The sequence below is a fragment of the Typopeltis vanoorti genome, chromosome 19, assembly GCF_054136105.1.
Source record: "Typopeltis vanoorti isolate ZY-2024b chromosome 19, IOZ_Tvanoo_1.0, whole genome shotgun sequence".
Classification (NCBI taxonomy): Eukaryota; Metazoa; Arthropoda; class Arachnida; order Uropygi; family Thelyphonidae; genus Typopeltis; species Typopeltis vanoorti.
The window spans coordinates 60,210,286-60,707,480 of NC_143567.1; the positions used below are offsets into that span (position 1 = coordinate 60,210,286).

Consider the following 497,195-nt stretch of genomic DNA (forward strand, 5'->3'; position numbering starts at 1 on the left):
GATAAGGTTGATTACTTGTGTTATCCATGTTTTTTCTTTCTTTCTTCTTGTTTATTGATGTGGTTTTTAGCAGATGTTATGATAGCTGCTTGTAGTCTATTCCACTGAGAAGGTTCATTTTTGTTTTGCAACTGTGCAAACAGTAGTTCTGAAACATTTTCATTAAATTTTGATTTTACTATCGGATTTTACTAATGGTACAAAATGGTACTAGTATACAATAGGATGGAAAATGGGATAATTGTGATAGTTAACCCTTAGTAATTAATGAGAGAATTTTATAGATTAATATGGAGGAAATTATTCATATAATGGAAGAGACAGGAAGGAACAGAAGAAATCTTATTCATCTCACTTGGAACTAACCCGAGGTATATAAGAAAGGAGGAAGAGAAAGGGAATGAGGAGTGTTTTTTGAGTAGTGGAATGAGAAGAATGCATGTCCTGAAAGGAAAGGAAAAGCATAATTATTATGTACATAATAATAATTAATATGAACCTCTTTTAGTGTCTGATGATAATACTGTAACTGCAAAATATAATTATTCTAAAATTAAGTCATATGGATCTGTAATACTTAACAGAATTGTGTTAAAGGATATAAACAGCATTGAATAAAAATGTAATTTATTCTACAATCTGTCAGCAAACTTTAATTACATACTGTAGCTAACAGTGCTTTGGAAAATCACAGTTAAAAACATTTGTAGCAATTTCTCGTCAATAACATTGCTATGAAATAATGAATGGGTCAAAATCAATAATATTGCTGCAACAACAATTTTATTAAAAAAATTACATTATTTTATCACCAAACCTGTTTAGAATTCTTTATTTTTTTGAATTCCACTTAAGTACACATATTTGCTGCAGACATTGTGGAACACTATATGGATTATTTAGTTCGAATTCAAAATAATTAGTTCCATAAGTCAACATAAATAGTGAAATGAACACAAAATGATTTCATGTACTATACAATATATATTATCCGATAAAATTACACATCACATGATATGCTATTAGAAGTCGCCACATAAATGTTAAAATAACATAAAACGAATGCACGGTAAGGACTCTTTTCATAAAAATAATGAAATACACTGCTGCAATTACCAGTGTAACAAAATGCATATACAAAGTATATTAATGACTATGAAAATACAGAATAATCTACAACAGTTTTAAATTTACAGAGCTCAATTAGGCACATTTTATTGGAAGATATCGCACATAAATACAGGTATGTGAAATATACACTCATTACAATAGAAACAGAGCTCAGCTCATCATCTCATAGCTTATGACAAAGATGTTCATTTGGTAAACTACCATTGGAATATATAGATTGCAAATTTGGATAATCAGGATCATATAAGTTTTCTCTTAAAAACTTCATTTTATCTTGTGGCTCAGGTGTATAAGTGGCTAATCCTTCACTATAAAAATATTCTGCTATTTTTGCTGCAATACTAAGGGACACTTCCTGAATTTGTTTCAGTGGTGGATATACCCGACCTTCTGCAGAATCATTATCTGTTAGCTGATCAGCAAGGGCCTGTGAAAACAATTTATATCAGAATTAATAAGATTAAAGAAATTTTGGGAAGATTCAAAATTCATCATATGAAAGGGGAAACCATTACAGCTTTTATGATGCCCTACCATTTTTTATATGCCATTGTATGTGTGACTTGGGATGAAGCTATACCAGGAAAATTAGCGTTAACAGTAGGTGTTTTTTTTTTTTTCCTTTTCAATTGGGTGAAAATAAATTAATGTACTGATAAAATATATTTCAAGATTATAAATAAATTAGTATTAGAGTAATATTTTTCAGGTCTCTGTGGAATCAGAAAACCCATCACAAGAGGCCAAACACTCATAGACCACCATCATGTCTTGCCTTAAAAGCATTCAAGTGTTGGACCATTCACTACCCATTCTCAAAATGCATTCCATTCATTTGCCATGCAAAAGATTGCCTTTTCACATCCAAGGGGAAAAAGAAATAAGCTGATGTACGAATTGGTCACCAACACATACCCCCACATTTATATGTAAAATTTTCTAACTGTTACACAAGCAAAATAGTTACCACTTTAAAAACTACGATGTTCATAAAAGAAAAGTTAATTTTCCTACGTGTAATAATAAACAACTCATCCCACAAGATGGATTGATTACCCTATTATTGAATGGATTTTCCTTCTTCTGACATGTGCAAAAGTGTCAAAGGGTCTTGTATCTGTGGGGGTATAGTACTCCTCTTCAACATTCCAGAGTTTTGAGGCAGTCTTAGTTACTAGTCTCTATACAATTTCTCTCCATTTCTTATCATCCAAACATCAGGTGATAGATCTGGCCAGTTGGATATCTGGGAATGTCAACAATTGGATTCCTGTACATATAAAATTTAACCAAGTTAGATTTTATGTGCCACTGTGAGCTTGTGATGTACAACATACAGCCTCTCCTGGTCAAGTCAACCTTTCATTCTCGAAGTGTGCCCATTTTTCACTAACTAAGGGGTGCTGGCTATACTAGCAAGCATTCCACTGAAAAAGATCTCTTTGAAGTTGAAGAAAATGCCATATAGACCTACTGTATAGTAGATGACCTTCATTGCCTAGTAAAACACCCACATTGCTTATTGAGGTGCGTTGAAGCAGCTACCACCATAATTGGTCCCCTAGAGTTGAAGGTTCAATTTCTGTTCCACCAAATCTTCTAACATACAGTGTGAGTGATGCACTTGAAAGGCATGCCAAAATAGTGTGTGGTATTGAACCTAATGGTAGTGCATTTAGGAGACTTCTGATCAGCTGGTGCATAATCTCATTACCATCTACTCTGCCTGGAGGGAAGGAGAGAGGCCATGTAGTGATATGCGAGAATTGGTAGTTCAGGCCACATTACGGCCTCAGTAAAGACACTCAGAAATCTTCCAGTGAAGAAACCAGGTGAACTCTGAATGGGATATGTCTAAGAATCTATCTCCTTCCATGGTATGTTACCTACTATTTTCTCTTCGTCTCTGGAAACAAGACAGTAAACCCAAATAAATATAGTGTTACTAAAATTCAGTGGCAGCCAGTGAAGCTTTAAGTGGGGATGCTGCCTATACAAAATAATTAAAAAAAATTATTTTGTTCCTAATTAGTAACCAATTTATTAATAAATAAATCTATAGATTTATTTATTAATAAATTGGTTACTGATTAGGAAAAAAATAATTTTTTTAAAGTATTTTGTATAGGCAGCACACCCCCACTTAAAGCTTCACGGGCCACCACTGCTGAAATTAATAATTTAAAATACAAATCTATCTCAAAAAATCCCAAAAATAATTTTAAAAGTCAAAAACTTAAAAGAAAAAAATTATTTCACATTCACAGGTTGATGACTAAATTGGATCAGTGGGATTGGATGACATTAGTGAGTTGGATAGGTAACTGACTATGAGATAGATATCAGCAAGCTGTGTATGGGGTGCAGTATCCCAGAAGAGGAAAGTTTCTGGTGGTGTGCTGCAGGGATCTGTTTTGGGGCAATTGTTATTTAACTTGTGCATTATTCATATTGGGATGGGTTTAACTGGAGATATACAACATTTGCAGATAATGCAAAACTGGGAAAGGTGATGAGGAATCAAGCAGATGTTGTGGCCTTGTTGGGGGGGGGGGCATGCCAAATGTATGGAACGGTCAGTTCAGTGTTCCAAAATGTAAGGTTCTGATTGGTAAGCAACCATAAGATACAAAGTATGCAAAGAATTCTTGATTTCATTAAATGGTCTGTGAACAACACATTGGACTGATTTTGTCAATGCACTGTCCCTAAAATGTTCAAACCTGCATAAGATTAAGTAATGAAAAGTTGAGTATCAATCTTAGATTAAGATCCATGACTGAAATATAATAAATTTAGTTTAATCCTTTAAAAAAAAAAAAGCCATGACTGAATTAAAGTAAAGATTAAGTTTAGCAGGAAATGATAACAATATCAGCTTTGTCTTCAGTTTAGAATCTTATAGCCTCACAATCAATACATAGTCCAGTTGTGTTTTCAGAGAGCTCCCGAAAGCTAAGTATAATTTCGAGTGAAAATTAGAATATAATTTAAAATCATAACGTAATATTGTCTAATTTTGGTAACTTGTTGTGTCTGTGTGATTTTGGTGTGAATTCCGTTATTTAATTTAGTATTTAACGATACGTTTCATAGATTTGAATATGGCGCCAATGCGATGTAAGATAATAGTGTCCAAAAATACGACATCATTGTTCAAAAACTATAATGTGAGAGAGTTTGTCCAATGTGATGTGTGTGTGTGTGTGTGTGTGTGTGGGATGTATGCATTCCTGAATGAGGCTGGAGTTTGGATTGAAAGTGATAGTGGTGGGAGAATGTGCAGAAAGTGTAAGCAAAGTGAGGAGTTGAAGTATGTGTTAGGTTGTGAGACAGTTATGGTTGAAGAAAGCCAGAATGTGAGTGAAAATAGTGGCTTGATAGGAAATTGCGATGTACAAGATGGCAATGAGAGCGGTGATCAAAGAAAAAGTGAAAGCAACTATACAGAGAGAGAAAATGGTTTGAATGATAAAAAAAAATGAGGAATTATTTGTAGGAAGTGAGATCGCTAGGTTGCACGCGGTGATACAAAATGTGCAGCGGCAATTAGAGCACCTGCAAAACTCTTTCCAGAGTGATTCGGCTAACATAAATAAACAGCGTAAGACTGGGAGAGTTTCTGAAATGAAGGAAAGAGTGTTGTATGGTGACTCGTTATTAAGAGGAGTGATAGATGGGAGTGTAACTAAATCATACTTACCGGGTGCGAAATTTAAGGATGTAAGTGAGAGTATTAGAGTGCAAAAACAGAGGGTGAAAGAATTAATAATTGTGGCGGGTACGAATGAATTGAAAGGTGATAAATTTTTTATGAGAGAGGACTTGAAAGTATTGTTAAAGGTAGCGAAAGAAAAGAGTGACAGAGTTAGAATGGTGAGTCTGTTGCCGTGGTATGACAGAGAGGAGTTTAGAAGGAGGGACATAATCGCAAATGACATTATGCGCAGGTTATGCAGACAGTGTGGTGTGGTGTGGAATTCGTGGACGTGTGGAATGAGTTTGATGGGCGAAAGGACTTATACAAGATGGATGGCCTGCATTTGAATGGACTTGGTGTGCAGAGACTGGAAAAAGTGTTGCTGAATGAAGTGAAAATGGATGTGCAGAACCAGGGAAACTACAACTACCAAGGAGAGGGGGGGGGATATGCAGATATCAGTGAGACAGTTGAGTGTAAGAATGTATATAATGTACCGAGCCAGCACTAAGGACAAAAAATGGGAATGGAACAGTTAGAATAACACATCAAGATAGGCGTGGGACAAAGGGATCACTGCATTTCATGTATACTAATGCCAGAAGTATTAGGAACAAGAAGGAAGAATTTTTGGCCTTGATTGGCTCTTCCTGGCCACAGATTATTGGTATTAGTGAAACATGGCTGACGGAATATGATATAGTTAGTGGGATAGAATGTGTAGGTTTAGGAGGGACAGACAGAATAAAATGGGGGGGAGTAGTGTTATTGATGATAGCTGATGAACTGCAGCCAAGGAGAATTGAAGTTGTATCGCGGGATAGTGAAAGGAGCTCATTTGAGGCTATTTGGTGTGAGATTGAGACTGGCAGAATAAAATATACAGTTGGGTGCTGCTAGACCATGTGATGGAATAGATAGTGGAGATAGTATGCATAAACAAATTGATGAAATGAGTAGAAGGAGGGTAATTATTATGGGGGATTTCAACTATGGTAACATTGATTGGAAGGAGGAGAGGACACATGTGAGGAAGGAAATGGATTTTATTCAATTATTAAGGGATAACTATCTGATACAGCATGTAATTGAAAATACTAGGGGTGTGAGAGTGCTTGACCTGGTAATAGCATCTCAGAATTTGACTGTAATGAATATGACCATGTTGCCACCGATTGGTGAGAGTGATCATAAGGTGGCTTGACCTGGGAGGTGGCTAAAGGTGTGGAATTTTCGATTAAGATAGGGTATATGTGGAATTACTGTGCTGGCAAGTATCACAAGCTTAGGAGATTGCTTGGATCAGTGCCATGGCATGTAAAACTACAAGGGCTGGACATCGATAGAGCATGGGAAGTGGTCAAGTAGCGTTTACAGGAGGTTATGGCTGATTGTATACCTAGGGTCCGAATAGTAAAACAAGTAGAGGGTTAAATGGATGAATAACACCATTAAGTTTGAGCTGCAAAAAAAGAAACAACTGTGGAGGAAATTTAAAGAAAGGGGTGACCTGCAGGCACACGAACGGTATAAAGTGCAGGCCAGAAGGGTAACGAGTGTGGTAAAAAAAAGCAAAAGCGGATTTTGAAAGGAAACTAGTGCAAGCAAAAGGGAATCCCAAACAGTTCTTTCAATATGCTGCAAGCAAGGAAAAAACTGTACACAGCAAAATGATTTTAAGGAATGACGATGGTAAGGAGGTCACTGAATCAGTCGATATAGTGGAGTTACTGAGCGTGCACTTTGCAAAAGTATATCATCCAGGTGCATTGAAGAAATGAAGGAACCATTAGTTTATACGGGAATTGTGATGAATGAAGTGGAGGTGAATAGTCTATTACAGAACCTTAATGTGAATACATCTGCAGGATAGGATGGTATACCGGCAAGGGGTCTTGCGTGAAGCGGCTAAGGAATTATCTGTGCCCTTGACCATGTTGTTTAATCTGAGTCTCGGGTCTGGTTTAGTCCCGAAAGTGTGGAAAGAGGGGAAAATAGTTTCACTGCATAAAGGAGAATCTAAGACTACGGTTGCAAATTACCAACCGATCAGCATATCAGGAGTCGTTGTCAAGGTCTTGGAGAAAGTAATCAAGGAAAAAATCCAGGAATGGATTGACGAAAATGAGTTACTGTACAGAGGACAGCATGGCTTTGTGAAGGGTAGATCATGCCTCAGTAAATTGCTCAAGTTTTATAATAAGGTGACGACTGAACTGGATAAGGGTAATGGGTTTATAGTGATACTGCTCGACCTGGCAAAGGCATTTGACAGGATACCACATGGAATTCTAATCCGTAAACTACAACATATGGGAATGGATATAGGGTTGGTGAGATGGATAGGTGGGTGGTTGATGGAGAGATATCAAAGAGTAGTTTATTCAGGAGTAGAGCCAAACGACGGCCTGTGACTAGTGGTGTGTGCCGCAGGGTTCTGTTCTTGGACCACTGCTGTTTAATCTGTTCATTAACGATATAGGGAAGGATCTAAGTGGAACAGTTCATTTGTTCGCTGATGATGCAAAGTTGGGTAGGGAAATAGTGAATGCAGAAGATGTCAAAATCTTGCAGGATGACTTGGATAGATTGGGGTTCTGGGCTAAGGAGAATGGATGTCAATTTAATGTGACAGGATGTAAGGTTATGCATTTTGGGGTGAAAAGATTAGCAGCAGTATACCACATTGGTGGAACTGTACTCCAGGAGATTGATAAGGCCAGGGACTTGGGAATGTTGGTGGATAGGGAGATGAAGTTTAGGGGGCACATTGCAAAAGTAGCTAAATCAGCTCATCAACTCACTTGGTTGTTGAAAAATACCTTGATTAGAGCAGAGACAAGCAAGTTATTTTACCTCTGTTCCGAGCCTTGATAAGACCTCATCTCAACTACTGTGTCCAGATTTGGTCAACTCGGTTCCTTCTTGATGGGGAGAAGGTGGAGAGGCGAGTGACTAAGATGATAGCAGGTCTATGGAATGAACCATATGAGAACAGGTTGAAGATTTGTGGGTTGCAGAAACTAGTTGATAGGCGGAAAAGGGGAGATATGATTGAGACATTCAAATTGCTAAAGGGATTCTATAGGATTAATTCAGAGGATATTTTTGAGATCAGGACTGGTGGTGGGAGAACTAGGGGACAACTACTATGGAAGCTGGGCAAGAGTGTGGTTAGCAGGGGTGTTAGAGCTGGGTTCTTTACTTTTAGAGTGGTAAATGAGTGGAATAAGCTTCCAGAGTCTGTTGTGGGTGCTATGACGGTGAGCAAGTTCAAGGCAAGTATGATAGATACTGTGAGAATGTCGTATAATTGTGTGGACATGATGTTTAGGGCCTCCCTCGATGGGTCTAAGGACTCCCTGGAGTCGCCCAAGATAATAATAATAATAATAGTCCAACTAGCACAGACAAAAAACAAATAAATTTCTTAGACTATAGAGTGTGAGCAAAAATAAGATGTAGTAGAATATAGCAAAATGGTGCAGTCGACATTTCACATTTTAAAACCTATAAGGAATAAGATTAAGACAAAACAGGAAGTTTACAGTCTCATCAGAGGGAACCAGACCCAGAAGTGATACCAGGGTTGAATTAATGCAAAGTCATATTTCCATATGCAAGTAGACAAAAGTTGTCACACTTTATTTTTAAAATGCTCTGGATTAGAGATAGAGGTTGAAAGTTTTTTCACTTGGTTATACTATAAATTAAAGATACCAAGAAATTATATTCTTGGTTTAATACTTTATCCAAGTGTAAGCAAACAAAGTTTGCACATGAAGTAACTTTACGACTGGGATACTTGTATATAGAGGCTGATGACTTCACATCACTTGCCTTAGTATCCCACAGTGCAAAGCATATATCCTTATGGATTAAACCAAGAATATAATTTCATGGCATTTTTAATTTATAGTATAACCAAGTGAAAAAACTTTGAACATCCATCGCTAAACCAGACTATTTTAATAAGGTGTGATACCTTTTGACTACTTGTATATGGAAATATGACTTCTGTATTACTTCAACTTTGGTATCATTTCTGGGTCTGGCTCCCAATGATGAGACCTCAACATAGGTCAAAACCAGTCTAAATAGTGGCCCTTGCCATAATGCATAGCATTATATATGTCCATAAGGATATGTGCTTTGCATTATGGGATACTAAGTGATATGAAGTCATTAGCCTCTATATACAAATAGCTAATCATGAAGTTACTTCACATGCAAACTTTGTTTGCTTACACCTGGATAAAGCATTAAACCAAGTATATAATTTTTGGTATCTTTACTTTATAGTATAATCAAGTGAAAAAACTTTCAACAGCAATATGTTCCCTGAATTTCAGGTTTTTATCAATCATCACCTCAGATCTCTTGCCTTCCCTACTTCCTCCAACAGAGTATGCAGCCTCCCATCAATGTATCCCAAATTTCAAGACTACATTTTGCTGCATTAAACTGGCAACCCCATTTATCTACCCATATGTCTCGTTGATTCAAATTCATTTGCAGGGCTACCAGATCTCTACACGATTACTAATAACCATTTCCAGCTTCACATCATCTGCAAACAACTGAATATCCCCCTGCAATTCACTGACAATGTCAGTGATATAAAGGTTAAAAAATACAGGTCCCATTACTGAGACCTGTGGGACATCACTTATAAATTTCTGCCTCCTTGATATTTCCCCCCCCCCCATACACAACTCTCTGATAACTATCAGACAGCTGATCCTGAATCCAGTTCACTTACCTGACATGTGCTGCAACTTAAATATCAGTGTTGTGTCCTGAATAAACTAAGAAATGTTTTAACACAAATTATTCAGGCCACAACTTTATTTAAACATGGGCAAAGAATGTGGCTGTTGGCAATAGATTAGAAAGACAACTTTATGTATATAAATCAAAATTAAGAGTGAGAAATTGTACAAAAATGTATAAAAATGTTTGTAAGACCTAACCTGTAATGCATGTGGGTCAGATATAGAAATTAATTAAAGCTGTTAATTCTATTTAAGAACCCCATTTCATGTATTATAAAGCAAAGCCTGTGAGCCAGAGTTCAAGGATCACCTTTAACTGTCCTATGTTACGCATACCAAAAAGGGGGGAAGGTAGTTATAGGAAAGAGAAACTAAAGCGCCTTCCAAGTAGAACACAACATGTGCACGTGCGATGTTATAGAGGGAGCTGAATGCCATGACGTAAACCCACGTGATCGCGTTGGTGGGTATCGCGATAGCCGAGAAATACCGAGAAGAGAACGAAAACAAAAAGGGCAAGCAAACACCCACTCGAGGCTTTTTTTTGGTTCCTGTTTCCTGACCTCTCTCGGACGCAGGGTCCAGTCCGCTCCGACGGAGAAGTTACTGGTTGGCCTTGGTTCATCTGTCGCAGCATTTGAGAATGGCCTAGTTACCTCCTAAGACTAGGATAGCTGTGCGACGGAGGAACCAAGCAGATGCCGTCCATTCTGGCTATGCTCCTGAGCCATATCCCCTTTCCCGCCAAGGTTCTGACCGTATAGTTGATCAAAGGTGATCGGACGGAAGGCAAAGTGAAGAAGCCTTGATGACCAGACAAGGCAAGAAGAAAGACATAGCATCAATACAGAGATGGTAAAGTAGACTTTAGTATTGTGATTTCCAGTTAAGAAAGTGTGCGTTTCCCTAAGAAATTTTGCAAAGTGGACTAATTTTATGGAACTTTAAGAACTATCTACAACTTGGCCCAGGCCCATTTGTTTGAGAATTATCTGCCTAACAAGGCCATGTTTATTCTGCAGGAATTAATAGCAAATGTGTAGAATGATATAACCAATGACCACGTGAATGTAAAAGGTGTATTAGATATTAATGAGATAATGTTAAGATACTTATAATGGTGGTCTATACAAGTTTATTTATATGTTTTGTATATTAGTATTGAACCAAGGATCTTACTTGAGAATAATGCAGAATAAGTAGTAATAATGCTTACTTGTATGATTTCTCTATTTTATTAAACATGTTTCTTAGTACCTGCCTGACCTGTTGTTAATATATGAATTCAAACAGCCGCTCATAAAAATATTGACGAAGAACCCATGTGTATGATTAAACAAAGTGAGCCATGACTGCATGCAAGAATTTAGAGTACTGAACATAAGTTTTATTGTAGTTTAATCATTGTGTACCATTCTGAGAGAGCCATCCTGGGTAAGAGTCCCATCTATCCTCGGCATTGGCTGGCACAGTTATAATATAAATTTTGTCAATGCTCATCGGGTGGACTCTTTCAGAATGATGTGTAAATGGTCATGTCCCACACAAAGACAAAGTCCTAAACACTAAGTAACCTGCACGTGGTTAAACTATAGAGGGGCCAATAGGACTGCTTACTAAAAAAGGGGAGATTTAAAGAAAGAACGGAATACGTGTAGTATATCTTAAAATTGAAGATTATATACAGGAATAAGAGATAAGTTTAACAAGGAAGTAGTAGGAATAAACAGCATTATAAAACGAATAAACGATAAAGGACGTAACATCAGCTTATCATGCGATACCCAGTCAAATGCCTTTGTAAAATCCAAAAAATGGCAGTATATGCCTTTCCCTCATCAACCGATCTTGTCACTTTATTATAAAAGGCAATCATATTACTAAAGCAAAAGTGTCCCTTAACAAATCCATGTTGCCTCTCACAGATAACATTACCCTCATCTATCCAATACTGTATATGGTCTCTCACTAATTCCTCCAAGAGTTTAACAACTACTGATGAAATATAAACTGGTCTATAATTTGACACTATCAGTCTGCTACCATTGTTGTGCAATGGCACTATCTTACCCTCCTTCCATTCCTTGGGTACCTTTCCCCTTGGCCAGATTCATTGAAAAGCCAGGTCAATGGAAAGTCTTATATTCTTCATACTTCTGCTCTCCACCCCTCTCTTTATATCTCTTCTATAACCTCTTTTTAATCTGCAGTTCCTGTTTGATATTGTTTGTCATCTTTACAAACTTATTTGCCACTTTAGACCAAATTGTGTCCTCTTCTTCACTCGTGGTATACAGCTTACTATTGCTGCTAATAAATATTCCTTCACAATTTCCAAAGCACTAATGATATCTCTTTCTTTCAATTCCTCCTTCCATGGGACTTCCCAAATTGATATCTAAGACTATTATAATCACTTGCCTTATAATTCTACATACATTCCCTTCTCTTTGATACTCCTGCATATCTATTCATCTTCCAAGTCAAAACTACATGGTCACTCTCTCTCTAAATGGGGGTCAGAGATGCCATCTCAGTTATAATCAGCTCTTCTGATGCTATGACCAAATTCAAAACTCTTAAACCTCATGTTCCTTCTTCCACATGTTGCCTGAGAGAGTAGTTTTTTCTAGAATTTCTAGAATTCTAGAAATTCCATTCTCTTATTACTACATGCATGCAGTTTCCTCTTCCCAATTTATACTGCTGTAGTTAAAATCTCCCATAACAATCATTCTTCTTGCATTTGCCAAGCTCAAATGAGTGCTTTTGTTGTCAACGAATGAGTTCAAGGAGAGGTGTGATAGGTTTTGTGTGAACAGAGTTAGTCATAGGCCTCCCACATTAAGTCTTCAGAATCCATGGAGATGTGACCTCCACGGAGTTATAAACTCATCATGACCAGTCATGCTAGTCAACACAAAATCTACCATACCATTCCTTAAACTCATCCACTGTTTGCACTTTCACTACTCTCTCAGGCAATGCATTACATGCTGCTACCACTCTCTATGCAGAAAACTTACTTCTTACTCCTTTACTCACTGCTTCCTTTTGCAACCTACAGGAATAGCCCCTTGTTTGTTTCTTCCCATTTTTCTACCATATAAGAAATCTCCCCAATGTTAAAGTGATAATAACCCTTCAATAGCTTGAATGTCTGAATCATATTCCCCCCCCCCCCATCTTCTATTTACCAAGGCACTGCAGTCGGCATGCCTTCGGTCTGATGTCATAACCGTTATTGTATAGTATACTGATATTATTTATCTGTCACTGCATCCTCTCCAAGGTTATTTCATTCACTTCAAATCCCAATGACCAGATCTGAGCACAGAAATCAGATGTGGTCAGTTCAAAGCTTTAAATAATGGAACCACCATACTTTTATCTCTCATAGTTAATATCATTCTTAATATTGAAGCAGTTCTCAGAGATGCATCTTTGCAAAGTTTGTAGTATGTCCTCTGAACTTTAAATTTCTACCTACAATCACCCCCAAGATTCCGAGCTTTCTCCACTTTTTCCAGTATGACTCCACAAGTGAGTTATACTTAAGCATCCCATCTGTAGATCCGAAATTTCAAAATCTTACATTTAGTTGCATAATTTCTATAATTCAGTAATTCTCTAATTATAATTTCTGTGAGAATCTGAAAGTCTAACCATTTCTTTAATCTTAGCAAACTGAAATAACATTAGCAACATCATTTTTTTTTAAATTGCATTCTGCAGGTAAAAATTTATGTGACTGACTTGTTCTCTTGAAAGATTTCTCTTTGCAATATACCAATATATGACAAAAAAAAAAAAAAAAAAACCTGACATTTTCAGGGAGTTTTAGGTTGCTAATACTTGAGAATTGCTGCCTTATGCTATTAATAATAGTACACACTCATGTTGGAAGTTTTTTCCCACACACACACACACACACATTTTGGGTTAAAATGAATATAGCACTGATCTATTTCCAAAAAGGCTGTATTCCTGGGGGAAAATAAACTCCCCTAGAGATTTTTTTTACAGGAATACGAAATTTATTGATGTCAAAAGCTACAAGAAAACTGGTAATACCTTTGATCTGACTGTTCAATTTGAGTCACAACACGAGAATAGAAAACACAAAGAATAGAAAGAAGACATGATAATCCTGTTGCACAGAGCAGCATCAAAATGGATGCATCTTTGGAGTGTTTTGGAAGAATTAAAAGCAAGTCCGAATTCAACAATGGGCAGACAGCAAGCCCATAGAAAACAGCAAGGCCAAGTCTCAGTAATTATTTTCATTTTATCATAAATTATGACTGAGTTGGATAAGGGAAATGGGTATGCTGTGGATATTATTATTATTATTAATATCTGACCGTATGGAGTCAAAGGACTCATCATGGGAGGTCTATACTCTCTCATGCCAAAAACATCATCTGGCCATGCCCTGAACCAAATTATAGTTTCCACATTTATCACACTTTCAGGTCAGGTGATGCATTCCATTTACCAATTACTCTCCATACAAAGAACCTTCTTCTCACTCTACTGCTCACATCCTCCTTATACAGCTTCCACGGATGGTTTCTAGTTCTACCATTGCCGCCCTCTATCCTATGAAATATCTTCTCAACATTAATCTGGTAACAACCCCTGACCAACTTATATGTTTCAATCATATTCCCTCTTCCTTTTCTATTCACAAGGCTGTGTAAGTTGCATTCCTTCAATCTCTCTCTTTGTAACTGACATTCCATAGACCTGACTAACTCAGTAAACCTTCTCTGGATCTTCTCCAGTACATCCTCATCTCCCTGAAAAACAGGTGATCAATCTGTGCGGATTAGTCCATATATAGCCTGATCAAAGCCTTACATGTTTGTTTCTGCATGTCAGTGTACTCCTCATTATTGCCATATAGAAAGGAATTCAACAGGAAACCGCAAGGAAGGTATTGTATAAACTGGAGCATTCAAAATTAGAAAATAACCAATTGTATGGATAAAAAGCTGGCTAAGTGACAAATATCAGAATGAGGCATACAGAGGGCAAGTTTAAGAGATTCAGGGTAGTGGGGACTCTGTCCTTGAATTTGCTGTTCAATTTATACTAGCACCAGACCTCCATAGGGTTAAAAGACTCATTGCAAGAAGTCCCCACTGCTACACAAAGTTCAAACCATACTTTAAACACGTTCAACATTTCTTCACTCACCACACTCTCAGGCAATGCATATGACACATCAGCCTCTCTTCCTGAAAAAAAAAATCTGCTCCTCATGTCCTTGCTCCCACACTCCTTATACAGTTTTCAAGGATGATTTCTTGTTCTACCCTCTTCCCCTTTTCATTTCAAGAAATATTTCTTCCACATGGTAACAACCTCTTACCAACTTATATTCCCCTCTCCCATTCAAATGGCACCTCCCAATCTGTCTTCATATTTCACAGACGAGAAACCAATTAGTCAATCTATACGTCCTTTCCAGTATGTGATCTCCATGAAAACCAGGTGATCATATCTGCACTCAGAAAGATTCAGAGAGAGAATACCCAGCCATTTGTGATGATGCTAAGTTCAGTAGGATGAATATTGGAATTCTCACAAGATAATGAATGCCAGTTAATGTGGCAAAATGCAAACCTATGCATTTTGTTTTGAAGAGATTCTGGAAGATATACTAAATAGTTTTCCTCCAAAAACTGATGACACTAAAGATTTTAGTGATGGTGAACAGGGAATTGACGTTAGGAGATTACACCAAAAGTAGTGAAAACAATGCATCAGTAACAGTGTCACCACAAAGGATATTGACATACAAGAATGATGACGTTATACTGTATATTGCATTCTAATCTGGTCTCCAGGATTCTGGAGTGAGAAGGAAACTGTGAAGTAGTTAGAGAAGTAAGTAACCAAGATGATGCTGGGACTAAGTGTGGTGAATGTGAAGCAGAATAAGAGAATTGGAAGCTAGAAATCCTGGTGAATAGGTAGAGTAGATGTGATATGATGCATATAACCTTGAAGGATTTTTAGGATAGAGATAGATGAAATCTCATTATATAGAAGAAAAAGAAAGGATAAAGGAAGTCATTCTTGGAAACTGATGTGTGATAGTTAATTTTTCTTTGGGTGAATGGTAATTGAGCAAAATGAATTACAGTGGAACTGGTGCATGCATCATTTGACTAGGATTAAGGAGCAGTATGAAGAAACGTGGATTGAAGACTCTCCTCAGCAAGTTTCTTTTGATTCCCAAGAAATACCCATATAATAATAAAATATATAATATAGCCTAAATCTAATATTAGATATTTAAGATTTTATTCAGTAGTCAGTATGTATAAATGATAACCAAAATACCTCAGCTGCTATCAGGAATACATCATCTCCTATGGACTGAACAGCACAATTTATGACAGCAAATGCAATAGCAGGAAAGATATAAGCATTATTTCCTTGACCTGGATAAAATGTTTTATTGTTCATTGTGACTGGAGCAAATGGACTGCCGCTAGCAAATATACACCGGCCCTGCAAACATAAGAGAAAAAAAAAGGATATTTCATATTTTTTAATAAAATATTCAATGATTAACCATAAAATATTCATGGATTACTTCTCAATTTAAAGAATGAATATTTATGAATTAATACATCTGTAAAGAACAATTTAAAGGATTCTATTTAATATTGCAGCAAGTTCAGAGAAAAAAATGTTGAAGAAAAAAAATTACACACACACTCACACACAGTAGACCTCTGATTTTACAACCTAATTGAGTCCTGGGAAACCATTAGTCCAATCCTAATTTCCCATAGCTTCAGTATTAGACTTCAGAATTAGACTGTTTCTGGAAAAACAGGTTGAACTCTATTATACAACTCCTACTATAGCACACTTGTAGTGACCACAGAAATAGTAATAGTAGATAGTTTGCTATAGCGAATTTCCTTCAGAATACCATAAAACGTTCAGGACTTTTCATTAGTTTGTGAATTTGTTATGGTGTGGATGAGACAACTGAAACTCGGAGAGCAAGTTCCATCAGTTTTATCACAGACTAATTGGTGTCTTGGGAGTGGTGGTTAAGGTACTGGAGTTGGTAGGGATAGAGTTCAGGAGTGGGTTGATGAACATATGATACTCTATGGTGGGTAGCATAGCTTTGTGGAGGGTGGATCCTTTTATAGGGTTCACTGAATCTTGATTGTTCCACATCCCAGATTTCACAATGTGATAGTTACTCTGCTGTACATAATTCACTGTTTTGTTTAGTGATATAATATGGGTACTGGAGAAAGGTTGATTAATTAATATCTGTTTATTCTGTATGATGTTTGATATCTGTATGAGGTACTGTACTAGGTTTGCTTTTCAGGATGAATTGAAGTGCTGTATATGAGAGAGAGAGAGTTTGAGAGCTAGTAGCAGCAGCAGCTGTAACAAATAATTTGGTTGTGTAGAAAGAATGCGAGAATGAATATCAAGAGGTTATTGAGAAGAGTGAAAGATAAGAGTGTGACAGGAAAGGTGTGTGTGTGGGGGGGTGCAAATAAGGGCTGAGAAAGAAGTAACCTGTTGACATTCTTCTTAAAGAGCTGTAGGTTGAAATTGTTGGGAAACACATCATGGGGAAGGCTATTCCAGAAGACAGAGGTGGATAGAATAAATGAGGAAGAGGAAAAGCAGGTTTGATGAGTTTGCAGTTGTATTGTAAAGGGATGTGGGACAGCTACTGCACCTGTTTTAACAGGTCTAACAGCAAGTGGAGAAATGATGTTTGCCAATTCACTGGAGTAGTGATCATGGAAGTACCTGTAGAAGAGACACAAAGTTGAAACATTGCATCTGTGAGATAGAGATTGAAATGAGAATGAGCATGTTAGGGAAGGTTCATCTCAGCCAAATTGCTCTACTCTGGACAACATCAAAGAATTTTTAAGGAAGTTTTAAGTGTACCACCCCAAACCTATGAACAATATTTTAAGAATGAGTGGATTTGGGATTTATATATGGTTAGCAGCTGGGTGGATGGGTGGGTGTAAAATAGCTTCTTGAGCAGAAAAGAATACCTAGGTTTTGAGAAGATGAGGAAGCTATTGATGTAATGTGTTTGTGCAGGGAAGGTTCTTGCCATTGTCTTTTAGGATATGGATGGTGTAATCCTTACCAAGTACCTCAAAAAGGTAAAACTCTTAGCAGCAGTTTATTCAAGAGCTCTGAAGGAAGTGAATGATAAATGCCACAGGAAACTGAGCAGAGGCATGTTGCTTTTGCAAGACAATACCTGCTCACACTGCTCATGAACCCAACAGACAATACACAACTTGCTTTCAATGTCTGCCTCACCCAACCTTTATTTGCCAAGCCTGGCCCCATCTGACTATTTCCTATTCCCAATTGAAAGAAACACTTGAAAGGGACAAAATTTACTACAGATGATGAAGTCATATCTGTAGCTGAGGACTGGTTTGTGCAACAATTATTATTATTATTATGTAACATCTCCAGGGAGTCCAAAGACTCATTGAGGGAGGACACCTACTCTACAACTCCACCTCATCATCTACACCAGTGCCATCTACTGTATAAAAGGGAAAGACACAAGGACAAGGGAAAGACTTTTTTCTCAGAGGATTGCAAATGATGCAGGAGTGTTGTAACAAGTGTATAACACTTTGTTACAATGTGTTATACACTTGTATGTAGAATAATGTGTAAGTTATATGGTTCTATCTCAGTTTCTTCATGGTGATGAAGATGATGTGGAAGAATTATGTCTTTGTCTATAAACCATCCATGAGATATTATGGGTTGGACTGATTATAGAGTAAGGAATGAATTAATGTTCATTTACAAATTTCAAGAGAATCAGAAATAATGGGGAAAATTTTTTTTCATTCATTTATCAAAAAATTGTTGATAAGTGAGACGCTGTTGTTTGAGGATGAGATCTTGACAGGAAAAGAAATGGAAAAATAGAACGTTATTTGTGAGGATAGGAAAAGGAGTGCTGTTGATGTGGACTGTCTCCTAAGCTTTTCATATTCCTGATGTTTACGCTTATACATTGATTATACAGTATCGTGTTGTTTAAGGAAACTAACAACACGATAGGGTCTAGTAGTAGGTAGGGTCTAGTTTAGTAGGCAGTAGTGGATTGGTCTTTAAGACGGGTTGTTAATTTTTTTTTATTATAATGTATTATTTAAAATGACAGTAGCATTGCTCTTGTCTGTTTTCAGGATTATTTTTTTTTTTTGTTATTTCTGAGATGCAGAACGGCTTTATATTCTCTGTTGAGCAGGTTGCTTGCAGGAGGTTTTGCCTGTGATAGCATGTTGGCTAAGTCAAGCCTAATATTGTTGGCCTCACTGGCAGGATGGTTGTAGATTTCACACTCGATCTGGATCATGAAATCTTTGGTTGGCACATGTTTGGACACAATGGTGAAGTTTTAGCCATGACTGAGTGTGTTGATGGGGGTCTGCTTTGAGAATAGTGGTGGATAGATTAACCATGTTGTTTTTGGATGGTCTTGGAAGTACTGGTAAATTTTTTGTTAGATTTCTGAACTTTTTGATGTTTTGACTTTTTTACTTTTGAGAATTCCTTGGCAGCCGATGTGTTGAGATGCCTAACAGGATCGTCCAATGGTTACATTCAGCGTAGTGAAGAGCTCCTCTTGTAGCATATAGATAGCTTCATTGGTGTCAGCAAGCACAGAGTGCATCATGCCAATTTGCTCCTGTAGCGGGGCAAAGCTAATATGCTTGTAAATGCACCGCTGTTTGAATGGAACCTGTGTTTTAATTTTGCACAATTGAGAATGACTTTGTTAACCATTTAAGCAAGGCTGACCTATTGAGTTCTCTTGCTAGCTTCAGTTTTAACTTACTGAACTTGTGGGCCTTGCTTGCAAATACATCTCCATGGATAATAGTAATCCTGTGTTTAGACTTATACGTTGATTCTCCAGCATCTGTTGTTTAAAGGAAATCAACAACATGGACTAGATAATTTAGACTAGACTAGACATTAAGTTTTTCATAATCACCAACCTTGTCGTTCCTTTCTTCACAAAGTAACAGATAAGCTTAGATGTTGAAGGTTATTCATTACTTATTTTTAACGTATTAACAACACCAAACAATTTATCAAAAGATGTTTTATTAACTGCTTATATTTCAAACCAGCATCATTAGAGCACAACACAGCTAGTATACGTGACAGTGAGTGAAACAATACAACTGTAATGGACAGAAGATCTAAAGTCCTATTTTGGTGTCCTCTAATGTTGTAAAAAAAAAAAAAAACATTACAGCTATGTGGAAGATGCTCTTACAATAACAGTCTCCCAAATTTTTGGCAAATTAATGCAGCCATATTTGTTTAGGTCAGGAGAATTCTTCAAAGCCATGGCCTACTCAAAAAATAATCTTTTAGATCTATAGTGCTTCTAAATAGCACATTTGTTTTCTTCCATCTACTCCTGTGTGAAGGGGTATCCGACGCATGGTATGCTATTCCTGACTTGCCATAATAATAGTAGCGAATATATTTTTTATGTTCTTCCAGGTGGATGTTAACTGATCTTCCTGTTTGCCCATAGGGTCAAGTCACAGGGAACTTCATACACTCCAGGTTGTGCTAAAGGATGAAGTTTATCCTTCATCAGAACTTTGGCTATCTTTTCTGATGTACCTCTGACATAGGGGATAGAAATGGTACTGTGTTCCTGTGTATTAGGGGAGGGGGGGGATAATGGGGCTATGCAGTATTTTATCTGTTTTGTAGGGATTGTAGCCAATGGCCAAGAACATATGGCACAGATATTTGAGTTCTGCGGACAGAGCTGTATCATTAGAACAAATGGCTTTGGCTCTGTGTGTAAGTGTTTTTAAAATGCCATGCTGTTGAACTGGATGATGATGTGATTGTTTATGTAGGTATCTTCCTCTGTGTGTGTTGGCTTTCTGTAAATGGAAAAAGATAGTGATCGATCTGAAAGGCGGGTGATACATTAGTCACCTGCCTTTTTTTTTTTAGAACATTAGAGGGTGCCAAAATAGGACTTTAGATCTTTTGTTCATTACAATTGAATTATTTCACTTACTCACTGTCATATATTCTAGCTGTGTTGTGCTCTGATGATGCCGATTTGAAATTCAGTGAAATATATGCAGTTTAGTAAGACATCTTTTGATAAAACTGTTTGGTATTGTTAATACCATTAAAAATAAGCAATGAATTTCTTCACAAAGGTTCTCATATGACTGGCTATAATCCAGTTGATTACCTTGCAACTGGAGGAGGATTAGATATCCCATTCTCAATCACATCCTCTGAGTTCCCTCCATTTTATAATGTCTAATATTTTCCTTCAAAAACTAAAGAAATTGGTTTTCTTTATTCCCAGATGCTCTCTCTTCATTCCAATCAATATTACCATATTACTATGATTAAAATCATCCATAATGATATTGGTCTTCTCTTGCTAGGTTTCAGTCCTCTCAAACTGACCCACTATTGTACTGGTGGGTGAGCTGTGTGACTGTTGCATTTTGTTGCTAAGATACCATTCATGACACCCAATGCTCACTTCTAGGATCAACCATGCATGGCTGATCAACATGAGCTCTTCTGCTGGATGTCTCTTCATGATTAACTCAGTCATTGATACGGGAGCAACCAACAAGTGTGGCTCTTTCCGAAATACCGGCACCTGCCCTCCTAGCTCCAGCTATCTGCCCATGGTCAAATTGGCTTATATTGCCATGTTTACCTATTACATAGAGAAGATAAATGTGTCCATTTATAGCAGCCACACGTGACATTGATATCACATGGTATTTGTTATTGTGCCAAATATGTAAATCGGGGGATGGGGTCCTAATGCAAAGCTAACTCAGTGTACTATGCATACTTCATCTGCAGTGCTAGAAGGACCATAGGTAAAATATAAACCTACCACTGAATGCACAGAGTTTGCATCTCTCTTCTAAGAGTGTTATTACTTTACGGTATTATGATACAACATCACTAAACCAAGGCTATTGACTCCAGATATTAAAATATATAAAAATATTCATATATAAAATCCACAATAGTTAATATATATAGAAATAGTGACAATTGATGAAATTATCAACTCTTGAACAATGCATGTAATATTTTGAAAGCTGAGCTGTACTCAGAAATGATCATATCCTAACAAATAATATAGCGTGTAGACAAATGTTAAAAACTAATAATAAATTCTTAATTTTGTTGGGCTTATCATATAACCTTGAGGATGCAGTCTAGGAGCTTAAAATAGACTAATGTAATATTAAAAATCTTAGGTACATAAATCATTATCAGCAGAAATTAAATTAGTTATAAATAAAAGTAAATAGTAAATAATAAAAAAAAAAACCAGCAGTAAATAGTATAAAAAAGTTTCAAAAACAGTACTGTTAATGTCATGAATATCTTTTAATTAAATTTTAACATCACTAAATAGAAAACATTTTTTTCCTCTTAGTCCACAGTTATTATTATTATTATTATTATTATTATGGGTATCTCCATGAAGTCAGTAGACTCATCGTGGGAGACCCAAACTAACAAAACAATATCTGTTATATCTCTTCTTGAATTCATTTACAGATGAAGAGCTCACAACTAAGTCAGGCAATGAATTCCACTCATTCACCACCCTCCAGGCAAAAAACCTTGTTCTTCACACCCTTGTTAACCACACTGTTCTTTAATTTCCAGGGATGACCTCTTGTTCTTCCATCGCTATCACACAGCTGAAACATTTCCCCTGCACCAATCCTGGAAGAACTAGAGGCCATCCCTGGGAATTGTGTGTGCAAGTGGAAAGGGGGAGATCAGTAGATTTTTTTACATGAGAATTGTCAGTGAATGGATTGCATTACTGGAATATATTGTTAATTTGGAGAGTGTTAAGGATTTTAAGATTTGGTATGATAAATTATGTTGTTATATGAATGAAACTCCCATGATGAGTCTGCTGACTCCATGGAAGGTGTAATAATAATAATAATAATAATAATAAACTAATACTTACATCTGTATATTTATAAGCTTCCTCTGCTGTACATTCTGCTTTATTAGTTGGATTACTAAGAGCAAATACAACTGGTGTTTCATGGAGTTCTGCCATTGCTCTTAGTACATTTTCTGTGAAAGTTCCAGGTTGTGCTGATACACCTAAAGCCAGATTAAAAAAAGAACCCATTACAGAGCACTATTCTGAATTTGTTCACATATATTACAATCAAGTTGTTGAAGGACTTGTAAGGACCATAGTAACAGTTTGTTATAGTTGATAGTTTGAATTACTTAATTTATTTATTTTTATATATTTTTATTTTTTAGAACAATACTGCACATATTAGACCTCAGGACTTTTCAGCAGTTTGTAATAGTGATTATGGCCTGTATCATAGCTCTCCCCACCCCATCTCCACAAGTTCATTCAATAAAGAACTAGCCATTCCTGAAATGACTTCATTCATAATTATTCACAATATACCATGAGAAAAATAGACACCTCACATACAACCCTTTAGGATGCATTCTAGGAGCTCAATATAGATTAATGTACTTAATATTAAAAATATTAGGTACATAAATCATTATCAGCAGAAATTAAATCGGTTACAAAAAAAGTAAATAGTAAAAAAAAAGTTTCAAAAACCCTTGAGGTCCACACTCTTATTACTCAGCTTCCAGAGATGATACTCTTGTTCTCTCCATATTTGCTATGCACTGAGAAATTTCTTTTGCATCTATAACAAAATCCCCTTACTAACTTATGTTTCTACTATATCACCTCTCGTTCATATGGTTACTACAATTTAATATATAATGTAAATATATTTTTGATAGACGGTCAGTTTTGGATGGAGATAGCAAGTCTGTTGGTTGAATGTTCACATGTAGCTAACAGACATGGTAGACTATGGGGGAAGAAGAGATGATTAACAGTATTAATGTGAAGTTTCTCTGGACTCACAGGGCTCATCTGTGAGAAAACTGTCAATAATTATCACCTCTCACAGCATACTGTAAATTCTTTCACTGTCTTTGCACTCACTGAAATGCACTGAGAGCACATTATACTAATCACCAACCATTTTCTTACTCTTTTATAATACTTTCCTGGGATGGCCTTTTCTCATGTTTCAAAAACTTTCTTGCTTTTGAGAGGTGTACAGTTTTTAACGAAATGGTAAATCTCTCAAAATACAAATAAAAAGCAAAAATCCTCGTACCCAACATGGAATGCAATTTGATTATAGTATAATACTAGAGATAATCTCATAGTGAAGTCAACCCTTTATTATGCAAGCAATAACATGAACTGTAAATTGTGTAAATAAACAACAAATTACACCATAACCACAGTAATTAACTTTAATGAAAGTACATATATTTCATACTGAAAATAAGAGTATATCATCAGTGTATGGAAACAAGCAAATCAAAAACCAGGAATACAAGGTACATACAATAATTCAATTGAAACTGGATGATGATAGCTAGAAATTAATATTAATTTCCTTCTAGCTTGCAGCAACTGTTTTTAACCCTTTCTGCCCTAGTGATTCCAATTGGAATCACTAGAGCAGAAAGGGTTAAAAAAAAGCCAAGAAAGTTAGTGATTCCAATTGGAATCACTAACTTTCTTGGCTTTCATAGCCTATATTACGTGCTGAATGATTCCAATTCGGAAATGTATTTTTCAGAAAAATACTTGATACTCTTGCTTTTTTAGACCTAAAGACAAAATAAGGACAAAATAAAGACAAAATTGCAAGAGGATTTGAATAAGCTAGATAGATGGGCAAATGAATGGGAATATCAGTTTAATATAGCAAAATGTAAGGTCTTTTGGTTTGGGACACATCGATGAGATGCTGCATACTCTATAGGAGGAGTTAAACTGGCGGAAGTAGGAGAGACAAGAGATCTGGGTTTGATGATTGATAGAAACCTGAAATTTAGGGATCATATTGCAAAGGTAGTGAAGGTAACACAGAGGATTGCTGCAATAATGAGAAGGACACTGACCTGCAGAGATAAAATGGTTATCATTGCGTTGTATAAGACTCTAATCAGACCACACTTAGACTGTTCTCAGATCTGGTCCCCAGGATTTGAAGGGGATAAATTAACTGTGGAAAGGGTACAAAGGCGGTTAACAAAGATGGTGTCGGGACTGTATAATGTTAGTTATAAGGATCGGCTGAGGGAATGTGGACTGCAGTTTGGTGAATAGAAGAAGAGGGGTGATATGATTGAGACTTTTAAACTGTTGAGAGGTGGTTACAGGGCTGACACTGGGGAATTCTTTCGCTTGGTTGAACAGCGGGAAGGAGTCATGACAAGGGGGCCATCCCTGGAAGTTACGAAAGGAAACTGTGAGCAAGAGGGTGAGGAGTGGTTTCTTTGCATGGAGGGTGGTTGAACCATTGAATGCATTGCCTGATGGAGTGGTGAGAGCGAGAACAGTCAATGCATTTAAGGAGTGCTATGATAGCCTTTGTGTTTCCTAGGAAGGACCTCCCTCAATGAGTCTTGTGTTTCTTAGAAAGGACCTCCCATGATGAGTCTTTTGACTCCATGGAGGCCTGAATAATAATAATAATAATAATAATAAAAAGAAAGAAAATTTTTTTTCACTTGGAAAAAAAAAAATTCAGGTCAGAAAGGGTTAATTGGTAAACCAATTGTTGTATGTACTTTATATTCTGTTCTTTGATTTACTTGTTTCTGCACACTGATGATGTACTGTTATTTTCAGTATGAAATATCTGTACTTTCATTAAAGTTAATTACTATGATTATTGTGTATTTTGTTGTTTATAGATATGCCACAGGTACCTTTAAAGATGAAATTGTGTAAATTTTATTCTCTGCAAAGCATTTCTTACCTCAACTTGGGTAAAAATGTGGATGTACAGTAATTTCTCAACTATCTAATCATACTGAGATTACACAGGAGTCAGATATGTTAAACCACTCAGGTAAGAGTTAAGTGCAGATTTGGTTAGTTGAATATTTGGTAATTGAGAGATCATATATATAATTTTCAAATGATATATGGTGAGTTTAAACAACTTGCTAAAAAATTAATTATTACTATGCTGAAATAAAAAATTATTAAGAATGCCTCAGGGGCTCACTTTAGTGAGTACGGTTGTCGCAAACCCGAGGTACCTGATGCCTTACTTCATGTAATATACATCTGTTATATTATCTGTAGACTGGTCCCTCCTCTTCCTCCCTTACTTCTTTCTTTCTTCTCTTCTTGCTCCTTCCCCCCGAATGCTATTAGAGTATTCGAGGGGAATCTTTCCTATTTTGCTGTGTCATTTCGTCTTGTGCTAACAGGACATTATCAAACACTGTAACATGATTAGGCCATCAAAAAATATTCATACCGCATCGTCCGTTGCATGGGTTATCAAGGAATGCGTTCGGGTTTTAGGCAGAGTGACCTGTTTGAAAAATATGTTACAGTCTCCCTTAGACACCGCTCCTCAGCACTCTGCTAGAGGAAACTCCATCAATGGGCCCACTACCCATTTGGGGAGATGTTTAGGGGCAGCGCAAAGAAATGGTTCTGCAAAAAGACGGAAATGGCAACGACAACGGCACCAGCCTATGGCTTTAGGCAACTGGAACATCTTCTCTCTGACAGGGAAGGAGTTGGAACTGGTTGAGGAAGCCAAGCGCTACCGGCTAGACTTAGTTGGGCTTTCTTTGACCAAGAGGAGAGGCTCTGGAACTAGAGATAATGGGTGGAAGCTCTACTACTCTGGTGTGAGCCCGACAATGTCTGCTCAGGCGGATGTGGGGATACTCACAAGCCCCCGGCTGTCAGATTGTGTTGCTGAGTGGATCCCATTGGGGGGACAGGTATGTGTGTAAAGGCTTCAGATGAAAAACCATGATTTGGCTGTGGTGCAAGTCTATGCACCTAATCTGGAGTCAGAATACTCTGCCTTCTTAGAGGAAGTGGATGCTGCTTTTGACAGGGTGGCAGACATGGGATCAGTCCTGCTAATGGGTGACTTCAATGCAGATGTTGGAACAGATGACCAGACCTGGTCAGAATGCCACAAGAGAGGCTCCCTCAGCAGGCCCTCTTTGCCAAGCCAGAGGGTGGGAGGCCACGTGGAAGGCCACGTGGAAGACCAAGGACTCGCTGGATAGATTATATCCAAAACCTTGGGTGGACACGTTTGGGAATCCCACCAGAACACCTGAGCTTGGTGGCAGAGGATCGTGACCGTTGGAAGTTCCTCTTGCAGCTGTTGCCCCCACAACCCAATTAGGAAAGGTGGGCCTTGAAGATGTATGCATGTATGTATTAAGAATACTAATTCCACACTTACCAACTAATACATTAGGCTTTACAGCTCTGACTACATCTGATAAATCTGTAAGCTGTTCGTGTTCTTTAGCATAACGCAACTTATGGTCGGTCAAGCCACCTGTTGATCGATTCTATCAAAGATATAATATTCTGAAAATTAGTAAAAAACCCTTAATATATTTCAATCAATAATATATGTAATACTGGAAAAGTTAAGATTAAACTTAAGAAATTAAGAATATTCAAAGCATGGTTTGCTAGTTCCAACTTGCCATATAGATGATCATAGCTGTAAGAATGCAAAAATTACATCTACAATCATCTATAAAGGGGGGAATCTGGAATTTTCTAATAAATACCTAGAACAAAAATGATGTTAAAGCAACTGATATAACTACAAGAAAGAACACGAAGATGAAGGTAACTTATGTTCTTATATCCTCATATCATTTTTGTTCTAGGTGTTTATCAGACTTTCCAGACCCCATATATGTACCTATATGAATATATTATCTCTATATTCACTTATGTTGAAATTAAATTATTTTCAACATAATGAATTCTTTATATTAACTGCTTATAATTACATCTCCTACTTTTACATCGGCAATCTCTAATAATCTGCATCGCTAGAAAATAAACAAGTGAGCATTTACTATCAAACCACCTAACAAATGTTGAGGTAAGGTCCAAGAAGAGAAATCTGTTGTACACCACTTTACTTTTCTGGAACACAGTTCCTATTCATGACTTGTGGTATCTGTATGTGTCAAACAACCAATTGCCTATCCATTTCACTAATCTATTATTAATCACAGTCTTCCTTGACTATGCCATAACTAGTTTTAATGGAACATGTATATTAGACATATTTATAAAAACTTTTACAGATTACACATGTAAAAAAATATAGAATTTTATTCAAAAATATTTCATCCAACATTACATGGACATCATCAGGAGGGTAGACTGGTAACTACATTCAAAACATGAATCATAAGAATGAGTCATAAAGCACGTGCCTACTAGCTTGAGTGGATGATTCTACACAGAGTGGATGGCAGCTGCCATCCATTCCATGCAGAACCTAAATCTCACCTCATTCAGCACTCCATACCTGAGCAATCCAAGATAAAGTAGAAGTCAATGCCTTCATTCTCATATTTGATAGATTACCACATGATAAATTGATGTACAAGATGCAGAGGATGGGAATAGATACTACTGTATTCACTCAAATATAACTCACACTTTTTTTCCTGAAAGTAAAGTTAAAAAATTCGTTAAAAACTGGTTGCTTCAATCTCTAGGCATATGATTGGTGCAGTGTGAACAAAAGATTAACAAAGTGTTGCAAAGACTCTACATGTTGTAGTGCTGCACTGATAAGAAGTGCTCTATCATGTAGGGTTAAGAAGGTGGTTGCACCACTGTATAAAGTGCTGGTTAGATGACACTTGGACTATTGCGCTCAAATTTGGTTGCCTGGTTTCAGTGTGATGTGGAAACATTAGAGAAGGTCCAGAGATGAGTGACTAAGACAATATCAGGACTTTGGAATGCTGGCTATGGAGAGAGGTTGAAGAAATGTGAATTGCAGAGTTTAGTGGATAGGAGGAAAAGAAGTGATATGATAGAGACATTTAAGTTAGTGAGAGGATTTTATCGGATTAATCCAGATGAGATTATAAAAAGAGTACAAGGCAAGAGGGGAAAACCAGAAGCCATTCTTGGAAGTTATGTAAGAGTGTGGTGAAGAATGGTGTGAGGAGTAGATTTTTTTTTACATGGAGAATTGTCAGTGAATGGAATGCATTACCAGAATGTGTTGTTAATGCAAGGAGTGTTAATGATTCTAAGAGTTGGTATGATAAATATATTTGTCAGTTGAATGAATCTCCCACAATGAGGCTGCTGACTCCATGGAGGGTGCAATAATAATAATAATAATGATATAATCTACTTCTAATTCAATTTCTAACCAATATTGCTAGTTTTATTATTATTATTATTTAATGACACCTCCAGGGAATCCAAAGACTTATCGAGAGAGTGTGCCAACAGCATCGAACGATTTCCCCTTCCAACTACTAACTACGCTCAAACGTGCTTAACTTTTTGCGAGCCATTAGTAGCAAAGGCTCTACCAATTGACCAAACTTTTTTTTTTTTTTTTTTAAATAACCTTAATTTTTGGGAGCATTCTAATCACAGGAGCTGCTGCTAGATGCCACTTGCTAACTTTTCATAATCATTACCCTCTACAATCTCAGATCTGTAACAATGTTCAATGATCTGTTACATAACTTACTTTATCTCAACCTCACATCAAATAGTACTATTATCTCCCCCCCCCCTGAGTAAATATAATCACTCTGTTGTCATTAATACTCTTCTTTTGTTCTACTCATCCTCCTGGATGATTCTACATCCTTCAATTTCTATTCCTATCTGTATATCATTCTCAGTTAACTAAGTTTCACATATGTCAATAATCCTTAAGCTAACTGACTCAATAATTATTACAACTTTATTTGCTCTTATTTCTGATGTTCCTCGCATCAGTATACAAATATAACCCATGCAAAAACCAATAAGTCATGTGCATATTATTACTCTTGTGCTTCCACACACCAGTTTACTACCTCACCCACATTTTTTTTCCATTACCATACTTCCCCAGATTTGACTGATCCTGCTCTGTTTGAGCATATCCCATCTACAGTATATCTTAGCACTAAGTGCCTTCATTGAAACTTCATTTCCCTACTTCTTTTGCTCATCAACTCCTCGCGCTCACATCTTTTACTCTGTTTGTCATAATTATTTGTTTTAACATTGTTTTTGCTTGCCTCCTGTATGCACATAACCTGCCTCTTTGCATTCTCTCTCTCTCTCACACCCATCATCAGTCACTACATATGTCTAGTACCGAACCATTCAAAACAAAGCTCATCTCTTAAAGTACTCCAGCTGTCCTTTAATTCACTCAATATATTCAGATTGAGTATTCATTTTGCCATGCATACCTCAGTCATGTCATTCATTATCATAATTGAAAATGATAATTGTTCAAGAAGAGTGTAAGTAGGGCGGTGAAGAAAAAGTTCTTTGCATGTATAGTGGTTAGTGAATGGAAAGCATTGCCTGTGCTCTTATGCTCGCATTGCCTTATCCTCTGCTCTGAAGGAGAAATAGGCCAGTTTGCCTCAAGAAATCCTGACTCACTTGGTACTAAGCATGGTATAATATTGTGAGAGCTACAGTGCAGTTTGGAGTGGACATATTCCATACTGAAATGTTTCTCTGCATAGTTTTCTTGTAAGCACTGTACATTAATTCCTTAACTACATCTTTAGGAAATTTGTAACTTTTGTCAAAAACTTATTGCAATTTAATTTATATGAAATTTATAATACATTTTTTGTGTAATATAATTTATTAGTATGCTGGCAATAAATTTATGTTTATATTTGGCTGTATTGATGAAAATTTTATCATGTACAGGTAAAAATGTAGTTTGTTCTTAGCTTTTGGACACCAGTGTATTAATATCCCCTACCAAACAGCATGTCATAGTCATCTTGATTTTCCACTGTATATACTCAAGGATAGTCAGTATTATTATTATTATTATTACCCCAAGACCTCATGGAGTCAAAGACTCATCTGGGAGGTCCTTTTATCACACACACACACACACATCTCATCATACCATGTCTTAAACACACTTAAACTCCTTGCAGACCACCACACTCTCAGGCAAAGCATTCCAATCATTCACAACTCTGCATGAAAAAAACCTGCCTCTCACTCCCCTACTCACACCCTCTTTATACAGTTTTCAGGGATGACCTCTTGTTCTCCCCTGATCTCCCACTATTCTCTGTAGAACTTATCCACCATTGATCTTATAAGAACCCCTTACCAACTTGTACGTCTCTATCATGTCTCCCCTCTTCCTCCTCTCCATCAGACTCTGCAATTTACATCTTCTCAATTTTTCCCTCATACTCAACATTCCAGAGGTCAGAAACTAGCTTAGTCACTATCACCCCAAGATCTCTTATTTCCTCTACCTCCAACAATATATTCTCACCAAGCATAAATTCTGCATCCCATTTTTGTTTTCCAAATTTTAAAACCGATCTTTTAACCAAATTAGACGAAAAAATTCGCGAGAAAAGACCCGGTTTGCAGAAGAAAAAAAAATCATCTTTCATCAGGAAAGTGCACCTCCCCACAAAGGTGTTTTGGCAGTGGGAAATTAAGGGATCTGCACTATGAATTGTTGGACCATCCACCCTATTCCCCAGATTTGGCTCCCTCCGATTTTATTTACTTCAGTTCCTGTATAAGCCTTTGGCTCTTTTGTTCCTGCAGTATCATCACCTAGATGATATACTCTTGCCAAGTGTTCACTTAGTAGTTCTACTATTTCGACTGATTCAGTTACCTCCCTGCCATCAGCGAATCTCAACTTGGATCAGGATGCACTTTCTCTACTATCATTAAGAGTATTCTGTCAGCTCAGTCACATCTCACTTGTGCCTGAAATTTTGGGTTCAACCAGCTATCACTGCCACAAACTCTTTATTTGACATTCATACAAATATTTTTGGAAAATCAGTTACCAACCTCAACTTTCAAGTTTAATAAAAAAATTAATGTCTACAAAACATTTAACAAGAAATCAAAGGGAAAAAAATAATAAGTGTGTGTTTTCCCATTGATCTAAATTTTCTTTGTTACATTTGCAATACATTCTGCTTATACATTAATGTGATCATTAGTATTTACTATTCTTACAGAATCAAAATAAAATTACAGAATGGAGTCAAGAGAACTATTGTAGAAGACCCAAAAAAGATTTCCTACAATAAGTCTTCTAACTTTATTTTAGTTCTTAATTTATTTACCATTTGCACTTTCACCTTCCTCAGGCATTGCATTTCGTGCCCACCACTCTCCATGCATAAACCCTAACTTTTAACTCCATTGTGCAACTTTTGGAGATGGCTCCTTGCTAGTTTCCTGATCTGTTCCTTGAAAAATCTCTCCATGGTCTTTCTGTTAAGTGTCTGTCAACTTATACAACTTATACAATTCAAACAGGTTATTGCTCTGCTTTCTATCTACTAAAAATTGGCAGAGTACAAGCTCTCAATCAATCATTCTTCATTGCCATTGTCTCACAATCCTGATATAATTTTTGTTACCCCCCCCCCATTGTACCTCATCTCTCGAAATCCTTGCAACCAGATCCATTTCCAGAAGCGATCTGATCAGGATCTCATACACTTATCCTTATCAGCATTACTTAGCAGTACTAGACACCACTGTGAGCAAACTTCTGTGTTGTTTTTTAATATTTTAATAAATATTCATAAATCTTTAAAATATTTTTTTATTATCATTAGATCTCCATGGAGTCAGACTCATCAAAAAAAGGTTTCCATTACCACATGCAAATATCAAACTGTACCTTTAAATTCATTCACCATTTTAGCACTCACTGCACTCTCAGGCAATGCATTCCACTCAATCACTCTTCATGCAAACTGATATATCAGAAATTTTAACTGTCAAAGAAAAATTTACACTGGTCTCAGATGGCATGTTACTCAGTTATTAGAAGATAATTTTCATCACCTATGAAAGAAAATGCTACTGAAAATATAATCAATATTTTCAGTTTTCTTACCTTAACTATAAGACCTTTGGAATCTACCATCCATATACGACTGATAGCTGCTTCTGAAGTTAAACCTTCTTTTGTTAGTGCCAAATGTAGAAGATCAGCAGTGCCCAAAGCAGCCTAAAGAAAATTGTTTATTAGAGAAAAAGAAAAACCTAAAACATAATAATAATTAAAATTAAAATATTATAATATTGTTGTGTTAACAACTCACAATATATTTGGCCTTTCCAGGAACTTGAGAAAAGCGAACTCTCAGATCTTGAAATAAAACATTGTGCATGATATTTGCTGACTATCTTGAGAGAATCTCTCTTCTCCCTCCCCTTACTCCAATCATTAATTTGATTCCAGATGACTGCAAACCTATCCAAAATTTATGGCAATGTTGAAATTTTAATTTTCATCATGTTTTGTCACAAATTCACTACTGTGTGTGTGTGTGTGTGTGTGTGTGTGTGTGTGTGTGTGTGTGTGTGTGTGTGTGTTCAGCTGTGAGAACTTTTTTTTCTTTACTCAGTACTGTACATAAAATCATATCTATAAGAAAACTGGTCAATATGAGAGAAATTGTAGAAAAAATTCTATAGGAGAGATAAATAATAAAGTTAAAGTCTGATTTATCAAGAAGAGAGCTGGTATTCATAGACACTTGTGAAATACTGGCAATAGAATGTTTCTGGTTAGGCTGTTAGTTTCAGCACAGATATCCACTGGAAAGAGCTCCTTTACATAAAGGAAGCCCTAAGACAGAGGAAGCAAACTCTAAAGTGAGTATCTCAACAGTGAGTAACTTAAATAGTGAGTATCTCAGAGATACTCACTGTTGATAAAGACCAGAATTCAAAAATAGATGGACAGATATGAATATGATACTCTTATGGCAGAGGGGAGCATAGCTTTGTGAAGGATAGGTCTTGCCTTAGTAATTTATTTACTCTCTATAATAAAATAATAGTTCAGTTAGGTAAAGTAAATGGCTACACAATGCTACACATGAGAGTTAGATAAACTAATTGGCTATGCTGAATTTTGCAAAGGCATCTGACATGATACCAAATGGAAATCTGTTAGGTATATTGGAGTTGTTGAGAATGGATATAAAGAAAGTGACAAGGATGAGAAGGTGGCTCCTAGGCAATCAAGGAGTAATATACTTGTACCGTGAAACAGAATGAAGAAGGCAGGTAACTAGTGATGTGGCACAAGACTTTACTTGGATGGTTGGGTGGTTGTTAATTTTTACATTAACAATATTGGAATGATTTGAGAAGAAATATGGCATTACTTGCTAGTGATGCTAAACTGGAAAGAACAATAATTAATGAAGATGACATAGAGATCCAGATCCTGCTGGATGATTTTTAATAGACTGACAGGGTGAACAAAGGATAATGGTTGTCAATTCAATGTGATAATGTGATTTATGCTGTCCTTCAGGCCGAAAAATTAAGAAGTTTATGTTTGGAGTGATAGCAAACAGGGAACTGAAGTTCAGAAGGGTTGTAGAAGTGGGCAAAATTATTATTATTATTTCGGGCAACTCCAAGGAGTCAACAGACTCATCAAGGGAGGCCCTAACATCATATCAAGAACAACTATTCGACATTCACACAGTATCTATCATACCTCGCCTTGAACTCATTCACAGTCATAGCACCCACAACAGACTCTGGCAGCTTATTCCACTCATTCACCACTCTCCAAGTAAAAAACCTAGCTCTAACACCCCTGCTAACCACATCCTTGCCCAGCTTCCATGTATGGCCTCTAGTCCTCCCGCCACCAGTCCAATTCTCAAAATATCTTCTGGATTAATCTTATAAAAACCCTTCAGTAATTTGAATGTCTCAATCATATCACCCCTTTTCTGCCTATCAACCAATTTTTGCAACCCACAAATCTTCAACCTGTTCTCATAAGGTTCATTCCACAGACCTGCTATCATCTTGGTCACTCATCTCTGAATCCTCTCCACCTCCTCCCCATCAAGAAGAAACACTGGCGCCCATATCTGGGCACAGTAGCCTAAATGGGGTCTTATCAAGGCTCGATACAGAGAAACAATAACTTGTTTGTCTCTGTTTGTTAAAGTATTTTTCAGCAACCAAGTAAGTTGATGAGCTGATTTAGCCACTTTTGCAATGTGCCCCCTAAACTTGAACTCCCTATCCACCAATGCTCCCAAATCCCTGGCCTTATCAATCTCCTGGAGTACAGTTCCACCAATGTGATATACTGCTGCTAATCTTTTCACTCCAAGATGCATAACTTTACACTTTGCCACATTAAATTGGCATCCATTTTCCTTAGCCCAGTCCTCCAAGCTATCCAAATCATCCTGCAAAATTTTGACATCCTGTGCACTCACAATTGCTCTACCCAACTTTGCATCATCAGCAAACAAGTGAACACTTCCTCTCAGATCCTTTCCTATATCGTTAATGAACAAATTGAAAAGTAGTGGTCCAAGAACAGAACCCTGCGGGCACACCACTAGTCACAAGCCTTCTTTTGGACTCCACTCCTGAATAAACCACTCTCTGGTATCTCTCCATTAACCACCCTTCTATCCATCTCACCAGCACTATATCCATTCCCATCTGCTCCAGTTTACAGATTAGAGTTCCATGTGGTATCCTGTCAAATGCCTTGGAAAGGTCCAGTAGAATCACTGTAAACCCATTACCCTTATCCAGTTCAGCCATCACTGTGTTATAAAACATGAGCAAGTTACTGAGGCATGATCTACCCTTCACAAAACCTACAGTATCCCATTTTCATCTATATAATCCTGTATTCTTCTCTTGACTAATTTCTCCAAGACCTTGACAACGATTCCTGATATGCTAATCGGTCGGTAATTTACAACAGCAGTCCTGGAACTTCCTTTATGCAGTGGAACTATTTTCCCCTCTTGCCACCCCCTTGGGACTAACCCAGACCCAAGACTCAAATTAAACAAAATGGTCAAGAGTACTGACAATTTTTTAGCCACTTCACGTACAACACGAGCTGGTATACCATCCAATCCTACAGATGTATTGACATTGAGGTTTTACAACAGACTACTCACCTCCACTTCATTCACCACAATTCCCATATAATCTATTGGTTCATTCATTTCTGCAATGACACCACCTGGAAGATATATTCTTGCAAAGTGCTCGCTCAGTAATTCAACTATATCAACTGATTCGGTTACCTCCCTACCATTGGCATTCTTTAAAATCATTCTGCCATATACATTTTTCCTTTTACTTGCAACATATCGAAAAAACTGTTTAGAATTCTCTTTAGCTTGCATGGCCAATGTTCTTTCATAATCCTTTTTTGCTTTTCTTACCACACTCGTTACCCTGCTGGCCTGCGCGTTATACCTTTCATGTGCCTGCTGGTCACCTTTCTCCTTAAATTCACTCCATAGTTGTTTCTTTTTTTGCAGCTCAAACTTAATGGTGTTATTCATCCATTTAACCCCTACTTGATTTATTATTCGGACTCTAGGTATACAGTCAGCCATTGCTTCATGCAAACACTTCTTAACCCCCTCCCATGCACTATCAACTTCTAGCCCTTACAGTTGTACATGCCATGGCACTGAACCAATCAATCTCCTAAGCATACTTACCAGCCCGATAATTCCACATGTACCCTGTCTTAATTGTAAATTCCACACCTTTAGCTACCTCGCAAGTCAAGACCCTATGATCACTCTCACCAATTGGTGGCAACGCAGTCATATTCGTTACAGGCCAAATTCTCAGATGCAATTACCAGGTCAAGCACTCTCTGACCCCTAGTATTTTCCATTACATGCTGTCGAAGATATTATCCCTTAATAACCGCATAAAAATCCAATTCCTTCCTCCCATGTGTCCTCTCCTCCTTCCAATCAATGTTACCATAGTTGAAATCTCCCATAATAATTACCCTCCTTCCACTCATTTCTTCTATTTGCTTATGCATACTATCTCCACCATATATTCCATCACCTGGTCTATAGCAGCACCCAACTGTATATTTTGTTCTGCTAGTTTCAATCTCACACCAAATAACCTCAAATGTGTTCTTTTCTCTATCCTGCAGTTCCACTTTTATTCTTCTTGGCTGTAGCTCATCAGCTATCATCAATAACACTCCTTCCCCCATTTTATTCTCCCTGTCACTCCTGAACACACCATACCCCTCACATTCAATCCCACTAGCTGTGTCATCTTCTGTCAGCCATCACTAATGCCAATAACCTGTGGTCTGGAAGTGCCAACCAAGGCCAAAAATTCTTCCTTCTTGTTCCTAATACTTCTGGCATTTGTATACATGAATTGCAGAAGCCGATTTGTCCCATCCCTATTTTGATGCCTTATACTAACTATCCCATTCTGATTCATGGTCTTTCCTACTCGCTCGGGCATATTACACACATTCACATACTCAACTGTCTCCCTAAAATCTGCATATCTACCCCCCCCCCCCAGTAACTCTAGTTTCCCTGATTCTGCACATTCATTTCCACTACATTCGACAACACCTTTTCAAGTCTCTGTACACCAAATCCATTCAAATATAAACCATCCATTTTATATAAATCCTTTCGCCCATCGAACTCATTCCACACATCCACAAATTCCACGCCACTCATCAAACATAATTCACGCATAAAGTCATTAGCAATCATGGCCCTCTTTCTATACTCTTCACTGTCATACCGCAGCAACAGATTCACCATCCTAACTCTCTCACTCTTCTCTTTTGCTACCTCAAGCAATTCCTTCACATCCTCACTCATAGACAAAATTAAAAATAGCACAATGAATCACTCGATATTGAACAAGTAGGAATAAGAAAGTTATTATTATTGATAAGGTTTTGTTATGACCAAATCTGAACTACTGTGTATAGATTTGGGGTTTCTTGAGGATACGAGAGAGGATCCACAGGTAGGTGACAAAGGTGGTGATAGGTCTGTAAGGATAAACTGAATGTTTTTGACAAAATTTGGTTTGATACGTAGAAAAGAAGGGATATGACAGAAACATGGAGATTAGAGATTTTATAGGATAGATACATATGAAAATTTTCAGTACATGAGAAAGAGAGAGAGAGAACAATAAGTCATATCTCAAAGTCAACTAATAGTGTTATTAGGCATAAGTGTGAGGGACCTAGATTTTTTGCTTGAAGAATGATGAATGAATGGAATGGGTTATCAGTGAAAGTTTTAGAAAAGGTTTCAGATTTTTATCAGAAAATGAGTTTTAGGAGAGATGTGACAAGCACTGTGTGAATAATGGGTAGTGCAGACATCCCAAAATGGGCCTTTGGACTCCATGGAGATGCTGGGATAATAATGATAAACTTTGGTTTATTAATGACTAACTCAAATATTTCAAAAATCTGGAAGAATGCAATCTGTCGAAACAATCCTTATATGATGGAATTCTTTGTTGTTGTTGTCTTGTCCTTTGAAGAGTCTTAGATGTTTCCGTGCGCTCTTTGTACTGCTTTGGCTATGTCTGTGATTTTGTTTGTATAGAGCTGTTGTTCAGGATTAGGATCTATTTCTTGCAAGGCTGCTGTAATTGCTGGACAGGTAAAGATGTGAGTGGGTGTCAGTTCAGTATTGGGGCAGTTGTTGCAGTTTCTATATGTTCTCGTATCATCTGTATTGATCTTCATTCCTCTATAATGTCCTGTTCGTAGTCTTGCTATCGTGGTGGAGGTCCTTCTGTCAGCATTGATCTCGGGAATTTGATGTTGTATCACTGATTTCAATGGAATTAGTTTAGCTTTTGCTAGTGCATTGGCATCAGCAAAAGTTATCATATGAGTTTCTTGGTTGAGTTCTCTGGCCTCTTTTGCTAATTTATCAGCTGCTTCGTTGTGATCAATGCCTACATGAGCAGGAATCCATTGTAAAATGCAACTTTTACCTAAACACTTTAGATGATTTAAGAGTTTATGGATGTCTTGTGTGAGCTTGGTATTGCCATTTTTGATTGCCTCCATAGCTGATCTTGAGTCACTGTAAATTATAATTCCTTCAGATTGTTGAGATGATGATAGATTTAAGTAGGCTTCTAGTGCTTTAATTATTGCGTAGAGTTCGCTGGTAAAATTGGAAGCGATTCTCCCAGATCCAACTTTTATTGAAAGTTTTTCACTTTTCGGGAGTAGAAGGAGAACACCAGCGCCTCCATTAATCATATTGGTGTCTGATGATCCATCGGTATAACAAATAACCTGTTTGGAGGATGAAAGAAGGTTGATGGTATTTAGGCCTTTTTCTTTAAGCATTTCTTTTGGTTCTTTTTTTGTACAGAGTTTGGTAAGGTTTAGATTTATGGAGGTATTTGAAGGTAAAGGACTGGAAAATAGAGGATGTTAGTGGATGAGACTGCACCAATGATAATCTTGGATGCTTTTGCTTGTATTTTATCTAGTTTTTTCTTTACCGATGAGGCCGAAGGTGACCAGATAGGTGCTGCATATTCCATTATTGGCCTTATTAGTGTAGTGTAAGTAGTTTTGAGGATTTTTGGCTTTGCGCCCCAATTTGTTCCACAAAGCCTTTTCAGTATATTTAATTTTTTTAGAGCTCTGTTGGAAGTGTTAGAGATGTGTTGTGCAAAACGTAATTCCTGATCAAGCGTAATACCAAGGTATTTTGGATTTGTGACTTTTTCAATTAGCTTGTTATTGATCATGACTTTGGGATTGTAGGAATGTCTATTTTTCCTGTCTGTACTAAATGTACTTAGTTTTGTTTTGTCTGGGTTGATTTTGAGTTTGAGTTCGTCTGACCATTTTTCTAATCCTCTCATGGATTTGTTTAGAATTTCCTCTGATTCTTTGATGGAATTCTTTGAATTGCAGATTTGAATTAAATATCCCTAAAATACTTTAGAATCACCTATATTAATTTTAGTTATGAAAAAAAGTGTTTATTCATTTGACCAGTATTATTAGTAATGTAGTTCAATGGAGTCAGACTCATAGCCAGTTAAGTTTCCTGAACCAGTGACATACATTGAATCGAACTCATTCACAGCCTATGCATTCACACCATATAATGGCAATGAACCACTCTTTATGAAAAATCTATACTTCCATGATGCTATGCATGCATTTACTCTTACTATATTATTCTAAATTGTTCTTTTAAATATTCCTTAACTAGCCTTTATGAGTATGGCTAACCTCTAGTTCTTTGAAGAAGTGATCTCCAAATCTGTTAATAATTCCTTGCTCTATAATTCCATATTCTATAGTTCTATTGCTGCTCTGGTTGGCTGAGTGGTTAGTATACCCATTCTCCAACCAACAGGTTGTGGTTTCAAATCCTGTCATGGGCATGGATGTCTGTGATTGTCTTTAGGTGGAAGATGAATTTCATTGCCTGATATGAGACCACTGTTTCACTAATATGAGGCCTGAAGTGGCTTAAAAAAGTTTTATGTTTGGTCTCTAAAGCACGGTTTCTGGACTGCAAAAAAAAACCATTACTTAAATATAAAATTCATAAAAATAGAACAAAAAAAAAATCTTAACCCACCCATGGTATTAAATATGTTATAGGTTTGCAAATAACATTTCGTGGGTGGGAGCAACATGAAAAAAAAAATGTAACTGAAATTTTAAATCAAGAAACATTCAACTTAAGAACACAACATTCACCAATGTATTACAAGCAAATAATATAAATGCAGTCATTATTACTTCAGTCACTAAAATAGCCTGCTCACTGAACATGTCACAGAAATTAAGTAGTATTCTTATCACTAAAATCATGCATTTTATGTTCTTTTTGATTTCCATTATGCTGCTTATTTTCTATTGATGATATACATAAAAGTGATAGCACATTTCATCTGACTATTCTGTTATGAAATATAGATTAAAAGCAATTGTTTCAAAGAATGAAAAGTTACTTTTCTTGCATATTTAACTCATAGAAATGAACTATGACTAGTTGCCACATCCATTTTAACAATCCAAGTTTGGAAGAAAGTAGGGGAATCACAAATTTGAATATACAAATTTGAATATACAATCCTGCTTGAGGAGTTTATTTTGAATTTACTTTACTCTTTGCTTGAACTGAAATGACAATTTTTAAAGAGGTTTTAGATATACCTGACAGAAATGAAAAGGGTACATTTAGGTGTTGGTATATTGGAGTATAGCTTTCAATTATGGAGGCCAACCATTGTCCCTATGTTAACTGGTATATAATCTTTAAATGGTGACAGGCTGAGCAACATTTTGTATAGTATCACACATGATTTCATTAGCATGCCATGCTTGCAGCATATACACTTCCTGTCATTTAAAAATGTGGCAGGTAAAAGACAGGGGAGTGCATTAAATGTAAACAGTGGGAAGAGTTGAGTGATTTTGATAGTGGTATCTTTGGTTTCAATGGCATCGATAATGATGCAACAGAAATGAGTGAATGCCAGAAGAGAGATATGAATAGTGTGATCAGGAGTTTGGGCTAAGAACATATGTTCTTTTGTTTGCATTCCTCGTGCTGTTCTTCACTGATGATGATGATGTCTTATGATTCACAAGACAAAATATTTGTACAATCAATAATTTTTACTGTGGTAAACGTGATTTTATAATTATGGAAACTCCACTAGTCTCATTATGCAATAAAGCAGGAGAAGACAGGCATGAGATGATGACAGACTTAACATTAGGCAGTGCAACAAGAGATTTGAAGGCTCTGAAGGATGGTACTGAGTCTATTGGCTAACCTTGAGTGAGGATGGTATGCTTGGAGAGAAAGAGAGAGAGAGAGAGAGAGATAAGTCCTGAAAGAGGAAGTGAAAGGACTGAAAAATGAGTAGATTTGTGTGAGGAGACAGATTAGGAGACTTGAGAGGCTAAATAAAGCAAGATAACAAGCACAGGAGAAAAAAGTTATGGAAATGAGAGAAGGAGATGGACAATGGAAAAACCAAGTGAAAAAGAGAATGAGAGTTGAGTGAGAATACAGGAACAAGAGATAAAAAGATAAGATGAAGGTAAGTTACAGAACTGTGTGTGTGTGTGTGTGTGTGTGTGTGTGTGTGAGAGAGAGAGAGAGAGAGAGAGAGATGAGATGAAGATAAGTTGGAGAACAAGGTGTGAGAGAGAGAGAGAGAGAATTGAGATGAGATGAAGATAAGTTGGAGGACAAGGTATGGGAGAAAGAGTGGTGAATGCAGGTGAGCAAGGAATGATTGGACGTGACGCATGGAAATTCAATGATTTATGGTGTGCAAAAGGAATGTTAGAGGAGTGCTTGCCTAGAGGAATAACAGAGTAATTATGGCAATAAAGTGAGGTGAAATGTGGGTAAGATGATCATGATAGTTGGTACAAATGACTTGAGACTGAGATTAAGTTCAGGAATTGTGCAGCAGAAAAGTATGAGGGAGGGTAGTAGCATCCAAGACATGATAACACAGAATGGAGGAAGAGCATCAGTAATGAACAGCATGATAATAATGAGAATGTGTTAAAAGAGGAGTCTGAAATGTGGATTGCTTGGAGTGCATTTGATGACAGAAGAGAGATATATGCAAGAAATGGACTGTATTTAAGCAAGGAAGGACATAGGCATCTGAAGAAACTGTTGTTCTTCCATGTTTAAGTACAGTCCATTCAGATCATGGAAGAACAAGGCAGTAAAACTAGACTTGCCACAGTGGGTGGTAACAGGAGTTGCCACTTGTGGAGACAGTCACCTGGGAGATTGGAGAGAGTGTATGGTATATTGCAAAATCAAATGGATTCTGGGAATAATAATAATAAGTATAAAAATACTGGCAATACATTGATGTTTCTTCATACAAATGCCAGGAGTATCAGGAATAAATGGAATGAATTGGTGGTGCAGATAGCTATAGCTACAGCTTATTTAAATATTGGAATCAGTGAAAGAACAATGAAAAACAATCTGACAGGAAAAGAAAGATTATATCATTTTTGGCATGATAGGAAGAGTAAGCAGGGTGGTGGAGTGTTACCTATAAAAAATGATTGGTTGTGTTCTCTAAGAGTAGAGCATTTGGAAGGAAATGGTGCAGATGGTTTCGAGAGTATGGTGTGAGACAGATAGGACAGGATGTTTAGTGGGATGTTGCTTATATACTAGAGAACACAAGAGTGATGAGCAGGAAATGTTTAGGCAAATAAGTTTCACAAGTGCAAAGTGAGTGATCATTATTATTATTATTCAGGCCTCCATGGAGTCAAAAGACTCATCGTGGGAGGTCCCCCCCCAAGAAACACAAAGTCTATCATACCACTCCTTAAACTCATTGACCGTTCTCGCTCTCACCACTCCATCAGACAATTCATTCCATGGTTCAACCACCCTCCATGCAAAGAAACCACTCCTCACGTTCTTGCTCACAGTTTTCTTTCGTAACTTCCAGGGATGGCCTCTTGTCATCACTCCTTCCCACTGTTCAACCAAGCGAAAGAACTCCCCAGTGTCAACCCTGAAACCACCTCTCAACAGTTTAAAAGTCTCCATCATATCACCGCTCTTTCTTCTATCCATCAAACTCTGCAGTCCACATTCCCTCAGCCGATCCTCATAACCAAAATTGTACAGTCCTGAAACCATCTTTGTCATCCGTCTTTGTACCCTTTCCACAATTAATTTATCCCCTTCAAATTATGGGAGATGTTAACTACAATAGTAAGTTGGGCAGAGGAAATAACATACAATACCAAGAGAATGGAACTTCTGAAATTCTTGAGGAATAATATCTTAGGCAACATGTAGTAGAGGGAACATGAAAATTAAGAGTTTTGGATTTGATCCTAGCATCAGACGTTGTGATTTATTGGAGTGAGGAGAGGACACACAGGAGGAAGGAACAATTTTATGCGGTTATTAAGGGATAACTATCTGCGACAGCATGTAATGAAAAATACTAGGGATCAGAGAGTGCTTGACCTAGTTATTACATCTGAGGATTTGGCTGTAACAAATATGACCACATTGCCACCAATTGGTGAGAGTGATCATAGGGTCTTGACTTGGGAGGTGACTAAAGGTGTGGAATTTACAATTAAGACAGGGCACATGTGGAATTATCGGGCTGGAAAGTATGACAAGCTTAGGAGTTTAATTGGTTCAGTGCCATGGCATGTACAACTGCAAGGACTAGAAGTTGATAGTGCATGGGAGGCAGTTAAGAAGTGTTTGCATGAAGCAATGGCTGACTGTATACCTAGAGTCTGAATAATAAATCAAGTAGGGATTAAATGGATGAATAACACCATTAAGCTTGAGCTGCAAAAAAAAGAAACAACTATGGAGGGAATTTAAGGAGAAAGGTGACCAGCAGGCACATGAATGGTATAAAGCGCAAGCCAGAAGGGTAACAAGTGTGGTAAGAAAAGCAAAAAAGGATTACGAAAGAACATTGGCCATGCAGGCTAAAGAGAATCCTAAACAGTTTTTTTGATATGTTGCAAGTAAAAGGAAAAATGTATATGGCAGAATGATTTTAAAGAATGCCGATGGTAGGGAGGTAACTGAATCAATTGATATAGTTGAGCACTTTACATGAATATATCATCCAGGTGGTGACATTGCAGAAACGAATGAACCAGAAGATTATATGGGAATTGTGGTGAATGAAGTGGAGGTGAGTAGTCAATTGCATAACCTCAATGTCAATACATCTATGAGATTGGATCATATACCAGCTCGTGTCATACGTGAAGTGGCTAAAAAATTGTCAGTACCCTTGACCATTTTGTTTAATTTAAGTCTTGGGTTTGGGTTAGTCCTGGGGGGGGGGTGGAAAGAGGGGATAATAGTTCCACTGCATAAAGGAGATTCCAGGACTGCTGTTGTAAATTACCGACCGATTAGCATATCAGGAATTGTTGTCAAGGTCTTGGAGAAATTAGTCAAGAGAAGAATACAGGATTATATAGATGAAAATGGGATAATGTATGGGGGACAACATGGTTTTGTGAAGGATCATGCCTCAGTAACTTGCTCACGTTTTATAACATAGTGACGGCTGAACTGGATAAGGGTAATGGGTTTACAGTGATTCTACTGGAACTTGCCAAGGCCTTTGACAGGATACCACATGGAACTCTAATCAGTAAACTGGAGCAGATGGGAATGGATATAGGGTTGGTGAGATGGATAGGAAGGTGGTTGATGGAGAGATACCAGAGTGGTTTATTCAGGAGTGGAGTCCAAAAGACGGCTTGTGACTAGTGGTGTGCCTCAGGGTTCTGTTCTTGGACCACTGCTTTTCAATTTGTTCATCAATGATATAGGAAAGGATCTGAGAGGAAGTGTTCACTTGTTTGCTGATGATGCAAAGTTGGGTAGAGCAATTGTGAGTGCACAGGATGATTTTACAGGATGATTTGGATAGTTTGGAGGACTGGGCTAGGAAAAATGGATGTCAATTTAATGTGGCAAAGTGTAAGGTTATGCACTTTGGGGTGAAAAGAAAAGCAGCAGTATATCACATTGGTGGAACCGTACTCCAGGAGATTGATGACGCCAGGGATTTGGGAGTGTTGGTGGATAGGGAATTGAAGTTTAGGGGGCATATTGCAAAAGTGGCTAAATCAGCTCATCAAATCACTTGGCTTCTGAAAAATACTTTAACATGCAGAGACAAACAAGTTGTTGTTCCTCTGTATCGAGCCTTGGTAAGACCCCATCTGGACTACTGTGTCCAGTTATGGGCACCATAACTGGGCACACTAGTCCCGTGGGGTCCAGGGTTTCTTCGTGATGGGGAGGAAGTGGAGAGGATCCAGAGATGAGTGACCAAGATGTGGAATGAACCTTATGAGAATAGGTTGAAGATTTGTGGGTTGCAGAAATTGGTCGATAGGCGGAAAAGGGGTGATATGATTGAGACATTCAAATTACTGAAGGGTTTCCATAAGATTGATCCAGAAGATATTTTTGAAAATAGGACTGGTGGTGGGAGGACTAGGGGCCATGCATGGAAGCTGGGCAAGAGTGTGGTTGACAAGGGTGTTAGAGGTAGGTTTTTTACTTGGAGAGTGGTGAATGCGTGGAACAAGCTTCCAGTCTGTTGTGGGTGCTAGGACCGTGAATGAGTTCAAAGCAAGGTATGATAGATACTGTGTGAATGTCGAATAGTTGTTCTTGACATGATGTTAGGGCCTCCCTCGATTAGTCTGTCGACTTCTTGGAGTTGCCTGGAATAATAATAATAATAATAATTATTATAATTATAATAAAGCTGTCATCCTTGCCTCTAGCTGATGAGAGTGACCATGCAGTTTTGTTTGGAGGATGAATAGACGTGCAGAGGTACCAAGGAGAAAGGAGTTTATGTGGAATTATAATGCAGGCAACTATAATAATCTTAAAAATCATCTTGGGGTAATTTAATGGGTGAGAGAATTAGAAGAGAGGTAATCAGCAGTGCATGGGAGCTACTTAAGAAATATTTAATTAACAACAATATGACACTACCTTCCTCCAATTAAAAACATAACACAATTTATTCAAAACTGAATGGCAAATGAAATCAAATATGAATTATAAATGTTATAAAAAAGTTATAAAAAAAGTATGAAGAGAAAGTGGAAAGTAGCTGCATAAGACTCAAACCAGGAAAGTAACTATTACTATTTGGAAGACATAAATGAAATATAAGAAGAGACCACAATATCATATGCATCGATCAGGAGACTACTACAAATATGAAGTTGTTTAACAACCACTTTATTTGGTATTTCATCCTGTAAAAGAAGGTTTTATTCCTGGATGGTGGCTAAGGAGAGTTGAGTATTTAGAAGTGGATGAGGAGAATATATTTTGAATACCTAGTACTCTGGAAGTCAATAAGGCAGCAGAACTAAATAAGATTTTACCATGCATTTTAAAAAAATGTAGCAAAGGAACTGATAGCTCCACTGACTTGGCTGTTCAATGAAAGTCTCACAAATGGAAAAAAGAGCCTGAGGAGTAGAAGGAGGGTAAAATAGCTATAGCATAAGGATGATAGTAGAATGAAGGCATTAAACTATTTAGAAGTTTATATTTATCATGTAGTTGTTAAGATTTTGGAGAAATTAGTGAGAGAAATCAGAAATCATATAAAAAATTTAGCAGATGAAGATAATGTTATCTGTGAGAGTAAGCAAAGATTTGTTAAGGGGTGCTCTTATTTTAGTAATAAGAGCATTGATAGAAAGGCACATACTGCCATTTCTTTGGATTTTGCAAAGGTCTTTGGACAAGGCAAACCATGATAAGTTAATATTTAAGTGACAACACATGGAATTAAATAGCAATTAATGAAATGGATTGGAAATTGGCTGTCTGATAGATATCAAGAGTTGTTTATTATTATTATTATTATTATTTGACACCTCCAGAGAGTCCAGGACTCATCGACGGAGGGTACCTACTCTCCAACTCCACCACTCAATCGCCTCATCTACACCAACACCATCTACTGTCCACCACTACTGCTACTATTTTCACAGACAATCACAAACATCCATGCCTACAGCAGGATTCGAACCCACAGCCTTTTGGCTGGAGAGCAGATATACTAACCACTCGGCTAACCAGGTGGGCAAAAAAAACTTCTAGCCCACAATTAGAATCGTACTTGTAACAATTTTTCTACTCAACCAAAACCAAAAGCCACTGTGCTACACAGTCATATTAGGGTGGATTATTAGTAATAGTGATGAAATTGTTATTATTATTATTATCCAGGAATCCATGGAGTCAAAAACGACCTCCTACTCATTGTAGGAGGTCGTTTTTAGGAAATACAAAGTCTATCATTTCCTAATGATAGACTTTGTTACCACTCCTTGAACCCATTAACTGTCCCCACTCCAACCACTCTCTCTCTCAGGCAATGCATTCCAAGGTTCAACCACCCTCCATGCAAAGAAACCACTCCTCACCCTCTTGCGCACAGCCTCCTTTCGTAACTTCCAGGGATGGCCCCTTGTCATCGCTCCTTCCCACCATTCCACCAAGTGAAAGAACTCTCCAATGTCTACCTTGTAAATGCCTCTCAACAGTTTAAAAGTCTTGATGATATCACCTCTCCTTCTTCTATCCACCAAACTCTGCAGTCCACATTCCCTCAGTCGATCCTCATAACTCATATCATACAGTCCTGAAACCATCTTTGTTATCCGCCTCTGTACCCTTTCCACAGTCAATTTATCCCCTTCAAATCCAGGGACCAAATCTGAGAACAATAGTCTAAGTGTGGTCTGATCAGAGCCTTATCCAACAGAATGATAACTCTTTTATCTCTGCAGGTCAGCATTCTTTTCAGTATTGCAGCAATCCTCTGAGTTACCTCACCACCTTTGGAATATGCTCCCTGAATTTCAGTTTTCTATCAATCATCATCCCCAGATCTCGTCTCCCCCTACCTCCTCCAGTACAGCTCCTCCAATCCAGTATGCATCCTCCCATCGATAGATCCAAAACCTCAAGACTTTACATTTTGCTACATGGAACCGACAACCTAATTTATTTGCCCATCTGTCGAGTTTATTCAAATCCTCTTGCAGAAATGCCACATCTGCACTATTACTGATAACCCTTCCCATCTTCACATCATCCGCAAACAACTGAATGTCCCCTTGCAATCCATTGAAAATATCATTGATATAAAGATTGAAAAATACCGGTCCCAGTACTGAGCCCTGTGGAACCCCACTTGTAACCTTCTGCTTCCTTGATATTTCACTATCATACACAACTCTCTGATACCTATCAGTCAGCCAATCCTGAATCCATTTGACTAACCCGACATTTAAACCCATGTGTCACATCTTAAATATCAGCTTATCATGTGGCACCCTGTCAAACGTCTTTGCAAAATCCAAAAAAAATGGCAGTACATGCCTTTCCCTCATCAACTGCTCTTGTCACTTTATTATAAAAGACAATCATATTACTAAAGCAAGAGAGCTCCTTAACAACTCCATGTTGATTCTCCCAGATAAATTTCCCTCATCTACCCAACGCTGTATATAGTCCCTCACTAATTTATCCAAGACCTTAACAACTATTGATGACACACAAACAGGCCTATAATTAGACACTTCCAGTCTGCTACCACCCTTATGCAATGGCACTATCTTACCTTCCTTCCATTCCCTGGGTACCTTTCCTTCAGCCAGACTTTTATTTAAAAGCCAGGTCAACGGAGCTGTCAGTTCTTTAGCATGTTCTCTCAAAACCAGTGGTGAAATACCATCAAGTCTAACAGCTTCATTGATATGCAGAGTACTCAGTATTTGGAACACACTCTCCTCTTGCACCTCTAAACCGTGATCCTGCCCTATCCCTCTAGTATTAAAACCTCCTCCAGGATTAAATACTCCAATAAATTGTTCATTGAACAACTCCACTATGTCCTCTGCATCAGTCGCTCTCTTCCCATTTTTATCCCGCAATGTCATTCTTCCACAATCGTTTCTCCGCCTACTGGCCACATAGCTAAAAATTCCCTAGGATTTTCTTTGGATCTTAGTGCCAATCTCTTCTCATATTCCAGTTTTGCCTTCCTCACCATTCTGGTCACTCTCCTGGCCTGCATCTTATATTCCTCCACCCCTCTCCTTGTATATCTTCCATAATCTCTTTTTCAACTACAGTTCCTGTTTGATATCGTTTGTCATCCACTTTACTCCAAATTGTCATCAACTTTACTCCAAATACCCTGTTCATGCAGTATCAATTACATCGGACAGACATCTAGAAGTTTTGAAACAAGAAAGAAAGAACACATGGGTAAGGAATAACAGACAAGATATATCAGGCCTTTCTTCCTACTTTGCCTCTACCAACCATAATATTGAATGGGATATGAGTCCTATGCCCTACATAGAAGAGAACTACCATTCCAGAACATTCAAAGAAGCTGCTACAGTGTCGCCCGTTCAACAGGTAACTTAAATAAGAATCAAGGCCTAATCCTACCAGATATATGGAAAACTCTAATCAGATCATTTAACCAAAAAGAAATGAATTTTCATCAAAATTACAATAAATATCTCAACAAATAAAACGTTGAACTTGCGACACGTGTATTGTATCACGTGTCATATTGTTATCACACAGTGATAACTTTATATAATTTTTAGAATTGTCGGTTAGTTTCCTAGTTTTTGTTACTTTCTATTGCTTACCAGTGTATCCTTTGAAAATGCTGACAGATATTAGTCAGTGAAACGTCGGATATTAAACTATTATTTACTTGACTAACATACAGAATTAAGTCTTTAATTTATTAATACTAGTGGTCAAGAAAAAAAGTCATAATAAAAATGGGGAATCAGTTTAATGTAACTAAATGTAAGGTCTTGAAGTTTGGGGTCTTCTAATGGGATGGCATATACAGTGGTGTTCTACTTTTCTATAAAAAGTTATTCGGCGATCTACTCCCATATATAGAGATCATGTTTTCCCCCCCCCAACCTGATATCTGATTATGCACAAATAAAGAACTAAAAAAAAATACACAACTAAAAACTTTATTTGTGTATTTAAAAATTTATTTATCACTTTTAATTATTTTAATACAACAAATATTTTAATACAACAAAAAAAAATATATATATATATTGGAATAATATATTTATTTCTCTATTTTGGAAAACCAAAGTTAGAAAAAACAACAGATTGATTACAAACTCACAAGTTACAGGAAATGCTGGTTGATTAAAAAAAAAAAAGTTAATGTGAACTTTGGTATTGTTTGGACCTTGCAATATTTTCATAGTCAAGTTGATATGAAGAAGTGGCCAATTGCAGACAATCATCCAAATGATCATTTGTAATTTGGTTTCTTAATTGATTTTTTATGACGGTCATATTTGAAAAAGCGGATTCTGACGAGTATGTCGATCTGAAACACGACAGAATTTTTTGCGCAATATCAGTTAATATTGGAAATGTTTCATGTGCATACTTCCAAATGACTTCATTGTTTATTGATTTTAAATGTAAACTATTCTGAATGTTTATTATCTCAAGTACTACTTCAGCTTGGTTTATATCAAACAGTCCACTAATTTTATTTGAAATTTCTGTGATGTTCAAGTTTTCTTGAAATGGATTATTGATAAAAGAGATACAATCATTTCAGTTTTATTAAAATCTTTAAATCTTGAATTTATTTCTTCCTCAACTAATTCTATTTCACGAATAAATTCTTTTAAATCATAGTGAACCATTTCTTGATTTTGTTCAAAAAATTTTAATAAATATGGGAGATGTCTAAATTCGCAGTCATTTATATTTTTCTTTAATAAAAGTAAGTATTGTTGGAAAGTTTTTATTGAACTTAACATGTCGATTACATTTTTATCTCTACCTTGTAACCCTAAATTTAAATTGCTTAATTTCGTACAGAAATCTACTAAAAATGATAAGTGTAACAACCATCTTTTATCACTCAATTGTGGATAAATATCTCCTTTTTCATCAAGAAAAATTTTTATATCGTTAATTAATACAAGAAATCTTTCTAAAAATTGATTTCTGCTGAGCCAGCGAACATTATTGTATAACAGAAGAGTCCTATCATCATCTGCCTGTAATTTAAATAACCGCCGTTGCAGGGCTTTTCCTCGAACAGAATTTACAATTTTAAATGTAATATCCAAAACATCTTTTGTGTTTAATCTTTTACTACACAGTACTTGTTGGTGAATAATACAGTGGTACATTAAAAAATCTGGATATTTGTCATCGTTTTTACATAATGAAACGAAGCCTGATTTATTACCTATCATTGCAGGAGCACCATCAGTAGTAATAGACACAAGTTTAAAAAGCGGAAGTTTGTCTTGTTTCACAAATTCATCAAATGCCGAAAAAATGTCTTCTCCCCTAGTCCTTCCCAATAATGGTATAATTTTCGAAAGTTCTTTACTTGAATAATCTTGAAATACCATGCGAATAATTACCATTAACTGAGCAATATCAGTGAAGTCGTTTGATTCATAAAATTGTAATGAAAACGCAACACACTGGTTAATGTCTGACATTAACCTGGCCTGGAAACTTTTCTCCGGCAATTGGAACTCTTCCTTTCGGCAATTTGAAACCTTGTCTGCGGCCTAGATGCGACATCTCGAACCGAGAAGCTCCTTTCTGGAAGCGGGAAACTCCTCTCTCAAGCAATGTGGATTCGGGCAGTCTCTCTGACGGTGACTCTGGACCAGGCAGCCTCCTCTCTGACAGCAATTCTGGAACTGGGAGCCCTTCTGCTTGCTTCTGTCCCTTTTTATTAGGCCTCCTCTGAGACCTTGCATGAAGTTTGGCAACCCCCAAGGAATTGGTATGAGTCTTTCATCTTAAGTTTCAAGTTCGGCATGCCTTTTGTTCTCCTCCGCTTTCTTTTGATAAGTTGCCAGCCATCGGAAAGCTGTTTGAACTCTTTCTGACTGACTTCGGAGATGTTTACACTTAGAGCCTGCAAGCCTTTCTCATACATACAAGTTTGAACAACAATCTTTCTAATGCCGCCATGTACAGCTTCGGTGACAAAAACATTGCCTTTGTTTTTAACACTCTAACATATTCTTATTAAAGCAGTATATACAGTTAGCTTCAAAAGAGTTATTTACAAAAACATCTAATACAAACTATACCGAGACAAAAAAAGTTTATATTTTTACAATATTCACATGGGACTGTATTCACATAAGTAAAAAATTGATGTAATGTGCTTTGGAATATTTAATATTTAAGCTACAATCGAGTTTTTACACTTTACTTATAATCGTATTCATTCGGCACGCTGTTTGACTTCCACTGATCCAAATTAATTCATTTACTCGGACTTATAAGAAAATTACTGATTTGACAATTTTAATGAAAAAATAAATAAATAATAGCAATACACTTAAAGCGAATTAAAAATAATACAAAATAATGATAAATAAAATATTATGTTTTCAGTTTTAATTAAATTTGTAAGTAAGGAGGAATACACAAGAGATTGGCCAAAAATCGCTCCATGATCGACTGGTTGAACATCCCTGTCATATATTCCATTGGCAGAACGATACTAGAATATGTGGAGGCAAAGGGAGTTGCGGGTGATAGTAGACAAAAATTTGAAGTTTAGGGAACATATTGCAAAGGTTGAAAAGGTACCCAAAGAGGATTGCTACAATACTAAGATAGGTGTTGACCAGCAGAGATGAGAGTCGTGATCCTATTGTATAAAGATCTGATATCAAGCCACATCTGGAATAAAAGGGGATGAAATAACCTTGAAAATGGTACACAGGCAGATACGAGAATAATATTAGAACTTTACAATGTTAGTTATGATAGACTGAGTGCATGCAAACAACATTATTTGCTGAATAGAAGCTGAAGGGGTGATATCACCGAGCCATTTCAACTATTGAGAGATTTACATAATTTATACTAGAAAGGTTTTCACAAGAGAAAGAACAAGGGGTGGGAGCATCCTCGGAAGTTGCAAAAAGAAGTCGGGAGTAAGAGGATGAGAAGTTGCTATTTTGCAAGGAGGGTAGTTGAATCATAAAATGATAGTCTAGTGAATGTGCAGACAGTGAGACTGTTGTCTAAGATGGGCCTCAAGCAATCAGCTTTGTGACTTCACGGATGTCCTGAATAATAATTGTTATAGTTACAATAATAAATGTACTATCAGTACATGTTCAATTATATAAATTTTAAAATGATATTTGCAATAAATAAATTTAACACATACCTCTCCGGCACCAAAAAACAAGAATGTATTTTCTGACAGCTTGAGATTAGTTATCATCAGGCTGCCAAAAATCCCTGCCACAGCTACAGCAGCAGTGCCTGTGTTGGACAAACAATATTTTAATTACAGAAATATATCAGTTATGCTAACTAAACTAACAAAATTTCCTCTCAACACTTTGATCAAAAAAAACTAAAATTATTAAGTCTATCTCACAAGAAACTTTTTCTCCTACTCTTACTTTTGATAGTACCCAAATCTCAAAACAAGATGAAATTTCTTTCTTTGAGATAACTTTGACCTCTAAACTTTCTGACCATAAACATATTTTCAAAATTATGTCCTCCTCAGCATCCAAGAACTAGGTCCTTTCTTCACACTAGGCATTATTCTCTGAACAAATACAGTGGTATCTCGCTAATCTGAACCTCTTTAGTCCAAACCCTCCAGTAATCCGAACTGCGGTTTGAAAGAAAAAAAAAAGCGTTATTTATTACATATTATTATTTTGTGTACTATTATTTTTATTTAATAATTGTTATTTTAACTATTATTATTTATTTTATTATTATTACAGTACAGTATTTTTTTCGTACTGTCGATTGTAAGGTTATACTGGAGGCCTATTTTGATGTATTGTGTGTTCACGTTTGCTTTTTTATACTGTACAGTATAAAAAAGTCGGCATGAATCACAAATATACACAAAAAGAGGAAATTCAAAACGAGCATAATTTGGTTAAAAATATAAATCCAGATGATGAAATTTCACAAACAGATGTTACGGAATGGATTACAGGTAGAACCGAAAGTGAAATTGAAATCAAATCAGATGCTGAAATTATAAATATGACACTACATATTTATGATGTATTATGTAGAATCACCATCATCTTCTAATGAATTAGAAGACAACGATAACAATGAAGAACTTGATGAAAAAAAAAGTAAAACATGAAGAGGCAGCTGACAGTTTTAATATGTGTATAGAATGTGCTAAGCAAATGATATGCCAGTCCACAAAATTTTGTTGCTTATGCAGCTCCGAGAAGAAGTATTCGAAAAGGTTTAGTTTCCAAGAAACAAAAGAAAATCAGTGACAAAGAAATAAAAACCTTTTTTGTGTTATTTTGTGAAACTTAAAATTATGCAATTTTATTAAATCAGAATCCTCAACAATGCAGGTACAAGAAATTAAATTTTTTACTAAAACAAACTTGTGTACTGTATTATTTTTTGTTTTACATTACAGTACAGTAGCTTTTTTTTTTCTATCAGTTTCTATCATTGATGTACCATTAGAATTTGATTATTTTTGTCTTAAACGCTAGTTATTGTTGTATCTTGGGGAGGAAATTTGCTAATCCGAATGAGCATGGTTTTTATTAGTTTGGATTAGCGAGATACCTCTGTATTAATTTTATACCAATCATAAATCCATGTAACCATTATATAATGTTCATATACCTAGTCTATCCATAAATGCTGTTACAACTTGAGTAGTACATAACCCTTTAATCTATCAGTAAATTGTTTACAGCTTTCAGCAAATACAAATCACATGTATAATGTTCACGGCGAAAAATTTATGGAAACAAAAACACACGTGTTGGAGTAATTACTTTACTTATAATTAAGAAAATAACACTCGATGTTTTGACCTCTGTATTGAGGTCGTCATCATCATCAGGAACACATACATATCCACAGAACCCAAGCTACATGACACTACACAAAAGTAAGATAAATTTTTATTTTTATTATTATTATTTCGGGCGACTCCAGGAGTCCTTAGACTCATCGAGGGAGGCCCTAAACATCATGTCCACACAACTATGCGATTACATTCTCACAGTATCTATCATACCTTGCCTTGAACTCGTTCACCGTCATAGCACCCACAACAGACTCTGGCAGCTTATTCCACTCATTTACACTCTAAAAGTAAAGAACCCAGCTCTAACACCCCTGCTAACCACACTCTTGCCCAGCTTCCATAGGTGTCCCCTAGTTCTCCTACCACCAGTCCTGATCTCAAAAATATCCTCTGAATTAATCCTATAGAATCCCTTTAGCAATTTGAATGTCTCAATCATATCTCCCCTTTTCCGCCTATCAACTAGTTTCTGCAACCCACAAATCTTCAACCTATTCTCATATGGTTCATTCCATAGACCTGTTATCATCTTAGTCACAAGCCTCTGGATCCTCTCCACCTCCTCCCCATCAAGAAGGAACCGAGGTGACCAAATCTGGGCACAGTAGTCGAGATGAGGTCTTATCAAGGCTTGGTACAGAGGTACAATAACTTGCTTGTCTCTGCTCGTCAAGGTATTTTTCAACAACCAAGTGAGTTGATGAGCTGATTTAGCTACTTTTGCAATGTGCCCCCTAAACTTCATCTCCCTATCCACCAACACTGCCAAGTCCCTGGCCTCATCAATCTCTTGAAGTACAGTTCCACCAATGTGGTATACTGCTGCTAATCTTTTCACCCCAAAATGCATAACCTTACATTTTGTCACATTAAATTGACATCCATTCTCCTTAGCCCAGAACTCCAATCTATATAAGTCATCCTGCAAGACTTTGACATCGTCTGCATTCACTATTGCCCTACCCAACTTTGCATCATCAGCGAACAAATGAATTGTTCCACTTAGATCCTTCCCTATATCGTTAATGAACAGATTAAACAGCAGTGGTCCAAGAACAGAACCCTGCGGCACACCACTAGTCACAGGCCGTCTTTTGGACTCTACTCCTGAATAAACTACTCTTTGATATCTCTCCATCAACCAACCACCTATCCATCTCACCAACCCTAAATCCAAATGCTTTGTTAATCATTTGATGTATGCCTACACTTCATAGAACCAAGTTTGGCAATGTGCCAAGAATAGTCGATTCATGCTGAAGAGGAGAAAGAAATAAAGGATGTATGAATTGGCTACTAACACGCAAAATCATGTGCTTTATACGTACATTTTCCAACTGTTGTACAAGCAAAATAGTTACCATTTTAAGAACTAGAATTTTCACAAAAGAAAAGATAATTTTCTGACGTATTATAAACACTCATCTCACAAAATGCATTGATTATTACCCTAATATCAGAACGGATTCTCCTTCTTTTGACATGCACAGAAGTGTTGAAGGGTCTTGCATCTGTGGGCAAACAGTACCCTAGCCTGATCTGGGGTGTAAAAAAATTACTAAATAAAATAATATTTTTATATATATCAGTATAATAATATGGAGATGATAAAAAAAAAAAAAATTAGTAGAAAACTGGTAATTAAATAATTTCTATAGTCCTCTCATATTAAGGTTTTCTTGTATTTGGGTGTTGTTCTGGATTTTTATGAGTTGAAGATGGGTGCTCCAGATTCTTGGAATTATTAATCCATCATTCTTATTTAGATTCAAATGATGTTTCAGAATCTCATAGGCTTCTTTGAACTTTCTCTCAAACAGGTTTTGGTGTGGTGTACGGACTTGGTGCCTTTCCAGTTGATTCTGTAACATGGTTGAAGTGCATGGTCTGACAGGCCTATTTTACCATAGTGGAGGAATTTAATGTGGTAATTATGTTCATCTTTTCTTATTGGGATGATGCACCATGTTTTCCCTATGTAAGGTAGGTTGCAGGTGCACTGAATTTTTGTAAACCCTGGATGGGCAAGGTATGGAAAAGGATCTTTGGATGAGCTGAGTAAATTTTTTAATTTTGCAGGAGGTTCAAAGGTTTTCTCAATATTGTATTTACATAGTGTTCTATCTATTTCAATGTTGTGAATGTGACTTCATGGAGAGATTGAGAGCAGTTGATTATGGGGAAAAGAGACTGACTGTAAATAAGCAAGAGGTGTATGCAGAGCTGAGCAAACTAGATGTAAATAAGGCTGTGGGATTTGATAATATATTACCACATATTCTGAAAGAAAGTGATAGGGAGTTGACGCCAGCCTTGACATAATTTTTTAATACAAGTCTTGCACTGAGTCAAGTTCCTAAGGAGTATAAGGAGGGCAAGAATGTGCCACTTCATAAAGGAGGTGATAGAACTCAGGCATCAAACTATAGACTTATCTGTGTACCAGGTGTTGTAGTTAAGTTGTTGGAGAAGCTTGTGAGAACTAGGATCCAGAATTGGATTGACAACAATGGTATTAACTTTGATGGACAGCATGGATTTGCTAAAGGGAGGTCATGTTTTAGTAATCTACTTACTTATTACAATAAGTTGACTACTTCCGTGGACAGAGGAGATGGATACACAGTAATATTCTTAGATTTTGCAAAGGCTTTTGATAGATTACCACATGATAAGTTGATAGTCAAACTGGAGTGGATGGGGTTGGATATTAGATTGGGGCATGGGATTGGAGACTGGCTATCTGATAGGTATCAAGGGGGGGGGGGAGCGATATCTAGGAAAAGGAAAGTTGCTAGTGCTGTGCCTCAGGGGTCTGTTTTAGGACCGTTGCTGTTTAACTTGTATATTAATGATATTGGTGAAGATTTGAATGGAGATATTCAGTTGTTTGCAGATGATGCAAAGTTGGGACGAACCATGAAGAGTAGAGAAGATGTTGTGGCCTTACAAGAAGACATGAATAAATTGAGTGGTTGGGGCAAGAGAATGGAGATGTGAGTTCAATGTTGCAAAATGTAAATGTTTTAAAATTTGGAAAACAAAAATGGGATGCAGAATTTGCTTGGTGAGGATATATTGCTGGACGTGGAGGAAATAAGAGATCTGGGGGTGATAGTGGATAAGGATATGAAATTTAGGGGACACAGCCAAAATTGTGAAGACAACACAAAGGCTTCTGGGAATGATGAGGAGGACACTGACTTGTAGAAGTAGGGAGATTCTTGTTTCATTGTATAAAGCTTTGATTAGGCAACACATGGACTAATGTGCCCAGATTTGGTCACCTTGTTTTTAGAAGGATGAAGAGATGTTGGAGAAGGTCCAGAAGCGACTGACTAAGGTAGTTTCTGTCGAGTAGGAGGAAAGATTGATAAGATTCAAATTGCAGAGTCTGGTGGACAGGTGGAGGAGGAGGAAGAGGAGGGAGAGATATGATAGACACTTACAAGTTATTAAGGGGTTGTTATAGGATCAATGCTGGAGAGGTTCAATAGAAAATAGTGGGAGATCAGGGGAGAACCAGAGGTCATCTCCGGAAGCTGTATAAGGAAGATGTGAGTAGGGGAGTGAGAAGCAGGTTTTTTCATGCAGAGTTGTGAATGATTGGAATACCTAGCCTGAGAGTGTGGTGTCTGCAGAGAATTTAAGTGTGTTTAAAGCATGGTATGATGAGCTGTGTGTTTGATAAAGGGACCTCCTAGATGAGTCTTTGACTCCATGGGGTCTTGGGTAATAATAAATAAATAAATAAAATTTATTGTTATCAGCATTGTAATAGAAATTGGTACTATTATGAGATAAAATCCATTTAACCATTTTTTCCTGAAGGATAGTTAAAAAAGTAGGACTTTTGGAATTAACTTGGGACATTTTTATAAAAAACGGGACTGTCCCGGGACAAATGGGAACTCTAATTCAGAACAATACCAAACAAAAGAAACCTTAATATGAGAGGACTATAGAAATTATTTAATGTTGTTATATAAATTATCCACATGTAAACACAAGGAAAAGTATTATAAATATACTGCCAAATATTTCAGTTTGAAATTAATAAACTGTCGTCAGTGGCCCGTACAATATTTTTTACAAGGTGGTGATGTTCAGGCGACTGATGATAGTGTGTTAATTTCAAACTGAAATATTTGGCAGTATATTTAATAAATAGTACTTTTCCTTGTGTTTATGTGCAGATAATTTATAATACTATGGCACAAGTTTCTCTCAAAACTAATGTTTAATGTTGTTGTCAGCCTGTAGAATCCCTCCTGGGCAAAGGCCTCCCCATGTTATTCCATTTAGCTCTATTTTGGGCTGTTCTTGACCAGGATGGTCCTGCTGTTAGAATAAGTTCATCTCTCCATCTAGTTTTCTGTCTACCTCGTCTACCTCTACTTCTCTTTCTCTCTCTCTAGGTGTCCAGTAAGTGGTGAGTTTATCCCATGTATCATTTCTCATCAAGTGTTCTGCCCATTTCTATTTTAGGGATTTTGCTATTCTTATGATGCCAGTGACTTTTGTTTTCTGACTTATTTCTAGGGCTCTTATTTTTGTCTATCCTTTTGATGTTTAACATACTTCTTACCATTGCTCTTTGACATGTTCTTAGCTTGGTCACTTGTTTAGTTGTTAGTGAACATGTTTGTGATCCATAAGTTAGAATGGGTAGTATGATCATATTATGAAGTTTGCATTTTAAGCTGATTGGTAGGTCTCCCTTCATCCACTCTTTTACACACCAATAGCTCTTCTAAGCATTGGTGATTCTGGCATCTGTTTTTTTTTTTCATCCTGTTTTTAAATGATATTATCTGGCCCAAATATTTAAAATCTTTTTCATAACTTATTATTATTATTATTATTATTACGTGACACCTCCAAGGAGTCCAAAGACTCATCAAGGCAGGGCACCCACTCCACAGCTCTCTATTTCCACCACTCAATCCACCAACTACAGCGAACCACAACTACCATCATCATCTACTGCCCACCACCACTAGTATTTTCACAGACTGTCACAAACATCCATGCCCACAGCGGGATTCGAACCTGCAGCCTTTTGGCTGGAGAGCGGATACGCTAACCACTCGGCCAACCAGGCTGTCAGTTATAGAAAGTTAAATGTCAAGTTCATTGTGTAGATATTATGGAGACAAAACACACTATATAAGGGAAACAGGATGCAATCCCAATAAAAAAAACCAAGCCTTTCAGATCATGCACATCAAATGTACCACAGAATTGACTGGAAAGGCATCCAGTCCCTATATTGCACCAAAATTTGGTACAAAGAAAAATTCAAAGAAGCATATAAGACGCTGATTCATCATCCCAATCTCAAAAGAATAACAGATTAGCAATTCCAAGAGTCTAGAAGACCCTGCAATCCATATGGTATTCAGGTATAGAACAACAGAAATAAGATGGCGTAACTCCAAAAACCACCAAACACAAGAAAATCTGTCAATAGACAAAAAATAGAATCTTAAGATTAAATTCTTTAGAGAATTTAACTAGTAGCAAATAATAATTCCACTTTTAATTTATGTTATAATTTTTATTCATTTATTATTTCATTTTATTATTAATTTTTTATATATTTTTTGAATTAAAAATTTTCCTTTCTTTCTTTCTTTCTTTCTTTCACTCACCAGAGGTCAGGCTAATGTAAATGGTTAACAAAGCTGTTATGCTAGAACTCACTAATGTGTATTGTGATGTAGCCTGTGTTTTAGCTCATATGCATTTCTGATAATAACCTTGATATAAAGGTCAAAACGTTGATAGTCATTTTAACTTTGTTATAATCAAATGAGCCTCCTTAGCTCAGTCAGAAGCTCTTTGGTCGAAAAGACCTGGGCTTGATTCCCATCAGTGATGTGAGAAACCTTTATCTAGGTCTCTTTCGACTAAAGATGAGTTAGCCGGTCTCATATGGAAGTAAGGGGTTTTCCACCCAGAAACTTGGGTTTTTCATCCCCCAGAATTGAACAGGCAAACCGGCCCGTGAACACATGCATCTACAAACATAGGACACACCTCTAGGCATAAGACTAAAGACCTTATCCTCAAGATATGGTTGAGGTTAACTGAATAGAAAATCCTCAACACTGCAAAGTAAAAGAGGAGGGAAGGAATAAGAAAATATAATCAAAGTAATTGCTGTAACATGGTGTTTGTCTCCATAATTTCTATAAACAATAAATGCTGACCACTGTGTAACCACTGTGAAAAAAAAGTCAAGTTATTTTCTTGACATTTTGCCTTCTATCTGCACTGCAGGTAGAAGTCAAAATGTCCTGAGACTCCAGAAGAAAGGCATTCCAGAAATACTCTTTGTAGTGGCAGCACAAACAAAGAGTTTGTGTATCTTGGAAATGCAAAGTTTCTAGGCCTTGGAACCTTTTCACTAGTTGAGATTTAGAATGTGTGTTGACACATAGTAACATACAAACTGAAGGAACTCTTTAATATTTATGCTTCATTCATCAAATTGAACACTCCTGGCACAAAATGAAGAACATAACAATGCTCTTTGAAAAAACATCATTATACATTAATGATTTTATTATGCATGAGGAGACTGAAAAAAATCACTCAAGTTATCAATGACATAAGAAAGTAGTTAGCGCTACAATTAGAAGAGAATAATATTACTGAATTCTCGTGTCAAGGATCTATTTAACAAGTAATTAAATGAGTTGGAGAATGAAAAGGAGAGGTAAGTAGACATGCTTCAAAGGAAATACCTGAGACTACAGGTATTTCCTCTGAAACATGTCAGAAAAAAGAAGCATTCCAGAAAAATGATGCACTTCTCTTTAAAATGCATGATCATAATGCTGCAAGATATGCATCAGCCTCCACTGGTATATCAGATATTCTGGCATGGTACAAGGAGATGAATGAGAAAACAAAGTCAACTACTCAAAAGTCTGATGTCCTATTTCATCAAACTTCAAAAAAAGAGCAATCAATGAAATCCACCTTGGCTGCTGAAAATGTTCATGTTTCAGAGATGATCCCTGACAATGCTATGAAGGGAAGTCCTATTAGAGAACATCTGTCTCTATTTCTCATTAAAAATTAAAATCATTAATACATCCAAGTCACTTTCATAACGCTAGGAAACATGAAATATACTTTGGATAGGTTAAATAAGCTCACAAAGAAAGCCCGGGTTTTCAAACTGTTGTTAATTACACTATTTGTTGTAGCAACTGTGTTAATGTTCTACCAACTATGTAGAACATTAACACATTAACACGTTACTTATATCTGTTAATTGTTTGTGTATGAATGTTCTGTAACTAGTTTGTGTATCTGTATCTGCAGCTTCCACATAACACCAGCTAACTCACTTTCACTTAAAAATCCCTCATGAAAGGTTCACATTCTGGATGGAATTTGAACCTGAGGGCTTTCAAACTAAAGGGCACTATTGATATATAGTGACTGAGCTATGGAGACAGCACTGGAAAAAGCAAAGCAATATTATAATTACTGCATGTTTCCCTTCATGCTGCATAATTCCATTCCCAAGGAATATGGCTTGTTTGAAACCTAATTAATGCTCTGATGGTGCAGTTAATCCTACTGGTATAGCCAGCATGTCTGTCAATTGACTGTGCTCTTCTGGCCCACGTGCTTTTTTTAGGATGAAAAACTGAGTTTCAGGGAGGAAAAATCCTCACCTCCACATGAGATGGATAACTCATCTTTAGCTGAAAAGTCCTGATAAAGGTTCTTTGCATCGTAGCTAGGATTCATATAAAGACTCCCATTCATATAAGACCCATATAAAGACTCCTCTCATCACAACAATAATTAAATTCAGGTCTTTTCCAACTGAAGGGCTCAATGTCCCGTGCATATGTTCTTCTGGCCCATGTACCTCTTTTGTGGAATGAAAAACCCCAGCTTCAGGGAGGAAAAACACTCCAGCTACATGAGATGGATAACTCATCTTCAATTGAAAAGTCCTGATAAAGGTTCTTTGCATCCTAGCTAGGATTCCCACAGAGGTCCTCCAACCAAAGGGTATCAAAACCAACTGAAGTAGGGAGGTTCAACATGCACATAGGAATATGCATGCAAATTATAAATATATTATATAATTAAGGAAATCATACTAGTCTCAAAGACACTCTGATCAGAGAAAATTATGCAAATATATGCTAAAGGAAGACTCCATATTTGAATATGTCATTTTCTTACAAAACTTCACCAATGAAATTCTGCACCAAAGGAGTGTAAATTTTCATTGGTATTCTGTTTTCAACAGTTATTGGGATTTCTGTGTGGTTAGTCGTTAGGTTAGATTTGCTGTAGTTTATGTTTAATCGTTATGCTTTACTTTTATTACTTAGATCTCTAATCATTGTTTCCAGTTCTGAGCTGTTTTCAGAGAAGAGTGCTATGTCATTGGCAAATCTAAGATTGCTTAAATTTTTGCCTAAGATGTTTAAACCATAATTATCCCAGTTCAGTTCCCTCAATAACATTTCCAACAATGAAGTGAATATTAAAGATACCAAGTAATTTTAAACCTGGTTTTACTCCATTTTTTCCAAGTAGCAAACAGACAAAATGTCAAGTTTGCGCCTGCAATATATGCAAGACTAGCTGATCCCACAGGTAGTGCAAGACCAAGGCAACTCGTGGTAGAGGTGGAGCAAGCTCTGATCACTAATCTTAATATTTACCCTTAATGCCAAAACACATCTCCAAGAAGGGGATGTATTTCTAGCCTGGCTCCCACTGATGAGACCTCAATAAAGGTCAAAACCGGTCTGGGTAGTGGCCCCTTGCCTTTAATACAAAACATCATACATCCCCTTCTTGGAGATGTGTTTTGGCATTAAGGGTAAATATTAAGATTAGTGATCAGAGCTTGCTCCACCTCTACCACGAGTTGCCTTGGTCTTGCACTACCTGTGGGATCAGCTAGTCTTGCATATATTGCAGGCACAAACTTGACATTTTGTCTGTTTGCTTACTTGGAAAAATTGAGTAAAACCAGGTTTAAAATTACTTGGTATCTTTAACATAACTATACCCAAGTTAAAAATACTTTCTACAAATGAAGTGAATAGCTTGGGTGCTATTGGGTCTCTGTTTAATTCCTCTTCCTAGGTTGAAAGATGGTCCTGTTGTCTCAAGTTTGATTTCTTCTTCAGTGCTACTATTATAAATATTTTTTAATATTCTGATAAATTTATTTTCTATACTTTGATTTTGGAGTCCCAGGAACAGTGGCTTGTGTTCTATTGAGTCAAATGCTTTCTAGAAGTCTATGAATGCTATGTATAGAGGCTTATTATATTCTTGATATTTTTCAATAATTTGGCTGATAGTATGTAGATGATCAATAGTTGAAAAACCTTTTCTGAATCCTGCTTGTTCATATGGTTGGTTCTGATCTAGTTGGCTTGTAATTCTATTTTGGATAATCCTAATAAATATTTTATAATTATGTGGGATGAGACTTATGGGTCTGTAGTTATTATATTTGATCGATCACCCTTCTCATGAAATAGTATTATTTCTGAATTTAATACAGAAACGGTACTGCCTTAGTACTGTTTCTGTATATAGGATGCCATTGCATAGTTTGAGGAAGTTCTGGTAATAGTTTCACAAGTCCTATTTTGAAGAATTCTGCTGGAATTTGATCACTGCCCTGTGCTTTGCCATTTTTCATTTGTTTGACTGCCTGTTCTATTTCTTCTTCGGTGATTTCAAGTGAGGATCATCACACACATTCTATTTGTTTGGTTGTCTGTTAGATTATTTGCTTGATTACTAGAATTATTATTTATTTTATGACCAAATTCATTAACTAAGGAAGGGATCCAGGATTTGCCATTTTTTAGGCATTTTTTGCTGTTTTTAAAGATGTGCCTTGTTCTAGGGTTTGTTTGATTTTATTTATGTTGAAATTCCTTAGATCTTTTCTAATTTCTCTTTTGATAAAAGTGCAGCATGTGGCAGTGAATTTGAGCTGTGCAGAAGAAAGTGATTTTTAATCGGTTAAAATCGGTAAAAATTGTGAAAGAATATTTGTTAGCAGCCATGGTAAGTTGTATACCACGAGTGAAAAAAGAGGACAGAATTTGGAGTAAAGTGAATGACAAACAATATTAAACAAGAATTGCATGCGAAAAAGAGGCTATGGAAGAGATATAAGGAGACAGGTGAAGAGAAGATGTGAAGAATATAAGACACAGGCCAGAAGAGTGACTAGTGTGGTAAGGGAAAGCGAAACCGGAATATGAGAGGAGATTGGCCCTAAGATCCAAAGAAAATCATAGGGTATTTTTTAGCTATGTGGCCAGTAGGAGAAGAAATGACTGTAGAAGAATGATATTGTGGGATAAAAATGGGAATAGAGTGACTGATGCAGAGAACATAGTGGAATCGTTCAATGAACACTTTATTGGAGTATTTAATCCTAGAGGAGTCAGTTTTAATGCTATAGGGATAGGGCTGGTTCGAGGTTTAGAGGTACAGGAGGAGAGTGTGTTTCAGATACTGAGTACTCTGGATGTCAGTAAAGCTTTGGGACTTGGATGGCATTTCACCACGAGTTTTGAGAGAATGTACTAGGGAACTGACAGTGCCTTTAACCTGACTTTTCAATGAAAGTCTGGCTTCAGCAAAGGTGCCCAGGGAATGGAAGGAAGGTAAGATAGTGCCATTGCATAAGGGTGGTAACAGACTGGAAGTGTCTAATTATAGGCCAGTCTGTGTGTCATCAGTAGTTGTTAAGATCTTGGAGAAAGTAGTGAGGGACCGTATACAGCATTGGGTAGATGAGGGTAATGTTATCTGTGAGAATCAACATGGATTTGTGAAAGGGCGCTCTTGTTTTAGCAATATGCTAGCCTTTTATAATATAGTTACATGAACATTAGATGAGGGAAAGGCATATACTGCAATTTTCTTACTTTGCAAGGATTGCAAGGCATTTGACAGGGTGCCACATGATAATCTGATATTTAAGTTGTAGCACATGAGTCTGAATGTCAGATTGGTCAACTGGATTCAGGATTGGCTGTCTGATAGGTATCGGAGAGTTGTGTATGGTGGAGCAGTTTCAAGGAGGCAGAGGGTTACAAGTGAGGTCCCACAGGGCTCAGTACTAGGACCTATATTGTTTAACCTTTATATCAATGACATTGCCAGTGGATTGCAAGGAGATATTCAGTTGTTTGCGGATGATGCGAAGCTGGGAAGGATTATTAGTAACAGTGCAGATGTGGTATCCCTGCAAGAGGATTTAAATAACCTAGATAGATGGGCAAATGAATGGGGGAGTGTCAGTTTAATGCAGCAAAATGTAAGGTCTTGAGGTTTGGGAAATATCGATGGGATGCTGCATACTCTATGGGAGGAGTTATACTGGAGGAAGTAGGGGAGACAAGAGATCTGGGGTTGATGATTGATAGAAACCTGAAGTTTAGGGGACATATTGCAAAGGTGGTGAAGGTAACACAGAGGATTGCTGCAATTATGAGAAGGACACTGACCTGCAGAGATAAGAGGGTTATCATTCTGTTGTATAAGTCTCTGATCAGATCACACTTGGACTATTGTTCTCATATTTGGTTCCCAGGATTTGAAGGAGATAAATTAACTGTGGAAAGGATACAAAGATGGATGACAAAGATGGTTTCAGGACTGTACAAAGATAGTTATGAGGATCAGCTGAGGGAATGTGGACTGCAGAGTTTGGTGGATAGAAGAAGGAGAGGTAATATGATTGAGACTTTTAAACTGTTGAGAGGTGGTTACAGGGTTGACACTGGGGAGTTCTTTCGCTTGGTTGAACAGTGGGAAGGAGTGATGACAAGAGGCCATCCCTGGAAGTTACGAAAGGAAACTGTGAGCAAGAGGGTAAGAAGGTAAGAAATGGTTTCTTTGCATGGAGAGTGGTTGAACCGTGGAATGCATTGCCTGATGGAGTGGTGGGAGCGAGAACGGTCAGTGAGTTTAAAGGGTGGTATGATAGACTTTGTGTTTCTTGGGGGGGACCTCCCCTCGATGAGTCTTGACAGACTTTATGTTTGTAAGGACTTTTGTAATGAACGCTTGTGAATTCTCTTCAAATTGTGCAGAGGAGGCGTGGCTGATGTCATTTGTTTTTGTGGAGGGGAGCGTCAGTGAGAAGGAAAGATATAAACTGTTAGTGAGTTTCTGCAAGAAGAATGTGGAGTGTGCGGGCTCTGTAGTATGGCGACTTTTAGTTGTGAATGTATGTTTTTTTTTGTTTGTTCTGTGCTGCTATGTGTTTCATGTCAATAAAGGGTTAGCAGCTAATCTCAGCGAGCATTCATTCTGCATAATGATTAGCACTTTCACCAGCTTTACCATTCACCACGAGTCCGAGTTTTACTGGCGCAGTTGGCAGGATCTACAAGGTGAGAGCAATTTGTTATGCTCCCATATTTTAAAGTTCTATTTTGATTGTTTGGGCGAAAATCTGCTTTAATACAAAAAAAATGGTGTTCGGAGGTTGTTCCATCCTGGAACAGTAGTAGTTTTGATTTCTCACCAGAGAAAGAATACATCGGTATTCAAGTTTTGTTCCATCCTGGAACAGTAGCGCAATAGTTTGGATAAAAGAAAAACACGGCAGTGTTCAAACCATATTTTCGTCCCAGATAATTCAGAATAGTTGTTTTTTTTTTTCTCATTTTAAATTTATTTTGTTTTGTTTTGCATTTCCCATTTTGTCCTATTTTGCATGTTTGTTCCATCTTGGAACAGTCAGTACTTTTGATTTCTCGCCAGAGAAAGAACACGATAGTGTTATCATAGTTCATTTTTGCATACTGTTTTGATAGTTCTGTTTTGAGATTTAAGTTATTATATAGTAGTGGTGTAAAATCGAAACTGTTTTTTTTTATTTTGTTTTTGTTTTTATATATCCACATATATATATATATATATATATTTGTGTATTTGAAATTGTAGTAAATTGTGTAGTTGAAGTTTTATCTGATAATATTGTCAGATTTATCTATGTTAAGAAGTGATATGCTGAATTTAATTATGAGTCCCATAATCGCCAAATATATACATCTCTATTTGGGCATTTAAAAAAAATAAAAAAATTTTTTTTCTTTGAAATTGATTTTTTTTAAGGGTGATTTTTTTTTTTTATCAGTAAAGAGGGTTGTTGTTAAGCACCATGGCTTATTTAACCAAAGGTAGAAAGGAAAATTTACATAAATTGGCTGAAGAATTGGGAGAGAAGCCAACTGTTGAAATGAAAGTGATAGATCTTAAAATGATTATTACAGAAAGTAAATTTTATGAAGAAGAAGAATTTGTTAAAGGGATGTTAGAGACGATTATTAGTACCAGACTCGAGGAAGAATTGATGAAGAAAGAAGAATTAGAAGCTCAACGGTGGAAAGAAGAACTAGAAGCCCAATGCCGGAAAGATGAATTGGGAGCCCAACAGAAAAGAGAACAAATGGAGTTCGAGTTGAAGAAACTGGAAATTGAAGCGCGTGTTCAACTAACCTCAACTCCAGTATCCAGTGACAATAAACCATATTGTCTTGAACTAATTAAGCTAATGCCTAGGTTTAGATTACAAGAAGACGACATTGTGATATACCTATCTCTGTTTGAAAGACAAGCCAAGAGAACCAAAATAGATGTTAAAGACTGGATATCATGTCTCTTGACTTTGTTACCATTTGAGATTGTCCAGTTAATTGGTAGAGTCAGAAGAAAATTGCGAAGATTATGAATATATTAAAACAGTTCTACTAAAGAGATTTAAACTGAATCCTGAAAGTTTCAGAAAAAAGTTTGTGATGCACTAAAAGGTTGCTGAAAAATCGTGGAGGGATTTCTGCTATGAAATAACTAATTATTTCGAAGAGTGGATTGGTGGCCTTGACATCAAGGATTTTGAAGGGTTAAAAGATCTAATTATTACGGATCAACTGAAGAAGAAAGCACCACATGAAGTGAGAGAACATTTCTTAGATGACTGGGCAAAATTCGTTTCTCCAACCAAGTTAGCTGACAGACTGGACGAACATGACAGTGTCCGTAGTACATCGAAGAAGCCTATCGGAGCTATTCCGAAAGACAAAGTTACTGAAAAGTTTAGACCTTATGCTCCACCTCCTGAACGAACATTCAAGAATAAGTCATTATCTCCCTCTCAAAGTCCACCGAAATGGTACCAGCTGCGGCAAAATGATGATTCATACAAGCCTTACTACAAACCATGTTTTACTTGTAGAAAGGAAGGTCATATCGCCAAGTTTTGTATGAAAAATAGTCAATCAAAAGGTACTCCTGCTACAGCAAACAGTAACCTAGTCCAGACATCTACCACTGGGGATGACGTTAAACCAGGTGTGTTGACTGCCAAAATTTCCGTTCCAGTATCCAAATCAGTGGACATTGATCGAAATGTAGATGATTTGAAGGTCGCCAAAATCAAATGTGGAAGTAGGGTGTTAAATGGAATAATAGATACGGGAGCGCAAATATCGGTAGTGCGTGAAGATTTAGTGGCAGATACACCTCATGATGGAGAAAGTAAGATAGAACTGTCTTCTGCTTTTGGAGAAAATGAAACAACACCCCCAAGGATTTTTGAAATGAAAATTGATGATAATTTACATGATAATGTTCCAGTCACCTGTGCTATCTCAAGAAGACTGGTTACCGATCTGCTACTGAGCTCCTCTGCCTATGAAATGCTGGTCAAGAATGTCGAGCTACATGAGAGTGGTCACCATTGGGAGACACCGGTTTTGAAATCAAAAGATTTAAGTGATAAACGGTCAGAAGATGATGAAGACGAAGACATGCCTTCAAAAATAACCAGTACAGTACTGGCAGTAAATACGATAGAGTCTCAACCAGGTGCAGAAAATGAGTGTATACCAGATAAAACAAAATTCAAATTTGGCAAACTTCAAAAGGATGATGAGATGCTTCGCTTTGAATGGGCAGAAAGGCAGGAAAATTCTTATGCGTTTGACAATGGGGTTCTGCTTCATAACGAACATATTTGTGGTGAGAATATTAGACAAGTAGTGCTACCGCATGTGAAACGAGAAAATGTCTTAAAGATGGCACATGAAATCCCGCTTGCTGGCCATCTCGGCGAAAAGAAAACCCGTCAACGAATCAAGTACTCATTCTTTTGGCCTACAATTAAACAAGATGTGAAAAAATACTGCGAAAGTTGCAAAGAATGTCAAATGAGAAGGACTGCTACATATAGAGATAGAATCCCCCATATGACCTATCATCAGACCAGAAACTCCGTTTGAGGTATGGAGCGTGGATTGTATCGGACCGTTAGAACCTCCATCAGGAAGAGGGCATCGATTCATAATATGTGCTGTTGATTTATGCACCAGATGGCCGAAGCCATACCTGTCAAGGAAATAAGTGCTAAAACTACATGTAACGTTCTGATGAGGGTTTTTACTCAGACTGGATTTCCTAAAATGGTCTGTACCATTTTACGAAAGACCAAGGTACGAATTTTACATCTAAACTCACTCAAGCTTTTGAAGATCTGCTAGGCATAGCTCCACGTTTTTCCTCCAGGACATCCTGAGAGTATGGGCGCTGTTGAACGTTGGAACAGAACTTTAAAAGAGATGATGAATAAGAATATACAGGAACATGGAAGAAACTGGGATTTACATCTTCCCTATCTTCTATTCGCATACCGAGAAGTACCACATAGCACTACTGGGTTGTCACCTTTCCAGTTGGTATATGGAAGATTACCTCCAGGCCCCTTATCTTTGTTAAAGAAAATTTGGAATAATCTTCGTTCCAAAGAAAAATCCTTCATTGTTGGGGAAAAGGTTTTAGTATTGTTACCTTCATCCTCTCATAAGCTTCTAAATACTTGGACTGGACCTGCTACAGTCGTCCAACTTACTAGACCACATTCTGCGAAGGTTGAGATGGAGGATGGAAGTATTAGGGAGCTCCACATAAATAAGCTTCGACCATATATTCAAAGAATTAATCATGTCAGTCTAGTTTTCGAACTAGATGAAGATTTCGGAACACTCCACTATGCACCCGCTGACAAAATGAATAAATAAGTTGAAGATATTAGGAAACACCTTAAGGATATGAAAGCTCTCTTGATGGGAGAACAAAAACAAGAACTTTTTGACATCCTCCAGAAATGTGTAGATGTTTTTAGTTCCAAACCTGGTCACGCCAAAGTTGACGGACATTCCATCAAAGTTACAGAGAACTGTTCCCCTAAAAGACTCAAACTCTATAGGGTGCCAATCACTCTACAAAAGGAAGTAGATCAACAAATCAAAGAACTGTTAGACATGGGTCTCATTGAGCCAAGTGTCAGTGAATGGGCTCATCCCGTGGTTGTGTAGCTAAGAAAAATGGAAGTGTCAGATGCATTGACTTTAGATTGCTAAATAGTTTTACTATTCCAGATGCTTATCCAATGAAAATAGTTAGAGATTTATTATTTGAGGCAGGACAAGCAAGATTTATCACTGTAGTGGACCTCACCAAGGGATATTGGCAAATCCCTATGGAAAAGGAAGCAAAGCCCTTCACTGCATTTGTGACGCATTCTGGTCACTATCAATGGAACATATTACTGTTTAGAATGAAGAATGCTGGAAGCACATTCCAGAAATCATTAGATAAAGCACTAGCTCCTCATAAGGCATACTGCCGATTGTATATATCAACGATTTGACTATATTTTCTAAAACATGGTCTGAACATCTCATCCGATGAAGTCTTCAAAACATTAAGAGAGGTGGGTTTAGCAGTAAACCTAGAAAAATGCAAATTCGGGAAAAGGCAAGTGAAATTCTTAGGTTATTTGATTGGATCCGGTCAACATTCCCTGGACCCAGAGAATGTTGAGGTTATAAAAGGTTTAGTGAAACCAGCTACAAAGAAGGAAGTAAGAAGTCTACTTGGGCTGGCTAGCTACTACCGTGACTACATACCATGATTCTCCCAAATTGTATCACCACTGACAAATCTGACCAAGAAAAGTGTCCCAAACATTATTCCTTGGACTACTGATGCTGATGAAGCATTTACGAAACTCAAGGAAGAGCTTATAAAAATGCCTTCTTTGCATACTTCAGATCTCGACAAACCATTCCAGTTGTATACAGATGCATCAGCAACAGCAATTGGCGCATGCTTAGCTCAAAACAATGAACAAGTGAAAGAATTGCCCATTGCTTTCTTCAGTAAGAAACTAAATTCTGGTCAAATGAAATGGTCAACCATTGAAAGGGAAGCTTTTTGCGTCTTGGAAGCATTGAAAAAGTTTGACACATGGGTATTTGGTGCTGAAATACAGATAATTTCAGATCATAATCCTCTGACCTATCTAACTAAAAGTGCCCCTCATGGTGCCAAGTTGTCCTGATGGGCTTTATCCCTACAACGTTATAACATGACCGTTACATATAGAAAAGGTAGTCGTCATGGTAATGCCAATGCCCTTTCCAGATTAAAAACTGATATAATCAATTAATGTTACTGACTTGTTTCTTAATAATGATTGTATATTTTCTTGATGTTTAGTTAAGGATGATTGTATAGTTTTTTTTGTGGGAGCTGCATCGCACCATGAAGCTCTCACCTCATTTCTTGTATTTTAGAGTCAATTACTCGCCCTGAATTTTCTTTTAGATGCAACATCGACACTCCTGTGACGGATGTGCTTCCCCCAAAGGGAGTTGTAAGGACTTTTGTAACAAACGCTTGTGAATTCTCTTCAAATTGTGCACAGGCGGGGAGGAGGCATGGCTGACGTCATTTGTTTTTGCGGAGAGGAGCGTCGGTGAGAAGGAAAGATATAAACAGTTAGTGAGTTTCTGTAAGAAGAGTGCAGAGTGTGTGGGCTCTGTAGTATGGTGACTTTTAGTTGTGAATGTATGTCTTTTTTTTTTGTTTGTTCTGTGCTGCTATGTGTTTCATGTCCATAAAGGGTTAGCAGCTAATCTCAGCGAGCATTCATTCTGCGTAATGATTAGCACTTTCACCAGCTTTACCATTCACCATGAGTCCGAGTTTTATTATGTTCTTCGGAAGGACCTCCCACGATGAGTCTTTTGACTCCATGGAGGCCTGAATAATAATAATAATAATAATAATAATAATAATGAGTTAGCTGACCTCATATGAAGGTAGCCAGGGGTTTTTTCTCCCGGAAACTCGGGTTTTTCATTCCACATACAGACAAATCAGCCCTTCAGAACACATGCAATTTACAGACAAAAAAATACTAGCTGTGGTGGTGGTGGTGGTGATGGGCAGTAGATGGTGCTGATGTAGATGATTGGTAGTAGAGGTTCGGTGTAGTGTTGGAGACGGAGAGTTGTACAATAGGTGTCCTCCTGTGATGAGTCTTCGGACACCTTGGAGGTGTCACGAAAATAATAATAAAAAAATAATAATAATAATAATTCGTTTAATTCAACAAACTCTAGTTTATTTTGTATTGATTGGGACCTTTCTTTCTTTAGTAGTACTCTTTGTTTTATTAAGTCTTTGGTATTGTCGGTTATTTTTGACTCTTAATTTCTCTCGTTGCTACTTAGTAGTTGGTATGCTTGCTTCATTACTTCCTATATATTATTGCAAAACTCTTGAGTATTATTTAGTCTGGTTGATTTTTGAATTGTTAAAATTTGCCTTAAATTGTCTCTAAATTTCTTCTGGTTTCTTTGTAGATCTTGAACTCCTGATTTTCTGTTCCTGAACCAATTATTCCTGATACTGGATTTAAAGAACCAGAAAGTTTTTATTAATCTATGATGTGAATTAAAGTTGAAATTTTTTGAGAACTTCAAAGTTATATAGATGAAGTGAATCTTTTAGTAATATATAGTCTATTTCATTTCTTGTTTTTCCATCCAGTGAAATCCATGTCCATCTTCTTTTTTCTTTTTCTAAAGAAGGAATTTCCAATTTTCAGTTGGTGGTTAAAGGCAAATTGTAGGAGTCACCTTCCTCTGTCATTCCTTTTCTGGCTGCCATGGTTTCCAAGAACTAAATCTTCTGCCTTTTGTTGCTTAGTGCCTACCTGGGCATTAAAGTCTCCCATTATGATGACTTGGGAGTTGTGAGATGTTACTGCTAGTGCAAGTTCATCACAGAACTCCTCAATTTTTTTTCACTAATCATAGCTTGTGATGGGAGCATAAACCTGTATTATGTCAGTGATTTGTTTTTTCCTAATTCTAACTTTAAGGAGGCAATTCTACTTGTATAACTTTTAAATTCTGCAATATGCTTTTTCCATTTGCTCTTAATTAAGAAACTGACTCCATTAAGTCTGTGTTCGCCTTCATTATGGTAAAATAGAAAGCCATCGACTCTTTTTGATAATTTTTTCGGTGTCACGTCTCACCTCTGAAAGTCCAATGATGTCCCAGTTGATTTTTTTCAGGGCTTCTGCTAGTTCTACTAATCTATCCTCTGATTGTAATGTAAGAACATTCAATGAGGCGATTTGTATTGTATACATTTTAGTAGAAGTTTTTGTGATGGTTTTCCCAGTTCTTTTATCAGAGGCAGACTCCCTTCAAGGTTTGAGTTTGCATCTTCATTCTCCTGGGAGAGATTCGTCAAAATCAGTAACTGTCCTTTTTGGGCCTTGGACTTGTGACCTTTCTTTTTTCTCTTTGCCATGAAACATGTCTTGGGGGGGGGGGGGAATTCTTTTGGTCTAATCTACCACACTGACTGGGTGGCTTGGAAGCATAATATTATGCACTCCTCTGGAGTGCATACGCATTTTTAGCCACTCCACTGGAGAACAGAAGCTAAAGAAGATTCACCTGTAACCCTGGTGGGTTACACCATATTTACTGCATAAAGCAAAATGAAATAGTAAAATAGAAAAGATTCACCCTTAGCCCTTGAGTACTCTAATAGCAGTGAGTGGAAGGAGCAAGAAAAAAGAAAGAAGGAAAGAAAAAGTGGAAGGACCAGTCTACAGATAATATAGCAGCAGATGCTATATTACATGAAGTAAGGTATGGTCCAGCATCAGGTACCTCAGGTTTGCCATGCCTGTACTCACTAAATAATTCCAAGAATCTGGAGGAGCCATTGTCAATCCATATGGCATCCAGAACAATCCCAAACACAAGAAACCTTGATATGACAGGACTATAGAAATTATTATTATTATTACTCCAAGACCTCATGGAGTCAAAGACTCATCTGGGAGGTCCTTTTATCACACACACACACACAGCTCATCATACTGTGCCTTGAACACATTCAAACTCCTTGCAGACACCACACTCTCAGGCAAGGCATTCCAATCATTTACAACTCTGCACGAAAAAAACCTGCCTCTCACTCCCCTACTCACACCCTCTTTATACAGTTTCCAGGGATGACCTCTGGTTCTGATCTCCCACTATTTTTTGTAGAACTTCTCCAGCTTACCAACCCCTTACCAACTTATAGGTATCTATCATATCTCCCCTTTTCCTCCTGTCCACCAGACTCTGCAAATTACATCTTCTCAATCTTTCCTCATACTCGACATTCCAGAGGTCAGAAACTACCTCAGTCAATCGCCTTTTAATTTAAAAATTGTTTAATGTAGTTCAGCTAATTTTTTTTATCATCTGTATATTATTATACTGATATGTATATGTATAAAAAGTTTATTTTATTTTGGAATTAATTTATATTTTGTATATACTTTATTTAGAAATTTTTATTTTTATCTTTTTTTTTTCATTAGAAGTAAACGATTAACAAAGCATTTAGATTTATCTTACTTTTGTGTAGTGTCATGTAGCTTCTGTTTTGTGCATATGTATATTTTCCTGATGATGACCTTAATGACAGAGGTCGAAATGTCAAGTGTTATTTTCTTAATTACAAGTAAAGTAATAGGAATTTGAGTAACAGGATAGGGGTTTGAGGTTATACTGAGAGTGGGCAATGTAATTTAGTGCTCCAGTAAAATTGGCAATTTTTGTCTGTTTTATTGTGTTTTTTCCTTGAAAATTAGTCTTATAGTTAACTATAGTATATTAGAGTAGATTTTCATGTTTTAGGGTATTTAGTGTCTTTATAACATATTTTTATTGTAATATTTTAATATTAAATACAAGTGTAAAATGACACCAAAATCACAGAAGAAATGAAATGCTAACAAGAAGTAGTGAATAACAAGGTTTCTCCACTAAAAATGATACTAAAGAGGATATTGGAAATAATTTAACCTCTGAGATTGCTAGGTTAAAGCAGGTTATTATACAGATGACAAGGGAACTACAGAAAGTCGAGTGGCATTTAAAGGAACAAAGGGAGAATAAAAAAGTTCAGCAACAAAATGGAAAACAAAGCACAGAATCAGGTAAGTTAGTGCATAATAACAAAAATCTGGTAAGTAAAGTTGATTATAAAAAGAAGAATGTTATTTGGTATGGTGACTCTGTCATAAAACATGCCATTGATGAGCAGGTTATAACGTCAAGTTTTCCTGGTGCAAAAACTAAAAATATAACACAAGCAATTCAAAAACACAAAAGAAAAGTAAATGAGATCGTTAATTGTAGTAAAGACTTAACTAGCAATAAGTTGAGAATGACAGAGGATATGAAAGGGTTGTTGGAAGAGGAAAGAGTGAAGAGGGAGAAAGTGAAAATAGTAAGTCTATTACCTCAAACGGGATATCATTAGTGCTTGGGAAATTGTGAACGAATATTTGTTAGCAGCAATGGTAAGTTGTATACCACGACTGAACAAGAGGACACAATTTGTAGTAAAGTGGATCACAAACAATATTAAACAGGAACTGCATGCGAAAAAGAGGCTATGGAAGAGATATAAGGAGACAGGTGAAGAGAAGATGCATGAAGAATATAAAACACAGGCCAGGAGAGTGACTAGTATGGTAAGGAAGGCAAAACTGGAATATGAGAAAAGACTGGCCCTTAGATCCAAGGAAAATCCTAGGGAATTTTTTAGCTATGTGGCCAGTAGGAGGAGAAATGACTGTGAAAGAATGACATTATTATTATTATTATTATTATTTAAATATAAAGATAAAGAGCCAACAGGCTTCATTTCGGCGATATAAACGTTATTTAAATTAAGGGGATATTAGATCCCACGTTGTTTTAAAACCGAATAAGAAACTCAAAGATTGGAATCAGAGAGTTTCATGCCGAATATAGTATAAAAACTATAAAAGTATCGGCGAATACTAGCGTGAGCTAATGCAAGTAGTCCTAGAACGTAGCACAAACACGGGCAACTCGTTGCCCAGCATGAAACTCTCTGATTCCAATCTTTGAGTTTCTTATTCGGTTTTAAACAATGTGGGATCTTATATCCCCTTAATTTAAATAATTATTATTATTATTCGTGATACCTCCAAGGAGTCCGAAGATTCATCGTGAGAGGACACCTACTATACAACACTCTGCCTCGACCACCACACCGAACCTCTACTACCAATCACCTACAACACCGCCATCTACTGCCCATAACCACCACCACCACAGCTGGTATTTTTGTCTGTAAATTGCAGGTGTTCTAAAGGGATATTGTGGGATAAAAATGGGAATAGAGTGACTGATGCAGAGAACATAGTGGAATTGTTCAATGAACACTTTATTGGAGTATTTCATCCTGGAGGAGTCAATTTGAATACTAGAGGGATAGAGCAGGTTTGAGGTTTAGAGGTGCAGGAGGAGAGTGTGTTCCAAATATTGAGTACTCTGGATGTCAGTAAAGCTGTGGGACTGGATGGTATTTCACCACGGGTTTTGAGAGAATGTGCTAGAGAACTGACAGTGCCTTTGACCTGGCTTTTCAGTGAAATTCTGGCCGCAGGAAAGGTGCCCATGGAATGGAAGGAAGGTAAGATAGTGCCATTGCATAAGGGAAGTAGCAGACTGGAAGTCTCTAATTATAGGCCAGTTTGTGTGTCATCAGTAGTTAGTAAGATCTTGGGGAAAGTAGTGCAGGACCGTATACAGCATTGGACAGATGAGGGTAATGTTATCTGCGAGAGTCAACATGGATTTATGAAGGGGGTGCTCTTGTTTTAGCAATATGCTAACCTTTTATAATAAAGTTATTACAAGGGCATTAGATGAGGTAAAGGCATATACTGCCATTTTCCTAGACTTAGCAAAGGCATTTGACAGGGTGCCACATGATAAGCTGATATTCAAGTTGCAGCAGGTCTGGATGTCAGATTCGTCACAGGATACAGGATTGGCTGTTCGATAGGTATCAGAGAGTTGTGTATGGTGGGGCAGTTTCAAGGAAGCAGAGGGTTACAAGTGGGGTCCCACAGGGCTCAGTACTGGGACCTATATTGTTTAACCTTTATATGAATGACATTGTCAGTGGATTGCAAGGGGATATTTAGTTGTTTGTGGATGATGCAAAGCTGGGAAGGGTTATTAGTAATAGTGCAGATGTGGTAGCCCTGCAAGAGGATTTGAATAAGCTAGATAGATGGGCAAATGAAATGGGGTGGCAGTTTAATGCAGCAAAATGTAAGGTCTTGAGGTTTGGAACACATCGATATGACACTGCACACTCTATTTGAGGAGTTAAATTGAAGGAAGTAGGGGAGACAAGAGATCTGGGTTGATGATTGATAGAAACCTGAAATTTAGGGGACATATTGCAAAGGTGGTGAAGGTAACACAGAGGATTGCTACAATAATGAGAAGGACAGTGACCTGCAGAGATAAAAGGGTTATCATTCCATTGATCAGATGTGGTAGCCCTGCAAGAGGATTTGAATAAGCTAGATAGATAGATGGGCAAATGAATGGGGTGTCGGTTTAAGCAGCAAAATGTAAGGTCTTGAGGTTTGGGACACATCGATGGGACGCTGCATATTCTATGGGAGGAGTTAAACTGGAGGAAGTAGGGGAGACAAGAGATCCGGGGTTGATGATTGATAGAAACTTGAAATTTAGGGGACATATTGCAAAGGTATTGAAGGTAACACAGAGGATTGCTGCAATAATGAGAAGGACACTGACCTGCAGAGATAAAAGGGTTATCATTCCATTGTATAAGTCTCTGATCAGACCACACTCAGACTATTGTTCTCAGATCTGGTCCTCAGGATTTGAATGGGATAAATTAACTGTACAAAGGTGGATAACAAAGACAATTTCAGGACTGTACAATGTTAGTTATGAGGATTGGTTGAGGGAGTGTGGACTGCAGAGTTTGGTGGATAGAAGAAGGAGAGGTGATATGATTGAGACTTTTAAACTGTTGCGAGGTGGTCACAGGGTTGACACTGGGGAGTTCTTTCGTTTGGTTGAACAGCGGGAAGGAGTCATGACAAGAGGCCATCCCTGGAAGTTACGAAAGGAAACTGTGAGAAAGAGGGTGAGGACCGGTGTCTTTGCATGGAGGGTGGTTAAACCATGGAATGCATTACCTGATAGAGTGGTGAGAGCGAGAATGGTCAATGCGTTTAAGGAGTGGTATGATAGACTTTGTGTTTCCTAGGAGGGACCTCCCTCGATGAGTCTTGATAGTCTTGTGTTTCTTAGAAAGGGCCTCCCATGATGAGTCTTTTGACTCCATGGAGGCCTGAATAATAATAATAATATGTTAAAAATTAATTAAGAAGAAAGGGACTATGATGGCAAATGATTCGATGAATAGGCTGTGTAGATGGAATGAATGTGAGTTTTTGGATGTGTGAAGTGAGTCTGAACGATGGTTGGATTTGTATAAGAGGGACAGCCTACATTTGAATGCATTTGGCATCAGGGGTCTTGAAAAATTATTAATTAAGAAAAAATCTAACAGAGAGAGTCAGGCAAACTGAATTCTAATGGGAGGAATCATGAGAATCTGTGTGTTAGAGCGACAATATTAGGTAACTGTGTTAATTTTTGTGTTATTTTGCCTACACTTGCAGACATGACATGTCTGCAAGTGTATGCGAAAGAGCATGAAGGTAATTTATTATGTCTGTACATGAATGCTACGAGTATCAGAAACAGAGAAGTAGAGTTTGTTGCATTGGCTAATATATATTGGGATTTCATGTTGTAGGCATTAGTGAGACTTGGCTATCAGAAGCAAGTGTTCTAACTGTTATCGAGTGCAAAGAGGACAGTATTTTTAGGAAGGATAGGGGACATTTTTTTAGGGGGACATATTGCAAAGGTGGTGAAGGTAACACAGATGATTGCTTGATGATATAATGGGAACAAAAAGATATCATGAAATGAAGGAGGAAGCAAGAGACAGAGGAAATTGAGAGAATCTGCTGAGTTATACCATTGGGCCTGTCAAGAGACAGAACACTAATGATGATGATGAGACAGGATAGGAGAGGAGGGGTCATGCTGATAATGATTATCAAATGTCTTGAATCCAGTTAGAGTTGAGACCTATGACTGCAATAGTAGTAACAATTTTTCATGTGGCAGTGAGCTTGAACCCATCTGGTGTGAGGTAGAATCTAACAAGATTAAATACACAGTGGTGTGTTGTTAGAGATCTGGTGGATAAGTTGCTAGTGACAAAGAAATAACTCAACAAATAAATACAATGGGTGTGTGAAAAGAGTAATCATAATGGGGGAACTTTAATTATCCAAACATTGATTGGGTAGCTATGAAATTGCATGAGAAAAATGAAATTGAATTTATTGAGTTGTTGCGAGACAACTTCCTGAAGTAGCATGTGACAGAAGGAATTCAAGGTGTTAAATATGATTAGTGTGTCAGAAGAGGTTTCAGTTAAAGATGTAACTATTCTGCCTCCAGTTGGTGACAGTGATCATGCAGTACTCACTTGGGAAGTGGCTAAGTTTATGAATGTTCCATTCAGAAAAAGTTACATGGTGAACTACAAAGCAGGAAATTATGACCACCTGAGGGGATTTGCGAGGTTCTGTGCCATGGTATCAGTTACTGGATGGGAAAGACATGGACAGTATGTGGGAAGTGTTTAAAAAATACTTAAACGATGCGTTATCAGAATGTGTCCTTAAAGTTCAAAGAATAAATACAGCAGGAGTGATATGGATGTGTAATCTAATTAAGTAAGAAATTTATAAGAAAAAGATGATGTGGAAGGAATAAAATGTGCTTAAGGATGATGTCAGTTATGATATAAGCAATAAGCAAAACGTTGTAAGCAGTAGGCCAGAAGAGTAACAAGTGTTGTACAGAAAGCTAAGTCTGAGTATGAAAAGAAACTGGCTCTGCAAGTCAAGGCAACCCAAAAGAATTCTTTGTTATGCTGTAAGTAAAAGCAAGAATGAATTTAAAAGAATAACTCGACTGAATGCAGATGGTATGCAGGTGACTGATGCAGAAGTGATTGTTCAACTAATGAGCAGCCATTTTGCTAAAAGCTATCAACCTATATATGCAACATTCAACTCAAAACTACCTCTTTACTGTATAAGAAATCTCGTGTGGATGAGGAGGAATTGCACAAACTGAATAAGATCTGTATTTAGAACTGATGGGATATCGCCACAGATGCTAAAAGAGTGTTCAGCTGAATTGGCTATTCCCTTAACCAGGCTATATAATTTGAGTCTCAAAACAGGGAATATTCCACAGGAGTGGAAAGAATGTATGGTAATATCATTGCACAAGGGTGGCACAAATACTGTTGTATCCAACTATTGACCAACCAGTATCTCAGGAGTGGTGGTGAAGATTTTGGAAAAGTTGGTTAGGTCTTGCATTCAGAAATAGGTTGACAGAGAATCTCTACTTCATAATGAACAGCATGGGTTTACTAAGGGAAGATGATGTTTTACCAACTTGCTAACATTCTATAATAATATTACCATTGAAATAAACAAGGGGAATCGATATACAATGATACTTTTGGTTTTTGTTAAGGCTTTTGAGAATATAGCATGGAATACTATTGCATAAATTGAAAATATGAGATTAAATTATAAACTATTGGCATGGTAAGAGGATGGCTGTGTTGTGTCCTGAATAAGCTAAGAAATGTTTTAACACAAAATATTCAGGTCACAACTTTAATTCAACATAGGCAGAGAATGTGGAATGTTGGCAATAGAAAAAGGATAACTTTGTGAATGCATTTCAATTTAAGAACAAGGAGTTGTGTAGAACTGTATAAAATGCTTGTAAAATATAATATGTAATATGTGTGGGCCAGATGTAGAAATCTATGTGAACTGTTAAATCTACTTAAGAACCCCGTTTCTAGTACCAAAGTAGCTAAGTCTGTGAGCCAGAGTTCAAGGGTCACTTTTAACCGTCCTGTGTTATGCATGCAAAAGGAGGGAAGGAAGTTACTGGAAAGAGAAACCAAAGCGCTTTCCAGGAAGAGAAAAACAAGTGCACATGCGACAAAATAGAGGGAGCTGAATAGAATAACGTAAATACACATGACCGCATTGGCGGGCATCGCGACGGCTGAGAAATAATGCAAACCCCCATTCGAGGCTTTTTTTGGGTTCCTGGTTCCTGACCTCTCTCAGACATAGGTCGAGTTCGTCATCGTAGAAGTCCCTGGCTGGCCGTGGAAGGCATTGGTTCATCTGTCGCAGCGTCTGGAATGGGCCAAGCTATATTCTTGGACTAGGATAGCTGTGTTTTGTCGTGCAACGGAGGAACCAAGCAGATGCCATCCGTTTCAGGCGATGTTCCCGTGCTTTATCCTATCTTTTCCACTGAGATTCCATTTGTGTAGTCCGACCGAAAACAATCAAATAGGAAGCTAAGCTAGAAAGCCTTGATGACCAGGCAAGGCCGGAAAAGAGACAAAGCATCAAATCAGAGATGGTAAGGTAGACTTTTGTATTGTGATTTCCAGTCATAGAAGAGTGTGATCCCCTAAGAGAATATATAAGATGGACTAATTTTATGGGACTATAAGAATTGTCTATGACTTGGCTGCTCAGGCCCGTTTCCTTAAGATTTGTTTGCCCTACAAGGCCGAGTGTATCTCTGTATGAACTAATAGTAGTGTATAAAGTAAGTTAACTAATGGCCACATGTGTGAAGAAGAAATAATGTGCCTAAAAATTAATGTTGAAATGCTTATATTAGTGGTCTATGCAAGTTTGTGTGTTTAGTGTAATTAGTTTGTGCCTATGTCTTTACTTGAGAATACTTCTGATTATGTTTATATTGTATACTTGTATAATTCATTGAGCTTATTAAATTATTTCTTTCAAGTACCTGCCTGATCTGTTTTGTCGTATGAATTCAAACAGCTGCTCATAAAATAATAACGAACTTAGTGGGATAAACCCTAGTGCATGAATGACTAAAGCGAGCCATGACTGTAAGAAAAAGATAAGCGAATGGAGGTATAAAATTTATGTCAGTTTAATCATCATGAAATTGAGAGAGCCATCCTGGGTAAGAGTCCCATCTATCCTAGGTATTAGCTGGCGCAGTAAAAATATAAATTTTGTTAATGCTTATCGGGTGAACTCTATCAGAATGTTGTGTGATTAAACTGTACAGAGGCTAATAAGACTGCTTAGAATAAAAGGGAAGAAAATTTTGTAAAGGATAGACGTTTATTTGCGTATATAAGAAAATTAAGATTACAGTATAAGGATAATATAAAGTACAACAAATTACAAGGACATAGATAGATACATAACAGCTGACTGACAGATATCAAAAAGTGGTATATGGGGTGTGAATCTGCAAGATTAAAGGTAACCAATGGTGTGTCTCAAGGATCAGTCCTTGGTCCATTGTTATTCAATCTGTACATTAACGACATTGAGAAGGACTTGACATGTAACATACAGCTATTTGCTGAATGCAAAGATAGGTAGAGTAATTAGGAGTGCCTGTTATGCATTACTTGAAGGATGATTTGAATAGGTTGGAATTGTGGGTATGTGCAAATGGCTGTCATTTCAATGTTAATAAATGTAGAGTCGTGCACCTTGGTATGATTAGATATCCAATGTCATATTATATTGGTGGGATTATGCTTGAAGAAACTGATCAGTCTAGGGATCTTGGAATTTTAGTAGACAGGAAGTTGAAGTTCAAGGGTCATATAGCAAAAATTGTAAATATTATTATTATTACTATTTAGGCTTTCAAGGAGTCAAAAGACTCATTGCAGGAGGTCCTTCCTAGGAAACACAAAGTCTATCATACCACTCCTTAAACTCATTGACCATTCTCACTCTCACCACTCTATCAGGCAATGCATTCCACAGTTCAACCACCCTCCATACAAAGAAACCACTCCTCACCCTCTTACTCACAGTTTCCTTTCGTAACTTCCAGGGATGGCCCCTTGTCATCACTCCTTCCTGCTGTTCAACCAAGTGAAAGACCTCCCCAGTGTCAACCCTGTGACCACCTCTCAACAGTTTAAAAGTCTCAATCATATTACCTCTCCTTCTTCTATCCACCAAACTCTGCAGTCCACATTCCCTCAGCCAATCCTCATAACTAACATTGTACAGTCCTGAAATTGTCTTTGTTATCCACCTTTGTACCCTTTCCAGTTAATTTATCCCCTTCAAATCCTGGGACCAAATCTGAGAACAATAGTCTAAGTGTGGTCTGATCAGGGTCTTATATAACAGAATGATAGCTCTTTTATTTCTGCAGGTCAGCATCCTTCTCATTATTATGCAATCTACTGTGTTACCTCCACTGCCTTTGTAATATGTCCCCCGAATTTCAGGTTTCTATCAATCATCAACCCCAGATCTCTTGTCTCTCCTAATTTCTTCAATATAGCTCCTCCAACAGAATATGCAGTGTCCTATCAATGTGTCCTAAACCTCAAGCCCTTACATTTTGCTGCATTAAACTGAAACCCCTATTCATTTGCCCATCTATCTAGCTTATTCAAATCCTCCCAGGACTACCACATCTGCACTATTACTTATAACCCTTCCCGGCTTCACCTGCAAACAACCGAATATCTCCCTGCAATCCACTTACGTGTCTTGATATATGTATGTGGTGGTTTTGACCCCTTTCTCACAGAAATGCAACTTGGATATCCCTTGATATGTCACTCCCCCATCAATCCATCACTAATGCAGGATGATGACCTCTCTGAATTCTGGGTGCTATGGCACATGCTGTGTAACCATCCAGGGTATATACCCAATTTGGCAGTTAAATGACTCCTCGGTGAAAATCTCATCTGTGAAGAGGATATCTCTGTCTGTTGTTCACATATTGCTGGAGAAGCACCTTTGATTTTATCACCCTCTTCCACATAAGTTGTAGTGTTAGGAAGTGTCCAGTAGAACAACGACAGGTTCTCATACCTGGATCATCCGTTAGTACATGTGACATCATTCTCTACAAAATATTCATCTCATGCAACATCACTTTCTGTGTTCTCACAGGATTACAGCAGAGGCCTTCACAGTCCTCACAAGCTATTGTGTCCTATCACAGCATGGTCAACCTGTTCTTTGGTGATCAGATGTCTTTTGTTTCATTATAACATTTAATAGTCTGATACACAAGCAACCTACTAATCTCGAGTGATTTTAGTGTGTTGAAAATAACAAGTGGCTGTATTCCAAGCTTGCGAAGTGCTATTACAGCTACACAGTTCATAATCTCCCCACTGCATGTTAATCCGTACAGATAGCAAATCTCTCTCTCTCTGCTGATAAATACATGAATTTTGGCTGCAAACAGCATCGCATCGCATCACATCACATCACTAATGGAACCAGGCTTATGCAATTCTATGGGCAGCATGAGTGTGCAAAAGTTGTAACAGTATTTATGACAAGACTGTGTACAAAAACTTAAGTGTTCTCTGAAAATTCTTCTCTCAGTATGGAGCAAACTGACTAATGGTGCCTCTTTCTCTCACTAATTCTCTCTGCTCTTTCACACAGCCTTTGATTTCTGTGAGATGGATTTTCTAGAGTTTTTTATGGTTACTGCTGATCAGAATTGGCATTGGTAGTTCTCCTCTCCCAACTCTCATTTTTCTGTAAATCTCTTAAATATGTTCATTCATTCAGTCTGCTGCCATTTGTAACCTCCTATCTTTTGTCTTTTCTAACAAGTGAAAGTTTTTAAATGTAATGTTAATACTTGTATGCTGTAGGTTGAATAGTCTAGTATTTGAGATCACCATAAAAATTATCCAGTTTTTCAGAGGAATGGGGGGGGGGGAATGATAGTATGGGATTCAGTCCCACCTCACTTCAAGCATTATGCATTCAAGAAATGCAACTATTTTTATATTACAGTTAAGTCTAATATAATGAGCATGGTATATAATGAAATCCAATTTTATAATTGTTGTTTCGTGCACAGCCAGTGTAATATAAAAAAGTTTTTTTTTTTTCAGTGATAATGCTATTTTATTATTTCTACTATAACAAGTTATTTTGGTTATTTTCTGCAATTGCATGAGAAAATAATCAAATATGAAAAAGTTCATATTTGATTATTTTCTCATGATTGTAATAATTTTCTGTAACCTCATAAAATCATGTCTGGCATCAATGGCTCAGCCATACTTCAGTTCTCAGTGAACCATGTTCCATAATATAATTACATTTCATGATAAGTATGTTGATTTTATTGACCAGAAAATGAATGCAACAAAAAATAACTATGCTGAGTTTAATAGGTGGTAATAGATGTTTAATTAAACTTATTAGTTTCGCCACATATGTTAGTGGATTCATCTGGGTTAGGAAGAACAAACAAATATACAATAAGTAGTAGATATGAACCATTACATAACTAAAAGCCAAATATATAGGAACCATTACACAAAAATAAACAATAAAAAACAGAAACACGTGAAGCATGGAAGCTGGCATGAGTGAGTCATTGTTCAGCAGGTGTGCATGATAGTTGGCAGAAAAGTTAAAGTCTGATGTGTTGAAAGATCTAATAAGTGATTTCCAAATGTCACATAAAATCGTTCCTTGGTTTCTGTTAAGAGTGCCTTGTGAGTGGATTCATTACCATCATAGCCTCTTTGATGTTCAGGACTGAAGTTGTCTCTATGTAAGGCATGGAGCTCTTGTCCCATTCAATACCGTGGTGAGTGCGGGAGAAATGGAATGTCAGACCTAAGCTGTCTTCTCTGTTGTTATTGATGTCTCCAATATGCTCCTTTTGCCTAATTTCTAAACTTCTAGATGTTTAAGTTTTAAAAGAGGTATACCATGAGTAGACATATCGATACAAAATTAATAATGGAAAAAACTCACGTACAAAGATTATTTAATAGTATAATTTTCGCCTGTGTGTCACAGGCATTTTCAGTACATTAAACTTAATGTACTGAAAATGTACTATTAAATGTACTATTAAATAATCTTTGTACATGAGTTTTTTCCGTTATTAATTTTGTATTCTAGATGTTTGTCCTATGTAAGCAAGGCCACAAGAACATGGAATATGGTAAACTCCAGGATGCTTGTTAAAAATGTTGTGGTACTTAGACGAGCATAACAGAACTCATACAATTACAATGGGTTTGAAGGCCACTCTTATGTCATGAGATTTCAGAAAATTAGTGATTTTGAGAGAAAGTGTGCCAATATAAGGGATCAAAAGCGAGGCTCTGTAGTGAATGTTATGGATGTGTTGTGGAGAAGAAATAGAGAATATTGTATGTTTGTTCTTCCTAACCCAGAAGAAGCCACTAGCAGATGTGGTGAAACTAGTAGGTTTAATTAAATATCTATTACAACCTATTAAACCCCAGTGTTAGTTATTTTTTGTAACAGTTTACATTTCATTTGTTTCTTATACAACTAAACAACACAAAGGAAGGGAATCTAAATGACTTGCATCTGCCTTTATATTTTCACTCCTACAGGAGTGAAGAAATATATACATATATATATAAAACAATTTGTCCACCAGTTGAGAGTATGGGATAAACTGCAATGCAGATATGTTCATTGAGATTTTTAAGCCAGGAACCGCTATTTAATTACACTTCGGATAGAAGAAGTTGAGGTGCTATGATTGAGACTTTTAAACTTTTGAGAGGTGGTCACAGGGTTGACACTGGGAAGTTCTTTCACTTGGTTGAACTGCAGGAAGGAGTCACGACAAGGGGCCATCCCTGGAAGTTACGAAAGGAAACTGTGAGAAAGAGGGTGAGGAGTTGTTTCTTTGCATGGAGGGTAGTTGAACCATGGAATGCATTGCCTGATAGAGTGGTGAGAGTGAGAACGGTCAATGCATTTAAGGAGTGGTATGATAGACTTTGTGTTTCCTAGGAGGGACCTCCCTTGATGAGTCTTGATAGAATTGTGTTTCTTAGAAAGGACCTCCCACGATAAGTTTTTTGACTCCATGGAAGTCTGAATAATAATATTAATAATAATAATTCAGTGCACACTAACTGCCAAAAGCGTGGGCAGTTAAATGTGCACTGGTTATTCTTATTGTCAGACCTAATGTAGTTAAGGCTAATTGTGGGAGGTATACAGCTCATAAAACATGCCTTAAACTCACAGTTTTCTCAAGCAATGCATTTCCCTCACCAACCACTCTCCATGAAAAAATCCTGTTCCTCACCTCCCCTTATAGTTTTCAGGGATGGCCTCTTCATCTACCCTTTTCTCCCCAACATTCTATGAAAAAATCTCCTCTATAATAATTGGGTAATGTTTCCTTACCAACTTATGTCTCAATTATATCTCCTCCTCTACAAGGCTCTACAAATTGCATTTCTTCGATCTTTATTCAATGTTCTACAGAGCAGAACTGCCTTAGTCCATTGTCTTTGCACCCTTCCTAATATATTCTCATCCCTTTGAAAACAGATGAAAACTGTGCACATCAATCCATACAACCTGATCAGTACCTTACATAATGGAATCTCATGTACATGTCAATGTTCATCCATGCATTTGCCATAATTGTGATGTCCTCACACTTTTATCAGTGTTCTTGAAATTTTAGGTCCTTGTTATTGATGCCATCACCTCCAGAAGCCTTAATGCTGTGACCTCCTTAAGATATTCCTCCAAATGTATACTTCGCATTCAATCTTTGCTTTTCAAATTTTAAAACCTTATAATTAGCAACAGTAAGATGGCAATTCCACTCGCTTGCTTACTCAGTCTATTCAAATCCTCTATTCTGCTGTTCTACTCTCCTCATAGTTCTCCCTAACTTTCTGTCCAATTCAAACAACTTTCTCCTGATTAAACTTCTCTCAGTATCATTAGCATACAAGTTAAACCACAACAAACCCAAAAGAGACTGTGGAGCACATAAATAGTGACCTCCCTCTTCTAGGGCACTGCTCATCCCCTACCCTACATTCTTAGCCAGTGCACTAATTATTATCTATCCCTATCCTTTTAAATTTCATTATCAAATTATCATATAATCTGCCACTGTATGACATATTTACGAATATGTCATACAGTGGCATATTTGTATTCGTAGCATATGCCACTATGGCATATGCTACGAATATGCCACTATGGCATTTTCGCTGGAAAGTTTGTGTAAAGAAGGATCCCATTTCAAATGTTTTTTTGACTAATTAATTGTAAATAAGTGAGTTTATTATTATTATTATTATTATTATTATTACCCAAAACCCCATGGAGTCAAAGACTCATCTGGGAGGTCCTTTTATCATACATATATATTTTGCCTGTGACACACAGGCATATTTGTCCAGCTCATCATACCGTGCTTTAAACACACTCAAATTCTCTGCAGACACCACACTCTCATGCAAGGCATTCCAATTATTCACAACTCTGCATGAAAAAACCTGCTTCTCACTCCCCTACTCAATGCACTTGCAATGTTTCTAGTGTGTGTGGGGGGGGGCTTGTTTGTTTAAGTTTGTTTACAAAATTGATATACTTAAGTGGAGTACAGTAACCAGCAAAGGAAAGATGGCAGCAGCTTTGTCTTTACAAGAGTTTAATTTTGATTTGAGTTGTTTTGTGAATTGTGAGGTGTGATATATGTATTCGTTCAATTATGTAGATAAATTATGGATATTTAAGGCAGATGGAAGGAGGGTGTGTGTGAAGTGAGGACTTACTGAGTGGTAACATATTGGTAACTGAAGGTGTTAGTAGCGAGAATGCCACGAGAAGGATGATTGCTCATCTGATAGCAAAGAGAGACGTGTAAAAGGGAAGCAAAAAATTAGTAAAAAAGTTTTGAAAAAGTGAAAAAGTGATCTGATGAACTTAACAAATGATGGTAGTAAGAATAATGAAAGTGATACAAATGTAGGCAGAAGTTTGAAAAACAGAGTGCAGTTAATGGTAAGGTGGCTAGCAGTGTTGATGGCAAACAAGTGTATATGAATGGGGATCAAATTGAGAGAGTGAATGACAGCAAAAAAATGATGCAAGATTTGAAAGCTGAGTTAGTTTAATGAGTAAGAGATGAAATGGATGCAGAGTGAAATGAAGAGAATTGTAGCTATGTATGGAAGAGTGAAGAAGACAAAAATAAATGATGTCGGTGAAAGAGATAACAAAAGACCCATGAGTGTATGAGGATTCAATTATTAGAGTTGTGGGTAAATAAACAAGAAGATGCATAACATTTGTTTTCCCTAGAGGTAAAATGAATAGAGTGATTGAGATGCTGGATATGAAGAGTAAGCAAGCAAAAGAGTTGGTGTTAATAGGGACAAATGACTTGACTGGGAACAATGAAATTGTAATATTGAATATCAGGAGGTTCTTGAGAAAGATAAAAGATGATAATGTGATAAGAAAGGTAGTTAATGTGTTGTCCAGGTATGACAGTGATGAAATGAGGCAGAGAGCAAAGATTATGAATGATATGTTAGCGGAAATGTGTGGGGAGAAAGGAGTGCAGTTTGTTAATGTGTGGAATGAGTCTGAAGGACGAATTGAACTTATGAGTGACTGACTGCATTTGAATGGTTTTGGCATGAGTAATTTGGAGAAACTGCTGCTGGAAGGTAGAGAAATGAGTGGAGAAAATGAATCTGTTCAAGTAAGAAGTGATGAAAAAGAGTGGGAGAGTAAGGAGACTGAAGTGGTACTTATGAATGAAGAAGTAGGTAGCTTGAGTGTAGAGAATGAGAGAACAAGTGTGCAAGACAAACAGCAAACAGGAAGACTCAGGGTGGACAGGGGAACACAGGCATAAGAAAGGTTGATATTCCAAGAGATTGTGAATGTATGTAGACAAAAAAGGAAGAAGATGACCTGGTATCGAGGGAAGGCAGTTCAATTTGAAGAGGGTTCTAAGACAAATAAGGAGAAAAAGAAATAGCTTCAGTTAAGTACTATCAGTGAAACTTATTATAGATACAGGAATGAGCTGTTATGTTTCTATACAAATGATAGAAGTATAAGAAACAAGGAAATTAAATGGTTGCATTGATTGAGTTTGTTCACACTTACACTTATTGGAATAAGTGAGACATAGTTGGATGCGGATGACATCCTGACAGGAATAGAGATTAAAGAGTATGATGCATTTCTTGAAGATAGAAAGGACAAAAAGCAGGGGGGGGAGTACTATTGATGATAGAAAAAGAGTTATGTCCATACAGTGGTTTGAGGCAGTATGGCATGAGATAGAGTTGAATAGAATGAAATACTTAGTCAGATGCTGTTATAGACCTGGTAATGTGGCTGGTAGTGACCATGAAATGTATAATAAAAGTAACGAGCAAATAAGAAAAGGAATATTTATGGGCAATTTTAATTATGGCGATATAGATTGAGATGATGAGATAGCAATTGGAACTGAAGAAAATTAGTTTCTTGAGTTTCTGAGGGACAACCTCAGGCAACATATAACAGAGAGCACACGAGGATTGAGGGTCTTGGATTTGATCATCTCATCAGAAGATATTATAAATAAGTTGTCAAATCATTTTGTTCCTCCAGTGGGTGAAAGTGACCATGAAGTGGTTACCTGGGTGGTTGCCAACAGTGTGAGGACATCTGTAAGGAAATGGTATATGTGGAACTGCAAGGTAAGTGATTATGAGAAGCTGAGGAGACAGCTTGCAGGTGCAGAATGGAATGAAGAGTTGGCTGGAAAGGAGATCAATGCTGCTTGGATGATATTCAAGAACTATCTAGTAGAAGCAATGCCTAAATGTATTCCAAGGTTCAGAAGGTTAAATAAGGTAGGTGTGAAATGAATGAATGAATAGATTAAGCATTCAATAAAGAAAAAAGCATTATGGAGGCAACATAAGAGAAGCGATAATAATGAATTCCATGAGGAATACAAAGAACAGGCAATGAAAGTTTATCCTTGGTTATACTATGAAAATGCCAAGAAATTATATTCTTGGTATAATCCATTATCCAAGTGTAAGCAAACAAAGTTTGCACATGAAGTAACATGACTGTGCAATTTGTATATAGAGACTAATGACTTCACATCACTTGCCTTAGTATCTCATAATGCAAAGCACATATCCTTATGAACGTGTATAATGCTATGCATTATGGGAAGGGTCACTACTCAGACCGGTTTCGACCTTTATTGAGGTCTCATCGGTGGGAACCAGACCATTAGATAATGGTACAGACTCTCTAAACTTGTATAAAGGATTAAACTAAGCATATAATTTCTTGGCATCTTTAATTTATAGTTTAAGTGAGTGGAAAGACTTTCAACATCTATCTCTAATCCAGAGTATTTTAGTAATAGGGTGTGACACCTTTTGGTTACTTGTATATGAAAATATGACTTCTTCATTATGTCAACATTGGTATCACTTTTGGAACTGGCTCCCATTGATGATACCTCAAATAAAAGTTGAAACTGGTCTGGGTAGTAATCCTTCCCATAATGCACAGCATTATACATGTCCATAAGAATATGTGCTTTGCATTATGGAATACTAAGGCAAGTGATGTGAAGTCATTAATCTTTATATATGAGTTGCCACATGCAACTCATATATATATATAAAATATATATAACTTGGATAAAGGATTAAATCGAGAATATAATTTCTTGGCATATTTAATTTAATTTATTTAAAGAACAGGCAAGGAAGGTGACTCGGTTGGTAAGGGTAGCAAACATTCAGTATAAGAGCAGGAGTTAGCTAATGAAACAAAAAAAAAAAAAATCACAGGGAGTTCTATGTAGCAATAAGGGAATGGGATTTCTAGAAATTTTCAGGGACAAATGTCTTAGGCAACATGTAATAGAGGGAACAAGAGGTTCAAGAGTTTTGGATTTGGTTATAGCATCAGAAGAGTTGATAACAACTGAGATGACATCTCCAACACCAGTTGGAGAGAGTGACCATATGGTTTTGACTTGGAAAATGATTAGACATGCAGGAGTATCAAAGAGACAGGAACGTATGTGGAATTATTAAGGCAGGTGATTATAATAGTCTAAGAGGTCAACTTGGTAAAATTTCATGGAGGGAGGAATTGGAAGGCCAGGATATCATTAGTGCATGGGAAATTATGAAAGAATATTGCCATGGTATACAACTTGCCAGCAATGGCAAGTTGTATACCATGACTGAACAAGAGGACACAATTTGGAGTAAAATGGATGACAAACAATATTAAACAGGAATTGCATGCGAAAAAGAGGCTATGGAAGAGATATAAGCAGACAGGTGAAGAGAAGATGCATGAAGCATATAAGACGCAGGCTAGAAGAGTGACTAGTATGGTAAGGAAGAAGAAACTGAAATATGAGAGGAGATTGGCCCTAAGATCCAAAGAAAATCCTAGGGAATTTTTTAGATATGTGGCCAGTAGGAGGAGAAATGACTGTGGAAGAATGATATTTTGGGATAAAAATGGGAATAGAATGACTGATGCAGAGGACATAGTGGAATTGTTCAATGAAAACTTTATTGGAGTATTTCATCCTGGAGGAGTCAATTTGAATACTAGAGGGATAGGGCAGGTACGAGGTTTAGAGGGGCAGGAGGAGATTGTGTTCCAAATACTGAGTACTCTGGATGTCAGTAAAGCTGTGGGACTGGATGGTATTTCACCACAAGTTTTGAGAGAATGTGCTAGGGAACTGACAGTGTCTTTGACCTGGGTTTTCAATGAAAGTCTGGCTGCGGGAAAGGTGCCCATGGAATGGAAGGAAGGTAAGATAGTGCCATTGCATAAGGGCGGTAGCAGACTGGAAGTGTCTAATTACAGGCCAGTTTGTGTGTCATCAGTAGTTAGAAAGATCTTGGAGAAAGTAGTAAAGGACTGTATACAGCATTGGGCAGATGAGGGTAATGTTATCTGTGAGAGTCCACATGGATTTGTGAATGGACACTCTTGTTTTAGCAATATGCTAGCCTTTTATAATAAAGTTACAAGAACATTAGATGAGGGAAAGGCATATACTGCAATTTTCTTAGCGAAGGCATTTGACAGGGTGCCACATGATATGCTGATATTTAAGTTGCAGCTCATGGGTCTGAGTGTCAGATTGGTCAACTGGATTCAGGATTGGCTGTCCGATAGGTATCAGAGAGTTGTGTATGGTGGGGCAGTTTCAAGGAAGCAGAGGGGTACAAGTGGGGTCCCACAGGGCTATATTGTTTATCCTTCATATCAATGACATTGTCAGTGGATTGCAAGGGGATATTCAGTTGTTTGCAGATGATGAGCAAATGTGAATGGGGGAGTGTCAGTTTAATGCAACAAAATGTGTTCTTGACATGATGTTAGGGCCGCCCTCGATGAGTCTGTCGACTCCTTGGAGTTTCCCGGAACAATAATAATAATAATAATAAAAATGTAAGGTCTTGAGAGGTTTGGAACACATCGATGGGATGCTGGAGGAGTTAAATTGAAGGAAGTAGGGGGAGACAAGAGATCTGGGGTTGATGATTGATAGAAAACTGAAATTCAGGGGACATATTGCAAAGGTAGTGAAGGTAACACAGAGGATTACTGCAATAATGAGAAGGACGCTCACCTGCAGAGATAAAACAGTTATCATTCTGTTGTATAAGACTCTGATCAGACAACGCTTGGACTATTGTTCTCAGATTTGGTCCCCAGGATTTGAAGGGAATAAATTAACTGTGGAAAGGTTACAAAGGCAGATAACAAAGATGGTTTCAGGACTGTACAATGATAGTTATGAGGATCGGCTGAGGGAATGTGGACTGCAGAGTTTGGTGGATAGAAGAAGGAGAGGTGATATCATTGAGACTTTTAAAGTGTTGAGAGGTGGTTACAGGGTTGACGCTGGGGAGTTCTTTCGCTTGGTTGAACAGCAGGAAGGAGTGATGACAAGACCCCATCCCTGGAAGTTATGAAAGGAAACTGTGAGCAAGAGGTTGAGGGTTGGTTTCTTTGCATGAAGGGTGGTTGAACCATGGAATGCATTGCCTGATGGAGTGGTGAGAGCGAGAATGGTCAATGAGTTTAAGGAGTGGTATGATAGACTTTGTGTTTCTTAGGCAGACCTCCCCCTCAATGAGTCTTGATAGACTTTGTGTTTCTCAGGAAGGACCTCCCACGATGAGTCTTTTGACTCCATGGAGGTCTGAATAATAATAATAATAGTAATAATAATATGTAGTCAGCAAAAATAAGAACAATTATCGTAGGATAGCATTGATTGGAGAAAATGGTATATGGACAACTGCTATGAATGAAGGATATAGTTGAGATATTTAATGAACAGTTCATAAAAGTCTTTCATCCTTGTGAATGTGACATCCTCCTCTTCTTCCACTGCTCTCAAACTCTCCACATAGAGAGAGAGTTTGAGAGGAGTGGATGATGAGGACGAGAGACTGACTGTTAGTGAGGAAGAGGTACATGAGGAACTGAGTAAATTTGATGTTAATAAGGTTCTGACTTGATAATATATCACCACATATTTTGAAGGAATGTGCCAGTGAGTTGGCATCTGCTTTGAAATATTTGTTTAATATGAGTCTTGCACTGGGTCAAGTTCCAAAGGGGTAAAACGAAGGCAAGATTATGCCACTTCATAAGGGAGGTGACAGAATTCAAGCATCAAATTATAGGCCTATCTGTATGTCAATTGTTGAGGTTAAAGTGTTGGAGAGGCTGGTGAGAACCAGGATCCAGAATTGGGTTGACAACAGTAGTATTATCTTTGATGGACAGCATAGATTTGAAAAAGGGGAGTCATGTTTAGTAATCTACTTTCTTATTACAATAAGATGATGGCTTCATTGAACAAACTTGTTCCATTCACTCTTTATGAATTTGCACAAATGGATACACAGTAGTATACTTTGATTTTGCAATTTTGATACATTACCACAGATTAGAAGAAGATGATAAGTTGATAATCAAACTAGAGTGGATGGGATTGGATATTAGACTGGTGTATTAGATTGGAGATTGGCTATCTGATAGGTATCAGCAAGCTGTGTATGGGGGTGCAATATCCTGGAAGATAAAAGTCACTAGTGGTGACTTTTATCTTCTTCAGGGGTCTATTTTAGGTCCATTGCTGTTTGACCTATATGTTAATGATATTGGGGTAGATTTGGATGGGGATATTCACTAGTTTGCAGATGTTGTTGCCTTACAAGAAGACCTGAATAGATTGAGTGAATGGATACAGGAGTGGGGATGCCAGTTCAATGTTGCAAAATGTGAGGTTTTAAAATTTGGGAAACAGATATGGGAATGTAGAATTTACACTTAGTGGAGATATATTGTTGGAGATGGAAAAAATAAGAGAAAAAAAATCTTGGGGTGATGGTGGATAAGGATCTAAAATTTAGAGGACACACTGTCAAAATTGTAAGGACAACACAACAAATTCTGGGAATGAAGCAGAGGACACTGACTTACAGAAATGGGAAGATTCTTGTTCCATTGTATAAGGCCTTGATTAGGCCACATATGCACTACTGTTTTCAAAAGGACAAAGAGATGTTTGAAAGGGTTCAGAGGTGATTGACTATGGTAGTTTCTGATCTCTGGATTGGTGGATAGGAGGAAGAGGGGTGATATGATAGAGATGTACAAGTTGGTAAGGGGTCGTTATATGATCAATGTTGAAGAGATTTTTCATAAAATGGTGGGAGATTGGAGCGTCATCCCTGAAAGCTGTATAAGGAGGTTGTGACCAAAGGAGTGAAAAGCAGGTATTTTGCATGGAGAGTTGTGAATGATTGGAATGCCTTGTTTGAGAGTGTGGTGTCTGCAGAGAATTTGAATGTGTTTAAGGTAAGGTATGATGAGCTGTGTATGACAAAGGGACCTCCTAGATGAGTCTTTGTCATAATAATAATAATAATATTATTATTATGGATGATATTATTATGGATAATATTATATTATAGGATCTCCTAGATGAGTCTTTGTCATAATAATAATAATAATAATTTCCCTTGTCCAATGCACTTGTTACATTGCTGTTATCAGTACAGTTTGGGATTCTAGCTGTCACAAATCCTCTCCAACACCTTTACCAGAACTTCAGGTGCACAGTCTAGCATGTAATTCGAAACCTTGTTATTCCTTATGATCCTCAACTTGCATTCTCTTACAACTACAGTAACAAAATAATTCTGAATGCACTTCTATAAGAACATTTGCCAAAGATTACTAAATCTTGAATTCACTCTTTATGAATTTGCTCTGTTGTGATTATTTGGAATTACGGCTGGAACAGATAAGACTATGAGGTGAGAGTATATACGAGGGAGGTCTGGAAAGTTTTGATAAATATGCAGAAGAAAAAATGATATTAAAGCAACTGATATAACCATAAGAAAGAGCATATGAGAATATAAGAGCATAAGTTACCTTCATAACTCTGCTACTAGTATGTAGTTATATCAGTTGCTTTAATATCATTTTGGTCTAGGTGTTTATCAATGCTTTCCAAACTTCCCTCATAAGATGTGTGTGTGGGGGGGAAGGATGATAGAAGCAGATGATTTGCAGCCGAAAAAGAGGAGAAATCAATTGAGGTAAATTGGTCAACATATACAGTTGCCTGCTATTGGCTGGGGAGGGGTGCACAAGGAAATATGTGAATAACAATATGCATTAGTAAATTAGCATGATGAGTACAAGCTGAGAAATTATGAAGACTTTAAATACATGGACAGGAGAAAAGCTCACATGGATGGAAAGAAATGTTATTTACTTACTAAGAGATAATTACTTGAAACAGCTGATGGAGAGGAGTTTGGCTTTGAAAATGCTAAATCTGGTGGCATCAAAGAATTTATTAAGAATCAAGATGGCCAAGCTACATTGCCTCCCACTAGGGGAAAGTGATCGTGTGGTCTTGACTTTCCAAACATGTGGAATTTTTAGTTAAGAAAGCACATAATTGAAACTATACAACAGGTGATTATAACAAGCTTATGAGACACTCGAAGCATGGCATAAGAATCTGTAATAGAAAGATGTTAGCCATACATGGGAGACAGTTAAGGGATGTCTATACATCCAAGATCAGGAAGATAAATCTAGAATTGAAGAGCTAGAATTGGATGAGTAGTACCATTAAGCAGGACCCACAAAACAAGAAAATATTGGGGAGGATATATAATAAGGAAAAAGTGAGCAGCAAGTTCACAAGCAGTAGAAGGCACAGACAAGAAAGATGAACTTGGTAAAGAAGGTAAAATCAGATTATGAGAAGAAATTAGCTGGGCTGAAATCCTAAGAGTTCTTTTGCTATGAAAGAATAACCATAATGAGTAATAAAGATAGGAAGGTGACAAGACAATGATTTAGTTATCAAGTGATGATTTTGAAGGGTCTATCATCCAAATGAAAATAAAGCAATGACAGAAACTGGTGTGGGAACAGAGGGTGATGAAAGTACTTAAGATACTGCAGAATCTTAATGCAAATATGACCGTGGTATTAGATAGGATATCAGCCATGCATTATGAGATTAAGGATTTAGCTAGTCTGTTTAACTTAACCCTTAGCTTTCATAATGTCCCAAGAGAGTGGAAGAAGAACAAAACAGTTCTGTTACAAAAAGTCAGACGAGGGGACAGAGGTAGTAAATGATAGACCAATCAGTATCTCAGGAGTGGTTATAAAGCTATTGAAGAAGTTGGTCAAAGAAAATATTCAAGAATGAGTAGATAAGAATATGATCTATTGGGGAGACAGCATAACTTTGTAAGGGACAGGTCATGTGCAGTAGTAACTGACTCACTTTACAATAGAGTGGCACTGAGCTGAATAAATGGGATTGGCTATATAATGATACTGCTGGATTTTGCAAAGGCATATGACATGATACCACATGGCACTGTTACACAAATTGGATGATTAGTTTTTCATCCTGAATGCAGGATGAAAAATATGAATTTTTAGTAAAACCCTGCTACCTCTGGATGAGACCAACTAACTTATTTACAATTGCAAAAGCACATATAAGGATTCTTCCATCATGATGAGAATTAAACTTAGGCCTTTCTCCCCCCCCAATTGATGTTTTTTTTAATTTGCTATATGTATAAAATAATTAAATAGTCACTACTATTACTAGAAAACTTATTGTAAAATATTCAAAAACCTTGAATATCATCATTGAAGGTGCAGTAATGTGCTTTGTATTTTTCCAACAGTCGGAAAGCATTACTATTACCAAAGTCTTCAAATTGTATTAGGCAGGATCTTCCAAATCTAAAAGAAACAAATTATACTTTCAAAATAATACTTTTGAAGCATGTCATTGATTAGATTTTTGTTTATTCAAAAATGAAAGCTCACAAAATTATAGTCAATTCATCTTAGGCTTAGCAGTATTCACACTAAAAACAAAATACATAAGATATTTATTTATTATTATTATTGCACCCTCCATGGAGTTGGCAGACTCATCGTGAGAGGCTCATTCAACTGACAACATATTCATCATACCAACTCTTAAAATCTTTAACACTCCTTGCATTAACAACACATTCTAGTAATATGTTCCATTCACTGACAATTCTTCATGTAAATAACCTACTCCTTACACTCCTATTCGTCACATTCTTACATAGCTTCCAGGAATGACCTCTGGTTTTTCCCCTTTCGGCTTCTACTCTTTTTATAATCTCATCTGGATTAATCCGATAAAATCCTCTCACTAACTTAATTGTCTCTATTATATCACCTCTTTTCCTCCTATGCACTAAACTCTACAATTCACATCTCTTCAACCTCTCTCTCTCTCTCTCCATAGCCAGCATTTCAAAGTCCTGATATTGTCTTAGTCACTCATCTCTGGACCTTCTCCAATGTTTCTGCATCACAGTGAAAACCAGGCAATCAAATTTGAGCGCAACAGTCCAAGTGTCATCTGACCAGCACTTTATACAGTGGTGCAACCCAGGGAGGGGGCCAAGGGGCCCTGGCCCCCAAAAAAGAAAAAGGAAAAAACACTAGAGAAATTTCCAAAAATATCTTCCTAATTAAAATTCATCTTTTTTATTTATGTTGTGCCGTGTCTTCTATTTCTATACTGCTTATGAATTAGCGGCCACATAAGGTGGGAATACCCTATAGCTCTTGGGAATCCTGGCCGCTGTGAAAGCAAGGCGAACGAAGTAGTACTCTTGCGGACTGAGCGCTATTTCGTTTGCCCGAGCTGGGCCAGAGGAGATCATGGGTATCATGTATTGGCAATCACTGCAGATGCTCAGTCATAGGTCGTATGCATTCTCAAATCGTCTACTGAACTCACCCCCCCCCCAAAGATTAAATCTTGAGTGCTCGGCCCCCTCCAAGATTAAATCCTGAGTGCACTACTGGTTCAACCACCTTCTTAACCTTACATGATAGAGTGCTTCTTATCAGTGTTGCAAAGACTACAATGTGTAGAGTCTTTGCAGCACTTTGTTAATCTTTTGTTAACATCGCACAAATCATATGCATAGAGATTGAAGCAACCAGTTTTAATAATTTTTTTTAACTTTAATTTTGGATATAAAAGTGCAATTTATATTTGAGTAAATATGGTACTATCTATTCCCATTCTCTGCAGCCTGTACATCAACTTATCATGTGGTAATCTATCAAATATGGAAGTGAGAGCATTGACTTCTACTTGATCTTGGATTGCTCAGGTGTGAAGTGGTGAATGAGGTGAGATTTAGGTTCTACATGCTGTGGATAGCAGCTGGCAGATAAGATCTGATTCCAGCAGGGAAAATTAAGAGACCATCATTAGAACTGTTGTGCAACTGGATTTTGATTACTTGGGATATGTTTTTGCCAGAAATAATTACCAAGAGTTTTTTTAAAAAACTGGTATGTCTAATTCCCTGGAGGAGAGCAAAGATGATGCTATTTGACTAAATGACTATTTGTTTTTTTTTTATTACAGCAGCATTGTCGCTAAAGATTCAAATAAATCGTGTGATTAAGGTGAGCGGTCGATTGCATAAATAATGTTGATAATAAAAAATTTAAATGCATTAATTTTATAAATAATATGAACAATTATAAATTATAATGAATTACTGAGGATTTAATTATAAATCAATTTAGTTTTTTCCTGAAAAACTTTAACTTCTGAAAATCCCCACATATATCTCCCACCACGATTTTTTAATTTTGGGGAAAAAAGTGCCAGTTATATTCAAGTATATATAGTACTATCTATTCACTCCTTTGCAACTTGTACCCCAACTTATTATGTGGTAATCTATCAATCATTTTTGCAAAGTCCAAGAATATCAATGTATATGATGCTTCCTTATATAACACACTCATGACCCTATCATAAAATGCAAGTAAATTGATAAAACAGGACCTATCCTTTACAAATCCATGCTAACCATAATAAAGAATGTAATGTCCATGAATTCAATCCTGTATTCTATTCCTAACCAATCTTTCCAACACTTTGACCACAACCACAGTTATATACCAGTCAATTATTGGAAACTTCTGTACTAAAACCATGCTTGTGGAGTGGTACAATTTTGCCTTCCTTCCGCACCTTAGAAACCCTACCCACTGCAAGACTCATTAAATAACCAGGTCAAGGGCATAGCCAACTGTGGTGCACATTCCTTAAGAATATATTCTGATATGTCATCTATTTCCACAGCCTTATTTACATCTAATGCAATCAACACCTGATACACCTCTGATCACGTTCACGTCCAATTCTCCTAATACTTGCTTTCCTTCAATATACATCTATCTATCCCAATGGCTTTAACAGGCCTTTAAGGCCCACAACCTTCCAAGCATGCTTGGATTTCGTAACCAAAATACGAGGATAGAATGGTCACTCCTATGCCTCAAGGTATTCTTGGCTATATCCCTGTGTGTTCACGGGGCCGGTTTGCCTGCTTGCGGGATGAAAAACACCAGATAAACTGGCGGAAAAAACCCTACTGCCCGCACCCAAGACCGGCTAACTTGGCTATGGCTGAGGAAGATCCTTCAGCTCCTCACGTCTCTGACGGGAATCGAACCTAGGATACTCCTTCCCCAGGCATATGGTTGCGAAGCGCAAAGCCACTAGGCTAACCGCGCAGATCTTCAATATACAGCACCACATTATTTACACTAGTATGATATATGCTAATAAAGTGCTCATTCAATAACTCTACTATATCCATTGCAACTGTTATTCTTCTCCTTTGACTATCCATCAATTTTCCTTTCTTTCTTTACCATGCTCATCACCTTTCTAGCCTGCACGTTATACTCTTCATGGAGTCAATCACCACCAACTCTCTTATACTTCTTCTTCCATAGCCTATTCTTTTCCAGCACAGTCTGCTTGATTTCAGTGTTTATCCATTTCACTACTACTCTGTTTATTATTATTATCCAGGCTTTCATGGAGTCAAAAGACTCATCGTGGGAGGTCTTTTTAGGAAATACAAAGTCTATCATACCACTCCTCGAACCCATTAACCGTCCCCTCCAACCACTATCTCAGGCAATGCATTCCAAGGTTCAACCACCCTCCATGCAAAGAAACCACTCCTCACCCTCTTGCACACAGCCACCTTTCATAACTTCCAGGGATGGCCTCTTGTCATCGCTCCTTCCCACCTTCCACCAAGTGAAAGAACTGTCCAATGCCTACCCTGTAACTGCCTCTCAACAGTTTAAAAGTCTTGATCATATCACCTCTCCTTCTATCCACCAAACTCTGCAGTCCACATTCCCTCAGTCGATCCTCATAACTCTTATTTGTACAGTCCTGAAACTATCTTTGTTATCCACCTCTGTACCCTTTCCACAGTTAATTTATCCCCTTCAAATCCTGGGGACCAAATCTGAGAACAATATGATCTGATCAGGGTCTTATACAATGGAATGATAACTCTTTTATCTCTGCAGGTCAGCATCCTTCTCAGTATTGCAATAATCCTCTGAGTTACCCTCACCATCTTTGCAATATGCTCCCTGAATTTCAGTTTTCTATCAATAATCACCCCCAGATCTCTTGTCTCCCTACCTCCTCCAGTACAGCTCCTCCAATGAAGTACACATCCTCCCATCGATGGATCCCAAATCTCAAGACTTTACATTTTGCTGCATTGAACTGACTTAACCGATTTACTCGTTTAACCCTTGGTATGCAATTATATATTACTTGAGTCAGATACTGCCTTGTGAATTTCCATGCATTGTCAATATCCTTTACGCTCGGCTCATCCACCCAACGTACTAATGCTAACTGACTACAGAGCTTCCTATAATGCAAACATGAAGAAAACATAATTTTTTTGGGACTAACATTTTTTTCTTTTTCAACATAGTCTCCTTTGAGGTTTATACACTTAGTCCAATGATGCTTGAGTTTTTTGATCACATCCATATAGTATGATTTGTCCAACTCTGCAAAATAGACAGTTGTTTCGGCAATCACCTCATCTTTTGATGAAAATCTCTTTCCTGCTAGCCATTTTTACATGTTTGGGAACAGATAGTAGTCCAAGGGAGCCAAATCTGGAGAGTAGGGAGGGGTACATGAAAGGACTTTGTAGCGTAAATCAAACAATTTTGGGGTCACAATTGTAGAAAAGTGAGCAGGTGAGTTGTTGTGGTGAAAAACAATCTTCTTTTTCACCAAGTGTAATCGTTTTTCCTTTATTTCATTATTTAAACAATCCAGCAAAGATGCATAATACACTCCGGTAATTGATTTGCCCTTTTCCAAGAAGTCTATGAAGATTATGCCACAAGCATCCCAGAAGACGGTGACAGAACCTTTCCTACTGAAGGAACGGTTTACACTTTCTCTGGTGCAGATTCCTCGCTTGCAACCCATTGTTTTGACTGTTCCTTTGTCTCAGGCTGGTAGTGATGAATCCATGTTTTGTCCACTGTTACGAAACGATGCAAGATTTCCTCTGGATTCCGTTGAAACAGCTTCAGCTGTCCTTGCAACATTTCACATTTGATGCTTTTGATCAAGTATAAGCAAACTCAGCACCCATCGTGCAGATGGTTTTCTCACATATAAATGTTAATGTAAAATATTGCAGTCATTTGAGATGCCCACAGCCTTAGCAATTTCACGCACCTTCACTCTTCTTTCATCCATCACCATATCATGGATTTTTTCAATAATTTCTGGAGTAGTGACCTCAACTGGGCGTCCAGAACGTTCAGCATCACTTGTGCTCATATGGCCACTTCAAAAGTTACTAAATCACTTATAAACCATTCTAATCAAAGGTGCAGACTCACCATAATGTTTATCAAGCCAAGTCTCACTTATTCCAATTATCTTTGGGCATGCTAACTCAATCAATGCAACAAACTCAGATCTCTTATTTCAAATACTCCTTACATTTGGGCACAAATCTAACAATCCCTGTGTCTTTGAGGCCATTCTACCAGTACCAACATTCTTTATTCTAGCTGCTATACCACACCTCTCTCTTCAATGTGACCACTCCCATTTTCTTGATTGTGACTATGATTTCCATTTCTACCTGTCTCATCCTCACCTTTATGCATTCCATCACCTTGTGCTGCTGCTGCAACCATATCTTCAATATTGTATCCATCTTCCTCCTGTTGTACAATCTGTTTAGTTGTGCTACTTCACAAATAAACTCTGATCATTTACTGCATTAACCTCTTGACTCTTTGCCTTCTCAGAAAACAATAGCCTTTTTAAATGCTCAGCGTCAAATCCATTCAAATACAATCCATCAACTTTAAACCATTTCAACTTTCCTTCAAAATGACTCCATAAATTTACCCCCTTTGCCTCACACATCTCACTATTTATTATCTCTGCTCTCCTTCTCAATTCGCTATTGTCGTATCTGGACAACATGCCTACGACTCTTCCAATAACTATTATTCTTTATTTGCTGCAATAACTTCTTCAAGTCTCTGTCAACATTCTTTTTTTCCCCAACTAAGTCATTTGTGCCCATGACTACCACTAATTTTGATGTTCAGTCTTTCCATTTCTGCAGCACATCAGTTATTTGCTTCATTGTTCTACCAGAAAAGCATGTTTTGTGCATTTTATTAGTCATCACACTTCTAATGATCGAGTTCCCATACAATGATATAAGGAGACTCGATCATGTTTGATTCTTTCTTCATACTACTAACTTCCTCCTTCTCATTCTCATCAGCAAATCTCTTCTTTAGAATTTTATTATCCTCTTCCACATGTTTCATTTTGCTTTTCATTTTCACTAACTCTTGTTTAAGCTCTTCTACTATGGTACACCAAATCTTGTTCCCATTTCTAATCATTCTAATCTATCAAGACACTTTTCATGTACGTGAATGCTTTCCTTTTTCTCATTTACACAAACAGCCAACAAACCTTTCACATTTTTCGGTGCTTACATATAGCAATTTTCACAATGCATCCAATGTGAAAAATCTAAGGTAGCTAGATCCTCATACCAAAGCCTTCCATGCCGCTCACATGCCTTTCTTTATGGATGCCATTTTCAGAAGCAAACCAGTACAAACAAACAAGTAGCAAAACACAATATAAACAACAAAAAATTTCAACAACAACACTACTGAAGGACACTTGTATCCAAACTAAAATAATGCAGCACAATTTGCAATAAAAATCTATATTTTGTAAGTGTTGGATATCAGTAGCATCCCTGATTGCCCTGCCCATCTTCACATATTCATCAAACAATTGCACATCTCCTGTTAGGCCCTTCCTAATTGGCTCAAGTACTGAACTCTGAGGTATACCACTGGTCACCTTAAATCTTGCAGATTCACACCCACTGTATACCACTCTTTGATATCTGTATGTCATCCACTTATTAAAGTCAAGAGTTTATATTCCAATCCCATATTCTCCAGTTTATACAACAGCCTTCTGTGTAGCATTCTATCAAATGCTTTAGTAAAATCCAACATCATAGTATATCCATTCCCTTTATCCAACTCAGACATAACATTGTTATAAAATATAAGCAAATTACTAAAACATGACCTTCCTTTAGTAATATTTAATATTTATTATATAAACTGCACCATTGTTATTTATAATGTGTATTATAAATAATATTTCATTTACTAACAATTATTTTTATTTTTGACTCCGAGTGTCCCTATATGTTATTATATTTGCACAAAGAGTTCACTCCAATTGGTGCAATGACTTTAACTCACTCTTTCAGAATCCAACTAATCATTGACTCAATACCAAGTACAAAATAAACACATTTAATAAAACTTAAAACAACATATATACACTTCTAGTAAAAATACATAACTACAATTACAGATTATATGGATCCAAGGCCTTATTTAAAAATTATAAACTTACTCTTAAGACAAAACACTTTTCTTTCACAATCAAAAAAAATGTTCATAGTCTTTTTCTCTTCCTGTTAAGGCTCTTTCCAGAAGTTACAAGGTTCTGTACTTCATTTTTTAGGATCCCTTTAAAATTCCTTTTTACTGCCTCACACAAAACAAAATCAAGTTCCTTCCTACTTGAATATATCTTGGCCAGTTTATAAAAACTTAGTTTCAAGATTTCCCTTTTCTTTACTTATTCCTTCTTGAAACATATTATTTCCACTATTCCTTTTTCGGAATACAATATAAAATTTCCTTTTGACTGCCGCACACAAAAAATCAAGTTCCTTCCAACTTGAATATTCCTCGGCCAGTTTATAAAAACTTAGTTTCAAGATTTCCTTTTTCTTCTGTACTTATTCCTTCTTGAAACATATTATTTCCACTATTCCTTTTTCGGAATACAATATGAAATTTCCTTTTAACTGCCGCACACAAAAAATCAAGTTCCTCCCAACTTGAATATTCCTCGGCCAGTTTATAAAAACTTAGTTTCAAGATTTCCTTTTTCTTCTATACTTATTCCTTCTTGAAACATATTATTTCCACTATTCCTTTTTCGGAATACAACATGAAATTTCCTTTTGACTGCCGCACACAAAAAACTCAAGTTCCTTCCTACTTGAATATATCTTCGGCCAGTTTATAAAAACTTAGTTTCAAGATTTCCTTCTTCTTTACTTATTCCTTCTTGAAACATATTATTTCCACTATTCCCTTTTCGGAATACAATATAAAATTTCCTTTAACTGCCGCACACAAAAAATCAAGTTCCTCCCAACTTGAATATTCCTCGGCCAGTGTTCTAAAAAAACTTTCCGAACGCTCTCTTGTTTACCACTGTAACTTGGATACGCAACGCTTTCTTGTCAGCTGTCAATCAAACATCAAGTTCACTCCGGGAGCATGCGCACTTCAACAACGTCAGAAACTACGCATTGTAAAAATATGGCTGACTCGCTGTATCCACCAGCGCTGAAGAAAGTCTTTCATAAACACAAAATTCAACATTTAAAATACAACAAACTTTCTTATAAATAATACAAATAATCAATTAGTAAGTACTTCAATATTTTTACTTCTTTACATGTTATTTCTAATATAATATTTTCATAACGAGCACATCACAAGTGCAGACACTGCGTGTATGAAAACAAAAACTAACAAGCAAAATTAATACGTAAAAATATTCAGAATTTTTAATATGATTATTTTTACATCAGTTTCATTTTTCTGTGAAAAAAAATTTTTTTTAAAAAAAATTTTTTTTTATATTTAACCTACATCTAAACAAAATTTTAATATTTATTTCAAGATCGTTATATTTTAAGTTCTAATCTAATTATCTAATCATTATGTATATCTTCTGAATCACTAGTTTCAGAATCATCTGACACTAGAGATAATTCTGAACTTTCTTCTTCCAAATTAGTATACTTAAATATTTCATTTTTATACCTTTCAAACACTTCATTTAAACTACTTGAATGATGTCCTAAATCTATAGAATCATCACTATCAGAATCAGTTTCTACAGGTTTTTGTGATTCTAAAAGTTTCTGGGATTTCTTATCCTTACTAACTAAATTTGAGGTATCTTTAACTTCCCTTTTCTTATTTAATCCTATGTTTATCAACCTATGAAATTCCGCTATACTTTCATCAATATTAGAATCAATTTGATTATCATTTTTCCTACATTGTACATCATCTGAAATGTGTGTCTTGGGAATTCTAAAATTTCTTGTATTTTGGTTCACTTTACCAAAGTTTAATTTTTTCTTTCGCTGCATATTTGAATTATGAATATTAGATCTATTCCCTTTCCTATCATTTAACTTTGAATAAGATTCACAATTAGTATTAGGAAAACTACATTCATCCTTCAATATTTTATTCATATTATCACCTAAAGTAACTAAATTTTTATTTCCCAAAAAGTACCTTTTTAATCTATCAGAATGTACATTTAAAATTTTACTAGGATTATTGACATCTTGAATTCTGAAATTCACAGGAGAAAAATTGTCTAAAATTCTAAATGGACCTAAGGCTTTCTTTCCTAATTTCCCAACTCTTTTAATACTAGATTTATCATCTAACAATACTAAATCACCTGGTACAAAAGATTTATATTTTCTAAAGCGATTTATATATTGTCTAGTTTTCTGAGCACTTAATTTACTTATCTCACCTACTAGTCTATGAGTAGTGGAAAACTTATCTATTACTAATTCTAAATATTCATTTATATCACTGTATCCTGTATTTGGAATAACTGAAACAAGTTCATTAGGAAAAACTGGATCAAAACCATATAATGCAAAAGATGGTTTTTCCTTGATAGCAGAATGAAAAGCAGACCTACATGCAAATAATGTTTGAGAGATATGTGTATCCCAATCATTCATTTTGGTGTTTGCCAACTTTGAAAGTATTTGCTTTATGTTTCTATTTAGTCTTTCACACATACCATTACATTGCGGATGATAAGGTGTTGTAAAAATCTTCTTAACATTAAGCAATTTACATAACTGTAATAATAGTTCAGATGTGAAATTTGCTCCTTGATCTGAAAGTAAGGTCTGAGGAGTTCCATATCTACAAACTATCATATTCAAAAACTTTCTTGCAATAGTTTTTGCAGATTGGTCTTTCATTGATACTGCTTCAGGAAATCTAGTTAGCATGTCTATGACTACTAGAATATACTTATTTCCTTTTTTAGTAATTGGTAGAGGACCTACTACATCAATAGCAACAGCTTGAAATGGTCTAGTTGGAATTGGAAATGGTTGTAAAGGAGCTTTTCCTCTAAAAGGGGATCTTATTTGGCACTTATGGCATGACTTGACATACGTGAGTATATCACTCTTCATACCTTTCCAGATGTAACGATCCTTTATTCTTTCCAAAGTTCTAGAAAACCCTTGGTGTCCTGCTAAGTCAGAATCATGGAAAGTATACATAATCCAAGGAATCATTTCAGTTGGTGCCAATATTTTCACCTTCAATTTTCCATCTTCCATTTTTCTAGACAAGAGTAACCCATCTTTATCTAAATACAAGTTATCCAGATTGAAAAATGTATCTAGTTGAGTTTCCTCTTTCAATACTGCCTCATAAATAGTTTTTAGTATGGGATCATCCTTTTGAGCTTGGATAATCTTATCCTTTTTCCAAATTTGTATACTAGGATCCTTATTCTTTAGAGTTTCAATATTAAATACTTGATCACTATCACTAGTATCTAGAAAAACTTCAGGAGACTGCTCTAATTTTCCACTGTCACCTGAATTCCTATCCAAACAGCATTCTATTCCACATAATGATACTGTATTATCAATAAAATTACACACAAACCCATGACGTTTCAGAAAATCAATTCCAAATATTATTTGTACATTTGGATTTGAAGATTCTGGAAGAACAATTAATGAATGAGAAACTTTCAATGGAAAGCAAGGAATTGAAATAAAGACATTGATTTGCCTATAAGCTGAAATTTCAGATTCAAATATTCCTTTTAACTTAATTGGATTGCTTAAAACTGAAATATCATTTGGAATTAGAGATTTAATTTTGTTAAATAAGCTATAAGAAATGAGTGAAATGTGTGCACCTGTATCAAGTAAGATATCACAAGGTACATCTTCAATAAATCCTTGTAATACTGTTAAAGGATTACTTTCATTAGCATAAGGAGCTAATGCTACATCAAACTTTCTTTTATGGTTATAGCTGTCTTTGGCTTTACCCATGTTTAGTGAATAGTTTGACATTTCTGTCCTTGCCAGTATAATATTGGAATAATAACTAATTCCAGATTTACTTTTATTCTCTGATTTCTTATTTTGAAAACAAGATCTATCTCTAACATAACAATCTTTAGCAAAATGACCCTGTTTATTGCATCTAAAACATTTTGGAATGTATCTCCTATGAGATGCTTTATTCCTGTTAATGCTATCAGATTTACAAGAAAAAGATTGATTATCTGTAAGATTTTTGGATATTGATAAATCCGACATCATCTTAAACAGAAGTTCCTGTCCTTGTACTATGGGTCTCTGTTGTCTTTCTATTTCTTCACTCAGAAATGTTTTCAGTTCCTCATATTTTTCCAAATCATGTAATTTTACCCTGGAATCAGATTCTGGAATATCTTTAATAAAATTCACAGAAGTTTCCTTAGACTTTTTCTTTTTATTTGCAGCTTTACCCTTTTGAAGCTTTTCTTCTCTCATTTTATCAGTACCCACAATGCTAGAAGAATGAGTTTGATTATGCTGAAAAGAATTTACTTGCTTATTGCTTGAGGAATGAAAAATATCTCTTAATCTTTCTTCCTTTTCTTTAACAAGCTCAAAACATTGTTCAAGATTTCTAACTTTTTTCTTATACGCTGTTTCTTTTAAATTATCCTTGAGGCCAAGCCTAAATTGATTGAAGAGCAACCATTCTAAAGAGGATTTCTCTTCAGATGAAATATTAAATCCATGAGCAATGGTCCACAATCTATGATAATATTCAGAAACAGATTCCTTATTACCTTGGATACACTGTTGAATCTTCCAAATGTTAGGCCCTAATTCTTTTACATTTGAAAATTCTGATATTAGCAAACTTTTAAAGGTTGCATAATTGTCAGTATCTCTTAGTAAAGGAGATGTATTTAAGAATGTTTTGGCTTTTCCCAACAATTTATTACGAAGTATAATTAACAAGTGAAAATCTGACCAATTTCCTAAATCTTTAATTTTTTCTGCATACCTAAAAAATGTTTCTATGCTTTCACTACTATCACCTGAGAAAGACGGTATTACTAAGGTTGGATTTATTAACCTAAAAAATTCTTCATCATTAACTGAAGGAACTTTACTACTAATATTACTATTTTCTGTAGCCATTTTTTTTTTTTTTGAGTCAAGATTTGCCTTTTGGATTCTAAAATAGTTTAGTCATAACCAATTATCCTGTCGTCGACTGCGCCATTGTTAATATTTATTGATTTATTATATAAACTGCACCATTGTTATTTATAATGTGTATTATAAATAATATTTCATTTACTAACAATTATTTTTATTTTTGACTCCGAGTGTCCCTATATGTTATTATATTTGCACAAAGAGTTCACTCCAATTGGTGCAATGACTTTAACTCACTCTTTCAGAATCCAACTAATCATTGACTCAATACCAAGTACAAAATAAACACATTTAATAAAACTTAAAACAACATATATACACTTCTAGTAAAAATACATAACTACAATTACAGATTATATGGATCCAAGGCCTTATTTAAAAATTATAAACTTACTCTTAAGACAAAACACTTTTCTTTCACAATCAAAAAAAATGTTCATAGTCTTTTTCTCTTCCTGTTAAGGCTCTTTCCAGAAGTTACAAGGTTCTGTACTTCATTTTTTAGGATCCCTTTAAAATTCCTTTTTACTGCCTCACACAAAACAAAATCAAGTTCCTTCCTACTTGAATATATCTTGGCCAGTTTATAAAAACTTAGTTTCAAGATTTCCCTTTTCTTTACTTATTCCTTCTTGAAACATATTATTTCCACTATTCCTTTTTCGGAATACAATATAAAATTTCCTTTTGACTGCCGCACACAAAAAATCAAGTTCCTTCCAACATGAATATTCCTCGGCCAGTTTATAAAAACTTAGTTTCAAGATTTCCTTTTTCTTCTGTACTTATTCCTTCTTGAAACATATTATTTCCACTATTCCTTTTTCGGAATACAATATGAAATTTCCTTTTAACTGCCGCACACAAAAAATCAAGTTCCTCCCAACTTGAATATTCCTCGGCCAGTTTATAAAAACTTAGTTTCAAGATTTCCTTTTTCTTCTATACTTATTCCTTCTTGAAACATATTATTTCCACTATTCCTTTTTCGGAATACAACATGAAATTTCCTTTTGACTGCCGCACACAAAAAACTCAAGTTCCTTCCTACTTGAATATATCTTCGGCCAGTTTATAAAAACTTAGTTTCAAGATTTCCTTCTTCTTTACTTATTCCTTCTTGAAACATATTATTTCCACTATTCCCTTTTCGGAATACAATATAAAATTTCCTTTAACTGCCGCACACAAAAAATCAAGTTCCTCCCAACTTGAATATTCCTCGGCCAGTGTTCTAAAAAAACTTTCCGAACGCTCTCTTGTTTACCACTGTAACTTGGATACGCAACGCTTTCTTGTCAGCTGTCAATCAAACATCAAGTTCACTCCGGGAGCATGCGCACTTCAACAACGTCAGAAACTACGCATTGTAAAAATATGGCTGACTCGCTGTATCCACCAGCGCTGAAGAAAGTCTTTCATAAACACAAAATTCAACATTTAAAATACAACAAACTTTCTTATAAATAATACAAATAATCAATTAGTAAGTACTTCAATATTTTTACTTCTTTACATGTTATTTCTAATATAATATTTTCATAACGAGCACATCACAAGTGCAGACACTGCGTGTATGAAAACAAAAACTAACAAGCAAAATTAATACGTAAAAATATTCAGAATTTTTAATATGATTATTTTTACAATATCCATTCCCTTTATCCAACTCAGACATAACATTGTTATAAAATATAAGCAAATTACTAAAACATGACCTTCCTTTAGTAAACTCATGCTGCTTCTTGCAGATTATAGCTTGTTTGTCTGCCCATTTCTGTATGTGAGTTCTTACCAACTTCTTTAAAATCTTCACTGTCACACCAGAGATACTGATAGGTTGGTAGTTAGACACTAGTGCTGTGAGTGAACATATCTGTACATTTGAGCTGTACTAAAAAAAGTGTTTTCTAATTATTGTATAGCTTTTTATTGCAATTCATGCTGCATTTTTTTTCTCAGTGTGGATATTTTTTTCAGTGTGGATAGTTGTTGGAATTTTTGTTGTTATATTGTGTTTTGCTACTTGTTTGTTCTTAATGCTTCTGAAAATGGTGTCATTAATCTTTCACAAATTTGGTAGAAAATTCTACAGAGAATAGTGGGAGATCAGGGGAGAACCAGAGGTCGTCCCTGGAAACTGTATAAAGAGGGTGTGAGTAGGGGAGTGAGAGGCAGGTTTTTTTTCATGCAGAGTTGTGAGTGATTGGAATGCCTTGCCTGAGAGTGTGGTGTCTGCAAGGAGTTTGAATGTGTTTAAGACACGGTATGATGAGATGTGTGTGAGATAAAAGGACCTCCTAGATGAGTCTTTGACTCCATGAGGTCTTGTTTAATAATAATAATAATAAAGAAATGCATGTCAGCCACATGGAAAGTCAGTATGACATAGATTGAGTTCTGCCTTGGATTTTTCACAGCAGATGTGTTGCGAAAATTGCTATATGTATGTGCTGAAAAATGTGAAGGATTTGTGGACTGTTTTGATAAGCAAAAAGAATAAAAGCATTAACGTATGTCAAATGTGTCTTGATAAATTAGAACGACTAGAAATGGGAGCAAGAGTTGGGACCATGGTAGAAGAGTTTAGGCAAGAGCTAGTGAAAATGAAACATCTGGAATTGGATATTAAACATCTAAAGAGGAAAATGGCTGATGAGAATGAGAAGGAGGAAGTTAGTATTATGAAGAAGGAGTCAAAGGATAGTCATATATCATTGTATGGGGACTCGATCATTAGAGGTGTGATGTCTAATAAGCTACACAAAACATGCTTTCCTGGTGGGACAAAAAAAACAAATAACTGATGTGTTGCACAAAAGGAAAGAGCAGGCATCAAAATTAGTGATAGTTGTAGGCACAAATGACTTAATTGGGAATGCTTCATAAAATTGATTGATACTCTTCTGTCTATCAACCAATTTTATAAAGCATTTCCAGACCTCTAAAACCATATTCATTACCCTCCTCTGACTGCTATCGATCCATCTACATTCCCAAGAAAACTAGATGACCAAATCTGAGCAGGGAAATCAAATGCAGATGTATCAAAGTCTTATAAACAGATTAATGGTTTATTTGTCTCTACCCAGTCAGAATGTTTGTAAGCATCCAAGTGAGTTGCTGTGCCGTTTTATCAATTTTTGTAATATGGCCTCTAAACTTCAGTTCCTTGTCAACTATAGCACCCCCCCCCCCCCAAAAAAAATCCCTGTACTCATCAATTTCCAGAAGTGAAACCCATCGAAATCTTTTCAATCCAAAGTGCATAACTGTACATTTTTCCTGCATTTGTCTAAATTTATTTATATAATTGCATCAATCTAATTTTTAAATTTGAATGTATTTATATTCATCTTTTTTATTTATTACAATAACAAAAAAATTTAGACAAATGCAGGAAAAATGTACAGTTATGCACTTTGGATTATACTCTGCATCCTTTGATGATTAGAATATTAACATAAAAACACATTCAAAGGATGCAGAGTATACAATTAACCTCCCTACCGGCCGAGGTGGATGAAAGAGTGAGACCAAATTGCACTTCTTATCCATGTTATTCAACAGGGAGGTACAGAATCGTATCCAGATTTAGCTTGACGTCTATAGACATCATGGCCGGTTGGGAGGTTAATAGAGAAATTTTGAAGGAGGTGGAGGAGATGAGAGATATGGGAGTGATGGATGGTGGACAAAGACTTGAAGTTTAGGAGTCACATTGCTAAAACTGTAAGAACATCCCAATGGATTAGGGCAATAATGAGGAGGACATTGACATGCACAGGCAAAGAGGTTATGGTTCCCCTGTATAAGGCTTTGATCAGGCCACATATGGACTACCCTGCACAGATCTGGTTGCTTGGATTTTAGGGGGAATGAGGATGTGTTGGAGAATGTACAAAGAAGGTTTACTAAGCTAGTGTCAGATCTGTGGAATATCAGATAGGTGAAATTGAGGGAATGCAATTTACAGAGTCTGTAAATAAAAGAAGAGGGGATATGACTGAGACATATACTTTGGTGAGTTATTACCAGATCAATGTGGAGAAGTTATTTCATAGGGTAGAGGCGGCAATCGTAGAACTAGAGGTCATCTGTGGAAGTTGTATAAGTAGGATGTGAGCAGGAGAGTGAGAAGCAGGTTCCTTGCATGGAGAGTGTGATTGGTGAGTGGAATGCATCACCTAAAAGTGTGATAAATGCAGAAACTGAATGGGTTCAAGGCATGGATTCAATGATCTTTTGGCATGAGAGAGAGAGCACAGACTTCCCACAATGAGTCCTTTGAATCCATGGAGGTCAAATAATAATAATAATAATAATAATTGTGAATAAGGAGCTCCTCCTTATTCACAAATGTCTCCCTCAAAGAAACCTTAGAGCTAATCCAAACTAAATTTCCTCCTGATATCTTAGCCCCATTTCAGTTCACAATGAACTCAGGCTATTTCGTTTGGTAGGAAAAATTCTACAAACAGATGGAGGGAACAGCCATGGGTTCACCACTTTCCCCACCATTGGCCAACTTCTTTATGGAGACTTTTGAAGAGAAAGCCTTAAACTCTGCCCCATAAAAACCTACCATATGGCTTCGCTACGTCGATGATGTGCTTGCTATTTGGCCACATGGCTCGGATACACTCCGCACCTTCTTAACACACTTAAACAACCAACACCCCAGAATCAAGTTCACCCTGGAAAAAAAGGAAAACAATAGCCTCCCCTTCCTAGACACACTAGTCACACAATCCCCCCCCCCTTCACAACAATATGGAGTTATTAAGACACTATTCAACAGGGCTAAACTAATCTGTTCAAATGACAAAGCCCTAACCACTGAACTAAATCACATCCTTAACATTTTCTCAGCCAATGGCTACCTCCACAAAAAAAATCGAAAAAACACTAAAACCAGTAATCCACAACCCCCTCCCCCCTTTCACAAAAAAGATTACTCTAAATCCATCACCATTCCCTTCATCCGAGGCACCTCGGAAAAAATCAACAAAATCCTAAAAAAACATGACTTGACTTCTTGTTACAGACCATATAGAAAATTGGCATCTCTTATCTGCTCCACTAAAGACCAACCACTTCCCCTAGACCTACCTGGTGTATACCAGGTCCCTGCAGCTGTAAATTGTCCTATTTTGGTGCCAAACAGGCAGGACAGCAAATATCAGAATCTCAGAACACAAGGACTACATCTGATTTCACCAGTACAGCCAAGCTGGGCTTGCAGACCATGCTATGGATATCACCACAGAATAAGGTGGAAGAAAGTCACAGTAATACACCATAGCAAGTTTAAATATGAAAGACTATTCATGGAATCGGCCTCAGCCCTAAGAAACATGCCAAATCTCAACAAATTTGGTTGCATGAGACTGCCCCAAATTTGGGAGGCTTACATCAGGAGACCTTCAGCCCAATAGCCAAGAATACCTAATATAGCCAGTTAGGGGGGCACCATCAGGACTTTAGGAAAACGGTAGCTTCCTCGCTTCATTTCTCATCTGCTGTTGTGTAGTACTTGCATGCATGTGTCTTTATCTTAAGTTCCCATGAAGATGGCAACGTGACATTGCCGAAATATTGGAAAGTATATAAGGCAATCCTTGTATAACACGGTACTTATACAACGCAGTTTCGATATAAGACGGTCTACAAACTGGACTAACCATTTATCTTTTCATATATTTTTCAACGTGTGACTTAAAAATCAAATTTTACTTCGTTAAATTTGTGTCTGCCTGTATCCGCATGTATAAGTAGCGAATTTATATTAAGAGAAATACCCATTGGCATACATGTACGTCAATTGTTTACTGTATAAAGTGCTTATTGTTTAAAATTGTCTTTGTTTTCTGCCAGGAAAGTGCATTAAAAATCATAAGTGTGTTAATCTCAAGTTGAGTACTTTATTTTTTGGTGAGTTACATACAATATGTAATGCTTTTTTATGTGAAAAATTTATTTTTATAGTAATGGCCACTTAGAGGTTTTTGCGATATGGTTGAAAACTAAATTAGTGAATTAATTGATGGGGAAATAGATTTAAATGAGGAGGAACTGGCACAATTAATAGATGACGTCAAAATGAGGAAAGTTCTGCCAAAGATTCTGATTGCATTAAACCCATTAAAGAATTCAGTTTAAAGAAATTAGCAGAAGAATTGAACTTGGCAAGAAAGTTATTTTATGGAAAATGATCTCTCAATGGAATGCTCCATAAAATTCACGAGACAATTGGATATTTGTTTGCTCCGTATTATGAACTTAATAAAAAATTGCAGCATATTGGTAAGCAAGGTCTTATTACTGACTTCTTGATAACTAAACCAACGGAAGTATGCAATGAGAATTATGCAAATGATGTTCAAGAGATTTTAAGTGATGACGACGTCCGGCCACTCGTAAATAAAGAACATCTATGAAATGTTAGTTTTGAAGACAGTGATAAGATTAAAATATACACTTCATTTTATTTTGCCTAAAGCATTTTATGCATTATAAGCAATGTAGTTTAGGCACAATTTATATTTTTCTAAGTGTACACTATGTATTTTGTTTCATAGATGTTTTCTTAACTTACATGAATTACCTGAATTACATAAAAAATATTTTTGTTGGATATGTCATTGATTATATAATCTTTAAAAAAAAAAAATTTCAGAACCTAACCCTACTTTTTCTATGTGATCTGAGTCTTGCATAATGCGATTTACATAACGCGCCATTTCTATGGAACCTAACATCCGCATTATACGAGAGTTACCTGTATTAAAGTTTGATTCAATTTATATTCTAGTATAAGCTGTCAATTCGTTAAGTATTTAATAATCATGTTTAACTAGCATATAAGCCTTTCTACAAGAATAACATCGATAAACTCTCTATAAACTCATTTATACAGTTCAGAGGATAGACTCTGAATTGTATAAATTTCTCCGAAAAAAATTTCATCAGAGATTATTAAAATTGTGAAATATGGAATGTGTTGCCTAACACTGTGGCGAATGCAAATAATTTGAATGAGTTTTAAACAGAGCTTGATGGAGGCAAACATTGTGTGTACCAATGTTTGCCTCCTGCGATGAATCTTTTGAATCCATGGAGGTCTGGTTATTATTATTAATAATAATATATACATGGACAAATACCAATAGAATGGAATATAATTATATTCCATTCTATCCATTCTATACCTTTATTTAAAAAAAGGATCAAATAAAACCTGCTAATTTGATATTATTATTATTATGTGACACCTCTAAGGAGTCCCAAGACTCATCAAGAGAGGACACCTACTCTACAACTCTCCTTCTCCACCACTTAATTGACCAACTATAGCAAACTGCCACTACCATCATCACTTACACCAATGCTATCTACTGCCTACCACCACCACCACCACCACCAGTACTTTTTGTCTGTAAATTGCATGTGTTCTCAAGGCCAACATGTCTGTATGTGGGAAGAAAAACCCGGGTTTCTGGGAGAAAAATCCCTGCTACCTCTGTGAGATTGGCTTACTCACCTTCAATTGAAAAAAGAAACACATAAAGATTCCTCTTCACGACGGACATATTAGTTTATTGAATGCATACTACAAAATATATAGTAGAATACTTAACAAGAAATTGAAAATGTATAGTGAGAACATATTATTATTACTTGACACCACCAGGGAATCCCAAACTCATCAAGGGAGGGCATCTACTCTACAACTCTCCGTCTCCGCCACTCAATCCACCAACTACAGTGAACTGCATCACCTACACCAATGCCATCTACTATCCACCATCACGACTAGTATTTTTCACAAACAATCATAAACATCCATGCCCACGGTGGTGAAATATCTACTTCTGCTGTCTGCTGGTTGTAAACGTATATTTTTTTTTATGCCTATATATGTAATATCTCTTCACTCTCTTCTATCTTTATACTATTCCTAATTCTTTATAATTTTACTCTAATGCACTTTTTCTCTCATATCCTTTCTCACTTACTCTACTGCATATTATGTTTTTCCACCTTCCGTATTTACTAGCCTTATGCTTAAGGACACTGAAAATTTCTTTATTGAGACTGCGCCATCAGAATTTCTGTATCAGCATAAGACTAAATAAAATAGATTTCCCTCTCTGTCACGAGCAAAATTTCTTTTATCAATGTGTTTACTTTAACAGTCATGGTTTGTAAGTAATTGAACTGCGTTTTTATTGCCTTAAATTATTTCCTGTTCACAAGTACGATTTATTTAAGAACAGTGCAGTTTTAAAATAAAAGATCAAGCAGCACTCTTTTAACAAATAATTAAAATACATTTATTTACAAATTATACATGAATTAAACAAACAATAGGGAGATTGCTTTCTCTATCCATTTATAAAATCTTTAGCATAAATTAGAACCTTTTTACTTTAACCCTAATTGACTTCTTTAACTCACAATCTTATTTACTCACCGCTTACAAATTTAACTTATTAAACTTCTAGTTTACTTGCAAAGAGGTTAGCTAACTCTCTGTTAAGTTATCTTTACAATTTTTATATCAACTTCCAATATGCCAATCGATTCTCTTAGTGACATTTCTTACTGATATTAACCAAATTCTTAAAAGTCTTTCTATAACATACTATTATTATTATTATTATTATTATTATTATTATTTAGGCCTCCATGGAGTCAAAAGACTCATCATGGGAGGTTGTTCCTAAGAAACACAAAGTCTATCATACCACTCCTTGAACTCATTGACCGTTCTCGCTCTCACCACTCCATCACGCAATGCATTCCATGGTTCAACCACCCTCCATGCAAAGAAACCACTCCTCACCCTCTTGCTCACAGTTTCCTTTCGTAACTTCCAGGGATAGCTTCTTGTCATCACTCCTTCCCGCTGTTCAACCAAGCGAAAGAACCCCCCCCCTCCCCAGTGTCAACCCTGTAACCATCTCTCAACAGTTTAAAAGTCTCAATGATATCACCTCTCCTTCTTCTATCCACCAAACTCTGCAGTCCACATTCCCTCAGCCGATCCTCATAACTATCATTGTACAGTTCTGAAACCATCTTTGTTATCTGCCTTTGTACCCTTTCCACAGTTAATTTATCCCCTTCAAATCCTGGGGACCAAATCTGAGAACAATAGTCCAAGTGTGGTCTGATCAGAGACTTATACAACGGAATGATCACCCTCTTATCTCTGCAGGTCAGTGGCCTTATCATTATTGCAGCAATCCTCTGTGTTACCTTCACCACGTTTGCAATATGATCCCTAAATTTCAGGTTTCTATCAATCATCAACCCCAGATCTCTTGTCTCCCCTACTTCCTCCAGTATAACTCCTCCCACAGAGTATGCAGCATCCCATCGATGTTTCCCAAACCTCAAGACCTTACATTTTGCTGCATTAAACTGACACTCCCCCATTCATTTGTCCATCTATCTAGCTTATTCAAATCCTCTTGCAGGTCTGCCGCATCTGCACTATTACTAATAATCCTTCCCAGCTTCGCATCATCTGCAAACAACTGAATATCCCCTTGCAATCCACTGACAATGTCATTGATATAAAGGTTAAACAATATAGGTCCCAGTACTGAGCCCTGTGGGACCCCACTTGTAACCCTCTGCTTCCTTGAAACTGCCCCACCATACACAACTCTCTGATGCCTATCGGACAGCCAATCCTGAATCCAGTTGACCAATCTGACATCCAGACCCATGTGCTGCAACTTAAATATCAGCATATCATGTGGCACCCTGTCAAATGCCTTCACTAAGTCTAAGAAAATGGCAGTATATGCCTTTCCCATCATCTAATGCTCTTGTAACTTTACCATAAAAGGCTAGCATATTGCTAAAACAAGAACGTCCCTTCACAAATCCATGTTGACTCTTACGGATATCATTACCCTCAACTGCCCAATGCTGTATACGGTCCTTCATTACTTTCTCCAAGATCTTGCTAACTATTGATGACACACACAAACTAGTCTATAATTAGACACTTCCAGTCTGCTACCACCCTTATGCAATGGCACTATCTTACCTTCCTTCCATTCCATCGGCACCTTTTGCAGCAGCCAGACTATTGTACAAAAGTATGGAACTTACAAAGGCTCTGTATTGAACATTCAGTCAAAAGTCTTGCACAAAAAGTTCTTAGGAAATTCTTTCATCTCAGATCTTGAGCTTCCTCTGGAATGTCTGGCCTCAGTAATATCTCATCGGGAAAATAGGGGGCTGTGGACTGCAGTATTCATTCAGCTCTGGCAAAAGGTTGTTCTCCCATGGCGAAAATAAAACTTCCGAGCGAAGCTGCTTCGGGTAATTTACATTGTCTTTTCTCCTCTGCTTTGGCTCGCTGAAAATGCCTGGACGACTGCAGTCTACAATAGCTCGAACTGCTGCATCCAAGAAACCAAAACTGCCGCCAACTCTCAACCGGGATCCCTCTCTCTCTGGTGTTTGGAAGCCTTTTCTTCTTTGGCAATGTCTGGAAGCCCTCTCTCTCTGGCCTGAAAGCCCCTCTTTCTGGTGGCGACTGGAACCGGGAAGCCCCTTATGCTCTGCTCAGTCTCCTTTTATTTTGCGATCTTTTGACCTTGCACTAGGGGTAGTAAACCCCAAAGAATTCAGCATGACTCTTTTATCTTCTTTTAAGTTTAACTCGCTCTTTGTTCTCCTCCGTGCAATCTTTTGATCGTATTTTGCCGGGTGCGGAAACTTGTCTCTAAAACTAGCAGACCTCTTTGATACTTTGCTTCTCCTTTAGGGCTGCGGAAACTTCTCTAAACCTAGCGGCACTCTTAGATACTATCTTTAAAGGGGTTAGCACAGTAAGCAACTCTTATATACAAAACTAGTAAACAACTTTTCCTGCGCTCTTACACATAACCATATACATATACAAAGTTCCCCTGGGAAAGCATTGTCTTTGTTTTTGACGTTAAAACAGTAATTACATTCACTTCCCACAGGGTTAACTACATTAATATTTTGCAAAATACACATAGAAACAAACAAGGTTATTTACAGTTCTCATGGGACTTGACCTATGTAAAAAATTGATGTAAAGCACTTTGATAATTTTAAGCTACATCGAGTTTTTATAGTGGGATTCAAACCCGTAGCCTTTTGGCTGGAGAGCGAATATGCTAACCACTTCGCCAACCAGGATTTAGAAAAGGAGACTCTACAATAGGAGCAGCTTTTTGTTTAAAATTACTTATAGAAAAAGATTAGAATTTAATTTAGAAATTCACTTTCTGTTTATAAATTATGATAAAGCATTTGATAAAGTAAAAAAAAAATATATTGTTTGATATATTACAAAAAATAAATATATTCAGGTATAACAGTGATGAAATTGCGTTGAAGAAGATAGATTATGAATGATATGTTAGTTAGCAGAAATGTATGAAGAGAAAGGAGTGCAGTTTGTTAATGTGTGGAATGAATTTGTAGGACGAAGTGAACTGTATAAGAGTGATCGACCGAATTTGAATATTTTGATGAGAGTCATTTGGAGAGACTGCTACAGGAAGAGAGAGTAATGAGTGTGGAGAATGAATCCGAGCCAGTAAAAAGCAATGTGGAAGAAAGGGAGAGATTGAAGTGGTGCTTATGAATGGAGAAGTGGGTAGCAGGAGTATAGAGAATGAGAGAACAAGTAAGACAAACAGGGAAATGGGGGAGACTCAGTGGAAGAAGAACATAATGTGAGCAAGGATAATACTCAAAAAGGAAGTGAAAGTGTGTGTGTGCATGTGTAGACAAGAAAGGAATGCGATGGCCTGAAATGTAGGGAGAACATCTGAATTTGAAGAAAGTTCTGGGATGGGTAAGGAGAAAAAAGAAATCGCTCAAGGAAAGTATGGAGAAGCCACATCCAAAAAGTGGTATAAGTGAAACTTGTTATAGATTCAGGAATGAGTTATGTTTATATATGAATGCTAGAGGTATCAGAAAGAAGGGAAATGAAGAGAAATTAAAGATGCCCTGTTTGTCTTACTTGTTCTCTCATTCTCTATACTCCTGCTACCCACTTCTCCATTCATAAGCACCACTTCAATCTCTCCCTTTCTTCCACATTGCTTTTTACTGGCTCGGATTCATTCTCCACACTCATTACTCTCTCTTCCTGTAGCAGTCTCTCCAAATGACTCTCATCAAAATATTCAAATTCGGTCGATCACTCTTATACAGTTCACTTCGTCCTACAAATTCATTCCACACATTAACAAACTGCACTCCTTTCTCTTCATACATTTCTGCTAACTAACATATCATTCATAATCTATCTTCTTCAACGCAATTTCATCACTGTTATACCTGAATATATTTATTTTTTGTAATGATTGCATTGATTGAGATGGTTCATTCCAAAATTGTTGGAATAAGTGAGACATGTTGAAAGTTTTTTCACTGGGTTATACTAGAAATTAAAGATGCCAAGAAATTATATTCTTGGTTTCATCCTTTATCCAAGTGTAAGCAAACAAAGTTTGCACATGAAGTATCTTCAAGACTGGACTACTTGTATATAGCAACTAATGACTTCATACCAATTGCCTTAGTATCCCATAATACAAGGTGCATATCCTTACAGACATGTACAAGTGGGGGGGGGTCTAGAAAGTTCTAATAAACACCTAGAACAAAAGCGATATTAAAGCAACTGATATAACCACAAGAAAGAACATACAAGGATATAAGAATATAAGCTACCTTCATAACTCTACTACTAGTATGAGGATGTCATGAAATTATATTTTTGGTTTCACAAAGATTGAGGATTTGGATATGATCATCTCATCAGAGAATGTCATTATAAATGAGGTGTCAAATCTTCTTCCAGCTAGTGAGAGTGACTATGAAGTGATTATTTGGGTGGTTCCAGCCATGTGAGGACTTCTAGGTAACAGTAGCAAAAGTGCAGCAGGTGCAGCAGTTAGCTAATGAAGCCCCTCCAAAAAAAAAAAATACCTAGGAGACAGCTTGTGAGTGTAGCATGGAATAAGGAATTGGATGGAAAGGAGATTAACACAGCTTGGTTGCTATTTACAAATTATCTAGTAGAAACAATGTCTATCAAAGGTCAGTAGGTTAAATAAGGTAAGTGTGAAATGGATGAACAAAGAGATTAAAAATGCAATACAGAGAAAGAAGGCATTATGGAGGCAAGATAAGCTGAGTGGTTACTATTGCAGAAGATGTTGAAATTTTATTTTTCACTTGGTTAGAGTATAATAAATTTAGTTTTCCTTTATCCAAGTGTGAGCAAACAAAGTTTGTGCCTGAAAGTATCTGGCACTGGGGTAAGGTGGTACAACACCAGGCCAACTCATTGCAAAGGTGGAGCAAGCTACCAACAACTCCTGTCACAGTATCTCCTATAATGCAAAACACATCTCCTTGCAGATATGTTTAATGTTATGCATTAAGGGAAGGGCCACTACCCAGATTAGTTTCGACCTTTATTGAGGTCTCTTCAGTGGGAGCCAGGCCCAAGTTGAGATACCAGGCAGAAGCATTAGCAGGTCATCTCTACCCATAGGAATTGCCTAATGGTGTGCCACCCTTTTTTTAATAAATTACTCTGGATTTAGAGAAAGATGTTGAAATTTTTTTTTCACTTGGTTAGAGTATAATAAATTTAGTTTAATCCTTTATCCAAGTGTGAGCAAACAAAGTTTGTGCCTGAAAGTATCTTCAGGACTGGGGTAAGGTGGTACAACACCAGGGCAACTTGTTGCAAAGGTGGAGCAAGCTACCAACAACTCCTGTCACAATATCTCCTATAATGCAAAACACATCTCCTTGCGGATATGTCTAATGTTATGCATTAAGGGAAGGGCCACTACCCAGACAAGTTTCGACCTTTATTGAGGTCTCTTCAGTGGGAGCCGCTTGCTTCACCTTTGCAACGAGTTGCCCTGGTGTTGTACCACCTTACCCCAGTCCTGAAGATACTTTCAGGCGCAAACTTTGTTTGCTCACACTTGGATAAAGGATTAAACTAAATTTATTATACTCTAACCAAGTGAAAAATAAAATTTCAACATCTTTCTCTAAATCCAGAGTAATTTATTAAAAAAAGGGTGGCACACCATTAGGCAATTCCTATAGGTAGAGATGACCTGCTAATGCTTCTGCCTGGTATCTCAACTTGGGCCTGGCTCCCACTGAAGAGACCTTCATATTCGCCAAGACGTGAAAGTGAGCTCCAGTTCGAAGAAGAAAGTACCTGTGCCTACCAGTCCAAAAGAGGATCCAGTTCTCGTGGCCCGAAGAGAGAGCTCCATGCTCACTTTCTACAGAAGTACCTCGGCATTGGTAAGACCTTTTTTTCTTATTATTGGCTCTTTTACCCATTCCTTCTGGTATCTCTTCACTTGTTGTGAGGGACACCGGGTGTTCCCCGACTTCGCCCTCCTTTACCTCCCCCCCTTCTACAGCCAGCAGTTAGGTCTTCCCCCAACAATGCCGTTATTTTTACCCAGAACTAGAACGCTTGGCATCGAAGTCAAGCGGCTCCCAGATGAGCGGACATTAGTGAAAGCTCTGATTGATACAGTAGGGGCAGAAAACATATACGGTTTCACACCGTACTCAAAAGAAAGATTCCAAATTGTAGTCAAAAATGACCAAACAAGAAGCAAATTATTAGAGGGTTTCCCCTGTGCGGGACAAACGATCAAACCTTATTTAATAGGGAGTTTACGGAAAACGTTAAGAATAACTAGATTTCCCTTTGAATACCTGGAGAATGAAGACAACTTAAAGAAATTTTTTAGCCAATGGGGCGATATTATTAGTATCAAAGCATTTGAACATCCAGATTACAAAGGCTGGAAAACAGGCGACGTTGAAATACAAATGGATGTGAAAAAGGAAGTTCCCAACTTCATTTTAGTGGGCCAAACAAGGGTCATGGTTAACTACCCGGGTATTAAAAGATTGTGTTTCTGATGTAACTCTGAGGGTCACCTAGGGGCAGAATGCCCAAAACTACAGTGCAGAAATTGCAAATCAACAGAGCACAAAATAGTAAACTGCACAGAAGCATGTCTTAAATGTGGGGACTTGACCCATAAAGTGGACACGTGCTCGCACAGAACACTCTCAGAAGCAGCTGGAGGGACCATAATACCGATCAGGGCTATACCCCTCGGTAAACCTGAGGTATCATCAGGGAGCGATTTTCCAGAGCTCCGGTAACAGACCAAAAAAGAAACACTAGCAGAAAACACAACCTCCATGAAACCCATAACGGGTAAGACACCCAGGGCAACCCGCCACATCAAGGAAATAACAGCCAATTTCAAAACCCGCAGCAAAGAGGAAGAAGTTATAACAACCAGTGCCCCAATAAAGCGCACAAGAGAGGCAGAAACAGAAGAGGCAAAAAAGGCTAAACAAAGCAGCCTATTCTTGTCAGAAGATGAAATGGACAACATCCAAGCTACAAGCCAACGCGAAGGCACCCAGCCCCTTGAGGAGGCGGTAACAAAGACAGGAAACCTATCCCCAGTAGCGGACCAACCTGCAGAACCCCATTCACATATCTGCAGCACGGACATTTATAGCATCACAGAAATGGAATTTCAAAACGACCTCGTTATGGATATTCCAAACAGCTCCGATAGTGAATCACAGGTGGAACATGTAGAGCAACAAACAGACAACACCCCCCCCCTTCCTCCAAATACCAACATGGATTTTAAAATTGCCACTTTAAACACCAATGGTTTACGCAACCCCTTCGCACAAAGCACTGTCTGGAAGCTAATGTTAAGGTACAAAATTAATATCCTCCTGATTCAAGAAACCCATTTTTATAAGCATTGGGATGTGGAGAACTTCTCGAGAAGCTACCCAGTCACCAGCTACTGGTGCTTTGGGGATGCTCACTCGCGAGGGGTGGGGATACTAATTCGCCCCCAATCGCGGGGGGGGGGTTCTTCAACGTCCAGAAGGACGCCATGGGACGTCTAATAACGGTGCACTGGAAGTACGGTGGCCGTACCATCCGGCTTGTTGCAGTATACGCCCCGAACAACCCATACCACAGAAGCGGTTTCTTCTCTGCCCTTGAAAACTACCTCTTGGGAGCAGAATACCTAATAGTAGCCGGGGACTGGAATTGTGTGGAAGACACACGTTTGGACAAAGTAGGCGTGAACGCAAACTCCGGAAATGGCGGAACTGCTGCTCTAAAAAGATGCCGTGTAAATTTTGATCTCGTCGATGTCTGGAGGAGGACTAACCCATCGAAGGTAGAAACAACGTGGTGCCACAGCCAGATATCGACGAGACTAGATAGGGTGTACGTGTCCCAAAACTTGGAACAGTATGTTCAAAGGACACGTCACACCACAGCACACAACATGTCAACAGACCACAAATTGGTCATTTTAAAAATTACACTCCCAGAGGTTATGGAAATAGCCAGAGGTCCTTGGAGGCTTCCTCCTACCTTTCCCAGTCTTTTTAGCGACCAGCTACAGAAACTCTGTGATGAATGGACAAACATCAACTGGGACTGGGAAAACTGGCTGCACTTTAAGTGGCAGGCTAAGGAACTGTTTCAAAAATGTGGGCGCGAAAGGGTCTACCAACAACGTAAACGGCTGAAGGATCTCTACAGGGAACTCGGCTGGTAAAGGGTCAAGCGAACGGAGCGGAGTTCCCTGCGGACATCTTATCAGACAGGTAGAAATAGAGCTGCAGCAAGAGCAGCAGAGTAGAGTCGATGACCTCGACTTTCGCACGAGACTCTATCTCAGAAATTTGGAAACACCCTCCGCCATATTCTACAATCAACAATGAGTGGCAGCAAACGATGAAAGAACGATTTACCAGATCAAGGAGAAAGGCCAGATTCTAAATTCAACCCATGAAATACTCCGTCACTTTCACCAGCAGTATCTCGGCATCTTCGCTGACCAGCAGGGCACGGATGACTTCAGTGAGTGGGACGCCAAACGTTTTCCCGAGCATCTTAGTGCCCTGCATGACAGGCCGATAACTGCAGCTGAAATAAAAGCCACGTGCAAAATGATGAAGCCAAAAAAGACCCCAGGGCCAGACGGACTGGGGATAGAATTCTATAGATCTATCTGGGACCTTGTACTGCCAGCACTAATAAAGATCTTTAACGAATTCCTCACTTCGGGAAACATCCCCGAGGAATTCGCTAAGAGCTATACAATCTTTATCCCCAAAAAAGACCGAGATCGGACCTTGTCAAATAACTGGCGTCCCATCTCCTTAACTAACCTAGACTATAAACTTTTCGCAAAAATTATCTGTACACGCATTAAGGGCAGAATAGAAAATATAATAACAAGTTCACAGGTCTATGGAATCCCAGGTAGATCTATGGAATTTAATCTCTTCCTGCTAAGAGACCTAATCAGACTGGCCAAGGAAAAAAAATACCCCCTGGCACTTCTCTCCACCGACCTGGAAAAAGCGTTCGACAGCGTCAGCCACACGTACTTACAGGACACCCTAAAAAAAGTAGGCATAGGCCCGAGACTTCGGCATACAATTAAACATATGTATGCAGAGGCCTCGACACAACCGTCTATTAATGGGTTTCTGACAGAACCAATCCATATAAAGAGAGGGGTTAGGCAAGGCTGCCCACTAAGCCCCCTTCTCTTTTCCCTAGCATTAGAACCCCTCATCAAAAGAATAGAGAACACCCCTGCAATTAATGGTATTCCACTGCCCCAAGTCTCCAAACAGTGCAAAATAGTAGCATATGCAGATGATGTAGTGGCCACACTCAGAGACTCTGAGTCTATCTGCATCTATCTTGACATACTGCAAAACGTCAGCATAGTCAGTGGTCTCCGAGTTAATGCACAAAAAACCAAAATCAAAAATTTTGGAAATTTCCATAACACCAGACTTCCCTACGGTTTAGCGCTGTATACGCAGCCGCTAACAATACTAGGAGTTCCCTTTTCTGAGTCGCTAGCTTTACCAGTTAAAAAATTACAGGAAATAAGTACGGAAAAGATAAGTCTATTCAAACCGACCTTTTTCTCCTTTTATGGCAGAGCCACAGTGATAAAAACAATCATTACCCCAATGCTGATGCACACAGTCAATATCACAGGCATCACACTGCTACAAGAAAACCAATTATCCAAAAAACTCATAGATTTCTTCTGGAATGAAAAAAAAACATGAGGTTAAAAAACAATACCTGCAACTAAAACATGAAGAAGGGGGGTACGCTCTGCCTGATCTCAAAAGCTTGCTTTATGCAAATACATTCAAAACCGTACGGAAGGCCTTAAACTCAAACCATATTTCAGGCCTCCTAATTAGATATTTTATAGGACTTTTCCTCCCCCTCTTTGGAACCACGGACTATGCTGGACCCCGTGCAAGGGTTGTGCCCAAGTGGTACCGCACACTAGTAAAATCACTCACAGTACTTAGAGACAAAGGAACAGAAATCCTCACACACAAACCGAAAGCAGTATACTGGGATTTCTTCCAACTCTCCAGGCGTGATACACCAAACCTCAGGACAAACAATGAAATTCTCTTTAAAAACATCAAGAATAGCTGGGGACAGCTTTTTCATCGGGATCTGGCCTGGCGAATAGCTTATGGGCGGCTCCCGGTGAAACAGGTTAAATCTAGGTACGTACCCAGTCCGTGCGATCCCTTTTGTGATGTCTGCCGGGGCGTGGAAACGGTGGAGCATTTCTTTTATTTTTGCCCACCAGCCCAATGCGTCTGGCAAAGACTGCGCGCAGCACTGGGAATCCCGATGCTATCACTAGAAGAGGTCATACACCTGCAATTCCCGCCACAAAGCAGCCTATATGGCGAATTTTTGGGTCAACAAGACCCAAAAATTCGCCATTTTTTTAATTAATGTCTTAAAGTGTCACATCTGGAAGGTACAGAAAAAATCCCAGGTACGGGACGCAAATTTTATGTACGCAGGAATAAGGAAAGGTTTCTTTTTTTATCTTCCTAAATTTCTCGCGCAAGAGAGAAATTTAGGAAGATAAAAGTCGCCAAATTTAAAGTCGGCAAAATTTAAAGTCGACTTTAAATTTGTGAACAAATACTGCAAACCACCGAAAATATGCTTTCTTATACAGGGACGCATCAAGCCCTGTATATTTCTTTAGTATCTCCAAAACTCCACCTAACTCTCCCTAGGAAAAGTAACAACCACTCTGTTCTTCCTCGCCACAAAGCTTTTGCTGGCACGGTTTCCTTTACTCCTAATAAGGGGGGTAGATCTGAGAACCCGGGCTGCGAAGGCTTACTGCGAGGCGGTGCTGCTCCTTGTGAGCGGCATCTCCCGGGCCAGTCTTATACCCCATTTTAAGTCCCAGTGGTACCAGGTCTGTAAGTTCCTTATTTTGTTCCCTTTCAATTCAACTGACTGGACCTTAAGTCCTTTAATTTTTATGTAATTTAAAACAAAAAAAAAAAAAAAAGTTCTAACTGAAAATACTGTTTCAAAACAGGTCAATGGATCTCCTTCATAGATAACTCACGAAATTATTAAGGATAAATTTATAAGTGAACTTTAGTCAAAATTTTTATGGTTAAATTTTCTTTTTTTTTTTAACAGATAAATTGAGAATATGTGTCACAGACCAATTAGCCATATAAGGCTAAACAGGTTGACTGAGGCCTCTTTTACCTCCTACTATCCTACTCTATCTTTCATTATTCTCCTCTCTTACTGTTTGCTGACCCTCAGCATGCTTTATTCTCCAAAGGCCTATCCCATTCAACCTCAATAAAGGTCGAAACTAGTCTGGGTAGTGGCCCTTCTCTTAATGCATGATATTAGACATATCTGCAAGGAGATGTGTTTTGCATTATAGGAGATACTGAGACAGGAGTTGTTGGTAGCTTGCTCCACCTTTGCAATGAGTTTCCCTGGTGTTGTACCACCTTACCCCAGTCCTGAAGATACTTTCAGGAGCAAACTTTGTTTGCTCACACTTGGATAAAGGATTAAACTAAATTTATTATATTGCAGAAGATATACTTCAGATATTTAATGAACAGTTCATAAAGGTCTTTGATCCTTCCAAATGTGACATCATGAAGAGTTTTAGAGCAGTTGATGATGAGGAGGAGAGACTGGCTGTGAGTGAGAAAGAAGTATATTAGGAAATTGAACAAATTTGATGAAAATAAAGCTGTGGGACTTGATATATCACCACCTACTTTGAAGGAATATGCCAGGGAGTTGACATCAGTCTTGGATATTTTTTTTAACATGAGTCTTACATTGGGTCAAGTTCCAAAGGAGTGGAAATAAAGGAAGATTGTAACACTTCATAAGTGAGGAGACAGAACTCAAACATCAAGTCATAGACTGTGTGTCAGGTGTTGTGATTAAATTGTTGGAGAGGCTAGTGAGAACCAGGATCTAGAATTTGGTTGATAACACTGGTATTATCTTTGGTACACAGTGCATATTTGCTAAATCATGTTTTGCAACCTAGTTGCCTAAGGGATAGTGTATCTGCTCTCCAGCCATGAATGTTTGTAACTGTCCTTCTAACTCTGTGTGGAAACAGGATCTGTGACCCTACCACTTCTTCTTTTAGAAGACTTAACACCCAAAACCTGATGAGGTATGCTAGACCGGTAACCATATGGCATCCATTTAGGTCACATGTGACTACCTAACTAATGTCATGTTTTAGTAATCTACTACTAACAGCTGCATTGAACAAAGAAGATGAATATACAGTGGTATATGCAGATTTTGCAAAGAGTTTTGATAGATTACCACATGATAAGTTGATAGTCAAACTAGAACAGATGGGGTTGGATATTAGAATAGTACATTGGATTGGAGACTAGCTATCCAATAAGTATCAGTAAGTTGTGTATGATGAAAATATCTTTGAAGAGGACAGTCACTAGTAGTGTGCCTTGGGGATCTGTTTAAGGGCCATTACTGTTATCCTGTATGTTAATAATATTGGGGAAAATTTGAATGGGAATATTCAGTTGTTTGCAGATGATGCAAAGTTGGGGAGAACTATGAGGAGCAGAGCAGATGTTGTGGCCTTACAAGAAGACTTGAATAGATTGGGTGAATGAGCACAGGAATGGGGAATGCCAGTTCAATGTTGCAAAATGTAAGATTTTAAAATTTGGGAAACAAAGAAACAAACATGTAGAATTTACTCTTGGTGGATATATTGTTAGAAGTGGATGAAATAAGAGATCTTGGAGTGATGATGGATAAGAAGCTAAAATTTAGAGGGCACATTGCCAAAATTGTGAGGACAACACAATGAATTCTGGCAATGATGTGTAGGACACATTCTTATAGAAGCAAGAAGATTTAGTTTCATTGTATAAGGCCTTGATTAGGCCACATATTGACTACTGTACACAGATTTCGTCACCTGGTTTTCAAAAGGATCAAGAGATATTGGAAAGGGTCTACAGACAATTGACTAAAGTGGCTTCTGGTCTCTGGAATGTTTCATATGCAGAGTTGACTATGGAGTCTACTGGATAGTAGGCTGTACTACACTATATCCACTAGACTATAGTCAACTCCCTGACTATAGGCTAGTGGAAAGTAGGAAGAGAGGTAACATGATAGAGGCATACAAGTTTGTAAGTGATTGTTATAGGATTAACATTAAAGAGGTTTTTCATAAAATGGTGGAGATGGAGAAAACAAGAGGTCATCCCTGGAAACTGTATAAGGAGAGTGTGAGCAAGGCAGTGAGAAGCAGTTTTTTGCATGGTGAGTTGTAAATGATTTGAATGCACTGTCTGAGAGTATATTGTCTGCAGAGAATTTGAATATATTTAAGGCATAGTATGATAAGCTGTGTGTATGACAAAGAGACCTCCTGTAATTAGTCTTTGATTCCATGGAAGTCTTGGGATAATAATAATAATAATAATAATATACCTATTATTTTAATAGAGGCAATTTGAATATACATACATACATACATAGTTTATTCACAATATGATACAATGTGAAAAGGGAAAAGAGATTTATATTAAAAATTAATAAATTTATTTTAATGATTTATCCAAGTGTGAGCAAACAAAGTTTGTGCCTGAAAATATCTTCAAGGACTGGGGTAAGGTAGTACAACACCAGGAAATTCGTAGCAAAGGTGGACCAAGTTAACATCACTCCTATCTCAGTATCTCCCATAATGCAAAACACATCTCCTTGCAAATAGGTATAATGTTATGCATTAAGGGAAGGGCCACTATCCAGACTAGTTTAGACCTTTATTGAGGTCTCTTCAGTGGGAGACAGGCCCAATAGTGGAGATACCAGGCAGAAGCAATGGCGAGATCATCTTTACCTCTAGGAGTTGCCAAAAGGTGTGCCATCTTTTTATTAAATTACTCTGGATTTAGAGAAAGATTTTGAAAATTTATTTTTCACTTGGTTAGACTATAATAAATTTAGTTTAATCTTTTATCCTTGGTTAAACTATAATAAATTTAGTTTAATCCTTTATCCAAGTGTGAGCAAACAAAGTTTGCACCTGAAAATATCTTCAGGACTGGGGTAAGGTAGTTTTGGCAACTCCTATAGGCAAAGATGACCTCGCCATTGCTTCTGCCTATTATCTCCACTTCTGGACCTGGCTCCCACTGAAGAGACCTTAATAAAGGTCGAAACTAGTCTGGGTAGTGGCCCTTCCCTTAATGCATAACATTATACATATCTGCAAGGAGATGCGTTTTGCATTATGGGAAATACTGAGATAGGAGTGATGTTAGCTTGGTCTACCTTTGCTACGAGTTACCCAGTGTTGTATTACCTTACACGAGTCCTGAAGATATTTTCAGGTGCAAACTTTGTTTGCTCACACTTGGATAAAGGATTAAACTAAATTTATTATAGTCTAACCAAGTGAAAAATAAACTTTCAACATCTTTCTCTAATCCAGAATAATTTAATAAAAACGTGGCACACCTTTTGGCAACTCCTATAGGTAAAGATGACTCGGCATTGCTTCTTCCTGGTATCTCCACTATTGCACCTGGCTCCCACTGAAGAGACCTCAATAAAGGTTGAAACTAATGTGGGTAGTGGCTCTTTCCTTTATGCATAATATTATACATATCCTAGTAGCAAGGCTTATACGTTGGTTAGACATAACTGGTAATTTTACGGAATTAACAACGCATATAAAGTATATTAATTAAAGGTAACTTTAATGAATAACTTCTATATTTCGGCAATGTCACATTGCCATCTTCAGGAACATAAAGATATGCTATGTGCACTCAAGGCACTAACACAAGCAAATGAGGAAGAAAGCAAGAAACTAATATTGTTCCTAAAGTCCTAATGGTATCCTCTTGCGGGCTAATTTGGCAGTATTGGCAGTTGGGCTGAAGTTCTCATAATGTAAGTCTCCCAAATTTGGGGTAGTTTCATGCACCCAAATTTGTTGAGGTTAGGAACGTTTTTTAGAGCTGCTGAAGATTCTTTGAATAATCTTTTGTATTTAAACTTGCTGCGATGAATTATTTTTGTTTTCTTCCAACGAATTTTATGGTGGGTATCTAAGGCATGGTCTGCCAGCCCAGAGTGGCTGTACTGGTGAAACCAGATGTAGTCTTTGTGTTCTGAAATCCTGATATTTGTTGTTCTGCCTGTTTGGCCAAAGTAGGACAATTTGCAGCTGCAAGGTATAGACCAACCACTTCCCCTAGACCTACCTGGTATACACCAGGTAGGTCTAGGGGAAGTGGTTGGTCTTTGGTAGAGCGGATAAGGGATGCTAACTTTTTATATGGTCTGTAACAGGAAGTAAGGTCATATTTTTTGAGGATATTGGTTATTTTCTCAGAGGTGCCCTGGATGTAGGGGATGGTGATAGACTTGGTTTAATCTTTATTGTGGAGGGGAGGAGGGGGATTGTGGTTTACTGGTTTTAGTATTTTTTGGATTTTTTTGGGGTTATAGCCATTGGTTAAGAAAGTGTTGAGGATGTGGTTTAGTTCAGTAGTCAGGGCCTTGTCATCTGAGCAGATTAATTTTGCACTGTTATATAGTGTTTTTATAACCCCATATTGTTGTGAGGGGGGGGGTGGGATTGCTGGTGAATGTATCTGCCAGTATGGGTGGGTTTTCTGTAAACAGAGAAAACCAAAGATCCATCAAGCTGGCGGGTGATTAAAGTGTCTAGGAAGGGGAGGGTGTTGTTTTCCTCTTTTTCTAAGGTGAACTGGACTCTGGGGTGTTGGTTGTTTAAGTGTGTCTGAGCCATGTGGCCAAATAGCAAACACATCATCCACATAACGAAGCCAAATAGTGAGTTTTTGTGGGGCAGAGTTTAAGGCTTTCTCTTCAAATGTCTCCATAAAGAAATTGGCCAAGGGTGGGGAAAGTGGTGAACCCATGTCTGTCCCCCTCTATCTGTTTGTAGAACTTTCCTTGCCAAACGAAATAGCCTGAGTTCATTGTGAACTGAAATAGGGCTGAGACATCGGGAGGAAACTTGGCTTGGATGAGCTCAAGGGTTTCTTTGAGTGGGACATTAGTGAATAGGGAGGAGACGTCAAAACTGACCATTATTGTCAGTGTGTTGTAGTGTGAGGTTTTCTATACTGGCTTTAAAGTGGGCTGAGTTTTTTATGTGTGATGGTGTGTTGGCAGTGTAGTGTGTGAGCGTTTTGGCTAAATGTTTGGCTAATTTATATGTGGGGGAATCAATGCCAGTATAGAAAACACAAAGCCAGTATAGAAAACCTCACACTCCAGCACACTGACATAATGGTCAGTTTTGACATCTCCTCCCTATTCACTAATGTCCCACTCAAAGAAACCCTTGAGCTCATCCAAGCCAAGTTTCCTCCCGATATCTCAGCCCTATTTCAGTTCACAATGAACTCAGGCTATTTCGTTTGGCAAGGAAAGTTCTACAAACAGATAGAGGGGGACAGACATGGGTTCACCACTTTCCCCACCCTTGGCCAATTTCTTTATGGAGACATTTGAAGAGAAAGCCTTAAACTCTGCCACACAAAAACCCACTATTTGGCTTCGTTATGTGGATGATGTGTTTGCTATTTGGCCACATGGCTCAGACACACTCCACTCCTTCCTAACACACTTAAACAACCAACACCCCAGAGTCCAGTTCACCTTAGAAAAAGAGGAAAACAACACCCTCCCCTTCCTAGACACTTTAATCACCCGCCAGCTTGATGGATCTTTGGTTTTCTCTGTTTACAGAAAACCCACCCATACTGGCAAATACATTCACCAGCAATCCCTCCCCCCTCACAACAATATGGGGTTATAAAAACACTATATAACAGGGCAAAATTAATCTGCTCAGATGACAAGGCCCTGACTACTGAACTAAACCACATCCTCAACACTTTCTTAGCCAATGGCTATAACCCCAAAAAATCCAAAAAATACTAAAACCAGTAAACCACAACCCCCCTCCACAATAAAGATTACACCAAGTCTATCACCATCCCCTACATCCAGGGCACCTCTGAGAAAATAACCAATATCCTCAAAAAATATGACCTTACTTCCTGTTACAGACCATATAAAAAGTTGGCATCCCTTATCCGCTCTACCAAAGACCAACCACTTTCCCTAGACCTACCTGGTGTATACCAGGTCCCTTGCAGCTGCAAATTGTCCTACTTTGGCCAAACAAGCAGAACAACAAATATCAGGATTTCAGAACACAAAGACTACATCCGGTTTCACCAGTACAGCCACTCTGGGCTGGCAGACCATGCCTTAGATACCCACCATAAAATTCGTTGGAAGAAAACAAAAATAATTCATCGCAGCAAGTTTAAATACAAAAGATTATTCAAAGAATCTTCAGCAGCTCTAAAAAACGTTCCTAACCTCAACAAATTTGGGTGCATGAAACTACCCCAAATTTGGGAGACTTACATTATGAGAACTTCAGCCCAACTGCCAAGACTACCAAATTAGCCCGCAAGAGGGCACCATTAGAACTTTAGGAACAATATTAGTTTCTTGCTTTCTTCCTCATTTGCTTGTGTTAGTGCCTTGAGTGCACATAGCATATCTTTATGTTCCTGAAGATGGCAATGTGACATTACCGAAATATAGAAGTTATTCATTAAAGTTACCTTTAATTAATATACTTTATATGCATTGTTAATTCCGTAAACTAATTACCAGTTATTATACATATCCGCAAGGAGATGTGTTTTGCATTATGGGAGATACTGAGATAGGAGTGATGTTAGCTTTGTCCACCTTTGCTACGAGTTTCCCGGTGTTGTACTACCTTACCCTAGTCCTGAAGATATTTTCAGGCGCAAACTTTGTTTGCTCACACTTGGATGAAGGATTAAACTAAATTTATTATAGTCTAACCAAGTGAAAAATAAACTTTCAACATCTTAAAAATTAAATATTGCAAATTATGGTCTTCCAAGTCTCTCTATCTTGAGCTAACCTAGTAGATGTCAGATGGAGTTTTGCAGTTCAGCCTATTGATGGTTTCACATATGTATTGCCAAAATTGTTTGCATGGTCTTCCTCTACTGCATTTGCCATCTTCTGGTTTGTACAGGATGAGGGATTCCAAAAAGGGCGAGACTTCAGGATGGCGAGTTGATGCCCAAGCCATCTGAGATGTAGTTTTTTTACTATATTGACAAGTGGTTCTTGCATAGCCAGATTTAGCACAGCAGAGTTAGTGGTGCGGTCCATCGAGGTATATCCAAGGATCAGTCTGAGACATGTAGTTCCAAAGGAGCTAATTAGATCTGTAGTTTTTTTGGTGCTTATTGTTCAGGTTTGAGAACCATACAAGAAGATGGATCTACTGGTTGCATGGTATAGTCTAATTTTGTCTTTAACGATACTAATGATGATTTCCAGATTGGACGGAATTTGTTATCAAGACTAGAGCCAGCTGTTTACGTTTTCTGATATAATTTTCTGTATTGCTGATGTACGATCCAAGGTATTGAAAGTCCCTGACTCTTTCTGAGGGTTTATTGTTGATATGAAGTATAAAGTTTTCAAAACCTATTAAGAATACTTTGGACTTTTGGATGTTGATCTGTAGACCAATAAGTTTAGCCTGTGCCTCTAGTAGACTAAGATGTTTTTGTGCATTTGTTGGTTCTGTATCAATGAATACAACATCATCAGCAAAGCTAAGATCAGTTATTTGCATGGTGTGGGTAGATGTTTTAATGTTAAAACCAAGATCTTCTGTGTTGATGGTCTGTAAGATGTAGTCCAAGCATATTAAAAACAAATAAAGTGCTAGTACATTACCTTGCAGGACTCCTGTTGTCACTGGAAATGATTCAGATGTTTCTGTTTTAAAGATTACTGTAGCATTGTAATCTTTATAAGGCACTGAGATTGCTTGTATGAGTTTTGAGGGTAGACCATAGAATCTGAGTATTTTAAACATTGCTTCTCTATTAATGGAATCCAAAGCTAGCTTTTTTTTTGAAGTCTATAAAGGTTAAAATGAGTGGTAAGTTTTTATCACGTGAACCTTCTATGATTCTTTTGATGCAATGTATCTGTTCTATTGTTACATTGTTTTTTTTTAGAAATCCAGCTTGGTTTTTTCTTAAAAGTGGTGTTAAATAAGGTTCTATTCTATTGGGTATCATCCTATTGTAGATTTTAACTGTGGTTGATAGCAAAGTAATACCTCGGTAGGTCATCCATTCTATAGACTGTCCTTTTTTTGGGGGTATAGGGACAATAAGGCCTTTTTTCCATTGTTGAGGTATTATTCCAATGTTTAAAGCTTGATTCATTATGGCAAGGAGATTGGAATATGTATTATATCCAGCATTTTTGAAAGCTTCTGCTCTAATTCTGTCAATCCCTGGGGACTTTCCTGCTTTGGTTTGATCTAGTGCTATTTTTCGTTCCTTTTCAGTGAAGTCTTCACAATTTATTGGTAGAGTGGTAACTAGATGCAGGTCCGCTAGCTGACTTGAATATTGGGGATTATCAACATTCGGTAATTCTTGAAGGTAGTTTCTTCATTCTTTCATCATGTTTGAATTTAAATATATACAAAGATAATGAAATAAAAATAAAAAATAAATGAAAAGAATGTCTGAAAAACAATCTATAAGCCAAGGACTAAAATAGGGATGTCCTCTGTCTCCAATACTTTTTAATATTTGTATTAATGAAATACTAATACAATGGAACACTTTAAATAACCCAGGTTTAGAAATTTCTCAGAATAATAAAATAAATATGTTATTATTTACAGATGATCAAGTAAATAATTTCAGATAAGGAAAACAATATACAAAGACCAATATATAATTTAAACATTATAGGAGAATAGTGTGGAATGAAGATATTCATAGATATAACTAAAATATAGCATTTTGTGGGCATTTTGTGGACAAACTCCAGTTGGAAGTAAAATAGTTATTATTATTATTTCTTGACACCTCCAAGGAGTCCAAAGACTCATCAAGAGGGTACCTACTCTACAAATCTCTGCCTCTACCACTTAATTCACCAACCACTACTACCATCATCATCTACTGCCCACCATCATCAGTATTTTTTTTGTCTGTAAATTGTGTGTGTTCTGAAGGTTGATTTGACTGTATGCAGGATGAAAAACCAGAGTTTCCAGGAGGGAAAAAAACCCTGTTACTGCTATATAAGATCAACTAACTCACCTTCAATTGAAAAAAAAATATATAAAAAGATTCCTTCCATTATAAAGAATTGAACTTGGTCCTTTTCCAATTGAATAGCACAACATACCATTGTTCTTCCAATTGCACTACAGAGGCACTTAATAATAAATTTATTATAAGTACATATAAGACTTTTTTAATTATCTTCGATGTGAAATATCATATGAAGGAGAAAAAGACATAAAAATAAAAATTTTAACATTTTTACAGATTATAGGCTTGATAAATAGAATACTTGATCTGAATATTGTACAAAAAGAAACATGCTTGAAAATATATAATAATTTAGCAGTACCTATATTATGATATGCTAATGAAATTTGAGCAATAAATAAACAAGATAAACAAAGAATAAAAACAAGTGAAATGAGATTCATGAGAACTGCAAAATACACATTATTAGACAAAAAAAAAGGAATCATGATATTTTAAAAGAACTAAAAAGAAAATTGGATAGAACGTGTAAGCCAAATGGTCAACACCCAATATTTTAAGCAATTAATAAGATATAAATCATTTGAGAAGAGGTCTAGTAGACCTCAAAAGAGGATTAGACTGTAAATGAGACCAGAACAGATCAGAAAGTCTGTTTTCAAATTTAGCATTATCATGATCTTTTCTTTCTTTATCATTTTAAATGAAATGGTTTAAATAAGTAGTTTTACAATAAATCATTATGAATAACTAGTGAGTTGTCTATTTTACTCTTAAATAAATAGGTTTACAAATAATAAGCCATCACAAGTGTAAAATGTATCAAAATGTCCTGCAGTGAGGTGATCTAGTAACAAAAACACAAGACACCACCTAAGACACATGTTGATCATACCACTCCTTAAAGCCATTCACTGTCAACTCTTATGCGCCACTTCCTTTTAGAACTTCCAGGAGTTGGTCACTTTTCTTGTTCTGCTCTATGAATAATTCTTTTTAATCCATCCAATAAATACCTCTCAGCTTGAATGTCTCAACCATATCACCACTTGTCTTCTATTCCAATTTTGCAGATTACATGACCTCAGTTTATTCTTATAACTAGCATTCTGCAATCCTGATGTCAGTTTTCTTATCAGCCTTTCTATCCTTTTCAAAGTTATTTCATCCCCTACAAATCCCAGGGACCAGGTCTATGCAAGTAATTCAGATATGGTTTGATCACAGCATTATACAAAGCAACCACTATCCTTTTATCTCTGATGGTTCAACATCCTAAAGTATTGCCATAATACTCTTAGTTATCATCACCTTTGTAATATGTTCCCTGAAATTCAAATTTCTAATCACACTCCAAAATTCTTTGACTCTACTTTGTGGTGCAGGGTCCTCAGAGGATAGTTTTTTTTATCAGCAGACCAAAATTCCAAAACCTTATACTTTGCTGAATTAAAATGATATCCCCTCCATTTATTTGTCAACCTTATTTCAAGTACTGTTACTAACAACCCCCTATCACTTTATATCATCTGCAAATAATTGCGTATCTCCTTCCAATCCAGTGACAATCACTGATAAAGGCTGAGCTGTAGATGTCTCATTACACTGAGCCTTGTAGAATACTTGAAGTCTTCCTTCTTCCTGATACACCCTTATACAGCTCTTGGATATCTCTTAGGCAGATAATTTCCAGTCCATTCCATTAACCTCATATCTAAATCCATAAGTTGAAACTTAACTATCCACTTATCATGTGACAACTTGCCAAATGCCTTTGCAAAAAAAAAAAAAAAATGGCAGTATATGCCTTCCCCCCTCATCAACCACTCATATTAGTTTATATTATAAAGGCAACCGTTATAATAGGATATAAGCCAACCATTGACCTTTATCATAGCATTCAGTCCATTTTGTCAGAAGTATGTGATAAACATTACACAATATTTCTGAAAAGGTTCATGAAAAATTTAGCTCCCATTCTTTTCTACCAATGATTAGCTTCCAGGGACAATCTCCTTCAAGTCATTCCACAAGTGTTAAATCAGGGATGAGCTCACCAGTCTAAGAACCAGTCCCTAAGAAGACTTATCTTCTTAGGGAGAGTAGCTTAACTGATCATTGCTGTGTTCGCCACCATTAATCACTGCTGTATGTAAATAGTGTTCTAATGATTACACATGTGTGTAATCGCTAGAACACCATTTACATCATTTGCATAGTGTCTATGTTGCTACTCTTCTACTGGTGTTTCTAATACTTTTAGCAATAGTGTACTGCTTTATATTACAACACATTTCAGAGATCTGCTAATATGTTTTTTTTTTTAATCTTTACTGAATCTCATAAGTAGAAGTTGTTACAGAGCAACTTCTACTTATGAGAAGTTGTTCTTTAACAAGCTTTTCAAGTAAACAATTATAAAAGAATTGTATCTTATTAGCTCTTTTAATAATAATAATAATAATTATATTATTATTATTATTATTATTATTAATGCCAGACCTCCATGGGGTCAAAAGACTCATTGTAGGAGGCAAACACTGTTACACACAAAGCCCATCAAACTGTGCTTTAAACTCATTCCATGTATCTGCATTCACCACAATGTCAGGCAATGCATTCCACTGTTATGAGATTGCAAAGAATCTGTTCCTTATGCCCTGCTCACATCTTCCTTATACAACTTCCAGGCATGTTCCCTTGTTCTATTCCCCTTCTCCCACTCTAAGAAAAATTTCTTCCACATTAACCTGGTAACTTAACAACTTAAATGTCCCAATCATATCCTCTCTCATCTGGCTATTCACAAGGCTTTTCAAACTGCATTTCTTCAATATGTCCTCATATCCAACATCCCAAAGACCAGTTACGACCTTAGTCAGTCTTCTGGACCTTTTCCAACATATCTTCATCACCACCATGAAAACCAGGGGACCAAATCTGTGCACAATAATCCATTTGAGGCTTGATCAAGGCTTTTACAAGGGAACCAGAACCTCTATTTCTACAAGTTAATGTCCTCCACATCATTGCTATAATCTGGTTGTGATGTCTTCACAACTTGTGCAGTGTAACCGCTAAACTTCAAATCCTTGTCCACCACCACACCAAAGTCTCTTATCTCCTCAACTTCCTCAAAAATTTTTATTTTATATATTTTCATATATTATATTTTATATAATTTTACATATTTTATAGATTAATATACATTTAGTTTTGGTGTAGTTTTAGAATAAATTATAACATTTCATTGGGTTAACAACAATGGTATTATCTTTGATAGACAACATGGATTTGCTAAAGAGAGGTCATGTTTTAGTAATCTACTTACTTATTACAATAAGGTGACTGCTTCCTTGGACAGAGGAGAGGGATACACAGTAATATACTTAGATTTTGGAAAGGCTTTTGATAGATTACCACATGATAAGTTGATAGTGAAACTGGAGTAGATGGGGTTGGATATTAGATTAGTGCATTGGATTGGAGACTGGCTATCTGATAGGTATCAGCAAGTTGTGTATGGGGGGGGGGAGCAATATCCAGGGAAAGGAAAGTCACTAGCGATGTGCCTCAGAGTGTCTGTTTTAGGGCCATTACTGTTTATCTTGTATATTAATGATATTGGTGAATATTTGGATGAAGATATTCAATTGTTTGCAAATGATGCAAAGTTGGGACGAACCATGAAGAGTAAAGAAGATGTTGTGGCGTTACAAGACGTGAATAAATTGAGTGATTGGGCAGGGAATGGGGATGCGAGTTCAATGTTGCAAAATGCAAGGTTTTAAAATTTGGGAAACAAAGATGGGATGTAGAATTTATGCTTGGTGAGGATATATTGTCAGAGGTGGAGGAAATAAGAGATCTTGGGGTGATAGTGGATAAGGATCTGAAATTTAGGTGACACATTCCCAAAATTGTGAAGACAACACAAAGACTTCTGGGGATGATGCAGAGGACACTGACTTGTAGAAGTAGGGAGATTCTTGTTCATTGTATACGGCTTTGATTAGGCCACGCATGGGCTACTGTGCCCAGATTTGGTCACCTGGCTTTCAGAAGGACGAAGAGATGTTGGAAAGGGTCCAGAGGCAACTGATTAAGGTAGTTGGAAGTTTTTTCCCACTTGGTTAGAATATAATAAATTTAGTTTAATCCTTTATCCAAGTGTAAGCAAACAAAGTTTGCACCTGAAGTATCTTCAGGACTGAGGCAACTTGTGGTAAAGGTGGACCAAGCTCTCATCACTGCTTGTCTTAGTATCTCCCATAATGTAAAGCACATCTCCTTGTGGGCATGTATAATGCTATGCATTAAGGGAAGGGCCACTATCCAGACTGGTTTCGACCTTTATTGAGGTCTTGTCAGTAGGAGCCAGACCCATTATGACTTCTCCATTACTTCCATCTTAGTATCACCACCTCTTGGTCTGGCTGCCACTGACAAGACCTTAATAAAGGTCAAAATCGGTCTGGGTAGTGGCCCTTCCCTTAATGCATAGCATTATACATGTCCACAAGGAGATATGCTTTACATTATGGATGGGAAATACCAAGACAAGTAGTGATGAGAGTATGGTCCATCTTTACCACGAGTTGCCTCAGTCCTGAAGATACTTCAGGTGCAAACTTTGTTTGCTTACACTTGGATAAAGGATTAAACTAAATTTATTATTGACTAAGGTAGTTTCTAACCTCTGGAATGTCGAATATGAGGAAAGATTGAGAAGATGCAATTTACAGTCTAGTGGATAGGAGGAAGAGGGGAGATATGATAGAGACTTACAAGTTAGTAAGTAGTTATTATGGGATCAATGCTGGAGAGGTTCTACAGAAATCAGTGGGAGATCAGGAGAGAACCAGAGGTCATCCCTAGAAACTGTATAAAGAGGGTATGAGCAGGGGAGTGAGAAGCACGTTTTTTGCATGCAGAGTTTTTAATGATTGGAATGCCTTGCCTGAGAGTGTGGTGTCTTCAGAGAATTTGAGTGTGTGTATGTTAACCCTGCGAAGGTCATGGCTGATCTGACAGATACAAACAAATTATTTAATATAAATATTCTAACACATATCCAGTGTATAGCATGGAGGTCATGAGTAGCTGTACATGCATATATTACAAGTGATATTCCACACTGTTTATGCGGTCAGTTTTGGTTTAATATGTGTTATGTAAAGGTTGTGTATCCGAGAGATACCACAAAATGGCTGGAAAAATATATCGATTGGATAATCCATCAGATTTTAAGAGATTCAGCAATTTTGTTGCTCGAGTCCGATGATGAGAATGATAGAGTCGAATGCGAAAGAGAAAGTGATATTTGATAGTATATTGTATCTGAGAGATACCACGAACTCCAATGCAAGTATAGTATTGGTTTAGTTGTTTTTTTTTTGTTTCTTTGTTCAATAATTTCTAGACTGTAACTGAAAATAAATAAACCATCATGTATTATTATGACCTTTTTTTCTTGACCACTAGTATTAATAAATTAAAGACTTAATTCGTTATGTTAGTGAAGTAAATAATTGTTTAATATCCGACATGTTTCACTGACTAATATCTGTCAGCATTTTCAAGGATACACTGGTAAGCAATGGAAAGTAACAAAAACTAGGAAACTAACTGACAATTCTAAAAATTATATAAAGTTATCACTGTGCATGATACAATACGTGTGTCGCAAGTACAACATTTTATTTGTTGAGATATTTATTGTAATTTTCATGAAAGTTCATTTCTTTTTGGTTAAATGATCTAATGAGAGTTTTCCATATATCTGGTAGGATTAGGCCTTGATTCTTATTTAAGTTACCTGTTGAACGGGCAACTGTAGCAGCTTCTTTGAATGTTCTGGAATGGTAGTTCTCTTCTATGTAGGGCATATGACTCATATATCATTCAATATTATGGTTGGTAGAGGTGAAGTGGGAAGAACGTCCTGATATATCTTGTCTGTTATTCCTTACATAGCCTATGTGTTCTTTCTTTCTTGTTTCAAAACTTCTAGATGTTTGTCTGATGTAATTGATGCCGCATGAACAGGGTATGCTGTAAACTCCAGAGTATTTGTAGAAAGGATGGCTATCTTTCAGTGATTTTATAAACTTTTGAATGGTCTCCATAGGTTTGAAGGTTACTCTGATATTATATGGTTTTAGAAGAAGAGCTAATTTTTTGGATATGGTACTAACAAATGGAATTGTTATAGCGCTGATGTATTGGGTTTCATCTCGTTGTCTTTGTGGTATATCACTGAAAAGAATCTTGTTGATGAGTGTTGTAGGGTAGCCATTGAGGGATACATCTCTGGATATTTTCATTAATTCTTCCTGTAAGTCGCCAGGGTCTGTGGTACACTGTATAGCTCTTTTTTTAAGCATATGGATAATGCTGATTTTCTGGGATATATGGTGAGACGAGTTGAAATGGAGGTAGTGTCCAGTGTTGGTAGGTTTTCTATATACCGACAGGTTGATGCTATTGTCAGTTTGTTTCTTAATAAGGATGTCTAGGAATGGAAGTTTATTATCTTTTTCTAGTTCCAGTGTGAACTTGATAGTGTTGCAGAAACAATTAATTTTGTTTAGATAATCCATTAATTCTTCTTTTATGTGATTCCAAATGATGAAGATGTCATCACCTAAACCATGTGGTTGATTTAGGGGTAATTTGGGATAAAATTTGAGTTTCCAAACTTTCTAAGAATAGGTCGGCACAAGAAGGAGAGAGAGAGGGCTACCCATGGCTAATCCAGTGAGTTGTTTGTAAGTTTATATTTTATTATATTTGTATTATATTTGCAGTTTTTTTTTGTTTTTTTTTAAGTTTTATCACATTTTAGCACATACTAGTAATGAATGTATCTCTCAGATACACACGACCTACGCTGCAATTTTTTCTACCACGACCTCTGCAGGGTTAATAGGACCTCCTAGATGAGTCTTTGACTCCATGGGGGTCTTTGGTGATAATAATAATAAAAATAAATTCTAGAGTTATGTAATAGTCAGCATTATAAAAAATTGAGGAGGGCACAGACACTAATTTCTGCCACCCTATCATAAAAATATTTGATAATGTAACTTTATTTTTTAAAAGCATGTTTGTATTCCACTACCCTATTAATTTGCTGCCAGAGGTAAGTACCCTAGTCCTTTTCCCCCCACACACTCCATCACTTCATTCCTAAATCTGACCTTGAGGATAGGAACTATTTATTGTTACATCATATTTGTTGTATCATACTATACTATATTATGACTAAAAGTTATGATTTCTAACCTTTTTACAACAGCTTCCATAAATTCATCTAGAAAGGCATCATATTCTGGTCCTGTGATTCTCTTTTGCTTTAAGCCAATGTAATAAGGATCTGAAAGGAGTTCCTAAGTAAAGAGAAGAAGTAAAATTTTCTGAAGAATTTACACACATTAAAAAGTTCTTTGGCTTTTTAATGTGTGTAAATGTTAAGCAGTCTGAAATTTTTATTTTGAGAAAAAAAATCATTTAATCCTTTTAAGGAAGACAGTTAAATTTCCAAGTGTTGTTATCTACCCATGCATTTGGTACTTATAAATTCTGTAACTTTTTTTCTGTTTTGCTAACAAACTTCCACAGACTCAAGCTCATCACGAGAAATGTCACCCACCTAGCAACATACTCATCATACTGAACCTCATTTACACTCTTAATGCTCTCCATTTTTAGTGCTCACTCACTTATTCATTACCCTTATGCAGCTTTCCATCTTCAATGTACACCAAATAAAAAAATATCTACTCCTCACTCACCTATTCATTACATCCTTAAGCATCTTTTAGGAATGGCCTCTTATTCTTACTCTCTTGACTTTAAAATGTATCATCATCATCATCATCATCTTCAGACTTTCATAAGGTCAAAGAATCATTATGGGAAGTCTCTGTCACTCAGCTCATCACACTATACCTTAAATACATTCATATTCTCTTCACACTCTCTCTCTCTCTCTCAGGCAATGCATTCCAATTATTCAACTCTCCATACAAAAAACCAGCTTCTTACTCCTTTGCTCATGTCCTCCTTATACAGCTTCCAGGGATGACCTCCTGTTTTCCCCACAACATGTATTTAAAGTGTAGGTGCAAAATGAATTTCATTGTCCAGTGTGAGACCACTTCCCTGCTTATTGGAGGCCTGAAGTGACTTGAAAAAGTTTCATGTTTGATCTCTATAGCACAGTTTCCTGATCATGTAAAAAATAAATCAAAAATACAAAAAGATATATAAAACTGATAAAAATAGAAAAAAAAAATTCTTAGCCCACCCACGGTACAAAGTGTACTATAGTTTGCAAATAACTTTTTGTGAGGGAGAGCAACATAAAAAAAAAAAAAATTTGACAAGAACCTCTATCATCTTGTATATCTATTATATCTCCATCCCCTGCTCCACCACCTATCCACTAGATCAGTGCTTCCCAAACTTCTGGATGTCAGGGGGCCCCCTTTGGAAAAATTAAAACATTTCGTTGCCCTCCCCTTGAAAACAAATCGTAATATAGGCATATATTATTATAATATTTATTGTATTTATATTCAATACAAAACATACACAGCGAAAATTGCAAAAATCAAATGCAAATATTACATTTTTAGCATTTCATTATCTCATATAGATAGATAGATATATTGTTATTGTACATTTGCAGTACAAGCACATGAAACGTAAAACAATTAGTAATAAAGAAAGAATTAAAAACAAAAAAGAAGTTTAATAACAATTTAATATGATGGATGTGTTTCAATCCTGCTACACCAATATCAGATGAAATATTTGAAACTGCAATTCTTAGATTTCTGGTTTGAAATGAAACTTATATGAATAAGCATATATTTACTAATATTCATTAAATGCCGAAATACGCAGGAAGCAAAATTTGTGAACCAACACCAATGTGTGATTTTTTTCCATTAAAATATAAAAAATAACAAAAAAAAACAATAAATAATAAAAATTAAATACGTTTCTTTTAAGATAAAAAAAATCTACTTAGTTTTAAAAGATTTTAAATTTCTTTTCATTATTTCATGCCCCCCCCTCAACAAAACCCATGGCTCCCAGGGGGGGGGGGCATGGCCCACAGTTTGGGAAGCACTGCACTAGGTGATAGAATCATCTTTTCAGCCTTTCTTTGCACTCAAAATTTCAGACTAGAAACCATCTTAGGTAATTGTTCTTTAAGAGATACTAGTACCATAAGGTTTCTTCAATTCACACTTCAATATTAATCCATTGCTCACATTCTATTTTGTAATAAACTAATGTTGCCACTGATGATAACCAGTAATTTTCAAGCTAATATATGGCCTTTGAATAAATATTATTCACTTCTTTTCTTATGTTATCATTTAAATTGAAAAAAAACCTTAGGCAATCACCTCTGAGCCCTTTCCAATACCTTTTCATCCTTTTGAAAACCAGGTGACCAAATCTGCCCACAGTAGTCTATTCATTTGTAATCAAGGTCTTACACAATGGAACCAGAAAGTCCTTACAAGTCATTGTCCTCCACATCATTGCCAAAATTTGTTGTGCTATCTTCACAATTTTAGAAATGTATCCTCTAAATTTTAGAAAGAACATATTGGGCACCACCTGATGATCTTTCAGTCCATCAGGTGGCATGTTTGATGGTAGGACTGCGTTTGAAGAGCACTGAAAGATAAGTTATTTAGTTTTAAAAAAATAGTGTTAGCAGTTTAAAAATTGTACTACAATTAGAGTATATTGCGAAGTTATTAGTTTAGCTTAAAAATTTTGTTTTGCACAGTGTTCATTTAGTCTTTTGATAAGATACAGTAAGATACATAGCGTAGAATATGGCATCCAAGTCGTCATCATTGTTTAAAGAATTTAATCAAAGGGAGTTCATCCAGTGTAACATCTGAGGAATGCATGCTTTGCCAAGAGTAGCTGGAGTTTGGTTTGAGAGTGATAGGAAAGTGTGCCGAAAGTGTCATGAAAGTGAGGATCAAAAGTGTGCTGCTGGTTGTGAGATTGACATAGTGGATGAAAGTCGGAATGTGATTGAAAACTGTGATGTAGCGCTAGATAGCATTGAGAGCGAGATTAAATGTGATGCAGTTGAAAGTGAGAGTAAAAGTGTAGAACGAGAGAATGGTTTCAATGATATAAAAAATGAAGAGTTAGCTGCAATGAGGGAGATAGCTTGGCTGCACGGAGTGATACATGGGGTGAAGCAGCAGCTGGAGCAATTGTAAAAATGTCTACTGAGTGGATCAGCTAACAAAAAGAAGCAAGTGCGAGATAAGAAAAATGAGCGCATGATCGGGAGTGAGAGAAAAATTAAGAAATGAGTGTTATATGATGATTCAATCGTAAAAGGTGTGATCGATTAGAGTTTGATAAAATTATGCTGTCCTGGTGTGAAAATTGTAAGTGAGGCTATTAGAGCACAAAAGTATAGAGCGAAAGAAATGATTGTATGGGCCGGAACGAATGATTTAAAAGGAGAAAAGTGTGGTATGAGAGAGGACTTGAAAGAATTATTGGAAGTAGCAAAAAAAAAGATTGAGTGAGTTAATATAGTCAGTCTGTTGCCACGGTATGACAGAGCAGAGTTAAGAAGGAGGGCCGTAATAGCGAATGACTTTGCATAGGTTATGCAGGAGGAGTGGTATAGAGTTTGTGGATGCATGGGGTGACTTTGATGGGTGAAAGGATTTATACAAGAAGGATGGTTTGCAGCTGAATGGATTTGGTGTTTGGAGACTGGAAAAATTATTGTGGAATGAAGGGAAAGTGGATATGAAGAATCAGGGAAACTAGAGCTTTTAGAGAGGGGGGGGGTGACTGTTGAGTGGATATGCAGACATCAGTGAGCCAGCTGAGTCTAAGAATGTGTATAATATGCCTGAGTTAGTACCAATGGTAACAAGCCAGAATGGGATCGTTAGTATAAGGTGCAGGGGTGGGACTAGGAGGCTTTTGCACTTTATGTACACTAATGTCAGGTGTATTAGGAACAAGCAGGAGAAATTTTTGGCCTTGGTTGGCTCATCCTGGCCAAAGGTTATTGGCATTAGTAAGACATGGCTAACAGAAGATGATATAGTTAGTGGGTAGAATGTGAAGGGGTACAGTGTGTTCAGGAAAGATAGAGAGAAAAGAATGGGGAAGGAGTGTTATTGATGATAGCCAATGAACTGCAGCCAAAGAGAATAGAAGCTTGACTGCAGGATAGTGAAAATAGCACATTTGAGGCTATCTGGTGTGAGATCGAGGCAAGCAGAACAAAATATACAGTTGGATGCTGCTATAGACCAGGAGATGGAATAGATGATGGAGATAGTATGCATTGGCAAATAGACTGAATGAGTGGAGGACAGGTAATTATTATGGGGGATTTCAATTATGGTAACATTGACTGGAAGGAGGAGAGGACACGTGGGAGGAAGAAAATAGATTTTTTGCAGTTACTAAGGGATAATTACCTGAGACAGCATGTAATGGAATATACTAGGGGTATGAGAGTGCTTGATCTAGTAATTGCAACTGAGAATTTGACTATGACGAATATGTCCAGGTTGCCATCAATTGGTGAGAGTGATCATATGCTCTTGACCTGGGACGTGGCTAAATGCGTGGAATTTTCAGTTAAGACAGGGTATATGTGGAATTACCGAGCTGGTAAGTGTGAGAAGCTTAGGAGATTGCTTGGATCAGTGCCATGGCATGTAAACTGGATGTTGATTGTAGACTGGATCTAGCAAGGGCTGGATGATGGGAGGAAGAAAAAACTTACCACTTCCCATGCACTATCCATGGCTGGATAGTGCATGGGAAGTGGTAAGGAGTGTTTGAGGGAGGTAATAGCTGACTGCATACCTAAAGTTAGGAGAGTAAATCAAGTGGGAGTTAAATGGATGAATAATACCATTCAGCTTGAGCCGCAAAAAAAGAAACAATTGTGGAGGTAATTTAAGGAGAAAGGTAATGTGCAGGCACATGAACAGTACAAGGCACAGGCCAGAAGGGTAACTAGTGCGGTAAGAAAAGCAAAAGCAGATTATAAAAGGAAGTTAGCAACACTGGCTAAAGAGAATCCCAAACAGTTCTTTTGATATGCTACAAGTAAAAAAAAATGTATACGGCAGAATGATTTTAAGGAATGCTGATGGTAGGAAGGTAATTGAATCAGTCGAAATAGTAAAATTACTAAGTGAACCCTTTCAAAAGTATATCATCCAGGCAGTGATATTGCAGGAATGAGGGAATCGATGGCTTATACAGGAACTGAGGTGAATGAAATGGAGGTGAATAGCATATTACAGACCCTTAATGAGAATACATCTGTGGAATTAAATGGCATACCAGCTCGAGTCTTACATGAAGCAGCAAAGGAACTGTCAGTGCCCTTGATCATATTGTTTAATCTAAGTCTCAGCTCTGGATTTGTCCCAAGGGGATGGAAAGAGGGGAAAATAGTTCAATTGCATAAAGGAGGCTCCAATACTGCTGTTGCGAATTACTGATCGATCAGCACATCAGGAGTCATTGTCAAAGTATTGGAGAAGTTGGTCAAGAGCAAAATACAGGAATGGATAAATGGAAATGGGATACTATATGGAGGCAGCATGGTTTTATGAAGGTAGATCATGCCTCAGTAACTTGCTCATGTTTTATAATACAGTGACGGCTGAATTGAATAAGGGTAATGGATTTACAGTGATACTGCTGGACTTTGCAAAGGCCTTTGACAGGATGCCACATGGAATTCTAATCAGTAAACTGCAGCACATGGGGATGGATATAGGGTTGGTGAGATGGATAGGAGGGTGGTTGATGGAAAGATATCAGAGAGTAGTTTATTCAGGAGTAGAATCTAAAAGAATAAACTCCTGATTCTACGCCTGTGACTTGTGGTGTGCTGCAGGATTTTGTTCTTGGACCACTATTTAATTTGTTCAATAATGATATTTGTTTTAATTTATTAAGTATTAATTTGTTCATAATGCTGGCCTGGTTGGCCTATCCGCTCTCCAGCCAAGGGGGCTGCGGGTTCAAGTCCCACTGTGGGCATGGATGTTTGTGATTGTCTGTGGAAATGCTAATGGTGGTGGCCGGTGGTAGATGGCGTTGGTGTAGATGGTGAAAGTAGAGCGGTACGGTGTAGTTGGACTGAGTGGTGGAGACGAACAGTTGTGGAGTGGGTGCCCTCCCTCGATGAGTCTTTGGACTCACTGGAGGTGTCATGTAATAATAATAATAATAATGATATAGGAAAGGATATGAGAGGAACTGTTCAGTTATTTGCCAATGATGCCAAGTTGGGTAGAGCAATACTGAATACACATGATGTCAAAATTTTGCAGGATGATTTGGATAGATTGGCAGACTGAGCTAAGTAGAATGGATGTCAGTTTAATGTGACAAAGTGTAAGGTTATACATTTTGGGGTGAAAAGATGTGGAGGAGGTAGAGAGGATCTAGAGATGAGTGGCCAAGATGGTAGCTGGTCTATGGAATGAACTTTACGAGAACAGGTTGAAGATTTGTGGGTTACAGAAACTGGTCGATAGGCAGAAAAGGGGGTGATGTGATTGAGACATTCAAATTACTGAGGGATTTTTACAAGATTAATTCAGAGGAAATTTTTCAGAACAGGCGTGATAGACGGAGAACTAGGGGCCATCCATGGAAACTGAGCAAGAGTGTAGTTAGCAAGAGTGTTAAAACTAGGTTTTTTACTTGGAGAGTGGTGAATGAGTGGAATAAGCTGCCAGAGTCTGTTGTGGGTGCCGTGACTGTGAATGAGTTCAGAGAGAAGTATGATAGATACTTGTGAATTCTAAAGACTCCTTGGAGTTGCCCATAATAATACTAATAATAATAATCACTTACCTGTTCACATCACTCACTCACTCACTCACTCACTCACTCACTCACTCACTCACACACACACACACACACACACACACACACACACACACACACACACACACACACACACACACACAATATTGAATGGAATAAGAGCTCTGTGATTTACACAGAGAACAACTTCACATAAAAGAATCTACTATGGTTATCTGTTCACAAGGCATGCTCAACAGGAATAAAGGATTGATCCTGTGATATTTGGAAATTGCTTGTTAGATATTTCTGCATGATGGAATTTAACTTTTCAGCAATTATCCACATAATGCTGAAGAATAGTTAACTCATGCAGGCTACCATGTTCCACGTGGTTTTGTTTTCAATGTATATTGTACTGGTTGCTACATGTTTTATATATTTTAGTAATGTTATAGTTCATGTTAGTCTTTTATTATCTTTCTTATGTTATTCTAATTTAGAAGAAGGTATTTTTTATTATTATTACATAATATCTCCAGGGAGTCCGAAGACTCATTGAGGGAAGGCACTTACTCTACGGCTCTCTATCTCCAACAACTACAATGAACCACAACTACCATTATCACCTACACCACCACTAGTATTTTCACAGACAATCATAAACATCCATGCCCATGGCGGGATTTGAACCCGCAGTCTTATGACTGGAGAGCGGATATAGCTAACCACTTGGCCAACCAGGCCAGCAAAGCATTGGGTCCAGTTTTGTTGGCCTGGCTGCCACACAATGCTTGCTCACAGATGCAATCCCACTGTGGTATGATGCAGAAACCTTTGCCTGCTGCATTTCTTCTCTTTTTCTCTTTTTTTTTCCTCGAGTTTTTTCTCTTTTCTTTTTTCCCCACTAACATTTTTTTTGGATGCAATAATATCAATCAAGAATAGAGTCATTACCTTCAGAGCATTCTTATATGATCCATAACACTTCCTATTCTACATATCCACACCAGGAAAACAAATCTAAGTTTAGTGCATTGAAAAACAGGAATTGAAAAAGTCTGAAAGCCACTTTGTGAAAAAGTCACAAAGCTCTCATCTCAACTCGTCTGCACAGATCTCCATTGACACATTCCATGATAATTTCTATAAATTATGCTGTTAATTTAAGGTATTTAATTTATTACTCTCTTATCTTACTAGCTCATAAGGTCTACTCATCAGATATGACCTTATGATCTGCCAATTATCCTCATGTGAAATTTTCACATGAGGATAGATGGCAGATAAACTATTACTGTTCACAACTTTCATATTGGACAGCTTCCTCTATTCAGGTTAGTGTTACTAATGAATGTGTTCCCATAATTTTCCTTCTATACCTTACCAATTTTTTCACTGACCTCAAATTCTATTTATAGTTATAAAAAACAGTCCTGAAAGAATTTAAGGAATCCAATGCTTGACACATTTTATCAAGATCTATATAGCTGGTTCACTCACTTAATATTTCTCAGAACATTCATATTTGTAGTGTAGCATTTAATCGGCTATTTCTAATCCAATTGTCAGAACCATGAGTTAAAATTGGTTTGAACACTTTTTTAATCAGTTACTTTAGTATTTTGCAGCATTTTTCTTATTCCATATAAATTTATTAAACTGGCTTCTCACTATAGCAGATATATTAATTACATTATATATATATATATATATATATATATATATATATATATGTATATATGTATGTATGTATGTATATATATATATGTATGTATATATTCATATCAATTAGCTGGTTGAGCAAGCCACACTTGATGTATGAAGGCATGTACATCAATGCACACAAGTGTAGCTTTCTGGCAACTAGATTCCTTCCATTTATTCAGAAATATTTGTGCATTGGGCTTAAAAACATAACTACATAGTATATAAACATATCAAAATACAAAACATGTAAGATTTAAAAAAAACGATTCTGATGACAGAATAAAGTAAGGAATGCATGATCAACTCAAACTAAGAAGCCAAGAAGCTACTGTTCTGCAATTCTTTCATGTGAAAGAAATATACTGTTAAGATAAAGAAGTAAACATGCCAGACCAACACAGTAATGCAGAGTTGAGCTGTCTTGGTTGTTAAAATGAGTCGAGATCTTCCTTGGTTTCTTTAAGATGACACTTCACAACAATGATCTGCATGATGATCTTTAATCGCCAATGCTTACCCTAGTTATTTTTTAATCAATTCATCTTCTTCACATGAGGTGGTGGAGGTGGCAGCAGTGGCTGTGGTATTCTAAATCCACCATTTATACTTCTGAAGTGTGCATTGGCAAAAAGCCCACGACGATTCACAAACCTTTCTCCATCCATATTCCTTTTTGGGAAGAAATGACACTTACCAGTCCGTAACAGGCTCATCACCAGTAGGATCTGTGAGTCATGGATCCAGGTGGAGGCAGAGATGGTGATCAAAGAGAATACAAGTAATCATTTCTGTCTCCCATGGGTCTTCTCTCATAAAAATCTTCTCGAGCACCCATTGATGGTGGAGGTGGTGGCTATATATAATGGTCACCAGCATTTGGAGGTGATGGTGGAGGAAGATGTTTGCGACCAATAGCAGATCATCTTAATAAGGCTATGGGAGTTAACATCAGCCTTGGCATATTTTTTTAAATATGAGTCTTACATTAGATCAAGTTCTAAAGGAGTGGAAAGAAGGGAAGATTGTAGCAACTTCAAAAAAGTGACAGACAGACATCAAGCATCAAATTTTAGGCCAATCTGTATGGCAAGCATTGTAGTTTAAGTGTTGAAGAGGCCACTCAGAACCAGTATCAAGAATTGAGTTGACAACAGTGATATTAGGGATTTGCTAAAAGGAAGTCATGTCTTAGTAATCTACTTACTTATTACAATAAGTAATTTGTTTCATAAGTAACTGTTTCAGTAATTTACTTGCATTTTATGATAAGGTGACGAGTGTGTTAGATAAGGGAGAATCATATACAGTGATATTCTTAAACTTTGTAAAAGCATTTGATAGATTATCACATGATAAGTTGGTGTACAAGCTGCAGAAGATGGGAATAGACAGTATATTGGTTAGATGGATCAGAGGTTGGCTCTCTGAGTGATACCAGCAGGTTGTGTATGATGGAGCAGTCTCAAAAAAGAAGGATAACCAGTGGTTATCCGTGCCCAAAGGTTCTGTTCTTGGACCTCTGCTGTTTAACTTCTTTGTAAATGATATATCATGTGGACTGACTGGGGGTCTTCAGTTATTTGCTGATGATGCAAAGTTGGGAAGAATTATAAGTGCCTTCAGGAAGATTTGAATAGACTTTTTACTTGGACAAAAGAGTAGGGGGGGGGGGTTGTAGTTTTAATATCAATAAGTTCAAGGTGTTGCACTTTGGAGTGCAGAAATATAAGGCTGTGTACTATATCAATGGTGCTGTACTGCAGGAAGTGGATGAGATTAGAGATTTGGGAGTGATGGTTGAGAGTAGACTGACATTTAGAGGGCATATTGCTAGGGTTGCAAAGGTTGCACATTGTAGTGCTGCTATGATAAGAAGTACTTTAACATGCAAGGATAAGGAAGTGGTTGTGCCACTGTATAAGGCAGTGGTCAGACCACACTTGGACTATTGTGCTCAGATCTGGTCACATGGTTTTCAATGTGATGTGGAGAGAGGGTCCAGAGGTGAGTGACTAAGACAACATTGGGAATTTGGAATGCTGGCTATGAAGAGAGGTTGAAGAGATGTGGATTGCAGAGTTTGGTGGATAGGAGGAAGAGAGGTGATATGGTAGAGATGTTTCAGTTAGTCAGAGGATTTCATCAGATTAATCCAGAGGGGATTATAAAAAGAGTAGAAGGTGAGAAGGGGAAGAACCAGGGGTCATTCCTGGAAGTTATGTAAAAATGTGGCGAAGAAGGGTATGAGGAGAAGATTTTTTACATGGAGAATTGTCGGTGAATGGAATGCATTACCAGAATGTGTTGTTAATGCAAGGAGTGTTAAGGACTTTAAGATCTATATGATAAATATGTTGTCAGTCGAATGAACCTCCCACAATGAGTCTGTCGATTCCATGGAGGATGTAATAATAATAAGGTGACAGCTGCATTGGATGAGGCAGATAGATACAGTGGTATATTTAGATTTTGCTAAGGCTTTTGATAGATTACCACATGATAATCATGTTTGAATATCAACTCTAGTTGATATTCAAACTAGAGTGGATGGGGTTGGATGTTAGACTACCACTGAATTGGAGACTAGCTGCCTGATAGGTATATAGAGGTATAAAATAGGTATGGTATTTGTATACAGAGGCTAATGACTTCACATCAATTGCTTTTAGTATCCCATAATGCAAAGGGCTACTACCCAGACCAGTTTGACCTTTACTGAGGTATGTTAAAGTGTGGGGATACCTCTACAAAAACTGTGGGTGATCTACAAGATCACTCTAAATCTCACTGAGTGATCCTAAAGGATTACTATTAAACTCATTACTCTTGACCTGAATTGACTCACTCTAGAACAGGGAAAACTCAGCAGTGGCTCCACCCAGTGACAGGGTGCAGCAGAACCTCCCTACTCCCCTGGAAGCAAGGTACTATCAGTGGGAGCTAGACCCAGAAGAGATACCAAGATTTTTGTTTTTGGCTAGATGGGTGAAGCAAGAATGCTTTTCATATTCCCATTATCTGTAGAAGAAGACGTATTGATGGGGTAATATAGGGCTATAAGCTCTGATCATAGCAGGAGGGTAACAGCAATAGCTGAGCCTCGATTAAAACTTCATTGGCTACAGCATTGTCATCCGTTACCCTCCTTGGGTACCCATTTTAGTCGCCTCATATGACATGCATGGGCCACAGTGGGGCTATTCTTATCCTGGTCACAACACAAGGTGGATACCAAGATTGAAGTAATGCAGAAATCATATATTTCACATATATAAGTAGTCAAAAGACATCCCACCTTATTATTAAAATACTCTTGATTAGATATAGATGTTGAAAGATTTTTCATTTGGTTATACTATAAATTAAAGATGCCAAGAAATTATCACACCACTCCAATATTATATAGAAGCCCTTCCCATAATGGGTAACATTATGCGTGTCTGTAAAGATGTGTGTTTTGCATTACAGAATACAAAGGCAACTGATGTGAAGTCATTAGCCTCTATATACAAGAAGCCCAGTCATGAAGATATTTCACATGTAAACATTGTTTGCTTACACTTGGATAAAGGATTAACCACCCAACCAGCCAGATGGATCAAATATATCAAAAATATACATTTTGTATCCATATCAATTTTTCCATAATATTCAACAGTTATATTGATTATAATGGACACTTCATATCCATGTAATTATGGATATGAAGTGTCCTCATAACAACCGTCCAAGCAGTACGGTAGTTACGAGGGTTGTTTGAAAAGTTTCGTAAATTTCCAATAGACGACACAATTCATTCATTCATACCAGTGTCGGCATGTATCATCTTTTTCATGATCCAATTTTGGCCATGTGCAATGCATAGTTCTCGTTTGGCAAACATTTAAAATGACCGTGTTCGCATTTTTCATAAAAATGTAGAAAAACGAGTTTCGTGCAGTGACAAAACACTTTTATTTGAAGAAGTGGATGGCCGTGCAGATCAAAGTCGAGTTAGATGCAGTTCATGGGGACTCTGCACCAGCATTAAAGACTACTTATTTTTGGATAAATGAGTTTAAATGTGGTCGTAAGTCCATCGAAGATGAAGCGCGCTTTGGATACCTGACTGAGGTCACTATCAAGGAAATGATTGACAAAATCCATGGTATCATTATAGAAGACCGCCGAGTGAATGTGCGTGAGATTGCTGAGATTGTAGGCATCTCAACTGAACAAGTGTATAATATCCTGCATGAAAAATTGCACATTAAAAAGCTGTGTGAGTGATAAGTGCTGCGATTGTTGACTGTTGATGAAAAACGCATGTGAAAAGACATTTCAATGCAGTCTTTGACGATGTTTAATCACAATTCGCAGGATTTTTTGCATTGATTTGTGACTGTAGACGAAACTTTGATCCACCACTACACCTGAGTCCAAGCAGCAGTCAAAACAGTGGACAATGAAAGAGCACTGAAAAAGCGAAGACCATTTTTTCAGGGAAGGTGATGGCTGTTTTTTGGAATTCCCAAGGAATTATCATGATAGACTATTTGGAAAAGGGTAAGACAATAGCAGGAGTCTATTATGCGACATTATTGGACTATTTAAAAGAAGAAGAACTGTAGAAAAAACGGCCATGATTGGCACACAGAAAAAAATGCTCTTTCATCAAGACAATGCACTGTCCCACACATTGTCCATTGAAATGGAAAATTGTACGAAATGAGGTTCTAATTGGTTCCATATCCACTGCATTCTCTGGATTTCAGCATGTCTGACTTCTTCTTGTTCCCAAACTTAAAAATTTGGCTCAGTGGGAAAAACGTTTCTTCGAACAAGGATGTCATCAAGGCTGTCAATGACTATTTTGCACAATTTGACAAATCCTACTTTTTAGATGGGGTGAAAAAATTGGAAACTCGCTGGACCAAATGTGTACACCTGAATGGATACTATGTTGAAAAATAAAGGTGATTTTTTCCAAAAAATCCTTGTAAACCAAGAATATGATCTCTTTAAAGAAATGGTTCATGTTTTATTTGTTATTATTATTATTATTATTTTCCTGACCTCCATGGAGTTACAAGATTCATCATGGGAGGTCAACACTAGTCAACACAAAGTCTATCACACACCACTCCTTAAAATCGTCTACAATCTGCATATTCACCATACTCTCAGGCAATGCATTCCATTCCTATCACTCTCCATGCAAAAAACTTACTTCTTATCCTTTTACTCACTACCTTCTTTTGCAACTTCTAGAGGTGGCCCCTTGTCCTTGCTCCTTTCCCTCATTCTACCATATGAAAAATCGCCTTAGTGTTAATACGATAATAATCCTTCAACAGCTTAAATGTCTTGATCATATCCCCACACTTTGCCTTCTATCCACCAAACTCTGCAGTCCGCATGCTCTTAGTCTATCCTCATAATCAACATTGTACAGTTCTAATACGAGGGTGGTCTGAAAAGTTCTCGGCCTCAACCATGGATTGCAACACTATAAGCAAGAGATTTTTTTTTTTTCTAAGTTGGTACCTCTCTCATAACCATCCATGTGAAATTGCAAGTCATTCTATCAAGTAGTTTGTTTTATACAGTTGTCTGAAGCAAAAGTGTTATCAATATCCCTTTAAATGGAATAAAATTGAGTATCGTGCAGTTATAAAATTCTTTATAAAAGGTTTAACACAAAAAGAAATTCATTCGAAGTTCACAAAAGTTTATGGGCACTCTTCTCCTTCATTTTCAACAATTAAGAAATGGTCTGCCAAGTTTAAATGTGGTGTACCAGCCTTGAAGTTCATCCACATGAAGGACGTTCAAAAGGAACAACACCAGAAATCATTGATCAAGTGAACAATATGGTATTGGATGACTGGCGAGTTAAAGTGCATATACTTGCTGAGAGTATAGGCATTTCAAAAGAACGTGTAGGATATATTTTGCATGAAGAATCATATGAAAAGCTTTGCGCAACATGGGTGCTGCGCTTGCTCACAGCAGATCAAAAATGCACTCGCATGAAAATCTCTGAACAGTGCTTGAAGCATTTTAACAAGAATAAAACTGATTTTGTGCATCGATTTATTACTATGGATGAGACTTGGATTCACCAGTACACACGAGAATCCAAACAGCATTCAAAACAGTGGACAGAAGCCGGTTGTTTCAGCCCCAAAGAAGACAAATTTGGTTCAATCAGTAGGAAAGGTCATGGCATCTGTGTTTTGGGATGCTAAAGACATTTTGTTTATTAATTATCTTGTAAATGGTAAAACAATAACCGATGAATATTATTCCGATCTTTTATCAGACTAGACTAAAAAATTCGTGAGAAAAGGCCCGGTTTTCAGAAGAAAAAAATCATCATTTTGGCAAAAAATCAAGTGTTTTGGCAATGGGAAAATTAAGGGATCTGCACTATGAATTATTGCTACATCCACCCTATTCTCCAGATTTGGCTCCCTCTGACTTCTATCTCTTCCCAAAACTAAAACTACTCCTCGCTGGTCAGCGTTTTTCTTCGAATCAAGAGGTGATTGCAGCAGTAGAGGGGTATTTTGCAGATCTTACTGAGAACCACTACAGGGATATGATAATGGCACTGGAACATCACTGGAATAAATGTATAGTCTTAAGGGAGATTATGTTCAAAAATAAAAATAATTTTGAAATTATAAATTCGCTTTTTCACTGTTAGGCCGAGAACTTTTCATACCGCCCTCATATCATTTTTGTTATCTGTCTCTTTTATTATCTGTCAGACTAGATCTGACCACAGAAATCCAGATGTGGTCTGATCAAAGCTTTATACAATGAGACAGCACAGTTTTATCTCTTGTGGTCAATGTTCTCAATATTGCTGCAATTCTCTGAGATGTCCTGCAATATGTCCTTGGAACTTCAAATCTTTATCCACAATGCCGGCCTGGTTGGCTAAGTGGTTAGCATATCTGCTCTCCAGCCAAAAGGCTACGGTTCGAATCCTGCTGTAGGCATGGATGTTTGTGATTGTCTGTAAAAATACTAGTGGTGGTGGTCGGCAATAGGTGGCGTTGGTGTAGATAATGAAGGTAGTTACGGTTGGTGGAGTGGTGAAAACGAAGAGTTGTAGAGTAGATGTCCTCCCTCAATGAGCCTTTAGACTCCCTGGAGGTGTTACATAATAATAATAATAGTAATAATCATCCCAAGATCTCTTGCTTCCTCTACTTTATCTAGCATAACTCCACGAAGTCAGTATAAAGCATCCCATTTGTGGATTCCAAATTTTAAAATCTTACATTTCATTGCATTAAACTGACATTCCCATTAATTTCAAAAATTGACATTCATCCACAAAAAAGTCAAAATCTATGCCTGGTTTCAAAGCTCTTAAAGACTGTATTATGATTCTGTTAGGGTGTAATGTGGCTGGATATAAACTGGAAGCATTTGTGATATGGCACAATGAAAATCCACAAGCCTTCAAAAATTTTAGGAAGCACACTCTTCCAGTTCATTATCAGAGCAATAAGAAGTCGTGATGGCTAAAAAATTGTTTGAGAATGCCTTAATCAACTGTTATGCGAGTGAAATGGAAAGCTACTGTGTGAAAGAAAATGTAGAATTTAAAATTTTATTAATTCTAGATAATGCTCTAGGTCATCCACCTTACATCGGTGATCTTCATCCTAAGATCAAGGTTATGTTTCTCCCTCCAAACACTACTTCAATGATCCAACTGATGGATCAGGGAGTTCTTGCAGTGTTTAAGGCTTATTATGCCAGCCTGCTGGCCAAGTGGTTAGCGTATCCACTCTCTAGCCAAAAGGCTGCAGGTTTGAATCCCGCCAGGGGCATGGATGTTTGCGATTGTCTTTGGAAATATTAGTGGTGGTGGTCGGCAGTAGATGGCATTGGTGTAGTTGCAGTCAGTTGGTTGGATTGAGCGGCAGAGGCAGAGTTATGGAGCAGGTGTCCTCCCTCGATGAGTCTTTGGACTCCCTGGAGGTGTCTAATAATAAGAATAATAATTTGCCTAGCTTTCCAGCTTATTCTAATCCTCTTGAAGGGCCAAAACATCAGCACTATTACTAATAACCCTCCCAAGCTTCACATCATCTGCAGTCCCTGCCCTATGACAATATCACTGACATGAAGATTGAACAGTAACAGTCCCAGGATTGAACCCTGTGTGAACTCCATGTGTAGCCTTCCTATTCCCTGATACTGCTTGCTCATATACAACTCTCATATCAATACAGCATCAGCAATCCAATTCAATAATCTGATATCAAACCCATATGATGCAACCTAAAAATCAACTTGTCATGTGGCACCCTATCAAATGCCTTAAAAAAATCCAAAATAATTACAATATATACCTTACCTTCATCCATCACTCTTGTTACTCTATTGTAAAAGGTAATGAGATTACAAAAACAAGTGCACCTTTAAGAAATCCATGCTGGCCTGCATAAATAATATTACCCTCATCTTCCCAATTCTGTATATGAGTTCTTATCAATTTCTCTAAAATCTTAACAACTACAGAAGAAATACAAACAGGCCTATAGTTTGACACCTCCATTCTACTACCACCCTTACGCAATAGTACTATCTTACCCTCCTTCCACTCTCCAGGAACCTGCCCTGTTGCAAGACTTTCATTAACAGTTAAGTTAATGGACAGTCCCTTAAAATGTGGTGAAATTCTGCGTAGTCCCCTGCCTTATTGACATTTAGTGTACTGAGTATTCCCATATCTGCCAAACAAAATAATCCATCCACTATCATTTTTCTCCTACTTGCCACATTGTAAAAAAAAAAAAAAACTCCTTGGATTGCAGTGCCAGCCTTCTGTCATATTCTAATTTTCTTCTACTTACAATACTAATCACTTTCCCCTGAGCCTTATATTCCTCATGCAACTGTTCTTCACCTCTCTCTTTATATGCTTTCTATAATCGCTGTTTCTTCTGCAATTCCCCTTTTATTCCTTTTGTCATCCATTTGACTCCAAATGTGTATTCACTCAAGTTATACAATCTGTCATTGCTGTCAATAATTTTTACTTAAATATCTTCCATGCACTAGTGACCCCCCCCCTTCCTTCAAATTCTTTCATCAACTGTAGCCAGCTGGTTTCAAAGTCCGTGATAGTCGCCTCCCTTTTAATTTCACATAACTTCTTCTGTTTCGATACCTCCACCTGCCTATTCATCCTCCAAGTGTCAGCACTACATGGTCACTCTCACCAATGAGAGTAAGTATGTCATCTCAATCACAATCAGATCCTCTGATGCTATGACCAAATCCAAAACTCTTGATCCTCATGTTCCCCCCCCACCACCACCACATGCTGCCTAAAATAACTGTCCCTTAAGAAATTGAAAAGTTCAGTTTCCTTATTACTGCATGCTGTCTCCTCTTCCAGTTTATATCACTATAGTTGAAGTCTTCCATAATGATTACTCACTTTGCACTTGCCAAACTAATTTGCCTAAGCATTTCCTACTCATCACAATCTATATTCCCTGGTCTGTAGCAACATCTCACTAAATATCTTGTCTTATAAACATCTATTTCACACCATTTACTCTCAAAGCCATTAGTGTTATTTTCATTGAGATTCCCTTCCCTGAGAGCACACAATTCATCTCTTATCATGAGTAACACCCCACCACCATGTTTACCTTCTCCATCCTGCCAAAATATGCTATACCTTTGATTTCTATCCCTGTTAGAACATCTTCCTCAGTTAACAAAGTTTCACTGATACCAACAACCGTTTCAGAGAGTCACAAACTCGTTCTTATTCCTAATGCTTCTAGAATTTGTATACAGAAAAACCAACGTATTGTCAGTATTCTTACAGCTATTATTACTCCCCACATACTCCACCTAGCTCTGCAATATAGTGTACACCCTTCATTTCTCAAGCCACTATCCCCACATGAGGCCATCCTTGCAATTCCACCTGTGCAATTCTAGTTTACCTGTCCTGACACAGTCACTTGCTCAAAAAGCAACAGTCTCTCCAAATGTCTGCACCTTTCTGCATTCAAATGTAATTCTTCTGTAGCATACAGCTCTCTTCTATCCTCAAACGTTCTTCAAGCATCCACATATTCCAGACTTCTTTTCCTACACATTCTCATATCATCTGTCATCACTGCTCTTCTCCTCAACTCTGCATTATCATAGTGGGGCAACAACCTCACAATCTTTCCCTGGACACATTTCTGCTGCACTATGTCTAATATTAACCTCAAATCTTGTGCTACATGATTCATGCTACCCCTCTTAGGTCATTTGTCCCAAACATTACTATCATTTCCTCCATGCTTTCACCTCTCTTCACTGCCACTGCCACACTATTATTCCATCAGGCAAGCACTCTTCTGGCACTCTACTCTGCAAATAATCAAATCTCCATACACGACACCAAACAGATTCATTCATCCTTCTCTCACTGGCATCCCTGACTCTTACAGCTTCCAATCTCTCTCTTCTTTCTCTCCTTCCTCCTTCTCACCTCTCTATTTCTTACTTCCACACTCAAGAGAGTGTGGAAGTAAGAAGTAAGTACTTTGTCTTTCTGCAATTTCCTTTCTTCCACTATCTCTCTCATTCTCTTGCCGTCCTCTCTCCCTTTGCCCATCATGTTGGTGGGCAAGGGAGAGAGGAAGGAGAGCTATCAAATGAGCACTCATCCTTCTTGTGGCATTCTTGCTACTATCACTTTCATTTACCAATACATTACCACCCATGAAGTCTGCATTCAAATCATGCTTTGCACACACCCTCCTTCCATTTGCTTTAAATATCCATAATTCATCAACATAATCTAATGAGTACATACAGGATATCTCACATTTCACAAAACAACTAAAATCAAAATGTAACTCTTGTAAAAACAAAGATAAAGCTGCCACATTTTTCCTTCACCGGTTTCTATAATTTGTTCTAAGTTTAATGATTTTGTAAACAAACTCAAACAAACAAGCCCACACACTACAAACACTGCAAGCGCACAACTTCTACTTCAACTCTTACACATAAACATACACTTATTTACATGGATCTGAACTTAAGCCTCATAGATGTGGAAAAGGCATATGACAAGGTGCCCAGAGAAAAGATTTTCAAAACACTACAATTATATGGGATAAATGAAAAAATATACAAAACAATACGTAGTCTATGTTTAAGTTGTCAATCAGCAGTTAGAATTGAAAGAAATACTGGAAGATGGTTTGATGTCAAATCAGGAGTAAGACAAGGATGTCTCCACCTCTTATTCATCATCACTGGTTTCATAATGGTTCACATTATGAAAGAAAGTGGCATTAGGCCTGATATTAGAATTAGAGATGTCAAACTTAGCTCTTTACTATATGTAGATGATGTCGTATTTCTAAACACATCTAGAGTAAATTCTCTAACTAAACTGAATAACAGCTGTGACAAATTTGGCATGAAAATCAGAAATAAAGAAAATCAAATAGCTGAAATATTTTCAATGTTTCTGCTATTTAGGCATAGTTTTTAATGAAGATGGCAAGTTAAATCTGGAAACAGACAACTGGAATTAAATCTGGAATAAGCAAAGTTGGAATGGTGGGTAGCCAGCCGAATTAACTTATATGGAATAAGAGAGAAAATAGCCAATACACAAATGAGCAGTATACAAGACAGTATTCAAACCAGTATGGATCTGAGAGTTGGGTTAAAAATAAAGCACTTGATCAAAGACTAGAGACTACAGATATAAGGGTTCTGAGAAAAATTAGGGAAGTGAACAGATGACACCAAAGGCTGAATCATATTAAAAATGAAGATATTAGAAAGGAACTTAACACTGTTAGCATTCAAGAATATGCAAGCAGAGCTAACCTAAGGTGATATTGGCCACTTAAATAGAATGAGTGAGGAAAGGTTAGCAAAACAGGTGTTTGATGCCAAGATGACAGGAAAGAAAACACCAGAGGAAGACCAAGGTCTAGATGAATTGATTCAATCAGAAGTGCCTTCAGAGCAGGAAATGTTAGATATGACAATATGGGAGTGCTGACAAGTAACAGACTAAGATGAAGGAAAATTGTGGATAAGAGATTATTAATAATGTAAATTTAATCATGTACTGCTGTCATAGTAGCCTAAACACTCTCTTGAGGGTACATATTAGGAAACAGATGATGATGATGAATAGAGTACACCTTTGTATCTGGAATTTTATACACTCAAGAGGCAGTTATTTTCTATTTGAACAATGGCTATGAACAAACTAGGTGTAGACTTAAGGAAATGCTTCTACTACTACAGTGTTTCATAATGTTTAACATTCGACAGTAAGAACTGAATGCTGACCATAATAGACTTTTAATTGAAACTGCTAAGTATTATACCTTGTTATTTGTTCCTAGATCAAGAGTAATAGGAATGGTGAGTTCAGGAGGAACTCCTCCTATGGTTGTGTATAAAGCTAGCTTGCCAACTGGAATTCCCATTCCATTTGCGCCAAGATCACCTAAACCAAGAATCCGTTCTCCATCTGTTACTACAATAGCCTGAAATAATACATAACAAAAGTATTATTATTAAATAATTTTAATACAACCTTAATAACGTTTGAATATTTTAAATTAAAACGCTTTCTGGTATAAATCACATGAATCTATTAATTTACAAACTCTTTAAAATAATTTATGAGTTCAATTAATTAAGCAAAATGTGGAAAGCATGAAATAAGACAAATCTATGGAGCATTCAAATTAATATTCAATTTTAAGGACATGAAGCACAAACTATATATCATTTGAAAACTGCAATAAACTAAAATTTGTAACTGACCATCATTCACATGGAATCTTTCCATAATTGGAAGGAATCCTTGTGCATAAATCCTTTTGTAAATTGGGAAATAAATCATTTGATGTTGTAAAAACAGAATAAAGTAAGTATGCTATCAAGCTTAGCACTGGTTCTTTTGCACAGTTGTGAAATAATTTTATTTGCTTGGTTGGAAAGACATCGGTTCAAATACCATCTGGCATGCAGAGAACCTTTGTAGGACTTTTCAATTTAAAGTCTCATAGTGAGGTGACAGTTTTACCTGCTGGAAACTTTTCCATCACATAAATGGATGACAAATGAGTATAGTGGTGATCTATGGAGACCATTATTAACCACTGTACTAGCCTTGACATTCTTACATGCCAATAAATACATGAATATGAGATGTTTGTTGAAATTGAAATAGCATTTGGATACACCTAAACAGCCAAATGGATGAAATACATCAAGCATAAATTATTTGATGTATTTCATCCATTTGGCTGTTTAGGTGATTAAAGATGCAGTTAATGAGAGGGTTCACAAGGTCTCTTTTCTAGGCAGGAGGGAGACCAGATGATTGATGCTTTGGATAAGAAATGAATAAGCAAGAGAGAGAGAGAGGTGGTGGTTGTTGTGGGAACAATCATTTAGTTGGAGAAAATATTAGAAGGTTAGAGGAGCATGAAAGATAACAGCATGGTAGGAAATGGTGTCTGTGTGTGTGTGTGTGTGTGTGTGTGTTGCCACGGTATGACAATTAGGAGATGGTGGGTAAGAATCATGAATAGTAAGCTGGCATATCTGTGTGAAGAAAAAAAGAATGTAATTTGTTAGTGTATGGGATGCATTATATGGGAACAATGGAATTAAGCAAAAGTGATGGATACATGTGGAGTTGGTGTGAGTCAACTGGAGAAACTGTTGCTAGAAGGAAATGTAATAGTGATGTGAACAAGAGATCAGAGGAAGTAAGAGGTATGTGAAAGATGACTGAAATAAGTGATGAGACTGAAGTGTTTGTGTATGGGATATGTATGGGATGCATTATATGGGAACAATGGAATTAAGTAAAAGTGATGGATACATGCATGTGGATTTGCTGTGAGTCAACTGGAGAAACTGTTGCTAGAAGGAAATGTAATAGTGATGTGAACAAGAGATCAGAGGAAGTAAGAGGTATGTGAAAGATGACTTTGAAATAAGTGATGAGACTGAAGTGTTTGTGAATGAATAGTATAATAATGCTAGAAATAAAAGCAAAAGAAGAGAATGCAAGATGAACAAAATAATGGGGAGAGTTCGAGATTGACAAGTAGACATAACATGAAGATAGAGGATGTTGGAAGCAGTAGTGAATGTGTACAAGGATGGACAGCATATGAATGGGATGACCTACAATGTGAGGGGGGAGTAGATAAGGCTCAGGAAAAATGTGAATAAGTGATAAAATTGACTGGGCATAAGCAGATGTCTAGAAATCACAGTTGAGATTAGTGTGTTTATTTACAAATGCCAAGGGCATCAGAAATAAAGAAGACAATTGTTTTACTGATTGATTTTATTCACCGAGAAATTGTAGGAATAAAACATGGTTGGATGAGAATGACAAACTGACAACAACAGGGTCCAATGTTTTTTGTGAGGATGGGAAGAATAAGGTGGAAATACAAGGGGAGAAATAGTGGCAGTGGTTTTGAGGCAGTATGGTGTGAGTGGATATTTAGGAGAGATATTTAATTAGAGGTTGCTATAGCCAGGGAATATGAAAGGTGGTGATGAAAATGTATAGGCAACTTGGGTTAATGAACAAGGGAACAGTGATCATTACAAGTGATTTTGCTTATGGTAAATACAGATTGGAATAAAGAGATAGCATCTGGGAATAAGGAAAGTGAATTTGAGTTCTTGAGGGACAACTATCATAGGCAGTATGTAATGGAGGATACACAAGGGTTGAGTGTCTTAGATATAATCATATCAGAGAATGTCATATCAAAGAAACACATCATTTTCAAATTTTAAATTTTGCTGCCATGGGGGCCGATTCCATAACATTTTTATAATAAATTTAGTTTAATCCTTTATCCAAGTGTGTGCAAACAAAGTTTGCGCCTGAAAGTATCTTCAGGACTGGGGCAAAGTGGTACAACACCGGGCAACTCCTTGCAAAGGTGGAGCAAGCTAACAACACTCCTATCTCAGTATCTCCCATAATGCAAACCACATCTCCTTGAGGATATGTATAATGTTATGCATTAAGGGAAGGGCCACTACCCAGACTAGTTTCAACCTTTATTGAGGTCTCTTCAGTGGGAGCTAGGCGCAAGTGGGATGACCTTGCTAATGCTTCTGCCTTGGTATCTCCACTTGGGCCTGGCTCCCACTGAAGAGACCTCAATAAAGGTCGAAACTAGTCTGGGTAGTGGCCCTTCCCTTGATGCATAACATTATACATATCCACAAGGAGATGTGTTTTGCATTATGGGAGATACTGAGATAGGAGTGATGTTAGCTTGCTCCACCTTTGCAAGGAGTCGCCCAGTGTTGTACTACTTTGTCCCAGTCCTGAAGATACTTTCAGGTGCAAACTTTGTTTGCACACACTTGGATAAAGGATTAAACTAAATTTATTATAGTCCGACCAAGTGAAAAATAAACTTTCAACATCCATAACATTTTTGGTAAGTTAAAAATTAACTGATCTATTTCCGTCCTATTTGTTTTTTTTTTTATTATTTTTTTCAAAAAAAGGGGGGCCAAAAATAAAATCTTACACAGCATCCATGAAAAGATAGTTATGACACTTCTTGTGCTACTATTAGAATGAATACTCTGAATCTTTGAAATGACTGCCATTATCCAAAATTTCAGACCATGCAGTGATCTGCAAATTAAGACTTATGCAAATTTATCCAAGTCTGCAGTTTGTCTTGTTGAGCAACCCATTAACAGGGCTTAATTCCATTTTTTCTACAAGTTCTGCCCCTTTTCAAATTCACGGTACATTATTTGCTAGATTTACTGTTTAATGGCCTATATGAAGTTTATCTAAACACCCACATAAAACAACAATCAAATTATTTTATTAAATACTTTTTTGATGTATAGAAGGAGATCTGGAAAGTTCTGATAAACACCTAGAACAAAAATGTTATTAAAGCAACTGATATAACCACAGGAAAGAACATAAGTTACCTTCATAGCTCTGCTACTAGTATGTTCTTTCTTGTGGTTATTATTATTATTACTATTATGATTACGTAACACCTCCAAGGAGTCCAAAGACTCATCGAGAGAGGGCACCCACTCCACAACTCTCCACCTCCACCAACTACGATGAAACGCAACTGCCATCATAATCTATACCAACACCATCTACCGCCCACCACCATCACCACTAGTATTTTCACAGACAATCAAAAACATCCAGGCACATGGTGGGATTCGAACTCGCAACCTTTTGGCTGGAGAGCGTATATGCTAACCACTCGGAAAGCCTGGCTGGCTTATATCAGTTGCTTTAATATCATTTTTATTCTAGGTGTGATTAGAACTTTCCACATCCCCCTCCCCATACATATTATTATTATTATTATTATTATTATTATTATTATTATTATCTAAGACCCAATGGAGTCAAAGCCTCATCTAGGAGGTCCTTTTATCAAACACACAGCTCATCATACCGTGCTTTAAACACACTCAAATTCTCTGCAGACAACACACTCTCAGGTAAAGCATTCCAATCATTCACAACTCTGCATGAAAAAAACCTGCTTCTCACTACCCCTACTCACACCCTCCTTATACAGCTTCCAGGGATGACCTCTGGTTCTCCCCTGATCTCCCACTATTTTCTGTAGAACCTCTCCAGCATTGATCCTATAACAATCCCTTAATAACTTGTAGGTCTCTATCATATCTCTCCTCCTCCTCCTGTCCACCAGACTCCGCAAGTTGAATCTCCTCAATCTTTCCTCATACTCAAATTACAGAGGTTAGAAACTACCTTAGTCAGTCGCCTCTGGACCCTCTCCACGTCTCTTCATCCTTTTGAAAACCAGGTGACCAAATTTGGGCACAATAGTCTATGTGTGGCCTAATCAAAGCCTTATACAATGGAATCTCCCTACTTCTACAAGTCAGTGTCCTCCGCATCATTCCCAGAAGCCTTTGTGTTGTCTTCACAATTTTGTCTATGTGTCCCCTAAATTTCAGATCCTTATCCACTATCACCCTCCCCCCTAGATCTCTTATTTCCTCCACCTCCGACAATATATCCTCACCAATCATAAATTCTGCATCCCGTTTTTGTTTTCCAAATTTTAAAACCTTACATTTTGCAACATTGAACTTGCATCCCCATTCCCATGACCAATCACTCAATTTATTCAAGTCTTCTTGTAAAGCCACAACATCTTCTCTACTCTTCATGGTTTGTCCCAACATTGCATCATCTGCAAACAACTGAATATCTCCATCCAAATCTTCACCAATATCATTAATACACAAATTAAACAGCAATGGCCCTGAAACAGACCCCAGAGGCACAGCACTAGCAACTTTCCTTTTCCTGGATATTCCCCCCCCCCCCATACACAACTTGTTGATACCTATCAGATAGCCAGTCTCCAATCCAATGCCCCAATCTAATATCCAACCCCATCTACTCCAGTTTCACTATCAACTTATCATGTGGTAATCTATCAAAAGCCTTTCCAAAATCTAAGTATATTACTGTGTATCCTTTTCCTCTGTCCATGGAAGCAGTCACTTTATTGTAATAAGTAAGTAGATTACTAAAACATGACCTCCCTTTAGCAAATCCATGCTGTCCATCAAAGATAATACCATTGTTGTCAATCCAATTCTGGATCCTAGTTCTCACAAGCTTCTCCAACAACTTAACTACAACACCTGGTACACAGATAAGTCTATAGTTTGATGCTTAAGTTCTATCACCTCCTTTATGAAGTGGTTCGATCTTGCCCTCCTTCCACTCCTTAGGAACTTGACCGAGTGCAAGACTCATATTAAAATAACATGTCAAAGCCAGTGTCAACTCCCTGGTACATTCATTCAGAATGTGTAGTGATATATTATCAAGTCTCACAGCCTTATTTACATCTAGTTTGCTCAACTCCACATACACTTCTTGCTCACTTGGTCCGTCTCTCTTCCCCATCATCAACTGCTCTCAATCTCTCCATGAAGTCACATTCACAAGATTGAAAGACCTTTATGAACTGCTCATTATGTATCTCCACCACACCTGCAACAGCTGTCTTTATACCATTTTCTCCAATCAATGTCATCCTTACATAATCATTCTTTCTTTTGGTGGCTACATATCGAAAGAACTTCTTAGGATTCTTTTTGGCTTCATTAGCTAACTACTGTTCATACCTCTCTCTGGCTACCCTCACCAACCAAATCACCTGCCTTGCCTGGTCTTTGTAGTCCTCATGGAATTAGTTATTTCCACTTCTCTTATGCTGCCTCCATAATGCCCTTTTTCTCTGTATCGCATGCTTAATCTCTTTATTCATCCATTTCATACCTACCTTATTTAATCTTCTCACCCTTGGAATACGTTTAGACATTGCATCTACTAGATAATTTTTGAAAATCCCCCCAGCTGCATTGATCTCTTTTCCAGCAAACTCCACATTCCATGCTACACAGTGGCGGCCGGTGAAAATTTAAGTGGGAGTGCTGCATATACAAAATAAAATTTTAAAAAATTATTTTTTTCCTAATCAGTAACCAATTTATTAATAAATAAATTTACATGTTAAAAAATTGCTTTAGTAAAAATATTTCACCCTCACCACTTACAAACACCAATAATAAAAGTTTGATATATCACAGAAATAATGCTCATTGATACACGAACGGAAGCATCGATACACTGCCCAAACGAGCAGTGTCAAGCGTAAACGAATATCGGCCTAGTCTAGCTGCAATTGGCGCGATCATTCTCGCACTGCGTTAGATCGCAGTGCATTTGTTTTGTGTAACGATAATTGAAAAAATATAATTCTTTTCACATTTTCAACAGTGACACTTGTCATAATTCAGCCTTGTATCTATAATAAATAAATAATTATATGTCATTTTAAAAGAATAAAATAAGATTTGAAAAAAATAGTTCACCCTCACCATCAATAAAGAATAAAGCACACAAGCATACACTGCCCAAAGAGCAGTGTCAGATTCACTAGTTACATGCAATGAGAAGCAAACGAATATCGGCGAGTCTGGCTGCGATTGGTTGAACATGATATAACGTGATTTCTGACACTGCGTTAGATCGCAGTGTATCTGTTTCGTAATCTAAAGTGTTAATCGAACAATTCTAATTATTAACTATTCAATCACTATCGAAACATAAGCTGTAACCTTTAACAGGTTGTATTGCATTTATATAATGCTGTAAGCATTGTCATTATTTATAAACACAAACAAAATTTAATTTTTTCATTTTTTCCTTGGGGGTGATGCAGTGTCGCAGTGCTTATGTACGGCCTGCCACTGATCCTACACCTGCAAGCTGTCTCCTGAGATCCTCATAATCACCTCCCTTGTAGTTCCACATATAGCCTTTTCTTACAGAGGTCCTCACACTGCTGGCAACCACCCAGGTAATCAACTCATGGTCACTCTCACCAATTGGTGGGTGATCTGACACTTCATTTAGAATTACATCCTCTGATGAGATGATCAAATCCAAGACCCTCAATCCTTGCGTGCCTTCTGTTACATACTGTGTGAGGTAGTTATCCTTCAAAAACTCAAGAAACACATATTCTTTATTTCCAGTTGCTATCCCATCATTCCAGTCTATATTGCCATAATTAAAATCGCCCATAATGATCACTCTTTTCTTATTTGCTTGGCTAATTTGATTATACATTTCATAGTCACTACCATCCACATTTCCTAGTCTATAACAGCATCCAACCAAGTATTTCATTCCATTCACCTCTATCTCATACCATACTGCCTCAAAACCACTGACACTATTTCCCTCTTGCAGCTCTACTTTGTATGGTCATAACTCATTCTCCATCATCAATAGCATTCTCCCTCCATTTTTAACCCTTCTATCCTCACGAAACACATCATATCCTTCCATCTCTATTCCTGTCAGGATGTCTTCCTCATCTTACCATGTCTCACTTATTCCAAGAATTTTTGGGTGAACAGACTCGATTAGTGCCATCATTTCATCTGCCTTGTTTCTTCCACTTCTAGTATTTGTATATAAACACAACAGCTCATTCCTGGATCTACAGCTAGTTCTACTGACATGGCAAGATCACACTCATTCGATGTGATCTTGCCATGCTCGACTGGGGCCATTTCCCTTTCTGCTTATTCATTTTAGAATCCTCTTCAATTCCAACTGTTTCCTCATATAATGATTTTTATATCTTAAAAATTGTCTACATTATAAATAACTTGCCTATACATTTCTTTTCATCAATGTATCTCTTTGTTGATGTTATTACATTCCATACGATGAAACAATGTTCAATATTTTTTATATCCTTTATAGAGGGGTGATATGATTGAGACTTTTAAACTGTTGAGAGGTGGTTACAGGGTTGACACTGGGGAGTTCTTTCACTTGGTTGAACAGCGGGAAGGAGTCATGACAAGAGGCCATCCCTGGAAGTTACGAAAGGAAACTGTGAGAAAGAGGGTGATGAGTGGTTTCTTTACATGGAGGGTGGTTGAACCATGGAATGCATTGCCTGATGGAGTGGTGAGAGCGAAAACGGTCAATGCATTTAAGGAGTGGTATGATAGACTTTGTGTTTCCTAGGAGGGACCTCCCTCGATGAGTCTTGATAGACTTGTGTTTCTTAGAAAGGACCTCCCATGATGAGTCTTTTGACTCCATGGAGGCCTGAAAAAAAAAATAATAATAAAACAGTTTTATAGTTTCATCCTAGTAGGCACCAAAATATGACCAAGAAAAAGATATCTAAATCTTGATTTTGAATTGAGTTGCTTTTATTATTATTATTATTATTATTATTATTATTATTATTATTATTATTATTCTGGCCTCTATGGAATCAAAAGACTCATCATGGGAGGTCCTTCAGGAGTTTTTTTTTTTTTTTTTTTTTTAAACCCAATTCCATTAAATAATAATGGTGAGTGGTTTCCCCAAAATTTTTGCTTGGGGAAAGTTGGGCAGTAATCTCATTTTGCACCTGCACTATTTGCATAAGAATTTACAAAACACTGGAGGGAACATTTTTGGTGATTACAGTAAATAATTTCCCATTAGCATAGAATTGTTCCTTGTTGAAATTAAAATTATTTCAATTAGCAATTTATTAGTGGAGATTACCTTTATATCTTTTTCTGACCAATTTCCAAGTACATCATATACACTACCAGCATCATTAATAGTAATGAAGAGTCCCCTATTAGGAAGATAAATAGCATTAAATAGTATTAGTGAGTGCTCATAATACTGCAAAATACATTGTTTTATTCAGGCTATTTCAAACAAAGAAACAAAGAATCAAAAGATACAGCACCCATCATCCTAGAGGAACAAGTAATCCTTTTACTTAATCAAATGAAATCATCAGTAGCATCTGGAATTAAAGAAATACCCTTAGAGCTCTATAACAATGGTGGACTTGATCTAATTAAACAACTAACCAAACGACATAGCATCCACTTTCCCAATGTGTTCAGATGATGACCAAAAATAGTCGAAACGGACCACACCCCGTCAACCCCCTTTTCCCCTTCCCCCTCCCTATATAAAAAATCAACCCTGTCACCTTTTCCCCACCCTAAATAACATAATAATATAATATATATGTTTATATATATATATTACTGAAAAAAAAACCCGGGTTTTTCTAATTTAATTCTCCCAAATTGCCTACACCCCCCCTCCACACACTCAGTAGTTTTTGGACATCGCAGAAAGAAGAAAAGCCGCAACACCCAGAAAAAGGTATGTGTAAATTTCTCTTCCTTATGCTACATATACTTTTTGGTATATTCACATCTACAATGCCCTAAGAATCCATGAGTAAATAGCCAATGACATTTAAACAGGGGCACTCCTAAACTGAAGCAGGCGAAATAGCCGTAATTATAATAGTTTACTAAGAGGAGTAACATGGGAGTTTTCCCAGAAATAATATACATAACTAACCAAACTTTTCAATAATATTCTTTTCACTGGGACTATCCCAAATGACTGCAAAATAGGCAAAATCTTCAATATACATAAAAAAGGTGATGTTCAAAAATGTATCGATTATAGACCAATTGCTCTTCTTTGCCACTCTTACAAAATCTTTGTAAAAATACAGAATCATCTAAATAATATTTAAAGAACTAAATAACACTGTGCTCAAATTTGGTCACCTGGTTTTCAGTGATGTAGAAACAATGGAGAGAGCCCAGAGATAAGTGACTAAAACAATGTCAGGATGTTGGAATGCTGGCTATGAAGAGAGGTTGAAAAAATGTGGATTGCAGAGTTTGGTGGATAGGAGGAAAAGAGGTGATGTGATAGAGACATTTAAGTTGAGAGAATTTTATCAGATTAATTCAAATGGGATTATAAAAAGAGTAGAAGGCAAAAGGGGAAAAAACCAGAGGCCATCCCTGTAAGTTATTTAAGAATGTGGTGATGAGGGGTATGAGGAGTAGATTTTTTACATGGAGAATTGTCAATGAATGGAACACATTACCAGAATATGTTGTTAATGCAAGGAGTGTTAAGGATTTTAAGATTCAGTATGATAAATATGTTGTCAATTGATGAATCTCTCACAATGAGTCTGCCAACTCCATGGAGGGTGTAATAATAATAATAATAATAATAGAAGAAGAAGAAGAAGAAGAACAAGTTTGCTTTAAAAAAAACAGGTCATCAAATGACCATATCTTTATTCTTCATAGTCTGGCCAAAATTGCATGGGACAAGGGGGAAGAGAGACCTTTATTTTGCTGGATTTTAAACACACATTTGATTCTATCAATAAAGGAAAACTCAAATATTAACAAAGAAAAACATAGACTTTGAAATACTGAGATTTGTTTCAAACTACTATTAGAATACAAGTGCAGTAGTTCAATATAAAAATATCACAACAGAAAACTTGAAATTAAATGACGAGTTATGCAAGATGCCCACTCTCTCCATGCCTTTTAACATTTTTATCCAAAAATTCATTAAAAAAGCACTGTCTTCAACAAAAGGAGTAAAATTCAATGGAAAACCAATCACACATATTGTATATGCAGATGATGTGATCTGCACATAAATCTGATATGATCTGCATAAAAAGTAAGATTAGTAATCTGACTTTTTTATAATGAAGTGAGTTGAGTCTAAGCAGTATGGAGCTAAGTCTAGCAGTATCACCGAGTAGCTATTTCCCAGTGATAGACGTTCCAAAGGCATACGACTGGATTTCACACAGAACTCTGTTGCATAAATTGAAGTAAATGGGGTTGGATATGAATCTGGTGATTTGGTTAGAGGGTGGCTGCTGGATATATTGAAGACTGGTTTATGGATGAGTTGAACCAAGGAGAAGGTAGGTGACCTATAGTGTACCACAGGGCTCAGGGATATAGGAAATGATTTGACATAAAATATTCAGTTGTTTGCTGATGACGCAAAACTGGGAAGAGTGATGGTAAATGAAGGTGCTCTAGATATCCTGCAGAAAGTCTTACATAGACAAGCAGAATGGGTAAAGGTAAATGGCTGCCAGTTTAATGTGGCCAAGTGTAAGGTGATGATTCACTTTGGAAAAAAAAAGAGATTATAAACTGTGTACTATATTGATGCTGAACTACAGGAAACTGATGAGGCTAAGGACTTGGGGGAATGATTGTGGACAGGGAATTGAAGTTTAGAGTGTATATAAGGCTTTAACAATGCCGCAACTGGACTACTGCACACAGATCTGGACACCCAGATTCTGTGGAGATTAAGAAGTGGTGGAGAGGATCCAGAAGCAAGTAACAAAGATTGTGAAAGGTTTATGGAATGCTCCCTATTAGAATAAATTGATGGTGCGTGGACTTTGAAAACTAGCTGATAGGCAAACAAATCAGAAGTATATAAGTTATTTATATTATCGAGACCAAAGACTTCTTTCAGTACATGACATTAAGGGAGAGAACAAAGGATCACCCATGGAATTGTGTAGGCATGTGGTTAGCAAGAGTGCTAGGACTAGATTTTTTTGCTTGGAGGGTGGTGAATGGGTGGAATGAATTTCCAGAATTATTTCTAGTATCTGACATTTGTCAGATACACTAGAAATAGGTGAAATATTAAGAATCACTTCATGGAGAAGAACATCAGTTCTTTGGATCCCAAGTTGGAATTAGATGAAATGACAGAGATGGATAAGTCAGAAATATTAAAGTTACTCCAAGAGTTTGATGCAAATGCAGCAGTGAGATTAGATGGGATATCACCATAGGTGCTAAAGAATGTGCAAGAGAATCAGTAAAATTATTATCCTAGTTATTTTAAGTCGACACAAATACAATTTCTAATTGGTGATAGGAAGACAAGATCATCTCATTACATAATAAACTCAGTGGGAGCAAGATCTCACATAACCCTCATGGAGTCAGGCTAGTGGTAGAAGGTTAATATATGTTACTCACTGAGTAACATATATTAAAACTTAAATTCATTCCTACTCCTAGCATTTCAACACATTCTAGCAATGCATTCCACTTACTCAACACTTTAAAATATTTACCTTTTCACGATACTTTTACACAATTTCCAGAGATGACTGCTCATTTTCATCTCTTGCACTTCACTCTATGTAAAATCCCTTCAGTATTAATCCTTTAAAATCTACTCACCAATTTAAACATTATCGTATCACTTTTTTCTGTATATCCAGTGAACTCTACAATTTTCACTGCCTTAACCTTTCCCTATAAACAATATTCCACATTCTGATATATCACTCATCTCTAGATCCAGTAAGATGTGACAAGAGTTTTCCCACAATGGAAACTAGGTGACCAAATTTGAACACAACAGTCCATGTGTTGTGGCCTGATCAAGACTTTGTATAGTAGTATAACTACCTCCTTTTCTCTACTTATCAGTGTACTCCTTATCACAGCAGTAGCAATGTGCTGTATAATTTTGTAGCATGTCGTTTGAACTTCTGAATACTGTTTAACCATTTACTCTAATCCTGAATCTCAACCACCTGGAGCAGAGTCCCATTGATAACAGTACACAACGTTCTGCTTTCCAAACTAAAATCATTGTCTGATTCTCAGGCTCAGCTTCCTTATTTCGGATACTTATTACATTAACATACAAGCATACAGTGCTATTCTCTTGGAGACCATCACACCAACTATCTCTCCTTGCTCTAGATGCTATATCTCACTCCACACACTCTGACCACTCATTTACACATTCCCTATTTACTGATTCATTCATTTTGTTAGTCAGTGCTTCCCATGTTTCTCATCCACCCCTTCCTCTCTCTCATACTGAACAGCAGTTGCTCCAAATATTCTATACCAAACCCATATAAATGCAGTCCATCTAGCTTAAATCATTTCTTTCTGTTAGTTACACTGCATATCTTCCTGTTTCACTGCATACATTCGCAAATTCCACACTTTGGACATTCACTATCTTACAGTAGTCAGCTATCATACAATTCATAATCTCTGCTCTCTTTCTCAACTTATTGTCATAGCTATATGAAACATTCACGACTTTTATATTATTATTATTATTATTACATGACACCTCCAGAGAGTCCAAGGGACTCATCGAGGGAGGGCATCTACTCTACAACTCTGTCTCCACCACTCAATCCACCACCAACTACAAAGAATCACAACTACCATCATCATCATCTACACCAGGGGTCTTCAACCTTTCAGACAGTGTGGGCCGCATTAAAAATTTCAATGAAGCATGCAGGCCACTAAGCTATACTGTAGTATTTCAAATTGTAAGATGCTTTCCAGTTCACAAGGAATGCTGTGCCTTTGATACTTTACATAAAATCCTATAAAAATAAACAAACTCAACTTTAAGAGCCTAGGTAGGAGTTGAGTTCATGATAAGTAAATACAATCAATACTTGAAAAAAGATAATTTAATGAAGAAAACATTCATTTTTTACAATGTCAATGGGAAACTTAACAATACTTTTCCTTGGCCAGCTTGTCGATGTTGGCATCAATGTTGGAAGTCACTATGTGTAGAGTATTCTAGAGATGTTGGTCCGTAATATGAGTTCTTGTCTTGGACTTCACATGCTTCATTCTGGAGAAGAACTGCTCACATAAGTATGTGCTTCCTAATAAAGCACACATCTTCAAAGCATGCTGGCGAAGATTAGGAAATGCATCCTCAGAAATGTAGTCTTTATAAAATGTAAGCAAGTGCACATGAATAATTTTTCTCTCAAAGAGGAGTTGTTTTGGAGCTCAAGCAGCACCATTTGTACTAGCATTTCGGCAGCATTGACACTGAATGGCATTGAAAATAAATCTAAAGAAGACTGTTGGTTATGGAAATCACTAAATCTCTCTTCGAACTCACTTCGCAACACAGCTAATTTTGTAATGTATTCATCAAGAGACAAATAGTTGGATTCAGCGAGAAGCTGAAAATCAGTTAAGTATTTTTTTTTGTGAGTTGTGCCTCCCAAAATTTGAGCTTGGCCACAAAAGCTTTGATGTGATCAAACAGAGTGTGCACCAGTTGATCTTTGGATTGCAGCCGCGTATTTAGGTCATTCATATGCAACGAGATGTCGGTCATAAAGGCAAAGTCTGTCATCCACTTCGGCTCATTGAATTCTGCAATTGGCTTCCCCTTGGTTTGCATAAACTGCACTATTTTGCTTCTTAAGTCAAAGACTCTTTTAAGAACCTTCCCTCTGCTCAACCAATGCACACCACTATAACAAACCACATTGCCGTGATCTGCTTCGCACTCTTGGGTCAAAAACTCTTGGCATTGACGATGATTCAATCCTCTTGCCCTAATAATGTTGACAGCAGTCACAATAACTTTCATGACATTCTCAAATCCAATAGTTTTTCATGCACAAATTCTCCTGGTGGATTAAACAACGGTAATGGACAAAATCTTTTCCTTCTAATTCCGGTTATTTCCATAGCAACGCAGCAAACCCTTTGTTCTTTCCCACCATTGCAGGGGCACCATCAGTTACCACACTCTCGAGGTTCGTTAAGCTGAGGTTGAAACACTGGAACATTTTCTTGGTGGCTTCAATAATATAGTGCCTTTAATCTTTCCCTTCATAGGTACAAGTGCTAGCAGTTCTTCTGTCACAGTGAATTGTTGATCAATGTGACGGACAAAGATAGCCAGTTGTGCTGTATCCTTCACATCTGTGCTCTCATCTAAAGCAAGAGAATATGATGTAAATTAGGATGACCATTTTTTTTAAAATTCCTTCAATGTTATTGGCAAATTCTTCAACATGTCATGCTACAGTACATTATTTGGGCAAGTGTTTAAAAACCAAGAAGGCTTTTGATTTTTTAGCAATTTTTTCAGCTATTACATAACTTACTTTGAAGCACATATTGCTCTCTTCCCTCTGCCTTTTAAACTTATCCTGCTGGCATTTTAAATCAATTTGGAGATGGTTCACTTTGTCCACACGAAGCTGCCCTTGAAGGTGATCGAAATTGGACACGTGGTTTGTCTCATAGTGTTGTTTTATATTGTATTCTTTTGATACTGACACTGACTCACAACAAATCAAACACACTGGCTTATCGTCGATCGGTACAAAAAAGTACAAATTGGTCCACTTTTCATTAAAAACCCAACAAGAATCACTTGATTTACACTTTTTACTCGTAGACGACATAGTGATGGATGGTGAACCCAAAAAATGGTCCAAAATAGCCGTGTACCAGTTATTATCCACTGAATATGTCTCACACTAATGAAATAAGTCTGGCAATATAAAACCACAATAGGCTATGGCTGACACGATGAACCTGCATGTAGGTGAAAGTAAAGAAAACCCATCATCGGTATTGAAAAATAAAAGGAATCAGACTGCCCCTGCAGAGAAGAAAAAGAGAGGTGAGGGAGTGACAGTGCGATTGAGGTGGGGTGAGGGTAAGGAATGACATGGGAAGGGCAGATGGGGAGGTGGGGAAGAGGGGAGAAGAAGAAAAATATGCCTCAGCTCATAATACACATCTTTCTAGCTCAATGCTATCAGATGATAAACTCTTTTCACCAGCACCTCAGGTCTGTCTCTGATGGAAACGACTACAAAGGTAACTAGTGCCCAGGAGATCCGCTCCTTCAGGGCAGACCACCTCGAGTAGGCCTGCGCTGCCTGGGTTCTTTGTCTGAGTTACCTCTGTGGGAGACCATGGAACTGAATAGATCATATAAGTGGAACTCATAGGGGATGCAAAGACCAGAAACATTGCTAGAAGTCGAGATACTGCTGCAGATGGAGATGTTAGAGCAGCAGCAAACAGAACTTGATGGTGTGATTTCTGTTAGTACACAGGATGGGAGGTGTACACCACTTGTTAAATCCAGTGTCACCCAAAGCCTCTCTCTCTCTAGATGTAGAAATCTCCTCAAAGAGCTGTAGAACTTATAGAGGATGACTCGAGAGACTTCAAACAGACTTGGAGGATTAGTAGAGATGGAGAATTTCTTCCTTACCTTCCAGATGTGGTATTTCAATTCACTGATGAAGAATATCAGTAACTTATGCTTGCTGCTTGGAGGAGAGTGAGAGCTGTCCGTTTGACCAGTCCTTGAGACTCTCGACTGTTGTGTTTATTAGATGTTAAATGTCGAGGATGGGCTGTGCAGCAAATGGGACCAAGATGGTGAGGGATGTTGTTTAGGTCCCAGACTCCATACATCTTGATCTTAGTTTTGTCGGGGTTGTATGTGAACTCTGACACTTTGAACTCCTCTAAAATGTTAAAGAAGTTCCGTATGGAGTCCTTGTCCCTGAGGGTGCCCACCATGTCATCCACATAAGCTATTCCTTTGGAGTCATCCGTGGTGAGCGGTAGTGGAATCCCTCTGACGACACGTGAGCTGTTAACTGCCTATAGGAATAGCTCAAGGGCTAGTGCAAAAAGCAGCAGACTGGGGGGGGGAACCTTGTTTGACCCCTTTCTGAATGTTAATGGGGGTCTGATAAGTGTCTGTTGATGAGGAGGTGGGGAGAGCTGTTGTTGTAGCCTCCTCTAATGATGGAAAGCAGTCCACTGCTGACTCCCACTTTCTCCAGGATGTCGAAAAGAAAGGAGTGCCATCTGCTGTCAAATGCTCAGTTGAAATTGGTCAACAATGCCATTGAGTAGTTCTTGAGGTCAACCAGATGTAGCAGTTCTCAGATGAGGATGAGATTGAACTCCATCAATCAGCCAGGAACACCATACACTTGTGTGCTGTTGATGATGTACCTCATCCCCAGCTTGAGTCTGCCATTGCGAACGTGGGCAAGGATCTTGTAGTCTGTGTTCGACAGACTGATGGCCTCCAGTTCTTGATGTTAGTTGGATCCCTGTTAGCCTTAGAGATGAATACTGTGTGGCATTCCACGAATTCGTGCGGCACGTTTCCGGTGTTGCGGAAGTTGTTAAATAACACCACGAGAATGGGAAGGATGAAATCCCAGGCTTTACGATAGAGTTCTATGCCTAGTCTGTCTGGCTCAGGCACTTTCTTCATTCAGCATTGTTTGAAGGCTAATGTTACTTCGGCTGCAGTTATTGGTTGATCCAACCCTGCCTGGATGTGCACAGGGAAGGGTACCCCCCAGGATTACTCCTGTTCCAACAGGAGTAATCCTGGTGGTACTGTTGTCCTGATAGATGGGTGTAATACCCCCCCCAGAAGTCCTTCAGGATGTTGGGTGTTGTGGTGTATGTACACCTGCCTTCATTGATGGTGGTGATGATTCGCTCCTGTCGAAAATTGATGTAGCACCTGTTGTAAAACGTGGCTGACCGCCTATCTTCCGAGCACAGGTGGTGTCTGATCTGCATATTCTATTCTTCCACCTGTTTCTGTCTCTCCATTTCGATGTCGAGATTAATGTCACGGATGGCATTGAGACATGGAAAGCCTTAGCATTGGCTGGCCACCAACCAGCTTCTTTCTTTGTATAGATCAAGGAGCCAAGATTTTCTGAGGAAGGCACATTCTTGGCCCCAATTAATCATGTTCTGTTTGATGGTAGTTTTCAGTTGTGCCCACATGTCCCAGTCCCAGCCAGAAGTGCTCCAGGTGGAGCACAGTTGGTGAAGCTTGGCCGAGAACAGGGACAGGAAGTCTAGTGATAACTTCCAGGAGCCTGGACCAACTTCTACTGATTCTGAAGGATGGTACATGAGAACAAGAACAATAAGTTTGTAGTCTGAGATGGTAGAATTGATTTGAACGTGACTTATTGCCTCGGCTCTCAAAACAAGGGATGGTGACAGGTAGAAGTGGTCGAGCCGATTCTCTGACTTGTCCACGTTGATGGAGATGATTTGTAGTAGAGGTTCGGTGTAGTGGTTGAGACAGTTGTAGGTGTCCTCCCGCAATGAGTCATCGGACTCCTTGGAGGTGTCAGGAATAATAATAATAATAATCCCAACAGTGGGGGTTGTAAGCCCTTCAGATGTCTGTTAGTTGGAGATTCCTGAGGTGAATTTCCAGATGTCTGTAGCCAGCAGTGCCTGAGTTGGGATTATCCCCTACTTTATCCCAGGCTGGATACACCAAGTAATTGAAGTCCCCCCCATCAGGATGACATGATGAGCACTGTTCATGTGGGTGTCGAGTAACTGGAAGAATCTAAGTCTTGATGTTGAGTCTGCCAAGGCGTAGATGTTGATGTACCTGGTGGTACAGCCCCGGTACTTCCAGTTGATGACGAGAACTCTCCCTTCTGCATCCCTCTGGATGTTATGGAAGGCTCTGAGGAGGGGGGCTGGCATAAGTACCCCTACCCTGGGGCTGTGTCTTGTGCTGAAGCTCCAGAAAGATGTTAAGGGGCACTTATGGCTCAGTTCCTGCATGTCCCTGTAGTGGAAAAAGTGTCTCTTGCAGGAACAAGAGAAGGATGTTGAATGCTAGCATTAGCTTTGACATCTCGTCCTGTTTAGATGGTGACAAGAGCCCTCGGACGTTGAGTGAGGTAATACAGAAGGGGGTGGTGGCATTATGATGTTACGAGATGTTACACTTGGCCTAGGTCTTTGATCTTCAGTTGTTTGACATAGTTGATCAAAGAGTCTATGCATAGGAGGGAGGCAGAATATCCAGCCCCCTGCAGACTGGCTTCTAGCTTTGCACACGAGCTTGAGAGAACCTCGAACTCATGATGACTATTTTCGATCTTAAAACTGGTGATTTTGTTATTTGCTACTTTATAGCCGTAGCAATTGAACTTGGAGCCAGTGTATTTTTAATTTTGTTTTTGATACTTTCTTCTCTTCGAGGAGGGGTTTCCACCTCCATTTCGGACTCAGATATTGTTGTGTCCGTACTTCATTTGGAGTGGCTTCAATGTTTCTTCGGAGGGAAGCCTCTTCTTTGGTGGTTCCTTGGGGGGATAGAAGTTGTTGTTCCCCTCCTCCATTTTCGTTTCTTGTGCAGGGGGATGCTGGCTACTGTGGGGGGGTGGTCTTGTGAACATCTTCAACAGATGAAATCACCTCTGATGTTGTAGAGGGGGTTGGGAGCTGGTGTTGTGCAGACCTTATCTTCATCTGTTGCCTCAGCTGTCGGCTGTTCTTCCATAGATGGTGGTAGTAGTGCAGAAGTAGCTGAGGGGGGGGGGAACTTCCTTCAGCTGATGTTGTTGCTGAGGGGGGAAACAGTTTCTTCCCCGATGTTGTTGCTGAGGGGGGAAAACAGTTTCTTCCCCGATGTTGTGGCTGAGGGAAAACAGTTTCTTCAGCTGATTTTGTGGCTGAGGGACGTTTTTTAATTTTCTCCAAGGCTACTTGCACAAAAGATTTCTCCCCACTGGTGGTAGGTAGTTCCAAAAATTCACCTGCATCTCTTACAGGTTGTGGGTAAATGGTTCAATCAGTGCCCCCGCCCTCTCTACGAATGTGTGCAGAGGACAAGATGTTATTTTGTGCTTGATGTTGCTGCACTTTTGGCAGGGGGGTGTGGGCAATTGAAGCACTTGGCTCAGAGGCAATCACTCAATCACTGCCTAGATGTTTGGTCGAGCCATACCGCAGACACTGTCTCTGTACCCCGGGGTAGTTAACCATGACATGCGACATGCCAATGGTGAGAAGGTTAGGCACTGGTTGTCGCATGTCCATGGTAAATGTTACCTCACCAGAGTACTAAGAAGGGTCCTTCTTAGAGATGCTCTTCTTTATATTACTCACCTTATCCCATTTACTGAATGTTTGGATTAGCACATTGTCCCAGCTTCGAGACATTCCATAGGAAAGTGGTCAATTCTCAACCGTCGTCGCACTTGTGACCCTAGACAGGGAAACCCTCTAGAAGTTTGTCTCTCGATGCCACATTTTTAACAACAATTAGAAATCATCCTCCACCATAGGGGACGATTTCTAATAAGAAGTAGATGTTCTGAACTCCTATTAGCTCTTTAAGGGTCTTGAGATGAGTACTCAGGGGGTCCTCCAACCCTAGAATCTCCACTCCTAAGGTCCTGGTCCTGGGAGGACAGGGATCATTTTACTCATATCTGGTCTTTGCGGAAAAAAAAAAAAAAACAGAAAGAAATTAAGAGTCGTAAGACTCTAATCCCGTAGCACTATAAAGCGCTACCAGCAGGTTAGTAGTTAGTAATACCAAACAAACAAACAAAAAAAAACGCAATATAACAACATTAGTAAATCTTATATTAAGCAAAAAATATATATATATACATATATAACAAGTGAGCAAGCAGATCAAAAATGCAGCATGCATGCGCTTCTGCGCTAATATCCTACTGTTCACGACTTGACTGACTGACTGTGGATGAGATCCTCTTGTATTTATATGAAAATAACGAAGTATCGAGAACCTTCGAGATGTATCTGGAAGGCACTAGACTTAAACGAACTATTGCTTCAGCCATCTACCTGCAACATTAGTACTAGTACTTAGGTACTGTTTGGTGCTGGTAGATGGCTGAAGAAGCATGTCTATTTAATATTTATTTTTATCAGATTTTATGTAAAGTATCAAATGCACAGCATTCCTTGTGAATCTGGAAAGCATCTTACAATTCTAAATACCACAGTATAGCTTAGTCGCCCCGCAGGCTTCATTGAAATTATTTTTTATTTAATCGCGTTTTAATGTTAAGTAGTTATTTTTTCAAAATGGCTGACAGGCTACAGCAAAGAGCTCTGCAGGCCACAGGTGGCCTGCAGGACATGTATTGAAGACCCCTGATCTACACCAATGGCATCTACTGCCCACCACCACTACAACCACTGGTATTTTCACAGACAATCACAAATATCCATGCCCATGGCAAGATTCAAACCTGCAGCCTTTTGGCTAGAGAGCGGATGTGCTAACCACGCAGCCAACCAGGCCAGCAACCTTTCCCAACTACGGCATTATTCTTCATCTCCACCAATAACTTTAACAATCTTCTTTTTCATCTTTTAAGTAGTTTGTAACTCCAATTACCACTAACTCGGATATTCATTCATTTCTTCCATGCAAAGCTTCAGTTACTTTAATGATCAAATCGCATAAAATGCCATGTGATTATCTTATAATGATGTATCTCCTTCATCACATCAGTCAATCACTTCATAAAATTTAAATTTCATTCTCCAATACATTCATTTTCATCAACTCCCATTTAAGTTCCTTCACTCTGCTTTCATTACTATAATTGATAATGCTTTCATCAATTGCTTAGTTACTCTTTTGGTTATTATATATATATATATTTTTTTTTGCGAACACTTTAGTTCAGTGGTCGGCAACCTTTTTAATTTGAAGGGTGCAATACTGCAGGCACTATGATGCTTGTGGGCGCTGCATTGCCAACTCCTCCTGATTTAAATACTTAAACTTAAAATTACAATTGGCATGAATGGTTTTGAAATGTCTTTCTATATTACTTTTTTAGAAATAGCCACACTATTATTGCATAATAAACAAATACATTTGCCATTATGATTGATAAAGCAAGGCGCTCGCATCTTATCTGACAGATACATGCTAATTGTTAATATGAATATTCTTTTTGTATTCATTTTTTATTTTTATTTTTTATGGTATTTTATATTCATTCATATGCGACAAAAATATGTTGTAAAAGTGGGGTAAATAAAAGAATGTTAAAATTTGAAATCTCATTTTTCTTAAAAACAACTAATCATAGAATTTCTAAGCCTGAAATGAGAAAAAAAATACCTGTGTCATGAGCCCTCCGTAATTTTCAAATTTTATATTGCGCTCTTCATATTAAAAAGGTTGCTGACCTCTGCAAGATGTGCTTTACATTTATGGAAAATACTAAGGAAAGAGCTTGCTCCACCTTTACGACGAGTTGCCCATAAGGCACAACTTATGTTTGCATCCACCGAAACTTTTAGTTTCTATATATTCGGCATGAAACTCTTGTAGTTTCTATATTTGGCTATGAAATAATGTTGAATTCAATATTCACTTAATTTGTACCATCATGTATTATATTTGCAGTGTTTTTTCTCCATGTTTTCTTGCATTTTAGCACATACTAGTAATGAATGTATCTCACAGATATACTGTGATCTAAGCTGCAAAATTACCGCTGCAAGCACCAAAGCAGTTGACAATAATTTCTCTGAGGGCGCAATAAAAATTCACTGCGGGCACCATGCCGTCCGCGAGCACTGCATTACTGACCCCTGCTTTAGTTTATCACTGCATTACTCGCATACACTAATACTCTCATTCTTTTTATTCATCACAACCATAGTTGTGATGAATAAAAAGTGTGTGCATCAAATTTTGGTATGAGCATCAAACAATTTCAAAGTGCATCCAATGAAAAAAAGTCCAACTCAAAATTAGATCTTTGGACTGAATCTTGAATTGAAACTTTTTAAACAAAAAAACAACAACAACAAAATAACCACAATTATATTCAATCTAAAAAACTTAAGTACTAGTACAGAAAGTGTTTGAACAATAAAAGATTTAAACACTTGAGTTTAGTTAACTTTCTACTACTATCTCATTTTTCTTAATAATAATTATATAACACACATAATTTTTAGGAAAAAAGCAAAAATGGAGCATTAAGACTATGCACACTACATGGTATATGTAAATAACGAATGAAATTAAAATATATATATATGTATTTATTTTACCTTGGTGGAAGAAATAGACTACTGTATTGCAGACATGCTTGTCCAACTACTGGTGTATACACAATAGGTAATAACTCTTCCATGTATTCACACAGAACACGATAGAACAAGTGTTCATTGTTATCCTTTAAAGAAAAATACAGTTTCAATTTAATAACATACTTTGTTTCAATATAAAAAAAAAAAAAGATATTCAGGAAGAATGACAGTCTCAAAACTATAGCTATTTATATTATTATGGCTTTCCAGTTAACCATGTCTCACTAAATGCTTTTCAGGCATTTCAAATCTATCAGCAGCAAACTGTTTTCAAAGCAATCACTGATTAATGACTTACCTTACCAATTCACTCTCTTTAAGAAAGTTTAAGAAAGACATTCAGTTTCTGCTGCTTTCATCTTCTTGAAATATTAATATGGTAACTTCATCTTCATCATGTTAACCTCATCTATCAGTTGGCATTGATCATTTCCTCACTCTCTCCTTAAAGTGTTAATGCAGTAGCTATTCAACATTCTTTCATATTTCAACTCCAAACTCAGAGAAAATTTTCTTGTGCTTTATTTATTCCTTCCATTGCTGTGTTCTGGAAAAATATACCTCCTCCTTACTTATTCGGTAAAGATTAGCACAGTCTGCAGCTTTTCAGTAGCCACAATTGCTAGAATTGTGAGGACAATACAACAGATTGTGGCAATATGAGGAGGACTGGCATATAAAAGCAAAGAGGTCATATAGATTATAATGTACAAATGTTGTCACCTTGTTTTCATCGGAATGAGGATATTCCAGAAAAGTTTTTTTTTTTTTTAAAAAAGTAACTAAGTTGTCACTGATAACTTAGTCATCTTAGTTCTTCTTCCTGGAGACAAGACTACATGTCACCTTTAGGATGAAGATGAGAAGATACCAAGGGACATGCTTGACGGATGTGAAAAGAGACGATATGATTGAGACAAAAGCTGGTGAAAGGAGTCTATCAGACAGACAGAATGAAATTATTGCAAAGGGTAATATACAGTAGGAAAATAAGATGTCACCTGCCTCCCTGGAAGCTGCATAAGGGATATGAATAAGAAAATGAGTAGATTTTTAGCATGGAGAATGGCGGAATGCATTTCCAGAGTGGTGAGTGTTCAATCCTAAAATGTATTCAGGAGAAGGTATGATAAGCATGGTACATATAAATTAGCTGAGTGTGGACAACACCCCCCAATCCTCAGGAGAAAGCCCCTTTTTATTTTGAAATTTTTAAATCATAACTTTTATTCTTATTCTTATTTGTAGTTTATGAACACTTTTCTAACATGTACAATATTACATTCATTATATTGTAAGACTGAAATGAGGATAGCATTATATGAGGGTGATCTGAAAAGTTCTTGGCTTTACAATGAAAAAAAGAATGTATAATTTAAAAAATTATTTTTATTTTTCAACATAATCTCCCTTAAGACTAATACATTTATTCTAGTAATTAATCTTATTAATTACTAGAATAAATCTCAGTAAGATTAATAAAAATTAATCTTACTGAGAACCCTGTAGTGGTTCTCAGTAAGATCTGCAAAATACCCCTCTACAGCTGCAGTCACCTCTTAATTCGAAGAAAAACGCTGACCAGCGAGGAAGAGTTTTAGTTTTGGGAAGAGAGAGGAGTCAGAGGAAGCCAAATCTGGGGAATAGAGTGGATGTTCCAACAATTCATAGTGCAGATCCCTTAATTTTCCCATTGCCAAAACACCTTTGTGGGCAGGTGCATTGTCCTGATGAAATATGATTTTTTTCCCCCTGCAAACTGGGTCTTTTCTCACAATTTTTTTTGTCTAGTCTGGTTAAAAGATCAGAATAATATTCCCCGGTTATTGTTTTACTCTTTTCAGGATAATTAATAAACAAAATGCCTTTAAGCATCCCAAAGCACTGATGCCATGACCTTTCCTGCTGATAGAACCGACGTTGTCTTCTTTGGTGCTGAACAACCAGCTTCTGTCCACTGTTGCATAATGGTGAATCCAAGTCTCATCCATAGTAATAAATTGACACACAAAATCAGTTTTATTTTTGTTAAAACGCTTCAAGTACTGTTCAGAGATTTTCATGCGAATGCGTTTTTGATCTGCTGTGAGCAAGCATGGCACCCATCTTGCGCAAAGTTTTTTCATTTGTAATTCTTCATGCAAAATATATCCTACACGTTCTTTTGAAATGCCTATAGTCTCAGCAATTTCATGCACTTTGACTTGCCGGTCATCCAATACCACTTGATCAATGATTTCTGGTGTTGTTACACTTTTTGGATGTCCTTCATGTGGATCATCTTCAAGGCTGGTATAGCCACGTTTAACTCGGCATCCTATTTCTTAATTTTCGAAAACGAAGGAGAAGAGTGCCCATAAACTTTTATGAACTTTGAATGAATTTCTTTTGGCGTTAAACCTTTTATAAAGATTTTTATAACTGCATGATACTCAATTTTATCCATTTCAAGGGATACAGACAACATTTTTGCTTCACACAGCTGTATAAAACAAACTACTTGATAGAATGACTTGCAATTTTACATGGAGGCTTATTTTTTCTATAGGCAAGATTTTTTTTTTAGAAAGAAAAAAATCTTGCCCATAGTGCTGCCATCTATGGTTGAGGCCAAGAACTTTTCAAACCACCCTTATAAGTATTATCTGTACGGCATGACTGTATGAAGATAGCCCTATTCTCCAATGTTCACTATTAAGAGAAATCATGTGAATTAGTGTTTGGGAGCTTCTTCAGAGTAGCAATCAGAAGTGTGACTGATGAGTCAATGCATCAGACTAGGAATGAATGCACAATCATCACCACCACCACCAAGCAAAATGCTAGAAATTCTTCCATGGCAAATTTAAAAACACATTAAATTTCAAAAAGGAAACAAGTGAAGTGAAATCCAAATATTTCTCCCACATAAGAAAAGCACAAGAGCCTATAGAAAGCAAATATGTGGAGATGGTCAGGAGTAGAGAAATGGGAGACATAATGGATGCTAGTTCTGCAGAACAATGTCCGTGAAAATATCTGTAGAAGAGACACAATGCAGAATCTGGTCTTCTATAGTTAACTGGATGATGAGATTATTTAAGAGGAGTGTCAGTAATCATCCAAACTACTTTTTCTGAAGAGCATAAAGAATTTTTAGGGCGGTCTTATGTGCACCACTTGGGCAGTATTCTAATGTATGTTGGTAGGATTTGGAATTTATAGAGTAACTGTTCAGCAGCATACCATCTTGATCAAAAAAGGATGTCATGGTTTTTGGTAGCTGATGATGCTATAGGACTGATATGATTGTGCCAAGAAAAGTTTGGAATAAGAGTCAGTCTGAGAAGAAAGATTGTTGAGCTGAACATTATCAAAGGTAAGTGGAGAAGACCTGAGATATTATTTTATAAGAAAACAAGCAGAATTGTGTTTTGGAAGCATTGAAGTTGACCAAGTGGTTTTCACCCCAATCAGAAATATGGTGGAGATCAGTGTTCAGGGCTCTTATTATAGATAATCTTGAAGCTTGAGATGTTTGAACACTTCAAAGATTGTCATGTGTATAGGATGAGTGGAGAGTGCTAACACCAACAAAACTATGAATGGGACTCACAGTTAATGAGAGTTGGTCATTTATATAAATCAGGAAGAGGGTGGGAGAAATGACAGAGCTTTGTGGTACACCTAAATTAACAGGAAAATCTGAAGAGAGAACACCAAACACCATCCACCATCACACATAGGGATCGATCTGAGAGAACACTAGCAATCCAGTTACGCAAAGGCAGTGCATATAATGGTAATTTGTTGAGAAGGCCTTAAAGCCAGACCCTATAAAAAGCCTTGGAGACATCAAGTGCAATGCCACAGGTTTCTCCAAACCTTTTCATGAAATGACCCCAGAGGTATGTGATGTAAGCCAGGAGATCTCCTGTAGGTCTAGATTGGCAAAATCCATACTGACAGTCACTAATTAGACAGCATTTCTCAAGATGTTGAAGAAGTTGCCTGTTGATAGCCTTCTCTATTACTTGAGATAAAACCGATGTAAGAGCAATAAGTCAATAGCTGGAAGGTAAACTTTTATCTCCTTTTTTTGTGGGGAGGGGAACTGGTAGTATATGGGCATTCTTCCATGCAGAAGGGTGGATGCCAGTTGAGTATATTTTAGTGAATAGATGGTAAAGAACAGTTGTTGGTTCAGGAGCACATCTCTTGAACCCAATGTGTAGGATTCCATTAGGACTGGCTGCCTCTGTGGCATTCAAGTTATTCAAGATTCTTCTGATGTTTTTCTGGAAGGTCACAGGATACACAAGATGCAATGTTCCAGGTAAAGAAGGAGGTAATTTTTTAATCATCTATGAATGAGTTGAAAGAAAAGAATGAAGCCAAGAAATCAGCTTCGTCTTTAGGTGATGTTACAATGCTCCTGTTAAGAGGAAATAGAGGTAGTACAGATGGACAAGGGTTGCTTCCAACAGTCTTTGACAAGCAACCAGAAGATGTGACTGCCAATGGCACAAGCAGTGAGTTTTCTACATTTACTTGTTGAATTTACACTTTACATTTTTAATGGTTTTACAAGTGTTGCAGGCAATAAGCTGGTGTTTTGGTCTCGAACCACTTGTGAAAAGCTGCTTTTAATGGACAGCACTTGCAAACTTCCTGGAGAACCATGGTTTAGATATGTATTGGGACATTTCAACAGAGTGAGGAATGAAAGTCTCCATTCCAATATGAATATAGATTATTTCTGTAACAAGATTAACAGGTTTCCAGATCTGAAGAATGAAACAGTAGTCTGACCATAGAAAGGAGGAGTAAAATTCACGTAAGTCTTCCCACTTGGCATTGTTGTAATACCAAATGTAAATGGCTGAAGGAAAGACATGCTATCAGAGATAAAACTTAGATGACATTGTGGTCTGCATTACTAAGAGGAGCATTCACCTGAGCAGAGTACCTGGAAAGAGTATTACTTAAAAATGAGATCCAGAGTGTTAGGTAAGCGAAGAGGATCGTCGGGAGATGAATGATCTGGTTTAAGTCATCGCTTACAGTAAAAATCTCTGCCTCTCCTCCAGCTTGGTCAGTGAAATTCATAAAAGGGAGCCAATTAGAATAGTGGATATTGAAATCATCAAGAAAGATGATTTCATTGTTTAAAAATTTTGACTGAATGAAATCAAGTTTTGAATCAAAGGGGTCAACTTAAATGATTTTGAGAATTGGGAGAATGATACAGGCAGCAGATAAAACAAAATGTAGCAAAGAAATTTTAAGCCACAGGAAGTGAAAAAAATAAAAAACGAGTTATAGGTTAGCATTCTTTGGCAAGGAATATCAGAACACAGAAAAGCACAAGCACACCTTCCTCGTGGCAGAAGGAGTCATACAAGGTGTAATTTTTAAATTAAAAGTTTTCTAAGTTTCCCATCTATGCTTTGCATTGTTCCTATTATGCAAATTCCAGTAATAAAAACATTAAAATAAAGTTGAAAAACTTATTATTATCTTTGTTGATGTATAGTGAAAACTAAAAATGTATATTGCATTCTTCATATTATTATTATTATTATTATTATTATTAACATACGTGGCACTTGCATCCTCTAGGCTAAGACACCTGAAGGTAGACTTAAGTTCAAGTCTAGTCAGCAACTGGAGGAACTTTTTCTAAGCCTATCTTTGATTGGTTCCCAAGTCAGTTGATTTCTTGTATGGGCAAGTGGGTTTTTCCTCCTGGTAACTGGTTGTATATACAGTGATCATCCCATAAACTCAAGAAAATCAACCGTAGAACCCACATTATTTCAGACAGTCACATATCTTATTAGGGTTAGTAGGTAAGGTCACAACCCCAGCACTTGTTTGAACGTCTCTTTATTGGTTGCCCTATAATTAGTGACAGACATGGGCCAGCTATCTCTGATTGGATGCCAGTGGAGATTGAACTGCACTCAGTCTCCAAAAGCTAGATAGGGGTTAAAGGCCTCGCCTACTCCCTATAAGGGAATAAAAGGTGTTAGCTGATTTATATTCTTTATTTGACCTCAAGGGAGTTAGAGATTTCATGGGAAGTAGATACACACACACACAAAACTCATCCAACTGTGCCTTAAACTGATTCAATGTGTCAACATACACAATACACTCAGGCAATGCATTCCACTCACCAACCACTCTCCATGTAAAGAATCTGCTCCTCACTCCCCCTGCTCACACTCTCCTTATACAGTTTCCAGGGATAGCGCCCCATTCTACCCCCCCCACTTCCTTTCTATGAAAAATCTCTTCCATGTCAACCTGAAAACAACAACCCCTAATTAACTTAGATGACTCAAACATATTCCCTTTTCCTCATATTATATTCAGGAGGCTTTTTTTCCATGTACATTACCTGAATCTGTCATTATACTCCACCTTCCAAAGACCACTGGCCATGCTTGTGAGTCTTCTCTGGACCCTTTCTAACCATATCTTCACCATGAAAATCCAGTGACCAAATCTGCGCACAATAATCTATATGAGTCCTGATCAAGGTCTTATACAATGGTATCATAATCTCTTTATTTCTGTACATCAAGTCCTCTGCATCATTGCCATTATCTGATGAGACATCTTCACAAATTGTTTAATGTGGCCCCTGAAATTCACAGCATTAAATCCAATTAATGAAAAATTAATTTCTTAAGTTGAAGATGGTATAAAACCTCCAAGAAGCATTGTTTTCATTTCTTCCTGCTCCTCCACTTCTGAAAGTCATATCATTCAATGAATTTCTACTAAATTTGAAGAAAGTTCATTCCAGTCCCTTGCAAGTAACTGTGCACTGTATATGCAGACCATCTTGCCATTCCTTAGTACTTTCCCCTAAACAAGTGGTAGTCTAAAGAATCAAATTCAGAACTGTGGAAGGATGTGGGAACAATTCCAAGCTATTTTTTTTTTTTTTTCAATTGTCTCCAGTGTTACATCATAGTGATAAGTTGTGCTGGAGGATGAAGTTTCTCTTCATTTGGCACTTTCTCTAAAATGTTGCAGTTTCTTGAGTAGCTAAACACAGAGAACTTCATTTATGGTCTCTCAGTCTCTCTGGGATTCACTAGTTGCATCACTCAACTAGTGAATCCCAGAAGACTGTACTCATGACCTTGCTTTCTTTTGGTTTGGAAAAGTTGAGTGATGCATTCCATCCTCTATTATGTGTTTCTGAGAGCAAAATTTGAAACTGCTTTCAACATGACAATGTTTAGCAGGATATCATCAGTTATGGACAGCATGTAATCAAATTGCTGAGACACAGTCATTGTGTCTATTTGCATTCATCCCTTGATGTGGAAATGAGCACTTAATGGAAGCACACTTTCCAGTAATTCAAGATCACTACTATCTCTTGTATGGCATGGTATGGTATACTATATAAGACGGGTTGCAATTTCCCTTAATGTTATCCTATGGTCTTCTTCAATGAACGTGACAGAATGCAACATGCAAAAACTTGACAAGACAAGCACAAGACGCTATCAATACCTGGATTTATGTCCATCCTTAAAACATTTCTTCCTCATCTTTTGACACTGTTGCAGGTATCTTCCATACACATATGAAGTCACTTTTAGATGGCTGAAGATGGTGTACCAGGAATCATGGTACAATTTAAGGAGGCTGTTCATGACAGACATCCCTACATCGAAATCATGACAATCATGATATCTATTTGCTTTCATCATATCTTTAGCATTTAGTCAGGTATAGAGTTGAATGGTGCTCATTATATTTGGTACTAGCTTGGTCCCATTCAAGTGCCATCTCCTATCTAGGAGGTTGACTACCATGATGTGACTCATGGTTAACTACAGGCATTATGACATGTGGTGAGGACCCTATCTTTTCCACATATTGTTGTAAGTATTCATGACTGTAAATTCGTGTGTGTGTGTATGTGTGTGTGTGTATTCCAGAAAAGGTAAACAGTTGGTTTGCTTGTTCTGGGGGACAAAAAAAACCGAGTTTCTGGGTGCCCCCCCCCTTCATCCCTATGAGACCAGCAAACTCACCTTTTAGCTGAAAGAGACCAAATAAACATTCCTCATGTCACGGACAGGAATCAACCCCAGGTCTTTCTGAGCAAAAGGGATTCATCTGACTGAGCTGGAGGCTCTTAAGTATTATATACATTGGTATATTGTAAGAACTAGCTAACTAGCTAAACAACTAGCTTGGTAGCTGTTTCTTAAATGGCTTGATGCCCCGCGAGCATTTTCACCAAATCAAACAATTGTTGGGAAGGGAGTTCCCTCTACAGACATCTCTACTAATGGGTTCTTCAGTTCATTTCAAACAAATTTGGAATATAGTTGTTTCATATTAGGCCACATTTGGATTTCTGTGCACAAATCTGTTTTGCTACTTGGCTATACTTGTGATAAGGAAACATTGGAGAGAGCATGCAAAGTGAATAAGTCCATCTTCAGAGCTTGGAATGTTGAGTATGAGGACAGATTAAGGGAATTTGGTCTGCAGAGCTATCCCAATCATATCACTCCTCCTCCATGGGAGGAGGAGGGAGGTGATATGATTGGGACATATGAGTTCGTGAGAAGAACCTGTAAAATAGATTTCCTTACTTACTTAATGTAAGTAAGAAAATGAAAAGAAGATTTTTTTTGCATAGTGAGTGGTGAATGAGTGAAATGTATTGCCAGAATAAGTGAAAGGTATGCTGATTAGTATCACTTCCAAGTCTCAATGGAGTTTTCAGATTCCATGTAAATGAAATGAATTTATTTTACTGTGGACTGACAATCCTTTGAGAATTTTAGTGCAACTGAAAAAAAAAGGAGGGAGTCAATAAAGGAGTGAAAGAAAGTAAAAATGCTACAAAAAACTCTAGAGATAGTATCATTCAACTTACTTCAGTCAGTAGCTACTTCATCTCAAAAAGAAAATAATGATCTTATATGTAAAACAGGGAGTCAAGTACCTGAAAAGAAGAAGGTTGGCTGCTGTTTAGATTCAGTTCAGATGCATCTACTTGCTTGCCATTGTTTTAAATGCTGAGAATGTAAATTTCCCTCTGAAATTCAAGCAATACCATAACACTGGAATTAATAAAACTACTATTAAAAGAACGATGCTATCCGAGTGACTGCTTCTTCTTTTTCTTAACATGGATCTTAGGCCGAGCGGCCTGTTCCAGTCTCATGCCATCTATTTCTTGGTCTTCCATTTCTTCTTATTCCACTTATTTTGTATCTGTATAATATTTTTGGTAGTCTGCTGTTGTCCATTCGATTTAAATGATCTAGCCATTTTTGTGTATACTGTCTTATGTAGTAATTAATTAATTTTATTTTCAGGGATTGTAAGATTTCTTCATTTGTTTTATGGTCCCACTTGGTATATCCAGCTATTTATCTGAGAAACTTCATTTCTGCTGTTTGAATTCGTTTTTCATCTTTACTTTTTATGGTCCATCTTTTGCTTTCGTATAGTAGAGTTAGCTTTGACAAGACATTATATAGTCTGATTCTAGTATGTTTTTGTAACAGGGATGGTTTAAATATATTATTTATGTGACTGCTTCTAAATATTGCAATTAACCTCCAACTTTCTCACATTACCTGAATTACTCATGACATCAGTTATGCACTGCAGCAAAGAAATCTAATTAAATTGAAAGTTTATTTTTCACTTGGTTAGACTATAATAAATTTAGTTTAATCCTTTATCTAAGTGTGAGCAAACAAAGTTTGCACCTGAAAAATCTTCAGGACTGGGGTAAGGTAGTAAAACACAGGCAATGCGTAGCAAAGGTGGACCAAGCTAACATCACTCCTATCTCAGTATCTCCCATAATGCAAAACATATCATCTCCTTGTGGATATGTATAATGTTATGCATTAAGGGAAGGGCCACTACCCAGACTAGTTTTGACCTTTATTGAGGCCTCTTCAGTGGGAGCCCAGAAGTGGAGATACCAGGCAGAAGCAATGGCGAGGTCATCTTTACCTATAGGAGTTGCCAAAACTACCTTACCCCAGTCCTGAAGATATTTTCAGGCACAAACTTTGTTTACTCACACTTGGATAAAGGATTAAACTAAATTTATTATAGTCTAACCAAGTGAAAAATAAACTTTCAACATCTTTCTCTAAATCCAGAGTAATTTAATAAAAAGGTGGCACACCTTTTGGCAACTCCTATAGGTAAAGATGACCTTGCCATTGCTTCTGCCTGGTATCTCGACTATTGGGCCTGGCTCCCACTGAAGAGACCTCAATAAAGGTCGAAACTAGTCTGGGTAGTGGCCCTTCCCTTAATGTATAACATTATACATATCCGCAAGGAGATGTGTTTTGCATTATGGGAGATACTGAGATAGGAGTGATGTTAGCTTGGTCCACCTTTACTACGAGTTGCCCAATGTTGTACTACCTTACCCCAGTCCTGAAGATATTTTCAGGTGCAAACTTTGTTTGCTCACACTTGGATAAAGGATTAAACTAAATTTATTAAAATCTAATTAAACTATTGTACTACATAATGCCAGCCTGGTTGGCCGAGTGGTTACAGTATCCACTCTCCAGCCAAAAGGCTGTGGGTGTGAATCCTGCCGTGGGCATGGATGATTGTGATTGTCTGTGAAAAACTAGTGATGGTGGTGTGCAGTAGATGGCATCGGTGTAGATGGTGCAGTTCACTGTAGTTGGTGGATTGAAAATGGAGAGTTGTAGAGTAGGTGTCTTCCTTCGATGAGTTGTTGAACTCCTTGGGAGTGTAATAATAATAATAATAATTGTAATGTGGTATATGCAAAGTCAAACTAGTCAACATTTAACCCCAGCAAGAGGAAATAAACCTACAGATGCTGAATACAGATAAACTTACGAATTCAATAATATACTATATTACCATAAAACAAAAGTTAATCAAGAATTTTTTTATCTTTAAAAGCATCCAAGAATCTGAGATTAAGCTAAAACCATGCCAAATGCTCTTCTCAATGGAGACTGAATTAATCTGTCTGATTCCATGGATGAACACCACGAGAAAGATTCTGAATCCATATTTCTAACTTCTGCTTGGAATAACTGCTTTTTTGAAAAGCATAATCAAACACTCTTATGCAGCTTCATCCATGAACAATGAAAGCTAAATGGAGCAGTTTCTGTTTGCTGCAAATAACACACTCTTGTATAGATCTTTCAAGGCCATTAAATAGTGTGAGCTGTGGACCCAAATGCTGTTGCCATCACTTGTGAGTCTTCTACTTAAGTATCTTCTCCAATTTGGAGGTTAACAATCATGGTATGCCAAAGTGTCCGTATCTCTCCGTTATAATCAAACATTGGGGCTAGTGCTGTAACTGAGCCCAGGAGATTCTGAAAAGTAATGTAACAGATTTTGTTTCTTGAGGATGTTTAATAATAAATGGCCTGATTGGCTGAGTGGTTAGCATACTTGCTCTCCAAAGGCTGCGGGTTCGAATCCCGCCATGGGCATGGATGTTTGTGCTTGCCTGTGAAAATACTGGTGGTGGTGGTGGTGGTGGTCGGCAGTAGATGACGTTGGTGTAGATGATGAATGTAGTTGGGTTGGTGGAGTGGTGGAGATGGAGAGTTGTAGAGTGGATGCCCTCCTTCGATGAGTCTTCGACTCCCTGGAGGTGTTGCATAATAATAAGAAGAAGAAGATGAAATTATACACCAGGAAATAAGTGAACATGCACTATTTTTCCAGAAAGTCTGGACTGTAGGGTCGATGTGGTAGAGTTTCTCAATGATTACAGTGCAACTACTGACAAATTGTATACACAGTGTGTGTGTGAAGTAGCATTGTTGTGCACCAAAATCATGCTGCTTGTCAGGAAGTTGTTGTTTGTGGCGAATGTTGGATTTCAGTTTGTCCAATGTTGCACACTAAAATTCTGCACTGATTGTTTCTCTTGAAGTCCACCAACATCACACCTTTGCAATCCCAGAACATTATGGCCATGACTTTTTGGACAGTAGGAACTGTTCTGAATTTTTTGTACACAGGCGATTGTGGATTTTCCAGATCATGGAGTCTTGTTTGCTCTCTGGGATAAAGTGATGAACCCGCATTTTGTCTCTTTGAGTGAGAAAATCCTCACCTTTATTGTTGTATTAACAGATTCTCCAGACACATGACCCATGAATGTTACCTTGTGCTCCTCTGACATTGTTGAAATCATCCAACAGGAGCACAGTTTTCAAAAGCCAAGGGCACACACCGTGAACAATTTTGTAAACAGTGGACTTACTCAAGTTCACCACTCGTGCAATTTCACTCAACAATATTCAAGAACAATGCCCTTAATGCGCAAAATATTGTCTTCTGCCTTGCTCGATGAAGGCCTGCCTGAAGTGATATTAAAGAAGCACAGTTACTTCTTTAACATCACTTTTTCACAATACAAAGCAACTAGTTCACAGTTATTTTATTTATTTATTTCGTGTGCAAACTTTAGAAAATGTAAGAGCATACAGAGCAGTTATGATTCATAGCTCATTATTATATTATACTAAAGGGAGGTGTTATGGCAAAAAGTTTGGGAACTCTTGGTTCGCAAAGGTGCATTCGCCTTTTGCACTTCCGTAGTGCAATTGGAAGAATGATGGTACTTAGGTCTTTTCTAATCTTCGATTAGAAAAGGCCTAAGTACGCAAGAATCGAATTTAGGCCTTTTCTAATCAAAGATTAGAATAGGCCTAAATTCGATTCTCATCATGACGGGAGGAATCTTTATATGGACTTTTTTCAATTGAAGGTGAGTTAGCTGATCTCATATGGAGGTAGCAGGGTTTTTTCTCTCAGAAACTCAGGTTTTTCATCCCCCATACAGATAAATCGGCCCTTCAGAACACATGCAATTTACAGACAAAAAAATACTAGCTGTGGTGGTGGTTGTGGGCAGTAGATGGCGTTGATATAGGTGAGTGGTAGTAGAGGTTCTGTGTAGTAGTGGAGATGGAGAGTTGTACAGCAGGTGTCCTCCCACGATGAGTCTTCGGACCCCTTGAAGGTGTGATGAATAATAACAATAATAATAATATGTATAAATGATTAAACACATATATTTAAAGAAATAGACATTAAAAGGATTAGGATTAAAAGCATACATTAAAAGACAAAAATGCCATTTGCATGAAATATTAAGTAAAAACATAAAATGTCAAATTTCACTCATCCAGTGAATAATATATTTTAAAGTTGTTTCATTACACTGCATTAAATCTTCTTGGGTATATATATTATTAATGTCTATTAATGTCATTTGGTGAAGCCCCTTTTGCTTGCAATAAATGAATAACTTCACAGACACCTGTTTTGGACCACACTCACATGGCTGCCACCATTTTGCAACTGGAATTAGCTGTGAGGCGACAGTAGTGCCATGCTGCAATTGCAGTCTTTTTGATGTTATTAACAAGTCTATCTGCCCACCATGTTTTATCTCATTCTTTTCATCGTTATTAAGAAAAAAAACGTGTTACCTTACATTTCAGAAATGCCTAGTATTATTACAAGCTATTAAGTACCATTTGATGCCTTTGCAGGTTCATAATTATATATGATTATGACTAACTACTTAGAAAGAAGTCAACAGACACCATACTGTGAGGAACAAACAGCCACAGTGGCTACCTAAATAAGATGTAGGATCACTTGACTGCAAGCAGCAGTCCTATGGAGCATACTTTCCACAAGCATATGATAGTGATCAATGGGAATTTTGGACCATTCTTCCTGTAGGCATGTAATTAGATCCTAGTCCAGTTCATCCCACAGATATTCAATAAGGTTAAGATCAGGGCTCTGTGCAGGCCAGTCAAGTGTGGTGAGGTTCATGTTCACAAACCATGCAGTTACAGCAGCAGTAGCCCTTTGACACAGTGCATTGTCTTGCTGAAAGAGACAATGGTCAGTTCCGTAGAAATGACACAAAGCAGGAAGCATTGCATTGTGCAGAATGTTTAGCAGAGTTGAATGCTTGTAGTGCCACAAAAAGAAGTCCAAGGAGAAACCAGAAAAAACAGGAACATACCATCACACCACCTTCTCTGAATTTCATAGTTGGGGTTATGCTCTCTAGTAATAAACATTCACTGAGGATTTTCCACACCCACACCCATCCGTCTGCTGAGTAGAAAGTATAGCATGATTCATCGCTCCATAATACAGCTTTCCAAGCTTCCACTTCCCACTCTACATGCTTTTTGCACCACTGAAGATGCTGCATGTTGGTTTGGGTAATGTGGAACTTGCATTATTGTGGTCCTATCATGGAAACCCATGTTGTGAATTATGGTTCTGAATGCTTTTGAGCAGATTCACATTCAAATCGGCTTCCAGAATTCCACATGCAATGCATTGGTCAATGAATGGCAGCTTTTTACATATTATCCTTCATGGCACCCTACAGTCATGTTAAGTGAATGTGGTGGGTTGTCCACTGTGGGTAGCACTTGTAGTTGACTCCCTGTGTTTCCATCTCAGTATGGTATTACTGATGATTGTTTCTCTGGAGTAACCCAATTTGCAGAACAGATAAGCCTGTATCATGGCATCCAATCATAAAGCCGCTTTCAAACTCCATCAGTTCCCCTTCTCGCATCCATTTCACTCAGACACAGTTGCATTGTATTCCTCCAATTTATACCAGCTACAAACACATGGCTTGTTACATGCTATGTGTTGACTTCTTTCCAAGCCATGTATACTTAAGCAGCAAAGAGATACAAAAATCACACTAACAACTGGTTCTCTACATAAAGTTCTGATTTAAGGGATCTAGGTTGCTACATGTCCAGCTTTAAGCTGGACCTCATTTCGCAACATTAAGATGATATCTTTGATGTTTATTATTATTATTATTATTATTATGTGACACCTCCAGGGAATCCAAAGACTCATCGAGGGAGCGTGTGCCAACAGTAGCATTAAACGATTGATTCCCTTCCAACTCCTAATCATGCTCAAACTTGCTTAACTTTTTGCGTGAGCCATTAGTAGCAGAGGCTCTACCAATCAACCAAGATGGATAATTATCGAGCTTTTGAAGTTGGTAAAGAATAAGTTATTTTCATCCTAGTCTGCTCTATGCTACATGTGGATGCATGTACATATACAGTTTTTTTTTTTTTCCCAGTTGTAATTCGCCTAATAGTTAGTTACTTATTCACACGACATCACTGGTCACCATATGGTGTCCACTTCACTTGTACCTCAAGTGAAGCCTTCTGCTAGGAGAAGCGGCAGGGTCACAGATGCCCTTTTTAAACAAAGTTAGTAGGACAATCACAAACATCCATGGCTGGATTCGAACCTACAGCCACTCGACTAGAGAACAGATACTAATCACTCAGTCCACTAGGCTGGCCATTCACCTACTCACATAGACATATAATAGATTTTTTTTTTTTTCATACATGTAATAGAGTTTGTTTTCTTTTTCATACTCCATTCTGGATGCAATTCTTTTTCTTTTTAAAAAATTCAGTGAAAAGCGTTTATAGAAATATTAACTATAATTTTTATAATTATAATTTTATACTTTCAGAATTCATGTTTCATGCTGGTATCATGATGTTTTGATTTTTGAAATGTGGCAACCCAATAGGATATATATATTCCGATTTTTTCTCAATTTCATTTGAGATTTAATAGTACCCTTTTATCATTCTGAAGAAACATGTAAAGATTTTATGCCAAGGTTTATTCAAATGTGATATGTACACAGTGGGAACAGCATGTTGTTTGTCTTCAATTATCAGGCCATTATTATTATGTGATACCCCAGGGAGTCTGAAGGCGCATCGCAGGAGGGCACCTACTCTACAACTCTTTGTCTCCACCACTCAATCCACAAACTACAACTTACCACACCAAATCCATCTACCAGTGGTGAATTCTCCATGCTTGCTATGCTTGCTGCACAAGCTCATTAATTGAGAAAGAAGTAATATTTATTTGTTAATAAATGCATGCATTTATAAGCATTCCATTTAGGCTTTTATTTTTGTAGACAGAAGACGCTTTAAGCTTGCACGGCAATAACTGAGCTTTGCGTTGTGTATCGAAGGCCAATGCTAGTCAAGATACCTCAATTTGCTTGGTTGTGGGAGCATCCAGGTCCTCGCTTCAGCACTGTGATTTCATGCGCATGCATAGCCATTTCCGCTCCCTCCACGTCATCTCACCCTGTTGCTTAAACACAGGCCATACGCAGTCAAAGTAGCTCTAGCCAGTGAGCTTCAGCCAGCATTCTCAAGCAACACACACACACACACACACACTTTGCAAGTGTGTGTGTGTGTTGCTTGAGAAAATTAAGTTACAACCAACTTTTTATGACGATATTATTGACCAGTTCATAAAGAAGAACTGTAGGGTAGAATTTGTATTCAAGTAGCTAAATTGAAAAAGATAGAATATCATTTGTAAAATAAATATTGTATTTGTATGATTAAATGTACATAAATTTCAAAATACAGTACATAGTTTTAAATGGTCAGTAATTCATTATTCTGCTAATCAGACTTCAATCACACCTCTCATTCCATGAATGATAACAAGAGCAAGCATGAATTTCAAGATCAGCATTCGCCCCTGCCATCTAACACCCATCACAACCACCTGGTGGTGTAGCTAAAGCTTTTGCAGTCCCTAAGTTTGCCACCCCTCTCATTACACCAAAAATACTGCAAAAAGTCAAAACGACGTATAGGGGAATAAATTAAAACACTATGTTTATTTTTGAAGTAAAACTTTATTTCAACATTCTAAAATGTTATTTTTCTTGCTTTTCTGTTAGTAAAATCGTCAGTGACATTGTCGAAGTCTATTTCATAGTAATATAGGTAATTCTTAATCAATTTTATTCAGAAAAACTCCTCTGACAACTAGCAACACTTACAGCAATTGTGAGGAAAATTCGCTGTAGTATTACAATAGTTGGAACTGAGTACTCGAGACTGTTTTAGAATTAACTGCAAAAGTTCGAAAATGTTTAAAGCGCAGCCCGGGGTGGAAGAAATATACCTGCCGGCCTGGTTGGCCGAGTGGCCAACCAGGCCAGCAGGTATATTTCTTAAAAAATTATATATTTCTTAAAAACATGCTTAGAAGTCCAACTATTATTATTATTATTGACTACTTCTATTCTATTCTATTCTATTGACTACTCCTTAGACTCATCCAGGGAAGACCTAAACATCATGCCAAGTACTATCCAAATTCGAATTTTTGGACCCGGGAGCCAAATAAATAAATAAAATATGTTAACATAGTCCAACTATCCAGTACTAAATTTTTAAATAATTTAAATTCTCTTCCATTTCCATCTGACACATCCGTTGTAGAAACTGATTTTTAACTGTAGAATCAAACAGCAAAGCTAGTTTTTAGCGTTCTTGGCAAATTCGTAATTAAACACCTTAAAGTGTGATAATTTCGATAACTGGTAAAAAATAGCATTCCACTAGCCCCCTTCTACATTTGCTCTTGGAACTGCTCCAGTGCCAAAGCGTTCCTGTGCCACTGGTTAAAATTTCGCATTCCTTTGTATATTATGTATATTATGAACACTATGTTAATATTATTATTATTATTATTCCTAACACCTCCAAGGAGTCCGAAGACTCATCACGGGAGGACACCTACAACTGTCTCGACCATTACACGAACCTCTACTACGAATCATCTCCATCAACGCCATTTCCGGGAGATAAAACCCTGCTACCTCCATATGAGATCGGCTAACTCACCTTCGATTGAACATCGTCCAGATAAAGATTGATCCCGTCGCGACGAGAATCGAACTTAAGCCTATTCCAATCGAAGGGCGCAATGTACCGTTGTTCTTCCAATTGCGCTACGGACGCAATATATTTTATTTTATTTGACCAACGCCCCCGAAATCCCCCCTCCCAAAAGGTTACTTTATTGTAAATTTTAAATAATAGTTACTAAATAATAGTAATAAATAGTAATAGTAAAACTGCTTCCAAAAATTAACAACGGGTTCGTGTAAACGGGCTACAGCGCATCATTATCTATATGTATACGTATATGTGTTTTGTTTCGCTGTTCAATCGTTTTTCTATTTATCAGTTTTAAATTTCAAAATATTTAGTTTTTCTTTTCAAAATCGAGGGAGGGGCTTTGCGTCTCTACGTCCCCCTCGTAGCGTCCAAGTTAAATAATTAAAGAAAAACTAAAACATGAACTATTTAAGTTAAGGGATATTACATCCTATATTGTTTCATAGCCGAATAAGAAACTAAAAGAGTTTCAAGCCGAATATAGAAACTATATAAAGTTCCGCGAGTCCAAGCGTAAGCAAATACGTGGATAGTGCGCCTTTGGCTCTTCACATAATTAGTAAAACATGAACTATTCTATCCCATACGCCATTCTAATATTTCGTTTTATGTTTTATTTTCATTTTAGTAAACAATTTAAAACATTTCTTTAAAAACGTATTTTTAATTCTGATAGCTGTCCGTCACTTCTCATAATCTATAGCCTTCGTTAGTTTGATGAACTTTGTAACGGATCAGAATACATCTAAAGATAACGCAAACACACAGGTTGCATGACAGGACTGAAGTCTAAAATTCCAGTCTGTTTACTAACATTACGAAGCACTTTTTAAAGATTGGCATATCTGATAGCAATTCCTGAACATAATGATTTCTTTTCATTGTCAGTTTTCGAGGATTTTTTAATATATAAAATTTTTAAAAAAGGAATATAATTTGAAGCTTAGTAGTTAGCATATAATTTTCTGTATATATTTGAGCTCTGCAGATTTTAAGAATTCCAGATAAATTCTGGGAATTCATCTAGAAAAATGTTTATTAAGTTGTCTATTTTAACAGTTTTTGTTTTATTGATAAAAATTTCCTTCAGGTTATGTATTTTGAATTTATATTACAGTACATTCTGGAGAAAGCATACGATAGAGTGCTAAGGCAAGAAGTCTGGAAGTGTCTGAGGGAAAAGAAGGTTCCGAAGAAATATGCCAGGTTGGTGCAGGAGATGTACAGAAATGTGAAGACAAGTGTTCGGACCTGTCTGGGACAGACAGAAAGTTTTCAAGTAACAGTTGGCTTGCATCAAGGGTCAGCATTAAGTCCATTTCTGTTTAACATTGTGACGGAGGAGGTGAGAGAAGATGTGCCTTGGACAATGCTGTATGCAGATGACATCTTGCTGTGTGCAGATTCAAGAGAAGAAGCGGGAACTAAACTGGAAAGATGGAGAAAAGTACTGGAAGAGAGAGGTATGAGACTGAGCAGAAGTAAGACAGAGTATATATGTTGCACAGTGGGCGGTGGCCAGGAGACAGACCTGGAGCTGGAAGGAAATGTCATCAGGAAGGTGAGGGACTTTAGATACTTAGGTTCAACAGTGGAAGAAGATGGAAGAGCTGAGAAGGAAGTGGGATGCAGGATACAAGCGGGTTGGAGGAACTGGAGGGAGATGGCTGGAGTGTTATGCGATAAGAGGGTGCTGATCAATCTGAAAAGCAAAATCTATAGGACAATAGTGAGGCCAGCTATGACGTATGCTATAGAAACTGTGGCCCTGAGTAAAAATAATATCAGCAGGATGGAAGTAGCAAAGATGAGAATGCTTAGGTGGATGTGTGGTATGACCTGAAAGGATCGTCTGAGAAATGACTATGTGAGGGGGAACAGTGAAAGTTAAGAACTTAGAAGCGAAGATACAGGAGGCAGGGTTGAGATGGTTTGGTCATGTGATGAGGAGGGAGGACGAATATGTGGGAAGAAGGGTCATGCAGGTGGATGTGCAAGGAAGGACGAAGCGTGGGCGGCCAAAGAAGAGATGGAGGGAGCTGGTAGAAGAGGACTTGAGGATGAAGAACTTGGATGTGGTGACAGCCCAAGACAGGAGGATGTGGAAGAGACTCATTAACAGTGACCCCACTTAAGTGGGAGAAGCTGCAGAAGAAGAATTACAGTACATGCACACAGAACAAACACACAGACACACACTGCAAATTATATATATATATATATATATATATATATATATATATATATATAAAAAATATATATATATATATATATATATATATATATATATATATATATATATTCAAACCTCCCAATTTGTCCTGAAACCTGCGTATTAGGGATAACTGATGAGATATAATGACATGAACTGTACACTAAGTTATGTTATGCGTACTGGAAAATGGGATCTGGTTTTGAGTTAATCGGCTACCAGCAAGGTACTTTCATAGACGGTCATATTATTCAATCACATCGTGGGAATGCTGTTGCTGTTCTTGTTATTTCAGATTACGACCGAACTAACGAGGTTTTAAGGTTTTTAATTGCGTGCGTTCTTCTGACCGGAACAGATTAGGGGAATTTGAAAAGGTCACGTGTTCCTCTCGTCTTGCATCGACGGATCCTCTTAACGTTCAGGACACTGACGACTGTAGAAGTTTGTGCAAAAAATTACAGAAATCCAACTATAAAATGGTTACTGTGCACGAGCAGAACATCCCTGATTGGACAAACGTTGCTGAAAATCTGTATGAAGTTAGGAATCCTAATATACACTTTTCAAATTAGATGAACATATGCATAGAAAGTACAGAAAGAATGCCGTCTTTCAGAGAGTACGCTGAAAAGTGAACACCAAATATTATTTTAATTTGACAATAAATTACGTTATAAGATAACGTAATTTATAATATAAGTTTATTCTGGTTGGTATCGTGTTTCATTCCTTTAAAACGTCCGTATATTCCGCTAATGAATAATCTTTGTCCTATCCTAATTCTGCTTTCCAGTTCCTCCACAGATGTTACATCAGGCTTAGGTCAGGATGTTGTGCTGGCTAAAGCACAGCATCCTGACCTAAGCAATATTTCGATGGCATTGGAGCGTCAGTTGTTAAGAGGTTGTGAGAATTGTAAACCTACAATGCAAAAGAGTATAATTGTCCGGGACATCAATTCAGGATCTACAGTCCTCATTCCACGTACTACGAATATAGATTTAATCCATACTAGAAGAAACAGACTTCGTATCATTACACCAGGAGTATCAAACTCAACTGGACCGCGGGCCATTTGCTATAAAAGTGTATCTCAAGAAGTGGGCCGCAAAAAGTTTCGACTAAAAAAACCTTCACTAATTAGAATCGAAGGGAAGTGAAAGAATGAGTATAAATATATTGGAAAATTAATAACAAAAATTTTATTTATTCTAAGTTATTACAAGACATAAAATAACAGTATAATGATTATGACAAATTAAAAAAAAAAATAAAGAATATATTTATTATATTTATATTACGGGAATAAAAGGCGTTAGCTGAATTTTTTTTTTTATTAATATTTACAATAGATGGCATTTAAACCAACTTAAACCGAAATTAATTTTATTGTTGCTTTTGAGTTAGTGGGCGCACTCACACACAGCTAACTAAAAACAATAGTTTTTAGTTAGATACTGTGTTTGCCGGTGCATCATATGGTTTTTCATCTTTTCTTTTCATCTTTCATATTTTCGTCTTTCCTTGAGTCTAAACAGCATGGTTAATATGGAAAGAGACATGTGATTCATTAGTTAGTGCCGTGTTTATCCCAGTTGTCTCTAATTGCACTAAAGAAATATATTACGCATGATGAGAAATATATTACACAGACAGCAAATGTCTCTGCACTTTATTTAGTGGTACAATAAAACTACTTGTTTTCCATGCATCTGCAATATAGTGGCATTTGGGGAGGGCAAGTTGTTTACCGCAGGAAGCGAGTTATCGCCCCGACTTGAAAGTGGTTAAACTTTATTTTCGTGTGCGACGTATACTTTATGCAAAACTTTATACTTTTTTTTTTTTTTTCGTAAAGTAAAATCAGAGGTGTGAGTGATACGCGAGGGAGTTATATTCGAGTAAATACGGCATTTCTGTTTTATTATATAAAGCAACCATCGCTTTTTTTTTTTTTTCCATCTTTCCTTGAGATGTCGTGGGCCGTAAGAAATTGCTTTGGGGACCGCCAGTTTGACACCCCTGCATTACACCGTCACCTCCCAAATACGTTCATGACACTGAAAGATCATAATTCGTCGTTCAGCAGAACGATTATTTCCATTACTTCACGTTTCACGTCCTGTATGTTTTAGCCGATACCAGTTAATAACATATCTTCACTGCTGTCTACAAAGGCTTGTAGGTTGTAGTTTTTCCATTAACGTCGTGGCATGCATTTCTCGACTTGCCAACGTTCCTTCAAGTAATGGCTGGTTGGAATTATGAAGCAACTAAGGCTGTGCGGTTGGTGCACTGCACTGCATCTCTTAACTCCGTATCCTTCGAAGTTTACCTGTTTTGCAGGATGATAAATGCTGCTACCGCCGTGTGAGTCCAGCTAACTCACCTTCTTCGAACCTACGTCTTTCCAGCTAAAAAATAAATAAATGTTAAATACGTGTTCTCGTTAATGCGCCAAGGAGACGCACCCTTCTCAAGGAATGTCGGATCCTGTATGTCAGCATTTTCGGTATACTTTAAGCGCAGTGCCACCTGTGCTCTTCCACTTCAATAATGTCACAAGCGAGATTTGAAAATGCTTAAAAGCTAGTATAAGTATAACCAAATGACAAGACTACTTGAACGTTTCAAACCCGCTGAAACTTTGTGAATGAGTGAGTACACGTTCTTCATATAATCGCTCGTCATCTAAGATGGAAATGATTTCCAGGAGAACCACTCATATTCATACGCAATTCTTATGAGTAATTCATAGAGTGTACATTACCAACCTGTGAATTTGATTCATGATAGACGTGACAGTCATCCTAATTCATTTCAAGTGTTTAACTGATTCCTTTGTTCAGTCTCAGAAGTTCAGTGTCTTTAATGAACGATCTCATTTCCTTTTACTGACTGGATGTTACTGCTGGTTTGCTTTTATATTATGTTCAGACCAGTTATGTTTATGTTTTTTGTTTCTCTATTAACTTTTTCATCGTTGTATTATATTTTTATAACGCTGAAGACTTTTTCTAAGCCTTTCTTCGACTGGTTCCGGAGTTAGTCGATCTCTGGCAGAAGCAAGTGGACACATTTCTACCTTGCAACAGATTTTTCGTCCCGTGGCGAAAAGGCGGCAGCACTTGTCAGAACTTGTCACAAGTAATCGAATGCCGTTTATAATCAGTGATAGTCTTTGACCGGTTATCTCTCATTGAACTGCTCCCTCAGTCTTCAAAAGTCAGATAGGGCTAAAATGGCCTCACCATTTTAAAAAATCCGGAAACGTCTTTTATTCCCCTATAGGTAGGGAGAATAAAAGACGTTTCCGGATTTTTTTTTTTTTTTAATGATTAAATGAATATATTTTTCTGTTTTTCTCACAAATTATCGTATTTGCCGGCGTATAAGACGCACTTTTTTCTTTGAAAATAGGCCTGAAAAACAGAGTGCGTCTTATATGCCGATATTCAATTTTTTATTACTTTCATTTCTGGAAATTTTCTCTGTTCCGAGTTACGCGATTTCTTTCTTGCTTCCTTGCGGTGTGTGAAAGCATTCCAGTTACTTAAGAGTTCAGTGGATGCCCATGCGCTGTCATAGACGATCACAGCTGTGTTCCTGTTCATTTAAACTTTCCAATTAACGTTGTCGCAGTTGTGAACGGTGATAATTTTCTGCCGTTAAATTTTATCTAAATTTCTTGGCAAATTATGGCTGAAAAATCGGCATTGCCAATATTGCATTAAAGCTACGTGCGATTGCGTATGCTAAAGAACATGGAAATAGGACTGCAGAGAGGGATTTCGGGCTACCCCCAACTGAGAAAATGATAAGAACGTGGCGGGATCAGGAAGAGGATCTAAAAAAAGCAACTCATAATAAACATAACCTACGAAGTGGAACTGCAAAATGGCTAGAACTTGAGGCAGAACTGAATACTTGGATTTTAGATCACAGAAAAGCGGGACTTTCAGTACCTACAAATTGAATTTCATCGATTCGTCATTAACGCAAGGAAACGAGAAAATTTTGAACTTGCGCAAATAGGAAACATGGACGAGGTTCCGCTGACTTTTGATGTGCCCTCAAACAAAACTGTACATTCCAAGGGCACAAAACGTGTTACTGTTAAAACTTCTGGGCACGAAAAAACTTACTATACGGTTGTTTTATCCTGCTGTGCTAATGGGACAAAATTGCCGCCACTATTGATTTTTAAAAGGAAGACGCTACCCCAAAGAACCGCTTAAAGGAGTGTTTGTACATGTTCACGCTAAAGGCTGGATGGATGGAGGAGGAATGAAGTTATGGATAGATAAAATTTGGTCTAGGTGTCCTGTAGGACTGCTGAAGAAGCCTGCCCTGTTAGTATGGGATCAGTTTCGTTCTCACAGACCACATGTTAAAAACTCAGTTTGCTGTAATTCCAGGAGGTCTAACTAGTCAGCTTCAACCTTTAGATGTCTGTATTAATAAACCATTTAAGGGATTTATGAAGAGGAAGTGGAACAGCTGATGTAGTGTTCACATTTTGAGGTCACGCCATCAGGAAGAAGGAAGAGGCTTAGTTTCGCAAGTTTGTGAGTGGGTCAAAGCTTCATGGGATGCTGTGAAAACTGAGACAGTGCTTAAATAATTTAAGAAGTGTGGCATTAGTGATGCACTGGATGGTACAGGGGACAATTTGTTGTATGAGGACTCAGATTCTGATTTAGAAGAGGTTTCAAGTGTCTCTTCATTTAACTCTGGAGATGAATTTCTGGGTTTTGACGAAAATGGGACTCTTTCCTAGTTAGATTAGGTATCTGTTGAAAGTAGACCTACTTATTACTTTATATTTGAAATACTGTAAATTCATTACAATATTCAGTGATAAAGTTTTTTCCCTAAAAAATGTCTATAAAAAAAGGGGGGGGATCTTATAGGCCGGTGCGTCTTATACGCCGGCAAATACGGTAGATTCTGGATGCTATTATTTATTTATTTATTTTAATTCTCTTCTCAGGCTTTTACTTCCATAAGGTAGTGCTGGTATAGTTATTATTTTACGAACATTAAATTTAATTTGCTTATGCAGCAAATTAGGTTTAAGCATATAATTCTTTACTTCGGTTATTTTTAGATATTCTGCTATTTTATTATGACTTTTCACTTTATTCTATTTATCACTTCGTCACCCACATCCTAAATAATAATTGTTTCATTGGAATTTAATTTACAAATCAGGAAGCTCTTCCAACCCTCCCACAGTCCAACTTTCTTACTGTATTTCATCTGTATCAACAGCAGTGTTCATACAGTATAAACAATGGTTTTATTGTAACTCATGATGGGTTTCTTCTCTGTAGATTAATAACTAAGAGTCTGTATGCTATAACTTATTACAATTTTCATTTACGCTTGTTTTATGTTTTAACATAATCTTAGTTAAGTCTTCATTGAGCACTCTGTGTGTGTGTGTGTGTGTGTGTGTGTGTGTGTGTGTGTGTGTGTGTGTGTGTGTGTGTGTGTGTGTGTGTGTGTGTGTGTGTGTGTGTGTGTGTGTGTGTGTGTGTGTGTGTGTGTGTGTGTGTGTGTGTGTGTGGAGGCATGAACCATTTGAAGGTATAAATTGTATTTGAATTTGATCCTTAAGCAGAGATCGTTTAAGGATCAAAGCCAAACAACTAGAAGGTGATATCTAACCTACAGTATAAGGAAAGTAGAGAACTAACAGAGGCTTCTACTCCAACGTTCAATCTTTATTCTCAAGCGGTACACCCTTTATTAGATATCTGTTTAGATGCCAAGAGAACAAGGACGAAATCTCAATTCTGGATGTAGCAGACCAAACTCTACTCTACATTGGCTGAAACTGCATATGCATATTATGAGAAAAATACGATTAGGTATTACGCCAGTTGGAATATCGCCAAAGTATACAAGCTCCGCTGTAATCGTCAAGTAAGGCAGGCCACCAGTACGTCAGTTACTTGAACGTCCTCGACAGAACTGAACATAGGCACTGTTAATTGAGAGGCGTGTGAAACTGGCTAACACCTTTTTTCCCCTTTGGCTGAAAAGAAGTTCTTCGCGACGATATTCGAACCCAGTTCAACCACACATAATCGAAAACTGAACAAGCTATGAAGGCCCATAATTTAATAAAATTATTCTAGATAAAGTCAGAAATTACTCCAAGTGTATCCAAATAAATAACTAAATCAGTAAAATATTACTTACAGTAATTATATATAATTCATTTGGTAAACATATACGGTATATCATCATCATCACAAACCATGGGCTCACTGCCCGTTGATGTCTGATGCCTGTTTCACTATCTTCTTCCCCCTTTCTTTGTCCAGTGCACAGTGTCACAGTTTTTGTACACCCATTCCACATCAGTCTTTTATATCGTCTATTCATTCTCTGTATGGTCTACCTCTTCTGTTTAAACATCCAAAATACCAAACATAAATGTCTTTATCTTCCTGTCCTTACTCATTCTACAGATGTGTCCAAATAAGTGTGGCTTCCGTTTTATAATCTTCTGCATTAGATTCTGTTTTGGTTGTATCTTCTGATAGAGCTATTCACTGGTGATTTTCTGTACACATCCTATTCTTAGAATCTTTATGTAACAAGTTCTTTCAAATGCCAGAATTCTTTTTCTTGATTCCTTATTTATTACCCACGTTTCAGATCCGTACAGTACACCGCTGAAGATGCATGTTTCCAATACTCTTAGTTTTGTTTGCAGACTGATCACTTTACTTTTCCAGATGTTATCCATGGCCTTCAGATTTGTTCTTCCCTTTGCAATCCTGATCTTTATTTCTTTTTTACAGTCCAAGTCATATGTCAGTTTACTTCCCAAATATGTGAATTGTTCTACATTTTCTATATCAGTTCCATCCACTTGTATCTTTTGTTTCATGTTCTTCTCACCAAATACCATTGTCTTTTTTTTTTCCAAGTTCATAAGTCCAAATCTCTTCCAATTCTCATTTAACAGATTCAATGTCTTTTTGTAGTTCTCTTTCGTCTTCTTCAATATTAACAATGTCATCTGCAAATCTCAGATTGTTAATTCTCATTCCGTGTACAGATATTCCTTTGGCATCTTCTATCATTTTATCCATTGTTCTTTCTAAATGTGCGATGAAAATGCTTGGTGATATTGGGTCTCCCTGTCTAGTACATCTGCTTGTTTTAAACCATTTCCCCAAATCATCACCTATTCTAACTGCTGCAACTGCATTCTGATAAACATCTTTTAATATAGCTATTCGTTTTTTATCAATTCCATAGGATTCCAGAATTGTTAATTCACTTATACGGTATATACAAGCTATTAAACTGTAAATGAATGATAATTAATGCATTCTCACACATACTCTCTTTCACTTTAAATTATGCAATAAATAAAAACTCAACTAAATTTTGCCAATTCATAATGAGAAACATCAGGCCAAGAAATATCACAGGAATCCATTAAACTGCATTCCAAGACTTCGAGTAAATTTTCAACACTGCTAGTTCTTTGGGTGGATTAAGCAGAACAGTGAAATTACATTAATCCTTGTATTGATATATTATTTTTTCTTAGTCATGCTTTACTTTTTAACCAGGGAATTTAAAAGAAGAAACAACACACTCCTACCTTCCAACAGTAGAGAGAATATTCATCAAACAGGAGCACTTCTTCCATCAATATGAAGAAATTACAATTTACAAAGCATAATGGCGGCACGTATTCAAATAAATTCTCTTCCATTAAATGAGAAGATTTACCAACACTTTCTTTCTTCAATTAAAAAAATTCACATAAGAAGTCATCATCATTCTGACTTTTCTCTTTAGTAGCTTAAAACCTCCTTTGATCATTCTAAACATCCTCTAAAAATGCATATTTCGGCCATCCTCTTCCTTCTTCTGGTATTCCTTTCTAATACCTTTATAATTCATTCATTATTATTATTATTATTATTATTATTATTATTATTATTATTATTATTATTATTATTATTATTATTTGACAACTCCAGGGCCTGTGTAGCTCAGTGGATGTGGCGTTTGCATACCACGGCGCTTGACCGCACGAAGCAAGACTTTGTTCCGAATCTAGTCGTCGACTAAAGGGAAATTTTCTAAACCTTTTTTCGACCGGTTCCCGAGTTAGTCGATCTCTAGTACGGGAAAGCGGGTTTTTTCTCCAGGAAATTCGGATTTTTCGTCTCATAAATTCAAGAACATCGACCGTAGAACCAACATTATTTCAGACATTAAATATATTGTGTTAGGGTTAGGAACCACGAGATGGCGGCACTTCTTGAGCCGTCTCTCTTCGCTGCATGCAGCTTAATTAATGATAGCTTTTTTCGGCCAGCTATCTCTGATTGGCTGCCAGTGGAGATTGAACTGCCCACTCAGTCTCCAAAAGTCAGATAGGGCTAAACGGCCTCGCCTACTCCCTATACAGGAATAAAAAGGCGTTAGCTGATTTATTTTTATGACACCTCCAGGGAGTCCAGATTCATCGAGGGAGGACACCTGCTCTACAGCTGTCTCCACCACTCAATCCACTACCGCCAGCCACCACCACCACCACTAGTTTTTCCACAGACAATCACAAACATCCATGCCCACGACAGGATTCGAACCCGCAGCCTTTTGGTTGGAGAGCGGATACGCTAACCACTCGGCGAGCTATTGTCTCCATATGTGTCCGAGGAATTGAAACTTTCCATAAAATGAAGTTAAGGAATTCGTTTTAATCCTTAATTTTATTTTGCGGAAAGCTTCAATCCATATTAAAACAAAACTTCGAATTTTCTATCACTTCCTTCTATCTCTAAGTTATCTGCTCCCAGCTGTTATTTACTAGCGTTCCCCTGTTGGATGTTAAGCAGAAGTTGCATGACACCATACAGGTTCTTCACTTTTATACTTGCCAATATCGCTGCCAACACGTACTTTTGTTTAGAGCAGTGTTTCCCCCGATGGTCTTTTGAGAGTACGAGGCACTTTTTTAAAAATTGATTGCTTTTTTCTTTACTTTTATGTAAAACAATTACTTTGCCTTTGTATTGTCGTAGATAAAGGCAGGTCTATTCTCTAATTAATTCCTCAGCAACTAAAAGATCTAAAGGAATTTTTAAATAAATGTGTCTCTTGGCATGTATCGACTGAACTCCAATTCTAGTCGGGTCCGACTGACGGCACGATCGCGTTCCATCCACGTGATTTGAATTCTTTGCATTAAGTTTAAATTCAAATAGTTCGAACTACACGGTTGGAACTTTCTGCTAAATTTGAATCATATCTATTTCAAATTGCAAAGGTTCCTGATCGACTGCTTCACCACCTGTGCATGCATCTATACATGTTGAATCGAGTTTGTGCCCCAAGTTGTAATGGATATACAGGTTATACGTGTGCAGGTAATAATCTTAAGTTTTAAACAGTTCTGTTCCTGATTATTAACAAAATGTTGAGGTACAGCTTACTAATAATATTAAAAATATTTATTTAATATATTCTGTATTTCTTATATCCATAAAAATATTTAATTAATATTTCTCTTTTATATTCCTTATATCCTTTAATATGGATCGCAGGTTAAAACTGGGATGTTTAATACGTACAGTAGAAAATAATGAAGAAATGAAAAGGATTGCGACAACTGCGAGAAAGAACATGCTCATGCATTAGAATCAAATACTCGTATGTACAATGAAAGTAATGAGTGCGAGCCATTAACTTATTATAACAAATGTAATAAATGGCTGGAATTAATTATTCGTCTTGGAATAAACTGTTATTATAACTTCTCGCAAATTGCCTTTGCTTGAGTGGGGAAACGTCAATGTTACTGAAATTTTAAAGGGGGTTCGCGGGTACTAAAAGTATGGGAAACACTGGTCTAGAGGTAAATAAAATCACTGAAATATATTATTTGCACTTTTCTTCAGTATTTTCTTGCTCTATGCTTCTAAAATCCTCCACGCATTAAAGAAATTAGTTTCGTACTCGTTCAACAATGGCGAGCACTCCCGCATCAATCACATAATCTAAATCAGTGGCGGCCGGTGAAAATTTTAAGTGGGGATGCTGCATATACAAAATAAGAAAAATAATTCATTTTTTTCCCTAATCAATAACCAATTTATTAATAAGTAAATTTACATATTAAAAAACTGCTTTATTAAAATATTAATTAAAAATAAAATCCATTCTTCTATTTTTGCCTTGACAATATTTTTCAATAAAAATATTTCGCCCTCACCACGAACACACACACACACACACTAATAATAAAAGTTTCGTTTCTCTCAGAAATAACGCGCGCAAGTTACGTGCAGTGGCAAGTGCAAACAAATATCGGCGAGTCTAGCCGTAACTGACCGAACGTGATAATTCCGACACTGCGTTAGATTGCAGTGCATTTGTTTTCTAATCTAAAGCGTTAATCAAACAATTCCAATTATTAATTATTCAATGAACATCGAAACATAAGCTGTAAGCATTGTTATTATTTATAAACACAAACAAAATTTAATTTTTTCCTTTGGGGTGCTGCAGTGTGTCAGTGCTTATGTACAAGCCGCCACTGATCTAAATTACATAAATTCTCGATCATTTTCATATTATTTCAGAATACAATGTACATTATAATTATATATTATAAATAATTGATGCAGTGTGTATTTTATTTGAATAAATACTCAAGAAATACACAAATGAGTATGGTGATAACAGGAAGCAACATTCCCATCACCTGATCACAACAATACAAGTTGGTGGTATTTTGTACCACATGTCCCCACTGTTTCATAGAACATCTTAGGTCCTTTGATACTACAAGAGAATTGAGATCAACAAGCTCTATTTTATGATCAAAGAATGGTCAGAGAAAACTAGTAACTTTACCTTAAACTGTCTTCCTCAGTTTACAGATCTAAATCCCGTTGAGATCCTTTGGAGTTGATATTCCCGGCTGTTCTAAAATCTCACATTAGTTACCTTCTAATAAACTAGCTCAGTACAAAGCTTACTCATTTCTGGGTTCGCATATTTTAACTGAAGAAAGTAGGGGATCAGAGGTAATATGGAAAGATGCAAATCAAGGTATCAACTAAGGTATACTCTTTTCTCACTGTGGGATGGTACTAGTGGAAATAACACTTGTGTTAATTTGACATTATAATAATTGGGACTTCCTCGTCTAGAGGGGTTGACTTCTCACGATACTCAAAGTCAAAGGAGTATTTTCACATGTATAAGTTGGTATTGCAATTCCATTCTAACAGAAGTTCACTGTAATAGATTATTAAGAATACTAAACTTTATTGAAAATGAAAGTAATAATACTTTAAGCTAGATTTTGCGGTTTCAAAGTGACTGTGAGGTGGAGTTTTCCTTCTCACAAAAATCATAGAAACAAATTACCTGGAGGTCCCTCAAAAATGTGTATTTGCTGAGATCATCGTTCTGGAGTCGTTCCAAATTCTTCATGACTATTTGAACTTGAACCTGTTGACTTCTGCAGCTAGGTGCTAACAAACCGTGTATGCCCAAAGCTTGGCGTTCTTCAGCAGAAAAAGCAAGGTCCTGAAAATAGCACCAATTTATTATTAGCGATGGTTAATTTCAAAGACTGTCTGTAGTGAAACAGTTTGTACTAAAATAAATAGTATTCTCGTATATATTTAGCACATTTATTTCATGAATGTGCACTGGAAAAACCAAAGATAACATTAATAGTTATTATGAAGAACTTCTTTTCGGCAAAATACAGGGTGTTTCAAAAAGAATGTCCCGATTTGAAAATTGTATATCTCTGCAACCACGAACCATAAATGAATGGGACTTGTACCATGTGAAAGGGCTTGGCCCAGCGTTTGATATGACGACCGCTAGATGCCACTACTAACGCCCAAATAGCCGCTACGCTTAGTTAATGAGAAGATGCTGTTTAGGCAACAGAAGGCGTTTTGTGTTCTCGAATTTAGCAAGACTGGGTCCGTGATTACGGTGCAGCGGGCGTTTAGACGACGTTACGGAATTGATCCACCACTGGATAAAAACATTCGTCGTTGGTATCGACAATTTCAAGAAACAGGATGTTTATGTAAGGGAAAGAGTCCTGGACGACCGCGCACCTCAGAGGGGAATGTGCAACGAATTCAAGAGGCTTTTCAGCAAAGTCCGCGCAAGTCGTGCTAGCCGAGAACTTACCATTCCTTATGTGACTGTTTGGCGTGTGTTACGACGACGTTTGCTTATGAAGCCATACAGATTGCAACTGGTGCAAGCTCTTCATGTAGGTGACAAAAAAAAAGACAGATTTTTGTGCTAATCTCTTAAACGACATGGAGGACGACACCTTCCTACAAAGGTTGATTTTTAGTGAGGAAGAAACCTTTCATCTAAGCGGTAAAGTTTTGCGACACAATCGCATATGAGGACTTGAGAATCCACATGAAATCGTACAACATGAACGTGATTCACCAAAACTTTATGTTTTTTGTGAGGTTTCTGTTAGAAAGGTTTATGGCCCTTTCTTTTTTGAGGAAAACACTGTTACGGGAAACTCCTATCTTGAAATGCTGCAGGACTGGCTACTTCCACAGCTGAATGAAGAATCTGAAGATTACATTTTTCAGCAAGACGAGCACCGTCACATTGGAACCTCTAAGTTCGTCGGTTTCTAAACGAAACATTGCCTCAGCGTTGGATTGGACGCACGGGACCCCACTACTTGGCACTACACTCTTGGCCTCCAAGATCTCCAGACATCACACCTTGTGACTTCTTTTATGGGGATACGTAAAAGACTGTGTTTATGTTCCTCCATTACCCGCTGACTTGGTTGAGCGCAGAACCAGAATCATGGCTGCAGTAAATTCTGTGACAGAAGACACTCTCAGACGCGTTTGGGATGAATTCAGCTATAGGCTTGGTGTTGTCCGTGAAGCAGGTGGAGGGCATATTGAGCATTTGAGATTGTGGTGCGTGAAACTTTAGGCCTTACTTCATACTTGGTAATTTATTTTGTAACTGTATTACATTTTCATTATTAAATATAATTATTTGAAATCGCGTCATTCTTTTTGAAACACCCTGTATTATCGGTAAATAATAATGACAAAAACTGAAATTGCATGTATATTCATTATACTTTACATTAATCTTATTAATAGGCCTCGGTATCAATGACGATATACATATATCGATAAATGTATATCGATTATATATATATAAAACATCGTGTATACTATAATACGTTATAAAATACACCTCATTATAAAAAAAAATACAAATTAAAAGTGGCTACTTCATCGACATTATTTTTAGTAGTGAAGGATACTATGTTGTTGATATGTTACGTATGGTATTAGTGGTAAGAAATTTGTATTCAATAATTCAATGTCGCAAAGTAGCCGCTTTTAAATCGCATCTATTTTCTACTTCTTCCGAACTCACTTTTTTTTTTACATATGATATATCATCTGTCTTTTTCGATGACGTGGTAAAACAGTCGAGGAATAAAATCGGTCGAAATGATGCGACCTGTAGCGGTCTCTGAAGAATGAATTTTACTTTCTTCTCCCTCCTTTACAACACCGTTTTCTGTTCTGTATCGTTATCGTTCTGTTCAATATCGCTATTGGATCCTGAAAACTGTAAGAAACTATGTTCCGAATCTGGCTGAAATGTGATCAGGGGACCATAAGCAGAATCAGGAACAGCTTTCTTTCAAATTTCATCAAAATCAGTTGAAAGATGTCTTCCCTTACAACTCCCTTAATCTTTGTCCAATCGGGGCGAAAAACTTCATTACCAGTTTATTAAGATAAATTAATAAACCGGAAATAAACTAATATAAGGGAAGTTTTCAGTTCACCCTAAATATAATACCTGCATAGATATCAGTCCTTTAAATTTTAGGCATCAGTATTTTAAAAGCAAACCAACCAGGTGTCGAAATTAAATTCTACACAGATTCTCGTATAATAACAATGATTGGCCACAGCAGGAAAGAAGCCCACGGCAAACAATGCCTGCATAATGGAGAATTGTAAAATCTATAAATTAAGATTGGATTTTCTTATTTTGAGTTCTGGCACCGTGACCAATACACACACACACACACACATTGCAGACCAACTCAGTACAATTCTAAATCCCGTTTCTATGTAGTATAAATGAGTTTATGTGTGTGCGGGTGATTTTCCATCAAAAACATATCTAGATGTTATCAACCACACTGCTCCCTAAACTCAGATTTTCTTGCTTACCAATAATCCTTCCATATACTGTATATGTAAACGTTATACTTTATGTAGATTAGTGTTTCCCAATTTTTTTTTCCGTACAAAGTAATCCTTAGCTTCTAGAAATATAAATAAATAACAGTTTGCTTTTTAATTATTATGTGTAATTATATTTTACATCTACATAATACAAACCAGTATAAATCGAAAAAAACAGCGAAAAGCGATATATTTTTAAACAATTACTAGTAAAAAAAAAGTTCTTTCTCTGTGTAGTGATAAAAAAATCTTGATCATTCCTGCTTTTAATGATATCCAAATCTATATACAAGACGACGTCTCTTCCTGGAATATCGAAATCTCCACCTCCAATCTTTTTGTTTCAACATCTGAGATCGCATCCTGAAAATCTACTTAAAAATTCTTGACTCTGCAGAACAATTAGGCTAATTGATGAGAATCTCTCACCGATTCGCTCCTCTCCTTTTTCACAATGATGTTCAGTTTCCACAATGTATGTTTTCTGCAGATATTTCCGTAGTCACATTTTAATCATTTCTTCCCTTTCTTATAAATCTGTTATAAATCTCCAAACTCAGAACAGATGATTTCTTCCTATATTCATTTTCATTCAATTTATTCTCTTCAAGCATCGTTTCCTGGTATGTTTTACTAAATCGCAAAAGTGTTGTTTGGGATATCGCAGAAATAAAAAAAAATAAAAATAAATAAATCGCAAAAATGTTGTTTGGGATATCGCAGAAATAAAAATAAATAAAGATATAAACATTGCATACTAATCAATTGGGAAGCTGAAAACCCTCTTGCGCGTATATTGTCTTTCCTGTTAACCAGCACATGATCTTTGTACTTTACGGATACCCAGCGCTAGTGTAAATACAGTTCAAGGATGTTTATCTACAGTATTACTCATCGACACGCTTACTTTCTATGTCACGAGTCACTTTTACCATTCTTTTTATAGTAACATGCTGGCAGATAGAACTGATTATTAAATACACGTGGACAGATACTCCAGAATTGATTTCAAAAGAAAGATCACAAATAGTCTTCGTCTGTTTATAGACGAATTTCAAGGGAAGGACAAAGTCCATGTTCTTACTAGCTACAGACTATTAGTAAAGAAAGAAATACATTTTAGGAAGCTTTGGTCTTTCACAGATAGTTACTATGCTTTTACTGAAATTATTATGAACCTTCTGGGAACGAACCATTGTGGGAATAAACGAAACTGGCAGTAATATAAGAAATGAAATGAATAAAATTATGAATTTAAAAAAAAGCATGAACCAAATTGCTCCAAGCATTTTTTAGGTACCGCCTCCTCCCTCTTTAATTTTTGTATTTAGTGACGCATCCTCACTCTGAATTGGGACTGAATTAAATATTTCAAGGGAAATGACTCGAGAACATTGATATACATTTTGAAAATGAATTTTTTTTATCTTTTGTTTTAGTTTCGCGCATTGGCGCGAGGCATGTATATTGTCTGCTAATTGTATATGATCTCGGTTAGTTTGTTTTGAAAGACTGAAAATCGTGTCCAGGTATTATTCTGATTGAAATCTGATCAGTTCATGGGCAGCCAACATTTTCTTCTGTTGTGCAGCAAATAAACCAAAACTGTTTGATAATGCAATTTTCTTATCTTTTCAGGAAAATTCTTCCATAAAATGACAACAGTAGAAATAACGAATTTGATTTAAACAGGTTTGATTTTGAAGGTTTTTTATTTTCTGTTGTTGAAGAAATTAGCAGTTGTGTTTGTTTTTGAAAGTCCTTAAAGTTAGCATTCGTAAAAGATGTAGCTCGTACATCCATTTCTAGAATGGTTCCTATAGGTTTCTCTCTCCTATCTTGGATGTATCAAATGCAACTTTTTTTGGTTTAACTCGTGATTTTGTACATAAACTTTCAAAGTTTTTTTTTTAGCACTTGAGTGACGAAAGTCTATTCTTGCCACACGCTCTGATAAGTAATAATGTGATTCGGTTGTCATGTGCTAATCACATGCATTGGTATATTAAGAAGCGTGTATCAATTGCTTCCTCTTAAATAATCATGGTATATTTCATAAGAACGTATCACACTACACTATGGAAAATTTTTGACTGTAGCATCATGGAACATAGACTTGCTATAATATCCTGGTGCCGAGTAGCCCATTAATAGTTACTCAATCGCATATCACCTGACAGCACCACAAAATTTTAGGCTTGTTCTTCGTACCAAGACACGTGATCATCACGTCTTTTTGAAGGTTAAATAAATTTGATAACATCTAGCAGAACGATAGCTTGGAGGCCAGATGCAATGTTGGTTGTGGCAATCCCTAGAGCAGTGTCTTCCAAATCAAATAATCTTATTTGAACTTCGGTTCTTATATATCTATAACTGTAGAAAAAAATTATGTTTCATATTTCGTTAATTTAATTAAATTTTAGTTATTAGAACATAATCTATATTAATTTCCAGTTGTAATATGCCATCTAGAGAAATTTTTAACTAAAAGTGAGTTTTCGTAGGAAGATGGTAGGATGTTTGGGTGATCATTCCCCCCAGATTGGCCTAAAAAGAAATGAATAATATCCCACTTATTAAAAATTTATTACAAAATATTAACCTGAACAGTTGATAAGTTAGTTACTGGTTAAATAATCTGAGATTATGGCTCTAGAAACGAAGACTGGTCTTTTTTTTTTTTTTTTAATGCCACTTCAAGTATCACATAAGAGGAGGGGAGGTTTCACGCTGGCTTCATTGTTGAGGTGGTTTAGATTTCGTCCAAACCCACATACGAAAGGTCGCAAAACCTACATCACAACAGTGCTGTGGGGGAGAGGTTAAAGGGAAAGAAGCTAAAGCTCGTGTTTTTACATGCTTAGAGGAATACGGCAAAATGGTGGCCATGTTCGATGGAGCAGCATAAGGTCAGTGTATTGTAAACTGCGTGTGTTCTTCTGACGTGTTTGCCTGTTTTGTAGGAATGAAAAACCCGAGTCAGCGTTAGATGAAAAAAAAAATCATTATAAAGGTTCTTCACTTATTTCGAACCCAGGTTTTTCCAACTAATAGATATGGTCGATACCGACCGCGCTACGGAGGCCCAAAAGGAGAGGATCCCATCTATTTAACGGACTACTCAACTCTCTACTGGATAGCGAACATTTTTGGAAGTTTTTTTTTTTTTTTTTTTGATGCACTATCATAAATGCGGGAATAGTGTTCTTAGATTAGAATTCAAGATTTAGAGTGTTAGGAGCTGTACATGCGAAAAGTAGCTGTTAAAAAGGAAGAGGATGTCAAGTTTTTTGGAGACTGACAAAGCCAATGGTTAATATGTTTATACCAGAAAGCGCTAGAGATGCAAGTCAATACAAGAGAAATAGGATCGTGATCGGAGATACAAGAAATAAGACAACTATTTTGGTGGCACTGAATATCACAAGGTTCTTCTCACCCCATAGGAGGACAGCAAAAATCTCATTTTGGATAGATCTTGGCAAGATCCATGTTTAAGATACTAGTTATGAAAGATATTAAAGCTTGGCTCATTAGAGTACCAGCTTGTCAAATGATAAATAATCGGGGAACACTATAGAGAATAAACATGGAACTTTTTATCAGGTATTAGATCACAGCCCTGTTTACTACCTGCCTCTAATAATCAAAACTGTGGTCTAACACCTACAATGAAATTTTTCTCTCACCTAAAAAAACTATGAGATTCGAACCGGAAAGCGGGTACTCTGTCCTCTAGGCCAACCAAGTTAGCATATAAGTTGAAAGAGAATAAAGCCTGAAGGTCAGCCTTATCTTCGGTTATATTACACAATACTGCTGAATTAGAGAGATGTGGATGAGCAACCGTATTGCCCAGTTTATTTATTCTTATTGCGAAAAGAATACAATGCAGCTATAGGTCAATGTCTCGTCCAGAAAGCCAATCCAGGGCCTCATCCTCACCTCGTGGATATCTTTGAGATTACCACGAAATTGGCGCTTTGGGCAGTCGTTCACAATATCAGTGATCGTCTAGGCTATGGGAGAACAGTCAAATTAAGAGTGGTCTGACAGTTTCCAATTGGGTAGTAGGTAGCCACATCTACCCTGATTAGTTCTGTTCCTGTTGACAGATGACCCAAATCTTCCTAGGAAGAGCAAAACCAGGCTGCGTAGCATAGGGATCTTCAATTAGGAAGCCATTTTTTGGAAGATTGTTGGATCAGTGTTCTCTTCTTCTCCGTATATTTGGTGGAGCAATGTTGAATGGGAGTAGAAATCAGAAGTCACCCCCTTCATCTGGTAGTGTAGTGTCAAAGAAGAAAGAGAATGACAGTGGCCGAGTGAAAACGTTCCGTAAAAAAAAAAAAGAAAAACGTGGACAAGGTCTTTCAGTTACCAAAACGGGAGCTGACGTTTACGGTATATATGTAAGGAAAGTAGTTCAAGAAAAGGTAACTGGGGATATTGACTATGAAGAGAGGACTATCCGGTATCCTGGTGTTATTGTTGCTTGGAATTACGGCCTTGATAGATAGATAGTCATTTACGTTCGATCATTACTAACAACAAATATTTCAACATCTTTTCCAGCTTGACCAGGAGTTAGCGGAGGTAGATCACTTTGAGTTGTGAACACTTTAAGTCACCAAAAAAGATAATTCCACTCCTTGCGTGATTAGTGCAGAAGAATCAAGCTTCAAATATTGTTATCAGGATTTGGAGAGTGATAAAACCGGCAAGTGAATGCAACAAGGTGGAATGTTAGATCTGATGAGTGAAATGTAATAGAAGAAATGTAATTTGGATAGTTAAGGCTCATTGCATAAAGTTAAAGTAGCCCACCCAAGTGACATGACTTTCATCACACAGTAAACACCACTGCAGAAGTTGCTAGTCGAGGTTATCTGAGAAATAACAAGTCTGGTCTAGATGCAAGTAAATGGTGCACATCATTTAAGTCCACGAATGTTGGTGAAGTGGATTTGGAAGTATTTTTAATGTGTTTTTTTTCCACATAACTTATCTGTATTGGGGGGGGGGGGGGAGCAAGCAGACTGGATATCCTCCTCTGCAAATCGTACGTGACAACAGCTCTTCACATCTCCACTAAGCATGGTGGTGGATCACCGGGTGATGAAAGTCCTTTACAGTCAGGAATGGGATGGAATCTAGTTTACATTTCGCAGTTTACATAATACATCATCAAAGCAATTTTCCTGGAATGCTAACTTTAATAGAAGTTTGCACTGCAAATATGACTAATGGGTTATATGAAATAAAAATTCTAAAATTTTAGCATTTCCTTCTACTAAGCTTCTCGGAAGAAGTTTAGGAAAAATATTAAACTAATCTGATTAGATGCATTATCAATCAGCTTAACGTTGTCAGATTGAATTCTGCTTGTAAACTGATATGTTTGTGTTTAGCGCGACATTTCCAAAGCTTCCTTCCCCCTTAATTTGGGATCAAACTAGTTATTACTTTGATAGCCAATTAACTGACATCCGAGCTGCTTTTTCATTATCTAAGTAAGGAATATTAATTATATATGCGAATCAGAATTTAGAAGTAAATTACTTCAGTATGATTTTATCATATTTCTCATTTATAAAAGCAAGAACTTTCATAATGCAATGACCTTTTCTTTGCTGAGACATTGAGTCGATGATATGCGAGAGAGCAAGACAGAACATATCGATCACGGAATCAGGACAAGACGTCACCGATTATTTCGAAGGTAATGTTGCTGACCTTTTGCAAAGGATGAGAAAATATCTAAATCTGGAGAAATTAACCTAGTTTGTATCAGAATATCATATTAGCCATTATTACCAAATTATAATGGACTTTCATCATCCAAAGTGAATTTGATATTAAAGTATCGAATTCACGTTAGGACAATGACAATTTATCAATGATCTAATTGACGCTGAATGATATTAGAGACACATAATCACAGAGCTCATTGTGGTAATTAAGCCGCTTATGCCAATCAAATTAGGCTATGCGACGTACATCAATCTGCGTCTAATACCTTAATAGAAAAGGGACTACAGTAATCATCTTATAAGGTTTATTTTATTGTATCAAAATATGACTGCACATTAAACATAAATTACTTATATTTGTAGATGTAAGGCAGGCTGTAAACTTCCTAGCTTGTAACAGCACATCAACGGACAAATATCTCACTATTGTAGTTTTGCAATTATTTTTCAAGAGAAGAAAAATTAATTTTCGATTTTCACAAGTTCATCATTTTAAGCGCTTAAGGTAGAGAATGGAAGGTAGTTTATTTAAAGCTAGAATTCTTTATGTTTATAGGGACCATAGGGGCCTGGCCCCACCTATATTTGTATAAGTAGTCCAATAATTGTAGTTTTAAAAAATACGTTTCTTGTAATTATTATTTTTTGATCTATTTCCAACACGTTTTATCGATTAATAAAAAAAAAATACTATAGTATTTTGTGGCAATATTGTATAATGAAACTTAGTACGGTCTCTGGGGCCAGCCACAGTTGGCCCTATTTTATACGTGTAGAACACAGAGCATATATGAGCACGTACACTAGCGATCGTATTTGTTTACCGAGCGCAACGCTTATCTTGGGTCCAGTTTAGTCTGGCCCAATCACTGCGCTTGTACATAAATAGCGCGCAATTCTTTCCTTGTCTTATTATTTATTGTCGTTGTTGATCTATTTTATTGTTTAATAAAAAAAAAAATTACTGTAGAGTTTTATGGCAATATTGTATAATGCGACTTAGTACGGTCTCTGGGGCCAGCCACGGCTGGCCCTATTTTATACTTGTAGAACACAGGGCATGTATGAGGTACGTGCAGTGGCGATCATGTTTGTTTACCAGGCGCAACGCTTATCTTGGGGCCCGTTTAGTCTGGCCCAATCACTGCGTTTGTACGTAAATAGCGCGCGATTCTTTCATTGTCTTATTATTTATTCTCGTTGTTGTTCTGTTGTATTGTTTTTAGTGTGTTTAATTATTGTTGTCGTTTTTTGTTATAATTTATTTTAAAGTTTAAATTTTTATTACGTCCATAAACAATATATTTTAACTATGAACAAAATCGATAGTTTATTGGAAAAACGTTTCTCGTTTTTCCAATTAAAAAAAAAAAAAATAATAGCTCAATGCATCAGTGGAGTCTGACTAAACATTATTGTAATAGAAATAATAACTATAAATCAATAATAGAACCACTATATAAATATAAAAAAAATTAAGTTGTTTTTGGCCGCTGGCTCCACCTGTTTCTATTGTCACCAGCCGCCACTGCGAGTCCCACCCATAACAGATTGTAAACTTATAATATATTAGTACCGTGGATGGGCTAAGATTATTTTATTTTATTTATTTATTTTTTTTTTTTTTTTACATTGTCCGGAAACATTGCTCTAGAGATCAAACATGGAGAACCTCTAAGTCACTTCAGTCCAATAAACAGGAAAGCAGTCTAACACCTACGATGAAACTTCATCCCTACCTAAAGACATTCACAAACATCCATACCCATAGCTGGATTCGAATTCGCATTGGTTGGAGAGCAGGTATGCTAAACACCAGCTTTGGTCTCACAATTGCCTAACATATCCGTCATATACATGTTATTTCACAGCTCTGCTGAACACATTTTATTGAAATATTCTAGTATAGTATTTAGAATTCTTAAATGTAGAGGTATTATTGGTTTCAATCGGATCGATTTTAACGACAAGATCGATTTTAAAGACAAAACTGTATCGAAAGGATCCAAATCAATGACTTTGTACATATCGTTATTAACAAAATTTTGCATCCATTCAAGACTGGTTGAATTCCCTAATTAAGGATTTTAGGCAACTTAATGCAGGGAGTTAGTATGTGTTCCCTCATACACATACCTACAGAGAAATACTTATACTTCGAGGGATGCAGAAAAGGAATAGTATGTGCGTTCACGAAGCCGGTTTGTCTTATGAAAAACTCGAGTTTCCGGGAAGGGGAGAATCTTTCCTCCTGTGAATGAAATCGGCTAACTCATCATCTGCTAATGAGACCTGATAAAGGCTCTTAGCGTCTTTGACGGAATTCGAACCCAGGTCTTTCCACCTCAAGAGCTTCGTTAATACCGACTGAGCTACAGAGGCTCCTTGACAAAATGTAGCAAATAAAAATTATTGTAACACCTCCACTCTGGCTGGATAGAATTTGATAAAATTTGGTATTTAAACAGGTGCGTTTCGTAATATCATTCATTATCGTACCAGCTGAACTTGAGGGCCATTTTTGGTTATAATTTGTAATTGAAAATCCAATCAAAAAAAAAAAAGAACAAAAATAAATAAAATAAGAAGAAGATCGAAACACTTAATTTCGGTAAAACCGTTCAGCTAGGACTGAAGAACATGGAAACGAACATAATAGAACTGTGCATTTTGAGAAATGCGACTTAGGTTCCATTTTTCCATATTTGTTTACACGTTTCACAAAATCCACTCAGTCTGGATAGGTTTTAATACAAGTTAGGTTGTTTACAAAAATTTGTTGCCTAGTCTCAACCTGATAATTTTTAGTAGCAGAAATAGGCAGATACGATGTCAAGTGTTTTTCGCAATTTTATCATGGACAAACAATGTTTGGTTTACTAATTTTATGTATTCGGTTTTCACTTTCTTGGTAATTTAATTATTCTTTCTGAGTCCATTCTATTATACACTCGTTCCGTTCTGCTCTCTTTAGTAATTGACATTCATTTTTTTTAAAGTTTTGCAATGAATGGCAATATATGTCATTCACAAATGTCAGGAATGACAGTTAACCCAAAATGCACAATTGAATGATATCTATTCAAGAATGCAATTATTGTAAAACACACTTGTCATGATGTTTTATGTGACTCCCAGCTACGAAAGATAATCTATTAGTATCTTGAGCAGGCTATAGAGTTCATCATTTGTATTCTTTTTTTTTTTTTTTTTAATTTTGCATACTGCGAAATTTGAAGGTGGCAGTGTGATGGTCCTGTTTTTCCAGTGGGATAATACCTTCGCGTCAGCTGTAAGCTAGACTAAGTAAAAATGTCATATACCGGTTTCCTGTTTCTCGTGTTCTTGTTCCACAACAGAATACTTCAAAATGGAGAAAGAATTTGATTAAAGTCCGATATCACGCAGTGATCAGGATCCATACATCAAAATTGAAGAGTGGATCTGAAAAATTCCAATGCAAATACACAATGCTTTACGTGAAGTTTGTAGAAATGGTGCAGCGAATCGGAGCACAGTGCTACCGTGGAAACTTCACGGAAGCGAGATCGTACAGACATTAAAGATGATCCAAGAAGTGGAAGGCCAGAAACAACTGCGGATAACACATCGATGGTTATCGAGAACCACCTGCGGTAGAAGAGGAGCGGAGTAAGACATGTCGTGAAATCGCATAAGCAAATCACCTAAATCATATTTGTTCAGAAGTTTGACTAAATTCTGAAAAGTTACTACCAAATGGGTTCCATACAAGCAGCTCTCAAAAGAATTACAGAATTGCAGCATCGTTCTAAGACGGAAGGCAACAAGTTTAAAACACAACTTGTTGCCCTAGATGAAACATGGATACGAGATTCTGAACTAGAGAAAACATCCAATCACTACTCATAAAAAAAATAAAAAGAAAAAAACCTGTCATCAAAGGTTAGTTAATGGTAGTGGCTTACGAGAATGAAACAACAACCTACACGCTGAAGTGTGATTGTAGAATATTACAGAAAATTTCTTCAACACATTTTGCTCCCGAAAAGTTGTAGCAAAAAACCTGACATGTTCACAACCGGAGCTCTCATTCTACATGACAATGCGAGGCCACATGTTGCGCAAAGAATCTGATCTCCTAGAAACGTGCTTCTTTATCTGTTCACCCCCCCCCCCTTACAGTCCTGGCATTAACATTCCAAACTGATTTGTTCGTAAGTTGAAAGAACCGCTCCGTTGGAAACGTATCACTAGCACTAACAAGATTTCTGATGGTGAGCTAACTCAACAACAACAACAACAACAAAAAAAAAGTTTACTGCCAGAAACACAAGCCTTACCCAAAGTTAACAGCAATGTTAACAGAATAAAAATTATGTCGAAGATCTATAATGTATTTTGTTATATAAATGTTCAGTTTAACACGATTACAGTGTGCAAAACTTTTGAAATTATTCTCCTAAAGATTGTTCTAGGATAGCATCTAATAATGACTACCTAATTTAGGTATCAGTCGCTTTCTGTCAGATTGCAGCCAATCAATCTTAGATTATGATACACATGTGGGCCAAAGAATTCATATTTCGAAAATAACTTCAGTAACGTGTGTTTTTGTAACCAGTTGTACGTAAGAATGGTAAACACATCGACATTGCAAACCATTTTGCATTAAAAAGAATTGCAATCAACTAAACTTCCTTTAAATTCTGAAAATGGCGTACTTTTATGATCAATGTAGATATGTTGTGTTTTGTTTTTACACAATGTTTTATTTCTGAACATAAATATTTGCTAAGAGTGCTTTTATCAATCTTTATTTATTTTGATAACAAATGTTTAACAACAGTTGTAAAGTAAATAGAAGAAACTTATCAAAATCCGCAAGTTGGCTATTTTATTCACGTTACACATATACTTTGTGTGAGTGAAGCTTTCTGATTAAGAATTATATTAACAAAACTAAGTTATAACAAGTATGAAACAATACCTTCCGTGTAGAATTAGGAAGAAATTAATATAGGCACCATGCGCGAGAAACAATATTCTCTAGGGCCAATGTTATATTTCCCCTTTCCTTGAACACCGACTTCGCCTGTTTGGGGTTTAGAGAGATTTTGAATTTCACCAAAACAGACAACCTGGCCGGCGAAGAAGCATGAGGTGAAGACTGTCGTGTTCGTTTATATCATTTATAGTGAAGTTCAAAAATAAAAAGTAGATAAGTGCTGTTCTGAAACCTACGTTTTTAGTATATATCAACGAGTTAATTGGTTTAGCTTATTTTTGGGTTGTCATTACCTATAGCTCGCCTTTTCTAATGACAGGCATGAGTAAATAATTTTACGCGGCATTAATAAGCCTTCAGAGAGTTAATCAAAAACCATAACCAAATGGCTAAGAATTTTATTAGCATTAGGCCGCTGAACACTAGCTTATCAATCACAAGGACGAAAATTGGTCACTATGTAAACTGACTGCTCCTTTAGTCGCAAAAGCAAAGTTGATGTTCGTGCCACCTTTAGTAAATATTGAAATGCCATTTGAAAACATCAGACCTGATAAAGACGAAGACAAGCAGGTAGACACCTCTCCCCCTTCGCTTAGATAAATAAAGAACGTGAAGTTTGACTATAAAGTAAGAGAATAACTTCAATGAGCTTAGGAGACAAAGAATGATCCCAAGAAAGTAAAACCGATGATCAAACTGTTTGATAAATTGCTGAAATAAATTGATTTGTGTGATCCTCCTTCATATGGAGGATCACACAAATCTTCCACCATCTTGGTCACTCGCCTCTGGATCCGTTCCACCTCCTACACATCTCCAAGAAGTCCAGGCGACCATATCTGTGAGCAGTAATCCAGATGCGGCCTTATCAGAGCCTTATAAAGAGGAATAATAATAATAACCTGATTATCTCTGCATGTAAGGGTATTCTTTAATAACTAAGTAAACTGAGCCTTACTCTTTCTTCACTTATATTTGAAATAAACAAATTTCTTACCCATTCCCCACTTCCCTGGTCCCAAAGGTTACTGGATAACTAATTTGTATTATCTTTGATGACAGATTCGGGAAAAACTGGCTTCGAAAAGATGATTTCCATGCATAAATCATCACTTTGGAATACTCACTATTTTTCACAATGGTCTGCATCTCCGTCTGACTGAATTAATATCGCATATAAGTTGAGCTATTAAAATATTAAATACAAATTTTATTTACTTTTGGCAATTAAATTAGTAAATAAAATATTAATACTCTGCTATTAAAATGCCAACCCACTGACCTCACCTGAGAGGTCTGTAAAGATGCAGAGGGTCATCAACAGTCGATTCTTCAACTACCTGTACACTCAACAGTTGATCACTGTCATTCAATATGGATTCCACCACTATAGCTGATCTACCAGCCTACATTACTCACCTTCAGACAAATGCCATAGTAAAGTGTGGAGATACCTGTGCTGTTGCTGGATGCTTCTAGAACATTTCATCGGATAGAGTTATCGAGGCCTGCTCAGCAAATTGCCATTCTTTAGTTTTACCTCGCGCTCTTTAATCAGGTTGCCACTTTTCTCTCTGGTCAATCAGTGCATCATGGTAAATGGCTTTCACTCTTTGGACTTTTCCATCAATACAGGAGATCCTTAGGGCTATTGAATCGCCTACCATCTTTCTCTTATACATAATCTTTCACTGATCAATAGCCATATCGTTTGGCCTACGACAGCACACTGTTCCTCCTACTCATTTGACAAAAAACACCTTCGCAATCAACATTCCAAAGTTCGATATCGTCTACACCTCATAATGAAAAAATTAGAATAATCAAAGAAAATGTGTTGAATGATTTGCAATTCTAATTTATTACATAAAAAATAATTATTATCAAACATGAATTAGCATCATCTAAATCTACGTACTATGTAGATTATATAACCATTTAAAACATAAAAATGTAATATAAATTATAATAAAACTGTTATTTGAAAACATTCACAAAATTAGAATAAATTTTAACGTGGTTCAAAATATTAGAATAATGCGAAAATAAATGCACAAAAAGGTACAGTCAAAGGGAAACAACATGATAATTAGTACTTTGTTGCATCTCCTTAGCTTTTATGACCGTTCCTAAACGGTTGCGCATATTACTGTATTTACAAGCGGGTCATAGTCTTTTTTTATTTTTATTTTTATTTTTTTTTATCAAGCAGACTAGAAACAAATTAATTTTTGTCTCTTGGGGCAACTTCTTGAAGACGTTTCTTCATAATTCCCCACAAATTCTCAATAGAGTTTAAATCTGGTGAGTTTGCCAGCCAAGGAATTAGATTGATTTGTCTTTCTTTGAGCCATCTAGTAGTGGTCTTGGAAGTGCGACAAGAAGCTGAATCTTGCTAAAAAAAGGAAATCACCATCACATAAATCATCCGATGCCTGTAACATAAAGTGCTCAATAATTTCTTGGTACACTTTGGAATTGACTCTTTCGTACACAATACACAGCCTACCTTGAGAAAATAAACAGCCTACCTTTCGGTCAAGAGGACCGAAAAAAAAGTACCCTTTTTCGGTCCTCTTGACCCACCACAAGTCTTTGCTTACACCATTGCACTCTAGCTGCCTTTTGCTTGGAAGTTATAAGCGGTTTCGTCTTAGGCACGCGTGATTTAAAACCCAATTTGTGAAGTCGTCTCAACGTCGTAGATTCACACCTAGTTCTTTCCATCTCCTGTAAAAACACCTTACACTTCGGAAGCGGTTTTTCTTCACGATATTCTTCAATCTCCTCTCATCTCTTGATGTAGTTATTACCTTTCGACCGCTATTGCAGCGATTATTTTGAAAACTCTGGTTATTAGAATACTGTCTCAATACTCTAGTCACGCTTGCTTGAGAACATTTCAATTCCTTAGCTATAAACTGTTGTGTTTGGCCTTCTTTGTGTAGAGACACCACACGAAACTTCTTATCTTCAGATATGTCACTTGTTCGACCCAATTAAGAATGAACATTAACTTAATAGGAGATTAAGTTCATGTTTAGCAAATAATTAACTGGAATCCACGTGCAAACAATTCCTCACACGCGAGTCAATCCCACAGTTACTGAAATATATGCTCTCCTGAAAACCAATCGGAAAAATTTGGAATATTTTAATATTTTGAACCACGTTCAAAATTATTCTAATTCGTGAATGTGTTTGTAATCTAAAGTACGTAGATTTAAATGACGCTAATTTATATTTGGTAATAATTATTTTCTATGCAATAGAAAATAATTATTACCAAAATAAAAGAAAATAAATGACTAACTTCGATAAGTTAGTCATATTAAATCTTACCGAAACATACTCTTCTTTTCATCTAAGTAAGATATTTCAATTCACCTTTTCATACACAAATTATCACATGAGATCGATTATTCTTCTCGGGTTCACATTAATTATCAGCCTTCCGCTAGGAAGGCTGATAATGTGAATTAATCATCTAGGGTTGCAAAGGTATGAACTCCTTGAATTACCGAATTTTATACCTAAATATGTACACCCAACTACAACCAGATATAATAGTGAGAGAGGGATTATTGATCAAGAGGGATTAATGATCCCTCTCTCATTTTAATCACATTCTCAGAGCCCGTGCGTCGTTTATGTATTGAGGGAAAGGATGGATGAAGTAATAGAGCTCTACGGAATCTGCATTAATGGGAAAATTATTACTATTACATACGGGCACCTCCATGGAGTCCACAGACTCATCGCAGGAGGTCCATTACATCACCTGTACAATACTTGTAACATTTTGTTTTAATTCATTTCACCAACAAAGCACGCACACACACAGCTGAATCTGGCATTCTACTCATTCATCACTCCTCAAACAAAAATGCCAGTTTTCATGACCTTTCTAGCCACACTCTTATTTAATTTCCATGGATGACCCCCTAGTTATCCTCACATTATTCACCAGATCAATCCTACAATCCCCCCCCCGCACAAGCAATTTATATGTCTCTATCATTACTATCACCATAATCCGCCAACCAGCCTCTGTAACCCACAAATCTTCAATATATCTTCATATGGATGATCACACAAATCTTCCACCATCTTGGTCACTCGCCTCTGGATCCGTTCCACCTCCTACACATCTCCAAGTCCATGCGACCATATCTGTGAGCAGTAATCCAGATGCGGCCTTATCAGAGCCTTATAAAGAGGAATAATAATAACCTGCTTATCTCTGCATGTCAGGGTATCCTTTAATAACCAAGTAATCATATGTGCTGTTTTAGCCACTTTTGCAATGTGCCCTCTGAACTTCAACTCCCTATCCGCCAACACTCCCTGTGTACCATGCTATTTCCATCAGAATGGTAGCAACTGGTAATCTTTTCACTCATAAATGCATAATCTCACCCTTTTCCCATTAAATTGATATCCTTTCTCCTTTGCCCAATATGAGCAAAGATGAAAATTAGGTAGCGCAATAGTCTACCTAGTTGTGCAGCCATTACCTTTATCCACCTCAATTGTCTATTATAAAAAATAAGTTACTGAATTAAGCGCGACCTGCCCTTAATTCAGAAGACAAAATTCAGGCAATTTGTCTTTAACCAATTTCTCCACTATCTTCACCATCACTCCTGAAATGCTAACTGGTGATAATTTGCTACTTCTGTCTTAGAATCTCCGTTATGCAACGGAATTATTTTCTCCTCCTTCCAAAGTTCCCTTGGGACTCTACCAGAGCTGAGACCCAAATCAAGCAATCTAGTCTAAGGTAATACCAATTTCCTAGCACATTCTCACAATACACGAACGGATATCCCATGCAAACCTATAGCTACATTCACAGCAAGATTCCGTAATATCCTATGTACGTCAACTTCCTCTACTCTACATCCACATTAACCCTTGTCATTATTACTATATCTTCACCTAGATGATACAACCTTGCAAAGTGATCACTCAATAATTCAACTATTTCATCTGCTTCATTACCTCCCTACCATCTGCATTTATGAAAATTATTCTATTATGGCCATTCTTTCTTTTACTTGCCACATACTGAAAAAAAAATATTTCGGATTACTCTCGGCTCGCTTCGCAAATCTCTTCTCATACTCTGATTTTTCCTTCCTTACTATATCAGTCAATCTGGTAAGATAAGGAAGGCTTGGTAAGGTTATAATAATCCTTCAAAGCTGAACGATGCACCCAGTGAAAATAATCCAGAATATTAGTCGCAGACAAGCAGTTTTGGCATGGGTGTGTTAGGTACAATAAATCAAGTACTTTTTTGCTCATTCAGGGCTTTTTTTTTTTTTTGCAAGTTTGATGCTCGATTTGTTTTCAATTATTTAATTTCTGTAGAGATTCCAACTGCCAAACTGCATTGCATTCCATCCAAAGTGAAGTCATTCTGTTTGGCCTTACAAAACACCATGATTATGAATTTTTGAAATATGAGTGTGCATAATATAGCTAGCCAAATTAGTATAGAGACAAAAAGACATGAAACATCAGTATGCTGTCTGTCAACTGCATGTGTGCTAAGTGGAAATTAAGTTCCACTGAGGGAAAAATAAAATCTCAACCTACAGTATCTTGAAATGCATAGAAAATTCATCTTGTTCTCAATGAAATTGAAACCAGATCTTTCCAATATATAGACAATATTCCAGGAATACAGAGCTATCAAAAGGTCTTCGTTACTGCGGTATGGTGCAAAACAATAAAAAAAAACAGCACTGAACTTCGACCCCCCCACTTCAGTACACGCGCTATGAGATATGCCATTCGACTGCATGCATATTAATAGAAGAACATGTGTAGAAACTACACCATTATATTTAGCTGCAGCAATGATGTTGATGTTGGAAGAAAATATTCATCGTTGAGCATACGGGATTGGTAGAGCAAATGTTTCCAAACTTACGACATCTTTGTGAGTAGTTTGTTCATCGTTTCCGTAAGCGTGTCTCAAGCAATAGTGTTGTCATTGCCTTAATAGAAATTCTAACAGAACCAATGTGTTGGTTCCATTCACCCAGGATTTGAATAGGTGTCGTGCAAAAAACATTCCATTTCGTGCACAGGTATTCCAACAGGACGGATCAACCTGTCACACATCACGTGGTTCTAGAGCCAATTTATCAGAACCTATATTTTATAAATCGGTGTAGTTATTCAGTACTCTTTTGTGCCATCTGTCAAGGTCTTGGAGAAAGTAGTCAAGGGAAAAATACAGGAATTGATTGATGAAAATGAGATACTGTACAGAGGACAGCATGGCTTTGTGAAGGGTAGATCATGCCTCAGTAACTTGCTCAAGTTTTATAACAAGGTGACGGCTGAACTGGATAAGGGAAATGGGTTTACAGTGATACTGCTGGACCTGGCAAAGGCGTTTGACAGGATACCACATGGAATTCTAATCCGTAAACTACAACATATGGGAATGGATATAGGGTTGGTGAGATGGATAGCTGGGTGGTTGATGGAGAGATATCAAAGAGTAGTTTATTCAGGAGTAGAGTCCAAAAAACGGCCTGTGACTAGTGGTGTGCCACAGGGTTCTGTTCTTGGACCACTGCTGTTTAATCTGTTCATTAACGATATAGGGAATGGTCTAAGTGGGACAGTTCATTTGTTCGCTGATGATGCAAAGTTGGGTAGGGCGATAGTGAATGCAGAAGATGTCAAAGTCTTGCAAGATGACTTAGATAGATTGGAGTTCTGGACTAAGGAGAATGGATGTCAATTTAATGTGACAAAATGTAAGGTTATGCATTTCGGAGTGAAAAGATTAGCAGCAGTATACCACATTGGTGGAACTGTACTCCAAGAGATTGATGAGGCCAGGGACTTGGGAGTGTTGGTGGATAGGGAGATGAAGTTTAGGGGGCACATTGCGAAAGTAGCTAAATCAGCTCATCAACTCACTTGGTTGTTGAAAAATACCTTGACGAGCAGAGAAAAACAAGTTATTGTACCTCTGTACCGAGCCCTGATAAGACCTCATCTCGACTACTGTGCCCAGATTCGGTCACCTCGGTTCCTTCTTGATGGGGAGGAGGTTGAGAGGATCCAGAGGCGAGTGACTAAGATGATAGCAGGTCTATGGAATGCACCATATGAGAACAGGTTGAAGAATTGTGGGTTGCAGAAACTAGTTGATAGGCGAAAAAGGGGAGATATGATTGAGACATTCAAATTGCTAAAAGGATTCTATAGGATTAATTCAGATGATATTTTTGAGATCAGGACTGGTGGTGGGAGAACTAGGGGACACCCATGGAAGCTGGGCAAGAGTGTGGTTAGCAGGGGTGTTAGAGCTGGGTTCTTTACTTTTAGAGTGGTAAATGAGTGGAATAAGCTGCCAGAGTCTGTTGTGGGTGCTATGACAGTGAGCGAGTTCAAGGCAAGGTATGATAGATACTGTGAGAATGTTGAACAGCTGTGTGAACATGATGTTTAGGGCCTCCCTCGATGAGTCTAAGGACTCCTGGAGTAGCCCGTGGTAATAATAATAATAATAATAATAATAATAATCTTGTATAAATCAATTAAAGCAACGTAAAAAATTACGAGCGCAATAGATATCGCTAAACAACTTTCAAGGAACTTTCGAGTTTTACTTTTGTGAATCCCGCCACGAAAGACTTATTTGCTAGCTTACGTTAATTGATATTAGTACCATGCATAATCTAAATGGTTAATTATCCGGAAATTCTGCTCCACCGACCAAACGTGGAACTTTTTCAAGCTGTTCAGGCCTCCAGTAAGCCAGGTGATGGTCATATACCAGGAGATGAAATTTGCGTGATTCGACCTCACAAACGTTAGTTTGTAGAGCTGGTACACTAAACACTCGGCCAACCAAGTATTTATTCTCATTACAAACATTCAGAACTTGCACACAGCTCATCTCTCAAGCAATCATCGGTTTTTCATTATCTTGTGGTTGAACTCATTCGTTTTTAGACATATTCCGAGAACAAAAATGCTGTCATTGTTTTTAAATTAAAATAAAGGCTAGTAACTCTCTGCTGAATACAAAGAACACCTGCATAATGAAATAAAATCTTCTTCTCTTCAAGGATTAGGCATTTGACTATTCCAGCTTCACTGGTCTTTCCATCTTGCACTTGGTCTTCTCATAATTCAGGTATAATATACCTTGTTCTTATCTTGGTGATTAATTCTGTCTGTTTTAGGAGCCGGATCTAAATATATGGGAGAAATGTTAAAACAAGATGGTGGAACATCGTTTAGTGTTCTGAGACTACCACTAAGGGACAGTCCAGGTATATTAAAAATATGAGACGCAATTTGATATGTCAAAAATGGTTTCAGTGATTATTTTCTAGAATAAATTTAGTGAATTCTGTCTAGATTTTGCTTCGGCAATGGACTAGTCTTTTGGGATATGTCTATATGTTATGGCAAAATTTAAACTCGCCAGCTTTGCTATTAAGTGTCTCTAAAAGCAGTCAGAAGGCAACACAAGAACGGAAAGGCCCGGGAATCATCTAAGAGCGAGGAACTTTCGTGAAGACTTTAACTGAAAGCGAGTTATCTGGTTTTATAAAGAGGTAGGTTTGCATACTAAAACTCAATTTTTTCAGCAAAATACAAACCAGCAAGACAACATTCACAATTAACAGAGATAAACGTAATCCTTTATAAATTCCAGTTTTTATTTCTCCTCATTAGGTTCGTAAGTTCGTTCTTTACTAGCTGCTTCGCTATATTTTCAACTTAATGTAAACCAAATATGCATACTATCAATAAATCTGGGTAAGTATCCTCAATATCACATTTCAGCAAAATCCATCAACCAGTTCAAAAGATGAACCATGCGAAGCGCTAGATGGATTCCCGCACATGCTTATTTATTTGGTATTTCTTTTCTGAACTAAACAGCACTACGAAATCTAAACATAGCTAGTGCAATCCTACCACCGATAGCACTGATAAAGAACTGCATTCGGTGGGGGAGCGGATTAAAATTAAGTAACGAATTTTCATTTCATTCTTTCACTGAAATTTCAGTGGTTTTCTTCATCATCTTTTGTCACATCTGTTTCGTTATGCTTCGACTAGCAACAAAATACCAGCAAAGAATCTACCTCTGCAGAGTACATATTATCATTACTGACGACTGCAGACACCTAGGTAATCCTAGTGAGTGACGTCTAGACAGCCTCTCCGACTATTTTCAGATAAAGATCTCCATTAGCACAAAATGCCCACGCCCTTGTCACAATGTACGGGTTGGACATTATTTATTCAGTGCATTTTCTGACCAGTCAGGAAGCATGTGTTTTTTCTTTCTTTAAGAATCTGTTACGCAAGCTTGAAACAAGAAACAAGCAGGACGTCAACAATAAATATAAATGCCGTTTATTTTTATAAACATTTGGTTTACAATTCGAATTTAAGCGGTCAGCAACTGCTTGGAATCTATTTTAACCATTTCAGAATAGAAAACATGTTGCAATCGTTCCTTAAAATGTTATTTTATGCGCTATACTTAAAAAAACAACAACAAATTAATTGAATTTACCGTACATTTGTACGCAGCAAATTCAATAGCATTCTCGAATGCTTGTTGTAGTTTTTCAACGTATTTAAGTATAACTATTGGAATAAACAAGTAAACAAATCTTATGTTACAATGTACACAATGTCACAGTGTATTTAAACTAATTTAATAAATCTCTTCAAGCATTTGCTTACAGTAATTCAGATGAATGGCAGAATTACAGCAATTATGCCATTCATCGTTTTTCAAATCCGCATACTTAATAGTTAGTGAATTTTTATTTATTTATTATATTTATCCCCCACACGATAAGTATGATAACCTATAGCATATCAGTGTTGTGTGTCGAGTACATGTAAGGAGTTGAAAAAGAAGAAATCTACTGGTATTTTTTCGTGAAGAGCTGGAGGTTGTAGCTGTTGGTTACACATTATGAGGAAGGCTGTTCCAGCAGAACAAATAGATGGAAAAATTGAGTACGAGGAGAAGCAGGATCGACAGTTGTAGTGAAAAAGGATAGTGGATCGCTGCTGTTCTTAATTATATGAAAGGCCAAAGGTTTATGTCGCCGAATTGAAGTCTTTGGCTCTTCATATAATTAATAATTTATTAGGCCACCTTCTTGGCAATTCTCATAGTAGGGTATATGTAAGTTCTGTTTGCTACAAACTTGGTATTTCTAGGTCTACCTACTCACTGATGAGACCTCAATAAAGGTTGAAACCAGTCTGGGTAGACTTTCTCTCACTCATAATGTAGAACAGTAATACAGCTCCTAGGAGCTGGGTTTCACATTATGGGGAAATATCAAGAATAGTGATCGGAGCTTGCTCCACCCTTACCATGAGTTGCCTCAGTGTTGCACTCCCTAAAGGGTCAGTTGTAATACTATCCAGGTATATGCTTACGCTTGGACTCGCCGAACATTATATATTTACTATATTCGGCATGAAACTCTTTGAGTTTCTTATTCGGCTATGAAACAGTATGGGATGTAATATCCCTTAACTTAAATAAGCTGCTGTTCTTGTTTTAACAGGTCCAATAAAAAGTAGAAGAATGATGTTTGCCAGTTCGCTAGAGCAGGGACTATGAAAATACCTGCATAAGAAACACAGAGCTAAAACAGTACGTCTGTGAGACAGAGGTCAAAGTGAGTCTGTGAGGGAGGAGTCATCTATGAGCTGAACTGGTCTCCTTTGAACAGCATCAAGAATTAGGGAGGTTTTAGGTACACCACTCCAGATGTTTGAATATGACTACATCTGCACATCTTTTATATTTTCATTCATCGAAATATAAATAAATCTGTTAACGCCTTTTATTCCCTTATAGGGAAGTAGGCGAGACCATTTTAGCCCCACCTAACTTTTGGAGACTGAGTAGGCAGTTCATTCTCCACCGGTAGCCAATCAGAGATAGCTGGCCCACGTATCACTAATTTTAAGCAGCATCCAGCAAAGAGACCGCCAGCAAGTGTCGTCATCTCTCGATTTTCTTGAGTTTCTGGGAGAAAAAACCACGCTTACTGGTGCTAGAGATCGACTAACTCGAGAAGAGGTCGAAGAAAGGCTTAGAAAAAGTTCCACTAGTCGCGACCAGAACTGAACTTAAGTCTTTTTTTCTGCGGCGTAGCGATGCGAATGCTTTAAACAACACTTCCACTGAGGTACATAGATCGTTCTAAAAAGCACTTTGAAACGCATCTTAGAAAGATTAATTACCTATTAAAAAGGAATAACAAGAACAGGATAAAAATGCTTTCAAGCTGGTTGATGGAGCACTGTTTGTAACGCATTTTTTAAGCGTCGTACCAGTATTCACTGTGCACAGGAGTAGTGCTCGAACGTTACCGTTTTCAAAGCTAAGAGTAATGCTCCAACCCTTCAATTAACTTTGAAACCTGCCAAGGATCATATTAAAAATGCCTAATTTAACACGGTAAATTAATAACAGAGGAAACGCGAAACTTATAACATTCATTAAGGCAATTAGAAAACACCAGTACTCATATTATCGTTAACACAAAGCTAAGGAGTACCTGTATATACCGTTAATGAGAGCTGGAAAAAAAATAAAACATTATAAAATTTATATTACAAATTCGTTATAAAATATTAAATTGTAGGATAAGATTTTGTAATGCGAAAACTAAAACTGTCAAGTTTGCGAAACTGATCATTCACTTAAAAATGCAATTTTAAAACCTGGCAACAATTGTTTTTGTTCAATTTCAGCTATACATATTATATAATTGCACTTGCTTAATTTTTAGGCATTTAATTAAGCTTATACATAAAAAGTTACTAAAATATGTATAATATTAAACTACTGTAACACTAATTTTTCAATTGATAATGTTAGCTTCTATTTCTTTAATGTTATCACTCATTTCATTGTTTTCAATTCTCTTCCCCCTCCCCCAACTCCATTAAAAAAACTGATAGCCATTTTAAGTGTTTACTCAACTATGACCTTGACTAAGTTAGATAGCACAAAAACATACTTTCATATCTAAGACCTATTTTGTTACTTTATGGCAAATGTCACTTTCGAATTCATTCCACGCTTTTTTTTTTTTTTTTTTTTTTCATCTGCACATTTAGAAGCCACGGTTTAGAAATGATACGATAAACTATGTGGCAAAAATACAAATAACTGCACCTGCTTAATTAAAATCAATTTCCTGTTCACCTAATTAAAAATAGCTTAGTAGTTTAATTTAATTCTTAAAATTGGTAGCAGAAAGCATTTCGATTCCACTAAGAACTTATCAGTCGAGAATTCAAAGGTCCTGAAATATAACACAGATGAAACTTTACTCTGACGACAGGCATGGGATATGTGGACGCTTCAATTACTACAGTTATGACTTAAGTATTCAGTGTCTAATATCTTCGAAATATGGAAAACGAAAGTTTCTAATGTTTGGACAGCAGCATCACCAGCACATGAACGTTGCAGATCCTGAGACTTTTAAACTTAGAAATATTGCTTATTTTCTAATTTCACAGCGGCATTTCGAGATTTTGCTGATAAGTAGTTTGAAACAGTGGTATAAAAAGAGAATGATTTTAGTATAGTTCAGGCCTTGTCGTATTCCTGTCCCCTCCCCACGGCTGAAAGCCTCTCACAAAGAGAAAAAAAGTCAAAATTAGTTGTAAGGGCACTATGACGTTAATTGTAACAAAAATTACTAATTATATGAAGAGCCAAAGGCTTCTAAAAAAATGTTTACTAACCTCGTGGTGATTAGTACATAATGTGTACATTACACGGCATTCCTTTTCCCCGCTGTTACGCGGGGATTAATAATTAAAAATTGTGTCTATGGTTTATAAGTTCTCAGATAAAAGTACTCTTCAGACTTAAATAAAATGAGAAAACTTTAACTAACATATCAAACTATCAAAAACCGTGTGTTATCCTTTTGTGAAACCGATAAGTCTGGTCTGAGAATATGTAACTAACCCACGCAGGAGCATCCATAGGAATTGCAATGTGTATTTTCCAATTTATGAAGAAGATAGAGGTGACGAATTTTTACCGTATCGAAGATTATTAAAAAAAAAATGCACTATGGAGTAATTCTTCTAAACCAACTCAACTAGATATAGAGATCAGAGGTAAACTAAAATGCAATGCGCTTGACCTAATTTCTATACAGGTCCTAGAGATGTATACGTTTCTAGGGACCTGTATAGAATGTATATATGCGTATACACGCATATACGCATATGCGCGTATACGCACCAAGCCCACTCTTGAACCAATAACACAAGATCCTTCGTATACCTTTGAAACAGAAGGCCTAATTTTCATGTGAACGGAAACTGCGAAAAGACTGCATCCCATTTTCTTTACCTATGCATATTTATGGTGGAAAGAGATGGAAAGATGAAAAGAGAAAGAACACCAGGCAGTGAGTGCTACAGCAGGTGAGTAGAGAGCATGCGAGACTATTGCTTCTTCGCAATCTCAAAAATTCACACCCCACTACTGGTCATGAAACAAACAGCACTTTTTTTGCTCTTAAAGTAATATGGCATAAAAATTGTTTTCATACTCGTTTTGTTTTAGGAACTAAAGTGATCTAAGATCTAAGCTTCATAACCAAACGGTTGCAGAGAAATCCATATCATACATGTAATATCACGATTTTCAGGGACCAGTCGCTCAAACTCCTGTCCACATCTTTAAATCAATTGAAAATGAGAATTGCGTACTTGTGCACAGCTGAACTCAGTGCAGTTCATTACTTACATGATTGGTCCGTGTCTAGGATTCGCGGACATCCAGTTAGTAAGTCATCTTAAGATTTTCTTTTCTTTTCTGTTTTTTTTTTTGTTCTAAGTTTTATGAGTAAATGTCAAACAATACTAGCCTGGATGACCAAGTAGATAATGCCCCTCCAAACAACAAGCTATAGATTTCAATTCCATCGTGGACATTGATGCTCGTATATATTTTTAGGTGAGAGATGAATTTTGTGCCAGCTGCAAGACTGTCAGTCTGCTGATTGGAGACCTGCAGTGCGTAAAAAGTTCAATGTATGGCTTCTAGAGCAGAGTTTCCGGAATATACAACTTAGCCCACAAACGGTACTGATATACTACATAGGTATACAACCTTTTGTGGGTAGGTGGGATTCATATTTATAAAATGCGGCTGCGATCTATGTCCGGCAGTTTACTTTCTACAACCTTCTCGTAATGCACTTTCGCAGAGAAATTTTATATAGTGAAAACGCAAATTCTGTAGAATCAATAACTGCAGCCGACCACGTTTTCAGACTTCTTACCAGAGAACAAGCACAAATTAACATAATCTTTGTTTACTTTTTACGTTCTATTTGGGCAGTCACTCATGGCTAGTGGTCATCCATTACAATAAAATTTAAGATCAACGATCAGGCAAAAATAATAAAATAATAATAACAGACAGCCAAGCGATACTACAGTATTGCGTTAAATTGTCAAGGTATTGTATAAGATATACGTCTGCATGCTTTTCGATCGATAGCAGGTCTTTTGCGACCAGCTACCGTATGTCCACCATGATTTATATGTGATCTAAGCAATACTAATATAATCTTGGAGTGACAGTTGTTTTCACTGAAGTAAAATTTTCAAAATCGTGCTCTTATATAATATAATAAGATTTCATTTAGAATACATTTTAAAATAGAGAATATAAATTATTTCATTTTCCTCTCGATACATGTTGAGTTTTTAGCCTATGGGTTAAAAATCAGCTATGTAGAAAATGTCTCCTCCTTTATAACGCAAGGTGTTTTATACCATAAACATATGAAAATACATATTCCAAAAATACATGAATATTTGCCATTTACAACATTCGATCAGACAAACAATTATGTATAATTCATTTATGCTACACGTATACATATTAAAAGATAACTACACATTATTTGTATATGTTCCACAGAACATGATAAATAATCATGACTAGTAATAAACATGCGTACTTCCTAAAATAAAGAAAATACTCATACGCCATTACAAACTGCTTGTTTCCAGCAATTTCTACTGTATAATTTCAATTAATATTATGGCAATTTTGGTATACATAATGATGACTATCAGACATCAGTGAGTGTGTGTGTACACGAGAATCCACATATACAAAAATGTACATTACGTGTATCGTAAAGATACATGTATCTGCTTCACAAATTTTGGTGCTGTAGTTCTTTCGTCTCACATCTTTTGTGGCCATTTTACTGAAAGGAGCTGCAAGGTTTTCGATTAGGGAATTACTAAAAGATGAACTACATACCTAATGAGGATGCATACCATTTCTTATATCTAAACTGTTTCTAGAAGTTACTTTAATGTAATGTGTATAGTTCTTACTTAGATACCTCAGATACAGTCACTTGACGTTTTCATGAACACTAGGTACGGTTGGAATTTTTACATAAGATATTGATGCGACTTGCGTTTAGTTTCTAGAGCAGGGTTCCCGGATGATCTAATCCTTAGCCCACCCACAGTTGTAAACCTATAGTACTAATTGGCAGGACTATAGTACTATAGTCCTGCCAATACATAATTATACATTTTAAACAGATATCTCTTTAAAAAATTGCCATCGAATTCAATTTTCAATTCACAATTAATCTTGACAAGACTACCTTACATTTTTATATACGTATTCTGATACACGTGTTAGCAAGGTTATCTAGCTTGTTCAGTTATATATATAGGCAATCCTCTGCTACTGAACTAAAATCAATACTGCAGTTATAAAGAGAAATTTTCTCTTACCTTGTTTAATTTCGGATTCCTTAAATACTCCATATTTTTCCTGCTCAGCTGACCGACTTTTTCATCCACAGCACATTCGCAACGAGGCTTCTGATTGTTGATTCCCATCTCTGTTGGATTCGGAGTGCAATCTGATGCATGCAACGCTTGCCATCCTAGTAGTTTACGATAATTTCCCAGCAGTCCCTGCGCAGTTGTCAGCCAAGTAGCACGAGCGAAATACATGTACTGAAGTAAGTGCGTTTTATATATATATATATATATATATATATATCACAATTAAAGATATTAAATTTTACTCGGGTTTCACGTGGGCCACTTTGAAATCATCGGTTGCACATGTGTTAAAGGTCCATAAATAACTATATGAAAGATGAATGTGCAGTTATTACATAAATTAATGTAGTATTCAGTACAGTGTTAAGTGAAATATTATAATCAGATCCGTTTTGGAATAGTATGATGAATACAAGTACTTCATAATAAAAAGGAAAATATGTTTCTGAATTTAATTTCAGATAAAAAAAAATCAAAAAGGGATATCTCTTTTTTTTATTTATTAAATTCCCTCTGAGGTTCCAGAACATAACCATCTACACTGTTTCTGATGTTTACGTATTATATATTATATCTATAAACAGAGAACAATTCATACAACACACATACACACTGAAAGAGGAAACCTCATATTTACATTTCAAGGACATATGAATTTAAAATATGTACGCATACTGATTTTTCATGGATATTAATATAATTAAACAGTTTTAACTAATTTTGTATTTTAGTGACCAGGTACTTTCGAAATGACGGCCTTGAATGTGCAATGCAAGCCACGCAATACGCATTTAACACTGCACTGCTTTTCAAGAAGCAAACGAAATACAAAATTATTAAAAATACAAAACAGTGCACAGTTACGTGTGTGTTAATAATCAGTATAATGCTGCTGTTCCAATGTGCCATAATTTCCTTATGAACAAAGAAAGTAAAACAAATAATTTTCTTTATGACTTTTGTGAATTTTTGTATTAATTAATGACAGCAAAAACTACCATATTAAAATGATTTAACATAAAAATTCATTATAAACTATGCTTTTTTAAAATCCTTCACAGTTTATGAACTGATGGACTCTGGAGGAAGAGTATTAAGGAGGGATGTGGGTATAAGAAACAGATGGAGACTATACTTTGAAGGGCTTTTGAATGAGGAAAATGCGAGGACTCACAGAGAGGATGAGGGGGGGATGGTGCAGAACATCAGTAGAGTGGAAGTGAAGGAGGCCATAAAGAGGGTGAAGAATGGAAAATCGGTGGGCCCTGACAAGATCCCAGTGGAGGTGTGGAAGGCACTTGGGAAAAGGGAATCGACCTGCTGTGGGACCTGTTCATAAAAGTTTGCCAACAGGAGGTGTGGAGGGAAAGTACTCTTGTCCTTATCTACAAGGATAAAGGGGATGCACAAGACTATAATAATTACAGAGGAATAAAGTTGATGTCCCACACAATGAAAATCCTAGAAAGAGTTCTTGATGGAAGACTGAGGCAGGAGGTGGAGATTGCAAAGGAGCAATTTGACTTCATGCCTGGTCGATCGATGGCAGATGATGGAAAAGTTTCGAGAGAAACAACGGGCGCTATATCTGGTGTTTATTGATCTGGAGAAAGCGTATGATAGATTGCCAAGGCAAGAAGTCTGGAGGCGTCTGAGGGGAGAAGAAAGTACCGGAGAAATATGCCAGGCTGGTGCATGAGATGTATAGAAATGTGAAGACAAGAGTTCGGATCTGTCTGGGAGAGACAGAAAGTTTTCAAGTGACAGTTGGTTTGCATCAAGGATCAGCATTAAGTCCGTTTCTGTTTAATATTATGATGTAGGTGGTGCGGAGGAGGTGAGAGAAGACGCGCCTTGGACAATGTTGTATACGGATGACATCGTGCTGTGTGCAGAATCAAGAGGAAAAGTTGCAGCTAAACTGGAAAGATGGAGGAAAGTACTGGAAGAGAGAGGTATGAGATGGAGCAGAAGACTGAATATATGTGTTGCAAAGTGGATGGTAGCCAAGAGACAATCTGGAGCTGGAAGGATGTGTCATCAGGAAGGTTAGGGACTTTAGATACTTGGGTTCAACAGTGAAAGAGGATGGAGAGGATGAGAAGGAAGTGGGATGGAGGAACTAGAAAGAGATGGCTGGAGTGCTATGCTATAAGAGGGTGCCGATCAATCTAAAAGGAAAAATCTACAGAACAGTAGTGAGACCAGCTATGGTGTATGCTATGGAAACTGTGGCCCTTAGGAAAAATAACATCAGCAGGATAGAGGTAGCAGAGATGAGAATACTTAGGTGGATGTGCGGTGTGACCAGAAAGGATCATCTGAGAAATGTAAGCGGAACGCTGTATCTTCGCTCCTAACTACGAACCTAGGAGAGAAGATACAGGAAGCAAGGTTGAGAAGGTTTGGTCATGTGATGAGGAGGGAGGACGAGTATGTGGGAAGAAAGGTCATCCGGATGGATGTACGGAGGAGGAAGAAGCGCAGGCGGCCAAAGAAGAGATGTAGGGAGTTGGTGGAGTAACTTGAGGATGAAGAACTTGGATATGGTCACAGCCCAAGACAGGAGGATGCGAAAGAGACTCATTAAAACAGCTACCCCATTTAAGTGGGATATGTTGCAGAAGAAGAAGAAGAAGTTTATGAACTGATGGTCAGTTGTAGTAGCTTCAGCAGTTTTTACTCTAGCTGAGGTAAACAAGCCAAACCATTATCGCAGTAACCACTGAAATGTCCAGCAGTAGAATATGCTTTGAAATGAAAACGCTGGGCAATAACTAAGCAATTGATTCACAGAATTCGCTTTTATGTTTCAGATAATTTGGCTCCCTCTTAGAAAAATCCGGTTTCTCTGATTTAGAGACCAAAGAGTACTTTTTACAAATACTTTCAGACCTCCAATAAGTAGGAGATGGATTTCCACGAGGTGGCGAAAATCGTCTACCACCTTAAGTTCACAAACATCCATGTCACCTTGTTATGTTTTCAATGTTTTTTTTTATATTATTATTATTGTAAAGCCGATGTGGTTATATACCACACAAGCGCTCGCCGAATGCTCTTCGGGTCGTCCAAGTGATAATATAAATACAATGGAATTACAGAATACAACACTGTTCTTATCAATGAATAGTATACTTTTTAAAGTATACTATTCATTGATATTTATTAACAGATTCACACAGAAAACGAAATAGAATATATTATTCCTATATATTTCGCTCAATATGCCATAAGCTTCATTCAGGGAAAAGAAAAGAGAACTGGTAACAATATTGAAATTCTGAATACAAGAGTGAGTTATCCAGCATGCGTATAATATCACAGGTCTCGGTCGCAACTGTACAGTAAGAAGAAATACTATTAGAGTTTAGAGACATGGGTACAGATGTATAATTAATTAATAATAATTGATAGGCGGTAAGAAAGATGACAACTTCGCAGATGTACAAATTATATCTGCGAAGGGTCCTTGCTATTTGTTCAAATGTTCCTTTAAGGTAGGGTATCTTTTTAACATAAGATTGCAATCTGGAAGAGGGATGATAATTATCAAATATTTATTAAAGTCTCGCTGTATCCATTATAATACAGTAAGTTTAATTTAATTTAATTCTTCTAATAAAATGAAACTTACTATTATTCGTGCATGCTCGGTATACTTTTGATAATACCTATTTTTTGAGAAGGATAATGATGTGAAAATGCGTAGATATATCTGCCTGTAAAGAAGGCTTCCTGTAAATAGAAAATTCAGTATTACCAGCAAAGTTATGATGTATTAAAGTATCCAAAAAAGTGAAGACTGTTATTAGATTCACGTTCAATATTGAACTTGATGCCGTTCATGATATGAGTTAATGAGTTAAGTTTATCCAGAAAATGAAATAGTTTTCGGTCAGAGTGAGACCAGATTGCAAAGATATCATGCACAAAACGTAGCCAAATGCGAGATCGAGGAGAAATAGTGCTAGAAATCCGATCCTCTAAATGCTCCATAAAATAATCAATCAAAGCAGGTGATATAAGACTATTCATCTCAATACCCTCAATCTGCCTAAATAATTTATTACGTCAAGTAAAATCCGGCATTGAGAGTACTCGTAAACTTGAGTAATTTGATGATGTCATCAGGGAAATCTACTTGTAAAAGTTGTACAGTTTCTTTAAGTGGTATATTTGTAAACAGTGAGACTACATCAAAGGAAACCATCTCAGACTCTTGAAGAAGAATATCTTCAATTTTTTCTTTTAAGTCAAAGTAAAAATTAAAGATCGATTATTTTTCAATTCGTGTGAAGTTCTGCGCCACCATCCGAATCTTAATCGGACAGACTGTATGCCTTTCTCTAAGTTTTGGGAAGCGATTGTTGCTAATTGTTTATAATTTTAATTAATTAATTAATTACACATATATATCCATGTCTCTGAACTCTAATAGTGTTTTCTCTTAATATACAGCTGCGACCGAGACGCATGATATTATAGGAATGCTGTATGACTCGCTCTTGCATTCAGAATTTAAATATTGTTACCAGTTCTTCTGCCTTCTCCCTGAATGAAGTTCATGACATATTGAGAGAAATATATAGGAGTAATAAATTCTATTTAGTTTCCTCTTGCATGTGAGAAGCCGTTAATTTTTAAAAAAAGTATACTGTCTCTAACGCGCATGTCTCTATTAAACGTTTAGTAATCTTATCAATAACTTACCTGTACATGGGTATTACTGCTCTTCAGTCCCACTTTGCAAGTGTACAAATTGTTGGAAATTTTAGGAAAGCCTCCCCCCGATATCAAAGCAGCATTAGCTTTGAAATAAGTATTCAGTCGAACGCTTTCACCGATTTCTTTAGGTTACAATTTCCATAACATTTTTGCTGTGAAACTAAGCGGCAAGAAACTTAGCCAAGGAATGCAAATATCATATCAAAATAAGTTGAAAACTCGCTAATTGCCATTTTTGCCTTATATTACTTCTTCTCTTATATCTCTACCATTCTTCTCTTATATTACTGAGAGAGTTTTCTGTTGTTGGAATAACTCTTCTTCCTTGATTCAGACACCATCACTTTGCTAGGTAAAGGATCTGCATTTATAATGTTATCTTACGTAGCATTATAAATGCAGATACTTTTCAAACCATTTTGCTCAAGTGAATACTCGAAAAGAAACTATATTCTTTATTTAAAACAAGGGGATATTAAATCCCACATTGTTTTAAAATCGAATAAGAAACTCAAAGATTGGTATCAGAGCGTTTCATGCCGAATATAGTATTCTTCTTCTGGTTCCCATCTGCCGTACGGCCGCGGGAGGGTAGCTATATGCTACCATTCTAGGGAGAGATGATTATGAGCAAGGTGGTTTCCCGTTGCCTTGCTTGCCGTAAGTATTTATGACTGTAACCTGTATGTTCACGGGGCCGGTTTGCCTGCTTGCGGGATGAAAAACCCCAGATAAACTGGCGGAAAAAACCATGCTGCCCACGCCCAAGACCGGCTAATTTGGCTATGGCTGAGGAAGATCCTTAAGCTCCTCACTTCGAATATAGTATAATAAACTATAAAAGTATCGGCGATTACTAGCGTAAGCTAATGCAAGTAGTCCTAGTACGTAGTACAAACACAGGCAACTCGCAGCAAAGGTGGGTAAAGTTCTGATCGCTATTCTTGGTATTTTCCATAATGTAAAAACAAATTTCCTAGGAAATGTATGCTGTTATTACATTATGGTGGGAGGTCACTACCCAGACCGGTTTCAGCCTTTCTTTAAGTGGTATATTTGTAAACAGTGAGACTACATCAAAGGAAACCATCTCAGATTCTTGAAGAAGAATATCTTCAATATTTTCTTTGAAGTCAAAGTAAAAATTAAAGATCGATTATTTTTCAAATCGTGTGAAGTTCTGCGCCACCGTCTGAATCTTAATCGGACAGACTGTATACCTATCTCTAAGTTTTGGGAAGTGATTGTTGTTAATTGTTTATAATTTTAAATAATTAATTAATTACACAGGAGGATGTCCGAAATTGTTGGGATGGAAAAAAAAATAGCATTATGTGGTGGAGGTGAAAGGTTAGGCAAGAGGTTGATAGTGGCCTTCCCTGCAAGGCTCCAAAACCCTACACCTCCCCCATCCTCCCTCTCCTCTAGAAGATCCAAGGGGAGATGAGCGAGCTCGCCGTTTTCAGATTTCTTTTAGTCATGTCACCTCCAACTGATGCTGATAACTTAGGATCAAATAATAACATTTTTTGTTGATAACTTAGGAGCAAAAAAAACGCGTTTTTTTTTGCTCCTAAGTTATCGGCATCAGTTGGAGGTGACATGACTAAAAGAAATCCGAAAATGGCGAGCTCACTCATCTCCTCTTAGATCTTCTGAAGGAGAGGGAGGATAGGGGAGGTGTAGAGTGGGGGAGCCTTGCAGGGAAGACCACTGTCAACCTCTCACCTACCCTTTCACCTCCACCACTTAATGCTATTTTTTTCCATCCCAACAATTTCGGACATCTGCAAATGGCTAGATCATTCATCTCATTGGTTATCAGTTTGAGGTGACATCACTAAAAGATATCGGCAAATGGCGAGCTTGCTCATCTTCCCTTGGATGAATTCGAGCCACAGAGATAAAGTTTTCCCCATGATATCACAAAGTAAGATAAACTCACATCAACATCAAATCTACCAGCATGTGAAAACACCAACATCAAATCTACCAGCATGTCTGTGAGTCATCTGTGTGAAAGTTTCATTTTGGAAGGAATGGTCAGGGTAAGGGTCAGGTAAACAGTACTATAAGGAAAAACAATCCAGTTGAGTATCTTTTCAGTTACTGCAATTCATTCATTCAGTGCAGCTATTGTATTGTGGTGTGGTGTTTTGTGTCCAGTAAAGTAAAATGATGAGTGAACCACAAAAGTCTTTGAAATTTTCTTTCTTCAGGAAAATAGTGCAAGACAAAACTCTTCACATAGCTCTAAAAGGATGGAAACCTGTCATTATCTTAGAAGATGCATAGATTGTGATGTGTTTATCCAGGACCACTTGGGAAAAGTTACACAGGAAGTGGTCTGATATTCTCGGCTATTTGCAAAGAAGAGTTGACTACGAAATGGAGCTCGGTGATTGTTATATTCTGAAATGCCAAGATGGGGAAATTAATGCTCGATGATACAGGAGCTGGTGTATGTAAAGTTTTCTCTATTAGTTGTGAAGAAGCTGAGAGATTTTCACCAAAAATGTACAACATTGTGAATCATTTACTAATTTTGGAAACTGAATTACCAGCTATTCATATCATGGGGAAAATTATCGCTAATCATTTAAGTTTATCAATGGTAAAACTAGACTTTCAAGATTTTATCCAAATCGATAAAGATTCTCTATTTTGGGACATTTACGGACATTTTACAAAACTGCTTGTGTATATTTGGTGACAAAAGAATACACAGAAAGCTTAACGAGGCATGGTGTCATTTCCAGACTGATGCAATATCAAATGAATAGAGCAGTACTAACTATGGTATCTGATCTAAAATCTCTTTTGCATGACCAACTATTTTGATGTAATGTAACCAAGAAACAGTGAGTAATGAACATTTTTCTTTATTGAAATCTTTGGAAAATATTGAGTGTAAACTAAATATTGTGAAATATTTTTAGGGAATTACAGGTTTCAAATTTTTTTTGTAAATAATATTTCAGCAAAATAAAATATGCATATGTAAAACTTAAAGGAACAAAGATGTATGTTGTTGTGTTTTCTACAGTGAAATTTTTACTCAGTTATTCAGTTTACTTAATGCAATTATGCAAATACCTTAATGCAATTCTGTTTAATTATTGTAAAAAAATCACTACTGTGAAATTAATGCCAAGAACATGGGAAACCTGATATCCTGTAATTAATTATTTATAAATTTGTCTAATGCTACCTATTGACATTGTTTGAGTTATCTGTAAACATTTCGTTCACATACTCGAAAATCCGACCTGTGAGAATTTGGTGGTTTTACAGAGAGACAGCAGATAATTTAACACAAAACGTGACTTAAACTCTTAAAGGTTTGATATAGAAAAAAGGTTTTTTTCTCTCCAGAGAACACAAATACAAATTTTACCTTTCCCCAAACAAAGTAAGATAAGAATTTGGTTATTTTGCAGAGAGACTGCAGATAATTTAACCCAACATGTTACCAAACTTAAAATAGCTTGGTGTAGAAAAGAAGAAAAAAAACTGGGGAAACTGGTATCCTGTAATTAATTATTTCAGAAAATTGTCTAATGCTACCTATTGACAATGTTTGAGTTATCTGTAAACATTTCATTCACATACTCAAACCCCAAACTAAAAATATCATGCAAAACATCAAAGGGAGGATATGAGTCATGAAAAAGGTGAAATTTGGATTGTCGTGTGGGAAGTATTATCAAACTCTCAAGTAAGACCAGAATTTCAATCCCCTGAGTCAGAAAAGTTCACAAGTAGACACAACAATTTGGCGAATACGGATCGTTGGCAGATATGAGCCATGACAAGACACATTGAGTTACCATGGGAAAATAAACACATAGATTGAGCCACCATGAGTGTAGGAAATAAATGAACCTCATAGTAACTATAAGGAAAAAGGGTCAACTGCATTTCAGACATTGTATTTGTGTTTTGTGGTGTGAATATATGTTAAAAATCAACAATTTGGAATATTCAGAAAACCTCGATAGTTCCAAGATGCCTTATTTTGGAATGTAAGTTAATATTTTTTGTTTAACTTAAATATAGCATGTGATATTATTTCAATGACCTGTGAGCATATGTTTTCGTAAGGGCAATTCTAATACTGAATAGTTTTTTTTTCATAAGAATAATCATAGGATACATATATTGGAGTATCACCATGAATATGTAAAAATAATCAATTAAAATTCTGAATATTTTTACGTATTTTTTATGTTAAAATGTTTATTAGTTTTGTTTTCATAACACGCATTGTCGGCACTTGCGATGTGCCTGTTATGGAAATTGTTTTGTCAAAAGTGATATGTAAAGAAGTCAAAAAATTGATGTACTTACCAGATTTGATATTTGTATTACTTACAAGAATTTTATTGTAATTTAAAATTATCAAAAGTTGTGTTTTTATGAAGACATTCTCTCTTGTCGCTAACGGAGACAACGTGCCGGTCAATACACCTAGTTTCTTGCTTGCCATTTTCCAGGAGTGTGCATGCTCGCCGAGAAGTATGACTGATTGACAGCTGACAAGAAAGCATTCGGTATCGAAGTAACGGCTGTAAACAAGAGAGCGTTCGGAAGGAATTTAGAACATAGGCATAGGATATTTAAGTTCGGGGGGAACTTGAATTTTTTTTATGTGACAGTCGGAAGAAAATTAATAGTATATTCCGAAAAAGGAATCGTGGAACTATGAAGTTTTAATGTGGAATAAGTATGTGGATAAATAAAAGAAAATATTGCTATATGTTTTAAATGGAATATTGGAGGAAACACTAATTGAAAGATTTATAGTAGATTCCGAAAAGGGAATCACAGAACTGTAAGTTTTTTTTAATTGGAAGAGTTAAGACTGTCATTAAGCATTTAGTGAATAAAAGAAGAATTTGCTATTTACGTTCTAAAGGAATGTTCGAGAAAATTCTGATTAGGAAGTTTCATTCGTATTAAGGATGCCTGATCTGACTATTATTTCTACTAAAAAGAGACAGAATTAAGTCAGGAAAAATTAATGTGTGCTACATGGGTGATGAAAAAGGATCCTGTGTAAATGAAGAATAGAGTCATATATATCTTCGGAAAAGGGCCTTGATAGAGAGAGAAACTGGCTATGAACATTTTGTCATTTTGAAAACAAAGTGTTTAGTCTTAAGTGTAAGTTTATTTTAAAAAGGCCTTGGATCCAATTAATTTGTAGTCAGTTATGTAAAGTTGTTTGAAGTGTATATATATTGTTTTTGTATTATTAAATGTGTTTATTTTGTATTTTGGTCTTGAGTCAGTGATTATTTGGATTCTGAAAGAAAGAGTTAAGATCATTGCACCAATTGGAGTGAACCCTTGTGCATATAATAACATATAAATGCACTCGGAATTTAAAAAATAATTGTTAGAAACAGAGATCATCTCCATTGTATTAAAATATAATATCTATGAATATCCTTATCTATATAAAATCCACCAATTATTAACAAATACACTAGCAACTTTTCATGTCTAATGTGTGTTTGAGTTAATTATTCTGAAAAGATCGAAACATTGCTGCCATTTCGACTCCACTCTACTCTAAGAATTCCCATAGTGTTTAACAGTAAAGAAATACCCCAAACTGTATTGGAAAATTAGTACTGCCATCTACAGACATCCATTGTTCTCAATGGATGTCTGTAGACAACAATGATGGATATTTGTCATCTATGAGAAAATTCCAAGATATCTTATCTCAAAAACATCGCCCACAATTCCATAGGCAAACCAAAACACCATGTGATATTAAAGAGAGACATATGTTCCCCAGAAATTTCCAAACACATAGCATCATGATTCCTTATCTCTAAAACCACCCACAATGCTATACGCGAACCAACACACATGATGTCCCTGACAGAAGGGGCCCCCAGCAAAATTCCAAACATTCCAAACTCTATCTTATCACTACCATCACCCACAATTCCATACACAAAGCATTTGCTTATCTACACCTCATAACAACACACGTCCAAGACAGTCACGCTTCCCCCATTCACGCTTCCCCCATTCACCCTACCCCTATTTTGATCAGAGTGTCCCACCAATCACAACACGAATCCTTATCTCTAACCTTTTTCATTCAAATCAATAATGTCACTTATTCACAACAAACAAATTATGTCACTAACTTCATCTGATAACAGCACACATCCAGGACATGGACACACTTCCCCCATTCCCCCCTACCCCTATTTTGTTCATGGTGCCACACCAATCACAACACGAATCCTTATCTCTAACCATCACCCATAATACCATACGCGAACAAAACAAACAACGTGAGGTCACACACAGATGTTCCCCAGAAAAATTCCAAACATTCCAAACCCATGAGATCATCTGCTTAACAATCAATCACGTCACGATTCCTTATCTTATTTTGATCTTGATCTTGTCAGAAGTGGCTGCCCTACCCACAATTCCATACGTGAACCAAAACACAAGAACTGACGTCACTGACACATATGCCTCCAGGGAAATTCCAAACCCATGACGTCACACACACAATGACGTCATCGTATGAACAACCAATCACGTCACGATTCCTTATCTTATCTTGATCTTGATCTTGTCAGAAGTCGCTACCCTACTCTAGGGTGGTCTGAAAAGTTCTCGGCCTCTATCATACATTGTGTATGATAGAGGCCGAGTGTAGTGTAGATGGTAACACTATCGATATTTTTTCTAAGTTGGTATATAGTTGGTACATCTGTCATAAGCATCCATGTGAAATTGCAAGTTATTCTATCAAGTAGTTTGTTTCATACAGCTATCTGAAGCAAAAGTGTTGTCTGTATTCCTTGAAATGGATAAAATTGAGTATCATGGGGTTATAACATTCTTTGTAAAAGAATGTCTACCGCCAAATGAAATTCATTCGAAGTTCATAAACGTTTATGGGCACTGTTCTCCTTCGTTTTCGACAATTAGGAAATGGACTGCCGAGTTAAACGTGGCCATACCAGCCTTGAAGATGATCCACATGAAGAACGTCCAAAAAGTGTAACAACACCAGAAATCATTTATCAAGTGGTATTGGATGACCGGCGAGTCAAAGTGAGTGAAATTGCTGAGACTATAGGCATTTCAAAAGAACGTGTACGATATATTTTGCATAAAGAACTGCATATGAAAAAGCTTTGCACAAGATGGGTGCAGTGCTTACTCACAGCAGATCAAAAACGCAGTCGCATGAAAATCTCTGAACACTGCTTGGAGCGTTTTAATAAGAAAAAACTGATTTTGTGCATCGATTTATTACTATGGATGAGACTTGGATTCATCATTACACAAGAGAAACCAAACAACAGTCAAAACAGTGGACAGAAGAAGGCTGTTCAGCGCCAAAGAAGACAAATTCGGTTCAATCAGCAGGAAAGGTCACAGCATTGGTGTTTTGGGATGCTAAAGGCATTTTGTTTATTAATTATCTTGAAAAGGGTAAAACAATAACCGGGGAATATTATTCCAATCTTTTAACCAGACTAGACGAAAAAATTCGCGCGAAAAGACCTGGTTTACAGAAGAAAAAATCATCTTTCACCAGGACAAGGGACCTGCCCACAAAGGTGTTTTGGTAATGGCAAAATTAAGGGATCTTCACTAGAAATTGTTGGAAAATCCACCCTATTCCCCAGATTTGACTCCCTCTGACTTCTATTCTCTTCCTCAAACTAAAACTCCTCCTCGTTGGTCAGCGTTTTTCTTCGAATCAAGAGGTGATTGCAGCTGTAGAAGGGTATTTTGTAGATCTTACTGATAACCACTACAGGTACGGGATAATGGCGCTTGAGCATCGCGGGAGTAAATGCATTAGTCTTAAGGGAGATTATGTTGAAAAATAAAAATAATTTTGAAATGATAAATTCGGTTTTTCTTTGTTAGGCCGAGCACTTTTCAGACCACCCTCGTAGTGTTATTAAGCAAAAATTGCAGATAAAGAGAAGGTTGTGGAGGAAGTATAAAGAAAAAGCTGATGAGAAGTACAAGGTACAGGCAAAGACAGTAACCTGTATAGTAAGGAAAACCAAAGATAATTATGAGAGGAAGCTAGCTGATGAGTCCAAAGGAAATCTTAAGAAGTTCTTTCGCTACAAGTAAAAGGAGGAATAACTATGGAATGGTAATTTTAATCCCTTAACGTACCGATTAAAAATCAGAAAGCGTTCGTTTTTCTGCCAATTTTTTTGGCGTTTTGGGCGAAGGTGATTTGCTGGGTCAAATTCATCATTATTTGAAAAATAATGATGAATTTGTGCAAACGCAAACGAAATAGCCGATACACGCCGTTGGCAACTTTCCTCGGCTGAAAGCAAATAGGCACAAGATTGTCTAGCGTCTATATTCGGTTGTATGATATGTGAAACCAAAATTCAAAATCAGTTTTGGTGCAATAAACAAAAGACGTGTCACAGACGTCTTTGTATGTTAAGGGGTTAAAGAGTGTTGATGGTAGGGAAGTTATAGAAGCAAACGAAATAGTTGAATTACTTAGTGATCATTTTGCAAAATGTACTACCATCTTAGTTGTGATATTGCAGTGCCAAATGTGTCACTGACTGATGAGAGTCTAGAGATAGAAGAAATAGAGGTACTTAGTATATTACAGAACCTTAGTGCTAACACTGCCATATAGTTAAATGGCATATCATCCCAAGTGTTATGAGAATGTGCAAGAGAATTGGCACCTCCTCTAACAAAGCTGTTTAGTTTAAGCTTAGTTCTGGTAAAGTTCCAATAGTGGAAAGAGGGGGGGGATAATTCCAATGCATAAGGGAGACTCCAATACAGAAATAGCAAATTATAAGCCAATGAGTATACCAGGAGTGGTGGTGGTTAAGGTTATGAAAAAAGTGAAAAACATTAGAACTTAGGAGTGGGTGGGCAGAAATATGATTCTTTATAAGGGACATGGTTATGTGAAGGGTAGATCTTACCTTAGTAACTCACTTTCTATAATAAAGTAACGGTAGAGTTGGAAAAGGAAATCCTTTCTCGATGATATTGCTGGACTTTGAAAAGCAATTTGACAGGATTCCACACGTAACCCTGGTGCATAAATTGGAGCAAATGGGAATGGATCCAAAGCTAGTGATTTGGATTAGAGGGCGGCTAATGTACAGATATCAAAGAGTGGTTTATGGTGCTCGGTACTTGGTCAGCTGTTGTTTAATTTGTACATTGATTATATTGGAAATAATTTGAAAGGAAATATCCGCTTGTTTGCTGATGATGCAAAATTGGGAAGAGCGATAGTCAATTCAGATGATAGATACCTTCTAGGATGACTGAAAGAGGCAGGCGGTATGGGCTAAGGTAAATGGCTGTCAGTTTGGCGTGGCTAAGTGTAAGAGGTATGCACTTTGGGAGGATGGGATCACATACTATAATGGAACTGAACCGCAAGAAGTTGACGAGGCAAGGGACTTTGGGGGGGGGGGGGGGGGTTGTGGACAGAGAAACTTAAGTTTAGTGGGCATATTGCAAAGATTGCCAAAACATCACATGAAATTACATTTGAAGAATACACTGACGAGCAGGGATAGGGCAGTTATTGTTCCACTTTATAAGGCATTAAGAAGACCACATTTGGATTATTGCGCACAGCTCTCGTTACCGGGATTTCTTGGTGATGAAGAAATGGTGGAGAGGATTCAGAGGCGAGTTATAAAGATTGTTGCAGGTCTGTGGAATTTCCTACGAGGAAAGATTGAAGGTCTGTGGGCTCCAAGAACTAGCTGATAGACGTAAAAGAGATATGATAGCGGCATATAAATTAAAGGGATTTTATAGGATTGATACTGGTGACTTTTTAAGACCAGTGCAGGAAGGGAGAGAACGATGGGCCATCCCTGGAGATTGTATAAGAGTGTGGTTAACAAGGGTGTTAGAACTAGATTTTTTTCCATGGAGGGTGGTGAATGTGTTACCAGAGGTGGTTGTAAATGCTTCGTCTGTTAATGAATTTAAGAAGTATGATAGGTATTGTGTGAATAATGGTTAGTGTGTCAATATAGGTTCTCCCACAATGAGTCTTCTGACTCCATGGAGTACTGTTATAATAATAATAATAATAATAATAATAATAATAATAACTGTTTCCATTATGACAAATAGCTAATTTAAAATAACTTATCTATACTTATCAGTAAATACAGCCTTGGGCTCTCTATTTTATTTTATTTAAACGGAGTTTTCAGTATTTTAGCTCATCTATTGTTAAGAGGATTTGTCCAAAACACTTTCCATTCATGATCATTCATATGATATTTGAATTCCCAAATACCGAATATGCGGCTATTAGACAAGTGTATAGGCGATAATATCGTAATTAAACAATCAATAGCAAAAATATCAATCACGAGAATAAACTAATCGTATTCTCTTGTTATGATGAATGCGTATACTTTTTTGACTAGGAGACGAAATTATCTACCTAATGTTGGCTAGATCCCAAATTCGATGAAAGAATTTTAATATGACAAAGAACTGGCAGTTCATTGACATGGCATTGGCAGTTCTAAATGCGGCATCAACATCTCTACAAAGGGCGTTCGTCTAAGTGTGAATGAGCTATAAGCAACACGACTACACTGACATTTTCTAAGATACGCTGGATATATATGCATATATGGCATATCTTAAATATATATATATACACATTTCGTTACAATAAGCATAATAAATTATTAATATTTTATGTTTCTCTGCATATATCGAAATTTCATATTTTCTTTATTTGAGAAAATATGAAACTTGCAGCTTCAATGGCGTCATTCCTGCATGGCCATTTATATACACCTGCAAAGAAGAGAAGGCAAGACTTAAGTTTGAATGTCTAGACTTTTTTTTTGAGTGTAATATTCAAGAGTCCAAACATTCAAACTAATCTCATAACTGAAGAGGATCGATCTTATAACTTCTTTTATAATAATCGATCCTCCTTAGTAATAGAAATAATTGATGATGCATCATTGTTATCCTTTTATTCTGAATATATTGGTTATAGGAATATTTCCTTTGTTTGGTGGATTAAATTCTCAACTGAATAATAATGAAGTGCCTATTTGTCATCAAGAACACAATTTACGCCTCAAGAACAATGGGCGATATCGGCAATTAAATTTTACATTTTGACAACAGCTTCGTCAGTCGCCATTTCTCCTGAACGACGTAATTGTTAGTGTGCCAACTTGCCAGTCACTTTTGTTCTTGACATAGTAATTAATTGTGTATTAGCGAGCTACTGACTTAACACTAAATGTGTCTTTTCTAGGTTATTCCAGCTAGATAATGTTAGTTTGGTTAAGTACGAGCATTCCAACAGCAGTTCCGAAATTATACTGGAAGCGGGGAATGTGTGTGCGTGTGTCATACTAACAACTTCAAGACATGAGACATGCATAGAGGACGTTATGATTTAAAACTTCAACGAAAGCAGATTTCTTTTAGCACGATCAGTCTTATGAAGAAATGAGCCAGTGAAACCTCTAGCTTCAGATCAAGCGTAGCCCAGTTGCTTACGTAATACTGAAATCTGCTTATGAAAACCTTATCCTATTATTATATTAAATATATAATATTTGTAATATAATAATATACTGGTTTCCATAAATTAATGAACAAAGAGACAAATTGCGATAACTCAAAAACTGTATCACGAATTTTTATGCAATTCAGTGAAAAGCAGTACATGTGATGTGAAAGATACATCCACAAAAATGTAAATAAATAGTTTAATTCATTAACAAATGGTTAAATGATAATGATCAAAAACAAGAGATCAAAAAGAGATTGTTAAAGTGCCTCCATAAAGAATGTAGTCATCCCTCACAGCAATACAGAGCTCACAACGATGTTTCATACTGTTTATACTTAATTTTATTATAAATAGTAAACTCCTGTTCAGGTGTTTACTATTTATAATGTTCTCTATACAAAGTGATATTAGGCGTTCTTTGATATAGAGAGAACCAGGGACACGTTAGCACCCCTCTAATATTTTTGCCTCCGTAGCGCAATTGGAAGAACGACGGCACATTGCGCCCTTCGATTGGAATAGGCCTAAGTTCGATTCTCGTCGCGACGGGAGGAATCTTTATCTGAACGATTTCAATCGAAGGCGAGTTAGCCTATCTCATACGGAGGTAGCAGGGTTTTTTCTCCCGGAAACTCGGGTTTTTTATCCCGCATACAGACAAATCGGCCATTCAGAACACGCGCAATTTACAGACAAAAAAATACTAGTTGTGGTGGAGGTGGGCGGTAGATGGCGTTGATGGAGATGATTCGTAGTAGAGGTTCAGTGTAGTGGTTGAGACAGTTGTAGTTGTCCTCCCACGATGAGTCTTCGGATTCCTTGGAGGTATCAGGAATAATAATAATAATAATAATAATAATAATAATAATAATAATAATAATAATATCCGTGAAAGGGGCACTTATGGTGCAGGTAGTATGATTGCAGAGGCATCTCATTAGCTGGATGCACCGAACTGTGTGTATGCTTCCTAGGGGAACCACAAATGCTGTAACTTAAAGAGACGAGGTCCTGGAACCTCGTCTAATGCTTGTCTTCATTGATTGAAGTTTCGCGGACCGATATCTTTAAGAAGAGACTATCGTAAGCGTAGAGTGGATAGCCAGGTCTCCTACTTTAATCCTACTGAGCATGTTTGGGATGTTCTAGATAGATATGTTGTTGCTCCCAGCTCCCCCAAACCATGAAGGACTTAGGAGAGCTTTGATGCAATGGTTATTATTACCAACTGAGTTCCTGGACACCATTATAAACAGCATGAAACATCGTTATGATAGCTATATTGGCGTGAGGAGTGACCACATTCTTATTGAGTCACTTTGACAATGTCATTTTAACCCCCGAAACAACCCATCTCCCGATTTTCTCCCAAAATCTTCATCACTATACAAACCAAGTGACTTGGTAACCGAATTTGAATAACAATCTTGGCAAGGTCTAATCAAAGTTTTGCACAGTACTACAACTACCATTCCATCTTCACTCACTGGTGTCCTCCATATCATAGCAGGAATGCGTTTAGTTTTTCTCAATATTTGCAATGTTCTCCTCAACTTCTGTGTGCTACTGACAGTTACCTATGACCTGCAAATTCCAAATTCTACTGTCCCTGGACCGCCAGAAACGCAGCTACATTTCTTACTTCATTCAAAATCCTGTACCCATCGACCCAACTGCACCGAAGGTTCATGGAGCACAAGCAAATTGCAGTGCTCCATGAACAGATCATACCAACTGCCACCCTTGCCCCCCCCGCCCAAAGGACACTGCCCTACATATACGTACAACTCGTTGTTTATCCTAGATATTTCATCTATCTGACAAATCCATCTTCATCCTTCAACTTGAACATCAACCAGCCATGCAATATCTGCCAAAGCCTTCGTGAAGTACCGAAACACCACTGTACATGAGTTTATTATCAGGCAATGATAAACTGAGTCAAAGCACGACCCGCCACTCAGAAACCTATGCCTAGCAATACAATATGCACAATAGTGCAAATTAAAATACCTTCAGTTGGAGCGAACTACAACTGGAAACATCCGTAGAGCAAATTCCCGTGCAAACAACAGGTCTTTCAACTCCTTGCATTCCTGAAATAAGCGGTGGCATATATCCACCTTCGCCGCCTAATTAACCTCCATACACCACTAGTCTTTTCATCTCCAATACTATAGAACCCCCTCAGGACAGTGCTTACTACATTACCAACAGCAGTAGTCATTCTTCCACCATTACTGATGTCACCAATCAGTAATCATTCTTCTTCTTGGGTAAGTTAATTATGTCCTAGGGATAGCTATAGCAAATCAGTTGGTTTGTATGCATAAATAATTTATTTTATGCATAACGTGAATGATGTTTTACATAGAAGGGGGAAAAACAAAAGGGAAAACACGAGGTCATTCGTGGACGCTGAACAAAGAGCAGTGAGCAAGGGGATGAGGACCAGAAATTTTCATGGAGAGTGGTGGGTGATTGGAATGTATTGCCTGAGCGTGTTGTGAATAGACTTGCCAGACGTACCGTATATACGGGACTGTCCCGTATTGTACTTTGTAGGGACAGCTTAATGTCCGAATTTTAATGAAAAGATAAAATTATAAATATTATGTCAAGCAATTATAATATTCAATATTATTTTCGAATAATCCAACTTGAATTGATTTGTAAGGCATAAAAACTGACAATTCGAGGAAATTCATTGTGTTTACAGTTTACGGCGGTGACGGTCCCTTTCATTGGTCGCTTTTTACTTAGTATAAGCATTTTATTTATAATTCTGTACAGATATATTGCATTTGCTTATTTTCAAACAGTTCTTATTTGGACATTGTGCGGTGCGGTATCGGATCGGTACAGTACGTGGATGTGATTTCAATAATTATTAAAAAATAATATCTTGCCTTTTTCGAATGTGCGATATTTGGTTAATACATAAAATATATAATTAAAGATAAATTAATTTTATTTATTAATTATACAAAAGTAAATTAAATTCTTTCCTTAAGCCCTTAACAATGCCAAAATGAAAGTGCCTTTTTAACGATGATTATTCGAAAGAATGGAATTTTATTGCAAAAGGAAAACATAACGACAAAGTTGAATGAAAATCTATAGACGAACGTTTAGTATTGTACATGAGCGACGATCGGATATTACAGAACAAGTTAACACTCAGAAACACAAATAGCATTTCGAGTTCCAGTTCCAAAAGTATTGATACTTATTTTGTAAAACCAAATACCAGATTAAAAACAACTCACCAAAACTGTCCCGTATTTAGTTTTCCAAAATCTGGCAATCCTAGTTGTGAATGCGGAGATGGTGAATATATTCAAGGCACGGTATGATGACCTGCGTGTGTAATAATGAGACCTCCCGCGATGAATCACTTAACTCCATGGAGGTCTGATGTCTGATGATAATAATAATCATAATAATAATATAAAATGCATTAATTAATTTTATATGCTTAAGTTTAATTTAATGTCACAAATATCATAGTAGTTATTTGTGATATTTAACGAAAAGAATGAGAATGTGATGAAAATCTTTCTAAAATAAAGAAGGTTGCAATGGAAATATTTCCGAGTTGTGAGATTGCTTCGTAAAGTTTGAAAATCAATTATATGGGGGGGGATTATTAGATTGAACTACTATTACTTCATAAAAGTCAATGCCTTTTCTTCGAAAATTCTTAAATTTGCAGAATGGAAATATCTTAACATACTTAAAAATCCTAAAATTCTTTAAAAATTATGTAATACTACTGAAAACAAAAATATCCGCTTTCAGAGTATGGCACTTTAGTATTATTATACAGTATATGATTATTGAAAACAGAACGTAAAGAAATATATATCTAGCAATTTTAAAGCGAAACCTTATGTATTTGGTTACTGCACTTGTGTAATTTGTGACATAACATGCAGGATCGCAGGAATGAAGCTCCAATACAATGTGTGTGTGTGTGTGGGGGGGGGGGGCATCTAGTAAAATGTCATGTTTTGAGAATATAATACTAGCCATGATTGAATAAACTAGACAAATGTGTATGCGCAAAGCTAATTGTATGGCAAAACATTAATATGGCAAGCTATACTGCAGAAATTCATTTCAATAATTTCACGAAAATAAATGTTCTTTTGTTACGGTTGTGATTCATTCGAAACAGTGTTTAGATTTGATTCTATTTGAATAAAAAATAAATAAATAAACATCCACTTACTGATGTAAATAAAACAATATTAATATAACTCAAGCACAAGTTTCATATTTTAAACAAATATGATAATAAACAGAATGGCCTAAATTACCTACCATTTCATTTCTTAAAATAAGCCATAACAAACTTCTTAAATACAAAATATTATTACAGTACTAAAAAGCCTAACATATTTCTGAAATACAAGCGATTATAATGACGAACATGTAACAAATTATACAATACAAGTGGCGTGCCCTGCGTTATACTTTCGAAGATCATGTTGATCTTAAATAAAAATAATTATTATTTATTTTCAAAATACAGCGAACGTTGACTAACAAAATAAAAATATCAAAATTCTTTATTTATATATATTTTTTTCAATTTCCACAATAACTATTATTTATAAATACAAAACAAAACTTAGAGTGCTTGAAACTAATTTATACAACAATTCTTTAGCCTAGATTCACATTTCTACGCGTCTTTAAATATCATTAATTATTTTAAAGCTATAGAAATAACCACATACAATGCTACTTAATAGACTTGAAGCAGCAGTTAGAAATATTATTAGTAATCGAAACCCCATTAATCTGTTTCTTCAAATGGCCTTAAATATGGATAAATCTAACTTACAAAGCAGGTCTTAAGGATTTTTCCTCTCTATTTTTTTTTTTTTAAATCTAAGATAGACTCGTATTTTCCAGTTACTCGAAGGACAGTTTAAATGTCCTTCAGAGATTTCTTAGCTCTAATATGGTGTTTATTTATATTAAAGAGAACATTGGAAGTTAAAAGAAAGTATCTTTAAGCAGAAAACTTTCGGAATAAATAAATAACCTAAATAAATAGCCTAATTGAACAACTCCCGCAATGTGTTTATGTAAGAGAAATAAATACTGATAATATTTTAATAAGAATAAGGTCGATTCAGAATGAAATATAGAAATGACTGGATTTCTTTTTTCTTTTTTTTTTTGTTTGTGTGTGTGTGTACTTGACCTATTTCTTCTTTCTTTTAATTATCCTCTTGAATACAATTAATTATTAAGCCATCTGTTTATTGCAGCCATGTTATAGTCGGCTATCTGCAAGATATCAAATAATCCACACACACATTATATATATGTATATAATACCACATCAAATAATCCACACACACACATATATATATATAAGAGAGTCATATGCAAATACAAGTCGTGAAGCGAATCAAAATACAATCTGTGCATGGCTAAAGTCTCAGAATTCACATGAAGGCCACTTCTTACTAAAAGGGGAAGATTTTATTCCCCGCGATCAACCCAGTACTATAGAGATAGATCTTTAGTTTTACAAGGACGGAAAATGTCATAGGTTGGGCAAAGAAGAAATATTTATTAGGGTTTTTAATATTTCATGTTTATTTGTAAAATTTCTTTAAACTGTTCACTAATAATATTTATTTCCACCTTTACAGGTTTTCATAAATCGAAGCTTGTTGAATGGAGTTTACTTCGAAATTTTTTCTTTTGTTTTTTATGAATGAAGATCGGGTAAGACAATCACAAACTGGAAAAAATATAACAACTATTTCTTTATTTTCTCAGTTTTATTTATTTATTTCAACTTAACGATCAAATAAGCAATATTATATAAATTAAGTAGATATTAAATCCAACATCATTTTATAGCCGAGTACAGAAACTATAAAAGTTTCGTGCGAAAATCGAATAGAGAGCTTGCGGGAATACACTCTCCGCCATACTACGAGTTGCCATAGTCGAACCTTATAGGAGACACGCACGCTAAAAGCGCCCGTATATTCACCTCCTATTGATCCATTTTGATAAGGTTTCACTGGTCTGAGAACTGTTTCAAACTCATTGGTTTTCGTCAGAGACCAGGCAGAAACATAAGACAGCAAAAACTTTCAGTACTAAAGAACTCAAAAGGCTTCACTTTTGGCTCTTTATTTTAGCAAATAAGCAATATTTTTTAAAAGTTATCTGTAAAATATTGAAAACAAAAGAAGATAAACCAATATTTATATAAAAGTAAATATTTATTCAGAATTTCCAACATTTTTGTAGAAAATATTTTTCTAGCAAAAAGACGACGTGGGTTTTTCCATATGATAAATTAGTTATTTCATTTCTGAAACAACAGTAGTCTGGCATCATGTTGTCACTAGAATCAATATTATCCAGGAAATTAAAAATGAACGAGCAAGAAATAGACTTTCAAAGTTATATTAAAACCTTTTGTCCCCCAATTTCTTGAGTATGTTTCAAACTCTGCTTTTGAAATCAAGATCTTCGCTGTTCTAAGAAATTTTGCAATGACATTTCTAGAGACCAATCCTTCTTTTTCTTCTTCAAATCATTCATGCACTGTTAACTTTCTTGTGTGCGATCCCCCGGTCAACACATGAAAACTTTATTTGAGCTTGCCATATGAAAGATGTATGAAAAAAGTCCTTAAAACTTTCACTTTAGAAAGCTCGCATCCTCAAAAGATCAACCCACCAAACAAGAACACTCATTCCAACCTACTAGAGGCAACTCTTTAGCTCCCCCCTACTTCAATCTCACTTAATGAACATAATGCCAAAGTGCGTCAGTCTGAGCATAATTCTCCGATGATGGCAATTTGACGTTGCCTAAATATCGGAAGTAATAATTAAACTATTCTAATTAATTATAACTCAGAATATATAATATCCTTAAATAATACCATTATGAATAGCAAACGTGTAAACCTTTCCACTAGACTCACTAATTTTCAAAACTTTCACCATTCCAGTTTCATATTTCAATCGACTCTATGTCAATCCTAATTTTATCTGAAGAGGTAAGGAACTACATTTTTTTCACTTTCCGTGACAGTACTACGCACACTGAAAGTGTAAATCATTGACGCATTTAATATCGTGGGTAAGCTACACGTACTAATTTGAACTCTTAATGGCAATATTTTTTAACGTAGAATAAAGATTCTCTGCTTAGTCTAGTTTTCTTTTAAATCAGGCTTCAGACTCTGTTGTTATTTTTAAATCTCTACAAAATAAATATTCGTGTTATTTATACTTCATCTTAATAAGAGCAAGTTTAATATTTTTATCTGTCTGTTAAAAAGTTAACAAAATGAATGACTGGGATGAAAGCAAAAAAAAAAATTACATCTGTTAGGCTTCTTCTGGACGAATCAGTGAAAAATTTCCATTAGTTCGGTTCATATATTTCTACACCTAAACTAGTAACAGTTAGTGAGCTATCTTGAAAACTGTTGTTTTTATCTTGCAAAACAGGAAAACTGGACATAGAATACGAAACGCAAACCTATGCTGCTTGAACAGAAGCCAACGGACACCATAGTGTGAGGAACAGTTATGGCGTCTGCCTTAATAAACGTAGTACCTCCTTTTCGCTGAGATCACTTCAGTAATCCTATTAGACATAATTTTCACAATTGCACGATAGCGATTTATGGGAATTTAAACCATTCTTCCTGTAGACATGTAATAAGATCCTGGACTGTTATGGGGCGGACGTCTCTTAACTTCACCCGACGCTCTAATTCATTCCACAGATGTTCAATGGAGTTGAGATCAAGGCTCTGTGGAAGCCAGTGAAGTGTGATGATTCATGTCCACAAACCACTCAGTTACAGCAGCAGCCTTATGATACGGTGCATTGCCTTGATAAAAGAGACAATGGTCAGTTCCGTAGAAACTCTGAAGCACTGCATTGTCCAGAATATTCAATGTTCATGACACCACAGAAATCTGAGGCCAAACCAGGAAAAACAGGACCTTACCATCATACCGTCACCCTCTGTTTTTATAGTTTTGGGTTACACACTCTGGAAAGAAATTCAACGGGCATCTGCCACACCCGTTCATCTGCTAGGTAGACAGTGATGCGTGATTCATCGCTCCATAACACAACTTTCCAAGCTTCCAAGTCCCACTTTACACGCTCTTTGCACCACTGAAGACGATACTGTATGTTGGTTCGGTAATGTCGGGCTTGCATATTGTGGTCTAACCATGGAAACTCATGTTGTGAGCCTTACTTCTGAGTGTTTTTGTTCAGATTCGTGTTCCAGTAACTCCACATTCAACGTGTCGGCCGACGAATGGCGGTTTTTACATATCATCCTTCGTAGTACCCTATGGGCCCAATTTTTCAACAATTTGCCGAACAGATAAGCCTGCAACATAGTATCCTATCACAACGCCTCTTTAAAACTCCGTCACTTCCCTACTCGTGACATTTCACCTTGGGAGCACCATATTCCTTCAATTTATACTGGCTACAAACACGTGACTCGTTACATGGCACGATGCACCTTGCCCATGGAGGTGTCTGTTGATTTCTTTCCAAGAAGTGCATATAATATACTGGCCTCGTAGTAATAGTTTCTTCAGCCATAACTCAACCAAACCAACGTAACTGACTGTAATAAGCTTTTGAATCTTCTGCGAAATATATGTATGGCATCAATTCCTCTCACGACTTTTGTACTACGATAATGAAACTTTTTTATACTTCGACTCAGAATATGTGCAGAATCTTTTGATAGACTCAGTCTCTGGCGATTTATATTGTCATCATATTCCGAACCGGATGATATACCGTATATTCCGGCGTAAGTCGACCTGGCGTATAAGTCAATATTGGAATTTTTTGAGTTTATTTGAGTTTTTATAGTATACTCTTGGTATAAGTCGACTCGAAAAATTTCTTTAAAAATAAAAATTATGACAGTTTTTAAGTACAATTTTTATACAGGCATCAACCACTAGGATCATAACTGCCTTTTTAGTCCTTCCATTCTTTGTTTTAGCAAAAGATATAAAATACCTAGTTGACAAAAGAAATTTTATCTCGTATTGACCAGTTGTGAACTAAAGTGCAATGGCTCCTTTTAAAAGAATGAAATATGACGCGAGTTTTAAGTGCAAAGTGAATACATTTGCAAAAGAAAATACTAACTGTGTTGCTGCACGTCAGTTCGGAGTAAACGAAAAACTAGTTCGCGATTGGAGAAAAAATGAAACTTTAATAATGAAAATGCTAAAAAATAAGTGCGCATTACGGAAAAGAATTTGTAAATGGCCTATTCTGGAAAATAATGTTGCGGATTGGGTTCGATAAAATCGCCAAAACGGACTCATTATAACGAGAAATAATATTCGTTTATTTGTTTTGAAGTGGGGCAAAGCAAATAAAAAGGACTGCGAAAACTTCAAAGCTACAGTGAGTTGGTGTAGCCGGTTTATGGAAAGGAAAAATTTAGTGCTTCGGCTAAAAATGAAAATCGCACAGAAGCTGCCAAAGGATTTGGATGATAAGTTATTAAGTTTTCAAAGAATTATAATTGCTAAAAGAAAGCAAAAAAATTATTTATTGTCTCAAATCGGAAATATGGATGAAACTCCAGTTATGTTTGACATGATCGGGATTAGAACAGTAGAATTGAAAGGAAGTAAAACTATTTCTTTAAAAACAACTGGACATGAAAAAAGCCGTTTCACAGTTGTACTTGCTTGTATGGCTGATGGTACTAAATTAAAACCGATGATAATTTTTAAAAGAAAAACAATGCCAAAGATCAAAATTCCAAGAAACGTTTTTGTCCATGTTCATGAGAATGGTTGGATGGACGAAGCAAGAGTTAAGCTGTGGATAAAAAATATTTGGAATACACGACAAGGTGCATTAAAAAATCCAAACAGTCTTTTAGTGTGGAACATGTTCAAATCCCATTTAACGGAGAGCACAAAATCTTTATTAAAAGAGAATAATACCAATATGGCAGTGATTCCAAGTGGGTTAACTTCACTAATGCAACCATTGGATGTTTGTATAAACAAGCCATTTAAAGACAGTTTAAGAAAACAGTGGAATACAAGGAGAGAACGGTTACACAAAAGGAGGACAAATGCGACATGCGTCTTTGGTAACTATGTGTGAATGGGTAGCGAAAGCATGGGATGAAATAAAACCAGATACAGTAATAAAATCTTTTAAAAAATGTGCTATATCTAACAAACTAGATGGCTCGGAAGATGATTTTTGATGACGAAATTAATGCTAAATCTGATGGAGAAAACGAATACAATTTATATGACGATATACTGGAAGAAATTACAGAACCAGAGTACAATGAACTTTTCATACATTCGGACAGTGAAAATTAAATTTTATTTATGTAGTTACCTACCTATTTTCTTTTGTAAATAAATAATTATATAACATGTAAATAATTTTTTCTGTAAATAAATCTGATATAAGTTGAAATATTTTTACTTATTTACCGTTTTTGTATATTGCTAATAAATTTAACAGAGTATGATACGTACTAGTTTTGTCTTGGAAAGCAATCAATTTTTGACCCGGCGTATAAGTCGACCTAAAAAATTTAGTACTTTTTTTCAATGCTGAAAAGTCGACTTATACGCCGGAATATACGGTATTTAACAGTTTTACGATCTAAAAATACAGTTTCTAAACTCTTTTTTTTTTTTTTTTTTTCATGGGGAAAAATCAAGGAGATATAATAGATGTTGGTGGTATCACTGTTTGAAGTCGGCAGCGGATCAAGCAGCAGACGTTGGCTTGATCAAAACATTGTCAGGTATAGTGAACATAACCATATAGTGAGCCTGCATAACCAGAGTAATTTTTTTTTTTTTTTTTTTTTTTTTTTGCGCAACTCTCTGGGCTGTACTGTGGTCACTTTTTTTGTTGACATGGTTGTTTTTGTTGTTATTATTGTTAGAGGAAGGGTAAGCATTTGTTATCGCCTGTACAGCTTATGGATGTTTCACCCTAAGATCTATCCCTTGAAGCAATTGTTTTTCATCGATGCTTAAATATATTACTACCTCCCTTTATTCTACACCAGTGACAAAACCTAACGACGAACACTATTTCTGAAGAATCAACTTGTGGCAATTTGTATAACCGAAGACTTAGATTAGAAAGCGGATACATGTTTAAATTTTCGAATCGCGTGCAAAGGGATCACGTGGTAGCACTCAAGGCTGGGATAAGCGAATTGCGTTTGAAGGAAGCTCTTTTCGTGAAGAAATAAAGTTGCAATCTTGGATGTCTTGTAATGTTTCAAAGATACCACCTAGATGATTTCATATGGTGAAGAATTATTGGAAGGCTTGAACAAGGCTGCGTAATTACTGATATTGACAGAGAGTTTGGAATTTCACATAGCGTTGTATCCAGGTTCTGGGCAGCGTTTCAAACAAATGGAATGTGTTCCAGACGTTTGCTAAGAGATCGCCCTCGCTCTAGCACGGAGCATGAATACAGAGTTTTGGTTATAACAGCAAAATGTAATCGACGCACCACGGCAAGTCAGCTTGCAAGTCGGCTCCATTCAAGCGCAGGTACGGAGATATCTCGACAAATTGTGGTAAGACGTCTGCTGCATGTAGGCCTATATGCTCCAAGCCTGTGGTCTGCGTCCCTTTATCCACAGCTCATCGCAAAGCAGGTTTTCAGTAGTGTTCTATTCATTAAAATTGGACAAGACACCAATGGGCTAATGTACTCTTTACAGATGAGAGTCGATTGTAGACGACACTTGAGCTAGCATGAAACTGGTACTGCTTACCATCACGAGATGTTCTTGAAAGGGATAGATACGGCGGTGCTGGAGTCATGGTGTGAGGAGGCATCATGCTTAATAGACGCACCGAGCTACAAATGCTGGAAAAAGGGATTATGACTATGAACGATATTGTAACGAAGTTCTTCAACGTCATGCTCGATTGTTCCATGGTGCTGTAGGCGAAGAATTCATTTTTATGGATGAAAATGTCACACCATATCGTACACGAGCAGTGGAAATATTTCTGGAGACTGAAGATATTAATCGAATTTAGTGGCCGGTATCCTCTCCAGTTCTCAATCCTATAGAAAACATTTGGGACATAATAGGAAGATGCTTGCTGCTCGAAATTCCCCCTCCAGAAAACAAACATTATCCTTGCTCTGAACAAAGAGTGGACCAGTTGGTGCTAAGCATGGTGTGACATTGTAAGTGGTGCATGGCAGTTCGCGGTTTTGACATTTTCCATACTGAAATGCCTCTCCGCATACTTTTCTGTAAGCACTGTACATTAATTCCTTAACTACGTCCTGAGGAAATTTCTAATATAATTTCTATAATATAATATAATTTATGTAATATAAAATTTCAAGTGTATTATTCTAATATAATTTATTAGTATGCTGGCAATAAATGTATGTCCATATTTGGCTGTAGTCATGAAAATATTTTCATATTCAGGTAAAAATGCAGTTGTTCATCCTTAGATTTTGGACACAAGGGTATGAGTGGGTCTTAGGTGTGTTTAGAAATGATATTAAAGCAACTGATGTCACCACAAGAAAGAACATACTATTAACAGAGTAATGAAGGTAACTTATATTCTTATATCCTCATATGTTCTTTCTTGTGGTTATATCAGTTGCTTTAATATAATTTTTGTTCTAGGTATTATCAGAACTTTCCAGACCCCCCCCCCTCGTATACAAGTAAATTTCATGTGTGTATGTATGGTACGTTGCTAAAAAAATTAATGAATTTAAAAGTTAAACAATTTTTTAAAAATAACTGAAAAATGACAGGTATGTCGGATACTCATTGGTGGGATGGAAAGAAAAAATAAAATTTTGTACTATATTTCGATTGTAAGTCCTTCAGAGAGAGAGAGAGAGAGAGAGAGAGAGAGAGAGAGAGAGAGATGTGTATTTATCCAAATATTTTTAAGTTTGGTATCCAATATTTATTCTTTGTTTAAGTTTCTTCATAGTTTCACTTGTCTATGATTACCCTTCTAAATAATTAAATTTTTTTCACCTGTTTCAGTTTATTTCTTTCCAATTCAAAGTTAAGTTATTCCCTGTTTCTCTCTGTTGCCATTATTTTGGTTTTTATTAAAATTATCTGTATTTTTGTTCCTTGCTTTTTTTTAATGTAGGTATCATATACTTTTAAGTTTATGATACAGCGACCTGGTTTGTCATACAAACGAAGTTTTTTTATGGTGCAAAGACTTGATTTGTCATACAAAAGTAAGAAAGATTAACAGATTTTTAAACAGTATTTGAAGAAAAATAGCACGGACAGAAATGAACTTAAATTTTTGCAGGAATTCAATACATTCTTATGCTCTTGATGTTTTGTATCTATTTCCTTCTACAATTTCATTTTTGAGAATTTGTCGGTCTTTTATTAAACATTCTATACGCATATCCATTTTACTTTGATTCTCGCTTAATGTTATAGTATGCATCAAAGAAAAACAGAAACAGTTACAATAATAGCAATGGTTAACAGCAACAATCAAGAAAAAGAAAACCTGTTACAGTAGTGTACATACCGTATGTACAGAATGTCCACTGAAAGCCTCAAATTCTGAAACGCGAAAGAGTTGAAGGAAAGGTTCTGATTCTGGTCCTGAAAACGTTAGCTGTGTGCTAAAGGAAGGTGATGTGCTATCCCCGTCTATACATTAGAAAGATGGTTATTTCTCTTCCGTATATGTGCTATATGTTTTTACTTTTTTTTACTTCATGAAGGAAATTGTTTAAAATGTAGTATTCATTTTCCAGATGAAGGACACTTTATCGCAAAATCATCGGTAGTGTATTCAACTGTATTCAACCATCTGAAGAGACAATTTTCTGCTATATTTTATAGTTATAATGATAAGCTAAGAATTACTTGGCAGTTGGCCTAAGGAAAATGTAATCATGAAGTTTACTTACCAGATTTGTAAAAGAACCAATTACAAAAGGAAGCTTTTATTCGTAAGGTTAAACAAAAATGCACACTGTTTTAATATTAAGTAGACAGAGATGCATGTCCATAGATACACATTCATCTCAAAGTATGTGTTGATTTAAGATCGGAACCCTATGCAGGCAGGCAAATTTTTGCATATGAAATACCTTAAAGCATGTTGCAATAGCACCTTCACTATAAAAGTGCCCTAGTGTTGACTGAAATATGATCTGTTCCGTAAAACTGCCACATACTGAATTATCCAGAAATGTTGCCTTTCCATCGATGTTCATCCTTTCAGGAACACCACAACCAAAGATGAGAGTTCGTACCGGGAGAAATAGCTCCAGATCATTACACATCTACACCAAATTCCAGGATTATAATTATTCATTCGTCCATCTAGCCGGAAAGCATGCAACTTAGATCACCACTGTATATTAATGGAATTCAACACTTGATGAATTTGTCATAATATACTCTGTACTGAGACCATATGCTCTATTTATTTATTGCCGTGACTGATGTTTAATTAACGCGCAACTAACTTTCACTATAATAATAATAATAATAGCTATCCAACTATTTACAGTACTTGAACATCAATGAAGTAACCCCACCCCCTACCAACTATGACCTACAAAAAACAGCATTATTGCTTGGAACAGTTCATATTTTACGACGCTACCTGACGGACTATTCTTAGATTCTTGGGTAGAATCTGAATTGTTCTGTTTCACCAGTCAAATTTTTGTTTATATGATATCTTGTTTTGACTGTGTATCAATTATGTGAATAAAATAATTTTTTCTTTAAATAATATATAGTTTTATTGATTTCTAAAATATTTACACATATACAATTATCACCTTCAATGACATTCTAACTTATAATGTTTACAAAATTCAACACTAAGTGCTACATATATGATTAATTTTCTACATTGGATTTCAATTAAAAATTTCAATTTTTACCTCTATATTACGTATTTACAACACATGTTCTTCGAATATTAACAATGAAGATTGTACAGAATTTTCTGTATAATGAATGACTAATATAATAATGTTAATAATAATAATAATAATAGTATTTTTTTCACACTGAGAAGATTTATCATACATAGTATTTACGTATATATACATGAGACATATTTTCTATACATTACAAAGATTCAGTACAATATGCAGATTTTGTTTGTTTTTTTTGAGAAAGAATGATAATACATTCAAATTTCTGCATTTGCTTATAAGGATTACTTGTGGATGAGTGAGGCAAGTTAATCCCACCTACTTCGAAGCTTGGGTTAGCTTTTATGAAGAGAGTGGGATTTAGCCTTCACTATTTGTGTTGTTGTTGCTGTTTATGTATGGGATGTAGGCAGTGGATGCTAGTGATTTGTGATGTGTATATTAGTGGTTTCTTAACTTTGCTGGTATATTTTCCAGAGTTCGTTTTTTAATGTTCTGTAGTTATCTACGTGTTTTAACTTTCTTGGTAGGTTGTTGAGTTGCGTGGGTATCTGATGTGATCTCACAAAAGAACCGTATGAGTTGTTGAAGGGTGTGGGAATGTAGAGAGTTGTTGTAGGTCGTGTTATACGATATGTGTCTCTGTTGTTTCGATAGGTGATGTTGAAGTAATTCCTTGTTAATGTCATGTAGTGTTTCAGGTTTTTAATGTTCAGAATTCTGTGTATCGCCATGTGCTTGTCGGATATTGGTTGTTGCGTGTAAGGTGTCCAGATCACTGTTGATACGATTTTCCTGTGTAGTGTTTCTAATTTTGTTAGGTGGCTGTTTGATGTATTTTGCATAGACTGTTATTCCGTATCTGAGTAGGGATTCGCAGATACCGTGATGTAGGAGTTTTTTTTTTATGTTGGGTGGAATAATGTCTTGAACTTGGAAGAGTTTTGCTGCGATGATCCGGAGTTTGCTGTGTAGGTATTCTATATGTCTTGTCCATTTAAGGTGGGAATCTATATAGAGACCGTGGTATTTTGTGTATTACAGGTTTGATTTCGGAACATTGGCAGGTATTTTTGTTGTTAATGCAGCGGTATGTGTGACAATGTATCGATAGTGATGCTGGGTGTATGATTCTTGGGTTGTGTATTATCAACATCTGTGTTTTGGTACCGTTGATTAGAATTGCGTTTCGGTGGAAGTATGTTGTGTATGGGATGTTTCATTTAGGTCTTGTGCTTTGCAGAGAGCTGGGTTAATGTCTGTGTGGATTGCTAGTAGTGCAGTGTCATCTGCGTATTGAAATATTTGACTTCTTATGGATATGTTATGAATATCGTTAATGTATATGTTGAATAGAGTGGGTGATAATATGGCACCTTGAGGTACACCGTGTTTTATTTGTATACTGGGACTGTGACATGTAGCTATTTTTGTTACTTGTGCTCTGTTTGAGAGGTAGTTCTTGAACCATGTATGCAGTGTTCCTCTTATACCTATTGAGCAGGGCCGGCGGAAGCGGGTATGCAGAGCATGGGGTGCATGCGGGCGGTGCTACGATGGGGGCGCCGCCGCCAGGGAACGGTTCATAAGTTAATTTTTAAGAAACAAAATTTTTATCATAAAAACAAAAAATTCTTAGAATGATCAATATTAAAATAAATAAGGCCGGATATACCGAATAAAAATTAAAAAAAAAGTATATTGCCGCCTCTTTGATCAGCCAACTGTTTACAATTTTGCAGCTAGAGCAGGCTAAATGCTTGCCTGCAGAATGTTGTGTCTACTGCAATCTATTTAAAGTGAAACGGTGAACGATTTTCATGCGCAGAAATGAATTTTCATACAAAACATTTGTTGCTAGTTAACCAGTCATATGGTACACATCTCAGTAGGATACTGACAGTAGCGCAGTGCCGACTATTATTTCGTCTCTGTGTCGTGTTGTGTAATAATTTCTTGTGGGTATAAAATAGAAATGGAATCAAAAATTAAAAAAAAAAGTTATTCGGTGCACAAAATCGTAAGCGTCATGCTGCGTAAGAAGCAGATGTTAAGAAACAAACTGATGCTGTTAATAAATTTGATAAAATATTAAAATATTCTGATGCAGATTGCAACCAACTCGAAACATCAGAAATCAGAGTCGAAGAACTGTGCACATCATCCAGTTAGCATGAAAGTACTATTGCAACTATTGAACAAGATAATTGAACATGATTTAAGTGAAAAATAGTTAGGATTTAGTCAACTACAACAAAATTTAGTTGTAGTTGACCACGAAAAATACATTGTTAGTGTCTGTAAATTTAGAAGATCCAGGTGAATGGGGAAATATTGATGAAAAATTACCAGTTGTTTTAATTGAAATGGGGCCTGTTCAAAATAAAAATATAATATATCCCAGAGATACATATAGTCGTAAATTTGGCTACATGTATTATAATAGAAAAATGGAAAACCCGAGCTCTTGCCAAGAACATGGTTCATTTATTCCGAAACTTTAAATTCTGTTTTTTGCTTTTGTTGCAAACTTGTCGCACCTACTGAAGCAACTGAATCACCTACTGAGTGTTGTAGAAGGTTATAACGATTGGAGAAATGTAAGTACAACTTTACATAGACATGAGACTAGTTTAACTCACATGAAAAATTTCTTAAAATGGAAGGAACTTCATAAAAATTTAAAAAAAAACTACTATTGATTGCCAGACTCAAAGCATGTATGAAATGGAAAAGAAACAACGGTCGGGTGTTTTAGAACGCTTGATTGAAATTATAAAATTCCTTGGTAGTCGAAAGTTAGCTTTTCGCGGATCATCTGATAAATCATATGAAAGGAATAACGGCAATTTTTTAAAATTAGTCGAACTGCTTGCTATGTTTGATCCCGTTATGGAAAATCATGTTGAAAGTGCCCTACAACGAAACAATAGGGTACACTATTTGAGTAAAGACAGTCAAAATGAAATATTGGAAACTTTAAGTAATGCAATCAGGGATACAATTTTATTATCAATTCGAAAATCTAAATATTATTCCATAATTTTAGACTGCACACCTGATGCAAGTAAAACAGAACAAATGACCATTATTATTCGCTTTGTTTCCTGTGACAATGGAATTATCAAGATCAGGGAAAACGTTTTAGGTTTTGCAGATATATCAGATTCCACAAGACGTGGTTTATGTGCAACAATAATGGAACAACTGGAAAAATGGAACATTCCCATTGAATACATGCGAGGTCAAGGGTATGACAATGGGGCAAATAAGGGCTCCAAAATTTGCTTTCGAACAAAAACCTCGAGCTTTTTACGCGCCATGTGCTGCTCATACTCTAAATTTAATCATTAACGATGCAGCCAAAGTGAATGCAGATACAATTAGTTTCTTTGCAATTATTCAAGGAATATACAATTCTTTTCATTCTCTTACAAACGTTGGGCAATCCTTTTAAAGTTTGTAAAAAAATTAACATTGAAACAGCCAGCAGAAACGCGAGGGGAAATTAATATTAATGCAGTCCGCCCTCTACGATATCAGTTAGGAGAAATTTATGATGCACTTTTTGAAATTTTAAATAATGAAGATTTTAATATTTTCACTATATTATTTAAGGAAATTACAACGTACTAGGATATACATTAAAATAAATTTTAATATATTTCTCTATTTCGGCAACGTCACGTTGCCATTTTCAAGAACTTAAGTACAAGACACGTGCACGTAGGCACAACAAAACAATAAGTGAGGAAGAAGTATGAAGCTGTTATTTCTCCTAAAGATCTGATGGTGCCTTCTAGCGGGCAATGTTAGTATTCTTGGGCGATTGGGCTGAAGGTCTTCTGATGTAAGTTTCCCAAATTTGAGGAAGTCTCATTCAGCCAAATTTGTTGAGGTTTGGATGGTTTCTTAGGGCTGAAGCTGATTCTATGAAAAGCCTTTCATATCTGTATTTTCTACGGTGTATTATCCTGGATTTCTTCCACCGTATTCTATGGCAGGTATCCAGCGCATGGTCAGCAAGACCAGAGTGGCTGTATTGGTGGAAGAAAGCCAGGATAATACATCGTAGCAAATACAGATATGAAAGGCTTTTCATAGAATCAGCTTCAGCCCTAAGAAACGATCCAAACCTCAACAAATTTGGCTGCATGAGACTTCCTCAAATTTGGGAAACCTACATCAGAAGACCTTCAGCCCAATCGCCCAAGAATACCAACATTGCCCGCTAGAAGGCACCATCAGATCTTTAGAAGAAATAACAGCTTCATACTTCTTCCTCACTTATTGTTTGTTGTGCCTACGTGCACGTGTCTTGTACTTAAGTTCTTGAAAATGGCAACGTGACGTTGCCGAAATAGAGAAATATATTAAAATTTATTTTAATGTATATCCTAGTACGTTGTAATTTCCTTAAATAATATAGTGAAAATGCATAACCAACGTCTAAGCCTTTCCACAAGAAGATTTTAATAAAGAAACTCAGCATGAAGCACAAATTACATTATGTGCTAAAATAAAGGACTACAAATTTATTTGCTCTCTTATAACTGGACATGATTTACTTAACAGAATAAGCCCTGTGAGTAAAATGCTTCAAGACAAAAATATGAACATTACACTTGCTTCAGAATCTATCGAAAACTTAAAAATATTCTTACAAGAGTATCGATCAGATACAAATTTTAAAAAAGTTCTAAAAACGGCAAAAGAACTGAGTGAAGAGGTGAATGGAGAACAAGAATTTAAAACTGGTACGGAAGTTCGACGACGAAAGAAGACACGACAATTTGACAACGAGCATCATGACGAAACGCCACAATCGCCAGAAGATAAATTTAGAGTGAATGTGTGTTATAAACTTCTAGACGTTTGCAATGTGTTCGTTAATAGAACGTTTTGAACAACTAAAAACAAATTATGATAATTTCAATTTATTGTATAGCTTACTATAAATTAATAACGAAGATTTACGAAGAAATTGTGACGATTTAGAGATTCTCTTGAAGGACTGCGACAATAAAGACGTAAATGCAATAGAACTATATGACGAGTTATGTGCTTTCCAGGATATTTTTCGGAAGGATAATTTAAATATTCAAAAGCCCTTTCGATATTCTTAATTTTATTGTGTCCAATAACTTATCTTTCCTTAACTTTTCAATTGCTTTAAGAATACTATTAACCTTAACCGTTAGTGTAGCGAGCGGTGAACGTTCCTTTTCCAAGTTGAAAATTTATTAAAACCTACTTAAGAACAAGCATGTCACAAAAAGGGCTTGTTAGTTTGGCGTTAATAGCTATTGAAAATGATATATGTGCGGAATTAGACGTTAAGACCGTTATTTCTAATTTTGTGAATATGAAATCAAAAACCTTAAAATTTTAATTAAATAAATTTCAAGTATATTTATGTAATTTAATTTATTTTCTGTTATTCTGTAAAGATGTCATTTTTTGAATACTTATATTAAATGTTCTAATTATTTCTGAATTCTTTTCTTATTTTCTCATCTATCTTGAGTTTCTTTTATTTTTCTAAAAGATAGTTCCACTTATAAAAATTATTACAAGTTACTAAGAATTTAGTAACTTGTAAAATGCAAGAATTTTTTAACTTTATTTCAAATAAATTTTAACTTTAATTAAAATTCATTTTAATTTTGTTAGCGATTCGGGTCAGTGAGAAGGCTATAATCCCTGTATCATTATATTCAACGAATAAAGTGAAGTGGCTTTATCAAAATTTGCTTTAATTTTTGGGAATTTTTTTGAATATACGGGTTTTTAACGATTATCCAGCCTAGTCAACACTCCCGGTTCGTTACATTTAGCGAACCGACGTGTGGCTGTTCTGTCAAAATTTATTTAAGAAATTTCAAATAATTTAAATTTTTATTATCGTAAAAGAACCACACACTCTCGGATCGTCACAGGGGCGCTTAGATAGAAATTGCATGCGGGCGTCAAAGACCCTAGCGCCTGGTCTGGCTATTGGTATGTAGTTCTGAGTATCGTTTCTTTTGCCGTGTTTGTATATTGGTGTAATTACTGCAGTTTTTAGTTGCTGTGGAATAATGCCTGTGTCGAATATTATGTTCACGAGTTTCAAAAGTTAGTTTATTCCTGGAGTGGTCTTTGGTTTTAGTTGTAGGATTGCTTCTTTCAGTTCCCGTTTTGTTACGGGTGGAAAATACATCGTTTGTTGTTGACTTTGTGTCGGTAGTTTTTTGTTGCTCGTTGGTAGTTTGTCTTTTTTGAGTTGTGTGATGTTGTTTGTGAAAGCATGGTTGAATGAGTCTGCTAGTTCCTCTTGGTTTGTGTCCTGACCGATAATAATAGTCTTTTGTTTTTTACGTAATCTTTGCTACCAACTTGAACCCCCTATAAACACTGAAAACTCTTGATTGATATTTTTCTACTTGGATTACCGAGATTTCGTTACAAAAACTCTTCTGAGCATTCTCATGTTAATTTTGACTTTTACTAATGTGACTACAGACTACTGATATATGACATCCTATAACACCTCAATTTTTAAATTAAAAAATAAATAAAACATTCAATTATTTCTTTAAGTTTAAATATTTAAGATATTTGTTAATTTAAAAACGTCCAAACGTTAAAAAAATAAACCAGCGCTAGTCGCTTTTCAAAGCTCATGGCCTTTTCAAAGCCTTTGCTGTTCTTGCTATTCCTTCATTTGATATGTTGTTTCATTTCATGTAATGCGAACATGTGAAATAATCATAGTAATGGAAACAACATGACAATAGTATTTGCACAATACTCATTATCACACTTACGCTTCTACGATTCAGGCCTTTCTTTCCACTATGGTAGTTATTATAATTCAGTGATTGCGAAATTTTGTTATTCGTTGATTGAACTTTGTGATAACAGGTGGCAGCACCGCAATGTCACGATCATTTTAAAACGTCAGAATAACAGTCACCATGCAACCAAAACCCCGTAAAAAGAAAGGTGAGAGTTTAGGGCCTAAAGAAAGACTCGGGATTCTACAAAAATTAAAGGGAAATATATAAAACTCTGAATATCAAATGATCAATGATAATGATCATTTTTGACTGTCGACATTGCCGTTGTTTTCAGGAGAATTATCGTATCTATTATAAATTTACATTATTCAAAGAACTCAATCGAATGGAGGTACTGTGGTAAAACTTCGATGCGAACTATATATGTAAAGTTCGTAAAACTTTATATATTTCCCTTTCGAGGAGTGTTTCTTTTAAAAGTTTATAGTGTATTTTAGTCACTATATTGAAAATATTAGCATAGAGAGTATTATGACATTTTTAAGTGCATTTCGCCAAATGTTTAAGCACCTATTACATTCGATGTCAGATCTATCCCAATTTTTGTTTCATTCGGACTATTTTAGAGAACATATCAAAACGGAATTCTACACAATTTTAAATTTATGATGTACACCAGAAGATGCCCATGTAACTTATTGCTGGTTTAAATAATTTTTATTAGTAAAATATTTCGAATTTATATTGATACTTCCATATTGGATGAATGGAATTTAACAAATAAAAGAGAGAAAAAAAAGAAAGAATAAATAATAAATAAATAAAATAAAAAACGTACCTCAATTGATTTCTTTTATATAAAAATTTTGGCCCTGTATCAAGGGTATCATCAGTATAAAAATTAAAATGTCAGATTTTATGGTCCAATATCAATCAGTACGAATTTAAAATTTTGTTTTACTATTAACGTAACGAGAACATTATGATAATAAGAAACTAACCCACAAAACACCATAAAAGAATAAGAATTAGCATTAGGTTGATAATTTATGGTTGAAAAAGAAGCTTGAAATCTAATTAAATAAAAAATTTGTCAGTGCATGTTTTTTTTTTAAAAAAAATACCCATGTAATGTATGGTTGTAAGCAGTGGTGAGCTATAAGGGGTTCGCGGGGGCTCGCGCGATCCCTTTGTTAAATTTTTCTCAAATTTGCGAGCCCCTTGTTCTTCTTGTTTAATAATCTTGTAGAACTAGAAAATACTATCATGGTATGTATACATGCTACTTTAAATTCACAGGATTTTCTGATAACTACAAATCATTTCATTGCATTTGTTCTGATGGAACTAGTGTAAAAAAAAAAAATAATAATAAAATAAAAAAAAATCAGCTAACGCCTTTTTATTCCTGTATAGGGAGTAGGCGAGGCCAATGTTAGGAAACAAATCAGGTGTTGCAATCAAACTTGTACAAAAATTTCCCAAACGTCGTGATTTGGCATTGCGCTCATCGTTTACACTTAGCATTAGATGATTCGATAAAAAAACATTAAAGAAATAAATCATTTTGAAATACTTATGGATAAATTATATGATTTTTATCATCAATAACCAAAAAATCAACGAGAATTAAATACGATTGCAAAAGACCTTGGTATTGAAATTTTAAGGATCGGCCGTGTTTTGGGACCACGATCGGCAGCTTGCAGTTTACGAACGGCTCTTGCTTTGTTGAGAAATTACCCAGCTTTATTTGGCATCAAACGATAAATATAAGGGCTTTTTAAACCGACTTCTTGATTTTGAAAAGATCTAGCATTAATGATTGATATCCTACAGGAATTATCATATCTGTCAGAAGCTCTACAAAATCGCAATATAAGTATTATAAGGGCTAAGTTAGGCCTTTTTTTTTTCCTTTTTTTTTTTTTTTTTTTTTTTTTTTTTGCTCGACGATGCGAGCCCTTTGTTAAAATTTCCATAGCTCACCACTGGTTGTAAACCTCCGTAGCTCAGTCGGTACAGACAAAGCCCTCTGGTCTTCATCTGTACTGTCTGGGTTCGATTCCCGTCCATGACGTGAGGAACCTTTAACTAAAGGTCGGTTACCGGTTTCATACGGAGGTGGAGGATTTTTTTCTCGTAACTCGGGTTTTTCATTCCTCAAGACAGACAAACTTGTCCTATGAACACACACACACACACACACGGCTACAATCATAAATACTGTACTTGCGGCAAGGAAGGCAACTGGAAACCACCTTGCCTCATTATCTCCCTAGTAATCAGCTGCAACAACCCTCTGAAAGAGAGGAAGCCACAGGATTAGGATTAGGAATGTATGGTTAGAGTTTACTCTCAAGATGTAAATAAATAAAATAAAAAGGTTCCGTTTGAATTATTGACAGAAAGATAATAATCTCGATGATCATTCAATTCAGCTTCATGAAAAGAAAGCATTGTTGAATTTAATAACTTATAATATGTAATATTATCTGGTAATTCCTTAGACTTAGTCAACAGGCATGCCTTCCAAAATCCAGATTTCTAGATATTTAGTTGTTGTTGTTTTTTTAATTTGTGAACGTTGCCAAGCTAAATCTATAAAATGTATAAGTGATTTTAAATTTTATAAATTTATTAGTGATGACACAATACTATCTCGCGCTTCAGATTCAGACCCCGATATGATCTTGTTAGGCCTGGAAAGATAAACGCATTTTGCAATTACTGATTTCCATGGTGTTTTTCGTATTCAAAACGTATTGTTATTCGTTAGTAATTGATTAAAATACAGTGTGTGTGTGTGTGTGTGTGTGTGTGTGAGAGAGAGAGAGAGAGAGAGAGAGAGAGAGAGAGAGAGAGAGAGAGTGAGTGATAGGAAGAAAAATTTCTGCGGGTTCGCAACCATATGCCTGGGAAAGGAGTGTCTCCTGGGTTCGATTTCCGTCACTAACGTGAGGAGCTTAAGGATCTTTCTCAGACATAGCCAAGTTAGCCGGTCTTGGGCGTGGACAGCAGGGTTTTTCCTTCCGCAAGCAGACAAACCGGCCCCGTGAACACACGCATCAACAGACATAGGAAACAAACACCGGGAGGCACAGGGCTAGCCACCTTATCATCGGGACGGATACGGCTTGGAAGGGCTTAAGACAGCCCCGCAACAGGCCAATAAGCCTAATGCGTGAAAGGGAGAAGAAGACCTTTTTTTAGCTTTTCTTCCACTCGTAACATCTCACTTTTTATTTTTAAATGTTATACTTTTATGACCGGCCTCTTAATTAAACAGAAATAATCATTAAATATTCATGTCAGTTAATTACTAGCTTATAATATAGAGCTGATTACTATTAGTATTACTGTATTGCCATACTCCTTTAGCCAACTTCCTCACCCATTACCAGTGCGGCCCGTACATAAGCACTGCGACACTGAAGTACCCCCAAGGAAAAAATTAAAAATTTAAATTTTGTTTGTGTTTATAAATAATAACAATGCTTACAACATTATATAAATGCAATACAACATGTTAAAGGTTACAGTTTATGTTTCGACAGTGATTGGATAGTTAATAATTGGAATTGTTCGATTAACGCTTTAGATTACTAAACAAATACATTGCGATCTAACGCAGTGTTGATATTATCACGTTCGACCAATCGCAGCCAGTCTCGCCGATATTCGTTTGCGCTTGTGATTGCACGTTACCAGTCATTCCGACACTGCTCAAACGAACAGTGTATCGTATGCTTGCGCGCGTTATTTCTGTGAGATACGAAACTTTTATTATTGGCGCGTGTTCGTGGTGAGGGTGAACTATTTTTTGTAAATCTTATTTTATTTTTTAAAATAACATATAATTAGTTATATGTTATTTTAAGAGAGAGAGAGAGAGAGAGAGAGACTTGTCTACATTTATTAAAATAGAAAAATATATATATATATATATATATATATATTTACGAGGAGTTATTCAGTAGAATTCAAGAGCGCAACTATAAACCAGGAGTATACAAAAGACTAGAACATATTTTCCCCAGTACACAAAATAAAATAGAATGTTAGCAACTATAAACCAGGAGTATACAAAAGACGAGAACATATTTTCTCCAGTACACAAAATAAAATAGAATGTTATTTTTCACGCAGAAGGTCGTGAAATAAAACCGCATATGAATTTATAAAATTCAAAATAACAAAAACGCCATGCTTTTTTTTTTCATCAAAATTTATAATGATGGATTTCAGATTCTCAAAAAAGTGTTGCAAAAGAGAGATAGAGGATATCTACGAAAGTTAGAAAGTGGGAGTAGAGTTTCCGTAGCTAGGTCTATTTAGACGAGCCCTTTTTCAGAAAGATCAGGGCTTTTGAGACTCATCGTATGAGGCCGACTATATAATAAATATATAGTCGGTCTCATACAATGGCTGGATGTTTTTCGCCTCCGATCAGACAAACTGGACAAGCAAACTCACTTAATTTACACACAAGACTACCATTCCCATCTACCATCCCGTGTTAGGCTCAATAGCCTGTCACGGCCAATGTTACAAAAAGTAATCTGGATAGGTGGTGGTTACTTCCAGGTCCTCAAGGTTGCGGGCCTTGATGATCTATAAGTGTCACAATTATTTTTATTATTTTATTACAGAGAAGACGTACTTTTTCTTATCGCATACACGAGGCATTTTTTGGATATTCAGAAGAGGTTACTGCTTAGTTTGGGTGTACTTTCTGTTTAAAAAAAGAAAGAAAGAAAGAAAGAAAAACATATATCCGTTATCTATTTGAGGTTTGCCACATGTTTTATGGTTGAAAAATCCTAAGATGCGAATCTCGTCAAAGACGAGAGAAACCTTATATTACGTTTATAAGAAGCCAAGTTAGTAGTAACAGGCCATACTGGACATAATACCTAGATGGGATGAGAAATATCAAATTATTTCTAATAAAATAAAAAATTCTAATTAACATGCTCGCAGTTTATTTTATATGCAGTGCCGTTTTCTATTAATAAAACGGTAATGATAAAAAAAATATGACATCATTAATCTTAAATATATATATATATTATTATTTTCAATTTTGGAAAACAACCTCTCAGTAGGTACTTAGGCTATATGTTATTGGCATCTTTTAATTTTTTTTTTTTTCCCCGCATTCATATTGATGTTTTCTAGAACGAAATAAATAATTTAATAAATATTTAGTGTAGTTTAGTTATCGAATTATGGGAGCCTTTCAGTTGAAGATAAGTTAGATGGTCTCATACGAAGGTTGCAGGATTTTTTCCTGAAAAATTGGAAGTTTGATCCCGCAAAAAACACGCAAACAGGCCAGAACACAAATTGCTAACAGACATAATGCTTCGACAGTAACTCAAAACAACCCAAACAACAAACTTTGATCGGTGTAGTTTTTATTCAAGAAGACATCAGGATGAATGCTATGGAAATTTAAATATGAAAAAATGTTTTTTTTTTCTCCTTTTTTTTAAGGAATTAACTCTAGGCATGTCGTAGGATTATATTCAACTTCGCGACGGTGAGAGATAAAGACCGGCTACTTAAGGATTTCCTGAATTTAAAACTAAAGGAGGGTCCCTTATTCCCTTTGGGAATGAAAATGCATTAGAGATTTAAAAAATTAAAAAAATACTACTGTAATAATCATGAGGTGTCGTACCTAGTTTTATTTATTTATTTTTTCGAGAATAGTATCATTGCTGGCCAATGTAACAAGTTTAAATGGACTGCTTGATTAGTTTAGCATCGTTCAATGAGTTAAACGATTTAAAAAAAAAAAAACGCTTATAATTATTATAAACGTTTTTTTTTTTTTTTAATAATAGAGTTCCATACTTCAAATACTTCCATCCTTCATACTTATTACATTTTTATATCGATCCAAAATGTAGATCTTACTGTCTAAAGGAAACAGGAAAAGTTTTTTACTTCCTTCTAGCTGCATTTCTGTTGAAGTCGGTATCCTTCCTGTTACTCATACTGTTCATTGTTTATTTGTGTTTACTTTTCATTTATATCCGAAAGCTGAAATTTGCATTACTTATTTAAACGATATTCAGGTAAGCTTACCATTTGGATACTTTTAAGCCATTTGGTTTAAACGATAGATTATAATTAATTTTTGTCTCAAAAAAAATCTAGAAATAAGTTGCTTTTTTTTAAATTAGACTTGTACGTTCGTCTAACTTCTTCCGTATTGAGATGTTAAATAAAAACAATAAGTTAATTTTAAAGCCAGCAATACCAAGCGATAGTTAACGATTATATATTTTATAAATAAATAACCGTTTAAAATAAGCTCTTACATGTCAAACGATAGTTTGTTTTGAGTCTGAAATACAGTATTAAGATTGGATGAAGCGTGCAAGTACATAAAAACACCGTAGAATTCCCTTGCATCCATAACCATTCAAAGAAATGGCATTCGCTGTTGGGGGGAGGGGGGGGAGTAAGCAGCAGCTAAACCATTATCATCTGAATACCAAGTAGTATTGTATCGAAGTAAATTGCATGTGGTTATCGGATGGTTGCATACAAGGATATGAACTGAAAGGGTGTCTCCCTACTTCTTCCCGAGAGTCTCAATATAAAATAAAGCGTATCGGTAAAGCTGACAGAGGGAAGAGATAATAGAAAAAATTTTTGTCTACCAATTTCATCTCTCTCTCTCGGGCGAAAAAACAGCTTACTGGTTATCATGTGATTTATGGTAATCACTGTTAACGCAATTTATTATTTTAATTAATGAATAAAGTATGATTACTACGTTCTCTTCATTAGTATTGAAATGTTCATTTAATATACCAACTAGTTTCTCAACTAGTATTACTTTTGTTTTTTTTCTATATAATTTTTGGTGTAACGCTTAATGGACACCATTTTTGGAGATAACAAAAACAGAACTTGAATATTTATGGTCAGCATTTTTTCCCGTTTTGAGGGAATATGCTGAAACAAATATCGGCATCTTGATTTGGAGTGGCTTGGTTGTATGTCAATACCACTGCAGCAGATCAGGAGAGGCTTACGTTGCATCTTTACTTAGAATTATGAAGCAGTCTAAATTTTGATATCAGAAGAGTAGATTTAAAGCAGGCTTGACCGTATGTGTATCATAGAAACTCTAAAAGAGGAGGGGGTTCTATAGAAAATAAAACCATTTATATCTATGCAACCATTTACTTGTAAAGACAAAAGGTAATTCCAAGTAGGATTGCAGAGAAGTAGCAATTTCGTCATCAGCGGTTATCTGTTGGTTGCGGACAAGGGAATTCAACTGAAAGAGTGTCTTCCTACTTGCTAAAAGAAGCCATGCAGCATACTAGGGAAGAATAAGAGCGTGGTATAGGAAATTTGGATGTTAGATGGTAGTGAGATGAGACATAAGAGGGGATAAGGATGGGTTGAATGAATGCAAGCGAGTAACTAGCAAAAATGGAGAGAGAGAGAGGCAAAGATGGATTAAGTTACAGGCGAATGAATTATAGGAAGATCAAAAGAATGACGGATAGGCTTACGAATATGTGGAATGAATGAGCAGCAGGGATTACAATGTGGGAAACGAAGGACAGATAAACAGGTGTAAGAATATGCGAGATGAAAGAACTACAGATATGAAATGTGGAAATAATGAGTGGTCTGTAACACTGTGTAAAGGTAGGACAGTAAAGAAAGTTTGTGCAAGAGGAATGTGCACAAAAAATGTTTGCTTGATGATCGGTGGAATGACTCTCTATGAAGGTGAGTGTAGATGCGGGAGAAATGGTTGTGGTAGGAACAAATAATCTGAGAGACAATACAAATTATATGGCAAGAATTTGAGAAAAGTATTATGCATGCTGCAACAGAAGAATAAAAGGAGTAGAATTTTGTTGGCACCAAGCAACTAAACCCACTTCTTTTGAAGACTATCAGATTTTGCCAACATATTTCTGTTGCCAAATTTTGACAGTATGGAGTTGATGGAATGATGATGTATGAAATGATGTGTGCGAAGGTAGCTTGAGTATATGGATGCTTGGACTGTGTTTGGTGAGGAAAAGGATCTATGTGTGTAAAGGATGGATTGTGTTTGAACAGAGTACGGAAATGTACAAAGGCTGCGTTTGGCAGTGGAGTGAATGTGAACCAGCAAAACCAAAGTAGTCGGAAGATAGAAGAGAAGATAGCCAAGAAGTGGAGAAAGAAGGGAAGATAGCATGTCGTCAAACATATTTACCTAATACTAATGATATTTGGACTAATACATTCCAGTGATACATTGCTCTGTTTGTATAAAATGGTAGGAGCATTATAATAAGGGGAATTGAATCTGTCACTGAAGTAGATTCAACATGTCCAAAAATTATTGGTAGTAGATAAATGCGAGTATAATTGACTGTGATTGACACTGCAGTCGAATATAAATGGAAGAATGCAACATATCCGAGAATAAGCTATATACATCGTAGAGATGAGATAAGTATAAAATGGGGGTGGGGAGTAAGCATGATAAAATAAAAAGTGCGATGTTACTATACAACCACAAAACGTAGAGCGAAATAAAAGTAAACAGTAATCATTATGAGAAATTTCAGATATGTCAATATAGAATGGAAGGAAGAATCAAATAATAGGAATAAAGAGAGATAATTATATTTGACAGTCTACGATGGATGGAACAATAGGACTGAGAAGTTGGAACTTGATTACGCAATTAGAAAATGTTATTGTGGACGAGGTGCCAGCTTTTCTTCTAGAGGAAAAGAGCTATTATATGGTTCTTATCAGAGAGAGATGAGTATACATGTAAATGTATGAACTATAAAGGATATATAAAATTATAAAGAAGATCATGACAGATTTCAAAAAGTATAGCTGATAGCAATTAGAGGAGAAAGAAAAATTATCGTATTCCGGAGGCAGTTAAACCACTTTTGAAATCTCAGTAGTGAGGAATTGTATTCTTAATGTTAGAAGGATAAATAAAGTGAAAGTGAAATTGATGAATACGGTTATTAGGGAGTTGCAGAAAAAAAGTAGTTGCAGAAGAAATATTCTGGCAGATTGCCATATGGCAAGCTCTCAAATGTCTGACAGGCGGCATGGAATTACGAGCATGTTTAAAGTGCGACAGATTGTGGAGAGAAATTATATAGAAGACTAGTTAAGATAAAGATATCAGAGTAGTGTATGCTAGAGCAATGCCGGGAAAGAAAGAAAGAGAGAGTGAAAAATGGTGTATACTACAAGGCTCTGTACTCAGCCATTTCTCGCCAACCTAAATGTAAAAAGGGCCTATGTAGCTCAGTGGAAGTGGTATTTGCACTCCTTAGCGCTAAACCGCCCGATGATAGACAAGTTCAAGCTAGTCGCCGACTAGAGGAACTTTTTCCAAGCCTTTTTTCGACCGATTCCCGAGTTAGACGATCTCTGACACGGGCAAACTGGTTTTTTCTTCCCGAAAACTTGGGTTTTTCGTCTCGTAAACTCGAGAAAAATCGACCTTAGAACTCACACTATTCCAGAAATTAAAAACAGCATGTTAAGGTTAGGGACCACGAAATGTCGGCACTTGTTGAACTGTTTCTTCACTGCGGGCCGCTTAATTTAGTGTTAGCCTTCGGCCAGCTATCTCTGATTGACTACGAGTGGAGATTGAACTGCCCACTCAGTCTCCAAAATTTAGATAGGGTTAAAACAGCCTTGCCAACTCCCTATACGGGAATAAAAGGCGTTAGCTGATTTTTTTTCTATATGTAAAATATATCTTAAATAATCTTGGGAGTATATTCAGTGATTTGCTGATAACGAAAATCTGGGGAGAGGTACTAGAAATACGACTCTCCAGGATTTGAATTGACTCGCGACATAGGCAAATAAGTCGGAGAAATTCATAATCTAAATGTAGCTAAATATAACGTTTTACACTTTGGAATTCAGAGGAAGAAAGCTACGTTCCGTGTTTGTGAACTTCAATTGATCTTGAAATGATAATTTACAGCTCATTGAAATTCCAAGAGTATATTGCAATGGTGGTGAAGAAGATGACTTAAAGGATTGCTACTATTGAAGAGATCATTATAAGTAGAATAGAGAAGTGACTGTTTCTTTGAATAAGGCTTTGATGAGATTTCACTTGAACTATTATGCCAATATGTATAGATGTGGGAACCTACTTTTCTGTGGTAATATGGAAGTCCTAGAAAGGGTGCAGAGGCAAGTAAATTTTGTTATGCCAATCACACCCACGTGAGGTTTTAACCCAAAAGCACATTTAGTATCATGCATGGATTAAGGAATAGATATTCGAGAAACATTCCTCTAGTCACCAAACATGAAAATAATTTTTGAAGCCACTACAATCCTCCGAATAAACAAGGAGATCTGAAGTGGTTTCCCGTTGGGATATAATAATCACCTATCACTTAAAGAGGATTTGTACACAACTTGAGAAGAGGAGAGATGCCACTACTCAGCCAACTCAGTTCAGAAATGAAAGTAATTTAATGGCGGTGGTTATAAGAGTGGAAGCCTGCGTAATTCAGTCGGTATAGATGAAGGATATTTGGTCGGAAAGACCTGGGTTCGATTTCATGATGAGGAACCTTTATCTGGTCTCTTTCAGCTAAAGGTGAGTTAGCTGGTCTCGTACGGAAGTAGAGGGTTTTTTCACTCGGAAACTAGGGTTTTTCGTCCCTCAGAACAAGCAAACCGGCCAGTAGAACACATGCATCTACAGACATAGGACACCCTGGGAGCCATAGGGGCTAACCACCTTATCCTCATATTACGGTTGAGAAGTCCATGGCCTTCCAAGGATACTTGGAAGGCCATGGGCGCTTAAGTGCCTGTTAAAAGCTATTGATGATGATGTTATAAGAGTGGACTGATGGAGTATAACCTGTTCGTGGATTCCATACTATACACTGGTGCTGGTATTGTATTCATTAACTGTAGCATTAAAGATGGGCCTGCTACACTCACTCTGGAATCAACTAATACTGTTGCAATAATAATAATAATAATAATAATAATAATAATAATAATATTATTATTATTATTATTTTTTTTTTTTTATTGATCTCTCAAATATTTACATATATACAATGATCATCTTGAGTAACATTCAGTATATTATTTTACAAGGTTCAGCACTAAGTGCTACATATAATGAGATTTCAATAATAATAATGATAACGTAGTTGTTTTTTTTCGCTATTTTTAAAATAACAATCACAGTAGTAATTTACAATCATATAGTTTAGAGTTACAAAAGTTATATAATATTACATGTTGTAGTTTACTATTTTTTTTTCTTCAAAGTTTGAGAAAGTGTGATTATACAACAGTATTTACACATGTGCAATTAAAATATTATATTTCCTATTTCGCACAAACATACAACGTACACTCATTATTTACATAATTTTTTAATAATAAGAATAATTTATTACATTATTTTTTCATGTTACATAGCAATATTATATTAATGATATTATCACATAATAATCAGTATCTTCTTTATTGTTATATACTTTACTGACTGTTTTGTTACATAATTTGCATTCTTTGATTATAATATTTTGTGTAGATGAGTGAGGCAAGTTAATCCCACCTACTTCGAAGCTTGGGTTATCTTTATGAAGAGAGTGGGATTTAGCCTTCGCTACTTATGTTGTTACTGTTTATGCATGGGGTGTAGGCATTGGACGCTGGTGATTTGTGATATGTATATTAGTGTTAATGGCATATTAACTTTGTTGGTATATTTGTTGGTGTATTATCAACATCTGTGTTTTGGTGCCATTGATTAGAATTGCGTTTTGGTAGAGGTATGTTGTGATTTCATTTAAGTCTTGTTGTGCTTTGCAGAGAGCCATGTTGATGTGTGTGTGGATTGCTAGTAGTGCGGTGTCATCTGCGTACTGAAATATTTGGCTTCTTATGGCTATGTTATGAACATGGTCAATGTATATGTTGAATAGAGTGGGTGATAATATGCCACCTTGAGGAACACCATGTTTTATTTGTATACCCCGGCTGTGACATGTACCTATTTTTGTTACTTGTGTTCTACTTGAAAGGTAGTTCCTGAACCATGTATGCAGTGTTCCTCTTATACCTATTGAGTATAATTTGGTGAGTAGTATGTCATGTTCAAGTGTATCAAATGCTTTGGTTAAGTCAAGCAGTATAAGGACGGCGTACTTGTTTTTGTCGAGAGTTTTGTTTATTGTCTCAGCGAAGTCTTCTAATAAAGTGGTAGTGCTTTTTGTTTTCTGAAAGCCGTATTCGTTTTGTGAGATGATGTTGTACTTCTGTCAGGGCCGGCAGAAGCGGGCATGCAGAGCATGCGGTGCATGCGGGCGTCGCTACGAACGGGGCACGGGTCATAAGTTCATTTTTAAGAAACAAAATTTTTATCATAAAAACAAAAAATTCTTAGAATGATCAATATTAAAATAAATAAGGCCGGATACACCAAATAAAAATTTTTTAAAAATTGTATATTGCCGGCTGTTTACAATTTTACAATTTTGCAGCGAGAGCAGGCTTAAAGCTTGCCTCCAGAATCTAAAGTGAAACGGTGAACGGTTTTTATGCGCAGAAATGAATTTTCGTACAAAACATTTGTTTGCTACGTAACCAGTCATATGGTACTGTAAAAACTCGATTGTAGCTTAAATATTCCAAAGCACATTACATTCGATTGTTTACTTCGGTTAAGTCCCATGTGATATTGTAAAAATAAACTTTGTTTGTCTCTGTATAGTTTGTTGAATAGATCAACATTTTGCGAAAATCATCAAGATTTTCGCAAAATCTTGTCATTTATATATTGAAGCTTTCCAACAGCGCCTGCATTAAACTTTAAGTAAAAAGAAACAACTCATATTTCCAAATTTTGGATGCAAACTATTTGGTAGTTTGCTTCCTTGCACCAATAGTCATTAGCCACCTGACATTTTCGCAAAATCTTGTCTTAATAAGCAATAAAGTGTAAAATCTCTCAGAGTTTCAAAAATGTTCATCACAAACACTATCTAGACAAGAGATGTGGGACTGATTATCAATAACGTGTTCAATCCTTTTCACTGTGTAGCACAGAATCCACACCCATTTAGAATATTCCATATGGGTGTGGATTCGATAGGATTCAGCGGATTTCCCTGGCCAACATTACTTTATCTCTGTGCAGATGCAATTCACATAAGATCTCAAAGGCGGCTACAGCGCATTCAGAATTATTCTATGTTTTCAGATGAGAAATACCTCAAACCTTTGGTTTCTGAACTCTATAATGGCGCTTCCATCCTGAAAATATACTCATTGCGTTTCCCTTATCTTCAGAACATTTTTATCGTTCCCTTTCTTTTTCTTTAAATAATATTTAAAGAAAAAAACATAATAATGGTTTATCTACATTTGATAATTTAATACATTTTCATAACTAAATTTTATAAAAATGTATTAAATTATCAAATGTAGATAAACCCTTATTATGTTTTTAATATTTTTAAACTAAAGTTTTTTAAAATAAATCAGACTAATGCGTAAAAGTTGATATATGAAATATTATGTTAAAAGAAATAACAAATCCTTTTAAGACTGATCACATTGTCAGATCGCTTCATTAAAAGGGAAATAAGCATTTCAACAAAAGCAAGTAGTATAAAAAAACTATGGTATTAAAACACGTTTGAGAATATCTCTTTAAAGATATTCTCTTCTCCCTGTTCCATGGAGAAAGAGTGGAAAGTTTGGTGATTTATTCTACAAACACCTACCATATACTAGAGTCCTTCATGTGAATATCTACAGAAAAGTATGAGTTAATTTTCATAATCTGAAACGATATGGTGCTTTCTAAATCTATTCCCATAGATGCTATCTGATTAGGTTTAATACTCGAAATATTTTGGAAAGTTTTGAGAGCTCCGAATAAGAGTGAATGGTTATGAATGGTATAATAACTAGTATATGTTGGAAGAGGAATATTAAGTATTTGGATAGTATAATTTTTGAAATAACGGATTCACAGATGTAATAGAAAACTAAATAGAATTTATTATTCCTATATATTTCGCTCAATATGTCATGAGCTTCGTTCAGGGAGAGGGCAGAAGAACTGGTAACAACATATAAATTCTGAGTACAAGAGCGGGTCATCATACAGCTATCATATCACGTGTTTTGGTCGCAGCTGTTCAAGTAGAAGGAAACACTATTAGAGTTCAGAGATGGGTGTAGATATATAATTAATTGATTAGTTTTTTTTTTAATTATAAACAATTAACAGCAATCATGTCCCAAAACTTTGAGATAGGCATATAATCTGCCCGATTAAGATTCGGACGCTTGCGTAGGACTTAACACGATTCGAAAAATAGACACTGTAGATTCGAAAAACATACTGTAGTGTGGCATATGGTTATGGTTCCAATGAACTCTATGTCTAGTGTCGTTGACATGAGAAGCCAGGTTTGAACCTTCAGTTTCCAAAAATCTTATATAATCTTGATTTTCTTGGATTCTAATAAGAGCAGAATGGCGGTCAGCAAAGATGACAGGAACAGGGTATTTGATAAACACCAAGCAGGGATAGAGGTGCTAACGTCTTTGATAGACGGCAGGAAAGATGAGAACTTCCGGACTAGTTTGAAGGTGGAATACAAAAAAAATATCTGCGAAGGGTCCTTGCTATTTGTTCAGATGTTCCATTAAGGTAGAGTATGCTGATCCTTTTAACATCAGATGGCAATCTGGAAGAGGGATGTGTGGAGTGAGTTTGATGGGCGAAAGGATCTATATAAGATGGATGGCTTGCATTTGAATGGTTACGGTGTAAGAAGACTTGAGAAAGTGTTGCTGAATGTAGTGGATGTGCAAATTCAGGGAAACTAGATTTGTTAGGGGGGGGGGTAGAGATACAGTCCTTATGGAGGCAGTTGAATGTAAGAATGAATATAATATGCCAGAGCAAATAAGGACAACAAATCAGAGTGGGATAGTTAATATAAGGCATCAAGGTAGGGTTGGGGCTAATGGGGGTCTTAAATTCATGTACACTAATACTAGGAGTATTAGGAACAAGAAGGAAGAGTTTTTGGCCATGGTTGGCACTTCCAGACCACAGGTTATAGGTATTAGTGAAACATGGCTGACTGTAGATGATATAACTAGTGGGATTGAATGTGATGGGTATAGTGTGTTCAGGAATGACAGAGAGAATAAAATGGGGGGAGGAGTATTGTTGATGATAGCTGATGAGCTCCAGCCAAGGAGAATAGAAGTTGAATTGCAGGATAGAGAAAAGAGCACATTTGAGGCCATTTGGTGTGAGATTGTGGCTAGCAGAACTAAATATACAATTGGGTGCTGCTATAGACCAGGTGATGGAAAAGATGGTGGTGACAGTATGCACAAGCAAATAGAAGAAATGGGTGGAAGGAGGGTGATTATTATGGGAGATTTCAACTATGGTCGCATTGATTGGAGTGCGGAGAGGACACACGGGAGGAAGGAACTGGATTTTATGCGGTTATTAAGGGATAACTATCTGCGACAGCATGTAATGGAAAATACTAGGGGTCAGAGAGTGCTTGACCTAGTAATTACATCTGAGGATTTGGCTGTAACAAATATGACCACATTGCCACCAATCGGTGAGAGTGATCATAGGGTCTTAACTTGGGAGGTGGCTAAAGGTGTAGAATTTTCAATTAAGACAGGGTACATGTGGAATTATCGGGCGGGAACGTATGACAAGCTTAGGAGTTTGATTGGTTCAGTGCCATGGCATGTACAACTGCAAGGACTAGAAGTTGATAGTGCATGGGAGGTAGTTAAGAAGTGCTTGCATGAAGCAATGGCTGACTGTATACCTAGAGTCCGAATAATAAATCAAGTAGGGGTTAAATGGATGAATAACACCATTAAGCTTGAGTTGCAAAAAAAGAAACAACTATGGAGGGAATTTAAGGAGAAGGGTGACCGGCAGGCACATGAACGGTATAAAGCGCAGGCCAGAAGGGTGACGAGTGTGGTAAGAAAAGCAAAAAAGGATTACGAAAGAACATTGGCCAAGCAGGCTAAAGAGAATCCTAAACAGTTTTTTAGATATGTAGCAAGTAAAAGGAAAAATGTACATGGCAGATTGATTTTAAAGAATGCCGATGGTAGGGAGGTAACTGAATCAGTTGAGATAGTTGAGTTACTGAGTGAGCACTTTGCAAAAGTATATCATCCAGGTGGTGACATTGCAGAAACGAATAAACCAGTAGATTATACGGGAATTGTGGTTAATGAAGTGGAGGTGAGTAGTCTATTGCATAACAATGTCAATACATCTGTGGGATTGGATGGTATACCAGCTCGTGTTGTACGAGAAGCAGCTAAAGAATTGTCAGTACCCTTGACCATTTTGTTTAATTTGAGTCTCGGGTCTGGGTTAGTCCCGAGCAGGTGGAAAGAGGGGAAAATAGTTCCACTGCATAAAGGTGGTTCCAAGACTGCTGTTGTAAATTACCGACCGATTAGCATATCAGGAATCATTGTCAAGGTCTTAGAGAAAATAGTCAAAAGGAAAATACAAGATTGGATTGAAGAAAATGGGATACTGTATCAGGGACAGCATGGTTTTGTGAAGGGTAGGTCATGCCTCAGTAACTTGCTCACGTATTATAACACAGTGACGGCTGAACTGGATAAGGGTAATGGGTTTACGGTGATTCTACTGGACCTTGCCAAGGCCTTTGACAGGATTCCACATGGAATTCTAATCAGTAAATTGCAGCATATGGGAATGGACATAGGGTTGGTGAGATGGATAAGAGGGTGGTTGACGGAGAGATATCAGAGAGTAGTTTACTCGGGAGTAGAGTCCACAAGACGGCCTGTGACTAGTGGTGTGCCACAAGGATCTGTTCTTGGACCACTGCTGTTTAATTTGTTCATAAATGATATAGGAAATGATCTGAGAGGAACAGTTCATTTGTTTGCGGATGATGCGAAGTTGGGTAGGGCAATAGTGAATGCAGATGACGTCAAAATTTTGCAGGATGATTTGGATAGATTGGAGGTCTGGGCTAAGGAGAATGGATGTCAGTTTAATGTGGCAAAATGTAAGGTTATGCATTTTGGGGTGAAAAGATTGGCGGCAGTTTACTGCATTGGTGGAACCCTGCTCCAGGAAATTGATGAGGCACGAGATTTAGGAGTGTTGGTGGATAAGGAATTGAAATTTAGGGGACACATTGCAAAAGTGACCAAAACAGCTCATCAAATCACTTGGTTGCTGAAGAATACGTTGACAAGCAGAGACAAGCAGGTTATTGTTCCTCTCTATCGAGCCTTGATAAGACCCCATCTAGACTACTGTGCTCAGATTTGGTCACCTAGGTTTCTTCTTGATGGGGAGGATGTGGAGAGGATCCAGAGGCGAGTGACCAAGATGATAGCAGGTCTGTGGAATGAACCGTATGAGAACAGGTTGAGGATTTGTGGGTTGCAAAAATTGGTTGATAGGCGGAGGAGGGGAGATATGATTGAGACATTCAAATTACTGAAGGGTTTCTATAAAATTAATTCAGAAGATATTTTTGAGAACAGGGCTGGTTGTGGGAGGACTAGGGGACATCCATGGAAACTGGGCAAAAGTGTGGTTAGTAAAGGTGTTAGAGCTGGGTTCTTTACTTTTAGAGTAGTGAATGAGTGGAATGCGCTCCCTGAGTCTGTAGTGGATGCTGTGACAGTGAATGAGTTTAAGGCGAGGTATGATAGATACTGTATGAATGTCAGATAGTTGTGATGAATATGATTTGGGGCCTCCCTCGGTGAGTCTAATGACTCCCTGGAGTTGCCCGTAATAATAGTAATAATAATAGTAATAATTATCAAATATTTTCTGTATCAAGGTCACTGTATCCATTACGTAATAGAGTAAATTTTATTTTATTTAATTCTTCTAATAGAAGAGACTCAGAAGCGCAAACTGTGCGTGCTTCGTGCACAAGGCTTTTGATAGTAGATGAAGCTATCCTTTACAGGTAGATGTATCCACACCTCTTTCATCATTATCATTCACAAAAAAAAAAAAAAAACAGGTAGTATACAAAGCCTTGTACATCGCGCACGCACAATTGCTACACTGCAGTAAGTTCAAATTTGATCGTTTATTTTTCGAATCGTGTGAAGCCCTACATCACTATCCTAATCTTAATCGGACAGATTGTATGCCTTCTCTAAGCTAATTCTTTATAATTTTTAATTCATAAATTAATTATACATCTATACATATGTCTCTGAAATGTGAGTGTTTTCCCCCCTACTGTACAGCCGCGACTGAGACAGTGATATTATACGCATGTTGTATGATAACTCGCTCTTGTATTCAAAATAATTTAAATATTGTTACCACTTCTTCTGAATGAAGCTCATGATATATTGTACGAAATATATAGGAGTAATAATTCTATTTAGTTTTCTTTTACATATGTGAATCCGTTATTTAAAAGTTATACTATATAGTAATTTGGATGTAGTAATATTTTTTATATTTGAAAGTCATATGCAAACCACCTTCGGTACAGCTGTTTACCGAAGGTGGTTTGCACACGAGTGAGAGTAACAGTGTGAAGTCGGGTAAATTTCCTGGTAAAGGAAGAAAATGAAGAAGATGAAAGAAAGCACGAAATGGGAGTGGTATAATACTGTGAGTGTAAGCTATCGTGATATGAGATGAATAATGGTCAAGATATGGTTATAGGAATGGTCTCAGTGGTAGCAACAAAGTCGAAGCTTTTCTCAAGTCATAAAGTGAGAAACTATGGAACATTAATAGAATTAATAGTCTAATACAAATGGTAAAAAAAAAAAAAAAATGAAATAAAGAAAACCTGCGATGATATTTACTCGTAAATTTAACCACCATATTATAATAAAATTTTGAATTGCAAAGAAAACAGAATAAATTAATATTTCAAAAAAGTGTACTTCGGTAAAAGTACATGGTTCCATAAAACTGTTTTGCTATAAAAGTTTCATGAAGAAAGGAGTGAAAGTTATGCTGATTTATTGATGACGAACTATCATATAACAGAGTCCTTCACCTGAATATCTGCAGAAAATAAGTTGGCTATTTTCATATTCTGAAACGATATGGCATTTTTTATATATTATTTATTTAATTATTTATATTTATTTATTTATTTATTTTAATTTAATTTATTTTTATTTATTAATATAAAATTTTATTTTATTTTAATTACTTTTTTATTTTTATTTATTTATTTTGTTATTTTTAATAAGTTTGGAAATTTAATTACTTTTTTTTTTTAGTTATCTTACATTAGCTACTTAGGTGGAGCCTTTTGGAATTGTCAGTTATTGTTCCATCAGCTTTGTACGGAAGATGCCTGTGATACTCAGGCGAAAATTATACTAATAAATAATAATTTACGCGAGTTAATTCCGGTAATTATTTACATATGGCATTTTCCAAATATCTTCCATATTTTCTTGTCATTATATATATATATATATATATATATATATATATATATATATATATATATATATATATATATATATATATATATATATATATATATATAGAAGGAAATCATGCCAATAAGTCAAAGAATTCAAAAAAAAAAAAATTAAACAAGCGATTTAATATATTTAAGAAACCATTAAGAGACTACTAAATCAGAAATAGAATCTCATTTTTTTTTTACAGCGTATAATTTAAAACACGGTAACGTGATTATATGTAACTTTTGAAGTTACGAAAACAAAGCTGTAAATTTAAAAGGAAAAACTGTTTTGATCATCTTGTTTAAATTTTATGTTGCCAAGTGAAGGTAGACTACAGGGCGTGTTATAAGTAGATTTTTCCTTCAACGTTAACTAGTTTTTGACATTTCTAAAGTCAAAACTGCAGAGTCCCAAGAATACTGATTATATAATTTTAAGAATGCTCACAAAGCTTTAGTATCTTTAATATGGTAAATCAATCAAAATTCTGCGGGCTTTCTATACTGACTGAAACGAAAATATTTAGGCGAGTCATGATTATGCCTGCTTGTTTACATTTGCTTGTTGTAAATTATATAACGCAACAAATTAAAAGTGTTAATCCATAATTCTTAGCAGTATTATGATTAGAATTTATATTATTTAAATATATTACACTTGCAATTATACTGAAGATAAAGTTCCATATTTTATCCTTAATAAGCAACTTATTAAAGTTGATTTATATGAATTAATTATTAGATAACAACACCTAAAGTATTTCACATATTCTTTTCCTAGCAAAATATTTATAATGCTCAACTGGAGTAAATTAATATAGCATAAACCATTAGTTTATTCTCCATGTCCCGTTATTTTAAACCTACCTGCGAGGCGGTACAAATATGCTTGGAGGCTTCACTGTCCCAAACATATGATGAGAAGCCTTAGTTTCGTACGACGTCAGCCTAAATTCTTCAGCCAATTTAAGTGCACGTGCATCACGGAGGAGACAAGTTATCTGACGTACTGTTGTGAGGAAAGGCTTTTCGTCTGCTCGAACTTCTCAACATTTAAAAGTTGAGATTAGTAACAGTTAGATATGCAGCAATGTGTTACTTCTGTTTAGTAGAAGCAGATTCCAAGTGAATGTGCAACATTATTTTGCCGAAGTGAAATTTAATGCACTTTCGAGTTATATTATTGTATAATATGGTAAGTTTTACCCTTATTTTTTAATAATAGAAGCCTTAATCACTTAGTATAAACAAGGCAATCAGTGCTTTTATGGCTCTGAAACTTGAGCTTATCAATACCGAATTCATGAAAACATGAAATGAGACACCGAAAATGTGCATACGTATAGACCTAAAATTTCAAATGATGCCACTGGAAATTTATTATTATTCTTATTATTATTATAAAAAAAAAATTCCTCTTCGTATTTTAATAATCACTTTTTTTTTAATATTACCGGAATTTTTTTCTGTGTTGACTCCGAATACATTGCCTTCTCTATCTAGTGTTGTTGTTAAGTGATACCTCCAAGGAGTCCAAAGACTCAACGAGGGAGAGCACTACTCTACCACTTACCTCGAAGCAAACATAAATTTGATTTTATTCACCAATTTTTTTCTGAAAGGACTATTTTTCTCCTCGAAGTATCTAATATTTTCTTTATGTTTCCTTGCCATTTTTAAAAACCAGCGTATTGTGTCGATTGTAATACGTTGATATTTTACATTATGTTTGGTTGATTGATAAATACTATTCAAATTATATTTATTGGCTGGAGTCCTAAAAATATACAGTGTAAAAGTCGCTAATTATATAAGATAGGGAGAACACAGTGATATAGAGGAATCCGCAGGTCCCTCAGTGTGAAGTCTGTGTGTGTGTGAGTTATTGTGTAATACTGTATAATTTTGACGCGTTTATCCCCATTATATCGCTTATCCGAATGAAACAAAAAAATCACTTAACCTAATTTTAAGGATTGCAAATACGCTAACCTGGATAATGTTCCGTCCTGACAGATTCCGGAAAAACATGCGTATGGACGGGTAGAGAAAATTAATCTACTAAGTGTTATACAGATTTTACCAAATGCATCTAAAAAATAAAATTACAAATACGATACATGGAAAGCCATGCTACAGCTGAAACCACTGGCCTAATCGTAACAATCCTGCCGATTTATGTTATGCTAATGGTGTATCGTTGCACGATTTGCATATAAAAATCGCCCTCCCAACTGCAAACTACTTTTCGCATTAACAGAAGTTCTGAGCAACTGATTTTATTCTACCTCCCTCCTGCATGAGTTGAAACCCAGCCTCCGTAGCTCAATCAGTTTCGGCGATGTCTTTGGGTGAAAACACTTGGGTTCGAATCCCATCTAGGAGGCAAAGAACCTTTATCAGAGCTTCCATCTGAATATGAATTAGCCAGTCTCACGCGGTGGTGGTAGAGTTTATTCTCCCGCAAAACAGAAAAACTGTCCAGAAGAACACGGTCGACAAATATAATACTTATAATACCGACAGATTAATGCATTCTTCAGGTTTCAAAGATGCCTACTGACTTGGCCATGACAGGCCATAGAGTCTCACATGCAAAGGAAATTAAGAAAAAGATATAAACAATAATTGGGCTACTGTGTAGCCTTCTGGAAATGATGTTTGCTTCCATCCATAGCATCCTACTCGTTCTAATGGATGATTAGAGGAACTTTTTTTTAAAAGCCAGTTCCTGTGTTAGTCAGTCCTTGATACAGCCAATTAGGGGAAATCTTCCATGAACTCATGGAAATCTATAACTCACTATTTCAGATAATAATATATACCTGTTAGGGTTTAAGCCAACTAGACAGCAGAAGTTGTCTGTTGTGTCCTCTCTCCCCTAATGTCTCGGTAAGCACTATTAGTTTTGAACTCAGCTGTCCATGATGGCTTAGGATGGGGGGGGGGGTGATTGTCACCGATCTTCCAAAAGATAGTTAAGGCTAAAACAGTTTTTTCCCTGCTCTCCTTTGGAAAAAATTGTGCTATTTAGGATAACCACAATTCACTGGTTTCTGGCAGAAAAGCTGTATTTATTCCTACCAGAAACTTTGCTAACACAACACCAAATGTGAGTTATTACTCCGAATCGGAGTAATAACTCACAGTTAAAAAAAAAAAGAAACTAAGCTTAACTAAGCATAATTAGAAACAACTAGTCGCTAGGATATTCTTGTTACTGGTTCATTAATTTCGGAAAATTTACGTATTGACAAATAGAGAAAATTAATCTAATAAGTACTTGAATTTTTTCACATGCATCTTAAAAATACAATTACAAATACCATACATGGAAAACCATAAATGGCATTTGATAACACTGCCTTAAACGTAACAATTCAGCCGATTTATGTTATTCCTATGGTATAGCGTTGCACACGCTTCATTGTGTATTAGTTTCTTGACTGTCACCATTACATCTCACAGTGTTTTCAATGAAATGCGGTTAATTCCTAGGTTTTATGATATTGTGAGCTTTTCTAAACGAGTAATGTGAAAGTGCAAAGATTACATTAAGTGCTATTTTAAACTTCTTTGTTTAAAATTAAATGTCTGTGTACCACTGTGGAAATGCCTTTGCTTTCATAGCGTTACACTGGCCAAAGAAAACTGTTATAAGTTTTTCTAATCGCTAACTACAAAAACTTTTTCTATGCATTTTTTTTTGTCCGGTTAATAAGTTACACATGCGTCTAAAAAAAAAAGTCGTAGAAACTTACAGACAGTAAAACAAGTTTCAGGGAGCCAGAATGGCCCATATATTTTGAGGAATAAAAGGCATTAGAGGATTTTGAGGTCTCACTGATGAGACCTCAAAAAGGTCGAAACCGGTCTGGGTAGTGACCTCTCCTCATAATGTAAAACAGTAATACATCTCCTAGGAGCTGTGTTTTACATTATGAAAAAATATTAAGGACAGTGACGGAGCTTGTTCCCTTTGCAACGAGTTGCCCTAGTGTTGTACTACCCAGGTGATGACTTATGCCTGGACTCGCCGATAGTTCTTCGGCATGAACTCTTAGATTTCGATAGTTTTCGATCTCCGAGTTTCGTATCCGGCTGAAAAATAATGAGGGATTTATTATCCCCTTAACTTAATTAGAGGATTTTTTTAGAATATGTTTAAAATGATCCTTTCAAATTTATATATACAACGTCCAGCATTTCTGTTGCTTAGAAATGCAATTACTAGTCATCCTGTGATATTTTCTCTATATCCTCCGTAACTGTAGTTTTATCTTACGGAACAAAAGAAGGGACAAAAAAATCTAGGCTCGGAGCTAGAATTGTTCAGTTATGTTGTTCTTGGCCAAAAACTGTTGCCCAAAGAACACGGTATTGCCCTGCACATTGTTATGGCAAAGCAAACCAGTTTCTCATGTACCAATTTTCGATCTAAAAGCTAAATCATAATGTTGGGTGTTTGCCCTCAGGTATGGATTTCTGATGCATAAATTATTCGGTACCTTAAATAAGTAAATAAATAATAATATCTGGTTCGCCGAGTAGTTAAATTATCCATGCTCTAACCAACAAGCTGTGGATTCGAATCCAGGACATAGATGTTTGTGATCGTCTTTAGGCGGGAGATGAATTCATCGCCAGTGTAAGACCACCTTCCCACTTACTAAAAGTCTGAAATGGCTTGAAAAAGTTCTACTTTCGTCTGTAGAGCAGGGCTTCCGGTTATGTAAAAAATAATAATACAAAACTGTGCACTCATGAGCCAAAATATTATGACCACCCAACCTGTTTCCATCAACCGAACTGCACGGTGCCCTGCCCTGAAACAATCCGGTGGTGACGGTATCCAGGTATAGGTATTTTTCTCATGGACATCACTGGGTCCTTTTAACCTCACTGAACACAACTTGATCGCTAATTCTGACATGGGGATTGTTTCGGACCTCCTATTGGATCTGGACTTTTTTAGCAAGACAATTCCCCGTGTCAAAAGGCTCGAATTATGCATGCATAGTTCGAAGAACATATTCAAGTACTCCGTGTGCTCCCCTGGCTATCCTGATTTGAATCCCATCGAACATTCGTTGGATCATGTCTGAACGAAGCATCCACCGGTCAACGTCATTGAGTCTTCGCGGACGTTAATCTGTCTAGTTGGTCCGGATTACCTCAGGACAATTTCCGGCGTCTAGTGTGGTCATTGTCAAGGTGGATGCAAGTGGTTCATGAGCGTATAAATTAATACACTCATGTAGAAAAGAAATCCTTAACCCAGATTGAAATGTACAGATGTGTGGCTCGTTCTGGAACTTTTAAATAGCACATATAGTCGATCTAAGAAAATCCTTTAACTAGCCTCTGATGTTGAAGATGATATGATTTCTGTCAAAAATGTCCTGGAATTCCTCTTCATAAATCAATCTCTGCTTTTTTTTTTCATTCACCACCATAATTATATGTAAAATGAAATTATTATTTAGTTCTGTATTTATTTTTTATTAAAATTTCATAAACTCGAAACTATTTTGTTTTTCAGTTGACCTAAAAGAAGAAACTAACAGAAGAAATGATAACATTTTGTCGTACCTTCAATAATTTTCTATGGTAGAAACTTTGAAAGCCTAATTTCAAAGGTTGGTCTGTTCTTATGAGTAAGAAATCAAATCTATGTTAAAATAACTGTTTATTGTTACGCACAGCATGTATAATAAAGAAAAACGATTTGCTCTGGTTTGAAGTCCATTTCTTCAGAAATCAGTCACATTTTCATCTCAAAATAATAAGTTTATTATTTTTCATCAATATAGCTGATAAGTGAAATTTGGTTCCTCAAAATAGATAAGTAAGATGCCGCTTCTTTGTTATGGGCCTAAAAATTCTGAAGGGATGCCACTGCCCTATTATAAGACATTTCTCGAGAGTCTCCGATGTTGTCTAAAGAGTAATAAAAAGCCTAAGTGCACAGAGAGCAAAGATACAGGTCTAATCGCATGGTTTTGTCTACCTTGTGTGTGTAACGGACATAAGAAAGAAAATTACAGAAGGTTTCTTTCTCCCAATGAATTTTTCATTGAATATTGAAACTTCTAAAAAGACTTCTGCTTCCATATGCCTAACTCTTCGGATACATAAATCGCAGAATTATAGAAGTTATAATTTGTATTGTAAACCAAATGTATGACAATAGTTAATGAAGGTTTTAAAAATTTATATATAAATATGTACAGTTTTAATTTAAGCATACCATTATGGCTTTTCTATGTAATAATAATCTACATATAAATATATATAGATTTATATGTAGTTCAGAATATTTATAAAGCAGTATTTTAGCAATAAGCAGTATTTTAGCAATAAGCAGTTTAATTATCATTAGGAATACAGATATGCCATGCTTAAAATATGTGGATCGCACGTTAAATAAGTATATGCAGCTTATTTCTTGAAAGTGTCACATTCAATAAAATATCTTGAAAAACGTTCTGTTTTATTATTTAAAAAATAAACAAGTAATAAAAAATCTTATGGATTTTTACCACCTTTTTGCTGTTGAACTTCAAATGCATCGGATTAATTTCCTTCTGTTTTATGAATCCCTGTCACTTTTCTTTTTTGAAATAATATTCTTTAATATGCAATTCTTAAAAATTTTAAATATTCAGTTGTGATTTTTTAAAGCTTAGTAGAACATCAGAGGAAACTTCTAAATTCATGCAACAAACAACGTTGCATTACAGACAAGGTTTCAATGGGCAGCCTTTAAATAAATAAACCTTTATTTATAATAAAACCACTGTTCTAAGTGAGATAAGTCTGTGACTGAGAGAGAGAGAGAGAGAATTGTTTTATGAAATATAAAAATTGTTGCTCTGATGCTTACTTTGGTGGTGTGATGATTACGCACCATGAAGAATGCGGAATACTGACGTTTTCGCTATGGCTGTGATTCTTGCAGCTTCCCTTACACTGCTTATTGATTGCGCCGCTAGGGATTCATGTGCGATACCACAACGCTGGTAGGGTCTTCGGATAACACTTGTCTGCGTGTTCGAGGGCGATCTCACAAATTTCTAGTTTTCTCGAAGTGTTGTATTAGCTACTGTAGTCTGGCAGGAGTCATAAGACCTCGACCTTTCTTCATTCTTTTCTGCGTTCGAAACTTTCGTAAACATTCCGCTACCGATTCTCCCACTTACGTAAAACATCCTCACTAACAATATCTTATCCACCAATGTCAGCATCCCAGCAACAAATTTTTCTTTTTACAAAAATAATCCTGTTCGCCCCAATGACTGGGAATTCGCACGTATTCATTACGAACTGTCAGCGGTACACCCTGCGTTTTTATAGAACTCTCATTTGCACGTACAGTATTTGCAAACGAGGCATGGGGTACAGCTCCCTGCATCGGTGAAAATTTGAACTAAATTTTTCTCCAAGCCCCCCAAAAAATCCCCCTCCTTGCGATACACTTTCGTGCAAACCGCACTCTGGTATACCAATTTTTCTGATTTTTATGAATCATTGAAATATTTCGGAACTTATAGGACCACCCTGTATATATACATATCATTTGTCCTCACGTGCATGGAGATAGAAGTCTAGTATACCAATTTTCTGATTTTTATGAATCATTGAAATATTTCGGAACTTAGGATCACCCTATATATATACATATCATTGGTGTGTTTGGAGTTGCACAGTAAAGGGATGCTGTGCAGCTGCTGCTCTTTTATTAACAGGTGCAAGAGAAATATGAATACGAGAGGGATCATCTAGAAGCCAAATTTCTTTCCTCTGCCTGGACAACTTCAAAACCTTTTAGGGACGTTTTAAGTGCAACACTATCCACAAGCAGTATTCTAAGGATGGGCGAATTTGAAATTTGTATACAGTTAAGAGTTTGTTTGCTGTACTTGAGAGAATAACATTTTTGAATGATGAGCAAGCTATTGATGTGATATATTTATGACAGGAAGATTGGAGGTAAATGTTAGTCCAAAAAGAGAGATCTGATCGTGTGTGGTGATTCGTATATTACTGAGGGCAGGAGGTAGGTGAACTGGGATCTCTTTCGCGAGAGAAAAGAAAACCTTTTGGTAACATCCCAAGAAATTTGGGATGTCAAAGCACTGCAAGGTTTGTTAGATGAGTAGGATGAATGGAAAGTATTATCATCTGCAAACGAAGGGGATGGCTGATAATACAAAGCCCTGAAGCTCCCCTGCATTGATGGTCTAGCTCAAAGAAAGAGCGCCATCTACCATGACATGCGGTGAACAACTAGAGAGAAAGCTGGATACCCAAGTGATAGGTAGACCAAAGGATTGCAGTTATTTTATTAATTAAAAGCAACGATTAAGTTTTACAGATAAACCAAACCAGCTCTCTGATCTCTTCATTCTCTTCCTCCGCGTCTATATGGGACTCCCAAAATTCATAAATGCCGGCCTGGTTGGCAGAGTGATTTGCATATCTGCTCTCCAGCCAAAAGGCTGCAGGTTCAGATCCCGCCGTGGGCATGGATGTTGTGACTGTCTGTGAAAATACTAGTGGTAGTAGTGGATAGCAGATGCCGTTGGTGTAGATGATACGGTTCGCTGTAGTTGGTGGATTAAATGGTGAAGACGGAGAACTATGGAGTTGTGACCTCCGTCAATGAGTCTTTGGACTCCTTGGAGGTGTCCCATAATAATAATAATAATAATAATAATAATAATAATAATAATAATAAATTAGACACACCTCTACGTCCAATAGTAGAAGGGATAGATTCTCCTACATACCTTCTTGCTGAACATTTGGTTAACTACTGAAGGGTTTGACAGGACAATTACCATCCTTTGTTAAAAACTCCGAACATTTTGTTTCAAGTATCAGCAATATTATCCTTTATGAATACGACATTTTAGCAAAATTTGATGTAGTTAATCTGTTCCTATTGATGATCTACTTGCACTATTACAAAACTATTATTATTGAAAACTATTATTGAAAACAAAGTCCTATAGGAAAACTATCATTAACCAAAATTATGGAAAAGGTGTGCTGAATATACATTCTTAGTTTGGAATAATGGACTAATTTCACTTCGGCTTTTTCATGAGTACCTGAATCGTCAACACCCTAACATAAAATTCACTTATGAATTAGTGTCTAATGGTTCACTCCCATTTCTGGATCTTCGACTGACTAAAGAATCGAAATTAAGTCCAAATTGCAAAAGCGTACACATACTAACTGATATCTACATATCTCTTCCCATCATTATAGACCTCAAAAGTTGGGTATTGTTTCCACACTAGGATCAAGACCCCACCAACTCATCATTGACAAGGGTGAACTAGTCAAAGTGCTTCAACATTCGAAAACCACTTTCCTTCGAAATGGCTATAATGACCACATAATCTCTAGACTACTCAACTGACAAGAGACAGAAAAATTTCTGATGAAGAAGAAAACAGAGGATTCATCAGGCTTCTATATGAATATATTAGCTCTATTTCCATAAAACTGACAAAAACACTTAAGGAATATACAATCAAAGTAGTGTACCCACTTTCATCAAGATAAGATCATTACTCTGTTCTACAAAACCTCGATATAGCTCACTTCAATGTCCGACTAGATAGACAATTCAATTGAACAACGTATTGAAGAACACCTTCGAGATATTGAATACCACCGGAGTGAAGCCTCAGTTTTGTCTTCACATGTGCTCTCTTCAGATGATTGATCCATATGACGCTTCGGAAATGAGACATCAAGTGTTATTGGATAATCCGAACTATTACACCGTTGCAATGATACAACGCAGAGCAAAATCTGGGAGTCTTTGGAAGTGGCATACGATCCTAAACATCTAAATATTAATCCAAGTATTAATATTTATATATATTATATATTTATATATTAGCCAAAGGCATGCATATAAATGCGTAAACTCGCAACGTTTCGAACAATATGACATACAATTAGAAATATTTTTAAATAACATCAGTCTCTTCTATAACTGGTAGTCATTAATGTTTTGTCTACTAGTTTGTATGTTTACACCTGAAGAAGTCATGTGCATTTAGCATGGAACGTCATGTTGTCATTTAAAATAAATGTTATCATCTTATTCCGGCATTCTGCCTATTGAACTCCTAGTCACATAATTATGAACCTGTAATTCTACATAATTTTATGTAAAAAATTAGTCTCATTACAATGAATTTTGTGTTTTAGTGGATACAACGAGGTTGCCCAGATGTGACTTATCAGACTCATGGAGCAGAATATAATCGTGAGTTGTTCTAAACGAAATTGAGCATTACAACCAGTCTGTCCATAATACACTGGTGTCAAAACCTAAGGACGAACGTTATTCCTGAAGATCAAAAAAAAAAAAAATCAGCTAACGCCTTTTTATTGAATAAATAAAAATTCCTGGATTTTCAGGAATTAGGAATTAAAAATTCCTAATTCCTGAAGATTCCAACTTCAAATCCAGACAAATCACCTTGTAACAATTTGTATAACTGACGATTTTGAGCAGAATGCGGATGCAAATTCCAATTTTTTGAATCGCGCTTCAAATTGGATACGTGGTAACACTCGAAAGGATAACATCCGTCTCTGGATGACATCACTACACTGTTCTACAAAACCTCGACAAAAAGCTGAGCTAAGCGATTTGTGTTTGAAGGAAGCACTTTTGGTGAAGGAATGAAGTTGCAAACTTAGATGTCTTGTAAGGTCTCAAAGACATCATCTAGATAATTTATTATTATTATTGTTATTATTCATTATACATCATATTAGCATTATACATTATATTATCACATCAGAGGGCGCTATGTAGGCAGACTAGGAGCATCGATACAGCGATACTTTGTATCGCTGCTCCTGGTTTTATAGGTTTAAAGTGTTAATTAACTCATGTTTCTAACTTGAAAGTGCTACTATTTAATTCTACTAGTCACGCTGAAGGCAGGGACGTTCAAATTACCAAAATCGGAAAAGTAAGATTCAAATTTTCAGTATTGGAAGTTCATAGAGTGTACTGCAGTCACCAGCCAACGAAGAACAAAGGACATCGCCATTTTAAAAGTCGCACTATAGTCGCTAACGGGAAGAAAGGCTAAAGTTCACCGAGATAGCGAAGTTCAAGCAAAATGAGCTGTAACAAATGCAATAAGCCATTAAGCGATGAAGGGGACGGGCAGCATTGTTCCGGATGTAACAAATAACAACACTTCCACTGTTCAGGGATCTCAGAAAGCACGTGGAAAGCAAAAAGGAGTCGTGAAACGGACCGAATGGCGATGTCAACAGTGCCGTGAGAAAATTAAGAACAAAGACCAGACACCAAAGAAAAGTAACGATACACATCAAGGTAAGCCGCTTCCGGATCCTAAAATTACAGATAACTTTGATTCATTTAAACTCATGGTGAAAGACTTATTAAATGAACACATGGAACAAATTAACAAAAAATTCGAGGAGTATGAGCATTACATACAGTTCAATAACGAGACCTCTGAAAAAATGTTAGGAATCGTGCGAGAAATAAAGACGAAAACGGTAGCGATAGAAACGCAAGAAACACTCAAACGCGAAAATCAAGAATTGCGGAAAGAAGTAAACACACTCAAGTGTCAAATGGAACACATGCTACAAAAAGAAAGAAAAAAAGAACTTCAAATTCTGGAATAACGAAAGAAAATACAGAAGACTTAAGCAACATAATGCAACTGATCGGCAGCAAAATTGGAATTCAAATCGTAACCACAGATATCACCTATATCAACCGAGGCCCACAAAAAAATAAAGAGAGACCGCCACCAATCATCGCTTTAAAAATTAAAAAACGAACTCTGGAAAATATACCAACAAAGTTAAGAAACCATTAACACTAATATACACATGACAAATCACTGCATCCAATTCCTACATCCCATACATAAACAGTCGCAACAACAACACAAATAGTGAAGGCTAAATCCCACTCTCTTCATAAAAGCGGCCCTCTGCATAGGTAGTTTACAAACTACCTTTAAAATAGAAAGCATATCACACGTACCGGGTCAAACCGAAGCAGAGAGCTACCAGTAACCTGTGGAATACCAAAGGGAGCTGTACTCTTCCCAAGCGCCGAAGTAGGTGGGATTAACTTGCCTCACTCATCTACAAGTAATCCTTATAAGCAAATGCAGAAATTTGTATGTATAATCACTCTTTCTCAAACTTAAAAAAAAATAATAAATAATAAATAAAAAATTATACAAAAATTCTGTATAATCTTCATTGTTAATATTAGAAGAACATGTGTAGTAAATACATAATATAAAGGCAAAAAAAAGTATTATTAAACTTTTTAATTGAAATGCATTCCTACATTGCAGCACTAAGTGCTGCAATGTAGGAATTGCAGCACTTAGTGCTGAACTCTGTAAAATTATAAGGTGCAATGTCACACAAGATTTTTATTGTATGTATAAATATTTTAGCAATTAAAAAAAATATTATTATTAGAATACAAAAAACGGAAAAATTTGTATGAAATTCACTGTAAAAAATATATATGTAATATGTAAATATACGTAAATATGTAAATGCTCTGTAAGATTATAAATGAAAGGTTATTACAGAATGTTAAAAAAATTGTTATTGTTATTGTTATTATTATTATTATTATATATCAAACCAAACAAAGGCCCAGGAATTGATGGAATAAGACCTAAGGATATCAAGCAACAATCAACAAGTTTAAGTCCTATCCTACTAAAATTAATAAATAAAATATTTAAAGCAGTACAGATACCAAGTCTGCTAAAGACCGCAATAATCACACCCATATACAAACATGGAAAAAGAAATTTAATCAGCAATTACAGACCCATAGCAACATTACCAATTATCAATCAAATTATGGAGTGGATCGTACTGAAGAAACTCACACCATACACAGAGACCTTTCATATTATCCCCAAAACACAATATGGTTTTCAGAAAAATAAAGGAACAACATCTCTCTTGGAAGACTTTATAGACGTAGTTAATACCGCCTTAGACAAAAACAAAATTGTTATGGTAGTCCTTAATGATCTAACAAAAGCATTTGATGTGCTCACACATCAAACCTTGTAAGAAAAGCTGAGGCATGTTGGAATAGACGGCCCTCTGCATAGGTAGTTTACAAACTACCTTTAAAATAGAAAGCATATCACACGTACCGGGTCAAACCGAAGCAGAGAGCTACCAGTAACCTGTGGAATACCACAGGGAGCTGTACTCTTCCCAATTCTATTCAACATTTACACGCACGATATTAATCAGCTACCTCTCAAAGGTAAGATATTCCAATACGCAGACGATACAGCTATAATATCCATCCATAATAACGCAAGCATAGCCCAAACAAATATGCAACATGGCATAAATCTGATCACAGACTGGCTCATCATAAAGTCCATACACCTAAACTCAGATAAGACAAAATTAATGAAATTCAGAAATCCACTGACTCGTCCAGTTGATAACAAATATATAACCATCCAACATCTACTCTTCAACATAAAAAACACACAGAACAATAACACCACTACAATCACAGGTTGAAACAATATGATTCCTTGGAATTTACTTCGATGCAGATATGAACTGTAATAGCCACATAAACCATCTACACAACAAACTCCGAACAATAACTGGCAAACTACAGGTTAAAAGACATAGTTCCCGCACGCCTAAAAACACTAATATACAAAGCACTATGCCAAAATATACTAAGTTACGCTAGAACAATGTATGCTTTCTGTGCACCCTACAAATTAAACAGATTAATGTCGCTACAGTACAAAATGATAAAACTGATCTTTTGGGAACAAAGAGACAATAACGACTTTATATACACTGCAATGTCAGAACACAAACTGATAGCAAAATATTTATGTCACTATGCAGCTTTGCTAAAACATTATTTCGATGCCAACTACAGGACAGTCAGAAATACATACCGTATAACAAGACCTCAGACAACTAATTATATCACATATAAATACAATAATCACTTCTATATCCCAGACATGAATAACAAATTACCGTCTGAATACAGAAATCTTAAAAACTACAATAGCCTGAAAAAAGCTGTAAGGACATACTATGAACAAGAAACACGCCCACAAAATACCATACAAACGCAATGAAACACAACATATTCGTTCAGGCTTCCAGTTCAGCGACGCATCAAGACATTCCAGGTTGTCGCGCGCGCGCGTGTGTGCGTGTGTGCGTGGGTGGGTGGGTGGGTGGGTGGGTGAATTGCAGAAGTTGGTTGATAAGGGAAAAGAAGGCACATTGAAGTTACTTAGAGGGTAATATAGGAATGATGCAAGGGAAATATTTCAGTACTTGACTAGACGGTGCACAAGAAGAGATCATCACTGGAAGTTGAATAAAGGTTTGGTTAGTAGGGAGTGTAAGGACTATATTGTTTGCTTAAAAAGTTGGGAATGAGCAGAATGGGTTGCCAGAGTCAGCTGTGAGTGCTTTGTCTGTTAGTGGATTCGAGGGAAAGGTATGATAGATTGAGTGGATAGTTTGGTTATCGCGCAATAGGTCTTTGGACTCCATTCCAGTACAATAATAATAATATTTTTTAATTTTTTTGACAAAGTTTATTATTCTCTTTACATATATAGCACATTTACAAATATATAATTGAAGTATTAGTATTACAATTTTTTTTAAGAATAATATTTTTTTATTTTTAAATTCAATGATTTTTTCATTAAAATTATGATTGCATATTATGCATTTAAAAAACATGTTGTTCTAGTTTATTTTAACAATGAATTTCATAAAAATTTTCCTTTTTTTATATAATGTATTAATAATAGAAGACCTGTGTAGCTCAGTGGAAGTGACGCTTGCATCCTCTGCGCTTGGTCGCTCGAAATTAGACTTAAGTTCAAATCTAGTCGTCAACAAAAAGAACTTTTTCTAAGCCTTTGTTCGACTGGTTCCCGAATTAGTCGATCTCTGGCACGGGCAAGCGAGTTTTTCCTCCCAGTAACCAGTGTTTTTCATCTCGTAAACTGAAGAAAATCGACCTTAGTACCCACATTATTTCAGGCAATAACATATCTTGTTAGGGTTAGGTAACAAGAGATGGGAGCACTTGTTTGCCAGCCTCGTCATCAGTGCCTGCTATAATTAGTGATAGACGTGGGCCAGCTATCTCTGATTGGCTACCATTGGAGATTGCTGCCCACTCAGTCTCCACAAGCTAAATAGGATATATAAGCCTCGCTTACTCCCTATAAGGGAATAAGAGGCATTAGCTGATTTATTTATATTAATAATAGTTACTATAGATGGTAATTTATAGAGTACAGTTGAATAAGGTTACATTTCTAACAGCATTTATAGTATAACAATAAGTTATATATATTTTACAATTTTTGCTTTTAAGTATTTATGTATTTAAGCGCTGTAACAACAGCACTTCAATGTAATAAATAGATTTTTTTTCCTTTGTGATGGAATGTCTCATTTTTGTATTGGTGTAATGCTGTTTTTTGTAGATCATATGGGGTGACTTCGTTGATGTTTAATTGCTGTAATAGCTGGATAGCTTCTTTGAAATTGCACCAAGTGCAACAATAACTATTGGGATGGCTTTGGTATGTTTAAGCCACAGCCGGCCAACTTCGAATTCCAGATCTCGATATTTAGTAATTTTTTCCAGTTCTCTGTTATTAATGTTGTTATCACTGGGTGAGTGGTGTAGCTAGCGCTTTTGCCGCCCGGGGCTGTCCCTGAGTTTGCCGCCCCTCTCAATACACACCAAAAATACTACAAAAAGTCAAAACTACGTATAGGGAAATAAATTAAAACACTATGTTCATTTTTGAAGTAAAACTTTAATTTCAACATTCTAAAATGCTATTTTTCTTGCTTTTCTGTTAGCAAAATCGTCGATGACATTGGCGAAGTCTATATAGTAATGTAGGTAATTCTTAATCAGTTTTATTTAGAAAAACTCCTCTCACAACTAGCAACACTGTAGCATTTCCAAATATTTAATTTCCAAATATTGAAAAATTCAATATTTGGAAATGAGTTCTCGAGACTGTATTTTAGAATTAACTGTAAAAGTTCAAAAGGGTTCAAAGTTCCGCCAGGGGCGGACCTCCCCTCCTTCCCCCTCTAGCTACGCCACTGCACTGGGTACTTCGATATCAATAATCCAAGCCTGTCGGTGTTCCATAATTGTGATGTCAAGTCTATTGTTTTCCAAATGCCGATCAGTTTGCATTTGAAAGTCCCAGAGAATTTTTGCTGTTTCATTTTCCAATATTTTCTCTATTTTATGCTGCCACTAGTTATTAGAAGCAGGAAACCATTTTTTTTGCATACATGCTAATGAATTATTTTGGCCACTTGATCATGGCAGTATTTATAGTCAGTTTGAGCTATCTTGATGCAGGCACTGATTAAATGTTCTACAGTCTCATTTTTTTTATCACAAAATCTGCATTTGCTGTTGTTATTAATGTGTAAAAGTTTTGCTTTCATTACAGTAGTTTGTAATGCCTGTTCTTGAGCTGCTATAATAAATCCTTCTGTTTCTTTATTAATATATCCATATTGTAGGGTTTATTGCCACGTCCTCAGTATTTCAAAGAAATTCACCATGCAAGAGTTTATTTTTCAGGCGTCACGTCGTTATTTTGCTGTTTTTTTTTTGTAATCGGATTTGTTTCCTGTTGCTTTTAGAAGGCCCTCTTGTGGAATTGTTTGAAGTATTTGCTCAGAGCTATTGTTGATGTAACTTTTTAAGCTAATTTCTTCTTCTTCCACAGTCTGTCTCACTTGCAGCAGACCCCGTCCACTTATTTTCCTTGTTAGGTACAACCGGTCTACATCACTTCGTGGATGTAATGCATGATTCTTAGTCATTCATTTTCTAGTTTTGCGGTCCAATTTATCCAGATCTTCTTTTGTCCAATCTATTATACTAGTTCAGCATCGGATCATTGGTATAGCCCACGAATTCATTGCTCTAATTGGGTTTATCCATTTAGTTTTGTTTTCAAAATATTTCTAACTCTTTTGATGTATTCTGTTGCTGCCTGTTGTTTACCTTTTAAGTGGAATATATCACTGGCTTCTAATATTCCTGGGTATTTATAGTGTTCGCCAGCTGAAATTGCTTTTATATATTTCCCTTGATCAAAAGTAAAATTACTAGTGTCATTAATATTTCCTCGTTTAATAGCGCATTTATTTAAACCAAATTTCATTTTGGTATCCTGACTGAAAATACGAACTGTGTTCAGTAAATTGTTCATTTTCTGGGCAGATTTTCCACATAACTTCAAGTCATCGATATACAAGAGATGAGAAATTTTATTAGTAAATTTAGGGACTTCATAACCAAGTTTTGTTTTCTTCAAAATCATAGACAAAGTTGCAAAGAAATGTTAAAGAGCAATAGTGACAAGGAATGATCTTGGAAAATTTAATGCTGATATCTTCGAATCATTCTTAATTGTCTATTAAAGTTGTTTTCCATGAGTTCATAGCAGTATCCAGAAACGAACATATGTTTTAGCTAGTCCTGGATCCTAAAAATTATTTTAGGATCCATGAGTTTATAAGAGAATCGAATGCTTTCTCATAGTCTATTCATACCAGTTTTAAGTTCGTTTTTTTGTCTTTTTGAATTTCTGAGAATCATTTTTATTAATAAGGATCTGGCCTTTTGTTCTTCTAAATTTTTGAAAATTGCCTTTTTGCTTATCTGATAAGTAGTAGTATATAGATTTGCCAGAATTTGATGATTTCAGTGAACAGCTTAAGAATAGCTGGTAGGTATGTTATTGAATGATAGTTACTTGTGTCTGCACTCTTATCCTTATCTTTCACGAGAAAAGTGCGCCCAGATATCATCCATTCTTCCACTGAGCCTGACTGCAACACATAATTAAATTGTTCTGCCATTTGATAATGGAGACTGGTTAGATGCTTTAATCAAAATTTATGTAGTTCGTATTTGGCAGATGCATTCCAGTTTTTTTTTTTTAATTTTCTAAATTGTGCACTGACCATTTCTTTAGTGATATTGACATATTGCATTTGTTTTTGTTTAATTTCTGATTCTATTTCCTTAATCCTTGTGGATTCTTTATTATGTTCAATAGGATTATCCCAGATTGACTTCCAAAATTTGAGTGTTTCTTCTTTTTCTGGTGAACGATTGTTTGCATTTGTATTTCTCTGGAGAGACTGAAAGAATTGACGTTGGTTCTGTCGAAATTGCATATTTTGTACATGTTTGTTTATTTTTGCTTCATATTATTTCAATTTTCTGTGCAAACGCTACAGTTCCTTGTTTTAGCTCTTTTGTAACTTCAACAATTGATTTGTTGAAGTTACAAAATTATATGTGTTAATTAGTTTGTTTTTGGTGTTATTATTTTTCAGCCGTCCTTTAAAACTTTTTTAAAAGTTGCTGATATGAGCAACTTTTAAAGAAGGACGGCTGAAAAACTCTTTAAAAGTTACTCATATTAGCTCAAAGTGTGTTGAATTTTCGTTCCAACCGGATTCTCCATGGTAGAGGTTGTTTCTTCCTCCATCATGGAAAATGTTTTTGCACTTGCGGTTTGCACTCTTCCTCCACCATAGTTTTGCACTTGCGGTTTGCAACCAAGCTTCCTGTAATGATACAGGTTGTACTGTATAGAATCTGATTGTTTCCATTATACTGTTGGTTGTAATGTTTTTAATCAGAGCATTTGATCTGAGAGGACCTGTTTCAGCTAAACTTTATGTAAAGCTTTTAATGGGTAGTCTTATATGGTCATTTATACAGTTCATATTTAATGGTGGTTGTCTTATACGGTCATTTATACAGTTTATATGTTCCAATATACCTGACTTCATTTCAAACTGCACTCTGTCAAAACATTCTGAGGTCTGTCGTCAGCTTGATGCTTACTGAGTTGAATTCTAAAGTTTTGATATAGCTACCTCCTAATGATTTGCTGTTATTACTGGAGTTATTGGTTTATTACATAACTCTTTCAGCTCAAGTTCAGTAAATATTTTGTGACGGAAAATGAAATTATTTTGGTCAAAAAGTGTTTGTTCTGCTGTTGCAGATTACGTGGATTTTTGCTTACAAATTAAATGCATTCTCTTTCTAAAACCCCATTTTTCTGGTGTTGATCTGTAAAAACATTTCATAACTTCTCTGTTTTCTTCTACGGTCCATTTTTTAAGTTTGGTTTCTTCCAGTCGCTTTTTAACTTCCTACCCTGATTGTCCACCAAGGAGAGCTGGGTCATGTAGCTCATTTGTTGCCTAATGCCTAGGATTCCCAACATCTGATGCAGTCTGTGATGACCCGGGCGTAGAGTGCTCAGAATAGCTCTCAACATCACTGAAGCAAGCAAGCCCCAACCGCCACAACAAGGCCGTGTTCCAAGGGAGATTATTATTATTATTATTTATTTTGAAACAGAAACAGAAAACAGTTAACACCATTATGTTTCCGTATATAGGGAGTAGGCGAGTCCGTTTAGCGCTATCCAATTTTCGGAGACTGAGTCGGCAGTTCAATCTCCACTGGTAGCCAATCAGATATAGCTGGCCCAAGGCTATCACTAATTAATCGGTATGCAGTGGAGAAGGCGGCTAGCAAGTGCCGCCATCTCGTTGTGCCTAACCCTAACACAATATTTTTAATGTCTGAAAATAGAGTGGGTTCGACGACCGATTTTTTTGAGTTTACGGGACGAAAAACTCGAATTTCCGGGAGAATAAACCCGCTAGCCCATGCCAGAGATCGACTAACTCTGGAACCGGTCGATAAAAGGCTTAGAAAAAGTTCCTCTAGTCGGCGACTAGATTCGAACGCCTTGACGTGCGGTCAAGCACCGTAGAGTGTAAACGCCACTTCTACACAGGCCATTATTTTTTAGTTTTTTATTTTAAAAAATTATTATTATTTTATTTATTTTTTTTTTTTATTTAAAAAAATTATTTTTTTTTCTGCATCTCAATAGAGTTCAGAAAAAAATTGCGGAGACCCCAATCAACCATCATACACACAAATCATACCCTGAATCCATTCATCGTCATGGAATTCGCAACCAATTCTGATAATCAATTCCACTCACTCACCACTCTCCACAAAAAAAAATCTGTTGCGGACACAGCTACTCACCACACTCTTACACACCTTCCCCGGATGTCCCTAGTTCTCATATGTTGAAGAATTTTACCTGCATCAAATTTTATAAAAACCCCTCTAATATCTTAAAAGATTCTATCATATCCTCTCTTTTCCACCTATCAACTTAACTTTGTAACCCAGAAACTTTCAAACTATCCTTGTAGGGAGACCTGTCACCATCTTGATCATTCATCTGTGAATCATCTCGACCCCTCCTCGTTACCAAGAAACCCAGGTGACCATATCTGTGCGGAATTGTCAAGATATGGCCGAATCATAGCCTTATAAAGAGAGGCAATAACTTTCTTATCTTTAATTGTTAGCGTGTTTTTCAACATCCAAGTAATTCATTGGGCTATTTTACCAATTTTTGCAATATGCCCTCTGAACTTCAACTTCTTATTCACCATAATCCCTCTCCCTAGTCTCAACAATATCCTGTAAACCAATACCATCCATAAGATAAATCATATACTGCAGTCCCTCGATTAATACGTTCTTTAAAACAGGCGCATTAATCGAATATAATAACCAATGGGGAAATGTATAATTCGTTCCACGGATTTCTTTTTTGACCCTTAATTATTTTTTTTTTATAAAAGAATTAGGGTATGTCTCAGGGCCTAGTTAAAGGAAAACCATAAAGCTGAAAAACAATAAAACACGTTCAGAATATTATTTATTATTCTGCTTCTTATAATTCAGCTAAGGTAGTTTGGAGGGCATTCTGTTTCTTTTTTTCATACAACTGACGGTATGGCCCTATTAGGCCATATCGCCGATAGGGTCAGTCTCTAAGCATTGCCGCTTAAAAACTTCGATTGTACGAAACCTATTTTCAAATTATTTCTGTGAAACCTCTTAGGGCTTGTCAGTGATTAAATTTTCTTCATATTCTTCGGGATCTTCCAGCTGTGCACTTATATTTAACAGGTCGGAATCACTCGACTTCTCAGAATGAGATTTAATTAACTTAGATTCATTCGAAAAGCCTCTAAAATCATTTGCACAATGTGGAAGAATGTGCTTCCGAACTGCTCGCATATTGCTAGCAGTAATCTAATCTGAGATTTCCCTGATTTGGCTAGAAAAGTATTGGAAGGCATTCACTTCCAAAAAAAAGGCCGGTTTCATCGACATTAAATATTTGTTGATCACAATAGTCCCCTTCTTACACAATTTTCTTCAAAATCTCTGGATAACTCCTTATCTGCACTTGCAGCTTCGCCTGTGATTAGATTATTATATAGGCTATTTCTCTTTTTGAAACGCTCAAATCACCCAGCACTAACATGGAATTCTTCTTCTTTTCCATCACTCATAGCCCTTTTTTTCCAGGTTACAAAGAGACAATGCTGTTAGATCCTGAATGGAGCTTTACAAGCAAATTCTTTATTCAGGATTTAACATGACAAACTACTACTTATTAAGGAGATATCTGTACATCGGCTAATAATTTGTTGTTTTATGTCTTTTAATAATGTATAGTCCATGTGTGCGATATAGTGAGAGTTATTGCTAGGTTATTTGTAATTCCCAAGTAAGCTGTCTAGTACTTTGAGAAATTCCGAGAAAAGTTTATAATAGTAATCCTGAATAATCGCGTATAATCGGTACGAGTCGAGCGTAGCGATGGAGGCTATACCAACGCGGAATATGACGTCAGAGCGCCTACCTAGAATAATGTAACCGGACAGGTTAGCGAGAGTGTAGGATCACCCAAGGGGCATGAACGATGGGGTTCGTGGGTGAAAACCGCATTGAATAGCGGGAGCCCGAATAGGGCGAATAAAAGACGAAGCACGCCGTTTTAAGGGGCTTTTTTGTTTGACCTTTTGATCTTCGAGTGCCGGATTCGAGTTTTAGGGGGAGTTTGTCGGAGGATTCGTGAGAGAGCGGTGGGTCGGCTACGGTAATGACGGACAGCAGGTTCTTTTCTTGAGAATGCTTGAAGATTTTCAAGCGGAGTTGATCGCGATATGACGGCCCATGTGGAATCGAGCCTTAGCAGAATGTCCCATTGGAGAAAGTTTCCTGCGGAGCGGTAGACAGCACGCAACAGTCGAAAACGATTAGAAGAAAAAGCGTAGTACATCGCCAGGCGCAAAGACAGCCGAAGAATATGCAGTACGGTAATCCAGACCTACATGAGATGGCGGCATGAAATCTGAAAGGATCCGGTAATGTGAGAGTTTTCGTTCTATGTTAAAACTTTGTTTAGAAGAACAAGAAATTTGTGTGTGTTGTAACTAAAGGACACTAGTAGAGAATTTTAGCGAGAATTTGATTGAATTAATTAAGCCCTTGTGGAACAAAGAGGAGTTGTTAAATAGGCAGTAATTTGTGAATGCCGCCATCTCATGTAGACTTGCTTAAAAAATGAAATTTAGAATTAAGATAATCATTGATAGAGTATAACTTGTGAAAGGAGTTATATAGTAGTAGTATTATGCTTAAACCTAATCCTTTCATAATTGAAGGATTTAATTTGCTCTGATTCATTGTGATTTAGTATAACCCTTAACTTAGAGTGAATTTTGATCCATTGAGTATTTAAACTTAAATAACTGTAAAATATTTTATGTTTTTCCAATAAACATGCTTTGTACATTATACCTGAGTTATGCCTGATTACGAATTCAAGCCACCACTTATGAAATTGAACCTTTTTGGCGGGAAGGAATTTAGATATAATTGTTTAAGTGAGGTTCGGTCTACGACTGCTAACTGAATCTGCACAGCGCTAGCGTGAGATAAATTATTGTGTGTATCCTTTTAAGTTTTGAATTATTTCCCTGAACAAGAGTCTCTTCTGTTATAGGATATTAGCTGGCGCAGCGAAATATAAAGTTTGCCAATATCCGAAGAGGAAATAAATCTGAATTAGTATTTTAGGAGCACGACAATAGATTAGAAGGAGAGCTATTATAGAGGTAGAATAAGATATAATATAGAGAGATAGCGACATGACAATAGAGTAGCCGGTAGGACTTTGATTGTACACAATTTTGAGCAAGCAAAAGGATAGATTCTAGAGACAGTAAATTAATGTATAATAAGATTGACTTTACGACTTACGAAATAACATTATATGAAAGTAAGGATATAACAATAACACAGCCGACGAATTACAGATATAACAATGCTTTTGATTTAATAATGCCAGTGTTTAGCGGGATCCGTTTTTGGTTACAATCTTCGATCCACGTAAAAAGAAGTCTCTCTAATTCAATCATTATAATACTTTGATTTTCAGTGCATGCATGATGAACTTGAAGCAGCCTTACCTTTTTCTTTGTACTCAGCAGTTGATTCGCCAATTTTTGTGTTCTTGTCCTATCTTTGGACTCGTCTTGTTCATTTTTCTTTATTATATCAAGCTTTTCTTCTAATCAAATTACTTTTCGAATCATTTTCACACTTCTATTTTTTGCTCACTACTTCTTTTACTCATGATTAAAGGTTAGGAAAATAATTTAAAATAAAACAGTAAGGAAAACAATTGAACGAGATATGATCAGCAAAATGCTATGTAAAGCAGACGACATAAATTTTGGCGCTAAATTTGGAACAGAGCCTGTGTAGCTCAGTAGAAGTGGCGTTTGCACTCTACAGCGCTTGACGGCACAAAGAAAGGATTTGGTGGTTCAAATCTAGTCGCCGACTAGAGGAACTTTTTCTAAGCCTTTTTTCGACCGGTTCCCGAGTTAGTCGATCTCTGGCACGGGCTAGCGGGTTTTCCTCCCGGAAACTCGGGTTTTTCGTCCCGTAAACTCAAGAAAATCGACCGTAGAACCCACTCTATTTTCAGACATTAAAAATATTGTGTTAGGGTTAGAGAGACCATGAGATGGCGGCACTAGCTTGCCGCCTTCTTCACTGCGTAGCGATGAATCAGTGATAGCCTTGGGCCAGCTATCTCTCTGATTGGATACCAGTGGAGATTGAACTGCCCACTCAGTCTCCAAAAGTTAGATAGGGTAAACGGCCCCGCCTACTCCCTATACGGGAACAACATATGCGTTAGCTAATTTCTTTTTTAATTTGGAACATAGTACATGGAAATAGCGTAGTATGCCATTAAAAAATAACTCTGTAAAATGTTTCAAATCGGTAACTCAATTATTTCATCCTGGTGAATGATTTTTAAAATAGTTAGCCATAAAAAATGTATAGATCGAAAATTTTTTAAATCTGTAACATTTATTTTTAAGATGTATATAGACGCACTAATAGAATTTGGGTATCAAAAAAAATGAATCAGGGGCGCATTAATTGAGGGATTGCAGTATAACGATTCCAAGCCGAGTTTCATAACCTTACATTTTGCAATAAATTGATAATGATCATCCTTTGTACACAATACCAATTTATTTAAATCATCCAGCAGGATATCTACATTACCTTTATCAAAGTATTCCTCTCCCCAGTTTTGCACCATCAACACAACAACTGAATATCCCCTCTTAAATCTTTCTCTATGTCATTGATATACAAATTAAAGAATAGTGGCCCCGGTACTGAACCCTGAGGTTCTCCACTAGTCACAATTATTCTCCTTGACTCCAGTCCACCATAAACTACTCGGTGGTATCTGTCCGTCAGGCATCACCCTATCCATACAACTAGCCTTGTATTCATTCCTATCCTCTCCAGTTTTTGTCATAGTTTTCCATGTGGTATATTCCCAAATACATTGGCAAAGTCGAGCAATGTCAATGCGTAACCATTACCTTTTCTGCTGTCATTTTATTATCAAATGTGAATAAGTTACTAAGACAGAACCTACCCTTTACAAGGCCATGCTTCCCACTATAGAGTATCGCATCCTTATCCACCCAGTGTTGCATTTTATCTGTAGTTTGCTACCTTGAAGCTCCCTTTGAACACTGCGATAGCTGATACTTAGATTGAATAACTCTGTCAGATGATACCAATTCTCTGGCACATAGTACATGGGCTGATATGCCACTCAGTCCAAATGCTGTGTTCGCAATCATAACTTTTAATATGCTGAACAGGTTCTGTTCATCTACTTTAATGTTAATATGCATGTCTGTAACATCAGCAAATGTGAAATGATGATCCGTATGAATTTTTTTTTTTTTTTTTTTTTGGTTCAGTCACCTACCTACCTACCATGATCATTGCTTATAGTCATTATACCATAATCATTTTCCCTCTTACATGGTACAAAACGAAAAAAATTCGTTTGGGTTTACTTTGCCTCTTTGGCTAATTTTATCTCATAGACTGATTTGGCCTTCCTTATCATACAAGTCACCCTTCTTGCTTGGACTTTGTACTGCTCAAGAGTATATTGATCACTTTTTTCTTTTTTCCTCCACAATGTTTTCTTTTTTTAAGCTCTTGCTTTATATCCATACTCATACACTTAATTCCAACTTTTTTATCCTACTCACCAGGTATACTGATACTGTAAAGCAATCCCTAACCAATTACCATGCACTACTGGCATTCTTTCCTTGTAGCTTCTTAAGCCATTGCACTATTTCAAAATGATTCCTGAGTCTGTCATAATCACCAGCCTTGTAGTTTAATATAACCCCCTTATTGACAGAGAACTCCACATGTTTGGGACCTTCCCAGAACAAGATCGCACGGTCATTCTCCGCATTTAGGGACGGAGTGTCTAACTTGGTTATGGATATATCTTCTGATGCGATTATCAGATCCAACACCCTCAAACCCCTTGTATCCTCTATAACATGTTCTTTCATGTAATTATCCTTTAGCAACTGTATAAATTCCATTTCCATTCTCCCTTTCCTCCCTCCAATCGATGTCCCCCTAGTTAAAGTCTCCCATTATAATTGTCCGGTGCACGCTCATTGTGCTAATCTGCCAATACATGATGGCATCTCCCTGTGGACCCCTGGTCTAAAGAAGCAGCACCCAACATCGTATTTTGTCAGACAGCCTCAAATTAACTATCTTCTTCAGACTTAACATCCTCTTTAACTTCTAATTTTGTTGGTTGTAATTCTGCAGCTATCATCACAATACCCACCAGCATACTCATGAGCAGTATTGTTCTTTCTATCTTTCATGAAAATACTATGCTCTATCCTTGTAACCATATTATTTTTGCCTGTAATATTTGGCCAAGTCGAACTTACCAATGCCAAAATCTCCGCACCCTTATTTCTGATATTTCTTGCATTCATGTTCATGCATTTCAACATCTCTTTGTACCCATAGTTACTTGTGTAATGTCATTACCAACTCATTTAAATTGGAGACCTGTAAATTTGATTTCGTCCATCAAATTCATGCCAATGGCAATCATCTCCCTTGCCATCTTACTTTCCTGCATTTCATCGTTGCTTTTACTAACAACTCTTTTACATATTCTATTATTACATATTTCTCACATTTCAAATCATTTGTGCCAGCCGGTACAATCGACTCATTCGCTCCATTCTTCTGCATACTTACAGCTTCACTAACATCCTTTATCTTCGCACCTGAAAAACATGCTGACGTCACTTTCTCATTTTTGTCCTGTGAATGACTCCACGTAAACATACAATTTCTTTCTGGAATCTCACATTACTTTCAACATTGCGCTCTCATCCACATTACTTTCACCACTTCCATCAAACTCTCAATCGTATTTTGTGTCCCATCATTCACTGCTTCCGCTAGTTCTCCATAACACTTTGACAATCCTGCCTTATATCCATATTATCAGTCACTTCATTCTTTCGCAACTTGCATTTCTTATATTCGCTTATAAAATATGTTCACCAATTTTTTTTTTTCCATTCTCGCTCTCGTACCACAAACCATTCACTCTCGGCAACGAATACATTAAACACACGCTCCCCATTCGGATGTGTGTGCCACATCCTATCTAGTAGGTTGGCTACCATGATCTGACTTATGGTTGACTTCGGATGTAAGGACATTGTGGTGAAGATCCTATCTCCTCCAAATATTGTCATAAGTATTCATGGCTGTAATCAGTGCGTGTTCATGGGACCGGTTTGCTTGTTCTGAGGGAGGAATAACCTCCGTTTCCGGAAAGCAAATCCCTCTACGTCTGTATGAGACCGACTAACTCACCTGAAGTCGAAAAAGACCAGATAAAGTTTCCTCGCGTTATGGACAGGAATCGAACCTAGGTCTTTAAGACCAAAGGGCTTCGTCTATCTCTATACCGACTGAGCTACGGGGACTCAAATAGATACTACATTTCACTAAATCCCGCACGTTGATATCCGTCAATATCGATGTCTTGGTCTCCATTTTCTCATACGTATCAATACCATAACGAAAAAGGATTATGAAAAGAATAGTTTAATAATAATAATAATAATTGTGCCTCGCGTTGGGAATTTGGGAAGTTATTATTATTATTATTTTGTAGTTTTTGAGTGATAGGTGGCGCAATTAGAATTCTGACGAAAATATGGCTGCTTTGGTGATAATGTTTGCTTCGTAGTACACATTAAACAAATTCAATCTGATGGATTGTTGTGTTTTTTAAATTTTGTTTTGGAGTTCATATTAAATTATAAACTGTTTTATCTGGTGAGTACCGCTTCAGCAGGAGTTAAATTAGAACATCATCAGAGTATGTTGTAAAATAAGTAACTACATATTTACGATGTATGTGCGTTTTTTTTTTTTTTCTCTTTCTTTACGCTTTGTTCTCTATGCTTACGTGTAGAAATTAATGGGTATATTTGAGATCTAAATGTCTGCATTTTTAAAACAAACAAACAAACAAAAAAAATATGAAAGTAACTTGCTTAAACATTACGTAAAGGGGGACGGACTTTATTCCATTGAGCCACTAATTGACCAAACGTTAATGATCATGTAGTTTTTAAATCGACTTAATAAGATTAATTCATGCTTTATTAACTTTTCTTTGAATTCTAGAAAAAAAAATCTTACGTCTTTGAGGAATCACTGATAAGTAGAAAATAGTCGAATTTTAGAATAATTCGTCTGAGTTAATATTTCTAGTATCGTTTTACTTTTGGAATGTAGCTGAAGTCAGTTCTTTGGTCAAAGAAGATAATAGTATTTATGATCGTAGTTGGAATTTAGGGTATTTATTAAATTATTAGTATAATTATACACATCTCCATGGAGTCAATACTCAGGAGACCTATTCACACAATATCATACCTCTTGAACTCATTGACAGACGAAGCATCCACAGCTGAGTCAGGTAATGCATTCCATTCATCCACCATTCTACAAGCAAAAAACTAGTCCTCACGCCTTTGTTAACCACACTATTACTTAATTTCCAGGGATAACTTCCTGTTCTTCCACTACTAGTCCACTGAATATTTCCCCTGCATCATTCTTATACAAATCTTTTGGTAACTTAAATGTTCCTATCATATCCCCTCTTCTCTGCCTGTCGACCAACTTTTGTAACCCACCAACTCTCGGTCAATCAGTGTAGATTGCATTCCTTACACCACTCACCAAGGAATTCAGACATCCAGGCCTGAGCACAGTAATCCAAATGTGGACGTATCAGCGCCTTTTAAAGAGGAATAACTTTTTTATCTCTACATGTTAGTGTGTTCTTCAGTAGCCAAGTAATCCTATGAGCTATCTTGGACACCTTAGCAATATGTTCTCTGAACTTCAACTCTTTATTCACCAACACCCACTAAATCCTTAGCCTCATCAATCTCTTGGAGTACAGTTCCATCGATGTTGTTCACAGCTTGTAACGTTTTATTCCCAATGCATAGCTTTCCATATTGAACTGACATCCTTGATGTTTTGCTCATACAGACAGTTTATATAAATCATGTGTACTCAACTTTGCATCATTAGCAAACAACTGCATATTTTCCTTCAAGTCATTTCCTATAGCATTTATGTACAAATTAAATAATAATGATCCAAGCACAGTGTCTTGCTACATGCCACCGGTCAACTGCTTCATCTTGGACTCTACTCCTCTATATACTATTTTTTGGTATCTGTCCATGAGCCATCCTTGTATCCACATCACCAGTTTAATATCCAACCCCATTTTTTTCTAATTTGTACAACAGTATACATGGGATATCCTATCAAAAATCCAGCAGTATCACTGTGTAGCCTTTCCCCTTGTCCAACTCAGCTGTTGCTCTATTATAAAAAAAAAGTTAATAAATTACTATGACAAGACTGACCTTTACAAAACTATGTTGCCCCCCCCCCCCCATAGAGTATCATATTCTTATCCACCCATTCCTGGATTCCATCTTTAACCAACTTTTCCAATACTTTTACCACTACTCCCAAGCTGGTGATTGGTGTGTAATTTTCTACTTACTGAAAATTCCTGTTTATTGCTGAAACACAAAACCACATTGGTGTGGAGGCTGGATACATAGTAGCCACCAACAAGCTGTACATTTAGAATAATCATGCAGTACAGTTAGTATTGTGTGAATTGTTTTCACTCTTGATATTGTTTCTTTTAATAAGGTACTGCATGATTAATTGCCATTATAATTACATTTTCTCAGATGCAGGTGTGTGTAGACACGCAGTAATTTTTAATTTTTTTTTTTTTTAATTTAATTGCTTCTATATATTCAAAGTTTGTATTTCAGTACTGGATTACAAATACGTCACCAGAAGTGGAATTATTAATTATCATTATCTTCTATACACACAGTGCCTTACCTGTTTGAGATATGATGTAAACAAGGGTGGCTGATGTTAAGGCTTGCAAGCCAGATATTGCCTGTGATATTTTTGTTGGTTTAAAAATATTAAAAATAAACTGAAATTATTATTTCTTTCAGTTTATTTCTAATGGCACAAGGAATAATGCATGTTTGTATTAAAGAATACAATCTTGTAAACATGAATAGAACAGTTTTTTTTTTTTAGAACAAAGAATGATTATAACGAATATTGTAATCATTTTAACAACAACCAAATGTAAAATGGTAAGAGAATCCAATAGAGATGTGATTTGTCTGGTAATATGTTTTTAGATAGTGTTAAATTTTTTTTGTTTCCATCAGACCCAGACACAAAAGGTTACAAAACCTATGACAATAGCAGGACTTTGTCGTGAGCAAGAGTGAGAAGAAAGAAAGAATCTGTTGTTGTGCGAACAATTAATAGTTAGTCTTTTAGGAAGTCAGAATAAAGGGAGCTGTTCCATGAACAGTGGTAGATAGAAAAAGAAGTTTGTTTAATAGTTTGAAGCTGGACAGTAAATGGATATTCATCAGCAACTGATTGTGTTAAAAGAAAATGGAGAGATGGTGGTGATAGTTCAGCAGATCTTTGTCAATGAATTGTCCTCTTCTGGATGGATTGAATCAAGCCTTGAATGGGGATGGGGATAGATGTACCACCAAAAATGTGAACAGTACTCAAGATTGAGCAGATTTGAGATTATGTACACTGTTAGCAGTTGTATAGGTAAGAATAGTGTCCTGAGTTAGAAAACACACACGCACACCAAAATTTTGTACGTCAACAAATCAATAGCTGAGATATATTTGTGACAGTGTATGTCAACCTAAGATGAGAAATTTGATCTCATTTGGGTCTTGGACATTTTATTATATTATGTTATAAGCAGATGGCATCAAGAATTTTTAGGGAGGTTTTAGGTGCACCACTCCAAATTTGTGAATAGTATTCTAAGAATGAGCAGATTTTGGATTTTTTTATAGGGTTAGTAGTTGGATGGGTGTAAAATGGCATCTTGAGTAGAAACGAATGCCTGGTAATGTGATGTGATGTGTTTATATCCCTGGAAAGGCTAGAAGTGAATGTCATGGCGGGGAGGGGGACAGGGATCTGTTCCTATCTGGTGATTTGTGTATTATTGAGGGTAAGGGGAAGGTTAGCTGTGATCCCTTTTCTGACAGAAAAGGCAGTACTGCATTTTGATGGCATTAAAAGTGATGGTTATCCTTACCCCAGTGAAGGATGATATGGAAATTCACCTTTAAGGCATTGGTTTCAGTTAATCTTGAAGCTTGAGATGTCTGAGAACTTCATGGTTGTCAAAAGAGTAGGAATGAATTCAGTGTACTTTTGTCAGCAAAGCTATGGATAGGATTTGCAGTGATATGTGCACTAATCTACCAATAATTGTCCAGACACAGCTGTTATTTGAAGTTATGGAACAATCCAGTTTGTTAATATAAAATAACTGGTGTACAGATAGTAGGAAGCAATATTTCATCATAGCAATTGAATACAGGGCGACATGACATGAACTCAGTGACTTTGAGAGAGGTGTCATCGTGGACTGTAACATTGGTGGCATATCCATACATGCCATTGCTTCTCAACTGGAGCATTCAAAATTAATTTTTGGAGATGCGATCAACAAATAGATATAGGTGTTTTCAAATAGAGACATTCTGGCATCACTAGTGCAGGAAAACACCCAGAGCGACTGCAGAAATAACTGATAGGGACAGGAGGATGTTAAAATGGGTGACACACAAAAACCAGCTACAATTGGCACAGACCATCTGTAATAAGTTCCAGAGAGCTAGTAACACCATGGTGAGCACTAATACTGTACAAAAAAACCTCCATTTACTGGGTTTCCACAGAAGAGCAGCGGCACACAAGCTGAACACCACAACAATGAACAAGGCGACTCGTCTAGCCTAATTGAAATAGATGTTAAGTGTTATAGTGTAATAATTTTATTAACTTTTGTTACAAGTGTGGATGTGACTTACCATACCTCCATAAACTCATTCATTTAAGGTCCATTCTATGTCTTCATTTTTTATATGCTGCTTTGTATTTACTTCTTTCTTTACAGTTACATGATAAATTACATTTTCTTTTGTAGCTATGTGATTTCTGGTGTATTACTTTTTGCATTCTAGATGCTGTAATACCAATATTTTGTTCTCTTGACATTGTAAATTGCTTTTATTGTTGTCCAAAATGATAAGAATTTTTAGATCAAAACATGGATCTAAAAATTCTTTTAGATCCATGTGAGTTCTTCCCTCCCCTTACAAAAAGAAAAAAAAAAGGTTTTTTTTTTGGCAGGGGGGGAGAACTTACATCTAGAAAAGATCATTGGCTCTGGACAATACTGCAATGATAATATTTCATTAAAAACCATTCATTTAAAAGTCCATGTATTAATGAAATTTTGTTTATCTATGTGCATATTGTGTTTGTTTCCTATTAACGCTGGTGCTTATATATATATGTATAAATATAACTATGGAATAAACAAGATTTTTTTCAAGTTGGAGGTCTAACTTTAAAAAAATTAAAACTATTAAACTATTGTTTGTCAGTATACTAGTATTAAAAATCCAGTATAGCAGTGAAATCTGCCACAATGTCCAGTGCACTCATGTAAAATGTTTTCTTGTACTGATCTTTTTGGCAAAGGTATATTTCCTTCAAAGGCAGTACAGACATTCATAAAGCTGGTAACTAGTGGTATGCACAAGGTTCAGTGCTAGGACCACTACTATTTAATTTGTACATATAGGAAAAAAAGCTGAAAGGAAATAATCAGTTCTTTGCTGATGATGCAAAATTAGGTAGAGTGATAGTGAATCAAGGTGATGTGGAGAGCTTGCAGGATGATTTAAATAGGCTGTCAGTATTTACAAAAAAAAATGGGTGTCAGCTCAATATGAGAAATGTAAAGTTATACATTTTGGAATAAGTAGATTATAAGCCATGTACCAGATTCCTGGAACTGTACTCCAGGAAATAGATGAAGCTAGGGATTTAGGGCTGGTGGTAGACAGAGTTAGAGGACATGTTTTTATTTATTTCATATCCAAACACATACGTGGTACAGTAGTAAGTAGTGGTACAACATTATTTACAACAAATTAGGATACATTACAAATGAGAACAGCTTAAATTTGGTAGGCGAATTATACAGGGATAATAATTAAATATGAAAAAAAAAGAAACTATACATAACTTATATACTAATAAATATGGTCAGATGTTCCTCCAGTATCTTGCATAATCAACTCCTCTTTCTGTGCAGGATATAATGTCCTCTTTTGTGCAAGGTGATGGAAGAAAGGGACAAGAAAGAAGGTGTTTGTGGGTTGTCCTACACTCACAATTATCTGGGCCAGTGAGGTAGCCTCATTTGATGAGGTTTTGTTTGAAGCGTCCTTTTGTTCGAAGTCTGTTGAGGCTTTTCAGAGTATTCCAGTCCAAGTGGGCACCATTTGGAAGATGTTCGGCTGTTGGAATACCAGTATTATTTTCAGGATATAGTGCAAGCCATTGTTGAAGTCTTGTCTCTGGGAGATTTTTAGGTGGTTCAACAGTTGTCAGGATCTTAGTCTTTGGGGCACTGCAGTCTGGCTGAATAGTGGGTGGTGTCCATTATTCATTTGTCTGCTTCTTTCTTCAGCTGAGAATGCAGATCTTCAAATTGAAGGGTGTGCAATACCAGCCAAAGTATACAGGTCTTTTAGTGGTTTGGTTTCAGGCATCCTGTAATTAAGCAGCAGCTTTCATTCAATGCTGGGTCAAGTTTTTCAGCATGGCAGGATCTGAACCTTACTAGCATATTCAGCAGGAGAATAGCAAAAGGGCCAAGGCAGAAGATCTCAGTGCTAGGGTCTGCACCCCATTTATTATTATTATTATTATTATTATTATTATTATTATTATTCAGGCCTCCAAGGAGTCAAAAGACTCATCGAGGGAGGTCCTTTCTAAGACATAAAGTCTGTCAAGACTCATCGAGGGGAAGTCCCCCCCCTGAGAAACACAAAGTTTATCATACCACTCCTTAAACCCACTGACCGTTCTCGCTCCCACCACTCCATCAGGCAATGCATTCCACGGCTCAACCACCCTCCACACAAAGAAACCACTCCTTACCCTCTTGCTCACAGTTTCCTTTCGTAACTTCCAGGGATGGCCTCTTGTCATCACTCCTTCCCGCTGATCAACCAAGCGAAAGAACTCCCCAGTGTCAACCCTGTAACCACCTCTCAACAGTTTAAAAGTCTCAATCATATCACCTCTCCTTCTTCTATCCACCAAATTCTGCAGTCCACATTCTCTCAGCCGATCCTCATAACTATCCTTGTACAGTCCTGAAACCATCTTTGTCATCCGTCTTTGTATCCTTTCCACAGTTAATTTATCCCCTTCAAATCCTGGGGACCAAATCTGAGAACAATAGTCCAAGTGTGGTCTGATCAGAGACTTATACAACGGAATGATAACCCTCTTATCTCTGCAGGTCAGTGTCCTTCTCATAATAGCAGCAATCCTCTGTGTTACCTTCACCACCTTTGCAATATGTCCCCTAAACTTCAGGTTTCTATCAATCATCAACCCCAGATCTCTTGTCTCCCCTACTTCCTCCAGTATAACTCCTCCCATAGAGTATGCAGCATCCCATCGATGTTTCCCAAACCTCAAGACCTTACATTTTGCTGCATTAAACTGACACCCCCATTCATTTGCCCATCTATCTAGCTTATTTAAATCCTCTTGCAGGGCTACCACATCTTCACTATTACTAATAATCCTTCCCAGCTTCGCATCATCTGCAAACAACTGAATATCCCCCTGCAATCCACTGGCAATGTCATTGATATAAAGGTTAAGCAATATAGGTCCTAGTACTGAGCCCTGTGGGACCCCACTTGTAACCCTCTGCCTCCTGGAAACTGCTCCACCATACACAACTCTCTGATACCTATCAGACAGCCAATCCTGAATCCAGTTGACCAATCTGACATCCAGACCCATGTGCTGCAACTTAAATATCAGCTTATCATGTGGCACCCTGTCAAATGCCTTCGCCAAGTCTAAGAAAATTGCAGTATATGCCTTTCCCTCATCTAATGCTCTTGTAACTTTATTATAAAAGGCTAGCATATTGCTAAAACAAGAGCGTCCTTTCACAAATCCATGTTGATTCTCACAGATAACATTACCCTCATCTGCCCAATGCTGTACACGGTCCCTCACTACTTTCTCCAAGATCTTAACAACTACTGATGACACACAGACTGGCCTATAATTAGACACTTCCAGTCTGTTACCACCCTTATGCAATGGCACTATCTTACCTTCCTTCCATTCCCTGGGCACCTTTGCCAAAGCCAGACTTTCATTGAAAAGCCACGTTAAAGGTATTGTCAATTCCCTAGCACATTCTCTCAAAACTCGTGGCGAAATACCATCCAGTCCAACAGCTTTACTGACATCCAGAGTACTCAGTATCTGAAACACACTCTCTTCCTGTACCTCCAGACCTCGTACCAGTCCTATCCCTCTAGCATTAAAACTGACTCCTCTAGGATGAAATACTCCAATAAAGTGTTCATTGAACAATTCCACTATGTCCTCTGCATCAGTCACTCTACTCCCATTTTTATCCCACAATATCATTCTTCCACAGTCATTTCTCCTCCTACTGGCCACATAGCTAAAAAATTCCCTAGGATTTTCTTTGGATCTTAGGGCCAATCTCCTCTCATATTCCAGTTTCGCTTTCCTTACTACACGAGTCACTCTTCTGGCCTGTGTCTTATATTCCTCATGCATCTCTTCACCTGTCTCCTTATATCTCTTCCATAGCCTCTTTTTCGCAAGTGATTTAGAAGAGGTAAGCTTTCTTAGTATATTGTTTCTTGCATTCACTTTTACCTTTGGTCTTTCTATGTGTGTTTTATATGAGAGGGTGTGATTGAGAATCACACAAGGTAGATTGGGTTCCAGGAATGTTCTATATTAGAGCCTTCCCAAGAAATCTGTAGCTTCCTGTTGGCTTCCTTATTGTTAGGGTGGAAAAGGCCAGTCTGGGTTTTCAAGGGGTTTGGTTTTAGTTGGTTGCTGCTATAATATGTGGTTAGACTATTTAAGGCAAGTGATAGAGTAGTTTCAGTGGACTTGAAGAGGACATATTGTTAAGGTAGCTCATAAGATTACTTGGCTATTGAAGAACATGCTAACAAGTAGAGATAAGGAAGTTGTTGTTCCTTTTTATTATGCCTTGATATGCCCACATCTGGATTACTGTGCTCAGATCTTATCTGAGTTTCTTGAGAATGAAGTTGTGTAGAGGATTTGGAGGTGAGCAACCCCTATGAGGATAGATTGAGGATATGTGGACTGCAGAAGTTAGTTGATTGGTGAAAAATAGGGGCTATGATAGCAACGTTTAAGTTACTTAAAGGTTTTATAGGATTGACGAAGGGAAATGTTTCAAAACTTAGCTAGAGGAGACACAGAACAAGAGGTCATCCCTGGAAGTTGAGTAAAAATGTGGTTAGTAGGGGGGTGAGGACTAATTTTCCACTTGGAGAGTTGTGAATGAATGGAATGGGTTGCACTTGTTTGTTAATGGGTTCGAGGAGAGGTTTGATAGATTGTGTGGATAAATTAGATCTCCTGCAATGAGTCTTCAGACTGTATGGAGGTGCCTGTACAATAATAATAAATTTCCTCTCTACATAACTCAGATTAACTCAATCTTGAAAATAATTTTTTAATAATATTGCATTTTTAAAGGTTATTTTAATTTTTAAACTTCAGACATCTTTTTAAAGAACTGTTATAGATAAGGAATAAAATGAAGCACAGTTTGAACTTTAGTGAACAATGATTACATTTATGTTTAGATGATTATGTTGGGACCATTGTTCTTTCATAATTTTCTTGATGTTTACCTTATCTTTGTAATAGAAAGTAAAGTTCATCACAAAGATTAACAATGGAAATTAAGAAAAGAAAGAAATTCCTGAAAACTGCTACATTATATTTACATTCTTTATTATCCTGAAATTATGATGCAAAACCTTTTCAAGAATTTTGGTTTCAAGAATGTGTGATTCACAGTTGATAAGGAAGCATTAATACAGATAAATTTTTTTGCTGTATGTTTGGATATTTTGGATTTCAACTATGTGTTAAAGGTTACTAAGTATTTTTGGAAAGCACAGATTTTCAGGCAAGTAATACTTTTTCTATCATTCTATAATATGTTGCAGTAGAACAGTGTTTCCCAAATTTTCAGTATCTGCATACCCTCCCCCCCCACCCTTTAAAATTTTAGAAACACTGCCATGCCCACTCAGGCAAAAGCAAATTCAGAGAAGGTATGGTAATATTTTATTCAAACGTGAAGAATTATAAAGGTATTAATTTTTTTACATTTGTGTTATAATAAATTACTGGGGTCACTTCATGGTCAAAGCCAAATAACTAGATCTCCACATCACTTTAAGGACTGCAGAGACCTGACTAGGGATTCTGACTTAATGACCAATCCTCACCTTTATGTGGTGTGCCCCTTTAGCAGCTGTCCACTGGATACTGAATGAATGAGGATGAGCAGTAGTGTGGGATTTAGCCAACTAAATTGTACTCTTTGTTGGCTTCAACTAGAAATACATACAAGAGTGGTCTGAAAAGTTCTTGGCCTCGACCATAGATGGCAACACTAATGGCAAGATTTTTTTTTTTCTAAGTTCGTACACCTGTCATAAGCATCCATGTGAAATTGCAAGTCATTCTATCAAATGGTTAGTTTTATACAGTTGTCTGTATCCCTTGAAATGGATAAAATTGAGTATCGTGCAGTTATAAAATTTTTGGTAAAAGAAGGTTTAACGCCAAAAGAAATTCATTTGAAGTTCAAAAAAGTTTATGGGCAATTGTCATTTTCGACAATTAAGATAATGGGCTGCCGAGTTTAAATGTGGCAGTACTAGCCTTGAAGATGATCCACGTGAAGAATGTCCAAAAAGTATAACAACACCAGAAATTATTGATCAAGTGCTCGATTATGGTATTGGATGACTGGCAAGCCAAAGTGCGTGAAATTGCTGAGACTATGGGCATTTCAAAAGAATGTGTAGGATATATTTTGCATGAAGAATTGCAAATGAAAAAAAAAAAAGCTTTGCGCAAGATGGGTGCTGTGCTTGCTCACAGCAGATGAAAAATGCACTCACATGAAAATCTCTGAACAGTGCTTGGAGCATTTTAAAGAATAAAACTGATTTTGTTCATCAATTTATAACTATGGATGACTCCTCTGACTTCTATCTCTTCCCAAAACTACAAATCTTCCTTGCAGTGTTTTTTTTTTGAATCAAGAGGTGATTGCAGCTGTAGAGGAGTATTTTGCTGATCTTACTGAGAACTGTTACAGGGACGGGATAATGGAGCAATGCTGGAATAAATGTATTAGTCTTAAGGGAGATCATATTGAAAAATAAAAAAGAATTTTGAAATTATAAATTCATTTTTTGTTGTTAGGCTGAGAACTTTTCAGGGATGAGACTCGGATTCACCATTACACACCAGAATCCAAACAATAGTTAAAACAGTGGACAGAAGCCGGTTGTTCAGAGTCAAAGAAGACAAAGTCGGTTCCATCAGCAGGAAAGATCATGGCATTAGTGTTTTGGGATGCTAAAGGCGTTTTGTTTATTAATTTTCTTGAAAGGGGTAAAACAATAACCCGAAAATATTATTCCGATCTTTTAACCAGACTAGACAAAAAAATTAGCGAGAAAAGACATGGTTTGCAGAAGAAGAAAATCATCTTTCATCAGGACAATGCACCTGCCCACAAAGGTATTTTGGCAATGGGAAAATTAAGAGATCAAATCTGGGGAATAGGGTGGAGCATCCACCTTATTCCCCAGATTTGGCTCCCTCTGACTTCTATCTCTTCCCAAAACTACAAATCTTCCTCGCTGATCAGCGTTTTTCTTCGAATCAAGAGGGCAGCTGTAGAGTCGTATTTTGCTGATCTTACTGATAACCACTTCAGGAATGGGATAATGGTGCTGGAGCAACTCTGGAATAAATGTATTAGTCTTAAGGGAGATCATGTTGAAAAATAAAAGTACTTTTGAAATTATAAATTTGTTTTTTCATTGTTAAGCTGAAAACTTTTCAGACCACCCTCATATGATGGTACAACATGATGAGATTTCATGCCCGCTTGAGCATTGCCTGGTTAAACAAAGCCTCCACTCTTTTCATCAGGGAGCCAAGGTGAAGAATAAAAAGTTAGCCACTAACAAACTTTAGTACAGTATCTAGAAGATAAACAAACCCAACATCAGAATTACTGAAGATATGAACCATCAGTATAAGGAGTATTAAAGGAAAGGAAACTGGATTTGCAGAACTGGAAAAGTGTAGTGTCGGTGTAATTGGCAATATTGAAACAAAGAAGACAAAAACAGGCAAGACCTTAATAAATAACAGGTATAGGATGTTATATTTGAGCAATAGTGATCATAGAAAGGAAAGAGTATTGATACCATTTCCAGTAGTTATGTGGACAAATTTCAGAATGCAGAAATGTACAGTGAAACTTATTTGTGCCTGTGGTTCCACAAAAATTCCTCCTAGGAAAGAAGTGGAGAAATTTTTTGAGTCATTAGAGCAGGCAGCTAACATAAAGAAAATGGAAAAGTGGTCTTGTTAGAGATCTAAACAGCAGAGTAGGAAATGAATCCCACCAGGCATATAAAATCATGATAGTTCAGGATGCAAGGGTGTACAGAGGATTTGAAATTGGAAACAACTCTCACTTAGTTTTAAGTGGAATAAAAATGAATACTGCATCAAAAAGAACAGTATGTAAGAAAGTTTTAAAAATAATTAAAGTTAAGCATCTTTTACAAGGCTCAACTATAACATTATTGAATTTAAAAATGAAACAGTTGCAAAACAAGAACCGAATCTTGGAGTCTCAGTGGCAAACTCTGAAGAAAACATTGATTCAGCTAGGGAGGTATATGGTGGAATATGCAAGGACAGGAAAATAAAATATTAGTGGACCCAAGAAGTTAAAGAAGTGCTCATAGAAAAGAAGAAAACAAATAAATCGGCAGATGCCCTAAAAGAATGCAGAAAAAAATGTAAGAGAGCTAAGCTATGTGTACCAATAGCTAAACAAGTCATAGGAAGATTGGTAAAAATGTAGAAGATAAATAGTGGGAGGTGGCAAAATATTCTGGAGGCTATTGAAAAAGCTTAGAAATGGAGGAAAAGAGTGCTGTAAAAGAAATCACATATCATAAAGGTGACATGAAGACTAAAGATAAGTATGATGTAGATGTCTGGAGTAATTACTTTGAAGGACCTGGTTGACCAAGTGGTTAGTATATATGCTCTCTATCCAAAAGTCTGCAGGTTTGAATCCTGCTATGGACATGGATGCCTGTGATTGTCCGTGAAAATACTAGTGGTGGTGGTAGGTGGTAGATAGCATTGGTGTAGATGATGATGGTAGTTGCATTTTGCAGCAGTCGGCGGAGACAGAGAGTTGTAGAGTAGGTGCTCTCTCTCTCAGTGAATCCTTGGACTCCGTGGAGGTGTCACTTAATAATAATGACTATTAAACAAAAGAGGTAGTGAGAGAACAGTAGTAGAAAAGGAATGCAAACAGGAGTACATATCGGTGGAAAAAGCCATCAAAAACTTGAAATGTGAAAAGGCAGTTGGAGTAGATGATATTTGACTAGAAATGCTCAAATATGGAGATATAAAAGCTTTGCAGTGGCTGCACTGCATAATTCAGACATCCTGGTCTAATTTCAGATGACTGGAGCAGAACTCATATAGTTCCCATCTATAAAAAAGGGAATAAAGCTGAATATGAGAATTACAGAGGATTTCTCTACTAAGTGTTCCATGTAAGATTTATGCAAGCATACTTAAGAACGGGCTGAGAAAAATTGTGGAAGAGAAACAAGCTAGGTTCAGGTCAAATAGAGGTTTTCAAGATCAGATTTTCACTTCATGACAAATAGTTAAGAAATTGGGTATATAACTAGGATTTGTACTTATGTTTTGTAGATACGGAAAAGGCATACAACAAGGTGCCCAGAGAAAAACTTTTCAATATACTTCAGTTATAGGGGTAAATAAAACATACAGACCAATATGGTCTATATTTAAACTGTAAATCATCAGTTAGAATTGAAGGAAATATAAGAAGATGGTTTGTAAAATCAGGTGAAAGACAAGGATGCACATTATCTCTGCTCTTATTCATTATTAATTGCATTATGAAAGAAAGTGGCATTAAACCTGATATTACAATTGGAGATATCAAATTTATTTCTTTGCTTTATACCGATGTTATACTCCTAAACACATTCAGTTGAAGACGCTAGGATTCATAACTAAATGGAATAATAACTATAACAAGTTTGACATGAAATTTAGCAATAAAAAGACCAAACTATGAAAATAGACAGGAACATAGAAAACTTCATCTGTATTCTCTATGGAGAATCTATAGAACAAGTATAATATTTCAGCTATTTAGGAACAGTTTTTAGTAAAGATAGCAAGTTAAATTTGGAAATAGACAAAAGAATAAGCAAAACTAGTATGGTGGAAAACCAGTTATATGGAGTAAGAGAGATAGCCAAAACACTAAACTAGCAGTATACAAGACTGTCTTCAAACCAGTTTTATGAGGAGGAGGGGTCTGGAAATTTCTGAAACACCCAGAACAAAAAGTAATTAATTTCATGTCTTCTTGTATATCTTAAAAGAAAAGATTCTGAAAACATTTTTATATGAAAAAAAAAAAATTATATGAAAAGACATTTTTGTTCTAGGTGTTTCAGAACTTTCCAGATCCTCTCCATAAGTTTTGGATCTGAGAGTTGGGTTAGAAAAAAGCACTTGATCAAAGATTAGAGGCCACAGATACGAGAGTTCTGAGGGAAATTAGGGGGGGGGGGGGCTGAACAGATGGCATCAGTATCAGAATCATATTAAAAATGGAGACAGGAAGGAACTTGACATTGTTAACATTCGAGGATGTGTGAGCAGGGCTAATCTAAGGTAGTATGGTCACTTAAATGTCAACACAAATGTTGATCAGATATGATCTTGGAAACATACTGGCTGCCTACAATATTAGTATACAGAACAGATTCAACACACTCAATTTGTGAAAGAGAACCAGATGAACTATGGGAAGAGATAAAGATATAATTAAAACAGAAACAAAGAAGAATATTCCAACAGTTTGTAAGAAGAGAATACTTTAACTAGGAATGCCAACAAATAGAAGACCAAAACAAGAAATCTTTTCAAAAATATGAGGGAACCGATACGGAAGTTCAGCGCCAAGGTGACAATATTGAAAAGTAAACACAAAGGATATCTTACAGAAGCTGCAGACATCAAAGAAAGATGGAAAGAGTATACAGAAGCCCTTTACAAAAAGGACTCCAAAATTACTGAGAAATTTGAAGAGCAGGATTATGCACAAGAGCCAGTACCACTGGAGAGTGAAGTGAGGTGGGCACTGCAACAGCTATCCAGTAAGAAAGCATGAGGAGGGGATGGAATACCTATTGAGCTGCTCAAAGCCCTGGGAGAAGAGGCAGTTAAAATTTTAACAGCTCTATGTCAGCAAATTTGGATCACAACTGCATAGCCTAGGGAATGGAAAAAATCAGTTTATATACTTTTATTGAAGAAAGGCGATGCAAGAGAGTGCAAAAATTACAGAACTATAGCACTGATTTCTCATGCAAGTAAAGTAAAGTCTTAAGATCATTCAGAAAAGACTGGAACCATTCATGAAGAGAGAAATGCCAGAAGAACAGGCAGGATTTCGAAAAGGCAGAGGAACAAGAGATCAGATCGCCAATGTGAGATGGATAATAGGAATATCAAAAGCACAGGAATATCAAAAGAATGTCTACCTTTGTTTCCTTGACTAGTAAGGCTTTTGACTCTGTAGATCATGTGAAACTTTGGAATGTGTTAAGAACAATGGGAGTACCAGAGCATTTCATTATTCTTCTTTATTATGAACAAGAAGCTACTGTCTGAACAGATCTTGGAGAAACTGAGTATTTCACAGTAGGTAAACGGGTGCAACAAGGATGTATTTTATCTCTGTTTAACTTGTACAGCGAATACATTTTAAGAATGGCAGAGCTGGAGGTGTCTTCAGTTGGAATTAAAATTGGTGGAAGAAATATAATTTTGAGGTATGCGGGTGATACCGCCTTGCTAGCAGAATGCAAAGATTTGGAGGAACGAATTATGAAAGTTAAAGAAGAAAGTGCTAATTATGGCCTTCAACTTAACCTCAAAGAGACAAAAGTTATGGCAACATGTAAACTTAATGATTTTGAAGTAGATGGGGAGAAAATGGAAATAGTTAACAATTTTGTGCTCCTAGAATCCCTAATTGATAAAGATGGGTATTATACTAAAGAAGTTAGAATATTATTACTTAGAAAGAAAGCAATGACAAATTTAAGCAAGATCTTTAAAGATAAAGATATTATCCTCACAACAAAAATCAGAATCGTGAAAGTAGTGGTATTCCCTGTGGTGGTATTATATGGATGTGAAAGTTGGACCCTGAGAAAGAGTGAAAGAAGGAATATAGATGCATTTGAATTATGGGTTTGGAGACACTTACTAAGAATACCATGGGCTGCAAAGCAAACCAATAAATCAGTAATAGACAGAATAAAGCCAGGTCGCTCCCTCAAAGCTATGATCATCAAGCAAAAATTGTCATACTTCGGACATATTATGCAAGCAAACGACATTCTGGAGAAAATGATGATGCTTCCTAAAGTTGATGGAAGCAGGAGAAGAGAAAGACAAAGAATTAGATGGGTGGATGGAGTTAAAGAAGCAACTGGAATGTGCCTGGAAATTCTGAAAGATATGGCTAGGGACAGATCTGAATGGAGAACGTATGTTCACAGAATCACCAGGAGTCGAAAATGACTCGATGGAACATAATACACACATGGTCACTTAAATAGAATGGGAGAAGAAACATTAGTGAAACAGATGTTTGATGATAGAAAAAAAAAAGTCTCAGGGGAGACCAAGATGTGGATTGATTCAGTTAGTAGTGCCTTAGAAAAACAAAATGTTAGATGCAACAATATTGGAATGCTGACAAGTAGTAGACTAGTTTGGAGGAAAATTGTTGATAGGAGATTAATGATAATGTAAATTTAATCATGTAGTGCTGTCGTAGTAGTCTGAAGACTCCTTGAGGGTAGATATCAGGAAATTGATGATGATAAATTACTAACTAACACTCGTTACTTTCATTAAAACTATTTGATCCGTGCTGTAACACATGTTCTTTTTCATAGTTACCATAATCATTTTCATTCTTTCAATATTTCTTATTGTTTCAAGCATCCTATTTTGAACCAGTGATCCATATTAAAGAGTTTAAGAAATGCTAAAAAGATATTATTTAAATATGTTTAATATTAGACTGCCCTTCAAAATTTGTTAATAACAAATGATACAATTGCTAAAAAAAGTAAGAGCATTATCTAAGTGCATATAACCTGTACACTCCATAACTTGTGATGCAAACATGATTTAAACATATATAGATGTGTGCCCATGTGGTGTGTTATCGCTGAGGACCATTACAATTTAAGATACAAATGCTTCTGAACTTTAAAAAAAAGTTCCTATTGCATATTTCAAACTATTTAACTTTAAATTTTTAATACAAACAGTTTGAACCATGTCGCATTTAAGTTGTGCTGCCAAACAGACAACTTTGAGATCAGTTGATACATGCCAAATTTAATTAACTACAACTTATCTCTGACAATATGGCATAAAAATATAATAGTAAAAAAAAAAGGCAGCAATCAGAATTTTTTTAAAAAAATGCCTCATATCCCCTAAAGTCCTTTCACATATCCCTGGGAGGTATGCATACCACACTTTGGTAAACACTACTTCAGAAAGTAATTTTATATTATAATTTGAATAATGTCTGATTATTCATTTCGCATCTCACAATTTATCTGAATTTCATATTATGATGCTGCTATAACATAGAGATGAAATAAGCAATGGCATTTGGTATTCTAGTAATTTTAAAATGATTCATTATGATTATTTTTAAATGCAAGACATTTGGGAAGAGTCAAATATACTTGCATCTGCTTTAATATGATTTAAGAAGTTATCTGAAAACTTAATTTGTACGTTGTAGATTTGTACAACATGAATTCAGGCGATACAACATTGTACTGCCTGAATTCAACAGTGCAAATTTGGATGTTGCACTGTTGAATTCAGGTGGTCCCTGGATTATGGATATCCTGACTTACACCGTTCTGTACTTACGAACAGGTTCCCAAGGCTTCCCATAAAGATAATTGATAATTAAATTAATAATTCGGGAACTAGTTTTTTCCACATATGTAAACAAACCCGCATGGCATAAGCGGTTTGTTGGTGCAGCATCTTTATGCTAGCAGCTTGTCTCATTTTTTATATGGTCACTTATGCACAGGATCACTTTCATCTTAACTTTTTTCATTCGATTTTGTGAGTCTGCGATTACCCTTATGACCTTATGCCTTCAAAGCGAATGTACACTGTAAGTCCAAGTGAGCCTGCAGTGAAGACAAAGGTGATTACAATGGAAATGAAAGTAGAAATAATTAAGCGTTCGGAGAGGGACCAGACACCATCATTCATTGGGAAAGCATTAGGCTTGTAGAAGAATTATGACATTTATGATGCCATCAAAAACATTGCTGATTCTTGGGAGGAAGTGAAGCAATCAACAATGAAAGAGGTGTGGAACAAACTAAGCCCCCCCCTCCCCCCCAATTCTGTGATGATTTTCGTGGCTTCACAGAAGAAGACATCGGCGAAGCCATAAAAGCTGTGATGGACAGTGGCAATGCATTGCAATTGGACATCAATGAAAATGATGTCATTACTAGAGTCCCATTCAGCGGAATTAACCAATGAAGACTTTATGGAGATAGAGAAGCAGCTGATAGAGACATGAAAATCAGAAGATCCCGAGCCAAGAAAGTTTTAAGACAAAAGAATTAACTGAAGCTTTTATCTCATTGAAGCAGGATTTTACTAAGCTTGAGGAGCAAGATCCTAACATTGAGAAGTTTACAAAGGTTTGCTGTGCAGTTAGTGAGAACATCAGCTGTTACAAGGCCATTTATGATGAAAAAAAGAAAAAGGCTATGCAAACGACCATAGATACCTTTTTTTTTTTTTTTTTTCAAGAAACCAACTTCAGTAGTTAGCTCTCCTCTTCCTGCAACAGAATTAAATCCTGATTCTCCAGCACCAGGTCCGTCTTCTCTAGCACCTGAATCTGATCCTGATTCTCTAATACTCACTCCATCCTCTCCACCACCATCATCATCTTCTCATTAATGTTAGTCTACCTTCATGCCCCAAAAATGCCCCTTCCAGTAAGTGAGACATTGATGCAACATTAGGTGAGTGTTAACCTTTAATATTCTTTTTTGAAATTTCTCTTATCTAAACTTTTTGTATGAGTTTGTTTTTTTGTTCTGTTTGTTTGAATTAAAAGAAAGAGCACAATAGTTTCTGTAACTTAGTACAGTATTGGTATTATTGTTATTACAGTATTACACTGTTATTATTGCCACATATGAGCCACTATAGTAGTATTATTATTATTATTATTATTACTGTATTGCACTGTTCATCAGGGATCCGAGTTACATACAAATCTAACATAAAGACGTTCTCAGGAACGTATCTCGTCTGTAACCCGGGGATCGCTTGTATATTAAACACTTGATGCTGCACAAGGAGAATGCAGAAAATAGTCTGAACAAAAAGGAACTTTATCTGGTTTAGAGTACAATTTTTTTTTCCTCCACTTTTCTGCATTTTTCTTTGTGGTATAGCAAATATGTATCATTTAATCATTATTTTGTTGAATGCACCATACAATGAGGTAGCCTCCATAGCTCAGTGTGATGCCCTTCAGTTGGAAAATCTAGGTTCTAATCCTGTCTAGTGCAAAAATCCTTTGTAAGGGATTTACAGTTACGACTAACAAGGCTTCATGTGCAAAAATGCAGGTTTTTTCTTCCTACAAAACAGCCAAATGAACATGTGCAATATACAGCCATGATACCTTATGCAAACAGGATTAGTTGACAGTCAGAGATAATTAAATGGCTAAGATGCTAAGTTACTTGGTCATGACAGACTATTGAGCCTGACTAGCGGTGATCTATAAGGGGCTTGTGCGAGCCCTTTGTTAAATTTTTCTCAAATTTGCGAGCCTCTTGTTTAATAATCTTGTAGAACTAGAAAATAAATAAAATACTTTATTTATTTATTTAGACAAATAAAGTTTGCCTAAATGTATACATGCTACTATAATTGCTGCTTTAAATTCGAATGAATTTTCTGATAACTATATAAAAAATATAGTTGACAACAAAATCGTTAGAATTATTAAATCTCTTTATTCTTCATCTGAAATGAGAATTGAAATTAAAAATAACACTGAACCATTCCGGGCAGAATGGGGGGGGGGGATAAGACAGGGATGCATCTAGTCCCCTCTTCTTTTTAATTGTTTCCTGGAATATGTCATAGATTAAGCTCTTTATGAACATGACACTGGAATAACAGTTGGCAGACTAAGAATAAATAACTTACGTTTTGCAGATGATATCTATCTTCTGGCAGAAAGTGAAGAAGAATTACAAGAGATAACCAGCCGTGTTTTCGGAACATTAAAAAAATATGGATTATACATATTTTTTTTAATATGGATGATAACCTCAAAATCAGACATTAAATTCTTAAAGATACAAATTGGCAATAAACAAATTGAGAATGTAAAGAAGTTCACTTATCTAGGAAGCACGTTGAGTCAAGATGGTCTTTCAAAAACTGACGTTAAATACCAAATTGCTAAGGCAACCGTGGCCCTACAAAAGTTAAAACCATTGTGGGGAGATAACAGAATAGCAATCACAACCAGACTAAGAACAAATTGACACCTTGGTGAATTCTGTCCTTTTGTATGGTTGTGAGGCCTGGACATTATTGAAGGAAGATGAGAGGAGACTCCTGTCTTTTGAAATGAAAACTTACAGAAGACTGTTGAGAATCCCCTATAACGTTTACGAAACCAATGAAAATGTCCGAAAACTGATTGATTCAATAGACGGGAGAAAAAGGGAAAATATTCTGACAGTCATCAGAAGAAGACAGATGAAATGCTTCAGACATGTAGAGAGGGCTAATGGCATTCCAAAGCAAGCACTAGAAGGAATTGTTCTGGGACCAAGGGTTAGGGGCCGACCTCAATTAAAATGGACAAATTCCTCCCTTTCTCAACTGACATCATGAACAAGAGACCGAGATGACTGGAGGAGGCTAACCAAGACTATCACCTACCAGCCATGAATGACCCAATGGTCCATTTAGGACTACGGGAGAAGAATGAATATAAAAAATCATTTCATTGCATTTTGTTCTGATGGCTAGTGTAATGTTAGGAAACAAATCAGGTGTTGCAATCAAACTTCTATAAAAATTTCTGAACGTTGTGATTTGGCATTGCACTCATCGTTTACACTTAGCATTAGACGATTCGATAAAAAACATTAAAGAAATAAATCATTTTGAAATATTTATGGATAAATTATATGCTTTTTATCATCAATCACCAAAAAATCAACGAGAATTAAATATGATTGCAAAAGACCTTGGTATCGAAACTTCGAGGATCGGTCGTGTGTTTGGACCACGATGGGCAGCTTGCAGTTTACGAACAGCTCTTGCCGTGTGGAGAAATTACCCGGCTTTATGCAAGCATTTTGCATCGAACCATAAATATAAGGGCTTTTTAAACTGACTTCTCAATTTGGAATGTTTAAAAGATCTAGCATTAATGATTGATATCCTACAGGAATTATCATATCTGTCAGAAGCTCTACAAAGTCGCAATATAAGTATTATAATGGCTAAGTTAGGCTTTTTTTTGTCGACGATGTGAGCCCTTTGTTAAAATTTTTATAGCTCACTACTGAGCCTGACATGCAAATGGAAAATGGGACTGAACTGAAATAGCTTCAGCAGTTCTAATTATTGACATAAGATCCACAGTAAAGTTTGCTTGTGTTTCTACTCTTATGTATGAAAATTATTCAAAAATTAATTAGTTAATTTTTTTATTTTTACATATTCAACTGGCTGGCTTCACTGCTAACAGTGATATGAATCTTATCACTGTTAGAAACTTTAGTGGCAGGAAGGTCCAGGGGTAAATGTCAATAATATTGTGATATATGTGTTACTGAGGATAAGTGAATGTAAGTTGCCATTCCTTTTGTGAGAGAAAAGGCAAGACTGCGTTTTGATGGCATTGAAGATGACTAGGCTATTCTCATCCCACTGAAGTATGATATGGAGATCAGTGTTTAAAGTATTGGTTCTTCTTGGGACAGACATATCACAAATATTGCCTTTTCTGCATCCAAAAAATTAGGCTTTCGCTCAAGGAATTACTTCAGACAGCTCCTAACCCATCATTCTATATTTTGGTTTAACCAATAAGAATACACTTTGGTCGGCTAAATCCCAAATTGCCAGCCCATCCTCGTCCGTTCAGTATCCAAGTAGAGGAAAAATGGAGGAAAATTGTAGATAGGAAATTAATAATGATGTAATTTTTTTCATGTAGTACTATCATATCCTGTACACCCCTTGAGGGTACATGGCAGGAATTTGATGATGATGATGAGCTCCTAACCCTATACAAATTACAAATCTGCCTCACATTGAATACTGTTCTCGCATCTGGAGTGGTACCCTTAAGAGTTTACTAAAAAATATTGGATTCTGTATAGAAAAGAGCAGTTGTTAGACTGACTGATGACCTCTCTCTCTCTCTCTTACTAATACACTCCACTCACTTTCACATAGGTGTTCAGTCTCCTCAGCCTGCATCCGCTATAAATACTGTTTATTAGAATTGGCATAAATTATTCCACTGCCATCTAGCAAATCTGTCTGAATGCATGCACCAACCAACACCCTCTCGCAGTTCAACTCCAACTCACAGAACAGATTTCTCTCTTCATTCATCTCTTCCACTGCCATCCTTTGAACACGTGTTTCCCAAGGAATACAATTCACAGCTTTTCAAGTGAAATGTGAACACGTCCCTTATTGTACACCCACAGTACTAGTGTACTATTGGTTGACCAACACCTCTCGTGGATGGATTCTCATTAAAAAAAAAATTCTTGAAACTTGGATGTCTAGAACTACATGGTTTGTCAAAAGAGTATAATGAATGAAGTGTACTATCATCAGCAAAGCTGTGGATAAGATTAGTGATTGAGAGTAGATTGTTTATGTATAGGAGAAAGTGGATAGGTGAAAGTGGAACAGAGCCCCTAAAACACCCACTTCTGCATTGGCTGTGAAGCTTGAAGAGAGGGGGCCATCCATCATGACATGCAGTGAATGATCAGAAGAGACAAAATGTACTGATTGTCTCTGATCATCATCTAAATGACAAAATGCAAGGCCTCAGTGCAAAATGTGATCAAAAACCATGAACATGTAGTAATAATGGTACATTTTTTTTTTTTTTTCAAACCTTTCCATAGTAGGTTGTCCAGTGGTATGGAATGCAGGTTAAGAAGTCAACCTGGTGGTGACTGATTAACCAATATGCCTCTAAGTAGTGAGGCATATTGGTTAATCCATACTGGTGGTGACCGATTAACCAATATCCTCTAAGTAGTGAAGAAGTTAACTGTTGATTACTTTCTCTATTTTATTTATTATTATTTTTTATTTTATTTATTTTTTTTTTTTGGGGAGAGGATTAAAGCGATGTCTATTGGTTTGTAGTTGGACAACAGATTATCTTTATGAGTAGGTTTGATATGTGCTTTAGTGTGTTAGGATCTTATCGCAGCTGGCTGAGTATGGAAGATTGTAGAGATGACAGGTGTTAGCTCTATACACAATGTTTGAATTATGTCTAGAACTAACAACTGGAAAAATGGAAGCTGTGTCTTCTGGTCCCTTGCAAAGACCATCTAATGCAACTTCTACTTAAATTCATTTTCCATCTCTCTTTCTCTCATCCAGATGATACCACTACTACAACTACTAAAACATCTAAAGATAAAGCTAAGCTCCTGGCGACACTCTTTTCCTCCAGCTCCTGCAGATGTGACCAAGGCAAATCATCACCCACCATACCAGCAATCAAGCATCATATGCCTCCTGTGTTTCGGCAAGCAGATAATCAGATAAATGTCACCCCCTGTGGTTGTGCCTATATCCTTCCTTCACTGTATCTCCAGGATGCTGTTTGTGACTGTTAGAATTTGTTCCATAGTCTGTGAACCATGAAAAAAACTCGCAACCTTCTAGCTGCCTAACTTTAGTTGGCAGCTAGATGATGACTTGCCACTTGGATTTGTCAGTTAAATTATGTCTTGCAGCCATATCCAATAATTTTGCTATCATGAAATATCTTGTTATCACTCCAGACATAAAATGAAAAACCACTTCAAAAAACCTGCTTTGATGTCACTTTTTTACATCATTCATGTATCTGACTTTGTATATGTTTTTCTTTTCCTCCCCCTTGAATTATCATGATTTTTGTTCCTTATTTATGGAACCCAGTGTAGTTACATATAATAGTAACCTGATTTTTAAACCTATAAACCTATAGTACATTAGTAGTATCGTTGCGCTTAGTGTTCATTCTATTATTTTTTACATAATCCAGAAAACCTGTCCTAGAGAATGAACACGGAACTTTTTCAAGCCATTTTGCATCTCCATTAAGTGAGAAGTAGTCTCCACACAGCGAGACTACTGCCCCTCTTATTGGAAGCCTGAAGTGGCTTGAAATAGTTCCATATTTGTTTCTAGAGCAGGATTTCCACGCTATGTAAAAATATATATAATTAATTTTTAAAAAAATAGAAAAATTCTTAACCCATCTATGGTATAAAGGTATAGGCTTACAAAAACATTTTGTATGGATGGGAGTCATATAAAAACACTACCCAAGATTAACTCTACTTTCACATTCTTAAAACGCTAACAATATCTTAATTTTTAATGTAATTTTACCATTGATGTCAACTATTCACTCTTAATTTTTCTCAGCTCTCTTATGGTTGTATTCTCTAGTTTTTGATTGAGTTTTATTTCTAATTCAACTCTCCGATCCATAAATTAAAATTGGTTTGATGCTGTCTGTGAAAGGTTGCCCATGCAAACTACCGTTTTAGTAATTATATGAAGAGCCAAAGGCTCTTCATACCATTTCATACCATTTTAGTGTTTTGGCTAATTCTCTCTTATTTTGTATAAATTTATACAACTTGCTCCCAACTGTACCAGCTTTCTTTATTCTGTTGTAATCATCATAAGCATCAAATTCCTTTTCTACTTTCAAGAGGTGTATAGAATGCCGTGATAGTATTATTTGAAAGGTTTATATTACTAAACTTCCTGTTGACAATTTTCTTCCAAATTTTTTATTTTACAGCTTTTACTGTTTTGAGACTAATTTCTCTCTATTCAATACAATAAACATTTTTAATAGAGTGCAATTAATGGTAAAGTGGCAAGTGGGATAACCAATGAACAAGTGTGAGTGAGTGAGTGACTGGTGATGAAATAGTGAGTGAATGATAGCAAAAAAAAAAGGATGCAAGATTTAAAAGCTGAATTGAAGAGTGAAATGAAGAGAATTGTAGATATGTATGGAAGAGTGAAGAAGATGAAAACCAATGATGCCAGTATGAAAATGATAATAAAAGTGTGATGACAAGAGGCCATCCCTGGAAGTTACGAAAGGAAACTGTGAGCAAGAGGGTGAGGAGTGGTTTCTTTGCATGGAGGGTGGTTGAACCGTGGAATGCATTGCCTGATGGAGTGGTGAGAGCAAGAACGGTCAATGAGTTTAAGGAGTGATATGATAGACTTTGTGTTTCTTAGGGGGGGGGACCTCCCACGATGAGTCTTTTGACTCCATGGAGGCCTGAATACTACTACTAATAATAAAGACCTGCAAGTGGCGTTGTATGGTCATTCGATTATTTGAGGTGTAGTAAATGAGAAGATGCACAAGGCTTGTTTTCCTGGAGGTAAAATGAATAGTGATTGATGCAGGGACAAATGTCTTAACTGGGAACAAGAAGAATGTAAGATTGAATATTAGAAGGTTTTTGAGAAGAATAAAAGATAACAGTGTGATAGGAAAGTGCAGTTTGTTAATGTGTGGAATGAGTTTGAAGGAAGAATTGAACTGTATAAGAGTAATGGGCTGTTGAAATGGTTTTGGTGTGAGTGATTTGGAGAGACTGCTGCTGGAATTTGTGGAGGTTGTAAGGATGTTTTAAGGTCACAACATCCATAATGTTTAAATAATTTAAAATCCATGGTGTGTAAAATCCAAGACAGAAATGGTACATAAGGAAGATGAATATGTAAGTCTTTGTGGTTTGGCAGTTCTGTAGAAAGCTTCTGGTTTCAAAACCATGTTTTTAGATAAATAATGAGTTTAATAAAACAAACAAATATAACTGTACAAGTTGTGTATCTCATCACGCTTACATCGTCAGTACTAGCAAAAGTTCTTTGAACACAATGTTATCAGAACTTCACAATTGGGACATACAGATAACTCCTATCCTATTCCCTTAGCCATACGGCTGGTGGAGGTAGTTATATGCTACCATACTAGGGAGATGATTATGAGCAAGGTGGTTTCCTGTTGCCTTCCTTGCCATAGTATATTTTATGACTATAGCTGTGTGTGTTCACAGGACCAATTTGCCTGTTTTGAGGGATGAAAAACCCGAGTTACCAGGAGGGAAAAAACCCTCCACTTCCATATGAGATAGGTTAACTCACCTTTAGTCGAAAGAGACCAGATAAAGATTCTCTCACTTCACTGATGGGAATTGAACCCATCATGTCTTTCCGACCAAAGGACTTTGTCTCTACAGAGACTGCATACAAATAAGTAACCATAATAAAATAAAAATGTAATTATTGTATGTGTTGGAACAATGCTAGTTGTAGCATTGCACGTCCTATCCTAGGTCTGCATTAGATTTTTAGACCCCTTGAATGTAAGCATACCTAACTTGGTGTAAGATTAAGCTTTGATTTTTATTACATTATGTGGGGATCCTTAGCATTTCAGAGGTTTCCTTGAACTTTCCTGTAGAACAATTGTAATGATCAATATAAAGTAGTTTTGTTTGTTGCTAAACTAATTAATGGCCCATGTTTGTTGTATGGGATGCCAAACCTGATTTGTGCTTTCTTTTTTCAATGTGTTTTTCATGTTCAGACATGTGGATCTTCCCCAGCCTTCCTATCTGGCCTACATAGCAGCTACAAGAGCAATGAATCTCATAAACACCTGGTTTCTTCATGGGATGATGTGGAGGTTTTGGTGGATGTAAGAACTTGGAGATTTTATGCAATAGTAAAAAAGCCACTTTAATGTTGTACTCGTGGAGATGCTAATATTCTTGATATAAGGTAGTGTGATTGCATTCTTAAAATGTTGTTTAAGTAAGGAGATGTTGTTTATTCCAACAAACAGAAATGTCTTATTGATCATAATTGTTTTATGATCAATATCAATTATCAAGAAACATTCAAAGAAGACTCTGAAATGCTAAGGATTCCCACGCAATGTAACAAAAATCAAGGTTTAATCTTAAACAAACTTTGGTCTATTTTCATTAAAAATCTAACTGCCATGGACCTAGGATACAACACGAGTAATGCTACAGAACGTGACAACAACTAGCATTGTTCCAACATGTATACAGTAATTAATTTAATGGTTTATATTCTAGTTACTTAGTTGTATGTGCCAATTGTGAAATTCTAATAACATCTAATATGTGTAATTAATTGTTTCTTCTCTTTTTTTTTTTGTAGAACTTTTTCTAGTATTCCTGATTATGTATAATAAATTTAGTTTAATCCTTTATCCAAGTGTGAGCAAACAAAGTTTGCGCCTGAAAGTATCTTCAGGACTGGGGTAAGGTGGTACAACACCAGGGAAACTCCTTGCAAAGGTGAAGCAAGCTAACATCACTCCTATCTCAGTATCTGCCATAATGCAAAACACATCTCCTTGTGGATATGTATACTGCTATGCATTAAGGGAAGGGCCATTACCCAGACTAGTTTCGACCTTTATTGAGGTCTCTTCACTGGGAGCCAGGCCCAAGTGGAGATACCAGCCAGAAGCACCAGCAAGGTCATCTCTACCTATAGGAGTTGCCAAATGGTGTGCCACCTTTTATCCACAAGGAGATGTGTTTTGCATTATGGCAGATACTGAGATAGGAGTGATGTTAGCTTGCTTCACCTTTGCAAGGAGTTGCCTGGTGTTGTACCACCTTACCCCAGTCCTGAAGATACTTTCAGGCGCAAACTTTGTTTGCTCACACTTGGATAAAGGATTAAACTAAATTTATTATATTCTAACCAAGTGAAAAATAAACTTTCAACATTTTCCTGATTATGTAAGTCTGACAACTTATGAAACTTGTATGGTTATATCTGTTTGTTTTATTAAACTCATTATTTATCTAAAAGCATGTGATCTCAATACTGATGCTTTCTGCAGACACATAAGGAAAGTTATTAATGTGACTGGATATAAATAAATACACAGACTAAAATAAGAATGATAAAACCTGTGTATGGTTTTTAAATTATGGATGTGAGATGTTGACATATACAAAATACATAATCAGGAAATTGCAGGCCTTTAAGATGAGGTGCTATAGGAGAGCACTGAAAATTTCTTGGAAGGAGAAAAAAACTAATGAAGAGATTATTATTAAAGAAAGAGCTATACATCTTCATTTTTGGCAATGTAAAATTACATAGTAAAAGTGAATATTGAAGATCCAACATTTTCAAAGCTCAGTGTTTGTAGAAACTACAAGTTTCATAAATTGAACTTGAGAATTTACTAGAATGCAATCCTCAGCATCAGAGTTGCCTCAGCTTGCATTAAAAGAACATGACCAGTGCCCAAGCATCTGTATGTTCACCTTTTATTACTGCATTTCATAAAGGTTTCACTGGCCACATTTCTACATTGAATGATGGTTTTTTACTCTCTTAAAGTTTCTGCCTAGTCTCTGAAGAGAACCAACTAGTTTCATTAGCCTGACAGCTGTCAGGACTCATATTAAAAGGAACAACAGTGAAAACATCTCTGGAAATACTAGAATGAAAATTAAAGAGGGACTAGAAATGCTAAAGAGGGACTAGAAATGCTAACAATTTTATATGCTAATAATTTTATACCTTGACATTTGAGTAAATGCTCAAATGTGAAGGTATAAAACTTTTTCAGTGATTATACTGCATAATTCAGGTGGACTAATTAGAGGGTCGAATTCCAGATGATCGGAATCAAGTTCTCATAGTATATATCCATAAAAAGAAAAATAAAACACTTTGAGAATTTACAGAGGAATTTCTCTAATGAGTGTTTCTGGTAAGATTTATGGAAGGGAAATTTGGAGAAGAAACTTGGTTCATGTCAAAATCAGATTTTCATTAAGACAGATAGTTGAGAAATTGTTAGAATATAACAAGAATGTGTATCTAAGTTTTGTAAATCTGGATAAGGTGCCAAGAGAAAAAGCTGTTAAGGGTACATGTTACTTCCACTGTTATTCATCATATATATGAGTCGCATGAAGGAAAGTATCATTAACCCTGATATCAAAATTGGTGATGCTAATCTCAGCTCTCTACTTTATGCAGATGATGTTATACTCCAAAATAAGTTTCTTGAAAGTCTGCATTGACAAAAAAAAAAAAAAAAAATCAGCAGCAATCCAAATGGAGAATCTATAGAACAAGTAAAACATTTCAGGTAAATAGGCACAATTTAAAAATGAAGCACTCGGTCAAAGACTGGACCATAGATATCAGAGTTCTGAGAAAGATTAGGAGAGCAAACAAATAGCACCAGTGACAGCATCATATTAAAAATGAGGATATTAGGAAGGAATTTGACATTATTAGCATTCAAGAATGTGTAACAGAGCTAATCTAAGGTGGTTTGGTCTTAAACAAAATGAAAGTTGAAATGTTATCAAAACAAGTGCTTTTTGCCATAATGGCAGAAAAAAAAAAGATCCAGAGGAAGACCTAAATATAAGATCTGACAATATTGGAGTTCTAACATATAATAGATTTTTTGATGGATAGATAACACATAACAGATAATTTGGAGGAAAAGTCAGTAGGAAGTTAGGAATTGTGTAACCTTTTCATGTGGTACTATTTTATGAGCAGTACAAAATGTAAGCAAGAATGGTGACTAGTATGGTAAGGAAGGCTAAATCAAATTATGAGAGAAAATTAGCTATCATCATCAAATTCCTGACATCTACCTTCAAGGGATCTACAAGATGTCATAGTACTATGTGAAAAATTTATATCATTACTAATTCCTATCTACAATTTTTCTCCAAATCAATCTGTTACCTGTCAAGACTCCAACATTATCAGATCTTATATTTCTATCTTTGAAGGCACGTTTTACTGTATCAATCCACCTATATTTTCTCTTTTCTGGGTCTTTTTCCTGCCAACCTGGCAGAGAGCACTTGTTTTGCTACTCTTTCCTCTCCCATTCTGTTTAAGTGACCATACCACATGAGATTAGCTCTGCTAACAATGTCAAGTTCTTTCTTAATATCCTCATTTTTAATATGATATTGCCATTGAAATCTTTCTGGACTCATATCTGCAGTCTAGTCGATCAAGTGTTTTATTTCTAACCCAGCTCTCAGATCCATAAGTTAAAATTGGTTTGAACATTATTTTGTATACAGCTAATTTAGTGTTTTGACTAATTTTTCTCTTATTCCATACAAATTTATTTAGTTCACTTTCTACCATATTTTCAATGCTTCTAGGAATTATAGACACGTTAACACAAGAATATTTTAGGAATATTTAATAATTGTAATAATTCTATTACAATTATTATAATAATTACTAAATTGCTATGGTACAAATAAGTCTCATTGTCCATTTCCCATGCCGATATTTGCCCACATCACTCTACTTAATATTGCCTGCCATTCAAGAAGATTAGCCTCATATTTAGTGTTGAATACTATGACTACTCCTTCCTTTCCTTGATTGTCATTGCCTGAATTTGCCTGAAAATTTGCTAAGTAGGCCAAAATAAATTCAAAAGACTTTTTTTTTTTTTTTAAGCAAATAACAGGAAGAGAAGGTGAACTTGAATCACTGCCAGTAATGAAACGTGACAGCAACTGAAGACATATTTGTGTTACTAAGTGATAATTTTACAAGAGTATATTATCTACACTGCTCAAAACAATTAATGGATATTTTAGTTGAACATTATCTTGTATACAGCTAATTTAGTGCTTTGAATTTCAGTGCCCAAAAATTTCAGCAAATAATTATAACTATTGGTTCTTTATACATGAATAAATATTTCTTACTTATGGATAGGGTGTAATTGATGAGATATTGTTTAAATAATTGATATTTATTACAAATTATACATTTTAGCATGAAATAATTTGAACAAGAATAGCCAAAAATACTTTTGTTAATTTTTAATCGGGTGTATGAACTGTGGATTATTTCTTGTTCTCCTTTCACGCGATATCAAGATACTCGGTTATCTGATTGCAGACTGAACCTGGACTCATCACTTAAAAAGTACACGAGCTCAATCCTCATTTGTCCAATTGCAGTGTTCCTGTACCCAAATTCTTCAGGCTCTTTTCTGATTTGCAGTAAGTGGAATGCAAATCATTTTTCTTCGAGCATATAAACCTATCGCATGAAGACTATTTCGAACATTTCTCGTCTCCATACAGCGATTCCAAAGTCGCAAAATTATGCTTGAGATACATGACATGCTTGAGTGACAGTTTGCTGCATTTGTCCAGCTTCTAATCGACCAATGGCTCTCCAAGCCATGGACTCCGAGATATCATGTTACTCTGCCATTTTTAACAAAATAATGGTTAGTAGGTGACACAAGTTTACAATTGTAGTGATAATTATGCACTATGGAAGTGAGCGCAACAAGCCACGCTTTTATACCCCCCCCCCTCACATGCTAATACGGCTAAGATGTTTCGACAAGACTTAACAAGACTGCACTGTTGTATATTAAGAATATTTTAAAATAAATGTGTTATGTTTGTAAATTATTTTTATAAGTTTATAATTTACAAGAAAACCAAAATATCCCCTAATTGTTTTGAGCAGTATAGCTGGATGATATGTCAGCCTGTGTGCTATAATAATGTGGAAGAGAACTGGTAGTGCCTTTTATGAAGTTGTCTCACTTCTGATTCCATAGGAGTAGAAAGAGGTTAAGATAGTTCCATTTCATAAAGGTGGCTGCTAGACAGAAATGTCAAATTATTGATAATTAGTATTTTAGGAGGGATGGTTAAAGTATTGGAGAAGTTGTTTAAAAGTAAAATTCAGGAATGGATTGATAGGAATATGATACTTTATGGCTTTCTAAATGGTAAGTCCTGCCTTAGTAATTTATTCACATCTTATAATAAAATAGACAGAATTGGATAAAGGAAATGGTTATACTATGATGTTGCATTTGATTGCATGGAAAACTATTATGTAAGTTGGAGCAAATATGGATGGATGTGAGGCTTTTATCATGGATGGGGAGAAGACACCAGAGAGTAGTGTATGGAGGAGTGGAATCAAGGAGAAGGATGACTTGAGTGACTCGGGGCTCTGTACTAGGGCCACTACTCCTTAATTTGCATATTAATGATATTGGAAATGATTGGGATATTCATGGGATATTCAGTTGTTTAACAATGCAATACTGAAGAGAGCAATAGTTGATAAAGGTTATGTAGATAGATCTGTTGCAGGATAATTTAAATAAATTGGGAGTGTAAGTGACAGGTGATGGTTGTCAATTTAATGTTGCAAAATTTAAGGTTATGCATTTCAGGATGAAAAAATTATATACTTTGTATTATGTTGATAGTACTTGATTGCAGGGAATTAACGGGGATGTGGGGTGACAAGTAAAGATAAGAAGGCTATTATTCCTCTTATAAGGTTAGATAAATGCTAAATGGGATTCAGGCCAAAGTTGAGGCAGAGATGCCTAATGAACAAGCAGGTTTTAAGAAAGGTAAGGGCACCAGAGATCAGATTCTTTGTCTTAGACAGATCATAGAAAAATATAAAGAATTTAGGCTCCCTCTGGTAATGTGGTTTCTTAGACTACTGTAAAGCTTTTGACTGTGCTCAGCATGTGAAACTAGTAATGAAAATAATGGGTTTTCCTCAACACACCATCGGTTGATAGCCAACTTGTACAGGGAGCAAGAAACCATGATAAGAACAGGTGTTGGACTGGCTTCATGTTGAAAAGGGAGTCAGGCATGGACGTTCTCCTCACTTGTTTAGTGTGTGTGTGTATATATTTTTTTTTTCAGAATTCATTTTACTCGGTAGGAATATTATGAACAAGCTTTAATGACTGATACTGAGAGATAAAAAGATGACATGATATATTTGAAAAGATACTACTAGTATACTAGTTTCGTTGAATTGATCAACATCTTCAGGTATTACAAAGAAATATATAAAGAATTACAGAGACTTAAAATTGTAATAACAGAACAAGTACAAAAAGACAGTAGCGTGTTTGAAAACAAAATGCAAGCTTGAGCAAACGTATACTCTGTTCAGTATTGGCACACTCGCGACAACGCATAGTATACATTTGTTTGGAACTCAAGCTCGCATTTTGTTTTCAAACACACTACTGTCTTTTTGTACTTGTTTTGTTATTACAATTTTAAGTCTCTCTAATTCTTTAGATATATTTCTTTGATTGTGATACCTGAAGATGTTGATCAATTCAACAAAACTAGTGTACTAGTAATATCTTTTCAAATATATCATGTCATCTTTTTATCTCTTGGTATCAGTTATTAAGGCTTGTTCATATATATATATATATATATGTATGTATATATTTATCAAGAATTTGTCCTAGCTCTTCCTTGTCGTTACGGAGGAGTACGGTATTATCAGCATACTTCAGATTACTGATCAAACTACCACCTATCCTAATTCTTTTCTTAAGCTCATCCAGTGCTTCTTGCATGATGTCCTCAGCATCTATATCAATCTACCACCTATCCTAATTCCTGTCTTAAGCTCATCCAATGCTTCTTGCATGATGTCCTCAGCATATATATGTGCTGATGATACCGTACTCCTCTGTAATGACAAGGAAGAGCTAGGACAAATTCTCGATAAAGTTAACAAGATCAGTAATAACAGAGGACTTCAACTCAATCCTAGCAAGACAAAGATTATGATTCTAAAGGAAATACAAACAGGAAAGCTCTTGAGAAACAAGTGTATCTTTATGGAGAAAGAATTGAGGAAGTCAGCCAGTTTGAGTACCTGGGATCCATTAACATGATTAATTGCTGTTCAGAAGACGTCACAAGAAGATTAGGAATGGCTAAAACAACAGTCAAAGACTTGTCTAAAATCTGGAAAGATGGATCTATCTCCATGGGAACAGTCGAGGATTTTGGATGCAGTTTTTCCAACAGTGACTTATTGATGTTAAACTTGGAACCCAAAGAAGCCTGTTTCAGTGGCCAGTCTCCTAAACTCGAAGGGTGGTATTGCCTCTTCATTACTGTCATCCTAAATAGTCTTTTTTTTCCACACATGAGAACCAGACAGTCAGTTTTTCCTCAGGCTGTTCATGATATGTTGCAGTTGATAGCTTTCTCTGGACTTCCCTTTTCATGCAGGACTGGTGTTCAAGATGCTGTTCTTTCATCTGCCCACTTTTTCCTTTATAGCATTTGTCTTATCTCACCAATTAAATTCTGTCTTATTTTTACGGAAGATGATATACTTGTCCTCATTTAACAAACATTTATATTTTTCAAACATTCTGTGCTTGATAAATTTAGTTTAATCCTTTATCCAAGTGCGAGCAAACAAAGTTTGTGCCTGAAAATATCTTCAGGACTGAGGTAAGGTAGTGCAACACCAGGCAACTCGAAGCAAAGGTGGACCAAGCTAACATCCCTCCTATCTCAGTATCTCCCATAATGCAAAACACATCTCCTTGCGGACCAGTTTCGACCTTTATTGAGGTCTCGTCAGTGGGAGCCAGGCCCAGAAGTGGAGATACCAAGGCAGAAGCAATGGAGAGGTCATCTTTACCTATGGGAGTAGCCAAACGGTGTGCCACCTTATTATTAAATTACTCTGGATTTAGAGAAAGATGTTAAAGTTTATATTTCACTTGGTTAGACTATAATAAAGTTAGTTTAATGCTTTTTTAGTTTAATATCTTCAGAACTGAGGTAAGGTAGTGCAATACCAGGCAACTGGAAGCAAAGGGTGGCTCAAGCTAACATCCCTCCTATCCACTTCTGGGCCTGGCTCCCACTGACGAGACCTCAATAAAGGTCGAAACCGGTCTGGGTAGTGCCCCTTCCCTTAATGCATAACATTATACATATCCACAAGGAGATGCGTTTTGCATTATGAGAAATACTGAGATAGGAGGGATGTTAGCTTGGTCCACCTTTGCTTCGAGTTGTCTGGTGTTGCACTACCTTACCTCAGTTCTGAAGATATTTTCAGGCACAAACTTTGTTTGCTCACACTTGGATAAAGGATTAAACTAAATTTATTATAGTCTAACCAAGTGAAAAATAAACTTTCAACATTCTGTGCTTGATGATCATCTATAGCCAGTACTTTAAACTTGGATCTCCTTACATTTCTACAGTAGTGAGAAAAGCTAGTCAACTTCAGGAAAAAAAACAATCGCTCTTCTTCTAAAAATGAAATATACACGTGCACACACACACACACATATATATAAATTATAAATCTTTAGACGGGATCGTATTTCTCTTCTCATTCATCTTTGTTATTCTTTAATGTCCAACACGTTTCATCTATAGTTTCCACGCCTTCTAAAAAACTGTTCCATCGAAAGGAGAAATGATGCTCATTAAATCACTCGGATGATGTTTTGTTTCTACTTTATGCCTAATATTTATGTATTTAGCAAAGTTGAAGTAATACCCTTTATTTTTTTACTTTTTTCTACTGAACTACTGAACATTTATGCACAGTCTAGCTCTACCAAACTACAATCTTTTCTTCATCATCTTGAATCATCTCTCTTCTGGAACAGTCCTCATCTAGTGTTCCAAAGAATTAACCTGCAACTTTAATCATGATTAGATTATGAGTATAGTATTAATGTACTATAAGTTCTGCAATCTTTAGTGGACAGGATTGATTTTGAAATATTTGGATATGGCTTTATAGATTTTTAATTTTACAAAATAAAAATTTAATGTTTTAAATTGCTCAATAGTTTTTGTATTTTAGGCTTGGTCTAATCTGTTTTTTGGATATACAATGAAAGAAGAAATGGATGATTCTGACAGAAAGCATGTTTTGAAAGAGAAAGATAAACATCACAGAAACAAGAAAAGTGATAAGTATGCTTTAAAGAAAAGTAAGGAGCATATTAAAAAAGATAAATATGAAAGAGCAAGAAAAGCTGTATCACCATTAGAAATTAGACGGCGTGATTATCACAGAAATTCTCCTATAGAATTGGTTGTAAGTGGCTGTAGAAATACTGATAGTAGTAGCGATGAGAGCGAATATGAAAAATACCATCAGAGAGATAAGACTAAGAGCCAAAATAAGCGAAAATTAGCTGAAGAAGAAGTTCCAGAGAGAGAGAAAAAACACAAGAACTATGCTAATAAACATGACAGACATGACATCAAAGAAAGGTCTTTCCCAAAAGTGGATGACAAGAAACGATATGAGAAACGTAAAGAATATGTTCATCATCAAGAAGCAAGAAAAGAAACTCATATGAGGTATGTTTTATAATAATAATAGTCATTGTTTTCTGAAATATTCCTGAAAAGTAAACTTGATAATTTAATTAAGAGTTCGTTATCAATAATTTTCTTTCAAATAGAATTGTTAACATGAAGTATTTTTTACGTTTCTCATATCGTTTTAAATTTATTTAAAATAGCTTACTACTATGTGATTTAGATTGAGACTTCGTCATTTGTTTATTTGCTATGTGAGAGTTAGATATTTATCTCCAGTTTGATCAGCTCTTACATATTCTAAGGCAATCTTAAAAGTATCTGTCTTTCTAAACTTGGTCTTTTCTCTAGATCTCTTTCCTTCTAATTTTCTTCAGATAACTATTTAAACTTTTCACATCCCCAAGCTGTTTAAATGTGATCATACTGCCTTGGGTTACATATGTAAGTAGTTATTAGTAGACTCGAGATGAGTTCTCTGATATTGTCATTTTCAATGGATTCTGTCATGCTATTCAAACCCCTAATTTTCCACTGAATTTTCATATCAGACAGTCAAGTCTTTGATGATCAAAATTTATTTTAGATCCAACACTCAGATTCCTACATCAGAAATGCTTTGAATAGTTCATATTTGGAAAACAAGTGCTTTGGTTCAGAGGTGTAGCTAGGGGTGCAGTGGGCAGTCCGCCCCAGCCTGCACTTTGAGCCTTTTTTGAACTTTTGCAGTTAATTCTAAAATACAGTCTTGAGAACTCATTTCCAAATATTGTAATACTACTGTGAATTTTCCTCACAATTGCTGTAAGTGTTACTAGTTGTGAGAGGAGTTTTTCTAAATAAAATTGATTAAGAATTACCTACATTATTATGAAATAGACTTCGCCAATGTCATCGATTTTGCTAACAGAAAAGCAAGAAAAATAACATTTTAAAATGTTGAAATTAAAGTTTTACTTCAAAAATAAACATAGTGTTTTAATTTATTTCCCTATACGTCATTTTGACTTTTTGTAGTATTTTTGGTGTGTATTGAGAGGGGCGTCAAACTGGGCGACAAAAGCTCAAGCTATACCAATGCTTTCGTGTATTTAGTTATTTCTAAATGGCCTTCCTGTTTATGATAATAAGCCAGTTACTGTAATTGTATTATCCAGTTTTCAATGTTGATAATGTATTTCTGTTTTCCTGCCTGTTTTCATTCTTTCGGTCTTTGGCTAATTTCAGTATGAAATTAGTTATATCACAGTTTTTGAAACATGATATATTGATTTATTTTAATTATTGTTTGCATACAGTATAAATGGAGTTCAATTTTTCTTCTCATTTTTGATCTATGTTATATCTTCCAGACACAGACTCCATTGAAAAAAGTTACATAACAGTTTTTTTAAATCAAAAATAATATTAAGAGAGCTATGGAGCTCTTGTTCTTCAGTCAAATTTTAATATGAATGGCTGCCTTAAACTTTCTCAGTTTGGGGGAGTAATCTTATCAAATGCATTTCATTAATGTACTTATTTTATTTATTTTTCTTATTTTTATTTATTTTTCTTATTTTTATTTATTTGTGTATATATATAATATTTTTTTTTGCAGATTAATTTTTACTTTGGATTCTAATGGCATTACAGATTGAACTGTCCTCATGCATATAACAACTCATCATTGTAACATTTTTTTAAAAAAATTTTATTCTATTCTCTTAACTGAGATGGTTATAAAAAATTACCAAATATTCTGTTTTTTACTTATTGGTGTTAATGTTTTCTACTTATGAGTATATCTCAATCTCTTTTGTCATATTTTGATTATAAGCTTTAATTAACTTTTTACTGAGCACCGATTCCTTTGCTTAGAAAGACATTTGATTCCTATCATAGTATAAGAGGAAACATTTATATGGCTTTTCAATTAAAGGTGAGTTGCCTAGTCCTGTGAGAATGTAACATTGCTGTTCATTTTACAAACCAGCCAGAAAACACAATTTACAGATCTGATATGCATAGTCCAGAACTTCAGTTAGGCATTAAGATATTTAGTTTAATCCTTTATCCAAGTGTAAGCAAACAAAGTTTGCATCTGAAATATCTTCAGGACTGAGGCAACTCGTGGTAAAGGTGGACCAAGCTGGCTCCCACTGACGAGTCCTCAATAAAGGTCGAAACCGGTCTGGATAGCAGCTCTTCCCTTAATGCATAGCATTATACATGTCTGCAAGGAGATGTGCTTTGCATTATGGGAGATACTAAGACAAATGATGAGAGCTTGGTCCACCTTTACCACGAGTTGCCTCAGTCCTGAAGATACTTCAGGCACAAACTTTGTTTGCTTACACTTGGATAAAGGATTAAACTAAATTTATTATAGTCTAACCAAGTGGGAAAAAACTTTCAACATAATCAGATTTTGATTATCTAAATAATCTAATCTAAACTTTGAGTAACCAAAAGAAAAAAATTCCCAAGAAACATTCCTTAATGGTGTTTATTCATGTTGCTTGTATATGTAAAAAAATATATTTTGGTCTTTGTATGGTGAAATGCAGCATGTGTAAATTAAAGTGTGCTAAAATAATTTTTGAGGAATTTTGAAATCAATTTTCCCCTAATAATATTTAGACATTATAATTGTTACAAAAGTGACTTCAAATCCCATCTGGGATGTGTAGAACCTTTATAAGGGATTTTCAACTGAAGGTTGGTTTGCCTATATTTTAGTAATTTTTCATGCTACAAAGCAAACTGATCAGAGAATAAATGCAACAGCCAGACAAATAAGACTGTGTTCATATTATATGATATATGATAGCTGCCTTATTGTATCAGTTGAGTTTTTACTTGTCTATGACAGGCCATGAAACTTAGCATTTGAAGGGAATATTTTTATATTGATCCTATACAAGAGGTCAAAAACCTATAAGCATATCAGTGCCATGTGGATTGCAAGTGAGGATTGAGAAAGAAGTTTATTGACATTTTTCTTGAAGAGTTGCAAGTTATAGTTGTTTGGAAAAAATACTTCATGAGAAAGGCTCTTCCATAATTACATAATTACAACGACCAACCTTTGCCGACCAGCCGGCAAAGGTTGGTCGATTCATAGAGCTTTGCTACTAATGGCTCAGTTAAGTAAGTTTGAGTGCGGTTAGTAGTTGGAAGGTGACCAATCGCTCGATGCTGTTGGCACACTCTCCCTCGATGAGTCTTTGGACTCCTTGGAGGTGTCAAATAATAATAATAATAATACAGTGGTAGATGAAATAAAGGATTAAGAGGAGAAGCAGGTTTGTAGTGGCACTGAAAAGGAATGCTGGGCAGCTACTACTTTACTTTTAACAGAAAGTAAACAAGGATGATTGCCATTTTGGCAGTCAAAAACAAGGATGATTTTGCAGTGGGCATGGAAGTACCAGTAGAACAGATACAGCGATGAAACATTGCATCTTTGAGATAGTTTGAAGTGAATCTGTAAAGGAGGGATCGTCTATGAGTGAATTGCTCCCTGGCAGCATTGAGAATTTTTAGGGAGGTTTTAGATGCACCACCTTAAACATGTGAGCAGTATTTTAAGGATTGGTGGAATTTTTGGATTTGTATAGTTTGTAGAATGCAAACAGGAGTACATATCAATACTTGAGGTAAAAAAAAACTATGAAAAGCCTGAAATGTGGAAAGGTAGCTGAAGTAGATGGCGTTCAAAAAGAAATGCTCAAATATCAGGTCAGGAACTTGGGAGATGAAATTTAGAGGGAATATTACAAAGGTAGCCAAAATGGCACATCAGATTACTTAGTTATTGAAGAACATGCTAACAAGCAGGGGGAGAGTTCATTGTTCCCCTTTATGAGACTTTAATAATGCCACATCTGGACTACTGCATACAGATCTGGTCACCTGGATTCCCTGGGGAAGAAGTGGTGGAAAGGATACACAAGTGAGTGATTATGATATGGATGTGGCAGCTCTATGGAATGCTTGCTCCCTATGAGAATAGATTGAAGGGCTACAGGTTTCAAAAACTAGCTGAATAAGCAAAAAGAGAAGACATGATACAAGCATATAATTTATTAAAGGGGTTTTATAATATTAATATTGAAGATTTTTTCTCCCAATATGTCACGAAGGGAGAGAATAAGGGGTCACCCATTTAGAACTAGATTTTTTGCTTTGAGGGTGGAATGGCCAGATGTAGCTGTGAGTGTTTCATTGGTGGATGAGTTTAAGGAGAGATGTGACAGGTACTATGTGAATAATGGATCTCCTGCAGTGAATCTTCTGACCCCATGGAGATAACCATATAAAAAATAAATATGGAGGTATAAAAGTTTTGCAGTGGCTACAGATAATTGGAGTAGAGCCCTCGTAGTGGCTATTTTTAAGGAGTGGAATAAAACTGATTATGAGAATTAGAGGAATTTCTGTACTAAGTGTTCCAGTTAAGAAGAGGCTAAAGAAAAGAAAATCTAGAAAAGAAACTTACAGAAGAACATGTTGGGTTTAAGGCCAAATGGAGGCTTCAAGATCAGATTTTCACTTTGAGAAAGAATTAATCTAGAAAACTTAAGGCAAGGATCTGTACTTAAGGTTTATAGATCTGGAAAAGGTAGATGCCCAGAAAAAGCTTTTCAACATACTACAGTTATATATTTTATGTGGCTCCCACCCACGAAAGGTTTTTAGAAACCTATAATACGTTTGAATTATATTTTCTATTTTTTTTTTATATTTTATATATATATTACTTAGTACAGAAATTCCGCTCTAGAGACAAAGGGAGCATTGGCAGTCTCACCCCCAATCAGTGAGTCATCTACCTAAAGACAATCACAAACATCCATGTCCGTGGTAGGATTCAAACCTGTGGCCTGTTTGTTAGAGAGGGGATATGCTATCTACTTGGCCTACCATACTAGTGAATGAGAATATGAAGTAACTGGAACTTTTTACAGAGCAAAACTTAATCTATATTTAAGTTGTAGGTCAGCAGTTAAAATTGAAAGAAATACAAGAAAATAGTTTCATGTGAAATGAAGTGCAAGACAAGAGTCTGGCAGTAGCATTATCTCCACCCTTATTTATCATCTGTATGGATTGTATTATGAAAATGGTAATAAACCTGATATTAGAATTGATTATATCAGGTGGGATATGCTGAGAGCAACTCTCCATGATTCAAAGAATCATGGAGAGTTGCTCTCAACTAAACTGAATAACAGCTATAATAAATTTGGCCTGAAAATCAGCAATAAAAAGACCAAAGGTATGCAAATAGCAGGAAAACTTCTACAGCATTCTCAATGGAGCACCAATGTAAATGAATATTTCAGTTATTTATGCACAGTTTTTAGTGATGGCAAATTAAATATGGCAAAATTAAAAATGGCAAATTAAATATGGAAATAGATGACAACAGAATACAAAAAAATGCTGGTATGATGGGGAGCCAGTTGAATAAATTTGAGAGAGAAATAGACAAAACACTAAACTAGCAGTATACAAGACAGTTTTTAGACCAATTTTAAGTTATGGATCTGATAGCTGAGTCAGAAAATAAAACACTTGATCAAAGGTGCTTTATTTCTGACTTTTGGAGACCACAGATATGAGAGTTCTGAGAAAGATTAGGAGAGTGAACAGATAGCATCAATGACAGAATCACACTGTCATTGATGCTATCTGAAATGAGGATATTAGGAAGGAACTTGACATTGTTAGCATTTAAGAATGTGTGTTGAAACTAATCTAAGGTAGTTTGGTTATTTAAATAGAATGGGAAAGGAAATGTTAACAATACAGGTGTTTGATACTATAATGTGCAGAAAAAAGAACTAGAGGAAGACAAGAACTAAGTGATTGATTCACTTAGAAGTGCTTTCAAAGACTAGAATATTAGATAGGACAACATTGGATTGCTTACAAGTAATAGACCAATGTGGAGAAAAATTAGTAATGATAAATTTAATCATGTAGAGGTGTGCAGGATACTATGACAGTGTCCTGCATACCTCTTGAGGATACATATCAAGAAATTGATGATGGTGATAGTAGTCGAGTGGGTGGGGGAAAAAAAGCATCCTGTATAGAACAGAATGCTTAGTTCTTTAGATGCTGAGGAAATTGTTAATGTGATGATATTTCCTCTAGCTTCTCCTAGATAGACTGGAGGAGTAATGTCAGCCTCCAGGTAGAGAAATTCGATCATATCTGGTGATTTGTGTATTACTGAGGGTGAGGATAAGTGAGCTGAGATTCCTTTAACAAGTGAAAAGGTAAGACTGCATTTTGGTGGCATTGAAGGTGACCAAATTGTCCTTATACTGTTACAAAATGGTATGTAGATCAATGTTTAAGGCACTGATTGAATATGATCTTGAAACTTCAGATGTCTGAGCACTGCATGTTTTGTCAAATGAATAGGATGAATGGAGGGTACTGTTATCAAAGTAATGAATGGGTTTACTGATGATTGGGAGTAGGTCGTTTATGTGTAGGAGAAAGAAAGTGATAGACCAGAGCCCTGAAGCACCCCTCCATTGAAACTCAAAGAGAGGAAGAGCATCCAACTGTGACATGCAGTGAATTACCAGAGAGGAAGAGCATCCAACTGTGACATGCAGTGAATTACCAGAGAGAAAGCTGGCTACACATTTGCAGAGAAAGGCATGTAGACTGAAGGATGGCAGATTGGAAAAATCAATCAGCTCTGCAAATGTTGAGTCACTGCACCTGTCTGCAAACCTTTCCATGGCATGTGTTCATTGATGGGTGGTGTAAACTAAGAGGTCAGCTGTGAAGCTTGAAGGGCTGAATTTATAGTGATTGTCACTGATTAACTGGTAGACCTCTGGGTAGTGGAGAAGTTGACTATTGATGTCTTTCTCCATTATTTTGGAAAGGTATTGGTCGGTAGTTTGATACTAGATTTCTGTGTCCTTTTTTGGGATAGGTTGGATCTATGATTGCTTCCATATGTTGGGATAAGCTAGCCAAGTATAGAAGGTGGTTGTAGAGATGATACAGGACAGGTGTTTGCTCTGGAGCATGATGTTTGAGTACATTTGGAGAAGTGGCATCAGGACCAGAAGTTCGAATACTAAACAACGTGTCTAAGTTGGTTAGTATTCTTCTGATGTCTTTCCGAGGTCAAAAATCCATGGGAGGCATGCAGTGCTCAAGTTCATGTATGGAAGGTGATTTACCTTGGTCTGTGTAGGAATTGGAGGAAAAGAGTGATGCCAGAAGGAAAGCTTTATTTTTGTAACAGTGGTAGTGGCACCATCTGGATGAGAGATGTGGATTCACAGGTGACTAGAAGTTGCACCCGATAGCCTTAGTAAGGGACCAGAAAGCATGGCCTCCATATGGATGGAGGGGGTGGGAGCTTAGGCCTTCATTCTGTTCATAGTAGAAATCTTGAAACTTGAAAAGAAAAAAAGTGTTCTCTAAACAGTGTTTAGAGTTTGATGGAAGTGGCTTGTGATATCCAAACTTGCCATGATGTCAGTAGAATGCAGTTATTAAATCTCGTTTTAAATCATTGGTTTTGTTATGAATAGTCATGTGTGGCACTCTCTATAAGTGTTGACATCAAAGCTCATTCATCTTGTTTTATGTACACACTTGAATACAATACTACAATCACATTCCCTTTATATGCTTTCAGTATTAAGATGTTCTCTTTTTTTTTTTTTTTTGGTTATCTCTGTGGTTTGTATTATTCAGCATTAGAGATGTTCCTTGAAAGAGTTTTTGAATGAATAAGAATGGCTGTTGTTATATGTATGGTGTGTGCAGAATCTCTAGGAATTTTATATAAATTCTTTTTGCCATCTGCCATTATTTCAACTTCAAAAATGTGCTTGGGAGATTTATCAAAATTAAACTCTGGACGACAAACGCAGCAAGTTATCACTCAAATGTTATGTATCTCAGCATAATTTTGCAACTTTGGAATTACTTTCTGGGGATGGGAAATGTTTGAAATCGCCTTCATGCCATAGGTTTATATGCTCGAAGACTAATGGTTTGTATTCCACTTACTGCAAATCACAAAAGAGCCCAAAGAATTTGGGCAGAGGAACACCGCAATTGGACAAATGAGGATTTAGCTTGTGTACTTTATTTTTAGTGACAAGTCCAGGTTCAGTCTGCAACCAGATAATTTGACGTGTTTTGATATGGCATGAAAGTGGAACAAGAAATAATCCACAGTTTGATGGTATGGACTGGAATACATATAGGTGGCCATACTGATCTCTATGTTATGAGAAATGTTCCTTAACAGCCCAAAGGTATCGCGATGAGATTTTGGAACCTATAGTTCGTCCATATGCTGCTGCAATTGGCCAAGAATTAATTTTTATGAATGACAATTCTCGGCCACGCTGTTCATCGGATTGTAATGCAATCGAACATGCTTTAGGTAGGTGCGTTTCTGCTCGACTGGTGCCATGTACGAATGTACGAATATCGTACAAGAACTGTTTGATCATCTTATCCAGTCTATGCAATCAAGATGCCGCTGTTTTGGCTGTCAATTGAGACCATACGCTCTATTAAAAATTAAAAGCGTTTTTGGCTATTCTATTTTAGTGTGAAATTATTTCACACTAAAATGTATAATTTGTTAAATTTGTAATAAATATCGATTATTTAAACGATATCTCATCAATTGCACCCTATCCATAAGTAAGAAATATTTGTTCAAGTACCCAATAGTTATAATTATTTACAGAAATTTATAATTATCTGACAGAAACAAAAATATCCTACAATTGTTTTGAGCAGTGTATTACAATCACGGGTCTCAACTCTAACTGAATTCAAGTCATCTAATGTCATTAAGCAGCAACCCCTCCCCTTCTCCTGTTTATCTTTCCTAAAATTACCGTATCCTTTATGCTCCATACCAGTTAGTATGTCTGCTTCTGATAGCCAGGTCTCACTAATGCCTATAATATGTGGTCCCATCATATTGACTAAGGCAACAAAGTCTATCCCTTTGTTTCTGATACTCATAGTATTCAAGTACAGACATAAGTTACCTGCATGGTTTTTAGTATACTCTTGTGTGTAGTCTGCACGACACAGTTGGACAACTTGCAGATCTCTGTTCTTATCTAGTTCCCTGCATAGGCAGATATCTTTGCACGTGCTTAATTGGTCCCAAACAGACAAACACAAAATCACTTTCTCCTCAATCATTTCCATGATAATACCCATTCCGATCATTAACATTGTTACTCTTACACAGATTCTCACCATTCCTCCCATCATAATTTAGTTACCCTAACTGTGTGTTTGGTCTCATACCAGTTAATAATTTTTCAAGACTTCTGATACCAAATGCATTCAAATGTAGGCCCTCTTTCTTATATAAATCTGTTGTTCTTTCAAAGTCACTCCACACATCCATTCTTTTTACACAGCCTACAAATGGAATTATAGCAACTCTTAATTAATTTCTATCCTATCCAAGTAATATACTTATGATTTTCACTTTCTCTTATATAATCTAAAATGTAGTATCTAAATTTAGAAAGATAATTAAGAAATTTACTGTGAATCATCCTCCTTTACCTCCTGTTAAATAAGCATGACTAATTTAGTAACAAAATTATCAAATCTCTTAAAGTTAGTTACTGATTTCAAGACTCATCATTTATTACAGAATGAAAGATGAAAGAAAATGAAAATAACGAACTGCTATGTCTCCTGCATTCTGATCTAGTTGGTTAAATGGATTGTTCATTCTGCTCTCCATTCAACATGCTGAGAGTTTAAGTGCCAGTGTGATATGGAAGTTTGTGAATGTCTTTAGGTGGCAGATGATTTTCATTGCTCAGTATAAGACTGACCATGTTTTTTATTTTTATTAAGTTCAGCCACCCACAACTCTACACAGAAAAAATCTACTCCTCACTCCCATGCTCACACCACCACCATCCTTATACAGCTTTCAGGGATGGCCTCTTGTTCTCCCCTTATCTCCACCAACCTCCACCACCACCTGATCTCCAAGAGACCTAGGTGACCAAATCTGTGCACAGTAGCACAGGGCCAAATCCTAACCTTATATCATCATCTGTTCATTGGACATCCACAGATGTCATATGGTCATTCTGATGCTCAGTGCCACATCAGTCCTGTTGTATGTTTTTCTGGAGGCTTCAACTCTCTGAAGATCAGTCACTCCACACACACACACACCATCCATCCATCAATCTCATTGATGGTCTACCCCTTCCTCTTTTTCCAGAAACTTTACCTTCTATTTCTGTTCTGAGAAGTCCTCCTTCCATCCTTTCAATGTGTCCAAAATATTTTAACTTTCTTCTGTCAGTATCCTTAAAAAGTTCTCATTTTCTAACATCCATTCATTTGTATGCCTTTTGGTATATGATATCCTCAACAGCCTTCTGTAACACATCTCAAAAGCAGCTATTCTTTTCTTATCTGACTTCTTTAGGTTCCAAGTCTCACATCCATAAGTCGCTGTTGGAAAAACAACAACTGTATCCAAAATCCTCAACTTTGTTCACATGGAGATAGATCCTTCCTTTCAGATTTTAGACAAGCCTCTGACTGTTGTTTTAGCTATTCCTAATCTTCTGAACAGCAGTTCTTCACATTAATAATGGATCCCAGGTACTTAAACTTGCTGACTTCCTCAATTCTTTCTCCATTAGTGGCAAATTAAATATGGAAACAGACAATAGAATTAGCAAAGCTAGTATAGTAGTGAGTTAAGTTATTAAATTTATCTGTGATAAGAGAGAAATTAGTCAGAACAGTAATAGCATATATCTTAGAGCTGGATTAAAAGTAAAATATTTGATCCAAACTGGAGACCACAGATATGAGAGTTCTGAGAAAAATTGGGAAGAAACTTGACATTGTTAGCATTCAGGAATGTGGGAGCAGAGCTACTTTCAGGTGGTATGGTCACTTAAACAGAATGAGGATAACAAACAGGTTTGACCTTAGAAGATCAGAATATATGATCTGATAATATTGGAGTCCTAGTAGATAACAGATTAATTTGTTGGAAAATTGTCAACCGGAAGTTAGTAATAATGTGAACTTTTCATGTAGTATCATAGTACCATGTACTTCACCCCTTCCGTGTACATATCAGGAATTATGTGATGACATATCTCAAAACACACACACACACACACACACACACACACACACACACACACACACACACACACACACACACACACACACACACACACACACACATCATGAATAAATGTTAATTATTAGACTGAGTTCAAGGTCACATTTCCCAGAATTTGGAAAATTTTAGACCATCATTGCTGTCTAGATCAGGCTGATTGCAAAGAGCTTAATTTTCTTCAAGCAGATTTCGCAGCTTGAAGAAAAGGAATGTAATCCATATGATACAATCAAATGTCTATGGTACAACCCATCTGGCCTAAATTTGGTAGTCTACAGGAGGAACAAGGAATCTTTACCTTGCTACACTCTTGAGTGAGTGAAGAAAGAAAGTTTGTCCTTGGTGGAAGGCAGTAGGCAATAAAAGGCATTCAGGAATGTCTTTTATATAAGGAATGGAAATTCACTTCCTGTCTGATAATGAGATATTAGTAGGAGAGTAATTATCTAAGTAATGTTATTTGGATAGAAAGTAGCTATTAAGTGCAATCTTTTGCACTGATAATGGTCTGTGCAAAATATGCTGACATTGTTCTGCAACTCGTCCATTCAGGGACATTCACACTGTTGCTTGATTACACCATATTCATGTTACAGTGTGAATCAGTCTGTTAAGCATTTCTTGGTCACCAAATTGAGGATTCAGCATGTCTTGTAGAACAATCCAGAGCTCCCCCTTCCCATATGATCAGTGAGATTGATATCCAATAAATCTGATAATGAGTGATGCCTTTCATCTGTTTTGTAAACTAATTCCTTACAGTGTGATGTAATATGTTATCATCCTGTGAGAGTGATGTAACATCTCATAGTGTACGTGCTTATGAGGATCTTTAGAAAGGGGGATTCCACTGACTCATCATCTGCACCATACACAGTCTGACCACTTACATAATGCAGTAGGAACTGTGATTCTATGAAATATTCCTGTCTATTAATCATATAGCTTAGAAAAGCTATTTGTAATTGTAATGTTTTTCTTATGTTCACATTTACATCGTGGTATCATATCACTTGTTCTAGCTATTATGTTTGTCTATGACTGTTTGCTATTTAAGGTTGCAGTATATTGTGTAGTGCAGTAAAGTGCATTCAATGGACAATGAAAAAAATAGACCAAAGAATAGCATTAGCAGAGATTAAATTTCTGAGAGATTACACTCAACTAGATAAAAAGAAACACAGAAATTTTAAGAGAACTAAAGAACCAACTTTGCAAAAAAATAATTACAGAAAAAATTATATTCAATATGCAAATAGCATCTCACTGAATATACTGCCAAAAAATGCTCAACTATAAACCAAAAGAAAAATAGAAGAAAACTTTAAAGAGATTGTGTGAGGATAATAGGTCTAATACTCTGAAAGGAGGAAGATGTTGCAGTATTAAATTGTTCTGTTTTTTGATTTAAGTAGGTTTGGAGTTTTTGTTTCTTTGGTATTGGATCCATTACTCATGACTCCCCCCCAATTATAGACTTTATCTTTACCTACTTATTTTGTGTATGAAATATATGAATTGCTTTCCATGTTACTTGTATGCCTTATTTCCATATTATTATTATTATGTGACACCTTCAAGGAGTTCTTGGATAATGGTCTGTGCAAAACATGCTAGCATTGTTATGCAAGACATGTTCCAAGGAGTCTCCACTATGCAACAGCTCACCATCTCTTCCACTTAATCCTTTGACACTACTACTACTACCATCAAAACACAATGCCATCTTCTACCACCATCACCAATAGTGCTTTGTGTCTGTAAATTACGTGTGTCCTGTTGGCTGATTTGCCCATATTACTAGAAGTTAATTGATGGTATATAAGTAGTATTGTTTAAGAAGCAGGTAAAATATTCCTTGATAATAGTATATATACAGTGATATGAAGAGCTTCCATACTGGAATGTTCTTTAGGCAAATGTTGTCAATCTTTTTTTTTTTTTAAAGAAGCCAATAGAATTAATACATAATTACTTGCTAATGCTTATAGTAGCAAGTTATGCAATCATTTTTAGAGAAATTAGATTCATTACTATTCTCAACATTTCAATCTGCATATTGGGCATTGTGTGTGTGTGATAATATGCAGTGTACCAACAAAGATCCAGTAGGCTAACAGAATTAGGGGGATGAATTACACGATGATGTTTCAATGGTTTTGATAGCATACCCAAAGGTGGAATTAATCTAGAGTTTCAGATGAGGAATCTTTATCTGATCTCTTTCAACGAAAGGTGAGTTAGCCTGAGATAGAGGGTTTTTGTCCCCCAGAACAGGCAAACCTGCCCCGGAACACATACAGATTACGGTCAGGAATACTTAAGACCCAACCATAGGCCTTATTTGTCAGCTATGTTGGTCCTGAGCTCAGATAAAATTAGGGGGGATTGAGATGGTGCTGTTCTTCCATGTAAGAAGGCCTCACGGCCATTGTATCATCATACGCTAAATAAATAAAATAAATAGATTAATAGTAATGAATGGTTAGTGAATGAAGAATATGCTGATTGATTCTTGTGATTCATTTTGCTGTTATTGATTATAGGTTGTAAATAAACCTTTGATGTCATGTTAGTACTGTGTCATGTTACTGGAGATCAGATGGATGATCTAGGAATCCTTCTTTTAAAAACCAAGCATGTTACTTGTTCAAGTTACTTAAGGCTTCTAATAAACAGGATGTGTCTTGCTCTGAGCAGTACAATCATTGCTGCCTAAAGAAACAAGACTGACTTTTTCCTTAATCTTTATTAGTTTTGTATTTCTGTATTGAATTTTACTTTTATTTTTCTATTATGCATAAATTCTAATATTTTAATTAGCCAGTTGATTTCATTATTTTTTAATTTTTTTAAAAAATGAATTTACAGAAATGTAAGATCTATCTTTCAGGCCTCATGTTAGAGGCTTAATGGAGTGAAACAACACTGAGAAAGGATTAAATTATATAATTCTTCCAATATTTGAGACAAAATATTGGAAAAATTAAATTGAATAATATTTTTAATCATTTTTCACTGCTGTTTCATTCCATTAAGCCTCTAACATGAGTTTCTTCCAGCACTTAAGCCTTAACACATGGATTATGATTATCTTTCAGGCCTGTTTTGTATCTTATTACAGTTTTACCTGAATGGATTGCTGCTTTCAAAAACTGATGAAATTATTATGAAATACCAGTGAAAAGTGTTTTAACAGGAACAAATTAAAGTATTTTCCACCTTGGAAATTAATCCACATGTACTTTACTTGTATAAGAATCTTTTGTCTTTTATTTAAGCTAAAGCAGATATAAGTTCATTTTTGCAATTTTTGCATCTCCTAATTACTATTTCAATGGTAATTGAGATAGTAATTAGGATGGTGGATGTATTCATTGAAGACTGGTACGTGACTGAAGAATTCAGTTTTTATAGTGCTAAAAATTAGCTGATTGAATCTTTTGTTTCAGATTTGCAAACATGTTTTAGCTTTTGCTTATATAGAAGGAAAAGGATTTTTATCTACTGAAATTATACTTATGTTGAATTGGAACATCTGTCAATAAAAATTGTCAGTGTACAGTACTTAATTTCTAATTGAATAGCTTTTCTATTTTTGTTATCAGTTCGTATGACTTCTCTTACTTATAAGGAATGTTTGATATTATTGCAGACGACATAGACAAGATGTAAGGAAAGCAGAGAAGATGTTAAACAGGCCAATTAAAAAGGAACCAGAAAGTGATGATGAAGAAAAGAAAAAAAGATCAGAAAATAAAAAACAGAAATCTTCTGATGAAAAATCCAGTTCTTCTAGTGAGGCAAAAGATGCAAAGCCAAACTTTGGTTTATCAGGAAAACTTGCTGAAGAAACTAACATTTATAATGGTGTTATAATAAAATATAATGAACCATCAGAGGCTCGTAAGCCAAAAAGGAGGTGGAGATTGTATCCTTTCAAAGGTGATACTGCATTACCATTTATTCCCATTCATAGACAAAGTGCATACTTATTGGGACGATCACGACTTGTTGCAGACATACCAATTGATCATCCATCATGTTCTAAGCAACATGCAGTTTTGCAGTTCCGCTTAGTAAGTTATGAAAGGGAAGATGGCACGAATGGGAAACGTGTCCGTCCATATATTATTGATTTAGAATCTGCTAATGGAACTTATGTAAATAACAAACACATTAAATCTCGATGCTATGTGGAATTATTAGAGAAGGATGTTGTTAAGTTTGGATTTAGCTCACGTGAATATGTTGTAATGCATGAAGATGTTAAAGATGATGAGGATGAAGATGATGGTGCTGATAGCCATGGTTCATAATCATGCAAAATGTGTACTAGAACAGATTTTTGTTTTCAACAGTATGTTGGACTTTTCCATTCTCTGAACAACAGTGGAAAGTAACTATTTGTTCATTTCAGACTTTGTGGATATAATCATAACACTGCTTGTTTAAAATGTGAAAACATGTAACTATTTGAAAATAGTAACCATAAGTTAATCTGATCACAACAGTGAACTCAGTATCTAATATTGCAGGTAATTATACTTTTATGTTTATGTAGAAAATGTTTCATTGTTTATTATGAGTTGTTTAATCATACCCCTCCCCTTCTCTCCAGATACTCTGTACCTTGATTTGATGAATTTCATTAAAGTAAGACTTGTACCTAAACTTTAATACATCAGTATCACAGAAATTTTAAAATGTAACCGGTAAATAAAATGACCTTTTATATAATGTTTTTGTGCTAGATTTTTTTGCTATTCAAAAAAAAAAAAAAAAAAAAAAAGTAACAATGTAAATTTCTCTCTCTCGTACTATACATTGCCTGTAGTGTACTCTGTTCTATGTGTTGACATTATGGTTAATAATATGATACTTCTTCAGGTCCGAGATGTAAAATATGTCGACAGAGAGAAAGAGGCTTGCCAAATAGCTTTTGTTGAGCATCACGGGATAAAATGTTCTGGTCAGTTTTCTTGGTAGGAGCAGTATCAGCTAGAAAAATTAAAGGTAACCTGTGCATTTGGAAGTCCTTCCCATCTGTCCTAGAATCTTCTTTGATGTAAAGTGATGCTACTAAACAGTCAAGTAAAATTTTGAATTTCACTATAAAAGTGTCTTTTTCATTTTTTGAAACTTGCGAAATATTCTTTATTTGACAGAAATAATTTAATTGTTATTTTAATATAAAAATTAGTATTCTACTATAAGGGTTTTCAATCTTGATTTCATAGTTAGAAATTTATCTTAAAAATTCATGCAGCATGAAATATTTCAGAGTTTAATATAAATTATCTGTTTTAAAATTCTTAACTCTTGACAACACCTTAATAACCCTTGTAGAAGAATTATTTTGGAATACAGAAAATAATCTTTGAAAGACCTGCTTATTTCTTTATTTAGTATTCTTTATAATTAGTATTCTTTATACAACCAAACTTGCATAATTAATATGTTAATGCACTGATTATAAAATATTAAATGCATTAATTGCAGTGAGCTTAATTTAATATTTTTGTAAGTTTTTTTTTTATTTGCTGCGGTTATTTTAACACACACACATTTGTTTAAGTTTGCAGTATACTTAGATAAATTAGATTGGCAATTGATATTTCTCTGAAAGTACCAATTATTCTTTTGCAGTTTTGCTGGTGAAAGCAGATTAAATTCAGGAGAGGTATATGGCCAGTCTATTTTCTTTTCTTTTTTTGTGCAAATGAAACACCTAAACATAATAGGAGGAATATACATTAGGTGATGGCAGAATTGGTTAGAGATAACTATTTAGTTTTTCACAAAGCATGTCTTTATATTTCTTATATAATGATATGAAATATGTTAAATTTGGGGGGGAAAACATGAATAATATAATTATTAAAATTATATTACTTTTGTTTCTCATATCTGTATATGAGGCAGTTTATAGCATTGTGCTGTTTCATTGCTCCTGAGATGGTTAATTACTTTGGTTTCTCTCTCCTCCCCCTTTTTTTTAAAATAATCATTTAAAAAATTAAGCTATATATTGGATAAGATCTCGTTAAGTAAGTTTTATCCTTATCAATTTAATTGTAAAATAAATGAAAATATCATTATATAAAATCATTTTCTTTTTATTTAACTGGGAACAATACTTAAAGTTATACACAGAAGTAGCTATTTATTTTAAAATAATTCAACCAGTTCTAGGCTGTAGTCGCTTCAATGTTAGCATTTATTACCATAACAGTGAGATAATTCTCCTTGGAGATTTCAATATTCGATCAGTTCGACTTCCCTTCTACAGTTTCACAGACCAGGTGTGAAGAGAAACTGAACTGTTTGCTGTCAGTAATCATTTAACAATAATTGTTTTCCTTTTCTACAGATCATCCTTCTCCCCATCAATCTCAGCCTCATATCCTACTGCACTACAGTGGTGCCATTTGGGATGACCTTTGTGATTTCTCTGCCTTGTTTCCATGATCTGATTATTACTTCCGTTTTGATCCCAGCACTTGTTCTGATGTAATAACCAAAACTATTATTGCTGGGATGAGTGCCTTTATTCAAAATTCTCAACTTTTATCCATGCTGTGATTCTCCAATAAATGTGCCAATGCAGTCCAAGCTAAAATTCAGTGGCTTAAGACAAAAACTCCTGCTTCTCACTCAGCTTGTAACAATAGCAACAGATCTAAATCAGACTTTGTAAGTACCAAATCCACTAAGCTTGCCTCCTGCAGGTTGAGCATTCTGATCCCTTGTTAAATGTGTGGGATGCAACCCACATCTCTCAATTGTTTCCACCTCTCTCTTATCCTGATGGTGCAGTAGTAACTAATGATAGGGCAAACCACTTGGCATATGCCTTTTCTTCCAACTCTTGTTTAGATAACCATGGCAGATCTCCCCCTTACTATTCCACAAACTATCCACAATATGTCTCCTCTGATCTTCTTTCATCAGAAGGACATTAGAAAATCTTGATACTAACTATCACCATATTGTTCTGAGAGTACTCTTGAAAATAATGGAAAAAGTCATCAAAAAGTCTTTACTACTTGGAGACTCACCAATTACATGGTAATTGCCAATATGGATTGCTCCACTCTCACTCCATGGCAGATGTAGTTGCTTTGCTCATCTTTGAACACAAGCCATGGGAAAGCTTGGAGAAACTAAGTTGTTGTTCTTGATGTTTCCAAGACATTTAATTGAGTCTAGCATTTTGGCCTTCTTATCATGTTGCTGTTATCTTGGATTTTGTGAATGAACTGCCAGCTTCCTCTTTCATTGTTTATTACAGATCATAGTAGATGGATTCCTTTCATCACATTTTTCAATCAGTGCTCAAGTACCCCATGGCTCTGCTCTTTCATACATTAATGATGTTCTCCCTCTGACATCCATTCCTATTCAAAGCTTCGCAATTTACAAAAGTGGTTAGGCAATTTAGATTTCAAGCTTTTTAACTAATGCCTTAAACAGTGATCTCTTTGCCATTATGAAGGGGTGAGTTTTAATGCACCCAAAATGCAATCCTGTCTCTTCTCTCAGAAGAAAGAACCACAATGCTTCACTATCCCTTACTTTCTTTTTGACAATATTCTGCTTGCCAGCCAAGATCAGTATACAAACACAAACCCTAGCCTCAAACCCACCCAGGGCCTGACATTTAAAAAAAAAACTGAAGCTAGGTTTCAACTTCAATAGAGAAAATTTTTACCTAATTTTCTCTGTTGAAGAGAGGAAAGTAGTGTGCTTTCTTCAGCATAAATTATTAAAAACCCTTTAATTTACTATGAAAATGAGATTTGTTGAAATAAGCTGCCTTGAAAGTGTTGATTCTAACAGTTGTGAAAATTAAAAAAGTGTTGTCATAGTGAAAATATGTCAGAGCAGGTAACAGAGCAAACAAAAACATAATATTAAAATTAGTATTTCCTTGACTTAGCAAAGTGTCCAGCATTTAGGCAGTTCCTATCCTTTCTAATTACAAGTTCAAGTCAGTGTATCCTTTCTAGGACTTGACAAACATTTATGAGGATCTTTGACTGAAGGTGAGATAGTCAGTCTCATTTGGTGACAGCAGGATTTTCCCTATCTCTGCAAAAACAGATAAATTGACAATATATGCAATTTACAGACAGAGCAAATAATGCAGATAGGAATTAACTTCCCTGTTTTATTAAAAATAATAATTAGTCTATAACAGCCTATTGTGCCTAAACTATTTAATGGAATATGAGTACCATTACCATAAACAGGAATCATTATGCATATCTGTATAAGAATGTGCATAATGATTCCTGTTTAACTCCTCTAATGATTCTTCTAATTGTTTAAATGACCTTTAGGTGTTAAATTTTGATGCATGATATCTTTATATTTTTTCATTTCACATGATCTTTTACAATTGCATCATCAGCAAATTTCGGATATGTATCCTCAGGGGATGTACTGAATACTTGGATAGTACTACATGAAAAGTTTGCATTATTATGTTTGCACTCATTTGGCACTAATGATCTCAGAGATGAGACGTATTCTATGGGGGAGGGGGGGATGTGAAGGACTTATTGGACCAAGCACAAATGAAGAGCGAGAAGGTGAAGATTGTAATTCTCCTGCCATGCTATGACTCAATACACAGTTTGTGCAGAAGGAATGATATAGAGTTTGTGGACCTACAACCTATGTTTGATGGAAAGAAAGATTTGTATAATGCTGATGGACTGCATCTAAATAGTTTTGATGATTGTCTAGAAAGAGCTTTGTTCACCAAGCATGTTGAAGGCAAAATAGGTGACCAGTATGATAAGGAAGGCAAAATCAGAGAATGAGAAGAAATTAGTTGAGCACTCTAGAGGAAATCCCAAAGAATTCTTTTGCTATGTGACAAGTAAGAGGAAGAATAACCTTAATGAGTGCTGATTGTCAAAGGCGACAGGAAGGAGGATATGTAATCTAAGTGAGGTTAATGTTATGACATTTTACAGAGACTTATGTGGGAACAGAGGTGGATGAATTGGAGCTTTTTAGGATATTTCAGAATTTCAACATAAATACATCTGTGGGTATTAGATGGGATATCAGCTCATATTTTGCAGGAATGTCCTGGGGAACTTGCAAGATTCTGACTTGGTGCTGCAATTTAAGTCTGAATTCTGGTGGAGTTCCAAGGAGTAGAAAGAGAGCAAAATAATTCCCTTATAAGGGAAGTTCTAAGACTGCAGTAGCAGTTTAGACCAATCAATATCTCTGGAGTGGTGGTAAAAGTACTGGAAAAATTGGTCAAAAAGAGAATTCAAGAATGGGCGGATAAGAATATGATACTGTAAGAGGAAACATGGCTTTGTAAAGGGATGGTCATACCTTAGTAATTTACTAACTTTTTATAATAGAGTGATAACTGAGTTGGATAAAGGAAATGGCTGCATGATGATTCTGCTGGATTTTGCAAAGGCATTTGACCAAATATCACATGGAACTGTGTTACAGAAATCGGAATAAATTCAGATGGATATGACACCGATTATGTGAAGTGTATGGCTGCTGGACAGATAGTAGAAAGTGGTATACAGAGGAGCAGAATCCAGGTGAAAGCTGGTGACTAGTGGTGTGCTGCCAAGGTTCAGTGCTAGGACCACTACTGTTTAATTTGTACATAAATGATATAGGAATAACTTGAAATAAAATATTCAGTTGTTTGTTGTAAAATCAGGTGGAGTAATAGTGGATCAAGGCAATGTGGATAGCTTGCAGGATGATTTAAATAGTCTGTCGGTATGGGCAAAATGTGATGGGTCTCAGTTTAATGTGGAGAAATGTAAAGTTATGCATTTTGGGATAAAAACATTGCACCCTGTGTACCAGATTGATTTGAATTGTACTCCAGGAAATCGATGAAGGTAGGGATTTTAGGGGCGGTGGTGATAGTTGAAGTTTAGAGGACATTGCTAATTCATAAAATTACTTGGTTATTGTAGAACACGCTAACAAGTAGAGATAAGGAAGTTATTCCTCTTTATAAGGCCTTGATACAGCTACATCTGGACTGCTGTGCTCAGGTCTGTTCTTAGTTTCTGGGATGAGGATGTTGTGGAGAGGATTCACAGGCAAGCAACCAAGATAGTATGGTCTGTGGAATGTTCTCTATGAGGATAGATTGAGGATGTGTGGACTATAGAAGTTGGTTGATAGACAAAAAAAGAAAGGATATGATAGAAACATTTAAGTTACTTAAAAGGTTTTATAGGATTGATGCAGGAAAAATGTTTCAGCGCTTGGCTAGAGCAGGATGGGGGATAGAACAAGAGGTCAGCCCTGAAAGTTGAGTAAAAGTGTGGTTAGTAGGGACAGGATGCTAGATTTTTCACTTGGAGAGTTGTGAAATAATGGGATGGGTTGCTAGAGTCAGTTTTTAGCACTTTGTTAATGGGTTCAAGGAGAAGTATGATAGATTGTGTGGATAGTTTGGTCTCCCACGATGAGTCTTTAGATTCCATGGAGGTACCCATCCAACAACAACAACAATAATAATAATAATTACTAACTTCCTGCCAACAGTGTTCCTCCAAATTAGTCTGTTATCTGCCAAGACTCAAATATTGCTTGATCTTTTATTTTAGTCTTCCTCTAGGTTTTCCCTTTTTAATTGGCATCAGACATCTACTTTACTAATCTTTCCTCTCTCATTCTGTTTAAGTGACTGCACTACCTGAGATTAGCTCTGCTCACACATTCCTGAATGTTAATAATGTCAAGTTCCTTCCTGATCTTCATTTTAATATGATTCTGCCATTGATTAGATCTGTTCACTCCCCTTGTTTTTTCAGAATTCTTATACTCGTGACCTTTTTTTTTTATCAGCTAGTTTACTTCTGACCCAACTTTCCAATCCAGAAATTAAAATTGGTTTGAATTTGAGCACACTGCTTTGTATACTGTCACTTTAGTGTTTTGACTGATTTCTCTTATTTTGTATAAATTTATTCACTTGTCTCCCTATGATACTTTGTTTATTCTCTTGTCTATTTTCATATTTAATTTGCCATCTTCATAAAAAATCATACCTAAATAGTCAATTTTCTGTATTTGTTCCTACTTTTTCATAGTTTTAATATTTTTATTGCTTATTTTCATGCCACATACATTGCAGCAGTAGTTGAGTTTAGTTAAGGAACCCTTCAAACTTTTACTGGATTTATTTAGAAGCATAAACACTATCTGCATGAAGTAAAGAGCTGAGATTAACATCTCTAATTTTTATATTATTTTTGCCACTTTCCTTCATAATGTGATTCATATAAATGATGAATAACTGGCTATAATGTTCACCCTTGTCTCACATCATCTTCCTGTACCTCCTTCAATTCTAATTGCCGACTTACAACTGAAATATAGACTGTATGTTCATTGTGTAGAAAGTGTGGAGACAGAAACATACACAATAGAGCAATCACTTTAAAAAATAACCCTTGATGTTTTGACCTCTTTTATCAAGGTTATCATCAGGAATAAATATATGTGAACCAAAACAAAAGCTTCATCACAATACACGTAAGTAAGCAATAGTATAACTGCTTTGTTAACCATTTACATTAGCTTGACCTCTAGTGAGAGAAAGAAAGAAAGGAGTGAAATTTAAAATTAAAAACAAAATAAATTTAATAATAAAATTAAAAATGGAACTACATTGATTGCTCCTCTACAGTCCTGTTAGCTTTAGATTCTGTTCGCTGATCAGATTTTCTTGTGTTGGAGTTCTGCCATCTTGGAATTGCAATCCATCATTCTTATTGAGATTGAGATGGTGAATGAGCATCTAACAAGCTTCTGAATTTTCTTTCAAACCAAGTTTTGGTGTAGTGTAGGAACTTGGTGCCTTTCCAGTTAATTCTGTAACATGGAATTAATTCTGTGAGAAGCCCTGGTACGGTTCTCTACATTCCTTAAAAGGTACGTGAAGGTCTCCTCCCAGTTATGTAGCTTTGACCCTTAAGCATGCCTCTCTTAAATCTCAAATGTCTTAAATATTGCTAAGAATCAAAAATTATTAAATTAAGCTATTCAGGCACATTAAGTGACTTCGCTTTCTTTTTCTTACATAAGTTTTACAAATAATTATTGTATTTATGTAAATGGTATTAATATTTTTGGTTTAAATATTAAGATATATAAAGAATATTAATGCATGATTGATTTGAGTAATATTTTAATTGAGACTTATTGCATTTGTCAGTTAAAAATATTAGTACAGATTTTTGACAAACCAATTCAATTAATTTAAATACAAGTATTGAAAAATATACAGTATTAACAGATATTGAGAAAGATAGGTATGGATCATCATTATTAGTTTTTGGGAAGAACTAATACTTTTCTAGTAATTAGTAATTTTAACTTCTTTTGTAACAGTAATTTTTTTTTTCTATATGTATACACTTTACTTTTTATATAAACCAGTAATAAAAAATAAAATTAAGGTTAGGACTATGAGATAGTAGGAAAGGAAATCAGTCCTGTCTATCCTTTTCAACTTCATACTTTGGAAACTTTGTCACACAAACATTCTAATGTATGAGTTGTATAAGTTTCTAACATATCCCTAAAACAGTACTGCTTTTTTGTAAAGAAACCTTTTAGGTACACACACACACACATTTATTTTGAAGGAATCTTTCAGAATCTGGATTTTGTGGACACAGGTGACGAAATGTCATAAATAGTTATGACCTAACACCCTAACTATTCACTGCATCTTTCTGACATTCTTCATATTTTACACACTCTCTCTCTCTCACTCACTGAGGTTGATGTGCATAACTAAAATGATATTGTAAAATTTGATTTAAACAAAATCAAATGCAATCTCTTTATTTTATCACTGTCTAAATTTAAAGATTATTCATTTTGGGTGTAACTGGTTAAAGTTTTTAAATTGGTGATTTGTGCTAATTTTTTCATGAAAATTTCCTGAAGTAACATGTTTACAACCTGCAATTTATGGCACTTAATTTGTACACTTCTGTTTTTAAAGAAAGTTTTTGGGATTCTTGCATGTGTATTCTCTGCCAAATAAACAAAAAAAAAAAAACTGAAATTCAGTTTATATTATATTTCAAAAAAATGCATTAGGACCACCAAATTATGTCTTATGTTTTAAAGACTTCAGTCACCACTGAAGTCTTTAAAAGACTAGCAAAAACAGTTTATTAAGCATTTTCAAATTCATAAATGAATAAATGAATAAAAAAAATCTGAAATTCAGTTTACATTATATTTCAAAAAAATGCATTAGGACCACCAAATTATGTCAGTCACCACTGAAGTCTTTAAAAGACTAGCAAAAACAGTTTATTGAGCATTTTCAAATTCATAAATGAATAAATATATAAAAACTTTATTTAATTGTGCTCCAAATTATGTGGTTGAAGTTATGTGGACATTATTTTTCACCTCCCTAGGAAGTTATGTCCTGTGGTTTGGATCAGATTCTTATGTTTAAAAAAGGTTGGCAGACTACTGTTTATATATAATAAATCTTTGTAGCAGAAATCATTTGCCAAAGCCTGATAAATGAAAACATTGCTATGGACTTTCCTCAGTTCCGAATGTGAAATGATATACTGTATCCCTGGTGCTACAAAGATATGCCATTATGGGCAATGTGTTTGCTTACCATTTTGCGTTATGGCAGTGGCATTTAAACTTTTTGGCCTGCAGAAAGCCTATAGACTACCTATCCCTTTTCTTGCTCAAAAAATTTTAATTATTTTTTATTTAATTTAATTGTAATTATGAAAGGAGTGTTACAATGCAGTATTCTCAGAAAAACAATCACAGCATTAAATTTTTTTGCAAAATAGTACAAATGAACATGCCAACTTGGAAGCACTTATGGTAATTTGTTTTTACAAATTACATGCTTCAAGTTGGCCATGTTCATTGTTGATATTATAGAACGTAGGTGATTATAGTTTATGCTCATTTGTAAACTATAATTTGCTGCTTGTTTTGCTTTATTAAATGTCAGAAATATATTACAGTTGATTTTCACTGTAGCAAACTCATAGGGACCACAGGAAGTTTGTTATAGTGGATAGTATGGTGATATCATAACAGAATTATTAATAGAAGAAAATTATTGACAAACTAGTAACTTTCTTGACCTTCATGGCACACACCAGAAATTGGTAAATTATTAATTCATCCCAGAAACATTGCCATATTAGATATAGTAATATGCATATAATACATGTCAAATATATCATTTTCTGGTAGTCCAACTACCAGAAAGTCTACATCAGACCTGACAGATTAATTATTACTAGTCAATAATTTTCTTTCTAATTAATCTGTCAGGTCTGATGTAGTCAGCTCTTATATTTTGGCCTGCTAAGGCAGTACCGACTGCATTGATCAATCTAGATCTTGGGCTTCCTGTAGGTCTTATCTTGCTGCTTTAATATCGGTATGCAAGTTGACTTACTCAGAAAAATTAAACATGGAAACTCTTTTAAGTGAAATAAATTTATCAGCTGTAAAAATTTTTGCCTATGTATCAGGCATCCTCACTACACTGATAATGGAACACAATAATAAAATGACAATTAAACAATCATTTTCAAAAGGTGCCACTATGGTGCTAATAGGACAAACAGTCTATAAAATTCCCAGTTATTAAAAAATATTTACAATAATCAAAAATTTGTATAAAAATGATGTAATAATATACCCATTAAGAGATTAACCAAAGGCCTTCAGATTTACTGGAAAGCTGATTTTAAATTTTCTAGATTTTAAAACAAAAGTTTATAATCTACTTTTAGATCCTTCAGGCATTTTATTTAGTCTTGATATAGTATCTCTTTTCATAAACATTCCTTTTGGAAGATACTATTAATTTACTTAAACAAGATTTTCCTTCTGATATCATCAGACTGTTTGACTTGTAATCCACTCATGTACAAGACAAAATTATAACAAGATTGTCTCCTTAAAGACATTTCTGCTAAACCTACACATGATGTTGATATGTAAATTATATATTTGTGATATGGAAAGGTTAGTCATCAGATTTAAAGCTATTCGTTTCAAAAATTAACGATTCATTCAAGAATTGAGTTTACTTTAGAAGAAAAGGAAAATAATGAACTAGCTTTTTTAGATATTTTAATTCTTCTTCAGCCAGATGGCAGGTTACAATTTTCTGCTTTTAGAAAAGAAACTCAGTTACATCCATGCTAATTCTCATCACTATCATCCTAGTCAAAAGATTGGAACTATTAAAACTCTGTTACATCGTGCTCATAATATTAGTTCTATTGAAGACTTTTTACAGCAAGATTGAATTATATCAAATTGGTTTTAATGAATCTTTTAAAAAGCCTTTAACAGCTTTAGACAACTAGTCTCTAGACCTCCTGAATATATCACTTGGATTCCACTTCCTTATGTTAACATGTTTGTGTTGGGGCAATAGTAGTTTGCTCACCATGAACCTAACCATGAATCTGGCAAAATGAGCAGAATTACTAGCAATTTCATTTCTGCAATTCGTTCGACGCACTGCTTTGTGACAGTTTCTTCAATTGTAACTAAATCCTGCATTGTTGAGGGGGGGGGTATGTGAAAAGGAATGTTCTTTTCAGAATATGTTGAAAAACAATAATTAAAGATAACAGTATATTTGATTATTAGTTACTATACTTGATTTACTAAAAGATGTAAAGAATAGCAAATATAAAGAGAGAGTATAGCCATTAATAAAAAAAATACTTTCAGTACTATAAAATAGACTATGAATAATTTATATCTAATATTATATGTGTGCTTGTGTTGTATCTGGGGTGGAGTGAAGAATATGTGATCCTCTGAACTCTAGACTTTTATATTTGCATTTATGATGGACATAATTAAAAAAAAAAAAAACTTATGAATAGGTGGAAAGGGATTTATTTGCAAAATATAAATCAATAACCAATAAGAAACAGCAGCTGTATACATTGCTAGCTCAGTAAATAACTATAGAGAGGATCTTATCCTATGATCTAATAATGCTGATCAGGTGATTCGTGTGGGTGTGGAATACATGTTGACTTGAGGAGCAAATCATCTTGTACAATTTATTGTGCTTGTTATGTGTATTTCTTTTTCTATATATATTTCACTTTATTTTTTGATAATTCTTTTATTTACTAATGATAGTGTTTTTTACATATATACATAAATAATTTTGTTCCTTATACAGACATTTTATTTTAAAAGCTCACAATATCTGTTTTGCTTATACATAGAAAATATTTTATTTATGGATACTATAACCTGCCCTATTCTTAATTATTCGTATGTATGAGTCGCATTAAACACATGGGAGGCTACCCATCACAGTTTATACAGTATGTTGTCACTTTAGCTTTCCTATCTGCCAATTTCTTTCCACCAATTCTTGAAAATTTTCAGTAGCATTCTCTGCAGTGATTACTGTCCTTGCATGATGGACCTTCCATTTTTCTTAAGTGGTGAACATTTTGCCTTTTCATTGTAATCTCTTTAGATATAGTCTCCCCCTGTATCTAAAATTTCTTTTATGATTATATCTCGGAATTGGAGAATGAAAGTATTTCCTTTAGAACTGAATTTTCTGTGAATAATCCATGCATTCCAAGAGCTGTCCCTAAGAGTACTTCCATGGCGATTTTTTTTATACCACTTGACTGTGAGAGTGGAATAATAACATGCCTTCTGGTCTGAGAGATTGACACCTGTCTTAGCAGCATTACAGCTGAGCACTGTGTCTGGTTTCTATATTTGCTGCCCTGCCCTATTATTACAAGCACTCACTACTAACTCTCAACGATGATCTGTGTAAGTTGTCAACATACTGATCTTTTGTCAGTCTATTTCAGTATTATTATTATTAAGAGCGAGTTCCAGGGAGTCAGGGATTCATCAAGGGAGACCACATACTACATGCACCAACTATTGTACTTATTCTTGAATTCATTCACACTGCTTGCATATGCAACATACAATGGCAGTCCATTCCAATAATGTATCACCCTATGAGAGAAAAATCTAGTTCTCATCCCCTTTCTTAGCAGCATTGATTCTCAGCTTCCAAGGAGGACCTCTTGTCCTTTTCCCATCTTTCATAAGATGAAAAATTATAAAAATATAAAAACTGAAATCCTCTATAATCCTTTCAGAAGTTTCAGTCTCATATTACCTCTCTCCTATTTGCTAGTGTCTGAAATCTCAAATTCTCAATCTGTCTTCATAATCAGTATTCCACAATCCTGATATCATTTTTAAGTCTCCTTTGCACTCTGTCCACTGTATTAGAATCACAACAGAAACCAGGAGACAGACTTGTGCACAATAGTCCAAGTGAGGTCTTATCAAGGCCTTGTAAAGAGACAGAATGACATAATTACATTTACATGTGAAAGTTTGTTTCAGCATTGCAATTATCTTTTGAGTTGAGTTGTATTTGCAATCTTTGCTACATGGCACCTGAACTTCAACTTGCTATCTATTAACATTCCATATCCCCAGCCTGATCAGTTTCTTCTGCCATAATCTCACCAATATTATACAACATTGGATATCTGATCATGCCAGTGCAGGTTTGCATTTACTGACATTGGATTGACATCCATTTTACCATGCCCACAATTCCAGCCTATTCAAATCATTCTGCGAGTACTGCATAACAGCAGCATTCCTGATTATCCTACCTATCTTTGCATCATCAATAAATGGCTATGTCACCTGTCATATCCTTCCCAATATCATTAATCTACAGATTGAATAACAGTGGACCAAGCACTGATACTTGCAGTATGTAACTTGTTACCTTAAATCTTGTAGACTCACATCCCCATATACCACTTTTTGATATCTGTCAGTCAGCCATCCTCTTATACATGCTAATATTCTATAACCCAAACCCATTTTCTCCAATTTATGCAACAGTCTACCATACTGTATTCTGTCAAAAGCCTTAGCAAAATCCAAAAGTATCATGGTGTATCCATTCCCCTATGTTTAGTTCACTGATAATGTTATTATAGAATGTTACCAAGTTGCTAAAACATGACCTTCCATTAGTAAACCTATGTTCATCATAAAGTATAGCTTTACTGTCAACTCATTTCTGAATGCATGCCTTACCAATTTTTCCAAAATCCTCACCATTACTCCTGAGATACTGATTGGTTGATAGTTGGATATATCAGTCTTGCACCATCCTTGTGCAACGGGATCACTATACATTCTTTCCATTCCTGAAGAATCTTCCCTGTTCTAAGACTTAAATAATATAGCCTGGTCAAAGGAATAGGCAATTCAGCTGAACACTCTTTTAGCACCCGTGCTCATATCTCATCAGTCCCTGTTGCTGAATTCTTGTTCAGTTTGTGCAACAGCTCTAATATCTCCTCTTTATACACCCGAGTTTCTTCATTCAGTGTAGAGGTAGCAGTGAACTTAATATTGCATACACCGGGTTGATAGCTTTTAGCGACATGAGCACTCATTCGCTGAACAACCTCCTCTGCATCTATCACTCTCCCACTATCTGCATTCAGAAGATTATTCTTTCATATTCATTCATTCTTACTTGCAGTATATCAATAGAATTCTTGTGGGGTTGTCTTTAGCTTGCAGAGCCAGTATCTTTTCAGACTTAGCTTTCTGTACCATAGTTGTGACTGTTCTAGCCTGTATTCAGTATTCTGTAAACAGTATTCCTTCCGCATTATCTGTTTCTTACAAATCTCTTGCTTAATAAGATTATATATCCATTTGACTCCTACCCTATGTATCTTTGAACTCTCAGGACACATTCTGATATTATTTCATTTAAGTAATTTGTAAATGCTTCCCATGCACTGTCGATATTCTTCCATCCAATAACTGATATCATTCCACTTAATTAGTATACTCCTCTGTTGGTCATGAATTCCTGCTTTGTACGAGGGTGGTCTGAAAAGTTCTCGGCCTAACAACAAAAAAACGAATTTATATTTCATGATTATTTTTATTTTTCAACATAATCTTCCTTAATATCCTGTCCCTGTAGTGGTTCTCAGTAAGATCTGCAAAATACCCCTCTATAGCTGCAATACCTCTTGATTCGAAGAAAAATGCTGACCAGCAAGGAAGAGTTTTAATTTTGGGAAGAAATAGAAGTCTGGGGAAGAGGATGGAGATTCCAACAATTCACACTGCAGATCCCTTAATTTTCCCATTGCCAAAACACCTTTGTGGGCAGGTGTAGTCGTGAAGAAAGATGATTTTTTCCTTCTGCAAACCAGGTCTTTTCTCACAAATTTTTTCGTCTAGTCTGGTTAAAAGATAGGAATAATATTTCCCAGTTATTGTTTTACCCTTTTCAAGATAATTAATAAACAATGCCTTTAGCATCCCAAAACAGCGATGCCATGACCTTTCCTGCTGATGAAACCGAATTTGTCTTTGGCGCTGAACATCCGGCATCTGTCCACTGTTTTGACTTCTGTTTGGATTCTGGTGTGTAATGGTGAATCCAAGTCTCATCCATAGTAATAAATCGATACACAAAATCAGTATTATTCTTGTTAAAATGCTCCAAGCAGCTGTTCAGAGATTTTCATGTGAGTGCGTTTTTGATCAGCTGTGAGCAAGCGTAGCACCCATCTTGTGCAAATCTTTTTCATTTGCAATTCTTCATGCAAAATATATCCTACACATTCTTTTGAAATGCCTATAGTCTCAGCAATTGTACACACTTTGACTTGCCTGTCATCCAATACCATATCGTGCACTTGATTAATGATTTCTGGTGTTGTTGCACTTTTTGGACGTCCTTCATGTGGATCATCTTCAAGGGTGGTACGGCCACATTTAAACTCAGCAGCCCATTTCTTAATTGTTGAAAACGAAGGAGAAGAGTGCCCATGAACTTTTATGAACTTCAAATGAATTTCTATTGGCATTAAACCTTCTTTTACAAAGAATTTTATAACTGCACGATGCTCAATTTTATCCATTTCAAGGGATACAGACAACACTTTTGCTTCAGACAGCTGTATAAAACAAACTACTAGAATAGATAGAATGACTTGCAATTTCACATGGAGGCTTATGACAGATGTACCAACTTAGAAAAAAAAAAAAAATCTTGCTGATAGTGTTGCCATCTATAGTCGAGGCCGAGAACTTTTCAGACCACCCTTGTAGTTCAGTGTGTAACCTTTTCTAAATGGAGCATTCATAAACTTAGTCACTTCGCTAGTGAGTTCTGTATGATCTCTGTTACAAATACCTGTCATCCAATACCATATCGTGCACTTGATTAATGATTAATAGTAATGATGTTAGAGAGTATTTTATTTGAAGATGTAACTATTCTGCCTCAGGCAGAATAGTTACATCTTCAAATAAAATACTCTCTAACATCATTACTAACTTCCTATCTACAATTTTCCTCCAAAACAGACTGTTACTCGTCAAGACTCCAACATTATCAATCTTATATTTCTGTCATCTAAGGCACTTTGTACAGTATCAATCCACCTATATCTTGGTCTTCCTCTGGGTCGTTTTCCTGCCAACCTGGCAGAGAACACTTGTTTTGCTAATCTTTCCTCGCCCATTCTATTTAAGTGACCATACCACCTGAGATTAGCTCTGCTAACGCATTCCTGGATACTGATGATGTCAAGTTCCTTCCTAATATTCTTGTTTTTAATATGATATTGCCATTGATGCCATCTGTTCATGCTTCTAATCTTTCTCAGGATTCTCATATCTGCAGTCTCTAGTCTTTGGTCAAGTGTTTTACTTCTGACCCAGTTCTCAGATCCATAAGTTAAAACTGGTTTGAACACTGTCTTGTATACAGCTAAGTGTTCCGACTAATTTCTCTCTTATTCTATATGAATTTATTCAATTGACTTCCTACCATACCAGCTTTGTTGATTCTGTTGTCTATTTCCATATTTAATTTACCCTCTTCACTGAAAATCGTACTTAAGTAGCTGAAATGTTTTACTTGTTCCACAGGTTCTCCGTTCACAATGCAGTTGACATTTTCAACGATTCTGCCTATTTTCATTGTCTTTGTCTTTTTATTGCTGACCTTCATACCATATCTATTACAACAATTCAATTTAGTCAGGGAATCTTGCAGACTTGTAGCGGATTTATTTAGTCATCCACATAAAGCAAAAAGCTGACATTAACATCTCCAATTTTGATATCATGTTTAATACCACTTTCCTTCATAATATGATCCATATAGATAATGAATAATAGCGGGGATAATGTTCATTCTTGTCTCAAACCAGATTTAACATTAAACCACCTTCCTGTGCTTCCTTCAATTCTAACTGCTGATTTACAACTCAAATAGACTAAGTATTGCTTGATATAATGCCCCATTGACACCATATAACCGTAGCGTATTGAATAGCTTCTCTCTTGGCACCTTGTCATATGCCTTTTCCAGATCGACAAAACTTAAATATAGATCTTTGTTATATTCCCATGCTTTCTCAACTATTTGTCGTAAAGTGAAGATCTGATCCTGACAGCCTGAATTTCTGATCCTTTGGCCTGAATCCAGCTTGTTCTTCACCAAGCTTTTCTTCCACAATTCTTCTCAACCGTTTCTCAAGTATACTTGCATAGATCTTGTCAGGAACACTCAGTAAGGAAATACCTCTGTAATTTTTACATTCAGTTTTATTTCCCTTTTTATATATAAGTACTATGAGAGCTCTACTCCAATCATTGGGAATTCGTCCCTCTGTCCTGGTTGCAGTGCAGCCACTGTAAAACGTTTATACCATCATACTTCACCATTTCTGGTCGAATATCATTTACTCCTGCTGCCTTTCCACATTTCAAGCCTTTGATGGCTTTTTCTACTTCAAGTATGGATATGTATTGCTGACTGTATGCCTGTTGAGTGTTTTTTACCACTGTGCTATCACTGCTTGTTTCATTTAGCAATTTTTTTAAGTAATTACTCCATACTTCAAGGATATCTTTTTTCTCACGTTTTCATGTCACCTTTATCATCTCTGATTCCTTTTACAGCACTCTTTCCTCCATTCCTAAGCTTCTTCATCAACCTCCAGAATATTTTGCCACCTTCTTGATATTTATTTTCTAAGTTCTTGCCAAAGTCCTCCCATGACTTTTGTTTGGATAATTTTACACAGTGTTTAGCTTTCTTACATTTGTCTCTGTATTCTCTAAGAGCACCAGCTGATTTATTTGCCAGTAACTTTTGATATACTTTCTTGTTTTCCTTCACTGCCTCTTTAACTTCCTGTGTCCACCATGGAGTTCTGATTTTTCTGTCCTTGCAGACAACCTCACCACATACCTCTCTGGCTGAATCAATCAGTGTTTTCTTCAATGTTTAGTTGCTGTTCTCAAACTCTTTCATTTTTTATTCAATAATCTTTGTATATTTTAGTCTGCAGTTCACATCTCAGAGCTTCTCAACTTATAATCGCTTTAAAACTTTCTTACATGTTATTCTTTTCAATATGAAATTCAGTTTTATCCTGCTCAAGACTAAATAGTGATCACTTCCAATTTCAAATCCTCTGTACACTCTGGTGTCTTGCACCGGAGAGAAAACATCACTATCGACAATAACATAGTCAATGAGACTTTTCTTATTCCTTGCCTCATCTCTCCACGTGAATTTGTGCACATTTTTATGTTGGAACATGGTGTTAGTAATAACCAGTCCATGTCCTGAGCAGAAATCCAAACAGGTATTTGCCATTATTATTAGCTTTGCTCTTTTCTCCAATTCCCAAAATATTTTTGTATGTCTGACAATCATTTCCTACTCTGCTATTTCGATCCCCAACAAGGACCAACTTTTCCTCTTTCATTGTGTCAGTTGCTTTTTCTAAAGCATCAAAAAATTCCTCCACTTCTATGTTAGTAGAACCTTCTGTGGGACCATAGGCACAAATAAGTCTCATTGTCCAGTTCCCTATTCTGATATTTGCCCACATCCCTCTACTTGAGACTGCCCACCATTCAAGAAGATTAGCCTCATATTTAGTGTTGAATACAATGGCTACTCCTTCTTTTCCTTGATTGTCATTGCCTGAATATAACATTTTGTATTTATTGCTCAGAAAGATCTCACCAGTTTTTGTCTTTTTTGTTTCAGTCACCCCTATTATGTCGATCTGGTACTTATCTAATTCCTCAGTTAGCTCCATTTCTTTGCCATTCAGGCTTCTTATGTTGATAGCACCGATTTTTAACTCTGGTGATGTTGAGTTAGGGTGTGTTTTCAGATTTGTCCAGTAGCGGACTTTTCGCTGTTCACCCTTGTTCTCTGCCAAAAACAATGGGGAGGGGCCTTGTTTAACCAGGCGACGCCCCAGCTAGCATGAAATTTTGTCACGTTGTACCATCATTTTGTATTTTTGTTTTTTGGTTTAAGCCAATAAGAATACAATTTGGTCGGCTAAATCCCAAATTGCCAGCCCATCCTCATTCGTTCAATATCCATGTAGATACCTAACAGGGTGCACCACAAGAAGGTGAGGATTGGACATTAGGTCAGAAGCCCTGGTCAGTTCTCCACATTCCTTTAAAGGCTATGTGGAGGTCTCATCTCAGTTATATAGCTTTGACCCTTAAGCACCCCCTACTCTAACATTATAATCAAATCCAACACTCTTTGACCCCATTTCCTTCTGTCACATGCTGCTTTAGGAAGTTATCCTGCAACAGCTCGATAAATGCATTTTCAATCTTCTCATGAGATTCTGCTGCTACCCAATGAATATTTGGATAATTAAATTCTCCTATTATGATTACTCTTGTCATGCCCATCGTCTCTATTTGGTAATCCATTTCTTCATCACTGGAAACCAATCCCAAAGTGATGGAATAAGTGTGGTCCTGAACACTCACTGTGTCACCTTTACCTGAATGCACTCAGATGTTGTATGTGTAACCAGCTGGTAAACAGAGTTTATACACTTGGATGTCATATTTATGAGTCTTGCTGGGAATATATGGTGGAAAGAACTGCTTTTCCTGCAAAACTGCTTTTTGAAAGCTTGAAATGATTTGTTCTAGCACTTTTCATGTTTTATAATAATAATAATATCCACATCATTGTTACAAAAATTCCAATACTTCAGCATTTGCAGAAATCTGTCCCTGCACATTGCATTCTTTATTCTCCAGTTAGTATGCATGTAATTCTTTGACCAATACAAACGTATTTCCAGAACATATATTATTCCAATAAGCAATAGGATTCCAAAAGATTTCTGCATTTCTTCTCTGGATGTGGCTATCCATTTTTGGAATTCACTTGTCTACCTGGAGTTTCACAATCCTGAGTTGTAGATAAACACTGATCTGCATATGTGTTAGTTTCTTTTACAATAAATTCCATTAGGACATCAGTTAGAAATGCAGAGTACACTGCAGATGGATTTTACCCATCAAGTGGTAAAAGTAGCTCATCTTCTCTACTGTACTCCTGAACCAGCACTCTGCCATGTTACTTACCAGTTTCCATTTGTTTGATCCTGAAAATTAAGAAACTTTGAGAAATATCTTCTTTGTCAGATGAGGAACTGCTTTGTAAATGAACAATACCTGATTGATATCATTTTCTGAATTATTTGCTACATCTTTGAAAATTCAAAATTCATAGATTTTTTTTTTTTTTTTTTTTTTTTCGGACAGAGGCTCAGAAAACTCATCACTAGAACATGCGGATTTTTGACATGTTTCTAATTTGTTACGTGTCTACTGTCCAAAGACTGGAAGCAACTGCAACTATCCCTATATAGTGAACAGCACACCCTCCCCAACAGCCATTATACTGCAGATGCAAGAAAAACTAGTTTTATTGCATAAGGTGCAGAGGCATTTACAGCCTATGTAATATATTTGTCAACAAACAGTGCAATTAGAGACAACTGAGATAAAAACTGTACTACCTAATGAATCGCATATCCTCTCCCACAGAAACTATGCTGCATAAACTCGAGCAAAACCATTTCTTGTAAAAACAATTGTCCTAACATTTGTTCAAATTGTCAATTAGTTTGTTGGCTTTCATGAGATGCATTTTTATAGAATATAGAAGGATTCATTTTTAGTTAGGAATAGGTAAATTTTTACTCGCTATGTGTATACTGTCCAAAGACTGGAAGTAACTGAAATATATGAAATGAGTGTTTGTTCAATTTCATATAAAATTTTTGATATCATTAAGACAAAATACAAATGCTGACTTCAAATAAAATTTTACTGAAAGAGTTGTAACTAACATGGCATAAAAACTGTGTCAGTGAGCTTGCCTGACATGGAAGTGGCACACAAGCAGTAATGAGAAGTCCTGTTGGTACGATAAACATGCGAAACACTTCTTGACATAAACATGTTAAAGGGATTTCTGAATGTATACTTAAAGTTCTAAAATCTTTTTAATATTGTAGTATTCTTTCATCATGTCAGGAAGATTTCTTGCTCCCTTTCTTACCAGATCCCATGCTTCTGCGTCTTACTTTGGACAATCTGGCAGATCTGCAGCCATCCATCATGAGTTTCATGAGGAATTCATAGAAATGGATTCCTTATAGAAGAGAGTTGTGAGACCTCTCTACACCAACCTAACTTAAACAGATCTTGAAGGCCTTCAGTTATCCCTTTTATGGGAAATATTACATAATTTTTATGCAGGTTCCTGATTATTATATAATTGTTTTATATACTGTATATATACACTTGGGTCTCTTTTTTATGCAGATTTGAAGTTATGCACCGCATAACTTCAAAATTTATGTATAGTACGCCCACAGATATGAGACCTTTTAACACTACTGCGCATGTCAACAGGAGAATCCATTCCGATAATAGGATAATCCAGCATTTCCCAAACTTTTCCTACAACGGAACACTTCACAAATCCTGAAATTTTCATGGAATACCTTGGTTATTTTGTAATGTATTAATTAATAATTAATTGTTAATTTAGTGATTTTTATTATTAATGAATACTTAATAATTGATCATTAATTATTAATTAATAAAACATCATTAAATTAATTTGTGCTGATTTTCATTGACATATCCCATTCTGATCACCAAAAATTTATAATATAAGTACTTACGAGTGAATGCCGACTTTTTCTCCTGTGTGCTTGTAGTTTTTCTCTCCTTTTGTATCCTGGAGATCCCTTTGTAGGCTAGTGGTGGATGACTCACTATCTGTTGCGTCATAAACACCTTCATTAAGAGATTTCTTAACACTAAAATTAAACAAAGTCCCTTGTTTCTTATTCATATTAAAATTTAAATCTGTAGGCCTATTACTTTTAAAAAATCACGACACTACGGTTTCAAAACAAGCACTTTCACCCTACAATACAAACTTATGAAGAAAGTATTCAGTATTACTAGATCTGAGAACTGGATACAGACTATCTTGATTTTCAATTTCAGTGGAAAAATTTTTTTATACTTCCTTGCTGAATGGTCACTAACATTTGCAACACAGATGTTATTTCGTTCAGTTTTGAGAACAGAGGATACGCCGCCCATTGTTGTAATCGGCTTGCAGGCAATTTTTATGACCGGTCATAAACAGCGGTATTCCCTTTCCCAAATGTTGAAAGGTTTCGATGTGTGAAAATGAACAATAATTCATGAATACTTCCATGTTTAAAAATACACAGCTTGGTCAGTAATATTTGCTACACAGATGTTATTTAGACGTTCTGGGTCTGAGCTTTTCGACACATTTACGAATATTTTTCGCCTCAAAATATTTCCACTATAAAATATTTATTCATGAAAAATGCTAGAAAACTAAAATGACATTTCAGGAGAACTTCTTTCAGAACACTTATTCACCTTTTGCGAAACGCAGTTTGAGAAACTGGGGTAATCAATCCATATTGTGGGATGAGTTCTTTATTATTACACTTCAGAAAATTTACTTCTCTTTTATGATCATTGTAGTTTTTAAAGTGGTAACTATTTTGCTTGTATAACAGTTGGAAAATTTTACCTATAAAGCACGCGATTTCCCTTGCTGTTGACCAATTCATTCATCGCCATTGTACATAATGAACAGCGTAATGCATAAGCAGCGAGTGTTCATGAAGTTTAATTATGTATGTGAGTGAGTGTTTGTCTTTTTATTATCGAAAGTCTAAATTTTGCTAATTGTTATTTTAAAGATTTAATTTGGCCCAATGGAGGAAAAAAAGCACCAAAGAAAAGCAATTTCTTTGGAAATAAAAATTGCAATTTTAGATCGCTTAGCAAAAGGAGAGGGATCTACAGTGATTGGTAAACATTTTATTTAATTTAGGCGAATCTACTATAAGAGCAATTAAAAAGAATGAAGTCGCAATAAGAAAATCTGTCATTTCTGGCACAAAACTAAGTGCCAAATTATCATACTCAAGAGATGCATCATCATCATCATCAAATTCCTGCCATGTACCCTCAAGGGGTGTACAGGATATGACAGTACTACATGAAAAAATTACATCATTACTAACTTCCTATCTACAATTTTCCTCCAAATCAGTCTGTTACTTGTCAAGACTCCAACATTATCAGATCTTATATTTCTATCGTCTAAGGCACTTTGTACCGTATCAATCCACCTATATCTTGGTCTTCCTCTGGGTCGTTTTCCTGCCAACCTTGCAGAGAACACTTGTTTTGCTAATCTTTCCTCTCCCATTCTATTTAAGTGACCATACCATCTGAGATTAGCTCTGCTAACGCATTCCTGGATGCTGACAATGTCAAGTTCTTTCCTAATATCCTCATTTTTAATATGATATTGCCATTGATGCCATCTGTTCACGCCTCTAATCTTTCTCAGAACTCTCATATCTGCGGTCTCTAGTCTTTGGTCAAGTGTTTTACTTCTGACCCAGCTCTCAGATCCATAAGTTAAAATTGGTTTGAACACAGTCTTGTATACAGCTAATTTAGTGTTCCGACTAATTTCTTTCTTATTCCATATGAATTTATTCAATTGACTTCCCACGATACCAGCTTTGCTGATTCTGTTGTCTATTTCTATATTTAGTTTACCATCTTCAGTAAAAATTGTGCCTAAGTAGCTGAAATGTTTTACTTGTTCCACAGGTTCTCCATTCACAACACAGTTGACATTTTCAATGATTCTGCCTATTTTCATTGTCTTTGTCTTTTTATTGCTGACCTTCATACCATATCTATTACAACAGCTATTCAATTTAGTCAGAGAATCTTGCAGACTTGTAGCGGATTTATTTAGAAGTATAACATCATCCGCGTAAAGCAAAGAGCTGACATTAACATCTCCAATTTTGATATCAGGTTTAATACCACATTCCTTCATAATGTGATCCATATAGATAATGAATAACAGAGGGGATAATGTACATCCTTGTCTCACACTAGATTTAACATTAAACCATCTTCCTGTACTTCCTTCAATTCTAACTGCTGCCTCACAACTCAAATAAAGACTAATTATTGCTTGATATAATGCCCCATTGACACCATATAACTGCAGCGTATTGAATAGCTTCTCTCTTGGCACCTTGTCATATGCCTTTTCCAAATCGACAAAACTTAAATACAGATCTTTGTTATATTCCCATGCTTTCTCGACTATTTGTCGTAAAGTGAAGATCTGATCCTGACAGCCTCTATTTGGCCTGAATCCAGCTTGTTCTTCACCAAGCTTTTCTTCCACAATTCTTCTCAACCGTTTCTCAAGTATACTTGCATAGATCTTGCCAGGAACACTCAGTAGGGAAATACCTCTGTAATTCTCACATTCAGTTTTATTTCCCTTTTTATATATGGGTACTATGAGAGCTCTACTCCAATCATCGGGAATTCGTCCCTCTGTCCAGGCTTTCTGAAATATGCAGTGCAGCCACTGTAAGACTCTTATACCACCATACTTCAGCATTTCTGGTCGAATATCATCTACTCCTGCTGCCTTTCCACATTTCAAGCCTTTGATGGCTTTTTCTACTTCAAGTATGGATATGTATTCCTGACTGCATGCCTGGTCAGTGTTTTTTATCACTGTGCTGTCATCGCTGCTTGTTTCATTTAGCAGTTTTTCAAAGTAATTACTCCATACTTCGAGGATATCTTTTTCTCCTGTTTTCATGTCACCTTTATCATCCCTAATTCCTTTTACAGCACTCTTTCCTCCATTCCTAAGCTTCTTCAACAACCTCCAGAATATTTTGCCACCTTCTTGATATTTATTTTCTATATTCTCGCCAAAGTCCTCCCATGACTTTTGTTTAGCTAGTTTTACACACTGTTTAGCTTTCTTACATTTGTCTCTGTATTCTGTAAGAGTAAAAGCTGACTTATTTGCCAGGAACTTTTGATATGCTTCCTTCTTTTCCTTCACTGCCTCTTTAACTTCCTGTGTCCACCAGGGAGTTCTGATTTTTTTTATCCTTGCACACAACCTCACCACATGCCTCTCTGGCAGAATCAATCAATGTTTCCTTCAGAGTTTGCCACTGAATCTCCAAGGTTTGATTCCTGTTCTCAAACTCTTTCATTTTCTTTTCAATAATATTTCTGTATTTTAGTCTACAGTTCACATCTGAGAGCTGCTCAACTTTTATTCGCTTTTAAAACTTTCTTACATGTTATTCTTTTCAATATGAAATTCAATTTTATCCTGCTCAAGACTAAATAGTGATCACTTCCAATTTCAAATCCTCTGTACACTCTGGTGTCCTGCACCAGGGAGAAAACATCACTATCAACAATAACATAGTCAATGAGACTTTTCTTATTCCTAGCCTCTTCTCTCCATGTGAATTTGTGCACATTTTTATGTTGGAACATGGTGTTAGTAATAACCAGTCCATGTCCTGAGCAGAAATCCAACAGATATTTGCCATTATTATTAGCTTTGCTCTTTTCTCCAAATTTTCCCAAAATATTTTTGTATGTCTCACAATCATTTCCTACTCTACTATTTAGATCCCCAACAAGGACCAACTTTTCCTTTTTCATTGTGTCAGTTGCTTTTTCTAAAGCCTCAAAAAATTCCTCCACTTCTACCTTAGTAGAACCTTCTGTGGGACCATAGGCACAAATAAGTCTCATTGTCCAGTTCTCCATTCTCATATTTGCCCACATTACTCTACTTGAGACTGACTGCCATTCAAGAAGATTAGCCTCGTATTTTGTGTTGAATACTATGGCTACTCCTTCTTTTCTTTGATTGTCATTGCCTGAATATAACATTTTGTATTTATTGCTCAGAAAGATCTCACCAGTTTTGGTCTTTTTTGTTTCAGTCACCCCTATTATGTCGATCTGGTACTTATCTAATTCCTCAGCTAGCTCCATTTCTTTGCCATTCAGGCTTCTTACGTTGATAGTACCGATCTTTAACTCTGGTGATGTTGAGTTGGGGTTTGTTTTCAGATTTGTTCCAGTAGCTGACTTTTCGCTGTTCGCCCTGGTTCCCTGGCGAAAACAACGGGGGCCTTGTTTAACCGGGCGATGCCCCAGCTGGCATGAAATTTTGTCATGTTGTACCGTCATTTTTTATTTTGGTTTAACCAATAAGAATACAATTTGGTCGGCTAAATCCCAAATTGCCAGCCCATCCTCGTTCGTTCAGTATCAAAGTAGATACCCAACAGGGTGCACCACGAGAAGGTGAGGATTGGACATTAGGTCAGAAGCCCTGGTCGGTTCTCCGCATTCCTTTAAAGGCTATGTGGAGGTCTCCTCTCAGTTATACAGCTTTGACCCTTAAGCACCCCTTCAAGAGATGCTTTATTAGAAAAAACGGAATGAGCGCTCGTAATTTGGATTGAAGAATTAACTCAAAGAAGAATTCCTATAAGTGGTTATTTAATTAAACAAAAAAAAAACCTTTGGTTTTATGAACAGATGAAGCAATTAAAGCCGTCTACTTATGCTTCCCAAGCTGATAAAGAATTTTCGGCTAGCAAAGGATAGTTAACCAGGTTTTTAAAAAGGAATTCACTTCATAACGTGAAGATTACAGGCAAGGTTGTAGCAGCAGATGAAGAAGCAGCCAAACATTTTCAAGAGAAGTTAGCCAAAATTATTGAAGATAGTGGATATTGTCCCGATCGAGTGTTTAACGCCGATGAAACAGGATTGTTTTGGAAGAAAATGCCTAGTCGGACTTACATCGCAAAGTCTGAGAAAAAAGCAAGCAAAGATCAAGTAACGTTGTTACGTTCTAGTAATGCATCAGGAGATCGAATGTTCTCCTAGTAAACCGATTTCTAAGACCATGTGCTCTAAAAGGCAAAGATCTGAAACAGCTGCTGGTACATTGGATGACTAATACAAAGGCCTGGGTAACAACTACTGTACTGAATGGTTCTATAATTGCTTTGTACCAGAAGTGGAAACATATATGAAGCAAAAAGCTCTCGATTTTAAAGTTTTATTAATTGTTGACAATGCACCAAGTCATCCGCATTTAGAACATCCAAATGTGCAGGTAGTGTTTTTTCCACCCAATACAACAAGTATTTTTCAGCCATTAGATCAAGGCATAATTGCATTAGATCAAGGCATAAGTGCTTAATGTACTATTTAAAAAATAGTACGTTAAGCACACTTTTCAATTTATATTGGATAAACTAGAAAATGAATCATTAACAGTAACTGACGTTTGGAAAAAATTTTCTATTTTGGGCTGCTTAAATCATGTTGCATCTGCTATCACTGAAAGACCACAAACATTAAATGCCTGCTGGAAAGCAGCTTGGCCTGGATGTGTTGCAAACAGTGCAACCATTCAAACATCTACATTATCAGCTGAAATCATTTCTTTGGCACATGAAATTGGTGGAGAAGGTTTTGATACATTTAGCCAGAATGATGTAGACGAATTGCTTGTGGATAATGTCTTAAGTGACGATGATATTATTGGATATTGATTACTTTCGATCTTGTCGAAGATCCAGAAAACGATAGTGAAGCGGAAGAAAAACCTGTCCCCATCACTGCAAATATAATTCGAGAAAGTCTTGAACTGTGCAATAAATTGGAAAATCATTTTCTTGTTAATAACACAAATTCTGAATGAGCTTAAATTCCAACGTGAGCTGAAGAACTGTATGTCTGGATATCGCGAGCTGTATAAAAAATTAGTGAAATCATCATTGCAAAGTTTAATCACTGATTACATTGCCAGAAGAAAAAAATTAGCACAGAACGAGGGTGAAGCTAATTCTGTTTGTGAAGAACCATTGCCTTTACTGTACAGATCTGATGCGCTGACTATCTCTTCTGGTGATGAAAGTGATTTCGCACCAGTTTGCATACATTGCCGAATATTGTGAAGATAATTCTAATGAAAAAAATGTAAAAAAAAAATTGTTACTTTTCAATAAAATTAAATGAATAAAGCTTTAAAACAAACTTAAGCATTTTTATTTTCCTGAATTTTCATAAACTTCTTTTTATGTGATTTTAGGTTTATTTTAATTCATTGCTTCGGTTTATGCAGTTTTAGAAAATTATGGAACGTATCCCTAATTTTTCAACGTGAGTTAGGCCTTTTTTGTGCAATTTTTTATATGCAGTTTTCTGTGGAACGTATCTACCACATAAAAAGAGACCCGACTGTATATATATATATTAATAATTGTGGATTTTATTGGCCATTTGTTGTCCTATTAACGCTATAGTGGCATGTTTTGAAAATTATTCTTTAATTGTAATTTTATATTGTGTTCCATTATCAACGTACTGAAGACCCCCTGTGATGCATAGACGAAAATTTTACAGGTAATAAATTGATTTCATGTAAATTTAAGTTTTAGTGTTTAATTTTTCTTTTCTGGCTATTGTTTCGGTTTTGCTATTTTATTAACCTTATATCTCCCATTCTGTTTAAGTTGCCATCTTTGCTGTGTCTACACATTCTTGTATGCTAATAATGTTGATTTCTTTTCTAATCTCTCCTAGTATCTTCATTTTTAATGTGCATTTCTCGTTGAAGCCTCTCTTCACTCGTTTAATTTTCTTCAGAAACTCTTTATACCCTTTGTTTTCATTTTCAACTTGTTTCTAATCCAACTCTCAATCTAAAAGGTAAATTGGTTTAATCACTATTTTCTATACTGTTGATTTGATGTTGTGCTTGATTTCCCTCCTATTTCATGATATGTGTAGATTATGTAATAGATGATAGATAATTTTCATTGTCTGGTGTTACAATTGCTAGAGGCATTAAGTGGCTTGATAAAGTACCATCCTCATCCCAGGAGCTGGGGGAACCAGATTATCTAATTCTTAGCTCGCAGCCCATCCTTGGTACTAACAATGTATTATAGGTTTACAACCTTTCACATTAAAAGAAAAAAATATGCACAAGTATATAAATGCAAACTCATATCTTACTATACTATCAAAAAATGCTACAAGACTGCTGTATGAGAGCATGGTACAACAAAGCATTGATAAAGCATAAACTTGCCTGATTTCAGGTACTACACAAAATGTATGTATGGCAACTAATCATTTGTGGTGTTACTATTATGTCATGAGCAGCAATTATGAGCAAAGTTTTAATTAAAGATGCCTTTAAAAAATTGATTACTCTAATTTTTGCCTTGAGATATATAGTTTATACTGAACCATGAGAAACAGAATATTTGTTTTAGAGATAGAAGAATTGTGGAAAAGAGAAAACAAGTATTTAGACATTGATGAACATTCATAATGATCATTGATTTCTGAATATAAATAGGATATAAGAAATGTGACAAACAGCCCAAGTATCAGAAAATAAAATCATGTAGTTTTGTTAGAATTGGATGTAACAAATGAGACATCAGAATAGATGTAGATGCTACTAGCACTAAAAACAGCATAATGAAATCATATCGTTGTTGACCACGCATCGTCATTGCTCTGGTTTCCAGTTAAATGCTTTCATTGATATCAGAACAAGAATATTAACTCCTGATCAATTTGAGTTTGGACAGTGCTACCATGAATGGAAACTATGATATTTCCATGGCATGTGCATGTGTACTGCTTTGAGAATTTATTGATACCAAGTATGTAGGCTTTACTATATTCAGAGTAAATAAAGATTACCTCTTTGTTCAAGGAATTTATGTAAACTACCAACAGTAGAAAGAAAGAATTTTCAGCAGCTGTGGTACAGCCACATCATTGGACACTGGTAGTTCTGACATTGTTATAATCCAGTGTTAACAGAACTCTGTAGTTATTTTCAGCACAAAAAAAAAAAGAAAACCAAGCTGAAAATGGGTGCTGTATTACTTCAGAATGTACAGTATGTATCAGGGATTTTATAATGCCACTTGACTGATTGCTAAAAAGATAAAGACGTGTAGTTTTTTGTGAATTTCACAGGAGATAATAGATATTGTTTAGAGTGAAGTTGTTGATTGTAATTTTTAAAATTAAAATAAACATTAACTGTTCTTTAAATATATATTTTTTCTATTCATCGACCCAATTTTTCATTCCCTAAAATATAGTGACAGAAGAGCAGGATCCTCCTCTCAACAGCGGTATCAACAATGCAAGAGAACATGTTTATCCGAAACATTCTATAGTTATAAAATCATCATAATAATCTGAGAAACTGATGCACATTTAATATTAAATAAATTGAACGATATAAATCATGCTTATAAAATTAAATATTGTTTGTGCAGTATGATTTATACAGTACATGCAAGTAGCAAGGATGGAGTTTAAGTCTACCTTTTTTCAATATTACATGGTTGTCAAGATTTGTTATCCACTTCTGTAACACTACAAATAAACATGCCTGACTGGAAGCATTTCTGTTTTAACAGATTGATTAATCCGTATTAGTGAGAATAGAGTTCACCATTTGGAAAAAGAAAAAGCAACCTACTGTCTTGGCAAACATGATAGTGTGATGAATACAAAATTTTGACATGTAGAACTGTCAAGTGTTGTAGTACATGAAGGCTGGATAATTAAAAAAAAAAAAAAAGAAGAAAAATCTAGAAATGATGGAACTCTGAAAGTTGAAAATGAAACAGTTCATTGTATGTATATACCATTTACAAGCTCATTCATTGTAAGCCAGGTAAAAGATAAAGAACTAAAAGGCGTTCATTAACTAAAATTAATGATAAAGCATAGAACAGTCTGTAAATTGAGTGAAACATTCTTTATTAATGGAATGGCAGGATTCATGACCTTTCACCCTCATATGAGAAAGCAAATGAGGATATAGCAAAAGCATAGATTAACTTACAATATTTTAAATCCATTAAGCAGTAAATTCTTCATGTCCTTGAAAGTTTTTGTGTGAGCTTTATCACAATGAACACCATCCTGCAGTAAGCACTCCTTGGTGATGTGGTTGGCTGAATGCATAGCATCTCTGTTCTCCATCCATTAGGCTGTACTTTCAAATCACACTTTGAGCCTGAATGGTTATGAATATCTTGAGGTAGTGCTTGATTTTCATTATCCAGAGTTAATATCACTACAGTCTTACTGGAGACATAGAAATGACTTCAAATTTCTATTTTTGATCACTAAAATGTACATTCTCATTATCTAATCTTTAACCTGCCTACAGTGCTAATGCACAAGTTTATAACTTTCTTTTGTAGGATTCATGAAAAGGGAGTGAAGGAAAGAAACCTTGTTGAATTGAGTGGCCTCTCAGAAAGTGCCAAAATGAATAATACACATACATGGCATTTCCACTCTACAACCAGAGTTTATTATTATTCGTGACACCTCCAAGGTGTCTGAAGACTCATCACGGGAGGACACCTACTATACAACTGTCTCCACCGAACCTCTACTACCAATCATTTCCATCAACGCCATCTACCACCCACTATCACAACTAGTATTTTTTTGTTTGTAAATTGCATGTGTTCTGAAGGGCTAATTTGTCTGTTTGCGGAATGAAAAACCCGAGTTTCCGGGAGAAAATACCCTGCTACCTCCATATGAGATCGGCTAACTCACCTTCGATTGAAAATGCCCACATAAAGATTCCTCCCGTCTTGACGAGAATCGAACTTAGGCCTATTCCAATCAAAGGGCACAATGTGCCATCGTTCTTCCAATTGCCCTATGGAGGCACTTTGTAGTTGTTGGCGAGTTGTAATTGTCCAAGTGTGTTTCATGGTACCACTATTTAAAATAAATAAATCATACACACTTAAGAAACAAGATTTTTTGCTTGTTATTGTGCAACACTGTATATGGTGCACATATCCAAAATATGCATTCTAAAATGTACTGTAATTACAAGTACATGACAGGATGTCTACCAACTTCCAAAGCCAGAACATAACAGCAAAGTTATTCAGAAAAACAGCAAAAGTAGAAAATACAAAGATGTCCTGGATATCTTCATCATATGAAATCTAACTACATGAACTTTTTTGTTTATTTAAAAAAACAACAACTAGGCATAAATTAAAAAAAAAAAAAAACATTAGCAACTTGAATTACAAAAATTGTTCTTCGTAATATTGATCTTTGAAGCAGCATTTATTAATTTCTACTTCATGTGTAGTAAATAATCCAAAAGTGGTACTTATGCCAGCCAGGAAAGATTATCTCTCATATCTGTTAAATCAGAGATGTCCCCAAGTGATGTAATTATCATTCCACAATATTCTGCAGTGCAGGATAGTGACTGAAGAAGTTAAGAGTCCCTGGTGAAGGCACTCAGGAGGACACTACAAAAAATTCGAATACAGCTTTTGTAAAGCTCTCAAGGAAACCTTTTTGAGTTATGCTCTACAAATGCAGCACACAAAAATAAAGGATATAAAACACTGGGTTGAAAAAAATTCTTCACTGGAATCACTTGTTTTTCGAGCATGAGCTCATAATCTGTTGCATTTTGTTAGAAGGTATCTCTCTGAATAATGAACAAATGAAGGTTAACTGACAAATTGAAACATACCTAGCCAAATTATATTCTCTGTTGGTTTAAACCACACATAATAGTAAAACATAATGAGATGTCATGCATACTTGGGATATCGGCTGATTGAACAAGTCCTTTTCTGTCAGGGAGTGGCTAACATGAAAAATCAGCTACAGGAAGGATCTTTATCTCAACAGAAATGAAAATAGGTATCATGAATACAAGAAACATAGTTTGAATGAAGGTGAAGCTAGCAGAGGAATTACAGAAACACCATTGTAATAGAACTGGCATTACTGAGACAAGACTTAAAATGAAGAGACATTTTGAATAATAATTGATTAATTCCATGTGTCTTTATTTCCTTGAGTAGTGATCAGGGAAAAGAAAGGATAAGTATAGACATGAAGATAAACTTCTTGAATGGAAGGCAATTCCAAATAAGTACAAAGCACAAATAAGTTGTTTCCAATCAGAAACTGAAAGCAACTGTTTGTGCTGTGGTCCCATGAAAGGTATTAGTAATAAAGAATTACAGAAATTTTTGGAATCTTTATCACTTATCAAACTATATATAGCTAATAATATGTATAGTATATTATGATAACAATATGAATGATAAGTTAAAGGGGAACTCTTTTTTAAGATCCCCCCTCAATGTCTAATCTGAAATTATTAATATTTATTTGGTAGTGTTTTAAGAACTTCACTGAAGAAAGTGCAAAATCTAAAAGTGTTGTTCCACATTATTGTGGCAGGACTAGTAGGTCCAGAATTTAGACAAGCTTTTGAAATAAGAACTGCTATTATTTAAGACAACTTCAAACATAATGAATTTATTTAATACACTAAAAATCATTCTGCTAACTTCTGCAAAATCAGAAAGTGATTTTTCTGTAGCAGGTTTATTTATAATCAAGTTGAGAACTCACCTTAGTGATAAAAGTACCCATTTTATATATATATATACAGGTATCCCTTGCTTAATGCGGGATTTGATTAACGTGCCGTAATTGATTGCGACAATCCCTTGATATACACGGCAAGAGTTTTGATTAATGTGCCTTTAACACTGCGAAGCTCGCAGCTGATCTGACAGATACATGGCAAAATGTTTATTATAAATATTTTTACACAACTCAGTGTATAGCTTGGAGGTCATGAATAGCTGTGCATTCATATGTTACGAGTGATATTCCACACTGTTTTTTGCTGTCAGTTTGATTAACCCATGCTATGTAAAGGTTTTTGAAAAAGAAATAATGACAGTAAATTGTATCTGAGAGATATATCGCGACCTCCGATGTCAGTATAGTATGTTTAGTTGTTGTTTTTATTCTTTGTTCAATAATTTCTAGATTGTAACTGAAAATTAATAAACCATCATGTATTACTGAAATAGAGAAAATAAGCCAAAGGCTTATTTATCATACATGTCCTCTAGGAAGTGTGCTTTACATTATGGAAAATACTAAGGAAATTGATCTGGAGCTTACTCCACCTTTACTAAGAGTTGCCCATAAGGTTGCTTATGCTTGCATTTGCCGAAACGTTTAGTTTCTATATATTCAGCTATGAAATAATGTTGGATTCAATATCTACTTAATTTGTACCATCATGTATTACATTTGCAGTGTTTTTTCTTTGTTTTATTGCTTGTTTGACGAGGTCTGGAGAGTCATTTTGCTTGTTATCGTAGAATTTATGCCGATAAGAAAAAAATTAAAAAATTAAAACTGTTCAAACAACTTTTGATAACTTTTTTTTGATAAAAAAAATTGCAGTAAATAATGTAGGTACAAGTATTTATTAACCATTTATTTACTTTGCATTCATTTTTTATCTTTTCTAAAAGAGTACCATATAAAACGAATTATTAATACAGTAATCGATCATGGACGAATTGTAATTTTTACCATTGATTATTAGATTTGATTAACACAATTTTGATATATGCGGTAACATCAAGGGATTAATTAACCGTGCTAATCGAGGGATACCTGTGTATATATATATATACAGGGTGTTCGGGATAAATTTGACATATTTATAATTAATTATATTTTTCCGTAAGTTACATGTATTAACACACACTTCTCTTCATTTAAAAGTTTGGACCCTTCTTCATTCATATGCAAGATGTCAGAAAGGATGGATAGCTGGAACCCACCTGAATCATGGAAGAGAATAACTTGTATCATGATGATTCGTGCCCGTCATCAAAATAAGGATATTACGACTGCTGCCCAATGCTCCCTGAATACAGTAAAAACAATCAGGCATGAACTAGAGACTTGCAATGGTGACTACAAGGATGTAGCAAGAAGAAAGATCCCTAGCAGACGATCTGATTGCGTTCGTACAGCAGAATTCCTCGCAAATCTGCAGGAACAGGTGTTGAAGAACCCTGGCATTGGAATTCGGGCTTTGTTCGTGGAGTTGCTAACTGTAGTCAAGCCCTGGATAACAAGGGTAGCCAATGGTAGGCCGTATGTATGGCAGCAGGATTCGGCCCCTTGCCACACCTCTGGGAAAAGTCAAAAATGGTTGTCTGAAAATTTCTACGACTTCACCAGTCCAAATGTTTGGCCTCCAAACTCCCCAGACCTTAACCCCATGGATTATTTTGTATGGGGCACAGTTGAAAAAGACACCAATCGCACTTCCAGTAATACAAAAGCCCAGTTAATGGATAAAATTAAAACAGTTTTTGCGGCCCTTCCCAGGGAGACTGTAGCATCAGCTTGTTCGAGGTTCCGAAGCAGAATTGAAGCTGTGATCGATGCTAATGGTGGTTATTTTGAGTAAATCTTGTTGATAGTATTGTAATTAACTCTGCCTGTAATGTTTTTTTGTCAATTCATTAAATTTAATAGATACAAAGAAGATTTTCTTTTTCCTTACGAAACTGTCAAATTTATCCCGAACACCCTGTATATATATATTAAGCAACTCAAATTTTGATTGCTTCTAAATATTTTAAGATAAAATTTGTTGAGATAAAAGGTTAAATTTTTTTTGAAAAGTTTATTTTTTTTTTCAATTTTCAAATGCACTTAAAAAAATGCAATATTTTAGCTTTAATGGTTCTCTGCCGATGAATAACATGATAAAAATTTGTTTAATAAATAATAACTACCACTGATTATGAATACAATTAAAGTATTATGAAGTGTAAATGGTAATTAGGCATAAATAATTCTGCATTTTCCATTTCTGCAAGGGTATCTTATCTATCACCAAACAATAAAAATTGATTGTTTGGTAATGTATACCCACGGTAGCCAAACTGCGGCTCATGAGCTGTATGTGGTTCTTCTTAAGTTTTATTGCGACTCAACTAACAAATAAAAAAATTTTTTATTAATTTTTTATTAACATTCTTGATACAATTGAGTCACTGGACCCTAATAATTCAAAACTTTTAAAGTTAATTACCAACATTCCTACCTCACTATATATATTTGAACGTCGAATTTCAGAAATAAATGTGGATTTATTATCAAAATTAGCGTTGATATTAAGAAAGCTTTTAATGTTGCCCTTAAAAATGTTCCAAAAAGTAAATTAGTGTGGGATGTGGCTCTTAATAATTTCTGGCAGGTAACTAGGGCTCTTGCTGCAAAAACTCTGGCCACCCCTGATATATACTACCATTTTCTGGATTTGCCAGAAAGGAAATTAGCTTCTTTTCTTAAGATGAAGAACACTGCATAACAAAGAGAACCCCCCCCCCCTCCAAGATGGAAAATGAATTTCTTTACTAGTTTGAGACCACATACAGGGTGTTCGGGATAAATTTGACAGTTTCGTAAGGAAAAAGAAAATCTTCTTTGTATCTATTAAATTTAATGAATTGACAAAAAAACATTACAGGCAGAGTTAATTACAATTGTCGTGTTCTAAATCTATCTAATTTCAAGTCACTTTTATGAATAATACAACTAATTACGAAATGATCACCGATCCAAAAGTAGGGAAATTTATATTTATACTGCGCCACCCTATTCTTAGATTAGTCTATATAAATAGTAGGATCAGTTCTAAATTAAGTTAGCAGTCATCTCATCAGGCCGAATCATCTATTATCATTTTTACTTGGGGTTCCCGCAAGATTCGAATATTTATGAACGGTGCAATAATAAGGAATTCAGGCAAACACAATATTTAGATCAACAAAATAAAACATTTAATATATGATATGGTCAACAAATACAAGAACTCTATTTTAAAATGGAACTATACAATTAACTCAACACATCTTCTTAGGTCACTGATGCTAATTCAATGTTCTAACTTTCATATACTATTCACAGTCTCAAAAACACAAATCTTCTTATCTCAAGTTAATATAACAATTTCACATCTTATTCAGTCTTCACAAATCTATCAGCTCAATGTTTATATTCACAGCAGGCAATAAACTACGTAAGCTATATTCCAAGCAAATATATTCCCGGACCTTGAGCATCGGAGGTATATTACAGTTAATGCTAGAATAGAGAAACTTATACAACTACTCTTACCAGACAAATTCTTCAATACATCAAATTATTGAGAGAGCACTTATGAATTAACTTAATTAACATTAGCGGAACACACATAACAAATATTCTCCATAGTTTAAACTGTATTACTGTAAGTCGCACTTCACTATTCCAAACAACAGTAATTAGGAACTAATATCTTTTCCTGTTCACTCTTCTCCAAGTAACCAATATAACCTTTTTCTTAGGGCAACATAGAATTTAATCGTAATCCAGATTAACTAGAACTAATCAGAATTTTCGCATTGACTGTCCAGTTTCCTTTTATCTGATTACGGTATCAACCTTTCTTCATAACAACAGCAGATTTCGCTTATAACATTAAACTTTATGTTTCACTACTTATAGGTTCACTTTCGAACACTATACTCATAAATCTCTGCCCTGAGGATTATATAATCTTGGTTCCGCAAAACTCTCTCCTCACTCCTTAATAATAATTCTTCTCTATCTCTTTTCTATGACCTTCCCTCTTCTCTATATATCTATCTATATTATCTATGACCTTCACTCCCACCTTACGTTCGAACGCCACGCTCTACTCCACTCGTGGTTGTTTACGCGTGCGTCTCCATGACAACAGACTGCACGTAAACATTTCGCTAATGTAATGTATGGTCTAATATTATTCATGAGTGATTACATAACATTAGATATTTCACAAATAAAAACAACAGAATATTTAAGCTACTTCTTTAACTTTTTGATTACGTATACAGTTAAATATAAATTAACACTTTACGTTACACCACATATATTTAGTTATACAAAATTCTAAACATATTATTATTTTATAAGTTAATAGCAGGTCAGATTTTGAGTAAATATTTAATTAGTAATTCTAAATTAAGGAATAATAAACAATTTTATATAAACCATGATTAATATTTAATAAGCCATGTTAAATGTGAATGAAAAATAATAAATTACATAACATAGCTTCATTCACAATTTAACACAATACTATCAACAAGATTTACTCAAAATAACCACCATTAGCATCGATCACAGCTTCAATTCTGCTTCGGAACCTCGAACAAGCTGATGCTACAGTCTCCCTGGGAAGGGCCGCAAAAACTGTTTTAATTTTATCCATTAACTGGGCTTTTGTATTACTGGAAGTGCGATTGGTGTCTTTTTCAACTGCGCCCCATACAAAATAATCCATGGGGTTAAGGTCTGGGGAGTTTGGAGGCCAAACATTTGGACTGGTGAAGTCGTAGAAATTTTCAGACAACCATTTTTGACTTTTCCCAGAGGTGTGGCAAGGGGCCGAATCCTGCTGCCATACATACGGCCTACCATTGGCTACCCTTGTTATCCAGGGCTTGACTACAGTTAGCAACTCCACGAACGAACAAAGCCCGAATTCCAATGCCAGGGTTCTTCAACACCTGTTCCTGCAGATTTGCGAGGAATTCTGCTGTACGAACGCAATCAGATCGTCTGCTAGGGATCTTTCTTCTTGCTACATCCTCGTAGTCACCATTGCAAGTCTCTAGTTCATGCCTGATTGTTTTTACTGTATTCAGGGAGCATTGGGCAGCAGTCGTAATATCCTTATTTTGATGGCGGGCACGAATCATCATGATACAAGTTATTCTCTTCCATGATTCAGGTGGGTTCCAGCTATCCATCCTTTCTGACATCTTGTATATGAATGAAGAAGGGTCCAAACTTTTAAATGAAGAGAAGTGTGTGTTAATACATGTAACTTACGGAAAAATATAATTAATTATAAATATGTCAAATTTATCCCGAACACCCTGTACTTATTGGAGGCCTGAAGTGGCTTGAGGAAGTTCCATGTTTCGTCTCAAGAGCAGAATTTCTGGATTATGTACAAATAGATAAAAATCTTAAAAAAATAGATAAAATATATATTTAAAAAAAAAGGAATAACTTTAACCCACTCACCCACATTACTAGGTTTACAACCTTCAGATATTCCAGATTTTTATCTTGGTCATGGCACACTTGTTGACTGGGGATGAAGGTCTTCATTCCAATATGGATTATTTCAGTTATTCGTTCAAAGCAGGTGTTTGAATCAGAAGTGTAGAAATAATAACCAGACCATGGAAAGAAGGAATTGATACCATTTAGTACCATTGTAGTTTCAAAGGACTTGAAATTAAGAATGGCTGAGGGAGGAGTCAGAGATTCCTGTAACAAAGTAAATGTGGATATGGTTGTTGTCTGAGTTACCAAGAGAAATGCAGGCATCTACAATATATTTAAAAGTAGTTGCTTAAGACAAGATGTATGGGTGTTGAAGGTTGGTAAGTATTACTAGCATTTATAGGGTCAGATTAAGATTGAAGCAAATACTTCGACATCTCAATCAGTGGAAATGGAGGAAGGAGGTATGGTAATGTTGTGAATAGTTGAAGTTGAGAAACAAAATCTTACTGCTTGTGGTATTTGCATTACAGTAAAATCAAACTTCAAAGTAAAATAATTATGTAAAAGTTTGAGTGGTTATCAGAATCTAGAGAGTATTAGAGAGAATAAATGAAAGCAACAAACTGTGACAAACAGATTTTAAACTGATCACAAAGAGGGAATTCCAGATTTGTTATTCAATGACATGGAATGTCAGCTCCTTTGAAATGACATATCACCCTTGTGGCACAGAAAAGTGTATTTTGAATAGTTCAGGTGGATAGTAGTTGAGGTTATTTGAGAAATATTGGGTCTGGTCTTGATGCATGTGCAAGGTGGTGCACATCATTTGTTTGTATAAAGGCCATGAATGTCAATGAAGTAGATGTGAGAATGGTTTTTTGATGGTGGTGTATTTGTAGTATTTTGCATTTTTATTTTTTTTATTATTTTGGTTTTCGTACCTTTCATGATTTTCACTAATTGATGTCAGTGAATTAGTAGTCAGATGCTGTGTGTGAATGATATTCCTAGTGCAACACACACATGCTACTATACTCGCTCCCTACATCATTCTCAGCATAATGGTGTGTGAGTGAGAGAGAGAGAGAGAGACAGAACATGCACTCGTGTTGCACATGAAAATGGTAAACAAATTACACGATAATTACAGTAATTAACATTAACGAAATGAAAGTACAGATATTTTGTACTGAAAATAACAGTACATCATCAGTGTATAGAAACAAGAATACAAAGTATATACAGTAGTCAGTGGTTTACCAATTAAAAACTGTTGCTGCTTGCTAGAAATGTTTGTGATTGTCTGTGAAAATACTAGTGGTGGTGGTTGGTGGTAGATGGCATTGGTGTAGTTGAATTGAGTAGTGGAGACAGAGTTGTAGTGTAGGTGCCCTCCCTTGATGAGTCCTTGGACTCCCTGGAGGTGTCATGGAGGTACAGGAAGATGGTTTAATGTTAAATCAAGTGAGAGACAAAGGTGCACATTATCTACACTGTTATTCATTACATTATGAAGGAAGGTGGCCCTAGGCTGATATCAAATTTTGAGATATTCATCTTCCTTTTTACTCTATGCAGAGGATATTATACTTTTGAATAAAGGCAGTACAAGTTTTTTGGATTCTATAACTAAAATAGACAGAACTTTGAAAACTATTTTTGATGGCTACATAAAATCAGAATCTCCCAAACTTCATATTTAAATATGAACACATTTTCAAAGAAAGTTGTGAAGCCCTTTTACATCAGCCAAATCGCAATTAGAATGATTGTCTCTCTCCCTAAAGTTTGGGAGATTCTTATTTTATATAATTATATGCATTTTGGGATGAAAAGATTGGCGGCAGTTTACTGCATTGGTGGAACCATGCTCCAGGAAATTGATGAGGCATGAGATTTAGGAGTGTTGGTGGATAAGGAATTGAAATTTAGGGGACACGTTGCAAAAGTGGCCAAATCAGCTCATCAAATCACTTGGTTGCTGAAGAATACGTTGACAAGCAGGTTATTGTTCCTCTGTATCGAGCCTTGATAAGATCCCATCTCGACTACTGTGCTCAGATTTGGTCACCTAGGTTTCTTCTTGATGGGGAGGAGGTGGAGAGGATCCAGAGGCGAGTGACCAAGATGATAGCAGGTCTGTGGAATGAACCGTATGAGAACAGGTTGAGGATTTGTGGGTTGCAAAAATTGGTTGATAGGCGGAGGAGGGGAGATATGATTGAGACATTCAAATTTCTGAAGGGTTTCTATAAAATTAATTCAGAAGATATTTTTGAGAACAGGGCTGGTTGTGGGAGGACTAGGGGACATCCATGGAAACTGGGCAAAAGTGTGGTTAGTAAAGGTGTTAGAGCTGGGTTCTTTACTTTTAGAGTAGTGAATGAGTGGAATGCGCTCCCTGAGTCTGTGGTGGATGCTGTGACAGTGAATGAGTTTAAGGCGAGGTATGATAGATACTCGAATAGTTGTGATGAATATCATTTAGGGCCTCCCTCGATGAGTCTAATGACTCCCTGGAGTTGCCCGTAGTAATAGTAATAGTAATAACTATCATAAAATAGTTTTTAATAATATTATTTATTAATATTAATTTCTAGCATGCAGCAACAGGCACCTTTCATTATAAAACATAAGTTATGTTACATATCTTTAAAACTGTTTGTTTGATCTTATATCAAAAATAGCAGGTATTATGTAAAAGTCAGCTACTGGAACAAATCTGAAAACAAACCCCAACTCAACATCACCAGAGTTAAAGATCGGTACTATCAACATAAGAAGCCTGAATAGCAAAGAAATGGAGCTAGCTGAGGAATTAGATAAGTACCAGATCGACATAATAGGGGTGACTGAAACAAAAAAGACAAAAACTGGTGAGATCTTTCTGAGCAATAAATACAAAATGTTATATTCAGGCAATGACAATCAAGGAAAAAGAAGGAGTAGCCATAGTATTCAACACAAAATATGAGGCTCATCTTCTTGAATGGCAATCAGTCTCAAGTACAGTAATGTGGGCAAATATGAGAATGGGGAACTGGACAATGAGACTTATTTATGCCTATGGTCCCACAGAAGGTTCTACTAACGTAGAAGTGGAGGAATTTTTTGAGGCTTTAGAAAAAAAGCAACTGACACAATGAAAAAGGAAAAGTTGGTCCTTGTTGTGGATCTAAATAGCAGAGTAGGAAATGATTGTGAGACATACAAAAATATTTTGGGAAAATTTGGAGAAAAGAGCAAAGCTAATAATAATGGCAAATACCTGTTGGATTTCTGCTCAGGACATGGACTGGTTATTACTAACACCATGTTCCAACATAAAAATGTGCATAAATTCACATGGAGAGAAGAGGCAAGGAATAAGAAAAGTCTCATTGACTATGTTATTGTTGATAGTGTTGTTTTCTCCCTGGTGCAGGACACCATAGTATACAGAGGATTTGAAATTGGAAGTGATCACTATTTAGTCTTAAGCAGGATAAAATGGAATTTCATATTGAAAAGAATAACATGTAAGAAAGTTTTAAAAGCAAATAAAAGTTGAGCAGCTCTTAGATGTGAACTGTAGACTAAAATACACAAAGATTATTGAAGAAAAAATGAAAGAGTTTGAGAACAGGAATCAAACCTTGGAGATTCAGTGACAAACTCTGAAGAAAACATTGATTGATTCTGCCAGAGAGACATGTGGTGAGGTTGTCTGCAAGAATAAAAAAATCAGAACTCCATGGTGGACACAGGAAGTTAAAGAAGAAAGTTAAAGGAAAAGAAGAAAGCATATCAAAAGTTCCTGGCAAATAAGTCAGCTTGTGCTCAGAGAATACAGTGACAAATGCAAGAATGCTAAACACTGTGTTAAACTAGCTAACAAAAGTAATGGGAGGACTTTGGCAAGAATATAGAAAATAAATATCAAGAAGGTGGCAAAATATTCTGGAGGTTGTTGAAGAAGCTTAGGAATGGAGGAAAGAGTGCTGTAAAAGGAGTTAGAGATGATAAAGGTGACATGAAAACAGGAGAAAAAGATATCCTTGAAGTATGGAGTAATTACTTTGAAAAACTGCTAAATGAAACGAGCAGTGATGACAGCACAGTGGTAAAAAACACTGACTAGGCATGCAGTCAGGAATACATATCCATACTTGAAGTAGAAAAAGCCATCAAAGGCTTGAAATGTGGAAAGGCAGCAGGAGTAGATGATATTCGACCAGAAATGCTGAAGTATGGTGGTATAAAAGTCTTACAGTGGCTGCACTGCATAGTTCAGAAAGCCTGGACAGAGGGACGAATTCCCAATGATTGGAGTAGAGCTCTCATAGTACCCATATATAAAAAGGGACATAAAACTGAATGTGAGAATTACAGAGGTATTTCCTTACTGAGTGTTCCTGGCAAGATCTATGCAAGTATACTTGAGAAATGGTTGAAAAGAATTGTGGAAGAAAAGCTTGGTGAACAAGCTGGATTCAGGCCAAATAGAGGCTGTCAGGATCAGATCTTCACTTTACGACAAATAGTCGAGAAAACATGGGAATATAACAGAGATCTATATATAAGTTTTGTCGATTTGGATAAGGCATATGACAAGGTGCCAAGAGAGAAGCTATTCAATACGCTACAGTTATATGGTGTCAATGGGGCATTATATCAAGCAATACTTAGTCTTTATTTGAGTTGTAAGTCAGCAGTTAGAATTGAAGGAAGTACAGGAAGATGGTTTAATAATTTAATATTTAATTTAATAATAACAACATCACATGAAAGGGTGCATGGTGGCCATGGAGTGGGAATGATGAACCAGGAAGGAGAGAGGGTTGTGGACTTTCCAGTAGCGTTTGATCTGGCAATTGTGAACTCGTTTTTCTTCAAGAGGGAAGAACATTTGATAACATTTAGAAGTGGTAACAACAGCTCACAAATTGACTACATTTTGACTAGAAGAAAACATCTTAAGGTTGTGACAAATTGTAAGGTAATTCCAACAGATCAAGTAGCACAACAACACCGACTGCTGTGCGCAGACTTTAAATTAAGATCGAAGATAAGAACTTCTGGTTGCCATGGGATGAAGACAATTAAGTGGTTTCGCTTAAAAGAAGAGAGTGTGAGGAATCGTTTTAGGGAGAGAGTGTTAGAGAGGATTTCGGATGGACTGGAAAGTGTACAACATTGGTGGAAACATAATTCAAAAGTAATCCTGAGCTGTGCAATCGAGGTGCTTGGTGAGACATCTGGAAAGATTAGAGAGCAGAAGGAGGGTTGGTGGTGGAATAATGATGTACAAGTGGCAGTGACAGCTAAGAGGAAGGCAAAGCAGAAGTGGGATGAGTCAAGAGTGGAAGAGGACAGAGAGGTGTACAAAGAGAGAAAGCAAGAAGCCAAGAGAGTTGTGGCACAGGCGAAGGCCATGGCATATCAAGATCTGTATGATCAATTAGAAACAAAGGAAGGTCAGAGAAAAATTTACCAACTAGCGAAATGTAGAAATAAAGCAGCTAAGGACATCTTACATGTGAGGCAGATCAGAGATGCTGAAGGAAGAGTATTATGGAGGGATGTGGACATAAGAAACAGATGGAAAATATACTTTGAGGGACTTCTGAATGAGGAAAATGTAAGGACTCACAGAGGAGATGGGCAGCCTTCTGAGGGGATGGTGCAGAACATCAGTAGAATGGAAGTGACGGAGGCCATGAAGAGGATGAGGAATGGAAAAGCGGTGGGCCCCGACAGAATTCCAGTGGAGGCATGGAAGGCACTGGGGGAAGAGGGAATTGACCTGCTGTGGGACCTGTTCATGAAAGTTTGCCAACAGGAAAATATACCTGAGGAATGGAGGGAGAGTACTCTTGTTCCCATCTACAAGGGTAAAGGGGATGCACAAGACTGTAAAAATTACAGAGGAATAAAGTTGATGTCCCACACAATGAAGATCCTAGAAAGGGTTCTTGATGGTAGATTGAGGGAGGAGGTGGAGATTGCAAAGGAACAATTTGGCTTCATGCCTGGTAGATCAACAACAGATGCTATCTTTGGGTTACGACAGATGATGGAAAAATATCGAGAGAAACAAAGGGAGCTACATCTGGTATTTATTGATCTGGAGAAAGCATACGATAGAGTGCCAAGGCAAGAAGTCTGGAGGTGTCTGAGGGAGAAGAAGGTGCCGGAGAAATATGTCAGGTTGGTGCAGGAAATGTACAGAAATGTGATGACAAGTGTTCGGACCTGTTTGGGACAGACAGAAAGTTTTCAAGTAACAGTTGGCTTGCATCAAGGGTCAGCGTTAAGTCCGTTTCTGTTTAATATTGTGATGGAGGTGGTAACAGAGGAGGTGAGAGAAGATGCACCTTGGACAATGTTGTATGCAGATGACATCTTGCTGTGTGTAGATTCAAGAGAAGAAGCGGAAACTAAACTGGAAAGATGGAGAAAAGTACTGGAAGAGAGAGGTATGAGACTGAGCAGAAGTAAGACAGAGTATATGTGTTGCGCAGTGGGCGGTGGCCAGGAGTCAGACCTGGACCTGGAAGGAAATGTCATCAGGAAGGTGAGAGACTTTAGATACTTAGGTTCGACAGTGGAAGAAGATGGAGGAGGTGAGAAGGAAGTGGGATGCAGGATACAAGCAGGTTGGAGGAACTGGAGGGAGATGGCTGGAGTGTTATGTGATAAGAGGGTGCCGATCAATCTGAAAGGCAAAATTTATAGGACAGTAGTGAGGCCAGCTATGACATATGCTATAGAAACTGTGTCCCTGAGGAAAAATAACATTAGCAGGATGGAAGTAGCAGAGATGAGAATGCTTAGGTGGATGTGCGGTGTGACCAGAAAGGATCATCTGAGAAATGACTATGTCAGGGGAACAGTGAAAGTTACGAACTTAGGAGTGAAAATACAGGAGGCAAGGTTGAGATGGTTTGGTCATGTGATGAGGAGGGAGGACGAATATGTGGGAAGAAGGGTCATGCAGATGGATGTGCAAGGAAGGCGGAAGCGTGGGCGGCCAAAGAAGAGATGGAGGGAGCTGGTAGAAGAGGACTTGAAGATGAAGAACTTGGATGTGGTGACAGCCCAAGACAGGAAGATGTGGAGGAGACTCTTAAGAAACAGTGACCCCACTTAAGTGGGAGAAGCTGCAGAAAAAGAAGAAGAAGAAGACAGGAAGATGGTTTAATGTTAAATCTGGTGTGAGACAAGGATGTACATTATTCCCTCTGTTCATATAGATAATGAATCACATTATGAAGGAAAGTGGTATTAAACATGATATCAGAATTGGAGATGTTAATGTCAGCTCTTTGCTTTATGCGGATGATGTTATACTTCTAAATAAATCCGCTACAAGTCTGCAAGATTCTCTGACTAAATTGAATAGCTGTTGTAATAGATATGGTATGAAGGTCAGCAATAAAAAGACGATGAAAATGAAAATAGGCAGAATCATTGAAAATGTCGACTGTGTTGTGAATGGAGAACCTGTGGAACAAGTGAAACATTTCAGCTACTTAGGCACGATTTTTACTGAAGATGGTAAATTAAATATAGAAATATGCAGATGATGTTATACTTCTAAATTAATCCGCTACAAGTCTGCAAGATTCTCTGACTAAATTGAATAGCTGTTGTAATAGATATGGTATGAAGCTCAGCAATAAAAAGACGATGAAAATGAAAATAGGCAGAATCATTGAAAATGTCAACTGTGTTGTGAATGGAGAACCTGTGGAACAAGTAAAACATTTCAGCTACTTTGGCATGATTTTTAGTGAAGATAGTAAATTAAATATAGAAATAGACAACAGAATCAACAAAGCTGGTATGGTAGGAAGTCAATTAAATAAATTCATATGGAATAAGAGAGAAATTAGTCAGAACACTAAATTAGCTGTATGCAAGACAATGTTCAAACCAGTTTTAACTTATGGAGCTGAGAGCTTTGTCAGAAGTAAAACACTTGACCAAAGACTAGAGACCACAGATATGAGAGTCCTGAGAAAGATTATAGGCGTGAACAGATGGCATCAATGGCAATATCATATTAAAAACGATGATACTAGGAAAGAACTAGACATTGTCAATAACCAGGAATGCATTAGCAGAGCTAATCTCAGGTGGTATGGTCACTTAAACAGAATGGGCGAAGAAAGATTAGCAAAACAAGTGTTCTCTGCCAGGTTGGCAGCAAAACGACCCAGAGGAAGACCAAGATATAGGTGGATTGATACGGTACAAAGCCTTAGATGATAGAAATATAAGATCTGATAATGTTGGAGTCTTGACAAGTAACAGACTGATTTGGAGGAAAATTGTAGATAGGAAGTTAGTAATGATGTAATTTTTTTCATGTTGTACTATCATATCCTGTACACCCCTTGAGGGTACATGGCAGGAAGTTGATGATGATGGTGTAAAGGCATATAGTAAAATTACAAAACCTGTTGACTTTTGTGGGTACCCGCTTAAAATTTCTATTTTAAAGTTGTCTTCTAATATGGAAAATCATTGAAAGTGTATATCTGATCTATTTATTATATTTGTTTACTATTAAAGTTTTAAAATCTGATAATGAAAGTTTTTTTAACAGAGAAAGTGGTACCAGTCTGATGGTCTGGCTTCTGACTGGTAACTTCAGATTGGTGTTTTAAGAGAGGGAAAGAAAGTTACTCATTCCAGTGGGATATCTATGTCACATTTGAAAAGTTATTTTTATATAACTTTAAATGCATGGAAATTTTAAATAATGAGAAAATATTGTGCCTTGTTTCCTCTAAATATTACTGAAAAATATATAAACAGGAGATATGATTGATAGAATACAATAGTTATCTTAGAGTGATTTTGTGATTGATTCTAACCTTGAGCCATATACAGCCTTGCATTTAATACTGTTGCAACTTCTGCACACCCCCATGATTGCCACAGAATTGTTTGAGCCCAGTTCCATTAGTGGCACTGTGTGCAGCCAACATTCATGTGTTTATCAGTAGAGAGTGGTGTAGCTTTAATAGCACTTCACAAGGTTGGAATGCAGCCTCCTATTATTTTAAACATGCTAAAAACACTCAGGATCAGTAGGATGTTTACATATCAAATTATTAACCTTTTATAATAATAACAACAACAATACAGAAGATGTATCTCACTGCCAAAGATATGATATAAACATGATAAAAATTATCATGTTTATATCATATCAAATTATCATGTGGGGGGGGGGGGGGGCTAAAGTTCTTCCCAAGCAAATATCAATGCCATTTTCAAACCACACATCCAGCTAGCAATCTTTATCCATTCTCCACAGGATCAGCTTCATCCTCCTTTGCACATCCTGAAGTGTATAAAGTTATTTGAGCCTGCAGCTTAGCTTTTGACAGACCAGTAGATCTGTTAACATCCACCTTAAAGAACATAAAAACTGCATTCATGGTCTGGCAATTGGGACTGGCAGACCATACACTGGTTACTTCTACACACAGGATTGAATGAAAGAAGATAACTATGATGCATAGAAGTTACTATAGGTGTGAGGAACTATTTTTAGAATCAACATCATCTATGAAACATTCCCTTAACATTAAAAGTATGATTACATTAATTTGCCAATGATCTGGGAGAAGTCATTCTAAGACTACCATAGTCTAGCCTCTGAATTACACACACACTAGTTTTTATCTGGTCCCTAGATGGTAACTTGAAATGACATTAATTCTTTTGCGAGTTACAATTCAATTGTTTCTACAACAGTATAATTAAGTACTATGTACGTAGCCTTACCACAGTTGTAATTTGTGCTCTGACAGTTAGAAATTTAGCAAAATGTTAGCTCAATATCGTGACAAGGAGCTAGATTCCTTATATAGGCTTTTTCAATTGAAGGTTAGTTTGCCGATCTCATATGGAGGTAGCAGGTTTTTTTCTCTCAGCAATTTGGGATTTTCATCCCATGTACAGACATATCAGCCTTCAGAATGCATGCAGTTTACAGGCAAAAAAGAACGTTTTTGGCCATGATGGTCATGTTTTGTAGTAGGAGATTTTAAGTAGTGAGTGGAGAGGGTGAGGTGTATTTAGCAAAGTAGAGTGCCCTTCCACGATGAGTCCTTGGACTCCCTGGAGGTGTCACGTAATAATAATAATAATAAATTATTTTCTTCTGGTGTTGTTTATACTGTGATGAAGTGCTGCTATGAATAGTTTTAGATAGTTTGAGACACTGCAAATCCTGAAATTTAAAAATATTAAACCACTTTTTGTATTGTTAGCTTTATATTTTAGTAATCTTGAGGATGATAGTCAGTTACAGAGATGTACTGAGGTTACTGACAGCCAATTTTGGTTTTTATTATGAAAATAGCTATACAGTTGACCGTTGAAGAACTCAGGTTTGAACTGTGTGATCCACTTATATGCAGATGTTTTTTAAAAAAATATATTGGAACATTTTTTGAGAAGATTTGCGACAATTTAAAATATCTCGTAACTTAAAATATTGAAACATTAAGAAAAAGTTAGGTATGTCACGAATGCATAAAATATATGTAGATACTAGTCTGTTTTATCATTTACTACCATAAAATATTCACAAATCTGTTATAAAAAGTTAAAATTTCAAAACTTGTGCACACAAGCGCTTACAGGTTGTACATGGTGCCATTTACAGTCAAGAAAAATGTAAATAAAACATAAAGATGCACTATTAAATCATAACTGCATAAAATTAACTGTTATTAAATAGTTAAATTAATTAGCATAAAATAAAAATTTTATAACGAAGCATTCATTAGTGTATAGGCTAGGCTACAGCGAAGCAATTGTATCAATTACACTAGGCTACCATAATACAATCATATTGCTGCTTCGTTATCAATGCATGAATCATTATGCCTGTAAATAAATATGAATAATTTCTTTTTCACATTATCTTTTCATTTTTGATACATAGTGTTAGTAATATGTGTAACATCTACAATGTTTTGTATCATATAAGACAATATTGATTTAGATACTGACAGACATATGATTCATCTTGTAAACAGACGACAAGTATCTGTAAATGTATTTTCACTTCCTTATGATTTTCTTAATAACATTTTCTTTTCTCTAGCTTACTTTATTGTAAGAATATATTATGTAATACATATAACATACAAAATATGTGTTAATTACCTATTTGTGTCATCGGTAAGGCTATTGTTAAGTTTTTCAGGAGTCAAAAGTTATACGTGGAATTTCAAACAATGCGGGGGGATTGGCACTCCTAGCCCCCTGTGTAAACTAATTGTCCTGGAAACAAAGTAATTTCCAGGACTACTTTGTTGTCGATCAACCTTCATAATAAATAAATACTTTTTTTTAGTAGTCAGAAATGGATAATCTGTAAAAACCTTTTAACTGTTTTAATTAGTAAAAGTGGTAAAAACTGACTGCTGAACTTTGCATCACCAAAAGTATGGCAATTATTTAGCTTGCAGTTCAAGCCAGCTAAGAAAATTTGCACATACTGTAATTCCTCATACTAATTTCAGCCAGTTTCAGAATATCCATCTTGATAGCAGTATAGCAAATAAATTCATTAAAGGAGTTTCACCACCTTGCTTTAAAGTTTCATTCACGAAGAACAAGAACACCTTAACCACTTATTCAGTCATATTATTGGCAGTTACGCCATAATGGATATAGAGTGAAATGATTTTATTTGCAACAAACTTACAAAAAAAAAATAATAATAATAACAATCTTTAATGATTTTTAGATGTGGTTAGTTGACTATAAAGTACATTTAAATTCTGCAGTCTTCAGGTAAGAAAGTTTTTTTTGTTGTTGTTGTTGATAGCAGAACTAATATATTTTTAGATTTCTTGAGAAGATTGATGTTTTGTAAATGACTGCATCTATATTGTTGATGGATTTCATTCACTTTTTTTTAACATGACTCCCTGCCCATGAAGGATTGTAAACTCATAGTTCATTAGTACTGTGGGTGAGCAAGGATTCTTTTTCTATTTTATTCAATTTATGTATATATTTTTTGTATTCTTATGTATTTTTTACATAATCCACAAATCCTGCTAAACATGGAACTTTTTCAAGCCACTGCAGATCTCGTGGGGCAGTGGTCTTTAACCAGTACACCTGCGGTAAATTTGAACATGCAGCCTGTTAGTTGGTGAGCAGATATGCTAATTGCTTGGCACTACTTCAAGCAAAATGTGAACAGACTCCTCCTGTCTTCTATTCCTCTTGCCCACACATGACACTAGTGTGCTAAAAAAAAAGCTGAATTAAAACATGCCTATGTAACTTACTGTATTTTTATATATGACAGTAATAGCATAAGGGGCTTATCTCTTTTGTTTTAATAGGAATGTTTCTAGAAATAGAATAAGAGATACTTGTACCAAGAGAGGTTTCTTTAAATTAACATGAAAAACACAAGGAATAAGTAAATACTATTTATTTAAGGCTATATATTTCAGACTGAATATTACAGGCCATCATCAGTGGTGACAATAGCTAATCACAAAGTAAAATGCAAACAATGGATTGATTTGAAAAAGAGCTGCATGATGTTATACATAAAACACATGATCTGAAGCATACTTTATCAATGTTGCTTTAAAGAAAGCACTGAAGCCTTCACTGTCTGAATTTAAATCAGAACAACTACCTCTCTCTCTCTAAGATATGGGAAAGTCTTATTTTAATCACACATCAGTAATTTTTTTAAATAACTAATGAATAATAATAATGCAATATTTTCTCAGTTATACCAGTGTGTTGTTTTATATATAACATCACTCATCTCTTACTTTTTCAAATCAGTCCATTGTGTTTTAATTTGCATTCTATTTTATTTAACTATTGTTGCCACTGATGATGGCATGTAATATTCAGGCTGAAATATATGGTCTTAAATAAATAGTATTACTTATTCCTTGTATTTTTTTTATGTTAATTAAAAGCTAATTGGAATAATTTGCGCTCTACTTATGTAACAATTACAGCATAATTGATGATTATTGTTATTATCATGAATGCATCTCCAAGGAGTCCATGAACCTATTGAGGGAGAGCCCATTTAGATACTCATATTAAATAACTATCATCTCTCTCTCTCTCTTTTTTAGGGGATGCAGCTGCAGCAGAGGAGTGGCCAACCTGCTGCATTAATATGCCAGTAACCCCTCATTAGGAGGGGACTCAACCCGTCCTAGACAGATGAGAAGGATAGGCTATCTCTCTTTAAACAAATTTACTAAAGATGCATTCACAATGTCTAATGGTAACCCATTCCACAAACATACACCACATACCATGCGAAAAACCTGCTTCCTTATAGTACCTCTTGCCAGCTTCTAGGCATTATCCTGAGTTCTGTATTTGCCATCCATTGTAAGATCTCCCTACTGCTTTTGTTTCTGCCATATCACCTCTCCTCCATCTAGTCCTCAAAAACTTGGAAGACCACATTCCCTCAATCTGTCCTCATAATGCACAATGCCAGAAGTGAATTATTTGTTTTTTTCAACTCAGTCCATTGTGTTTTAATTTGCATTCTATTTTATTTAACTATTGTTGCCACTGATGATGGCCAGTTATTCAGTGGAAGTTATTCTTCCACAATCATTTCAGTCATCAGTCTATCTCCTTGAAACCCAAATGACTATATCTATGCACAATAATCCAGATATGGTTTTATCAATGCTTTGTAAAATGGGAGAATAACTAGAATAAGGTAGTTATTCTCCCTCATTCCTGCATGTTAGTGCTCTCTTTAACAATGTTGTTATCCAATATGATAGCACAACCACCTTAGCAGTGTAGCTCCTAAACTTCAACTCACACTTCACAATATCCCCCCCCCCCTCCCAAAGTCTAGCTTCATTTACTTCTAACAAATCCCCTTTAATGTAATACTTTGCCTGTGATGTCCTCTGTCCAAAATGTATAACTTTGTACTTGGCAACATTAAACTGATATTCATTGTCATTTGCCCATAGACCAGTCTGTTCAAATAAGCCTGCATCATTTCTATATCAGCTACAATCCTTATCACTCTCCCTAACTTAGCAAATAACTGAATATCACAATCAAGACCCTTTCCAGTATCATTAATATACATATTGAACAACAATGGCCGAAGTGAAGAATCCTGAAGTATGCTGTTCACACTTTTCATCATAGATGCATCACTACAATAAATGGCTTTCTGATACCTGTCATGCAGCCACTCTCCAATCCATCACATGAATTGGAGAGTCGTTTATTTTGCAAACTCATTCCCTTTAGTTTGTGTACCTTCAATACAGGACCCTATCAAATGCTTTTGCAAAATCCAGAAGTATTGTATATCTATTCCCCTTATCTAACTCTGCTGTCACTATTATAGAATATAAACAGATTGCTAAAGCAAGACCTACCTTTAACAAAACCATTCTATCCCCTATAGAAGATCCCACTATTGTCCACCTTTTGGATGAGATTCCTAACCAGCCTTTACAATATCTTGATGACCACACCAGGAATACTAATTGGTCTATAATTTGCTGTATCAGTCTTAGCTCCACCCTTGTATAATGGAATTATTTTGTTCCTCTTCCACTCATTAGGAATATTACTTGTGATTGGGACTCAACCAGGTCAAGGATATTACTAACTGTTTTGCATATTCTTTCAGCTCCTGTGCCAATGTCCCATCCATTCCATCTTCTGTATTTGAGTCAAGTTCTTGTAACAGCTTTAATACTTCTAACTCATCTTTCTCTATTCTTTCATCCAGTCTTCCCCAGCATCTAGAGAGATCTGTATGAAATATATATCTTACTAAAGTGAGCACTTTTGTGTATATCTGATACTTTTCTACTATAGTAGAAAAAGTATCAGATATACTTTTTCTACTATAGTAGAAAAAGTATATCTCTTATATCACAGTTGCTAGACCTAGAAAATTTCTAGGTCTAGCAATGAAAAAACGAATTTATAATTTCAAAATTATTTTTATTTTTCAACATAATCTCCCTTAAGACTAATACATTTATTCCAGCAATGTGCTTCAGCACCATTATCCCTGTAATGGTTCTCAGTAAGATATGCAAAATACCCCCTCTACAGCTGCAATCACCTCTTGATTCGAAGAAAAACATTGACCAGAAAGGAAGAGTTTCAGTTTTGGGAAGAGATAGAAGTTAGAGGGAGCTAAATCTGGGAAATAGGGTGGATGTTCCAACAATTCATAGTGCAGATCCCTTAATTTCCCCATTGCCTTATTGTCCTGATGAAAGATGATTTTTTTATTCTGCAAACGGGGTCTTTTCTCATGAATTTTTTCATCTAATATGGTTAAAAGATCGGAATAATATTCCCCAGTTATTGTTTTATTTTATCCTTTTCAAGATAATAAACAAAATGCAGCATCCCGAAACACCGATGCCATGACCTTTCCTGCTGATGAAATCTTCTTCTTTGGCCCTGAATAACCAGCTTCTGTCCACTGTTTTGACGACTGTTTGGAATTTGGTGTGTATTGGTGAATCCAAGTCTCATCCATAGTAATAAATCAGTGCACAAAATCGGTTTTTATTCTTGTTAAAACGCTCCAAGCACTGTTCAGAGATTTTCATGCGAGTGCATTTTTGATCTGCTGTGAGCAAGCGTGGCACCTATCTTGCGCAAAGCTTTTTATATGCAATTCTTCATGCAAGATATATCCTACATGTTCTTTTGAAATATGTATATTCTCAGCAATTTCACTCACTTTGACTTGCCAGTCATCCAATAGAATATCGTTTACTTGATCAATGATTTCTGGTGTTGTTACACTTTTTGGACGTCCTTCATGTGGATCATCTTCAAGACGTATGGCCACGTTTAAACTTGGCAGCCCATTTCTTAATTGTCAAAAATGAAGAAGAGTGCCCATAAACTTTTATGAACATCGAATGAATTTCTTTTGGCATTAAACCTTCTTTTACAAAGAATTATATAACCGCACCTGATACTCAATTTTATCTATTTCAAGGGATACAGACAACACTTTTGCTTCAGACAGCTGTATAAAACAAACTACTTGATAGAATCACTTTCAATTTCACATGGATGCTTATGACAGGTGTACGAACGTAGAAAAAAAAAAATCTTGCTGATAGTGTTGCCATCTGTGGTCGAGGCCGAGAACTTTTCAGACCACATTCATAATTTCTTCTTTTACTTGCCACATAGTTATAAGTTTCAGATTTCCTTTGGCTTGTTCTAACTTTTTTGTTTGATTTTAATTTGACCTATTCTTTGTAGCGCTTTCTCATAATATCAGATGCACAATATCCTCTTTTTTTACAGCTCTTCATCAATTTAATTCTTTAATGTGATTAATTCTCCTAACAATGGGGGATACAGTCAGATATAGCTTCTTTTAAACAATCTTTGGCCAGTTCCCATGCCCTCATGATCCTTCTCAGATTATTCTAATCACCTGGCTTTATAGTTCCACATGTCTCTTTATTTATTTAGCATTATCTTATGAAACCAATATATAATTATTGGTTGTAATATATTGTTGTTTGTAAATTGGGCAGTCTACTGACTGGTTTGCTTTGGGACAAAAACCTTGCCACTTCTTCTTGATCGAAGTTCTTGCATAAATTGTCACCTCCCAAATCAAAACTCATGATCAATCACTCTCACCAGTTGGAGGCATAATGGTCAACTTGTTTATAGATAGAATCTATTACTAGATCCAATATTCTTGTATCACATGTCATTTTCATAACATGTTGCTTAAGGTAAGTTCTTCTTGAGTGATTCAATAAATTCATTTCCTCTTATAACATGTTGCTTAAGGTAAGTTATTCTTGAATGTTTCAATAAATTCATTTCCCCTTCATCCTGCATGCTTTCTCTTCCCTCCAGTCTATGTCCCTATAATTGAAATCACCCATAATGATGGTCCTCCTTATATCCATAAGATTAATCTGTCTATGTGGTTCACAGTCCTCTTCAGATCATCCTAGTCTATAGCAACACCCAATTGTATATTTTGTCCTGTTAATCTCTGTCATACAAAACAGCCTCAAACTCATTTTCTGTATTACTCATACTGCCATCATTGGAGTATCTACTCTGATGGAAGTTAATTCCTCTGCATTCATTAATAGTATTCCCCTTCCCTCCTCTATCCTCCCTTAATAAGCAGAACCTATTACTTTCTATTTCTGTAACAATATCCTCCTCTGTTAGCCAAGACTCACTAATATCTATAACTTTTGGTTTCACTACAGAAGTTAGACATTAGTCCAATGTAGTCTACCAATACTATCTTCTCATGTTTATCACTGATGCTTCTGGTCAGCTTGCTCTTCTTTTCACTTCACTCAAAAAGTTTGTCATACTCTTTCTTATCATACTTTTTTACTTTTCAAATCATTCATTTCAGCCAGCATAATCATATCATCCACTTATTCTACTTGCTTATATATTACTTTAGTCATGTCATAAATCTTCATGCCTGGAAAACCCATATTTGTTGCTACTTGCCTAATACTCCTCTGAGCATGAAATCACTGTATAACACCATATCCTCTTTTATCCATTTCTGTTTTTTCACCTTCCTTTAATTCATGTATTTTGTCTCTTTTCCTACTATTAACCATTTTCTTTTTTTCTAGTCTTTGCAACTCTCAAGTAGTATTCTACATAGTATTGTGCAGCACTTGTTGAAGCCTGGAAATTTTAAACATCATTCTAAACTGGTTTTTTTTTCCCCTGTTAGCTACTTTTGGTTTCACTACAGAAGTTAGACATTAGTCCAATGTAGTCTACCAATACTATCTTCTCATGTTTATCACTGATGCTTCTGGTCAGCTTGCTCTTCTTTTCACTTCACTCAAAAAGTTTGTCATACTCTTTCTTATCATACTTTTTTACTTTTCAAATCATTCATTTCAGCCAGCATAATCATATCATCCACTTATTCTACTTGCTTATATATTACTTTAGTCATGTCATAAATCTTCATGCCTGGAAAACCCATATTTGTTGCTACTTGCCTAATACTCCTCTGAGCATGAAATCACTGTATAACACCATATCCTCTTTTATCCATTTCTGTTTTTTCACCTTCCTTTAATTCATGTATTTTGTCTCTTTTCCTACTATTAACCATTTTCTTTTTTTCTAGTCTTTGCAACTCTCAAGTAGTATTCTACATAGTATTGTGCAGCACTTGTTGAAGCCTGGAAATTTTAAACATCATTCTAAACTGGTTTTTTTTTCCCCTGTTATCTCCTTTCTCACACTCTGTTAGTCTCTCTCTTGCCACTTTCACTTTGCTGTTGCCATCTTGCACTCTAATAACTCCATTCTTGATCACATTCTGCTTAAGTTTCACCAAAGTTCAGTTAACGTAGTTACTTTTATTTAAAGGAAACAATAGGGAAAATGTTTGAGAAATATACTCTGACATAACAATGAATTATGTAACTATTCTTATCCATAGTGGAACACACCCAGTGTACTGTCTACTGAAGTATGAAGGTACATTTGCTGCTATATGCTAACTTAGTGCAAACTGCAGTATTGATGTTGTGGTCAAGTGAAAAAGTAATAATACATTGAAGTTTAGAAAGGTCATGATTTGGGTCCATCTTGGATGTGGCATACTACATGCCAAAACCCACAAGTGGTTAGGGTATATGTAGAATGACATCAGATATTTGAAACTGCCTCCTGCAGATGAAATGATAAATTAACATAGAAAGTAGGTGATCGTGATGAGCCAAGGACACAGTGACTTGTATTGGTTAATTGACATAAAGCATTGTTACAGCTGATTTTACAGTACAACATGGAAAGTGTGTAGGAACAAATCATTCATTTCAGCTCCCAGATGATAGTCATTCACACTCACATATGGAGGTTCCTAAGACATTCTCTCCTCACTGAAGGTCGTCACTTTTCTGCTCTGCAGTTCTGTGTCAGCATCATACCAGTACAGGAGTTAGAAATTGTGTGCTGGTCTGAGGGTGACTCATGCAGGGTTTAACCATCCAGGCCAGTAGATGTGATATTATGGTATGCCATTGTATTCGTCAGTGTGACCCACAGCAATATATATATAGCAGACCAGTATGTGTGTACTCTGTATTTCCTCAAACCAGTTCCTTACAGAATGGGTTTGAAGAATATGCAGAGTGTGTTACCAAACTGGAATGACCACAAATTCAGTAGATTTCAATCTATCTGAACTCCAAGTGAGATATATATAAACACTGCACTTTCCTCCACTCAGAGAATGTGGAATGCCTTATATGCATTCTGACTACAGACTCATATTGTCGTTAGCAATCAATGCCACAGTATGCATAGACCATTATCCATGCAAACAGTGTCCAACATGATATTAGATAGGCATAATTTGGTGTCAGTGTATATGTGAATATGTGTTCACCATATATCCATTATTAAACTGACATAAATTATTAATTATCTTAATAATTTATTGTTAAACTATTTGATTTCATCTGTCAAGACTATTTTTAATGTTTCGTATTTTGGAACTAATAACTGCTTTTCTGTGATAAATTTAATTGTTCATTAATTAATAAATATGTTGAAGTAGTTCACGTTGAAGTTTCTAGAAAACAAACTGCATGGAAGTGGAATGGAAATAAAAAGAATGACAAACCCCTAAGACTATACATACACTATATTCCGAACCTGCATCAACAGGATAACTGATAGACCCTGCTTACTCCAATATAAAATTAGAACATTCGACAAATCCCTGAACAGAGTCCTGATGACAAATCAAGGATTGCTAGGATCCTGTCTCCTTCCCAGTGTCTAAGGTATCCCCCTATCAATGCAAGATCCAGTGTTATGCCTTAGTAAGAAGAAAAGTATATTTGGTATGGAGATCCTAAAAGTAGACTAGCACAACATGCTTTGGATTAAGCATGCTTCATCAGGTGGACAAAAGCAAGACTAACACACATTCCAATTTAAATCACAGCCTGATCCTGGAAGTAGTTGAAGTTCTGCAGAACTCAGTTAACTGTAGTAGAACTAATGGTGTGATCCCACACAGATTATGGCACACTGCCCTTTCTTCCCATCAGCATCAGTAGTAATCATAGAAGATCAACTATGCAGAGTACCTTTGATAATGCTAGTTTGAAATGTTGAAACATCAGCATCTAAATAATTAATTTAAATACTACATTATTTGTCATTTCATTTCCACATAGTTTTTTATTCCAGAAACTTAAACATCAACCACTGCAATGGCTACAGATATTTTAATATAGAAATAAGTCATATTGAAATACTTAGGTATCAACTTAAGTAATTTATTAATTTTTGATTTAATGGTATTAATAATAACACCACAATGAAATGAAATAAGTAGGAAGTTTAAGTTTGCTCTTATTTCACAAGATTCAGCATATTCAGATCACAAATTCAATACTGTAAACATGGCCAATACAACTAGCTTGGTAGTAGAAACATTCAACTTTTACCTCAAAAATGCCAGAAGTACGATGCATGTTCCCTGGGAGCTTCAATTTGTGGCTGTCAAGGTCTGCAGTTACCAAAAATCTGACATCTTTTAGATTTTGGGTAACTTAATACAGCTATTAAGTGTTTAAATCATCTTAAAATGTAGGTTCCATAATATTAATTTTTATGCAGAATTTTGATTTATTACATCTTATCCTTTATGTGATGTCTCAAACTAGTAATTATACCATATATATTTCTTACATCATAAGACATGTATTTCTAGTTTTCCCAGTTGATCTCCAAGCTAAGTTAATTTACAGGAACCTTAGATACACTGAGATGTAGCAAAGGATTAAGAGAATGGTTAAGGTTGTCCATGATTTGTGGTTTGAATGTAATATATAGATGATACAGGGTTCCCTCAGTAGAATCTGATGGAATCCCCAGATAGCACCCCGGACGTCAGAAATTTATTCCTTGGATGATTTTAAGCATTAGAATATATCAGTATGGGTCCAATTTCTTACCAATATGGTAGATATATTATTATTATCAGTGGCAGCTCATGGCTTGAAATCGTGGGGGATTGTTGATGGGATTCTTGTATAGGATTGTTGATGATAAAATTAAATATTATAAGCAACTTTCGAAATATACATACACACTGTAAGGATGAAACTTGTTTGGATGAAATATCAAAATTATGGTAAAAATTTAAAAAAATATTAAACATGAAAAAATATTATTTATTATCGATAAAATTATACAGTTTAGTATAATTTAAAATTACTTAAAAATAAAATCAATTCCTTTAATTGTAATTAAAGGAATGGATTTACAATTTTTGGACATTACAATTAAATCCTTGAATTGTAAGGTCCAAATATTTAAAGAGACGGAGTAAACACAATAAGCACTATGAACACTCTACTTGGCGCAAACTGCGTATAAACAACAGTGGAACTGCGCGACGGACAGTGCTGCATTACGCTAATAGCCTGCATCTCACTATGACGTGCATATGCTTGCACGGGTAGCAATATGACTGTGGTAAACTCAGTGCTGCTAACGTCCTTCGCCCTCCTAAGTGCTACAAGATGGATTTTTATTATTTTTTTTATACAAAATAAGAGAATTGTATAGGATTGTTGATGATAAAATTAAATATTACAAGCAAATATAAATAAATTAATATATTTATATATCGAGAAAAATTGGAGGTGCTGCAGTTCCTCAGTGCCTATGCAAGAGCCACCCCCTGATTATTATTAACATCTGACCTCAATGGAGTCAGAGGACTCATTGTGGGAGGTACACATTATTGCACACAATTCCCATCCAACCGTGCTTTAAACTGATTCAGTTTGTCTACGTTCACAACACACTCAGGCAATGCATCATCACCAACCACTCTTCATGCAAAGAACATGCTCCTCACTCCTCTGCTCACACCCTCCTTATATAGTTTCCAATGATGGCCTTTTGTTCTTCTACCCCCCCCCCCCCCCCGTTCTCCCATTCTATGAAAAATCTCTTCCATGTCAACCTGATAACAACCCCTGACTAGTTTATATGTATCAATCATATCTTCTCCCTCCTCTCTTCCTCCTATTCACAAGGTTCTTCAACTTACATTCTCTCAATATGTCCTCATACTCCATATTCCAAAGATTACTGACCACCTTTGTGAATCTTCTCTGGACCCTTTCAAACATATCTTTCTCACTATGAAAACCTTGAACCAAATCTGTGTCCTCCAGGCCTTAAACAGTTGTATCATAATCTCTCTATTTCTGCATGTCAGGGTCCTCCGCATCATTGCCATTATCCGATGTGACGTCTTCACAACTTGTGCAATGTGGTCTTTAAATTTCAGCTCCTTGTCCACCACTCCTAGATCTCTCATCTCCTCTACCTTCTTTAAAGTTTCCCCACCAGGTGTATATTTTACATCCCATCGTTGCTTACCAAATCTCAAAACCCCCTTCACTTTGCAACATTGAATTGATAGTTCCACTTACCTGCCCATTCATGCAATCTATTCAAGCCCTCTTGCAAGGCCATAATAACATCTGCTTGACTCTTAATTGCTCTCCCCAGTTTTGCATCGTATTGTCGATTCCAGTTTTTTTTTCTTTTTTCATATGATTGTATGAAAAAAAAAATAGAACGCTGTGTTAATTTTTTGAATTAGATGTTACAAAATGTCTGAATATCATTAATTATATGAAGAACCAATTGTCTGAATATCATTTTAAAACTTAGATAACTGAAATTGGTTTTTTATTAATTGGAATTTGATACAACTAGTAACCGACTAGTTTCGCTACATTAACTGGTAGCTTCTTCTGGGTTAGATGAATATACATACATCAATTTAAAACAAACGAACTTAGATTATGAATCAATACATAACTGAAAAATACCAAATTCATAGGAACCTGTTACATGATACAAATATGTGGAGCATGAATTTCACTTGGCCAGTCATTGTTAAGCAGGTACGTCCTATAGTTAGCTACAAAATTAAACTCTGATGTGTGGAGAGATCTTATGAGTGATTTCCAGATATCACAAAGAATCATTTCTTGGTTTCTGTTCAGGGTGCCTTGTGAGCAGATTACCACTGCGGGTTCTTTTATGTTGTTGGAGCTGTGGCCATCTTCTATGTATGGCATAGTACTTATATCCCATTCACTGTTATGGTTAGTGTTGGAAAAATGGAATGCTAAACCAGAATTGTCCTCTCTGTTGTTGTTGACGTCTCCAATGTGCTCTTTTTATCTTATTTCTGGACTTCTTGAAGTTTGTCTGATGTAATTCAGGCCACAAGAACAAGGAATGTTGTAAACTCCAGGGTGTTTATTGAAAGCATTCTGGTCTTTAGGTGAGTATAACATATTCTGTTCTATCCTAATTGGTTTGAAGGCTACCTGAATGTCATGAGACCTTAGGAGGTTGGCAATTTTTTTGTGAAAGTATGCCAACAAAAGGAACGGAAATTTTGAAGTCCTGTAATGAGTATCCTGGATTTGCTGTGGAGAGGGATTGGATAATAGTATTCTTTTTGTTTTTGGATATTCATTGTTGGATATTTGGAGAATAAAATATCTAATTCTTCTGTTAATATTCTATCATATCTTATAATAGAGATCACCCTGTTCTTCATTCAGCATATGTATAATGCTTAATTTCTGTGAAATATGGTGTAATAAGGCAAAATGCAGGTAACGACCTGTGTGGGTCTGCTTGCGGTACACATTAAGACAAATGCTTTCATCCTTTTTTTTGTAATTAATATGTCCAGAAAGGGTAATTTCCCTTCGTTTTCAAGTTCTAAGATGAACTTGATTTTATCGTGAAACGAGTTTATGGATGTTAGAAAATCATGTAGCTCTGCCATACTGTGTTTCCATATTATAAATATGTTGTCAACATGTCCACCACACTGATGGTTTAGGATCTGTATACTTAATAGGATGTCATTTTCCATAAATAAATCCGCACATTGAGGAGATAGAGGACTTCCCATTGCAAGACCTGAAAGTTGTTTGTAGGTTTTTTCATTCCACCTGAAGAAATTTGAGTTGTGAGACAGTGTTTATAAAGTTGGGAGATGTCTTGAAAAAGCAGATTTATGCATTATACATCTGCTGAAGAACAGGGCGATGTCTATTAAGAGATGATAGAATATTAATAGAAGAATTATATTTATTTCTCCAAATATTAACTAACAATGGATATCCTAAAAAAATAAAAAGAATACTATTCTCCAATTCCTCTCCACACCAAATCCAGGACACTTGTTACAGGACTTCAATTTCCATTTCTTTTGTTGGCATACTTTCACAAAAAATTGCCAATCTCCCAGGGTCTCATGACATTCAGGTAGCCTTCAAACTAATTAGGACAGTATGGAATATGTTACACTAGTTGAGGGACAAAAAATCTGAGTTTCCACAATGGGGGGGGGGGGGGTCCATCTCCTTGTGAGACCAGGCTAACCATTTGAAAACACCTGATAAAGTTTTTCATGCTATAAACATGATTCAAACCCAGATTTTTCCAACCAAAGCACTCTTCTATACCAATGGAGGCTCTGTTTAATTCACTGATGCAAATAAAGTATTTCATGCAATAATTATGGCTGTGATAAATTTAATTGTGTTAATGATTTATGTGAAATATATTTAATTGTTGGATTGTATCCCAGTAGGAGAAAAGCATTTAAGTAGTAAAACAGATTTGTTGATATGGAAAGATTGCCAAATAATCATCAAATCCAAAATAACTTTAAAGCATTAAGATTTCAGTGCTGTCTTAATTGTATGAATGAGCATGTAACTTGTGATATACAGTGATTGCAACTTTTTATGTGTAGTGTTTAACATTGCATTTACTCTATAGTTATTGGGAATTGATTAGTAAGCTGTAGAATGCATATGTCAGATTAGCATCTGACATATGCATTCTACAGCTGTACACCAAGAGTCATATGAATAAATAGAAGTGAGATGAATCAACAGTGAAATGAGGTGAGCTCTTTGGGGAAAATATTATGGAGGAAGTACAGTACAGTTTGTACTGATCAGATGCATTGAAAAATATAAATGTAGGCCAGAAAGGTGACAAGCATTTAAAAAAAAAAAAAAAAAAGTATTATTAAAATGCACTGGATCAGAGATAGTCATAGAAAGGTTTTTCACTTGGTTAAAAAATAAATTATACTTGACGAGAAATTACATCTTGTTTAATCCATCAAGATACTTCATGTACAAACTTTGCTTACAGTTGAATACAACTGTAAGCAAAGTTTGTGTGTGAGGTGTCAGGTGTTTTCAAAATTTGTGTGTGAGATGTACAGCTTTGGTTTTCATAAAAACAGCTCAACATTCATAATACTAATGGATGTTAATGATTCTGGTATTTTGCCTTATACATTGGTTATTACTCATTGTAGTGATTATTTCAGAATAAAATGTTATTTATGATATAACTGAAATGTTACATATTTACTATATTTTGCTAAAATCAAATTGGCATTATTGAGGAACAAAAGCTCCTAAAACCCAGGGAACTGAGAAACCATATATTAAAACACTAAAACAGATTTACAATAATGTAACTTCTGTAATTAAATTATTTAAAAACATTGAAAAGTTTATAATACAAAAAGGCATCCAGCAAGGTGATACTATATCTACCAAACTATTTACAGCTGCATTAGTAGAAACCTTGATTGGGAAACAAAAGGAATAAACATAAATGGAGAAAGGCTGCATCATCTGAAATTTGCAGATGATGTCCTAATAGCAGATAATCTTGAAGATCTGGAAGAAAGACTAAATCAGCTAAATGAAGTCTCCAGAGTAATTGAATTAAAAACAGAGAAAAAACAAAAATGATGAATGAATAAATACATAAACCAAAGAACTGTCAAAGTTGAAAACCATGAAATAGAGCAAGTTACCTCATATGTATATTTGGGCCAGTTGTTATCCTTTGAAGATTGCCAAAGAAAAGAGATTGTACGAAGACTTCACCTTGGATGGATTACTTATGGGAAAATGAGGACATATTCAGAAGTGATATCCCTATGAGTCTAAAAAGGAAAGCTTTTGACCAGTACATACTTACTGTCCTAACATACAAAGGAGAAACATGGACTTTAACAAAAGCCCTAAACAAAAAGCTGAGAACAACACAACAAACATCACATGGCTAGAAGTATGCTAAAAATAACATTAAGAGAGAGGAAGACAAATACCTGGTTAAGATCTCAAACAGGTCTCATGGATATTGTAAAACACATTAAACAGACTAAGTGGAGATGAGCTGGCCATATTTCCAGATGCAATGACAAGAGTTGACTAGAAAAGAGTGGAGACCAATGGATGGAGCAAGACGAAGAGGAAGACCAAGAAGAAAGTGTAGGGATGAACTCAAACAAGTTACAGGAGTGAGATGGATGAGAGAGAGGCAGAAAACTGAGTGGTCTGGAAAACCATGGGGGAGACCTTCGTCCAGCAGTGGACAGAACCAAAAGGTTGAAGAAGGAACAATATAGGGTGAAGATTGTTTAATTGAAGATGTTAATTGGTTAGAGATACAGGAAGAACAAGTCAAGTCCTAACTTGTGCCACATGGGCTAGATTGAGCATTCTTGGCCACTAAACTGATTGAGGGTGAGTGATTCCAAGATTTCAGGCAGTTTTATGTATCCAAATTATTGAAGTTAGGATTTTTTTTTAAGGAATGAGTCATGTTTAAGGAACAGTCTTCATGCATTCATTGTCTAAAAATTTCTAATTAATCATGTCGCCATCAATATGGATAAAATACACCACTCCTCTACACTTCGTATCCATCATATATTTCAATGCAATATCAATGGTACTGCAATTTTATTATGCACTTCACATCCATGGTAACTTGGACGTATATATACGTCTTGGCCGGTTGGGTGGTTAAGCTCTCAAGATGGCATGATTTAGGACTTACTTTTTTGTTTGCATTAGTTTCTCTTACTCCTGTAGTGCTCATATGCATCTTTACTTGTCTAGTGTTCCCTGACAGTGCTAATTTCACTTTGGAAAAATATAGGAATAATAATTATATTGTTTTAGTTATATCAGCTATGTTGTCTATAAGTGATAAATTGTTATCCTTTGGAGATATGCTTCCTTCATTTTTGGAATTTGGAGCAATAAGATCAGAATCAACAGAACGTGTTCTACTATAAAATGTTCTGGGCTGGCAGATAAGTTCAAGTTTGGATTGGCCATTGAACATTTGCAGCAGTACACATAATTGTGGTGTTTGGAGGTGGTTTCAGTATTACTGTAGTTGCAACTCAGTGTCATAAACTCGTTATATCATATGCTATAATTTTCTTCATGTTGCATAAGAATTTGAAGGGGGAGAGAAAGAGTAGTGCATCAAAGTGGTCAAGGGATGTTTGAAGAAACCAGTATCAGACTGTCAGACAAAGAAGGCTAAATCAAGTAGGAGTTGTAGAAATAAAAATGGTTGTGTAGAGAATATAAAGAAAAGGTAATCAGCATGCTAGTGTACAAAGCACAGGCAAGAAGGGTGACCTATATGGTAAGGAAGGCCAAAACTAATTGTGCAAGAACGCTAGCTGATGAGGCCAAAAGAAATCTTGAAGAGTTATTTTTTTGCTATCAAGTAGAAGGATGAATGACTATGGAAGAATGACTAAAAAGGGATAGGATAACAGAAGCAAACTAAATAATTCAGTTATTGAGTGATCATTTTGCAACAGCACCATCTAGTGATATTTCGGATGTGACATTGACTGATTGGAGAATTGGAGGTGCTTAAGAATATTGTGAAACCTCAATAGGAACACAGCCATGGAATTAGATGGCATATCAGCCTGTGTATTATGAAAATCCACGAAGGAATTATCAACTTTTCTACAGTTTAATTTAAGCTCACAGAAGAAGTGAAAAAAGGACAAAATAGTGTTGCTGCTATATATATAAAGCAAGCTCCAAGACAGAAGTAACAGAGTATAGGCTAGTCAGTATATCAGGAGTAGTAGATAAGTTATGGAGAAATAGGTAAAAGAATTCAGGACTGGCTGGACAGAAATATGATACTTTGTAATGATTTTGTGAAGGATACAAGGAGTATGATAATACACAATGTTATCTGTGTGGCCAATGAGATGACAGTGACTAAAATGTCTAGAGCTTAATGGTGAAAGCAAACAGCAAGAAAACCAAAACGTTCCCTAGTAATCTCGTATTCCACTATATAAAGCATTGTAGTGGAATACAAGATTATGTCCCAGAAATCAGAGAAGTTAGATCTCATTTTCTAATTTGAGGCATTTTGCCATAAAGCCAAGCTTTTAAATACCTGCATAGTAGGAAATGAAATGTTCCATATATGCCTAGCCAACACATAATCTCCATGTCTAAAATGCCAGGAAATATATTTGGGACGAGGTTGAATTCCATACCAGTTATGTCCTGAGTTCAACACTTTCAAATGAGAAATTGCACCAGAATATTGTATGCGTGTTAGATGTGTTTCATCAATCGCCCGCCGCCTGTGAAATTAGTTCAGTTATCCGTTTCTTGAATGCATGGACCGTTAAAGAAGGTAATAAAATTCAACGGTAAATTATTGAGGTTTATGGAGAACACCCTGCGTAACACAACTCGCCACTTTCGGCTGGGAATAAATCTATATCCCCCCCCCCATATAGTCCTGCCCTTGCTACTTTCATCTGTTCAAACATCTGAAATCTTTCCTTGGTGGCCGGCGGTTTCGAGACGAGGTCAAAAAAGCAGTCAATATGTGGTTTGCGTCACAGCTGGCAACCTACGATGAAGGTATACAACTCTTGGTGCCCCGTTATGATAAGTGTCTGAACAATGGCGGAAATTATGTAGAATATGTAGAAAAGTAGTGAAAGATGTCTACCTTAATTCCAATAAAGTTTTTTTGTAAGTATGTAAGTATATTTTTGTTTTTCTGACAGCCCATCGGAACTTCTGGACGTCTCTCGTATTACATTGGACAACAAAAAAAAAATTTTTTTTTCTGCTGATTATGATCTGACACTTGTTTTTTTACTAATTTGGGTGCGCTGATTTCAAATATCAGACCCATTTTTCCCTATGACAGGTTTTTCCTCTATGGCATTTTCTTTTTGCTAATTTGTAAGTTTTTGATAGTTTTAAGGAGGCAGTACTATTTAGAGGATCAAAAAAATCGATTTTTTAATATTATTTTCTGAAAGTATGTACTTTTAAAAATCTGTTCCTAACTTTTTATCAAGAAATTCGAAAAATTCCCGAAGAAATCGCCTATTATTCAAAGCGGTGCTCAGATCAGAATCGGAGCGCTCACTGCTCTCGCTTGTTAGTAAATGAATAAATGCCTAAGAACCTTGAACGACACGTACTGGCGCTTTGAATGCGAGAGAGGCCGATAACCGACCTAATACATTTAGGTGATGAAAAGTAGGCGATGACAACTGCCTAAAACAAATGAATGCTATATGCGTCATAGCGGACAAAGAACGATCGAAATCTGTCAATCGTTAATCGATCGTGAAAGTATGATGAGCGCTTATAACGTTTCAATAAAGTCTGGGGTTTTTTGTCTTGTTAATTGCATGTTAGTCGGCAGTGAAGAAAATACATCATGTCTACTACTTAAAATTGTGTCAATAGTGTAGATTCCTGCTACATTTGTGGCAGCTTTACTGTTCCCAGTCAAAGGACAGATATCACTGATTTCGTTAAGAAAGTGTACTTTGACGTAAAAATTGCAGATCAGGACAAGTCATGGGCTCCAAATAAAGTGTAAGTCATGTAGAAAATTTACGACAGTGGAGCAAGGGAAAACGCCAAAAATTAGCTTTTGGCATTCCAATGATTTGACGTGAACCGAAAAATCACGTAGATGATTGCTATTTTTGTTTAGTTCAGACTTCTGGTTATAATAAGAAGAATAAGGAAAAAATTGTGTATCCAAATCTCGACTCAGCAATTCGTCCAGTTGCTCATTCCAATGAAATAGCCATGCCAATTTATAAAGGACTTCCTTTACTTGAGAATGAGCATGATCGGGATATGCCAGATGTTCTTGCGGAGCAAGACCGGATGTTGATTTAGACAATAAAAATTTAATTTCTAGTTCTGGACTGCAACGTTTTACTCAAGCGGAATTGAATGACTTAGTAAGAGATTTGGGCCTATCAAATCAATCATCGGAATTGTTAGCTTCAAGATTAAATGAAAAAAACCTACTGGAGCAAGATACGAAGATACCTTTTTATCGTAGCAGGGAAAGTAATCTTGCACAATATTTTAAACACGAGTGGGTTTGTTTACTGTAATAATGTGTCAGGTTTACTAACTGACATGAGTGTCGTTTATTTATTGACAGTTCAAGCAGAAGTCTCAAGTGTCTTACTACACAATGGGAATGTATATGGCTCAATTCCTATTGGCTATTCAGTCCACTTAAAGGAAACATATGAGGACATTAAAAAGGTTCTGAAGTTATACAGACCATAACTGGATCATCTGGGTGGATCTTAAAATGGTGAACTTTTTACTTGGCTTTCAAAGAGGATATACAAAGTTTCTGTGTTTTCTATTCTTCTGGGATAGTCGAGCTAGAAACCAACACTGGAGTCAGAAACATTGGTTTCTTAGAATATCCTTAAATGTTGGAGAACAAAATGTTATAAATCAACCTTTAATCGGCAGAGAAAAAAATCATTTTTTCACCTCTACACATCAAACGAGGTCTTATGAAGCAGTATGTTAAAGCTTTAGATTTACAAGGTGACTGTTTCCAATACATATGTAAAAAATTTCCACGACTTAGTTATGAAAAAATTAAAGCCAGTGTATTTCATGGACCGCAAATTAGAACTAATGAGAGACCCAAATTTCATCAACTCTATGAACGAAATTGAGAAAGAGGCCTGGACTTCATTTACGATGGTTGCGAATAATTTTCTTGGAAACAAAAAAGTGTGCAATTACAAAGATTTAGTGGAAACAATGCTTGAAAATTTCCAGCGCCTAGGTTGCAACATGAGCATAAAGCTTCATTTCCTATACAGTCATCTTGATAGATTTCCCGAGAATTTAGGTGCTGTAAGCGATGAACAAGGCGAAAGATTTCATCAAGACTTAAAAACTATGGAAGATCGGTACCAAGGAAGACAGGATTCTCACATGATGGCCGACTACTGTTGGCGTATTCAAAGGGATTGCCAAAACAGAACACACAGCAGAAATTGCTACAAACAAAAATTTATTCCCTGAAATTCATGTGTAAGTAAAATTGTTATTTTTTTTATAAATATTCTTGTAATTTTTAATGAATATTGTTAAGTAGTTATGTATCTAATTATCGGCCTCTCTCGCATTCAAAGCGCCAGTACGTACCGTTGCAGGTTCTTACGCATTTATTCGTTTACTAACAAGCGGTGAGCGCTCTGATTCTGATCTGCGCACCGCTTTGAATAATAGGCTATTTCTTCGGGAATTTTTCGAATTTCTTGATAAAAAGTTAGGAACAGATTTTTAAAAGTACATACTTTCAGAAAATAATATTAAAAAATCGATTTTTTTGATCCTCTAAATAGTACTGCCTCCTTAAACCTATCAAAAATTTACAAATTAGCAAAAAGAAAATGCCATAGAGGAAAAATCTGACGTGATAGAGAAAAATGGGTTTGATATTTGAAATCAGCGCACCCAAATTAGTAAAAAACAAGTCTCAAATAAAAGTCAGCAAAAATTGTGTTGGACTGTGTTATCGACTAGCAAATTCTTAATTGTTTTTGTGATAAGGCAATGCTGGTTTAACAAATCCATTTGAAGCTCCATATCTTCCATGTGATTTGGAAGAAGAGATTCAATTTCATTTCGATGACCAGTCGTAGTATGTTAACCATTTCTAAGTAATATTTTTTTAGCAGATCTGATTATTTTTGTATGCTGCTGCTGCTGCAGTGAATAAACTTCGACAAGCCCTTCATCCTGTTTTACGCTTGCGCGTAGATCGACACCGTACTATGCAAGCGTTAGAAACCAAATCCGAAACAGAAGAGGATGGTTAACACATTCATGTGGTGGCCTATTCGTATATTGCAAGTGTTCTTGCTGGTCTGCTTGTTTTTGGGCATGAAAACCTAAACCTAATTCCCAAGAAAAAAAAAACTTACCACAGTCATATGAAGGGGGCTAACTCACATTCAGATAAAAATCACTGATAATTTCCTCGTGTTCTAGACAGGTTTCGAATTCGGTTCTTTCCGACCGAAGGCATCGTCTTAAGGGACCAGTGGTCCAAATTCTTTATAAAATTAAAAATCGCAGAAAGGCAGATTTTCATGTAGTGAATGTGATATATTTTGACTTATTAGTTTCCCACGAATACTAAACATATTTTGAATCGTAGTGAAAATTTAATTTTATTTTGGCATCATTTGAAATATCCCGAACATACCACTACATTGTCAAGGTTTAAACTTGGGGCTGGAGACTTTTTCATGTAGTTTTTTTCAATAATTGTAATGCAGTTACTAATGCTTCTAATGGAAATTTGTCTCAAAGGTTAGAAGAGTTTTTCCGCTTGAAACAACATCTGCAATAAAAACAGATGAGAAATAAACAAAAATGATGAAAATTCAAATATTGCATTGCTTGCTAGGATATTTTAGTTTGCGTTACAGCTACACTGTACAGAATTCTTATTTTCGTTGCAATCTAATGTTAGTTTCATATGTGTGTTAATTTAAAAAAAAAATTATTATTTTATAGAGAACTCCCACGAGAAGGTCGACCTATAGTACACTATTACCATAATGGGCAAAAAGAACTTGTTCACGTTTGATTTGAAAATCTATGGATTGTATTTAAGTTAAGGGATATTACATCACATATTGTTTCATAGCCGAATAAGAAACTCAAAGAGTTTCATGCCGAATATAGAAACTATATAAAGTTCGGCGATTCGAAGCGTAAGCAAATACCTGAATAGTGCAACACCTGACCCATTTGTTCGTGCAACACTGAGGCAACTCATATTAAGGGTGGAGAAAGCTATGATCACTATTCTTGGTATTTACCCATAATGTGAAACCCAGCTCCTAGGAGCTGTATTACTGTTCTACATTATGAGAGAAAGTCACTGCCCAGACCGGTTTCAACCTTATGTATAGGTGAAGCGGGCTCTAAAAATAAGGCGATCCCGAAAGATCGCTCAACTCAGCATTGTTCCACTCGATGACAGGCTTACCCCACGAGCAGAGCCATAATTTCAGTGGTGGCCCCACTCAGAGACAGGCAAAACCTACCTCCAAGTGGATTTTCTCAAAAGCCAGATCCACTCCTCACCGGTTTCCACCCTCATTGGGGTCTCATCAGTGAGCAGGTAGACCTAGTAATACCAAGTTTGTAGAGAACAGAACTTACATACCCCACTATGAGAATTGCCAAGAAGGTGTCCTAATAAATTATTAATTATATGAAGAGCCAAAGGCTTCAATTCGGCGACATGAACTTATTTAAGTTAAGGGATGTTTCATCTCATATTGTTTCATAGTGGGGTATGTAAGTTCTGTTCACTGCAAACTTGGTATTACTAGGTCTACCTACTCACCGATGAGACCTCAACAAAGGTCGAAACCAGTCTGGGTATTGACCTCTCATAATGTAGAACAGTAATACAGCTCCTAGGAGCTGGGTTTCACATTATGGGTAAATACCAAGAATAGTGATCATAGCTTGCTCCACCCTTACTATAAGTTGCCTCAGTGTAGCACTAACAAATGGGTCAGGTGTTGCACTATCCAGGTATTTGCTTACGCTTGGGCTCGGCGAACTTTATATAGTTTCTATATTCGGCTATGAAACAATATGGGATGTAATATCCCTTAACTTAAATAAGTTCAGGTTGCCAGTTTGAAGCCTTTGGCTCTTCATATAATTAATAAGCTATGGATTGTATTCCTTCAAAACACCAGGTGAAAGACTTCTAGAAGGCAGCAGTAAAAGGGATGAACGAAGAGGAGTAGAAATTTGTTCTTTGGCTTGGAATTGAACTGTGAGAGTGTTGGTTGGCTGCTGCACGCGTTCAGACGGATTTGCTAGACGGTGGTGGAATAATTGATGCCAATTCTAATGAACAACGGCCATAGAAGTATTTATAGAAGATGTTTTCTGCGGAAACACCGCCTGTGCGAAAGTGAGTGGAGTATATTGGTGAGAAAGGGGTCATTCTAGCTGCTCTTTTCTGTATAGAATCTAGTCTTTTTATAAACCTCTCTTAGATGCGAGTACAGTATTCAATGCTCAGGCGGATTTCTGAATTTTATAGAGTTGAGGGCTGCTTGGAGTTAGAGTAACGCCTCGAACGAAAGAGAAACCTGATTTTTTGGATGCAGAAGAGGTAATATTTGTGATATGTTTGTGCCAAAAGAGATTTGAGGTTAGAGTTATTCCAAGCAGGTAAATCTCATCTAAAATAGAGATTTGGGTATTATCAAGAATAAGATTGGAAGAACAGTTATTTTTTGTGGGGAAAAAATGCAGAGATGTGTTTTGCTAACGTAGGAACAAGTTACATCAAGGCAGTTTATAAATGATTCCATCGAAAGAACTTGGTGCATTTAAATACTATACCGAATTCAGTATGGTTGAATGGTGCCTTTAACGATGGTATGTTTGATGCAGTTTCTAAAAAAGAAAAAAAAAACGAGCTCTTTCTTTATTCGATACTAGAGTTTGCAACAGAAGGTTCTAAAGCAACCAAATTCCTACATCGTCATAATTATTTTACAAATTATAAGACGGTGATAATCAATAATGTCATGAGTCCCTTTTCCCCCATATCCAAAGTCCAATAGCAATGGTAGACATGCCGATTTACAAAGGAAATACAAAGATTCGGGAAGTTTTAGAAAATTATGAACATCACTCACTTGAAGAATTCTTCCTTAAGGTTTGTTATTCTTAGGTCAAACATTAAACAACCAAGTCTGAAGGGCGATGCAATAAGTTCATGTCATGATAAGTTCATGATAAAAGAGATAGACGCTCTTAGCTATTTTACCATCTAAGACAGATATTCAGTTAATATTGGAAGAATAATGACTCGTGTTGCGACAAATTTTAGACGGCGATATTTTCAGCTACGAAGGTGCCAAAGTATCGAACTGAAAATCGGATTTGAATTATGAAACAATACCATAGCTGATTGCATAAACCAGGCACTCAGTCTAATTTGAGACTGAAGTTACGAGTATTGCCGTAACTTATTTGCCTTTATCATATTAATGAAATGGAACTTCAATAAATATGTTCACAAAAATAAATTGATTAAAAAAAATCAGCTAACGCCTTTTTATTCACGTATAGCGAGTAGGCGAGGCCGTTTTCCTAAAACGGCCTCGCCTACTCGCTATACGTGAAAAAAATTGTGAAAAAAATTGAAATATATATAAATTGATTCAAATATTTCAATTTTTTTCACCCTATACCAGACGGAATTTCCGCTAGTTCAAAGTCTGTGATGGTATAGACTAGATATGTGATTTTTCCAATATATGGAAACTAACACGTGTTAAGCGGTTTCTTTCAAAATATCAAAGTTTCCGCTGTGTTTTCTGTTCACTTCTGCTGACTGGAGAAGAAAAGTAAGATTGTTCTCTATTACCGAGAACTATTGGTTGAAATGCAAGGTGTTTACTTTCAAGTGGCATCTCATGTTGTACCCTATCGAAACTCTACACTTTGTTTTCGAATAGTTTTCTTATTATTTTCAGTATTAACGAGAAAAATTCTTATTTTCTTAAAGAGAGGGATGCCGTCTTACAGTCATATGTTATTAAATTATCGTAATCACATTCCCTTTTGTACATATCTGATTATTGCATTATATGATTAAATTTACATATTTACTAGCTTCCTGTCAACAATTTTCCTCCAAATCTATTATTTGTTTGGCTACAGTGTCAAATCAGATCTTACATTTCATTCCAACTTTTTTTTTGCTAGCCTTCCAATCTGTTTAAATTACAGGATCATGCTGCCTTCAATTAGCTCTACTCATACACTCTTGAATTCTGACCAAAGTTCCTTTCTAATATTAGTCTTCATTTTTAACATGTTCATGTTCTGCTACCAATGCCATCTATTCTGTTCCCTAATTTTTCTTATTATTTGTGATCTGTAGTCCTTGATCAACCATTGTTTTCTAACTCAACTTTCAGATCCATAGGCTTAATACTGGTTTAAGCACTATCTGCTATGTTACTAGTTGTTTTGGCAGTTTCTCTCATATTCCATATAAATTTATTATACTGTCCATCCCCCACCATCCATGCCAGCGTTGTTTATTCTGTGTTTTTATCACATGTAGTATGCCATGCTCATTGAAAACTATGCCTTAAGTGCTCGAGTATTTTACTTCTCTTCTCCATTGAGAATTACAGTTAGTGTTTCATGTTCCTACCTGTTTTCATAGCTTTTTTTTTAAAAAATTGCAGGATTTTGATACCAGATTTGTTAGTGAATTGATCTAATTCGGTCCTAGAAAGCTTCATTAAGCAAGCCGCCATTAATTAATCCCTAATTCGCATAGGCTCAGTGTTCTGAATTGACATCTCTTCTATGGAAATGTTAACATTGCAATTTTTAGCGCACTGAAAATGGTCAAAGTCAAATATAATACTTAATGAAATTATATAGAAACACACTTATTTAATTATGCAAAAGTGAAAATGTTACAAGATTTACTGTTATAACTTATTGCAATAAAAATCTACAGTTAGTTTCTTCTGAACAATAAATTTCCCTGTAACATAACAAGGCATATCTGGCTGTGGCTATGACTTTCAAGCTTTGTTCAATGTTTGAATCATCATTTTCCAAAACTCGGACCAGTCTTTTTTTTTTTTCTTCCAAATATGTAAGTCTTTGTAATGCAAAGATAGTAGGAAGGATTGGATTCTTCAATTTATTTTTCTTGCTATTCACTGTTTCTTGCTCTGTATTTTCGATAAGCTCCTCATTGGTAGGCACCTTTTCATGCAAGTTCAACAATTCTTTGACATCTTCAGTAGAGACTTCTAGAATCAACTGATTGTCGTTGCCTTTTCCAAAGAAGATTCAAACCTTCGATGTCTTCCATTAACTGTGGGCAGAGTTTCTTCCGAACTCTTCATATTGCATTTGGCGACTTCATTCCTACCATCTGTAATGGTTTTATTGTATCCATAATGCTGAATTGTTACCAAAACTCTTGGATATTTGAGCTATCTTCTTCTTCGTCGACTGCCTTTTATCAGTTTTTTCGGATGTCTAGCAAAGATAATAATGCCATCAAGAAAGCCATAAAACCTTTGTTCATTTTGACGGCCTGGTGCATTATCCAAAATAAGAAAAATCTTAAAAGGAAGACTATTATCAGTACAGTATTTTTCAATCAGGAACAAAGTGATGGGGAACCCATTCTTCAAAGGTATCAATGCAGTCATCCAAGCTTTAGCATTCCATTTTCAAATCACTAGCAGTATTTTCATGTTTAAACCCTTAATTATTCTGATTTTCACCAAGTTAAATTAACAAGGTCATTAGTTTACAATCGCCTGCTGCATTTGCAGTAACATCCTTTTGATACTTTAGTTGGATTTTCTTTTTGCAGTGTAAGTTTGCGAAAGCATCTGTTTCCGAAAGATGACTAGAGACTGAGTGAAATTGGTAGCCATTTTCCCAAGATCAAAAAGAGTCGGAAATGACTGGATGGCACATAACATGTTTTGTATATACATTTACATTTCTTCGAGAACAGAAACCTTCATTAATCTTACCCAATTTTTTTTGATGGGGGGAAACTTGCGCAGCCTCAACTTCAGTTTTCATGCTATGCCAACGAGCTGTTCTTAAACCAGCTTTCGCTTGCTCTAGACATATCTCTTTGTGATGTCTTGCAAAGCTGATTTTTCAATATATCGGGGGAAAACAGTACCTTCGCGGAAATTGTAGTTTGAGTCTGATGATTAATCCACACAATTAACAATTTTTTCAATTTTAGGAATTCAGCCCTCCCTTTGTCTAATAGTAGTTGATTGCATTGGTCCAACACTTCCCTCTAAATCATTCTTTATTCTTTAAGATGGAACTTATCCTAAAATTACATAAATGAAACTTGGAGGCAAGTTTCATCACTTTCATTCCACTTCATGACGACTTAAAATATTTTCAATTTTTATATCAGGTTTACGTTTGTTTTCTCCTTCATAATGTGATCCATATAAATGATGAAATGTGGATATAGTGCAGACTTTACATCAAATCATATTGCTGTAACTTCTTAAATTCTAACCGCTAAATTGACTGTTTTACTCTGTATAATATTTGCCCATATAATTTAGTTTTAGAACAGCTTTTTTCTTGCTTCTTGTTATTTCATTTTAAAATATTCGAAACCAAAATACATATCCTCGCTACCTTCACATGATTCCTCAACTGTTTTCGAGTGAAAATCTGATCTTGACAACTCCTGTTTGGCCTGAACTCAGATTATTCTTGAGTACTGAGAGCTTTACAGGCAAAGTGATGATGCTCAGAGATCTGACTCTACGAAAACTATAAAGGGAACCCATATATAATTTTGGATCTTCTCTGCAACAAGTTTTCTGTGATCCTTGACTTCTTAGGCACAGTTCTACGTTCCTCTTCAGAGCTCTTGGTTGAGCTCCCCCCCCCTTCTCGAACCTTCGCACTTGAGTACTTCATCATCTAAATACTCTCAGTGATGCTGTCAGTTGAAGCCTGTTACAGTGAAGGGAAGGAGAGGAGTATAATTCTTTGCATACACCTTCTTTGAAGGTGTGTGCCTTCTCCGCGCTTGGTCGCTCGAAGTTAGACCTAGGATGAGGTCTAGTCGCCGACTGGAGGAACTTTTTACCAGCCTCCGTAACTCAATTGGAAAAGCGACGATACGTTGCGCCACTTCGATTGGAAAAGGCTTAAGTTCAATTCTCGTAACGGAAGGAATCTTTATATGAACTTTTTCAATCGAAGGTGAGTTAGCCAATCTCATACGAAGGTAGCAGAGTTTTTCTCCGGAAACTCGGGTTTTTCATCCCGCATACAGACAAATCGGCCCTTCAGAACACACGCAATTTACAGACAAAAAAATACTAGTTGTGATGGTGGTCGGTAGATGGCGTTAATTTGGATGATTGGTAGTAGAGGTTCGGTGTAGTGGTGGAGATGGAGAGTTGAACAGTTACTGTCCTCCCTGGATGAGTCTTCGGACTCCTTGGAGATGTCGCCAATAATAATAATAATTGTTATGCCACTGCATATGCTGTTTGCGAACGTCGAATGATTAAGATTTGCGACTATTCAGAGCGATCCATTCACAATATAGTATAAGTATAGAGGAAAAAATACAATTAAATCACCAGTTTAATAATGAACATACCTTTTTTTTTCTTCTTTCATTAATGTGCACCTTCCAAATGTCAAATGGTGATGTGCAATCCGACCATATAAAACATCGTATGACAAGTACTTAGAGTAGTCATTGGAGTTGTTCGCTTGGCCACTTCAAGTGCTAAAACTCAATGTTGAGTGGGAAGCATTTTTTTAGAAAACTGTATTTACATTTTTCCAATAGGTTTATTTTCCTTTATATATATATATATATATATATATATATATATATATATATATATATATATATAACTCGGGTTTTTCGTCACGTAAACTCAAGAAAATCGGGTTAGGGACCACGAGATGGCGGCACTTGCTAGCCGCCTTCTCGGCCTCACCTACTCCCTATACAGGAATAAAAGGGCGTTAGCTGATATATATATATTTAATAATCCAAGATAATAATCTCCACGATGCATTAGTTTAAAAATCATAAAATAAATTAATTGAAATCATCAGAAACTATTGTGGCGAATGCAGTAAAATGGTTGGCTACCACTGATCTAGGGAAATTTCCCATGTATTTGGTCATGGGACCTTGTGGATCGCTTCAGAACTAAGGCCATGTTGAACAATATTTAAACTCAGAGAAGGTTAACTAAAAGTCACTGAACACATTTTTAGTTTCGGTAGTATGCTCCAAATTATTATTTTAGACTCCATATTAAGATGAAATATTTGATTTCGATATATTTTAAATAATAAATGTCCTAATCTTGTCCTCAGGTAGAAAGAATCAAGCATAAACCGTCCAATGTCATCCTGCAAGCAAGCGTCAAAGATACTGGAATGGTGTGTGGGAAGTGATTTGAGTAGTTGACAGCAACTAAAGGATATTTTACGAAGGTAGGTATATGTGCCAAAAGATTTTCTCCGAAAAGAATAAAGTACAAATACTAAGTAAAAAAAATGTGTTTACTTTGTTGAGATACAAATTCCACATTCAATACTCACTTTGTCGAAATTCAAATTCCGCTTATAATATTCACTTTGTTAATGTTCCTCGAGAAAGCGGTCATTTATAAAAATGTCTGAATCGTATTTTCCCATCATTCAGGAAAAGTGGTAGTCAACTTTCACGTTCACATTGAGCTCGGGTTGGGAAATAACAGTATGTATGTTGCGCTATTTAAAAATGCCTTTAACATTGAATGATATAATCACGTAATCACAAGAAAGATATTTATTTAACCAAATATTTCGGTCTGGAAATAGCAGACCATCGTCGGTGGTATTACAAGAACAGTTTAAAAAATATACAAGCTAGAATACTAACAATAGATCGTTGAAATTAGAACATGCCGCGTGATGTTATATCACTAAGTATGAAACGAAATATTTTGAAGTAGAAACATGATTGAATTTGCTATTAAAAAAAAAAAAAAAATTAATGAGTAATCTTGATTAGGCTTTCCCAGATTTTTGATATAGATATGCAGTCATTACGATTCAGGTTGGGATGATGGAGCAAGGCCTCCACGCTTTCCTTGAACAAACGTTCGAACCTGTAACGGGATCTATGTAAGAGGCGCGTCTTGGACCAAAGGATGCTGTGGTCAGTTTCAATCCCGTGTTGAGCCAAACCAGACTTTTCAGGTTTATTGTGAAGAATGGATGATTGATGTTCTTGGATTCTTTTTTCAAGAGAACGTCCAGTCTGTCCAAAGTAAGAGAGATCACAGTTGCAAGGAATTTGATAAACTCCAGGAAGAGATAAAGTTGAGCGTTTGTCTTTAGGAGAAGGAAAATGAGAAGACAATTTGTTAATAGGAGAATACGTAGCTGTTAAATCATATTTCTTCAAAATTCTTGCGATAGGTTCTGAAATACCGGAGATATAAGGAATAGGTACTCGACGTATTGAATCTTTGTTGTTTTGTGGAGGATTATAAGATGTAAGAAGACGTTGAATACTTTTTTCAGAAATGCCATTGAGTTTCATGTGTTGCTGGATAGTAGAAAGTTCTTTCTGTAGATAATCAAAAGTAGAACAATTAGTTTTGGCTCTTTTGATGAGACATTTTATAATTCCTGTTTTATGACATGGATGATGGGCTGATTCTTTCAGAATATAACGACCTGTGAATGTTGGTTTCCTGTATACTGTAGTTGTAAGAATATTTGAAGATGATCGGATGAGGAGAACGTCTAAAAAAGATAACTGGTTGTTTTCTTCTAATTCCATAGTAAACTTTATGCGATGATGTAAGGAATTAATACTGTTTAAAAAGGAAGATAAAGTGTTTTTACTGTGAGGCCAAATTTTTATAAACATAATATGCTACAAAAGCATTCAAATTTCTTCGAAAAATTCCAAGTCTAATTCGAATGCACAAATAACTCAGAATTCAAAGGCACAAAATAAATAAACGAAGTACAATTACAGTAATAATAGACCCTATTGATTTCCACCAATACACAAAGGGTTTCTCAACATCTCGAATGGCCTAAATCCGTTAAGTCAGTGACATCTCGGAACAGAACTTAATCTTTAAGGTATACGAGAATATAAGGCACGTCTAGAAGTGAAATTGCGCTCTTCCACAGCAAATAAAGTTAATTTAAAGGTCTTTGTTACCTTAGTTAAGGGAAAAAATCAATACAAGTGTTTTGTGTAAAAACACCTGTATTAATCTCACCAATCTAAGAAAATATCCCCTACTGAATCCAGTCGAATATTTTCATTACAGACTTACTCCATAACACATTATGTAGAGTCACTTCAGATACAATAAGTTATTTTCTGAAGCGTCATATGGAACAGTGGAGACAGAACCTTTATCCAATGTTTATTGGATAATGGTTCTGCTACTTATATCGAAATTAAAAGCTACGAGGACATTAAATATTACAATTGCAAATTTACTCGTAGATATGTTGTAAAAATAAACTAAACTTATACACGTTTTGCGGTTTGTCGACTAATAGCTTTGCGAGGAAGATGAATTATGATAAATATTAAAGAATATGTAAAAAAAAAACTTCTTAAACTAGCTTTTGTGAAACATGTAAACATTAGTAATAAAGTAAATTAATTACGTGTCATTTTTGACATACCAACCGTAAAACGTTTTCACTATTGTGCAAGTCTTTTATATGGTTGTAGAGGTCTGATAAACTATATAAATATGAGATACTTCTTTCAAATATGATGTATGAAGCTTTGGTTCAATTTCAGGCATTATCCGATTTTATTACTTAGAGGATTCCTTAAAAAGAAGTCTATCATCTAGGTATGACATCAAGGCAGATGCCCAGTCAATGTTATGATGTTCTAAGAAAACTTGTGCAGTAATGCCACATTTATCTTTCTTGTTATATTCGACGTCGCCCCGGTGGTCTTTTTTATAGGTATTTTACCTCTCTGTCTGATGGAACCTTCATCCCAGTGCATGGAATCTTGCATATCCGGGAGTTTTTCAAATGAAACGCTCTGTTGTTGCAAACGTAGAAAATTTTGCATGCTGTGAAGAGGTCTAAAAGCAGTTCTAATCTTGACCTGTTTTAGAAATTACGCTATCTGTTGAGACTCTGCCAACGTAGGAGTAAGGAAATGGTACCTTTATAACCTGTTTCTGATATATCAAGTAATATTAGTTACGAGTAGCCATTTTGAAGAAATTGGTTGAATAGAAGATTCAGATTTGTTTCATCTTTAATTATTCTTGATGCATGATTCTTTAAGGATGTGGTAATTTTATTCTTTTTAAGGAAATTGAAAGTAGTTGGAAATGAGGGGGGAAAAAAGATGATAGAGGAATATCGTTAAAGTCTCCTCTACGACGAGAGTCAAAATGTCCTTATCATCTTATCGATGTTTCAACCAAAGGCGAGAGACGATCTCATACAGCGATTGCAGTTTCTTTCTCCAGTAATTCCGGTTTTCGTCCCACAAAACAGGCAGATCAGCCAGAGAACACAGTGTTAACAGACAGTGTGCACGATAGATCGAATGTTGTGTTGTATACATGACCTCCTGCAATGAGTCATCGGATTCTGTATAGGTGTCATGTATTAATAATGATAATAATCAGAAAATTGTGTGGATCAAATTTTATTAAAAAATGGCAAGACACACTAAAATACATGCATTCATGGATAGCATCTGCACCAACCAACAAGCTGTAGGTTCGCATTTTTCATGTTCATGGATGTTTTTGGATGTCTTCAATGATAAGTGAATTCATTGCCTAGCGAGAAACCAACTCTGCTTATTGGAAGTCTGACAGCTTGAAAAAGTACCAAGTTGTCTTTAGAACAGGATTCCCTGATTATCTAATCCTTAGCTCAAGCACGGTGCTAAATGCACAATAAGTTTTTCAATAACATTTCATGAATACACGGTCAACAATGCAATAATTTTCAAGTACTTCAGCTATTATAAAATTGGATGAACATTCGTCGAAAATGAAAATATTATGTACACTTTTTCACTATTGGAAATGAAAGTTTTTGTGAATAAAATGCATAACTTACTGAGGAATTATAAGAAACTGACTGTTAATAGCATTAATGCAATATCCCGCTCGCACGAGTCGATTGTTAATTTTTCAAGAATTTTGCGTATTAGTTGTTAAACTGAAAATGGCTTCCTAATTTTACATTGCTTGCACTTCAATCCATAATGGCTAGCAGCATTTGGGAGATATTGTAGCTTGTACATGGCTACACCGAAAATTCAGCTGAGACGCTTTTTTAAGGCGCCCTTTGTGCTTCATTTCCCCTGCAGCCTTTTCCTACGTCAAAGCCTGTGTAGAGATTATCTCCGGTAGCAATTTTGCAGGAGTACAGTTTGATTTTTCAACAAACATCTGCTTAATTTTGCCTAGGTCGCTTCTTCTTAAGTTAACGTCATGCCCATGCTCCACTTCTGTCAAAGATTTTGCATTTCTAGAATTTCTTTGAACCTAATAAGATCATTATTCGAAGAAGAAGAAGAAGAAGAAGCGGCATAGGCAAAATTAAGATGCTTGCTGGAATTCGCTTTCGATTATTCTCAAACATCCACTAAATTTCGAGGAGTCGTAATTCTCACAAATGAATAAACCAGCCAAGTTTTTATATTTTCATTTTTTAAAATTTTATTTAGCAAGCTAAAAATTTAACATCACACTACTGGATATATCCAACTAGTGCAGCTCTCTCAGCGTGCTTTCTGACATTGCTTTTTTCTCCCCCCTAACCTGAGGAGAATCTTGAAAGACAAAATATTTCAAGATGTAGTTGTGTTACTGAACATTGGTCAAAAATCGATGTAGCTTTTACTGATTGTTGAAAAGTTGATTTGAAAGGTGCTTCCAACAGATGGGTTGAGTATTGCACACTATACTCTTCTTGTTAAACCAAACAGTTATTTAACAAAATACATTTACAGGCATTCGATCTGATATCCCTGCTGCTCAATGTTTGAGTAAGTTATATTTCCGTCCACAAATACTTTTTTGTTCATGTGTTGGATAGGTCGGGTCACTTCAGAGACCTCGTCAATGATAATGAAGCGTTTCCCACCTAGTGGTTCTTTCAAGTGAGAGGAAAAGTTCGCAATCTGAGGGCTCGTATCAGGACTGTATGGGGTGAAGTACTTACTATCCATATATACCTTCCAAAATATCTGATACTTTACGTGAAACAAGTGGGCTTGAGTTGTCATAAAATGAGAGCTCCGGCCGATATCCTACTAAGTGAGATCTATCCTCTGCTCTGAAGTCTAATTTCGCTAAATAAAAATACCAAAAACAGAATACTAGCTCAAGACATTTTTACCCAGAGTCTGGCTTACAATTGACGTGAATGCAATAGAAAATCCTCAGTTTTCTGTTGTATCATCCCACTGACGATGTGCTGAACATTTGAAATGACCGGTAGAATGAGCAAAGAAATAGCTATGATCTTAGAAGAGTGTGTTTCTTTCAGATCCATTTGTACAGTAGCTAGTTTTTTGTTTTATTTTTTAACTAAATATATAAAAATATTATTCGAATTTGTGTTTTCTCAATGAGATAAGTGTTCTGAACACAAATGAATTCTCCATCAGTAGTGCTAGGAACACTGAAAAGAAATGTCTATGCAGAAGGATCAGTTAATGTTTTTTTTTTTTCTGAATCTGTACTCCTTTTCCATTAAATGTACTAAAATATTTTGATTTTCAGTCTTTTAATATTTGTATTCTAAATGGTCTTATTGTTCTAAAAAGTGCAGAAACATTTTCTTCAACGTACTACAATTGTTTGATGTAATTTTCACAGATTTATTTTTATTTTTTTTTTGAAATTAATCTCTCTCTCTCTCTCTCTCTCTCTCTCTCCAGGCTTACCTCGATCGAGTTTTCTTAGTTGTCGTAAAATATTCCGTATTCGCTTTATCACTTTTCGAACTTAAAGACGTTGTGTGTATCGAAGAGTAAAGGTATGTGTAACTCAAACTTTGAGTTACAACCTGGCAATGACTATATTCAAAAATCCTGGAGAATGATTGGCTTGGTTAGAATTTACTGTCGAAGAAACAGCTACGGTATTAATTAAATCAGTGTGTTTTGCCTTTTAACTCTGTATGTTCTCTTGCCGTTTTGCTTGTTCCGTGAAATAGAAAACCTGAGTATGCTGGAAGGAGAAACACTGCTTCCTCCAGTTGAATCCGAGGAAGAAGTAGAGTCATTTCTGTGTCATCCCCAAAGATGAAAAAATTTTAAAGATGACAAAACGTTTTAAGTAATGGAATTAAAAATGGAATGGAATTAAGTAATTAATTTCATATTAATTATTATTCCCATGATAAGAACTTGAAAGCTTCATTGATCTTTTATTAAATGATTTCTCTCTTACATAATTGAAATCAAATAAAAATACAATAAATCATCCGGAATGATTCAAAGAAGAGAAGGGAAATCTGTTAAGAGCGACAATCTCCTTTCATTACAAAGCATTTTAATACGCTCAGATCTAAGTACATAAAATCAATATAATCTTATACATAGTAAGAAATCATTAGTAATGAAACCAAAAACACACATGCATACAAATCATCCAATAAACTCGCAGCAGTCAGCAATCTATGGAAGCAATCATAGTATATCATACCTCCTTTCAACTTTTCAACTTTATTGGCTTAAAGGGTGAAGCAGATGCTTTTCATATTTCCCGCTGTCTGATGAGGAAAACTGTGAGAGGAAAAATATTAATGAGCCTGTTGCTCGCCCTGAGTGGACCTGTGGATTAATCATTGAGGTTGCAGTTTAAAATACTTTTGGTCTTTTCTACGTGGTGTAATCTGTTGCGTTGTAATTTGCAGCTAGTTGAATTAGATTATTAGGATATACAGATGCCATTGAAAAGAACTTAGTTGCTATAGTCTGCTGAAGGTATAAATATAGGGGACTTCTGTGTCCCGGTGAAGTTGCACAGTGCGTATGAACCATGGTGCGTTTAGGATTATTCTGAGACATTTATTCTGCACACGTTGTAGTTTGAGGATATTAGTATTAGCAATATGACTCCAAGCAGCAGAAGCATAGATGAGTATAGGACGAATCATAAATTTATATATAAGTAGTTTGATTCTGGTGCTCAGTTTGCTGTTTCGGTTTATTAGAGGATAGAGCTGTGCAATGATTTTTGATGTCTTTAAGCATTGAGACTTGATATGGGAGGAGCTGAAAGTCAATTTTCTGTCCAACAATATGCCAAGATATTTGATCTCAGACTGCCAAGGGATTTCTGTGTTAAACAGGAGAACGTGTCCAGTAGGAAGCATTGATCTTCTGGCGAACAGTACGGCTACGCTTTTCTGAGGATTTATTTTGAGTCGCCATTTGGTTAAATATTGTTCAATTATCAGAAGATTTTCCTGCAGTCTTTTGATTGCTAGGTGCGGTTTTAAAGATCTGGCTAATATCGCTGTATCATCAGCATATAAAGCTTTGATAGATGACAGTGGGTTGTGCGGAATATCACACATATAAATGAAGAAAAGCGTTGGTGCTAGTAGTAATCCTTGTGGGACACCAGCCAAGATGCGTTTTTGTATGGAGAGTGTGCCATTTAACTTAACTTGCATGCGCGTATCATAGAGGTATGATCTGATCAGGTGAACCTCTTCCAATGGTATTCCAGATGTTATCATTTTATATAGCAAGCCGTAGTGCCAGACTTTGTCGAATGCACTGGCTATGTCAATGAACACAGCCCCAGTGCATTAACGCCGGTTAAATCCGTGGTAACATATTCTACCAATCTATATACTTGTTGTGTGGTACTGTGAAATTGTCGGAATCCAAATTGCTCCTCAGGAAGAATGTTTAATTTGTGCACTAGTTCTTGGAGTCTAGTGAGAATGACTTTCTCGGCAATTTTGCCTAGGTTGGAGATGAGGCTAATTGGTCTGTAGTTTTGAGGTGATCGCGGGTCTTTTCCAGGTATATGGATTGGGATTACATCTGCTAGTTTCTAGTAGGAAGGAAAATATTTGTAGTGTAAGATGGAGTTTATAATGTTAGTCAGATGCACAATAGCTGGGTGGGGTAGTAGTTTTTTCAGTCCCAGGAGCCTTTTTCTTTTTAAGCTTCTTGATTATGTCGTATAATTATACGGGTGATGTAGGTGCAATTTGACTAGAGCATGTGACAGAAAGTTTGACCAAAGATCTGATATGTCGATGAACCTTGTATATGTGATTGAAGTCGAGATGGTCATATAAGGGTTTGCATTGCTTTTCTAGAGATGTTACTATTGCCTCGGCTTTGTCTGCATCGGTATGGATAAGGCCAGTATCTGTTTGGAGAGGAGGAAGAGGTTTGTTTTTATTCTTGATGTTTTTGATAAGATTCCATAAGGAGTGATTGTCAGGAGAGATAGAATTCAATTTTCCTTCCCAAATTTGATTTCTGTGCGCTGTGAGGGCATCTCTAACTGCAGAGTTGAATCTGCTCAAGATTCTTTTATCTTGAGGTGCTGGCGTGTTGTGATATCTTTCTCTTGCTCTTTCTTTTCTCTGATCAAGTTCGTAATGTCTTCTGGCAAGTGGTTAGATCTGGAAATAGTTACTGCTGCAACTGCAGTGTTGATTTGTTTAGTTAGATCCTTTATAGCTGTTTCAATTTCCTCTGTGGATTTTAATCAATACTACAGGAACAATATATTTTGGGAATACTTTGGATAGCTTATCCCAAGGTATATATGAGTGGGGGGGGACAGGTTGTCCTGGTTTCCCAGCTTTAATAGAATGGGATTGTGGTCAGATGAAAGATCATTTAGAGTCACTACACTGTACTGGAGTCTTACATTCTGTAGGATAGTTATGTCTAGTACATAAGCCCGACCGTATGTATTGTGATGGGTAGGCGCTGTGGGGCCTGCCACAACCACATTGTTGGATCCAGAGTAATTAGCGAGGATGTGACCATTTTTATTTGTGGAACGGCTATTCCAGATAGGATGCTTGGCGTTTAAGTCGCCAGCCATGATGGCAGGCTCCCTGTTGATCAGTACAGCGCTCAGATCTGAAAACAGTAATGTTTTTTGCGGATGATTATATGCTGCGAAAATCTTTAGTTTGCTCACCGTGCAAGTGGGAATTTCTATGCCTGTAATCTCAAGATTAACGGTGGATGGAATATTTATAGAGTGATGATTGATGTAATTTTTAATGTAAATAGCAGTTCCGCCTCCTCTGCAGGATAATCTGTCAGTTCTGTACATCTGGTATCCATTTATTTTGGGATTGTCTGATGGTTGGAGATGGGTTTCATTTATCAAGAGTATATCTGGCTGATGCCTTTGGGCGGACTCCCGGAGCTCCAAGATTCTACCTTTTAATCCGTTCACATTCCATGCTATGATCTATAAAGAATCTGTTTTTTTTTTACTATTATTTCTGTTTATGAGTGAGGAATGAGATAATGACTGGTGTGTCCTTCAGAAATCTATTTGTAGGGCATGGTGAGGGGTTGCATCTGCTAAAATCCAACAGCATATTTGTCAAGGAAGAGGTAATGATAGCTGTCAGATTTGGATGTGATGTTGGCTGTTCTAGGGATGTCTGTTTAGGGCGAGTTATATCCGCATATGTCCTGGACTATTGTTTCTGAGTTGTTCTTTTAGGGGCCTCTGATTTCAGCAGATGGGCTTCTGACCCTTTATGTTGATCTTTAGGAGGGTGTGAAGTAGTCTCTGATGTAGGTGTGCTAAGAGAGGAAGAGGATGTTCCTTCTTCTGGTTTTCTATTTCTTGGATTGTGTGCATATCCTCTGTAGTTAGCAGTGTGAGGACGGCCACAGTTGGCACATTTAGCCGGGGTGGATTTTGGCTTAGAGCATGTATTTGTTGGGTGGCTGACCCCACATTTTAAGCATTTAAATTCAGCCTTGCACATTTTCTGGGCGTGACCAAACTTCTGACATCTTCGGCATTGCCCTGTTGAAGCCTTTTTCCTTAATGGTTCTATAGTGATTTTCAGCCCACAGATGGACGCCAGATCATATATGTGTTTGTAGGTTTGATTGATCTCTACTAATACCAGTGGCAGTGGAGTCCTGTCTCTCCTGATCATTCTGCTGGCCTTTACGGGTGGTAAATCTTGTGTAGATCTGCAGTGATTTCTTCTGTGGAAACATCTTCAGATACACCTCTAATCACCACCTTGAGGTTTTTTACTGATCCTAATGAAAACGTGTGGTACTGAATTCAGAGGTTAACCGTCGATAATCCATCACTGTCCTGGGTTGGATTTTAATACCGTCTGTGACATTTTTCGCTTGGCTGTATGAGATCTGTAACTTGTACATCGTAGTCCTTAGCGACATCCATTTATTCTTTTTACGCAGAATAATCGGGTATCTTTTCTCTTGAGGAGGTAGGAGAGTCCAGACAGGGCCATCTTCTTCCATTTCATCTGCATTGGGTGGTTCAGCGGCTGCAGTTTTGCGTGTTTTGCGAGCGCGAACCTCTTGATAATCGGTATGGTCAGTAAGGGGATTATCCTCAGCAGTTGTTGCTATTTCGCTAGCGCTGTCTTGAAGAAGTTCTAAGAGTTGAGAATCATCTGAATCAACTTCTTTTATTTCATGAACTACAACTTTTCCTGGCCATTTTGTGTGAAGCAGATTGCCTACGTGTTTAAATATTGCCAGAAGCTGTTTAAAATTAAGTTCGTACGGTGCATCCATGGTTAGACCAAGCCTTGTTCTGTAGAGCAGGACATGACTTTCCCTTTCCACAATAATAATTAGACAGTTTCTAATGAAATATAAGAAGCAATGAAACAATGGCAATATTAATGGCAGTAGGCCTAGCGTATCGCCCTTGTTTTGAAATTTGTTGACTTACCTACTTAGCTGATTCTTTGGACCTCTTTGAAAAATAAACATTGATTATAGTAGTAAAACTATTTACTTCTAGTAAATTTACTAGCCAAAATTCCTTGAATCACATTTTATATCAACTATCAAAATCCGAACGTCAGACATCATCGCTTTAAAACTCAATAATCCAAAACCGAAAATCTATCATACCTTAGTCCTTATAAGGACTGGCTTAAAAGGGCGAAGCAAGAATGCTTTTCATATTCCCCGCTATCTGTAGAGGACAATGTAAGGATAAGGTGTTATTGAGCTATAAAGCTCTGATCATGGTAGGAGGGTAACAGCAATAGCCGAGCCTCAGTTAGAACTTCATTGGCTACAGCATTGCCATCCATTACCCTCCAAGGGTATTAATCACCACCATCACTCTTCATCTATCATACCTCCTGCGATGCGGAATGTCTTATAAAGCTCATGTCACGCCACGTAGCGGCAGTTTTCTAGCAGCACGCGGAAGGCCTATGAATTACTAGGACAGTGATCCTAATAATTTGATTGGACAGTGTATATTTAAAGCTGTAAGGCTCTTATGAACCTGTTATTGTCAATATAATTTCTAAACATTCTGATTATTCAAATATTTTGCATAACCAATTTATAAAAGCATATAAGACGCATGGCAATGATTCTTCTTCTTTGACCACTGCGTCACATAATTAGTTGAATAAAAGTAGTGAAAGACAACTGAAGTAATGACCATCAAATTTGAAGTTGTTTTTGTTATTGGGCGTCGAGTTTCCAACAGCGCAGACTAAGGTTCATGATGCACTTAAAGGCCACTTAAAAACCTCATCTGTTTTTTAAACAGTAGCGAAGGATGAAGTATGAATATAAATACAATAACAACTTTTTCCTTTTCACAAGTCAGGCGCTGACAGCTGACCATAAGCTGTTGGTAAATATTCGATGATATATCGCTACACATTAATGCTTATGTTATTTATTTTCAACAAGCTATTTGTTACAAATGATATTTATTGGATGTTATCTCTATGGTTATACGATACTTACAAACATCCTGAATCACTGTGAATTTCAGTTAAACAAAATACAGCAAAATAAAATTATGATGGAATAGTTCAGCGGTTGGCAAAATAACTCCACAGTCTACCAAAAAAAAAAAAAAAAAAAAAAAATGACAGTGTCACGAAGGTCAAAGTTGAAAGGAAACAACATAAAGAGTACCAGACAGTAAAAAAAAAAAAAAAAAAAAAAATGTGACGTGCTGGTATTTTTTGAAATGTTCCTTGAAAATGCATGCGTGTACAACTTCATTTTCACAATAGCTTAACTGCAATAGCTACATTTCTTTAAGTTCTCGACCGATGCTTCTTGAGGATGGATTAAGTGAATCGATAGGCTTTGGAAGAAATTAGTTAGAAATAGCTCGTTTGTTTGACAGTCATCACTCCTTGCCTTAACAAATGGGGGACCCAGAGGCGTAGCCATTGTAGAGGGGAGGGAGCGGCACTTTGAATCTTTTTGAATTTTTGCAGTTAATTGAACAACTGAACAACTAGCCACTAGAGGGCTATATGGTATGTGGTTTGTGGATAGCTCCTGAACAGATAAATGATATTTTTGAATAAAAATTGATGAATTTGCATAGTATTTACATAGTATTGTTTACTTTTAGTATTTTAGCGTGTCTGGGTGATTTTTGTGTGTCTTTTGAGTATTTTAATAGTAAATTGATAGATACGATTATCTGTGCACATGGCTCCCATAAACAGGAATACAAAGATAGCGTCCAGGTCGCCATATTTGTCTAAAAATCTTAACTTAAAGGATTTGATTCAGTGTACCATTTGCGAAATGTATGCATTGAGGAGAGCGGCTGGAGTCTGGTTAAACAACGATAGTGGAGTGAATGTGTGCAAAAAGTGTAAAGAATGTGAGGTGTTAGTATGCACATATTTAGCATTTCATTTAAAGTGTGCTTCAGGTCGTGTGAGTGATATCGATGTTGAAAGTGAGAATCTAGATAACAGTGATATTCGAGGTATGAATGGTGATATTTTCGAGGTAGTACCTGATAGCTGTGAGAGTGGCATTGAAAGTGAGAATGAAGGTAAACATACAGGACGATTGAATGAATCATCGCAGAATAAAAATGATGATACTGACGTAATGAGTGAGATCGCTCTATTACGCGGAGCGATACATAGGGCAAATCGGCAGCTGGAGCGTTGACAAAAATGTTTACCAAGTATGATAGAAAAAATAAGGGTATGATAGTGAGTGTAAACAAAATGAAAGAGCGTGTGTTGTATTTAAATTCCTTAGTAAGAGGTGTGTTAGTTGAGAGTTTAACAAAATCGTACCAACCCGGTGCGAACGTTAAGAATGTAAGCGAGTCAATTAGAATGCAAAAGCAGCGGGTGAAAGAAGTGATACTGGTAGCAGGCACAAATGATTTGAAAGGACACAAAAAGGCCATGAGTGAGGATGTGAAGGAATTGCTTGAGGTAGCAAAAGAGAAGAGTGAGAGAGTTAGGATGGTGAGTCTGTTACCGCGGTATGACAGTGAAGAGTATAGAAGGAGGGCCATAATTACTAATGCCTTTATGCGTGAATTATGTTTGATGAGTGGTGTGGAATGAGTTCGATGGGCGAAAGGATTTATATAAAATGGATGGTTTACATTTGAATGGATTTAGTGTACGGAGATTTAAAAAGGTGCTGTAGAATGTAGTGGAAGTGAATGTGCAGAATCAGGGAAACTAGAGTTATTAAGGGGGGAGTAGATATGCAGATTTTAGGGCGACAGTTGAGTGTGTGAATGTGTGTAATATGCCTAAGCGAGTAGGAAAGACCATGAATCAGAATGGGATAGTTAGTATAAGGAATCAAAATAGGGATGGGACAAATGGGCTTCTGCAATTCATGTATACAAATGCCAGAAGTATTAGGAACAAGAAGGAAGAATTTTTGGCCTTGGTTGGCACTTCCAGACCATAGGTTATTGGCATTAGTGAAACATGGCTGACAGAAGATGACACAGCTAGTGGAATTGCATGTGAGGGTTATGGTGTGTTCAGGAGTGGCAGGGAGAATAAAATGGGGGAGGAGTGTTATTGATGATAGCTGATGAGCTACAGCCAAGAAGAATAGAAATGGAACTGCAGGATAGAGAAAAGAACATATTTGAGGCTATTTGATGTGAGATTGAAACTAGCAGAACAAAATATACAGTTAAGTGCTGCTATAGACCAGGTGATGGAATAGATGGTGGAGATAGTATGCATAAGAAAATAGAAGAAATTAGTGGAAGGTGGGGTAATTATTATGGGAGATTTCAACTATGGTAACATTGATTGGGAGGAAGAGAGGACACATGGGAGGAAGGAATTGGATTTTATGCGGTTATTAAGGGATAACTATCTGCTACAGCATGTAATGGAAAATACTAGCGGTCAGAGAGTGCTTGACCTAGTAATTGCATCTGAGAATTTGACTGTAACGAATATGACCACGTTGCCACCAACTGGTGAGAGTGATCATATGGTCTTGACTTGGGAGGTTTGCTAAAGGTGTGGAATTTACAATTAAGACAGGGTACATGTGGAATTATCGGGCTGGTAAGTATGACAATCTTAGGAGTTTGATTGGTTCAGTGCCATGGCATGTAAAACTGCAAGGGCTAGAAGTTGATAGTGCATGGGAGGCGGTTAAGAAGTGTTTGCATGAAGCAATGTACCTAGCGTCCGAATAATAAATCAAGTAGGGGTAAAATGGACGAATAACACCATTAAGCTCAAGCTGCAAAAGTTAACTTAACATACTGTTAAGCGAATATACAGTATACTGTTAAGCGATATTAAAATTAAACAAGTGTTTATTTATTTATTATACTTTTACAAAAAATAATAAACAAACTTTATTCTTGCTTTATAGATTAGTAAAATCTCAACATTTTATCACTGATATATATGTATATATATATATATATTATTTATTATTATTATTATTAAGTTCATTTATATATATATATAAATAATATATGTATATATATATATATATATATATATATTCTTTATTATTATTATTAAGTACATTGATTATTATTATTATTAAGTTCATATTTATGTACTCCCGATTTCAAGAAGTATGGTGACCTGGGTCCATATTGATATAAATTGTCATGAAATCACTCCAGGAACCACCTATTATTGAAGTCTGGATTCTTAGTAGGTCACCTGGTATACTTACATATTTAGCATTTCATCTGTGTCGTTTGACAAAAATTAATATCTGAAGTTAGTAAGTGTTCTTAATTTAGAACAACTGATCAAAATGAAGACAGTGGTATTTGTTTAACAAATCAGATTAAATTTTTATCCAAATGGCTAGTACTGGATTTACACTTTGGGCATCCATAAACACACAACTGAAGTGTTTTCCTTTTCATTTACAAAGTAATAATAATAATAATAATAATAATAATAATAATAATAATAATAATAATAATAATAATAATAATAATAATAATTTTTGATATGATAATATTTTTATTGATATACTAAAATATTTACACTTACAATGAACATCTTGAGTGACATTGCAACTTATAATTTTAGAGAATTTCAGCACAAAGTGCTTCATTTTCTACATTGGATTTCAATTAGAAATTTTTTTTTACAAAATACTTTTTGCCTCTATATTATGTTTTTACAACACATGTTCTTCTAATATTTACAATAAGGAGTATACAGAATTTTTGAATTTATAATAATAATAATAATAATAATAATAATAATAATAATAATAATAATAATAATAATAATAATAATAATTTATTTATTTTATTTATTTATTTATTATTATTATTTTTTTATGTCTCAGATGAATTGCATACATAGTTGCTGTAGTAATTGTATATATATAATACTTATAACTATTACAATTGTGTATAACAGATATGCAAGTTAATAATTTTCTTCCTTGAAGCTTAGCAGAGCTTATCTGAGAAAGATAATAGATGATAGAGGGTGGTAGTTTCATGGTTATGTTCCTATACTGGTCACAAGCCAGGTGTTGATTTTACTGTTTGTTGGTACGTGCTTGGAAGACTTCGACTGCTATTATAGTTTAACTTTTGTGTGTGTGTGTGTGTGTGCAAATAGGGTTGGATTTAGACATGGTGTGTTTGTTTCTTTGTGTTCTTATAGTGATAGTTTTTGAGAGGGGGGTGTCATAGATTTGTGTGTGTGTGTGCATGTGTGGTTGTGGGGGAGAGAAACAGGAATTGCTCTAATTTTCATTCTCGCTATAATATTTATATAGTGCCTGTTTCAGCTCTCTGTATGTTTCTAGGTTTCTGTTGTCGAACGGCAGTTTGTTTATCATGTCAGGTACGTAGAAGTTTCGGGTGGCTTTGCCGTGATGATTGTTGTCCTTATATGTTATGTAGTTTGTTGACTGTGGTCTTGTTATTTGATATGTTGTTCTGGTTACTCTATATGTTGGGCTGTAGTAGTGTTTTAACATGACTGTGTAGTGGTATAAGTGTTTCACCTTAAATATTTTGTGTTTTGTCCATGCTTCCTGCATAAGAGTTGGTTGTTCCCAGAATATCAGTGTTACCATTTTATCTTGCAACCTTTGTAGCCTATTAAGTCTGTAGTCTGCGCAGAATGCGTATGATGTGATTGCACATCTTAAAATGTTTTCACATAATGCTTTATAGATTAGTATTTTTATGTGGGTTGGGGCAATGTCTTTTAATCTGTATGGTTTGCTTGCTATTATCCTAAGCTTGGTATGTAGGTAGTTTGTATGGCTATTCCAACTTTGATCAGCATCGAAGTGAAGTCCAAGATAGCGTGTTGTTTTCACCTGTGTGATGGTTGTGATTTTAGGTTCTGCACTTTGTGTATAGGAGGATGACTGTTTGATAGTGAGATATTTAGTTTCTATGGGCAGGGTTTGGGGGTTTTTGAATATCATTAGCTTTGTTTTTCCAGGGTTTATATATATGCCGTTTTCGGTTAACCAGTTAGTGATTTGATTGATGTGTTGCATATTTGTATGAGCGATATTTGCATTGTTGTGAATGGATACTATGGCCGTGTCGTCTGCATACTGGAAGATTTTACTTTTTAAGGGGAGTTGGCTTATGCCGTGTGTGTATATGTTAAATAGAATGGGAGATAGGACAGCTCCTTGCGGTACTCCACAGGTTACATGTACCTCTTTGCTGTATGCTGATCCTATAAGTGTAATGTGCTTTCTGATTTTCGTGTATGCTTTAAACCACTGGAGTAGACGACCTCCAATTCCGATATGGGTAAGTTTCATTAACAAAGTTTTATGTGTTAGTGTGTCAAATGCTTTTGTTAGGTCAATGAATACCACTAATGTTATTCTGTTTTTATCCAATGCAGCGTTTATTAGATCTGTGAAATCTTCCAGAAGTGTTGCTGTTCCTTTATTTTTTTGAAAACCATATTGTGTTTTGGGTATGATTTGAAATTTTTCAACGTATGTGGAGAGTTTCTGATGTACAATGCGCTCCATGATTTGGTTGATTACAGGCAGCGTGGCGATAGGTCTGTAATTACTTATTATGTTTCTTTTTCCCTGTTTGTGTATGGGTGTGATTAATGCAGTCTTCAGTGTTTCAGGTATGTGTCCCGTTTGAAAGATTTATTTAACAGTTTTTGTATAACTGGAAGTATGTCGGTTGAGTGTTTCTTGATGTCTTTTGGTCTGATTCCGTCTATCCCCAGTCCTTTGTTAGGATTAATTTGTTGAATTGCCAGTGATAGTTCTTCTTTTGTTACTGTGGGGAACCACATCGACTGGGTTGCTCGTGGAGCTAGTGGAGAATGTTCGTTTGTGTGAGAAAAGGTTGTTTCTTTCTGGCAGACTATTATTTCACAGCATTGCAGTTACACACTAAACCAGAACCCATAAACATCACTGAGACTACAAAACAGTATCATAGCATTGTAAACGAAGTGTCCCGTTTGAAAGATTTATTTAACAGTTTTTGTATAACTGGAAGTATGTCGGTTGAGTGTTTCTTGATGTCTTTTGGTCTGATTCCGTCTATCCCCAGTCCTTTGTTAGGATTAATTTGTTGAATTGCCAGTGATAGTTCTTCTTTTGTTACTGTGGGGAACCACATCGACTGGGTTGCTCGTGGACCTAGTGGAGAATGTTCGTTTGTGTGAGGAAAGGTAGTTTCTTGTAGCTTTTGGACAGAGTTCACGAAGTGCTGATTAAAGTTGTTTGCCAGCTGTTTGAGGGATTTGGGATCGCAGGCAAAACTGTGTTTTATTGTTTCTGAGGCAGTGGTTCTGTGTATATTGTCCAGCATTTCATTAATCAGGTGCCAGGTTTCCTTTATGTCATTCTGAGCTGTTGTTAATTTGTTGCTGTAATAGTTTCTTTTTGCCTTTCTAATCTGGGTTGTTAGGAGATTCCGTTTTCTTTTGTATTCAGCTTTTAAAGCGATATTGTTCGGCGACTTCCTTGACGAAGTTGTTTCCATAGGGCATCTTTTCTTTGTATGTCTGTTAGTATGTCGTCTGTTATCCATGGATTTTGTTTCGTTTGGGGGCGTGTTTTTATTTGTGTTAATGCTTTGTTATATATTTTGTTAAATGCAAGTTTAAGATTATTATATACAACTTCAGCAGAGTCTAAAGATGCTATCTGCATCCAGTCTGTTTTTCTGATTTCATCGTTCACTATTGCTTCGTTTACAATGCTATGATACTGTTTTGTAGTCTCAGTGATGTTTATGGGTTCTGGTTTAGTGTGTAACTGCAATGCTGTGAAATAATAGTCTGCCAGTTTGCATGTTATGACGGCTGCTGTGTGGCTGTTTGGAGGGGCCCTTATATTTATATGATCAATGCAGGTTGAAGTTGTGTTTCCGACTATCTCTTCTCGTGTATACGACTGTATGGATGGGGTTATGTTATATGCCGATAATAGGTCTAGGTATTGTTCTGTGTTGTTATTTATGTTCCTAATGTTTATATTAATGTCTCCTATTATTATCAAGTATTTTGAGGTGCCTACTTTCGTGGTTGAAAGCCATCTGTTTAGTTCTTCTAGGGATTTTGTGGTACTTAAGTTGCGTGGTCTGTATATTGCGTTTAATATCAGGGAGTTTTCTTGTTTGATGTTTTTAATTTCGATGAATATGTTTTCTGCGTATTCTAATTTATAGTTTATTTCTGTTACTTCTAGTTTATGTTTGGTAAATATTATTATACCACCGCCTCGTTTTGTTTGTCTGCAGTGTTTGTGTTGTTGGAAGTGTGGCATTTGGTAGGAGGATGCCTCTTCGTTTGTCGTAGATACTTCAGTCAGTATTAAAATGTCTATTTCGTCTATATCTTCCTTCAGATAAGCTTGCAAGGTCAGCCAGTATTTTTGAATGCTTCTGATGTTGATGTGGAGAATTGATAGTGCTTTTTTGGGGATTGTCAGTTGTTTTCATTCTGTTATTGATTTCAGAATGTGGCAATTATCATGTTCCGGGGTGATTACGTCTGCTTGATAGTGTGCATTCATGTTGGTTGGGGTGCTGGTCCTTCTTTACGAGTTGTCAATATTCCTTTCAATGTGACAGCCTGTTGAGGTTATCTACGGATTTTATTTCGTTTGGTTTTGCGTCTTGTGTCTTTCTGAGGAATATTTTGCTGTCTCTTATCCATATAAACTGGTAATTGTTTTCTGTTTTTAGTTTCCTTGCTTGGTAGAATATTTTCTGATAATATGGCGTGTGGTATTCGGACAAGTATATTGGGGTATTGTCGTGGTCTCCTTTCAGATCCTTGACTACTGGATTTTTAATCCTGCTAGCTTTTATAAGTGTACTTTTTGTTAGGCTGTTGGTGAGTCGCACTACGACGGGAGAAGGACGGGTATTATTTTCTCTTTTCCTTTTTTGTGGTAACCAATGCACTGACTGGATGTCTCTTGATTCAATGGGAGAGCCGATTTTTTGGCTTAGTTGTATTACAGTGTCTCTTAAATGTTCTGTAGCTATTTCTGGGAGACCATCTATGAGGAGATCATTTTTGTACTACTGTTGGTTTGAGAGTTCTGTTGCTTTAAAGAGTTTAGTTCTTGCCATAGGTCCGTTGTCTCTTTAATTAAATTATGCTGTCTTTCAGTTAGCTCTTTGACGCAGTTTTTAATTTCTCGAACGGTCTGTAACATACCTTCTACTGAATTATTATTAAATTTAATAATTTCCTCATATTGGTTGAATTTTTCTTTAATTTGTGCGGTATGTTTTGAAATAGTTCTCCAACAAAATCGATTAACAATCTTTTAGGTTTTGTAATCTATTTTCAAGTAATGCATTTAAAGTTGGCTCACCTGGGTTTCCGTTGTTGTTTTCTTTGTTTTTAATTCCCTCTGTTGTTGATAGCTGTTTACTGCCTGTGGTTGTTTTCTGCATTGGCTGTTTTCCGCCTGCGCTCGAAGGCGACATTCCTTTGTTGTCTCTGCAATGGGGGACACTTCCACTCATCACGATTCTTGTTTGATTTTCGCTGCCCAAGTAGCCTCAGACAATCCTGAACATAGAAAATGCATGTTTCTTTGGCAGTTCCTACATGTTACGTGGTTTTCTTCCCCCGTTAGGTCTTCTTGGCATTTGTAGCACTTCATATTTCTTGTTTGACGATCTTCCTATAATTTCTAATATGGCGTCTTCCTTTGTTCTTTTCTCGCGTAGTTGACCAACGTATACTTCGAACTTTGAATACTTATATTTTACTTATTACTTAACAGATACTTACAGTTTTTACATCTATATGTTCGTCTTGAAGAACGGAGTTCACTGATGTACTTTAAATTTTAATTCACAAGAAAAGATCTACTTTTCAACTTAAAATATGGGAGCATCGAAATGCTTGTGACCGCTTGCTGCTAAAGCGCCCTCTCAATAATAATAATAATAATAATTGATTAATTACATTGTCTTTAAGGTCCATGACTTGCCTAAATTGGCTTTCGTAACCATAATCTTATGACGTGGTTAGTCTTAAGCCTAAATGTATATTTTTGTGTGTAAATTGCGTATGTTCTGGCCTGTTTGTCCAGATAAAAATCCACGTTTCTAGTAGGAAAAATCACTTCACCTCAGTACGAGAACGCACAACTCACCTTCAATTAAAAAACCCTGATAACAATTCTTTGCTTTGTCCTGCACGCAATTAGAACCTACGGCTTTGCAACCAAACGGCTTCGTCGAAACCAACTGAGTTACAAATGCAATAATTACACAATATTTATATTTAATATTTAATAAAATTATATAAAATTATTAATAATTTTCTGTTTTATAATAATTTATTATATTTATATTTAATATTTAATAATATTAAATAATATTATTTATTTATTTATATTGTATAATAATTTAACATTCGAAATTTAAACGTACTAACTAATTTTAAACTTTACAATTAGTTAAATTGAAACTTTAAAATCATTCTGTTAAATATTTTAAAATAATGTAATATTTAATCCGATGTTTGAGGCCTTTCAAAATTTGTTTTCGTAAACGCACCAAATCATGAAAAGTACCATTCTTTGAGTCTGGACATAAATTTAAAAAATTCGTTGATAGGGCCGTTCCAAATTAGACCTACAGATTTTATTTTACACTATTAAATGAACATGAAATGATAATTCTCTCAGACTACTGCTACTGCCTAAGAGAATTATTTCTTACTAGCGCTTCCTCTTGGTGTGTGGAATTGAATAAGATCATCGCACAAAAGAAGAAATTAGTATCTTTTGTGTAGTTTTTTTTTTTTTTTTTTGTTAACTACATGGATGTCATATGTGGGCGAAGTATGGCATAGCAGGAGATGCGATACAACGTGATTCAGAGGCAGTTGAATGAGCGGCGTAAAGATATTTACGACCTTTTCACGACAGGAATTGCTAGGTGAAGCCATTCTTATCCGATAATAGTACAAAATATCAGCACGAGAACCAATGTCTTAAAAAAATTGCTTAATAAGCAGATGCTAAAGATATGGGATGCATTCTTTGCTTGAGTAATGGTCCATTTCTCCTTGCAAGAGACTAGAATGTGCAGACTATCTCTATGTCTTCTTAGCAGGCAACTAGACAGTCGTCTGCTAAGGTATGAAGTGGCTGCTACGTAATGAAAGTTTGATTGTTTCCTTCTAGCGGCGAAAATGGAGAAAAACGTGAAAAAAAAAAAAGAATATAGTTATAATGAGTGCCCATCGATGAAATATTCATTTTTATAAATTTGCATATTTATTTGTTTCCTGTTCTTGTAAAAATAGCACATTTTTATGCTTATTCTGGTTAATTATTTCCTGCCATATTTGTGAGCCTATTTGTTTTTCGTTTTTTAGTGAATTTAAATTTTGTTATCTACTCTAAGTCGTAGAAAGTTCAGTGCTCCCTAAGACTAGAAAGTATAAAAATAAAGACATTACTGCTGAGGAAAAAAAAAAAATCTACAACAAGTTGATACACATTGAAACATGAACTATATTAGCACAAGTACTTGTAGAGTAACTGGCACGCAATATGCATAGATAAAAGTAGCAAGAAGATGACAGATATCCTTAAAAGATCCTGAAATGATATTCCACTGTTTTTGCTTGTTTCTTTTAAGGAATTTGTTGGACCATTTCCCTTTCTTTAAAAGCTTCAGACTTCTCCTTCCTGACACGTCACAGATATTTAAAAAAATGCATAAAGACTTTTGATTACAATACTGGTGTAATCTACTTATACTTGGCGGTGTAATGTTGATAACACATTATAAGTATTATAATATTAATAACATAACATTATTTACTTCTGATTAGAGCCTCCGTAGCTCAATCGGAAACACCTCGGTTCGATTTCCATCCATAACATGAAAAACCTTTATCTTCTCTTTTTCAGCTAAAAGTGAGTTAGCCGGTCTCATACGGAGGAAGAGAGGTTTTTCGTCCCTCAGAACAGGCAAACGGGTCCAGTGCACCCCCACCCCCCACACATGGATCTACATAAATATACATATACTTAACCCCTCATCAAGCGGGCTCAACCCGTTCCCACAAAGGGACAGGGGAGAAAGTGGGAATACCCCATACGAATATATTATTATTTATCTACTTGTGATTTTTAGAGAAATCACAATTAAATAATCAAATCACAATTAGTGTTCAATATTTAAAAAAAATGTTGTTGTTTTTTTTATTTTGCCTATGTTTCTAAGGCAAAAATTCAAAATTCTCCAAGAAAATGCTTCGTTTTTACTCATCCGCCTTGTCAAAGAGAGTGGTACATATTCCTTATTCATACACGTCTCTATCAGTATGATAAACCTTTGCATATGCAGTATTGTACGCCAACAGTCCAAAGAACTGAGTCTGGCAGATGCCAAGAGTCAGTTCATGCACTGAAGCAGTGGTGAAAATTTTAAGTGGGGGTGCTGCATATAGAACAACAACAAAAAAAACAACTTTTTTTCCTAATCAGTAACGAATTTATTAATAAAAAAAATTTACATATTAAAAATTGCTTTATTAAAAATATTTCATCCTCACCACGAACAAACACCAATTTTCAACAGTGACATTCGTCATAATCCAACCTTGTATCTATAATAAATAAATAATTATATGTTATTTTAACAAAATAAAATAAGATTTACAAAAAAATAGTTCACCACGCACACGCGCCAAGCCAACAATAAAAGTTTCATATCTCACAGAAATAAGGCGCGTAAGCATACTAAAAATACACTGCCGTTTGAGCAGTGTGGGAATGACGTAACGTGCAATGACAAGCGCAGTCGATTTGTTTCGTAATCTAAAGCGTTAATCGAACAATTCCAATTATAACTATTCAATCAATGTCAAAACATAAGCTGTAACATGTAACCTTTAACATGTTGTACTGTATTTATATAATGTTGTAAGCATTGATATTATTTAAAAACACAAACAAAATTTAATTTTTTAATTTTTTCCTTGGGGGTGCTGCAGTGTCGCAGTGCTTATGTACGGGCCGCCACTGTGCTGAAGGGAAGAAAGAAATAAAGTATGTACGAATTGGTCACACCAACACGCAAAATCACGTTCTTTATACGTAAAATTTTCCAATTGTTATACAAGCAAAATGGTTACCACTTTAAAAACTACAATGTTCATAAAAGAAAAGTTAATTTTCCGATGTGTAATACTAAACAACTCATCCCACAAGAAGGATTGATTACCCTATTATCAGAATAGATTCTCCTTCTTCTGACATGCGCACAAGTGTCGAAGGATCTCGCATTTGTGGGCGTACAATATATTGTATATATGTTTTGTTTTTCTGTTTAAATTATACTCTTAAAAACCACTCTAAACAATATTTTTTTACTGATCTCTGGGCTTCCGTAGCTCACTAGGTAACGACAAGGACGCTAAAACCTTTATAAGGACTTTTCAATCGAAAGTAAGTCGGTCTCATACTTGAGAGATTTTTTTTCCCGGGGAAACTCGGTTGTTTGCATTCCCTCAAAACAGGCAAACTGGTTAGAAGAATAACCTTAATTAACAGACGTAATGCGCTCTCCTCAAAGCCTTAGTTGTTTCGGCAATAATTCCAAACAACGAATCCAGTCTGCCTCTTCGCAACAAACGTAATCATATGTAATAAACAACGTGTAATTGTGGTCCACATGTAGATCATACTGTGCAAGGCATTTTGCTTGAAATAGGAAACAGAAAACTTCTTTCACGTCGCTTATAACCTCCGTGATGGGTCACTTGGGTGAAGCTGATTTCGTACCTAGTCTGGGACGAGAGGAATGTTTGTAGACTTACCAACCTTATGCGCTTAAAACAATCTTTCACGTGGCTCCTAGCTTTCGTCAAGTTACTTGCATAAGAGACTTTGTTTCATATCTGGTCTAGAGTAAGAGAAACTGCTAGACTTTTCAAATAAGGAATTAACCAACTTTAAAAGAGAAGGATGCTTTTTCTGCTCGGGATCTGGACGTGTCCTCCGAAAACTGAGAAAATCCGTCTGAGAGCATACACAACTAATAGACACGTCCGACTACGAAGGAATCCAGTCTCGCATTGTTTATCTTGCATCTTAAACAAAATGCTAATCTCATTCTTCATCCTCGAAATTCTTTCTTAAAAATGAAGAGATGATGGCCATAATTCTGCATAATGTATCAGTTAATGAAACATCCAAGTGCAAGCAGATTGCCAGTTCTTGTTACAAAAGAAGTGAAGAATAGTGAATAGTTTTGAAATTTTAGCGCCGTAACAGCCTGCATAATCTATAATATATTAAAAATTATAGCTATAACATAGTTAGCAGTATGTTATAGCTAGTAGTAATGTTGTTCCTTCGTGAACATCCTTCATTAGTTAGTTAATGGGAAAAGATGGAAAAGAAACAGCAACAAACACGATAACTCATGATTGCTCGTAAATATCTGACAACTTATAATTTGGTATAGTATTACTTATATAGCCTCATGTTTGGAAATTTGGAAATAATAACGACTCATTGTCTAATTTTATTCAGATTGAGAACAGTTCTCTAAACATCATTAATGTCGATCCTTAATTAACGCAGGAATGTATAAATTTATCTGCGATCAAGGAGAAATAAAACTGAGTGAGTGAGATCTTAATTCGGATATTCAATTTCAAATGTACTTCGTCTATATTTAAATTATTCTCAGTAAGTTTTTGTTGTATTTTCTAGTTTACTAAACTATACCAGGACCAGGACGCTTCCAAACTGAAAACAAAAACAGTGATAATTTTTCCGTTCGAGTATTTTGTTTTATAGAAAAATGTCTAGAAATTAAAACGACAGATTCTAGTCTTAGAATAAGACATTTGTACGAATGGATTTATCTCACAAAATATTGCTTGCTTTGTAAGAAACGTGATGTTTCAGACATTTCACCGAATAAAGGGATATTTATTATATTTTTTTCCTCATTAAGGGGATCGAAACATGTTTATCATAATAAATGATTTGGGTCAGCTATCTCTACCACCGGTGGAGATTGAATTGTCCACTCAATCTCCAAAAGCTAGATATTGCTAAAACAGCCTCTCTTAACTATAGGAGAATAAAAGGCGTTAGCTGATTTTTTAATGAAACGTTAACAGTTGAATATCTCTCTAATATTATGTTATATGAATAATTAACTATTAATGAAGAAGCATAAAATATTCCATATTTGGTTAACTAAGCAATTCCGACGATTCCTATTCGATTTATCCTTTTCACTTTATTCTCCCAAATAATTAATAGTTAGAATTTTTTTTTTATTTTGCTAAAGAAATACTAATTGGTTTCATCTTGGAACTGATGAGTATATTTAAAAGCTACCAGCCCTATTTTGATTTCTTTCACATACACGAACTAAAGGTGCAACGCTCTATTTCTTCCATTAAAGCATCAAATGTTTTTTTTTTTTTTTTTGCACTATAGGGCATATTTGAGGTACCATAAAACCCTTCAATGCGGGCACAAAATGTGAAGTAAGAAAAAAATTGCATTTTAAATGTAAATTTAAATTGCATACAGAATGTTACAACCTGCACGTACCGGCCACGCGACTGCCAATACCGATCCTCTTCAATTCCCTGCACATAGTTTGGTGACATATTGGCCGGAAACAGCTATCGCTAAATGCTTCGATTAAATTGCTGCACAAGTTCTGGTTGACCGTACATGCCGTCTCAGACAACATCGATCTCGTTCCTGACTAGGACCACAGTTAAGCTTTTAGACAAGCAATGTGGATTATTTTTCTACTGATTAAACACCCAGGATATCTCGCCTTTTGAGAAACCAGTGCGCTCTGCTCTTTTCAAATTCATGGCTCCAGTCAGACGGGCACCAAGAATAAGCCCGTAATCAAACTCCGCAAGTTCCCTTGTTTTTTCCAATGCGATCAATACTATTGACGATTATTAACCAGTAGCATAGCATTCTTAAATAGCTGTCTAGAATACGTGATGACGCACATGACTAAGTATTTTGCATATACGCTGCGTAAATAATTTATGTATATCTATATAAAGCTTTCTAATTCAGTGGTAAGTATGTGTACCTCGTAGACTGACTTTGAATTTTGGAAACTTGTACAATGGAAAAAAAAGCCTAAAGTTTCATGTGGAGCCATCAGAAATCAGCCATGAGAATTCTCAGAAGACATTTAAGACTGTTTGTACTGGGAAACTTCCCTAAAAAAGAATATATGCAAACATGTCGTCTTTCATGCAGATGAGAAAGAGAGAGAGAGAGAGAGAAATATTTCTGGTAGGAATTATTGCACATACCGAATGATACCGAAGCATTCCCGAAATAATCAAAAAATGATATAGAGCTCAAATTAAATACATATTGTTGCTATTCTCTTTAAAATAGTCCTCCTGCGAATTTATATTCCAAGTTCTAGTTTCTGTTATTTCTGACAACACCCATGGTAGTCCTACCTCGAAATCATGTTCAACGTGCCTGTAATTCAGTTTTGGAAATCTATGATGCCTCAAATCGTCTTTTGAACAATTTAATATCCAAACGTTGCTCTTGACCAATGGTTTTTAGCATATATAATGACGAAACTGCAAATGTTCCTTACCGACCTCAAAGAACAGTAAGGAACATTTGCCACCATGCATAAAAAGCTATCGCGAAAGAAGCTGAGATAGCAATTTGCTGTTCTATTATTAAAGATGGTGGTGATAGAGGGAAAACTACTGCCATGAATTAGCGATAAAGATCAAAACATGCAATGTTTCACACAAGAAAATAAAAAAACAACTTTACCTTGAAATGTTGATGTTTGAATAAGTCAAACAATTGTGACGTTTGAATAAGTCAAACGTCACAATTGCCTTCAGTTGGGTATAATAGCTTTTATTCTCCACGGGAGTAGGCCAATCTCTTTTAGCCTTAACTTTTTTGGAAGAGCAGTAAAGCACCCGGTGTCTTCACTATTAGTCTATCATTAATAGCTGAACCCATGGCTATCAATGATTTCATAGGCATCAGGAAAAATAGTATGGCAAACATCCCGGTTTCCTAAACCTGTCATTTCTATTGCGTAGATTGGACAGGAGGAATGATGACCAGTTTATAGATGCGTGATGTGAGTTTGATAGACGAAGAAAGGCTTTATGATATAAGATGATGATGCTTTATGATACTTTATACGGATAAGAGTTTGCAGGTGAATTAATTTTGTGTTAGGAGTCTGGAAAAAAGTGCTGCTGATTGGCATGAGTTTGGAAGTGCAAAATCTAGGAGCTATTCAGGAGGATGCAGATTAGGCTGTATGCAAGCACGGCAGAAAGTGAGAATGGACAGATGTTGAATTTAGTTTCAGAAATATCAAATTAGAATGTAACGGTCAGTACAAAATCTAAGAATAGTTGTGGTCTCAGGTGGATACTAATTTATATACCAAATACCAGAATCATCAGAATAAGAAATAGGAGATTTGAGCATGGATTAGTTCTTCTTAGCGAAAGGTTATTGGTATTAACGAGACTTGGCTGACGGAAGATAATATTGGTACAGAATGTGAGGGCTATAGTATTTCGGAGATAGCAGTGCGAACAGAATGGGGAGGGATTATTGACAGTAGCAGATAAACTGTATCCCATAAAGTCAGTCAAGCAGTAGCTCATATCAAGTTACTTGCTGATTATTTAAAACTTGGCAGAACAATATAAGGATAATGTAAAGATATTGCCTAATAATTTATATAGACTGACTTTATGGGACAGAAGCTTCAGTTTAATGTGGCAACGTATAAGGTTATGCATTTTTGGATGAAAAGATTATCAGCTGTGCAATATTTGTTG

At 36.2% G+C, this 497,195-nt stretch overlaps 2 protein-coding genes and 2 long non-coding RNA genes across 6 annotated transcripts; 3 read left to right on the forward strand and 1 right to left on the reverse strand.

Annotated features, from left to right (window-relative positions):
- Positions 1–610: 610 nt before the first annotated feature.
- On the reverse strand, positions 611–272,914 carry LOC150096158 (NADP-dependent malic enzyme-like). 3 transcript variants are annotated; one of them, XM_090409458.1, is made up of 14 exons: positions 272,897–272,914; positions 252,205–252,390; positions 222,749–222,910; positions 191,237–191,361; positions 177,222–177,297; positions 168,424–168,585; positions 147,755–147,858; positions 99,610–99,719; positions 53,462–53,559; positions 32,703–32,816; positions 27,018–27,129; positions 22,679–22,821; positions 15,961–16,131; positions 611–1,558 (listed from the first exon to the last, which is right to left on the reverse strand). In XM_090409458.1, the coding sequence occupies exons 1-14, from the start codon at positions 272,897–272,899 to the stop codon at positions 1,295–1,297; spliced, it is 1,830 nt and encodes a 609-aa protein (XP_090265584.1). In that variant the 5' UTR covers positions 272,900–272,914; the 3' UTR covers positions 611–1,294. The 3 variants fall into 3 exon arrangements, 2 of the variants coding, with proteins under 2 accessions (XP_090265584.1, XP_090265583.1); XM_090409457.1 differs by lacking the exon at positions 272,897–272,914 and having other exon boundaries at positions 252,205–252,432; XR_016549967.1 differs by lacking the exons at positions 611–1,558; positions 15,961–16,131; positions 22,679–22,821; ... (7 more) ...; positions 252,205–252,390; positions 272,897–272,914 and adding an exon at positions 106,825–110,775 and having other exon boundaries at positions 53,538–53,559.
- Positions 252,311–283,232, forward strand: LOC150096159 (uncharacterized). Its single transcript, XR_016549968.1, has 4 exons — positions 252,311–252,437; positions 274,246–274,321; positions 279,325–279,410; positions 283,177–283,232. It is a non-coding gene; the product is annotated as an uncharacterized LOC150096159 (long non-coding RNA).
- A 13,058-nt stretch (positions 283,233–296,290) lies between these two features.
- LOC150096160 (uncharacterized) lies at positions 296,291–315,617 on the forward strand. Its single transcript, XR_016549972.1, has 2 exons — positions 296,291–296,423; positions 315,424–315,617. It is a non-coding gene; the product is annotated as an uncharacterized LOC150096160 (long non-coding RNA).
- Positions 315,618–337,556: 21,939 nt separating this feature from the next.
- Positions 337,557–389,810, forward strand: LOC150096161 (uncharacterized). Its single transcript, XM_090408997.1, has 3 exons — positions 337,557–337,677; positions 373,414–373,919; positions 388,724–389,810. Exons 2-3 carry the CDS (start codon positions 373,444–373,446, stop codon positions 389,385–389,387), a joined length of 1,140 nt encoding a protein of 379 aa, XP_090265123.1. The 5' UTR covers positions 337,557–337,677; positions 373,414–373,443; the 3' UTR covers positions 389,388–389,810.
- The last annotated feature ends 107,385 nt before the right edge of the window (positions 389,811–497,195 follow it).

What these genes read in the sequence shown, in the direction of transcription:
- LOC150096158 (XM_090409457.1), bottom strand. Translation starts at nt 252,429, where the DNA reads ATGTATTTCGCTCGTGCTACTTGGCTGACAACTGCGCAGGGACTGCTG. An exon ending in GGAATCCGAAATTAAACAAG is followed by an intron (nt 222,911 to 252,204) that starts GTAAGAGAAAAT and finishes TGCTATTTTCAG; the next exon opens with GACCTTGCTTTTTCTGCTGA. An exon ending in AAGCTTATAAATATACAGAT is followed by an intron (nt 16,132 to 22,678) that starts GTAAGTATTAGT and finishes TTATGTTTGCAG; the next exon opens with GGCCGGTGTATATTTGCTAG.
- LOC150096161 (XM_090408997.1), top strand. Translation starts at nt 373,444, where the DNA reads ATGAAAGAAGAAATGGATGATTCTGACAGAAAGCATGTTTTGAAAGAG. An exon ending in AGAAAAGAAACTCATATGAG is followed by an intron (nt 373,920 to 388,723) that starts GTATGTTTTATA and finishes ATATTATTGCAG; the next exon opens with ACGACATAGACAAGATGTAA.